At 41.8% G+C, this 576,716-nt stretch overlaps 4 protein-coding genes and 1 non-coding gene across 7 annotated transcripts; 2 read left to right on the forward strand and 3 right to left on the reverse strand.

Annotated features, from left to right (window-relative positions):
- The first annotated feature begins 150,205 nt into the window (after positions 1-150,205).
- LOC124556378 (dynein axonemal intermediate chain 3-like) lies at positions 150,206-443,813 on the forward strand. The gene is made up of 13 exons (XM_047130341.1): positions 150,206-150,272; positions 154,466-154,716; positions 188,479-188,637; positions 194,690-194,841; positions 211,011-211,204; positions 261,313-261,473; positions 290,090-290,269; positions 338,573-338,806; positions 355,315-355,432; positions 379,666-379,796; positions 387,088-387,265; positions 423,513-423,625; positions 443,337-443,813. Exons 1-13 carry the CDS (start codon positions 150,206-150,208, stop codon positions 443,811-443,813), a joined length of 2,415 nt encoding a protein of 804 aa, XP_046986297.1.
- LOC124557466 lies at positions 316,105-316,211 on the reverse strand. Its single transcript, XR_006968725.1, has one exon. It is a non-coding gene; the product is annotated as a U6 spliceosomal RNA (small nuclear RNA).
- A 28,641-nt stretch (positions 443,814-472,454) lies between the features above and the next one.
- LOC124556379 lies at positions 472,455-474,637 on the forward strand. Its single transcript, XM_047130342.1, has 4 exons — positions 472,455-472,618; positions 472,704-472,920; positions 473,124-473,249; positions 474,173-474,637. Exons 1-4 carry the CDS (start codon positions 472,536-472,538, stop codon positions 474,635-474,637), a joined length of 891 nt encoding a protein of 296 aa, XP_046986298.1. The 5' UTR covers positions 472,455-472,535.
- Positions 474,638-477,851: 3,214 nt separating this feature from the next.
- Positions 477,852-481,002, reverse strand: LOC124555468 (protein ALP1-like). Its single transcript, XM_047129391.1, has 4 exons — positions 480,669-481,002; positions 480,426-480,560; positions 480,177-480,324; positions 477,852-480,092 (listed from the first exon to the last, which is right to left on the reverse strand). Exons 1-4 carry the CDS (start codon positions 480,914-480,916, stop codon positions 479,319-479,321), a joined length of 1,305 nt encoding a protein of 434 aa, XP_046985347.1. The 5' UTR covers positions 480,917-481,002; the 3' UTR covers positions 477,852-479,318.
- Positions 481,003-485,594: 4,592 nt separating this feature from the next.
- On the reverse strand, positions 485,595-543,752 carry LOC124555681 (PRKC apoptosis WT1 regulator protein-like). Of its 3 annotated transcripts, none has more exons than XM_047129681.1 (8): positions 543,596-543,752; positions 530,742-530,860; positions 515,672-515,849; positions 515,246-515,345; positions 501,145-501,252; positions 496,507-496,550; positions 487,354-487,513; positions 485,595-487,150 (listed from the first exon to the last, which is right to left on the reverse strand). In XM_047129681.1, the coding sequence occupies exons 2-8, from the start codon at positions 530,854-530,856 to the stop codon at positions 486,962-486,964; spliced, it is 894 nt and encodes a 297-aa protein (XP_046985637.1). In that variant the 5' UTR covers positions 530,857-530,860; positions 543,596-543,752; the 3' UTR covers positions 485,595-486,961. The 3 variants fall into 3 exon arrangements, with proteins under 3 accessions (XP_046985637.1, XP_046985638.1, XP_046985636.1); XM_047129682.1 differs by having other exon boundaries at positions 487,354-487,501; positions 515,672-515,855; XM_047129680.1 differs by having other exon boundaries at positions 515,672-515,855.
- Positions 543,753-576,716: the final 32,964 nt, after the last annotated feature.

Raw genomic sequence — 576,716 nt, forward strand, 5'->3', positions numbered from 1 at the left:
ATTTGAGATGTAGTTCTACAGAAGAATGTTGAAAATCAAGTGGTCTGCTAAGGTAAGGAACGAGAAGGTTCTCTGAGAATCAGTGAGGAAAGGGATGTATGGAAAACACTGACAAGAAGAAGGGACATGATCAAAGGGCATCTGTTTAGACATCAGGGAAAAACTTCCGTGTTACTTGGGGGAGCTATAGAGGACAAAACTGTAGAGAGAGACAGACATTGGGATACACGCAGCAAATAATTGAGGACGGAGGTTGCAAGTGCTACCCTAAGATGCCTAAGATGAAAAGGTTGACATAGGAGAGGACTTCGGGAATTCTTGACTGGCCGCATCAAACCAGTCACAAGAATTACAAGACTGATGACTAAAAAAGAAAAGAAGGAGGAGACTTAACAACAAAACCAAATTATAAATTACAATCACTAATCACTGCCAATCCATTAATGATCACCCTCAAAATTATTTTTCTGGGCTAGTGTTAAATCCCTGATTTGATATATGTGTAACTTTCACCGTTACGGCATAAGATAACTAAGCGTTTTCTTTTAACTGCGTGATTGGATTTAGGAGCTGCTATTAACCCGGATATTTACAACTGTCCAGTTGACTGTCAGTTATGCGAGGGGCGTGTGATAAGCAATGCAACACATTTTTCTTCTGGAAGCGGGTTGGTTTTATTCAGGATTTCAGTATACCATATTATTCCCCACTTTTTTGCTACAAAACCCTCTTTTTCAACATAATTTCCGTTCAGTGCTACAGTCTGACGTCATCTTACTGCCTGCATGGTACCACTCTGATGATCGACGTCTGAGCCAACGTCTTGCTGCATCAATAACCTCCCCATCATACACGTACTGCTTCATGCGGAGTGCATCCTTCATTAGGCCTAACAGATGGAAATCGGAAGGTGCGAGATACAGGCTGTAGGGTGGATGAAGTTTTGTGAGCTCCTCTCGGGTGCGCAGACTTGTGTGAGGCCAGTCGTGCAGGGAGGTGTTTGATTGTGATCCGTCGATCACCTCGAATGAGAGTGTCCGAACGTTCCAACACTGCAAAAGTCACAACTGTGTGCGGCCGCCCGGCTCGTGGGAGATCGGACAGGTTTGCGCGACCTTGTTGCGGTGATAACTGACGTCTCGCCCAACGACTCACCGTGCTTTGGTTCACTGCCAGGTCTCCGTAGACAACTCTAAGTGCCTGTGAAAATCTGCGACGCTTTGGTTTTCCAGCAAAAGAGACTCAATGACAGCTTTTTGCTTGGAACGCACCTCCGCTACAGACACCATTTTGAAGGCTACGTATAGCCTGCCACCTATCGGAACTTCATGAAACTATAGGAGTTGAAATGGGAATATTGCACGACGTCTCACAGCAAATTCCGTAATTTTCATCCGAAACTGGTCTAGAAAAAAAATGTGTTACATTACTTATTGAACGCTCCTCGTAGACCGCAATCGTCTCGGAAAACCAAAATTTCTTTAACGACGGGTGGTTCAGCGATGAAATACCAGCTGTTCGTTAAATTTTACATCCACTGTTTCCTTCACACACCAGCGTGAACTAAGGGTCTTGCAGTTTCCTGTCAAAGTGGATTCCTGGATGTGAGACAGTTGGCACCACCTACACTCACGCAATAAATTACGGATAATTGCAGAATGTGGTGCCACACAACGTGGCACTACACAAATCTGGCTCTAGTAGCATTGGCACATAGGGAATACACATGACACAGATCTGTAAGTCCACGGTATTGGTGACAAGTTGAGAAAACCGTCCCGAAACACATGTGCTACAAAACGCCAAAACGCAACTGTTTCCTGCGCATGTAACCCGACACCAGTATGGGATATGATCACCACGCACACGTTCACAGGCCGCACAGCGGGTTGGCATACTCTGGATCAGGTGATCGAGCAGCTGCTGGGGTATAGCCTCCCATTCCTGCACCAGTGCCTGTCGGAGCTCGGCCGGCCAATGTGACCGAGCGGTTCTAGGCGCCACACTGTGGAACCGCGCGACCGCTACTGTCGCAGGTTCAAATCCTGCTGCGGGCAGGAATGTGTGTGATGTCCTTAGGTTAGTAAGGTTTAAGCAGTTCTAAGTTCTAGGGGACTGATGACCTCTGATGTTAAGTCCCATAGTGTTCAGAGCCATTTGCACCATTTTTGTCGGAGCTCCTGAAGTGTCGTAGGGGTTTGAAGACGTGCAGCGATACGTCGACCGAGAGCATCCCAGACGTACTCGATGGGGTTTAGGTCACTCCATTCGCCTGATATCTTCTGTTTCAAGGTACTCCTCCACTATGGCAGCTCGGTGGGGCCGTGCATTATCATCAATCAGGAGGAAGGTGGGACCCACTGCACCCCTGAAAAGGCGTACATACTGGTGCAAAACTGACGTCCCGATACACCTGACCTGTTACAGTTCCTCTGTCGAGGACATGCAGGGGTGTACGTGCACCAATCATAATCCCACCCCACACCATCAAACCACGACCTCCATACAGGTCCATTTCAAGGACATTAAGGCGTTAGTATCTGGTCCCTGGTTTACGACAGATGAAAACCCGGCGAGAATCACTGTTCAGACTATACGTGGACTCGTCCGTGAACATAACCTGGGACCACTGTTCCAATGACCATGTACTGTGTTCTTGACGCCAGGCTCTCCTGTCAGCAGGGGTCAGTGGCATGCACCTTGCAGGTCTCCGGGCGAATAAACCATGTCTGTTCATTAACTTTTTATACCTGGGATTCACAGTCATGCAGAACTTTATAAAAGACATCATATTTACGCCAGTGACTATAACACTTTCTTTATTTCACGATTGCAATTTCGGCCTTAGGCCATTATCAAGTGCAGATTTTCGTGGCTTTACGCCATGTCAACTTAAAGGCACAAAAATCTGCACTTGATAATGGCCTAAAGCCGAAATTGCAGTCGTGAAATAAAGAAAGTGTTACAGTCCAGTGGCGTAAATATGATGTCTTTTACATGTCTGTTCAGTCGTCTGTAGACTGTGTGTCTGGAGACAACTGTTCCAGTGGCTACCTGCAGTACTCCGTGGCCGTCTGCGGGCACTAATGGTGAGATATCGGTCTTCTTGTGGTGTTGTACACTGTGGACGTCCCGAACTATAGCGCCTGGACACGTTTCCTGTCTGCTGGAATCGTTGCCATAATCTTGAGATCACACTTTGTGGCACACAGAGGGCCCGTGCTACGACCTGCTGTGTTCGACCAGCCTCCAGTCGCCCTAATATTCTACCCCTCATAACATCATCAATATGTATTCTTTGAGCCGTTTTCAACACACAGTCACCATTAGCACGTCTGAAAACGTCTGCACACTTACTCGCTGCACCGTACTCTGACATGCATGAACACACCTCTGCGTATGTGGACTGCTGCCAGCACCACTGTGCGACGACCGCAGGTCAAATGCACCGCATGGTCATACCACGAGGTGATTTAAACCCGCAAACCGCCCACCAGAGCGTTGTTTCACCATGTATCAGCATTATCCGTAATTTGTGAGCATGAGTGTAGATCAAGCTGAAACTGTAGAGCGTTGTTGCCTGCAAATTTTCACGATTCGCTTTGAATAACTCTCTCTCTGCAAATGAACAGCCGCCTACACTAACAGACAAATCTATAGTACTAATTATCATTCTCCGCAATTAATTCGGTTGCATATCAGTCGTATTAACATAAACACTGATTTTTCAAACAAATGCACATTGTTCTTACACGAAACACCTCAATGTCTGAGAAGATGTTTCAGTGTGGCCTCCCCGTTATGTGCCAGTTTGCTACTGGTGTGGCTAGTTTTTCGTCCTTACTATCTGGTTGATACTTTTGAGGAGTCATTTGCACTTAAATCCACAATAAAATTACATTTCTAAATATTTCCACGTATTTACGTAGTACAATATGTTGTTCGCAAACCGACCTCATAATTTACGTGCTTGACTTTTCTGAAGGTTGGTATTTAAATGCCACTTAGGATAATACTGCTATGGGTCCAGTAAATTAGCGAGTTAATCCTTGTTCTAATTGTCGAATCCCGTCAAACTGCTATGAAATTCTTATATCATCTTCACATGCGAATGTTTAATAAATATCTTCGAAAGCTGGAGCAGATCAACTGAAGACACCACAGATGTTTAGATTAAAATCTGTATTTCCTTTTGTGCCAAAGTATGGCTTGACCACAGCACCAAAGTCAAAGTTTCTCGGATGTAAGCCACATTTACCTCATTAACGGTTCATATGGATTTTAATATAATGCAGAGAAATGACACATTAGCGAAACGATAAGGACTGAAAAAGTACAATCGAAATTATATATGTCATTAATAGAAAGTGAGGTAGTGGTTGGTGGAATAAGGTTAGTTATACCTAATTATTCTTCTAATTGGGTGGTTGTTGTTGTGGTCTTCAGTCCTGAGACTGGTTTGATGCAGCTCTCCATGCTACTCTATCCTGTGAAAGTTTCTTCATCTCCCAGTACCTACTGGAGCCTACATCCTTCTGAATCTGCTTAGTATATTCATCTCTTGGTCTACCTCTACGATTTTTACCCTCCACGCTGCACTCCAGTACCAAATTGGTGATCCCTTGATGGCTCAGAACATGTCCTACCAACCGATCCCTTCTTCTAGTCGAGTTGTGCCACAAACTCCTCTTCTCCCCAATTCTATTCAATACCTCCTCATTTTAGGGAAGGCATTTGAAAAAAACTATACTCAATGTGAATGTCAGCGAATGTCCTAGACAGTCCACTGTCCTATTGTTGAAGATCTCGGGAGATTTAGATTATTCCTTCTATATCGAGCGGTTTCTCTTTCCGTTAAACAAGTACATATCAGGTATATGGTTTATTAAATCAGTTTTAAAATATACGGAGGGAAAGTAGTCATTTTTCTAATGAGTTATCTTTCATAATTGAAGAATTTGACGGATTTCCGTGAGTCAAGCAGCCTCCAGGCGGTAGACACTAGCATACTTGAAAGAGGACCACAAGGGATTGGCATGTCTTCCAGAAGTCTGAGGTGTAGCCATTCCTGTTTTAATAAATAAAGTTGTCAGTAAGAGATGCACAGGAAAGTTATGTGACTCAGTCCGTTATGTCTTTATCTCTTCATGCCATTCTGCTAGAGTGATATTGCTGTTTCGAGGACGTAATAGCAATTCTGAAAATGAAGTGAAGAACGCGAATTTACAAAGTGCCAAAGTGAGTCAAGGTTCATTCTGACTAATGCTTTACACTCCATGTATCAATCTTAGCAATTCGTAAGGCTTATTTCTTTGCTACATCCAGGTGGAACTCTTCAGTGACATAGATCTCGACGTGACTCAGCTATTAAAGAGAAATTACTTCCAGTAGTGAACACGCAATTCCTAGCGTTGTTGTAAGGTAATACAGAAGAGTGCAGGCGTATATCCTCAGTGTGCCACTGGTGCACAAAACTAGGACTCCTACTCACGGCGTGGGAGATGGTAGTGTGACAAAAAGTATACACTGAACAACCTAACTTCCGAAGAAAATTGTCACAATTGTTATCACAGAAAGCTGAATCTCAATGGGAGCCACTTCTAAAAGCCATAGTGGCCCTATCACACTTCGTTGAGACACTGAAAATCTCCTACTACTTATTTAACTTAAGTGAGCACACAGATGAAAATGAACTGAAAATGTTCCCCTTTTTACGCAAAAACGTGACCCAAGAGTGAATATTAACGTAATTTGACTTCGATTTGTTTGATACATTGAGAAGTAGGAACTCCTTTCTCCTACCGCAACGAAGACTATAAGAGGGGCTTGAACATATATTTAACTGTATCCAACCTTATAATTACACCTTCTAATTTCCTGACAAAATCTGTAACTATCTTTGTGTCGTCCTTTATAGAAAGGACACTTGCTATGAGGATGTAACTCAGCACTTTGTAAAATCTAGAACCTGTTCACAAATGAACCGGAAATATAGTAATCATTTCAAACAAATTCAGGATCAGCAGAAGTCTCGAAGTTCAACTTACCTTCTGCTGGACGTAACATGTATACAAAGAATTGGAAAATATATTTGCTGATGGCATCTTGTTTGAATAACAATTCTGCTGAAGGCAAAATGTATTCAAGAGTTAGTGCTCATATCAACTACCGATTTATGTGTGAATAAAAGAGCACATAGGAAAAACCCAGAAACACGTTATGAATTTCATAACTGATTATGAGACGACAAATATGTTAACAGGAAGTTAGATAAATTTCATTTCATTATTCAATAATTCAGTAAGAAATAGTAATATCAAGATTGCATTTGTCCCAAAACAGACCACGTGGAGTACAGTTCCACAAACATTAGAATCAGAACAAAATGAAACCACATACTATCCAAAATTCCCATAGTAGATGGGAAGATGGCATACGTTATGCCCTACATTCACGGATGAATTAAGGAAATTCCGCTATCGATCCTTGACAATGGAACAAAGCTTCCCTCTTTGAACAACGAACCTTAATCTTGGGTGCATAGGTGATATTATCTATGAATCTGAAAATTACACTCCTGGAAATTGAAATAAGAACACCGTGAATTCATTGTCCCAGGAAGGGGAAACTTTATTGACACATTCCTGGGGTCAGATACATCACATGATCACACTGACAGAACCACAGGCACATAGACACAGGCAACAGAGCATGCACAATGTCGGCACTAGTACAGTGTATATCCACCTTTCGCAGCAATGCAGGCTGCTATTCTCCCATGGAGACGATCGTAGAGATGCTGGATGTAGTCCTGTGGAACGGCTTGCCATGCCATTTCCACCTGGCGCCTCAGTTGGATCAGCGTTCGTGCTGGACGTGCAGACCGCGTGAGACGACGCTTCATCCAGTCCCAAACATGCTCAATGGGGGACAGATCCGGAGATCTTGCTGGCCAGGGTAGTTGACTTACACCTTCTAGAGCACGTTGGGTGGCACGGGATACATGCGGACGTGCATTGTACTGTTGGAACAGCAAGTTCCCTTGCCGGTCTAGGAATGGTAGAACGATGGGTTCGATGACGGTTTGGATGTACCGTGCACTATTCAGTGTCCCCTCGACGATCACCAGTGGTGTACGGCCAGTGTAGGAGATCGCTCCCCACACCATGATGCCGGGTGTTGGCCCTGTGTGCCTCGGTCGTATGCAGTCCTGATTGTGGCGCTCACCTGCACGGCGCCAAACACACATACGACCATCATTGGCACCAAGGCAGAAGCGACTCTCATCGCTGAAGACGACACGTCTCCATTCGTCCCTCCATTCACGCCTGTCGCGACACCACTGGATGCGGGCTGCACGATGTTGGGGCGTGAGCGGAAGACGGCCTAACGGTGTGCGGGACCGTAGCCCAGCTTCATGGAGACGGTTGCGAATGGTCCTCGCCGATACTCCAGGAGCAACAGTGTCCCTAATTTGCTGGGAAGTGGCGGTGCGGTCCCCTACGGCACTGCGTAGGATCCTGCGGTCTTGGCGTGCATCCGTGCGTCGCTGCGGTCCGGTCCCAGGTCGGCGGGCACGTGCACCTTCCGCCGACCACTGGCGACAACATCGATGTACCGTGGAGACCTCACGCCCCACGTGTTGAGCAATTCGGCGGTACGTCCACCCGGCCTCCCGCATGCCCACTATACGCCCTCGCTCAAAGTCCGTCAATTGCACATACGGTTCACGTCCACGCTGTCGCGGCATGCTACCAGTGTTAAAGACTGCGATGGAGCTCCGTATGCCACGGCAAACTGGTTGACACTGACGGCAGCGGTGCACAAATGCTGCGCAGCTAGCGCCATTCGACGGCCAACACCGCGGTTCCAGGTGTGTCCGCTGTGCCGTGCGTGTGATCATTGCTTGTACAGCCCTCTCGCAGTGTCCGGAGCAAGTATGGTGGGTCTGACACACCGGTGTCAATGTGTTATTTTTTCCATTTCCAGGAGTGTATATGCCGGTCGGAGTGGGCGAGCGGTTCTAGGCGCTACAGTCTGGAACCGCGTGACCGCTACGGTCGCAGGTTCGAATCCTGCCTCGGGCATGGCTGTGTGTGATGTCAAAAAAAAAAAAAAAAATTGCTCAAATGGCTCTGCGCACTATGGGACTTAACATCTATGGTCACCAGTCCCCCCCCCTTTTTTATCTCATTTTGTTCGTTACTGTTCGTTTCAATTGTTCGTGGCGGACGTCACCTGACGCTCGTTGAAGTTCGTTGTTGATCGATTAACTCAGTTTTTTTACTACAGAGGGCAGCTAACCCTCTGACCGAACACACTGAGCTACCGTGCCGGCTAGGACTTAGAACTACTTATACCTAACTAACCTAAGGACATCACACAACACCCAGTCATCACGAGGCAGAGAAAATCCCTGACCCCGCCGGAAATCGAACCCGGGAACCCGAGCGCGGGAAGCGAGAACGCTACCGAACGACCACGAGCTGCGGACGTGTGTGATGTCCTCAGGTTCTTTAGGTTTAAGTAGTTCTAAGTTCTAGGGGACTGATGACCACAGAAGTTAAGTCCCATAGTGCTCAGAGCCATTTGAACAATTTTTTGAAAATTCTGTAACGAAATATTACGTCAAACAGCACTTGCTAGCCAAGGTCTAACCATAGATTCCTAAATGTTGCAGCACAGAAACAGCCGTTCATATGAAACATCGTACAGATCATCTTACGAGTGTAGGCGGTGTCCTCGCGATGCGAATAGTCCCGACGACTCAGGAAACAAGGGAGCCCAGAACAGCGTGCAGAAGCGGAAAGCCAAATGCAGAATACTTCGTCCCACCGTGTACTTGGACAGGCTTACTGCAAATTCTCGCTTGCTGACAACTGATTAATCAGTCAACTATTCCTCCAAAGTAAAGTATATAGATGCTTTAGCAGAAGAGAAGCCGAGCGTACAGTGTCTTTACACCTCGCCCGCGACTCATAACCCGAGTAAAAATAAACGATTTGAGAGACGGTGTTTAATGTGCATCTTTAAACATAGGCGAGATTACCTATGTCTCTGTGGATGACTCTCGAATTAAGATAACGTGCTACTTCCTGTCTTTCAAGAAATCCTCAAGCCAGTTGCAAACTCGACTACAAAGTGTACAGTAGATTTTTATCGTTAGTAAGAATCTAAAGCTTTTTTTGGTTGTTGTAATACAACCTTTTACTTCTATCCACGTCTCTTCGAATGTCGTATGAAAAGAGTACGAACTGTGGTCAATACGACTGTTGTTTTCGGAAACGGTGCTAGCAGCCACGAGAAGGTCGTTTATTGTTGCTGTACGTTGTTTGTTACGAGAGACGGAATAGGTCAGTGTGGACGGGATAATGCCGCAACGTGCAGAGGACGCGGGGTCGCCCCTTGACACAGCGGGTCTTGAGGCCGCAGCTCGCCGGCCGCGGCTGCCGGCTAGGTTCGAAACCCGAGAACTGGTGGCGGGGAGGCACGAGGACGGCGCGACCCCGGCGCGGGTGAAGGCCAGCAGCCGTGATCCTTGATCCTCGCTGCCGCCGTATCCTCCACCTGGCCGCCGCCTGCCATCTGCCCAAACTTACGCATGCTGCATGATGTCACGATTCTTATCCCCAGCCATGAAGTCTCGCGTTCGACAAGCGGAGCAGTATAGCGTCAAATCGATGGACTTACAACAGGACCTTTACCATGTATAAAGCATAATTTGGGGGGGGGGGGGGGGGAAGGGGCAGTGGTAAGAGGCGTCACTTCCCATATCTCCTATTATCTGCCGTACATACTTTTCATTTATTCCAACACTCTTATACGCTTCTAGGTTCAAATGGCTCCGAGCACTATGCGACTTAACTTCTGAGGTCATCAGTCGCCTAGAACTTAGAACTAATTAAACCTAATTAACCAAAGGACATCACACACATCCGTGCCCGAGGCAGGATTCGAACCTGCGACCGTAGCGGTCTCTCGGCTCCAGACTGTAGCGCCTAGGACCGCACGACCACTCCGGCCGGCTACGCTTCTAGAAACTATTGTATATGATTTCGCTATACTGCAGGCTTGGGCAATTCTAGCGTAACGTGAACGACTACAAGGAGAAATACACTGCTTGACAATTGCTACACAAACGAATGACACTTGCTAAGGAGCAACTGTTAACTGCTACGAAGCATCTACATCTACATACTCCGCAAGCCACCTGACGGTGTGTGGCGGAGGGTACCTTGACACCAATTGTGTGATTGGATTGAAGAGTTCGTAGATAACAGAACGCAGCATGTCATTCTCAATGGAGAGAAGTCTTCCGAAGTAAGAGTGATTTCAGGTGTGCCGCAGGGGAGTGTCGTAGGACCGTTGCTGTTCACAATATACATAAATGACCTTGTGGATGACATCGGAGGTTCACTGAGGCTTTTTGCGGATGATGCTGTGGTGTATCGAGAGGTTGTAACAATGGAAAATTGTACTGAAATGCAGGAGGATCTGCAGCGAACTGACGCATGGTGCAGGGAATGGCAATTGAGTCTCAATGTGGACAAGTGTAGTGTGCTGCGAATACATAGAAAGATAGATCCCTTATCATTTAGCTACAAAATAGCAGGTCAGCAACTGGAAGCAGTTAATTCCGTAAATTATCTGGGAGTACGCATTAGGAGTGATTTAAAATGGAGTGATCATATAAAGTTGATCGTCGGTAAAGCAGATGCCAGACTGAGATTCATTGGAAGAATCCTAAGGAAATGCAATAGATATAGAGAAGATATAGAGAAGATCCAACGGAGAGCAGCACGCTTCGTTTCAGGACCATTTAGTAATCGCGAAAGCATTACGGAGATGATAGATAAACTCCAGTGGAAGACTCTGCAGGAGAGATGCTCAGTAGCTCGGTACGGGCTTTTGTTGAAGTTTCGAGAACATACCTTCACCGAAGAGTCAAACAGTATATTGCTTCCTCCTACGTATATCTCGCGAAGAGACCATGAGGATAAAATCAGAGAGATTAGAGCCCACACAGAAGCATACCGACAATCCTTATTTTCACGAACAACACGAGAGTGGAATAGAAGGGAGAGCCGATAGAGGTACTCAGGGTACCCTCCACCACACACCGTCAGGTGGCTTGCGGAGTTTGGATGTAGATGTAGATAGATGTAGAGTCTCCTGATGAATGATACGTCTTGTGTACTGTGGATCAACGAATACTCAAAAACAACAGGTTGCGTCACTTTTGAACACTCTATACATGTTAGTGACGTGTGGAACTCAATATAGATGTTCGCCTTAGAGACCCAACGCTCTACCAGTTTCATATTTACAAAAATATACAGCTGGCATATTTTAAGATTCTCCAGAACATTTATTGCTAAATACTTTTAAATTATCTTTAAATCACTGGAAATGAAAGTGGTAACTATAATAGATTCTATTTATACCTGAAGGATAAGGCAGAAAGAAAGTAGAATGCGAAGGTCTCAAATAAATCTGCATCTCTGTTGGAACGTTTATCATTTCTTAAAACACGCGGAAAGCATACTGGATCCAATACTATCCTTAAAGTACGCACCTCAACAAAAGTTTGGAATATCATACAGTTTACTACAATGACTTCTTGTAGTACACCCAATGAGATTTGTACGATATCTTATTAACAAAATAAACATAATTCCTTCTGAAAACAGGTACTATTTTGGTTAGTTACAAAAAAATCATTACAAAAATGCAGATTTTCTCCTAAGTGTACAGGTTGGAAACAAAAACAGTGAAAATCTTTATCTTGTGAAGATGATTATCAGTCTTTAGTAGTGCGTATGTCCTCCCCGCACACAGATCAGTTCTTCCACTCTGCGAGGCATACTCTAGATGAGACCATCAAGTTTATCTTCGGGTATGAGGTCCCAATCCTCAATGGAAGTTTCAGTGAGGTCCTGAGGATTGTCAGGAGGATTCGGACGCTGTGGAATGGCCACCATCAACAGGTCCCATGCATGCTCAGTTGTATTCATGTCTGGGGACTGTGCTGACCAAAACTTTCAGTTGATGTCGCATCTTTGAAATTACTACTATAGAAAGTTGCGGTCTTGCATTGTTATCCACTAGGATGAAGTTGGCACCGGCTTCACCTCTGTCGTTTGTGGGACCTCTTGGAGGTATCGAGGACCAGCTAAATTACCGTAGATGGGAATCAGAGGGGTCCGGAGTCCCATTATTATTGCCTCCCAGAACATTACACTTCCACCTGCAAACAGATGGACTTCCTGAACGTATCGGCGTTACTGGTGTCGTCTAGCGCTTCTCCAAACCCTAAAACATCTAGTGTCCAGTCGCAAACTAATCCTGGACTCGTCAGCAAACATGACATTACTCCATTCTGCAATGGTCCAATGTTGATGTGCAAGAGCCCAGGTTCTTCGACTGCGTCGGTTCCGTTGGTTGGGTGCAAAACTTCTCATTGGTCTTCTGGAATGAAGACCATCCTGATGGAATCTTCTACGCACTGTTTTGTCTGAGATATGAATCCCTTTTGCCTGGGAAAAGTCATTTCCAATATTTCTGGCAGCTGATGTTGGGCGCAGCGAGCCGACAGTTGGAGGAAACGGTCCTGTGTTGGTGTTGTCATACGAGGACGACCACTGCGAGGTCCATCGTTCACATTTCCCGTTTCTCTGTACTTTGTCTACGCCTTAGACACATTACTTTGAGTGACATGTAGCCGATCAGCAACATATTCCTGTGTATTACCTGCTGAAAGTAAAGCCACTATCTTGATTCCGTGTAAGTGTTGTATCCCTCTATGTAGCATGCTACTGCAGTGCTGAACACAAACTGAATGAAGTTTTTGTTGAAACTGGACTGCTCGCGGTGTGCCGCTGCGGCTGTGATACGTTTACATGACTGGGAAACGGCCACAAAGCATCCCAGTAATAAACACCGTCCAGTATATTGGCTCTAACTGGATAATGCATGAAGTGCCTAGGTCAGCGAGACCTCTAGTATCGTACATTACATTTTACGATAGTATTTCAGACTTTTGATGAGCTGTGTACTAGATCAGTTACTTCCCAGACGGTATTAGACCTGGACAAACGTTTTTCTTATCTGATGACAAAGGCATGCAAGACATTTAAAGCGGCTGAGGGGGAAAGAACCCTCAGGAATTCATAAAAAGTCAACACACAATACAGTATCTTTGAACATTACGAATCTAACACGATGTACATCATAAACAGTGGAAATGGCACTATCATATCAGCAAAAATAACACTGCAAATTGTTTACCATACACAAATTTCCAAGAGGCGACTAGTGATTGCATTCGAAGAGAATGTCATGATTCTACTTAAGTGGTACAAAGAGTGCATTGGCAAAAAGTAATACTGAGTGTTCGTAAATTAGTTATATAAAAAATATTTAAATGTGGAAAAGGTAAACAACTTACAGAAATGTTTGATTCAGCACTGAATGCAGTATATCTTCAAGTTTTATTTACCAAAGTTCACTGTGGCTACCTTTTGTAACGAGACGAATGTCCCATCTATAATCAGTTTCCTGCCAAATTCTATGAAGCAAGTCTTGATGTATGGCGGCAACTGCCTGCGGTATCAGTTGTCACGGTTCTTCGACGTTTCCAGGAAGCGGAGGAAGAAACACTCTGTCTTTAATGTAACCCCATACACAGAAGTCCATTGGGGTTAAATCAGGTGATCATGGTGGCCAAGATATCGTTCCACCACGTCCAATCCAAGTCGTCACATTCCTACGGAGATACGCGACAACTTCACGATGATAATGTGGTGGCGAGTCGTTTTGCTAGAAAATAAATTCTGCGCCCATACTTTCTTGTAACTGAGACATTAGATAATGTTCAGTCATGTCCAGGTACGATGTGTCAGTTACAGTTGGTTTGGCAAAAAAGAGAGGACCGTAAATCTTGTTACGGCTTACAGTGTAAACAATATTTACCTTAAGCGAGTCCCGTACATGTCCGATTCCGTGGCGTGCTTTCTCATCAACGCATATCCGAATATTATGCCGATTCACTTTAACGCAGTTGTGGCAGGTGACCTAGTCACTGAACACAATTTTATTACGATAATCATCTTCAGTCTGCATTTTGTTAAACGTTTTTACACAAAACTGAGCTCGTTTTCCTTTGGCGCTTTCTCTTTAAGCTTGAAGCATGCAGCAGTTCCGGTCTGCAGGGTTTGAATGACAGGCCTCATCGCAACACCTTCCACACTGCAGCACTAGACACATTCAATTCTAAGCTGGCACATCTTGTTGATTTACCTGGACTACGAATGTAAGACTGCCGAACTTGTTCAACACCTGCGCCAGAGACTGTTGGCCGACCCTCACCTGACGTCCCATTTGATACACAGACAGTTTCGGTGAAACGATTGTACCAATTAATAACAGTTTGTCTTTGAGGTGGTGGCTTGCGCTATTTAGTCTTAAATTTTCTCTGAACTGTAGTAGCGGATATGGACTCATGAAACTATAAACAACATTTACACGCTCTGCACTGTTATATGAGTCCATGACGACTGTTGGAATAACTCATTCGCACATGCCACCCAGCTGGAACGTCGGAACTAACAGTGTTTGGTGGGAATAAAACTTGAAGATACGAGGGCTATCCACAAAGTACATTACGTTTTGGATTTAAAAATAAATAAAGTATTGGAAATTTTTTATTATATACAGATGAAAGCCACACTTAAATATTACTTTTCTACGTAGTTGCCATTTAAATTAAGGCACGTATCGTAGCGATGGACGAGCTTCGAAATTCCTTCGTCTTAAAATTCGGCAGCCTGCGCCTTCAACCACGTGGTTACCTCTTCTTGAAGCTGTGCGTCGTCATCAAAACGCTGCATAGCCAACCACTTCTTCATTGTTGGGAATAAGTGGAAGTCGCTCGGTGCCAGGTCGGGACTGTACGGCGGATGAGGAAACAACTCCCACTTAAAAGATTCGAGAACTTCAAGAGTGGCATTTGCCGTGTGGGCCCGGGCGTTGTCGTGAATCAGCAAGATCTTTGAGCCCAACTTTCCCCTGCGCTTGTTTTGTATTGCTCTTCTGAGGTTGTGCAGAGTTTGGCAATACCTTTGAGAGTTTATTGTAGTGCCTCTTTCCAGGAAATCCACAAAAATCACACCTTTTCTGTCCCAAAAGACAGTCGTCATCACCTTCCTTGCCGACATTGTCTACATGCATTTCTTGGGTTTTTGGGGGGAATTTGTGTGCCCCCACTGCATTGACTGCAATTTTGTCTCGCAGTTCACATGCTTAACCCATGTTTCGTTACCAGTAACGATGCGATCGAGTAATGAGCCGCACAGCTTCAAAAAGAGGTAACCACGTGGTTGAAGGCGCAGGCGGCTGAATTTTACGACGAAGGAATTTCCAAGCTCGTCTATCGCTACGATAAGTGCCTTAATTTAAATGGCAACTATGTAGAAAAGTAGTGTTTCATCTGTATATAATAAAAAAATTCCAATACTTTATTTATTTTTAATTCCAAAACGTAATGTCCTTGGTGGATAGCCCTCGTATATTGCATTCAGTGCCGTATCAAACATTTTGAAGGTTGTGAGGGGCGTTCAATAAGTAATGCAACACATTTTTTGTCTCGTCCAGTTTCGATTAAAAAAAAACCGAATCTGTTGTGGGACATCATGGAATATTCCCGCCTCAGCCCCTATAGTTTCGTGAAGTTCCGATAGGTGGTGGCGCTACATAGTTTTCAAAAATGGTTCAAATGGCTCTGAGCACTATGGGACTTAACTTCTCAGGTCATCAGTCCCCTAGAACTTAGAACTAGTTAAACCTAACTAACCTAAGGACATCACACACATCCATGCCCAAGGCAGGATTCGAACCTGCGACCGTAGCGGTCACGCGGTTCCAGACTGTAGCACCTAGAACCACTCGGCCACTCAGGCCGGCCATAGCTTTCCAAATAGCGTTTACAACGGAGGTGCGTTCCAAGCAGAGAGCTAGCAATGAGTTTCTTTTGGCAGAAAACCAGAGCATCGCAGAGATTCATAGCCGCTTTCAGAATGTCTACGGAGACCTGGCAGTGAACAAAAGCACGGTGAGTCATTGAGTGAGACGTCTGACATCATCGCAACAAGGTTACGCAAACGTGTCCTATCTTCAGCATGCCAGCCGGTTGCACGCAGCTGTGAGTACTATATCGTTGGATCGTGCGGACAGTCTCATTCGAGGTGATCGGCAGATCACAAACATGCTGACACACCTGTCTACTAGACAGCGTACTCAAAGGTGTGTAACCTCTGGGTTCCTCGCTGCCTAACAGAAGATCATACAGAGCAACGAAGGACCATCTGCGCGGAATTGCTTGCACATTACTGGCCTGATCACTACTGTTGAAACGTCCCCTTAGAAAAGTAATGAATTACTGTGCTGATAAACCTCTTACATTATTTGATTTTCAAACAGCTGAGCAGAATTGAACGTACTCAGACATTTCGCTCTTTGCCTATTCTGATCAACACTAAACTGACACACAATATTTTTAGCGCAACGCAATCTGACTTTCAAAAATCCCTACAAAAGAATGGCCCTGACTAACAATAACCTACACCTTTCACAAATCACTTACCTCACAAAAATCTTCGTTACTCGAACTACTGCAATACAGCGAGCGCCACTACTGCCAGCTAAATAAAAGATTCTAACTACTGAAGGCACTAGCTACTGATAGGCATAGTTAACAAATGAAAGATTTTGATGGAGAACAAACAATGTATTTACCTTAATAGTGTTCAAAAGTCATGATATATATAGCAGTTCATGACATCCAGTCTTACAAATTTACTGACTCACTGACACACGTCCAGATCATCCGCTCTCAAAACTCCGCCATTTCCTCTCCCCACATCCACCACTGCTGGCGGCTCATCTCCAACTGCGCAACGCTACGCGCTGTTAACAGCCAACTACCCAACACTACAATAGCAAATTCCAACAATGCAAACCAGCCACAGACTACACACATCACAGTGAGTGTTTTTCATATAGAGCATTACATGCCGTTACCAACATAAAAACCTAAACGTCCTACTTACACAGTTTTTTGTCGAACATTGTCACAGACGATGAAACATGGGTTCATTACTTCGAACCGGAAACAAACCAGCTATCCATGGAATGGCGCCACACCATATCTGTCCTGAAGAGAAAGTTCAAAGCTGCACGTTCAGCCAGTAAAGTCATAGCGACGGTCTTCTGGTCCTGTTTGATGTCCTCCCTTATGGCGCAACGATCAACTCTGATTCTGAAGTGTATTGTGCTGGCCTTAAGAAATGGAAGAAACGACTTCAGTGTGTTTGTCGGCACAAAAATGCAGACGAAGTTCTCCTTCTCCATGACAACGCAAGACCTGACACAAATTTGCGCACCCGATAGGAGCTCACAAAACTTCATTAAACTATTCGTCCTCATCCACCCCAAGGCACCTTCTGACTTCCCTCTGTTTGACCCAATCAAGGACGCACTCCGCGCGCAGCAGCTCGTTAATGTTTGTAGGGATTATTGCTGTAGCACGACGTTGGCTCCGACATCGACTAGTAGAATGGTACGGTGTGGTCATGAAGGCCTTCCCAGTAAGGTGACGTAAGGCCGTCGCACAGAACAACTATTATGTTGAAAAATAGGATTTTGTACCCAAAATAGTGGGGAATGATATGTTGTTTCAGAATTCTGGATAAAATTAATCAGCTTTCATTAAAAAATGTATTGCTTTACTTATTGGGGGTCCCTCGCCTTTAAATTTTCGCAATTAAAGGTTACCATTGTATAACTAATTTATGAACATCCGATGTAAGTGAATAATAAAATAAGTTCAAAATGGTTCAAATAGCTCTAAGCACTATGGGACTTAACATCTGAGGTCATCAGTCCCCTAGACTTATAACTACTTAAATCTAACTAACCTAAGGACATCACACACACCCATGCCCGAGGCAGGATTCGAACTTGCGAGCGTAGCAGCAGCGCGGTTCCGGACTGAAGCGCCTAAAACCGCTTGCCCACATGGGCCGGCAATAAAATAAATACAATTTCGCCGTAGCCGACCCCAAGCCCAGTTATGAAAGAGGAGGGGAAGGAGTAACAACTCCTTAAAAAACCATGGTTGAGCTGGCCTGGGTGAGTGCCTCTATCCAGGTTTATGTCGAAGACATCAACGGCAGTGAAGACGGAGATGGAGACCATCGGAACGGCTGAGCTGGCGGATGAAGCAGCTCTGCTTTCAGATGCAGTGTAAAAGCTCAAGAGATGGAACAGTCTGAAGCAAAAACCGTGCGGCGTGTGTTCTCCGGGTTAGAGGCGTTCTAAAATTAACTCTGAGGCTTAAAACCTCAGTCTTAAATTTGTGGAATGGTCTATATACACCCTCTCAACTATGTTCAATATAAGACATGATAAAAACAATTTCGGTAAAGATTACTCCAGGAGGTAAAGTGGTTCAAATGGCTCTAAGCACAATAGGACTTAACATCTGAGGTCATCAGTCCCCTAGAACTTAGAACTACTTAAACCTAACTAACCTAAGGACATCACACACATCCATGCACGAGGCGGGATTCGAACCTGCGACCGTAGCAGGAGTACGGTTCCGGACTGAAGCGCCTAGAACCGCTCGGCTACAGCGGCCGGCCAGGAGGTAACGGCAAACGGAAATCCTCCACTTCCATGAGCGGTGCAACCAAACCGTCAGATTCTGTAGAGCCTAAAATCTCATGCAGGGAAGAGTCGGAGCTTCCCAGACCTCGGCACAGAAGATACGACACAAACGAACGCATCTACTCCGAACTTAGAACATAAATATGCTCCAGAAAACCTGAAAATTAAAGCAACTGATCAACGTTTTGGAAGCGAGAACCATCTACATGCTAGCTTTGAAAGAGACCAGGTACTTTGATGAACAAACAATAGATTCAGAGAGGTATAGAATCTATAAGGGAAATCTGCAGTATAAAATAGCTCAAACATAACTGGAACAGCCATGGTAATCAAGAAGAACGTAACTGAATTCATCATCAGTTTTACGCCACCATTAGAGAGGATTTCATTTCTCTTCTTTGAGTCTGGAAAGTAAAGGGTATTCTGTTGTCAGTATTCATGTCTCATAATTGAAAATAACAGGAGAAAATTAGAAAATGTGGACAACTCTTGAAAAACTCTGTAAGAAGCGGCATCTAAAATCCCTCACCCTCATGGTAAACTCTTGCTTGGTGATTTCAAGTAACAAACTGCACATATCTCGACTCAGACCATTACCTCTCAGAGATCACAGGAAGATGTTAGCCAAGCAGACCCAAGCCGAAGATAAACATGAAACCTAAAATCAACACATAGGCACTGAAGCAAAACAAAGATAAGTATCTCAGAAATATGTCTAATACGGATATGATCAACTGAGAAGAAATCGAAGAAGCCTTAACTAAGGCATCCGAAGGTTTGGTAGACCCTTCGCGAAAACGGAAGCGCAGGTGATGGAGTGAATAGTGTGACGAAGCACTCGAATGAAAATTAAAATCCTGGAAGAGGTAGAAGTCTAAGAAAATTTGAGGAGAAATGGGAAGACCCTAAGAATGAAAGGAAAGAAACATCCAAAATTATAAGAGCAGATAAGAGGAAATATGACAAAATCAGAGCGGAAGAAGCGGAAGAAGAGTTCAAAAATAACAACGACAACATGGTGTTTTACAGGACCTTCAAACAGGAGTTGCAGGAATATCAACCTCCAAATCTGAGCTTTAGGCGGACGGAGGAGAGCATAGTTACAAACGACAAAGAAAACTGTTCGCGCTATTTCAGAGTGCTGCAAAACTGCGAAGAGCCTCAGGAAAGACTGGACTTTCAGAAAAAAATCCACAATAAGTCAGACTCGAAACCCCAGTGCAATCAGGCAGGTAATCAAGGAGCTCAAAGATAAAGAGGCACCAGAAGAAGATGGTATTGTGACAGAAAGGTGGAAGATTGAAGAGCAAGTCGCTGCAGATGGAATGCACCCCGTTATAGAAGAAATATGTAAAAGTGGAAAGATTCCGACAGACTGAAAATGTGTGCTCATATATCCATTTCGTAGAAAAGGCAACCGAACGGATCCGAACAACTATAGAGGGATCTCCTTACTTTCAGTTGGTTATAAGGTACTCTCCAAAGTACTGCTGATAAAAGTTGAAAAACAGACTGATCACCTCATTGGATAATATCAGGCGAAAAGGCAGGTCGTACGTGGGACAGATTGTTAATCTCAAGAGCACTCTGAGCACTAGAGCGATAAGAAACCAGAACACAGCAGTAATTTTTGTCGACTTCAAAAAAACATAAGACTAAACTGAGAGACAAACTTTATTTAACGTTTTAGAGGAATCCGGAAATGATAGAAAAAGGAAGGAAATCGTAAAACAGATCCTGACAGACACCATTTCGAAAGTTAAGTTTTATTGGAGAAGTCTCTGAGCCATTTGAAATAAAGACAGGAGTCAGGCAAGGAGACGAATTATCCCCAGCTCTATCCCCAGCAGTATCGTCCCGTAAAAAATAACGAGTATCTGGAAAGAAGTTCTGAAGTTTGAAGGAATAAGTGAATGTACCTTGGGAAGAGAGGAAACAGTTTGGAAATTAGGTACTTAGTTTTCGCCGTTGACCTTGTCCTTTTAGCCAGAAACCGGAAACGCCCTCAAAGACTGTTGGACATCTTGCATAAAATCGCTAGAAAAATGGGTCTCAAAGTATCATGCGAAGAGGAGAGAAATACATGGAGGTAAGATATGGAAAGATCAGCAGGACAGATAAATTCAGAAACTTAGGAGATTGAATCCAACCCAATGGACTGCACAAAGAGTCAGTGAAAGGAAGGGCCAGGAAGTTAGATATTGATTACAAACTGGCACAAAACATGTACAACAAACGTGCGATATACTACAAGGCCAAAATCAGGCACTATAATTCAGAAAGACTCTTTGTTTCGGAGTCTCTTATTTTAATTAAAAAGGTGCAGTTACAAGAACTTGAAAAGAAGGAAAGGTAAATTCTCATGAAAATTCTAGGGGACTGACAACGCTATTAATGGAAAGTGGAAGAATAAGAAAAAAGAGGAGCTGTACAAGTACATCAAAAAGTTAACGGGCACAATGCGGAAACCTAGCAAGAATTGAAGAATACTCACTAAGCACAAAGCTCTTCAGTTACATCACATCATTAAAGTCCACCTCTAAATGTGTAGAAGAGGTCAAAACTGATGCACAAGGAACTGGTATTACACAAGAGATGATCCAAAACAGAGAAGAATTCAGAAGCAAAGTCAATAGCATAAAATCATTTGAAGAGACACCACTAACGAGGGGGTTCACGCATTACACTTCCGAGGAGCAGAGAAAGAAAAGAAGTGAAAGAACGAAGACGTTTCGGAAAGAGAGGAAAAGGAAGGCCAAAAATTGCCTTAAATTCTACGCGGTCCATAATTGGGCAAATTCGGAAGAAAAAAATAAGTCCACTGTTCTGCAGCATACTTCATAACAACGCGTCTTAATTTTTTTTAAATCCCCAACTATGTATGACGGGCAATATTTACCCCTTGATCTCCGCTGAACTCAACATTTCATTGATAATGGAGAACTGTTAGCTCAATTGTTCTGCCAGACAAACTGGAAGATGCAGAATACCTGAACGGTAATACGGCCGTAACACAGACATAATATACAGCATGTAATGCAACAGTTTAGTGGTGACAGTTTACGAATTATAGAAGTTAAATAAACTACGCAATTGACCCAAAGGAGCCACGCAACCAAAGCAGGTCGACGGCTCTCTCAGCATCTACGAAAGATAACACTGACCTTTAATTAGGACGGGCACGTTGTTAGTACAACGTTCTTCCAACTGTTAATGTCAACTTTACCTAATCGGAGCCACTATTTCTCCTTCAAGTAGCTCCTCAGTTGTCCTTACGAGACTGAGTTCCCACCGTTCCACCCTTTAAACTAGGAAAAAGCCCTTGGCCGTATTAGAAAGTGGGTCTAATTTTTCCATTTGGCAGACAAATTAGGTGACTCCTCAGCTACAAACGCGGATCTACAGATTACACACGTGTCTCCCAAACGTTGTAATCAGTTTATATCTCAATTTTTTTTTTACTGTGTCATACGTAACCATGCAACATCTTGACAAATATTATACAGTACCGTACTGATTGGTTTGCTGATGATACATAAATAACAACAGAACAGATCCATACTACCCTAGCTCATGATTCAGGTTAAGGATAAATTAAAGTAATTTGTTTTCGAAGCTCATTACTATTCCGATTACTTTTATTATTATCATTATTATTTTTATTTGTATCATATTTGTGCAAAGCTACATTTTGAATAGACCTATGATTGCTGAGTACAAACATATCGGGGCACTTTTTTGGTACGTTACCCGTGCCTGGATGGCTGAATTAGGATCGAGTTGCTTCCTGTAAGCAAATATGTTGATTCAAGACTGAAATTATTCGGAGGATCAATACTGGTGTACATTTCAGTGATGAATGAAAGTTTCAGTCCACAAATAAAACTCAAGCCTAAAAAGAAATGTGAGAACCTTAGCGAGTTAAATACGTCGTTAACACCAAATCCATTTTAGGTCAGTGGTCTCCATAACAAATTACAGTAACATAAATACGTGCGTGTCACGTACGCTATAGGAAATTTGAAACATATGATGTTCATGAATAACCCAGATTAACATACAGAACAAACTTGCCAGTTTATGTTTATCATTTAGTTTCCACAGGGTATTTATTTCTATTAGTAGTAATAGTATCATAAAAAGTTAAGCTCACTATCGGGGAATTACCGATAATCTGGCCGGCCGCTGGTGGCCGAGCGGTTCTAGGCGCTTCAGTCTGGAACCGCGCGACCGCTACGGTCGCAGGTTCGAATCCTGCCTCGGGCATGGATGTGTGTGATGTCCTTAGGTTAGTTAGGTTTAAGTAGTTCTAAGTTCTAGGGGACTGATGACCTCAGATGTTAAGTCCCATAGTGCTCAGAACCATTTGAACCGATAATCTGAAAAATAACAAAGCAACATTATAATATTTTATAAGATATTACCGACAGATTTCCTAGAAAGCCCACTCTATACTTGCTTCTATAATCTATTCGTCTGTTTAATTTTCGTTTCCTCCTTACGCATGCCTAAAGATAATGAACATCTGAGGCGCTCTAGAGCACCTCTTCTATTAATAATCGACAGTACTTAACACCTCATTCTATGTGACATCAAACGTAAGGACATTATCCTGCATTTTTCTGAAACTGGTTTTTGTTACTCCTTGGATCCGTTCCACGTGATAATGGAGGGGGGAGAAGACAAGGCCAGAAAAGTCCGCATCCAGCTGATTCATGTGAACTGCTATACCGGCAACATTGATCATATGCAAAGGGCATAGCGAGAAAACAAACCAACAATTATATGGAACTCGGAATTCAGCCTTGCCCTTTAAGTCTTTGAAAGGCAGAAGCGGAGGCTAAAAAAGTCAAGATATGCGTTCGTTTTCACCAGCCTAAACATGAAAACTTTGTATTTAGTGTGTATTAATGATAATTTCATTTTCAGATGTGATCTGAAAGTAACGTCAGTACAGAAAACCGTATTGCGTCAATTTTTCAAGATCAGTATAGAATGGAGAGTTGAGAAGTATGTTCAGGGACACGGACGTAAGAATTCTCACTCCACGAAACACGTATACTCCTTGTCACCTATTGTGGTACGTCAATCTCTTAAGTATCTCGATAAAAAATGAAGAAGTACAAAAATATAATGGTATGTGACTGAGAGGAGATGTGAAACTGCATTCTGTTGGTCTGAAGATTTTCAGCAACCGTCAAACGTTCTTTCATATCGAGGCATTGCCGCTATATGATGAGATATCAGAGTGAAGCCTATTTGTGGCGAAAAAGCGAACGTTCAGACATGTAGCAGTATCCGTCAGGCTTGAATTGTTTTAAAGGCCTCACAAAATTCAGCTTTATCAACCAACCAAAGGAGTTAACAATTAAAAATCACTCCCACCTCGAACACCAGGCAATGTTTTCATAGACACAGTGTTTGAATACATACCGTGACATCCTCGTTAAACTAACTGATTTTTACTACTTCTTAATACATTCATTAACTAAATGTTCTTAAAATGTAGTATCAGCACATTACCAGGGGCGGGTGTTGGAGACGCAGTGATTTAACCTGCCATGTGGAACATGTTTCATAGTTGCCACAAGGAAGTGAAATGGAGTGGGATAGATATCTTTTCACGGTTATGAGTTTACGTCCTTTAACTATTGCACCTGCCATGTGGAACATGTTTCATAGTTGCCACAAGGAAGTGAAATGGAGTGGGATAGATATCTTTCCACGGTTATGAGTTTACGTCCTTTAACTATTGCAAGTGCCCGCAGCTCATGGTCGTGCGGTAGCCTTCTCGCTTCCCGCGCCCGGGTTCCCGGGTTCGATTCCCGGCGGGGTCAGGGATTTTCTCTGCCTCGTGATGGCTGGGTGTTGTGTGATGTCCTTAGGTTCGTTAGGTTTAAGTAGTTCTAAGTTCTAGGAGATTGATGACCATAGATGTTAAGTCTCATAGTGCTCAGAGCCATTTGCACCATTTTGAACTATTACAAGTGATAGCACGACAATTTGTCCTCTTCAGGACAGCCAGATATACTGTCTCTAATTTCGGCTCAAAGCACATCGCTGATCGTAAACAACTCCAAGGTGGCCATTCAGAAAACACATCACATTTTGACCACCACAGTGGCTCACCTTCGATAACACGGTGTGGCAAATTTGCGATGACCACCCACATTAAAATACTCTACACCGTGTAAGACCTGTTGGGTTCAATTAGAGTAAACTTTGTTTCCATGTCAGTTGCCGATAGATCGCATACCCTAAAGGCCCTGATACTTAACACAATGTGTAGAACTTACTTTAGGTTATTCTATAAAACTAAATCTTCAGGGTAAGATTATGCGCTAAATTCTGATGCTCTGAACTTGGGGTACTTCTTTCCAGTCTTCATGAGTCAAGGAGAATAGTTGTTGCTGGTTTTTAGGGTCAACTGATCTGACATTCAATAGATTCTCTAGTTAGAAGATGTTCCATGCTGTTCAGGTCAGGTTTTTGACTTATTATCTATCAGGTTTTCTGCTGAAATGGTCCCTGCAGATACAGGGAATACGGGATCTCAGATTGTTTCCACAGTGTAGGAAGCGTGCTACAATGTGTTTTCATAAGCACCTTTATTGATTTTGCTTCAACTAAAACTTACACCCCAAGTCCAAATCACAAAAAACAGCTTCAAACCACTGCGCTACATCCACTGAAGCTTATTGTAGTAACAACACATTCACATAAATACCGTTCGTCATGCATCTGCCAAGTCAACACATACCCACTGCGAGACATACTAGGGTGTGTTGAAAAGTAATGCTTCGGAATTTTTATTTAAAAAGTTTTAAGAGTTTTCACATAAAAATTTGGGGGCATTACTTTTCAGCACGCCTTCGTAAAATGTAAGTAACTTGTCACTCCACAAAACCTTTTCCATCTCTCAAGAGACCAATGATGGCGATGTCTGACTAACTCTCTGTGGTGTTGATCATTCGTATTCGTCGTAGGGCTAAATGGCTTTTGCACAACGAAATCAGTTTTGACGCCTCACGAGAGATCATTGTCACTGACAGCGGCACTTGGGATGCAGTGGAAGTCCTCTCCAACAGTTCCAACATTTATATCGACATCCATATTCTGCAAACCACTATGAAGTGCATGGCAAAGGTTACGACCCACTGCATCAGTTATTAGGGTTTTTTCCGTTCCATTCACGCAGTCATGAATTACAGTAATATTCAAATTCAGTAAAGCTTCGGTGACCGCCTATTTAAAATGGTAGCAGATTCCCCAATTACTATTTAAACATCACTGGTCTACATAGAAACAATTCCATTTCGTTAACTAACAACAAAATATTCACCATCTTATTAACGCATAAAGTCCACTATGGTGATCAATATATCATAAAGCGCGTGATCACGAATAGGTACCCGCAATTTACTCAGTAATATTTCTAGATTTGCAGCCAAAGATAATCAATGTTCATCACTGTACATAGCCCGTCATTCGCGAAACGTTGAAGTTCCAACTGGCTTTCTGTTCCTAAGTTCCTTCTGACTCACTTTTGTAAGTGCAAACAGAAGAATGTCACTGTAACCGTAGCTAAAAAGTTGCTTTTTCCAGCATAGTTTTTTACATTATGATGCGGTACCATACTCAGAAATCTTTTGTGTCACCTGTAGTAATGTTGTTTTACTTATAACTTGTTCTTAGACCTGAATGACAACTTCATGACTAGGCTGTACCTCAAACCTGTATTATTCTTTCACATTCCTCCCTTGAATTCTGACTTTCTCCTTTTAACTATTTATTCTGCGCATTTAGAACCTTCTGAAATTTAGTCTGACCTACTGCAACAGTGGCAAATTTACTTTCATCAGTTGAAATTATCTCATCAAAATCTGAATGTAATTTTACTCTTAACCGTGTCTAAGTACATTAAATCTACTCATAATGTCTTCACGAATGGGTTCACATTTTTGTAGTAAGCTATGTATCTGTCCCTGTAAAGTAAAAATATTAGTTTCTAACCTCCCTGTTAACTCCCTGGCACTTGCCTGAATATCCTTTCTCTCAATTTCTCATCAAATTGTATCATAAAGTTTATGCTGGCGAGCTATCGGCGACCCAGTTACTGAAGGCATGGTAAGCATTGGCTTGCCTGAAGGATCGAGGCAAAGGTATGCAGCCGGCTAGCAAGCGCCCAGCGACAAAACGTTGATGGTTTCTTATAAGTCTCTGGAGTTGGGGCAATGCGGTTAGCTGTTTCTACAGCAAGTGGATGGAGAAGGTGACGAAAGATGGCGGCTATCGCAGTAAGGCAGATTGATAATATTTAGAAATACTATAAAATTAAACAATAATTCATAGTTTCTACGTATAGCAAAACCAATCACATGTTCACATGTTCTGTATTTTTGATTTGTAAAGCTTCTTTGTATGTAACGTTTGAACTAGTGTGATTGGGGACATGAACGAAGAGCTTGTTTGCTTCACTAACGTGGGAGAGACCCTCGTAGAGCTAGCCGTGCGAAAAGTAACTGACACTAAGGACCAAGTCCAAAGTATGCAGCATTTGAACTTGTGCTTTGTTTATGATCATGACATACCATAAGCTCATCGGGAATTGCACAAATTAAAAGCGAAAGCATAAGTTATTATGAATAAGCAAAATTCAGCATATAAAAACTCACTCGACTTCACCATTTCTTGCCAAAATTGCTACTTCTATAATGTTACGATGGAGAGATGTAACTTTAAGCCTCTGTGAGTTAAGAGTTCTAAGGAGCCAGATAATGTACAATGCTCTCCATCAGAGTTATGTCGCACCTCGCTTTTCGAAGTTTCCAAAGAGTGAGTTAAAGCCTGATGTTCTCGAGCCGCAGCAAGTCTGATCTCACGATCTTCATTTGAATCTTGAAACCACATAGCCCTCAATCCTTTAGCAATGCCCGTATATTTAGAAAGACTCCACCGTTTACTAGGCATTTTTATTCACAAACAAAACGAAATCCAAATGTAATGATTAGGCACTCAAATCACAAAGTAAACTTAATAAATTCTTCTTTACTAGCAAAAAATGTAAACAAAGCCTGTCGAAAGAAGCAAAGATATGTTATTAAGTTTTTAATACACAAACCGAAATCAGTAAATTCGTATATCCTAGTCAAGTAAATTCACTGTTAGTTTGTATTCGTAAAGACAGGGCTGCAGGGCTCAATTCTGTCGCTGAAGTAAACTTCCTAAAATACATCAGCCATTGAGTTAAACAAAATTAACAGTGCCATCTATTGATTGTTTGTTGTACTGCGAAACTAACAGCACGATCTATTGGTTCTTTGGTGTACTATCCCATAGTGATTAAACATCTGAACTACTAGGTTGAGCAGACGATTTTAGATAAAACTTTGCACTACGGTATCATTTTTTTCGTGTTTCCATTTTGATGAAATAAAGCTATATGTTGCTCCAAGCTTTCGAAAACTCCATGAAAATTCATCTTGCAGTTTTAAAGATCATCGTGATCAAACAGACAGACAGACATGACGGTTTTATAGTTTCAATATTACTATAGATATACTTCAGAATATTCATTAAAAGCTCTGTCTGAATATGTACAAAAGTCCAAAATCCTCAACACTCCACCAGTATGCCCAGCACTATCTCAGATCATGATTCACATGCAAAATTGTCAAGTCCCAAGTGTCTTTCTCTCAGCTACATAAATAAATGATGGATTTACACTCTGCTCAATTTTCTTAAAATCATTTACTCAACTTGAAATGTCTTCTCAATAAAGTTTACATCTCAACCCCTTCACCATAAAACACTACACGGACGGGGAGGGGGAGGGGAATATTTCTACAATGTATACCTCAATTCACAAATATTGATTCTGTGAGACGGATTACGCTACAGGCCATGTCATACCACCATTAATTACAGCAAAATCCTATCGAGCTCCACATGTGGTACCACTTATTGGCATCTGATTCACAAAACTAAATAAAAAAGACAGCAATTCCAATACTTTCTTCAATCAACACAACACAATTAGAATGGACCATCATCCATGTGTGAAAATAGCCATCCCATACAGTCAGCTACATGAATGAAAACTAAAATCAAAACTGCGAAAGGCAATTCTATTTTCAAAGTAAAAAGATAACTGTTTTCACGCACTATAAAATAATTATGACATCAGCCTGAAGAAATTCACTCAGGAAACAACATAACTTCACTCTGTAATCGTCAAACAATAATCTCCTACTCACTGAACATCACTTTCCTCTGTATTTTCTAAATAAAAGTTTAATTCGATTGTATATTTAAATATGAACAAAATTTTCAATTACAGCACAGAGCCAAAATTTTCCATCAATTATTCACACTGTATTCTTTTAACCTCAGCATTTCATTAATAAATGATAACAAATAGCCTACACTTTTTCTTTAAACCATATATGAAAGCTAATTTTGTCCTACTGAACTTCGCCATACTTATTAACACTTTAAAGTAACTAATTATACCCCGAAGTACAGTTAAAGATATAAATATTTATTAGACTGTTTGGAAAACTTGAATTTAAATGTAAAGTTATATGTTCTTATCACGAGGATTAATACTATAAAACAGGAAATTTAATAAAGAGACTTAGAAGAATTGCAATGAACTGAAAGAACTTGTGGTTAAAAAAACTAGAAAGAAAAATTCTGTAAAAATAAAATCGTAAAGTTTCAGACAACACTGACATAAGAAACATTAAATGAAAGCAATTGTAGCTAGTAAATGATCAGCAACAACTACGAACGAAAAAAAAATTCTGGTGGGGTACGCCAAAATGTTGAAAGACGCGTATGTGATAAAAAAGCGAACCTATCCCCATAAGTAGTGATAATGAAGCCCTGAAACATTCAAGCTGTGTAAATATATAATACTCATGTCCCAGAAAAACTAAAGTAAACACTATTTGACTCGTAAAGTTTAATTGAAATCATCACACACACACACACACACACACACACTTTTATGATTCAGCGCAATGGGAAATAAACAGGCTCTTGAAAACCTGAATATGTGTTAGCTTTCTGCTTATAGCGCCAAGCTGTGCAGTGATAAACTTGACATGCAAAAACAGTTAAAACATCTGAATGAGCATCTAAATCCTATCATGCTTGATTAATATCATAGAAGTTGGCAACATTACGCCGCACAAACAGCAGTCAGCGAAACAGCACTCGTCGACCTACCTTTACCAGCACCTGGAACCTAATAGCAAGCAAAGAAAAGTCGCTTATTGTCAATGTTTTGTGAGATCGGAATTCAGCGTTGCTTTCCGATATACCCTGAATAATTGTGGATCATAAAGCGAGGCCAAAATGTTCAACCAGATGGCGCCTATGCAACGTAGCAAGCTCTAGCGACTTAACACAAATTGTGATCAGGTGTATTTTGCAATAAAACGGAGGGAGGTGGATTATTAAGCATTATGATATAACCGAGCGCGAGAAAATTATTTTACAACCCTTTAGCGGTACTCATGTACACAAGATTAAAATTTACGACAAACAAATGGAACATCATACTCTCATCTCACAGTTCTTGAATAAGTGAAAACTATTTTATCCAGCAAAAGTAACATCACTGAATTTGCAACATGAAGAAGTGAAAATATAATGTACGAATTTATGTGAAGTAGAGAATGGGGAAAGGAAGGGAAGGAATGGGTGGGAATTCGTGACTTCCAGCAGTAATGTGGTAATGCAATGGCAAAAGTTGAAAATTTGTGTCAGACAACCCAGATTTACCACTTCTCATGAGCGGTTGCTTTAACCGCTCCTGCCGCGCGGGATTAGCCGAGCGGTCCAAGGCGCTGCAGTCATGGACTGTGCGGCTGGTTCCGGCGGAGGTTCGAGTCCTTCCTCGGGCATGGGTGTGTGTGTTTGTCCTTAGGATGATTTAGGTTAAGTAGTGTGTAAGCTTAGGGACTGATGACCTTAGCAGTTAAGTCCCATAACATTTCACACACATTTGAACATTTTTTTAACCGCTCCGACAGACTCGTATTTCCAACTTATCGCACGCTGCAAATCAGCGTCCCTCGTCCATTAGCCCCATACTCGCAAATTATTGATACCCTTAGGAGTTCGGACCATATTAGTGCATACGCACTGAAACAAACGTCAAGGAGCCGTCGCGCTCATATATATAGTCTTGTTACCAGCCCTTTTGTGGTTTATAAGGGGCGTGAATAGCGCCAGATGTTGAATGATCACTGGGAAGGACACGTAGATGCAACCTATTCGTGTGAAACAGAGTTACCAGCACCTGTCAGTTTAAAAGTGGTCTTATTAAGGCCCCCCATTTGAGTGGCGGGGCTAATCGTTCAGTATCTAGATTTATTGGGCATCTGACTGTGACAGTGATCCAATGCTGGACTGCGTGAGAACGTGAGGGCTGGCATACTGTCCTTCAGGTTCAAATGGCTCCGAGCACTACTGGACTTAACATCTGAGGTCATCAGTCCCCTAGAACTTAGAACTACTTAAACCTAACCAACCTAAGGACATCACACACATCCATGCTCGAGGCAGGATTCGAACCTGAGACCGTAGCGGTCACGCAGTTCCAGACTGGAGCGCCTAGAACCGCACGGCCACACAAGCCGGCCTGTCCGTTAGGATTCCGGTCGACCACATCAGACCACCACAAGGGAGGGAAGGAATGGGTGGGAATTCGTGACTTCCAGCCGTAATGTGCCTGCCATCCCAGAACAAGTAATACACCTATTGCAACATTCTGTGTCATCCTGCTCCACTGATCAGAAACCATAATCCGTTCATCATAAGAATAAAAATAGCTCTGAGCGCTATGGGACTTAACATCTGTGGTCATCAGTCCCCTAGAACTTAGAACTACTTAAACCTAACCAACCTAAGGACATCACACACATCCACGCCCGAGGCAGGATTCGAACCTGCGACCGTAGCGGTCACGCGGTTCCAGACTGAAGCGCCTAGAACCGCACGGCCACACCGGCCGGCCTCATAAGAATAAACCTGATGTAAACAAACACAAACGCAATGATTGGTCAGAAGTCGTAGAACACGTACACTGGTGTTGTTACGCTCTTGGAAGTAGGTCCTACTTATGTATTAGATATCTTACTACTAAATTACGTTAAATGAACCTTTAAGATATTCAAATTATTAACAGCTTTCAAGGTTCTCCTGAATCACGCTTTAGCTAAATAGTTTTTATTTCAAAAATCGTGTACAGTCACAGCCTCAGCAGCGTTGTGCTGATTGTGGCGCTGTTAATGCTCAGTATGAAAATGGCTGAGGCTGCTTTCTGTTCCGTATTGAAACACGCGCGTGGAATACGGTTATGTTAAAAAGTGCCGATAAATAGGCTGTTCTTAATGTTTTTCATAAATTTACCGAGATAATCGGTTTTGAAGTTTTCCCCGTACTGTATCTACGGCAGTTGATTAAGATACAACTTTGAATGTGTAGCGCAGCAGGTAGCGTAATGGACTGTGAATAAAATGCTGATATTCGTTCATTGGTTCAAATATTCGCAATATCATTGTTTTTTCTCGTTCAATTTAAATTCCTACCTCTCGTAGTTATAAACTCAACATCAGTTTTTATGGATTATGCACATCTTCTTGTTTCTAATTACATATTCGACGCGAAATTCCTATTTCAATTTCTAATACAAATTCTTAATTATCGATGTTCATAAAAGTTGTTTTAATTGTTTTAATTAAGAAAACATAACAATTTAATTTTTAAGGCAAAAACGGAAAAACAAATCATCTTTATTTGAACTATGTCCATCGTTTTATACCTCAAAGGTAGATAAGTATCGTAGAAACATGAGAAACAATCATTTTCACAGCATCGAGCACAACATATAAATGCTGCGTTTTACATTTGCAACTGCATCATTACAATATGAACCCAACAGAACTGATCTGGAGCAAAGCTGCTTGATTTGGCCCCTAAAAGTTAACAAGAGTGTTAAGCTTCCAGACGTACTGGAACTAAAGCACGCAGCTGTTTCACACGTCACTGCCGAACGCTGGCGGGATATAGTAGAACGGCTCGTCATAAAAGAAGAAGAGAAAATGTTGCGACTAGTTGGCTTCGTGGATTCTGTTGTTGATAGGCTCGTTATTAACGTAGCAGGTGACACTTCCAGAACTGAAATGTATTTCTGGTATTCGAATAAGGAAGGAGCTAAGAGATTACCAGACGACTGACTGTAAGTAATACCTTCAATATTTAACTATACGGTGAAATCCTTCAATACTCTCCTACGTTACACACAGCTCATTCAGAAAAATTACCCTGTGGTTAAGTCAGGAATTTTAATCATTCTTGTTTTTAATTACAATTGTGCGTAAGCTAAAAACGATAACGTGTTGCGGTTTTCGTCTAGTCGTCTAAGGAGCGTATTGTGGGAGATTTGCAGTGTATTATTTCATTCCGCTTAAAAATAAAATGACATTCGAAGCTGTATTGCTCCTCTGCTCGTCACCTTTTACGTGTGAACTGCAGCTGGCCACGTCGTTGCTGATTAGCTATACCAGCTGACAGGCCAGTGTTGTCCAAGTTAAATGCGCCGGTAAATCTATTGTCCCTTATTATTGCTAAGTCGATGTGCGCGTAAGGCACAGCATAAAACGTACCCTTATTATCGTACCTGACAGTACTCGAGACAACTTGGCTGCAGTCCCAAGTGAAACGGAAACCCAATGATGTTGCTGCAAACGCGGAAGAATACATAATGCAATGTTTACATCAGGTTTATTCTTATGATGAAGGGATTATAGCAGTCGTACTAGGGAATTACTGTCCCGTGGGTAGATTGCCCTTAGTACCACAACGAAAACGGCTGGGTTTAGATTGGTGCAGTGAACGGGAAGCATATTCTCTTGCTAACGTCGCATTGTGTTCGGTGATGAATCACGGTACTCACTACACTGAATGACCATGTTGATAAGTATGGTGGAGATCTGGGGAGATGTCTCATTCTTCCAATGCTTTGGAGCGGTTTTACTCCCGGCGTTGCGGTGTGCAATGGAACCACTGGGTATGACTTCAGGCCATGTTTGGTAGTGACTGAGGGAACTCCGAAGGGCACAACGGTTCGTCACAGGTATCCTGCATCCTCATGTGTTACCTGTCGTACGACAATGTCGTGGTGACATTTTTCGACAGCACAATGCTTGTCCACACATGGCATGTGTCTCTATCAACTGAGTCTGTGACGTTGAGGTACTCCTATGGCAGGAAGATCCCCTGTCTATCCCCGTTGGGACCAGCTCGGACATCAGTTGCATCCCAGTGCCAGAATATCAACAACCAGTTACAACAGTTGTCGGGCAGCTTGCCTCAGGAGAGCATACAACGACTTCACGACATCCTTCCCAACCGAATCAGTGCGTGCATCCAGGCCTGAGAAGGTGCAACGTCATACTGATAAATGGGTTCCTACTGCCAACTTCTTTGTAAATTTGACTCCATTGTGTAATCATTGAAATAAAATCACATACCCTCTCAACCTGTGAAGTTTAATTTCGTTTCCTCCTCCCCATCTAAATGCTTCATTACACTGTTGCATTTGGCGTACCTAAAAATTTTATTTATTATTAATTTGCAACTGCTGCACTGAACTTCAGCTGTAATATAATTAATAAAAACAGCCGCAATAGAACTGCATCGCCACATATATAGCTTAGAACTTGGGGTCTAGCAAGATACTTCACTAGAAGACACTGTATTATATTGCAGTATGTCTTGTCACGCCCACAATTTACAAAACTGTAACTTTATCAACCATTACTGGACGCTTAGAGTCTCCTCCAATGGTGATAGTAAGTTCACCGGATAAAAAATTTCTCACCCTAGAGAAATCGTTATAAGCATCTTTTAATACTGTGTAACTTCCTCCCTGGACTTGATAATCGCCTGGACTGGGTTAGGAAGAGAGTCCAAAAGGTTGTGTAGATACGTCACATCCAGCTTAAGCCACTCGCTGAGGATTTGACCGCGTAGTTCCACCAAAGTACTGGGATGCTGATGTCGGCTTTTTACCCGCTGTTCCAATATATCCCATAGATTTTCTATGGGGTTCAAGTCAATTGGTTTTGGATGCCAGCCTTCATATAGTAGGATGGGGGAGTGTTCAGAAAACCAGTCACATAATCTTCCAGCCTTACGAACTTTGTTGTGTTCGTCTTTATGTGCCCGTGTGAGCAATGGCCTCTTGCGAGTTGGCCGATTCCAAGTATTCATTTCATGCAGTTCCCGTCGCAATGTTCTCTCACTAACAGGTTTGGATGAACCTTCACTCACTGCCTGCAACAGTTCCTGTCGGGTTTGGAAGCAATTTTGATTCGCAAGCCGTGAAACGAGTCTCTGATTCCTCTCAGTAATGATCTTTTTCCTACCAGAATTCTGACGTCATGTTTGCTGGCTGTGTGTATTGTTACACCATTGCTTGCAGACACGTTGAGCAGTCAGCCACGCAGCGGAATAAAAAAGAAAATAAAATAAAAAATGGAGCACGGCGATTTCACACACACCGCACGGCCATGAGCACTGTCAAACACGACTGCAGCTTTTTGCCACTCTGTCACGTCCTTACATCTATCCATGTTTAAGTACAACGTCTGCTCGAAACATTAATGTCTCACTGAACTCTACTGCATTATGGTTGCGTACAGGCACGTGACTCGATCGCTGCGCCATCTGAAAAAAACGCTTAACAATTCGTCTATGTGTGTGCACTGGAGTGACCAATTTCTTTGCCGGTGAGCTTATGATTGGGGAACACATGTATTAGACAGCTGAGGTTTTCGCAGAACTTTTTGATTAGATCTACTGGCGATTCTGGTGGCTGAGAGAAGGACACAATTATATTTTTTGTTCACTTTTCACAGTATGTCTTGCACAAACTAACTCCCATGCTGATTCAGTCCTTATCTTGATGGATTTGAATATCTTGTCTGTGCAGTACGAAATACTTTGTTCATAAGAGTCCAAGTTTTCAAGGATGCTGCTATGTGGGTGAGAAAGTTTGGTTCCTAATGCAGGTGCACTCTGACTACTTACAGCTGAGAGTTATGACCTTGCATGCATTTGTGAGGATATAATTGCTTCTTATTACAGGTTTATTACAGAAATATATTCTATCTGTTAAGATGATGTAGGGACACTTATGAAGTGCAATGGAAAGTTTTCTTAGTCTGCACCATTTTCGAAACCTGTCCAGCAAAACATTCACATTCGTGTGTATCTACTACACTACCTGTCACGGAGAATAGCATCTCTAATCACTTACATACCCGCCGATGGTATGTATATGTAGGAAGTTACATTGAAATTCGACCATGTTTTCTGGGTCCTTCACTTTTTTGTTAGGCAGTATAATTTAGTCGGCATACTCTATTATGTTTATTTTAGCTGCTTCAGCAAGGTTTGCTAGGATTTACCAACACAAGTGGGTCCATAAAAAGGATGTCGTGAACTCCGTCATTCTTGCAGGATGACAAACCCGGCAAATCTAGTAAACTGGCAACGACGAATAAGTTGTCACGTAGTCCACTAGCGGAAAGGCGGCTCCATTCCTACTATGGGCGTCCACAGAAATTTTCCGGGGGGGGGGGGGGGGGGGAGGGGGGAAGGGGGCTAGACTCTATAATTGTCATTTCTGACACAAATGAGTTTATAAGTATTAAGTATCGAGACATGTCATGGGTGACACTAAAAACGTATTATATTCCAGCAAATTGATGATTAACCGATTAATCGAATAATATCTTCGGCTTCCAGAGAGGGGGGAGGTGGAAAGCAAGCGCCTATGATTCCTAACGTTGACTAAACGGTAGAGTTGTAATAAGAAAACAAAGAAACTGTTTAGTCCAAGTACAAGTTTCCAAGTATACAATGGGCACAAGCTGAAGTTTCTAAGTAGACTGCATCGGCAGTCAAAACTCTGCTACATACTCAGCAACACTTAGCCCATTCCGTCGAGTCACTCCGAGTATTGAAGTAGCGAAAAGAAATGTCTATTTTAAGTATGTGTGTCGCAGTTGAAGAGGTGACTCACGAGCGGTGACGCCTTCGCAGCGGCCGGCACACAGGACGTTGGTACGCATTCATGTCGTGCTGACCTTCATAAGCTGAAGTGCTACTCACTGTCGCGTCCTGGTAACTGCATTCGCCGTGGCTCTCCGCGGCCGTTCCAGAGTTTATGGTCGCGGTTCGCTCTACATCAGAAAAAAAACTTAAGATAAAGACTTTACTTCTCCACGCAACGATTACAAAACGAGAGGGAAATAATAACACACTGAATCCATAGCTCAGACCGTCATCGCTTGAAACCCTACAGTAGTGCTAGAGATATGCTGCGAGACTTTTAAATTGGTGACAGTTTTACAGGTTGAACTGCAATCTAAGAGACCACAGAACATCAGGAAAGCATTTGCCACTGTTTCGTGACGTCCTACTTTGAGATTAAGTGAAAAAAAAGCAACAAGAAATGAAGAATTCTGATGCTGTCGTTCGTTACGAGGTGGTTTAATCAACACCTCGAAAAACTGTAGGTATGTTAAAAAATTTTATTTGTTTGTATGCATTTAATCCGACACGTCTGTAGTCGTAGTGCAAATTCAAACTGTCGCGCCACACTACCGTAGAAGAAAAACAATATGGTGTAGCGCATTGATAAAGGGCAGTATCTTGCTGCAGTTCGTTTTCGGCAGCAGCGATGTCTTGGTAGCTGTGTCAGACCAATCCAGATGACTTCATTAGACGCCCTACTTGGAAACAAATATAAATTGATTGCCTAACGTTATTTTTCCTACGTGATAGTTAAAAATTTGACATCTCTTCGTAAAATTAAATTGACATTACCGAACAAAATACGTCGAAGAAAAGAACAAAATTACTTACCAATAAATTACCATTTTACGAACGTCTAGCAAAATAAGAGAACATATTAGTATGAATATGAATCAAGCTTCTAATTATCATTTTGCGGCTTATTCGTATCGCGGATTATTGGAGAATAGTTTGGTGATTTTTGAAAAAAATTGAAGCCCTAGGTCTTCTGTTATACCGGGTGGTCCAAAAGTCAGTATAAATTTAAAAACTTAATAAACCACGGATTAATGCAGATAGAGAGGTAAAAATTGACACACATGCTTGGAATGACAGGGGGTTTTATTAGACCAAAAAAAAGCACCCCATATTGCTAAACGCGTGAAAGACCTCTTGCGCGCGTCGTTTGATGATGATCGTGTGCTCAGCCGCCACTTTCGTCATGCTTGGCCTCCCAGGTCCCCAGACTTCAGTTCGTGCGATTATTGGCTTTGGGGTTTCCTGACGTCGCAAGTGTATCGTGATCGACCGACATCTCTAGGGATGCTGAAAGACAACATCCGACGCCAATGCCTCACCATAACTCCGGACTTGCTTTACAGTGCTGTCCACAACATTATTCCTCGACTACAGCTATTGTTGAGGAATGATGGTGGACATGTTGAGCATTTCCTGTAAAGAACATCATCTTTGCTTTGTCTTACTTTATTATGCTAATTATTGCTATTCTGATCAGATGAAGCGCCATCTGTCGGACATTTTTTGAACGTTTCTATTTTTTTTAATTCTAATAAAACCCCTTGTCATTCCAAGCATGTGTGTCAATTTGTACCTCTATATCTACATTATTCCGTGATTTCTTCAGTTTTCAAATTTATACTGACTTTTTGATCACCCGTTAATTAGAACGAATATTTTCCTTCAGAATACACTACTGTGGATATCAAACATGACAAGGCACTAATATGCATTTATCTGCTAATAGATAATGCAAAAAAAATGGTTCAAATGGCTCTGAGCACTATGGGACTTAACATCTATGGTCATCAGTCCCCTAGAACTTAGAACTACTTAAACGTAACTAACCTAAGGACATCACACAACACCCAGTCATCACGAGGCAGAGAAAATAGAGAATGCAGGACGAAATTCCGAAGTTCTGACTCCTCGAAAAATGAGAACCGTCCTCAGGAAAAAAGCTAGATGCAAGATTTTTGATTACCATGATACGGAAAAAGGGATGAAAGCCTTAATACAAGGGTTGAAACTTAAATAGTGGCAACTATGTATTCACAACCGATACAAAAGAGTTACATGTTTGCGTCTACCGCTGTGGCCGAGCGGTTCTAGGCGCTTCAGTTCGGAACCGCGCTGCTGCTACGGTCGCGGGTTTGAATCCTGCCTCGGGCATGGATGTGTGTGATGTCCTTAAGTTAGTTAGGTTTAAGTAGTTCTAAGTGTAGGGGACTGATGACCACAGATATTAAGTCCCATAGTGTTTAGAGCCATTTGTATCATTTAGTTACATGTTTGCACCTGTTACTGTCCTTCAAAATAGTCACCAGCGTTGTGTAGAACCAGTTGCCAGCGATGTGGAAGGCGTAGTATACCGTTAGCAGAGCCTGTTCTGTAGGTGGTGCGAATGGAGCGGTCTACTGCCTGTCTAATCTCTGGAACAGTTCTGAAGAGATTGCCACGAAGTGGTTCCTTCATCTTCAGAATCAAATCAAAGTTACAAGGGCGTAAGGCCGGGGAGTATGGTGGCTGGTACAGTTCTTCCCAGTCCCATCGACCGAACAGAGCAGCCACAGTTTGCGCTGTATGTGCCCGCGCATTGTTGTGCATAATGATGGGTGAGTTGCGCAGAAAGTGAGCCGCTTCTTTCGCAAAGCTCCAAAAGCGAACATTAATACTGTGCATCGACGATCCGCCGTGGAGGAACGTAATGCGTTAGGATAACACCATCACAATCGTACACGAGAATCACTATAAGTTTATACCACTCCATTCGCACCATCAACAGAACAGGCTCTGCTAACGGTATACGACGCCTTCCACATCGCTGGCAACGGGCTCTACACAACGCTGGTGACTACTTTGAAGGACAATAACAGGTGCAAACATGTAACTCTTTTGTATCAGTTGTGAATAAATAGTTGCCACTATTTAAGTTTCAACCCTCGTATACAGTAAGATTTATTTCCGATTAATTAGTATAGCTTACATAAAAGCCGCTTGTAACACCAACAATGTCAAGTCTTCACTCTGTTTATTTCAATATGCTTCGCAATACAACAACTCTCTCCGAATAAATCGTATTTCTTTCTAATTTTAATCACAACGAATGTACGTCAAATACTTTAGTCTTAAGTACACAGTTAGTTGGATATTGACGTAAACTCAAAATTGATATCCAAGGGTTAATATCTCGAGAATATGAAATACACCGAGGTGACAAAAGTAATGGGATACCACTTAATATCGTGTCGGACCTCCTTTTGCCCGGCGTAGTGCATCAACACGACGTAGCATAGACTCAACAAGTCGTTGGAAGTCCCGTGCAGATATACTGAGCCATGCTGCCTCCATAGCCGTCCGCAACTGCGAAAGTGTTGCCGGTGCAGGATTTTGTGTACCAACTGACCTCTCGATTATGTCCCGTAACTGTTCGATGGGATTCACCTTGGGCGATCTGGGTGACCAACTCATTCGCTAGAATTGTCCAGAATGTTCTTCAAACCATTCGCGAACAACTGCAGCCCGGTCACATAACATCGTTTTTTAAGAACATGAAGTCCAAGAATGGCTGCAGATGGTCTCCAAGTAGCCGAACATAAACATTTCCAGAAAATGATCGGTTCCGCTGGACCAGAGAACCCAGTCCGCCCCATGTAAACACAACTCACTCTATTATGGAGACACCACCTTCTTGCACAGTGTCTTATGGGCGACATGGGTCCATGGATTCGTGGGGTCTGCGCCTCACTCGAAACCTACCGTCAGCTCTTACCAAATGAAATCGGAACTCTCCAGAAGATATCTTCAAGAGCCCAGAAGAGGCTCGGCGAGCGATGTCGTGCTGACGGACACCTTCGTCGGTACGTCTCACGTTGATTTCTGCTGTTATTTCACGCAGTTGCTTGTCTGTTAGCTTTGGAAGTTCTGTGAAAACGACGCTGCTCTCGGTCGTTAAGTGAAGGCCGTCGGCCACTGCGTTGTCCACGGTGAGAGGTAATGCCTGGAATTTGGTATTCTCCGCTCACTCTTGACACTGTGGATCTCGGAATAATGAATTACCTAACGATTTCCGAAACGGAATGTCCCATGCGTGTAGCTCCACCTACAATTCCACGTTCAAAGTCCGCTAATTTTCTACGTGCGCCCATGATCACGTCGTTAACATTTTCCCATGAATCGCCTGAGAAAAATGACAGCTCCACTAACGTACCAACTATTTATAGTTTGTGCACGCGATACTACCGTCATTGGTGTGTGTGCAATCGCTGTCCCATGACTTTTGTCACCCACTGTGCAAGGGCAAGTCCACTGTGACGGATCTAACGTTTGGAAAATTTGGCAATCAGTTGTCGCGAAGCATCACTTTCCTATAGACAGCAACAACATCAAGCTGAAAGAAAATATTACACTGTAAATACTTTGTCTTATGATGCGCAAATTAGCCTACCCGAAGAAGCATTAGAGGAAAGATCTGAATTATTAAGAAGGGAAAACGTTTCTCACAGACTGTGAAACAAATGTCTACAGCTGTAAGACAGTATAATTCAATACGGCATAGAAACATTTCCTTTAAAACGTATAATAAATCACTGCGTAAATTACTTCATTCAGTAACCTTTTTGTATATTTCACATAAATTTGCTTTATGAATGAAAGTCAACTCCCCTTATCAAACAGATAGGTACTTTAATTAACATGAGTCTTATCTTATTCTTGTCATGAAAAACTGATGTATGTTCGGTTATTCGCGTGTTTCAAAAAAATAGTTCAAATGGCTCTGAGCACTATGGGACTTAACTTCTAAGGTCATCAGTCCCCTAGAACTTAGAACTACTTAAACCTAACTAACCTAAGGACATCACACACATCCATGCCCGAGGCAGGATTCGAACCTGCGACCGTAGCGGCCACGCGGTTCCAGACTGTAGCGCCTTTAACCACTTGGCCACACCGGCCGGCTCGCGTGTTTCTATTGGTACAATACAGATATTTCTAAAATTATTTTGTTTTAATAACAGCCGGCCGAAGTGGCCGCGCGGTTATGGCGCTGCAGTCTGGAACCGCGAGACCGCTACGGTCGCAGGTTCGAATCCTGCCTCGGGCATGGATGTGTGTGATGTCCTGCCCACAGATTCGGAAGTTTGTTCCCAATGGATATTTGGAAATATCGCTATGCTGTGGAACGCACTCGCCTTTACAAACAACTAAATCGGGCCACACCAGCACCATCTAGTCGGATTAAGAGAAAACCAGTCCTTTATCTCCACGCTGGAGAATAGAACCCGTCCCACGGAAAAAGAAAAAATTGCGCTGCCGTTGACACTAGAGACCAGCACTAGCCGACGGGTACGGCCCGGAATCGATATGTTTTACGCTGTAGTCTGTAAAAGTATATTTTATTTTATGAACTGAATGCGATTCATTCCTAGTTCTTAACTACCGTTTCTAACAAAATGTTGTGTAACATAAAGTGTGACGTGAAGCTATTATGGACGGAGAGAACGGATAGCCGAAGAAGAAGGCTAAAGTGTAGGAAGGGAAATCGATATGCTGAGGTCCAATCCGATGACAAAAAGAAACAGCATCCCCATTGTGAATTTTTTTATCTTGACACGTGACATTCGGTTTTGTGGTGGCGTACAGACTGGATGGTTTGGGCAATAGACGGTCACTGAAATACTTGGACTCTCTCTGTTACACAACTACATGGTATGTATGAAAACAAAACTGAAATTTCACTAACCCTAGAAGGGCCCGCCCGGTTGGCCGTGCGGTCTAACGCACGGCTTTCCGGGCGGGAAGGAGCGCCTGGTCCCCGGCACGAATCCGCCCGGCGGATTTGTGTCGAGGTCCTGTGAACAGGCCGGTCTGTGGATGGCTTTTAGGCGGTTTTCCATCTGCCTCGGCGAATACGGGCTGGTTCCCCTTATTCCGCCTCAGTTACACTAAGTCGGCGATTGCTGCGCAAACAACTTCTCCACGTACGCTTACACCACTGAAATACTTGGACTCTCTCAGTTACACAACTACATGGTATGTATGAAAACAAAACTGAAATTTTACTAACCCTAGAAGGGCCCGCCCTTGCCTCTACCAGGCAAACATAGGGGTTACACTCGTCTGGTGTGAGACGTTCCCTGGGAGGACCCACCGGGGGGCGAACCGCACAGTAACCCTGGGTTCGGTGTGGGGCGGCGGAGGGATGAAGTGGACTGCGGTAGTCGTCGTGGGGTTGTGGACCACTGCGGCTGTGGAGGGGACGAAGTCTCTCCGTCGTTTCTAGGTCCTCGGTTAAGATACAATACAATACAAGCCTAGAAGGTGTATGGAGAATTATAAAAGGGTGACACCGTTTACTGGGCTGCATGCAAGTGTGCAGACGCCTTAAATCGTGGAGGTTTATTACGTCACACCTCTCTCAGCGTCTTTGATTATGAAGTGTCACTGTTTATCTTGAGAGTAACTGTTCTTGTGCACGTGACTATTGTAAGAGCACGTAGCGAGCAGTGTTGCGATTGTGCTGTAGCCAAGCTGAGAGAAAGAAGGAAAGGTGTACAAACGGATACGCTCTTGAAGATATTCGAGGTTTACACCATGACACCAGCCCGCAGTTTGATGACCAGGAATTTTACCTCATCACATTTGTTCCACTTATTGGCCAAATACCGACACTGCCACGGCACTATCGTGCATTAGGTGTCTATTATACGTAAGGATTAAAAGCTCAGAGACCAATCAAAAGCCAGCCGGGGTGGCCGAGCGGTTCTAGGAGCTACAGTCTGGAGCCGCGCGACCACTACGGTCGCAGGTTCGAATCCTGCCTCGGGCATGGATATGTGTGATGTCCTTAGGTTAGTTAGGTTTAAGTAGTTCTAAGTTCTAGGGGACTGATGACCTCAGAAGTTAAGTCCCATAGTGCTCAGAGCCATTTGAACCATTTGAGCCAGTCAAAAATATTTATTTGTCACTGATCGTTCCGCATCATGGTATGTCGACTAGCCTTCGTAAGGTGTAATCCATCTCCTGACGTAATATTTTCAGCATATAATTCTATTTTACATTTTAGCTCAGCGTGGCAGAATTCTGTCTCTATGATATAGTGACTAAAAGCTGAAATCTGCTTGGAAATCAGTGAAATATTCTTTTTTTCTAGCAATCTGTTCCTTCAAAGGTAGTCTATGTTCACTGATCTGATGTCGTACATTCACATTGCACATTCACAGGTATAAGTGGCTGCACGCTGACCATTTACAAGGCACATAATAATTCCTGCACACCAACTTTTACACTTCACGAAAATAGAAATTCTTATACAGGAGGGACTGTGCGCAGAGCTGTTGCCCTGACATGGCCTTGAACTGGAGACCGCTTCTGGCAGGTCCATGTGGCGTCCTCATCCGACACAGCACCGTCGTCCTGGTTGGACTGATACTCAGAACAATTCTATTACAAAAATAATCAATGTTTATACTCAGCAGCGGCGCGTTTGTTGAGCATATGCGCCACTACCAGTCACGTATTTTAAAACAATATTGCCCCAGTCATTGTGGTAATATGCCTTGCCTCTTGCTGCACCTGTCGGTACAGTACCTCTGATTTGCTGTTTCAGCAAGTTACCCTGCCTCGTAACATTGCGATGGTCTTGCTGAATTATTACAGTAACAATATCCCGCGCTTGCCTGCCGTCAGTACTGTTACAGTTCACTGCACAGGTTCACACTAATATGCCCATAAATGGTCGTTACGCTACAGCTGTGTCACATGAAGGTGAACTTACACCGTAGTCTCTCAGCATGGACTCTTGCAGCATTGTTCAAATGTGTGTGAAATCTTATGGGAATTAACTGCTAAGGTCATCAGTCCCTAAGCTTACACACTACTTAACCTAAATTATCCTAAGGACAAATACACATACCCATTCCCGAGGGAGGACTCGAACCTCCGCCGGGATCAGCCGCACAGTCCATGACTGCAGCGCCTTACACCACTCGGCTAATCCCGCGCGGCGCACCGTTGTTCCCTTTTAAATGCAGAAAACGAATAACTGCGCGGTACTATACTTTATGAATGCGCTTCGCCGTTTTGTAAAGCTCCTTTAGCGGCATGCTGCGGAGCTGTAGCGGCGGGGTTTCGTTGTTTACCAGAACTGCAATTATAGATCTGAAAACAAGCAAAAAATTAATTACGTGACTTCATTTCTTCAAGATAGTAATGAAAATTTTGATTACTTATTGTATCTACCGTATTAGCTGTCTAGTGCAGTCACTTGGGCAGCCCCCCATTTGCCCGAAATTTCCGATAAAATGAGCAATCTACTAACAGATGAGAAAGTGGATGAAAGTCATTACATCATGTCTCTATAATCAGCCACGTCGAAGGTGGGAAGCTCTAGTTTGAGAGAGAAATTCAAAGTTCAACCGAAACTACACAGTTTATTTTTGCCTTAATCAATATTAGAAGTCTGATTCTTTAATCAGCACCTTCTCCAGGTATATAAGAACCTTCAACATCGCAGCGCGTCAGCAACCGTTGGTTAATGTATTAAAAATCTAAAAACCCGCCTCGATTGCGAAATTGTTTTTTAATGGTGTACACCCCACCTCACACCGGCCTATGTTCGATGGACCATGGCCCGCCATAAACTGCAGCTACGAATGGTCGCTCACTTACAAGCCTGACCCGCTATACATGCACATGCGCAAGACAAGGGAAGTTGCTTGAACGCTCATGCCCATACGAATACGAGAAAGTTTATACATGGGTCGGGGCTAAATAGCCCATATATTCCCAACCGTGGATCAACGTATATCAAAAAATGAAATGGATAGAACAAGAGACGAGCTAAATAGGAGATGAAACCTAAAAATAACCGCACACGGTTTCTTATGCTAGTAAAGAAACTTATATATGAATCTACCAATGACAACAGGAGGAACTCTTAAAAACTATACCTAAAGCCAGTAGTTAGCCTGCGGGTAACCATTAGCTCAAAGATCTAATGCATTTTGTGTTGAGCCGGCCGGAGTGGCCGTGCGGTTCTAGGCGCTACAGTCTGGAACCGAGCGACCGCTACGGTCGCAGGTTCGAATCCTGCCTCGGGCATGGATGTGTGTGATGTCCTTAGGTTAGTTAGGGTTAATTAGTTCTAAGTTATAGGCGACTGATGACCTCAGAAGTTAGGTCGCATAGTGCTCAGAGCCATTTTTAATGCATTTTGTCACCCGTTAGCGCTAAACCAGAGGGTGAACGACTTTGAAGCCGCCACTGTTGATCAGCTATCGCAACAATAGAAGCGTTGCCGTTAAATTACGCACGTTGGGGCTAAAGTGACAAAAACAGTCCACGGAACTAGGAACTGCCGATTACACTCTGCGCCTCGGTCCTGCCCAACATACCTTCTTCCCTTCTGGAGTGGCCACGGTCGATTCTCTCGTATTTCATCGAGAGTTCACGACTGACTATCTGATTCCTCAAGTTCAGAGCAATTTTCGAAACTCTCTGAATATTTGGCGCTATTCAGACCGTCAGCGCTGAGGCTGTAGAATGAGTGGCTAGTTTCTCGCTTCCTAGCAGTCCAATCACAGTTAATAAGAATCCTCCATATAACGCTGCCGCCAATTAGAATCAACTCGTAATCTAGTTTTAAAAACTCAAGTTCAAAACATCTGCCATCACTTCATAGCGAAACTACGAATACTAGCTTAGCCTCGAAACTGGAGTCCGCAGCTCGTTGTCTAGTGGCTAGCGTTGCTGTCTCTGGATCACAGGGTCCCGGGTTCGATTCCCGGCCAGGATGGGGATTTTCTCAGCCCAGGGACTGGATGTTTGTGTTGTCCTCATCATTTCATCATCATCATCATCATCATCATCATCATCATCATCATCATCATCATTCGTGACAGTGCCTAGACTGGACTGTAAATAAAAAGTTGACTGTGTAAAAATTGGGACTTTGTACGGGCGCTGATGACCACCAGTTGAGCGCCCCACAAACCAAACATCATCATCATCGAAGCTGGAACAAAATCTTGTAGTTCACTTAACGACGTTTCGAATAGCACATTACGCCCGAACCTCCCAAATATCCACCCGGTCCCTAAAGCTGCCGACATGGGGATTATCCCATCTCCCATGCAAACCGAAACGGCCGAGCGGTTCTAGGCGCTTCAGTTTTGTACCGCGTGACTGCTACGCTCGCAGGTTGGAATCCTGCCTCGGGCATGGATGTGTGTGATGTCCTTAGGTTAGTTAGGTTTAAGTAGGCTGCAATAGGTACTGGGAGATGAAGAAGCTTGCACAGGATAGAGTAGCATGGAGAGCTGCATCAAACCAGTATCAGGACTGAAGACCACAACAACAACAACAAGTTCTAGGGGACGGATAACCTCAGATGTTAAGTCCCATAATGCTCAGAGCCACTTGCAAACCGTAACATTTTCCGAAAATGCTCGAGTCTGTCGCACTGACTACAGCGCGTCTATCGCTCCTGTAACAATCGACACAAACTTATTTTCAGAATAGAAACATGACTTGAATAATTCCGTCCTCATTACTGGGTTTGAAAAAGATGTGTTATAACACAGTAGTTTCTAACAGTAAGCGGAAAAAAGTATTTGAAAACGATACGAAGAGTATCGCTTATTAAATTCGAACATCCATATTTTGCATTTCCTTGGGTTATGGTAAAATAACCATTTCTCTGGAAATGTTGTGCAGTTATAATTCTACGGCAACGCATGTTTTGGGCTAATTTCCTGAGTAAATGAAAAACTTTTTGTGAAAACGGCTTAATTATATTATCTGAATAATTTTCGAATCTTAAACTCTAAAAATTGTGACAATAAAACACTTGTCACTCTGCTTCACAGACCTAGTTTGCTCTTGTGCCTGGAAGGTGTATCAGCGATGTGGAACGAGTCATATGGCGAGCTATCCCACGTAACTCATTTTTACCCATGTGATGCTATTCAGTGATGATCGTATACAGGGTGTTACAAAAAGGTACGGCCAAACTTTCAGGAAACATTCCTCACACACAAATAAAGAAAAGATGTTATGTAGGCATGTGTCCGAGAACGCTTAATTTCCATGTTAGAGCTCATTTTAGTTTCGTCAGTATGTACTGTACTTCCTCGATTCACCGCCAGTTGGCCCAATTGAAGGAAGGTAATGTTGACTTCGGTGCTTGTGTTGACATACGACTCATTGCTCTACAGTACTAACATCAAGCACATCAGTACGTAGCATCAACAGGTTAGTGTTCATCACGAACGTGGTTTTGCAGTCAGTGCAATGTTTACAAATGCGGAGTTGGCAGATGCCCATTTGATGTATGGATTAGCACAGGGCAATAGCCGTGGCGCGGTACGTTTGTATCGAGACAGATTTCCAGAACGAAGGTGTCCCGACAGGAAGACGTTCGAAGCAATTGATCGGCGTCTTAGGGAGCACGGAACATTCCAGTCTATGACTCGCGACTGGGGAAGACCTAGAACGACGAGGACACCTGCAATGGACGAGGTATTTCTTCGTGCAGTTGACGATAACCCTAATGTCAGCATCAGAGAAGTTGCTGCTGTACAAGGTAACGTTGACCACGTCACTGTATGGAGAGTGCTACGGGAGAACCAGTTGTTTCCGTACCATGTACAGCGTGTGCAGGCACTATCAGCAGCTGATTGACCTCCGCGGATACACTTCTGCGAATGGTTCATCCAACAATGTGTCAATCCTCATTTCAGTGCAAATGTTCTCTTTACGGATGGGGCTTCACTCCAACGCGATCAAATTGTAAGTTTTCACAATCAGCATGTGTGGGCTGACGAGAATCGGCACGCAATTGTGCAATCACGTCATCAACACAGATTTTCTGTGAACATTTGGGCAGGAATTGTTGATGATGTCTTGATTGGGCCCCATGTTCTTCCACGTGGAGCACGTTATCATGATTTCATATGGGATAATCTACCTGTGCTGCTAGAACATGTGCCTTTACAAGTACGACGCAACATGTGGTTCATGCGCGATGGAGCTCCTGCACATTTCAGTCGAAGTGTTCATACGCTTCTCAACAACAGATTCGGTGACCGATGGATTGGTAGAGGCGGACCAATTCCACGGCCTCCACGCTCTCCTGACCTCAACCCTCTTGACTTTCATTTATGGGGGCATTTGAAAGCTCTTGTCTACGCAACCCCGGTACAAAATGTAGAGACTCTTCGTGCTCGTATTGTGGACGGCTGTGATACAATATGCCATTCTCCAGGGCTGCATCAGCGCATCAGGGATTCCTTGCGACGGAGGGTGGATGCATGTATCCTCGCTAACGGAGGACATTTTGAACATTTCCTGTAACAAAGTGTTTGAAGTCACGCTGGTACGTTCTGTTGCTGTGTGTTTCCATTCCATGATTAATGTGATTTGAAGAGAAGTAATAAAATGAGCTCTAACATGGAAAGTAAGCGTTTCCGGACACATGTCCACATAACATATTTTCTTTCTTTGTGTGTGAGGAATGTTTCCTGAAAGCTTGGCCGTACCTTTTTGTAACACCCTGTATATCGACTAGTAAATGCTGTTCATTTAGTGATGAGTATATAAAATAATGAGCAATATTTTTAATTACACTGTGCAAAACAGTTAAAGGACCACTTTTACAAAACCTCTCAATTGTCACCCATTCTGACGCATAAGTTTGAAATTCGTCTGAAAGGTGCGAACAACATTCCTCTGTAATGGCGCAAAAGCGTGGCGCCCTGCGACGTCACCCTCGGAGTCGGCGACGCTTGAAACAGCAAGGTGTCCACACAAGCGGAAAAAAAGGCCACAGTTTAGAAGTCCATATGAGCTGTAAGTTGGGTTAATGATGTTACATTGGCACCAAACTCCACAACAATTCTGCTCAAAGCCACCGTTAACGTGCCGCACGATGGTAAGGTCGTCACACTCCGTCTTACCCACATTTCACCCTTTCTTTTGACACTTCTGCGATCGAGGTCAGAACCACGACAGCCAGCGTTTAATTCCCGCGCTTTTCTTATGGGTGACCGAGGAAAACATTTCAGACACATGAGAAAGCCTCAGGAAGTGGCATAAAGGGTGTCAATTAAACCACCCGTCTCTCTGGGCGTTGATTCCTACACATTACGCGGTCGAAAAAGGCAGTTCGCAGTGCAAGGAGCAACAGGGCGACATTCTTGAAAAATCTGGCCACTGCTGCCCTCTCCTCCCCCCCCCCCCCCCCCACCCTTCCTGGACGTTTCAACGCTACTCTATGGACTTTTCAGGGTTCAGACCACACTGAACGTGATCTCACCCCTTCGAAGTGTAGCGTGGCAGCAGTTTTTGTTGTGCCATAGGGGGTGGAAATACTAGGGACCGTTGAAAACCATTCGACGATATCTGAAGCTGAAAAGTGTTTTTATGCTTTTTTATCTCTCCCTTCCAGCCTCCTCTTGTGGCACTGTTACGGGAGGGTTCGCCATTGACACATGCGTAAATAAAATAGCAAAGTGTCTATCTAAGGTCAAGCAGTTCGGCAATACCCTCGGTTCCAACGTTGCACCGTTGTTAAATGCATTGAAAATGTACCTGTCAGCAACTCCTCTGTCACCTCAAGGTGGACAAGCTCCATCCAAGGGTGTCGAAAGGGTTGCCTAACCCTCAGATACTATAGCACCCTCTGGGCTGAATTGGTGTCGAAATATCTAACAACACATTTTTAACGTGCTCAGCAAAAGTGAACGGGTGACACCGAGCATATTGTCAAACTGGGTAATCTTAGATGGAAACTTTGTCATTTTATTCATGCATGTGTCAATACCGAACCCTTGTGTCATCATGTCACAGAAGGGCGCAAAGAAGGAGGGATGAAAAAGCGTAAAACCACTTTACTGCTTCGGATCACGTTCAAATTCCGTCGAATGGTTTTCAACGGTTGGTATTGGTTGCACCCTGTATGGCACAGTAGAAGTTTATTCCAAAGGCGTGAGGTCACGTTCAGTGGAGTTGCAGCCGCAAGATGTCCTTAGAGTAGTGTTGAAACAACCAGGGGACGACAGCAGTGGCCAAATTTGCCAGAACGACGTCCTGTTGCTCATTGCACTCAGAACTGTCGTTTTAGACAGTGAAATATGTGAGAATCAAAGTCCCAAAGGAAGGAGTGGTTTCATTGCGTAAGGTGGCAACGGTCTTGCACCTTACACGAGTCCATTTAACGTGACTGCAATCACATTGCAAGCACTTCAGATCAATAAAAACGACTAACAGCGGAGCAATCGTTTGTAGACAAGTAGTTGTTGTTTGTTGGAATAATACTTTAAATTATTGTTAGTAAATCTATGTGGAAACGCATAGGTAATACAGCGAGAATTACGCGGTTTTGTAATTTTAAGATTTTGCGGAGATGCAGCATGTGAGACAGAGCTCGGCTACCTCCCTGGCTAGCCGCCGAAGGCCACAGCCTGACGGCATGAATGGTGAACTGGGGAAGTACTGTAATCCGTTTAGAGAGGCCACAGCGGCCGCCAGCCTCTGAGGGACGCGCGGCTGCAGGTGTTCAAGTGTTTACCAAAACAGAACTGTGGATAGCTGGACGGGCTTTCCTGTGCGTGCTCTCACCTATGTCCCACTAATTTTACGCCTTCGAGTAACTCAAGTGGGGCGGGCCAGGAGTTCCGAATAACAAAACTTTCAATGCAGGAGTCTGTGTTCGCTACGACGGGGAATCCTGCCGGGAAAATCTCGAGTGGTTTCTTAGGAGAAAAATTCCAGTAAACGTGTTATTGCCCACAGCTGTGGTTCTTCCCAGGCGGCGTGGGCAGAGTTTACTTGTGAAATTTTGTAGAAAGGGAAGAACTGTGGAAAAGAGTTCAATTCCCAGGCTGTACACTGGTCGGCACTGGCAAACTGAGTATTTTGAGAGCTTCTAGTGATGTGATTCGCTCAGTAAAAGTTGAGGTGGGAAAACAGAGGTGAAGAGCGATCCTGCTCGACTCTCTGTAGAGGTCTTCCGTTCTGGGCTCTCGTACTGAGAGGACGTTAGCCAAGTCGTCTCCCGTCTTGGTCTTTCGCTCTGAGAGGACGTTAGCCGAGCCAGCTCTTTGCTGCCAGGAAGACTGTTGCAAATAGAGAAGTTTATGGACAGCGGTCTGTTGTCCGAGTATTGTAGGAGCGTACTTTCCAAGACGCCACACGCCAACCGCACAGCCGCGCAGTCGCCGTCGGGACCGCCGCTGCAACAGGAATATTACGGTGAGATCGCTCCCGCTTCGGCCTGTGTTAGGAGTGAAACATCCCCTTGGAAAAAATTTATAAATGACAGTACTGGAAAACCTCTACGTTATTTGATTTTCAAACAGCTGAGCGAAACTGAACGTACTCAGACATTTCTCTCTTTACTTAACTAAACTGACACACAATATTTTTAGCGCAACGCAATCTGACTTTCAATAATCCCTACAAAAGAATGGCCCTGACTAACAATAACCTATACCTTTCATGAATCACTTACCTCACAAAAATCTTCGTTACTCGAACTACTGCAATACAGCGAGTGCCAAAACTGCCAGCTAAATAAAAGATTCGAACTACTGAAGGCACTAACCACTGATAGGTATAGTTAGCAAATGAAAGATTTTGATAGAGAACAAACAATGTATTTACCTGAATAATGTTCAAAAGTCATCCTATATGTATCAGTTCATGATATCCAATATTACAAATTTACTCTTTCTGATGGACGCACGTCCAGATCGTCCGCTCACAAAATTCTGCCATCTCTCTCCCACATCCACCACTGCTGGCGGCTCACCTCCAACTGCGCAACGCTACGCGCTGTTCACATCCAACTGCCCAACACTACAATAGCAAATATTCCAACAATGCAAACCAGCCACAGACTGCACACAGCACAGTCAGTGATTTTCATACAGAGCGCTACGTGGCGTTACCAACATAAAAGCCTAAACAGCCTACTTATACGAGTAACGTTAAGTAGTTGGATCACATGAAATTGCTGTTTCCACAGAGGTTTCACGATACTTCGGGGTGTAGTGGTTCTTCGGATTTTACGTTCTGTGTCAATGTCAGTCGGTCAGCCAAGTTATAAGAGATCGCGTTGTGGACCGATTTCAACACAGTTCACTGCCAATGCCAGTTAGGAGGATAATTTGTAAATTGTTCATTGTGTTATATTCAGCATTGATGTGAAGGTTATAAAAAAATTATTGTGATTCAGTAGAGCCTTTACTTTCAGTAGTTGATCCTGAATTCACTCTTTTGCTTTATTTTATTTTTGTATATGTGTCTGATGTCATTGAACACCCTAAGTGTTCGTGATCGTTCATGTTTGGAAGTAAAAATAGGTGTGATTTATCGTCAACACTACCACCGCAGATTAATTAGGGGTAACAGGGCCACATTTAAATCCAGCGTTATCCATTTTTGCATACAGTTCCACTCCCAGTTTCTCTGTAAGTTGTTTGTCAGGGGGGAACACACGCAAAAATCGGACAAGCAATGGGTGGGGTGTTACAATTGACGCACTTTATACCCCCTCCGGAGGCTCTTCCATATCGATTCTGAGCGTAGATGTGTCTGAAATGTTTTCCTCAGCCACCCATAAGAAATCCGCGTGCTTTCTACTCAACGTGTCGCGGTTCTGACCTCAATTGCGCCGGTCGTTGTGGCCTGAGCGGTTCTAGGCGCTTCAGTCTGGAACCGCACGACCGCTACGGTCGCAGGTTCGAATCCAGCCTCGGGCATGAATGTGTGTGATGTCCTTAGGTTATTTAGGTCTAAGTAGTTCTAAGTTCTAGCGGACAGATGACCTCAGATGTTAAGTCCGATAGTGCTCAGAGCCATTTGAACCTCAATTGCAGAGGCGTCAAAAGGAGGGGTGAAATGAGAGGGTCTGACGACCTTCCCATCATGTAACACGTCCACGGGGGCCTTGGGCAGAATTGGGGTGAAATGTGGTGCCAGTATGACATCATTAACACGCCTTACAGCTCATATGAACTTCTGAGCTGTGGCCTTTGTCTTGCGTGTGTCGGCATCTTGCTGTTTCAAGCGTCGTCGACCCTGAGGGTCACGTTGCAGGACGCCACGCTTTTGCACCATTAAAAACGGAAACTGTAGGCATCTGTGATCCAAATTTCAAACTTATGTGTCGGAATGGGAGACAATTACGGGATTTCGGAAAAGTGGTCCTTTAATTTTGTTGCACAGTGTAATGCTAGATAACTTGAACTGAAATGTAACATTCGGAGAGATAAACGAAACAAAAAGGAAGGAGAGGTACAATTGAACATCCCATCGATATCGAACTTTACTGCAGGCGATTTGATGAAGGAGGCGGAGAAGAAATTGGTCATGGCCGTGTTGCAGCGAACACCCTCAGCTTCAGAGTGATGTAATTTAAGGAAAATACAAGATACGGATGTCCTCCTGTCTAGGAGATTTGAACCATCTTTGTCGAAGACAAGCTGTCAATGTATTAGCCACTATGTCGTGCCGCTCAGAAATAAGGAGACTATTAAAAAAAATTTCAGTGCGTTTGGAAAGAATATGAACAAACTCAACGTTCGTTATGAAGACAGTAAAAATAAACTGAGTAAAAACAGTTTTTAGACTAAATCTAGAAATCAATAACTTGTTTTGCTACTCTGCTTAGGGTGTATTGTGGTCGTTCGATCATATATGTTAAATAAAGTTATTTTTCCTAATAGATTAACGTTTGAAGTGACTGCTGAGGAGATGTATTATCCGAATACTGTGATTTCGACTTGGTCATTTCCTAGAATGCAAGCCGCGATTTCTTGAGGAAATGCCACGGTCACATCCTGCTTCCGCATTGAAATGAGCCCCCGAGGTCGACAGGCGGAGCATTGAATCCAGAGCCTGCGGTTGACCCAGGGCCACGGCCTGCTATAGCCTTTTACTCTCGGAAAACAAGAGAGAGAGAGAGAGAGAGAGAGAGAGAGAGAGAGTATACTGGTCGTGGAAGGAGCACAGAACACCGAGGACAATTAAATAAGTTGCTATTTTACGTCATGGATGACGCACATGTTGTGAACAGTGTTATAAGTGTACTTTTTGGTATTAAAACAGATAACTGTGCTATAACGAATTTTAAAGAGCACGTCTCTATCTCCACTCAGGCATTTGTGCCTCTCGACGGTTACGTCGTTTCAGGCGTCAGTTTAATATATCATAATGGCTAAGGCCATCATTTTTGTGCTAATTGTCCTATCGATAGGTATCTCCTTCAAGGCAAATGCGCGGTACACGTTTGTCCCGCTTCTTGTATGAAAGAAGTCTCGTGAAAGCTAAACCTTATTGTCCTACAGAGATTGCACCCGCGATGGGGCAATATTCTGGCGTTCATTGGAATTGTTTAATCCGAATGAACAAATGTAGAACAGCTCCTCCTCCCTCATTCCGGCAAACAGTCCCACAGTTGAAGGTTCAATGCAAGAAACAAGTTATTGAGACAGTATAGTTCCCCTTCATATACGCCTATCAGACAAGTCCAGTCATGCACCGCTGAAAGTATGCAGGGCAAACCCTAATTCCACCAACAGAATTTCGCAGTCACGTACAGATGTTTTCTGAATATTTTGGTATAAGAGACTAAGAGACACACAGTCTCCTTTGGCTCGTTATTGAGTAACTGAATTTCGTTTGATTTCTTGCGTTCCCCCAACCACCACCACCAATTTATCTTTGTATGGCTACTGCAGAGAAAATATCTACACAACTATACAACTGTCGATTATATATGCTGTGTGTCTTGTTTGGAAACAAACTTGTTCCATTTATATGTGTGTGCCATGTATATTCTTGATGAAAGAGAAACTCAAACCGCAGTAGCAATAAGGCATTGATATACACCCAATGTCGACAAGTGAAAATTTGTGGCAATCCGGGACTCGAACCTGTATTCCCGCGCTTTATGCGAGTGGTCACCTTAACCACTTTGGTTATCTGAAAACGCCTTCTGTCCAACGAAAATCCTCACTGCCCATTGTCCTCACTGCTCACAGCTTCACCTGATTCCCACAAGACTTCAGAAGTGGTGTGCATTGCATCCGCACTGAAGCTATCATTCACCATAAAGTGCATACATAGGGTGTAAATTTTAAGTTGACAAACGAGAATAACTCGAAAAATAAGCTTCACATGCAAAATTGTGTAGAATCCAAAGTTGATTATTTTCGAGAGGGACATCTGTTGGTGCTAAAATTAGCCCGCCACCCAACTCCCCTGGGGTGGGGCGAGAGGCAACTTTAAAATTTCAAATGGGAATCCCCATTTTTTGTTGCAGAATCGGATTCTACATAAAAAAACTACGTACATTTTCTCTTAAACATTTTTTTTCATTCTTGCTAGTTGGCGCTGTAATTCAAGAAAAATCCATGTTCTCATTTTTGCGTCGAAAATGGTTACGGATAAATAAAAAATACGTATTTACTTCGTTAATTTTGATTCGCTAAAACTAAAACGCTCCCTCTCTCCCCATAGGGTGGGATTTGAGAGAGAGAGGAATTAGAGTTTTACAAATGCGGGTGGGTGGAAAGAATATACTGAAAGCCTCCATGAGGAGGAAAATTTGTCTGATGTGATAGAACATGAGACGATTTAGAAGAGATAGGGGATCCAGTATTAGAACGAGAATTTAAAAGAGCTCTGTAGGACTTAAAATCAAATAAGGCAGAAGGGATAGATAACATTCCACCAGAATTTCTAAAATCATTGGGGGAAGTGGCAACAAAACGACTATTCACGTTGGTGTATAGAATGTATGAGTCTGGCGCCTTATATCTGACTTTCGGAGAAGCATCGTCCACACAATTCCGAAGACGGCAAGAGCTGACAAGTGGGAGAATTATCGCACAATCAGCTTAACAACTCTTGCATCCAAGTTGATTACAAGAATAATATACAGAAGAATGGAAAAAAATTGGGGATGCGCTAGATGACGATCAGTTCGGCTTTGGGAAAGGTAAAGGCGCGAGAGAGGCAATTCGGACGTTGCGGTTAATAACGGAAGCTAGACTAAAGAAAAATCAAGACACGTTCATAGGGCCGGCCGCGGTGGTCTAGCGGTTCTAGGCGCTCAGTCCGGAATCGCGCGACTGCTACGGTCGCAGGTTCGAATCCTGCCTCGGGCATGGATGTGTGTGATGTCCTTAGGTTAGTTACGTTTAATTAGTTCTAAGTTCTAGGGGACTGATGACCACAGATGTTTCGTCCCATAGTGCTCAGAGCCATTTGAACCACGTTCATAGGATTTGTCGACCTGGAAAAAGCGTTCGACAATGTAAAATCGTGCAAGATGTTGAAAATTCTGAAAAATGTAGGGGTAAGCTATAGAGAGAGACGGGTCGTATACAATAAGTACAAAAGCCAAGAGGAAATAATAAGAGTGGACGACCAAGAACGAAGAGCTCGTATTAAATAGGGTGTAACACAAGGATGTAGCCTTTCGCCCCTACTGTTCAATCTGTACATCGAGGAACCAATGATTTAAATAAAAAAAAGGTTCAAGAGTGGAATTGAAAATCAAGGTGAAAGGATATCAATGATACGATTCGCTAATTACATTACTATCTTTAGTAAAAGTGAAGAAGAGTTACATGATCTGCTGAACGGAATGAACAGTCTAATGAGTACAGAGTATGGATTGAGAGTAAATCAAAGAAAGACGAAGGTAATGAGAAGTAGTAGAAATGAGAACAGCGAGAAACTTAACATCAGGATTGATGGTCACGAAGTCAATGAAGTTAAGGAATTCTGCTACCTAGGCAGTAAAATAACCAATGACGGACGGAGCAAGGAGGACACCAAAAGCAGACTCGCTATGGCGAAAGAGGGCATCCCTGACCAAGAGAAGTCTACTAATATCAAATATCGGCCTTAATTTGAGGAAGAAATTTCTAAGAATGTACGTCTGGTGTGCAGCATTGTATGGTAGTGAAACATGGACTATGGGAAATCCGGAACAGAAGAGAATAGAAGCATTTGAGATGTGGTGCTACTGAAAAATGCTGAAAATTAGGTGGGCTGATAAGGTAAGGAATGAGGAGGTTCTGCGCAGAACCGGAGAGGAAAGGAATAGGTGGAAAACACTTATAAGGAGAAGGGACAGGATGACAGGACTTCCATGGTACTAGAGGGAGCTGTTGAGGGCAAAAACTGTAGAGGAACACAGAGATTGGAGTACATCCAGCAAATTATTGTGGACGTAGGTTGCAAGTGCTACTCCGAGATGAAGAGGTTAGCACAGGAGAGGAATTCGTGGCGGGCTACATCAAACTGATGACCAAAAAAAAAATTGTCTCCCTGTATGATGCCAGATAACTGTCTACAGTGTTTCGCTAAACCCAAACCCGTCCATCGGATTGCCACAGTACATAGCATGATTGATCACTCCAAATTACTCTTTTCCACTCGTCCACTATAAAGTGACGTCGTTCTTTACACTATCTCTTTCGTCGCTTAGCACTGACTACAGAAATGTGGCTTATGAGGAGCTGCTCGTCCACTGTACACTATTCTTTTTCATTCCCTACGTCCAGTCAGTGTGTTAGCTGGACTGCTGGTAGCACTATGGAGCTCACTAGTGAGGTCTTCCTCTGATTTCGTGCGATTTTTTACAACCACCTTCTACAATGCTCGACTGTCCCTGTTCGTCAGTACATGAGGTCTGGTCTTAGTTTAGCTTTGGTTGTTCCTCCCCGTTTTTATTTCACATTCATATTACCAATAGTCGACGTAAGTAGCTTTTATTGGGTTGAAATGTCACTGATGTATTTGTTACTCAGGTGACACCTAATGACTAGTCCACGTTCGAAGTTACTGAGCTCTCTTGAACGACCCATTCTGTTGTACTACTTCTGTACTGACAACACAATACTCCACGTCTCCATTTATGGTGACAGGTCCGCCTTTCGTGACATGTAGTGGACATTTCCTCGTTACACATGAGTGTTTGGATCCTTTTGGCCAGATAACGTTAGTCTCATGTGGACTCATTGAACAAAAAATTGCATTTTCCGTGCAATTAATACAAGCTCTACCTCAGCTCACACCATCTGTAGATCGTGAAAGTGCTGTTGGCTTTGGCAGTTAACATGACAACCTTTTCTGTCTCGTGATATAATCTACCATAGTATTGTACCACCTGTGAGGATAAAGCAGTAAGCCTCCTTCCTTCTCAAAGCTCACAAAAGGAAAGAATGTTATAAAAAATTCTACACTCCTCATGGATGTCATTACCGAAATAAGAGGAGCGAGTAAGGAATAGGAGTCATGACATTGAGTGAAATAAAACAAGTAATTTAAATTTCAGTCGCTGAAGTGGCGAAACGTTTGAAAATTCTTGTATCTTTACCATTACAGACTAATTCTGATACAAAATTTGTAACAATTCGGAAGAGATGACAACTTCATTGAACACTAGTATTAGTTTATTTTACATAACACAACCGAAAACTGTTGAACAGTCGCGGAGCAATGGAAAAATTGGAACTCGAAAGAGGTGACATATTCCGATTATTTCCCTGATATAGCGGGTATAATGTCGTGTTGCTTTGCCGAAACCATACCCATATAATCACACCCTGTCCGATAACTGGTTGGTGAAGAAATTTTCATAGTGAGTATTGTATGGGCATTATAAGATGGCTTAGTAGCTTCAGATGCCTGAAAATCATAAAATGTTCCAGAATGAAACTTTCACTCTGCAGTGGAGTGTGCGCTGATATGAAACTTCATGGCAGATTAAAACTGTGTGCAGGACCGAGACTCGAACTCGGGACCTTTGCCTTTCGCGGGCAAGTGCTCTACCATCTGAGCTACCCAAGAACGACTCACGCCCCATCCGTAAAGCTCTACTTCCGCCAGTACCTCGTCTCCTACTTTCCAAACTTCACAGAAGCTCTCCTAAGAACCTTGCAGAACTGGCACTCTTGGAAGAAAGAATGTTGCGGAGACGGCTTAGCCACAGCCTGGGGGATGTTTCCAGAATGAGATTTTCACTCTGCAGCGAAGTGTGCGCTGATATGAAGTTTGGAATGTAGGAGACGAGGTACTGGCGGAAGTAAAGCTCTGAGGACGGGGCGTGAATCGTGCTTGGGTAGCTCAGATGGTAGAGCACTTTCCCGCGAAAGGCAAAGGTCCCGAGCTCGAGTCTCGGTCCTGCACACAGTTTTAATCTGCCAGGAAGTTTCCATCATAAAATGTGTCCAACATTTACATTAAATTTAAAACCTTTCTTCAGCGTCTCAAGGAGTGGTTGTGGTCAGTACTTAGGATAAGGACGTCAATGACTGAGGGCTTCTTGGTGCTATTTGAAAACAAAATGAAGGTTAGTTTCTAACGTCCCGTCGACGACGAGGTCATTAGAGACGAAGCACAAGCTCGGATTAGAAAAAATGGGGAAGGAAATCGGCCGTGTCTTTTCAAAGGAATTATACTGGCACTCACCTTGATCGATTTAGAGAAATCACGGAAAATCTAAATCTTGACGGTTGAATTGGAATGTAATCCGTTACCGTTCGGAATACGACTCCACTGCGCCACCTCACTCTGTTTGCTGCCATTCGAGAAAATTAGGCTACGTGTCAGTCTGGGTTTCACCTTTTCCCTTTTCTCTCTTGATAACCAACATCAAAAACACTACACGATTCTCTATACGCACTTATCACAGTGTCATATATTGACGACGTATTGACTTGTACATTATTAAGCTTAAGGCTTTCGGAAGCCGGGTAGGGCACTCCAGGATAGGAAATCAGAGACACGATACAGAGAGCAGGCAAATGTATTAGCGTTTAGATTACCGGAGGTAAACAGTTGCGCTATAGCTCTGTGAATTGAAGTTGATTCGGGCTGCTGTCCCAGGGGAGAAGTTTCACTTCAGAGAATTTACTGGTAACACTATCTATCACCCAGACGCTGTTATAAGGCATCACGTTAGAAAATGCTCACAGACAGACACAGCTTAGCACAGACATCAAGCTTGATACTTGCTCCTGGGAACAAAAACGTCAGTTGATTTACACAGGTTACAGTGAGATGGAATCGGGCAATACTGCTAAGACAACGGCCTCCACTCACGACAGGCCTCAGAGCGGTCACAAGTGACGTAAAACACCGTTGTTGCTAGCCATGACAGGAATGCCAGTGATGTTTAGTTTTCAACTGAACGCTGTTGCTACCAAACTTGGAGTCACCTACAGAGTAGGAGGGGAAGGACATAGACGTGGTTGTCCAGCGGTATCATGGAGGTGCAGAGCCTCACGTCAGATTGGTCCATGTGTCAGTGGTTGGCGGGTCCGTCATAGATAGGGAGAAATAATGCGCCGCAACAATCCTTTAAAAACACATGTTCAAAAATGGTTCAAATGGCTCTGAGCACTATGGGACTCAACATCTGTGGTCATAAGTCCCCTAGAACTTAGAACTACTTAAACCTAACTAACCTAAGGACATCACATACATCCATGCCCGAGGCAGGATTCGAACCTGCGACCGTAGCAGTCGCGCGGTTCCTGACAGAGTGCCTAGAACCGCTAGACCACCGCGGCCGGCAAAAAAACACATGTTCTTTGAATTCAAGAAAGTTCTCAGTGAGGCGGTTGTGACGCCAAGTCCGTGTCGTTCGTCACCACCCTCGGATAACCTCTGACGGATCTGTTTTTCTCACTCAGAGAGCCGCTCTCAAATTTTGTACTTACAATGCTGCTAGAGTTTGCTACTTCTGTTAGCTCTCACTCCCCGGACTCAAACACTGACTTAGGGTCGTTGCAAATTTTGGTGATATACATCTGAATAAATTAGCTTACCACGCCTATTTTCATTCTCTGCTTTCGTATGGCATCATATTCTGGGGTAACTCATCATTGAGTAAAAGAGTGTTCATTGCACAAAAGCGTGTAATCAGAATAATTGCTGGAGCTCATCAAAGATCATCCTGCAGACACTTATTTAAAGAGCTATAGATCTTCAACGTAGCGTTACAATATATATATATATATATATATATATATATATATATATATATATATATATATATATTCACTTATGAAATTTGTTATTATCAATCCGAACGAATTCAAAAGTAATAGCAGTGTACATGGCTACAACACTAGGAGAATGGATGATCTTCACTACTCAAGGTTAAATCTAACTTTGGCTCAGAAGGGGGTAAATTAAGCAGCCACAAAAGTCTTTGGTCACTTACCTAACAGCATCAAAAGTCTGACAGATAGCCATATAGCATTTAAAAGGAAATTAAAAGAATTTCTTAATGTCAACTCCTTCTACTCATTAGATGAATTTTTGGATATAGTAAGTGGGTAGTTTCCCCAACCCCCACAAAAAAATTAAAAATATTAAGTGTCATGTAATATTTTGTGTAATGTAATATCTTGTATAAAGTGGCCGTGCAGTCTGCAGTCTGGAACCGCAAGACCGCTACGGTCGCAGGTTCGAATCCTGCCTCGGGCATGGATGTTTGTGATGTCCTTAGGTTAGTTAGGTTTAACTAGTTCTGAGTTCTAGGGGACTAATGACCTCAGATGTTAAGTCCCATAGTGCTCAGAGCCATTTGAACCATTTGTCCATTACTTTTGTTCTGCTGATTACACCATCACTGAAACAGATGACAGCATCCATCACACTCATTTTGAGTACTGTCCATCCAACAAACACTGTTTTTGGTACTCGTTGCCACACGCAGTTGTAGAAACTCTCATTAGGGTTCTGTGTACAGCCATGTAGACATTTGCTAAGTAATTTTGCATCTGCAAGGTCCTTTACCGTTTCTAACGTTTAGAATTAGCCTTCAATGTAGTTGTTAGTCTGACTACAAATCAATAGCGTTAATCAGACCAATTAGTTCCTTGAGTCTCCTGCTGCGAACATCCTATCGAGTCCCAAAATCCACACCTCTCGTATGTGCCTTGTGGCAGTGTTTGGCACTGATTGGACTTCTGCATTTGCTCCTCGGCGCTCGGAAATTGCAGACCGACATGTAACCCATTCTGTGTTAGGACACGACAACAGTCACCTGGACGAAACAGTGAGGTATCCTTAAACGGCGTGACCTGCAAGTCGCAGAAGTGGTTCCATCTAGAAAGATTTGCACGAGACAATGAATAACACGAAAGAAAATAAATCTAGAATTTTCCAGTGACGTTTGAAGTCCTAGTGAAAGTTTTCAGGTATTTTTTTGTGCATGTAATAGTTTTTTCCTTGCGATTTACTCGCCATAATAGCACATGATTTGACGAAAATTTGTCATCAAAACTATAGATATGCAGAAGAATGTGAAAGTCATGGCCATCGGTCTCTCACGAAGTGCTCATATCCAAGTACGATGTATTAATTTCATGTAGTACTAACACACCAATAAAAAAGTGAAGCATTTTTCAGTTCGAAGATTTTTCTGACCGCTATCGCCTTATTGAATTTTGTGGTCTCTTTAACCTTCCTGTTAGTTTGAAACCGAGTGTTATTCTGCTACGTGAAGTGGTATCAGTGCATTCCACCAAAGGAGCCACCAGAGATCGCCACGGTCCCAATTCAAAGCTTAGATTTGTCAGCTAGTCCTTCCTGCGTTTTCAGACTGCAAAGAAGCTCTCCTTCATTAATTGCACAACTGGCAACGGGGCAAAGGTCGGGGTAGATTACGGGTTATTCACAACTAGTTATTATTACAATAAAACTTTCAACCTCCAGTAGATTTTACTCTATGTTGAATATTCCAGAAAAGTTGAAAAGAGATAATTAAAGTATAAATACAACGAAGACTCGTCACTAAACTATAATTCTTCGTTTACGACGCGTTTCGGAGACTTTTCTTCGTTACCAGGCGTCATACATATGTAAACCGCCGCACAGGACGATGACAAGAGCTTGACGAATGGTCGTCAGGTCGCCTCTGCACAGCCGTACAGTTCTTGGTATGAGTGGTCTGTGAGTCTGAATGTCATACAGCGGGCCCGGGTTATATTCCCGGCCGGCTCGGAGATTTTCTCCGCTCGGAGACTGGGCATTGTGTTACCCTCATCATTTCATCTTTATCGACACACAAGTCACACAATGTGGCGTCAACTGAAACGACTTGCAACTCGGCGGCCGAACTTAAAAACGATCTCCAGATTTCTAAAAATGTTCGAATTTATCACTTTGTATTCGATGGATTAATAAAATGAAACATTTTTGGACATAATGTTGCATACCTGCAGTCCTCTACACGTGTGTTGCGTCTTTTCCTCGAGGGGTGCGTATGTGAACTTTAGGCACTTGCTATTTACAAATTATACCAACGTTGTTGCATATATTTAGCGCAGTCTTGCTTACACAGATGTTTTTTGAGTATTCTTTTGTGCAGAGATTGTTACAGTTTTGCATATTAGTGGACATGGTTTTTACATATTTTAGCTGGCTGGCTGTTTCTACATCACGTTCACGCCGGTACTGAGAATTGCTTTTCACGCTCTGGGGAGGCGCATATGTGAATGCTTTCGTTCTTCTGAAGGAGAAGCTTTTTCTGTTTCTCGCCATGGGGCAGTGGTCGTATTCAAACATCCTAGACAACTGTTTTAATACATTAACCTTTTACTTTGAAAGTGGCGTAAAAATTCTCTTCTTTTAAAACAACGAGAGATCAAATAGATAATTTTGCACTAAATTACTCACAAATTATGTGGCATCTCATTTGTTCTGAATTCTCTCTCGTTGAAGGGTCACTCAGAATTGTATACACAGCTGTTCGTTGGCCTTGCTAAGAGGTAATATATCACACATTATTGTATTTATGGGAGCGTAACTAGTAGAGTTGTGTGTGAGCCGTGGACGGTACACGCCAGCATGAACGTGTAAAAACAAATATTCGAAGTCTACTTTACAAATACAGTATATCACCCACAGAATTTTAAAATCATTTATATTACTTTATTCGGACATTATTTTATAATAATTTTTATCCGTTTTGAAAAAAATATACTTCATGTCACTGTGTACACAAATGTCCAAATGTGTGTGAATATCTAAGGGACCAAACTGCTGAGGTCATCAGTCCCTAGATATACACACTACTTCAAACTATCTTACGCCAAGGACAACACCCATGCCCGAGGGAGGACTCGAACCTCCGGCGGCAGGGTGTACACAATTAAGCTGAGTAGCCGAAAGTCATAGTAAGGGTTGTCCCATCTGAAGAACTGCCGTGCATGATGTCCAAAAGTCGCAGCTAGACGCCGAATATGGCGCAGGAGTAGACACGACATCTGAGTAGTTTGTTGTAGACAGGTATTTAGAGAACGTGGTAGAACGTCGCAAGTTGACCGACTTCGAACGTGTCATGATAATCGGAGCAAAAGGCATGGGTAATAACATATCAGAGATTATGGAACATTTCGGGTTCCCAAGGTGAGCAGTGTTTAGAGTGAACGTTCAGTATCACAGAGACAATTTTTCCACATATGAAAACAGCCGCACAGGACAATGAGAAGAGTTTGACGAACGGTTTTCAGGTCGCCTCTGTAGAGCCTTACGGTACGATCGAGGGTATACTGCGAGCCAAATCGCCAACGATTTGATTGTAGGATAGTCAGGAACCAATTTGTACGACTTCAAAAGCACCGCATAGATTTCTGTAGCTGAAGGCCGAGACACACTCTGTTGTTGGCACTTCCATGCAGAACTCAGTGTCTGGCAGGGCCTACAAACATCGATACTGGACCACAGAACGCCGGCATCATGTACCATGGTCCGATGAATCCCATTTTCAATTATATCAAAGTGATGGGTGCGAGAGATGGTGTCATATGTCCTATGAAGCTATGGATTCTACGTGTCGACAAGGCTGTTCAAATATGGCTCTGAGCACTATGGGACTTAACATCTTAGGTCATCAGTCCCCTAGAACTTAGAACTACTTAAATCTAACTAACCTAAGGACATCACACACATCCTTGCCCGAGGCAGGATTCGAATCTGCGACCGTAGCGGTCGCACGGCTCCAGACTGAAGCGCCTAGAATCGCTTCTTCACTCGCAGACAGTAACATAATATCTGGTAGCGTTTAGAAGTTCTGCAACATCGAGATGTCTCCATGACAGCATTCGGACAATTAAAGTACCTAACGATCTTCTGAAATCTCCCGACGGGCCGGCCGGAGTGGCCGACGAGCGGTTCTAGGCGCTTGAATCTGGAACCGCGCGACAGCTACGGTCGCACGTTCGAATCCTGCCTCGGGCATGGATGTGTGTGTCGCCCTTAGGTTAGTTAGGTTTACGTAGTTCTAAGTTCTAGGGAACTGATGGCCTCAGATGTTAAGTCCCATAGTGCTCAGAGCCATTTGAACCATTTTTTTTTTTTCTCCCGACGGTGACGATAGTTAAGTAGTGTTTATTTATTGCTAGTTTAAACATATAGCCACGAAAGCAGCCTATAATATATGTTTACATGTAAAGACAGATTTAAATTTTGATTTGAGTCGTGAGGTATACTCGTATGATTTAGTCAGTAGAACGTTGTCCACGGAAGACACAAACTCGATCTATCCATCACACAACTATAACTTGCAACGAAGTTTCGCCATTTTTCAGAGTGAATATTCATTGTGTTGTATACCCATGTCAGCCTCTCTCCTACGAACACGTTCGTGCACTTAGTATTTAGGCTTTCAATTGTTTCATGGTATCCAAACTGGGTCCAAAGTAGCAATTTCCTTATACTCCAATAGACCAGCATCGGAGAGCAGATTGTGAAGAACGGTATAGTTTCACCACGTTTCAGAGAGAATATTCACTGAGTTGTATACCCTTGTCACCCGCCGTGCCACGAACACGTTCGTGCACTTATTATGTAGGGTTTCAATTGTTTCATGGTATCCAAACTAACTACAAAGTAGCAATTTCCTTATACTCCAATAGACCAGCATCGGAGAGCAGATTGTGAAGAACGGGATAGATAGGTCCCCTACTACAGTGCGCGCAGATTTGTGCCATTTCTCATTACCTGTTGGACGGCTAGTGTGTCTGTCTGGTGACGCATGGTGCTATGCAAATGGAACGAGCTGTTCGGCTTGTGCGCGTGGCGGTCCTTGGGGACAGGGCACAGGAGTTATTTCCCCGGCAGCCGCCGCGCGCCGTCGACCCACTTGGCTGCTGGCCAGCCGGCAAGGTCAGCCGCATCTCCGCCTACCTGTTGCGTCTCTGACCAAATGAGCGTGCATCGTTACCTCTGCATCGTTACCTCTCAGTGCATCGTTACTACTCTAGCCGTTCCCATTGGTCTCTTTATCGACATAGCTGCCTTTTTTTATCAACAGCGAGGTGGCGTACTCGTGAGCACACAGGACTCTCATTTGGAAGGATCTTGGTTCAAATCTCCGAACGGCTATGACGCTTTAGGTTTTCCAGATTTTCTTAATTCGAATAAGTCGAATACTGTGTCGTTCCTTTGAAAACGGCTCGACGCATTTCCTACCCGGTCGTCGTCCTCTCTGATTGTGCTCCATCTCTAATGACCTCGTCGATGGAACCTCGATGAAACGTTAAACCCTAAACATGCTTCCTTCAGTTTTCGTCAGCTCAGTGGGAACTGATCCATTTTTGTGCTAGACATGTGCACGACTAAATAAATGAGTGATGACGGTAGGTATCTTGTTTAACGTAAGCAAAAACTGTGTTTATCACGATAGAATATTTACGAGGTAGACATCTTGTGAAATCGGGGATCATTACTACTCACAATATACAGGATGCCTCACCTATCGTGAGCAAACGTCCGTGCCGAGGTGAAACCCAGAATCTACTCTGTAGGAATCAACATGGATTCCGGTAACAGCGATCGTGCCGGCCGCGGTGGTCTAGCGGTTCTGGCGCTGCAGTCCGGAACCGCGGGACTGCTACGGTCGCGGGTTCGAATCCTGCCTCGCGCATGGGTGTGTGTGATGTCCTTAGGTTAGTTAGGTTTAAGTAGTTCTAAGTTCTAGGGGACTTATGACCTAAGATGTTGAGTCCCATAGTGCTCAGAGCCTAGCAACCTAACAGCGATCGTTTGAGACCCAACTCGCTTTATTTGTTCATGAGACCCAGAAAATATTAGATACAGGCTCCCAGGTAGATGCCATTTTCCTTGACTTCCGGAAGGCGTTCGATACAGTTCTGCACTGTCGCCTGTAAACAAAGTAAGAGCCTAAGAATATCAGACCATCTGTGTGGCTGGATTGAAGAGTTTTTAGCAAACAGAACACAGCATGTTGTTCTCAATGGAGAGACGTCTACTGACGTTAAAGAATCCTCTAGCGTGCCACAGGGGAGTGTTATGGGACCATTGCTTTTCACAATATATATAAATTACCTAGTAGATAGTGTCGGGAGTTCCATGCGGCTTTTCGCGGATGATGCTGTAGTATACAGAGAAGTTGCAGCATTAGAAAATTGCAGCGAAATGCAGGGAGATCTACAGCGGATAGGCACTTGGTGCAGGAAGTGGCAACTGACCCTTAACATAGACAAATGTAATGTATTCCGAATACATAGAAAGAAGGAACCTTTATTGTATGATTATATGATAGCGGAACAAACTCAGGTAGCAGTTACTTCTGTAAAATATCTGGTTTTATGTGTATGCAACGATTTGATGTGGAATGATCATATAAAATGAATTGTTGGTAAGACGGGTGCCAGATTGAGATTCATTGGGAGAGTCCTTAGAAAATGTAGTCCGTCAACAAAGGAGGTGGCTTACAAAACACTCGTTCGACCTATACTTGAGTATTGCTCATCAGTGTGGGATCCGTACCAGGTCGGGTTGACAGAGGATATAGAGAAGATCCAAAGAAGAGCGGCGCGTTTCGTCACAGGGTTATTTGGTAAGAGTGATAGCGTTACAGAGATGTTTAGCAAACTCAAGTGGCAGACTCTGCAAGAGAGACGCTCTGCATCGCGGTGTAGTTTGCTGTCCAGGTTTCGAGAGGGTGCGTTTCTGGATGAGGTATCGAATATATTGCTTCCCCCTACTTATACCTCCCGAGGAGATCACGAATGTAAAATTAGAGAGATTCGAGCGCGCACGGAGGCTTTCCGGCAGTCGTTCTTCCCGCGAACCATACGCGACTGGAACAGAAAGGGAGGTAATGACAGCGGCACATAAAGTGCCCTCCGCCACACACCGTTGGGTGGCTTGCGGAGTATAAATGTAGATGTAGATTATGTAGAATATAACGGTTCCGGTCAGATCATCGAAGTTAAGCACCATCGAACTTCATCAGTACTTGGATGGGTGACCGCCTGGGTGCGCTTGGTGCTGTTGACAATTTTCCCTTGCCTTTGCGGTAGAGGGGACAGAACGATGGTGGCATGAAGTCCCAGAACACCAGTCTTTTCACGAATGTCCTGGATAAAGTTCCAAATATGTCCGCAGTGTCTCATGAAATGAGGGGATGCGACACTGTTGATGGAGATCCATCCTTCGCATGAGGCGTTAAACTCGCTGGTACCCTCGGTACTCTTCGAGAGAGGTAAGCTATGTGCTGGCACTAGTGTTCACTCTCTCCCTTCTCTCTTCACCTCCAACACGAACATTGCACTACGCACACACTCATGACCGTCACCTACACTTAACAGACACACATAGGTACACAACTCTCATACTTCGCGAAGAAAAGGTGACTGCGGGCGCGAAGGACCGGAAAAATCTTTCCAATTAGGCGGCTGAACCTGTCCTACGGTGTCTTCCACCACTTCAAACATCACGACTTTACTTACCCAACGTGACACGGTGAAGCAGTGGTCACATATGAACTTAATGATCTGAGTGTGCATAAACAATTTATCAGAAAATATCAGAAATACTATCAGATTGTTTGTTGAATGATATATTCATCAGATAAGTTTGCAGGCGAACTCTCTACCACAGAAAGTAGTTGCTGCGTTGATGTGGCGTTCTTGCGTGCTGCAACTGTCTGATCAGAGGGCCATGCTAGACTATAAAATAAACATTTGTGGAAGCACAATTGAAAACGATTAACAATCATTTATTAAAAGAATTTGTTGTTGTTGTGGTCTTCAGTCCTGAGACTGGTTTGATGCAGCTCTCCATGCTACTCTATCCTGTGCAAGCTTCTTCATCTCCCAGTACTTACTGCAACCTACATCCTTCTGAATCTGTTTAGTGTAATCATTTCTTGGTCTCCCTCTACGATTTTTACCCTCCGCGCTGCCCTCCAATACTAAATTCGTCATCCCTTGATGCCTCAGAATATGTCCTACCAACCGATCCCGTCTTCTAGTCAAGTTAGCCACAAATTTCTCTTGTCCCCCATTCTATTCAGTACCTCCTCATTAGTTATGTGATCAGCCCATCTCATCTTCAGCATTCTTCTGTAGCACCGCATTTCGAAAGCTTCTATTCTCTTCTTGTCCAAACTACTTATCGTCCACGTTTCACTTCCATACATGGCTACACTCCATACAAATACGTTCAGAAAAGACTTCCTGACACTTAAATCTGTACTCGATGTTAACAAATTTATCTTCTTCACAAACGCTTTCCTTGCCCTTGCCAGTCTACTATTCAACTTTAGTTTGATGACAAGGCGTGGCACCAACGTATAACTTGTCAACACTGGTCTAGCCAAATTCAGTGAACCTTGACCACCTAATATAACAGTTGTTCAGTGTGGACTGCTGTCGATGATACTTTCTAAATCCTGGCAGCTTATAGAGATACTCTGCTACACTCGGCGATGATTGTGTCAACGTGACGATACTTATTGATAACTGTTGATGGCTCGTTGATAACTGCCACTGGAAGAGGCCGACTGAAGTGACGCTGCCGCTTAAATCAGAGGTCCTCGGAAGAATGTTCATCTGCGAACTATTTGGTGTGTGAAGAAAGTAGTTCGTGGTATCAGTATCTTCTGTGGCGGCACACTTAATTATCGGTGGACCAGTCCTACTGCTTGTAGGCTGTGTAGCTGAAGCTATATGGTTCCTGCATGTGAGCCGTCTATGTAACAACTGATCACAACAATGTGGCGCCAAGCTGGTCTCTGCCTGGTGTGGCGTCTTCTGTAGGTATAGCCGTGTACCATATCTGATGGTGGACACAACACAGACGATTGTATTGCATGTTAACCGGGGACCTAGAAACGACGGTGAGGATCCGTCCCCGCCGCAGCCACAGTGGTCCACAACCCCACGACGACTACCGCAGTCCACTTCACCCCTCCTCCGCACCACACCGAACCCCCCCCCCCCCCCCAGGGAACGTCTCACACCAGAAGAGCGTAACCCCTATGTTTGCGTGGTAGAGAAGGGTGGTGTACGCGTACGTGAAGAACTTGTTTGCGCAGCAATCGCCGACATAGTATAACTGAGGCGGAATAAGGGGAACCAGCCCGCATTCGCCGAGGCTGATGGAAAACCGCCTAAAAACCATCCACAGACTGACCGATTCACCGAGCCTCGACACAAAGCCCCCGGGTGGATTCGTGCCGGGAACCAGGCGCTCCTTCCCGTTCGGAAATCCGTGCGTTAGACCGCACGGTCAACCGGGCGGGCTACACAGACAATACAATACTCTACAGGAAAGTATCGCCAAAAAGAAATACGGAAGGACTTGGTTGGAATTTTCACATTGTATAATGAATTGCAGCTCTCTTTAAGTGTGGATTAATACAAAATTATATATACACTGCCGGAAAAAATTCAACATCCTCAAGAACTGTGTTCTGAGTTACTAGGGTTTGATATGTGTGTACTGAGGGGTTGTAGTGTTAGTGATTTATTTCTCACGGTCAACTGCAATCAGACAGCGCTCAGGAAGCCTGTAAGTGCATCACATTTTTTGACTCTGCGGGCAGTAACTGTGCTGAGTTTATGGTGAAAATTGTGTCCGACGTTCATTCTAGGGCACAAACATGCACCGCCGACAAGTTCTTTGTCCTGTTGAACAACCTGAGCCATTTGAACGGGGTGATATTATTGGTACGTGGGAAGCTGGATGGATGTATTGATGGTTTGCTACGCATGCTGAGCACCATGTGTCGTTAACATGCCGCTGCTTTCAACTGTGGTCTATGGAACACTCCTGCACTCGTAGACCATATCCAGGTAGTACAGACACAAATCAAGAGCGATGCGTTGTGAGAACAGCCGTGGCCGGCCGATCATCATCCAGGGAAGAAATCTAGGCACACGTTGCACCGAAGTGTCATCAGTGACCATTTAAACTCATCTGCTTGCAGCAGTGACCCTGACCAGGCTACCACCAACACAACAGTTTCACTAAACATAACTACTCTGATGTCGTGGAAGTGTCGACTGGAGAGTGGTATGGGACCGTATTGTCTTCAGTGATGAGAGTAGGTTCTATCTGCATCCGAATGATGGACGCTCGCGTGCACGGCATAGACCTGATGAGCAACATATTCCGGAGTGTATTCGCCCACGACACACAGGTCCCACCCCACGCTTCACTTTGTGGCGGGTAACAACTCGCGGTCACATTTGGTGTTTCTGCTGGGTAAAGTAACCAGTGCCCGCTACATTGCACAGATTGTTATGCCCATGCTGCTGCCATATCTTCGACAGGATGGTGATGCGCTTTTTCAGCAGGACAGTGCACGTCCACGTAAGACTACTGCGACACAACATGCTCTTCATGGTGTATAACAATTGATCTGGTCAACAAGATCACTAGATCTCCCGTCAACTGAACATGTATGGGACATGGTGAAGCGGAGACTCACCCATTCTCCAGAACCTGCAAGAAACATTGTCGAATTGCAACAAAAGCAATATACTCATGTCAATCTGTCGCAGGATGCCGTTCGGCACCTTTAAGACTGCATGCAAGCATACACGCCTGCGTTGCTACCAGAGAGGGGTATAATATGTACTGATGCCAATGTTGAGACACCCTTTACTGTGATATGTTTCATTTAGTCTGAATTTATCATTTACTCCTATGGTATTGAGCTACGTATCACATGACTTGTCAGTTGCATGGTCTTGGCCTTGAGGGCGTTACATATTTTTTCCAGCACTGTATAACAACTCGCTCTGTAGCCGAGCTCACTAACGCAGGCCTGCGCTAGGAGGTAAGGCGATTCGAATCCGGAAGACGCAAAATCTTCACCTCCGGTATTTGGTCGGCAAAGGGAAGAGAGGTGATGGCGTGAAATTCTTGTTCATCGGTCTATTGCGCCACTGTTCTGGATTTAATGCCACCCTTCTCCGCAGAGTCTCATGAAGTGAGAGCATGTGACACTGTTCATGGTGATCTGTCCGTCGGATGGGGACGTTAAGCTCAGTGGCCCCCTTAGTGCTACTCAGTAGGAGAAGGCAATGAGTTGGAACTGGCTCTTTCACTCTCTTCTTTCCCTTCAGCCATAACAACACAAACCCGACACTACACTGAAGAAGCACTCAACACGGTCTTCCACACAACACAGATACGCGCCTGGCACTTCATAACTGGTCTGAGGAAGGGAGTGGCAAACCACGTCCACTAGAACCTTGGCTAGAACGGCGATGCAGGATTCCTGCATCAGGTAACCTACCCTCAGTCCATAGGTTCTTTGTCTTTGACACAAAACAACGATAAAAAATCCGGAAACAAAAGATTACAAGATTTTTGGTGAACACCGTAAGCACGTCAAATCATACAGGGCCTAAGTATTGGGTTAGTGCATACGTTCACAGCGTTTTCCATAAGTTTAATAAACACAACAGATTCACATAACGGAGACTTTATTCATCAATAATACACTATGTGATCGAAAGTATCTGGACACCTGGCTGAAAAAGACTTACAAGTTCGTGGCGCCCTCCATCGGTAATGCTGGAATTCAGCATGCTGTTGGGCCACCCTTAGCCTTCATGACAGCTTCCACTCTTGCAATCATACGTTCAATCAGGTGCTGGAAGGTTTCTTGGGGAATGGCAGCCCATTCTTCACGGAGTGCTGATCTGAGGAGAGGTATCGATGTCAGTCGGTGAGGTCTGGCAAGAAATCGGTGTTCCAAAACATCCCAAAGGTGTTCTATAGGATTCAGGTCAGGACTCTGTGCGGGCCATTCCATTACAGGGATGTTGTTGTCGTGTAATCACTCCGCCACAGGCCGCACATTATGAACAGGTGCTCAATCGTGTTGAAAGATGCAATTCCCATCTCCGAATTGCTCTTAAACAGTGGAAAGAAGGAAGGTGCTTAAAACATCAATGTAGGCCTGTGCTGTGATAGTGCCACACAAAACAACAAAGGGAGCAAGCCCCCTCCATGAAAACACGACCACACCATAACACCACCGCCTGTGAATTTTACTGTTGCCACTATACACGCTGGCAGATGACGTTCACCGGGCATTCGCCATACCCACACCCCGCAATTGGATCGCCACATTGTGTGCCGTGATTCGCCACTCCACACAGCGTTTGGCCACTGTTCAGTCGTCCAATGTTTACGCTCCTTACAGCAAGCGAGGCGTCGTTTGGCGTTCACTGGCATCATGTATGGCTTATGAGCAGCCGCTCGACCGTGAAATCCATGATTTCTCACCTCCCGCCTAACTGTCATAGTACTTGCAGTGGATCCTGATGCAGTTTGGAATTCCTGTGTGATGGTCTGGATAGATGTCTGCCTATTACACATTACGACCCTATTCAACTATCGGCGGCCTCTGTCAGTCAACAGACGAGGTTGGCCAGTACGTCTCCCTTCACGTTTCCACTTCACTATCACATCGGAAACAGTGGACGTAGGGACGTTCAGGAGTGTGGAAATATCGCGTACAGACGTATGACACGAGTCACACCCAGTCATCTGACCACGAGTTCTGCAGAGCGCCCCATTCTGCTCTCTCACGACATCTAATGACTACTGAGGTCGCTGATATAGAGTACTTGGCAGTAGGTGGCAGCACAATCCACCTAAAATGAAAAACGTATGTTTTTGGTGGTGTCCGATTACTTTTGATAACATAGTGTATATATTCCTTCACTATTTACAACAGTCTACCAATGCTGTGATTATTTTTAGATTACGCGACTGCAGAAATCACGTGGTTTAGAAGCGAAGAACTCGTCGAGTCATTTTCGGTTCAAAATGGCTCTGAGCACTATGGGACTCAACTGCTGAGGTCATTAGTCCCCTATAACTTAGAACTAGTTAAACCTAACTAACCTAAGGACATCACAAACATCCATGCCCGAGGCAGGATTCGAACCTGCGAACGTAGCGGTCTTGCGGTTCCAGACTGCAGCTCCTTTAACCGCACGGCCACTTCGGCCGGCAGCCATTTTCGGGGTGCATTTTCATTCTGAAAGGAAGTTCCTTGAACGTTGTTCGATAGAGAGCGGAAAAGGGGGTGCAAGATCAGGTAAATAAGGTTGGTGCGGAATTACTTCCCAACCCATTTCCTGTAGAGTGTTTTTTGTCAGTCTTGCAGAATGTGGGTGGCCATTATCGTAGAGCAGAATCACTCTACGCAGTCTTCCTGGTCGTTGTTCTTGGACTACGTCTGCAAGACGTCTCTGTTGTTGACATTAAATGTCAGCAGTGATGGCTAGACATAGGGGCTACCTCCACTCCTATCACCTCTCTATTGAACACAAACAGAAGAACATGTCGGAAATGTTCCGATTTCTCGACTTGGCACTACGTTTTATAGCTCATAAAGCTCCACTCACTACGTCCAAATGAAAAAAATGACAATATGTAAACTTAAACAGCAGCAGTGAACTACAAATAAAAATGGCCATCAGTAAATAAACCCATAACAACAGATATACCAAAATGCAAAACAAAAACGCTACAAACTTATGCACCAACCTAATATTTAATAGCAAATGGACGTACACATAAAATCGATCTTTGAGAAGACAAATGGAAGACTTAAGATTTGTTAGAAGCGTTCTAGGAAACTACAGCGCGACTATAATACAAATTACACATACGTCGCTAGCGCGACCAGTTTTCGTGTATTGTGCAAGCATTTGGCGTCACATGGAGAGGGATGACAGCAGGCATCGAACTATTTCAAAAACTCGCTGCTAGATTCATAATAGGTCTGCACAGCCAATGTGTAAGTGAAACGGAGATGCTACCAAAAATTAAATAGGAATCTTAGAAAGAAATCGACGCAGCTCTCGCGAATACCTGTCTGGTAAATGCAGACAACCCGTGTTGTAAGGTGTCAGGCAAATCCAACACCGTGGTCTCGCGGTTCTAGGCGCTCAGTCCGGAACCGCGCGATTGCTGCGGTCCCGGGTTCGAATCCTGCCTCGGGCATGGATGTGCGTGATGTCCTTAGGTTAGTTAGGTTTAATTAGTTCTAAGTTCTAGGGGACTAATGACCTTAGTTGTTAAGTCCCGTAGTGCTCAGAGCCATTTGAGCCAAATCCAACACCTTCCATGAAAACCCTGACATGATAAGCAAATCCAGTAGTATGTCACATAGCTCCGAATAAATCGTGACATTAAATTAACCAAAGTAATACGAGTAACGAGTGAGCAAATGGAATACCACAGACTAACACAAGAATGCCTAAATGCATGTCATACCTTTCCACCGTGAGACAGACGCAGTTCCGAGGGGAGAAACGAGAACAGAAGCCGAGAGCAGAACAGTGTAAAGCTAGAAGGCCCTACGATAATGGAAGGACACCCACGTCGCCAGCTAACCGCTAGGGCCACCCCCCAGCCCATGTTAAAAGCTAGAGCCCTCCAGAAGAACAGTATAGATCTTACGATAACACTAAAAGGGCTACCCCAGCCGCAAGTTTAGCGTGAGACTTTTTCGCGTCTCTGTTACGTCAGGACCACCCCCCAGCCCATGTTAAAAGATAGAGCCCTCCAGAAGAACAGTATAGATCTTACGATAACGCTAAAAGGACCACACCAGCTGCAAGTTTTAGCGTGAGACTTTTTCGCGTCTCTGTTACGTTGCAAACTTTAAAAACATTGCCCCACCACGAAAAGTATAACGTTTCTCATTGGATAGACAGAATTTTTGTAGGCGGAGCTTAAGGTTAACATTGAGACCCTGATTGGTCAGATGAAAACACAGCCAGATAGTTTTTTTTAAACCAACTTCGGTAAATTGTAGTGATAATAAGTTAGGAGAGAGTTGCTTCCGAGACGGCGAGTTGAGCGGAGCTGTGCTGCCTGCCGCTCCCTGACGAACACCGACAAGGTACCGCACGCGATGCTGCATAACAGTGCACAAAGCTTCACTCAGAACTGCAGAAGTCTCATCTGTTACACCCCCTTTTTGCGTAATACTAGTGTCGATCGTCAATTAAAGCTCATGGTGTTCACATTTGCCACTTGAAGTAAAAATCTGAAACGCGATGATTTTTCTGTTATATAGTTATTGAGAAGCCACATCAGCCACTGTAATTTACGACAAGTTAAATAAGTGATTAAAGATAATTGAGGGTCAGTGTAGACCATTTTGATAGTTTTCTCTTTTGTAAAACTTAATTTAAACCTAGATTATAGATGTGATATGGCATAGGTCGTCCTTCGATCCATTGTAGAACTTGGAAACCCATTCAGGGAATATTCGTTCACATTTTTGTTGAACGCAGTTGGCTTTTACCATCCTGTATTAAAACATTTCCTTTTACCAATAGTGCAATTTATAAACAATGTTTTGTGAGTAGAATAAAATTTCCAATGGTAAACTTAACTGCTTTTTCGACGTTATTTTACCAGCTAACTAAAAATAGGAAAGCCTTGAACCCCTTCCACTAAATTTAGTTAGTATTAAAATTCTTTTACAGGGAGTGCAGTGGAGCTGACGCTGAAATCATTAAGTATTTGGTTATATCATCGCTAGTCTCACTGAACTCTTCTGAACTCTACATGTCATGTGTGGTCTGACGTCTCCCTACCAGCAACAGGTCCCAGGTTCAAACTAGTCAATTCCCTAAAAAACACACTCAAAGCATCGTTGCGCGAAAGTGGTAGGGAGACACGATATAGAACAACAGACACCACGCAGAATGTTAGAGTGTTCGAGGACTTCTATGAGACTATTATGCTGCCACCAACCTACGCGGGAGTTCAATAAGTAATGCAACACTTTTTTTCTGAAAGCAGGTTGGTTTTATTCAGGATTCCAATACGTCCTATTATTCCCCGCTCTTTTGCTTACAAAACCCTATTTTTGAACATGGTCTCCTTCAGTGCATAGTCCTTACGCCACCTTACAGGGAGGGTCTGTTTGGCCGCATGGTACCACTACACCGGTTGACGTCGCAGCCAACATCTTGGCCATCAATAATCTCCCCATCATCCTCGTGCTGCTTCCTGCGGAGTACGTCCTTCATTGGGCCAAACAAATGAAAGTCGTAAGATGCGAGGTCCAAGCTGTAGGCTTAATTAGGAATAACAGTCGAATGAAGCGTTGTGAGCTCCTCTCGGGTGCGCAGATTTGTAAGGGGGCTTGCGTTGTCCTATGACAAGGAGAAGTTGGTTTGCATTTTTGTGGCGGCGAACACGCTGAAGTCGTTTCTTCGATTTCCTGAAAGTAGCACAATACACTGCAGAGCTGATCTTTGCCCCATGATGGAGGATATCAAACAGAATAACCCCTACAGAGTCCCAGAAGATTGTCACTATGATTCTACCGGATGATGGCGCGGCTTTCAACTTTTTGTTCGGAGGAGAGGTGATGTGACGCCACTATGGTTCGAAGTGATGGGTCAATGTTTCACCGCCTGTCACAATGTTCGACAAAAAATTGTCACGATCAGCCTCGCAACAAAAATGGTTCAAATGGCTCTGAGAACTATGTGACTTAACTTCTGAGGGCATCAGTCGCCCAGAACTTAGAACTAATTAAACCTAACTAACCTAAGGACATCACACACACATCCATGCCCGAGGCAGGATTCGAACCTGCGACCGTAGCGGTCGCTCGGTTCCAGACAGTAGCGCCTAGAACCGCACGGCCACTCCGGCCGACAGCCTCGCGACGCTCAAGCAATTCCGCACAAATGATCCTTCGCTGCTCTTTTGTGGTTTTGTGTTAGGGGACGAGGAACCGAGAAGGCACACGCCTTTGACAGCCCAGTTGGTGGGCGAGTGTGTCAGCCCTATGAATAGAGACGTCCAGTTGAGCAGCAAGGTGTCTGTGATCCATAGATCACCTCGAATGACAGTGTTCGCACGTTCCAGCATTGCAGGAGTCATAGCTGTGTGCAGCCGGCAGATACGCAGGATATCGGAAATTTTTGTGAGGCTTTGTTGCGATGATGGTAGACGCCTCGCTCAACGGCTCACAGTGCTTTTCTTCACTTCCAGATATCCGTAGGATTTCAGAAATTCCTATGGAATATCTGCGATGCTATTGTTTTTCACCAAAAGAAACTCAATGAGAACTCTCTGCTTGGAACGCACTTCCGTTACAGACACCATTTTGAAAGCTACGTATGGCACCACAACCTATCAGGACTTCATGAAACTATACGGGCAGAAGCGAGAATATTCCAAGATGTCTCACAACAAATTCCTCATTTTTTCGAAACTGGTCAAGAAAAAAATGTATTGCATTATTTACTGAACGCCCCTCGCATGTGGGAGCATGGGAATAAGTTAGAGATTAGAATACGTTCAGGGGCGTATAGACAATTATTTTTCCCGGTCTCGACAATCAAAGAGAAAAGTACTAATATGGAGACCAAGTACCCTCCACCACGCACAGTACAATTATTTACGGTGTATACATAGGGTGTTTCAAATAAGATGTTTTCCTCTGTAACTTATAAAATAATAAGTGAATGGAATATTTATTTAGATATATAATCGTAAGAAACGTAATTCTTTCTAACTACGAACATAGTCCACATAGTTACAGCAGCGAGATATAATTTTTTAAAACGTGGACACTGATAAATGAGCTAGCAAATACTGTCGGTCAGATGGTCTTGCGATTTCCTGACCATTTGACGCATTCTACGTCTAAAAAAAGAAAATGGTGTCAGGCCAAACAAATAGTTCTTCTCAGGACATGTTGACTAGAAAACTCGGATCGTCAACCCAGATTTGTCACTCAAAACTTTGTAACCCTCACCCACCTGACGTGTATTTCAGAGACACCACCACCTGACGTCGGTCATAGAGACCGCTTGCATATTTTAAATTTTATGTTAAAGTGCGTTAAAATATTGCAATGAATTAAAGTCAACTCTTTGTTTTCATACTATTTTAATCATAATACAACATCAAAATGTGAAAAAGTATACTTGTATACATAAAAATTCAACACTTAACAAAAGTTTACTCGTTTTAGGCAAAATTGTAGAAAGTTAAAAAAATTTGAGATCTGGCAGTACAAATCCTTATAATATCAATATTCTTACATATTTATGAGAAGTTTAGTATATTATCTATAACATATAAGTAATTTTTGGTACACATCAACACAAGTCTTTCAAAATTACAAGACACAAACGCTCACAAATCGCGGCGACATTCAACGAACAATTTTTGACTGTATTCTACGCAAATAGGATTCTTACATGCAGAACATGCGTTTCTTTTCGGGGTCACAAATCGAGAATGTTTTCTTTTTTTCAAGTTTTTCAGAAGTTTCAGTTGATGACGTAATGGGTATTTGATCAATTTTTAGAATTCGACGCATGGTGTCCTGAAGTGCTCTTTGCAAGCCAAAACTATGCACGTGGCGTTTCATGTGCGGCTTTATAAGGTCTTCTGCCAACTTTTTTTATGGAAGTCAGGCGTGGTACCTTTGACTGTGCTTGGTTCACGTTTCTAACAGTGTACGCGTTTGTTGAAGATATGTCAAGGTTCTATAAAATTTGCCATTGGACATCGTTGAGTTCGTCTAGACGTGGAGTACATAGCACATTTCTGATCTAGCATATCAACACCGCCCTTTGAGCTGTTGTAAAATATAACTGATGTGTCGACAGAAGTGCCGACACAGTGTGATTTGAGGGGACCGCATTGCACGCTATAAACACACGAAGGATGGCGTGAGGTCTGAAACAGGATACGTAATGAATGCTATAAAGAAATGTACGTAGCTTTTGGAATACTTAACTTTAATCCATCCTTGTTGTATACATCGTTCTTGATGAGACATGCTTTATACGATAAGTATCAGTTGCTATGTAAGGCTAATGGCGCCTTGCTAGGTCGTAGCCATGGACTTAGCTGAAGGCTATTCTAACTATCTGCTCGGCAAAGGAGCGAGACTTCGTCAGTGTAGTCGCTAGCAAAGTCGTCCGTACAACTGGGGTCGAGTGCTAGTCCGTACCTCGAGACCTGCCTTGTAGTGGCGCTCGGTCTGCGATCACTGACAGTGGCGACAAGCGGGTCCGACATGCACTAATGGACCGCGGCCGATTTAAAACTACCACCTAGCAAGTGTGGTGTCTGGCGGTGACACCACAATAACCATTTCCGGTTTCTCTGTATTTGAATCAATGGTTGGCATATGATGCATGCTGAGCAAAACAAGCACATATTTATTTCCCGTTGCTGAGATGTAAAGCCAAAAACGCCAATCCGACTTCTCGGTCATGCATGGAAAGAAACTGATGCGGGATTTCGCGCTTGTTTTTCTTCATGGTACCCACTAATGTCAGTTGTTTTTGTTTCAGCACATTTAGTATCGGCGGTCAACGCTTCTGTGCATTCCTTCTACCGATGTCAGTAGTCGCAAAACTGCCTGGGTAGGTTTGTTCGATCTTTGCTACTCAGCTGGGACACGTTTGCCATAACGATCTTTCCCTCAGTACAAGTAAGCGTCCAACAGATATCCAGTTTTAGAATCAGTAAGGCACATGATTTCCAAACCATATTTGTGTGTCTTTTTTTTCGGTATGTACATTTTGAATTTGCGCTTTCCACGGAAAGCTACTAGCATTTCATCAATGCCGATGGAACAGACGTCTTTACAGTTCTGAATAAACATTTCAAAAAGTGCTGCTGCATTCAATTCGAGTATTTGCATCATCAAATCGAAGACATTTGAGCAGTACTTCAAATCTGTTCGTGCTCAAAATGCAGCGATGTATTTCTCTGCCTATGCCATCTTTGGTGTACCAGCATGTGTAGCATGAATGGTTTACTTTAAAAATGGCAGTGTAGTACAGCATACAATGAAGGATTTCAGTTCAATTACATCTACATCATGAACAGCTGTTTCCCTTTTGTAATTAGGCCATTTTTTCCGATTTTTTTATTAGTATGCTTTACTATTTCCCCCAACATACTTTCAGAGAAAAATAAACTCACAAATCCAGAGTCTTAGTGTTTTCAGGCAGAAACCCTGAAAATTACGTTTGAGTCCAGGTGGGTGCCTTATGATGCTTTGATGCATAGTCCTTGATCTTGAGACCGGAAGACGAAATCGGTTCTTACCAAAGTAGTTGCGGAATCTTGCCAGTTGGACATCGTCGTCGGTAGATGAATCCTCCATCGAGTCCTAATGTTGTTCTCGTGTTCCATGGGGTGAGGTTCAGGCCCATCACTTTCGACTTCTGAATCGTCCTGACGTTCATCTTCAATGACGTGATGCACTGGAACATCTTCTACGTCACTGCAGCTTTCATTCGGAAGTTTTGGTATGGATAATAAGTCATCATAATCTATGTCAACTTTATCTAACCATCGGACTATAGTTTTCTCCATTTTCTCCATCTGATACATTGTTACCCTAAAAAAAAAGTTATGTAACGTCCTGACATCGGTCACATGGGTCGCATACAAAAAAATATTACCGAGTGCGAACGCGTCTAGAGCTGCAGAGCGCACGGCACGAACTAGGGGGGGAAGGGAAAAAGTACGTTGATTCACGATTGTGTCACGTGCGTAATAACGGAAAACATTTAGAAACAAAACCTTGAGAGTCTCTGAGACCGACGACAGGTGGTTAAGTGTTAAAAATAAAAGTTTCGACCTAGTTGCCACATAGGAAACTCATTGTGAAACGGAAGACAAACTACATAAAAGGAGAAAAATACGGCCCTATCAGCTTCACATCACTTAAAACTTCCGGGCTATTAGGCCGCGGTTGATGTATAAAACTTTCTCCAAAATTTCCTCTGCGACTGTGGGAAACATCTTCAGAGGTAAAATGATGAACTGCAGTTCGCCATTTTACCTCTGAAGATGTCTCCCGCAGTCGGAGAGGAAACATTAGGAGAATGTTTTATATATCGACCAAGGTCTAATAGCCCGGAAGTTTTAAGTGATGTCAGTACCAGCCGTGAAAACTTACATTGAATGATCGCTCTACCAGCTGATATGTGCTATTAAATGACATAACAAAACACGTTACTCAAGATACAGAAAAACGAAATTAGTAATTTCGTAGGAAAAATTAGAAGATCGTCGCCAACACTAACAAACCACCAGCTATACCTTGGCCAGACCAAGTTATCTACACACATCCTCATCCTGCTATATACGAGGGTGATTATGACAGTCACCACGAGCGATGAAAATACAGAAATTGGAACAATAATAGGAAAACACTACCAGTATGGGCTGGAGATGATCACTTACGCTTGTGTTCGGTGCTAAAGATCGACCTACTCTTCAGTCAACAGCGTGGAGACAGAAATACAACATTGACCTATGGTTTGTTTCGTCTGACAACAGTGGCCAGTCCCTACCAGTCTCACAAGAACAAACCCGTCCCCTGTATGCACATAAATCGCATTCCCAGCGTTGAAGTCAACAAAGAGTTTCCTTAGAACATTACAGGTACTTACCACTATTGCTGAAAATGCCAGGGTGAACTTTTGAGGGATAAGATTTCCTTCCCTCTGGTTCGAAAAGAGTTTCTGAAACTCTGTCTCCATGGCATGACAAAGGATGAATGACTGGAAATCTTTGAGTAGGCTGAGATCAGGAGTGGGTAAAGCAAGGTTTAATACGGCAAGATGAGGTTACACTACGGAAAACAACATTAAGTGTGATTGCGGAGAAGGTCACACTGTGCAGCACATACTTCAGTGTCGACTGTGTTCAGCCTCCTGTATTGCAGAAGACCTACATCAAGCGACAGAAGATGGACTGGAAGTGGCTAAATTTTGGTCAAAGACTATATGACATGTTAACTGGACACCTATGTATGTTTCTGAAACGAAAATAAAAACCAGCCTCACAAAAGCGTGCTCCATTACTTCCTCCAGAGCCAGCACTAACCATTAATAACAGAGGTAGGAACACAAACTCCTCGTATTTTATCTATCTCTCACCCAATGTGGAATTTTAAAGAAGGCTAACTGGACCAATTTCTCTACAGAACTAGACAAATGCTTGGCCTGTATACCCACTACCAGCACAAAGTACAAAAGATCTGTCGGCACCATAATAAGCACTGCCAAAAAGTGTGTACCACCATGCTACCGGAAGGAATACATCCCTGACTGGTACCAAAACCGTGGGGAGCTGTACAAAAACATCTTCGAAAATGGTGATCAAGAAATAATAGACGAACTAACCCACAGCCTAGATGCGACGAGACGGAAAAAGATGATAGAAATAGCAGAAAGCCTGATTTTCAGACGTCGAGTAGACAAGTATGGACATTATTAAGGAAAATGGGAAGCGGGGCTCAGGTATAAGCCAACTGTGAATCCAAATGCTGTTGCTACACAAAGCACATACAGTCAAGGTTAAAAGAGAATTCAGAATTCTAGAAGCCGAAGCCACAGAAACCGAAAAATATCGTCCTTTCACTTGCGAAGAAATATCAATAGCTCTTAAACATGTCAAGCCAGAAAGAACTACAGGGTTCGAAAATATCTACCCTGAGTTCCTAATAAATGTACAAAATGTATGGATGGTTCATTTCTTCACAGATATTAAGTAAACCAGTAATACATCACAAGAATTAAAACGTTCGGAGATAATTGCTATACTGAAACCTGGCAAACCAGTTGATAGTATTAAGAGCTTCAGGCCAGTAAGTAGCCCTATTATATGGGAACTTACAGCTAGTAGAACGGTTTATCAATAATAGAATCAGTACAATATTACTTGAAACAATCCCGATCTAACAAGCGGGCATCCAGCAGAAAACGAAGCTGCATAGATCAAATTCTGTCACTCACCGCCTACATTGAGGCAGGGTTTTAAACAAAACTTAAGACGGCAGCTATATTCATTGACCTATCAGCGGCCTAGGATATAACGTAGAGAGAAGGCATGATTCGAAAGCTTCTTCGCATAATTCGTTGTAAAGTCGGGGGATCCGACATCAGCTTTCCAAGGGAATTCAAAAATGGTCTACCACAGAGATCAGTTCTTGCGCCTTTTCTCTTCAGTTAGTTCACTGCCATCAACAAAATCAAGGAAGTTTGATTTCGTCGACGTCTGCATACTTACAACAAGACGTAGCTCAACTGAACAGTCAGAATAAATTGTAACGGACGATCTAGATGTAGGGGGAAAGTACTTTCACAAACGAAGATTTCAAAGAAACGCCACCAAAATGGAGATTTCCTGCCTACAGCTACATAATAGACTCGCGGGAAAAGAACTCAACATACAATTTGAAATCACTGAACCTATTCAGAATAAGAGGCCAAAGTACCGACCGAGCGAGGTAGCACAGTGGTTAATAATGGACTCGCATTTAGGAGGACACTGGTTCAAATCCACATCCGGCTATCTTGATTTAGGTTTCCTGTGCTATCCCTAAATCGCTTAAGGCAAATTCCTGAATGGTTCATTTCAAAAGGCGTGGCCGCTTTCCTTTCCCATCCTTACCTAATCTGAGCTTGTGCTCCGTCTCTAATGACTTCCTTGTCGACGGGACGTTAAACATGAATCTTCCTTCCTGACAAACACTGCTGGAGAAAAAGAAAAAGAACCTGTACCAGAAAGTTACAGCGGTTCGGTAAATGAACAGCAACTGTGCAATGTTCTGAATACGTTGCAAGTGTCAGCCGTGGTCAGGACCGTGTTGTGTGTAGTTGTGAGTGCACTGCGTCGGAGCTAAGTGAATTCGTACGTGGGCAGATTGTTGGTGCTCGTATGTTGGTGTTTCTGTAAACAAGGCAGCCGAAGTATATGGTGTTTCAAGAGGCACCGTATCGAAGATTTATACCGTGTACAGGGAAATCAGAAAAAAATCATCCGCTAAGTCACAACGCTGACTAAAATGTGCATTGGGTGATCGTGACAGAAAGTCATTGAAGAGGACTGTGGGGCAACAGAAAAAAGTCATTTGATCGGATGAGTTTTTGTTGCAGACTGTTTCCAACTTTTGGCCGAGTTCATGTCCTAAGAATGAAACATGGCGGGGGTTCGGTGATGATTTGGGCAGGCATATCGTCGTATTCCATGGGCTCTATGAATACTCTGAAAATTCGAATTCCTCCCAAGTTTCGAGCGGCTAACAGAAGTGGTAAAGGCTGCCAGTCTTGCTTGCAAAATGAAAGCAGAGCTGGCCATTTGCAGCATAGTCGACAAGACCGATTGCGGACCTCTGGCACAGAGCCGAGTGGAGGGTCTGAATCAGAGGCTCAGACGGTTCTGCGACCGTGTAGGCTGCAGATTCCTCGACTTGCGCCAAAGGATGGTTGGGTTTCGGGTTCCGCTGAATAGGTCAGGTGTCCACTATACACAGGAGGCGGCTACACGGGTAGCAGGGGCTGTGTGGAGTGGTCTGGGCGGTTTTTTAGGTTAGACGGTCTCGGGAAAACACAAGATGGGATTCAGTCACAAAGGGTGCAGGCTGAACACAGGAAGAACATAGATACAGGAACCATTGGTATAACAGTTGTAAATTGTCGTAGCTGTGTTGGAAAGTACTAGAGCTCCAAGCGCTAATGGAAACCACTGATGCTCAAATCGTTATAGGCACTGAATGCTGGCTAAAGCCGGATATAAACTCAGCCGAAATTTTTGCGAAGAACCTAACGGTGTTCCGAAAAGATAGGCCAAACACGGTTGGCGGTGGCGTGTTTGTTGCTGTTAGAGGTAGTTTAACTTGTCGCGAATTTGAAGTAGATACTTCCTGTGAGTTAGTATGGGTAGAGGTCATTGTTGGCAACCGGAATAAAATAATAATTGGGTCCTTTTACCGACTTCCCAGTTCAGATGATACAATTGCTGAAAGGTTAAAAGAAAACTTGAGTTTGATTTCAAACACGTACCCGACTCGTACTAGTTGGTGGTGACTTTAATTTACCCTCGATATGCCGGCCGCGGTGGTCTAGCGGTTCAGGCGCTCAGTCCGGAACCGCGCGACTGCTACGGTCGCAGGTTCGAATGCTGCCTCGGGCATGGATGTGTGTGATGTCCTTAGGTTAGTTAGGTTTAAGTAGTTCTAAGTTCCAGGGGACTGACGACCACAGATGTTAAGTCCCATAGTGCTCAGAGCCATTTGAACCACTTGAACCCTCGATATGATGGCGAAAATATATGTTTAATTCCGGAGGTACGCATAAAATATCATCCGAAATTGTGCTAAACGCATTCTCTGAAAATTATTTCGTGCAGTTAGTTCATGGGCCCACGCGAATAGTAAACGGTTGTGAAAACACACTTGATCTCTTAGCAACAAATAATCCTGAGTTAATAACCAGCATCAAAACCGATACAGGGATTAGTGAACACAGGGTTGTCGTAGCGAGATTGAATATTGTAATCCCCAAATCCTCGAAAAATAAGCGAAAAATATACCTATTCAAACAAACAGATAAAAATTCACTTGACGCCTTCCTGAGAGACAATCTCCACTCATTCCAAATTAATAATATAAGTGTAGACTAGATGTGGCTTAAATTCAAAGAAATAGTATCAACAGCAACTGAGAGATTTATACCAAACAAACTAACAAGCGACGGAGCTGATCCTCCTTGGTACACAAAACGGGTTAGAAGACTGTTGCAGAAACAACGAAACACACATGCCAAATTTAAACAGACGCAAAATCCCCAAGATTGGCGATCCTTTACAGACGCTTGAAACTTAGCGTGGAGTTCAATCGAGATGCTTATATTAGTTTCCACAACGAAGCTTTGTCGCGAAACCTGAAAGAAAATCCAGAGAGATTCTGGTCGTATCTGAATTATGTTAGCGGCAAGGAACAATCAATGCCTTCTCTGCACGATAACAGTGGAGATACTATCGAAGACAGTGCTGCCAAACCAGATTTACTAAACACAGCCTTCCGAAATGCCTTCATAAAAGAAGACGAAGTAAATATTCCAGAATTCGAATCGAGAACAGCTGCCAACATGAGTAACGTAGAAGTAAATATCCTCGCAGTAAATCACTTAATAAAAGCAAGTTTTCTGGTCCAGACTGTGTATCAATTAGGTTCCTTTCGGGTTATGCTGATGCATTAGCTTCATACTTAACAATCATATACAACCGTTGTCCGTCCTTTTTTAGAATACTGCTGCGCGGTGTGGGATCCTTACCAAGTAGGACTGATGGAGTACATCGAAAAAGTTCAAAGAAAGGCAGCACGTTTTGTATTATCGCGAAATATGGGAGAGAGTGTCACAGAAATGATACAGGATTTGGGCGATGGAATCTTCTCACGAAATTCCAATCACCAACTTTCTCCTCCGAATGCGAAAATATTTTGTTGACACCAACCTACATAGGGCGGAACGATCACCATGATAAAATAAGGGAAATCAGAGCTCGTACGGAAAGATATAGGTGTTCATTCTTTCCGCGCACTAAACGAGATTGGAATAATTGAGAATTGTGAAAGTGGTTCGATGAACCCTCTGTGATTTGCAGAGTACCCATGTAGATGTAGATGTAGGAGGATAATGTGACCATTTTGGCTGATCAGGTTCATCCAATGGTACAATGTTTGCTCGTCAATGGTGACAGTGCGTTCCAAGTTGACAGGACGGCTGTTCACACTGCTCTCATCGTCCGAGACTGGTTTTGTGTGCACGAGGATGAATTTTCGTATCTTCCCTGGTCACCACAGTGACCAGATCTCAATATTATTGAGCCTTTGTGGTCTACTTTGGAGAGAAAGGCGTGTGATAGCTTTCCACCTCCATCGACATTACCAGATCTTACCACCATTCTGCTGGAATACTGACTCACGCACTTGTGCCCTGCAGTCGTGTTTAGATACACATTGTGATTCTTGAGTTTCTCCCGGCGTATTTGATAATCAAAATATCCACGGGTATGCTGCCGGTCTATAGTGTCCAACGGGCACAATATTTCGGCGATCATACATGTCGCCATCATCAGGTGAACTGACGGACTGAGCTCCTGTGAACGTGCCGGCACAGAGATCCGTACGCTATGGCTGCTCAGAGGGAACTGGGTTCGGTCTTTTTTTTTTTTTTTTTCATTTATTGAATTCCAATTCCCCCCGAAGGGGGCGGGCTGGCAGCAGCTTAGTACGCCGCTCTTCAGCCGACAGATTTTGTGACAAAGATCAAGAGAACAAATAAGAAAAAACAGGCGATAAAATCGGAGACTTAGAGAGTGACAAGGCGAAAAGAAATCGTGGAACTTAAAACAACAACACAGGGATGATGACGCTAATAAAAATACATACGAAGTAGACAGGGAAAACAATAGACAATTAAAAAAACACGGCGACAGTCTGGATTCTGTTCGCAAAGGAAATAAAATTCACACCGAGCGACAGCATGGTTTCTGTTCGCAACACGAGAAAGACAAACAACACTGAATAGTCACTGGAACACTGCACTAAAAAGTTGGCAAATGTGACACCACAGTCGAGAGCAGGTGGGGGGAAACTGGACAGAAGATGGGAAAACGAAAAAGGGGGGGAAAGGAGAGTAAAAGCGAAGGGGGGAGCCGGGAAAGGAGCTGAAGGAGGATGAGGACCCATAAGAGGGGTGGGGGGCAGACGCGACAGGGAGTGGGGTAGGCAGAGGAGGGGAATACAAAAGGACTGGGGGGGAGAAGGGAGGTAGGGAGAGGTTTAGTGGGGAGAAAAACAGGACAGAAGGGGGGGGGGGGAGAGGGAGCCCAGGGAAAGGACAGAGGAAAGGAGGGGGATTGGGGATCAGAGTTGATGGGTTCGGTCTTTTTATTTTTATTTTTTTTTTACTTTATTGTTATTTTGACACCTGAACAATCAGGTAGGCTGGCAGCAGCACAATACGCCGCTCTTCAGCCGAAGAGAGTACAATGAGATAAACAGAGAAGAGACATCACGTAAAAAATCGACGGGAAAAAACAGTAGACACATGAACATAAAAACACAAGAAGCCGTTCACACTCGATGACAATCCACACGACGAACGGTTGACACGATGCACAAACACTGAAGAAGACGACAGCACTGGTGAACGATGGAGTGTGACGGTGAAACACTGAACACTAAACATGACAGCACACACGATACACTGACGGCGGTGATCTCTGGCGCGCGAATGTCCACTGAGCGTGTGCGAGTCCGGGGACCTGCCAAGGAGGAGGAGGAGGAGGAAGGGGAGTGGGAGAGCGAGATGGGAGAGCAGAGATGCCACGGGCAGGGGAGAAAGGGGGGGAGGGAGGAAGGGGGAAAGGAAGCCCGGGGGAAGAGGGGTGGAGGGAGGGGACAGGGGAAAAGGGAAGAGAAGGGAAGGGAAGAGAAGGGAGGGAGGGCGCCGAAAGGAAAGGACACCGGGAGAGGGGGGCGGGGCAGGGTCAAAGTTGATAGGAGGGGTAGATGGAGGGGACGAGGACATCATCAGGGAGAGGGAGCTGGCGGAAGCCACCTTGGGAGAGGGTAAGGAGGGTGGAGAGATGGAGACCGGGTGGGACATGGGAATACAGGCGCGGCAGCGGGCGGGGGTGGGAGAGGAGCGGGGAGACGAGCGGGTGAGGAGGGTCGAGTTTACGGGAGGTGTACAGGATCCGTATCCTTTCAAGGAAAAGGAGGAGGTGGGGGAAGGGGATGAGATCATACAGGATCCGCGTGGGGGAGGGGAGACGGATGCGATAGGCGAGGCGGAGAGCATGGCGTTCAAGGATTTGGAGGGATTTATAAAAGGTAGGGGGAGTGGAGATCCATGCTGGATGGGCATAACAAAGGATAGGGCGGATGAGGGATTTATAGGTGTGGAGGATGGTGGAGGGGTCCAGACCCCACGTACGGCCGGAAAGGAGCTTGAGGAGACGGAGGCGGGAACGTGCCTTGGCTTGGATTGTCTGGAGATGGGGAGTCCAGGAGAGGCGACGGTCGAGGGTGACGCCAAGGTACTTAAGGGTGGGAGTGAGGGCGATGGGACGGCCATAGACGGTGAGATAGAAATCAAGGAGGCGGAAGGAAGGGGTGGTTTTGCCTACAATGATCGCCTGGGTTTTGGAAGGATTGACCTTGAGCAACCACTGGTTGCACCAAGCGGTGAACCGGTCAAGATGGGATTGGAGAAGGCGTTGGGAGCGTTGCAGGGTGAGGGCAAGGGCAAGGAAGGCGGTGTCATCGGCAAACTGGAGAAGGTGGACGGGGGGTGACGGCGGCGGCATGTCCGCCGTGTACAAAAGATGCAGGAGGGGGGAGAGGACGGAGCCTTGGGGCATACCGGCGGAGGGGAAAAAGGTGTAGGAATCCGTGTTATGGAGGGTGACATAGGAAGGACGGCGGGAGAGAAAGGAGCCGATCAGACGGACGTAGTTAATAGGAAGGGCGAAGGTTTGGAGCTTGAAGAGGAGACCGGAATGCCATACGCGGTCATATGCACGTTCGAGGTCCAGGGAGAGGAAGATTGCGGAGCGACGGGAATTAAGCTGTTCAGAAAGGAGATGAGTGAGGTGAAGGAGAAGGTCGTCGGAAGAGAAGGACGGCCGAAAGCCACACTGGGTAACGGGAAGGAGGCGGTGCTGGCGGAGATGCTGGTGGATGCGTCGGGTGAGGATAGATTCCAGGACCTTGCTGAAGACCGAGGTAAGGCAGATGGGACGGTAGGAGGAGACGGCGGACGGCGGTTTGCCAGGTTTAAGGAACATGAGGATACGGGAGGTTTTCCACAGGTCGGGGTAGTAACCGGTGGACAGGACTACATTGTAGAGCCTGGCCAGGGTGGAGAGGAAAGAGACAGGAGCTTCACGAAGGTGACGGTAGGTGACACGATCGTGACCAGGAGCGGTGTTGCGTTTTGTGCGGAGTGTAGCAATGAGATCCTGTGTAGTGATAGGGGCATTGAGTTCCGTGTGTGCAATGTTGTTCAAGTACTGGAAACCCGGGCCGAGGGGAGGGACGGAGGTGTCAGTTCGATCGCGGACATCCGGGAAGAGGGAGTAATCGAACTGGGGATCATCGGGGATGGAAAAGACATCGGAGAGGTAGGAGGCAAAGTGATTGGCCTTACTAAGGGTGTCAGGGAAAGGGTGATCATCATGGAGAAGAGGATAATAGGGGGAGGGTTTAGTTCCGGTAAGGCGACGGAAGGCCGACCAGAACTTGGACGAGTTGATTGGCATGGTAGCATTTAAACGGGTGCATGTCTGTCGCCAGTCCCGGCGTTTCTTAGCCGCTGGGTTCGGTCGCGGCGGCGGCCTATTTAAATACCCTCCGCCCGCGGCGCGCTCCCTCCGCCGTCCGCGCCCCGCGCCACGGTCGCGCGGTGGAACAGATTGCGACGGCGTCTGAGATGACGTCGGTGTGATGGCTCTGTCCGCCGTGGTCGTCACAATTATACGTTTGCTCGATTTACTCTTGATTAACCCGATCGCCGGTTCCCAAGCCTTGCTAAGATTATAGCCACAGCCACGGTTTATGAGGTCGTCATTGGTGCGAATTTCGATGGCCTCTCTAACAACGCTGTCCCAGTATCTCGACGTATCTCACGACCACGGCGGACAGAGCCATCACATCGACGTCATCTCAGACGCCGTCGCAATCTGTTCCACCGCGCGACCGTGGCGCGGGGCGCGAACGGCGGAGGGAGCGCGTCGCGGGCGGAGGGTATTTAAATCGGCCGCCACCGCGACCGAACCCAGTTCCCTCTGAGCAGCCATAGCGTACGGACCTCCGTGCCGGCACGTTCACAGGAGCTCAGTCCGTCAGTTCACCTGATGATGGCGACATGTATGATCGCCGAAATATTGTGCCCGTTGGACACTATAGACCGGCAGCATACCCGTGGATATTTTGATTAGATACACATTATCTTTTTGTAACTTTACGTAGACTGTCACTACTGCAAAGTACAGGAGATGGACAAAAATATCTACAGGGCTATTACAAATGATTGAAGCGATTTCATAAATTCACTGTAGCTCCATTCATTGACATATGGTCACGACACACTACAGATACGTAGAAAAACTCATAAAGTTTTGTTCGGCTGAAGCCGCACTTCAGGTTTCTGGCGCCAGAGCGCTCGAGAGCGCAGTGAGACAAAATGGCGACAGGAACCGAGAAAACGTATGTCGTGCTTGAAATGCACTCACATCAGTCAGTCATAACAGTGCAACGACACTTCAGGACGAAGTTCAACAAAGATCCACCAACTACTAATTCCATTCGGCGATGGTATGCGCAGTTTAAAGTTTCTGGATGCCTCTGTAAGGGGAAATCAACGGGTCGGCCTGCAGTGAGCGAAGAAACGGTTGAACGCGTGCGGGCAAGTTTCTCGCGTAGCCCGCGGAAGTCGACGAATAAAGCAAGCAGGGAGCTAAACGTACCACAGCCGACGGTTTGAAAAATCTTACGGAAAAGGCTAAAGCAGAAGCCTTACCGTTTATTATTGCTACAAACCCTGACACCCGATGACAAAGTCAAACGCTTTGAATTTTCGGCGCGGTTGCAACAGCGCATGGAACAGGATGCATTCAGTGCGAAACTTGTTTTCAGTGATGAAGCAACATTTTTTCTTAATGGTGAAGTGAACACACACAATGTGCGAATCTGGGCGGTAGAGAATCCTCACGCATTCGTGCAGCAAATTCGCAATCCACCAAAAGCTCGTGTTTTGTGCAATCTCACGGTTTAAAGTTTACGGCCCCTTTTTCTTCTGCGAAAAAAACGTTACAGGACACGTGTATCTGGACATGCTGGAAAATTGGCTCATGCCACAACTGGAGACCGACAGCGCCGACTTCATCTTCCAACAGGATGGTGCTTCATCGCACTTCCATCATGATGTTCGGCATTTCTTAAACAGGAGATTGGAAAACCGATGGATCGGTCGTGGTGGAGATCATGATCAGCAATTCATGTCATGGCTTCCACGCTCTCCCGACTTAAACCCATGCGATTTCTTTCTGTGGTGTTATGTGAAAGATTCAGTGTTTAAACCTCCTCTACCAAGGAACGTGCCAGAACTGCGAGCTCGCATCAACGATGCTTTCGAACTCATCATTGATGGGGACATGCTGCGCCGAGTGTGGGAGGAACTTGATTATCGGCTTAATGTCTGCCGAATCACTAAAGGGGCACAATCGAAAATTTGTGAATGCCTAAAAAAACTTTTTGAGTTTTTGTATGTGTGTGCAAAGCATTGTGAAAATATCTCAAATAATAAAGTTATTGTAGAGCTGTGAAATCGCTTCAATCATTTGTAATAACCCTGTACATACCAAAAACACAACACATAACCAAGCATAATACGGTGTAGAAAAACTATTGGCATTCAAAGCAGATTCCAGTCATCTCGATATGGGTATATACAGGTCATCTTATATGAATATTTTTGCAAAACAGTGGCAACTTCAATTAACGATAATGGAGGTGGATTGCAAACACTCATTCTTCTCTCCAAAATATACCGAAAGGGCTCAATATTATTGACATCTGGTGACAATTTGCCTGGGGAGACGCCTCAGTTCTTCCTCACGCTCACAAAATCAGTATTGCACGAAGCGAGGTGTGTGAACAGGGGCTCTGTCGTCTTGAAACACAGCATCACCATTGGGGAGCCGGCCGGAGTGGCCGAGCGATTCTAGGCGTTACAGTCTGGAACCGCGCGACCGCTACGGTCGCAGGTTGGAATCCTGCCTCTGGCATGGATGTGTGTGATGTCCTTAGGTTATTTACGTTTAAGTAGTTCTAAGTTCTTGGAGACTGATGACCTCGGCAGTTAAGTCCCATAGTGCTCTGAGCCATTTGAACCATTGGGGAACAAACATTGTAACATGGGATGAACCTGATTTGCGAAAGTAGTCACATAATACTTGGCAGTAACACGACCTTGCAGAGTACTCATAGGGCCCATGGAAGACGACGACATGGCTGCTCGAATCGTCACCGAACCCCTGCCGTGTTTCACTTTTGGGGCATATACTCGGCCGGAAGTTGGAAATAGTCTGCAATAAAACTCATCTGACCAAATGAATTTCTTCCGTTGCTCCATAGTCCAAGTTTTACGGCTTCGGCTCCACGTTTTTCTGTTACGGGCATTTGTGTCGCTGATGTGTGGTTTTGGAATTCCAGCTCGCCATGCTGATAGGGTTCGAGAGTGCGGGATTCAGCTCGGCAGTGACTTTTGCAGCTGTCGTCGTCTTATGCTTCGTCACATAATGACCGTCTGTCGCGACCTCTCAACACACGCTTTCGTCGGCACTGTGACTTAGTGGATGGTGTTTTCTCCGCTTTCCCTGCATGCGGTATAAATCTTCGATGCAGTGTCTCTTGAAACACTAAACACTTCGGCTAACTTGATTATGGAAGCACCCACCACAAACGCAATTATAATTTGCTCACGTCAGGATTCACTGAGCACCGACATAATGCACTCACAACTACACAGCACACTGTTCTGACCACGGCTTACACTTGCGTTTCCGGAAGGCTTTTAACACTGTACCATACAAGCGGCTCGTAGTGAAATTGCGTCCTTTGTCAGTTATGTGACTGGATTTGTGATTTATTGTCAGAGAGGCCACAGTTCGTAGTAATTGACGGAAAGTCATCGAGTAAAACAGAAGTGATTTCTGGCGTTCCCCAAGGAAGTGTTATAGGCCCTTTGCTGTTCCTCATCTATATAAACGATTTGAGCAGGCGTCTTCGGTTGTGTGCGGATATTGAAGCGTCCAGCGCGGATGATCCACAGTGTCAACCAAGTCCACTTCAAAGAACAGTCTGGAACAACCGACAAGAGGTGCACAAGTCACACACAATCCTAAAACAGATTGCACCTTATATGTAAATATGTAAATAGTTAACAGTACCTCCATGTCTAATAAGAGCTTAAAGCTAAGTGCCTCTTCAAGGGACCTACGCCTTCCGTTAAGAGGCAGCGCACAGTCTGGATGGAAGGATCTTAATTGTGGTCCCTCTCTTTTGAGCCCAACCCGACGCGTACCTATGGTAGATCGGGGAAAACCACCGTTCAGGCTGTGTAGCTGGCTGGCTCTGAGCACTATGGGACTTAACATCTAAGGTCATCAGTCTCCTAGAACTTAGAACTACTTAAGCCTAACTAACCTAAGGACATCACACACGTCCATGCCCCAGGCAGGATTCGAACATGCGACCGTAGCGGCTGTGTAGCTGGCAGGGCCGGAAGGTGCTAACTGCCACACCACGTATCATTATAAGTCTCATTGGCTCAGCATGAATTGTTTGTACAACCAACCTACACAGCCTATACCTCAACCTCCACTACACTAAGAACTTCTGATCTGAAGCTTAAAGTTAGGCACCTCTTCAAGGGACCTACGCCTCCTGGTAAGAGGCGGCGCATGGCCTGGATGGAAGGACCTTAATTGTGGTTCCTCTCTTTTGAGCCCAACCCGACGGATACCTATGGTAGATCGGGGAAAACCACCGTTCAGGTCGTGTTGTCGGCGGGGCCGGGAGGTGCTTGCGCCTGATGTACTCTACTAGGAGCCTTGTAGGATCAACACAAACCGTTAGCGCCATTACCTTTATTACTTTTACTTCAAGTACCCTTTCATTAGCAACTTTGAGCCATGCACAAAATCAGTTACCTCTGTATTGTATATCGTAAAAAGTTTAGCAGGCTGGACATGGAGGTCTTAGTCTTAGTTTCTAGCTTTAGCGTACCCTAATCTCTTCTAGTTAAGTTAGTTTTTAGGATGGTAGATGTTAAAGGCATGGTGAGCGATGGCCCAGTCACAGCGTCTAAGTGGCAACATACGACCCACCATAAGAAATTAGACGGTGGGTCATAAAAAAAAAGCAGCTAGTGAAAAAAAGTGGTTGCAGATGACGCTGTCGTTTATCGACTAATAAAGTCATCAGAAGATCAAAACAAACTGCAAAACGATTTAGAAAAGATATCTGAATGGTGCGAAAAGTGGCAGTTGACCCTAAATAACGAAGAGTGTCAAGTCATCCACATGAGTGCTGAAAGGAACTCGTTAAACTTTGGTTACACGATAAATCAGTCTAATCCAAAAGCCGTAAATTCAACTAAATACCTAGGTATTACAATTACGAACAACTTCAATTGGAAGGAACACGTAGAAAATGTTGTCGGGAAGGCTAACCAAAGACTGCGTTTTATTGGCAGGACACTTAGAAAATGTTACAGATCAACTAAGGTGAATGCCTACACTACGGTTGTCCGCCCTCCTTTAGAAAACTGCTGCGCGGTGTGGGTAGGGCTGACGGAGTACATCGAAAAAGTTCAAAGAAAGGCAGCACGTTTTGTATTATAGCGAAATATGGGAGAGAGTGTCACAGAAATGATACAGGATTTGGGGTGGACATCATCAAAAGAAAGGCGTTTTTCGTTGCGACGGAATCTTCTCACGAAATTCCAATCACCAACTTTCTCCTCCGAATGCGAAAATATTTTGTTGACACCGACCTGCATATGGAGGAACGATCACCAAGAGAAAATAAGGGAAATCAGAGTTCGTACAGAAAGACATAGGTGTTCATTCTTCGATAAACCCTCTGCCAGACACTTAAACGAGGTTTGCAGAGTATCCATGTAGATGTAGATGCACTGATGACATTGCACGGTTACCGTTTGTGGTCAAATACAGCAGTGTTAGCTGATGGCTTGGCTAGAATCTGGATTTATGTTCAAGCATGCATTTCTTGTAGTGTTTTCATATTATTGCCAAATCCCTGTATAGCGGAAGCAAGGTCCTATTCGTGATTGGATTCGACCAGAGCTGTCGGATGTAGTATTGTGTTCTATGCTTTTTTCACCAGAATACGGTCCTTGTAAGCTATGATCCGCACATCATAATGCCCGGGAATGGCCATGACGTAGCTGCCTGATACAACCTGGTAATTACCATTCTTTCTTTTGATGCCACATTCGCATACGACAAACACTAACCAGACAGCGTAACTGCTCTTATCTCGAATACAAACAGTCCCACCAAAAAGTATTGGCACACGTGCGTATTTATCGTATCTGGTTACAAAAGCGGCACCTTCCGGTACACAGCACATGTACGTACTGCCTCTCATACCAGACATTACAATTCTGCCCACAGTGCCTACTATTAACAAAGAAATGCAATGTTAAGTTCAAACATGTATCTCCTCTGCACACAAGAAGTACTGTTACAGAGCGTGGCTTCTCGGTATATTGCTGGGTTTTCAGGTACCGGAACGCCACCTGCTGACGCAATAGACACTGCGTGTTGTTGACGGCCCAGTCGCTAGTATGTTGTTGTATTGCTCGATAGTGGTCAGCATGGGGCCGAAGAAGAAGGAACATTCAGTGGCGTAGCGTGAGAGAGTGGTATTGCTCCATTCACAGGGGAGAAGCTATCGACAAATCGGAGCAGAGGTGTCTGTTAGCTACACCACGGTACGAGCCATCATTCATAAATATAAAGGGACTGGAACAACAGTGAATAAGTGTCGTCCTGAACGTCCAAAAGTGCTTACAACCCGAGAGCGTCGCCGTATCATCGCACTTGCTCGGAAGGAACCTGCTATAAGCGCAGCAGCTATTGCTGAGGTTGTTCAGACAACGTCCGACAAGACGGTTAGTGTTCAAACTATAAGAAAAGTGTTGAATGAGGCTGAAATGCATGGACGTTCTGCCAGGAAAAAGCCACACATATCGGAAATTAACTGTCAGAAACGCCTGCAGTTTGCCAAGGACTACACCAACAAGCCGATGGAGTTTTGGAACTCTGTAATATTTAGAGACGAATCGAAGTTCAATGTGTTCGGATTTGATGCAAGAAAGAAGCTTTGGCGTAAGCCGAATACGCACCTCGACATCAAACACATGCATCCCAGCCGGCCGGAGTGGCCGAGCGGTTCTAGGCGCTACAGTCTGGAACCGCGCGATCGCTACGGTCGCAGGTTCGAATCATGCCTCGGGCGTGGATGTGTGTGATGTCCTTAGGTTAGTTAGGTTTAAGTAGTTCTAAGTTCTAGGAGACTGATGACCTCAGATGTTAAGTCCCATAGTGCTCAGAGCCATTTGAAAATGCATCCCACAGTCAAACACGGTGGGGGCGGTATCATGGTCTGGGGCTGTATGGCGGCGTCCGGCGTTGGAAATCTAGCTGTAATCCACGGTACAATGAATCATATGAGATACATCGACGTGTTGCGAGGTAATTTACACGCTAGTGCACAGACACTGGGCCTTACTGGGGTGTTCCATTTCCAGCAAGACAACGACCCAAAACATACCGTCATGAAAACCCGGGAGTGGTTACTGTACAATGCCCCCAGAAGGGTTCTAACATCACCTCAGAGCCCTTATTTGAACCTCATTGAGAACCTGTGGGTCATCGTGACACACAAGTCAGAAAAAGGCGTCCGTCCGGTAAAAACGACCTGGAGAGAGTGCTCCTGCAGGAATGGTCGAAAATTACCCCTGATATCACCCGGAATTTAATACAAAGCATTCCTAGGCGTTCACGTGCCGTTATAAGATGCTAAAGGGAGCTATTAGAAGGTGAACATCAATGAAGAAAACGAACACACTGTCAGATTCATACGCGTGTGCCAATACTTTCTTGGATGCAGAAGAGCGATGTTTATTTTCGTAACATTGTATGTTACTTTACGGACAGGTGATTTGGACATATTTGTAACCTATGCAATGTAAGGTGTCACGTGTCTGGGTTCTGTTCTGAAATACATGTTTCGTTTAACCTACAACCACTAAAATGTAACTGTGCCAATACCTTTAGGTGCGATTGTATTTTCGCGTGATTCACTGTTGCGTGTTTCGGTAACCATCGGAGACAGGCTACGCAGTGACAAGGTCCGAGAGGATGTCTGACAAGCTAAACCCTTGCCCGCAGTAAAGGTTCCTTTCATAATTTATTCCTACCTGACAGTCGCGGTGCAACGTTAGTAGTGCGATCCCAATGCGGTTGCGGCTTTTCAGACCGTGAAACCGTGTGCCAGGGCCCAGCTATCGCGCTGCTTTGTGCAGCGTTTCCGCCTCGGTGGTCGGGTACTGCACGGTTCCCAGAAGAGCCGAGGGACGCCGGAAATAGCCAGCCAGTGTCAAATCGACGGCACGACACGACTAAGCACTTCCTGTCAGAGGGCTGGGTAGACACCGTGATTGCAGCCACGTTGTAGGGGAGGCGCTGCGATCTCTTTTAAGGGGACCTGGATGTGAACGGGCTGCATTTTCATACCTCGCTCTCAGTGCACATTACTCTTGATCTACAATGCGGCGGAAGTCGTGGCTTTTTACCATCAATGAATGACGTTTACTCAAGCTGTAAAAGGAAATATATTGAAATATCTGTTATAGCTTAAGAATTACAGTATGTTTGCCTAATAGATGTTTTTATAATACATGTTCCTATTCTGGTACCATTTTCTGGTCCATCATCAGTCTAATATCATTAAAACTGTGGCAGGCTGCTGTCAACATTCATAGGAACACATTATGCCTCTCGTTTTGTAATTTGGAGTATATCTGAGGAAACAGAAAAACCCTAATTATACCACATTACTATTTTGTCTAAAAGGTACCGCTAAAATTATATACAGAATGACAAACATAGATCATTTCTGAAATGCATTATGCATAATTCAAAGATACTATCCCATTCTTAACTTGAGAGAACTTTGGTGAACACGGATAAAACATTGTGAAGGTATATGTACCTAATGTTCTGAAAATGTAATTTCGAGAAAATGAGAGAAGAATGTTCACAGTGTTTTTGACTCACCGTATGCCTCTTTCAGAACATTCCAGCAGCATAATTCTGCTGCCCAGCTGCTTCTTTATCCTCTGTAGCCTTCTTCAGGAGTCTTTTTTCCTTACTCTGGACTCTTTAGTGGTGGCTTCCACAGCCCTTTCAGCTGCAACTAGTCGTTGACAATCTATGGCAGCCAGAGCAGCTATAATATTATTTCCTGGCTGGATGCCTAATTTGTACATTACTGCTGGCCGGTGTGGCCGAGCTGTTCTAGGCGCTTCAGTCTGGAACCGCGTGACTGCTACGGTCGCAAGTTCGAATCCTGCCTCGGGCATGGATGTGTGAGATGTCCTTAGGTTAGTTAGGTTTAGGTAGTTCTAAGTTCTAGGTGACTGATGACCTCAGATGTTAAGTCCCATAGTGCTCAGAGCCATTTGAACCATTTGTCCATTACTTTTGTTCTGCTGATTACACCATCACTGAAACAGATGACAGCATCCATCACACTCATTTTGAGTACTGTCCATCCAACAAACACTGTTTTTGGTACTCGTTGCCACACGCAGTTGTAGAAACTCTCATTATGGTTCTGTGTACAGCGATGTAGACATTTGCTAAGTAATTTTGCATCTGCAAGGTCCCTGTATATTGACTTTATTGTTTCGATGACTGTGGCAGGCAAGAAATGTTTATGGTGATATTCCTTGCCTGTCGCATGAGCGCGGCTGGTTTGCAGACATTTGTTCAAAGAGCGTTTAAGACCAAATCAACAACTGAAAAGTTGATAAAAAATACATTTTTTTAAACGGGATAAAATTGTCTTTCATATGGGGACAAAAAATGTTTTCGAAAATTTCAGTCATTTCACGTCCAAGCCCCCTTAAAGCGATTGCAGTGCAAACAGTTCCCTTACCTGAAAATCCACCAACACCTAGACGATATACGGCGCTAATAAGCTCTCTAAACAATTTGTTTCACCAAATTAAAGGTCCATTTGAACTGAACGTTAGAGGACACTAGATCATATGATCATGTGAATTTGCCTTTTAATTGAATTTTTCATCAGTTGAGTTTATGAAATTTTCTACCCTCCACTGCTGAACCCATGTCTCTTAGGTAACCTTGCTTCTCCCATGCGTGTAACATGACCCCACCATCTAAGCCTGTTCGCCCTGACTGCTACATCTATAGAGTTCATTACCAGTTTTTCTTTGATTTCCTCATTTTGGACACCCTCCTGCCATTGTTCCCATATACTAGAACCTGCAATCATCCTAGCTACTTTCATATCCGTAACCTCAACCTTGTTGATAAGGTAACCTGAATCCACCCAGCTTTCGCTCTCATACAGCAAAGTTGGTCGAAAGATTGAACGGTGCACAGATAACTTAGTCTTGGTACTGACTTCCTTCTTGCAGAAGAGAGTAGATCGTAGCTGAGCGCTCACTGCATTAGCTTTGCTACACCTCGCTTCCAGTTCTTTCACTATGTTGCCATCCTGTGAGAATATGCATCCTAAGTACTTGAAACCGTCCACCTGTTCTAACTTTGTTCCTCCTATTTGGCACTCAATCCGTTTATAACTCTTTCCCACTGACATTACTTTCGTTTTGGAGATGCTAATCTTCATACCATAGTCCTTACATTTCTGATCTAGCTCTGAAATATTACTTTGCAAACTTTCAATCGAATCTGCCATCACAACTAAGTCATCCGCATATGCAAGACTGCTTATTTTGTGTTCACATATCTTAATCTCACCCAGCCAGTCTATTGTTTTCAACATATGACCATAAATAATATGAACAACAGTGGAGACAGGTTGCAGCCTTGTCTTACCCGTGAAACTACTCTGAACCATGAGCTCAATTTACCATCAACTCTAACTGCTGCCTGACTATCCATGTAAAGACCTTTAATTGCTTGCAAAAGTTTCCCTCCTATTCCATAATCTCGTAGAACAGACAATAACTTCCTCCTAGGAACCCGGTCATACGCCTTTTCTAGATCTATAAAGCATAGATACAATTCCCTGTTCCACTCATAACACTTCTCCATTATTTGCCGTAAGCTAAAGATCTGGTCCTGACAACCTCTAAGAGGCCTAAACCCACACTGATTTTCATCCAGTTGGTCCTCAACTAATACTCGCACTTTCCTTTCAACAATACCTGAGAAGATTTTACCCACAACGCTGATTAAAGAGATACCTCTGTAGTTGTTACAATCTTTTCTGTTCCCATGTTTAAAGATTGGTGTGATTACTGCTTTCGTCCAGTCTGATGGAACCTGTCCCGACTCCCAGGCCATTTCAATTATCCTGTGTAGCCATTTAAGACCTGACATTCCACTGTATTTGATGAGTTCAGACTTAATTTCATCCACCCCAGCTGCTTTATTGCACTGCAATCTTTTGACCACTTTCTCCACTTCCTCAAATGTGATCCTATTTCCATCATCATTCCTATCCCATTGTACCTCGAAATCTGAAACATTACTGGTCGTATTTTCACCCACATTGAGCAACTCAGCCGGCCGCGGTGGTCTAGTGGTTCTAGGCGCGCAGTCCGGAACCGCGGGGCTGCTACGGTCGCAGGTTCGAATCCTGCCTCGGGCATGGATGTGTGTGATGTCCTTAGGTTAGTTAGGTTTAATTAGTTCTAAGTTCTAGGGGACTTATGACCACAGCAGTTGAGTCCCATAGTGCTCAGAGCCATTTGAACCATTTTTTTGAGCAACTCTTCAAAATATTCCCTCCATCTGCCCAAGGAATCCACAGGATTCACCAGCAGTTTTCCTAACCTGTCCAAAATACTTGTCATTTCCTTCTTACCTCCCTTTCGAAGACTGCTAATTACACCCCAGAATGGTTTTCCAGCAGCTTGACCCAAAGTCTCCAACCTGTTTCCAAAGTCTTCCCAAGATTTCTTCTTGGATGCTGCAATTATCTGTTTGGCTTTGTTTCTTTCTTCAACATAACTTTCTCTGTCTACCTGAGTTCTAGTAAGTAGCTATTTTTAATGCGCCTTCTTTTTCCTTTTACAGGCTGCCTTGACTGTATCATTCCACCATGCCGTTTGCTTCATCTACCTTTACACACTACTGTTCCAAGACATTCTTTAGCCACTTCTAGTACTGTGTCCCTGTGAGAGGCACCCACATGCCTTGCTCATACTGTGGCATCAAGCAGTCAGGCCTGCAAGATGAGTGGTCTGCCAAGCGAGTGGATTCATTCTTATTTATCGAGTAACAAGAACTCTAGTACTCACAATTAAGTTACAAATTATTCTTCTGTATGAATATTACGCAACGGAAACGCACATCTGACTATTAGTAATTTACACAACTCTGACTGTTCACTACACACTGGCAATACCTCATTTTCTTTTTTATTTAACGGCTTTGATCAACACGTGGCCATCGCACTGAATATGAATGGCGCACGCATTATAAATTCTGAATATCATGGCAACATACAATTCGAAGGAAAAGGCCACCAATCTTTTTCTTTTCACTATCTTATTTATTCCGATAAATTCTATAACCTAAACACACAAATTCTATAACCTACAACAATAACACATGAGAAATTCCGCCCAGAGGGCATGGCTTTACATTGGTGATTCTCTATCTTATGGTCTCGTAATTCTTTAACGCTACAGTGCTCTTTCTGGATAGGATGGTGGATCTTTTGCTATATCGCACACTTCGACTCTCACAACCATCATCACGAAACTTTCCTCCAGACCGAGCGGTACAAAAGGAACATGCATAACCCACTACCTCTGAAACTACCTTGCTACTCTCCCATGCAAACCACACATACTTAAATTACATGACATACACCACACTGCAACATGGAATACAACACAAGGAATAGTCACAACATTATAATCACATCAGTTTCATCTTTCCCACTTCAATTAGTATTCATCCAAGTTTCACACGACACTGCCCCACTTCGTAACTTTTCTTTCCTACTACGAACTCTGGACGTTATATGCACGTCTTCCTGTGCAATGCAAGCCAAGTGGCGTTGCTGGATAGACGGCTGACTCACCTTGCTTCTCTCTCAGAGTATTATAGTTTGAATCAAGCGTCACATGGAAACATAACACGCAAAGTAATATTAAGAACATATTCATCACACACGCGAGTCCTCAACTGATACCATGGACGAGTACTTCTCTTTATCCTTTGTCTCAGACACAGATTGAGACCCACACAGTACTCACCACGTGGAAGTACTCGTCTCTAATTTCAAGTCCTGCACACGCCATTTCTTAAATATTTCCAACTTATAGTACACACGCTAGTAATTCAGCTTAACTTAAGCACTCGGAAGTATTTCAACTTATTGCTACACGTGGTTTCATTGTGACCGTTGGTCACTTCCGAAGATTACTACGATCCCATTAATATTACCTGCCTGACATTTGATTCTCCCCACAAAAGTTCCTGAAATAGAGAAATTATTATTCTAAACCACTCTTAAGTATTTCACATGCATACCATGTCTCCACTCTTTTGTCCTTACGGAGCACGCCTAAGACATGTCTTACCAACACTAGATCCAGCGGCAGAGTGCTGAAACATGACCGTTCTTCAGGTCATCTCGCACCTCTGTCGAGGTTGGGGAAGACCATTCTACCGTATTGGTCAGCCACATTTCAGGCGCTCAAAGCTCCGGTAAGTTTCATCTCTTTGGCTCCACCAAAGGTGGCCAAAGGATCGTCTCAAAGATGATCATATATTCACATTCACTATCTGCAGTTAGCAGACGACCATACATTCATTCATTTCACAGATCTCACCAAACTGCATGTAGGGATTTATTTTGTGGGAGTGCACATGTGATCAATTAAATAAATAAATTGTCATTCTTTCCCACACTGGTATCCGGCTTCGCTGTATTAATTGAAATTGAGTTATTATTAGAAAAAATATGTTGTACTGACAAGAATAACTAAGAATGTTGTACCTATTTTCAATGTCGGGCGGTACTGTACCCTTTCACCTGTACCTCGTCCATTCTTTTTCCAATGACTGTAATTGACTACATTCAACTAACTGGTACCTTTCTGAGATCATTGTTATGTACTTGTGCCTGATTTCCTTGCCCTGAAGTTTCTCCACTCTTATCCTCCTACATATTGACATGTCCATTATATATATATATATAATGTTCACAGTTAAAGAAAGCGGGATATATATATATATATATATATATATATATATATCCCGTTTTCTTTAACTGTGAACATTATATATATCCCGCTTTCTTTAACTGTTCTCCTTTATGACATTATCGTTCAGTTGCATAATTTCTAACAAAAGTATCAGAAACGAAGAAGTGACACCAGCGAAAATCTGTGGAAGGTGTAGTCGGGCCATCCGTATACACGCAGGGACGTCTCATCTTTGCACCTCCCTGTCCTCTTCCAAACCACCATAACTTCGGCCCCTCCCCCTAAACTCACAGAACGTTCAATTAGACACATGTCAGCCGCAGACAGGGAGAAATATGAAGAAATCATAACAACGCAGCTCCAGTTCCCCATGACACTGACAGATAATCATGACCTAGACTTTATTAAAAACAAGATTAAATCGACTCTTCAGACTGCCATGGACGAGGCTGTTCCCAAAATCACTATCAAAAACTACAGGCCTACAATTTCCCTAAGAATCATTCCGACTTGTCCAAGAAAAAAAGACAGGTCTACACTCAAATTAAGAGAACAGTCGATACCTGAAACCTATTTGGAGTCGACTCAATGCCCAAATCAAACGTACTATATTCAGCTTCAGACAACAACAATGGGACGACACTTTCTAAAGATCTGATTTCAAAGAAGGGCGAAAATTCTGGAAAAGATTTAAAACTTTCACCGGACAAAATACAATGACTGACACAGAAAAACTAAACTCCTCCAAAACAGGCGTTGAAAGCCCAACGATACTGACCGGCCGCCATGTCGTCCTCAGCTCATAGGCGTCACTGGATGCGGAATGACTGACACAAACCTCATCATTAACAACTGTCCAACCACAACAGACAAAGGGAAAGGAGCTTTCAAAGATGTACTGCACTCTCTCCCTCAAAACGATATTTTCGACTGAGGATTCCGCCGAAACGTAACCACAGAACTCACCCTCTTGCTCCAAACTTCACCATTCCAACTGAAGAAGATGACATGCTAACGGCTGACATCACAGTACACGAAGTTTCAGACGCAATCTGAGAACATGGAAAAAAAAAAAAAACGAAAATCATCACGATGCCAAAACTCGGAAAGCCACTAACTGGTCCCAAGTTCTATCGCCCCATTTCTCTCCTAGACATCATTAGGAAAACCTTCTTACGAATCTTCACCGACAAATTTAAAAAAAATGCGCATTCATGAAACACTTCCTTCTAGATCACCAAGCAGTCTGTAGACAACATAGATCGATCACTGGCCACCTCCTTCAACTGACAGCTGACGTAACCAAAATCATAAGTGTAAGACATTGCACTCTGGCAGTGTTCCTAGACATAGAACGCGCCTTCGATAAAACCTGGCACGAAGGATTACTATAAAACTCTCAATAATAGGACCCCCTCCAAAGCCATAGAAATTATCCAGTCACTCCTGCAAGAGAGACACTGAAGTGTACACGTCTAGGAGTCCTCCTCTGACGAATTCACCACATAGACTAGTGTGGCACAACGGGATATTCTCTCCTCCCCCCTCCCCCTGTCCTGTATCCTCTACACAACCCATGTTCCAAGAACCAACAGAAACAACGAAAATCTGGCAATGTGTGCTGATGACACTACCTACTGGTGCAATGCCCCATTGACAACCATTGTTCAAAGGTAGACCGTGGAATACCTAGAACGACTTCAAAAATGATGGAGGATTAAGTCCAAAACCGACAAAACCTAGAAAATTTTATTCAAATGCTGAAACCTCCACAGCAAACACAGACAAAAGCCACAACAACTGAACGTTCATTTATTGAACTCTAGACTCAACCTTTCGGACACTGCAAAATGCTTAGGAGTACACTTAGATAAATAAATGAACTGGAAGACTCTCGTAAGACACAGACTAGGCAAAGTATGAAAAAGACAATTTAATCAACTGGTCCAAGGACGATTTCATGGATGAAGCACTGTACAGCACTCAACATCTACAAGACGTTCATCAGACCAGTAACTGAATACGCATAAGCCCCGCTCCGAGGTATGACTCGACTCTCTAGCGAAAGACTCTACGCCACTGAAAGACGATTCCTACGCAGCATACTTAGACTTAAATGGACCACTCACAGAGCAGAGGTGTACACTGCAGCAAAAATCATTCCTTTACAAACAAGATTGACTAAACTTCGTGCCAGATATAATCGATACATCCTCAAAAACAGACCTGGCATGCAACATATCCTTACACAAAAGCCCAGACACACAATCAAACCTCAATACAAATACATTTACCCTCCCTTTGTTACACCCCACAACACATACGGGGGCATCAATGACGAGATGGACTAACTTACTCAAAACGCCACAATCCCACCTCACTTCACACCCCTAACCTTAGACGAATAAAAACCTGCAGATTAACGTCCCAGAATCGATACCACAAACATACCTGCCTATCATGCTGATGATGTCTTAAGAAAACGGTAGTACAACTTAACAATTTGTAACTTTATAAGTACTAATACTGTATACAACAAACATAGCACTGTATCTTCCTAACAAATAGAACTCTAGACATAAACATCGCCATCACTACACTGTACTAGAAACTTTAGAAATTAGAAAATGAGTCCTATTTGTAAATACAACTCGAATCAGCATAAACTCCCCTTGTCATAAGCAATTATTGTAAGAAACTCTGACACAGAGTGGTGTGTGAATTCCTAAGGGACCAAACTGCTGAGGTCATCGGTCCCTAGACTTACACACTACTTAAACTATCTTAACGCTAAGGACCTAACCTAACCTAACCTAACCTAACCTAAACACTACTTAAGCTATCTTAACGATAAGGACAACACTCACACACATATCCGAGGGAGGGCTCGAACCTCCGGCGGGAGGGGCCGCACGAGCATCTAGACCGAAAACAAAAGTAAAGAAAATAACTTACTGGTAAATATTAATCCGAGTAACATTAGCAGCCCCTTAGCATTAGTAATAATATCAGAAATTACTGTAAGACACACTGCTTCAGAGTGGTCACAACATATAGAACTAAAAAAAAAATTTTTTTAAATTCAGCAAATCTATTTAACTACATATAAGCATACTAATATGGAAAAAGTATGCTGAAAAATTGTGAATAAAGAAAAAACCCTAGAACATAGGCCGCAAAGAGCCTACGAGCTCTCATTCGGCCCGAATTTGCGCAGGTCCTAGAGACGTGTAACGGGCTGCCTACGATATACGAGTATGCGGTACTAAGTGCCGCACCTCGCGAACGCTGAAGGACGTCTTTCGTACCTCAGCCGCTACACAGCGCACTGCAGTGTGCTTCTGTCTTCCGTAAGCAGGACGATGAACATGTTCCCCTTCCTGGGGTAGCCTGTACCAAAGTTAAAAAACACAAACTTCATTTTGGCAGTTTTTCGGAAGGACCATCCAGCCTCCCGTAGTTCCGATTAGAGACCACGTTGACATTAATTGCGCCCATGACAAATAAAAACTTCGGCCTGAAATGTCTACAGTGATTCCTAACCTAGCTCGACGCTCTAAACAGAAAACCAACGTTGCAGAAAGTCAAATACATTTGTTACCGACTCATAATTTCCCAACATAATACGTAGTTTCTACTTCGTTCGCTGTACATAGCATAGGATCATTCGCTTTATTGCCCTCTGTATCTTGTGCTAATGTATGTACATTTTCCACTTTTCAGTAGTTTATAACGCCCGTAAGCCACGAAAAAACAGCAGTCACTTTTCTGTTTTACCCGGAACATTCTACACCTTTTGAATGCTGGCAGACTCGAAGGACTCACTTCTCGAAAGTATGGTATTCACCAACGACTTTCCAAAGATAGCTGTCCATGATGAAGTGTATGTTTTGCACGAGGAAACCCTGTTTCAATGCAGCTACTTCGGTAGTAATTTTAAGATGCAATTTCTAGATGTAATCATTATTTCCACAACAGGAATGGTTGCATATGACGCCATCAAGCTGGACTTTGGTTAGATGCAGCCTTACTGTAGTTATGCAGGGCTCAACTGCAGCTGATTTACCATTCCAGCTTCCCAGAGTGAACGATAACAATTATTTCAAGAAAGCCTAGTAAACCAACTCTTTCTGGGATAATAGTTGATGTAGATGTACCTACCTCTGGGTAAGGAAGAAAGATTAGGGTATATGTCCCGTCGACGACGCTGTCATTAGAGACGGAACACATGCATGGATTGGGGAACGAAAAGGAATAAAATCTGCAGTACCCTTTTGAAAGAAACCATCGCAGAATTCGCCTCAGCGATTTACGGAAGTCATCAGGGTTTCTGGACGGCTCTTTGAAACACCGTCACCCCAAATATGAGCCCAGGGTGTTACCATTGCGTCACATCGTTCGATTCTAAGCGACGGAGGCAATACTATCAGTTGTCCTACAGAAACTGATTCTGAAACCTCCATGGTCGCTGCAGCCGTCTGCGTGAGATGGAGCAAAGAAGAAACTGTCTTCCTAATTCCTAGATAGTACTAGATCACTGAACTGCATGGAAGTATCATAGTCTTCACTTTGTTCCTACGTTCACCTCGTGTTATTTGATTCACGTTTATTACAGTACAAATCTTAGTACCAGAAGTACTTGAAAATTTGGCACGGAGTATATTTAAGAATGTTAGTTGATTCGGATTCGAACAGAGATATTTTCGCTTTTACGTAACAGTAAACCCGCATGTCTGAGTACTACGAGAATCGATACTGTGCTAGTTCGTCGTCGTAACTGAGTGGTCAAGGCGGCTGGCTGCCACGTGGAAGACCCAGATTCGATTCTCGGTACTGGCAGGCATTTTTCCTTTGGGGGAAGATTGATACGGGGCACAGACAGCCTCGTGAAGCCGAGGAACTACTCGACCGATCAGCAGCTACTGAACTGCAGTTCTATCGAAAGTAAGCATTTAGTGTAATATTGGTTGTTAATGTAGAGGAAATAAATTCCGATGCTTTTGTCACCAGCTCGTTTTTTAAATTATTCTCTGGTAGTGAAATAAATTGGGTCAATTTCTTTTTCTTAACTTTCATCATCACTGTCACCTCATTTAAGGGTAATAACCTTCAAATGGATTACAACTGACACTACTTTTCGATAACAGAAGGCATTTTTGAATATTTTGCCGCTTAGTTATTTTGTACGTACTTCATCTTTTTGTTGCTGAAGTAGATGTGTGTCAGTAAATAAGAAATTGTGAACCGTGTGTGACTCAAAATTAATTTATGCTGTTCTTGGGCTGGTCACGCAGATTGCCTGAAAATCGTAATACTATAAGGTAAAACAAGAAGGTTAATGAGACAGATGACTTTTTGAGCTTACTGTCAGTATTGGACATTTTCAGACCCACAGCAGTCAACAGTGGCTCACAGACAGTGACTTTAGATAGCAGCGGTTGTGTACTGTGCTCCTCGTCTTATGCGCCTACGCTGTTTGTTAATGAAAACGTCCGGCGTACCACAAGCACTAACTTTAGGACCGGACGTCCTGGCATTATCCAAGGGGGAGGTCGCTTGTTCTTCACACCTTGACACAGCTGTCGTTTGGAATGAACTCCGTTGCGTGTCTATGTTATCCGGACAGGAAGTCGTCAAACCTTCAAAACAGGCTCGCTGCGTCTCTTTAAGCAAATTCTTCACTATGAATATAGATCTAATTCCTAACAGTTCAGTCGAGTTGAAAGGCTGTAAGTGTGAACTGCAAAACAATTAACACCGTGACAGTAAATGCTGTAATTCTAACGTTCAGGTTCTAACAATACCACCACTTGCAAAGTAGGTTAGAAATCAGATTAATAATGTTGCTCACGCAGCATATGTTCGCTTTATCGGGCAACAACAAAGTTATTGACTGTGGATGGTATCGTCAGAATGGTAATAATGAAGTCACTGTAAAAAAGTCATTAATTTTGGCACTTGTCTTGAATGGATTCCCACGTAGATTTCGTCGAAGTTGTTATGGCTCATCTTGTTGATTCTAGGGTGATTCCACTTTGACTGCTAGAAAGTCCAGATGTGTATTTTAGCAATATTTGAAGACCTAACAAATGCGTTTTTCAGGAAATTCTTAATGATCAAACAATCCCAGATCAGAACAATGGTATGGTAGAAATAATTTTTGGCTTGGTGTTCACGATCCACATTTTTATTAAACTTCTTGTAAATTCACATATACTTCTTCTTAATTGTCACATCATCAAGAAAACGGTTTTGCATCAATATTCATAAATTTAATTTCCACTTTAATCGAACACAAGACTTGACTGTTCTTTTACAAAGCGAAATAACAACTTAACTTCTGCAAAGTGAAACAAAGACTGCTATGTGCGCATTCACAAGTAAGTCAAAGATTATGACAGTCTCACAGAAATGAATACACACAAGAACCATATCACTGTAATATATCGATACATCGGAGTACCTATACATAAAGAAAACCAAATGTGAATATTGTCACAAAAATCTACGTCTACATCTACATCTACATCTACATCCATACTCCGCAAGCCACCTGACGGTGTGTCGCAGAGGGTACCTTGAGTGCCTCTATCGGTTCTCCCTTCTATTCCAGTCTCGTATTGTTCGTGGAAAGAAGGATTATCGGTATGCCTCTGTGTGGGCTCCAATCTCTCTGATTTTATCCTCATGGTGTCTCCGCGAGATATACGTAGGAGGGACCAATATACTACTTGACTCCTCGGTGAAGGTATGTTCTCGAAACTTCAACAAAAGCCCGTACCGAGCTACTGAGCGTCTCTCCTGCAGAGTCTTCCAATAGAGTTTATCTATCATCTCCGTAACGCTTTCGCGATTACTAAATGATCCCGTAACGAAGCGCGCTGCTCTCCGTTGGATCTTCTCTATCTCTTCTATCAACCCTATCTGGTACGGATCCCACACTGCTGAGCAGTATTCAAGCTGTGGGCGAACAAGCGTACTGTAACCTACTTCCTTTGTTTTAGGATTGCATCTCTGTTACATCGCAGAAAAGTAGTACGATATAACTGGTATCGAGAACTGGGGTTGTAGTGCCGTAATGGTCACGTAAATAAAGAACCATTACAAGGTACAACTGATTCCAGCGCTATGGAAAGGGAGATACGTGGCTGAATGCATGACTGTACAATACGCAGAACAAAAACGATCTAACACACTAGAAACTGATGTGTAATTCGATAATGCGATGCGTGTGACTCGAGTGACAATGGTACGTTTCGGAACTTCACTACTCGAAATGAAACGTAAGTACTTGTAATCATATGACGTAGAGTAGCGATGTGTGCATGAGGGGTTCGCTGAGCGGTGTCACGGCAGTGATTTGAAGTGCCATGTTGTAGACAGAATAGGAAGCATCAACTGTGTATGAAAAACCGCAACTAATAATACACTCTAAGGTAAAAAAAAGAAAAGGACGCACCAGGAAGGAACTATCCGAACGAGACGGAAATCTGTAGATGTGATGTACATGTACAGACAAACAAATGATAAAAATTTCAGAAAAATTAGATGATTTATTCAAGAAAAAGAGCTTCACAAATTGAGAAAGTCAGTAACGCGTTTGTTGGATGTCCTCCTGAGGAATGTCGTGCTGATTTCTGTCCAATTAGTGCGTTAGGTCGTCAAAATCCCTAGCTGGTTGGAGAGCACTGCCCATAATGCTGCAAACGTTCTCAGTCAGAGAGAGATCCGATGACCTTGGTGGCCAAGGCAGGGTTTGGCAAGCATGAAGACAAGCAGTAGAAATTTTTGTCATGCATGGGCAGTCATTATCTTGCTGAAATGTAAGCCCAGGATGGCATGCCATGAAGGGCAATAAAACGGGGCGTAGAATATCATCGACGTACTGCTGTTTTGTAAGGGTGCCGCGGACGACAACCAAAGGGGTTCTGCTATGAAAAGAAGTGTCAGTCGAGACCATTACGCATGGTTGTCGGGCCACATGGCGAGCGACAGTCGGGTTGTTATCCCACCGCTGCCTGGGGTGTCTCCAGACACGTCTGTGGCTTGGAATCTCATTGACGGGAGTAGGCATGTCTTCAGTGATGAGTCCGGCTTCGAACTGAGCTCCGATAGCCAAAAACATAGTGTACTATGACTACAGTATCAATGAGCCTCAATGGGAATTACACTCCTGGAAATTGAAATAAGAACACCGTGAATTCATTGTCCCAGGAAGGGGAAACTTTATTGACACATTCCTGGGGTCAGATACATCACATGATCACACTGACAGAACCACAGGCACATAGACACAGGCAACAGAGCATGCACAATGTCGGCACTAGTACAGTGTATATCCACCTTTCGCAGCAATGCAGGCTGCTATTCTCCCATGGAGACGATCGTAGAGATGCTGGATGTAGTCCTGTGGAACGGCTTGCCTTGCCATTTCCACCTGGCGCCTCAGTTGGACCAGCGTTCGTGCTGGACGTGCAGACCGCGTGAGACGACGCTTCATCCAGTCCCAAACGTGCTCAATGGGGGACAGATCCGGAGATCTTGCTGGCCAGGGTAGTTGACTTACACCTTCTAGAGCACGTTTGGTGGCACGGGATACATGCGGACGTGCATTGTCCTGTTGGAACAGCAAGTTCCCTTGCCGGTCTAGGAATGGTAGAACGATGGGTTCGATGACGGTTTGGATGTACCGTGCACTATTCAGTGTCCCCTCGACGATCACCAGTGGTGTACGGCCAGTGTAGGAGATCGCTCCCCACACCATGATGCCGGGTGTTGGCCCTGTGTGCCCCGGTCGTATGCAGTCCTGATTGTGGCGCTCACCTGCACGGCGCCAAACACGCATACGACCATCATTGGCACCAAGGCAGAAGCGACTCTCATCGCTGAAGACGACACGTCTCCATTCGTCCCTCCATTCACGCCTGTCGCGACACCACTGGAGGCGGGCTGCACGATGTTGGAGCGTAAGCGGAAGACGGCCTAACGGTGTGCGGGACCGTAGCCCAGCTTCATGGAGACGGTTGCGAATGGTCCTCGCCGATACTCCAGGAGCAACAGCGTCCCTAATTTGCTGGGAAGTGGCGGTGCGGTCCCCTACGGCACTGCGTAGGATCCTACAGTCTTGGCGTGCATCCGTGCGTCGCTGCGGTCCGGTCCCAGGTCGACGGGCACGTGCACCTTCCGCCGACCACTGGCGACAACATCGATGTACTGTGGAGACCTCACGCCCCACGTGTTGAGCAATTCGGCGGTACGTCCACCCGGCCTCCCGCATGCCCACTATACCCCCTCGCTCAAAGTCCGTCAACTGCACATACGGTTCACGTCCACGCTGTCGCGGCATGCTACCAGTGTTAAAGACTGCGATGGAGCTCCGTATGCCACGGCAAACTGGCTGACACTGACGGCGGCGGTGCACAAATGCTGCGCAGCTAGCGCCATTCGACGGCCAACACCGCGGTTCCTGGTGTGTCCGCTGTGCCGTGCGTGTGATCATTGCTTGTACAGCCCTCTCGCAGTGTCCGGAGTAAGTATGGTGGGTCTGACACACCGGTGTGAATGTGTTCTTTTTTCCATTTCCAGGAGTGTATTTAACGCATAAAAATACCTGGATGGAACAATTTGTGAAGATACGAAATTGGATGATCGCGTAGGCTCAGTCATATATAAAGCAGATGCCAAATTACACTGGAAAGATACTAGGAGACTATAGTCAGACTATAACGAAAATTACTTACAAAACACTCGTTCAAACCACCCTAAATTTTTTCTCAGTGTGTGACACCCATGCCAAATAAGACAAACAGAGGATATTGAAAGTAAACAGTATGCAGCACGAATTGACACGGGTTTGTTTGACTCACAGGCGAGAGTCACGAAAACCCAGAAAAAGCTCAAGTAGCAGGCGTATTTAGATGGACGACAACTACATCACGAGAGCCTACTCACGATGGTCCAGGAAGCCGCATTAAGTAACGCATTTATGAATATTCTACAACTCCTTACGTATCAGTCCCGTAGAGACTACGAAGAAAAATTACACTACTGGCCATTAAAATTGCTACACCACGAATATGACGTGCTACAGACGCGAAATTTAACCGACAGGAACAAGATGCTGTGATATGCAAATGATTAGCTTTTCAGAGCATTCACACAAGGTTCACGCCGGTGGCGACACCTACGACGTGCTGACATGAAGAAAGTTTCCAATCGATTTCTCATACACAAACAGCAGTTGACCGGCGTTGCCTGGTGAAATGTTGTTGTGATGCCTCGTGTAAGGAGGAGAAATGCGTACCATGGCGTGTCCGACTTTGATAAAGATCGGATTGTAGCCTACCGCGATTGCGGTTTATCGTATCGCGACATTGCTGCTCGCGTTCGTCGAGATCCAATGACTGTTAGCAGAATATGGAATCCGTGGGTTCAGGAGGGTAATACGGAACGCCGTGCTGGATCCCAACGACCTCGTACCACTAGCAGTCGAGATGACAGGCATCTTTTCCGCATGGCTGTAACGGATCGTGCAGCAACGTCTCGATCCCTGAGTCAACAGATGGGGACGTTTGCAAGACAACAACCATCTGCACGAACAGTTCGATGACGTTTACACCTGCATGGACTATCAGCTCGGAGACCGTAGCTGCGGTTACCCTTGACGCTGCATCACAGACAGGAGCGCCTGCGATGGAGTACTCAACGACGAACCTGGGTGCACGAATGACAAAACGTCATTTTTTCGGATGAATCCAGGTTCTGTTTACAGCATCATGATGGTCGCATCCGTGTTTAGTGACATCGCGGTGAATTCACATTGGAAACGTGTTTTCGTCATCACCATACTCGCGTCTCACCCGGCGTGATGGTATGGGGTGCCATTGGTTACACGTCTCGGTCACCTCTTGTTCGCACTGACGGCACTTTGAACAATGGACGTTGCATTTCAGATGTGTTACGACCCGTGGCTCTACCCTTCATTCTATCCCTGCGAAACCCTACATTTCAGCAGGATAACGCACGACCGCATGTTGCAGGTCCTGTACGGGCCTTTCTGGATACAGAAAATGTTCGACTGCTGCCTTGGCCAGCACATTCTCCAGATCTACCACCAATTGAAAACGTCTGGTTAAAGGTGGCCGAGCAACTGGCTCGTCACAATACGCCAGTTACTACTCTTGATGAACTGTGGTATCGTGTTGAAGCTGCATGGGCAGCTGTACATGTACACGCCATCCAAGCTCTGTTTGACTCAATGCCCAGGTGTATCAAGGCCGTTATTACGGCCAGAGGTGGTTGTTCTGGGTTCTGATTTCTCAGGATCTATGCACCCAAATTGTGTGGAAATGTAATCAGATGTCAGTAGTAGTATAATATATTTGTCCAATGAATACCCGTTTATCATCTGCATTTCTTCTTGGTGTAGCAATTTTAATGGCCAGTAGTGTATTTACAGCCGGCCGAAGTGGCCGTGCGGTTAAAGGCGCTGCAGTCTGGAACCGCAAGACCGCTACGGTCGCAGGTTCGAATCCTGCCTCGGGCATGGATGTTTGTGCTGTCCTTAGGTTAGTTAGGTTTAACTAGTTCTAAGTTCTAGGGGACTAATGACCTCAGCAGTTGAGTCCCATAGTGCTCAGAGCCATTTGAACCATTTTGTATTTACAATGCGCGCAGTGGTACTCAAGTAGTTATTATGATTACTGACTACTTCAGACTACTCGGGACTCAATCTCCACCATGCACTTCATACGCAAATGATGCGTGTAGATGTTGACTGTTTAAGAATTCATTCAGCGCATTTTGTTCACTAGATTTGAAATTAATAGTAGTTATTCGGTATTCATAGCAACTATGGAGGTTTGTTTCAATTATTACATAAAAATAATAAGATTCCAACCATAGCGAATACATGGCGACGTATATGATAACGCTTCTACCGCGAAGACTGGAGTGTTGAACTTGAAAAAAACATTATGGACACTGTATACTTACGACCGAAGCAGTGAATATTCGTATAAAAAATGAAATGTGTTATAAAGCAAAATTGTAATCACTTATACTTCTACAGCAGCGCCGAAATATATTTGTTTTCAAAGCATCAAACACCGCGTTCTTGCAAGAATGTACAGATTCCAGCAATACTTACTGCTGTGAGAACAAGTGTAGAGAGGGATATATTTCCACTATTAAAGTTTATTGAATACTATTTATTTTAAGAAGAATGTAATGTATCTTATGAAGACCACTGCACAACAGAGTTACTATTATTTGATTGTCTGCGCACCGTTTTCCTCCGCTCCGTATCGACCACCGTCACGAGAGACACTTTCTTCTTCGATTCCAACTCAATAAAGACGAATGGCACAATGCTGGAAGATATATCGCAGGAATGCAATAAAGCTTCTGGTATCGCGTGTGGAGATGAAAGCGGAGGTATGTATTGGCTGTGCGGCTGGGTAAAGGTCGCGCCGGGTCAGGAGTTGAAGCGCGCCGTCCTTGGCGACCTCGAGCCCGGCGCCGGACGCCCACTCGGACGCTTTCGCTCCTCGCCATTTCGCGGCTGACACCAGAGAGCCCCATTGTCGCTGTCCTTCTTCGCAGAGTCCAATTCTAAACCAGTGCTGCCTAACTGTACTCGCGCCTCGTTAGCTACCTCCTCTGTCCTTCAGCGACCCATCGTGTTTCACAATGTTTCCTTGTAAAAGCACAGAATCTTGAAAAACAGAAAAAGGAATATCGCGTGTTAAAAAAAAAAAAGAGGTCTGGTGTTTCATGTTTGGATACACTCACTTTTATACATAAACTAGCGACCCTACGATGATTAGCAATTGCTAAATATGTAAGAGAATTAAATATACGTCCTAATCTCCTTCTCTCCCCTCTGTCTGCCCATCTCCCCCTCCTCCCTCTCTCTGTGCCGATTACCTCCTCCCCCCGTCTCTCTCTCCATTTCCTCCTCCCCCCTCACTATGTCTCGTCCTTCCCCCTCCCTACGTCCATTTCTTGCCTCTCCGTCTCTGTTCACCTCTTCTCCATCTTTCTAACCCCAAGCCTTATTTATTGTTATTGCGATCGAAACCTCGATTGGGAATTGAAATCGCTTAAAGTGAATGAATAAATCGATTGGGATCATTGGTATATGGCGTATAAGCATGTTGCTGGATCGGTGAGGATAGTAGCTTCAATGGCTGGATTTCACATAGATTTAATCTGAAAATAGGTAGAATGACAAAGCTTCAGATGATTCACATTCCTTAGTAGTATTATAACCTCTAGCCGATAAGCCATAAATACAATTTTCCTGTTTTCTGTTAAAACCGACTGCTAGGAGGGAAACTCAACATATTTGTGTATACAATTTTAGTTTAAAATTATATACAACGAAAAAAAAAATGGTTCAAATGGCTCTGAGCACTATGGGACTCAACTGCTGTGGTCATACGTCCCCTAGAACTTAGAACTACTTAAACCTAACTAACCTAAGGACATCACACACATCCACGCCCGAGGCAGGATTCGAACCTGCGACCGTAGCGGTCGTGCGGTTCCAGACTGTAGCGCCTTTAACCGCTCGGCCACTCCGGCCGGCTACAACGAAAAAGAACATATATATGGGAGCAATACTTCAGCTAAAGGTTTAAATGCCCTGCTATCGTAGCTAAAATTGTCTGCTAGAAAGAAAACGAAGCCACATATTTTCACAGCACAGCATTTTCTTTCTCACAGTAGTTATAACAGAAAACAGGCATAACAATATATATATACATACCGTATGTCCGCCCAATTGTTTAGTAGACTATCGTGTACAAATTTGAAGTAGCTTGGAAAAGAACCTTACTGGACTTTTGGTAACAATGTTAAAAACGACTTGTCTTTATATAGTAGATTTTACATGTATATTTATGTACCATAAATTTAAAAAAAAATATGTAGCCTACTTCCGGCCGTACATTTTTAGAGTTGTTGTTGTTGTTGTGGTCTTCAGTCCAGAGACTGGTTTGATGGAGCTCTCCTCTATCCTGTGCAAACCTCTTCATTTTCGAATAAATACGGCAACCTAAATCCTTCTGAATCAGCTTAGCTTATTCATCTCTTAGTCTCCCTCTACGACTTTTGCCCTCCACGCTTCCCTCCAATTCTAGATTGTGATCCCTTGATGCCTCAGAACGTGTCTACATCTACATCTACATCTACGTGATTACTCTGTTATTCACAACAAAGTGCCTGGCAGAGGGTTCAATGAACCACTCTCTAACGGCACGCGGGAAAAGCGAACACTTAAATTTTCCCGTCGCAACGGAAAACGCCTTTGTTTTAATGATTGCCACTCCAATTCACGTATCATGTCTGTGACACTATCTCCCCTATTTCGCGATAATACAAAACGAGCTGCCCTTCTTTTCACTTTTTCGATGTCGTCCATCAGTCCCACCTGATGCGGATCCCACACCGCACAGCAATACTCCACAATAGGGCGGACGAGCGTGATGTAAGCAGTCTCTTTAGTAGACCTTGCACCTTCTAAGTGTTCTGCCAATGAATCGCAGTCTTTGGTTTGCTCTACCCACAATATTATCTATGTGATCGTTCCAGTTTAGGTTATTTGTAATTGTAATCCCTAAGTATTTAGTTGAATTTACAGCCCTCAGATGTGTGTGACTTATCGCGTAATCGAAATTTAGGTGATTTCTTTTAGTATACATGTGAATAACTTCACTTTTCTTTATTCAGAGTCGATTCCCACTTTTCGCGCCATACAAATATCTTATCTAAATCATTCTGCAAGTCGTTTTGATCATCCGATATCTGATGACTTTACAACACGGTAAATGACAGCATCATCTTCAAACAATCTAAGACGGCTACTCAGATTGTCTCCTATGTCGTTAATATAGATCAGGAACAATAGAGGGCCTATAACACTTCATTGTGGAACCCCGGATATTACTTCCGCTTTACTCGATGACTTTCCGTCTATTACTACGAACTGTGACCTTTCTGACAGGAAATCACGAATCCAGTCGCACAACTGAGGCGATACTCTCTAAGCACGCAGTTTGGTTAGAAGACGCTTGTGAGCAACGGTGTCGAAAGCATTCTGGAAATCTAAAAATATGGAATCAATTTGACATGCCCTGTCGATAGCACTTATTACTTCATGAGTATAAAGAGCTAGTTGTGTTTCACAAGAACGATATTTTCTGAATCCGTGCTGACTATATGTCAATAAATCGTTTTCTTCGAGGTTCAAATGGTTGAAATGGCTCTGAGCACTATGGGACTTAAAATCTGAAGTCATCAGTCCCCTAGAACTTAGAACTACTTAAACCTAACTAACCTAAGGACATCTCACACATCCATGCCCGAGGCGGGATTCGAACCTACGATCGTAGCTGTCGCGCGTTTCCGGACTGAAGCGCCTAGAACCGCTCGGTCACCGAGGCCGGCCCCTCCTTCGTGGTACTTCATGATGTTCGAATACAGTATATGTTCTAAAACCCTACTGCAAATCGACGTTAGTGATATAGGCCTGTAACTCAGCGAATTACTCCTACTTCTCTTTTTGGGTATTGGTGTGACTTGAGAAATTTTCCAGTTTTTTGGTACGGATCTTTCTGTGAGCGAGCGGTTGTATATAACTGCTAAATATGGAGCTATTTTATCAGCATACTCTGAGAGGAACCTGACGGGTATACAATCTGGACCGGAGGCCTTGCCTTTATTAAGTGATTTAAGCTGCTTCGTTACACCGAGCATATCTACTTCTATGTTTCTCATCTTGGCAGTTGCTCTTGATTGGAATTCAGGAATATTTACTTCGTCTTCTTTGGTGAAGGAGTTTCGGAAAACCGGGTTTAATAACTCTGCTTCAGTGACTTCAGCGTTGCTATCGCGCAGTGAAGGTATTGATTGCGTCCTACAAACCGAGCCCTTCTTCCAGTCAAGTTGTGCCACAAATTCCTCTTTTCCGCAATTATATTCGGTACTTCCTCATTAATTACGTGATCTATCCATCTAATCTTCAGCATTCTTCTGTAGCACCACATTTCGAAAGTTTCTATTCTCTTCTTGTCTAAACAATTTATCGTCCATGTCTCACTTCCATGCATAGCTACGCTCCATACTGATACTTTCAGTAATGTCTTCCTGACACTTAAATCTATACTCGATGTTAACAAATTTCTCTTATTCAGAAACGCTTTCCTTGCCATTGCCAGTCTACATTTTATATCCTCACTACTTCTATCATCATCAGTTGTTTTGTTTCCCAAGTAGCAAAACTCATCTACTACTTTAAGCGTCTCATTTCCTACTCTAATTCCCTCAGCATCACCCGATTTAATTCGACTACATTCCATTATCAGCCTTTTGCTTTTGTTGATGTTCATCTTACATCCTCCTTTCAAGGCACTCTCCAATCCTTTCAGTTGCTCTTCCAGGTCCTTTGCTGTCTCGACAGAATTACAAGGTCGTCGGCAAACCTCAAAGTTTTTATTTCTTCTCCATAGATTTTAATTTCTACTCCAGATTTTTGTTTTGTTTTCTTTACTGCTTGCTCAGTATACAGATTGAATAACGTCGGGGATAGGCTACAGCCCTGTCTCACTCCCTTCGCAATCACTGCTTCCCTTTCATGCCCCTCGACTCTTATAACTGGCATCTTGTTTCTGTACAAATTGTAAATAGCCTTTCGCTCCCTGTATTTTACTCCTGCCGCCTTTAGAATTTGAAAGAGAGTATTCCAGTCAACATTGTCAAAAGCTTACTCCAAGTCTACAAATGCTAGAAATATCGGTTTGCCTTTCCTTAACCTATGTTCTAAGATAAGTCGTAAGGCCAGTATTGCCTTGTTAATTTGGTTTTGGATTTGGACTAATCTGTGCAAGTGGGGACTGCTGACTAACGATGACGACGTTCTTTGCGGATGCGGAGAGGTACAAGACGAGGCACTTCTGCTCATGTGCCGACTACTGCCGGAGCCCTGTAGTTTTAGTGACCTGCTACAAGCCAACGACAAAGCCGCAGCGGTGGCTAACTACTGGAAAAATAAAATTTGATTTGGACACGGAAAAGTAAAGTAAAGTATTGCCTTGTGTGTTCCAACATTTCTACGGAATCCAAACTAATCTTCCCCGTGGTCGGCTTCTACCAGTCTCTCCATTCGTCTGAAAAGAATTTTCCAACCGTAACTTATCAAACTGATAGATCGGTAGTTTTCACACCTGTCAACGCTTCTTTTGTTTGGGATTTGAATTAAACACATCTTAAAGTCTGAGGGTATTTCGCCAGTCTCATACATCTTGCTCACCAGATGGAAGAATTCTGTCATGGCTGGCTCTCTCAAGGCTGTCAGTAATTCTAATGGAATGTTGTCTACTCTCGGGGCCTTGTTTCGACTTACGTCTTTCAGTGCTCTGTCAAACTCTTCATGCAGTATCATATCTCCCATTTCATCTTCATCTACGTCCTCTTCCACTTCCATAATATTGCCCTCAAATACATCGCCCTTGTATAGACCCTCTATATACTCCTTCCACCTTTCTGCTTTTCCTTCTTTGCTTAGAATTGGGTTTCCATCTGAGCTCTCGATATTCATGCAAGTGGTTCTCTTTTCTCCAAAGGTCTCTTTAATTTTCCTGAAGCAAATCGGTCAAGAACTTTTCGAGAATTTTGTAACAACGTTAAACAACGACTTGTCTTTGTATAGGGTGTCTCTCCTAAGATCCGTCAGGCACATTTTCTCTGGTGTTTCAGCAGTTGTTTGGAGTGTCGTTTTCGCAATGTATAGCTGGAGTCAGGCCAAACAAATACTGCTCAGCACGTCTTTCATGCGAAGCCCGATGTGGTAGAAAAGCACCAGTTTGGTTCCCTTTGCAAACAAAATGATTTTTAAAAAGGAATTTTACGTGTTCATTCGATAGAGGGATCCAGAATTAGTCTAGTGCGATATTCGTTTTATCGATATGTATTAACAGGGACAGTAAAACGCGAAGAATAACTGGTACAACAGCAGCGACAGCACAGTCATGGCCCGTGCTGACTGCTCCTACCATGCAACAGCGTTGATGCTCACTCGCTCTTGTAGTACTGGCTATTCTTCGTGTTTCGCTGTCCTGTTAGTTTATTTCTAAACGAAAATCACTAGGCACCACACGAGAAACAATAACAATCATTTATGGTTATAAAGTACATCAAAATATACTCAACTTTGGCTTCCAGGGAAGACGTGAAAGCCGGCCGGTGTGGCCGAGCGGTTCTAGGCGCTTCAGTCTGGAACCGCGCGACCGCTCCGGTCGCAGATTCGAATCCTGCCTCGGGTATGGATGTGTGTGATGTCCTTAGGTTAGTTAGGCTTAAATAGTTCTAAGTTCTAGGGGACTGATGACCTCAGCTGTTAAGTCCCATATTGCTCACAGCCATTTGAACCCAAGCCATTTGAACCCAAGCTAACCTAACACAGTAGATGATTACTAGCTACTCTAAAGGACGTTCAGTATGAAGAGAATTGAAGTTCAGTCTTTCAATAGGTAAAAAGTTTCACTGTCACTTCTACTTATGCTCGACACTCTGCATAACTGTTTGGCAGCTAGCACTGAACGGCACTGTCGAAAACTTGTAGGCAACTGAAGAGCTGCACAAACACGCTCATCCACGATCATTTTGACTACTGCTTAATGGGAGGTTTATTATCTTTGGCCCGAAAAAAGTATGTTCTTTGAGAATTTTTTTCTCGGGATATGTTATAGATATCAATGCAAATTTTGTCAAAACGTTTATTGATATTTCCTCTACAAACTGGATTTTTTTCAAAACTTTTGTCAAAACGTTTATTGATATTTCCTCTACAAACTGGATTTTTTTCAAAACTTTTGTCAAAACGTTTATTGATATTTCCTCTACAAACTGGATTTTTTTCGACCGGAAATGTCGAAGAGCAAAGGCGGAAGTGCCGTCGGAACGGAACATATTTTCGATGTAAACCTCCACGCGCGGTTTGTCACAGGTCAGCCGGCTCGTCTGAAATCAAAACTGAGTTGACGTTAGCGAAGATTCTTTAGGAGTTGTACCTCGCTTAAGTTGTTTGGACCACAGGAAACAAAATGGCGGCCATTTGAAAAAAGAATTGGTTTTTTTTTTTCATCGATTTTTCGATTTCGTCGGCCAAGTATAAATATTTAGAGTTGATGCATCGGAATAAATGTGTTACAACTCCTAGAAAATTTAGTTAGCTTCGTCGGAAACAAAGAATCATGCCAATCGGTTCAGTAGATTTGAAGTTACCATACCGCGCAATTAAAAAAAAATCATTTCGATAAAAACGCGTTTGAAGTTCTGACTACATATAAATGCAATATCATGCAACGTACGTTCTATGTGCTTTTACGGGTCCATAAATTAGTCCTTCCTGTTCCTCATAGAGGGCGTTATGCTCGATCTGGGCCATCCTGCGCTGCTCCAGAGCCGCTCGTACGTCCGGTGACAAGCGGTTTTCGGCCACTCGAATCCGGTGGTCGTCCGAATGCTTGGCGAACAGCGTCGAATAGAGTCCCAGGGTGACGTCCATCGTTGTCATGGTCTTCAGAATTGCTGAATACCCTTCGTTGAAGCTGCTCACTGCCAGGAAAGTCGTAATCTCCATAGTCTTCGCACCAGAATGCAAATGCTTGGGGGGCTAACTTCCAAACTTTCATTTGAATTTTGTGTGTTTCCTCCGAAGCACCGGTACAATAACTCGTCCTCCGATAGAAAAAAAAAAGTGGTGCGTGAAAAAGGCCGATTTCAGGCAGGTGCATTTTTTTGTTCAATCGCGAACAACAAACATTTCCGTTCCGTATTCGTGAAAACCGTTTCAGGGGTGGATTCCAAACACTTTTATGGATCCAAAACTGCAATTTAAAAAAATATATTTTTTGAGCCAAAAGATAGTAAACCTCCCCTTAATATTACATTTATCCCCTCATGATGTTCGTTGTAAATAATCCGCTACAGTTTAAAAGGAACAATGATGTACATAATTACATTAGTAGAAGAATAAGTGACATTCATCACTCCACGTTAACGTTGTCTTTTAGTACCAAGAGTGGCGCACAGTACTGTAACCAAAAATTTTGACCACTTACCCTGTGATATAAAATGTGAAACAGACAGCAAAGTAAAATCTGAACAAAAACAGAAAAAAATTCTTCTCGACAACTCCTTCTATTCCGTAGAATAATTTCTGTTATTGTAAGGTGTTGGGTAGGAAGTGCTAACTCACATTTGTATATTAAAAAGAAAAACACACACTCATACAAACCGAACAAACTTATAAATGTTCAGCATGTAGCCAGATTTACAAATAAATTTGTGATGTGAATATACACTCCTGGAAATGGAAAAAAGAACACATTGACACCGGTGTGTCAGACCCACCATACTTGCTCTGGACACTGCGAGAGGGCTGTACAAGCAATGATCACACGCACGGCACAGCGGACACACCAGGAACCGCGGTGTTGGCCGTCGAATGGCGCTAGCTGCGCAGCATTTGTGCACCGCCGCCGTCAGTGTCAGCCAGTTTGCCGTGGCATACGGAGCTCCATCGCAGTCTTTAACACTGGTAGCATGCCGCGACAGCGTGGACGTGAACCGTATGTGCAGTTGACGGACTTTGAGCGATGGCGTATAGTGGGCATGCGGGAGGCCGGGTGGACGTACCGCCGAATTGCTCAACACGTGGGGCGTGAGGTCTCCACAGTACATCGATGTTGTCGCCAGTGGTCGGCGGAAGGTGCACGTGCCCGTCGACCAGGGACCGGACCGCAGCCACGCACGGATGCACGCCAAGACCGTAGGATCCTACGCAGTGCCGTAGGGGACCCCACCGCCACTTCCCAGCAAATTAGGGACACTGTTGCTCCTGGGGTATCGGCGAGGACCATTCGCAACCGTCTCCATGAAGCTGGGCTACGGTCCCGCACACCGTTAGGCCGTCTTCCGCTCACGCCCCAACATCGTGCAGCCCGCCTCCAGTGGTGTCGCGACAGGCGTGAATGGAGGGACGAATGGAGACGTGTCGTCTTCAGCGATGAGAGTCGCTTCTGCCTTGGTGCCAATGATGGTCGTATGCGTGTTTGGCGCCGTGCAGGTGAGCGCCACAATCAGGACTGCATACGACCGAGGCACACAGGGCCAACACCCGGCATCATGGTGTGGGGAGCGATCTCCTACACTGGCCGTACACCACTGGTGATCGTCGAGGGGACACTGAATAGTGTACGGTACATCCAAACCGTCATCGAACCCATCGTTCTACCATTCCTAGACCGGCAAGGGAACTTGCTGTTCCAACAGGACAATGCACGTCCGCATGTATCCCGTGCCACCCAACGTGCTCTAGAAGGTGTAAGTCAACTACCCTGGCCAGCAAGATCTCCGGATCTGTCCCCCAATGAGCATGTTTGGGACTGGATGAAGCGTCGTCTCACGCGGTCTGCACGTCCAGCACGAACGCTGGTCCAACTGAGGCGCCAGGTGGAAATGGCATGGCAAGCCGTTCCACAGGACTACATCCAGCATCTCTACGATCGTCTCCATGGGAGAACAGCAGCCTGCATTGCTGCGAAAGGTGGATATACACTGTGGTAGTGCCGACATTGTGCATGCTCTGTTGCCTGTGTCTATGTGCCTGTGGTTCTGTCAGTGTGATCATGTGATGTATCTGACCCCAGGAATGTGTCAATAAAGTTTCCCCTTCCTGGGACAATGAATTCACGGTGTTCTTATTTCAATTTCCAGGAGTGTAAATTGACTCGTTCCACATCATTACGATTTATCGTGCAAATTATCCATGGAACATTAAACTAAGTAACTGGGCGATAAATGCTTGGACTGGCCGATAACTCGTCGAGTGTCAGCGTGCGGTCGGTTCAGTCATGCGCTCGACATATAAATTCCATCCAGTGAACTATTTGGCAGATGCAGAAAAATAGTTCTGGGTTTCACCGCTCTCTGTGGTGGCAGACGTAACTTTTGGCGGATGAACGGCCTATCTGAACATCTTGTATGGAAGTACAAAGTAGTTCATGGTACGATGACCATGTAGGATACGACTGACCTTACTACACTAGTGTGCAAAACTTAAGGACCAAAGTAGCTTCCGCTTGATGTGCCACTGCCAAGTAACATAGCTCGATTGAACTGGGCCCATACATAGATCGAACTGCAACAACATAGTGCAGACTGTAACTGAAAGAAATACACAATGAGACGAACACAGATGAGATTTTTATTCAGAGACAATAAATACAAGGAAGTCACCGCGATTGATGATGATTACCGGGACATTGCAAAAGGCGGGACATGGTTCTTAATAGGGTGTAAGGAGTTCTTGTGGTAGGCCGTTGCATTCCTCGACCAGCGTTGTTGATAACTGCTGGATAGTCGTTGGTGCACGTGGACGTCCTATAGTACGTCTTGTAACACCATAGCTTAGACTCTACATACCTTTTGCTGATTCATTTTGCCTTCTGTTTGTTCAACATTACATCGTTGAGCTTCTGTAATTATTCTATGATTAATTCGGTACTGTGTAAAAATGTGTACTTTTTCTTTGTAAAAACTTTGATGTCCTGGTTTAATACTAGGTAATGTATTGTCTTTATTAGTTGGATTTTTTGCCTCACCTGGAGGGAGACAAAACTTATATAACTGTAATTTGTGTAAATAATTTTTTGTAGAATATCAATATCTGCAAATGTTCCGTTTTATCTAATATGTTTGGTTGCTGTTATGTAATTGCTGATCCTCACTTAGGGTTCTTAGTTCTTTATATGTATAAAAGGTGTTGTGGTTCCCCTCGGGAACGGAATCGTGCAGCGCGCCCAAAATGTGGTTGGCGTGAATGAAAAGCTGAACCAAGATTTAGTCGGGGACGAGCTACCAAACCATCAACAGCTTATGTAAAGGTCGTGTATTGTGCTAGTGCCGAGAGAGGCTTTTTGTGCCGCTTTCCAAAGTGCCAAAGCCTCGGATTGATGGATTTGTAAGCTAGTTCTGTTTTGGAAATGGTATCTATCATCGCCACCAGGAAATGACAGAGCTCTATCATTAGTAACTGTAAATCCACCTGACAAGATGTACTCGCCACCACATTGCGCAATCACTGCAACGGAATGGAGGAATTGCAGATATGTGAAGTGAACGATCAGCTCATTGGATGTTTTGGTGTGCTCAAATATAAGGTAACTTATACCTGAATCTATGTACCTACCTTGATTTTTTCCTTATCGCAACACCTCTCAGCTTCCTCTCCGTTTGAACTATGATTACCGAGTGCCCTTATTGTGAAAAAAATTGAAAGTCTCAAAGCCAAACAGTTAATTAAGTAATGTTGTTCGATATTTGGTAAGAAGGGAGTATCCATATTTACTGTGGATTTGCTAAAATTGTGGGAGGTAGTAAATGTAGCTTTGTGAAAGCCTCCCAGTAATTGAAACAATCAAATTTAAAGTTTTGTGGACTTTCAAAGTTACCTATTAAATCATTGACTTTAAAAGACTGTGGTAATAAAGACAGACAATAAACCATTTGGAGGTTAGTTCCAAAAGTAAATATTACTAAAGTTTGGCTTCAAATGTTCTTCTTAGTAAACAATTACTTTGCAGTCTATTGAAATAGTGCAAAAAGGTCAGTCATTGTTTTATAACTATGTCAGTTTGTGTCTCATAGCAGTAAAAGTTAAAAACTGTCACTGTTGAAAGTTATATACCTATACTTGCTAAATTTTGATCCTCATATGTGTTGAAAGTGCTTATCACCAGTGCAACAGGATCCATAGTTTGTCTATTGTGCTCACTGATAAAAAATTATTGACAGAAAGATCATTTTCTTCGAAAATGATAATTTGTTTTATTCAGAAGACAGTGAGGAATTGTTCGCTAGTGAACTCAATTTCATGTCAGGTAAAAAAGAATTTGGTAAAGACGGACAAAATTCATGCCTAATTTTATAATTTTACAGTATACTTTAATAGTAATGATGCTGAAATTATTCGGTTTGACTAATCCCTGAATGCAAAAGTGTGTGTCATACGTTGTGTTTATGCAAATAGCCTTGTTCTTCTTTAACTGTTAGCGTTTTCTTTAACGTCAATATCTGCTAGTGTCAGAGTTCATTGCATTCTCATGTGATAAAGTATAGGCTGTGTCTGCCCATTAAAGTTACTCATACCTGTTTTATTGAACAAGAATGTTAATCATTCTCATGCCTAATTAGGCTGGCGGCCGTTTTCTTTATTCTTTGAACAGTGTGGATAGGTAAAATATTGTTTGTTACTGTTTAAATATTTACGTAGTTCTGACTTTCACTTCCGATAAGCCACCTCCGTTAGGTACATCACGGTCAGCACAACAAAATTCCTGTGATTGCTTAATAAAAATAATTTCACTACACGAACTGCCTCCAGCTTTGAGGTTATAGTATAACAGTAGCGGGCGGATGTTATAGTCTCCCCAACGCATCCCACAATTGCTCGTTGGGATGCTTGGTGCGATTTCAGTCGGGGGAACGAGCAGGCCAGTCAGTTTGCGGTATACCCTTTCGCTCCCACATTTGCGCAGTGCGATGCTATCGTGCAGTGTCATTCATTAGAATGAAGACAGGGCCTGAAAAGACGCAGATAGGGAATGTGCACAATGTCAAAATAACCTTGTCCTGTGAGAGCACCGTGTTCAAAGCTGCACTCCTCCGTCATCACGTCACAGGAAGGCGCGAAACCGGAGGGCTGAAAAACCGTAAATAAACTTTGCTGTTTCGGACCGCGTTCGAATTTCTTAGAACGATTTTGGATGGGCCCTAGTGGTTCCATCCTGCACACCAGAGCAAAAATTGTGATCCCTCTACACTCAAAAGGGTGAGATCACGTTCAACGGGGTTGCAGCCTCACGATGGCGTTAGGGTAGGGTTGAATCATCCAGGGTGTGGGGAGGGGGCGGTGATGCAGCAGTGTCGAATGTTGTCAAGAACGCCTGTTGCTCATAGCACTGCGGACTGTTGTTTTCGACCGCGAAATATGTGGGAATCAACGCCTCAAAGGAAGGGATAGTTTCACTGAAGGCCTTTACACTATCTCCTAAGGACTTTTCGTGTCGATTCCGAGCGGCAGTGAGTGTGAAATGTTTTCCTCGGCCACCCATAGGACAATTCCGTAATTTCAACGCTGCGTGTTGCGGTTCTCACTTACACTGCAAAAGCGTCAAGAGAAAGAGTGAAATGTGGGTAAAAAGCGATGTGACAACCTGCCTATCGTGTGACACTTCCACGATGGCGCTGGGCAGAATTGTGCTGAAATTTCGTGCCAATGTGACTTGAGACTTCCGGTCCAGACTGTATACCAGTCACGTTCCTTTCAGAGTATGCTGATACAATAGCTCCATACTTAACAATCATATACAAACGTTCGCTTGACGAGGGATCCGTACTCAAAGACCGAAAAGTTGCACGGGTCACACCAATATTCAAGAAATGTAGCAGGAGTAATGCACTAAATTACAGGCCCATATCATTAACGTCGATATGCCGCAGGATTTTGGAACGTATATTGTTTTCGAACATTATGAAATACCTCGAAGGAAACGGTCTATTGACACACAGTCAACACGGATTTAGAAAACGTCGTTCTCGTCCAACACAACTACTCTTTACTCACATGAAGTGTTGAGTGCTACTAACAAGGTATTTCAAATTGATTTCGTATTTCTAGATGTCCAGAGGGATTTTGACTCTGTACCACACAAGCGGCTTGTAGTGTAATTGCGTGCTTATGGAATATCGTCTCAGTTATGTGACTGGATTGGTGATTTTCTGTCAGAGAGGTCACATTTCTTAATAATTGACGGAAAGTCATCAAGTAAAACATGTGATTTCAGGCGTTCCCCAAGGTAGTGTTATAGGCCCTTTGCTGTTCCTTATCTATATAAACGATATGGGAGACAATCGGAGCAGCCGTCTTCGGTTGTTTGCAGATGATGCTGTCCTTTATCGACTAGGAAAGTAATTAGAAGATCAAAACAAATTGAAAAACGATTTAGAAAAGATGTATATATGTGGTGCAAAAATTGGCAATTGACACTAAATAACGAAAAGTGTGAGGTCATCCACATGAGTGCTAATAGCAAACCGTTAAACTTCGGTTACACGATAAATCAGTCAAATCTAAAGGCCGTAAATTCAATTAAATACCTAGGAACTACAATTACGAACAACTTAAATTGAAAGGAACACACAGAAAATGTTGTGGGGAAGGCTAACCAAAGACTGCGTTTTATTGACAGAACACTTAGAGAATGTAACAAATCTACTAGAGAGGCTGCCTACACTGCGCCTGTCTGTCCTCTTTTAGAATACTGCTGCGCGGTGTCGGATCCTTACGAGATAGGATTGACGGAGTACATCGAGAAAGTTCAATGAAGAACAGCACGTTCTGTATTATCGCGAAACAGGGGAGAGAGTATCATTGAAATGATACAGGATTTGGGGTTGACGTCATTAAAACAAAGGCGTTTTTCGTTGCGATCAAGTTTTCCCACGAAACAGACGAAACGAATTAAAATTTGTGCGGTGGCCAGAACTCGAACACGGGTCTTCTTGCTTGTTTGGCAGAAATGCTAAGCATTACACCACCACAGCCCGATGTTCAACATTATTGGCTAGCAAGCAAGAAGACCTGGGTTCGAGTCCTGGCCGCAGCACAAATTTAATTCATTTCGTCTACTTCGATCATTATCGTAGATAATAAAAAGAGACTTAAATGTCTCAGGGAAACATTTAGTTATAAGACCTACCTCTCACGAAACTTCAATCACCAACTTTCACTTCCGAATGCGAAAATATTTTGTTGACGCCGACCTACATAGGGAGAAACGATCATCATAATAAAGTAAGAGAAATCAGAGCTCGCACGGAAAGATATAGGTGTTCGTTTTTTCCACGCGCTATACGCGATTGGAATAATAGAGAATTATTGTGGAGGTGGTTCGATGAACCCTCTGCCGGGCACTTAAATGTGTTTTGCAGAGTATCCATGTAGATGTAGATGTAGATATTACACGTCACATGAACTTCTGAGCTCTGGTCTTTTCTACAGCTCGCTGTGTAAAGCATCGCCGAGACAGAGGGTGACGTCGCCGGGCTCCACTCATTTGCAGCATTACAGAGGCTGGTTGTAGGCACATTTGCGGCAAATTTAAAACTTAATCGTCGCAATGGGAGAAAATCACGGAGTTTCGAAGAAATGATACTTTTTTTGCGCTTTGTGGTTACCCAGTAAAGCAGTTCGTGACGGGAGAGACTCTCCATGATATAGTCACTAGAAGGAAACTTCTAAAGGAACAGAGACTTCTGCATAGTAAGTGTAAAACAAAGCATAGGAGTGTAGATACAGAGATGATGAATGAAACGGTTTTGGCTGACAAGACAGCAACGCCTGAAGACAGTCAATGACTACCGTAGTACAATATTGTCGAACGATCTTTCACAAGACGCAAAGGACGGTACCTTCGATACCACCTTCATCCTTCCCAACTGAGTGTATGTAAGGATGGTACCTTCCACACGACCTTTGCAATTTCCTCCTTCATACTTCCCCAGCTGAGTGGATGTTCCGCCTCTGATAACCTCACTCTCGGCGATGCTTCAATTTCTACTCTCTCTTACTTCTAGCACCCAGAACGGCCGTTCAAGACAATTAGTTAAATCCTCTTTCACGTAAGAGCTGCTTTTGGAGAGGTCGTGTTGAAGAACTATTACTATGATGGATGGAATATTTCGGGTAAAATCGTCCCTTGAAAGTCTGTAAGGTTCTTTCGAGTAGCACACGATGGCTGAGTGCGGTTAACTTAGTGCACGTTATATGTCAGTCCTCATGCTGTTTACTTTCTATGAAGTTGCGAAAATTTCGTTGGAATTGTCCAGTAACCTGTGAATGCTCTGGTCACAGATCAGATGAAAAATTATTTTGAAGTTGTACGATTTTAGGAATAGTCCTGGAGTGCAGATGTCATTGCCGATAGCTTGGGCACTATAATTTATTGGTAAAATACTGTGACATGTAGTAAATCAACTTCATAATGGATGCCAGAATGACATTAATATCAGAAGCTGTATAGACGTTTATGAAGATAATGAAACTGTAGGTGTCACTGGAGTTTCTCTATAAAATTGAATGTAAAAAGAATGCCTCGACGCAGTCCACGACTACTCCGTGTCGGGCTGTAGAACTAAGATCGTCAGGCAGGCATCCATTCGAATACTGCGTATGTAGTACTGAGTTAGATCGATCATTGTATTCAGGCGTCATGCTTCCTGTGTTTTGTATCAAGAACCATGAACATCTGAGATCTTCCTCAGGCAGAATTTTACGCTGTTCCTTGGAAGTTACTGAAATTCTGTTAAATCAGTTCTGGCGATTGGCAAATTAGCTTTGTTAAGGAGGCCATGCCGAGCCCCATCGCTTATCGCTCTAAAAACTAAACTTGTTCGTTGTCTAATGAATCAACGGACCATTATACCCCAGTCAAATAGGAATAGCGGGTACCAGTGAAAAGAGAAAATAAAGTCCTGGGGGAGAAAATGAAGGAATGATCGTTAGTGCTTAATGTCCCTTCGGAAACGAGGTTATTAGAGATGGGGCAGTAATTGGTCAAAAAGAAATTGTATGTGGTCTCGTAGCAGAAGAAATTCCAGTATTTACGTAAAGTGACTGATGAAAACCAAACAGCACAACATTTAAAATTAGGCTGGTAGTGTATTGTTGTGAACGTTATTCCTCTCGAATCCGAATCCAATGACTTGATCAATGCCTCATTAGGCTACGTCAAATAAAACGACACCGTGAATCAGTAATGATATGTGCAGGGTGAATGCATGTTACACGATAATTATAGCTTGTCAAGAGGTGTTTTGTGAAAATGCTAAGTGAGAAGCATCAGTATTAAGATTGTAAAATGAATTACCCTTTTAAACGCAGAGGAGAGAGCGGACACAGGGAAGGAGAACACTGAAGACCTCTACGAGGAAGACGAACTCTCTGAAGAAGAAATGGTATTCGATATAGAAGACATAGGGGATCCAGTATTAGAGTCGGAGTTTAACACAGCTTTGGAAAACTTGAGATCAAATGCGCCGGAAAGCATAGATAACATTCCTTCGCAATTTCTAAAAAAGTTGAGAAAAGTGGCAACTAAACGACAATTAAAGCTGGTTTGTGGAATCTGTGAATCTGGAGACATACCATCAGACCTTCGGAAAGATGTCATCCATACAGTCCCGAAGACAGTAAGTGTTCCGGCGTAACTTCAAGAGCCCGCACATCAGGCAATAGTAGGCTGACCGACCCCTCTCTAGGACGACACCAGGACAGCAGCGGCCTTTAGGCGAAGAGAACATAAGCGCCCCTCCGCCTGGCCGCTACCCAGATGAAGATTAGCCGTTCAACTAACACTACATCAGCGACTTAGGAAATGTATTGTATCACTTGTATTACTTGTATATACTGAAGAGACTTCTTACACTACTGGCCATTAAAATTGCTACACCAAAAAGAATTGCAGATGATAAACGGGTATTCATTGGACAAATATATTATTCTAGAACTGACATGTGTTACATTTTCATGCAATTAGGTTCAATAGATCCTGAGAAATCAGTACCTACAACAACCACCTCTGAACGTAATAACGGTCTTGATACGTCTGGGAATTGAGTCAAACAGAGCATGGATGGCGTGTACAGGTACAGCTGCCCATGGAGCTTCAACACGAAAACACAGTTCATCAAGAGTAGTGACTGGCGTATTGTGACGATCCAGTTGCTCGGCCACCCTTGACCAGACATTTTCAATTGGTGAGAGATCTGTAGAATGTGCTGGCCAGGGCAGCAAACATTTTCTGTATCCAGAAAGGCCCGTACAGGACCTGCAACATGCGGTCGTGATTATCCTCCTGAAATGTAGGGTTTCGCAGGGATCGAATGAAGGGTAGAGCCACGGGTCGTAACACATCTGAAATGCAACGTCCACTGTTCAAAGTGCCGTCAATGCGAACAAGAGGTGACCGAGACGTGTAACCAATGGCACCCCATACCATCACGCCCGGTGAGACGCCAATATGGTGATGACGAATACACGCTTCCAATGTGCGTTCACCGCGATGTCACTAAACACGGATGCGACCATCATGATGCTACAAACAAAACCTAGATTCATCTGAAAAAGTGACGTTTTGCCATTCGTGCACCCAGGTTCGTCGTTGAGTACACCATCGCAGGCGTTCCTGTCTGTGATGCAGCGTCAAGGGTAACCGCAGCCATGGTCTCCGAGCTGATAGTCCATGCTGCTGTAAACGTCGTCGAACTGATCGTGCAGATGGTTGTTGTCTGTTGACTCAGGGATCGAGACGTTGCCCCACGATGCGTTACATTCATGTGGATAAGATGCCTGTCATCTCGACTGCTAGTGATACGATGCCGTTGGGATCCAGCACGGCGTTCCGTATTACCCTCCTGAACCCACCGATTCCATATTCTGCTAATAGTCATTGGATGTCGACCAACGCGAGCAGCAATGTCACGATACGATAAACCGCAATCGCGATAGGCTACAATCCAACCTTTATCAAAGTCGGAAACTTGATGGTACGCATTTCTCCTCCTTACACGAGGCATCACAACGTTTCACCAGGCAACGCCGGTCAACTGTGTATGGCAAATCGGTTGGAAACTTTCCTCACGCCATCACGTTATATGTGTCGCCACCGGCGCCGACCTTGCTCTGAAAAGCTAATCATTTGCATATCACAGCATCTTCTTCCTGTTGGTTAAATTTCACGTCTGTAGCACGTTATCTTAGTGATGTAGCAATTTTAATGGTCAGTAGTGTATTTGTCTGTCGCCCATTACTTGCGACACTTCTGTATTTCACAAGTTAAGTATTGTAATCATTTTCTTTTCTAATAAAATCTATTATTACGATTTGCTTAAATTGTTGTCTAGCGATAAGAGAAGCAGGTTTCCTAGACACCTCATATAGTACTAGTGAGGCAGGAGACAACAGTAAGGACGAGATAGCTACCAGACTATCGCACAATCAGCTTGACGTCTCAAATATCCGACTTACTAACAAAAATAATCCACAGAATAGTGGAAAAGAAATACTATGTAAACTTTCACGGCCGGTATTGTCTTCACTTAAAACTTCCGGGCTGATAGGCCGTGGTCGAAGTATAAAACTGTCTCCTGATGTTTCGTTTCCGACTGCGGGAGACATCCTCGGAGGTAAAGCGGCGAACTGCGAAAAGAATTCGAGGAAGCGCTGATTATATAGGCAGTACAGAGGGCGCCACTGTCGATCACGTGGCGTCGGCTATGAGATTGTCTCTGGTAATACCAACATTCTCGATTGAAAGTAATCGATCATCACGCTTGCGGTGCAACGCTGACATCCAAATTTTATCCAGTTTCACACCTTCGTCTTTCCTGTAAAAATTATTACGATGTTTATCAATCTCGACAGACTCCCTATACAAGCGTGCATAATAGTGCGAGGTTCTTGATATGACGCTCGTCTCGCTGAGTTTTATTTCATGATCACCTCCCTGGTAAACATGTTCCGCTACGGCCGATTTATCAGTGTGACCCAGGCGGCAATTCCTCTTATGTTCGACAAGACGGGTGTTCACACTTCTCTTTGTGGTACCGATGTAATCCTGTCCACAACTACAAGGAATTTTATATACCCCCGGTGTAGCCAAAGGGTGCCGTGCATCTTTTTCTGACCTTAAATATTCTTTTATTTTCCTAATGGGTCTGAAAATAGTTTCCACACCATACTTACCTAAAACTTTACCAATGCGATCTGTGACCTTACTAATGAACGGAAGAAAAACTTTGCCCTTGGACGACTGTCATTCGTCGTTACTCCTGATTCTCTGCCTAGAGCGAAATGCTCGATCTATATCCTTGCTAGAATAGCCATTCTTCACGAAAGTTGACCGTAGATGTTCAATCTCATCTTTTAAATAAACAGGTTCACAAAGTTTGTGCGCCCTGTCTACCAAAGTTTTCATTACACATCTTTTTTGTCTAGGGTGGTGGTTTGAATCTTTGTGTAGATAACGATCAGTATGTGTGGGCTTTCTATGCACCTTATGGCCCAACGTTCCGTCCCGTCGTTTAATCACAGACACATCCAGGAAGTTCAGTTGCCCATTCCTTTCCGTCTCCATAGTGAAATGGATTTTCGGATTAATGCTGTTTAAATGTGTCAGGAAGGCATCCAACTCCTCTGCTCCGTGTGTCCATACTACGAACGTTTCATCGACATAGCGTACCATCTGGCTGGTATCTTACTGGCAGTCTGCAAGGCCTGTTGTTCAAAAGTCTCCATAAATAAGTTAGCCACAGCAGGACTGGGAGGACTGCCCATAGCGACCCCGTCAATCTGTTCATAAAAGTTATTATTATATTGAAAGTAGGTTGTGGTGAGGCAGTGTCGGAATAATGCCACAATATCGGTAGGAAAAATATCCGCTATGCATAAGATAGCTTCGTTTACCGGAATCATGGTAAATAACGACACAACGTCAAAACTGACGAGGATATCATCCGGGCCCACGCTCCTTTCCTTTAACTTGTCAATGAAATGAGCTGAATTTTTAATAGGCGGACCAACACACGAGTTAGCTAGACACCTTGCCTCAATGCTGCAGCCTTATGTTGGTAGGACGGACAGTCATATTAAAAATTCAGCTCATTTCATTGACAAGTTAAAGGAAACGAGCGTGGGCCCGGATCATATCCTCGTCAGTTTTGACGTTGTGTCGTTATTTACCATGATTCCGGTAAACGAAGCTATCTTATGCATAGCGGATATTTTTCCTACCGATATTGTGACATTATTCCGACACTGCCTCACCACAAACTACATTCAATATAATAATACTTTTTATGTATGTATGTATGTGTAATAACTTTTATAAACAGATATGGGCAGTCCTCCCAGTCCTGCTGTGGCTAACTTATTTATGGAGACTTTAGAACAACAGGCTTTGCAGACTGTAGTAAAATACCAGCCAGATGGTATCGCTATGTCGATGACACGTTCGTAGTATGGACACGCAGAGCAGAGGAGTTGGATGCCTTCCTGACACATTTAAACAGCATTAATCCGAAAATCCATTTCACTATGGAGACAGAAAGGAATGGGGAATTGAACTTCCTGGATGTGTCTGTGATTAAACGACGGGACGGAACGTTGGGCCTTAAGGTGCATAGAAAGCCCACACATATTGATCGTTATCTACACACAGATTCAAACCACCACCCTAGACAAAAAAGATGTGTAATGAAAACTTTGGTAGACAGGGCGCACAAACTTTGTGAACCTGTTTATTTAAAAGATGAGATTGAACATCTACGGTCAACTTTCGTGAAGAATGGCTATTCTAGCAAGGATATAGATCGAGCATTTCGCTCTAGGCAGAGAATCAGGAGTAACGACGAACAACAGTCGTCCAAGGGCAAAGTTTTTCTTCCGTTCTTTAGTAAGGTCACAGATCGCATTGGGAAAGTTTTAGGCAAGTATGGGGTGGAAACTATTTTCAGACCCACTAGGAAAATAAAAGAATATTTAAGGTCGGAAAAAGATGCACGGCACCCTTTGGCTACACCGGGGGTATATAAAATTCCTTGTAGTTGTGGACAGGATTAGCGGGTAGGTCGGGGAAGAATGCCAGTGTGCACTCGGTGTGCTTGCCGGGGGGTCTCGTCCGTAATGTGGAGGAGGCCCTTCCGGCAGCTATTGAACGCACTGGGTGTGACCGGCTGCAGATAGTAGCACATGTCGGAACGAATGACGCCTGCCGCTTGGGTTCTGAGGCCATCCTTGGTTCCTTCCGGCGGCTGGCTGATTTGGTGAAGACAACCAGCATCGCACGCGGAGTGCAAGCTGAGCTTAATATCTGCAGCATAGTGCCCAGAGTCGATCGCGGTCCTCTGGTTTGGAGCCGTGTGGAGGGTCTAAACCAGAGGCTCAGACGACTCTGCGACTATAATGGTTGCAAATTCATCGACCTCCGTTATTGGGTGGAGAACTGTAGGGCCCCCCTAGACAGGTCAGGCGTGCACTACACACCGGAAGCAGCTACTAGGGTAGCAGAGTACGTGTGGCGTGCACACGGGGGTTTTTTAGGTTAGAGGGACCCCCCCTTGGGCGAAACGATAAAATACCTGACGGCTTACCAGAGAGGACATTATCATCGTTGATAAAGAACGTCCGTCCTCAGAGACCAAAAACAGGAAAAGTTAACGTAATATTGGTAAACTGCAGGAGTATCCAGGGCAAGGTTCCTGAATTAGTATCTCTTATTGAAGGAAATAGTGCGCATATAGTATTAGGAACGGAAAGTTGGTTAAAACCGGAAGTGAACAGTAACGAAATCCTAGACACAGAATGGAATATATACCGCAAGGATAGGATAAACGCCAATGGTGGAGGAGTATTTATAGCAGTAAAGAATTCAATAATATCCAGTGAAGTTATTAGCGAATGCGAATGTGAAATAATCTGGGTTAAGTTAAGTATCAAAGGTGGGTCAGATATGATAGTCGGATGCTTCTATAGACCACCTGCATCAGCAACCGTAGTAGTTGAGCGCCTCAGAGAGAACCTGCAGAACGTCGTGAAAAAGTTTCGTGATCATACTATTGTAATAGGGGGAGACTTCAATCTACCAGGTATAGAATGGGATAGTCACACAATCAGAACTGGAGCCAGGGACAGAGACTCTTGTGACATTATCCTGACTGCCTTGTCCGAGAATTACTTCGAGCAGATAGTTAGAGAACCAACTCGTGAAGCTAACGTTTTAGACCTCATAGCAACAAATAGACCGGAACTTTTCGACTCCGTGAATGTAGAAGAGGGTATCAGTGATCATAAGTCAGGGGTTGCATCAATGACTACAAGTGTAATAAGAAATGCCAAGAAAGGAAGGAAAATATATTTGCTTAACAAGAGTGACAGGGCACAAATCGCAGAATATCTGAGTGACCACCATCAAACGTTCATTTCTGAGGAAGAGGATGTGGAACAAAAATGGAAAAAATTCAGAAACATCGTCCAGTACGCCTTAGATAAGTTCGTACCGACTAAGGTCCAAAGCGAGGGGAAAGATCCACCGTGGTATAACAATCATGTACGAAAGGTACTACGGAAACTAAGAAAGCTTCATCATAGGTTTAAGAGTAGTCGAATCATAGCTGATAAGGAAAAGCTGAACGAAGCGAAAAAGAGCGTAAAGAGAGCAATGAGAGAAGCATTCAACGAATTCGAACATAAAACATTAGCAAACAATCTAAACAAGAACCCTAAAAAGTTTTGGTCATATGTAAAATCGGTAAGCGGATCTAAATCCCCTATTCAGTCACTCGTTGACCACGATGGCACCGAAACAGAGGACGACCGAAGAAAGGCAGAAATACTGAATTCAGTGTTCCGAAACTGTTTCACTGCGGAAAATCGTAACACGGTCCCTGACTTCAGCCGTCGCACGGACGCCAAAATGGAAAATATTGAAATAAACGATATCGGAATTGAAAAACAACTGCTATCACTTAGTAGCGGAAAAGCATCCGGACCAGACGAGATACCCTTAAGATTCTACAGTGATTATGCTAAAGAACTTGCCCCCTTTCTATCAGCAATTTATCGTAGATCGCTGGAAGAACGTAAAGTACCTAGCGACTGGAAGAAAGCGCAGGTCGTTCCCATTTTCAAGAAGGGTCATAAATCAGATGCGAATAATTATAGGCCTATTTCGCTTACGTCAATCTGTTGTAGAATAATGGAACATGTTTTGTGTTCTCGTATTATGACGTTCTTAGATAATACAAATCTCCTTCATCATAACCAGCATGGATTCCGCAAACAGAGATCATGTGAAACTCAGCTCGCCCTATTTGCCCAAGAAATTCACAGTGCCGTAGACACTGGCGAGCAGATTGATGCCGTATTCCTGGACTTCAGGAAGGCATTTGATACGGTTCCGCACTTACGTTTAATGAAAAAAATACGAGCTTACGGAATATCGGACCAGGTTTGTGATTGGATTCAGGATTTCCTAGAAGAAAGAACACAACATGTCATTCTTAACGGTTCAAAATCTGCAGATGTAGAGGTAATTTCGGGAGTACCGCAGGGAAGCGTGATAGGACCTTTATTGTTTACAATATACATAAATGACTTAGTTGACAACATCGGTAGCTCCGTGAGGCTATTTGCAGATGACACGGTTGTCTACAAGAAAGTAGCAACATCAGAAGACTCGTACGTACTCCAGGAGGACCTGCAGAGGATTAATGCATGGTGCGACAGCTGGCAGCTTTCCCTAAACGTAGATAAATGTAATATAATGCGCATACATAGGGGCAGAAATCCATTCCAGTACGATTATGCCATAGGTGGTAAATCATTGGAAGCGGTAACGACCGTAAAATACTTAGGAGTTACTATCCGGAGCGATCTGAAGTGGAATGATCACATAAAACAAATAGTGGGAAAAGCAGGCGCCAGGTTGAGATTCATAGGAAGAATTCTAAGAAAATGTGACTCATCGACGAAAGAAGTAGCTTACAAAACGCTTGTTCGTCCGATTCTTGAGTATTGCTCATCAGTATGGGACCCTTACCAGGTTGGATTAATAGAAGAGATAGACATGATCCAGCGAAAAGCAGCGCGATTCGTCATGGGGACATTTAGTCAGCGCGAGAGCGTTACGGAGATGCTGAACAAGCTCCAGTGGCGGACACTTCAAGAAAGGCGTTACGCAATACGGAGAGGTTTATTATCGAAATTACGAGAGAGCACATTCCGGGAAGAGATGGGCAACATATTACTACCGCCCACATATATCTCGCGTAATGATCACAACGAAAAGATCCGAGAAATTAGAGCAAATACGGAGACTTACAAGCAGTCGTTCTTCCCACGCACAATTCGTGAATGGAACAGGGAAGGGGGGATCAGATAGTGGTACAATAAGTACCCTCCGCCACACACCGTAAGGTGGCTCGCGGAGTATAGATGTAGATGTAGTTAACACAAAGAGAAGTGTGAACACCCGTCTTGTCGAACATAAGAGGAATTGCCGCCTGGGTCACACTGATAAATCGGCCGTAGCCGAACATGTTTACCAGGGAGGTGATCATGAAATAAAACTCAGCGAGACGAGCGTCATATCAAGAACCTCGCACTATTATGCACGCTTGTATAGGGAGGCTATCGAGATTGATAAACATCGTAATAATTTTAACAGGAAAGACGAAGGTGTGAAACTGGATAAAATTTGGATGTCAGCGTTGCACCGCAAGCGTGACGATCGATTACTTTCAATCGAGAATGTTGGTATTACCAGAGACAATCTCATAGCCGACGCCACGTGATCGACAGTGGCGCCCTCTGTACTGCCTATATAATCAGCGCTTCCTCGAGTTCTCTTCGCAGTTCGCCGCGTTACCTCCGAGGATGTCTCCCGCAGTCGCAGACAAAACGTCAGGAGACAGTTTTATACTTCGACCACGGCCTATCAGCCCGGAAGTTTTAAGTGAAGGAATGGAAAAGAAAATTTACGATCTATTAGATGGCGATCTGTTTGACTTTAGGAAAGGTAAAGACACGGAAGAGACACTTCTGACTTTGCACTTCATAATGAAAGCAATACTTAGTTGAAATCAAGACACGTTCATTGGATTTTTCGGACCAGAGAAAATATTCGTCAATATAAAATGGTGCAAGAAATTCGAAATTCTCAGGAAAATAGGTGAAGCTATAGGGAGAATCGAGAAGGAAAAAGGAGATTGGAGAACCAAGAACGAAGTTTTCGGATTAAAAAAAGAGTGTAAGACCGGGATGTATGCAGTCCTTTACCCCTACTGTTCAGTCTATACATCGAAGAAACGATGACGGAAATAAAGAAAAGTTTCAGGAAAGGGATTAAATTCATGGTGAAAAGATATCAATGACAGGTAACGTTCCAATCTTCAGTGAAATTGAGGAAGAATTGCAGAACCTGCTGAATGGAATAATCAGTGTAATGAGCACACGCTATGGATTCAGAGTAAACCGAAGAACGACAAAAATAATGAGGAGCAGCAGAAATGAGATTGGCGTTATACTTATCAAAACTGGGGGCTACGAAGCAGAAGAAATTCTGATACTTTGGAAGCAAAATAACACTTGACGGACTAAGCAACGACATAAAAAGCGGACTAGCACAGGAAAACGTACATTTTGGGACACAGAATTTCTGTTGATGTACATTTTGGGGCACAGAATTTCTGACTTGCTGGAAAACCGGAAAAGAAGATAACCGAAGCTTTTGAGTTATGATGCTATAAGTTCTCCGCAGTATCTGCGTGGAGAGGAACATGTAGAAAACATTGACAAGAAGATAGGATAGGATCACAGGACATGTGTGAAGACGTCAAGGAATAACTTCCGTGGCATCTGAGGAACCTGTAAAGAGAATGAACTGTATCGAAGACAGAGACTGGAAAACATTCAACAAATAATTAAGGAATTCTTCCAATCTATATGTGGCATACAGCAAACCAGTGCTTAACAGTATTGGTTAAAAACAGTCTTGGTTGCAATTTTAATTTTTTTTTTTATTTTTCAACTACGCGTTTCGCCTTAATTAAGCATCTTCAGATGCCTAAATAAGCCGAAACGCGTAGTTGAAAAATAAAAAACTAAAATTGCAACCAAGACTGTTTTTAACGAAATAATTAAGGTCACCGAGTTCAAGTGCTACTGTGAGATGGGGAGTGGCACAGGAGAAGAATTTGTGATTCCGACTGATACCCAAATGAAGATAGTATGAAGGCCACCGTTATTCGGCTTCAATTCCGACTACACCGACAAACCGCGAGCTCGCAATCCGGGTTGCGTGACTTAGGGTATTTCCCGCAGTCATATCCAGAACCACAGAGCATTTTTCATTAGTCGCCTGACCTTCACCTTTAGGAAACGAGCGTCACGTGGTTTATATTTCAGTAAGTTCCAGAACGGTCTGTACTGACCTCTGTAACTAAAGGTTATTCTCCCTCGTCCAGAGTGAAAAGGCGGGTCATAAGCGAACAACAACTGACACACAAGTAAAGTACAAATAGGAAGCAAGAATGCTTTTTCCTTGTGGGTATTTGAAAAAATCTAAACGGGAGTATTTTGACACCTTGTTAAGAAAAGCCAACGTTAATCTTAGCGTAATCATACATCTTTTACAGAAAAATGTTTAGTTCTATAGTCGTAAAACAGATGTGTTAGAGTATCGTAGTGGTTACCATACGGCAACAGTTGCAACGGTCTTGTCGTTCAAAATATGAGATTAATTGTCTGTGTGTAGGTAGATCACTGCAGCAGATAAGACAGCCAAGTCATTTTAAATGGAACTAGCCTGCGTGTTCCCTCCATAATTGCGAGTTGTAGGTGTGACGTGTTGCAGAATTACTTTGGGATTCTTCTGTTGTACTCACTGGGGATTTGGTGATGTACCACTCCGGGCTTTGTCACACCCAGCCGGGCTATACGGCACGAATATAAGAGAGAACTGCTGGATTTGTATCGCTCTTCGGAAGATATGACTGGAGAGTAGTGGAACCAATAAATTATCATGTGTACCGCAAATGACAGTCATTGGTTACAGCACAAAATATGTGTTGTTATAACAGTTAAAGAGGAAGCAGATCCTACATCTACATATATACTCCGCTAGCCACCAAGCGGTGTGTGGCGAAAGGCACAATTCGGGCCAGAGTCATATTTCCCCCCCCCCCCCTCCCCCCTCTGTTCCACTCGTGGATCGCACGAGGGAAAAACGCCTCAGTACGAGCTCTAATTTTCCTTATCTTTGAATGGTCATCATTGCGCGATTTGAAAGTTGATGGTAATAATATATGCTCTACATCCTCGGCGAAGATCGGATTTCGGAATTTAGTGAGCAGCCCCTTCCGTTTAGCACGCCGTCTATCTGCCAGAGTGTCCCACTTCAAACTTTCAATAAGATTTGTAACGCTCTTGCAATGGCTAAATGTACCAGTCACGAATCTTGCCACTCTTCCTTGGACCTCTTCAAGTTCTTGAATGAGACTCAACTGGTAAGGGTCCCATACAGACGAACAATACTCTAAGACTGGACGAACTAACGAACTGTAAGCAATTTCCCTTGTTGAAGGACTGCATCACATCAGTATTCTACCAATAAACCGCAATCTAGAATTTGCCTTGCCCGTTATTTGTGTAATCTGATAATTCCAAAAAATGTTCAGATGTGTGTGAAATCTTATGGGACTTAACTGCTAAGTTCATCAGTCCCTAAGCTTACACACTACTTAACCTAAATTATCCTAAGGACAAACACACGCACACCCATGCCCGAGGGAGGACTCGAACCTCCGCAGGGACCAGCCGCACAGTCCATGACTGCAGCACCTTAGACCACTCGGCTAATCCCGCGCGGCTTGATAATTCCATTTGAGATCATTTCGAATAGTCACAACCAGATACTTGACGGATGTGACCGCTTCCAAAGACTGAGATTTATTTCGTACTCGTACATTAATGGGGATTTTCGCCTTGTTGTACGCATATCTTACACTTACTAATATTGAGAGATAACTGCCAGTCATTACACCACGCAATTATTTTCTGCAAATCCTCATTGATTTGTTCACAACTTTCGTGTGTTACTACTTTCCTGTAGACTATAGCATCATCGGCAAACAGTCTAATGCCGCTGTCAATACTATCAACCACATCGTTTATGTAAATCGCAAAAAGCAGCGGACTTATTACGCTGCCCTGGGGCACACCTGAAGTTACGCATGTTTCTGTTGAAGTCACCCCATTTGGGACGACATACTGCTCTCTGTCTGTTAGAAAACTTTCTATCCAACCGCATATGTCATCGGATAGACCGTAAGCGCGCACTTTCTGGAGCAAGCGACAGTGCAGAACTGAGGAGAACGCCTTTCGAAAGTCGAGAAATATGGCATCAACCTGGGAGCCAGTATCTAAAGCCTGCTGTATATCATGCACAAAGAGAGGCAGCTGTGTCTCGCATGACCACTGTTTCGTAAAACCGTGCTGATTTCTGCAGATGAGCTTCTCAGAGTCTAGAAGGGTCATTATGTCTGAACACAAAATACTAATACTAGTAGTAATGGCAGACAATATGCAGTCAAGCAACTATACAAGGTGTCTCTCCTGTTATGAGAAAAAACTTTTTAAAGCGATATTTTACGTGGCCATTCGATAGATCAGTCTCAGATGACTCTACTATCACTTTTGTTTTATCGATACGTATTAACAGGGACAGTAAAATACGAAGAACAACTGGTACTCCAGTAGCGACTGAACAGCGCTGCTGCATGGCCGTAGCAGTCAGCGTGGGCCGGGCGGTGCTGTCGTTGGTGGAGTATTGGCTATTCATCGTGTTCTACTGTCCCTTTTAATACATATCGGTAATACGAATATCGCACTAGACTAATTTCGGTCGACTCAATCAAATGGGTAGGTAAAACTCCGCTTTAAAATCGTTTTGTTGGTAACGCTTTCCGTCGCATGAAAGACGTGATGAATTAGATAACGTTGCGCCGTTACTTGTGTTATTTAGCACTAAAGTTAGCCAATCAGATCATCGCGCCCTCAAACGGCGAAATGTATCGAATTTTTTATTTAACAATTATTTCTCAAAACAACCTACCCTGCAATACCTTTACAAGCTTTTCACTCTTATTTCTGACAACTCTATCAGCTGCCCCTACCGATGGGTTTTATGCAGTCCACAACACCTTAAAAAAAAAAAAAAATAACTCGCACGAATATTTCATACTTTTTCGCTCGCTGCGCGCAAACTGATGGAGGCCATGGTTTTCGAGATGTTCAAGAAAAACGAATTTGAAAGTCACTATTGTAAGATTTCGTCGAATATTTCGAAAACTATGACCTCAAGCGAAAACGTATCCCAGTACAAAATTTAACTACATTAAATTTCCTAGAAAAAGGTCCTGTTCATTTTTTCTGCAGGACTATTATTTCCACGTAGCGAGCGAGAGAATATGGAAATCTTGCAGATGGTATTTGAAGGCGTTGTGGGTTGCATGAATCCCATTGGAGAGGAGGGGGGGGGGGAGGAGCAGCTGAATATATATATATATATATATATATATATATATATATATATATATATATATATATATATATATATAAAAGATATACATATCGTAGACATGGTATGCAAACACTAGTCAGTTGCAGTGTGTAGGAGCTAATTGGGACTGTAGTGTGTTCCACTAGTCCCTCACTGATACTAAATAAACCCCTTCTCTTTCAATTTTCTTTATCTATTTTGTTTAATCTTTGTCATAAAGATATCACAAAAAAGAATAGAAAGAGAAGCATCGGACACGAAATCTCCAGTCGATTTCCTTCTTAGGTGGGTTACGCTGCTTTATACTAGTATTTACATTTGCAACAACTATGTTTTTCACCCGAGCAAGGTGACATAGTGGTTATGGCACTGGACACGTATTTGGTAGGATCGACTTTCACATCCTCGTCCGGCTACCGACATTTAGCGTTTTTCGGTAGTTTCCCTAAACCACTACAGGAGAATGCAACTATATTGTCACAGTTGAATTCCTTCACCAACCTTGTCAAATTCGACCTTTTACCCTTTCTCAGATGGCTTGGTTCAAATGGCTCTGAGCACTATGGGACTCAACTTCTGAGGTCATTAGTCCCCTAGAACTTAGAACTAGTTAAACCTAACTAACCTAAGGACATCACACATATCTATGCCCGAGGCAGGATTCGAACCTGCGACCGTAGCGGTCTCGCGGTTCCAGACTGCAGCGCCTAGAACCGCACGGCGACTTCGGCCGGCTTCTCAGATGGTTTTCATGTCGTCGAAGCATTAAATTCTTAATGTTCCTTACTCCAGGTTTCTGTAGTCGCTTTGCTTTAATGATTGACACTCGTAGGGTTCCCGCGATGGTGTAGTTGAAAAATTCCGATGTTTGACATTTTCATCTGTTTCCGTGCAAGAAACTGTAGTAGGTTCTACTGAGACTCAGATTCATATTGTTCTATCTAACATCGATAATCTAAAAGTCTTCCTGTGGTTTTTCCCCGTCTCCCTGTGTATGACAGCGTCGTCTTAGACAGCCTCTGAGTGTTACTTACAAAGTTATTTGTATTTTTCACGAAGAAACCGCCCTATTACCCTTCCTTTCCTTTCTAACTAACTCTGACGACGTAACTTCACTGACAACGATTTCTTGGGACCTAATTGTTAGGAAGTCCTTAACCCAATTCCAAAACTGGCCCGATAATCCCTAACCACGTAAGTTATTTTGTTTACTAAGCATCAGTATAGCAGTGAAAGACACTGCAAGCTGAGATGTTAAAGTGAATTCAAGCACGAAAGATTTATCAGCAACAAGACCAGTGCCAGCGGAGAGATTCTTAACTGTTCTCCACTCTGAAAATTTTGCTTGTAACGCGTCTGTCTCCTGCCCTGGTTGTTGACGTACATTATATTCTGCTCAAAAAATCAGAGCTCCATTTATTGCAAAACGTCCAGGGGTTTGCGTTCTATGACGCTACATCTAACTGAAAATCATCAATACAGTTTGCGCCTGTGAGACCACATGTAATCGACACTGGTTTCTCAGACTGCGAATTTAGTTCACTACTGTGATACCATCCCGAAGTTTTTGAGCCTTCGTGTCAAGAAGCCTGCTACTTGATAGGTGATCCTTCATGTTATGCTACCGCGTCGGTATGTGAAGGCCTTACATTCATCTCTCAGCCGGAGATCTCTCATTTCCTTTCCGAACATATATAGGATAAAATACAAAGACTGGATTTTCAGTTTCCGGGTAAGGGTCCCTTGATCAATATATAGGCAGCTGGAGGAGGCAACTCGTGTTGCTATGGACGACGCTGGTTCAATATGTGACGCGACGGAAGGCTGGCGCTTCTTATCCGTTGCCATTCCGGACAAAACTTCGAGTAACAAGAAAAGTTAAGTTGCAATTCCTCACCAGCTCAAGACATGGGCAAGCAAGACGCAGAGGACGATACAGCAGTAAGGAAACTGAGAGAGAAATACGAAAAGAAAGGTTAGTATCACCACATCATTTTTTAGCTGTGACAACTACATAAAGCTCTTAGTGGTTGCGTTATCTTGTACAGGCCAAACTGTCTGTGAGAATGTTATCAACTCTATTAATACATCAGATTTAATATTGGTGTCACCTTCTTATGTAACAGAACACAGCCTTTAATTAGAAAATTCTCAAACGGTATATTCTTAGTTACACTCAGAAATGAACATACAAGACATCAATGAAAGCACTTTTGCTTTCTGGAAGCGCCGTAGGAATCTTAGTTTACTCCGACTCAATTAAACGAATAGACGTGAGCAACCTTTATAGGATTGTCTGGCTGCACCAGTATACACATGTCTGATTCGCATGCTAACAAACAACTGCAGTTGTGAGGAAACAACTTGTTGCGTTAGGAATTATGGAACTTCCAATAAGGGCCGAAATTACTGTACCAAGGTCATTTAGGATGTATATTTTGAAACAAATTAACTATATCCTTCACGTTCCTCGTGGAATACCATGAAGCCCCTCACTCACGTTAGCATTACAGTCAAATTCATATTGTTAGTAAATGTGAAAGCTTAGGAAACAAACAAGTCGCAGTTCTCTTTCTTGCTCTATCCTATTTTTAGCATTTGTGAATTTTTCTGTTCAGGCTGTAAGCTTCCATATACATGCAGGGCAAAGATAATGACTTTCCTCCTTTCACGTTCGTTTCAGATTGTCTTTAAAAAATTAATGTTCCGACATATCTTATGGAATGCAATAGCAAAAGTATTTGGATAATTAGAAATTAGCGCCCATGTGGGAATCTATTCATATGGAATAATGGTCTGGGGTAACTTATCCTTAAGAAAGAACGTCTTGCCGCGCGGAGTGGCCGCGTGGTTAGAGGCGTCATGTCACGGATTGTACGGCCCCTCCCGCCGGAGGTTCGAATCCTCACTCGAGCGTGGGTATGTGTGTGTTGTTCTTAGCGTAAGTTGGTTTAAGTAGTGTGTGAGTCTAGGGACCGATGACCTCAGCCCGCATCTCGTGGTCGTGCGGTAGCGTTCTCGCTTCCCACGCCCGGGTTCCCGGGTTCGATTCCCGGCGGGGTCAGGGATTTTCTCTGCCTCGTGATGGCTGGGTGTTGTGTGCTGTCCTTAGGTTAGTTAGGTTTAAGTAGTTCTAAGTTCTAGGGGACTGATGACCATAGATGTTAAGTCCCATAGTGCTCAGAGCCATGTTTCGATGACCTCAGCAGTTTGGTCCCTTAAGAATTCACACACATTTGAACATTTTGAAAGAAGGTCTGCATTGAGCAAAAACGTGCTGTAAGAACAATTTGCTGTGCTCGCCCACGATCATATTGTATACATCTTTTTAAGGAGCTGGGTATTCCGACTACTGCTTCACAGCATCGTTATTCCCTCATTAAGTTTGTTGTAAATAATCCATTACAGTTCGAAAGGAACAGTGAGGTACATAATTAGAATACCAGATGGAAAAATGACATTCATTACTCCACATTAAGGTTGTCTTTAGCACAAAAGGGGGTGCACAATGCTGCAGTAAAAATTTTTGATCACTTATCCAGTGACATAAAATGTCTGACAGACAGTAATGTAAAATTTGATAACAAACTGAGAAAGTTTCTCCTTGAGAACTTCTCTTCTGTATAAGAATCAAGTTAGTGTATTACTGTAATGTGTAAATGAGGGTGGGTAAGAATTACTAACTCACATCTGTACATCCTTGTTTATCTTTTTATTTTTTGTAGAAATAGTTAGAAATGTTCAGAATGCAATCGTATGTACAAATTACTTGCAATGTAAATGTAAAATGAGTTGTTCCACATCATTACGATCTATTGTGCAAAAAGAGTGGCCGAACGGTTCTAGGCGCTACAGTCTGGAGACGCGCGACCGCTACGGTCGCAGGTTCGAATCCTGCCTCGGGCATGGATGTGTGTGTTGTCCTTAGGTTAGTTAGGTTTAAGTAGTTCTCAGGTCTAGGGGACTGATGACCTCAGTAGTTAAGTCCCATAGTGCTCAGAGCCATTTGAACCATTTTTATTGTGCAAAATGGTCAATGGAACATGTAACTAATTAACTTAACTCTTTACACTGTTTGCATTTTAATTAAGAAGACACCTGGAAAACAAGGATTAGCTATATTTTATCAAACATATTTTTTAGACTTCTTAATTTTACATGTATAAGGAGTACTGACCATTAAAACATACAGTTCTCCGTGATATTATGGGAGAAACAGCCAGACCCCTTTATAATAAAAGTCATGTATGGCATTACATCGCTTTTGAATCAAGTATTTCTTCCAGAAAACTGAGGACGAAGTGTCTTGTTAATAGCTGCCTTTTGAAAAGTACCGGGTGATCAAAAAGTCAGTATAAATTTGAAAACTGAATAAATCACGGAATAATGTAGATAGAGAGGTACAAATTGACACAAATGCTTGGAATGACATGGGGTTTTATTAGAACCAAAAAAATACAAAAGTTCACAAAATGTCCGACAGATGGCGCTTCATCTGATCAGAATAGCAATAATTAGCATAACAAAGTAAGACAAAGCAAAGATGATGTTCTTTACAGGAAATGCTCAATATGTCAACCATCATTCCTCAACAATAGCTGTAGTCGAGGAATAATGTTGTGAACAGCACTGTAAAGCATGTCCGGAGTTATGGTGAGACATTGGCGTCGGATGTTGTCTTTCAGCATCCCTAGAGATGTCGGTCGATCACGATACACTTGGGACTTCAGGTAACCCCAAAGCCAATAATCGCACGGACTGAGGTCTGGGGACCTGGGAGGCCAAGCATGACGAAAGTGGCGGCTGAGCACACGACCATCACCAAACGACGCGTGCAAGAGATCTTTCACGGGTCTATCAATACTTTGTGTTTTTTTTGTTCTAATAAAACCCCAGGTCATTCCAAGCATGTGTGTCAATTTTTACCTCTCTATCTACATTATTCCGTAGTTTATTAAGTTTTCAAATTTATACTGACTTTTTGATCACCCGGTATTTTCGGCAGGTTTTAAATACACATAGTTACTTGACAGTTTACTGATGATTTATTAGAGGAGATGTGAGAAATATTAACAAATAATTATTCCAGCACAGCGCGTTGCTGCAGACGAAGTACGTAACTGTCATAATTAGTGGATTTTTGGAGAAACGCAATTATCTCTAGTATTTGACAAATGAGTCAGGCCATCGAGACGAGGTTCCACAAACCTGGTAGTACGGTCAGTGTCGAGTATTTTCTGTATGATTTTAACGATGCATTGAGACATTTTTTCTTATCCGAATCAAGAGCTCTTGAGAAGATAGATATTGTGGCACAACGCTTGATAGTGTTTGTAGAGAAAAATTACGCAAAAAGAAGCAGGAAACATGTCGAACGTGAAGGCGACACCCACGGAAATCCAGTTTCACTTATAATGCCACGCGCACATACGATATCGTGGCGGAAAGTGGGCTGAGTAGGTAAACGTTGTTTTCCACTTGCTATATTTTCCACCCATTTAAGCAAAATTTTTCGCTACAAACTTAATAAGCACTATATAACAGTAGTCTTTTATTAAAACGCGCTCGAACACCGTTTTAGAAAAGAAAATTGTTTGTTCCACCACTATGTTATCATCTACCAACAGCATTATAGGACATCTATGTGCCATCTACGATACAAATACTCACCTCTTCATGGTCTGCCACTTGTATAAAATCTTATTTACATAGAATGAACTACTTATGATACACTAGGAGTAGCTTCGCCACTTGGGACTTTCAATATATGTCTGCATAACACGGTAATAACTACTCCATGATTAGACCTCGAGAACAATGCATTCTCGACCGAACACTCTCACAGCCACTGCCAACAGCGTCATTCAGCATCTACGTGGAGGGATAAATGATTAGTGCACAGCTTTCTAGGACGTTAATATTGGCTTTCCCAAACAACAGCCACAACTTTTCCTTCACGTAGTTCTATTCTCTTCCTTATAAGATTGACAGCACCCCGTTACCGTCTTGGCACCAAAGGAAGGCCCCTGTCAGTACCAGGAACTAAGACCAAGTCTTTCGAATGGCAGTCAGACCCCTGATCTCTCAATCTTGGAGACACTTATACGTGTCTGTCATCTAACTAAGTGCTACATTCTTTCTTAACTTCAAATGTTTTATAATTTTCAGAGAGAAGCAGAAGGAAACTTCTGGCATCTGACACAGTAATAACCAAAGACACGATCAGGAAAATAGTTAAGGTTGCTGGAGTAGTCCATCTGAAACTATCTGAGAAAATCCAAAACCTCCTGGAGAAGAGATTCGCCGAGAAGTCTGAAGCTGACACTCCGTGGATTTATCTCAACAAAAAATGTATTCAGGGCGACGTGGATGCGAACGGCGAGAAGTCAGACTTCTTCGCAGTCAAGGAGGAGATTGCGGTAAGTGTAAACATCTGCACTTGAATTCTAACGTGACACCTGAGGGAAACTTGCACAAGAAAAATATTGAATGATTTTTTTTTCTTACATCGAGTACCTCTTCAATATCTAACTCTGCAGAGAGCGACAGTGTACTAGAAGTCTGCCGTCGCTCTTCACTTCCGGTCATATTTTGCAGAGGGGGACACAAACTTATAATCGATGTATAATTTTGTATTCTTCACACTGCGCGTTGTCATAATTTTCAGTGTCGTCTATTTTCTCTTTAAAATTAGTCTCCATATCCGAGATAAAATCAGCTGCAGATTGCGGCGCACTGTGAAACAAACGATGCTTGTCCTCTGAGCTCCGAGGTCATATTTGAATCTTTCCAGTGACTGGCAGAGAGGTTTAAGAAGACCAGTCTCGCTCAAGGAGTTTCAACGAATTTCTCAATTTGCAGTATTGTACCCAGAATTGATTGTGGTCCCCTGGTCATGAGTCGAGCGGTAGGGTTGAGGACTGTACCTGATATTTCGAAGGTTACCGTATTTTACTGGCTATAAGTCGCTGCGAACTATAAGACAAACCTTAGTTTTTAAGAATTTTTAAAAAAATAATACTTTAATCATTTTATTACTAAATTGCAAAGCCAGACTAAAAAAAAATTCTTGGTTTATAAAATCGAACCGATCTTTAAAATCGCTGACAATCGTCGTCTGAGCTTTCTTCTTCTTCCTCTTCGTCGTCATATTTGTCCTCTTCATGTATAACATGGTCTTTACTGCCATCGAGAGCGTTACTTATGGTGCACTTCTTGAAAGATTTAACAATACTGGCTTCTCTAACTCTACATCCCGACTTTTTTTATTGTAGGTCGTTTTAAAGCCCCCATCGGCGTGAATTCATGTTGTGTTTCATCTATCACCCATTTGTTCCATTTCTCTCTCCTATACACTTAAAATGGTTTATTTATGAAGACATAAAGAGGTAGCAGTTGTGAAGTAAGTCCTTCTGGAATAACAGCAAGCTCTGTATTTCCGTGTCTCAACTTCTCTTCCCAGAATTTTTCAAATGACTACTAAACTCATCTAGGACAAGAGCAGAACTCTTATTCATTGAAGCACCTTTCGTTCTCTCCCACACTCTGTTAATCCATAATTTCATACCAGTATCGTCCATCCAACACTTGTCATGTACGTGAATAACAATACCGGGCGGTATTTCAAAATGTTCTGGTATTGTTTTGGGCTTGAAAATGATCTTTCGATTAAGTTTAGTACCGTCAGCACAACATGAAAGGACAACAGAATAGTGCATTTTTTCATGTCCACTTTTTTTATAGTCACCGTTTTAGTACCTTCCATAGCAACAGTTCCGGTACTTGGCACATCAAATGTCAGAGGAGTTTCGTCCATATTCGCTATTTGGCTTAGTTCTACACTGGTTTTCCTTCGATGCTGAATAATAAGGCGATGGAAAGATAATAGTTTCTCTTCATACTCTTGTGGCATTCTCTGAGATATTTTGGTTTTGGTTTGCATGCTAAGTCCATGACGGTTCATAAAACTGTAGCACCAACCAACTCCACCCTTAAAGTCAATTAAGTTCCACTGTATCGCTGTCATACGAGCGTGTATTTGACTCATTTTTGCATTAATTCCAGTGCCATTTTGACGCCGTCGTAAAATTCACTTCAATACGTCATCTTCTAGTTTTGACCATTTTGCATTCAGTCGTCTATTTCCACAGTCAGTATTCCTCATTATTTTCAGTTCTTCTTTACCAGCCCGCCAGTCGCAACTGGTTTTACCTGTTAGTCGAGAGTCAAAATGCTGCTCTGTTTCCATGTTCTTCGGCATATGCTATTACCTTCAATTTGTAGCCCATATCATATGAATACGTTTTATTTCTTTCCATTACGAAACTAGCTACTAACAAAAATATTGTACTGTTACCGATAACACAAATCACTTTCAACTGAAGTCGACTGGCACCGTAGACTGCAATGACGCATCGTAGGCTAGACAGTGTTCTGTGTTTGTGATGTTGGGACGGGAGGGAGACAGTGTTGGCAAGCTTGTGAATCCCCGCAACTCATGTTCGTCGCATCGGTGCACTGCTATTGCCAGTTGAATCCAATGATGCCAGATAGGGATATATTTCTCGCGGCATCGAGTTTATGGCCATTTTTAAAACTGTCGGGAATTTTAAATCAAACATTGGACATTTTATATTAATTTCGAGTATACGGCTTACCTAAATTTTGGATGCCATTTCTCGAAGAAAAAAGTGCGTCTTATAGTCCGTAAAATACGGTACGTGACAAGTAAGGCTACGACTTCTTGAACCTGCGCCATAGGGTTGAGAATTGTAGGATCCCAATAAATGGGTCAGAAAAGATTAGGCAGCTCACCAGATAATGATAGTCGTAGGGGACCGTGAAGTGTCAGTATAACATCCAAAGAAATGGCCCCTACAGGCGAGAGTAGCGAGCAAATGCGAAGCATTCACAACACAGCACCCGAGTTTGAGGCACTTCTAAACAGCTGTGGATATCTTTACACTAGGTACAGAAAGCTGGTTACAACCTGAAATTCATAGCTGCGAAATATTTAGGGAAAATTCAAGTATATATCGAAGAAACTCTAATTCATCGGGACAGAAATTGAATCTCCATGCGAGACTGTCTGGGCAAGACTCTGTGTCGAGGGTGGGCAAAATCCCCAATCATACTGTAATCATTGGAACACACTTTAATTATCTACCACTCAACTAGGAAAAGTGTAAGTAGTTGACGCGACAAGATGTCCGATGAAACGTTACTCAATTCTTTCTCTGAGAATTACTTAGAGCAGACTCTTTGGAAGCCCATTCGTGATGTGAATATATAGGGTCGAATACCAACAGATAGATCTTCGAGATGTCTCCATAGAAACTAGTATCAGTGACCATGTACCTACTAGGCGATGTTGTGCTGAGAGGAACTCTCCATGGTACACAATTAGTGTAAAGAAACTTCTAAAGAAAGAGACTACTGCATAATAGCTGTAAAACAAAATATAGGGCTATAGAATTGGAGTCGCTGAATGAAACGCGTTTGGCTGTCAAGAGGAGAAAGCGTGACGTCTTCAATGACTACTCCATAGCAGAATATTATAGAAGAATCTCTCACAAAACCAAAAGGAATTCTGCTCGTTTGTAAAGGCTGCTCAAGCCAAAGCTAGTGTCGAGACACTCGTGGGCGAAACAGGAACTGAAACTGAGGGTAGCACAGGAAAAGCAGAAACGCTGAAATCGTTTTTCAAGGGGTTCTTTATAAATGAGAGTCTTGGGGTATTGCACAAATTTAGTTCTCGCATCACTGCAAAGATGAATAATATGAATATTAGTGTCAGTTGACGAGAATCGGCAGAAATCGCTAAAAGTGAACGAAGGTCCAGACTCTAATGAAATCCCCATCAAATTATATAGCGAAATTTTGGCTAAGTTAGCCCCTCTTTTAACTACACTACTGACCATTAAAATTGCTACACCAAGAAGAAATGCAGATGATAAACGGGTATTCGTTGGACAAATATATTATACTAGAACTGACATGTGGTTACATTTTCCGCAATTTGGGTGCACAGATCCTGAGAAATCAGTACCCAGAACAACCACCTCTGGCCGTAATAACGGCCTTGATACGCCTGGGCAATGAGTCAAACAGAGCTTGGATGGCGTGTACTGGTACAGCTGCCCATGGAGCTTCAACACGATACTACAGTTCATCAAGAATGGTGACTGAAATAATGTGACGAGCCAGTTGCTCGGCCACCATTGACCAGACGTTTTCAATAGGTGAGAGATCTGGAGAATGTGTTGACCAGGGCAGCAGTCGAACATTTTCTGTATCCAGAAAGGCCCGTAGATGACCTGCAACAAGCGGTCGTGTATCATCCTGCTGAAATGTAGGGTTTCGCAGGGATCGAATGAAGGGTAGAGTCACGGGTCGTAACACATCTGAAATGTAACGTCCACTTTTCGAAGTGCCGTCAATGCGAACAAGAGGTGACCGAGACGTGTAACCAGTGGCACCCAATACCATCACGCCGGGTGATATGCTAGTATGGAGATGAAGAATACACGCTTCCAATGTTCGTTCACCGCGATGTCGCAAAACACGGATGTGACCATCATGATGCTGTCAAGAGTACCTGGATTCATCCGAAGAAATGATGTTTTGACATTCGTGCATCCAAATTCGTCGTTGAGCACACCATCGCAGACGCTCCTGTCGGTGATGCAGCGTCAAGAGTAACCGCAGCCATGGTCTCCGAGCCGATAGTCCATGCTGTTGCAAACGTCGTTGACCTGTTCGTGCAGATGGTTGTTATCTTGCAAACGTCCCCATCTGTTGACTCAGGGATCGAGATTTCGCTGCACGTTCCGTTACAGCCATGCGGATAAGATGCCTGTCATCTCGACTGCTAGTGATACGAGGCCGTTGGGATCCAGCACGGCGTTCCGTATTACCCTCCTGAACCCACCGATTACATATTCTGCTAACAGTCATTGGATCTCGACCAACGCGAGCAGCAATGTCGCGATACGATAAACCGCAATCGCGATAGGCTACAATCCGACCTTTATCAAAGTCGGAAACGTGATGGGACGCATTTGTTCTCCTTACACGAGGCATCACAACGTTTTACCAGGCAACGCCGGTCAACTGCTGTTTGTGTATGAGAAATCGGTTGGAAACTTTCCTCATGTCAGCACGTTGTAGGTGTCGCCACCGGCGTGTACCTTGTGTGAATGCTCTGAAAAGCTAATCATTTGCATATCACAGCATCTTCTTCCTGTCGGTTAAATTTCGCGTCTGTTGCACGTCATCTTCGTGGTGTAGGAGTTGTAATGGCTAGTAGTGTATAATCTGCCGTATATCCCTCGAACAAAGAAACCGTGTCCAACAGTTGGAAGGAAGTACAGGTCACATTCAAAAACAAGAAGGGTGGCAGAAGTGATCCACATAACTTAATGTTCAGTGTCCTTAACATCCACTTCTTGTAGACTCTTAGAACGTTTTCTGAGCTCAAACATAATGAAGTATCTCGAATAGAGTGACCTTCTCGTCTCAGTTGTCGACAATAAATGTCAGCAGTGTTGGTTAAACCTAGGCAAAGCAATTGAATGTATGTATGTATATATTCGTAGTACACCACACAGTTGCTGTTCCACCATACGCATATTATTATCTTTTGTGGATGCACGCAGGTCTTGGTACGGGGAGTTTGGGGTCAACCATTCCTTCCTTTTCCTTGTGTTAGCATGTTGTTGCGGTGTTAGCATAAAGACATCATTTCTCGTCACCATTAACGATACGCGATAGGAATGGTGGGTGTTGTTCATGAGCCATGTCATGACAAGCAAACAGAGACGCATATATGGCCACCCGCTGATTTTTGTGATTGTGGCTTACAACATGCGGAAACCATACACCCGATTTTTGAACCTTCCCCATGGATGCAAATGTCACACGATGGTGGAATGAGCACAGTTCATCACATTTGCCATTTGTGTACACAGACATGAATCGTTGTGGATTTGTGGATTAATGCGTTTAAGCAGTCTTCATCGTATCCTGAAGATCTTCCTCAACGTGAAGAGTCGCTAATGTTAAAAAGATCCTCCTTAAAACGAAAAAAACATTTTCCCGCCGTGCCCCGTCCAGTGCCATCACCTCCATACACGGCGCAAATATTTCTGGCTGCCTCTGCTGCTGTCACCCATCTATGGAACTCCAACAGAAGTATACGTCGGAAATGTTCCGATTTCTCCACTTGACACTCCATTTTCTAGCGTCCACAGCTCCACCCACTAACCCCAAAGACAAAATGACAATCTGTAAATTCAAACAGCAACAGTGAACTACAAAAAAAGACAATCATGAATAAACATATAGCAAACGGACTACCAACATGCAAAACAAAAACGCCACGAACTTATGCACTGACCTAGTTTATTTATTTAATCGTATGGCTAGGGCTCCCCGTCGGGCAGACCGTTCGCCGGGTGCCGGTCTTTCAATTTGACGCCACTTCGGCGACCTGCAGTCGATGAGGATGATAGGATGATGATGAGGACAGCACAACACCTAGTCCCTGGGCGGAGAAAATTCCCTGACCCAGCCGGGAATCGAATCCGGGCCCAGAGGATTGACAATCCGTCACGCTGACCATTCAGCTACCGAGGGCGGACACTGACTTAATTGTAACCTTAGGTTTTTCGCAGCCGATGTTGTTATCTATAATGAAGTACTGTCTGGAAAAATCTGCACAAATATTCAGTCGTATTTTGATAAGACTTCAGAGTAGTGTATACTTTGGTAACTTGCTTTTAATGTTCATAATTGCAAAATTGTGCACTTCACAAAGCGAAAAGGAACATTGTATCCAATGAATATAATATCAGTGGGTCACGAGCGGAATTCGTCAACTGATACAAATGCCTGGATGCAACTCTTTGTAGGGATATGAAATGGAAGCGTTGTAGGTAAATAATGTGACAGACTTCTGTTTATTCGTAGAATACTAAAGAGTGTGTGTGTGTTTGTGTGTGTGTTTGAGGTTTACGGGCGCTCAACAGCGTGGTCATCAGCACCCAAACGCATAAAAACAGGAACACATGCAGTGAAGGGACTAAGACGAACAGCAAACAAGGAGAACGGCTAAAAGACACAGACCTGACGCAGTTCCAAATCCTCACATACAGAGGCAAAACAAGAGGAGAAGGAAAACACTAAAAAGGAAAGGAAACACAAGGAAAAGAGAACAGAAACCGAAGGGAAACAAGGAGGGAATCGTGACTGGCTGTCCTCTTACCTAAAACCTGGGTGAGCCAGTCACCCAGCAGCACATTAAAACCTTCTCCCTTAAATCCGAGGCAACAAATTGGACAGGACACAAAACCGTAAGACCTTAACGACAGCCGTTGCGTCATCTTGTAAAATAGAGGGCAAATCCGGTGGCAAGGAAACCACTGCCCTCTGGACAGAGAATAAAAGACAGTCAAGTAAAATGTGGCGGAGTAAAAAACCATGTGTGAAGGGACTGTGCCCGATGCGGAGGCGAGTGAGGAGAACCTCATCCCGCCTGCATGACTGGTAGGACGTACGCCATGGCCGCGTGGTGGCCTTGACCAGACGCAGCTTATTTTCACCGACCGCCAGCCACTCCTCTTCCCATTGACGCATAACGCGAAAACGCAGGAGGGAGGTAACAGCATGGAGGGGGACGGCACTTTCAACAACGTGAGGGAGGGAACATGCATCTTTGGCAGCCACATCCGCCAGTTCGTTTCCCCTAATACCCACGTGCCCCGGCACCCAGCAGAAGGAAACCTCCTTCCCCTGCCGTTGCAGGTGGAGGAGGGCATCATGGATGTTCTGAACGACCGTATCCGTTGGGTACAAGTGTTGCACGGTCTGAAGGGCACTCAGGGAGTCGGAACAGATGAGGAACTTAAGACTGGGAACATACCTCATCTGCTCCAAAGCCCGCAAGATCGCAAACAATTCGGCATCAAAGATGGTAAACGCTGCAGGAAGCCGTAACTTGACGACTCGATCAGGGAAAACAACAGCACAACCAACAGAGTCCCCCTGTTTAGAGCCATCCGTAAATACTGGTACATGGTCGGGATGCTGGTTTAAAATATCATAAAATAAGGAGGTAAAAACAAACGCAGGAGTGCAGCTCCTCCGGTACTCCGACAAGTCTAAAAGGACGCTGGGCCTCTGGAGCAACCAGGGAGGCAGGCGAGTAAAACCTTGTCGTTGGGGGGCCACACGCTCCACACCAAGGGACTCAAGCAAATGCTTGGCACGAATCCCAAATGGTCTCGTTGCCCTGGGACGACTGGAAAAGAGACGTTCCATAGGCGGTCGGGCAACGGTAGGGTACGCGGGGGAGGTAGGACAGGCAAGGAATTGACACACCCGTCGCACCATGAGGAGTTTCTGCCGGATGGCGAGCGGCGGTTCCCCGGCCTCAGCACACAGGCTGGGGACGGGACTGGTACGGAAGGCACCAGTGGCCAGCCTGATACCCTCATGGTGTACTGCATCAAGAATCTTCAGATACGAAGGCCTCGCTGACCCATACACGGTGCAACCATAGTCAAGACGCGATCGGACGAAAGCCCTATAAAACTGCAGCAGACGCGCCCGATCTGCTCCCTAGGACCGATGGCTCAGACACATCAAAATATTCAGTGCCTTCAGGGCCCGCACCTTGAGGTCTTTAAGGTGAGGCAACCACGACAACTTGGTATCAAAAGTGACGCCCGGGAACCGCACAGTGTCGCTAAAAGGAAGAATGGTGTCCCTCAGACGCAATTCAGGGGAGGTAAAAAGACGTCGAGAGCGATTAAAATGAACACACACACATTTGTTTGCAGAAAAGGTAAAACCTGTCTTCGCAGTCCATGCCTCTAATCGCTGTATCGTAAGCTGCAACTGCCGACTAGCAGTGACAAGACTGGAGGAAGAACAGAAAACAGCAAAATCGTCCACAAACAAGGAGCATTGGGCAGGACTCCGGATAGTGGACGTGATACTGTTAATGGCGACGGCAAAGAGGGTGACACTTAAAACGCTTCCCTGAGGAACACCATTCTCCTGCACATACAAATCAGATAGCACATTACCAACCCTATAACGAAAGAGGCGGTGGGAAAGAAAGGACCGAATGAAGATGGGGAGACGGCCACGAAAGCCCCACTCATGGAGTTGATTGAGGATATGGCGGCGCCAAGTAGTGTCATACGCCTTATGAATGTCAAAGAAGACACCAAGACAATGCTGGTTACGTAGGAAGGCCTGCTGGATGGCCGCCTCAAGCAGGGTCAAGTTGTCAATAGTTGAACGACATCTCCGAAAGCCACACTGAGAGTGGCTAAGGAGCTGCCTGGTCTCGAGCAGCCAAACCAGGCGACGGTTGACCATGCGTTCCAACGTCTTCCCGACACAGCTCGTCAAAGCAGTACTTCGATAACTGCTGGGATGCGTGCGGTCCTTCCCCGGTTTGAGGAGAGGAATCAAAATTGCCTCCCTCCACGAGTCAGGGTATGTACCGGATAACCATATCATATTAAAACAATTCAGGAGAACTTCCTTGGATGGCAGCAACAAGTGCTGCAGCATGCTGTACCGGATTTGATCATGACCAGGCGCAGTATCATGAGCCACAGACAGCGCCGAATCCAGTTCCCACATTGTGAAGGGGCAGTTGTAGGGTTCAGAATTTGGAGACCGGAAGTCCAAGTGACCCCTCTCGATGGCAGTTCGGTAGCGGCAGAAATCTGGATCACAGTTAATAGTGGCGGTAGATTCCGCAAAATGCATGGCCAGTGTCTGGGCAATGTCTCCCGGCGCCGTGAGGAGACATCCCTGATGCAGCAATGCCGTGACAGGTAGTTGGCTGCGTTTCCCGGAAATCCTCCTGATGGCTTCCCATACTTTCGTAGAATTAGTGGAGCGGGAGATGGAGTTCAAGAACAATTGCCATGACCGTCGTTTGCTCTCTTTAATCACTCGCCGCGCTTTGGCCCTTGCCACCCGAAAGGCCACAAGATTGTCAGCTGAGGGACGGCACTTGAAGCAGCGCAGAGCTGCACGGCGGGCTCGGATGGCGGAGCGGCACTCAGTGGTCCCCCAAGGGACAGGACGCCTCTTGGGATGACCGGATGACCGTGGAATGGACAATTCAGCAGCATGGGAGATCACGGCTGTAACATGGTCTACCCATTCGTGGACGCTGGCACGGCGTTCCAAAACAGCCAGTTGGCTGAAAAGTGTCCAGTCAGCTCTGCAGAGGTGCCACTGAGGCGGCACTGATAATGCCACAGCCTCATCCAGGAGGCGAATCCAAAGGGGCAAGTGGTCACTAGAATGGAGGTCAGCAACAACCTCCCACAGAGCAGAATCCGCGAGTGCTGGAGAGCAAAAGGAAAGGTCAATAGCCGATGACGACCCGGAAGCAGTACAGAAATGAGTGGGAGCACCAGAGTTGAGGATGCACAGTTCTTCAGACATCATGAGGCTTTCCAGAATGCGACCCCTGGGGCAAGTAGTCGGAGAGCCCCGTAAGACATTATGAGCATTGAAGTCCCCCAAAAGAAGAATTGGGCGGGCGAGTTGGCTAATAAGGTCTGTGAGAGCCTCAGAGTCTATCACATCCTGAGGTGGTAAGTAAACTGAACAGACTGTGAGCCTCCGACCCACAAGAAGGTCAACTGCAACTGCTTGCAAGTCTGTAACGAGAGGGAGCTCAGATGAGGGGTGCATGTCACGGACAAAAACCGCAACACCACCCTTTGCCCTTTGCCCCGTCAGATCATCTTTTCGATATACCGTATAGCCCCGTAAAGAAGGAGCATCAGTGGCCCGAAAATGTGTCTCTTGGAGACATAAGCACAAAGGGCACTCTCGTACAAGGAGTTGTAATTCGGCCACATGCGTCCTGAACCCATTCAGGTTCCACTGTAATATGGGAGCCAGTGATTAGGGTGGCTGAACTTTCACCCTTACTTTGTGCTTCGGAGGAGAGCCCGTACTCGCCGGAGATTTATTCCTGGGGCGAGAAGATCGCCCCCGGTCGACATCAATGTCTATCAGCTCCGATGACGACCCACGGGAGATGTCAGACAGTACGATGGCCTCGTCATCGGACCGACCCTGACTAGTCTCCTCAGGTGGCAAAACCTTCACCTTCGGCGTCTTTGTCTTGGAGGGCTTAGAATGCAGAGCCTTGTCAACAGGTGGAGCTTTACTCGCCTGGGCAGAAGGCGCCATAGGGGGAGAGGCAGGAAGTACCCCAATGTCAGCAACTACAGCCTTGTCCGACGTTGCAGGGAGAGCCGCAGGTTGCAAAACAACCGCAGCAGCACAAGTGCACTCGCAAACGCAGGTATTAGTGCTAACACTAGCAACCTCCGTTTGCGTAGCAACAGTGGCCATTTGTACCGGTTTCTTCAGAGTGGAAGCGAAAGATGTTGTAAACACAGGAAGTTGCATGGCCTTAAAGAGCTTCTTGGCCTCACCATAGGGGATGCGCTTAGATGCTTTAATCTCCTGTATCTTCCGTTCTTCGAGATAGATGGGGCAGACCCGGCTCCAGACAGGGTGACTCCCAGAGCAATTCACGCACTTCACAGGCGATGAACAATCGGCTCCTTCATGGGCAGGCTGATCACATTTACCACAAGTGGCTATCCCATTGCACCCCAACGTAGTATGCCCAAAGCGCTGACATTTAAAACAGCGCATTGGGTTGGGGAAATATGGTCTTACTGGCAAACGTAAGAACCCCGCTTTAACATGCTCTGGGAGTCTCGGGCAACTGAACGTGAGAATAAACGAGTCGGATTTGACTAGGTCCCCATCGACTCGTTTCATAATATGCTGCACGTCAACAATACCGTCAGCAGCCCATTCAGATTTTAACTCATCTGTGGGGATGTCCACCAAGTCCCTACATGTCACAACACCCTTACTATAGTTCAGAGTGGAGTGGAGCTCGGTCTCGATAGCGTACTCTCCGAGACAGGTTGCTTTCCGAAGAGAAGCGACTTGACGGGAACTAGAAGTCTCAACTAACAGAGTCCCATTGCGCAGACGCTTCACAGATTTAAGTGTTCCTGCAATTCCCTCAAGACCCTTGTGGATGTAAAAGGGAGAAACCCTCTCAAAGCTACCCTCCTTCCGTTTAATAATCAAAAACACATTCTGATTATCAGCATGTGCTCTGTTACGATAGTCTGATAAATTTCGATCAACACCAGGCGCTGGAGGACTCGCAGCACGAAGTCGCTTCTTCGATGGGGTGTGTTTTCCTACCAGTGGCCCACCCAAGCCACTGGTAGGGGGAAATGTAGAGGTCGAAGCGTCCATTGCGGTCCCACGAGCAGCTAGGGAACTAAAGGTCCGCTCAGACAGAGCCCCGCGTGCCTGAGTAAGCCTTATACAACTGGGGTGCGGCAGGTGCCCCAGAGGTTGCCCGCTTGCGACTGTTCCACCTCAACAGCCATGCATCTCATAGGCGCGGAGCACACCGGAAGATTGAGGGGTTTTTATAGAGGTTGTCCTTCCTCGCAATCCAGGCGGTCAAGCCAAGATTACCATTCCCCGCAGCACACAACATTCCACCGCCGAGCCATACGGTGGTCGCTGAAGCATGTCCGGGGGTTACGGTGACAGGAGACTGGCGGCGCTGACCAGTCCCCAGCTCAGGACCCCGGGGTCGCCAAGCCCGTACTCAGCAAATAAATGCTGAGCCCCTGGGGGCAATACTAAAGAAATGCAATCAGTCTACAAATTGAGTTGCATACAAGATACTCGTGTGACCCATCTTAGAGTACCACTCAGACGGGACAGGCAGAGGAAATGGTTCAAATGGCTCTGAGCACTATGAGATTTAACAGCTGAGGTCATCAGTCCCCTAGAACTTAGAACTACTTAAACCTAACTAACCTAAGGACATTACACACATCCATGCCCGAGGCAGGATTCGATCCTGCAACCGTGGCGGTCACGCAGTTCCAGACTGAAGCGCCTAGAACCGCTCGGCCACTCTGGCCGGCCAGGAAGGGGATATTGAACGTATACAGAAAAGGACAACACGAATGGTCACAGGGTTGGGGCGGGTGTCACAGGGTTGCCGAGGAAACTGAACTGGTAGACACTTGAAGACAGACGCAAACTGTCTCGGGAAAACGTACTTAAAAAGTTTCAGTAACGGGCCGTCAATTATGACTTTGGGAATGTACTACAACACATACGTGTCACACCCATATGGATCGTGAAGACAAGATTAGATTAATTATAGTGCGTACAGAGGCATTCAAACATCATTCCCCCACGCTTCATACGAGAACTGGACGGAAAGATGCCCTAACATCTGATACAATGTGAAGTATCCTCTGCCGTGCACTTCAAAGTGGTTTACGGAATATGATGTAGAAGTAGAGCGCTTTTTAGCATATGTAGACTTTCGCTTTTCGCTGTGTATGTTGTTTCTTTCCTTAATTCGTTACTTGCATTTCCTCTAAAGAGTGACAGCTCGCGGTGACGAGTTTCCGCATTTCATCCCTTGGTTTACAAGAAGAAAAAGAATAAATAATAAATTTTAATGAGATAAAACAATGGTAATAATATGCAAGACCTGATGTTGGTGGTGTAATATTTCTCTGCTTTTTGTGGATAGTGATAATGGGAATTCGTCGTAACACCAGGTAAAGGCCTTTGATATTGGGAGGTTTCAGATAGAGTCCTACATGGGATGCAGGATGGAGGGAGGGCTCTAATAATGGGCTATAGTTGATAGCGTATGAGTATAACTGAAGTTAGACAGTTGAACGGTAAGTTGGAGTCATTTAGATGGAGGGAGGGTAGGTTTTTAATTACGACTGTGGACTGAGTAAGTGGTATCGGTCACAGCTGTTAGGATGGCAGAGATGAGGGATGATTTCATGACATGATGTGGAAAGGAAGGTCGTCGTATTGCCCTGGGAAAGCATGAGAAGGGTTTGAGGAAGAACTCGGAGCAGTACGTGCTTTCAGAAGAAGAGCATCAGATCTGAATACTCAAGGATGTGGCATGTAATAGAATGATGCTGTTCGGATTTAGACCTGGTTTAGGGTAGATGTTAAAATTTTGTGATACGGTACAAGATGCGGATAAGAGAGGGTAGTCTGATACTGAAAGTGAAAGAGACCGCATGTCGTTCATGGATTAGGAAGGAATGACGGCCCATGCATAGTTGAGGATCTCATGAAGTAGAGCAACTGTACTTGAATAATGCGATATTCACTTCAATCTGGACTTAAAGCCACCACTATTGACAGCAAGACATATAAGTGGGGAAGTAGTGTTATTAGTCGGGATAATTACACACCATTTTGATGCTTATTCTCAAGTAATTGACACGCCCATTTTCGGTGTTTCTCTCAAAGTCAGAACTATTTACCCTCAAGTATTATTTCATGTTTAATTTTTGTTGTGTGTAATCTTCTACACTTTTGTTAAGTTTCATTGAATTCGAAATACAAAACTTTCATATATTGCTCTTTTGAAACCAGTTCCATTACTTGAGACTGGAACGAATTCATTCTTTCGTCAAACCATCTTGCTTTACTAAAACAGTCATAGTATTTAAGTTTTACATTTATGTGTGTGTGTAAGTGTACTCGCATTGTCATTGTTTTGAAGAAAGGAAAAAGTCCCATGTTACACAAAAGAACGTAACAACAGTTTAGAAAATTCACATTATCGTTCAATCCATCATTCTTGGAAAAATTTATTTGGTGAAAAATACTATAAAAACATACATTTACCTTCTGAATAAACAGTTTGTGGATATTATTATATGTCCTATAGACATTTCGTTGCTGAGGAACTGCGCCTGATGTACTGGTTCCTTTCTAGAAATTCACAAGGGAGCAGATACTTATCCTTTGTGATAACGTATCTGGAAAGGAGAAAAAGTACTATATCTGCGTGACAGAACCAGCAGAAGATACAGTGCTGAGAACTGTCAACCAGGAGAAGACCGTATCAGAAGAGAAAGTCGTAAACGCAGTCAGAAGAAAAGTTAGGCCATGGAGAAGCCTGGGCAGTTCTATGGATGTCGACGTCGATGTACTGAGGAGTAGCCGTCCCTTGGTAAGTAGTTTCCAGATGGAAATTAACTGTCCTACTCTGCTTTAAGATTAATTATCACCTCAAAAAAAAAAAAAAAAAAGAATACAGAAGTTGTCAGGGTGAAAGTAGTTGAGTGCAGTATCAAAATAGACTTGAGTATACGTTTTACTTTGTTTGTATGCAACTACATTCCAGTACTTTGTAGCAAATTTCACAGTCACAGCCCATCTTCTATAGAGGACCTTCTCAGTTTGTAAGCACGGGACTCTTTCTGCAAGCGTAACCAATAAGTTATCCACATCGAGCGATACGCAATACGCTCCAGTAACCCACTGATTTTTCACATGCCCCTGTTCTAGACTAAGTCGTTCTTTTCCCTATGAGAAACTTAAAGGGTGTGAAAAGCCCCGTGGCCTATACAGTGGCGAAAGAGATAGACATGCGTCCTTTTCCTTTGGTATGTGGTCGTCATAAAGCTAATACACCGTTAATTTTTCTAAATTCTTACAAAACCACTTTATACTGAAATATTGTAGTACCTCAAATTTTCTACAGTAAGCTTTTCCAGTGAAGGGTCTCCTGTTGTTCATGAGCCAATGGAGGAATAAGCAAATCTTATGCTACTGTATGGCTAGGTACTTTGTAAGGCAACTATTTACATTCTTTATCATGAAAGCGGAGTAAAAAATATCTTAAATATACACAGAGATGATCATTTGCCATCACAATAAATTTCTTGTTTCCAGATAATTCGCAACTTCTTTATTTGTCTCAGCAGTAATATGTTTCAGATCATGGCTAACTGTCACTTACATGAAATATTTAATGATTCTATCAAAGCTGCAATAACTGGTATATCTTTATTTGAATTAGTTGTTACAAAAACTATAATTCACGTTGATACTGACATTTATGACTAACCCTAATACTTAAAGTTAACAAACAAAATTAACAAATATGTTACATTGTTTTTAACCAATATTCATAAAACAAAATATTTTAATGCAATACATATTACAAATTTTCCTCAAACTAGTCAGACTCCACTAACATACTCACAGAGATGAGATTTCAGTTACTTTCTTCCTGAATAAAAGTATTAAGAACATAAAGATTATTCCTTGTAAGTTGTGTAGAAATTTTTGAATACGATTGTTTAACATATCATGAAGTCTCTTAGAACCTCCAGTGTTAAAGTATTCTTTAACTATACTTTTATGAGTAATATTAAATAAGAATTAATTATGTCATATTGATAATATTAACAGTATCTGCCTTACTTTCAGTAAAAGTATCTTATATCGTATTCATATTTAATTTCATAGTATTTATTTGTAATTTCTTATTGTTTTGTCCATTCCATTATTTTAATATAGTCTCAGTTTTAATGTATTAGCCATCCAGTTGCTAAAATAGTATTGTGAATTACTAAGGGTGCTTTTCAATGTCTATGTGAATTGGGGAACAGTTTCTCATGTTTATTCAGGAGTTCCTTTTCCTTAAGTATAATCTTGAAATTCCCATATTATACCTACCAAAGACATGACAAGTGTTGAGTGGAACTAACTTCAATGAATAAAAAGCTTTTTAATGTCACAGACGTAACTAGATGTGCCTGTAAGCAGTTATAACTCTGAACGTTACGATGAGTGACAACCAGTTGCAGGCAAAAATCATTATACCTGTTTAAAAGTTTATTTTATAGTATCTCAACAAGTATATACAAATAAATTAATATAAATGGAGCTTGTACATTAAATAAAGTAATCATAGAAAATAGTGAAAAATTAAACTGAATTAAGAGAAAAGTATTTGTTATTTACTAGGTATTACCCAACAGATTCAGATTACTTATGGTGATAAAATTGGAATTGGAGTAAAAAAATGAATGAGGAGTGAGATTTGCAGAGTTCTGCATACGACAGTTGTAACAAATACCATATTTAACGAATACTATATTCCAGCATCATCCAAGGAGGAGATATAGATGGAAAGACCCAGGAGACTTACGAAGGGCAAAGACAGACTTCATATAGGTAGTAGATAGACTCCAGAATCAGGTGAAGAACGGTAGAAGCTACCCTGGAGCTAATATCAACAGCGACCAGAATCTACTTATGATGCGCTGTGAACTAAAGTTCAAAAGATTAAAGGTGAAAGAAAAAAGCAGTGGGAGATTTCTAAACTTGAAGATAAATATATCCAAAATCAGTACATGGCACAAACAAACTGTACCATTAAGGATACCAGAGAACACATGGGGATAGAACAGAAATCGAGTAAAATAAAGAATTGCATATCAAACTCAGCAGATGTCGTATTAGGAAAAAGAAATGGGAGAATAAGAAAGAATGGATAAGTCAGGAAGTCATGAATATGATAATGGAAAGTAGACAGTATAAGATCTTGAAGGATAAAGAAGGAATGGATAATCGCAAGACCTTAAGGAACAAGATTAATAAGAGTGCAAAACAAGATACAGAACAGCATTTAAAAGAAATCTGTGCATGAAGGCACGACAAATTGACATGGTATACGTAGATGTAAAAAAGTTAATCGAAATAAGAAAGACAGGAACAGTGAGCATTAAGGACAAAGATGGAATGTTAATATATGATGAAGAAATGATAGTGAAACGATTAAAGGAATACCTAGAACACTTATACAGAGAAGACACAGCAATTTGACTATCGAAAAGGAAGAGGAAGTAGAGCTGGATCATGTAGGGGCTCCTATAATGCAAGATGAGTATGAGAAAGCACTATACAGGACCTCAGAGAAAGGAAGGCTCAGGGAGCTGTCGCTACACAAGAAGAACTATTTAAAAACTTGGGAAGTGAAGTGAAATTGGCACGTTATGACTTGGTGTGGGATATTTACAGATCATGAGAGTTACCAGACGACTTTGTTAAATGCATAATAGTTTCATTACCTAAAAAACCTGGCGAAAGAACATGTGAACAACACCGAACATTGAGCTTGGTGTGCCATGCATCGAAAACAGTTCCCAAAATTATTCTCAGAAAACTGGAAAACGAGTAGAGGGACAATTCTCTGACGAACAGTACGGTTTTAGAAAAGGTGTGGCAACAAGTGAAGAAATATTGACACTGAGGCAAGTGATAGAGAAACAGCTGAAGAGGGGTAGGAGTACATTCACAACGTTTATACATCTTGAGAAACCATTTGACAGTGTCAACAAGAATGTATTATTCTGTATCCTTCACTAATTAGAAATCAGTTTTAGAGAGAGAGAATATCACTTAGATATGTGAAATCAGAATAGGGAAAAGTTAGCTGTGATAATAAAGAAGAATCAGCTAGCACTGAGTGTGGGGAACGGCAAGATTGCACCCTGCCCCATACTTATTTCATTTGTACATAGAGAAGGCAGTCGACAGGGTGAGAGAAGAAGTTAACATAGGAGCAACAATTGATGAGAATAACGTACACATGCTGAGATTTGCCAGCGATATAGCACTAATTCCAGAAAGGGAAGGAGACCTGCTAAAAATACTGAACACATTGAATAGAATAATGGAGGAGGAATTTCATATGACAATCTACATGTATACTCCGCTAACCACCAAGCTGTGTGTGGTGGAGGGCACAATTCGTGCCAAAGTTATATTTCCCCTCCTCTGTTCCACTCGCGGATCGCGCGAGGGAAAAACGACTGAGTGAACGCCTCAATACGAGCTCTAATTTCCCTTATCTTTGAATGGTGATCATTGCGCGATTCGAAAGTTCGTGGTAATAATATATGCTCTACATCCTCGGTGAAGATGGGATTTCGGAATTTAGTGAGCAGCCCCTTCCGTTTAGCGCTCCGTCTATTGGGCAAGTGTGTCCCACTTCAAACTTTCTATGAGATTTGTAACGCTCTCGCTAAATGTACCAGTCACGAATCTTGCCGCTCTTCTTTAGACCTTCTCAATCTCTTGATAGAGACCCAACTGGTAAGGGTCCCATACAGACGAACAATGCTCTTAGACTGGACGAACTAACATGTTGTAAGCTATTTCCTTTGTTGAAGCCCAATAGACACACATAAAACGAAAGTTATAGCCTGCAGTATAAACAAAGAAAGAAATATAGCAGGAAAGTTGGTAAGTGAAACAGTTGAGGATGTGAACGGGTTTAATTACCTGGGAAGTAAAATCAAGAGTCATGGGAGAAGCTATAGGGAGATAATATACAGAATTTTCCAGGCCAAGAGTGCTTTTGATAGGAAGAAATCATATTCACTACGAATAATATAAGCCCTGACGTGAAGAAAGATATGTTGAAGACCTACGTGTGGAGCATTGCAACGTACGGCAATGAAGTTTGGACGATAGAAGTGAGAGAGGAGGGGAGACTCGCTGCATTCGAACGATGGTTCTATAGAAGAATTATGAAAATCAGCTGGAAAGAAATGATCACGAACAATGAAGTTTTCATCAGAGCAAGAGAGAAAATATGCTTCATGAAACATCTAAAGAGAAGAGGAGCTCAGCTGATAGGAATAATTGAGGGAGCAGAAATTACAGAGGAAGCCCAGACTGGAGTTAATTAAACGAATAATGGAGGATACGAATTATTCTTTATACTACGATCTGAAACAGAAGGTGGACAAGCGAGAAGAATGAGGAGCTTCTTCCAACCAGACTCACGGCTGCTGACTGGAGAGAGAGAGAGAGAGAGAGAGAGAGAGAGAGACAGAAGGGGAGCAGAGGAGCAGAGCGAGGATTCAATATTCATTCTTGCAGATGACAGGTTTATAAAAACAATACTGCGTTTCCAGAGTAGCAAATATAATTACATCGTTCAGATTAGTCAGAAATTAGCATAAAGAAATTTTTTTCCTGCTCTTACAAAATTTCAGGAATTAATGATAACTTTAATTTAAAAAATTGTTTTTCTTTAACAAAGGGTTATATCTATTAGTTACCAGTATAAGCCATTTTCTGGAAATAAAAAGACGAAATATTGTCATTGCCTAAATATGATTCAGATGTTAATGCTGACATTATTGACAGATACATATTTACAGATTATAACGAGGTTATTCCAAACTATGAATCACATTTCATTGCAACAGTCTGAAACAACAGCTGATGCATAATGGTCCTATAAAGTTGTACAATTTAGAACCTAGAAATGAAAACGTGCATCAAAGGAATGAAGATGTAGGGATTTTATTTTGATATCAGCCTGAACACAAAATAATGGTGTTTAATAAAATTATATGGTCCTTTAGAGATTCTCTAGAAAGTAATTTTAACAATATCTCTTATTTTGATAAAAGTTGCAGTTAATGACTGATTGTAAGGTACCCACTGTTCCAAAAGTGTGTCCAATAATTACTAAGAACGTATTCATGCTTAGAAAAAAAGAATTGTTCAAAAAGTTGATTTATTTGGCCTAATTTATTATATACAGGGTGGTCAGAAAGCGTCTGAAACGCTTGTAGCGATGTTGCAGGGAAGATTGTACAAAGACATATACGTTAAGCAAAAAATTCGATACTCTGCTTTTTCAAGTTATTTAACATTAAAATCAGCATTCAAGCAGCCTGCGAGGAGCGGTGTTGTCTAATGAGTGCTTTGTTTGGTTAGCTGGAGCTTGAATTTGCGCGTGCAACGACCTGATCTGCTAACTCCACTGTTAAATTACTCGGAAACGACGGAACGCTTAGAATTTTTTTCTTGACGATTGTGTCTCAGTACAATCTGCCCTGCAACCTCTGTACAAGCGTTTCAGATATAATTTTTACTTAAAAAATATTCCAAAACTTAAAGACACAAGCTGAAGTCTTCACCAAATGTAAGAAGGGAAATGAGAAGACAGTATCAGTAAAACTCTGAAAGAATGAAATCCTCTTCTAAGAAATGAACAAATGAATACTTGAGGAAGGGAGCTACCTGTGATATGAAAAAACAAAGTAGCATGAGTGTAATGGATTGAAAAGTACAGAACAATTAAATAAAGGGAATATGGAATATTAGATAACATTATGAAACAAATGAATCGTTAAGTAGAAAAGTTTGAACATTGAGCTAATTTGAGCAACTTTCAGATTTGTCCAAACGTTAAAAATGTGGCTATAGTTATAGGAAAAGCGGGAAGGAATATTTTGAGTAACATTTGAAAATGATATATAAGTTTTCTCATGGTGGTATGAAAGGAGCGATATTTAATTAGAAGCACAAGAACAACTCAGTATGATGTAAATGTTTTAATGGTTTTGATTGCAAACTGTTAAACAATAACCACAAATTTCTAAAAAACTAATCAAAGAAGTATCTCAGTACCAAAAATGTTGCGCACCAGTTTTAAAATCTGTAATATATTTACCACAACATATATCGGCACTACGTTATCATATTATCAGCTGCTATAAAACAAGGAAACAAATCAATACATCGTTATACTAGACTTATTGACGACAATGTGAATATATATACCGACCTGTAGTATAACATCCCTTAAACTCTCTATGCCATTAGGCAGCATCAAAAGTAAAAATCCAGCACGGAACATGCTTTGTCAAACATAAAACTTTTTCTTGAACCTCTCATGTTGGCACATGATACTCTACAAGATTCAGTTGCAAACTAAAGGCAGCTACCTTTACCTACCAAAGATAACACTGACCCGTAACGGATGTATCACAGATTCCATCGATGTTATTGTTTATCGTAAAATCTTTGAACATTATATGTCAAAACCTAATATATTCTAGAAACCAATACTACAGCTATGTTACAATGTGTGCATCCATACAGAATAACCAACAGAGAACATTACACCCAACGCTGCTAATTAGGAATAAGTTGTTGATTGCTCCTAAAGGAAGACATCGCTAAAGCGAGCCCGGATACGCCCTTTGGACACTTATGTCTTCTCATTTTACACGCTGACACTTTCCCGTCATAAAGTGCAGAAAAAGTCAACTTACTGTAAATATGACAGCAACCACCCTTTATCCTCAAAGGGAATAGCCGCATGCAGTCTGTGATATTACCCATCGATCGCTGCTCGATCTTGAGGTGCTTCGCCACCACTGATAAGCCGTTCTCTTTATTATTATGCTCTTTCAACCACACTTTAAAATTTCTACCCGTGTTTCTTACGTACTTCATTACACAATCCTGACACTTTATTTGATAAACTCTCGCTTTCTCCATACAGTTCTTTCCTGTGCCAGTCTTACGGGACAGCCTCTGCCTCAGTTCTTCGTCCAGCCTAAACGCATCTTGAAAACTTTTGCTGTCAAATAACCTCGGCAATTTACATAATTCTCCATTGTTACACGACTCTATATTGCTGTGGATTTTTCTCGTTTTATTGATTTCTGTTTGCTGAACTTCACTGTGTCCTAAAAGTTTAAATTCACAATACAGTTTTCATAAATATAATCTGAACATGGTGTATGATACATAATGAATTTTCAGTCTGCAGTGGAGAGTGCGTTGATATGAAATTTCCTGGAAGCTTAAAATTGTGTGCTCGACCAGGACCCGAACCTGAGTTCTTTGCCTTTCTCCTGCAACTGTTCTATTATCTGTAGTATCCAAGTATGACTTACAACACATCTGCTAATACCTCTTTTCCTACCCTTGAAACGTTACAGTTCTTCTACATACCTTACTGGATTAGCACTGCTACACGAAAGTATACTGTGGAGATATGGCTTAGCCACAGCCTGGGCGATTGTTTTCGTAATCAGTTTTCACTTTGCGGTGAAGTGTGTGCTGTTATGAAACTTCCTGGTAGATTAAAACTGTTTGCCGACCTGGACTCGAACCTGGGACTTCTGCTTTTCAGTACAAGTTTGGTGGCATAACAAGTGGAATTTCAGGTTCAACAGTATACTGAAGGGTGAAAGACTGAATAAGGTAAGCCAGATTTTCGCTTTGTGGAGAGGACCGTGGCCAATGACATGCAAGACAGCATTATATACCACAAGCAGAATTTGGGAAACGCCATACTGGATTATGTCTTTTACAGATGATGCCCATATTTGGCGAGTTTTATATTATGACTTACGTCTCTCGAAGGCTCATCGTTTTTGGCATGACATGCTGTAGTAAAATGATGGGAAATATCATATTGGTGATTAAATAATTTGTATTTGGTTGATTTTGTATTATAACTCGTATTTTATGAAAGTATGCCATTTCAAGGCAACAGTGTATTGGATACTTACCAAAAACGTCTAATTATTGGTACGATGTGCTATAATTCAGTGTTTGTTACGACATACGAATGTTTAAAGTCTTTAGGATATCGAAGCATGAAAGACATTGACACACATGCAGTACCAGTTCATCATAGTGTAGTTTGCAGGAGGGTGGAGTTGTGAAGTGAAATGTAGTTAGTTCGTGTCCTGCTATCTATAAATATATTTATATTTGTCTACGATCTTCATAAAATATTGTGGTATTTTCTTATTGATTTAACATAGGTATGTTCTGTACATTTCAGAGCACTCTTTCTCTCAGGACTGAGTTTGTTCCATTTTCTGAACATGACAAGGAACATGGACCAACAAAGTGCAAAACTGCATTCTACGTAATGCTGGACTGCATCGCAATATACACTCCTGGAAATGGAAAAAAGAACACATTGACACCGGTGTGTCAGACCCACCATACTTGCTCCGGACACTGCGAGAGGGCTGTACAAGCAATGATCACACGCACGGCACAGCGGACACACCAAGAACCGCGGTGTTGGCCGTCGAATGGCGCTAGCTGCGCAGCATTTGTGCACCGCCACCGTCAGTGTCAGCCAGTTTGTCGTGGCATACGGAGCCCCATCGCAGTCTTTAACACTGGTAGCATGCCGCGACAGCGTGGACGTGAACCGTATGTGCAGTTGACGGACTTTGAGCGAGGGCGTATAGTGGGCATGCGGGAGGCCGGGTGGACGTACCGCCGAATTGCTCAACACGTGGGGCGTGAGGTCTCCACAGTACATCGATGTTGTCGCCAGTGGTCGGCGGAAGGTGCACGTGCCCGTCGACCTAGGACCGGACCGCAGCGACGCACGGATGCACGCCAAGACCGTAGGATCCTACGCAGTGCCGTAGGGGACCGCACCGCCACAGCCCAGCAAATTAGGGACACTGTTGCTCCTGGGGTATTGGCGAGGACCATTCGCAACCGTCTCCATGAAGCTGGGCTACGGTCCCGCACACCGTTAGGCCGTCTTCCGCTCACGCCCCAACATCGTGCAGCCCGCCTCCAGTGGTGTCGCGACAGGGGTGAATGGAGGGACGAATGGAGACGTGTCGTCTTCAGCGATGAGAGTCGCTTCTGCCTTGGTGCCAATGATGGTCGTATGCGTGTTTGGCGCCGTGCAGGTGAGCGCCACAATCAGGACTGCATACGACCGAGGCACACAGGGCCAACACCCGGCATCATGGTGTGGGGAGCGATCTCCTACACTGGCCGTACACCACTGGTGATCGTCGAGGGGACACTGAATAGTGCACGGTACATCCAAACCGTCATCGAACCCATCGTTCTACCATTCCTAGACCGGCAAGGGATCTTGCTGTTCCAACAGGACAATGCACGTCCGCATGTATCCCGTGCCACCCAACGTGCTCTAGAAGGTGTAAGTCAACTACCCTGGCCAGCAAGATCTCCGGATCTGTCCCCCATTGAGCATGTTTGGGACTGGATGAAGCGTCGTCTCACGCGGTCTGCACGTCCAGCACGAACGCTGGTCCAACTGAGGCGCCAGGTGGAAATGGCATGGCAAGCCGTTCCACAGGACTACATCCAGCATCTCTAAGATCGTCTCCATGGGAGAATAGCAGCCTGCATTGCTGCGAAAGGTGGATATACACTGTACTAGTGCCGACATTGTGCATGCTCTGTTGCCTGTGTCTATGTGCCTGTGGTTCTGTCAGTGTGATCATGTGATGTATCTGACCCCAGGAATGTGTCAATAAAGTTTCCCCTTCCTGGGACAATGAATTCACGGTGTTCTTATTTCAATTTCCAGGAGTGTATTATTTATTATTTATTCGTCTCAAAAAAATTCCAGATTATAGGGTGCTAAATTCCATTATAATATTATATATGACTTTGTGCACAAACACGCAAGTATGTACACATATACACATAGACACACACACACCCACACACACACACAAACACACACACTTAAGTAAATTACAGAAAATTTAGCAGTAGTATTGCAGCACAGAATTATTTTTATTTTATTTTACTTGCTTTATCTGTAAGAGCGCGTACAGTACTGCAGTAACAGATTTTGCTCTTTGTTGCTTAAAGTTTCGTGTTTCAATATTCTAAAAACTCTGCAACTAAATAGAAGCGGTGATCAATAATAATGATCTAAAGGATTTCCTAAAGAGTGGGAATGATGAATAATTTTTATTTTATGAGGAATACTGTTACATATTTGTTTCACGTTATTTGTAATGGAAATTTTAAATGGTAATATCTTTACTGACTGTAAATGTAACTTTCTTTTCTGTCTTGTATCAGTTTCATGGATATTTAAATTTTTATTCGTGTATACTAACAATAGATCAACATAGCAAGCTTATTGATTAGGATGGAAAGTGCGTTTTATTAGAGATAAGACAGAAATTTTACATGCGTTAATTTTTGGAAATAAACTCCGCGATTTTCGAGGCAGATACAACCGACAACTGCCACTGGAGAGTGCTGTTTCCACAAATCATGATGTGGAACACGTTCTGCGTGGTTCACCAGTTCTTTTCTAAGTGCCAACCAAGATGGAAGTTCGGCCAGGCGTGTTTCACGATGAGATACATGTTCCGTGTGAGGACACCTTAAGCCATGTCTCCTCAGTACCTTTCCTTCCATAAGAATTAGTCCTTCGCGGTATGCACGAGAACATCTGTAAGGTTTGGGAAGTAGAAGATGGGGCACTGACGAAAGCAAAACTATGAGGGCGGGTTGCTATTTGTGCTTGAATAGCCCAACTCCTTTGTTTACTTTTTCAATGTTACCAGTGTGCTGTCACGACAAACAAATAGTCTTGTGGATTTAAAAGTATTACATATGTAAATATAAAACAGTATTCTTCACAATAATTTATACAATGATGTGTGAACATCCTGCCTGGATCTGTACACACATGCAAGAAAATCTACACCACATTCATTCACACATATCTCCTTATTTATGTGCAAAAGAACAGACACCATTTTTGATTCTGTAGCCATATATTATTACGATCCTGAGGAAATAAAGAGATAAGTTGCTATTGTGCACTGAAATGCATTAATGGGGAATGTTGAAAATTTGTGTCGGACTGGGACTCGAACCCGGATTTTTCCATTTCTCGCGAACGGCCGCCTTGATCACATTGGGCATCTGGACACGATTCCTGGCTGACTCAAATTTCCAACTTATCCTCACACTACTGACGTAGTGGCCCTGCCCATTACCCCCATCACTCGCAGTGAGTCGCTGATTCCCGTAAGAGTTTGAGCGTGTTTGTGTATCTGCACTGAAGTACTCATTCGTGTGCACACAGCACGCTCATGAACGCTGATAACTGCCAGTCTTCTGCTTCGAGGGGGGTGGGTGATGCTATCATATCGTATCTTGAAGAGAAGTACACTGCTAGCGAAGTATCCATAGGCTACCTGGATCCGTTGTGCCATAATTGGAGTCAACGTTAGTATTTTCGGCAAATGATGTATGCAGGACACCATGTGGTTGTTAATGAAGACGGCTCTTTGTACCGTATCTAATGCTCGGAGGAGGTGGCCTCAGACCCCCGTGTGGAGAGCTTGTAAAAGGCGTTTATAGTTCAGCGTCGTCATACAGCGGACATCTCTCGTCTCTCGTAAATATGATGCCCAAACACCAAAGTGCAAAGTGAACCCATCGTCTGCAGCGTGGCCACCCCCCCCCCCCCCCCTCCCAAAGCCGCTTCCCATGGCTCGTGACTTGACCATATGCTCATGTCGCTGTCTGCTAAATTCCCATATTGCTCGATTCATCCTACGGCCACACAGACCCCTTCTTCCGAGCGGACAAATAAGACTAGATCATCCGCATAACTGCAGCGTTGGAAGTTGTGTCCCCTCAGCGTGATCGCCAAAAGATGTTGTTTCACCCCACATAGAAGTTCCTCTATTGCTATAGCATAGAGGACCATTGAGAGGAGACAGCCCTGTCAGACAGAACGTAAGACTGGGATGTGTCCTTCTGCCCTACCCTTGACGAGACACAGTGGAGAATACACATGATCACGTGGGTGAAGGCAGCAGGGAAGGCCACACGGTCCATCACAACAGTCAGGAAAAAATGGCTCACTTTGTCAAACATATGATCGAAGTCCACAGAGAACAGGGCACCACACAGCAAACAGGCTGATTCAAGGGCGATCACATCTCTGTAGTTGCTAAGGGCTAGCAGATATTGCTGCCCCCCCCCCCCAAACGTCACCCCAAACACGTTTGTTCATATGAAATAACATGTTACAATACTCACATAAGATACATTACCAAGTTCCAGGTGAAGATCTTGAAATCACAAATTTTCATCTTTCCCCATTGATATACACTCCTGGAAATGGAAAAAAGAACACATTGACACCGGTGTGTCAGACCCACCATACTTGCTCCGGACACTGCGAGAGGGTTTTACAAGCAATGATCACACGCACGGCACAGCGGACACGCCAGGAACCGCGGTGTTGGCCGTCGAATGGCGCTAGCTGCGCAGCATTTGTACACCGCCGCCGTCAGTGTCAGCCAGTTTGCCGTGGCATACGGAGCTGCATCTCAGTCTTTAACACTGGTAGCATGCCGCGACAGCGTGGACGTGAACCGTATGTGCAGTTGACGGACTTTGAGCGAGGGCGTATAGTGGGCATGCGGGAGGCCGGGTGGACGTACCGCCGAATTGCTCAACACGTGGGGCGTGAGGTCTCCACAGTACATCGATGTTGTCGCCAGTGGTCGGCGGAAGGTGCACGTGCCCGTCGACCTGGGACTGGACCGCAGCGACGCACGGATGCACGCCAAGACCGTAGGATCCTACGCAATGCCGTAGGGGACCGCACCGCCACTTCCCAGCAAATTAGGGACGCTGTTGCTCCTGGGGTATCGGCGAGGACCATTCGCAACCGTCTCCATGAAGCTGGGCTACGGTCCCGCACACCGTTAGGCCGTCTTCCGCTCACGCCCCAACATCGTGCAGCCCGCCTCCAGTGTTGTCGCGACAGGCGTGAATGGAGGGACGAATGGAGACGTGTCGTCTTCAGCGATGAGAGTCGCTTCTGCCTTGGTGCCAATGATGGTCGTATGCGTGTTTGGCGCCGTGCAGGTGAGCGCCACACTCAAGACTGCATACGACCGAGGCACACAGGGCCAACACCCGGCATCATGGTGTGGGGAGCGATCTCCTACACTGGCCGTACACCACTGGTGATCGTCGAGGGGACACTGAATAGTGCACGGTACATCCAAACCGTCATCGAACCCATCGTTCTACCATTCCTAGACCGGCAAGGGAACTTGCTGTTCCAACAGGATAATGCACGTCCGCATGTATCCCGTGCCACCCAACGTGCTCTAGAAGGTGTAAGTCAACTACCCTGGCCAGCAAGATCTCCGGATCTGTCCCCCATTGAGCATGTTTGGGACTGGATGAAGCGTCGTCTCACGCGGTCTGCACGTCCAGCACGAACGCTGGTCCAACTGAGGCGCCAGGTGGAAATGGCATGGCAAGCCGTTCCACAGGACTACATCCAGCATCTCTACGATCGTCTCCATGGGAGAATAGCAGCCTGCATTGCTGCGAAAGGTGGATATACACTGTACTAGTGCCGACATTGTGCATGCTCTGTTGCCTGTGTCTATGTGCCTGTGGTTCTGTCAGTGTGATCATGTGATGTATCTGACCCCAGGAATGTGCCAATAAAGTTTCCCCTTCCTGGGACAATGAATTCACGGTGTTCTTATTTCAATTTCCAGGAGTGTATTTCAGTGCCCAGTAGTACCTAATATCTTTATTTCTTCTGTATCATATATATGGCTGCAGCGTCAAAAATGGCGTCTGTTCTTTCAGGAATGTCCGAAAGAAGAGACATTGCACGTATATAACTAGGGCGAGACGGCCCAGTGATCCTCTCAGTGCAGAGACTCAAACATGCTCGAACTCTTGCGGGAATTAGCTAATCGCTGCACGTAGTGAAAAAGGTAATGGGCACGGGCACTACGTCATTAGTGTATGGTTAGGATGGAAATTTGAGCCAGTCAGGGACTTTGCCTGGGTGGTCAAAGCGAGCAGACTGCCTTTGGCAGTGAACCGATGTGGATGGAGCTCTTTTACATTCTCGCCATGGTGCACTCTTTTGAGGTGTTCATGTCCTTTAGCAACCTTCACATGAGTGAATGTCTTTCGAAGAAAATGGCCAGTTACTATCCGAAATCGACGCTGAAATTCTTCTTCTCGACTGAATATGCACGTTCCAAGGCGCTGGAAGTAGAACGATTTCTTCAAGATGAAGTGAAGTTCCACGGTACCTATCTTGTCAGAATCCACCTATCAGTTGTGTGCAGAATGATTTACCCTAAATTAGTAACTGATGCGACGCGATTTTAGAGTAGACGAGCTCAAGTTTCGACATTCTGATGGCAACATTGCTCCAGTGACTGGATCAGGCGGGTCGCAGTCTGAGGACGATCCACATATTCGAACTCCAATTCAAAGTGCCGGCAGACGACGTGGTGTCTGCACTCTGGCACTATGGAATGATTCACAGCTACATCGCGGAAAAATGGGCACAATTCACCACCTACACTGTACTAAATGGAGGGCGACAGGTGTGCATCCATCCCACTAAGCATGTTCTGTCCTACCTCTACATCGGGGGATGCTGAGCGATCATCATATATAATGGTCAGCTGAATACATGCTCAGGTTATGGAAAAGAGGGCTGCATTCGCTCAGAGTATCGGCAGTGACAGATTGACCAGCTCCGATCTTCGGATTTGATGCATTCCACCTCCTTGATATCATTACTCCTCACATATGTAGTCACACTCTGGACAGATTCCAGACATATGCATGGACCTGAGCCCCTGCAGGACATTTTGCAAATGGCGATGTCAAGACGAGATAAGGAGTTGCGACCGATTCCTAACGCCATCCGCTCTCCCACTCTACTAGCACTAGAAGGAGATGAAGAGACACCCTGTAGCGACGTGGAAGTTGATGCAATGGTTGTGCCTCCACGTCAGGATTCACTCCCGTAATCTGACACAGAGACGTAATCTCGGAAACAGTGGTCCCCAAAGAGGAACTGGTGCACCCATGACACAGTCGCGATCCAGTGTGATCTCTCCCCACCACAATGTGCTTTCTATGGGCGCCTCCACGCCGGACTGTGGCATGGTTACCCTCCACCCGACCAGTCGTCGGTTCACTCATCTCGGACGTGTAGATGTTGATCGCCAGCCAACCTGACAAACAATACCCAATGTCATACTATCACTGCAGCCACCATGTCCCATTGGGGAGGCTTTCGGAGACTTTACCACCCACTTGATGATATTGGCAGATGATATTGTCCCCAAATCTTTGGCTGAGAGTGCACAGGCGGCTGTTGGGTCTGCAGCACTGGAAGAATAGGATGTTTTGTGCAGTGAAGGGGTGGCTCGATATGATTGATCTGCTGCTACGATTGCACCTACGCCTCATGTTGTTACGAACCTTCCACTGTCTGTGGACCACCTGCAAGCTTACAAGAATGCCACAATCAATCTCAACATGTTCTGCACACATATCAAACTTCAGCTGCTGCGCAATATGCACAGGGTGGTGAACATATATGTTGCACTGATGCAGATACTTCGACTAGAGACCTAACCAGACCTCTACAGGTTTACTGTTTATGCTTTCCCTCCTGCTATGGGAGGCAGTGGAACAGCTGCTCTTGTGCAAGATGGAATAGAGGTAACCAATGTAGCGAACTTACCTTTGGCACGTGGACTGGCGTTCGATATGCAGGAGACTCGACTCATTAATGTTCATACGCCTTCTGGGAGCAATCGCGGTTTTACAAGGAAGAAATTACGCCTCTCTTCTTGGGCTTATTGACGGAGACTTTAATAGTGTGCTGTCTGAGAAAGATCAACAACCAAACAGCACTCCTTGCCCCGAACTGCGTCTCTAGTATTACACCTGCGTCTTGCTAATATTTGGGAGGCGATAGCTGTGGCTTAACTTGTGTGACCAGCGATTTCGCCATCAAACTTGATTGCATCTACGTATCCTCTGACCTTGCGTCGGCGATTCTGGAAGTGGAGCTCTTGCTACGGCTTTCTCGGACCATAATGTATACCTCCTGACAGACACATCCGGAGGCAGTGTGGAGAAGTGGCGGATTAAGGAAACTGAATGTGACACTCCTATGGAATCAGGAATGTAGGCAAATAATAGGAATTGTGTGGGCCTCGTGTGAACGTCGATTGGTGATGTATACATCAATGATTTGTTGATGACTTGATCGTCAAAGTAGCTTTATAGTTGGTTACAATAGGGAAAGATATCTCTGGCACCGACAAACAACGGATTTCTATCATGCACTTCTCTGAGAAATTACAGTGCTCCTACGATACCCAGGTCGACAGATGTAGATCCGTCACGCCACAGTGAAGATTCTCACCCTTACTCGCCATAGTCTTGAGGGTGTCATGGTCCAAAAGAGATGCCAGGAGAGGATCGGCATACAACCTCCCTCTATGCACTACATTATCTGCAAACGACGACAAAGACGACGAACGTTGGTCCATGTACAGGATCTCCTGGATAGTTGCAGGCGACGATGTAGGTAGACATATCCCATGTGCCTGTTGACCAGTATCATGCCACAATGATGCAGCCTTGGTAGCAGTCTCCTAGACCCTCACTGACACAATTAATAATACAGTGCTGGCATCCCTTTTGGAAGAGATCATGACTGACGATGTGGTGGATGATCTTGCCAAAGGGGCAGTTAATAAAACAACTGATTCCAGTTGGTTTTCTGTTGGAATTATATTGAACTTTTAAGGATCAGATGACCTCGTAGTGGAAGGAGATGTACCAAGAGTTACTATCATTAGTGGTCCCGTACCATCTGCTTTCATGGAAAGTCTCATTATTCCTGTGACCAAACCAGCTGGAGGCACTCGTATTGTGCATTACCACCCTATCTTCCTCCTGAAATCACATGAATTTTTAGGCTTCTCGCGAACAGTCGCATTGACCACCTTCGCCAACTGGTTCGAAACAAATTTTTAACCCCATCATTATATTATTTCAATGCCTAGCAGCAGCAAATCTCTTTATTTCCTTTCGACCATAATCAAATATAGCTGCAGGATCAAAACGGTGTCTGTTCTGTTGTATATGTCCGAAAGACATGACGTTAAACTCTAGCACTGTGTGTTAATTCTGACATCACATCCCTAAATTTTTCCACATAAGATCTGGTTGGTACCTTCAACGAAGCCATTGAAACTCATGCTTTTTTCTGCAATGAACAACCACCTGGAATGCATTGATTCAAATTTTCTCCGCAACTACGATCAGAGTTAGGAACTGCTTTCTTCTATTTGAATATGACTCTGAGCACTATGGGACTTAACTTCTGAGGTTATCAGTCCACTAGAATTTAGAACTACTTAAACCTAACTAACCTAAGGACATCACACACATCCATGCCCGAGGAAGGATTCGAACCTGCGACCGTAGCGGTCGCGTGGTTCCAGACTGTAGCGCCTAGAACCGCTCGGCCAATCCGGCCGGCTTTATTTGAATAGTAAAATACGCTGTGCAACAGAATTATAGGATTACTTTTCGAAATACCATAATTGTCTCCCATTCTGACAGGCAAGTCTGAAATTTGGCTCAGTGGTGCCTACAACCTTTCTCTGTAATGGTGCAAATGCGTGGCCCCTTGCGACGTCACCATCGGCCTTGGCGACTTTTCAAACAGCAATGTATCGACACATGCGAACAAAAGATCAGAGCTCAGAAGTTCATGTGACGTGTACGGTGGTTTAATAATGACACATTGGCACCAAATTTCTCTATTATTCTGCCCAACGCCACCATGGACGTGGCACACGATGGAAAGATCGTCACAGTCTCTCTGACCCACATTTCACTCCTTCTTTTCACACCTCTGTGATGGAGGTCAGAACCACTACGTCCAGCGTTTCTTATGGGTGGCCGAAGAAAACATTTCAGACTCACCGCCGCTTAGAATCGTCACGAGAATGCTCCAGGGGGCGGCATAAAGAGCATCAATGAAACCACCCCTTCCCTTGGGACGTTGATTCCCACCCATTCTGCGATCGAAAACGACAATTAGTGGTGTGATGAGAAACAGGAAGATACAATCTTGACAACCTCAGTCACCGTTGGCACCTCCTGTTCGATTCAGTCCTTTTCGACAGATATCACGGGGCTGCAGCCATACTGAACGTAATCTCACCCCTTTGGGAAGCAGTGCGACCTCAAATTTTTGCTCTCGTATACAGGGTAGAACGACAAGCGACCGTTGAAAACCATGCGACAAAATTTTAACATGATCCTAAGCAGCAAAGTGTCCTTACGCCTTTTCAGTGCTCCTGTTTCATGCCCTCCTGTGGCGTAATCAATGAGGGTGCCACATTGATACATACATGAATACAAAGGCAAAGGGTCCCTCTAAGACTCCTTCCCCCAATTCAGCAAAATGTGCCTTTACAGGAAAAAACCTGCGAGATACTCCTAGGGGCCTGCAGGAAGGCAACTGGCCTCAGAGCTGTGTCAGGTTGTTGTCTATCTGCAGGCGTTTTGGGTTACATTGCAAGTTTCCTCTTTAAGGTACATTTTAAAATTCTCAATATATGTGGATGGGTGGCACTGAGGGTTTTGCCAAATCCTAATGTTATGATTTTGACCAATACCGTTGTTCTCAAATTGTAACGTGTTGTTTGTGAATAGATTCTCAATCGAGTGAGAGAAGGGAAACTTTCTTGTCTAGATAATAGCGATATGTTTTCAGTGCAAAGTAAATCTTTACCCGGAATCAATTCAACATTTACTTTATGTTTCAGCATGAAACCAAAACGACAATCACGGGAATTTTGTCCAGAAGTGAAGATCAGCTTTCAGAACGCGACCCCTGTGAAGAAGACGGAACCTACACTGCAGTGGGCATAGAGGAAATTGATAAAGTAACGATACACAGGAGGAGATACGACACTGGCGTCCAGGTAGGTGAATGTTGGTGTTTATGACAAGTTAGTTCGTATGGGTATCATCTGCAACAAGTATATAAATATTCGTGTCATAAATTCAAATGCGTTTTCTTGCTGCAGTCTACTTTATTTGTTGCACACGCATTGTGGTTTTTATTTATTTTTAATGTAGAATAATATAGTTTATTTTTGTATGTAATATTTGTAGATAAGGAAACAGCTTGCATCATAATTTTTGCTTAAATAAATTACTTTATAATGTTATTCGTTTTAAGACAAAATCTGCGTTTCCTCTCATCTGGTTAGATGTCTCACTATTCCTTCCCTTACAAAACATTGACATATTTTCACGTCACGGTCTTTTAGCTCCGTAGTTTTCAACTGCTGTGGAACACCACTATTAATCTGGCACTAACTGTAGATTTATTTTTCGAGCACTGTGATTCCCTTGTGTTATAATTTTGTGTTTACTTGATGTTTTACCTTACTTGTTCATGCTGGTGGTACTTCCTTTCTCATTCTCTACCTCTGTGTGTGTGTGTGTGTGTGTGTGTGTGTGTGTGTGTGTCGTGTGTGTATATTTGTTTGTGTGTGTGCATGAAAGCATCTTTTTATCTATCAAAGTGTAAGTGTGTATTTGTGCATGTCCAGGATCTCCTCCCAAACCTCTGGAGGGATTTCAGCTAAATTTGGTACAGAAACAGCAGGTCTCACAAGTACACAAGTATCAGCATTCTGGGGTGTATAACCTCCTAGCTGTAATAGGAGTGGAGATGCATGCGAAAACGTATTTTTTGTCTCGGCCCCTGGCTATAGACCGACATGCAGCCTGCCCTGTACACAGGCATGTTGTGTTGGAGATGTATCAGCCTGATTTATCGACTTGCTTTGCATGGCAGCCTGTACATCACGGACAAATAAATTATTTTCAAGCCCATGATGTATAACCTGTCCTGCATGACAGGCATGTTCTCAAGTAGTACTGACCTGCTTTATTGAAGTGAACTGCAGGGGCTACACATGCCGGTGAGCATTGCTGGGGACAGGTTGAGATGGATAGAAGAGGTGATGGACAGAGCGAGGGGGAAGAGGGGAGGGGGGGGGGGGAGATGCAAGAGGCAAGTGGAAAGGGAAGAGTGGCTGGTAGAGTTGGAAAGAGAGAGAGGAAGGGTGAGGAAGATATGGTGAGAAAGAATAGGGGTGGAGGAAATGGTCAGACAGAGTGGGAGAAGGAGATGAAGAGACAGAGAGAGTGGGGAAGAAGAGATGTACAGGTAGAGATGGGAGGATGGGGTAGACAAACAGAGGGGGAGAAGAGGTGGACACAGAGAAGGGTAGGAGGCGGTGTGTTCACCATAAGTGTCGAATGCATATATGGGGGAAGCTGCGGTAAAGAGACTAGTATTTTCACACTATGTTAAGATAGCTGCAATCCTATCCTTCCAAATATCTTAAAATACTATTAAAATGTAAAAGAAACATTTCCATTCACATATAGAAACGAACACACACACACATAAAAACACGCACACACACGTATAGAAACAGAGACAGCGAACAGAAGAGAATAGTAGATGGAAACACGTAAGTAAACAAGTAATACAAGAGACATCACGTGAACACACAGTTAGGCAGAAATTACTCGCAGTTCTCGTAAGTTTTGCATTAGTGGCAGACTAGTAGTGGTGTTCCACACTAGGAAGCCTTCGAAATACGAAAACTACGAAACGGAAAGACCGTGACGTAAAATGTATCAATGTTTTGTAAGTGTCAGTGCGACCTATAAACTATGACATGATGACAGAAAACACAGATTTTTGCTTAAAAACGAATAATTGTACGTAGTAATTTATTTATGTTGAAATTGTGATGTGAACTGTTTTCTTATCTATAAGCACCGCATATAAAATCGATTCCTTAATGTAAAAGGAGAAACGCGTCTGGAACAAGTAAAGTGTATTACAGTATAACGCGTTAAATATTTAGTGTTTATGTTTGTGTGTGTGTGTGTGTGTGTGTGTGTGTGTGTGTGTGTGTGTGTGTGTGTCTGCGTGTGTGTTTCCCTGTGATACCATGTTGTTTCTAATACGACATTAAAATATTTTTTGAAGGGAAGTTTGAGAGTTAGCTCAAGTCTCAGGTCACTACAGTCACTATTCAGAGAATGTGTTCACTTTCTTTAATACAGGGGACTTTCATCATGACAAAATGCAATATTATTGATAACGGCAGTTTTTCTATGAAGCAAATTTAATAGATAACACAAATGCTGTGAACTGTTGCAGAGAAGAATGTTCAAATTGATCACACGAGAACTTCATTGTTGCTGTAACTGAATTCCAGCTTCAATAATATCTTGTCTCCTATCTCATATTTGAGAAATTTGGACTTCACTTTCTTCTAGGTGCCACGTATATCACTGTTTTGTTAGGGTCGCCGAAAGACAGTGTCTGCAGCAATTGCAACTTGTTCGCCTTCGTACATAGAAAGGTTGTTACTACTTACTGGACAACTACTTCATTTGCCCATGGTGCTTTTTGATTCCTTAAGGCACGGACAGATGAGATTTTGTAAATTTTCATCCGGTGTTCAAGGATGTCTAATGCTTTTGTTTTTACAACATTACACCACTTGTAAATCCGCTTATAATTTGTTCATATCTTTTAAATCTAGTGTAGAACACCACTACTAGTCTGCTACTAATGATTGTTAGACATTTATTTATATATTATATGTGGCGCTCTATTCGGTATATAAAAACACACGCGTATTCGAACGAAACGTTGTGTCAAAATCCGAAAGCAAACGGGGAAGACCTTTCGGAGATATACTCGTACGATTTTGAACAAACCAACATTTACTTTTTTGTGTGTATAGATATGTAAGCCTTGCTTTTTCATCTTCTATTATACACAATGTTTATATATTATTTGTTTTGACAATTTTCAGAATCACTTGAAAATGGCCTAATATAAAGAGCGAAACCGGTAGTGAAATTCATAACGTAATCAATAGCAACTAGAGAGATTTTTCATTAATTTTAAATTATGTGCAACACAGAGATCAAATGTTAACCCAATACACCGTCGCAAATAGCTAATGCGCTGTCTGAGAAGAACGAGTAAAGTATTTCTGCCTTTATTTATTGAGAAGTGAATATCGGTTTGATCGGAGGAGCAGCTGTGATACATAAGTATGCTGTTGATTAAAGGAAAAATTAGAGCACAATAACAGTTTACTATATAGTATGCTTTTTAAGTTAACCTAATAACAGGGCAACAAGCAAAAATTGCTGGTAGTAATGTTGTAAGAGTACGCATTGTGATTGTTGTCGTAGACTAGGATAATAGGAGGTATAGAAACCGGCCAGGGTCACTAACCATTGCGGATGTGGGGACCTATTTCAGTGGAACTTGAGACCTCTAGCCTGACAGTTTCCACGTCAGATCCTTCCAGATTTTATACGGTTCTTCGTGCCAAGGGCGATTCAGACCGTGAACGGAAATTAAAAACTATTACACCGTTCGTTTCGCAAGTAAACACCTGCGAACTATACGAGTGGCCTTATCCGGCTGTTTACAAGGGCGTCAGATTAGGAAAGCGTGTTGTGGATAAAGGCGTATACTTTTTATGCCTGTCTTATGCAAAAAAGCTTTGACTCCCAAGTCTATTACCAGGTTCAAACGATTAATTCTGTATCTTTACGCATTTCACAGTCTCATTAGTACTGAATTCACATCACTGGGATGTCTTTTCACTTGGTTTCGTCCAGATCTTCAGTTCTAGCAGTTCCATACTATTTTCTTGCCTCTTGCAACTTCTAACACGCTGCCTAAACTAACTAGTTATAAATGTTAACGATTTCGATTCACTAAACGCAGTTGGTATATTATACCTCTCTGATCATCATGTAACCACTGGCATAGATCTCAAAAATATTACTGAACTTAGGTTAGAATCTTACTTATGTAGAGTAGATATGAGAAAAGGAAGACTTAACACATTTATTATAATTTTCCGTGTGTCCAAGATCGTTCTCGTTAGTAAATTTTGCAAAGAGTAGCAACTACAAGTATGTCCACAAAAGCATGATTTCATAATAAACTCTTTATTTTGTGTCTGTTTACTGAGTACTTGCAATAAGTTTTAACTTAACCTTAAATCGTTGTTAATTTTGTGTCTATATACTGAGTATAAAAAGTTTTAATTTAGCCTTAAATCATTGCTAATTTTAGTATAGATGTTCTTAGCTCTTGCAGTAAAATCTTATTGCTACGATTGAATAATATTGTCATTCAATATAAGCCCCACAGTAAGCTTTCCACCGGGGTTAGCTATGTACTGTGTAAGAGGTACTGATAATGTTTTTATTTCACAAATCCAATATACAGTTCTCTCAGCCCATGGTATCCACTTAATTACGTGTGGCTGATGTGAATATAAGAGGGCAATTAATTAGCCAAATCTAAGTTCAGAATGCACTCCGCAAAGAAGTGAACTAGGCATATGTTTACAGCCGTCATGACCTGACTGAAAATGCAGAACATTGGGGCATTATTTGGAACACTTGTTACCTCATAATACACAATATCACAAAAAACCATGAATTATACTAGTAGTGAAGATGTCTTGTAAGCCAAAACGCGAACTGTATTCACCTGTCACTGTATTTATCTGTAAACAAAAGCTCTGATGTTGATGATTGTAAGAAAAACTGCTAAATAATTATGATAATAATTTAGACACCTAAGAAAATTCATTATGAGAAGAAGATATAAGTCAACAATATAAAAGATGAGGAGTAACACTAAGAGTTGGTAACAGATGTGTGCAGTATTTCAAATTTATTTATTTGTTAACCATTGCTGTCAGTTTCAGCAATACTGCCATTTCTTTGTGCTACGCAGGACTACCTCAGGCAAGTGTTTACGTACAGCTTGCGATACGTTAACGACACAAACTTCACCAAAGAAGTAAGATACAACATAAAAACTTCAAAACAAAATTCTAGGTGTTATAGAGAAATATTAACAAACTCAATTAAACTTTACTGGCATAACTGAAAACGAAAAGAACTGAACGCAATACGATTAACAAAAAACATGAACTCAGCCTGTGCGCATGCTATGAAATGAGAGATTTGAAAGTGATTTGATCTTCAAATTTGTTTTGTATCCATAAGTAAAATTTTCGGAGATTTGTTCCTTTTCAAAACTTCATCTACTGTGTCCTCTCTATGGCTCATAAGGCATGTAGTAGGAATTTTGAAACACCTTGTATAAGGAAAAATCACACATTCAGTTTCTCATTCTAAAATCACAGCTTAATGTTGGTGGTTTGCGAGAAGATAGTGTTATGCCTCGTGTAAAAGGGAGAAATGCGTAACACCGTGTCTCAGAATTTGATAATTGCGGGATCGTTGCGTGTCATGAGTGCGGTATAGTGTTCTGCAATACTGCTTCTCCCGATGATCGCTGGGGCGTCATGAAAATATGCAATCAGTTTTAATCAGGAGCGCCATGCAGAATCTCAACTTCGCCGGGTGATTAGCACCTAATAGAACAGAGATGTTCGTTCAGCCGTTCGTGATCGTTCAGTTATGTCATGTACTTTGAGAATGTCAAATCAAAACACCTTTCAACCGCCTAAATTTCCAAATTGTTATTTTGTTGAGCAACCAATTTCGGCTATATATTATGCCATCTTCCGACCTGCTGACCGACGTGTAGGAAGATTGCTACCTCTGCTCCAGCCTAAATAGATGCCAGCATTCAATGACTGGTATCCGTAGATTTTTGAGACAGCGATCGGTTCAATCTTCACCTGCCGACCCGTATCTGCCATCCAAGTTCAGTCCGACTCGAACCCCCGCTGGTTGAGAGCAATTGTTGTTCATAAATATGGCATTTATGCATACTAGATTTCTCACTAATTTACCCCATATCGACCACAATAACAGATACGCAATAAGGAAGACATTTTATTATTCACTATCCTTCCAAGTGTTGCAATGTTAATGACCAGCTGTGTATTACATGCTCGGCTAACGATTAATATTTCTTCATAGGCTGTTCCTGAAGTTCAGTCCTCAGAAGTGCAGACACATCCAGGACTTCCAGTCAACGTGTGGTCACAGTACTCTTACGATGTCGACGAAATAGGCCAGCTGCAACCTGACATTTTAGTCAGGTCATCACGCTTCCTAAAGGCTAAACAATCGTAAGTTTGTTACACTTACAATTATATGTTTTGCGTATTATTATGATAATCCAAATACAAGATGTTTCTAATTGCTTTAGTAAATGATCTCCTAGAAGAAAAAAAAATACAAAATCCCTTCGAAGTATCCATTGAGCACAACTCATTTTTGGTAATATTTGTAAAGCTGTTGTAAGTTGCCATCGAAGACTACTTAAAAATAAATCAGTCGAACCATTACATTGCTGGCAACTTTCTCTGAATGCCCGATAAGTCTGCAAAATATATGCCTATCAGGAATACTTTGAGAATGAGGAACTAACGGCAAATCCAGATGATTAACCAAGAAGTTGTACACACAAATCGGAACCTGAAGGAGGCCGCTGTCGTGCAGAAAACTCCAGGTTACTCCAGTACAAATCTGGCCAAACACACTAGATATGTTGCAATACCCTTTTAAGTAGTGCTATCTTAATTTTATCATAATCGATGTTTATGGATAACTGACCGATATCGGTAACCGCAACAATTAAGGTTTCTAGCGGTCTAGACTGTTTATGTTCATCTTAATATACTAAAAAACCAATCTTTTCCACGAGAAATATTCTCAAAATTACTTATTTTTTGTGAAATTGGCATGTCTGGTATTCTGCCCTCTTGCACTGTAGTTGTCTTTTTGAGGTTATACTGCAATCGGAAAATCAGACACATGAACCGTGGAATGTTTTCTATATGCTAATGTTAGAGATAGGATTTTTGTTTTGTATATACAATTATTGCGCCTCCTCAATTACGCAGAATATCACACACACGCAAATCATCACTTAATCTGATTGCTTTTGTAATGAAAACATGCTACAGAGGTATTACGACAGTATGGTTTCACAAAGAGTTTGTATACAGCCAGAGGTGATAGTTTGTCTGAGGAGCACATTAGATATGTAAATTTGTCAATTATAATATTTATGTCACTCTAATTGACTAAATGGTTTATCGATTATGTTTCTGTTGTGTTGTAGATGCTGAGTAGAGTTTATGCGGCAATGTACATATTTATTACGGTTATCATATGCAGGAGAAACATTTTTAAGAAATTAACTCTTTCGCTGTCTAGTCTAGTTTGTCACTGAGAATTTTTTTCTCTTTGCTTTTTGGGGTATGCAAATGTTTCCAACTCCTCCATTAAATCCATTGAATAATATTTTTGGAAGTGGGAAGTGGTGGAGTAATTTATGATCTTCTACGTTGTTTCTGAATGGACGTCCAATGTTTTTTATGTGCGTTGCTATTGCTGATTTTGTAAATTGTGTATGTGTGTAATAGTTGATGTGTTCAGTGTATCTTATTTGAAAGTTCCTACAAGTCTGTCCTGTAGTAACTTGAGCAAGTTTTATAGGCGATTTTTTATATTCCCGAGTGTGAGAATTCCTTTTTTATTGTTTAAGGTAGGCCTATGGACTAATTTCTGTTGTAGTTTGTTGTTTGTGGAAAAAGCTATATTCTCTTTGTGTTTGCTATCTTTTGAAACAAGTTATCTACCGAAGGTATACTGGCCATACATTTGATTAAATTATGGTTCCTGCTAAAAAAAGTGCTACGTTGAATTCTGGTACATACTACGAATGTGTCCATTCACTATCGTTTGAGCACTGCCTGGAGCTGTTAACATTGAGAATAATATCATGAGGTGGTATATTGCATAAGAGGTGGGCTTCTATTACACTTGTCAATGATATCTTCAGCAGTTTCCATATGTGTTGCCTTTTCTTGGTCGGTCAGTTTGTGTGGCACGAACAGGGTACAATATTCAGTTTAGCAAAATCTGTGCGAGTAATGGCGTAAAATCTGTAACTGCTAATCATTAATTCCTTCGATATCACTCTCCAATAGAAAGTCGTCGATTTTCAACCAGCATCAGATGCACTATGATGATGTTTTTCATAGTTATGCGTGTTGACATATAATCCAGTTTGCTTATCACAATTTTTAATTTGCTGTTTGTAGTGTAATTTGGGTTGTTTCATTCCACTATAGCAATAATCGTCATTCCCACTACGTTTCACTGACTGAAGTGGATAAATATGCTTAGGCTTCGTATGCTCGACATTATGTAGCGAATTTTGACATATCTCTCCTTAAGTGTACATATCTATATGTTGCCGTTTAGATGGCATACCTTCCACGGCACATTTTGGGCCCATCTTGTGTGAAAGAAGTTTAATTACACGATTTGTCTTCTCAGAATGTTTTTCATCACTTATTGATGTTATGTTGTAATGACTGCAGGATGAAGCATGTGGGTCGTTGATAACGGAAAATTACTAAACATACTGATAACAAGAACAAATTTTAATTTCAAGTAGGAAACAAAGTAATATTATATAGAGTTTCCCTTCTAATTCTGACATCAAGAAGAACTATGTTCATTTTGATTCAACAAGAAATTGGTTCATAAAAAATATGTTTGCTTCCAAAACTCTATCTGCTTATCCTACCGAAAAGCACTTGAGTGATATATTCTAGCAAAAATACACAACGATCATTAGAAGTTTTTAAAATAGAACTATGGCATTCTTTGCGCCACAAAAAAATCAGATCTATGTGAAGCATGTTCAGTGATGTAACTGACGGTAGCTCTGAGAATAAATTGCAGAATAGAAATATTTTGTGTATAGGGAGTTTTCTTCTATTCTTGCGGTCATTTGTGTGGCGCACACGCTGGAAGCATGTTATACCCTTCACAATTCGTCGATAGTTGTGTAAAAATCATATTTCTGAGAATTTACGTTTAGAGCATAGCAACGAATGGAAATGAATCATGGAGTATGGCAAAACCGGAAAAGAAGAAAACTTAAGTGTCTGAGACGTGGTGCTATAAAAGGGTTCTGAAAATTAGGTGAACTGATAAGATAAGAAATGGTAATTTCCGTAGAATCAACGGAGAGAGGAAAACGTGGAAAACAATGGCACATAGAATGGACAGGTTGATAGGACATGTGTTAAGACATTAGAGAATAACTTCCTTGGTATTCGAGGGAGCCGTAGAAGGCATAAACTGAGGGGGAAGACAGAGATTGGAATATATCCAATAAATAATTGAGTGCGTTGGGTACAAGTGCTAGTCTGAGATGAAGAGGTTGTTGGCAGAGGACAGAAATTCGTGGCGGGCTGCGTAAAATCAGTCAGAAGACTAATGATTTCCTCTCCATCAAAAAAAACTCTTGCCCCGGCAGCACTAGTTTCCGAGAAGAGTGGCGTACATTCCTGCGTTGGGTTGCGTGCTATTCAAACGACCCTAATAAAGGCACACAAATTCCCTCATATTCTATGTATTTTTCAATGTTATTTCTTCTCAGGTCGACAATAGAATTCCGTGAACGAATTTACCTCATACAGATCTGCTACTCCGGCACTAAATTATATTATAGACACATTTAGAAGTGCTGATGGCTGTTATATTTTTAGCATGTAATTTGATTGAATATCACAGAGTAAGAAAACATTCAAAGTTCATGCGCTGTACAGTTCTTCATCCAAGGTAGACCTACAGACGAAATATGTCTACCCTCAAAGTATGCAGAACTGCGCTCTAGAGACCAGTGTTCCAGCATCTAAGCAATATCACTCAAAAACTTCATATTTGACTGCTGCAATCGAAGAACGATCAGCTTTCACTCAGGATGTAAGCCACCAATCAGCATCTTTTGGTCAGTCTGATGTGTATCTGTGTGTCATGTGACGTCTATAGTAAAGTCGACGAAAGAAGATCCCTGACAGCTGCACTGGGTGTGTTGCTGTTGCTTCAAGCGTCTGCCTCAAGAATCAAGCCGGCCGGCTGTGGTCGAGCGGTTCTAGGCGCTTCAGTCCGGAACCGCGCTGCTGCTACGCTCGCAGGTTCGAATCCTGCCTCGGGTATGGATGTGTGTGTTGTCCTCTGGTTGGTTAGGTTTAAGTAGTTCTAAGTCTAGGGGACTGATGACCTCAGATGTTAAGTCCCATAGTGTTTGGACCATTTGAGTCAAGAATCAAGTAGCGTCAATTTATATATGTCTCTACACCAGTCTTTCACCCTTTTTGCAGCTGTATATGCGACAATTGTCTTCGCCTGCAGCCGTTTGCACTTCGCAGTTGAAAGCTGGCTACAATGATCTTCTTTTTCTGACTCTAATAATCTACGAGTCGTGTTTTTAAGTAAGGTCCGTTTTGTTGTAGACACTAGTAGTTCTCGCGCATACCGCAACGAGAGCGTGCGTCGTGTACCAGCATGCCTCGGGAACAACTGTGCTCAGTTTCAGCTCTGTAGCTAACCTGTACGGTTCTGCTCTGTGCTTTCATAATGTTTAAGACTATCAACTAGCTCGCCGCGTGTGACGTTCGCTCAATGATACGGTTTTTGTCAGCAAGGGACCTGTCTGCTGCAGAAATTCATCGACAGATTTGCGAAGTGTATGGTGATTCTGTAACGAGTGAAAGCAAAGTGTGTAAGTGGGTACGAGAATTCAAAGATGGCCGTGACAACATCCATGATGAGGATCGCACCGGTCGCCCTTCTTTGATTACAAACGATTTGGTGGCTTAAGTTGAAGCAAGGATTCGTGAGAATAGATGCTTCACAATAACAGGTCTCTCAAACGAGTTTCCTGACATGTCGAGATCAGTGCTTTACAACATTGGTTCAGAACGCCTAAAGTTTAGGAAACTGTGCTCCTGTTGGATCCCAAAACTCCTAACAGAGGACCACAAAAACCAAAGATTTGAGTGTGCAATCAAGTTCTTGACTCGTTATCACGAAGAAGGTGCCGGCTCCTTGAGTCAGATCATAGCTGGAGACGAAACATGGGTTTCGCATATCCCACTGAATCGAAGCAACGGAGCATGGAATGGCGTCGGTGTTTTGGGACAGACATGGTGTTTTGTTGATTTACTTCATTCAACGAGGAACCACTATCAATGCAGAAGCATACTGCCAAACCCTGAGAAAGCTACGCAGAGCGATTCAAAACAAAAGATGCGGCATGCTGACAAAGGGAATTGTCCTTCTCCATGACAATGCAAGACCTCACACTGCAGGTCAGACCCGCGATTTATTGGACTGTTTTGGCTGGGAAGTTTTATACCACCCACCCTACAGTCCTCATCTTGCGCCAAACGATTACCATCTGTTCCTCCACCTCCAACAACACCTCAGTGGCAACCGTCAAAATGATGACGACGACGTGAAAATGGCAGTGAACTCTTGGTTATCGGAGTAGGCGGCAAGTTTTAATGAAGAGGGTATTTTAAAATTGGTTGAGAGGTATGATACGTGTTCCAACAAACTTTGCAACTATGTCGAAAAATAGAGTGAAGTATGTTCTTTCTGAAAATAAATTTACTTTTTTGAACGAACCTTTCGTTGTGTACTTATGATCAAACAGACCTTACTTAAAAAACATGCCTCATAATTAGGATCTTGTTTAACAATGGAAAATCCAGGGTAGAATAATAACAGTGTTATGAAAAGGATAGATTGCTACTCATAGTGTACTGAAAATTGTGAGTTGCAGACAGGCACAACATATACTGACCAGCCAGAACATTATGACCACCTATCTAATAGCTGATATGTCCACTTTTGATATGGAGAACAGTGGCGACGCATCATGGTGTGGAAGCAATGAAGCCTTAGTAGGTCGCTGTAGGAAGCTGGCACCGCATCTGCACAAACAAGTTACCTAACTCTGGCACATTACAGGAAGGGGGCGATGAGCTCTGATTCCACGTTCAATCAGATCCCAGATGAGTTCGATCAGGTTCAGATATGGCGAGTTGTGCCGTTAGCACATCAATCTGAACTCACCAATGTGTTCTTCGAACCACTCCATCACACTCCTGGTCTTGTGACATGGCGCATGATCTTGCTGAAAAATGCCACTGCCATCGGAAAACTTGATCGTCATGAAGGGATGTAAGTATTCTGCAACCAGTGTATGATACTCCTTGGTCGTCATGGCACATTGCACGAGCTCCACTAGACCCATGGACGCCCACACGAATGTTCACCAGAGCATAATGGAGCTGCAGCTATCTTGTCTCCATTGCACATTGCACAGTACAGGTGTCAAGGAGCTGTCCCCTGTAAGACGACAGACTCGCGTCCTTCCATAGACATGATGAAAAAAGTAACAGGATTCATCAGCCCATGCGATGCTCTGCCAATGTGCCAATGTCCAGTGCCTATGATTACATGCCCGTTCCAGTCATAATTGCCGATGTTGTGGTGTCAACACTGGCACATGCATGAGTTGTTGGCTATGGAGACTTGTCGTTAGAAGTGTTCAGTGCACTGTGTGTTCAGACACACTTGTACTTCACCCAGAATTATAGTCTGATGCTAGTTTCGCCACAATTCGCCACCTGTCCTGTTTTACCCAGCCTACGACGTCCGACATATGTAAAGAGGGGTGGCTGCCCAACCCCACAATGTCTGGACGTGGTTCAAATGGCTCTAAGCACTATGGGACTTAACATCTGAGGTCATCTGTCCCCTAGACTTAGAACTACTTAAACCTAACTGACCTAAGAACATCACATACATCCATGCCAGAGGCTGGATGCGGACCTGCGGCTGTAGCGCCTAGAACCACTCGGCCACAGAGGCCGGTTAGGACGTAGTTACACCTTGGTTTCGCCATGTGTTGAAGACTCTCACCATAGCATTTCTTGAACACCCGACAAGTCATTCAGTTTCCAAAATGCTCATGCCAAGCCTCCAAGCCATCACGATCTGCCATGAGTCAAACTAAGAAATATCGCATGCCTTGCCCATTTTACAGACGGACAGCACGCTCACTGATACTACATGCACCCTCCAGGCGACACTGCTATAGCCTGGATGGGTTTATATCGATAGTAGATCAGTGGTCGTTATGTTTTGGGTGATCTCTCTCTCTCTCTCTCTCTCTCTCTCTCTCTCTCTCTCTGTGTGTGTGTGTGTGTGTGTGTGTGTGTGTGTGTGTGGTCTAATTCAGAAGAAGGCTTTCTGGCTGAAAGCTTACTTGTCTAGGAGCCAAAATTACTAGAGTTGTGTAGGTCGACAACTCACCATTTTTAAATTACAGAAACTTGGCACCATGTGCTCCGATTAGGCGTGGGATTGCCCTGTTGCCGTTCATCAGTTGACGGGCAGCGTTACAGTTGTCAGTTCAAACACACAGACGTCCATCGCCCCGTCACTGCCCCAACGTGATACGCACACATGTCGAATAGATCTTGCTGTTTGTCTCCACTTCACGTCAGAGGCATTCACACGTAAGCCTCGCTTCGAAGCACACGCACACCTCACCTGTGATTTAGGCATACAGTAAGCATGGCAGCACAGTATTCATTTGAAGAACAACGAGACATTGTTTTTGTTTATGGACTAGCCGACGGTAATGCTCATGAAGGTCGACAGTTGTGTGAGGAATGGTACCCAGCAAGACGCCAACCACACCCGCAAACGTTTACAGCAATTCACTGGCGACTTGACGAAACAGACTCGTTAGCGGGATATCATGGCGATGCTGGAAGACCTCGAAAACAACGGGATGCTGCATCTGAAGAGACTGTTCTCGAGCGCTTCGAGGAACCCCCCTCATCAAGTACTCAAAAGCTGTTGGACACGACATGGGGGTCACTCATTACTTATTCTGGGAGGTTTTGAGGGATGATGGCCAGCATCTATTTAGTTTACACTTTGTCCAAGACCTAAATCCTGTGGCGGACTATGAACACAGGCTACGGTTTTGCCGGTGGTTTCTCTGACGTGTTGCACGAGATCCTGACTTCCCTTCTATTGTATTGTTTACTGGCGAATGCACCTTCCATCGGGATGGCCTTACAACACTCGAAACGTTCATTGCTGGGCAAGGGGAAATCCTCACGTCACGTAAGTCCACGGACACCAGGAACGATTTTCGCTCAACATTTAGGCAGGCATTGTGGGTGACCATCTGATGGGGCTGGTCCATCTACCTCCTCGACTTACCGGGGCAAATTACCTTCATTGTTTGCAAGAAACTCTTCCTAGCCTGCTGGAAGATGTTCCCCTGGACATACGGCTACGCATGTGGTTGCAGCATGATGGAGTGCTCACACATAACAGTCTTGCTGTGCGTGGATATTTAAATGAACTCTTCGACGGCCAGGTAATCGCCAGATGTGCTCGTAGGACATGGCCCCCGTGATCACCAGACCTCATGCCACCAGACTTTTTCCTGTGAGGATTCTTCAAGGTTCTAGTTCACCCACCGAGACGCGGACCACCTAGAAACGAAGAGGGATTAATGAAGCGCGTTCAGCTTGCCGCCAATCACATCAGGGGAATGCCAGGAATCTTTGAAAGAGTTTGTAAAAACACCGTTTGACGTTACCAAGCTTGTGTCACATCAGAGGGTCGCCAGTTCTAGCACCTGCTTTAATTAATAAACAATGTCCTAGCTACATAAAAAGCCCTTTTCAAGGCCGACACAGTTTCTGAAAGACTTTCTGTATGCGAACCAACAGCTGTTGACGGGTTTGTTCCCGGTAAGTCTTATCATGAAACTACAATGGGTGGGTCGGGACCCCAGTGGTTTCGCCCGCAGGCACCCAGAGTGGAGGGCTGGCGTGCTACTACCGAAAGTGCGGGCCGCCTTGGATACATTGCGATCTCTGGCAGGCAAAGCATTCGCGATCATGCCTTGTCCAGAGCATCCGGCAACAGGGCAATCCTGCGTCCACGCGTGGTGCCAAGCTTCCATAGTTTAAAAATTGTGCGTTGTCAACCTACACAACATTAGTAATTTTGGTTTCTACTGGCATCAGCTATCTAGGGCTAAAATTTCGTGACACAACTTTTCTCTACCCTGTATGTGGTGAGTAGCGATCTATCCTCTTCATAATATTGTCATTGTGATCTTGTTTAGTGTGTGACATCTTTTTCTTTCATCGAAGCTGTGAAAAACCCATAACTCTTATTTAATTTCAATACCGAAATGTTTTTTAAAAGGCGTGAGTTACACACACAAGATGCCATGAGATAATTATCAAAAAATAACTGTGCCTGGAATTTAGACTTCATAAAGTTCCAAATTTTTACCAATTCAGTAAATGTTTTGCTTTATAATTTGTTGAGTAATGAAATTTTAGCGTTTAACACTCATGCTACTTAACCTGGCAAGAATTTGGTCCAACAAATTAAAAAGTAAAAAATTATAGTTGAAATATTGATAAGTTCCAAAAATAGCCCTCGATACTTGGTTTATTTTAAAAAGATACTTAGTTGTAAAAGTACAACATTTTAGGTATTGTCTGCAGCGTCCTCACTAAATTAGGTAAATTATTAATTACAGAATAACAAACCAAAAATCATAAAACTGTGACTTCTAATATATTTTATGTCGAGTTATGTTAACAATTTAACTACAATATACCAAACGCAGGAAACCTCCAGCGTGATTTCAAGCGGGCCATAAGCGTACTAGTTTGCAACAGTGTAGCGTCTGTCAGCAACCCGCGCTAGTCGTGTGTAAGACACAGCAGTCTTCAGCGTTCCCATGTATTCTGAGACCAATGAAACGAGGTCGCTTGCAGACATCGCGTTTGGCTACCCAGGTAGAAGATTCCATGAATGGGACCAGCGGAACCATCAGCATCAGACGATTCAGGCAAAATAACTCATTCTAAGGATAAAGACCAATAAATCCTACCTTGTAAGTGCAAGGATTTAATGGTTTTGTTTTCCTCTCTTGCATTGCCCAGGAAGTCACGTTCAAGTTTCTGGTGTTATTGATAAGAGGTGATTTGAAGACAATAGTCAAAGCTCCTATAAAACATCTCCACTCCTCACCCCATCATTTTTCTTCATGATTCTGTCACCCCACGAGGTAGCAATATTCTCCTTAGCATCTTCAAACACCCTAGGTTCATTGGGTAGTTAACCTTGTAAAAAGCAGAGCAATGTGTTCGTCGTCCCATGCGAATACTGTTCGTAGCCATTTCCAACGGGCTGGCTAGCTATTCTCTTAATGGACCAACAGTGATTGTGGTATCAGTGACAATGAGATTACCATACCGTGGCTATTACTTGGTGTGGGTAGCAATGCTTCAAATTCTGCCACCGATAAACCGACTCCTGCAGACTCGTTGTTCTTTCCAGGATTGATCCCGTACGTTGAACGACACAATGACAGGTTTTGTGCACCAAACACGACTGTAACGTTATGGGAACTTTTCATTGTCAAATCAGTTTATCGTGAAAGGATTCCACGAATAGTTGAATCGCTGGCAAATGCCACGTCACGACTGCCGATGCTTGACCGCATGGTGATGCAAACTTCGTGAAACTATTTTTTGGAGTATGTATACTACAATGGTATTCATTTATAACAGGAAGCGTTGGTTATACATAACTTCTTGCAACTGTAATTGTTCATTCTATTAAAAAATTGTAATAAAGTAATAAATGAAGAACATAGAAAAACATAATTGTTTACAGAATACCGTATGAGGAACACATTGACATGGAATACTTTTTTAATTTCTTTTTCAGGTGCAGGAAATTTCATTTTTTTATCTCAGTATGGTTTTTGTTATGTATTTCTGTTAAAACTTTTCTCGTAAGTCTTTTCTTGTTTTAATAACGTCTCTTATTTCTATCATGATTTTCTCTGCTTCTACAAGGAAGCTAATTTACATATTACTTAACGAAAAGGAGAGGAAGATTAGAGTTTTACATTCAGTTGACGGCGATGTCATTAGCGATGGAGCACAAGCTCAGGTTGTGGAAGGAAATCGGCGGTATCGTTTTGTCAAAGGAGTCTTCCTGGTATTTGCCTTAAGCGTATTAGGGAATCGGCGGAAAAATTAAATTTGATTGGCCGGATGGGAACTGAATCGCCACCCTCTCGAATGCAAGTCTAATGTCTTATTATTTATATTAGAGTGTTGATAACGTAAGCAAAGTTCACAATCATAGTTCACAACAACAGTCACTGACCATTGTCCATGGTTTTTCATTGTTGCCAACCTACCTTTGTAAGGCATTCACAAAAATACAGGTATAGTCAGGCTCACCGACCTATCTCAACATCAACCCGCAATACGCGGCTTTCTGGTACCTTTCTCCACCAGTCTAAGGGATGTGAGGTCACAAACGCTAAGTAGAAATATGCATTTCAATGTACAGTTAAGCTGACTGATGGCTAGCACTATTTTAGTAGTCATAATGTATATTAATATGGTAGCAACCAGATTTCAGTCAGTTATTCCTTCCATAACCGGCTCTGCCATTTTAGCAAAATTATATAAATGTTATTTTTGCGAAAATTAAAATGACTTTGAAATAATATCTAAAATATCTCACCTTAAAGAAATTTATGTGCTGATTTCAAAACTGGTCTTACATTTTCCGAATCTCTAACATTTCTGAAGTTATGGAGAATTTCACAATATGATTAATATTTTATTAATATTAATTCGTCTGATGAGTTTGGGTTACAGTTGTACGTGTAAAACATGATCTTTTGTCCTTTAGTATTAGTTGAATGAACGTTACTTCTGGAAACAGTCATTTAATTGAATTTCAGTATTGCACCATAACTCTTTCGTTAAAACGTAACATAGTTTTGGAATCAGCCAAAACAATAAGTGCCCCATTAAACCTGTTGTCATATTGTTATGATTAGCTGTTATAGATCCTCAATTCACGGTAGCAAAATATGGGGTAATGAATTTAATTGGTTTCAACATTCAAAATGTGGACTTCTTACATAAATCCTAAAATACAATTTCAAAAGTGTAGTGTGGTATCTATGAGATCAGAAGGAAATTAACAATGTTGTATTGTTATTATAAACATGTCTAATGTATAACAGTTTAGAATTTATGTGATATCGATTTAGGTTAGGGTAAAAGAGCGTGCTGCTAGGTACCACGATCAACTTTGCTTCCATTATCGATAACCGACCTTCAGATTACATCACTCATGCTAATATTGTGCTTGAATTTCTCTTGCGATAATTGCGTTTCTTAAAGATTTAGTTCATTTCCAGTGAGTGTACTACATGAGTGTGAAATGAGTGTTCTCTACATGGAAGTTTTGATAGTGGATATGCTATTTTCTTGGTTTTTGTTCCTTATTGTTTTGTATTTCCTTTACTTGATACACTCTAAAGTACTCAGTCGTGAGAGAGAACTTGACGAAAACTATTTGATCATAAAAACTCTGCGCTATCGCAAAACCTGCTTCATGTTGCATTTTCTTTAATAGCTGCTAGAAAAGGATCTGATTTCGTTACATACCCAGTTCGTCCCTGAATGCTGTTTAGAAGCTCGTTCTATCCTCTAACTGTTGTTTATCTTCACACGAAGAGAATCTTTTGGGGGAATCTGTTCGAAATAAAGTTGGAGATAAGATCGATTTTCATGGGCATGTTGTTTAGACTGAACAGGACATATTTCACGAGTCTCTGGTATGTTGCTGTTTTTGCCTAAGATATCTTAGTTTCTGATCAGGGTATAATGTTTTCTTTGTAAATATTTTCTTTTGTGTAAATGAATGAAAATATTTCATTTTCTGCCTTTGATATTTGGAAGCTTGAGCAGTTTCCTGGAGTGTATTTATAATTCATCATTCCTGATGCCTTGAGGAAGAATCAAGTTGACAGCGTGACATAATGATCCATATTAATCTTCTTGTGAATTTTTTATGTCTACTACACACTGAAAGTAACAACCTGAAGAGACGTTGCATTATCAAACTTTGCTTAATACTCGATAACAGAGTGAGTGGAAGTTTTGAAAATTTCAGCAGGCATGTGCAAATAACGATTTGTTAATGGTTAAAGGCATTTAGGAAAACCAATACTCGATCGATATCTTACGTCAAAGTGGAATATCGTCAGCGTAGATTAACGACTAGAATTTCGGCGCAGTCATGGATCTCACGCGCACCGTCGGTTTAATAAGAGAATTTAACTCGAAGAGCGGGATGAAAGTGTCTCGATCTACTGAGATGAAATGAAGATGATCCCAGTTCTAAAAGGCTAAAAAATAAGAGAATGAACAAATAAAAAAAAATAAGTGCCCAACGCTTAGGTTATCTCATGGTCTGGCAGTCGTTTCGTAAACATTTTTGGAATTAAAGACTGAAGGTAAACTAGGATTTTAACCGGGGAGTACTTTATAGGTATTAAAAATGAGTTGCTGCAGTAAGCATCCTGCACAAATGGTTGATGCGTTACAGCAATGTGCTGTGTCACACTGCTAATTAATTTTTGTGTTTCCTCAAAACCCTTATTCCCCAGATCTTTTCTCTTACCGAGAATAGAAACTCACCTCAAAGAATTCAGTTTTAGGGTAAGAGGAACACTGAAGCCGCCGTAACCGACTATCTGACAGCCGTCCCTGTTTGTTCGTACCAATACTGCTACGAAGGGGAGACTTAATGTTACAGTCGCTGTGTGAGTTTCAACGGAGAACATTTTGAAAGCGACAGTCTGAAATAGTAATTTGTGTTTAATCAGAAGATGAGTGATAGGCGGCAGCCAATCCAAATTTCATGACATTTCGTAGTTTCATCACGTTCTGCAGAGTGCTTCTCCTCTTCCTGTGTTTTCTCATTTTTTTACGATGCCAGGAGGAGGGAGGAGGGGGCAATTCACGCAGGAACAGAATTGAGTGAGTTTTGTTTTCGTTTTTGTTACGTTTGACATTCAGCACACCCTATTCCTTTAAACATGTGTCCTAGGTATTGCTTATTGCTAGGTTGTATGAATATGGGTGTAATTGCAAACGCATGTTATTGATGAGTTCAGGTGGAATTTCTAGGTTCAGCTTTGTAGCAGGGCCTGGGAACGGCAGTTGGATTTAATTTTCGAAGCTGGATTGAGGCGCCAGTGTGGTAGGGCATTTATCTGTCCCAGCTTTCTTAGCGTACGGCCACGCGATTCGTCCACTAAGATCCACATGCAAGGCTACTGCTTGTTCAAATTTTAAACACCGAAGCTAATTGGAGGAGAGGCCCGGTACCACTGGAAAATTAGTATTTTTGATTGGTCAGTTCGCCTTCTCGAGTTTTTCGGTCTCTGAGCACGGAGGCGAGTCAGATTGGATGGTGGACAGAGTTAGTTGCTGAGTAGTCGCTGTCCTGGTGTGTATTATGTGCCGCTTCTGTGCGCACTTGAAATTGAATCTGGATGGGAGTTAAGTCAAGTTTCTCGTGTTTGGTTTGGAATTTTCCAAAAGTTTTAAAAGCGTTTGTCAGAAGCTTTATGGTGTCCTCACGAGAGATAATTTTACCCTCGTTTAACTAATTCAGATAGGCCCTAGTTTGTTAGTTCTATGGTCCTCATTCACCTCATGCATCGTGATCTTGATTAAATTTCGTCCTTCGTTTCGATGTAAGTCACAAGCTAGTTTTAGCAACTCAGCCTTTACTACAAAATAGTGAAATTTCCGTTTGGTTCGTCTGTGAATTTTGAATCTTTGTGTGTGAGCACATGAGCATCCACATTGCGTTCCTTAGTGATCCTAATCCTCGTTGAGTAATGATGATCAATACAATGACAAAGAGTTTCCCCATTACGCAACCATAGTGTTAGGATTTTACACATGTTAAATGTTTACTAAAGTTCAGGTGCACTCTTCATTTTGTGAATAAATGTCAATTTGAAATCAACCCAGGTCGTTAAACTTTTTCCCAACGTGCATAACAGCGCGCCATACCATCTCCTGTTCTCATTAACACCATGTACCCCGTAAGAGAAAGATACTAGGAAGCATTTACTAATGTTCAACCCGTGATCGGTCGCTCTGAAGTCTGGTAGTTAGATATCCGTTGTGCGGTTTCTTTGTGACAAAACATAGGACTAAATGTTTATATGACTAAATGTTTATGTGACTTCAAACGGCTTGGCATTCACTGGAAATCAGAGATTGGTAGAATGGTAAGCACTGTTTTGGTTCAACAGGAAGATCGCAGTTACTAAACGTCCATGTTATATGGCATACGTACATTCCACCGAAGCACCAATTACCAACAATTAGACGCTTTCAGGATTTTACAAACAGTGGACGGCTTATAAAATCTAGTCTCTCACCCAGGACATGAACGTTGGGGCCAATTGTGGGAATCGTCCACTGGCGTCTTGAGTACCATCCCAGTCGGGATGGTTTGCTGCTGTTTCCTTGAACTTGCTGTGAAGTGTCAACTATGCACAGCTGTTATGAGTACTAATTCGAATTGTCAATCATGAGGATCCGCTACTTGTTCATCAAATGAGTCGCAACATAATTCACAAAAAGCAGCTAATAAAATTTAAAAATAAAATAATGAATTTACAATAGCATCTACGATAAATAACGCGTACAATACAAGGTTCTCACCTACTGCAATAATCCCTTTATTGAATATAAAGAGCATGCCACTAGACTTTTAATTTAGATTTGAATTATTTTCATCATAGTCAGGTGCAACGCCTTTACCAGAAGATAAAGTTCGACGATTGGAATCGTGTTGCTGATTCATATTTAATTGCCAATGGGATTCCATTAATTCACCCATACCATCAATATTTCATTTCTGTATTCATGACCACTTTTTAAGCACCTTTTATGCTCAATATACAACAGGTGGTTACTCTACACGCACTGAAAACGTATATCTAGTTTTCGACTCGAACGTGAATTATTTACTACTGCTAAAGTACCCTGCTATATAGCGCCGTCACACACACACACACACACACACACAACACACACACACACACACATACATACACACACACACACACACACACACACACACACACAGCCAACAGTTGATAATTAAATCTGGGGTACTATATCAAAGGACGTCAGATAATTACACATTGCGAAAAGAAAAGAGCGACAGGATCTTGCAGTACAAAATAAATTCAAAGGGAAAATATATTAACTGCACGTAGAGACCAAATAAGATAATGGATACTTTTCGAATTCCTGCGACTAGCAACAAATGAAACTGTAAATTATTTCTCCAGCAATGTGACGCCACAGACAGTAGAAGGAAATGCTGAGTAGTTCATTACGAAATTTCTTCAGCCGTAATGTAGCTTGCATTCACTCAAGTCTTTCAATAGCACAGAACCCCATGCAGAAGTATGTCAATAAGAACATCAATAAGAGCATTTTCGCGCATTTATGTGCAGGGAAATTGAAGACGCTCTTAAATACAATGAAGCATTCGATCACCACAAAGATGACTATCAGAACCTCATCCTAAGGAAGAGAGACACAGAAATCCCGAAGCAACTAACTTATGAAGAACAAGAAATCTTTATTGATGTTCGATTGTGCAAAGGAAAAATTATATCGTGCGCTGCTTGGCATCCGAAGAGAGAAGGTATGTCTGATATCTTGGCTTCTCTGTCTCCTTACTAGTTCTTAATTCTTTCTGTAATTAGGTCATACTATATTCTGTTATGTAGTCCCATTTGGAAGTAAGATGCATCGTTACTGAAACTTAAACAAAGGTCTCGTCTTGCAAGCATTTTTATCATACAGCAATTTCTCTTTTCATGAATATGTCAGAGCGGTTTATCCATGTGTGCACCATTGTGCAGTATTTTTAAAGCACTATGTTACTAAACTATGTTTTTCGTACTACATATTGACACAAGAATTTTATTTAGACATTCTGCTTCACTGTCGTCAGATATTATTTGCTGTACTTTGTTAACAAAGCTCCCCTAAAAATTGGTGTTGATATACCGTCGCATAAAGAGGCCACTCCGCGAAACAGAAGAGCACCACAACACTCCCAAAGCCTGGCAGCAACTGATTTGAATTAAGGAGAGACATTCATGAAACACACACCCTGTTTAAAAGATGCACCACATCCACAATTTTGAAGATACGGCAATGAAACTTTGTACCATACTTTACATGAAATTAACACATTTATTCTTAAGTTCCTTGGATTACATATATTTAACTTTTTTATGGAATTTAAAAGTACTAATTTCAAAAAATGATATATGTGCCTTTTTCATACAAACTGTTCAAAAGATTTCTAAAAAATTTTCTCTGTTTAATCTCTTTGCATACAGTAAGCTTCTCTCATTAGGTTTTTTGAATATATCAAACAGGAGAATTTTTAAAACTTTTGATTATAATTCTGTAAGAATAACACAAAATTCCTGAAAAATTCCAAGCACTTTGTTCCGTATTTCAGCTTACACTCAGTACTGCACAATTTATTCTTAAGACAAAATTTTATTGGCGCATAGAAATAAGTGAACAAAATTTCATAATTTCAGCCTTCATAGATTCTGAGAAAAAGCTACATAAACTTTAAAAAAACATACTTTTCCAGAAATGCAATTTAAAGTTCAGCCTAACTTTTTTTTCTTGTGTCACTTCTTCGGGAGGCCCCAGATTTGTTCCCAGGTTCCTCTTCCCTTTCAAGGCTTCTCTTCTGTTTTCTTATTTTCTGCCTTCTTTCCTTTACCAGGTCTTCAACTGTCTTTTCAGCTGCAGAGAGGCGCTGAAAATCTATTTTTCCAAAGATGTCTTGAGTGAAATTTCCTGTCTTAGAGCTCATTCTCTCTAATATCTTCATCCTCCCTATGTTCCCATCATTAAATACAAGAACTGCTTCATAAATTGCAATTCTGACAACTATAGGAGATGAAAATGTGGTTTTAGGGCATCGTTTCCACACGCGTGAATTTAGAGACTCATTTGGATTCTAGTTTTTGCCATGAACACACCTTTTTAGACGTTCAGCATCGGCAGAAACCTGTAAGTGGGCTTGACGACATCCAGGATATAATTTGGAAACCTCTCCTTCTGAATTTAGGGACTGTTATCCTTCTGAGCCAATATATATTTTCACCAGCTAATGTGGTGCAGATGATGAATGGTATGTTTATCTGTTGACAGCATTCCCTAACTTCTTATGTGGTGTCACCAGTTTTCTATACGATCTTTGTGACCGTAACATTATTGAATGATGAAAGAATCGAACAACTGCGTAAAAGTCTGTCAGTAGCAAAAGACAAAACAATAACTGATTCTTCACAAACAGAGCAGCTGGTTTGTTATTGTTTCTAAGATACAGAACAGAGTCACAAATGATCTATAGAGCCAAAGAGTATACAGGGTGTAAGGAAATTTCCTTCACAAACTTCTAGGACTTGCAGAAGGGAATGGGTACATGATATTTAGAATAGTAACCCATGTCAGGAAACGCACTGTTACCTTTCTACGATGGTTTCAATTCAGTTGTGTAGCGCGTCCACACCTGCTGAGGGAAAGAGAAAAGTCTCAGAATTGCTTGTCCTGGCATGCAATAGGGTAGACAGGTTGACGTGTATGCAGAGCTCAATTTACGAGACTCCTGTAGAGACAGAGAAAGATCTGTTGGTACGAGTTCTGGTCGCTGCTCTAGAAACTGAAGAGATCCCAGGTGGGATGGAGAGTGTCCACCAGAACATGCTTCGCAGGTAAGATATCTGTAACAACGTTGGTGGTCGCCACATCGAGCCGCTATTGTAATGCATCAGTACTGTTCTGTACGTACACAATTATGAGTTTTTTTTTAGTAAGGTAAACACGTAATTTTTAAGTGTTCATAGAACCGAATGTTTTTAAGTGATAAATGGATGCTCCGTTGTGTTTCTTTCGAATTATTGGTTCAAATGGCTCTAAGCACTATGGGACTTAACATCTGAGGTCATCAGTCCCCTAGACTTAGAACTACTTAAACCTAACTAGGCTAAGGACATCACACACATCCATGCCCGAGGCAGGATTCGAACCTGCAACCGCAGCATCAGCGCGGTTCCGGACTGAAGCGCCTAGAACCGCTCGGCCACAGCGGCCGGCTTTCGAATTATTACCTAATAATTGTACTGCGTCACACCTAATTCAATTCCACAAACAGAAGTGGATGAGAAAGGAAAAGGTGCGTTTCCGGACGTGGTTCCTACTCAAAATATTATATACTCATTCCCCTCTGCAAGTTGTAGAAGTTTGTAACGGGAACTGCCAAATACCTTCTATACCACAGCCTTCTAGATGTATTCTGTGCACGCTTGCTTGAGAGTAATCCACGGAATCGTTGCTCATCGAGGTAGTACTGTAGTTGTTGCTTCCAAAACTGGGCGTGGCACGAAGGTCACGTCACACATATAGTTATTTTCCAGGAACTTCGGATGCTATTGAAACTTCTTGAACTTACTGTCCATGATTACTAATAAAATAAACTGGAAAGTGAGATTTTCGGTCAATTTCATGAAAAGTCCTCCTAAACACGTTGACTGCCGCACGCATAGTGATGGAAGTTTCACCGCAAGGCCAGGGCGGGCCGCGGTGGCAGGCGCAACGCTTTGCTGTGGCCAGCGGCGGCCTCGTGGCAATCAGAGTGTTAAGCTTAATCAAATATAATCTAGCACAACCCGCCTCTGCCACTGAGTGGTCAGAGTGGCTGACTGCCACGTGGCGGGCCCGGGTTCAATTGCCGGCACTGCCAGAGACATTTGGTAGAGGGAATGGACCGGGGTCCGTTCAGCCTCGTGGTGCCAATTGAGGAGCTACTTGAATGATAAGTAACGGCTCCAAGGCCTGCGATGCCGACAACGGCCGGGAGAGCGGCATGCTGACCCCACGCGCCTACATACTGCATCGAAATGGCGCAATTGGCGTAGCATGACACGGCATTCGGTCGGTCCCATTTGACCCGTCTAAGGCCAGAACGGTGGAACTTCTCTTTCCTTCCGATAATCTATCTCACTTGCGATTCTGTTTATTTCCTTTCACTAGTTTTGAGTTCGTGCTCAGTTTGCCTTCACTATACAAGGTGAAAAGTATGTAAACCGACAAACTCTGGGAGGTTGTAGGGGACATCAAAACAAATATTTTTCCCTAATGTTATTTTTTCCTATGAGGAGTATTTAAACCGGTAGAGGAAGATTTCTCTGGCGGCAAATTAATTAAACCAACTAATATTTTTCCATTTTTTATGACCAAGAGACAACACATTAACACAACCCAATTTCAATTACAATAGATTTTCAAAAATGCCTCCATTGACACGTAAACAAAGGTTACACCGTCGGATCATGTTCTGTCTGACACGGGCGAAAACCCCAGGAGTATCCTGAATTGTTCCTGCTCCTGTTACTATCTGATGCAACAGGAGTTGCGTAAACAATGTTGCGCATCTCTCCCCACACAAAAAAGTCCAGAGGGGACATATCTGGGGATCGAGCAGGCCATGGTACAGGACCACCTCTGCCAACCCACGTTTCTGGGAACCGTCGGTCCAGGAATCGACGCACACGACGACTGAAATGTGCCGGCACCCCCTCATGTTGGAACTACTTTCGTTGTAGGGAGCGGGGTGTCTTCCAGCAATTCTGGCTATGCTCTGGAGAGAAAATTGTAATAGTACCTGCCATTTAATGGCCCAGGTAGCAGATACGGCCCAATTAAATAGTCCCCAACAACACCGGCCCACACATTAACGAAGAACCCCACTTGATGAGCGCTAGTAACTGTGGCATGTGCGTTATCCTCACTCCAAACATGCGAATTGTGCATGTTGAAGACTTCATCACGCCCGAACGTTGATTCATCGGTAAACAACACAGAGGATGGAAATGTAGGATGCATTTCACACTGTTCGAGGTACCACTGCGAAAACTGTGCTCTGGGTTGATAATCAACTGGTTCAACGTTGTGGACACGCTGTAAGTGAAATGGACTTTACAATTGCTCTCGAAGGACTGTTCTTACATTTGTCTGAGTCGTCCCCATGTTATGTGCAACTGCACGAATGCTGATTGAAGGACCGCGCTCCACATGCTGCAAGACAGCTTCCTCAAATTGCAGCGTTCTTAAAGTGCGACGGCGTCCCGGTATAGGTAATCTGCTAAATGACACGGTCTCACGCAGACGTTGGTACACAGCAGCAAAGGTCGTACGATGCGGGATACGGCGATTAGGATATTGTTGTTGATAAACCCGCTATGCAGCTCGTCCGTTGTGGCGCGCTACGTAGTACGCACCAACCATATCATTGAACTCACTCCAGGTGTATCGCTCCATTAGTAAACAGAGACACTGCACTACTACACTGGTGGACAGCAGTTGCCTACAACTGAAGAGCGTAATACGCCCTCTAACAACTAAAGATCGTAATACGGCCTCTAACAGCTGAAGAGCGTAATACGGCCTCCACTGGTTTAAATAATCCCCATATGAAAAAATGACATTAGGGAAAAATATTTGTTTTGATGTCCCCTACAACGTCCCAGAGTTTGTCGGTTTAAATACTTTTCACCCTGTAGTTTTCTCTTTTCTCTACAGTGTTTCAACGTATTTCTGTAAAATTATTGTTCACGCTTTTTAACCAATTCAGAAAAGTCAGTGTGCTTATCTTCCCTTCCGAATGTCGCAGTGCTAGGTTTTCAGCTTGCACCACTGAGCACAACATAGATCAGGTTTTGCCAAATAGCGTATCGCGAAAACTTACTGTGTAGCACAGAACTAACGAATGTGTCACTAAATTTTGTACATCCCGAGAAATAAACTTTACAAATTTATCAAACGACGCATTTTACAGTTCGACGTTAACTGTGACAATTTGTAACCAATTTCGAGACAGCCAGCAACATGGAGCTACTGTCAATTTAGCATGCTGGTAATTCGCGATATTGATAACAGTCTAGAAACGTGGTTACCTACACTACGTGATCAAAAGTATCCGGACACCCCCAGAAACATACGTTTTTCATATTAGGTGCATTGTGCTGCCTCCTACTGCCAGGTACTCCACATAGCGACCTCAATAGTCATTAGCCATCGTGAGAGAGCAAAATGGGGCTCTTCGCGGAACTCACGGACTTCTAACGTGGTCAGGTGATTCGGGGTCACTTGCGTCATTCGTCTGTACGCGAGATTTCCACACTGCTAAACATCCCTAGGTCAACTGTTTCCGATGTGACAGTGAAGTGGAAACGTGAAGGGACACGTGCAGCACAAAAGCGTACAGGCCGACCTCGTCTGTTGACTGACAAGAGACAGCCGACAGTTGAAGAGAGTCGTAATGTGTAATAGGCAGACATCTATCCAGACCATCGCACAGGAATTGAAAACTGCATCAGGTTCCCCTGCAAGTACTATGACAGTTAGGAGGGAGATGAGAAAACTTGTATTTCATGGTCGAGCGGCTGCTCATAAGCCACACATCACGCCGGTAAATGCCAAACGACGCCTCACTTGATGTAAGGAACGTAAACACTTGACGATTGAACAGTGGAAAAACGTTGTGTGGAGTGACAAATCACTGTACACATTGTGGCGTGCCGATAGCAGGGTGTGAACAGGCGGTGAACATAATCTGCCAGCGTGTGTAGTGCCAACAGTAAAATTCGGAGGCGGTGGTGTTACGGTGTGATCGTGTTTTTATGGAGGGGTCTTGCATCCCTTGTTGTTTTGCGTGGTACTAAATACCACAGGCCTACACTGATGTTTTAAGCACCTTCTTGCTTCCCACTGTTGAAGAGCAATTCGGGGATGGCGATTGCTTCTTTCAACACGATTGAGCACCTGCTCATAATTGCCGTCCTGTGGCGGAGTGGTAACACGACAATAACATCCCTGTAATGGACTGGCCTGCATAGAGTCCTGACCTGGATCCTACGGAACACCTTTGGGGTGTTTTGGAACGCTGACGTCGTGCCAGGCCTCACCGACCAACATCGATACCTCTCCTCAGTGCAGCACTCCGTGAAGAATGGGCTGCCATTCCCCAAGAAACCTTCCAGCACCTGACTGAACGTATGCCTGAGAGAGTGGAAGATGTCAACAGTACTAAGGGTGGGCCAACACCATATTGAATTCCAGCATTACCGATGGAGGCCACCACAAACTTTAAGTCATTTTCAGCCATGTGTCCGGATACGTTTTTTCACATAGTGTACCTCTTTCCACTCAGGTGTACCCTGGTTACTTGGTGAGTTCCAGTGGCACAAATAGAGAGTGGTCGAAAAATTTCATTTCAGTTTTATGATAAACGCATTTTCCGTAAATTGTTATTTTTGCTCATAATTTGAGTGGAGCTAATAAGAATCGACTGTGACTGGTAGTTTTAGTGTCTGTAATATTGTTGATTATGTTAGTCAGATAATGGTTCCAAAATCTAAGCGGACAGCATCCTTTGGTGCTCAAATTAGTGAAATAAAATTTTGCTGTATGTTAACTTCAAATATTGTATGGAAGTAATATAATGTATTTTTCAAAAAAATGAGAATATTTTTGAAAATTCCCACGAAATTCATCGTATTACAGTTCCAAGCGACCTTAAAGCGACGTATGTGAGTATGGGAGTGAGGTGTGTGTGTGTGTGTGTGTGTGTGTGTGTGTGTGTGTGTGTGTGTGTGTGTTTTTGTGTGAGCGTATGTGCGCACCAAAATAATATATCATTGGTCAAAGTACGAGGAAATTTCTTGTTGGAGGAATCTTAGGTGTACGAGGGATTTTTTTTTTTCTAGATTCGGTAAACGGTGATGCACGCAATAGTGTTTCTAAAGACTACGCACGGACTTGTTGGATCAATCAGATTTGAAGAACACACACACACAAACAAACAAATAAAGAACTCCAATGTGTAGGTTTGAAGTCGTTCTTACCCATATCCGAACCACTATGTTTTCAAGACAGCGCCACAGATCTAGGGGGCACAGTGATTGAAACAATGTCTTTGTCTGGGAGAAACAGGACGCCCTGAAATACAGGTTTAAGTTGGTAAATGTGTCATGTGACTAGGGCCTCCTGTCAGGTAGACCGCTCGCCGGGTGCAAGTCTTTGCGCGTCGATGGGGATGAAATGACGATGATTAGGACAACACAACACCCAGTCCCTGAGCGGAGAAAATCTCCTACCCAACCGGGAATCGAACCCGGGTCCTTAGGATCGACATTCTGTCACGCAGACCACTTTTTTTTTATCATTGTGTTTGGTCGTTGCGGACGTCGCAAGAGATGCTATTCAAGTTCGGTGGTCGATCCTTCTACTCAGTTTTTTTTTTATTACAGAGGCCAACCGGCTCTCTGACCGAACACGCTGAGCTACCGTGCCGGCAACCACTCAGCTACCGGAGGCGGACGTTTAAGTTGGTATCAGTAAGCCATATGAGGCAGACTCTGAAGCGGTTTGTTGAACACGACCACGCTTGAATTTCTTCCTGGTCTTGGTCGAACTGATCTAGTGTGTTCCATCTATAGTGAATTGGACGTCAAATTCTGCCGTCCGTCCTTTCCTTCTTTTTTCCTGTCGGATCTATATTTGTACTCTGCCTTATGAGCGTTTTGTAGTCTGCACGTTGATGGTTCACGGTAAAGTACTTGCATGCGCTTTACTGCAACATGCAACCATAGAGGAAGGCGAGACATCAGTGAGGACAGGAGTTGCTGAGAGTTACGACTGCCATCAGCGAGCGCAACTACAGGGAAATTATATAGAGGGCGTACTGAAAAGGAATGCCTCTGAATTTTTAATGTGAAAACTCTTGAAGCGTTTTAAATAAAACAGACGTTATTAACATTCTAAATCTTTATTCTTCATGTCTACATATGTATTTCTCAATATAGTCACCCTCGCGACGAACTCATTTCTCCCAACGAGACACGATTTTCTTGATACCATCACTTTGGAATGTTTTACATTGTTGACGGATCCACAGCCTCACCTCTGCTTGCATCGCTTCATCACTATCCAAATAAAGTCCTCAAAAGTGTTTCTTAAGTTTTGGAAAAAGATGAACAACCGGATGGCACCAAGTTGGAACAGTATTGAGGGTGATCGCTGACAGTGAACCCGAGGCGTCGGGTTGTTGCAGATATGACAGTGCTTTTATGTGGTCTGGCATTGTCATGCTGAAGAAGAGGTTGCACCATGTGTGGACGGACTCTTCGAATTCGAAATTCGATTACAGCACGCTGTTTCTCACGTACCGCCATACAAGGAGCGTTCGGTAAGTAGTGCAAAGCATTATTTTTATCGGGCAGTTTCGATTGATAAAATGCAGAATTTGCTATGGAACATAGTGAAATATTACTGCTTCAGTCCCTATAGTTTGATGAAGTCCTGTCAGGTGACTGCGCTATACGTACCCTTTAAAATGGTGTCTTTAACGGAGGTGCTTTCCAAGCGGAGAGCTGTCATTGAGTTTCTGTTGGCGGATGCTCCACTGTGATTTGTGATCTAAATTCTACATTTGTCAGACAGTCAGAAGTTTCGAGATCAGGTACGAAGAGAACCTTGATGCCTTATGGCTTGGAAACTTGAACAAATCTTCACTGGCAGCCCGCACTGCAACAGAAAACCATTCGATGAGAAACACTGAGAGCAATATGTGCCACTGTGGATCTTTTAGAGGACATAGAAATACATACACACAAAAACAATTCCCCCGATAATATTCTTAATGAGCAGATTGAGTCGGCTAACACTCTTTCCTGAAAAACTTCCAGAATGTACTTCCCATACTTCAATATAAATAATGTTAGTACCCCTATGTGGAGATCAAGTAAATAATAATATAATATTGTATGTTCCTAAAATAGCTAGTATTATTCATGGCATTAAATACTAATAAATTGTAATGGATTATCGACATCAGTGTTTAAATAGCACATAAGGATTTCACACAGTTTCTTGTCCACATTTCTTTCTCGTTATACAAAATAAGTTTGTAACGCTATAATTAAAAAATCCCATGTATTTATCGTTTTGCGTCTGTATTTAATGCCCTACGTGTAATGTAAAATACTTTTTCAATTTAACAAAACAGTAATTTCTGCTTCCTTTCCCAAAAAATGCCATACCGTGGTACTGTATAGCAGCATCTTTGACACTCATGTAGTTTGTAAACTCTGTTTGTTTTCGTATGCTGCAAATGAAAACAGCTGGTTGACACTGCAAATTTCTTTCGTGACCGAAAGAAAGTGTTTTACAATGCAAACCAACATATGTTATTATGAAAATACAAACATCCTTGAGAATATATTTCATTGCAAGAATACTGCAAACACAAATGCGCCAGATGGACATTTTAAATAACAGCAACGGTTTTCAACCATGACTCTATTTGAGAAAATTGCATTACGTTTGAAGTGCTCTTATTGTCACATTTTATCTCTTTAGTATTCATTCCTCTTCTTAAATTTTCATTTGATTTACAAAGGCGAGCTGAAAAGTAGTGCCTCCGAATTTTTTATGTGAAAACTCTTAAAGATGTTTAAATAAAATAAACGTTATTAACATTCAACATATTTATTTTACATGACTACATATTTGCAGCCCTCTGCCGCTAGAGAGCTGCGAAATGTAGTGTGTAATATGGCGATGTGTAATGCTACCTTAGGGCCTTGCGTATTGCCGGCCGCGACACCTCGTACAGTGTTTCCTATTCGGCTCACGGCTACAATTGCCGGCAGAGCTCAAGCGAGATGATTTGTTGTCGGCGTAGAAACACATTCTCGTCCGGAGTGCTGAGCGAGTCCTTTGTTCCCAAGGGGCAACCGCCTCATGTGATAGTCGCCTGCACGCCAACCAGCACACATTGAGCGCTCCCGCTGCCGTCTCTTAACTACATAACATCGCACAGCAGTCTTTGCACACCGAAAGTGCAGGGAAATTTCTTCACATACGAGCACATGTGATTATACGCGATACTATTAACATTTGTGTCGGAAGAGGCAAACAGGAAAGTAAAAGTCTCATTACAAACTGTGCTTGAGAAGGTTGTAAGAGCCTCTAGCTATTCCAGTTGTACAACAAAGAGAATAAACGAAGAAGAATAAAACATAGCTACGAGTAATTCCCAAGGCTTAGAAAAGACACACAAGAAATAAGGAAAAAATTTATATTTAGGTACTATTGACCCACAGGTTGTCAATGGACTGCCATATAATTTCCACATTGTATAGGTTCTTTATTTTACATTGTCAGTATCATAGAACAACCAAGGGCCTTGCTACAGTGGTAACACCAGCTTCCGTCACCGCTGATATTAAGCACTGTTCGGCTTGGCTAACACGTCGATGAGTGACCGTGTAGGCCTACCAAGTGCTGTTGGCAAGTGTGGTACCCTCAGCTTTTGTGAAGAAAACTGAGCAGCTAGATGATTGAGAAGTAGCGTCTCCAGTCTCGTAAAGTGATAACGACCGGCAGAGCAGTGTGCTGACCATATGCCCTTCTGTATATGCATCCAGTGACACCTATGGGCTGAGGACGATACGGAGGTCCGTCGGGTGAAGTTTACTTTTAGCGTCATAGAAAGCCACGTTGTCTGCTACACTGCAATTTTTTTTGACATCTCATTCTGGCAGTTTGTGAGTGGACTTCTTTTGCTTTGGTTGATCCTTTGTTATGTCGTACTCTGCTGAGAAGCTATTAAATTTGAACGTCTATATTTTCCAAATTATTGGTCGTACTGACACAAACTGTTAACATAATTCTTTGCGGACTCGCTAGCTTTAGATTGCAAGTGATGCAAGATATGCATTTCTGCAGCTTTCGAACTACACCTGTTCTACCACACGGTGGTCATTCAGTCTGTGCAGATACGGGCCAAGTTGCTTGCAAGCACCATAATAGCCAAGCAATGTAAAATCCCATATGCGGCATGGCTCAGCACTTTCTGGTGAACAATTGGGGTAGACACGCGCATGTGCAGCTGCGATCAGTTACAGGAGAAACGGTTTTGTTACAATGTAAAACTGCCGACATCCGCACGAGTTACAGCTCTGATAAGCTTCGGACATGACAGCAAATTTAAGGAAATTGGACTGAGAAATGGAGTTTTTCCGGTTTAATTTTTCCAGTTTACTTGTGCAGATTAGTGTAATCAATCATCAATTAAATTAATGTACAGTAATTTTATAAGAGAGTAGTTATGAGGATAAAGACTGACGAATATATTAGTCCCCCTCACATACTTCAAGTTAATTTTTTTAAGATAGTAGTTATGGGCATGGGGATTGAAAATATTTTAATCCTCATTTTCTTTAAGCTAAGGAGTCAGCTGTGGAATTCTTGTCTATGGTGTTTTGTAAGAATATCGTAAACTATGAAAAAGAAAGTCATAGGTTCCCGTACATGTTTCACTCTCTAACTTTAATTTTTCCTTAATACATAAGAACCAGATTCTGTCTTTCCCACAATGGAATTCCCGCTTTAAGTGCTTCCACCTTGGATATCATCACCGAATTTCTGAGTGCAGAATTGCTAACAAAGCACTAGAAACGAAGAATTACAACCTACAGCTACGTACACTACACAGAAACCTAGGGAAGCGACCACCGGCTGTTCTGAATGTCTGGAGAAATATTTCATTTTCCAGTGGGTGCGCAATTATTAACGCAGATACATAGCAGGCCAACTGGGAACATTGCAGAGTATCTTTCTTACCTTCGCCACTAGCGAGCTCGGCACTATGCAGGCTACACAGTAATAAACATAACCTTTTTCATTTTTTTTCCTTAATAAATCGGAATTATGGGTGGGAGATTGAATGAAAATGCTGTACCATTGAAATAATACCATCAAATTGGTCCCACATAAAAAATCTAAAAAAAAACTCATTTCAATAGAAACGTCTAAAAGCTACCAAAAGAATCCTAAATCAAAAGATGTGGGTTGAATGTAACACAATATTGGCCAAGAGAAGAATACACTGTCAAGTCACATTAATGTGACCATCTGTCAACACCCTGAATAATCACCTTATGCAGCGCAGACCACTAAGAGACACATACGAAGACAGTCACAAAGGTTCTGGAAGGCACTGACTTTAGTGCCGTTGCCAGCTGCACTATGCTTTCAGTTGAGGACCCACGGTGCGATGAGATCGATCTATGTGGTCTCACAAACTCATTCTGGTGCTCGTCGAGACACATACTTCGACATACTGCGAGCTGTGCAACATGTTACATTGTCCTGCTGGTAAATGCCAACGTGTTGAGGAAAAGCAAACTCCATGTAGGGGATGGTCCCCAGGGATGTATACTTGTGTTGATCCATTGTTCCTTCCAGAAAAGCGAGATCACCCAGGGAATGCCACAAAAACGTTCCCCAGACTATAACGCTCCCTCCTCTGGACTGCGCCCTTCCGATGATTATTCCATGGCACCTGCTTTGAGACGGCCGTCTGTCGATAGAGAATAAAACGTGATTCATCTAAAAAGGCCACCTGTCGCCACTCGGTGGTGTCCAAATTCCAGCCTTCATCGCTGATGAACAGCAGTCAGCTTGGGCGCATGAACCAGGTGGCTGTAATGGAGGCCCATACGCAGAAACTTTCGCTTTTTGAGGAGACACTTTTGGTAGCCATTTGGTTCATCTGGGTGGTCAGTTGCGCAACAGTTGCTCGTCTATTCGCCCATACACATCTCCACAGTTGGGTTGGGTTGTTTGGGGAAGAGACCAAACAGCGAGGTCATCGGTCTCATCGGATTAGGGAAGGACGGGGAAGGAAGTCGGCCGTGCCCTTTCAAAGGAACCATCCCGGCATTTGCCTGGAGCGGTTTAGGGAAATCACAGAAAACCTAATTCAGTTTGGCCGGACGCGGAATTGAACCGTCGTCCTCCCGAGTGCGAGTCCAGTGTGCTAACCACTGCGCCACCTCGCTCGGTCTCCACAGTTGTCGTTCATTGCTGTCATCTAAGGTCCGAGGTGCCTCGGTCTCTGCACTGGTTTTGGATTTTTTTCCTTTATTGATTTTCGATTTCCCCCCCCCCCCCCCCGCCCCACTTTAGAGGGGGTGGGCTGACAGCAGCTTAATACACCACTCTACAGCCGAGAGAAGAGTTAAACAACACAATGGCACAACGGTAAGATAATAAACAATAAAAAAGGCGATAAAACGGTGACTTAGTTAATAACAGTAAAATGGCGGAAAGCTGCGGAATTTAAAATATAAGAACATGGCGGTGACGATGTGGATGAAGACACATAGTAAGCAGACAGGGACAATTAAAAAACATGGCGATAGTCTGGTGTCTGTTCGCACAACTAGCGACAGTATGGTGGCTGTTCGCAACACTGACAGGGGACACACAACGCTGAACATTCACTGAAAACAGCAATATAGGCGGCACGGCGGCAGATGGGGCGGGGGGGGGGGGGGCGGACCCAGACCAATGAGGGGAAAAAAGGGGGGAGGAGTGGAAAAGAAAAACGGGGGAGCCGATGGAGGAAGAGGACATAGAAAAAGAGGGTGCGAGAAGGAGTTGGAAAGGCAGTGGAGGGGAAAGCAAAAGGACTCGGGAGAGAAGGGAGTCAAAGAGAGGAGAGGTGGGGAAGAACAGGATGGAAAGGGGTGGGAGAGGGAGCCCGGGGAAAGGACAGAGGGAGGGTTTTGGATAGTACCATTTTGCTATGCATGGTATACTTTAACCACGGCGGCATGCAAACTGTTTACAAAGTTAGCCATTTCGGAAATGCTTCCACCCTTGGCCCAGAACACAATGATCATGTTCGTTTGGGCATCAGGTAAACGCCTTCATTTCCGCATTACAACGACTACACTGCTTTCTGCGTCCAGCTTACACGCTTTATGTACCCTGCACTGCTACGGCCGCCATCTGGCGTCTGTGAGTGGTTACTGCAAGTCGACATCGAATATAGGTGGTGGTCACATTAATGTGACTGGATCGTGTATATGAGACAATATAAATAAATGAGGCCTCAAAACACAGTTACACACAAAAACTTATCTCCGAATTTTGAACATTTTTAAGTACATAATACTGATGTCAGTATGGTACATTACAGGTAATTTTAATAAACAGGCATTCCAATTTGATGATTGATGTCAGTATGGTAATTTTAACAAGCAGGCATCCCTTTTACAAACATTCTCTCCACAAACACAGCTGGTGTCACTTTGTGAGCTAAAACAAGTCGTCCATCGATTTGAGGATAATGTGCAAACTACTATTTGCATTAAGGATTACAATGTTAGACGAACAGATGGAGACTGTTCTCAGTGTAATTTTTGATTCTAATTATTTCAATGACAGAAATACCGTATGAGCTTTAAAGTTTGTTTTCTGGGCCTTTCATTTGATCCCTAACTTTCTTATTTGCAATACACAAGGGATTTGAACCTGGAGACACCAGATACCTTTAGATAGATTATCTAATGGTAAGAAACAGGTTTATAAACCAGATTTTAAAGTATAAAACGTTTTCTGGACGGATATGCACTCTTGATCGTAATTTATTAGTTATGAAATGCAGACTGGAGCCTACGAACGTATAGAATACTAGGACGTTAAGGATATGGAACCTGGGTAAGCTGATACAACCGAAAATGGTTGTTGTTTCAAAGGTATCACCAAGCAACGATTGGCAGAAATCGGCGAAAGAAACACAGCAGAAGATGAATGAGTATATTTGATAAATGAAATAATGAAGGTAAGAATACGAACAAATGAGCAGTATGAAGACTTGGATAACACACGAGATATTAAATTAATAGAAGGGGAAAATATAAAGACGCTGCAAACAAATAAGCCAAAAGGGAAGGGATGGCTAGAGGAGAAATGCAAAGTTGGAGAAGCATGCACGATTGTAGCAAATACAAAAATGTTTGGAGAAATGAGAAACTGCTGTATGAACATCAATAGCTCAGATGGTGAGTCAATACTGAGCAAAAAAAGGAAAGCTGTAAGGTGGAAGGAAAATAAAGAAGGACTTTATGTGGGAAAGAAAATTGAGAACAGTTTTATGGAAAGGGAAGTGGATGAAGATGAGGTGGGAATACGGTACTCCGAGAAGAACTGACAAAACACTGAAAGACTAAAGTCGATTAAATGTTTGGAAGAACACATCATAACAAAACTGTTTCAGATGGTGTGTAGGATGTATGAGACAGGGAAAACTCCGTCTGTCACATAGCCAGATGCTAAATTTGCTTCGTTTGCAGATGATACAAGCATTGCAATAAGAAGCAAGTGAAGTACAGAGTTAGAAATGGCTGATAATCAAATTTCCACTGACATTAATAAATTGTTTAAAGCTAATTCACTGTCATTAAAGTTTGAGAAAACCCACTGTATCCTGTTCAGAACCTGTAAGATATTTCCTTCTAGCATGTGAATAATAATATATGAAGACATGCGGACTGAAGAGGTTAACAGTGTTAAATTTCTGGTATTGCAACTCGATAGTAAACTCTGTTGGGAAGCGCATACCACAAATTGCTGAACCGCTTAAGCAAGTCTGTATTTGCAGTGACAGTGATATCAGATGTAGGAGATATAAATATAAAAAACCTTGCATACTTTGCTTACTTTCATTCTGTTACGTCATACGGGATCATATTCTGAGGTAACTCATCAAACCGAGCAAATGCTTTTAGCGTGCAAAAACGTGTAATAAGACTCATTTGTGGTGTAAATTCAAGAAAGTCGTGTAGAAACCTCTTCAAGGAACTTTGTATTCTAACCAAGTATATTTATTCGCTAATGAAATTTGTTGCAAGCAATATATCTCTGTTTCCAGCCAATAGCTCGTCACATAGTATCAATGCTGTCAATAACAATAATCTTCGTAAAGACCTAAAATCACTTACCTTGGTCCAGAAAAGGGTCCAATATTCAGGATCACACATTTTCAATAAATTTCCAGCAACCATTAAAAATTTCGTTTCAGATAAAGCACAGTTCAAACAGAGTTGGAAAGACATTTTGACAGGCAACTCCTTCTACTCTATAGATGAATATCTTAAAAGGGACTGTTAAACGAGCTTAAGTAAAAATGTCTATGAGATTTCAGTTTTGATAGCACTTGGTCACAACATCCAGATCAGGTATTCTGTGTACGATAAATTTATTAAAAGTACATAACTATGTTTCATTCTGACAGTGTATCAATTCTGTAGATATTAGCAGTTCCAGTTTACTTTAACGAATTCACCTATTTTGTCAATCTCCTGGCAAATGACCAGGGTGTGTGTATTATGTATTAAACCAGGGACCTAGAAACGACGGAGAGGCTTCGTCCCGCCACGGCGCTCCTTAGCTCACACTTTCCTTGATGTTGCCTATCTTGCGTATGGACTACTCAGTTTGTATATTTTGCTTATTTTTTTCATAGTTCCACACAACTTCTTCCTGTTTTCTCGATTGATCTGTGTCCAGTTTTTCAAGGCCTATCCACTGTGCCAACTTACAACTAAATCTGAGGAGGGTGCGATGGGGAGGTTCCCTTGTGAGTGTATTCGATTGTTGCACTGGCCAGCGTGTTTTCCACTCGCCATTCACTAAGACTGATGAACTCTTACACAGAGCTGATGCAGTGTGGAATTGTGTACCTGCATCTGCCCATTGCAGTCTAGCATGTTTCTGCCCATTCGTCAGAAGTAGGCGGAGAAGTAGACGACGCGCACGTAACCCATACCGTAATAAACGGCGGCGGACTGTCATCCCTGATAGTGTACGATGTTCCGCCAGAGCCGAGGAGGCCGCTGATCTGTCCTGCAACGCCGTTCAGATGGGGTGTCGATCTTCTCGGAGGGCGGTCTGCGTGGTGCGACCTGACTCATCTCGTCGTGCTCTGAGGCCTTCCGTAAACGATTCTGCACACATCCGTGGCACTGCCGAAGAACTTCGTCCCACACCAGCAGGAATTTCTCGGATGGAAATTGCCAATGATGCGCCATCGTTCAAACTCGTTGATTTGACAGTGCGGTTCGAACATACGTCTGTGTGGCATCCTGCATGTCTGCTCAAGTTACACTGATCCATTAACTTCGGCTTATAGCGACAACGAGAGCCGCAGGAAGGTGGTGTTGCGTCGCAATATCGGTGTTGATCTTGAATCCAAGGGATGACATGGCTCAGATGCTAATCATTTCTGCAGAACACAGTAATGTACCGGGTGATCAAAAAGTCAGTATAAATTTGAAAACTGAATAAATCACGGAATAATGTAGATAGAGAGGTACAAATTGACACACATGCTTGGAATGACATGGAGTTTTATTAGAACCAAAAAAATACGAACGTTCAAAAAATGTCCGACAGATGGCGCTTCATCTGATCAGAATAGCAATAATTAGCATAACAAAGTAAGACAAAGCAAAGATGATGTTCTTTACAGGAAATGCTCAATATGTCCACCATCATTCCTCAACAATAACTGTAGTCGAGGAATAATGTTGTGAACAGCAATGTAAAGCATGTCCGGAGCTATGGTGAGGCATTGGCGTCGGATGTTGTCTTTCAGCATCCCTGGAGATGTCGGTCGATCACGATACACTTGCGACTTTAGGTAACCCCAAAGTCAATAATCGCACGGACTGAGGTCTGGGGACCTGGGAGGCCAAGCATGACGAAAGTGGCGGCTGAGCACACGATCATCACCAAACAACGCGCGCAAGAGATCTTTCATGCGTCTAGAAATATGGGGTGGAGCGCCATCCTGCATCTTCGTTCTAATAAAATCCCATGTCATTCCAAGCATGTGTCAATTTTTACCTCTCTATCTACATTATTCCGTAGTTTATTAAGTTTTCAAATTTATACTGACTTTTTGATCACCCGATACATGTCCTGTGAATATTAACCCTCTATCTCTAGTCATTCAAGGCGTTCTGTTTTTTTTTTTTTTTTTTTTTCCTGAACATGAGCGTAGAACTTAAAGCGTAGCCTGTCTGGAGCTACTATGCTGCCACAGTGGCAGCTCTGTGTGCATTTCGCATCCTGTATACCTCCAAACCTGCGACAAATTTAACTGCCGTGTGTGTACTTCCTACTATACTCTATACGACAATAAGTAAAATTTCGTTATTTTCTATCCTTCCCAGTTTGCAATTTTAATGGCCAGCAGTTTACCCCCCTACTTTCTTAGCAAGTGGGACGCATCGGATCATATTGTTTTCGACGTAATCTTATACTGGAAATGGAAATGAGGGTTTGGCGTCATTGGCTGGGAGGCCTCTAACAGGGCAGGTCCGGCCGCCTTGGTGCAGGTCTTATTTCAGTCGACACCACATTGGGCGTCCTGAGCGCCGGATGGGGATGAAATGATGATGAAGACAACACAACACTCAGTCCCAGAGCGGAGAAAATCCCCGACCCAGCAGGGAATCGAACCCGGGGGCCTAGGACGGCAATCCGCCACGCTGACCACTATTTTTTTTATCTTATTTTGTTCTTAATAGTCCGTTGCAATTGTTCGTGGCGGACGTCCCTTGACGCCAGTTGAAGTTCGTTATTGATCCATTCACTCAGTTTTTTTTATTACAGAGGGCAGCTAACCCTCTGACCGAACACGCTGAGCTACCGCGCCGGCTCCACTCAGCTATCGGGGCGGACAATCCTTTAGTGATACCAGCGTGTAACGTGACTCGTGACTCTAAGCAACTTTTTACAAAAAAATGGTTCAAATGGCTCTGAGCACTATGGGACTCAACTGCTGTGGTCATAAGTCCCCTAGAACTTAGAACTACTTAAACCTAACTAACCTAAGGACATCACACACATCCATGCCCGAGGCAGGATGCGAACCTGCGACCGTAGCAGTCGCACGGTTCCGGACTGCGCGCCTAGAACCGCGAGACCACCGCGGCCGGCAACTTTTTACATGCTTCGGGCACTCCATGGAGTTATGTCCGCGCCAGTACTAATCCTTGCCCCCTGTGACGTGCGGTGAGCAGAGCTGTAGGGCAATAGCCTCTATGCCCATAGCGAGGTGATTTTGGGTGGTGTAGCTGCTCGCCGATTATTGATTACCAGTACCGCATCGGCGAATGATCTGTTGCTCTGATGTTCCTACATCCGTTGTTACAATCCATGAAAATCGTCGGTGTTCTCTGCCATCAACTTGTTCCCCGTGGCAATTGTCCCAGAATGGAGAAAGTCACACTACATCCTTGTCACTGTGGAGACATGAAAAGTCCAATGCTCGCAATACCTCGGAGATAGACTGTCCCACGCATTGAACACCTTCCATCTGGCCACGATCAAATGCGCTGTCATCGCTTTGATCGTCCATTCTGCAGCCGACTGTTACAATAGTATAATAACTGATACATCGAGTCACGAGGCACACCGAACTACTCTATTCTCCGTGGCGACAAGAGCATTTTCTCTTTCCTGCACGACAGCTACCTCAATTTCAATTCCTCATCAATGTATTTTACTTTCAAAGTATTTGCTGTCAAGCCATATGGTTTAAAAACTACCTGACAGATGAAGACTGTATCCCAGTCCTCGACACAAACCTATAAGGTTTGCCTTTGGCTGGCCATTGTTGTACCGACTCGGCTGCCCAGGTAAAACTCACGACCCCCACCTCAGCCTTACTCCAGCCAGTATTTTGCTCCTACCTTCTAATTTTCTCAGTAGTTCGTCTTCATACCTTGCTGAACCAGCTCTTCTGGGAGAAAGGAAGGCAAGTTAGGAACGTAGGGGAGAACAACTGGCGGAAGTATGGCTGTGATGGTGGGTCGTTAGTCATGCCTGGGTAGCGCAGTCGCTAGAGCAATTGTCGGCCAAAGGTAAAGCTTCCGGGTTCACGTCTCTCTCCAGCATAGCGTTTTAACCTGTCAGGAAGCTTCAAAATCAGCGTAAATTCCACTTCTGAGCGCAAACTCTGTCTCATGGTTTTATTTGTGACGTAAGCGTTATTAAACCACAAAGTTTAACTGTTTTCGCATCTGCCTCGAAATCCTAATTATATCTCTGAAATATTGACACTGATGTCTCAGACATAGTGTGCTAAACCATCATGTGTAAAGCGTCCATCACCACCTCGTCCGGATCGTAACACAATCCACATCATTATCACTAATGTTTAATAAAACACCCCAGATGAATACTCTTTCACTGTGTTTTATCGAATATCGTTATCTGTTTTAACAGAAAAATACATTTCTGTACATTTTAAATTATGTTTTCTGGAACAGCAGCAATAGGCCGGCTGCCTACTCGCCCCATAAATTCCTATTCTCAGCCGAGAATGTAATTATCAGTTAAAGCAGAAAAAGTCTTAGACTTCTGTCATCGACTCGCCTTAGAAATGGTGGGATAATACTCAGCCGGAATGTTGTTATAAAAATAATGATGACCTTGATGCGTTATATAAAATGAATCGCGTAATTTATATTGTTTGTCACTGCAGTAGAGATGATTATTTTTTAACTAATCAGATTCATTGACTGTTGAAGAGCAGTGGAGGAGAAGTAAGATTTCAGCACTCCATATGCTTGATCCTTGTCATTCCTGTACAGGCGACAGCATACCCCGACTGACGCATAGTGGACGAAAACTTTCCACTTGCCGGAGATTATATGTAAACTGTTCCAGAATTGGGATCATACTGCGACACAGCTCTGAATTGGGAACGTCGTTGCGTCAACTACAAGCCACGTGCTACCCGCACAATGGTGGCTGCAACCTCTGTTCGACTGTAATGGCTAACTGGGCCAACACATCGACAGTGACACTATTATTTCCCTTCGTGTCTCTTTCTGCATCTACATCAAGGTTCTACAAGCCAGACGACGGTGTGTGGCGGAGGGTGCTTGTGGTACTGCTATCTGATCCCCTCATGCCCATTCCATTCACGAATGGCGTATCGGAAGTATGATTGTCGGTAAATCTCTGTATTAGCTCCAAATTTCTCGAATTTTCTCGTTGTGGTCGTTTTGCGAGACGTATGTGTGAGGAAGTAATATGTTGTCAGAATCTTCCCGCAGCCTCGCTGGATAGCCGCGCGGTCAAAGGCGTTTTGTCACGGTCCGCGCGGCTTCTCCCGTCAGAGGTTCGAGTCCTCCCTTGGGCATGGGCGTGTATGTCGTCCTTAGCGTAAGTTATTTTAAGTTAGATTAGATAGTGTGTAAGCTTAGGAACCGATGGCCTCAGCAGTTTGGTCCTATAAGACCTTACTACAAATTTCCAAATTTTTCTTCCCGGAACGTACTCGCTCGGAATTTCAATATTAAACCACTGCGTACCGCACAACTCTCTTGTAGCGTCCGAGACCGGACTTTTTTTGAACATACCTCTACCGCTCTTGAGCCGACTAAATGATCCTGTGACGAGGCGCAATGTTCGTTGGATATTCTCTAGCTCTTCTGTTAGTTATACCTGGTAAGGACCCCAGAGGTATGAGCAGTATTCATGAATCGGTTTCTCTTATGAATCTCAGTCTAGTACATGCTTTTACTACTATCTTCTCACATGGTCATTCCACTTAAGGTCGCTCTGGATATTTACTCCTAGATATTTCACAGTATATACTGTTTCCAAGCAATTTGTCATCAATTATGTAACTGTAGTGGGTTTTTTTCCTATGTATGCACAATCTGTTCAAGATCAAGTGCCGATCCCTGCAACATTCATCAATCCTCTGTAGGTCGTTTTGCAAATCGCTACAGTCTTCTGACGTTGCTACCTTCTTGTAGACAACCATACCATCTGCAAATAGCCTTACGGATTTCCCGATATTTTTTACTACGTCACTTGTATACATTGTAAACAGTTACGGTCCTATAACACTTCCTTGGGGTACTCCTGAAATTAACTTTACAAATGGTTCAAATGGCTCTAGGCACTATGGGACTTAACATCTGAGGTCATCAGTCCTCTAGACTTAGAACTACTTAAACCTAACTAACATAAGGACGTCACACACATCCATGCCCGAGGCAGGATTGGAACCTGTGACCATAGTAGCAGCGCGGTTCCGGACTGAAGCGCCTAGAACCGCTCGGCTACAGCGGCCGGCTTAACTTTACATCTGTTGATTTGGTTCCCTAAGGACCGACGTGTTGGATTCTACCTGCAAAGAAGTCTTGAATCCAGTCGCATATATGGGCCGATATTCGGTAGCCTCGTGATTTTTTTCACTAAACGGCAGTGTGGGACGGTGTCAGAGAACACGGCCTCAGCCTGAGCCTCGTTGTCTACAGCGCTATGGATCTCCTGGAGAAACAGGGCGGATTGCATTTCGCAATATCTCTGGTTGCAGAATCCATGTAGATTTTTGTAGCGTAGATTTTTGTTCTCCGAAATCGTCATAATTCTGAGCATAAAACATGTTCGATAATTCTACAACAGATTGGTGTCAAAGATATAGGTCTATAATGATATGCATCTGTCCTACTACCTGCCGGCTAGTGTGGCAGAGCGGTTCTAGACGCTTCAGTCTGGAACCGCGCGACCGCTACAGCCGCAGGTTCGAATCCTGCCTCGGGCATGGCTGTGTTTGATGTCCTTAGGTTAGTTAGGTTTAAGTAGTTCTAAGTTCTAGGGGACTGATGATCTCAGATGTTGAGTCCCATAGTGGTCAGAGCCATTTGAACCATTTGTCCTTCTACCCTTCTTGAAAGCGGGAATGACTTGCGCTTTTTTCCAGTCGACAGGTACCTTCCCTGCTCCAGAAACATACGATAAACTGCTGCTTGCAGGGTACCAACCTCTGTCGTATAATATCTGTAGAATATTACAGGTATCTCATCTGGTCCTGATGCCTTTCCACTACTAAGCGATTGTAGTTGCTTTCCCTTTCCGCAATTGCTTATCGTCTTATCTGCCTTTTCGACGTTAGTACGATGATTGAAAGAAGGGACTGTATTACGATCTTCTGCTGCGAAACAATTTCTATAGACCAAATCCAGTATTTCAGCTTTGTCTCTGTCATATTCCGTTTCGGTGCCATTGTGGTCCCTAAGTGAATGAATAACTCTATTCCAGCTATGTTTCATGTCTTTAGCCTAACTCTTATATTGTATAGCAGACAACGTCCCCAGTGTATATCTTCGAAATTATACCCTGGTTTGTAAGGTGTCAGGCAAATCCAACACCTTCCATGAAAACCCTGACACGATAAGCAAATCCAGTAGTATGTCACATAGCTCCGAATAAATCGTGACACTAAATTAACCAAAGTAATACGAGTAACGAGTGAGCAAATGGAATACCACAGACTAACACAAGAATGCCTAAATGCATGTCATACCTTCCCACCGTGAGACAGACGCAGTTCCGAGGAGAGAAACGAGAACAGAAGCCGAGAGCAGAAACGTGTTAAGCTGGAAGGTCCTACGATAAGGGACGGGCACCCACGTGGCCAGCTAACCGCTAGGACCACCCCCAACCCACGTTAAAAGCTATAGCCCTCCAGAAGAACAGTATAGATCTTACGATAACACAAAAAGGGCCACACAAGCCGCAAGTTTTAGCGTGAGACTTTTTCGCGTCTCTGTTACGTTGCAAACTTTAAAAACATTGCCCCACCACGAAAAGTATAACGTTTCTCATTGGATAGACAGAATTTTTGTAGGCGGAGCTTAAGGTTAACATTGAGACCCTGATTGGTCAGATGAAAACACAGCCAGATAGTTTTTTTAAACCAACTTCGGTAAATTGTAGTGAGGAGAAGTTAGGAGAGAGTTGCTTCCGAGACGGCGAGGTGAGCGGAGCTGTGCTGCCTGCCGCCCCCTGACGAACACCGACAAGGTAATGAAAGCACGCGATGTCGCATAACAGCGCATAAAGCTTCACTCAGAACTGCAGAAGTCTCATCTGCTACACCCCCTTTTTGCGTAATACTAGTGTCGATCGTCAATTAAAGCTCATGGTGTTCACATTTGCCACTTGAAGTAAAAATCTGAAACGCGATAATTTTTCTGTTATATAGTTATTGAGAAGCCACATCAGCAACTGTAATTTACGACAAGTTAGATAAGTAATTAAAGATAATTGAGGGTCACTGTAGACCATTTTGATAGTTTTCTCTTTTGTGAAACTTAATTTAAACCTAGATTATAGATGTGATATGTCATAGGTCGTCCTTCGATCCATTGTAGAACTTGGAAACCCATTCAGGGAATATTCGTTCACATTTTTGTTGAACGCAGTTGGTTTTTACCATCCTGTATTAAAACATTTCCTTTTATCAATAATGCAATTTATAAACAATGTTTTGTGAGTAGAATAAAATTTCCAATGGTAAACTTAACTGCTTTTTCGACGTTATTTTACCAGCTAACTAAAAATAGGAAAGCCTTGAACCCCTTCCACTAAATTTAGTTAGTATTAAGATTCTTTTACAGGGAGTGCAGTGGAGCTGACGCTGAAATCATTAAGTATTTGGTTATATCATCGCTAGTCTCACTGAACTCTTCTGAACTCTACATGTCATGTGTGGTCTGGCGTCTCCTTACCAGCAACAGGTCCCAGGTTCAAACTAGTCAATTCCCTAAAAAACACGCTCAGAGCGTCGTTGCGCGAAAGTGGTAGGGAGACAGGATATAGAACAAACAGACACCACGCAGAATGTTAGAGGTTTCGTAAAGTAATGCAATGGTACGTCTTTTTTTTTTTTGTAGTATTATTGCACGTAGTGTGTTCTGTAAACGAATGACAGCAATTTCGAGCAATAGTGTTTAACAAGTTTCGTTAAAAGAAAGGGTTACCAAGGACCTTCTGAGTCCATTAGACCCAGAAAAAAGGACAATGATTTGATGGGAAATCAGCCGTGTCCTATTCAATGGGAGCGTCGCGCCGTTCGAGTTAAGTGATTTATGGACCTCTTGGTAACCTTAAGTACGGAGGACCAGATGGGTTGCTAAATCCAGTTCGTGGTTCTCCGTCTTCTCCGCAAAAATGGTTTTTATTCTCAGATAGAACATTTTAAACTCATTTCGAGACAGGGGGTTGGAGCATCTCCTGCCACAAACTGGGTCTGGGAGACACTCGACTCTGCCTCCTTTTCCAGCGGTCTTGGTGATCCCTCTTTCACTCTCTTTTAATTGCTTTTATATGTGGTTAGCCCCATTTTTCAGACGGACCATATTTACCGTTTTAGGAGTAGAACTTCGATGAGTAGCGGGTGCTGCTACCCTCTGTAATACTTTGACCATACCGGATCGAGGGTGGGTCGGCTGTAAAGGTGGTGGTCCCCAGCGCATTCAAAGCCCTGGGGTACACTCGCCTAGCCCCACTCATCTACTGACCTGACTGCTTTTCTCACCTTAACTGAATATCCAATTGACGTCCATTTCATTCATAGCCACCTCACTTCCACTACTTCTAGTCTCCCAGTCAGAAGGCATTCTTTGCCCTGTAACTGACTTGGCCCTTAATAAAGCTGGTGGGGGTTCAGAGGCAGGTGAGGTTCCTCTCGTCACAGATGACGCCTGGGAGACTCCTCGCCTGTTCTGACTTACGTACTGGACCGACCAATGCTCTTTTAGTTTTTTGTAAATTATTCCGCAGCTCTGGCATCAATATTGCTTTTAAGGCCTCCATTTTTCCGCTCTTACATACTTTCGAAGTTCAATCAAATTTCTGCTGACGTCAGTAACTCCAGAAGAACTATCTCTTGATTGAGGGAGTGATGACCTCGCTGTTTAGTTTCTTAAAATCCATCCGTCCACCAACAAAATCCAGTTCGGCCCGAAAGAGGGTACTGGGCCTTAACAACTACCTGCTTATATGCCACAATGTGACTAAAACTTTTACAGTACTTAAGCAGTTTGTGTATTATGTCAAGGGAATAGGTTTTCATAGTAATTTATGGCATTTTCGTAAGGCCAAAAGATGGAAGTCGCAGTGGAAGGTCATCAACAACGGCAACTGATCCAAATATCGAAAAATTATATAACTGGTGACATCTGTTGTGACAAAGGAAAAGGACAGGGAGTATAATTCGATTGATACGACCAAATGAACTCAACATCCGTGTTTCAGAAATCGTCAGTACTGGTGATGAACTCCGGAGTATGTAATAATAACATACTGGTGAAGGAACGATAAGGGAACATCTGCGCCATTTGTATGCAAAGAAACGCTGCAGAACTGGGAAGTCAAAGAAGAGGAGGGTGGTTCGGTACTGGCAACTGGTAAAAAGCTTGAGGAAGACAAAATACAGTCTGATGGTTTTCCATACATATAAAACTGGTTTTACAACTACAGGAGAAAGTATAGAGGGGCCGTATATGCACTTTCTGAGAAAAGGAGTGAAGCACCCAGAACGGGAGGAGGAAACGAAATGAAACTTCAAAGGTTGAAAGAGTATGCACTGCTCTGTGATGATGCGCTTGTCTCTAAGAGAGCAACAGCGCCAGAAGCCACTATCGATTTGTAGAATGGCGAACGGTGCAGGCTCTGGCAATTGACCCTGAACGTAAATAAATGTAACAAATTGCGCATTCATAGGAAAATAAATCCACTACTGCAGAACTACGCTACGACAAATTGCTGAACATAGTATGTACCGTAAAATATCTAGGAGTAACAATCCAGTACGAACGTAAGTGGAATGACCATCTAAAGCAAATAGTACGGAAAGCAAAACCCAGACTAAGATTCATAGGAAGAACATTCAGTAAATATAGCTGATTTACGAAGGTAGTGGCATAAAAGGCTCTTGTTCGAACGATTCTTGAATATTATTTATCTTCCTGGTTTCCTTACCAGTCAGGAAGGGTAGAAGAGATAGAGAAGATCCAACGCAGAGCGCCTCGTTCCGTCACGAGATCGTTTAGACAGCGCGAGAGTGTTACGGAAATGCTCGTCAAATTCCAGTGCCAGACGTTACAAGAGAGACGTTGAGATTCACGGAGTGGTTTATTACTAAAATTTCAAGAGTACTCATTCCGTGAAGAGTTAGCCAACAGTTTGATTCCTCTCACATATACACTACTGGCCATTAAAATTGCTACACCACGAAGATGACGTGCTACAGACGCGAAATTTAACCGAGAGGAAGAAGATGCTTTGACATGCAAATGATTAGCTTTTCAGAGCATTCACACAAGGTTGGCGCCGGTGGCGACACCTACAACGTGCTGACCTGAGGAAAGTTTCCAACCGATTTCTCATACACAAACAGCAGTTGACCGGCGTTGCCTGGTGAAACGTTGTTGTGATGTCTCGTGTAAGGAGGAGAAATGCGTACCATCACGTTTCCGACTATGATTAAGGTCGGATTGTAGCCTATCGCGATTGCGGTTTATCGTATCGCGACATTGCTGCTCGCGTTGGTCGAGATCCAATGACTGTTAGCAGAATATGCAATCGGTGGGTTCAGAAGGGTAATACGGAACGCCGCGCTGGATCCCAACGGCCTCATATCACTAGCAGTCGAGATGACAGGCATCTTATCCACAAGGCTGTAACGGATCGTGCAGCCACGTCTCGATCCCTGAGTCAACAGATGGGGACGTTTGCAAGACAACAACCATCTGCACGAACAGTTCGACGACGTTTGCACCAGCATGGACTATCAGCTCGGAGACCATGGCTGCGGTTACTCTTGACGCTGCATCACAGACAGGAACCCTGCGATGGTGTACTCAACGACGAACCTGGGTGCACGAATGGAAAAACGTCATTTTTTCGGATGAATCCAGGTTCTGTTTACAGCATCATGATGGTCGCATCCGCGTTTGAGGACAACGCGGTGAACGCACATTGGAAGCGTGTATTTGTCATCGCCATATTGGCGTATCACCCGGCGTGATGACATGGGGTGCCATTGGTTACACGTCTCGGTCATCTCTTTTTCGCATGACGGCACTTTGAACAGTGGACGTTACATTTTAGATGTGTTACGATCCGTGGCTCTACCCTTCATTCGATCCCTGCGAAACTCTACATTTCAGCAGGATAATGCACGATCGCATGTTGCAGGTCCTGTACGGGCCTTTCCGGATACAGAAAATGTTCGACTGCTGCCCTGGCCAGCACATTCTCCAGATCTCTCAAAAATTGAATTCGTCTGGTCAATGGTGGCCGAGCAATTGGCTCGTCACAATACGCCAGTCACTACTCTTGATGTACTGTGGTATCGTGTTGAAGCTGCATGGGCAGCTGTATCCGTACACGCCAACCAAGCTCTGTTTGACTCAATGCCCAGGCGCATCAAGGCCGTTATTACGGCCAGAGGTGGTTGTTCTGGGTACTGATTTCTCAGGATCTATCCACCCAAATTGCGTGAAAATGTAATCACATTTCAGTTCTAGTATAATATATTTGCCCAATGAATACCCGTTTATCGTCTGCATTTCTTCTTGGTGTAGCAATTTTAATGGCCAGTAATGTATCTCACGAGGTGTCACGACGAGAAAATTCGAGCAATTAGAGCTAATACATAGTATTAGCGGCAATCATTATTCCCAGGCGCCACTCTCGAGTGGAACAAGGAAGGTGCGATCAGTTAGTGGTATCAGAAGTACTCTCCGCCACACACCTTTAGGTGGCTTGCAGACTATGCTGTAGATGAAGATGTAGGATGCCCGTGACGTAGTGTAGTGCCGTCAGAGATCCCTTAATCACTACCACCCGTGAGCCGAAATCATCAAGAATAACACCGCTGTGCCTCTCGAGAACATTGGAAGAATGGGGCCTCTTCGCAGGTTACCATCATACTCTCCGATGATGGTCATCTGGGATAATGAATAATTTGGGTTCATCGATGAACACAGTGCGATGCCATGCACAAGCAGTCCGTGCTTCTTAGTTATGGCACCACTCCAGACGCAGTCGTTTGTGTTGTGACGTTAACGGCAGCCTAAGGATGGGACGGTTATTCTCACATCTGGCTGTCGCAATTCTCCGACCGATGCTGCGGGATGATACAGAATATTATAGGGAGTCCATTACTTGCTATGGATGGCGGTCGCAAATGGTAAGGGGTTACGATGTGCCTGATTCACAATACAGTGATCCTGCATTGTCTAAGTCAGGAATGGTCTACCGAAACCTTGGCGACGGGCATCTTTGCCTTCACGTTCCCATGAGGTCCATTACCATGCTACTGTCACACCAGAATACCCCACAAATCTGGATACTGCACGATTCGACTAGCCATCCAAATGGAGGCCCACAATGAAGCCTCTTTCAAACTCTGTGCGTTGCTGGTAACACTGTCTCACACGAGTACGCATCATCTCTGCGTCCTTCACAGTAATCACTCAGCATCTCGTTCTTTTGGCATCCCTTGTATACACTCCACTAGGGCTAGTAGCAAAATTTAACATGAACGGCACTAATGCACGCTGACGGCTGTTCTACCTATCGCAGGGACATGAAAATCTTATTATTTACGCAGCCTCCGATTCTGAGTGGTATACGAAGTTACATTGACACCCGACCATGTTTTCTGGATGCTTCACTTTTTCTGTCAGGCAGTTTAGAACCAGGAGTAGAAAATTCACAGAAAAACCCAGCTATGATCAGGGAGCCTAGGAGGGTAAAAACAGGTAGGAAGAAGAAAGTACCACTTCTCAGTTATAAGAGTGACTTGGTAAGAGTCCCAGGTCATGAGCATTTTTAGCAAAATGTGGGACCAAATCAAGTGCTTCAGAATTTAGACCCATTAAGGACTGATTTCACAGAAGATGAGATATTAGCAGTAGTAGTGGTAATGATGATAGCAGTAGAGGAAGAAAAAGAAGAAGAACAAAATAGTCTCTTTCACTTATGACACCAACATGTACTTTGTTAATGACCACATCTAACGATACTTTATTGAGCGTTAATTCGCGGCTGGAGATGGTTATGATGACGGCTGATGCGAGATAGGTTGACCTAGTACAGTACCATACCAGTCTAGCAATGTATGAAGCCCCCACATAGTAAGTAGTGGGGCAAAGAAGGTTCTGGGGCTCTTTTGATGTCAGACTGATATGCTAATTGATTAAATTCATCAATTAAACCACCCCTCGCCTTAACCTATTGTTCTGCTAATTGATTTATGACCCTCTGAGGGTCGATTTATGACCCCCTGGAGATAATCTGTCCTTCTGAGAACCCCACTTCCCCCTCCTCCTCCTCCTCCTCCATCACACCTCTGAGAAAAGGGACACTTTTTGTCTCCCATCCCCAGTTTAGTTCTGATCTACTTTTCCCCTCCTGGAAAATCGCCCAGGCCTCCTTCCCCTCCCCAATTTCCCCATCCTCTTCCCATCTGGAAACTGGCAGGAAAAAGGCTCAGTCTGAGATAAGATGCTGGAGAGGAAGGATCTCACGACACGACATTCAAATCAATGTCTACAATCCGTAAAAACGAAACTCTTAAAGGATACTCTGTCGTCCATCTGTCTGTCCCTCAGTTAAGACCCATTTTTCTAAGGAACGAATATAGGTATCAAGTTGAAATTTATGTCAACTACTAAGGTCTATAGTCTTTTGGCGTTGTAAAGAATGTAAGCTTCTAAGTCAATGCAGTCAAAAGATATGGCCATTTATGACACATATTTTGATACTCGCTAACTCACTCATCAAAACCAATAGGTGATCTATATTATGTATACATAATTATATCTATACACAATTACCTATGTACAGAACCCTCAGAGTGCAATTCCTACTCTCAGTTGCCCGGTTTTTAATAAATTGAATTAAGTTTTGGAGAAAGCATCAACTCCTAAAAATAAGACAGCGTTATGTGTAGACAAGTATATGTAAAAACAAAAATCATAAACCATTAGAACACTCATAAATACCCTTCTCCGTTTTGGTAAATCAAATCTGGTCAACACTGCTGCAAGGATAGCTGTTGTTGTTGTTGTGGTCTTCAGTCCTGAGACTGGTTTGATACAGCTCAGCATGCTACTCTATCCTGTGCAAGCTTCTTCATCTCCCAGTACTTACTGCAACCTACATCCTTCTGAATGTGCTTAGTGTATTCATCTCTTGGCCTCCCTCTACGATTCTTACCCTCCACACTGCCCTCCAATGCTAAATTTGTGATCCCTTGATGCCTCAGAATATGTCCTACCAAAAGGTCCCTTCTTCTTGTCAAATTGTGCCACAAACTCCTCTTCTCCCCAATTCTATTCAGTACCACCTCATTAGTTGTGTGATCTACCCATCTAATCTTCAGCATTCTTCTGTAGCACCACATTTCGAAAGCTTCTATTCTCTTCTTGTCTAAACTATTTATCGTCCATGTTTCACGATCGATACATGCCTACACTCCATACAAATACTTTCAGAAAAGACGTCCTGACACTTAAATCTATACTCGGTATTAACAAATTTCTTTTCTTCAGAAACGCTTTCCTCGCCATTGCCAGTCCACATTTTATATCCTCTCTACTTCGACCATCATCAGTTATTTTGCTCCCCAAATAGCAAAACTCCTTTACTACTTTAAGTGTCTCATTTCCTAATTTAATTCCCTCAGCATCACCCAACTTAATTCGACTACATTCCATTATCCTCGTTTTGCTTTTGTTGATGTTCATCTTATACCCTACTTTCAAGACACTGTCCATTCCCTTCGACTGCTCTTCCAAGTCCTTTGCTGTCTCTGACAGAATTACAATGTCATCGGCGAACCTCAAAGTTATTATTTCTTCTCCATGGATTTTAATACCTACTCCGAATTTTTCTTTTGTTTCCTTTACTGCTTGCTCAATATACAGATTGAACAACATCGGGGAGAGGCTACAACCTTGTCTCACTCCCTTCCCAACCACTGCTTCCCTTTCATGTCCCTCGACTCTTATAACTGCCATCTGGTTTCTGTACAAATTGTAAATAGTCTTTTGCTTCCTGTATTTTACCTCTGCCACCTTGAGAATTTGAAAGAGAGTATTCCAGTCAACTCTGTCAAAAGCTTTCTCTAAGTCTACAAATGCTAGAAACGTAGGTTTGCCTTTCTTTAGTCTTTCTTCTAAGATACGTCGTAAGGTCAGTATTGCCCCACGTGTTCCAATACTTCTACTGAATCCAAACTGATCATCGCCGAGGTCGGCTTCTACCAGTTTTTCCATTCGTCTGTAAAGAATTCGTGTTAGTATTTTGCAGCTGTGACCTATTAAACTGACAGTTCGGTAATTTTCACATCTGTCAACACCTGCTTTCTTTGGGATTGGAATTATTATATTCTTCTTGAAGTCTGAGGGTATTTGGCCTGTCTCATACATCTTGCTCACCAGATGGTAGAGTTTTGTAAGGACTGGCTCTCCCAAGGCCGTCAGTAGTTCTAATGGAATGTTGTCTACTCCCGGGGTTTTGTTTCGACTCAGGTCTTTCAGTGCTCTGTCAAACTCTTCACGCAGTATCGTATCTCCCATTTTATCTTCATCTACATTCTCTTTCATTTTCATAATATTGTCCTCAAGTACTTCGCCCTTGTATAGACCCTCTATATACTCCTTCCACCTTTCTGATTTCCCTTCTTTGCTTAGGACTGGGTTTCCATCTGTGCTCTTGATATTCATACAAGTGGTTCTCTGTTCTCCAAAGGTCTCTTTAATTTTCCTGTAGGCAGTACCTATCTTACCCCTAGTGAGATAAGCCTCTACATCCTTACATTTGTCCTTTAACCATCCCTGCTTAGCCATTTTGCATTTCCTGTCGATCTCATTTTTGAGACGTTTGTATTCCTTTTTGCCTGCTTCATTTGTTGCATTTTTGTATTTTCTCCTTTCATCAATTAAATTCAATATTTCTTCTTTACCCAAGAATTTCTACTACCCCTCGTCTTTTTACCTACTTGATCTTCTGCTGCCATCACTACTTCAGCCCTCAAGCTACCCATTCTTCTTCTACTGCATTCCTTTCCCCCATTCCTGTCAATTGTTCTCTTATGCTGTCTCTGAAACTCTGTACAACCTCTGATTTAGTCAGTTTATTCAGGTCCCATCTCCTTAAATTCCCATCTTTTTGCAGTTTCTTCAGTTTTAATCTAAAGTTCATAAACAACAGATTGTGGTCAGAGTCCACATCTGCTCCTGGAAAAGTCTTACAATATAAAACCTTGTTCTTAAATCTCTGTCTTACCATTATACAATCTATCTGATACCTTCTAGTATCTCCAGGATTCTTCCATGTATACAACCTTCTTTTATGATTCTTGAACCAAGTGTTAGCTATGATTAAGTTATGCTCTGTGCAAACTTCTACCAGACGGCTTCCTCTTTGATTTCTTACCCCCAATCCATATTCACTACTATGTTTCCTTCTCTCCCTTTTCTTACTCTCGAATTCCAGTCACCCTTGACTATTAAATTTTCGTCTCCCTTCACTAGCTAGAACTCTATAAAGTACCTTTGATTCCCTTTTATACTGGAAAAAAGTCTACACGACACCAGCAACCCATATATTCATCAATACAAAATATACAAATATTTATCTGCACCAATGCAGCTCGGTGTTCTACTCTAAGTTAAAGACAATTCGTCAATATCTGCATTTAAATTGAATATTACTTGTCCATAGAAAACTAGCATATGCGTTATAACACGAAATACATTAATAAAAATCTGCATAACGGAATAGATATCGCAGGTCAGTATATCAGCATACCTGTCACACCAAATCTCAGCACGCCCCATCCTCAAACTCTTAGTTTCCTCAGATCAATAGGAAAGAATCATAATAAGCGAGGTATCCTAAATTTATCGCAGTTTCAAAACATTTTGCAGTAGACTATTGATTGAATTAACAATGTCAGATCCCGGCGGGGTCAGGGATTTTCTCTGCCTCGTGATGACTGGGTGTTGTGTGATGTCCTTAGGTTAGTTAGGTTTAAGTAGTTCTAAGTTCTAGGGGACTGATGACCATAGATGTTATGTCCCATAGTGCTCAGAGCCATTTGAACCATTTTGTTTTAACAATGTCAGAAAATTACAAAACATATAATGCTGAAAAAGAGCACAAAATATAAAATATTGTCAAACGGGGGACAGTGAAAAAATACAACAGCTTACTAAAAAATCACATCAATAGGTCATTAAGTGATTCGCAGGAAATAGAAAATTTGTGGCATATTTTATAGTATTTCAAATAATATACAAGAAAATCTAAAAATATACGTATCTTCTGTAAAATGTAACACAGCAAATATAACGATTCGATTATCCGTCACGCAATATGAAATCATCAAAACAGCACAAAAATTAGAGAACTTCAACTGGCATAGGTGACGTATCAGTTTGTGAATGGAAAGAGTACAAAGAAAGTATCCGCACTGCATAAAAATTATTCTTCTGACATAGGTAATTGTTCAGGTTCTCTACGCGCCTCCTTAGATGAGTGGAAACGTGTTTGCCTACTATGCGGCAGGCCTGGGTTCGATTCCCGTTGTCCTCATCATCATCTCATCATTACCGACGAGCAAGTAGCCCAATGTGTCGTCACCTGAAATTAGACTTGCAACCCGGCTGCCGAACTTCCCTGGATGGCGTGTCCTGACAATCAGTGCCGCACGATCATTTCGTTTCTTTTCAGAGTATCTAAAATAGGCAAGAGTTTTATCTTTACTGAAGAAAGGTAACTCAAAAGATGTATTAAATTACGAACTTATCCCTCAATCTCGAAAATAGCACACAAATTATAAAATAAATACCAAGGAATTACCTAAGTAAATATAATAACGGCACATTTCGGATTCCGAAGTAATGGAATCACTCACAGCAAAGGTTACAAAACTGAAACATATTCGCCACACAGTGAAGATCATATTACCAGCATAATTTTGGACCTGTCTCCTGCTGTCTATAAAATTTTACTAATGAAGCCAGTATGATTAGGAGCAACAGAAGTAGTCAGTATCTAGATCATACCGTATATGGAAAACTGGATGCGGGGTGGCAGGTAATAAGCAAATAGTCGATACTTCGTTATGTCGTTATGAAAAGACACTTAAATTGTCTGTGCATGCTTTACAACTACCGCAGCCGTTTACAAAGGCCTGAAAACTATTTTAGCGGTCAGCCAGAAAGCGATGGAGAACGTACTGAGCGTAATTTCTAGGCTGCAAGTCCACAATTCTCTTTGTGGTCACTCAAAGAAAATGTTCCTACTTGCTGCTTACTCAGCAGGATCAGGAACTAAGACCAAAAATAAAAGTTTTGAGTTTTAACTGATTGATACGTTCTGCAAAAGTTTACACACACAAAATATAATAATATATCTAATAATAATAATAACATCCCTGTCAGAAAGCACACTATTAATAGTTCATAGGCGACTTCTACGGAAGTTACAAATAAAAAGGCCGGCCGTTGTGACCGAGCGGTTCTAGGCGCTTCAGTCTGGAACCGCGCGACCGCTACGGTCGCAGGGTCGAATCCTGCCTCGGTCGTGGATGTGTGTGATGTCCTTAGGTTAGTTAGGTTTAAGTAGTTCTAAGTTCTAGGGGACTGCTGACCTCAGATGTTAAGCCCCATAGTGCTCAGAGCCATTCTGAACAAATAAAATGGTCTATCGCCCTGACTTCTAATCATCAGAAGTTAATTGCTCGCCTTAAAAGTGGAAAACAATCTTGTCACTTGCGGTGGCACGCAGTTACTCCCCTGAAATCTAAGTGATCCAGGACGGTTTACAGACCTCGCGAGTTCACTTCCTACTTTTACCGAAAATGCATTCGAGTTTGCGCAGCTCTGGCGTCATCCGAGGCACAATGGTCGCAGTCGTTTGACTGACGTGAACCGATTATGTCGGTGCGAAATATCTCTTTCCTCTATCTCTCTGGCTGTATTTATATAGGGGCGCAGCGGACCGCCAAACGGAACATCTGCTGGCAACTGCCCTAGGTACAGGTAGCAGTACCTAAATGACCCCTTTTTCGGACACATATTAATTAATAGCTCTGTCCCTTGACAGTTTACAATCTTCTTAATAGTTGTATAAAAAGAGTTAAGTTTGCTTTAGTTACGGAAAACTGAAAAAGTTTTAGCTCTTCTGCATTTAACCTATTTAACCTTTGCTGGCTTGCATTTTTAGAATGTAACCTACAGTAGAACAGGACCTCTGAACTGCCTCTTTATGATTGCTTATAACGATTGTCACTTATAATACAGTCTAAAAACTTGGTACAGCTGTATTATTGCATGAATGTAATAGAGTGCTGTAATTAGAACTTCCTATTACAAATACGAATGATACTTAATCTACCGTGAATAAGGACGTTTTCGTTCCAAATTTGATTTCTAGTAAATAACTTGGAAACTAATAGAGGTAGCTTATTGATGTCACATATTTAATGTTTTCACGTGAAGCTCAGGTTACATACGAATTTTCAACTTTCTAAATTTAATAACTAGGAGCATTAATTTTTCGTAAAAACGCCGATATCAACCTAAATATTGCTCTAATCAAGTTGATGGTTGTAATTTTAATTGTGGCATACATTTGCATAGTCTTATGTATATTTAGTTTTCTAATTGTATTATTCAGCGCCGCTAATTTTTTCTTAAGATCGTATATTTAGTGTAACACATTCGTTTGATCATTCTGAGACCTTACAGTGTTAACATTAATATACTAAAGTATACACTGACGAAATTTGAAAAAGTTATTTTAATTTCACTCTTAGATAATGGTGCAATCCTTTGTGTGTTAAGCCCACGCACGTTATGATGAGATGGCTATGATAGCAGTGAACTGTAGTAAACCACTCTCTCGCATCTGCACCTCTTACAATAATAATACAGCGCTTTTTTCGCCTTAAGAATACAAAAGAGAGATTCCACCGGACACAAGCAAAGCGGAAATTTTGCTATAATATTTACAATCCCCCCCATGAACCATGGACCTTGCCGTTGGTAGGGAGCCTTGCGTGCCTCAACGATACAGATAGCTGTACCGTAGGTGCAACCACAACGGAGGGGTATCTGTTGAGAGGCCAGACAAACGTGTGGTTCCTGAAGAGGGGCAGCAGCCTTTTCAGTCTGGATGTTTGACTGATCTGGCCTTGTAACAGTAACCAAAACGGCCTTGCTGTTGTGGTACTCCGAACGGCTGAAAGCAAGGGGAAACTACAGCCGTAATTTTTCCCGAGGGCATGGAGCTTTACTGTATGATTAAATGATTAAATGGGTAAAATATTCCGGAGGTAAAATAGTCCCCCATTTGGATCTCCGGGAGGAGACTACTCAAGAGGACGTCGTTATCAGGAGAAAGAAAACTGGCGTTCTCCGGATCGGAGCGTGGAATGTCAGATCCCTTAATCGGGCGGGTAGGTTAGAAAATTGAAAAAGGGAAATGGATAGGTTTAAGTTAGATATAGTGGGAATTAGTGAAGTTCGGTGGCAGGAGGAACAAGACTTTTGGTCAGGTGAATACAGGGTTATAAATACAAAATCAAATAAGGGTTATGCAGGTGTGGGTTTAATAATGAATAAAAAAATAGGAGTGCGGGTAAGCTACTACAAACAGCATAGTGAACGCATTATTGTGGCCAAGATAGACACAAAGCCCACACCTACTACAGTATTACAAGTTTATATGCCAACTAGCTCTGCAGATGAAGAAGAAATTGATGAAATGTATGATGAGATAAAAGAAATTATTCAGGTAGTGAAGGGAGACGAAAATTTAATAGTCATGGGTGACTGGAATTCGACAGTAGGAAAAGGAAGAGAAGGAGACGTTGTAGTTGAATATAGATTGGGGCTAAGAAATGAAAGAGGAAGCCGCCTGGTAGAATTTTGCACAGAGCATAACTTAATCATAACTAACACTTGGTTCAAGAATCATGAAAGAAGGCTGCATACATGGAAGAATCCTGGAGATACTAGAAAGTATCAGATAGATTATATAATGGTAAGACAGAGCTTTCGGAACCAGGCTTTAAATTATAAGACATTTCCAGGGGCAGATGTGAACTCTGACCACAATCTATTGGTTATGAACTGTAGATTAAAACTGAAGAAACTGCAAAAAGGTGGGAATTTAAGGAGATGGGACCTGGATAAAGTGACTAAACCAGAGGTTGTACAGAGTTTCAGGGAGATCAGAAGGGAACAATTGACAGGAATGGGGGAAAGAAATACAGTAGAAGAAGAATAGGTAGCTTTGAGGGACGAAATAGTGAAGGCAGCATAGGATCAAGTAGCTAAAAAGACGAGCGCTAGTAGAAATCCTTGGGTAACGGAAGAGATACTGAATTTAATTTATGAAAGCAGAAAGCACAAAAATGCAATAAATGAAGCAGGCAAAAAGGAATACAAACGTCTCAAAAATGAGATCGACAGGAAATGCAAAATGGCTAAGCAGGGATAGCTAGAGGACAAATGTAAGGATGTAGAGGCTTATCTCACGAGGGGTAAGATAGATATTGCTACAGGAAAATTAAAGAGACCTTTGGAGAAAAGAGAACCACTTGCATGGATATCAAGAGCTCAGATGGAAACCCAGTTCTAAGCAAAGAAGGGAAAGCAGAAAGGTAGAAGGAGTATATAGGACGATGTACTTGAGGACAATATTATGGAAATGGAAGAAGATGTAGATAAAGATGAAATGGGAGATATGATACTGCGTGAAGAGTTTGACAGAGCACTGAAAGACCTGAGTCGAAACAAGGCCCCCGGAGTAGACAACATTCCATTAGAACTACTGACAGCCTTGGGAGAGCCAGTCCCGAAAAATTATAGTAATTCCAATCCCAAAGAAAGCAGGTGTTGACAGATGTGAAAATTAGCGAACTATCAGTTTAATAAGTCACAGCTGCAAAATACCAACAGTTTGGATTCCGTAGAAATGTTGGAACACGTGAGGCAATACCGACCCTACGACTTATCTTAGAAGAAAGATTAAGGAAAGGCAAACCTACGTTTCTAGCATTTGTAGACTTAGAGAAAGCTTTTGACAATGTTGACTGGAATACTCTCTTTCAAATTCTAAAGATGGCAGGGGTAAAATACAGGAAGCAAAAGGCTATTTACAATTTGTACAGAAACCAGATGGCAGTTATAAGAGTCGAGGGACACAGGAGGGAAGCAGTGGTTGGGAAGGGAGTCAGACAAGGTTGTAGCCTCTCCCCGATGCTATTCAATATGTATATTGAGCAAGCAGTAGAGGAAACAAAAGAAAAATTCGGAGCAGGTATTAAAATTCATGGAGAAGAAATAAAAACTTTGAGGTTCGCCGATGACATTGTAATTCTGTCAGAGACAGCAAAGGACTTGGAAGAGCAGTTGAACGGAATGGACAGTGTCTTGAAAGGAGGGTATAAGATGAACATCAACAAAAGCAAAACGAGGATAATGGAATGTAGTCGAATTAAGTCGGGTGATGCTGAGGGAACAAGTTTAGGAAATGAGACACTTAAAGTAGTAAAGGAGTTTTGCTATTTGGGGAGCAAAATAACTGATGATGGTCGAAGTAGAGAGGATATAAAATGTAGACTGGCAATGGCAAGGAAAGTGTTTCTGATGAAGAGAAATTTGTTAACATCGAGTATTGACTTAAGTGTCAGGAAGTCGTTTCTGAAAGTATTTGTATGGGGTGTAGCCATGTATGGAAGTGAAACTTGGACGATAAATAGTTTAGACAAGAAGAGAATAGAAGCTTTCGAAATGTTGTGCTACAGAAGAATGCTGAAGATTAGATGGGTAGACCACATAACTAATGAGGAGGCATTGATTAGAATTGGGGAGAAGAGGAGTTTGAGGCACAACTTGACTAGAAGAAGGGATCGGTTGCTAGGACACCAATTTAGTACTGGAGGGCAGCGTGGAGGGTAAAAATCGTAGAGGGAAACCAAGAGATGAATACACTAAGCAGATTCAGAAGGATGTAGGCTGCAGTAGATAGTGGGAGATGAAGAAACTTGCACAGGATAGAGTAGCATGGAGAGCTGCATCAAACCAGTCTCACGACTGAAGACCATAACAACAACAACAACAACCAACAACAACAACAACATTTACAAATAAGCTCCTTCCAAAAGCATCTTAGCAAAAACTTGTTCATGATGACATCAGCGACTTCTCATGCAATCTTAACCGTACAAACCATAAATGTACACTCCTGGAAATGGAAAAAAGAACACATTGACACCGGTGTGTCAGACCCACCATACTTGCTCCGGACACTGCGAGAGGGCTGTACAAGCAATGATCACACGCACGGCACAGCGGACACACCAGGAACCGCGGTGTTGGCCGTCGAATGGCGCTAGCTGCTCAGCATTTGTGCACCGCCGCCGTCAGTGTCAGCCAGTTTGCCGTGGCATACGGAGCTCCATCGCAGTCTTTAACACTGGTACCATGCCGCGACAGCGTGGACGTGAACCGTATGTGCAGTTTACGGACTTTGAGCGAGAGCGTATAGTGGGCATGCGGGAGGCCGGGTGGACGTACCGCCGAATTGCTCAACACGTGGGGCGTGAGGTCTCCACAGTACATCGATGTTGTCGCCAGTGGTCGGCGGAAGGTGCACGTGCCCGTCGACCTGGGACCGGACCGCAGCGACGCACGGATGCACGCCAAGACCGTAGGATCCTACGCAGTGCCGTAGGGGACCGCACCGCCACTTCCCAGCAAATTAGGGACACTGTTGCTCCTGGGGTATCGGCGAGGACCATTCGCAACCGTCTCCATGAAGCTGGGCTACGGTCCCGCACACCGTTAGGCCGTCTTCCGCTCACGCCCCAACATCGTGCAGCCCGCCTCCAGTAGTGTCGCTACGGGCGTGCATGGAGGGACGAATGGAGACGTGTCGTCTTCAGCGATGAGAGTCGCTTCTGCCTTGGTGCCAATGATGGTCGTATGCGTGTTTGGCGCCGTGCAGGTGAGCGCCACAATCAGGACTGCATACGACCGAGGCACACAGGGCCAACACCCGGCATCATGGTGTGGGGAGCGATCTCCTACACTGGCCGTACACCACTGGTGATCGTCGAGGGGACACTGAATAGTGCACGGTACATCCAAACCGTCATCGAACCCATCGTTCTACCATTCCTAGACCGGCAAGGGAACTTGCTGTTCCAACAGGACAATGCACGTCCGCATGTATCCCGTGCCACCCAACGTGCTCTAGAAGGTGTAAGTCAACTACCCTGGCCAGCAAGATCTCCGGATCTGTCCCCCATTGAGCATGTTTGGGACTGGATGAAGCGTCGTCTCACGCGGTCTGCACGTCCAGCACGAACGCTGGTCCAACTGAGGCGCCAGGTGGAAATGGCATGGCAAGCCGTTCCACAGGACTACATCCAGCATCTCTACGATCGTCTCCATGGGAGAATAGCAGCCTGCATTGCTGCGAAAGGTGGATATACACTGTACTAGTGCCGACATTGTGCATGCTCTGTTGCCTGTGTCTATGTGCCTGTGGTTCTGTCAGTGTGATCATGTGATGTATCTGACCCCAGGAATGTGTCAATAAAGTTTCCCCTTCCTGGGACAATGAATTCACGGTGTTCTTATTTCAATTTCCAGGAGTGTATTTCCTCTAGACAATAATATCATAGTCACAGATAAAACTCTGATGACCTGGTAGAGAAAGCAAATGTAATTCTCAAGGATATTTATAATTAGTGGATAATTTGTACAGATACGATATCTAGTGACTTTATAATGTTGTAAAACTTTTAATTCAATTGCTCATTAGTCAGTTTCCAAGACACTGCAGGCTCATCGCCAGGTGGTGGTTAGTTACAGCAGCTTTATATTGTATACACATAATATGATGACGAGCGTGTGATGGCTCGAAGCTTCGCTAATAGTGTGGTGTCACTGCCAGACACCACACTTGCTAAGTGGTAGCCTTTAAATCGGCCGCCGTCCGTTAGTATACGTCGGACCCGCGTGTCGCCACTATCAGTGATTGCAGACCGAGTGCCGCCACATGGCAGGTGTAGTCTGGAGAGACTCCCTAGCACTCGCCCCAGTTGTACAGCCGACTTTGCTAGCGATGGTTCACTGACTACATACGCTCTCATTTGCAGAGACGATAGTTTAGCATAGCCTTCAGCTACGTCATTTGCTACGACCTAGCAAGGCGCCATATTCAGTAATTAGAATGAATTCTGAACAGATAATATTGTGAATCATGTACCGTCAAGAGCGACGTACATCATTAATGGATGAAAGTTAAGTATCAAACTAATTACGTCCGCTTTCTGAATTCTAATTCCTTGTCATGTTCCAGACCTCACGTCAGTATAGTTCTTCCCTCCTCACGCCAGTCTGCGTGAGCTAAAACGTGAGGTTCTGGAACGTACTGACAGGGATGAGGAGTCATCCCCAAACCAGTAGTGTGGACAGCTGCTCCATGTTTCTCGGTTGAGGATCCATGGCGCGAACAGCCTGATCGAAGGCGGTCCCACAGACTCTCGATTGGGTTTAAATATGGGGAGTCTGGTGGCCAGGGGATTACCATAGGCCGGCCGGAGTGGCCGAGCGGTTCTAGGCGCTTCAGTGTCGAACCGCGCGACCGCTACGGTCGCAGGTTCGAATCCTGCCTCGGTCATGGTGTGTGTGATGTCCTTAGATTAGTTAGGTTTAAGTAGTTTTAAGTTCTAGGGGACTGATGACCTCAGATGTAAAGTCCCATAGTGCTCAGAGCCATTTGACCCTTTTTTTCAGACTTTTCACGCTATACACGCTAACGGCCTGCTGTTCAATGGAACATAAAACGTGATTCATCTGGAAAGGTCACCTTTCGGCACTCAGTGGATGTCCAGTTGCGTTATTGGCGTGCAAATTTCAGCCTTCGTCGCCGATGAACAGCAGTCAGCATTGTTACATGAGCCAGACGCCTGCTGTAGAGGCCCATACGCAGCAACGTTCACTGAACGGTCATTGAGGAGACACTGTTGCTAGCCCCGTTGCTCACCTGGGCTGTCAGTTACTCAACAATTGCACGTCTATTCGCCCGTACACATCTCTGCAACCGTCGTAAAACCCATGTGATCTGTAGGACGTGGTGCGTCACAGTTGCCTCTGCACCGGTTTTTGATGGCGCCATTTTGCCATGCACGGTATACGCTAACCACAGCGGCGCCCGAACAGTTTACAAACTTAGCCATTTCGCAAATGCTTCCACCCTTGGCCCTTTTGAATGTCAGATAAATCACTCCGTTTCCGCATTACAACGACTGCACTGTTTTCCGCGGCCTCCCTTTATATACCCTCCACTGCCATCGTACCGAGCGAGGTGGCGCAGTGGTTAGCACACTGGACTCGCATTCGGGAGGACGACGGTTCAAACTCGCGTCCGGCCACCTTGATTTAGGTTTTCCGTTATTTCCCTAAATCGCTTCAGGCAAATGCCGAGATGGTTCCTTTCCTGATCCGATGGGACCGATGACCTCGCTGTTTGGGCCCTTCCCTAAACCAACCGCCCAACCAGCTATTGTAGCCACACGACGTTTGTGAGTAGTTATTGCACGTCGATGTCAAACATAGGTGGTCATTACATTCAAGTGATTTGACTGTGTAGTTTTGTTTGCATAAGGCGAAATTCCTCTCCAGTTTTCCTTAGCAAGCATAGAAAATAGAAAAAGCTCCAACATCGAAAAGAAGATGCAAAAACTAATACTGACTCTGGAGCTTCCTGCATAAATGAGGTATCACACGCCAATTCACCAAATGTAGTCGCACATTTACTGCATGAACACCGTTAAACGACACATGGGTCTACTGAAATTTATAAAGAAACAAGGTGTTTGAGGAATAGGTGAGAACTCTACCTCATAACCAGTTGACTTGGGTGGTAGTGAGGTGATCTGATCTGGTAGTCAGAACGTGCTGGCATCTCACTTCCTTGTTCGCGCTTCGAGTCAGCTGCTGCTCCGGAGCGAGGATTAGAGAAACCAAATCAGCTTAGGAAGTAGGTCGACTAAGACATCATCAAGCGTCCGCAAAACGAAGACGCTAATAAAAGCCAAATGGTCACTGCTTTAAAACAGCTCTTTTAAAAACTTCTATTCCTTCTTTACAACTCTTTTTCTGGAGTTTTTGAGCTGTGTACACTGAATTGGTGAACCTCTTTCATTGTTTCCTCACTGCACGTCGTCTGGTCTACTTTAGTTCTCCTGCATTCCTTTAGACGTTTCCTCATCTGTTGCCAACCGGTTATTTCTTCATATCCGTGTCCTTGTGCAGTGTGGACGGGATACATGAAGTTAGCTCCCTTACTAATTCTCGAGCAATCCAAACTTCTAGCGGTTACTCTTGATCCTTTCTGCCAAGTGCACACTGGATTCTGTTAGCTGTTCATTAATCTCAGACGTTGGGCAGTGGCGAGTACTGTGTTTAAATGTACTAAAAGGCAAGTTTCTCTTGTTGAATCTTTGTTTCACAATGGCGCTCATACCATAAGGCGGACCAAACTTAGAAATTAAGACCGGCCACCGAGCTGATTCTTTGTCTGTCCAGTACAACTGAAACGCTCCACTACGTAGTTCCATTCTTTTTCTGGCAACAGCAGTTCTTGCTTGAAGTTTAGTTCATGAAGTACATTGGCTTGTTTCGATTTTAGATCTCTGTTGAGAATATCCGTGGACAGATAAGATACTTGGAAAATGATGATTTGCCCATGCAGATGAGAAGGCTAATAGACGCTCCTGAGCGAGTTATCTAAAATTTTAGTCTCTAACTTTTATTTTATAACTTCATCACATAAGCCATTAATGAAGAAAACGACAGACGTATCGGCAAATATAAGTTGATCGTATTCCACATATATATGGAGACTACTGTCGTATGGACTGTGATAGATCTTGTTAAAGAGGGCCGTGAATACATTAACTATGATCTGTGTGCGATTACTGTGTCATTCTGGAGTATTCTTTCGCAGGAAATGGATCTTATCGAAAAAGCTTATGCCCCATGTTTGTTATGGACACACACGCAAATCTCCTTACTTATTGCTACGATCAACATGTTTGTTGTTATAGATGGAAACGGTTTTCCCTTCTTTTTTTGCCGACTTTAGGAAAATACGAATTATGCAATAGAATGGGATCAATAGCGTCGTGTCTTCTATAGTACCCAAATATGCACGCGTTTGTTTGTTCGTCTCTCTCTCTCTCTCTCTCTCTCTCTCTCTCTCTCTCTCTCTGCGTGTGTGTGTGTGTGTGTGTGTGTGTGTGTGTGTGTGTGTGTGTGTGTGTGTATGTGTGTGTAATATGTGCTGTGCCTAAATCTGTTGGATTCACATTCGGGAGGACGACGATTCAAACGCGCGTCCGGCCATCCAAATTTAGGTTTTCTGTAATTTTCCTAAATCGCTCCAGGCAAATTGCGGGACGGTTCTTTACATAGCACACGGCAGATTTCCTTCCCCACCCTTGACCCAATGCGATCTTCCTTTCCATCTTTTAATGACCTCCATGTCGACGGGACGTTAAACCCAGTCTTCTTTCCTTCCTTTTCCTACATCTGTATGAACTAATTTGTAATGTGTCTGTGTGTCTGCGCGCGCGCGCTTGTGCATGCGTGCGTGTGGTGTGCCTAGACCCGTATAAACCAACTTTTGATGACTTTTTGTAATTTCCTAAGATGACGTGACTAATATCATAAAAATGACCTATGGATGTATAAACAACGAAGTTGTGTGCCCCAGTTACTGGTCAACTGTTCTTTTATATGACTGCAAACTGTAGTGACGTTCAGGGTCTGTAGTTTGATTTTTGGTTTGAAGGGCGCTCAACTGCGCGGTCATCAGCGCCCGTACAAAGTCCCATTTTTTTTTCACAGTCCAATGTAGCCACTGTCACGCATTATGATGATGATGATGAAATGATAAGCACAACACAAACACCCAGTCCCCGGGCAGAGAAAATCCCCAACCCAACGGGAATCGAGCCCGGGACCCCGTGATCCAGAGCCAGCAACGCTAGCCACTTTTTATTTTTTATTTTCTTTATTTTTTTAGATATAATTTAGTTCTATATTGTTCGTTGAATTTGTTCGGGGCGGGCGTCCGATGACACCCGTGCAGGTTCTTTGTTGATCCGTTCACTCAGTTTTTTTGTTACAGAGGGTAGCTAACCCTCTGAGCGAACTACCGTGCCGGCACCGTTGGGGCGGAAAAGGACAGCGTATCACTAAATATAAGTTGATCGAATTGCCCACATATGCAGAGTGTCCCAGCAGGAATGGAAAACATTCTGGGACATGACAGGAACGATCATCCATAGCAAAGAAGTCTAATAAAATGGCCTCTAAAATGTATACCTTAAGAGCTATGGGAATATTTTTAGAGGTGATAGTATGGACCAAAATAAGAGAAAAATGTTAAGTAAACACAGACACTAAAGTGCATGCCTTAAGAGCTATGAGCACTTGTTGATCTTCGCTACTGTGAAACCTATCTCTTCTACTGAAGCTCTTAAGGTATGTATTTTAGAGCCCATGTTTACTAGACAATTTTATTCCTGTTTTGGTCCAGAGTAGCTCCTCCCAAAACATGGAAAGCAAAGACCTTGTTGTTTCACAGTATCGAAGATGAAGAAGTGCTTTACCTTAAACTGCGGGAAACTACAGCCAGAGTTCCACAGTTTGAAAGAAATAATCCGCACTGGCTTTAGAATACTTTTTATTAAAAGTCACAACTGATTTCGCGCCACTAGAAGACGCATCCTCAGGTGAAAAAGATTCCTTTTAACAGGTCATCGGCGAAAGGTAACTGCGTTAGAGCCACTCTCCATCGTTTACGTCATGTTGTAAACAAATAAAGGGCTAAAAGCGGTAGACCTTATTTAAAACGAAGGGGATAACAGAACCGCGCCACAAGCAGGAAGATGGTTGAGCGGCAGCAAGCAAGGCAGTGCTCAAGTGTTCACAGCTCTTCAGCTATGCATTTTAGAGCGCATATTTATTAGTCCTTTTTGCTTCGAATGATCGTTCCTGTAATATCCCTGAATACTGACAATTCCTCCTAGAACACGCTGTATGTCCACCGACTGGACTGCATCTGGTTACTAGCTGCCTCTGCACATCTTGCCATCCAAACCTAGATTCTGTTTTCCCGGATGATATCTGAAGGCCTCGTCAGCGGGAACTCTATAACGTAGAAAATCTATTCTCTTCAGTGGCAAACACTGCATCGTAAAATTCGGTAGAGGAATTTGTAGTGAAATTGATCAACATGTTAATTACCTTACCCACGCCAAATTCTGAATACCTTTAAAACTTGATAACCCCATTATATTCACACCAGCTCTCCATTTTCATAGCTGGTATGTGAATAGAAAGGTTCTTACTACCACATGGGAAGTAATTCCATCAGGGATAATACAGAAGACGTGCATTACGTCTGCATCTGAATCTTAAGCAAATGCTTTCCTATTGTTCTGTTCTAAAGGAAGATTATGTTAACGTAGAAGTAATTTCAGGTTGTGTCAAACTAAATAAATATTCATGAACGAAAGATTACGTTAAAAAAGGCAATTTATTTCCCCCTCTCATGTGTTCCTATTAGGTTCCTCTATTCCTCCCTATCTCATCCCTCTTCGAACGTCTAATACCCACAGTTATGCGCTCCACAGCTTCAATAAATTTGAAGAACTGCCCATTCTTAAGTGTTTCTCGAGTAACATATGTGACTTCAGCGTTGTCATTAAGTTAAAAATCACTTATCATGCATAACTGTGTAAAGCACAGTCGTCAAGCATCCTCAGCTTGCAACATATCCCACGAAACACACTCTTTACACTCACTCGATAGTTCGCTGATTGAGTGTAAACAGTGTGTTTTGTAGGAATTATAGCTGTCTGAGGACGCTTGAGGACTGTGCTTTACACAGTTATGCATGGTAAGCGATTTTTAACTTAATGACGACGGTGAAGTCACATATGTTACTCGAGACATACTTGAGAATGTGCAGTGCACGAAACCGGTAGTGTGAAAAATAAAAAATTTACACACGATCTGGTGGGAAAATGTCGTTCTTCGAATATACACTACTGGCCATTAAAATTGCTACACCACGAAGATGACGTGCTACAGACACGAAATTTAACCGACAGGAATAAGATGCTGTGATATGCAAATGATTAGCTTTTCAGAGCATTCACACAAGGTTGGCGCCGGTGGCGACACCTACAAGGTACTGACATGAGGGAAGTTTAAAACCAATTTCTCATACACAAACAGAAGTTGACCGACGTTGCCTGGTGAAACGTTGTTGTGATGCCTCGTGTAAGGAGGAGAAATGCGTACCATCACGTTTCCGACTTTGATAAAGGTCGGATTGTAGCCTATCTCGATTGCGGTTTATCGTATCGCGACATTGCTGCTCGCGTTGGTCGAGATCTAATGACAATTAGCAGAATATGGAATCGGTGGGTTCAGGAGAGTAATACGGAACGCCGTGCTGGATCCCAACGGTCTCTTATCACTAGCAGTCGAGATGACAGGCATCTTATACGCATGGCAGTAACGGATCGTGCAGCCACGTCTCGATCCCTGAATCAACAGATGGGGACGTTTGCAAGACAACAACCATCTGCACGAACAGTTCGACGACGTTTGCAGCAGCATGGACTATCAGCTCGGAGACCGTGGCTGCGGTTACCCTTGATGCTGCATCACAGACAGGAACGCCTGCGATGGTGTACTCAACGACGAACCTGGGTGCACAAATGGCAAAATGTCATTTTTTCGGATGAATGCAGGTTCTGTTTACAGCATCAAGATAGTCGCATCCGTGTTTGGCGACATCGCGGTGAACGCACATTGGAAGCGTGTATTCGTCATCGCCATACTGGCGTATCAACCGGCGTGATGGTATGGCGTGTCATTGGTTACATGTCTCGGACGCCTCTTGTTCGCACTGACGTCACTTTGAACAGTGGACGTTACATTTCAGATGTGTTACGACCCGTGGCTCTACCCTTCATTCGATCCCTGCGAAACCCTACATTTCAACAGGATAATGCACGATCGCATGTTGTAGGTCCTGTACGGGCCTAACTGGATACAGAAAATGTTCGACCGCTGCCCTGGCCAGTACATTCTCCAGATCTCTCACCAACTGAAAACGTCTGGTCAATAGTGGCCGAGCAACTGGCTCGTCACAATACGCCAGTCACTACTCTTGATGAACTGTGGTATCGTGTTGAAGCTGCATGGGCAGCTGTACCAGTACACGCCATCCAAGCTTTGTTTGACTCAATGCCCAGGCGTATCAAAGCCGTTGTTACGGCCAGAAGTGGTTGTTCTGGGTACTGATATCTCAGGATTTATGCACCCAAATTGCGTGAAAATGTAATCACATGTCAGTTCTAGTATAATATATTTGTCCAATGAATACCCGTGTACCATCTGCATTTCTTCTTGTCATAGCAATTTTAATGGCCATTAGTGTATGAGATGATTTTTTGTCTTCTATAGCTATTACTGTTTCCACTACATTGCAAAGTTATTTCCAGTTGTTGGATAACATACCAGAGATAATATTTCTTATGATATATCTTGTAAAGTACGAAAAATACCTTATTATACAGGGTGGGCCACAAGTCACAAAGGGGTTATGACTGGTTTTCAAACTAAAACTCCACAATTCTGGTTAGTTGAACGATGCTGAATTTGTCAATGGTCAATCTACCGTCCTCTCTCTGCCAGAACCTGAAGCGAAAAAAGGAGAAAAGAATACATAAAAAACTTATTAATAGTTATGCCTCTTCGTAATTTTTGGCCGCCCTGGCCTTTATCTTGCCAAAATAAATTAATAAAGCATTCTCATCAACAGGATGTCTCTCTTATACTCACTTAACTTCTTTTGCAGGTTACTTTGCGACAGCGTACGTGAGCAACCGTCCTGGTAGACATTTTTCTGGTGTTGACACGGCTTCCGAATATCTGCCGGATGTCGAGGATTCACCGGAAAACATTCACGACAGAAATCCTGTGCTACTGTGGAGCTTCAAAGATCGATTTCACTCAAAAGTAAATAATGAACAATATTTCATACATGTTCTTTTATATGGTACGAAGCATGTTACTCATCTAAATAAAACATGGAATAAAATTAATTACACAAGAATAGTATCAGTGATTAGATGTTACTTTTCATGGAGTATCGCTCAACTTTTATAGCTGAACGAAAAACTTACGGGACAAGACCTACAGGATGAAAAGAACGCTTCTGTTGGAGAGGAATTCCGCCTTATGCAAGACATCTTTGTTGTTTTGTTTTTACCCAGACATGGGAGAACAAAACAATGAAGATGTCTTGCATAAAGCGGAATTCCTCTCCAATCTTCGTAGCAAGCACGGAAATAAGAAGAGCTGCAACAGTCACTGGATGATTAATGCTTCTGTTATTTAGGAAGAAGCTGGAAGGTGACAAAACAGTTCCCTTAGAACAGTCTCGCTGTGAAGCTGATATACTTTCCGCACTCGGGAAGAGCGGTTAGTCATTCTCAATTCAACACAGACATCCCGTCTCCACCATTCTCCCTGTCACAGATGTGTTTGCACGATGAAACACAGCTTTTAGACAAAGAACTCGACAATAACTGGTTATACAAAAAGAAAGATTATGACAGATATCTACTTGAGATCATTAGAGGCGGAGCACAAGTTTGGATTGGAGGTAAATCGGCCGTGTCCTTTCCAAACCTACTGAGGCGTTACATAGTGTGCGGGCCACTGAATGTGCGTAACGAACTCTACCAAGTACCTTCACGTACAATGCCATTTATAAGTGGGTGAGTTATTAGATAACCTGTGTGGTTTTTGGACTGCACAACCTAGCATTAAAGATCAATTATAAAACTTTGTCGTCTGGTAAATTAAATTCCATTTAATCTCTACACAAGGATTATTTCATATTAATTTAAATTTTGAAGTAAGTAACGTTTGAATTACTCTCTCTCGTGTTTCGGCCCGTCAGCGACATGTATGCGGTCCTTCCAATGCAGCTCATTGTTGTTGGGTAATGAAATACTGACTCGGTTTACTATTCTGAGAGAGAATGGTCTCTGACCGATTGAAAGAGAGCTTACCTATTGTGTCGCACTTAATGGCTTTCCCGTGCGGCCCAAACATTACAGTGGCAGCCCAGCTTTAGCTTTAATCAATTTACGAAAACCACGGAAAATCTAAATCTTTGTCATACTTTATTCAAATCAGTTTCAATACACAAGTAACTGTATCTAGTCACTTTGCACAATGCATTTCATCACCAGATTTATTGAAGCTAATAAGAAAATGGTTCAAATGGCTCTAAGCTCTATGGGACTTAGCATCTGAGGTCATCAGTCCCCTAGACTTAGAACTACTTAAACCTAACTAACCTAAGGACATCACACACATGCCCGAGGCAGGATTCGAACCTGCCACCGTAAAGGCAGCGCGGTTCCGGTCTGAAGCGCCTAGAACCGCTCGGCCACAATGACCAGCAAATTAATAATACTTAGGCTATTTGTACATATGCCAGTACTTTGAGTGTGTAAGTTCTCAGTGATGTTGCTGTTGTTCTTGCTACTGTCATCAGTCCAAAGATTAGTTTGTTGCAAGTCTCCATGCTAAGGTATCACGGCGTAGCTGCCGTAGCTACTTAAATTTGAGCTTGCCTGCGGTTGCCAAGTCTTGGTCTGCATCTACAAGTTTTGCACCCCACCCTTCCTTCTAGTACCAAATTAATGATTCGTTAATGCTTCAGTATGTGTCCTATCAAACTATTCTTTCCTTTTAGTCAAGTTCTCTCATAAATCTCTTTTCTACACAGTTCTATGCACTACTTGAATGAGATTTTCACTCTGCACCGGAGTGTGCGCTGATATGAAACTTCCTGGCAGATTAAAACTGTGTGCCGGACCGAGACTCGAACTCGATACCTTTACCTTTCGCGGATAAGTGCTCTACCACTGAGCTATCCAAGCACGACTCACAACCCGTCCTCACAGCTTCAGTTCTGCCAGTACCTCGTCTCCTACATTCCAAATTTCAGAGAAGCTCTTCTGCGAAACTTGCAGAACTAGCAGTCCTGGAAGAAAGGATATTGCGGAGACATGGCTTAGCCACAGCGTGAGGGATGTTTTCAGAATGAGACTTTTCACTCTGCAGCGGAGTGTGCGCTGATATGAAACTTCCTGGCATATTAAAACTGTGTGCCGGACCGAGACTCGAACTCGGGACCTTTGCACACATTTTTAATCTGCCGGGAAGTTTCTATGCAGTACTTCCTCACTAGTTATTCGCACTATCTACTTAATCATCATTCTTCCATCACATTACAAAAATTTCTGATCTCCTCTTGTGCATATCATTTACGATCCACTTTTCACATCCATACAACGCTGCATTCATGACAAATACTTTCAGAAAACATTTTCTAAAACTGAAATTTATATTCGATCATAACAGATTGCTCTCTTTCGGAAAAGTTTTTCCTGCTCTTTCCAATCAGCATTTTACACTCTCTTTACTTCTACCATCTTCAGTTATTTTTCTGGCCAAAAATTAAAACGCGTCTATTTCTTTTAGTGTTATTTCCTAATCCAACTTCCTCATCTTCGCTAGATTTTATTCGGCTACACAACATTGCCCTTGTTTTACTTCTTCTGATATTCATCTTATTATAAACTCATTTCCACTAATCTGCCAAGTCCTTTGCGGCCTCTGAAACACAATTTCATCTGCAAACCTTTTCATATCTTCTACCTCAACGTTATTTTCTTTTCCAAATTTCAGCATGCTTTTCTTTAATGCTTGCTCTACGTACAGCTTCAATAATATAGGCTACAAACCTGTCTCGCTCCATTCTCGTTTACTGCTTTACCCCCATATACTTAACTGCAATCTGGTTTCTGTAAAAGATCTGTAGCTAACTTTTCACACGCTGCATTCCATCACTGATGACTTCAAAACTTCAAAGATTCTAAACCATTCAGTATTCATTCAGTTTTTCTCTAAATCTGCAAACGCTATAAATGTGTATTTGACTTTCTTGAACCTGCCTTCTAAGATAAGTCGTAGGGTCAGTACTGCTTCGTGTGTCCCTACATTTCTCCAGAACCCAAACGGATCCTCCCCAGGTCAGCTTCTACCAGTCGTTCCATCCTTCTTTAGATAATTCGTTTTAATATTTTGCAAACATGACTTATTAAACTGATGGCTCGACAATACACCCATCTGTCGGTACATGCCTTCTCCGGTACTAGGATTATTACATTCTACTTGTACTCTGAAAATATATCGCCTCTGTCATATATCCCATAAACCAGATGGAACTATTTAGTCATGATTGGTTCTCCCAAGGATCGTAATAATTCTGAGTGAATATCGTCTACTCCAGGTGCCTTGTTTCTAATTAGGCCTTTCAGTACTTTGTCAAATTCGTCTTGCTGTATAGCATCCTTCACCCTATGTTCATCCACTGTGTCTTCCTTTTCCATACTACCATCTTCAGGTTTCTTTCCTTTATATACCCCTCCTTCCAACTTTCGGCCTTCCCTTCTCTGCTTAGTACTGGATTTCCACACTAGCTCTTGATGTTCATACAGTTGCTACTCATTTCTCCTCCAGTATCTTCAATTTTCCTATATGCGAGGTCTGTCCTGTGTTCGTGCATGCTTCTACAACTTTACATTTCTCCTCTAGACATTCTTGCTTTTCAAATTTGAACTTGCAATCGTTTTCATATTTTATATTCTGGTTTGTCTGCTTTTATTAGCTTCATTTGTACATTTTCTCATTTCATTAGTAACATTTTATAGCTTGTGTGTTATTCAGAGATCTCTACGAGGCCATGCCTGTATTACCAGTCGTTCCTCTGCTGCTTTCACTATTTCGTCTCTCTGATCAGCCTGTTGAGCTTTTATTGTATATTATTCAGCTATTTCAGCCATTCGCTACCTAATGCTCTCCTTGAAACTCGCAACAATCTCTGGTTGTATCAACTTCTACTTAGTTTCCTACGTTTCCGTAGTTTTTTCACCTTTATTCTGCTTTTCTAACTAATAAGTTGTGGTGAGCATCGATATCTACTTCTGGAAAAGTTTTTCAGTTTAAAAACTAGTTTCTAAATTGAGTCCTATTTTTATATAATCTACCTAAAGCCTTACAGAACAGTAATAAAAATAGAAACACCGTTCCGTAGTCACAGGCTAATTTTCCAAATCTTATCCATGTTACACACTTTATATAAGCTGGCATAGACACATATTGTGTATTACGATCTAAAGGGTGCAAAAAACATACAGTAAAATGATTAGGTCAAAAAAATCATCATAATATGCATAAAAATATGTTGTTATGATCAAAAATTTACAAAAGTATCCACAATAACATGGGAAGTATGACCGAACACTATTAAAATCAAGTAAAATTTCTGTTTTAAAATAAATTAATAAGTCAGTTTATAATAATGAACCATTTATTCTTAGAATAAAATGGACAAGATAAGCAAACTAAACTACGAAATTTGATGTTGTTGTAAGCTATTTATTAATATCATCAGAACGTAATTAATTTCTGATTTTTAGAACATTCTCATTTTTACTTCAGTTTATGAGCTCTGAGTTGCAATATAAAACGAATTCCTTGTGTAAATTTTCAAATAAAAAATAGTGCCTGTTGTTAGCCGAAGAAGGCTTGCATTTTGGAAAACCTTCTGCTTCAGTTGACACAAGAGGACCACATGTAAAACAGACAAATCATTTGCCTCTCAATGTAAATGATTAATAGACAGTTTCTCAACCAATGAAATAGAAACGGAACACAGTGTAAAATATATGCTTCGTCTCTTTCTAACACCATTTCCACTTTCTTTGACACTTCATTTCCCAATTCACCACAATTTTTTTCTAACTTTTTCAGTTTTTTTAACTTTTCGATCTGTTTCACTAGTGCACTTCTGGTTGCTCCAAAGAAGTTATGGCAGCAGGAGTAAATGCAAAATTTGATTTTATGTATGAAAGTTTGCCTAAAATTACAGAGTTAGACGTTAATTCTTGGACTAGTCCAATTGAAGCGGGTTCACTGCTATCGAATGAATCAATGATGCTTTTCACAACGTTGTAGTTCTGACAGTAATAGTTTTAGGCGTCAATTCAGGACCCCATGTTGTCAAATTGCGGAGGGTGGTAAGGAAATGTTTGGAGCTCACAATTTAAATGCTGTAACACGTGAAGCAGTTTCAAAAATACGTTTTTGACACATGCAATAAATTTTTCAATAGCACTGAAATCACTATATATCTATTCTGCAACTATGTAAGGCGTTAGTTAATGAAGTCATTTGCACCATTTTACTTTATGCTGCTTTTATTGGATCGCCAGCTTTCACCATATAAGGAGCAGCAACCGTTAGGGAGAGTAGTATACCGTCATCATCAACGCCACCGGGACCACCCATAGAACTGTCGAATCATTTACTAATGATAGAAAAAGTATAGTTTTTCTAAAAGTTCAAGGTTTGTTAGAAACTTTTCGCCTAGATCATCTTTTTCCAAAGTTCTCACTATGACATCTGCAGTATATCTTCCCACAGAGTCTCTGGCTTCATCTCTTTACATCCATATTTGTTATTTACAACCTGTTGTCTGATTTGTTGCAGTGTTTTTTTCGTAGTTTTGGCCGAGGTATCTTTTGCCACAGGGGCATTTGCTATAGTGTTTTTCCTTTTTCAGTCCGTTATACTCCACGTTTGGGTTTTTCTGTTGCCACGTCCTGCTGAACGTTGGCTGACATTCCATAGTTAGTTTACGTCCCAAAGTTTACGAAACAGTATTTCATCATCAGTCAAAAATACTTTCTCACCATATTGAGACATGAACTGTTGTTAATTTACTTGAATACTTCGAAACTTCCTGGCAGATTAAAACTGTGTGCCGGATCGAGACTCGAACTCGGGACCTTTACCTTTCGCGGGCTAGTGCTCTAGCACTTGCCCGCGAAAGGCAAAGGTACCGAGTTCGAGTCTCGGTCCGGCACACAGTTTTAATCTGCCAGGAAGTTTCATATCTGCGCACACTCCGCTGCAGAGTGAAAATCTCATTCTTGAATACTTTGCTTCATTTTACACATTTTTTCTGTAGTATACAGAACATACTTCCGACTTTAACAACATTGAATAACAAAATGAGACACTCGTTCCGCAGCCCAGGGTCCAGAATAACTGAAGCAACTATCTGCGCGTAGAGTAACAATAGACTACACAAACCCACTGTTGTGTAAAGGTGATCAAATGGTTCAGATGGCTCTGAGCACTATGGGACTTAACATCTGAGGTCATCAGTCCCCTAGAACTTAGAACTAATTAAACCTAACTAACCTAAGGACATCACACACATCCATGCCCGAGGCAGGATTCGAACCCGCGAGCGCAGCGGTCGCGCGGTTCCAGACTGAAGCGCCTAGAACCGCTCGGTCACAATTGCCGGCTGTAAAGGTGAAGTCCAAATTGTGAATTCAAAAGAAGTATGGGAGCATTTTCCAGGAAAGAAAGGGGTATGCGAAATTCTGAGAAATGTAACATGGAAGAAACAAGAGTTCTTTATTACTTCAAAGAGTGGAAGTATAACGAATAGAACATTTACTTACTATAATATGTTCTGTCAGAGATTTGTGGCCGCATATGTGTAATTATTACTTAACGAACTACCATAATTCATGCAGTTTTCTCATAGCAAGTATTTACACACTACTGGCCATTAAAAATTGCTACACCAAGAAGAAACGCAGATGATGAACGGGTATTCATTGGACAAATATATTATACTGGAACTGACATGCGATTACATTTTCACGCACTTTGGGTGCATAGACACTGAGAAATCAGTACCCAGAACAACCACCTCTGGCCGCAGTAACGGCCCTGATACGTGTGGGCATTGAGTCAAACAGAGCTTGGATGGCGTGTACAGGTACAGCTGCCCATGCAGCTTCAACACGATACCACAGTTCATCAAGAGTAGTGACTGGCGTATTGTGACGAGCCAGTTGCTCAGCCACCATTGACCAGACGTTTTCAATTGGTGAGAGATCTGGAGAATGTGCTGGCCAGGGCAGCAGTCGAACATTTTCTGTATCCAGAAAGGCCCGTACAGGACCTGCAACATGCGGTCGTGCATTATCCTGCTGAAATGTAGGGTTTCGCAGGGATCGAATGAAGGATAGAGACACGGGTCGTAACACATCTGAAATGTAATGTCCACTGTCCAAAGTGCCGTCAGTGCGAACAAGAGGTGACCGAGACATGTAACCAATGGCACCCCATACCATCACGCCGGGTGATACGCCAGCATGGCGATGACGAATACACGCTTCCAATGTGCGTTCACCGTGATGTCGCCAAACACGGATGCGACCATCTTGATGCTGTAAACAGAACCTGGATTCATCCGAAATATGACTGTTGCCATTCGTGCACCCAGGTTCGTCGTTGAGTACACCATCGCAGGCGCTCCTGTCTTTGAGGCAGCGTCAAGGGTAACCGCAGCCACGGTCTCCGAGCTGATAGTTCATGCTGCTGCAAACGTCGTCGAACTGTTCGTGCAGATGGTTGTTGTGTTGCAAACGTCCCCTCTGTTGACTCAGGGATCGAGACGTGGCTGCACGATCCGTTACAGCCATGCGGATAAGATGCCTGTCATCTCTACTGCTAGTGATACGATGCCGTTGGGATACAGCATGGCGTTCCGTATTACCCTCCTGAACCCACCGATTGCATATTCTGCTAACAGTCATTGGATCTCGACCAACGCGAGGAGCAATGTCGCGATACGATAAACCGCAATCGCGATAGGCTACAATCCGACCTTTATCAAAGTCGGAAATGTGATGGTACACATTTCTCCTCCTTACACGAGGGTTCACAACAACGTTTCACCAGACAATGCCAGCGAACTGCTGTTTGTGTATGATATATCGGTTGGAAACTTTCCTCGTGTTAGCACGTTGCAGGTGTCGCCATCGGCGCCAACCTTGTGTGAATGCTCTGAAAAGCTAATCGTTTGCATATCACAGCAGCTTCTTCCTGTCGGTTAAATTTCGCGTCTGTAGCACGTCATCTTCGTGGTGTAGCAATTTCAATAGCCAGTAGTGTATGTGTTTAAAAAACATGTCACCTTCGCCTAAAATATATGCACTGTCATGAAAATCCTAGTCCTAATAATGATGTTCCACAATGGTGAATTTTTGCGTCACTTACTATTATTGTTATTTATTTGTTTGATGTTGATACTCCGTGGATGTATACAGGGTCATTTTTTTCCACTGTGTCCAATCTCTAGGGACCGATCGATGAGAGGATACGGAACAAGAAAGGTCTAACGAACATACATCCGTAAATGCATGGTTGCGGTCTAATATGCGCTGTACCATGCAGCCACAGCTACAGGATATGTTGAGAAAATGTTTTCCATGTGCCTCAACGCATGCGTGGACGCGTCGTAACATGTTCTGTCTCACATGTTGAGATCGGCCAGGCTGCATCCTAAGAGTATCAAAGGCAGCGTGAATACGCCGCTCCAGTGTCTCCACATCTGGAATGGGCTCTGAATACACGATACCTTTGAGATGGCCCCATAACCAGAAATCGCACGGGTTGAAATCCGGTGAACGAGCTGGCCATGCAATTGGACCCCCTTGTCCGATCCATCGACCAGGGAAGAAGACGCGATTGAGATACGTTAATTGGGAAGTGGGCTGGAGCACCATCATGTAGCAGCCACATAACCCTTTGAATCATCAATGGCACTACCTCCAGCAAGGGAAGCAAAGTCACCCGCAAGAAGCGCTGATAGTTCCGGCCTGGCGTGGAAGGTAGACTGGTCCCAGAATACAGTCGTCAGTTATCCCGGCCCACACATTCCGGCTGCACCGATGCTGATGATTCGCTGTCACCATTCCAAAGGGGTTCTGCGTACTATCCCACAGATGACTGTTATGAAGATACCACTCCGCGTAAGGGTGGCCTCATTTGTGAATCGGAAAGATGACACAAATCCTGGAATCGTGGTTGCCTGGTGAAGAAACCAGTGACAAACTGCTCCCGATGTGAAAAGTCCATCGCTAGTAAGCCCTGCACACTCTGTAAGTGATAAAGGTAGTAACAGTTGTCATGGAGAACGTTCCACACGGTCGTCTGAATTACCCTGCACTGGTGGGCCAATTGCCTGGTACTGGCACGGCAATTACTTTCCACAGTGTTAATCACATTTTCCTTCAAGTCTGGTGTCCAAACATTTCGGGTACGTCCTTCGTGATTTCCTGCTTCCTGAAACGACCCTGTATCAGACAAACGGCGAAACACTGTTGCAAACATTGAATGTTGTGGTTGTTGTCAGCGGGGATAGGTCTCCTGATACCATCTTGTAGCCCGTCGTCCGTAGCCATTCGCCTTTCCGTCGGCATGCTCTCGATTCGAATACTGTCCCATTGAGTATAACGCTGTATCACTTCCACTACGAGGTGAGTCAGCAAGAGGAGGGAATCGTACACAACATTACCAATTACTATGGCAGGAGAAAGCGCTATGGCACGACGTATGAGGAATAGTACCACCCTCTAGGAGGAAACCAGGCATACTATAACTGTGGCTTCATGGTACAGCGCGTATTAGACTACAATCTCTGTAACAAAGTATGATTGAATAAGTGGTCTCTAGCATGGAACCATGCATTTGCAGAAATAAGTTCATTAGATCTGTTTTGGTCCGTATCCTCTCATCCATCAATCCCTAGAGTTTGTACATGGTGGAAGAAATCACTCTGTATACCGGGTGGTTATAATTAAACTTTCCCTGTTTAACAAGTTATAGCACGGAAACTAATTACCGTACGAGGACCAAACTTAGTAGCACTAATGTCAAGGACATGGGAGAGAGAAATAAAGCAAAATCAATTCCATTTAAACACTTTTAATGTGCTGCTACGGCACGTCATACCATTACATACCGGCACCAATACTGCTACAAAAAGGGCTCAATATGGCGCCCATCAGTGTCCAGAATAGCCTTAAAGCGTACAATGGTAGTCTGTACAGCAGAAGAACGAAGGATGTCCGTACGTATGCTGGCTACTTTATATGCTGCTCTTCAGATCAGCACATGTGTGAACGTTCCCCTGGTAAATCCTGTCCTTCAGGTAGCCCCACAACCAGAAATAACAGGGAGTGAGATAGGACGATCGTGCTGGCCAGGCATTTGGAAACGATCATCTGATAACTGGATCGTTTCCGAATGTGTTTCGGAGAAGCAGTTGAACTTCACGAGCGATGTGCAGAGGGGCCCTATCCTGCGTGAAAACTGTCAAGTTGAGTGCGCCTCTCTCCTGTAGGGCGGGCATGACATGCTGGCGAAGCATATCGCAGTAACGCTGGCCAGTCACACTGCATGTCTTTGGTCCTTGAGCGCCGACCTGTTCAAAAAAGAAAGGGTTAATGATGAACGTAGCCGTGAAGCCACGCCATACGGTGACTGGGGGTTAAGATCCCCACACTCGCAATTCCAAGCGATCACCTCATCCGCCAGAGAAAAATGAGCTTCGTCTGTCCATAGGATGGCCTAGTCAACTTCAGTCCTTGCGAGAAAGTGGAGAGCGAAGTCAACACGTCGTCGTGCGTCCTGTGGTGCAAGCTGCTGTACGATATGGATCTTGTATGGACACCATTTCAGAATGGTTCCAAGCACCTTCCGTACAATGGACCATAGGACGTTCAACTGTCGTGACACAGCACGCGCACTGCCTGACGATCGGGAATTGCGCGCTGCAGTGTCTGCCATAGCAACAGCGATTTCATCAATCACCTGTCGTGCAACCGGTCGTCGGCCTCTTCCCGGAGCGACGCCCAGGTCTCCAGTTGATTCGAAGTTCTTCATCGTGCTCCGCACAGCAGACGGAAAAGAGAACCCGTCAGTATTCCTTTCAGTCGGCGATATTATCTAAGCGCAGCTACAGCATTGTTTTGATAATAGAGCTTCACCAATAATTCCCTGCTCCTTTTGTCCAAGCTCGTGTTGACACGTCAACAAGAACACTGCGACTGGTCAGGTGTGTGAGACTATGATCATGGCACCTTGTGGCCATAGATGGAACTGGACGGTGGCGCTATGACGTATGGAAATCATGCACCCCATACTCTGGATTATTGACTGAACTGGCCTTGTATTATCAACCAAAACAGCATCGCTGTGCTGATATTGCGGACCCTGAAAGCAAGGGGAAACTATAGCCGTTATTTTTCCCGGGGGCATGCAGCTTTACTAAAGGGTTAAATGATGATGGCATCCTCTTGGGTAAAATATTCCGGAGATAAAACAGTCCCCCATTCTGATCTCCGGGTAGGGACTACTCAGGAGGACATCGTTGTCAGGAGAAACAAAACTGGCGTTCTACGGATCGGAACGTGGAATGTCAGATCCATTAATCGGGCAGGTAGGCTAAAAAATTTAAAAAGGGAAATGGATAGGTTAAAGTTAGATATAATGGGAAATAGTGAAGTTCGGTGGCAAGAGAAACGGGACCTCTGGTCAGATGAAAACAGGGTTATAAATACAAAAACAAATAGGGGTAATGCAAGAATAGGTTTAATAATGAAAAAAAAGGAACGCGGATAAGCTACCACGAACGGCATAGTGAATGCATTATTGCACCCAAGATAGACACAAAGTCCACGCCTACCATGGTAGTATAAGTTTGTGTGCTAACTATCTCCGAAAATGATGAAGTGACTGAATAAATGTATGATTAGATAAAATAAATTATTCAGATAGTTAAGGGAGACGAAAATTAATAGTAATAGGGGACTGGAATTCGATAGTAGGAAAAGAAATTTTTGGAAATTTGCGGTAAGATCTTATGGGACCAAACTGCAGAGGTCATCGGTCCCTAAGCCTACACACTACTTAATCTAACTTAAACTAACTAACACTATGGACAACACACACACACCCATGCCCGCCTAGAACTTCAGAACTAATTAAACCTAACTAACCTAAGGACATCACACACATCCATTCCCGAAGCAGGATTCGAACCTGCGACCGTTGCGGTCGCTCGGCTCCAGACTGTAGCGCCTAGGACCGCACGGCCACTCCGGCCGGCCCAAGTTGCCTTAGATCGCGCTGCTACCCCGCGCGGCCCAGTAGGAAAAGGAAGAGAAAGAAAAGTAGTGTGTGAATATGGAGGAATGAGAGGGGAAAGTAGTATGTGAATATGAATAATGAAAGAATTTTGCACAGATAATAACTTATTCATCGCTAACACTTGGTTTAAGAATCATGAAAGAAGGTTATTATAAGGCTATAAGAGTCGAGGGGCATGAAAGGGAAGCAATGGTTGAGAAGGGAGTGAGACAGGGTTCTAGCCTATACCCGATGTTATTCAATTTGTATACTGAACAAGCAGTAAAGCAAACCAAAGATAAATTTGGAGTAGAAATTAAAATCTGAGGAGAAGAAATAAAAACATTGAGGTTTGCCGATACATTGTAATTCTGTCAGAGACAGCAAAGTACTTGGAAGAACAGTTGAACGGGATGGACAGTGTCTTGAAAGTAGGATATAAGATACTGACAGCCTTGGGAGAGCCAGTCCTGACAAAACTCTACCATCTACATCTACATCTACATTTATACTCCGCAAGCCACCCAACGGTGTGTGGCGGAGGGCACTTTACGTGCTACTGTCATTACCTCCCTTTCCTGTTCCAGTCGCGTATGGTTCGCTGGAAGAACGACTGTCTGAAAGCCTCCGTGCGCGCTCTAATCTCTCTAATTTTACATTCGTGATCTCCTCGGGAGGTATAAGTAGGGGGAAGCAATATATTCGATACCTCATCCAGAAACGCACCCTCTCGAAACCTGGCGAGCAAGCTACACCGCGATGCGGAGCGACTCTCTTGCAGAGTCTGCCACTTGAGTTTATTAAACATCTCCGTAACGCTATCACGGTTACCAAATAACCCTGTGACGAAACGCGCCGCTCTTCTTTGGATCTTCTCTATCTCCTCCGTCAAACCGATCTGGTACGGATCCCACACTGATGAGCAATACTCAAGTATAGGTCGAACGAGTGTTTTGTAAGCCACCTCCTTTGTTGATGGACTACATTTTCTAAGGACTCTCCCAATGAATCTCAACCTGGTACCCGCCTTACCAACAATTAATTTTATATGATCATTCCACTTCAAATCGTTCCGCACGCATACTCCCAGATATTTTACAGAAGTAAATGCTACCAGTGTTTGTTCCGCTATCATATAATCATACAATAAAGGATCCTTCTTTCTATGTATTCGCAATACATTACATTTGTCTATGTTAAGGGTCAGTTGCCACTCCCTGCACCAAGTGCCTATCCGCTGCAGATCTTCCTGCATTTCGCTACAATTTTCTAATGCTGCAACTTCTCTGTATACTACAGCATCATCCGCGAAAAGCCGCATGGAACTTCCGACACTGGTGAGCAAGATCTATGAGACGGGGGAAATTCCCTCAGACTTCAAGAAGAATATAACAATTCCAATCCCAAAGAGAGCAGGTGTTGACACATGTGAAAATTACCGAACTATCAGTTTAATAAGTCACAGCTGCAAAATACTAACGCGAATTCTTTACAGACGAATGGAAAAACTGGTGGAAGCCGACCTCGGGGAAGATAAGTTTGGATTCCGTAGAAATGTTGGGACACGTGAGACAATACTGACCCTACGACTTATCTTAGAAGAAAGATTAAGGAAAGGCAAACCTATGTTTCTAGCATTTGTAGACTTAGAGAAAGCTTTTGACAGTGTTTACTGGAATACTCTCTTTCAAATTATGAAGGTGGCAGGGGTAAAATACAGGGAGTGAAAAGCTATTTACAATTTGTACAGAAAGCAGATGGCAGTTATAAGAGTCGAGGGACATGAAAGGGAAGCAGTGGTTGGGAAGGGAGTGAAACAGGGCTGTAGCCTCTCCCCGATGTTATTCAATCTGTATATTGAGCAAGCAGTGAAGGAAACAAAAGAAAAATTCGGAGTAGGTATTAAAACAGGGCTGTAGCCTCTCCCCGATGTTATTCAATCTGTATATTGAGCAAGCAGTGAAGGAAACAAAAGAAAAATTCGGAGTAGGTATTAAAATCCATGGAGAAGAAATAAAAACTTTGAGGTTCGCCGATGACATTGTAATTCTGTCAGACACAGCAAAGAACTTGGAAGAGCAGTTAAACGGAATGGACAGTGTCTTGAAAGGAGAGTATAAGATGAACATCAGCAAAAGCAAATCGAGGATAATGGAATGTAGTCGAATTAAATCAGATGATGCTTAGGGGATTAGATTAAGAAATGAGGCACTTAAATTAGTTGATGAGTTTTGCTATTTGGGCAGAAGAATAACTGAGGATAATCGAAGTAGAGATGATATAAAATGTGGACTGGCGATGGCAAAGAAAAGCATTCTGAAGAAGAGACATTTGTTAACGCCTAGTACAGATTTAAGTGTCAGGAAGTCTTTTCTGACAGTTTGTGTATGGAGTGTAACCATGTGTGAATGTGAACCATGGACTATAAACAATTTAGAGAAGAAGAGAATAGAAGCTTTTGAAATGTTGTGCTACGGAAGAATGCTGAAGATTAGATGGGTAGATCACGTAAATAATGAGTAAGTACTGAACAGAATTGGGAAGAAGAGGAATTTGTGGCACAACTTGACTAGAAGAAGGTATCTGTTGGTAAGACACGTTCTGTGGCACCAAGAGATCCCAAATTTAGTTCTGTAGAGAAGTGTGGAGCGTAAAAATCGTAGAGGGGGACCAAGAGATGAATACACTAAGCAGGTTCAGCAGGATGTAGCTTGCAGTAGTTACTCGGAGATGAAGAGGCTTGCACAGGTTAGAGTAGCATGGAAGGCTGCATCAAACCAGTCTTTGGACTAAAGACCACAACAACAACATCCATGGCACCCTCTCCCCTGTTTCGCGATAATACAAAACGAGCTGCACTTCTTTGAACTTTTTCGGTATTCTCTGTCAGTCCTATCTGATGCGGATCCCACACCGCACAGCAGTATTCCAGAAAAGGGCCGACAAGCGTAGAATTAGCAGTCTCTTTAGCAAACCTGTTATATTTTCTAAGTGTTCTGCCAGTAAATAGCAGTCTTTGGTTTGGTTTCCTCACAACATTATCTATGTGATCATTCCAGTTTAAGTTATTCGTAACTGTAATCCATGCGTATTTTGTTGAGTTTACAGCCTTTAGATTCGCGTAATTTATCGTGTAACTGAAAATTAGAAGATTCATTTTAGTGTTCATGTGGATGACTTCACACTTTTCATGATTATAGTCAACTGTCATTTCTTGCACCGTTTTGATTATCTGATGACATTACGTGACGGTAAATGACACATCATCAGCAAAAACAATCTGAGAGGACTGCTCACATGGTCTCCTAAATCGTTTATGTAGATCAAGAACAAGTGAGGGCATCTAACAGTTCCTTGGAGAATGCCAGATATTAGTTTTGTTTTACTAGATGAGTCTCCGTCAGTTATTACCAACTGTGACCTTACTGACAAGATATCACGAAACCAGTCACACAACTGAGATGACACTCCATAGGAACCAATTTAATTAGAATTCTCTTGTGAGGAACGCTCTCAAAAGCCCTCCAGAAATCTAAAAATATGGAATCAATTTGATGTCCCCTGTATACAGCACGCATTACTTCGTGAGAAGAAAGAGTTAGTTGTGTTTCACAAGAACGATATCGAATCCAAGTTGACTGTTCTTCGAGGTGACTCATAACCTTCGAGCACAAAATATGTTCCAAAATCCTACTACAAACGGACGTGAGTGACATGGGTCTGTAATTCAGCGGGTTACTACTGTATCCTTTCTTGGGTATTAGTGTGAATTGTGCAACTTTCCAGTCTCTGGGTACGGATCTTTCTACGAGCAAGCGGCTGTACATGATTGCTAAGTATGGAGATACTGTATCAACATACTCTGAAAGGAACCTGACTAGTATACAATCTGGACCGGAAGCCATGCCTTTCTTAAGTGTTTTAAGCTACTTCGCTACACTGAGGATGTCTTCTTCTAAGTTAATCTTGTTTATCAGATGTTCTTTGTTTCGAATTCTTGAACATTTACTTCATCTTCATTTGAGAAGGAATTTCGGGAAACCGCGTTTCGTAATTCTGCTTTAGTGGTACTGTCATCAGTTACATCACCATTGTTATCGCACAGTGAAGGTATTGATTGCGTCTTGCCACTGGTGTACTTAACATATGATCAGGACCTCTTTGGCTTTTCTGCTGGATTTCGAGTCAGAGATTCTTTGAGAAAACTATTAAAGTGGGATGTAACGGAAAATGTAAACATTTATTTAAAAGAACATTGCAACCATATTTATTAATGTACAAATCTAAAATTTGCATGTGTAAAGCAAAAGAGCTGTGTTTTAACGGAAAAATATAATAAAATATGCAGGATTAATATTTTGCCAGAAATTTGAATTTTTAATTGTTTTATTGTCTTTTTTATAAAAAGCCATTACTCAAATTCTAATCATGCAATTAATCTTAAAATTACATGTAGTGTCCTGAGAAGGCTATAAGACCACTGAACTATAGTTATTAATTTATGGTACAAATTGTATCATTAACACAGTTTTTAATTTTGCACATCCAAAATTAACTTTTTTTCTGCATACATAATCTAAAAATCAGAATGTAATTGCAGTATCTCGTATTTTTTAGTTCCAGACAAACAGAAACACATTGCAAACAGTTCCTGAAAATTTCATAGCATCAACGCATATACTTTTTGAGAAAAGGCTTCCAATAACTTAAAAAATGTAAAACAGAGAAAAAGAGTTTCAAAGATTTTCTTCTGATACTTCCACATATAATAAGCTTACCTCCGTTTTAAAATCCTCCATACTGATACTACTCATCCCCCAGGTTTCTCTTCTCTCCTCTTCGAATCTGCCTGGCCTGTACTTGCAGGTAAGATACTGATCTGTTAGTTTTCTTGATCCTGCTCTCGTCGATGGTCTAAAATACTTTTGTTGTAAACACACCAGGATCTATACCAAATCTCTTCAGCATTTCAATTCTGCCATTATTTCCGTTATTGTAACATAAAACTGCATCATAGACACCTATTTTGAGTACTTCAAGTCCACAGAATGTCCTTTTTTGAGCATCTAATCCAAATTAAATTATTGAGTCCTTCATTTGCATTTTGTGTCTTTCCATGGAGACACTTCTCAATAAATCAGAGTTTACAAGAAACCTGGATGTGGGCTTAACTGCATTCATAACAGGTTCTGTTAATGAGTGTTTATGTGAATACGTCTCATTTCTGTTGTTAAACTTACACCAGTCGTCTTTCGGACACAGATTGTGCATTGGTGTTTGGTCAGTGGATAGTTTGTGGAAAAAATTGCCCACACAGCATGCCTCATTGCCTCTAAATTATATGTGGTTTTCCTGATAGCTCTCTCATAAAATAACTGAAGAGAATCAATTTCTTTCAGAGTAAGCCTGCCTTTTCCTCCTAGTGGTTTCCCATCGTCAAGTACTTCACCTTTCTTCTCTTTCACCAAACGACGAAGCCTACCACCAAGCATCTTTTGCATGTGACTAACACGTTCCAACTTTTCTATTGTTGTATTGTACGGATTTTTATCTGTTACAGCTTTGAACGACGAGGAGTCCCCGTCACCAAGGTATTTAGTATATGTAACACCACACTGGTCCTCAGATTTGGAGAACATTCTCACAACTGCAACATCCTCCATGCCCACACTTCAGCCACTATAATTTTTAGAGCATGTTACTGCATGCTTTTCTTGCCACAGTTTCTCGCTGTCTTCATTGTTGAACATTTTCCTTGTTGCACACTGGTGGCAGTATCTAGACATAATTTCTACATCTAAAACTTTACCTGAGTCAATACCAATAACAGATGTAACTGCATACAGAGATGTGTGACCCCTTTTCATCCAGGTCCCATCTACAGACACACACAGGTCAGTAACATTTGTAGGAGGTTCGCTGCCATGAATATCTACCCAGGATCTATTTCTTTTCGGGTTATTTCCACCAATTCCTCCACTGCGTTATTCACAGAAACTTTGGCAGTATCACATACAGCATCAGACATTTGTGTATTAATTTTTTAAAATCTTGCACAAGGTGGAGGCATGTTCAGAAAACCACACAATAAATTACCTCCTTCCCTGCCCTGTCCAAGGCATCTCAGAGCATATGCTAACCTAAAATTGCTTTCATAGGTGCCAGTATCAGTTTTTTTGGAGGAGGAATATGAAAATTCATAGCCACGCGAATTGCAAACTAATTTAAAATCACAAGCTATTCCCACTCTCATTTCTTCAACAACAATAATCCATCCTGTATTTTTACAGCTAACACATGAACATGAAAACCTTATTGCCTGGCAGAGAAACTCTAAATCAAAAAGTCTGAATCCAGTAGAATCCATATTAACATCATTCACGCATCTGTACAATTGTCCTGTCCCAAGTTTCGAGGCTGAAGCTGAGAGCTTGTGTTCTTCATTTCGGTCTGCTTCCTCTCTTTTGTAGGTAAACCGATTTCCATGAAACCCCCGTTTCCTAAACAGTTTTCCCACCACCCATTATGCATAAATCTTTACTTCCAAGTAAAGGTTTGGGAATTCAACCTTCCACCTACTAATATGTGTTAGTATTGTCAAAACGTAAATAAACCACATGCAAGAAAGTTTTCAGGCAATGATATAGATGTCAACCAGAGATATAGATGTCAGTCAAAGACATCGGAAGAAAATAGCCTTCACACTGACAAAAACTCCGCTGAAACAAGCAGTTTCCAAAATGTCGGAAGAAGTGGGAATAGCCGCCAGTACAGAGTTAATCTTTTTAACAATTTAAGGGCATTTCTAAAGCTGCTGTCACGATAAAATTCACACACAACATAGATTAAACTGTGTACATCAAGAAAATAATATTTTTGAAAAATCGATTTCTTGGGCCAAAATCCATTACATTCCCCCTTAAAAGCATAGCACATTGAAGTTCGTTCTAAATTTCGAACTTCTGTAAAACTTCGCCAATCGTGGGGATTTGCGTTATTTTAAATCTGGCATGCTGTTTTCGCTACTTCGTCAATTGTATTCTAACCCGTTTGTGTACCATGGGGGATCAGTACCATCTCATTAATTTATTTAGTTTATATCCCTCAGCTGCCGTCGGTACTATTCCTTTGAATTTAAAACGCTTACTTGTTGTTAGTCAGACTGGAAGGAGCGGAGACTGTCTCTTAGGAAAATGTCAAGTGTATTTTATCTGCTTTTTTGAATAGATCTATGTAGCTTTTATTTTTGGTGGGTTTGGATGTTACAGTATTCACTCTAGCTACATGAACCTTGTGGTCCCTACTCCCTGTATCTGTCATGATCCTTATTTGATCAGGATTATTTGTTGCTAAGAGTTCAAGTATGTTTTTACAAACATTTACACTTCAATTGGGTTCCTGAACTAGCTGTTCAAAACAATTTTCTGAGGAGGCATTCAGTGCGATTTCGGACGACGTTTTATGCCTACCACCGACTTTAAACATGTATTTTGTCCAACATATCGAGCATAGAATGAAGTCACCACCAACTACAATCGTATGAGTGGGGTTCCTATTTGACACTCAATTTCTGTATCGTCTGAGTCTGGGGGTCGGTTAAAGGAACCAATTATTAATTTATTCTGGTTGTCAGGTATAACCTCTACCTATACTAACTGACCCGAACTATCTACTTCAATTTCATTACAAGGTAAACTACCTCCGACAGCAAAAAACCCTCCATCACCAAGTGTATTTAGGCTTTCTGAGCTAGGTTAGGTCCTTTGTAAAAATTTCTGCTGAACTTATTTCCGGTTTTAGCCAGCGTTCCATACCTACAACGATTTGAGATTCAGTACTTTCTATTAGCGCTTGGACCTCTGGTTCTTTTCCAAGGCAGCTACGACAGTTTACAATTACAATATTGAACGTTCCTATATCCAGCCTGTTCCCGTGTTCATCCTGCACCGTTTGAAACTGAAGCCCTTTCTGCACATTCCCAAGATCCTCTAACCTAAAAAGCTGCCCCCCCCCCCTACCAGACCCCTCTCCTATGTAGCGGCTTCCTGTGTATAGTGGACTCCTGACCTATTTAGTGGAACCTGGAACTCCCCCCCCCCCCCCTTATGGTGCATGTCGAGGAATCTACAACCTATACCATCACAGAACGTCTGAGCCTCTGATTCAGACCCTCCCCTCAGATCTGTACCAAAAGACCACAGTTGGTTCTGCCAACGATACTCCAGATGGTGAACTCTGCCTTCATCTTGCAAGTAAGACTGACAGTCTTTACTACTTCATCTAGCTGCCCAAAACCAGAGAGAATCTCTTCTGATCCAGAGTGACACATATCGTTAGTATCAGCATGAGACACCAGCTGCAGTTGGCTGCACCCTGTGCTCTTCATGGCATCCAGAAGCACCCATTTCACATATGGAATGAATCCTCCTATTATGCACACTGAGTGCACATTGGATTCCTTCCCCACTATATCCCTAAGGGGCACCACTACGAACCTAACGTTAGAGTTTGCAACTACCAGAAATCCCATCCTCTGTGAGTGCCCAGACCTTGCAGGCCAAGGGGATTCCTCTGGAACAGGGCGAGCGACTTCATGTGGCCCAAGGACTTCGTCAGCCACAGATAGTGCCCGAAACCTGTTCGTCAGACCAACCGGTCTTATTCCCTTGGGAAATCTTTTGCTGCCAGCTAAACCTCGGAACTACCTCTCACCAGACCATGGGTGAAGGACCAACCTCAGTGCGGGCAGTACACGGGGCGGCCACAGAAATGGACAGGTTGGGGAGCACTTGAGTCATGCTGGACGTCCTTAGGATTACCCCATCTGGCCCCCCCACAGTGATGCCTCTTAACAACAGCCTTAAGCTGCATGGCTGAAGCCAATGCCACCTGGAGCTGTGAGCAAAGAGTCACCAACTCAGCTCGCATCTGAACACAGCAGTCATAGTTCCTATCCAAACTCAAGACAGCCTGATAAATACACAGACATGAACGAAATATAAGAGTTGAAGCTAAAGAACACTAACGAAATTTAAAATAAGTCATCTCTTATGGGCAGCTGTGTCAACTCACAGCACTTGTAAATGTTATTTGCAAACTAACTGTGTACTCGCCGCCATTATCTGTAGCCTGAATGCGGGTCCTCTCTCACTGACGCTCAAAATGAGACTGATGTGGTCTAACCAAAAAAGAAAAAAAAAAGAAAAACAAAGAACTGTGCGACACGAGGGACAGTATAAACGTCAATACAAGTGGGGGTACTTTACGCTACACTGCTGTTAAAACGAAAGACTGTGTCTAGCAAGCACGCAAACACACAAGAAATATTTTTAAAAAGACTTAACTAGTATTCATCCAGGTCGCTCCTGCCTGAAGCTCGTAAATATAATTCTTAAACAAACGATGTACTCGCCTTTATCTGCAGCAGGAACGCAGGTCTTCTCTCACTGATGGTCTAACTGACACTGATTATGCATCTCTGTCACTCTGTCAGTTGTCACAATGTTGCCAAAACAGACATTATACTCAAACCTCATATTATTTGTTGTATGTCAACGATACTTTAACTTATAGACACGAGTATAATACAGGGTGATTCAAAAAGAATACCACAACTTTAGGAATTTAAAACTCTGCAACGACAAAAGGCAGAGCTAAGCACTATCTGTCGGCGAATTAAGGGAGCTATAAAGTTTCATTTAGTTGTACATTTGTTCGCTTGAGGAGCTGTTGACTAGGCGTCAGCGTCAGTTGATGCTAAGATGGCGACCGCTCAACAGAAAGCTTTTTGTGTTATTGAGTATGGCAGAAGTGAATCGATGACAGTTGTTCAGCGTGCATTTCGAACGAAGTATGGTGTTAAACCTCCTGATAGGTGGTGTATTAAACGTTGGTATAAACAGTTTACAGAGAATGGGTGTTTGTGCAAAGGGAAAAGTTCTGGACGGCCGAGAACGAGTGATGAAAATGTAGCACGCATCCAGCAAGCATTTGTTCGCAGCCCAGGAAAATCGACTCGCAGAGCTAGCAGAGAGCTGCAAATTCCACGATGAACTGTATGGAGAATCCTACGAAAAAGGTTCGTTATGAAACCTTATCGTCTGAAATTGGTTCAAGTGCTGTCTGCAGCTGATAAGATTAAAAGAATCGATTTCTGTGATTTTATCCTTGCTCAAATGGAAACAGATGAATCTTTCGTTTCAAAGATTGTGTTTAGTGATGAAGCAACTTTCCACACTAACGGGAAAGTCAACCGTCACAATGTCTGTATATGGGGCACTGAGAATCCGAGGGAAACAACTCAGTATGAACGTGACTCGCCTAAGGTGAACGTTTTCTGTGCCATTTCAGCCAATAAAGTTTTGGTCTCTTTTTCTTCGAAGGTGCTACTGTAACTGAACTACAGTATCTGGAGATGTTAGAGAATTGGCTGTTCCCTCAGCTCAAACAAGAAGCACAACAATTCATATTTCAGCAGGATGGAGCGCCACCACATTGGCACTTATCTGTCCGTAACTACCTGAACGTCAACTACCCTAGGCGATGGATCGGCCGCCAGGCAGCCAGTGATAGAGCACTTCATCACTGGCCTCCAAGAAGCCCTGATCTTACCCCCTGCGATTTTTTCTTATGGGGGTATGTTAAGGATATGGTGTTTCGGCCACCTCTCCCAGCCACCATTGATGATTTGAAACGAGAAATAACAGCAGCTATCCAAACTGTTACGCCTGATATGCTACAGAGAGTGTGGAACGAGTTGGAGTATCGGGTTGATATTGCTCGTGTGTCTGGAGGGGGCCATATTGAACATCTCTGAACTTGTTTTTGAGTGAAAAAAAACCTTTTTAAATACTCTTTGTAATGATGTATAACAGAAGGTTATATTATGTTTCTTTCATTAAATACACATTTTTAAAGTTGTGGTATTCTTTTTGAATCACCCTGTATATTCCAGAGCAGATGTGGATGGTAAGCTGCCAATGTTTGTGGGTTGGGAGACATACACTCTTTTTAAATTCTAGTATACTTTCGTTTGTTTGCAGCTCAGCTTTATGCATCACATAATTATCAGTAGGATGATTCTAAAATTTCATAAAGATGAGCTAGCTAGTATGAGCAAGTTAATCGCATTCTGGTGATGGCGATTGAATACCTTCTTGTAAGATAGGTAAGGGTAGGTGGGGAAGGGCATGGGACAAATATTCTTTTAACTTGTCAGCAGCCAGAGGGGATTGTAGCTTTCACCCGTAGACGCTAATTATAAATGGCATTCACATTATTCGCACTTCTAACGAGCGGTTTAACATGCACACCTATCTCTTTGCAGCATTTGAAACTTAGGAGTCTGCTGCACTGACTGAAGGTGAGACTCTTATAACTGATCGATAACGAAATGTGAGCAGTTTGCGGAACAACAAAAAACGAACATCTTTTGCAAGGGTCAGCACAGTAGTCCAATACCGTTATCAACCGTTAGCAGGTTTTAAGATCTTTGCCAGCAGCTGTTAAATTCCCCTGTGTTTTAATCACTTCATTGAAACTCCACACTTACACATCCATGACGAGTGAAGAACGGACATACGACAACACAGCAGCTCCTTTTTTGTGAAATATTACTTTGTAAGTTCTACACGTATTGACAGCTGCTCTAAATTACGAAAAATTGTGCTCAAATGATCAGGGCTGATAATATTCAATCTCTCAGCCCATCAGTAACTTCACTATCTTCAACGAACGCTACTGATTTTGCTGAATTGTAATTCGTAATGATCAAATATTGCCAACACATGCAATAAAATGTTGTAGCTTCTTCTGTACAGAAATATAAGGCCTTTTAATCTAAAATTGTATGGTGAATTAATTCCCAACTCTCAATTTTACTTACCTTAAAGTTGTTACGAGCATTTCCACCGGTTGAATACAATTCCTCAGACTAGTATTTTTCCGTTGTATATGATTTTTCAGCAGATTGTGCAGTTCGTCGAATGACGATACTGACACCCTAAAATAACTGAAAAACATTTCTTCATCGTTTCTTAAATCAGGAAACAAAGTGTAGAAGGCTCCAACTTCCTCTCTCCTTTCATTAATCGGATGAACCCACATAAGTCTATTTTTTCGTTTCCTCTTCAATTGACGATATAACAATAATGCAAGAAGTTGTTCTCTATTCATGTTGTACACAACACTATTTATAATATGATAAAACGACAATTACATAGACACTTGTTGCACAGTGGTCAGTGATCGACTGATGTGGCGTCGCTATTTTTACCGTTCAGAGTGTAACGCTACATTTATGTTAGAGCAGTGACGATAAAAATTTCGATCGGACAAAAACGCCAAGTGGTTTCCCGGCCTAAATGTGTGTCATTAAACCCTGAAAAATTCACTATACTTAGTTTAGAACCCAAAAGAGATTTACACTCAATATACGCAAACTGTATGAAGACTTGCAAATAAAAAAGTTGCTAGTGCCAGAAGAATGTAAGTATAAACTGATGAAGAGGTTCGCAGTATTTCATTATTGAGGTTATGCTTCTTAATAATTTCAGTAAATTAGTTGAGAAGACCATACCGCAAAACTGCTGAAAGAACTTCGCAAATCTTTATTTACCTAGCAAAACTAGTCAGACATATCTCACTTGAAAATGAAAGAAAGTTGTTATACTTTACTTATACTTCACTTATTTTTATTCTTATAATATTTTGGGATAACTTCTCAAGCTAAGTTAATTTTTTAGTACCAAAATATGTAATATAAATTATTCGTTGTGTGAGTTAAAGAACACCATGCAATAATTTATTTGAAGAACAGAGTACAATAACTAATGCTTCTCAGTATATTTAAATATTAATTAAATGATACGACTTAAAAGAGTTAAAGGTCCAGGATACTGCCCGTTTTCCAGTAACATGCATGTGCAGTAACGTACTGGGGACTATAACAAGTTCAGCTCCGAATAAAGAAGAGTTTAAGAGAAGCCTAATTGACTTATTAGTGTCAACTCCTTCTACTCCATTAAGGAACTTTCTAGCAATGCATTGTTAACAATATTTTATTACATGAGTTCAGCTCAGTAATGAGAACTTTATAGGCAAGTCTCTTAAACTGCCTTTCTTTACGACGCTTGACTGCAATGGCTAAGGAATTATGCACATTTTTTACCTATCTCTCATCCTCTAGTCTCGATTTATTAAGGGTAATTGGAAATACATTAGCATATTAGCTAATCCCACTTCTCTGCCTCCCTCTACAATTCTCATCACCTCTCAATCAATCTAGCAGCAAGGTCAACTGCAGTAAACAGATAGGTCGTGAGTCGCAGCTCACTAATGAAGCAACAAAAAAGTCCTGGGGTGTCTACTCAGGAACCAATGGACACACAAAACAAACAGGAGACATAATATTAAGTGCTCAGTCTACATCCTGTAGTTGTAAGTAAAGTAAACATCAAGTTAATCTAGAAGCTCTGCAGACAGTTATATCTTTTTCATTTCTTTGTAGCCACTGGAGATGCTTATAACAATTACCGTAAATGAAACGTGTTTGATTAAAATCAATAATACAAATTAAGTTCCAAGAGATGAGTAAATGTTAATCTTGTGTTGAAGATAAAAGGCATTTTTATTTTGTATGAGACATGTGAGGTAAATTTCTTAAACATTATGGCCATAGTCATTGCATACAATATTATGTCTTTTCGTTCCTAGAAGATATGATCCGAAACCAGCTCAGAGCGATGGTCTAATATTCAGCTACTTCGTTCATTAATTCTTTCTTCTAATTTTTTTATGATGGTGTAAGTTTTTCTCTCACGTGCCGTGTACTTACTACACAACATGATCACTGAACTGGTTGGTTCTTAATGATATCACAGACTTGGAACCAGAAACTGAATAATCATATAACTGCTTTACTGGATGGAATCAGCTTCTGATTCACTACTAACAGACCAATTATCAAAGTAAGCAAAACAAAATATATTCGTTTTATCACAAACCATTCTGCTGCGGTTGAAATTTTACTCTCTAACAGTTTTGATGTCACAAGTGAAGCGAAGAACATCGGATTTCTTGGATTAAATACAGGCTGGAAGTCGTTACTGAAGGAACATTTCCATGATCTCTTTCAGACTATGGATGTTACTACCTTCACGATTAGAATATTGTCCAATGTTGTCGTATCACGTTAAAATTACACTACTGGCCATTAAAATTGCTACACCACGAAGATGACGTGCTACAGACGCGAAATTTAACCGACAGGAAGAAGATGCTGTGATATGCAAATTAGTAGTTTTTCAGAGCATTCACACGAGGCTGGCGCCGGTGGCGACACCTACAACGTGCTGACATGAGGAAAGTTTCCAACTGATTTCTCATACACAAACAGCAGTTGACCGGCGTTACCTGCTGAAACGTTGTTGTGATGCCTCGTGTAAGGGGGAGAAATGCGTACCATCATGTTTCCGACTTTGATAAAGGTCGGATTGTAGCCTACCGCGATTGCTGTTTATCGTATCGCGACATTGCTGCTCGCGTTGGTCGAGATCCAATGACTGTTAGCCGAATATGGAATCGGTGGGTTCAGGAGGGTAATACGGAACGCCGTGCTGGATCCCAACGGCCTCGTATCACTAGCAGTCGAGATGGCAGGCATCTTATCCGGATGGCTGTAACGGAACGTGCAGCCACGTTTCGATCCCTGAGTCAACAGATGGGGACGTTTGCAATACAACAACCATCTGCACGAACAGTTCGACGACGTTTGCAGCAGCATGGACTATCAGCTCGGAGACCATGGCTGCGGTTACCCTTGACGCTGCATCACAGACAGGAGCGCCTGCGATTGTTCGACTGCTGCCCTGGCCAGCACATTCTCCAGATCTCTCACCAATTGAAAACAATTGGTCAATGGTGGCCGAGCAACTGGCTCGTGTCAATACGCCAGTCACTACTCTTGATGAACTGTGGTATCGTGTTGAAGCTGCATGGGCAGCTGCACCTGTACGCGCCATCCAAGCTCTGTTTGACTCAATGCCCAGGCGTATCAAGGCCGTTATTACGGCCAGAGGTGGTTGTTCTGGCTATTGATTTCTCAGGATCTATGAACCCAAATTGTGTGAAAGTGTAATGACATGTCAGTTCTAGTATAATATATTTGTCCATTGAATACCCGCTTATCATGTGCATTTCTTATTGGTGTAGCAGTTTTAATGGCCAGTAGTGTAGTTTACTTTGCATACTTTTATTATCTGGCACAGGATAATTTTTTGAAGAAATTCTGTTCAGTCGCATAGGATATTTTACTGCATAGGCCTGTAATTCGGGGCATACGCGGTGTTAATTCATAAAGATCGAGTAAGCTTTCATTTAATAAGCTGACAATTCTGCTATTAATTGAACAGTACATCTTTTCCCTCGTGTGTTTGTCTTTGTTAACATAATCTTGTCTGTACTGAACATCTGCATTCCCGGTATAGAATTGGTGATATCGTTCTGGCCAATATATTTGAGAGAAAAAGTAACCTGTCCAAATATCAATGAAGATGAAGAAAAAATATAATGTCAGTGAAATTTTGTGACATGTCGTTTTTCTGTATTGCTTCAGCGGACTCTTCTTAGCGCGCGACCTGTCCAATGCCTAAAATTCTGCCCGCGGAACGCAAACATACAATACTAGTGGGCGGACACGAGACAGAGAAACCCATTTTATGTGCGGAGCAGATTGTTTGTTCACAAAAGTTAGCATCTCTGTACATCATGCGCTTTAACCTTGCTCAAGCAAGATTTAAAGGAACTTAGAGCAAATGGTGTACATTACAGTCCAAAATAAAGGCTTCTCTCTATTAAAATTTATAGTATTGAAGGATAATTCTGAAAAGACAATTCAGCCATTTCACCTGATCCATTGTTCCATGATTCAGTCTCTATGTTCACATGCCCACTGCACTCATAACTGATGATTTCGTTGGCTTAAGAAGGTTACAAGAACTACTCGCCTGCTAGACAGCCCTGTTTGCAACCAAGTGTGATGAATGGTTTGATACGAAACCTTGAGTCTTACTCCATATTGCGCAATACTCCCAGATGCGCCACATAACGCCTTCTCTAGTTTACAAAGCGCACAGGAGTCTTGTAAGAACGTTCTGAGAGATGAACATACAAGTATTTGACACCTCGTTACAGCTGTAAGGCCTCCGATTCATTTTCCATTGTTACTAATGACGCCAGCAAGTACAGCCTCGTCGTTTACGCTGATACCCCTTGCTAGCTGCTGTATCTTCACTATTTACTGTTTGTTAACGAGGCATAAATCAGCATCTTCGCCATTCTTTGATCTAACCCGATATAGAATTGGTGATATTGTTCTGGTTGATAAAATATATATTTCAGACAAAGTGTAAACTGTCAAAATATGAATGAACATGAAGAAAAAATATAATATCAGTGAAATTAAGTGATATGTCGTTTTTTTATTGTTTCAGCTGACTCTTCTTAGTCCTCGACCTGTCCAGTGCCTAAAATTCTGCCCGCACAACGCAGACATACTTGTAGGCGGACTTACCAATGGACAGATAGTTATATGGGACCTTACGGAGAATCTAAGACGGATAGAAGGAGAACTTGATACATCAGAGTGGCGCGCAGTGGAAAGAACATCTTTAGTAAGCACTTCAAAGTGTTTCTTACATACACCTTTATACTAGTTCGTAGCACTGGTGAAATGCTTACGTTTTAAACAGTCAGATGCTAGATTCGTAGCGGCTACCCCGCGCGGTCTAAACGCGTCTTGTCACGGTTCGTGCGGTTCCTCCCCCGTCGGAGGTTCGAGTCCTCCCTCGGGCATGGGTGTGTGTGTCGTCCTTAGGGTAAGTTAGTATAAGTTAGATTAAGGGGCTCCGGAACGCCCTATACTTGCAATGTTAAAATAACGCTTATAAATTACATCTTTCCTCACAAAGTATTTGAGGTAGGAAGTTGAACTTTTTACAGATTATTTATTGGAATATGGACTACAACTTAACACAGGGATTTTACAAAATTTTAGTTCAGTTATTAAAGATGATTTTTTTTTCAATTGTAATGAAAATTCACAACATTTTTTTGCAATTTTTTATTTATATATTCAAAAATATATAATTTTTTGGAAAAAGGCTGTGTTAAATTATGCAGAAGGTACTGTGTAACATTTACTGAAAGTTTGAAACAAATATGTTTAGAAGATCCTTAGAAAACATGTAATTAGTATGAGAAAATAAAAGTTTTGGGAATCGTGCGACAAAGATTGGATTAACTTTTTAGTGCATTCCAGGTCCATAGGATGGATTATCTTCATCCTCTGCAAACTCCTCCTCCAGCTTCCTCTTGTTCCTCCTCCTGGTTACTCTTGCTTGTATTTCTAGACTCTTTACAGCCCTGTCCGCAGCCCGAAGGCGTTCCTTGTCTAAAGCAAGCATCGCTCGTACCATGTTAGAACCTATCTTCATTCCTATATTTCTAAATACATTGCACCTTACAATGTTGCCATCATTGAAAGTCGCAACAGCATCATACACACCAAAGTGAAGTGTTTCTATTCCAACAAATACAGTCTTGGGGATTCTCGACCATATAACACTATTTACACTTTCATTGGGGTTTTGAGTTTTTCCGTGAATACACTTTTTCAACAGTTCAGGTGCTGCTAAGTCTCTGAAAATAGGTTTTATCACCTCCATTACTGCATGAGGTAGACTATGCTTATGAGTGTACATTTCACCAGTTAGCAATCCTTTGTTATATTTACACCAACTGTCTTCTTCTTTGGGAAACAAGCTATGTTGGGGATTTTCATCGGTTGAAGAAGTATGAAAAAAAAAAAGAGCCCAAACCTCCTTCTTCATTTCGTCGACACTTTGTCTATTTTGCCTAATAGCCATTCCATAATAGTTCTGTATTTTGTCAATTACACTGTCAGTTAACCTTCCCTTCCCATCCAACCCTTTACCGTCACTGAGTTTTTGTTTTTTGTACGAAGCTTTCAGTCACCGAAGTCTTGTTCCCATTCGCTTCTGTACGTGTCCAATACACTCAAATTTCTGCACTACAACATCATCACCATAGGGCTTCAGTCCTTGAACATGTTTGAAACTTTCAGAATCACCGTCACCAAGGTAATTAACATACCGCACTTTATCACACGCCTCAGAACGCTGAAATATACTGGCAACACCAGCCACTTCCATTCCTCCACTACTGCCACCATAGTTAGCTTTGCAATTATTTTCATGTGTACCTTTATATGTTTGTGGACATCTACAATACTTTGATATTACTGCTACATCTAAAACTTTCCCTGTATACATACTGGTGGCAGATACTACACCATGAAGAGATGTGTGTCCCCGTTTATGCCAGGTACCATCGAACGCTGCAATCAAATCTCTGTTACCATTATCTTCCATTACTGCCTCTTCCACAGCATTCTTCATAGATTCTATACAGACATCTTCTACTTTAGACCCTATTAATTTATTATAGCTCGTAAACTTGGTTGGGGGATTTGGAAGATTCATGATGCCACAGAAAATTGCACCTGCAGTAACACCCTTACCAACTGAACGCAAGGAATAAACAAATCTAATGTTGTGTTCGTAGATTTTGCTACCATTTTCTTCAGTTGCAGTTACTGCAACACTGTTCCAAAAGGTGGTCATGTATGAACACTTATCACATTTCAGTTGTATTTCACTAGCAAGTCCTACGTGCTTTATTATGGAGAGTTCCAGACCAACTTCACTACAATGAATACATCTTAAACAGTTTGAAAAAATTCCTTTGAGAACCGACATATCAAATATTTCATTCACATCCGATTCGCCCATAAAACATTCATAGTTTTCACTCATTGAACCAAGCTTCTTCTGTGAAGTATTTTCTTTCCCACTTTGACTGCTATGGGCAGGTGTACTTGAGAGGTTAGGTTCACTCACTTGGTTATCGTCTTTATTGTTTACAGTAATAACACATACCTTTGGCTTTCCAACATTTCTCCTTTTCTTAAAAGCCTTCAGAGGATTTCTAATAACTTTACTTTTACTCATTATTATACTTCAACAAAACAGAGACTCAAGAAACAGAATTAATTAGGAATATTTTCGAGATAACGACAGAGTAAATAAACATGAAACATTCGACAATCACACCAGCGATATATATTGAGCCATCACAGGTTAGCCACAACACATACTTTATCTCACATCACTAAAATGTACCTGATGAACACGGACGTTAATAATAACACCATTTGACAGCAGTTTAACAGCGTCACAGTGGGTCACGCCCATGTAGAACACATTTCAAAAAAAAATTAAAAATAGTTGTAGTCTTCGGAATTGAATAAATTATATATCTATTAAAAGGTAATAGTCTGCAGATTCAGAAAACGCAAAAAAGTAAAAATTGAACTTTTCATGATTTTGAGCCTTTCCGGAGCCCCTTAAATAGTGTGTAAGCTTAGGGACCGATGACCTCAGCAGTTTGGTCACATAAGACCTTACCACAAATTTCCAATTTTCCTAGATTCGTAGATACTGTTTCTGTGACTTTATATCCTCCAGATTTCTTATCTACCACAGATACATTATTTTGCTACTTCAACACATAAGTGAGACTGCTCGCGTGTTCTTACACTCCATGTACACCCTGTGTACAAGACCTGGCAGGAATCTGACAAGATGGATGGTGTAAATCGGAACCTTACCAGGTATATTGAAGCAGTAGTGGTCGCTTTCAACATAGTACCTATTCAGAGTCCACACACATCTACAGTTCTTCCCCACCACCGCTAAAATCTTTCTGAATGTTGTCTTTCATGAGTCCCCTCAGTAGTTCGAACGGCTTCCCTTCCTGCAGAGCACAAGAACACATTTGTAGTAAAGTGCTCAAGCACTACTGCAAACCAGACATGTTTCCATGAAGTGTCACAGTGTGAGGATGTAGTTGGAGGCCGAAAAACGGTCACGCAGCAGTACAACCCGATAAACAGCTGTACGAACGGTCTCGCTCCGTTTGTGTCGAGGCTCTACTGACGTCGAGAATCTTCTTTGAGAATCGCTAACAAATGTAGCACGACACGACTACCAAAGAACTATCGTCTGTGATGTAAAGAAAAGAGCAATGACATGGCTCCATTTTTAAAAACGTATTTCTGCGAAAGTCACGTGTGTTAATTAAATGAGGCGACGCAAATGCTGTTATGTAAATTAACTATTGCTGATGTTTCTAGGTACACCGATTTATATCAGTTTTAAAAGCATAGGGGGGTCATAAGGGCGCCCATACTCGGGGCTTTGGAGTACGTTTCCAGTTGCTGCGTCATTTCAATTGCACATTGTGATGCAGCTATTATTCGCATCTCACAAGGGAACCTCCTCGTATAACTAGGGGAAAAATAGATACCACAAACAAGATAATAAAAGAAGCCCTTGCAAGGGAACCTCCCCATCGCACCCCCCTCAGATTTAGTTATAAGTTGGCACAGTGGATAGGTCTTGAAAAACTGAATGCAGATCAATTGAGAAAACAGGAAGAAGTTGTGTGGAACTGTGAAAAAATAAGCAAAATATACAAACTGAGTAGTTCATGCAAGATAAGCAACATCAAGGAGACTAGAACTGCAGGAGCGTCGTGGTCTCGTGCTAACGTGAGTAGCTGCGGAACGAAAGAACCTTGGTTCAAGTCTTCCATCGAGTGAAAAGTTTAATTTTTTATTTTCAGTATATGTGACAAACTCTTATGTTTCCATCACTTTTTTTGGGAGTGATTATCACATTCACAAGAAAACGTAAATCGGGCAAGGTAGAAGAATCTTTTTACCCATTCGCCAAGTGTACAAGTTAGGTTGGTCGACAACATATTCCTGTCATGTGACGCACATGCCGTCACCAGTGTCGTATAGAATACATCAGATGTGTTTTCCTGTGGAGGAATCGGTTGACCTATGACCTTGCGATCAAATGTTTTCGGTTCCCATTAGAGAGGCACGTCCTTTCGTCTACTAATCGCGCGGTTTTGCGATGCAATCGCAAAACACAGACACTAAACTTATTACAGTGAACAGAGACGTCAATGAACGAACGGACAGATAATAACTATGCAAAAATAAAGAAAGTAAAATTTTCACTCTAGGGAAGACTTGAACTAAGGACCTCTCGTTCTGCAGCTGCTCACGCCACCACGGGACCACGGCGCTCCTGGGCTGCCGGTTTCCTTGATGTTGCCTATGTGGCCCATGGACTACTCGGTTTGTATATTTTGCTTATTTTTTCACAGTTCCACACAACTTCTTCCTGTTTTCTCAATTGATCTGTGTTCAGTTTGTCAAGGCCTATCCACTGTGCCAACTTATAACTAAATCTGAGGGGGGTGCGATGGGGAGGTTCCCTTGTCAGCAAAACCGTCTCTGCTGGAGACCCGGAATATGTACTCTCTTCTGACAATGCGCACTTTCGTTGAGCAGTAGTCTTGGTGCGGGACGTCATGTGTAACTTACTTTCTGAAGTTCCTAAGCATATACTGGCATAACTCATTTACTTACTTATGAGCATGATTTTTCTAGTTCCTTTGTTTCACCCGTTACTCTACCATGTTAAATGAAATTAATTATCAATACTGTTCGCTGAAATATTTGTCCATTTCTTACACGCACGATGCATAAATAACAATGAGTGCTATACAATCATCTCAGCATGATGACTGGTTTTATCTACTAGATTAGCTGTTCAACCTGGGTTTCTGTGTTATTTTCTTAAGTAATACTTTCAACCTTGTTAAGGAATATTTATTTATTTTACAGAAAGGACTAAGCAGCTGGAAGAAGAAAGCAAAAGAAGGAATAAGTATGTACCCTACAGCAGTTTCTTCCCCTACCGTGTCCCACAAGGACTGCGTCACTGATCTACAATGGATAGCGCCTACATTACAGGTACAGTTCGACAGTATCCGTAGAACGGTAGCTGCGTCTTTTCTGTTTTTGTTTCCGATGCCACTGGCGAAATTTTCCTCATTATGTAGGACAATGTTTGATCTATGGAACTTAGTTGGTGGACGCAATATTTCGTCATATAAGTATCTCTTAAATACCTTGAGAAGAGTACTCGGTAGACTTAAATGCTACTGAAAATATTTGGAATTCCCTTAGAGGACACCTCCCACAATCGTTCCTCGGTTGTTTGTATACAGTCCCGCTGCATCCATGTTGTTCAGGTGCGAAGCAGTGTTGCACTGTGACAACTCTCTCTCTCTCTCTCTCTCTCTCTCTCTCTCTCTCTCTCTCTCTCTCTCTCACACACACACACACACACACACACACACACACATACACATACACACACACACACACACACAGACTGGGGCAACAGCTATGATTCCTTCGCTTGTTTCTCATGTATTGCATCGGTGCGAAAATTGATTTCTCATACACCGGGACTAAGGAATAGAGTTAGAAATTACTGGACTCCAATACATCACACTTGTCACGTAACTAAACCCACCTACTGTGGTATAAGCCTTCGATAGCTGTGCAGTTTCTATGAATCACCGCCTTAAATTGCTATTGTAGGGTCTATACATAAAATAGTTTGCCAGAAGCTTCTGTTCTGAAGTTCAAAATTTGAAGTTCACCAATCTTTAATCAAGTCTTTCAGATCCTACCGGTGTTAACCAGGTCTCTTACACTCTCTAATAGCATTTACAAACAGGAGGTTAGTACGGTAATATGCGGAACGTAATACGAGTAGCTCATATCTCTTCAGAAAGTGAAAATGCACACAGTTTAGATGAAGTGATCATAAGTTGCTCCAAATGCAGTTAAGTAAAAAAGGTCACATAGCGGTTACTATAGTCACAAATATTATTCAACTGAACGGAAACACCTTTTAATGTCTACTGCTCATAATTGTATAACATGTTCTCCCAGCCTGAATTAAGCGAACGGAGAGAGAACACAAACGGTTCTCGAGGCTGGGCTAAAATACAGACTAGCTAGACTGAAGCTATATTAAAAGATGATTAAGAGCAGGTTGAGCGCAGACTTTAAATGGAGCGAAAGTTGGTCTCATAAAGATTCGTTCCATGATATTAATGAAATCTGTTAAATTATAATAGTTTATAAATTCTATAGGTTAGAAAGGTTTTCTTTTATTGGCTATTGAGTCAGTCATTATATTTTTATGTATATCATTTATCATGAGCAGCATGTATTAAAATATGCGTATAAATTTATGCATACGCAGTGGGAATCTCATATTTATGACATGCGATCTATCTTGTATGTTAAAATCTAGTTACTGAAAGATTGTAGAATCGTAATTTTTATATAACGAGTTGGTCAGTTTTGAGACGGGTAATGTCACAACGACTAAATTTTGTAGGTGATTCAAAGAATCTGTTATATAACACATAGCTCAAGTATATGAGCCGGCCGCTGTGGTCAAGCGGTGCTAGGAGCTTCAGTCCAGAACCACGCTGCTGCTACGGTCGCAGATTCGAATCCTGCCTCGGGCATGGATGTGTGTGATCTCCTTAGGTTAGTTAGGTTTAAGTAGTTGTAAGTCTAGGGGACTGATAACCTTAGATGTTACGTCCCATAGTGCTTAGAGCCATTTGAACCATTTTGAAATATATTATAATTCTGTAATGAATAAAAGCTCTGTACTACAGACTCCAGAGCGAATGGGGTGTTGATAGTGTGAAAAGACCAAGCTGGCGTTAGAGCGGGATACAGAACAGTTAAGCAGAGACAGTTCATTCACAAAACACATTTAGCACACGCTATGAGCCCTGTGCTATCAGGGACCCTCCAGCCACACTGACCTGAGATTTCGAGGAAATTTAACAGTTAGCATTTTTCACTGAATATAATAACTGCTTAGGATTAAGTCCGTATGATTACGCAGCACCTTGAAAACACTGGAAATGCTATATCATTGACATAAAATTATAGTCATTTTCGTACGTTAGATACATTCCATGTAATTATACTTTATCGAACCAAATGTGTCGTGCTACAAATTAGAACAAGAGTTCTACTTACATGTTCGCTTCCTCTCTGACGAGCTAAGCATTATTACGAACTTGCATCACAGTTTTATCGATTGAAATTGTTTGCTTTACATTGTTATCAAAGTTCTCCTAAAAGTTGTTTGTTGAAATACTCTCGCACCAAACGATGTACACTGCTAAGCGAATCAGTCGGACGACCAGAATACTCTTAAAGCCTTACAACTACCCGTTTGAATTAATTTTAGGGATAATCTAGATATTTTGAGACCCTGTTTTACATATTCACCATGTTTCAACGCATTTCTGTAAAGTTTTCGTGCGTGTTTTAATGTTTAACCCATTCAGTTACTCCAGAGTGCTCACTTGCTCCCACCAAACGTCTCAACGGTAGATTTTCAGCTTCCACCGCTAAGTACAATGTAGATCATTCTTTCCAAATCGGTGTGTTGTGACGATTTACTACGTGGTGTAGTCCTTTGGACTATGTCGGGAAATTTTGCTCTATCCAAACGTAGAAACTTCATTAATTTATAATACGACGCATTTTACTTTTTTACATTCGAATAAAGCCACTATGGACTAAGACTTAGAATCAATATTATTTTCCGTTTCTAGCTTTTGTTCGCCGGCCAGCCTTGCTGTCCTGCCCGTATCTCTTGCGCTCATCACTCAGTGTCTTCTTCCGGTCTTCAGACAGAGTCCCCTTCTACTTTTGAATTCTTCTCCCAGCTTAAAAAAAAAGGCTCTGAGCACTATGGGACTTAAAATCTGAGGTCATCAGTCCCCTAGAAATTAGAACTACTTAAACCTAAGTAACCTAAGGACATCACACACATCCATGCCCGAGGCAGGATTCGAAGCTGCGACCGTAGCGGTCGCGCGGTTCCAGACTGTAGCGCCTAGAACCGCTCGGCCACTCCGGCCGGCCCAGCTTAAAACCCAGCAGTTTTTTTTACCATTAGTCTAAATTCATTCCTATCCACGATTTTGTTCCTGGAACACCAATCTCTAAGATATTTGTCACACTATTGGAAAAATCCCAATCTTTTTTCCTTTTCTCATATGAAATTCCAGGTTTTCTTCGTTAAACGTTCATCGGACATTCTGGAGAGGTGTGCGTAGAACAACAACCCATTCTTTTTAATCGATGATGTTACTGGCTCTATCTTTCTGTATAGATCCTCATCTGATCTAAAAAATATGATCAATTTGTTGCCTAAAATCTTCCTTAATATCTTGCGTTCTCTTTTGACTAATATATCGACTAGTCCCCATCTATTCATAGTCAAAGTCACCGAAGCATATAATCATTATAGTTTGACAAACGTATCATAGCGCCTTAATTGGCTCCTTATTATTATAGAAGTTTTTCGTCAGATGATATGTTCGGTTCAGTTTCGGAATTCTAAGAACGATCGCGTCCTATTCTAAGCCATTCTGTTGGATTATCTGTCCTGGTTATCTGATTTTGTTTACACGATTGTTATAAAATCATCTGTTCTCGTCCATCGCCCAAGTTGGTTGTGTATTTTGTCTTTTCAAAGAAAGCCTGTAATCCTACTTTCGCAGCTGTCTCCGTCAATTGACAAAGCTTTATGATCGCTGGGTTAGTATTACTGGAAAACATGGCTGGGTTATCCGCAAAATCCAAACAATCAACGCACACCCCTTTCAGTTTGGGCCCTTGTGTGAACCGTTCTTCAATTTCCTCTTCTTCTCACAGTGTCTTCCTCCACTCCTGAATGATCTATTCCATAACAATTAAAAGGAAGTGGAGACAGTCCATCACCTTTTCTGATGCCAGTTTTTTTTTCAAAGGGGTCCGATATCTCACCAATAGTGAATTTCTAAACACGAAACTTTGCCAACATGTAACATCAGTGGTTTTTTACTTTATATGCGTAAGAATAAATAGTAGTAGTTTAAACCGCAATTTCCTTACATTCTGTTGGTGGTGACATGTTTCGCTCATCATAACCATCATCTAACCACAGTTAATTTAGCCATACCTCATAAAGGTCCGCCGCACAGATCAGCTATGTACTGCCAAAAGGTATCCGTCACCAACTGCAGTCATGCACGCAGCAAACCAGCGCCTAGATGAGTGCGGCTAAATCCACACTGGGACCGACTAGCAGACACGACTCTGAATGACCTGGGGTCGACACGAGATAGTGCTCGCCACCAGTCTTCAGACTGTGCATAGCCGCCACATCAGTGTGTTAGCAGTTTTCTTGTTTTAAGGGAAATAAAACGCGAGGTCACAGTTCACTATTCAGTTATCTAAGCAGTCGTCCTTCTTTGATTTATGAATTTAGTTAATAAAAGTCGTCAACTCTAACGTATAAAGTTAGTGTCTTGGCTAATGATTATTGTGTTTGTCAACTAATGGTTTAATAATCGTAGTGCATACCATCTATGAATTGTCAAATCGTCCGGCCCCGGTAGCTGAGTGGTCAGCGCGACGGAATGTCATACCTAATGACCCGGGTTCGATTCCCAGCTGGGTCGGAGATTTTCTCCTCTCAGGGACTGGATGTTTTGTCGTCCTGATAATTATCATTTCATCCCCATCGACATGCAAGTCGCCGAAGTTGCGTTGCCTCGAAAGACTTGCACCAGGCGAACGGTCTACCCGACGGGAGGCCCTAGCCACACGTCATTTCCATTGTCAAATCCACACAAATTATAAAAATGGATGTACATATACACTGAAGCGCCAAAGAAACTGGTATAGGCAGGCGTATTCAAATACAGAGATATGTAAACAGGCAGAATACGACGCTGCGGTCGACAACGCTTATATAAGACATCAAGTGTCTGGCGCAGTTGTTAGATCAGTTACTGCTGCTACAATGGTAGGATATCAAGATTTAAGAGAGTTTGAACGTGGTGTTACAGTCGGCGCACGAGCGATGGGACACGCATCTCCGAGGTAGCGATGAAGTGGGGATTTTCTGTACGACCATTTCACGATTGTACCGTGAATATCAGGAATCCGGTAAAACATCAAATCTCCGACATGATCGCGGTCGGAAAAAGATCCTGCAAGAACGGGAACAACGATAGATGAAGAGAATCGTTCAACGTGACAGTAGTGCAACCCATCCGCATATTGCTGCAGATTTCAATGCTGGGCCATCAACAAGTGTCAGCGTGCAAACCATTCAACGAAACATCATCGATATGGGCTTTCGGAGCTGAAGGCCCACTCGCGTGTCCTTGATGACTGCACGACACGAAGCTTTACGCCTCGCCTGGGCCCGTCAACACCGACATTGAACTGTTGATGACTGGAGGCATGTTGCCTTGTCGGACTTGTCTCGTTTCAAATTTTATCGAGCGGATGAACGTCTAAAGGTATGGAGACAACCTCATGAGTCCATGGACCCTGCATGTCAGCAGGGGACTGTTCAAGTTGGTGGAAACTCTGTAATGGTGTGGGGCGTGTGCCGTTGGTGTGATACGTGTAGATACGACTCTGACAGGTGACACGTACGTAAGCATCCTGTCTGATCACCTGCATCCATTCATGTCCATTGTGCATTCTGACGGAATTGAGCAATTTCAGCGGGACAATGCGACAACTCACACGTCCCGAATTGCTACAGAGGAACACTCATTTGAGTTTAAACATATCTGCTGCCCACCAAACTCCCCAGACATGAACATTATTGAGCATATCTGGGATACCTTGCAACGTGCTGTTCAGAAGATATCTCCACCCGCTCGTACTCTTATGGATTTATGGACAGCCCTGCAGGATTCATGGTGTCTATTCCCTCCTCCACAACTTCAGACATTAGTCGAGTCTATGTCCTGCGGCACTTCTGCGTGCTTGCGGGGGCCCTACACGATATTAGGCAGGTGTGCCAATTTTTTTTAGCTCTTCCGTGTATATATGCGTATGTATACATGTTCCACAACATCTCCTAAACAACTGGAACGATTTCAGCCAAACTTGGTACACAATTATTGTATTGACAGAATCACTATGGGGGTAAGATCCACCCGCCTATCAAAGGAGAGGGTGTGGGGGTGGAAAAGCAGTGTAGCCCAAGACGTGCGTATTCCCATAGTTTAGTCAACCAGTATTTGAGAACGAGAGCACATAGTTTCAAACCTTTACGAAACTTTTTCACGCTGACGACCCCACAAAATGGCCGCACGGGGCAGCCGTGCGGTCCACGTGGCTCCCCCCCGTCGGAGGTTCGAGTCCTCCCTCGGGCATTGGTGTGTGTGTTGTCCTTGGCGTAAGTTAGATTAAGTAGTGCGTAAGCTTAGGGACCGATGACCTCAGCAGTTTGGTCCCATAAGAACTAACTACAAATTTTCAAATTTCCCCACAGAATAATGATAGGAAAAAGGTTTGTCGCTTACTAAATTTTCGCTGTTCATGCAGTAAAACTGCCGCATGTAGCATAAGGTTCTAATTTATTATTTCTTTACTATTTACTGTATTCGTGACACATTTTGCAGACAGTATTCGCATATAGTGCTGAATGTACCAGAAAAATTACAGCATTGTACACCTTATAGTTCAGGGGATATGACGTCATAAACACTGAGATGTGCGGAAAATTATCGCATTATGCAAGACGTTTAAATTTATTTCTCCATTGCTACCTATTCTATTCGCAACATTTTTCGCAGACAGTATCTACATTTTCCGCTGAATTTACCTACGAAAGTATATCATTGTACCTCACATAGTTCTGGAGATATGATATCAGATACTGAGACACATAACAGAGAGAGAGGTAGGAGGGGGAGATGGACAGAGACTGGGGGGTGGAAGAGGTGGACGAGACTGTTGGTGGAGGAGATGCATAGAGAGGTGAAGGAGGTCATCGAGAGAGGGGGGAGAAGGAGATGATGTTCTAATAGATGAATGAAATAAATACATACTAGGGCAATGCCGGGTACTCAGCTACTTAGTAAAATAAAATGGAATTGTAATAACACCTTAAAAAAAGAGTACATGCTGCTGAATAGAGACCCCCCACAGATCAACAGTCCTACGAATCTCGCTCGACCTTATTCTGGCCCAACATGAACAACTTGCAAGCCGTGTAACAGAGCAATGAATAATATATATTAAAAAAACTTTTGACTCGGTTGGAAGACAATCTGTACTGACAGCCTTTGACGAACAGGTCATTGACTCGGCCTATGTTATGTTGCGACCCGAGTGCTGGGGTCGCATTGTTGAAGGAGGTCGACCGGCCGCTGTGACCGAGCGGTTCTAGGCGCTTCAGTCGGGAACCGCGCTGCTGCTACGGTCACAGGTTCGAATCCTGCCTTGGGCATGGATGTATGTGATGTCCTTAAGTTAGTTAGGTTTAAGTAGCTCTAAGTTCAGGGGAGATGACCTCAGATGTTAAGTCCCATAGTTCTTGGGGCCCCTTTTTTTTTTTTTTTTTTTGTTAGGGTGGTCGAGTGCAGAATACAGGTGAGCGGTCCAGTCTACGTCCGGAGGCGTCAGTGACGCATTGGTCTCTGTAATAACGTTTATTTGTCGTGCAAAGTCTGCAGAGTCATGGGTGTCTTCAGAGCCGCGAAGAAGTGCTGATGCCGCGTCAGCAAGGCGTGAAGTTGCCCTCCCAGGTGAGTGCCATGGCCGCGTCCTGTGCTGGCGACGGCGGCAGGTCGAGGTAGCCACTGGCCTGGACGCTCTGCGATGACCCAGTGAAGCTACCACCTCAGCACTCTTGAAGACAGCCCGTTGTATGCTCAGGTGGAGACTGCCTACTTTGGTCCTGGTTATCAGTTGTCGGCTGTGTGAAGACCATGCCCTCATCATCCAGCAAGAATCGACCATGATGGCTGTAGGTGTTTACCAGGGAGCTGCACGGATGTGTCACACCAGGTCGGTGTGAAAATGTAACACTGTAAATAAACAACAGTCTAATGGCGGTACTGACTTTACAGAAAAAAAATTAATAGATCAAGTATGAAAGTAGGCTTGAAAATCATTAAAATAAGACTAAAGCAATATATAGTTAACAAACCAGAAAGAAAATGGTACATTTAGTAGTCCAAGCTATGTGTAAAAATGTAGCTCGTCAACTAACCCTAGTAGCAGTCAACTTATGGACGAAAAATAACATTTTTGGCTTAGACGTTTTTGACTCTATTGAGTTTCAAATTCGGACCAGATGAATCTGGTTTCAACTATGAGACCATTCACACGACTTGATACGTCATGTGCATAATTTATGCAATTGTTTGAAGCTACATTAGGTTGTGCAACAGGATTCCAGGCCCACATATCCTTAAAGTAACTAGCAGTGCCTAGGTTTTGTAGAGCTCGCCCAGTGCCTTTTGCTATGCACCAACAAGTTAAAACAGACATAGATAGGTTGCAAAGTATGGGGGTTATATCTCCAGTTTCGTCCATCCAGATGGCTGTGCCCATAGTTGTAGTTGAGAAATCAAAAGGATCACTAAGAATTTGTGGTGATTTTACGTCTACTATTAATACTCAAGAAAATGTCGATCTGTATCCAATTCCTAGAACGGAGAAACTTTTGGTAAAGATGCCTGGGGGCAATTGTTTTTCAAAGCGAGATCTCGCTGACACCTTCTTTTAATTGCGTAAAAAATGTGTTAAATTTGTGTGTTTGGTGGCATACCGGAAGGAACTGTTCGCAGACATTAGCATTTGCCACTGATGTGTCAGACTGTGGCATTGGTGCTGTACTGTTCCACAAATAGGCTGACAGCATGGAATTTGCATCTAAAACATTAAATGCGGCACAGAGGAAACATTCGCAAATTAAGAAAGAGGAGTGACTTTCGTAAAGGATGTCAGGAAATTTCATGTGCATTTCCATGGTACTAAGTTCCACCTGATTACCGATCACAAGCGCCTAATTTCACCATTCGGTCTCCATTCTAAACTTCCCTATAAGACAACGCAGCGGCTGCAACCGTGGGCATTTTCCTTAGTTATTATACCTACGAGTTCAATTATCAGCCCACCACGTAGGGCTCTAACTCCGATGCACTTGCGCAGTTGCCATGCAGCCCAGATGCAGAGTTCGGCGGGCATAAAGTACTCTGTTTTGCCTTAGATGTGTGAAATCTTATGGGACTTAACTGCTAAGGTCATCAGTCCCTAACCTTACACATTACTTAACCTAAATCATCCTAAGGACAAACACACACATCCATTCCCGGGGGAGGATTCCAACCTCCGCCTGGATCAACCGCACTGTCCATGACTGCAGCGCCCTAGACCGCTCGGCTAATCCCGCACGGCGCCTTAGATGCAAATCAGCGACACATCCTTGACGAATTCCCGATTGTGGCGCGTGAAGTAGCGCCAGAAACAGGCCGTGATCCGCTACTCCAAAGGGTGTTGTCTGCAGTATTTCAGAGATGGCTGGAGCATCTGCCTAAGGCACCAATCCCGAATGGCGCACCTATTTTTCCTTATGCTACAGGATTAAAGTCACTGGGGGCGGTCATTTTGTTAGCTATAGACGATTTTAAGGACCGGGTGGTAGCTCCTCCCATGCTCCACTCTTCCATACTGAAGCTCCTCCACACTGCACGTTGCGACATGTGCAGAAAGAAGTCAAAAGTGCTGCGTCATGTCTGTTGGCCTGGTGTTGAAGCCGCCATAGAACACACCGTCCGGAATTGCCAGGCTTGCGCCCGCAGTCAGTCAGACCCAGCACAGTGTCTGAACAGTTGGTCACGCCCTGACCATCCATGGTAAGGAGTGCATGTTGATTTTGGCGAACCATTCTGAGAAGCAGTTTGGTTCGTAGTTGTCAATGCTGGCTACCACTACCACAGCAGGTACTATCTGTACTCTGCCCATCGTATTAGCTATAGAGGGAGCACTTTTCACTTTGGTTTCCTACAATGGCCTTCAGTTCACAACACCTGAGTTTCAGAATTTTTGTAAACTCATTGACGTTGAGAATCTGACCACCGCTGCTTTCCATACCATGTCCAGTTCAGAAGCTGAGCAGATGGTCAGGACATTGAAAACTCAGATGCGTAAGATAATGACGACAACTGGCTCTTGGGAAGCACTCACCAGCTTCCTCGCCACCTACCAGTCCACCCCCCTAAATGGACACAGCGTGACCGAAATTATACAGAGGCAGACCCCACATCCTCTTCGACCTCCTGTGCCCGACTCAGCAGGCCTACCGCCCACCCACACACCCACATTACCACGTGAGCTCCCATGGCTGGAACTTTCAGCCAGAACTCCAGGTGGACCAAAGGCGTCATCGTCAGCAATACGGGAGGTAACTGTTTAAGGTTTCGGCTGGGCAGGAGCAACGGGTTTAGTATTGGTATCAGTACCGTCCACAATTCGCATTTTCCCACAGCCGCCCACTGGACATGACCTCTGCAACCATGCCAGGGACAAGTCTGCCCACCAGCCTAGGTGCTACCGCTATAAGCTATGCTAGGCACTGACGTGGGTCGACAGTGACGAGCGCTGGGAGGCAACAGAGGTGGAACGAATTCCTCCCGATAAGCCACTTCCAGCTCCCGCTACTACCACCAGCAGCTTCCTCATGACACCATCGATAGATGTTGAGCATTTTCTGACTGAAGTGCCCACGAAGGCCAAACTGTTGGTCCCATCTCCGTCACAGCCAGTGCCCACTTCTTCAGAGTCAGGTCTCTCGCCCAGCCGATTACATCAAACAACTACCAGGAGAGCCTTTGGTGGGTATTCTGGCACCTCCCTCTCCCCTTCTTCGGTGTAGTCGGCACAGGCTGGACCATTTCTGAGCATTCAATCAGATTGGGATGGGGGGGGGGGGGGGGCAGGGAAGAGGGTTTAATATCCGACGGTGATTCAGATTCCCCAACCAGTCCAAGTACAGTATCGATAAGGAGAACACGTCAGAAACACTTGGGCCAGGTATTCTGGTCACAAATTTCTTCTGTGCAAAGTGCCATTGGTACCACCAGCACATCACCTGGTGCCGGCCCCTGACGAGAGTGACGGCCACTGTGACCGAGCGGTTCTAGGCACTTCAGTCCGGAACCGCGCTGCTGCTACGGTCGCAGGGTCGAATCCTGCCTCGGGCATGGGTGTGTGTGATGTCCGTAGGTTAGTTAGGTTTACGTAGTTCTAAGTCTAGGGGACTGATGACCTCAGATGTCAAATCCAATAGTGCTTAGAGCCATTTTTGAACCTGACAAGAGTATTCCGGAAAATATCGCGGCCTGGCCCTTGCTAGTCTTTGAAGCTTTAGTTATGTGTCACTGAATCGTAAAGTTCTGATATTGTTTTATTACGTTTGTGATTCGGATTGCTCCATGGACTGTTGTTTTGGTTTGCCATTTACTTCATAAACTCCACTGTCATCGACTTCCGGAACCACCCGTTCGTTACACTGGCCTCTACGTTACCGCCTGTGCGAGTCATCATAAACTTTGTTCTACCTACACAGAGCAGCACAGAAGAGTACAAAGTGACAATAAAGTTATATGGCTGGTAAAAATGTTTTTAGTCTTTACGGCAATTGAAGATATTAAGGGGGTATGTAACGGAAAACATAAACATTTCTTTGAAAAATCATTACCGTCATATTTATTCATGTACAAATTAAAATTTTGCATGTGTAAAGCAAAAGAACTGGGTTTTAACGGTTAATATAATAAAATATGCAGGATTAATATTTCGCCAGAAATCTGAATTTTTAATTTTTTATTGTCTTTTTTGCAAAAAGCCATAACTCAAATTCTAATCATACAATTGATCTGAAAATTTTATTGTAGTGTCCTGAGAAGACTGTAAGACCACTGAACTACAAATTGTATCGTTGACAGAGTTTTTAATTTTGCACATCCAAAATTAGCTTTTTTTCTACATACAATCATCTGAAAATCAGAATGCAATTCCAGGATCTCGTATTCTTTAGTTCCAGGGAGACAGCAACATGTTGTGAACAGTTGTTGAAAATTTCATAGCACTAGCGCATAAACTTTTTGAGAAAAGACTTCTAATAACGTAAATAATATAAAACAAAGAAAATGAGGTTCAAAGATTTTCTTCTCATACTTCTACATGTTATAAGCTTACCTCAATTTTAAAATCCTCCATACCGATACTCCTCATCCCCCAGGTTTCTCTTCTCTCCTCTTCGAACCCGCCTGGCCTGTATTTGCAGGTAAGACACGGATCTGTTAGCTTTCTTGACCCTGTTCTTGTCGATGGTGTAAAATGCTTTTGTTGTAAACACACCAGGATCTATACCAACTCTCTTCAGCACTTCAATTCTACCATTATTTCCGTTATTGTAACATAAAACTGCATCATAGACACCTATTTTGAGTATTTCAAGTCCACAGAATGTCCTTTTTGAGCATCTAATCCGAATTAAATTATTGGGGTTTTCATTTGCATTTTGTATCTTTCCGTGAAGACACTTCCTCAATAAATCAGGGTTTGCAAGAAACTTGAATGTGGGCTTAATTGCATTCATAAAAGGACTGGTAATGAGTGTTTATGTGAATACGTCTCATCTCTGGTGTTGAACGTATACCAATCGTCTTTCGGACACAGATTGTGCATTGGTGTTTGGTCAGTGGATAGTTTGTGGAAAAAAATTGCCCACACAGCACGCCTCATTGCTTCTAAATTATGTGTATTTTCCCTGATAGCTCTCCCATAAAATAACCGAAGAGAATCAATTTCTTCTGGAGTAAGCCTGCCTTTCAAATGGTTCAAATGGTTCTGAGCACTATGGGACTTAACTTCTATGGTCATCAGTCCCCTAGAACTTAGAACCACTTAAACCTAGCTAACCTAAGGACATCACACAACACCCAGCCATCACGAGGCAGAGAAAATCCCTGACTCCGCCGGGAATCGAACCCGGGAACCCGGGCGTTGGAAGCGAGAACGCTACCGCACGACCACGAGAAAGCCTGCCTTTTCCTTTTAGTGGTTTTCCATACTCAAATACTTCACATTTATTCTCTTTCAGCAAGCGACGAAGCCTACCACTAAGTCTCTTTTGGATGTGGCTAACACATTCCAACTTTTCTGTTATTGTATTGTACGGATTTTTATCTGTTACGAAGAGGAGTCCCCGTCACCAAGTTATTTAGTATATCTAACACCATAATGGTCCTCAAATCTGGAGAATATCCTCACAACTGCAGCAGCCTCCACGCCCCCACTTGAGCCAGTATAATTTTTAGAGCATGCTACTGCATGCTTTTTCTTGCCGCAGTTTCTCACTGTCTTCATTGTTGGGTATTTTCCTTGTTGCACACTGGTGGCAGTATTTAGATATAATTTCTACATCTATAACTTTACCTGAATCAATACCAATAACAGATGCAACTCCATACAGAGATGTGTGACCTCTTTTCATCCAGCTCCCATCTACAGTCAAACACATGTCAGTAGAAGATTCACTGTATTTCGTTTTGGTTTATTTCCACCAATTCCTCCACTGCTTTCTTCATAGAAACTTTGGCAGTATCACATACAGCGTCAGACATTTCTTTATTTATTTGTTTAAAACTTGCACAAGGTGGAGGCATGGTCAGAAAACGCACACAATAAATTACCTCCTTCCCTGTCGTGTCCAAGGCATCTCAGAGCATATGCTAACCTAAAATTGCTTTCATAGGGACCAGTGTCAGTTTTTTTTTTTTTTTTTTTGGAGGAGCAAAATGAAAATCCATAGCCACAAGAATTACAAATTAATTTAAAATCAGAAGCTATTCCCACTCTTCTTTTTTCAACAACAACATCCACTCCGTATTTTTACCGCTAACATATGAACATGAAAACTTCCACGTAAAGGTCTGCGAATTCAATCTTCCACCTACGAATATGTGTTAATATCGTCAAAACGTAAATAAACCACATGCAAGAAATTTTTCAGGCATAGATATTGATGTCAGGCAGAGATATAGATGTCAGCCAAAGATATCGAAAGAAAACAGCCTTCACATTGATCAAAGTTCCGCTGAAAGAAGCAGTTTCCCAAATGTCGCCGACGCGGTGGTCTAGCGGTTCTAGGCGCTCAGTCCGGAACCGCGCGACTGCTACGGTCGCAGGTTCTAATCCTGCCTCGGGCATGGATGTGTGTGATGTCCTTAGGTTAGTTAGGTTTAAGTAGTTCTAAGTTCTAGGGGGACTGATGACCACAGAGAGCCTAAATGTCGGAAAAAGTGGGAGTAGCCGCCAATGCAGGGTTAATCTGTTTAACAATTCAAAGGCATTTCTAAAGCTGCTATCACGATAAAATGCACACACAACATAGGTTAAACTGTGTAGATCAAGAAAATAATATTTTTGAAAAATCTTTTTTTTTTTTTTTTTTTTGGGCCATAATCCATTACATCCTCCCTTAACAGGATGGACAGAAAAAGAAATAAACATAAGAGTAAATAAGGCCTAGAATTCTTTATGTAAACTAAATATGGTTCTATAAACTAGGCTTACGATATGTCTGACAGAGAAAATATATAACCAATGTATTCTATCTGCTTCATGCGTAGTGCCTGAAGAGGGGCAGCAGTCTTTTCAGTAGCTGCAGGGATAGCGGTAACATGAACCAACATGTTCTTGTTATGTTGGTTATCCATATGGCTGAAAGCAAGTGGAAATATCAGCTGTTACATTTTCCAACGACATACAGCACTAGATGAGTGGCTTAATGATAATGGCAAAATATTCTGGGGTTAAAAATAATCCCCATTTCGGATCTCCGCGCAGGGTCTATTCAGAAGGATGAGGTCCTCAGGAAAACAAAATTGGCGTTCAGTGGATTGGAGTGATGAATGTTACATCCGTTAACTGGGCAGATACGGTAAAGAATTTAAAAGGGGAAATGCACAGGTTGAACTTAAATAAGTGGGAATCAGTGAAGTACAGTGGTAGGAAGAAAAGGACTTCTGTTCAGTTCAGTTAAGGGTAATCAACAAAATATCAAATAGGGGTAATGCAGGAGTAGGTCTAATAATGAATAAGGAAATAGCAATGCAGATAAGCTCATACGAAGAGCGTAGTGAACACATTATCGTAGCCAAAGTAGACATGAATCCAACACCTATCAGAGTAGTAAAAGTTTACATGCTTACTGGCTCCCTAGACGATGAAGAGTCTGAAAGAATGTATGATGAGATGAAAGACACAATTCAGATAGTTGAGGAAATTATATACTAGGAAAAGGAGGAGAAGGAAAAATAACAGGAGAACGTGGAGTGGAGGAAAGGAATGAAAGGGGAAACTGCATAGTAGAAATCTGCGTCGAGCACATTGTTAACACGTGGCTTCAGAATCGTGCAAGAAGGTTGTATACATAGAAGAGACCTGGGGACAACGGAACGTTTGAAGTGGATTATTTGATGATAAGACAAAGATTTCGAAACGAGATTTTAAACTGCAAAACATCTCCATGGACAAAAATGGTTCAAATGGCTCTGAGCACTATGGGACTCAACTGCTGTGGTCATAAGTACCCTAGAACTTAGAACTACTTAAACCTAACTAACCTAAGGACATCACACACATCCATGCCCGAGGCAGGATTCGAACCTGCGACCGTAGCGGTCGTGCGGTTCCAGACTGTAGCGCCTTTAACCGCTCGGCCACTCCGGCCGGCTCTCCATGGACAGATGTGGACTCTGACCATAATGTATTGCTTATGAATTGCAGAATAAAACTGAAGAAATTGCAGAATGGTAAGAAATTAAGGAGATGGAATCTGGATAAATTGAAAACACCAGAGCTTGTTGAGAATTTCAGGTGGAGTGTTAGGCAACGATTGACTGAAACAGGGAAACGGAATATGATAGATGCCAAATGGGTAGCCTTGAGAGACGAAATGGTGAAGGCAGAAGAGGATTAAATAGACAGTAAGACAAGGATGCCAAATGGGTAGCCTTGAGAGACGAAATGGTGAAGGCAGAAGAGGATTAAATAGACATTAAGACAAGGACCAGTAGAAACCCTTGGATAACGAATGATACATTGAATCTAAGTGACGAATAGAGAAACTACAAAAATGCAACAAATGAAGCAGGCGAAACGGGATACAGACGCCTAAAATACGAGACTGACAGAAAGCGCGAAGTGGCAAAGCAGGACTGGCTAGCCGAGAAATCCAAGGCTTCTACAAGCATGCATGAGTGTGGGAATAATACGTCAACGTACAGGATAATGAAAGAGACATCTGAGAAATGGAAAGCAACTATCTGAATGTTAAGAGCTAGTCAGTACTAAGTGTAGTGACGCTAGCCAATGCAAACACTCTTTGCCGTAATCACGCGCCTTGTAGTGATCAAATGGCTCTAAGCACTATGGGACTTAGCATCTGAGATCATCAGTCCCCTAGACTTAGAACTACTTAAACCTAATTAACCTAAGGACATCACACACATCCATGCCCGAGGCAGGATTCGAACCTGCGACCGTAGCAGCAGCGAGGTACCGGACTGAAGCGCCTAGAACCTCTCGGCCACAGCGGCCGGCTGTAGTGATCAGCTGGCACAGCCAACATCACGAAGTCATGCATAGGAACCTCACGAGTAAAATTCCTCGTACGTATCATTACTGCGGAGGAATCGCACCAGACCCGGACAAAATAGAGTCAATTACGAAATTTTCCACGCCAACAACCAAGAAACAACTACGTGGCTTCCTTGGCATCGTAAATTTCTATAAACGATTCGTCCATGTTAAGAAATTAGCGACACCGCGGTTATGCCATCTCACAGGAAAAAACACGTCGTGGGAATGGGACGAAGATGAATTCCAAGGCCTCAAAACCGCGCTGATTAATGCGCCAATTCTTTCGCACCCCAACCTGGAGGAGGACTTTTGCATGGCGTCAGACAGCTCCTACTCTGGGATTGCTGTAGTGATTTTCCAGCGATATCAACAAGGGGGAACATGGTGCACAAGAAAATGGTTCAAATGGCTCTAATCACTTTGGGACTTAACATCTGAGGTTATCAGTCCCCAAGACTACTTAAACCTAACTAACCTAAGGACATCGCACACATCCATGCCTTAGGCTGGATTCGACCCTGCGAGCGTAGCAGCAGCGCGGTTCCGGACTGAAGCGCCTAGAACCTCTCGGCCACAGAGGCCGGCTGTAGTGATCAGCTGGCACAATATTTTGCCATCGCTTCCACCTGTGACATCGGTACGATCTCTCTGTCGACGATAAGCGGTATTGCCGAATTCCAGCACGTTTTTTGCAGGCGAAGACCGTGTATTCCACACCAACTCCCCACCTGCTGGATGTTGGCACAGGATCTGCATTGCTAACTGAACCTAATAATTAAATCAACAGCTGCCAAGCAAGTTATGGCTGGATTTACTCTTACCGTTACACAGGGCGTCCCAGGAGGAATGGTTAATATAAAGGGATATGACAGGAACAGCCATTCGAAACAAAAAAAACTCAAATAAACATGGACTCCAAAATACATACTTTAAGAGCTATAAGCACTTCTTCATCTTCTCTACTCTGAAACACACCATTTTCACCGAGCAAGTGCTCGTGGTTACTAGACTTTTTTGCTTCATATGTTCGTTTCTTTCATATCCCCGAATATTGACCATTCATCCTGGGACATCTTGCAGAGGCAAAGAAGGGAAGGCTGAAGTTGGAAGGAATGTATAGAGGGTCTATAAAAGGAAAATAAATTGAAGGCAATAGCATAAAAAGAGAACAGGAAGTAAATAAAGATGAAATGAAAAATATGATAGTGCGAGAGAAATTTCACATACCTCTGAAAGACCTAAGTAGAAACATGAAGCCTGAAGCAGACGACATTCTTTCAGAATTACTGAGATCCCTGGAAGAGCATACCATTATTGTATCATTCCACCTGGTGTGCAAGTTATTTGAGACGGGCATACTACCTTCAGACTTCAAAAAGAGTTTAATAATTTCTATACCGAAAAAGCCTGCTGCTGACTGGTGTGAATATTAACGAACTGTCAGTTTAATAAGTCACGATTGCAAAATACCGAAATGAATTAATTACAAAAGAATGGAAAAGTTTATAGAAGTTGACTTTGGGGCAAATCAGTTTCAATTCCAGAGAAATATAGGAACTCGGGAGACAATATCGACCTTAGAATTTTGCTTGAAGACAGCTTAAGAAAAGGCAAAACAACGTTTACAGTATTTTCAGATTTTTAAAATCTTCTTATCAATGTTAACTGCAATACACTCTTTGAAATTATGAAAGTAGGAAGCGTAAAATGTAGGGAGAGGAAGACATCTAAAACTTGTACAGAAATCAGACTGCAGTTATAAAAACCAAGGGGCAGTAGCTGAAAAGGGAGCTACAGTCCGTTCATCATAAGAATAAACCTAATGTAAACACTGCACTATGTATACTTCGGCGTATGCTGGAGTCTCATCGGGTTTCCGTTTCACGTGGGACTTCTACATCTACATCTACATTTATACTCCGCAAGCCACCCAACGGTGTGTGGCGGAGGGCACTTTACGTGCCACTGTCATTACCTCCCTTTCCTGTTCCAGTCGCGTATGGTTCGCGGGAAGAACGACTGTCTGAAAGCCTCCGTGCGCGCTCTAATCTCTCTAATTTTACATTCGTGATCTCCTCGGGAGGTATAAGTAGGGGGAAGCAATATATTCGATGCCTCATCCAGAAACGCACCGTCTCGAAACCTGGCGAGCAAGCTACACCGCGATGCAGAGCGCCTCTCTTGCAGAGTCTGCCACTTGAGTTTATTAAACATCTCCGTAACGCTATCACTGTTACCAAATAACCCTGTGACGAAACGCGCCGCTCTTCTTTGGATCTTCTCTATCTCCTCCGTCAACCCGATCTGGTACGGATCCCTCACTGATGAGCAATACTCAAGTATAGGTCGAACGAGTGTTTTGTAAGCCACCTCCTTTGTTGATGGACTACATTTTCTAAGGACTCTCCCAATGAATCTCAACCTGGTACCCGCCTTACCAACAATTAATTTTATATGATCATTCCACTTCAAATCGTTCCGCACGCATACTCCCAGATATTTTACAGAAGTAACTGCTACCAGTGTTTGTTCCGCTATCATATAATCATACAATAAAGGATCCTTCTTTCTATGTATTCGCAATACATTACATTTGTCTATGTTAAGGGTCAGTTGCCACTCCCTGCACCAAGTGCCTATCCGCTGCAGATCTTCCTGCATTTCGCTACAATTTTCTAATGCTGCAACTTCTCTGTATACTACAGCATCATCCGCGAAAAGCCGCATGGGACTTCCGACACTATCTACTAGGTCATTTATATATATTGTGAAAAGCAATGGTCCCATAACACTCCCCTGTGGCACGCCAGAGGTTACTTTAACGTCTGTTGACGTCTCTCCATTGATAACAACATGCTGTGTTCTGTTTGCTAAAAACTCTTCAATCCAGCCACACAGCTGGTCTGATATTCCGTAGGCTCTTACTTTGTTTATCAGGCGACAGTGCGGAACTGTATCGAACGCCTTCCGGAAGTCAAGAAAAATAGCATCTACCTGGGAGCCTGTATCTAATATTTTCTGGGTCTCATGAACAAATAAAGCGAGTTGGGTCTCACACGATCGCTGTTTCCGGAACCCATGTTCATTCCTACATAGTAGATTCTGGGTTTCCAAAAACGACATGATACTCGAGCAAAAATCATGTTCTAAAATTCTACAACAGATCGACGTCAGAGATATAGGTCTATAGTTTTGCGCATCTGCTCAAATACGATAATAAGAGTACGTTTTGAGCTGTGCGTTACGCGTACATCAACTTAGCGATAATACAAGACAACAGCTTTACCGGCGCATCCAACTTGGACAGCACTGGCCAGTCAGCTGGTACAGGTAGCCTGCAATGACGTGGCCAACTGCAGTTCACACGTAAAAAAAAGACGTGCGGAGGAGCAATACAGCTTCGAATGTCATTTAATTTTTAAGCAGAATGAAATAACACACTGAAAATCTCCCACAATACGCTCCTTAGACGACTAGACGAAAACCGCAACACGTTATCGTTTTTAACTAACGTACTATTGTAATTAAAAACAAGAATTATGTAAATTCCTGACTTAACCACAGGGTAATTTTTCTGCATAAGCTGTGTGTAACGTAAGAGAGTATTGAAGGATTTCACCGTATAGTTAAATATTGAAGCCACTGAAGTATTGCCGGACGGAGTGGCCGTGCGGTTCTAGGCGCTACACTCTGGAGCCGAGCGACCGCTACGGTTGAACCAACGCACGAACAACCGCATTAGGTTGACAGTCTGTTTCGCTACCGGCTGTGCCTTTTTTTTTTTTTTTTTCGATACCGTTCATTGCGTTTGGTCTGGACGCACGTCACAAGACACCCCTTCGAGTTGATCGTTGATTTCTTGACCCAGTTTTTTTTATTACAGAGAGCCCGCAGCCCGCTGACCGAACACGCTGAGCTACCGTGCCGGCTGAAATATAAAAAAATGTGGAGTGCTTCACGATTTTGCGTGTCATCCTTGCGCAGGGACCATGCTAATCTTCTCTGTATCGTTCCAATTTTAGTATATGTACCGTCAAAGCGAGTACGCTAGACGTGAAATGTATGCGAGTTTATTATCTACATTGTATAGAACGCTGGGAAGACTTCAAAGCCGATTATATCCGTAAATTTATGAAAAACATCAAGAACAGCTTACTTCTCGGCACTTTTTAACTGTGTTGCACACGTGTGTTTCACTACGGACCAGAAAGCAGTCTGAGCCATTTTCATACTGAGCATTAACAGCGCGACAGTCACAGCACAAAGATGCAAAGGCTGCGACTGTACACGATTTTTTAAATAAAAATTTCGTAGCTAAAGCGTGATTAAGAAAAACGTTGATGGCTGTTAATACATTTTAATATCTTAAAGTTTCATTTAACGTAACTTAGTACCGTAATAAGATATCTAATATGTAAGTAGGGCCTACTTCCAAGAGTGTAACAACACCGGTGTACGTGTGCTACAGCTTCTGACCAATCATCGCATTTGTGTTTGTTTACATCAGGTTTATTCTTATGGTGAACGGATTATAGGCAAGCACATAACCTCTCCCCGGTTTTATTCAGTCTGTACATTGAGCAAGCAATGAAGGAAACGAAGGATAAATTTAGAAAGGGAATTAAAATTTAGGGAGGAGAAATAAAAATTTTGCTGTTTGCTGATGACGTTGTAATTGTCTGATACGTTAAACTACTAGCAAGAGAAGTTGAACGGAATGGGTAGTGTTTGAAAAGATGTTATAAGACGAGCCGGCCGGAGTGGACGAGCAGTTCTAGGCGCTACAGTCTGGAACCGCGCGACCGCTACGGTCGCAGGTTCGAATCCTGCCTCGGGCGTGGATGTGTGTGATGTCCTTAGGTTAATTAGATTTAAGTAGTTCTAAGTTCTAGGGGACTGATGACCTCAGAAGTTAAGTCCCATAGTACTCAGAGCCATTTGAACCATTTTTTGTAAGACGAAATTAAACAAAACAATGGTAATGAAATGTAGTGCATTAAGTCAAGTCTTCCTGAGGGAATTAGATTAAGAAACGAGACACTAAAAGTAGTCGATGAGGTTTTCTGTTTTGGCAGAAAAATAACTGATGTTGGTTCAAGTAGAGAGCATATAAAATGCAGACTGACAACAGCGAGAAAAGAGTTTCTGAAAAAGAGAAATTTTTTAATATCGAACATAAATTCAAGTTTTAGGAAGTCTTTTCTAATGATATTTGTATGCATTCGAGCCTTGTTCAGAAGTGAAACATGGCCAAAAAACATTCAGACAAGATAAGAATACAAGCTTGTTAAATGTGGTGCTACAGAATAATGTTGAAAATTAAATAGGTAGATCGAATAAGGGGAGGTGCTGAATCGAACTGGGGAAATAAAGGAAGGTATGGTACAATCTGAGTAAAAGAGGGGCTCAGTTGATAGAACACGTCATGAGACATGAAGCAATCGTTAGTTTCGTAATGAAAGGAAGTGTGGGGGAAGGGTAAAAATTGTATAAGGAGGCCAAGAGACGAATATGGTAAGCAGGTTCCAGTGGATGGAGGTTGCAGTAGTTAGGCGGAGATGAAGAGGATTGCACAAGATAGACTAGCAAGGAGAGCTGCATCAAACCAGTCTTCAGACTGAAGACCACATCAACAGCTATCAGTTTTGACTTACATGCAGTGAGACATGGACTTACAGTGGAAAAACCATTCTGTTACTAAGGATTGTTCAGAGAGCAATGGATAGCTGCATGATGAGAGTTATTAGGAGGGTCAGGAAAAGAAACAAATGGATCAGGGAACAAAGTGAAGTGGACGATGTATTTGTGGTTGTAATGAAAATGGAATGTAGGTGTGTGAAACATGTACACAAGAAAATGAATGCTAGATGAACCAAGGAATTTATTTGCTGGATTCCGAAAGAGAAGCAAAGGTGGAGACAACGACCTAGTTTAAGATGGAGCAGCTTGAGTACAAATCATTGAAGACGTAATGCATGTAAAGATCTAATGGAGGTCTTCAACCAGCAGAGGAAGTCAAGTAACTACTGTTGCTGCTCATGATGAAAGCATATCCTACTAGTTTACCACATTAAAACGAAATTAAAACTCATTATCTTTTTATATGGGGACCCATATCTTGGACTAAAAATTTTTTCCAACTGCTTACCACACACAGTAACCATACTTTATTTCCAAAGCATATGCAACGCTTTGTAATACAATTTATTTGACAAAATACATATTTCTATACATTTGCGTTCTTCAAGCCTTCTTAAAACGTGTGGCAGAGGGAACACCGTACCAGAATAATTTCATTGCCTTCTATTCCACTCAAGGTAATAAAGTTTGTCGGCACTCCTCTACCCTCTATCGTTGTTGCTGTGGTTTTCAGTCCAGAGACTAACTTGATGCAACTCTACATACTGCTGCACCCTATGCAAACCTCTTGATTTGCGACTAATCACTGCAATCTTCATCCACTTGACCTGCTTACTTTATTCATCTCTTGGTAACCCTATACAATTTTTATCCTCCATACTCCCCTCTGTTACTAAACTGACGATTCCTTGGTGTCTCAGAATTTGTCCTATCAACTGACTGATGCCTTCTTTTAGTCAAGTTGTGCGACAAGTTTCTTTTCTCTCCAATTATACTCAGCACCCTAACACCATAAAGACATTGAAATCAGATCCAACCACACGATATCAGGCAAATGAGAAAAAAGTGCTTAAAAACATCGAACACGCATTTACCGATAAAAACAGAAAATCTGTATAACACAGAAGAACACACAAGCACCAACTCTCCACAGCCAACCAAAATTACACAAATGCATGGTACAAATGAGCCTAGTTATAAATTTCGGGAAAATCTCAGCACACTACATGTAGAAACATCTCCAAAAAATAATTGCAAAGCACTACAAAACAAAAAAGGATAGAACAATTATAAACACAAGAGATCTAATAGAACACGAGCAAAACGTAGAGACACTATACACACCACCACTTATTTCATTCAACATAGAAAACGTGTACACTTCTATCCCTATTACACAAACAACAGAAATCAAAGAACAAAATCTCTTATCCCGTAGTAACGTCATTATGCAGTAACAGAATAACCAAAAAAAATGGTTCAAATGGCTCTGAGCACTATGGGACTTAACATCTGAGGTCATCAGTCCCCTAGAACTTAGAACTACTTAAACCTAACTAACCTAAGGACATCACAAACATCCATGCCCGAGGCAGGATTCGAACCTGCGACCGTAGTAGTCGCGCGGTTCCGGACTGAAGCGCCTAGAACCGCTTGGCCACCGCGGCCGGCAACAGAATAACAAGAATACTCAAACTGATTACTGAACAAAACCACTTCCAGTTTGAAAATGAATATTACCTGCAAAGCAATGGACTACGTATGCTATCCGTAATATCAGGAACCTTAGGCAACATTTTATCAGTCATTTATAACACCAGATATTTGAAAAGATAGTCGCTGATGAAATTATTTAAAATCATATATTGGCACACATATATGGATGACATTATTTGTCTGGTAGATGATCCAAACGAAAAAAGTAGATGAACCCCGCACAGAAATCAACAAAGCATATTAGAGCATAAAGTTCACACTTAAAAAAAGAAGCCCAAATAAAAGTTCTTTACATAGTAGTAACAAAGGAAGATTGCAAAAATTATTTTCAAATTTACGGAAAACCAACAGCCATAGATACAATAATACATTCCGCTTCCAATCATCTTCACAACCGGAAGTTAGCTGCTCTAAGACACATGTTATATAGAATAAACAGGATTCCACTCAACAAGAGAAATTAGAAAAATAAATGAGTACAATGATACAAACAGCTAGGAACATGGGTATGACACACACACTGACCAGCCAGAACATTATGAGCACCTACCTAATAGCCAGTATGTCCATCTTTGGCACAGATAACAGCGGTGATGCATGGTGGCATGGAAGCAATGACGCCTTGATAGGTGGCTGGAGCGAGTTGGCAGCACGTCTCCATACACAAGTCACGTAATTCTCGTGAATACCGGGGAGGGGTGATGAGCTCTAACGCCATGTTCAATCACGTCCCAGATGTGTTCGATCTGGTTCAGATCTGGCGAGTTAGGGAGCCTGTATACAAATTGGAACTCGCCACTGTGTTCCTCTCACCACTCCATTACACTCCTGGTCTCGTGACATGACGCATTATCCTGTTGAAAAATTCCACTGCCGTCGGGAAACTTGATAGTCATGAATGGGTGTAAGTGGTCTGCAACCAGTCATGGGGCCTTGCACGAACTCCACTGGACTTATGGATACCAACGTGAATGTTCCGCAGACCGTAAGGGAGCCGCCGCCAGCTTGTCTCCGTCCTGCAGTACAATGTCAAGGAGCTGTTGCCCCGGAAGACGACGGATGACATGATGAAGAAGGTATCGGGATTCATCAGACCACGTGACGATCTGCCACTGCGCCAACATCCAGTGTCGACGGCCATGTGCCCATTTCAGTCATAGTTGTCAATGTCGTGGCGTTAACATTGGCACATGCGTGAGTTATCAGCTGTGGAGGCAAACCGTGAAGATTGTTTGGTGCACGTTGTGTTCAGATTCACTTGTACTCTGCCCAACATTAAAGTCTGATGTTAGTTCCGCCATAGCTTGCCATCTGTCCTGTTTTGTCAGTCTGCCCACCCTACGAAGTCTGGCTTCAATAATGAGGGGTGTCCGCCCAATCCCACTATGTTCGGACGTGATTTCACTTTGGTTTCACCACATGTTGAAGACACTCAGCACTGCACTCCTCGAAAACCCGACAAGTAGTGCAACTTTCGAATTGCTCGTGCTGAGCCTCCGGGCCATCACAATCTCGGTCAAATCCAAATAGATCGCGCGCCTTCCCCATTCTACACACGGACAGCACGCTCACTGATACTACACGCACCGTGACTGAGTCTGACTACCACTCATTCCTCTCCAGGTGACGCTGCTATCGCCTGGACGGCATTATATCGATAGTACGTCGGTGGTTATAATTGTTCTGGTTGATCAGTGTATGTAGTTCAGAGATTCGGTCAAAAAATTCAATCACAAATACAAAACAAACACAACACATCCAACGTATCCAGAATTTAGGAAACCTCACGCGACCCAAACCCACATGTACACACATACACAATGGCAACACCACACAGGAACAAAGCATTTGGTACACTATGACTTAATCACATAAAGTAACACACGGAGTGTCAGACATGCCAAAGCAACAGAGCCTCTATATAGCGTATAAAAACCGTACGACCTTTCCAAACTTTCGCCAATCAATAGTCAAAAGGGTTAAATTCCAGGGATCAGGAACATACAAACTTGAATGAAAACGGTTCAAATGGCTCTGAGCACTACGGGGCTTAATTTCTGAGGTCATCAGTCCCCTAGAACTTAGAACTACTTAAACTTAACTAACCCAAGGACATCACACACATCCATGCCCGAGGCAGGATTCGAACCTGCGACCGTAGCGGTCGCGCGGTTCCAGACTGTAGCGCCTAGAACCGCTCGGCCACCCCGACCGGAAAACTTGTATGCCCAAGTTCTGATGCAGTATACATAGGCATTCCATATATATATATATATATATATATATATATATATATATATATATATATATATATATATACCCTGGTATATATATACCAGGGTATATTGAAATTTTTACACCCTGGTATTTCATATTTTACAACACAGATCAAACGTTATTTCTCACAAAATATAATTATATGAACTTCCAGTACAATCACAGTCATCATATTTTACTTTCATTAAAGTATCCTCCTTTGAATTTAATGACTGCCCCACAAACTGGAGGTATACGGTCAATCAATTTTTGTAGGTATCGTGAATCTATATGATTTCACACATCCTTAACAATATTTCAGAGATGTTCCTTGCTCGATATATTAACTTCCCTGTTACGTCTGTCCACTTCATCCCATACCGTTTCAATGGGATTACCGTCGGGGCTTTGGGACGGCCTTACCACATCATTCAGTACTTCCTGTTTTTCCTTTGCTGCAATGTAGTTCGTACAGTATGCCGAGCGATGTTTCGGGTCATTATCCTGCTGTAAGGTGAACCCTTTCCCTATTAAGCGCAATCCACTTCGTATTTCATGATACTGAAGTATGCTGTGGTACTGCTTCTGATCCATACATCCTTCTATTTTCAAAATGTCGCCATTTCTATCTCCGGCAAAACATCCCAAAACCATAATAGAACCTCCACCGTGTTTAACTGTAGGTAGAACACACTGCTGGGCTACCCTTTCCCCTACAAATCGGCGAACAAATATTCTCCTTCTGGTTCCAAAAATCTAGAAATTCGATTCATCAGTGAATAACGCCTTCGTCCACTCTTCCGATGTCCAATTACGATGTTTTCTAGCTCATTCAGGTCCCTTCTGTTTATTTATGGGCCTTGGAAGGGGGTTTCTTGCTGTGACAGCCTTTCAAGCCGGATTCAGTCAGTCTCCTTCTTACTGTTGCAACATATATTGTTGTCGTGTTCATTTCTACCAATTCTGCACGAATTTGGGGCGCTGTTTTGAATCTATTTCTCTCACTGGTAATTCTGATATATTTATCATCACTTTCAGTTGTTTTACGAGGTCGTCCTGGTCGTGGTATGTCATTATTGCTACCTGTTATCTTCTGATGGTGAAGGGTGTATTGCACTCCCCCTATAGACACATTACACTGTTCAGCAGTTTGGCGAACAGATAAACCTGTTTGGTTAAGTGCTACAATTGCAGTACGTTTTTCTATGGATATCTCCCCTCATGGAGCCTTACTAGCGATGTGCACAGTTCAGTGTCACAAAGGAACTGACGTGCAGGAACCACATGTTATGTATCGTAGCAATGCTTGCCGTTCGCTGCGGACATCACAACACTACAGGTAACAACACAGGTGCAGCAAATGCGGCGTCCGTCGGCAAATAGGTAAACAAATATATCCGATAGGTACATAACGTTTATGTACATAACATTGTTTGTTGGATACTATTGTATCTCGATGACCACAAAAAATACCATGACATGTGTACAACTGTTGTACTATTCCTTTGCTTCCTCAACTGTACCCACGGTATTAGGCCTTATCTATAGAGAAATAGATGTCATTTATTGGGTGTAATTAATGAGCGGAAGTATATATACAGGGTGTTACAAAAATGTACGGCCAAACTTTCAGGAAACATTCCTCACACACAAAGAAAGAAAATATGTTATGTGGACATGTGTCCGGAAACGCTTACTTTCCATCTTAGAGCTCATTTTATTACTTCTCTTCAAATCACATTAATCATGGAATGGAAACACACAGCAACAGAACGTACCAGCGTGACTTCAAACACTTTCTTACAGGAAATTTTCAAAACGTCCTTCGTTAGCGAGGATACATGCATCCACCCTCCGTCGCATGGAATCCCCGATGCGCTGATGCAGCCCTGGAGAATGGCGTATTGTATCACAGCCATCCACAATACGAGCACGAAGAGTCTCTACATATGAACCATATGTTGTGTCGTACTTGTAAAGACACATGTTCTAGCAGCACAGGTAGAGTATCCCATATGAAATCATGATAACGTGCTCCATTGAGCGTAGGTAGAAGAATATGGGGTCCAATCAAGACATCACCAACAATGCCTGCCCAAACGTTCACAGAAAATCTGTGTTGATGACGTGATTGCACAATTGCGTGCGGATTCTCGTCAGCCCACACATGTTGATTGTGAAAATTTACAATTTGATCACGTTGGAATGAAGCCTCATCCGTAAAGAGAACATTTGCACTGAAATGAGGATTGACACATTGTTGGATGAACCATTCGCAGAAGTGTGCCCGTGGAGGCCAATCAGCTGCTGATAGTGCCTGCACACGCTGTACATGGTACGGAAACAACTGGTTCTCCCGTAGCACTCTCCATCAGTGACATGGTCAACGATACCTTGTACGGCAGCAACTTCTCTGACGCTGACATTAGGGTTATCGTCAACTGCACGAAGAATTGCCTCGTCCATTGCAGGTGTCCTCGTCGTTCTAGGTCTTCCCCAGTCGCGAGTCGTAGGCTGGAATGTTCCGTGCTCCCTAAGACGCCGATCAATTGCTTCGAACGTCTTCCTGTCGGGACACCTTCGTTCTGGAAATCTGTCTCGATACAAACGTACCGCGCCACGGCTATTGCCCCGTGCTAATCCATACATCAAATGGGCATCTGCCAACTCCGCATTTGTAAACATTGCACTGACTGCAAAACCACGTTCGTGATGAACACTAACCTGTTGATACTACGTACTGATGTGCTTGATGCTAGTACTATAGAGCAATGAGTCGCATGTCAACACAAGCACCGAAGTCAACATTACCTTCCTTCAATTGGGCCAACTGGCGGTGAATGGAGGAAGTACAGTACATACCGACGAAAGTAAAATGAGCTCTAACATGGAAATTAAGCGTTTCCGGACACTTGTCCACATAACATCTTTCCTTTATTTGTGTGTGAGGAATGTTTCCCGAAAGTTTGGCCGTACCTTTTTGTAACACCCTGTATATTATAACGGTGCAATGAACACATCACGCACTGGAAGTGTGAAGCAAACCATTCCGCATTTTCAGAGCATTTAATACACAATTGTCATGCCAGCATTCTACCAGCATACAACAAGATATAAAAATCATGTAGATAAATAACCACATCAAAGTGCTTTACACCAGCGCAGCACAGCTCCCATATGCAGATATCCATTGCAGAGAACAAAACGTGATAAACGACGACTCACTTATCAATACAAACTATCTGCTAAACTTAATAAAAGAAACGATAAAGTAAAAAAGCATCCATGCAGTGCAACAGAATTTCGTGTGGTAATAAGCAGAAGAAGAACAGCTGTAAAAGGGAAAAAGAATGGGTGCAAAACAGCATCTACGATATTCGTAAGTAGAAATTTAAACTATTATTACGTTATAGGGAAGCAGAAAGTGCCAGAACTGTTTACATTCTCAGTTTATAATTCCCCACATGTAAAACAAAGTAGTATAAACACAAATACGTACAAAATTCAGGTCACAGAAGATGCCTTGCAAATAATAAACTCGAAACGCGTTTGATAAGAAAAATTTGTTTTACTCTGTAGTAATCCAAAATAATAATTATCAACATAATATTGGAAAATTGTTAAGGCTTTCGTGCCCACTTGTTGACAAACTGCCTATTGGCTTCTGTCTCGGGTTCTTCGCCCGACGTTCATCTAATGATTTTTCTGACGTTTCGCCAGCACGAGTGGCTGGCATTCTCAAAGCTTCACCCTGCATTGCCGGTGGTGAACTGGAGCCGAGCTCGCGGGCGCAGACTATATGTACCTGGCGCGCCAATGTCCGAGGGCTTCTCCGCGGTCATTTCCGGTGCGGTTCTCCTCTTGCTACCTGCGACGGTCGTTCGCTGCAGTACGGGAAGCCAGGATCCGTTGACCTTACGGCTTTCCTCTTTCTTGTTCAAACTGTTCGCGTGTTTTTGTATTTCTACAGCTTCTCTGAACAAGCGAGTGTGATAATGCTTCTCTACAGCCAGAACTTCCGTGTCGGCAAATTTTATTACGTAGTCGGCCTCATTCAGTGCGTGCTCTGCCACGGCCGATTTCTCCACCTGCCCCAACCTGCAATGTCGCTTATGCTCTTTGATCCTGGTGTTGATGGATCGTCCAGTCATTCCGACATAAACTTTTCCGCATGTGCATGGTATACGGTATATTCCCGACATTGCAAGTGGGTCTCTTTTCTCCTTCGCCGATCTAAGACACTCTTTGATCTTCCTTGTCGGTTTGAAAATCGTCTTTACGCCATGTTTGCGCAATATACGGCCGATTCTGTCCGTCACTCTGGGAATGTATGGCAGAAAGGCCGTACCCGACATTTCTTTTTCTGGTTCCTTACTTCGCCGAGTGTTTGGCTCTGTTACACTTCTAATATAATTTGTGGAGTACCCATTGCTCCTCAGGACAGTTTCCTGGAGTTGCATTTCTCGTTTGAGGTGTTGCGGCTCACATATTCGTCCTGCTCTCGTTACGAGCGTACTAATCATGCCTCTTTTCTGGCTCGAGTGGTGGTTTAACAGTTTGTGCAGGTATCGGTCCGTGTGTGTCGGTTTTCGATACACGCTGTGTCCCAGGGTTTCGCCGTCCCTTGTGACCAGCACATCTAGAAATGGCAGTTTCTTGTCCTTTTGTACTTCCATGGTAAATGTTATGTTGGCGTGGAGGCTGTTCAAGTGTCTTAGGAAGTCACCGAGCTGTTCTTCACCATGGCTCCACACCACGAAAGTATCATCGACGTACCTGTACCACACCTTAGGTTTGCAAGTCGCCGAGTCCAGTGCGTGTGCTTCGAATTGTTCCATGAAGAACTTGGCCACCACTGGACTGAGAGGACTACCCATGGCGACGCCTTCCAGCTGTTCGTAGAAATCGCCATTCCACGTGAAATAGCTCGTGGTGAGACATGCATGGAAGAGCTTTCTGATGTCCTGCGGGAAAATGGAACCGATGTTCTCCAGAGCGTCACTGAGTGGCACTTTCGTAAATAACGAAACAACATCAAAGCTGACCAAGATGTCGTTTGCTGCAAGTTTCAGCTTCTTCAGCTTCTCAATGAAATGTCCTGAGTCCTTAATGTATGTGTCAGTCTTCCCCACGTGTGGCTGGAGCAGAGAAGCTAAGTGTTTTGCCAGTTTACATGTCGTTGATCCAGGAGCGCTAACGATCGGTCGGGGTGATCACCCCGAGAACTATACCTATGGAGGATATCATTCCCAACACCGAAGCAGCCATTCGGACCCTTCCTTGTGAAAGGGCAGAGGAAATACGCACGGAAACAGCCAGGATACTGCGCCGAGCGGAACCACCAGCTTGCAACCTAAAGAAAGAAGAGGTACAAGCCATTAAGAATCTCAACGCCGACAAGAGTATATTGGTACTGCCTGCCGGTAAGGGGAATGCGACCGTCGTAATGAAGACCGGAGAGTATGAGCAAAAGATCCGAGACCTATTAGATCCGACGACGTACCGAAAACTAAGCGCAGATCCGACGCAGCGTATCACACGGAATACGAATCGATTAAGCAAGGCGTCTTCTCTGCCGGCAGACATACAGAAAAACCTGCGCAACACAGAAGCCCTACCACCTCGGCTCTATGGATTACCCAAGATCCATAAGAACAACGTTCCACTGAGACCGATCGTTAGCGCTCCTGGATCGCCGACATATAAACTGGCAAAACACTTGGCCTCTCTGCTCCAGCCACACGTGGGGAAGACTGACACATACATTAAGGACTCAGGACATTTCATTGAGAAGCTGAAGAAACTGAAACTTGCACCAAACGACATCTTGGCCAGCTTTGATGTTGTTTCGTTATTTACGAAAGTGCCACTCAGTGACGCTCTGGAGCACATCGGTTCCATTTTCCCGCAGGACATCAGAAAGCTCTTCCATGCATGTCTCACCACGAGCTATTTCACGTGGAATGGCGATTTCTACGAACAGCTGGAAGGCGTCGCCATGGGTAGTCCTCTATACCATGCACATGCGGAAAAGTTTATATCGGACTGACTGGACGATCCATCAACACCAGAATCAAAGAGCATAAGCGACATTGCAGGTTGGGGCAGGTGGAGAAATCGGCCGTGGCAGAGCACGCACTGAATGAGACCGACTACGTAATAAAATTTGCCGACACGGAAGTTCTGGCTGTAGAGAAGCATTATCACACTCGCTTGTTCAGAGAAGCTGTAGAAATACAAAAACACGCGAACAGTTTGAACAAGAAAGAGGAAAGCCGTAAGGTCAACGGATCCTGGCTTCCCGTACTGCAGCGAACGACCGTCGCAGGTAGCAAGAGGAGAACCGCACCGGAAATGACCGCGGAGAAGCCCTCGGACGTTGGCGCGCCAGGTACATATAGTCTGCGGCCGCAAGCTCTGCTCCAGTTCACCACCGGCAATGGAGGGTGAAGCTTTGACAATGCCAGCCACTCGTGCTGGCGAAACGTCAGAAAAATCATTAGATGAACGTCGGCCGAAGAACCCGAGACAGAAGCCAATAGGCAGTTTGTCAACATAATATTGCTTGTTCATTAGTTACTGTAGTACTCATTTAATCTTCAGCATTGTTCTGTAGCAGCAGATTTAGAACTATTCTGTTCTCTTCTTGTCTGAACTACTTGTCATTGATGTTTCACTTCTGTACAAGGATACACTCCAGAGAAATACCTTCAGAAAACCCTTCCTAACACTGAAATCTATATTCGGTGTTGTCAAATTTCTCTTCTTCACAGATTCTTTTCCTGGCACTGCCAGTCTACATTTTACAACATCTCTACTTAGACCATCATCAGTTATTTTACTACCCATACACAAAAACTCACCTAAAGCTTTTAATGTATCTTTCCCAACTGATTTGCTCTGACTTGCCTGATTTAAGTCAACTACACTTTATTACCCTTGTTTCGCTTTTGTTAACGTTCATCTAGTGTCCTCCTTTCCAGATACTGACCGTTCCTTTCAACTGCTCTTCCAAATCCTTTGCTGTGTCTGACAGAATTAAAATGTCACTGGCAAAACCTCAAAGTTTTTTGTTGCTTCTCCCTGAACTTAATCTCTTCTCCAAACTTTTCTTTGCTTTTCTTTACTGTTCAATGTACAGATTGAAAACCATTGTGGATAGGCTACAACCCTGTCTCACATCCTTCTCAACCACTGCTTCCGTTTCATGCCCCTCAACTCTTATAATCACCGTCTGGTTTCTTTGCAAGTTGTATATAATCTTTCACTCCCTGTATTTTACCAATGCTACCTTCAGAATTTCAAACAGTGCACTCCAGTCAACAATGATAAATGCTTTCTCTAAGACTACAAATGCTATAAGCATAAGATGGCCTCTCTTTAACCTATCTTCTAATACGTTGCAAGGTCAGTATTGCCTCAAGTATTCCCACATATCTCCAGAAGCCGAACTGATCTTCCCCGAAGTCAGCTTCTACTAGTTTCTCCGTTCTTCTGTAAATAATTCGCGACAGTATTTTGAAATCTTCACTTATTAAACTGATAGTTCGGTAATATTCATACCTGTCAGTACCACATTGCTTTGTAATTGGAATCAGCACATTCTTCGTGAAGTCTGAGTGTATTTACCCTGCGTCACATACCTCGCGCACTAGATGGAATACTTTTGTCATGGCTGGCTCTCCCAAGATTCCCAAAACTTCTGAGGGAATGTCATCTATTCCAGTGGCCTTTTTTAGACTTAGATCTTTCAGTGCTGTGTTAAATTCTTCACGCAGTGTCATGTCTCCAATCTCATATTCATTTATTTCCTCGTTCCTTTCTGTAATACAACCTTCGACTTGTCTTTGTGCAATGTTGCAGACTCCCCAGAATCCGAATGTCTGCTGACGTACTGGCGTACGGTGGATCGTCCACCTGGGGTAAAATAGTTTACATCACACACTTCCATGATTGATGAAAGTTATTTTGGGTGTGGCCCAAAGGCCACAAAATTTACAACCAAGATTGTGAGTCCTGAAGGTAGTTCTTCCGCTCTCTCCGCCGTTGGGAATCTGAACTTCCTCTTCCGCCTTTGAGACCGTTGACCAGGTTCCACCTAGTAACCCTAGGCAGGGGCCCTTACAGGGTGCTACCATCCGGAGCCAGATGGACCCAGGTTTTTTTTAACGAGGTGTTACTCCTCCCCCTCCTCCTTCCCTATCCACAGACCCCAACAATTACAGAGGAATATCACTGCTGGATATAACGTACAAGATTCTTTCTAAAGTCCTTTTGAACAGGGCAGAGCCGCAATTGGATCCGCAAATCGGGGAATACCAGGGAGGTTTTAGAAAGGGTAGATCATGTTCGGAACAAATACTAAACCTCAAAAACATCATGGCTTACCAAAAATCAAGGGCAAAGACATACGTAATCTCCTTCATTGATTTCAAAAAAGCATATGATTCGATTGATAGAGAATCTCTGTTATCAGTCCTGGAAGAAATGGGTTTGGATAAGAAAACAACTAATATTATAAAAGCGACCCTTACAAATACATTTTCGAAAGTTAAATTTATGGGCGAACTGTCGGAACCGTTGAAATAAAAACGGGAGTGCGACAGGGCGATGGGCTCTCACCGTTGCTGTTCAATTGTGCTCTTGAGAAAGTAGTCAGAGAATGGAACACAAATATTAAGAGTGGTATAAGACTGGGTTGCAAAAAGAAGAACCATAAAGTAAATTGCATTGCTTTTGCAGATGATATGGCCCTGTTTGCTGAAACAATGGAAGAAGCACGGGAGCAAATCCTTGAACTAAAGAAACAAGCAGCTAAAATTGGTCTTCACATCTCCTCTGAAAAAACTAAGATATTGACAAACATCAAGCACTCATGTAAATACCTCAAAGTTCAAGAACAGAAGATTGAAATAGTAAAAGAATTCAAATATCTTGGAGAATGGATTACTTGGAATGCTGGGGAAAGCAAAGCAATGGAATCCAGAAAAAATAAACTTGAATTGGCCTTCCAACTAACAAAAAATACATACAACAAAAAATCCGTTTCATGGGGGTCCAAAATTACACATTACAAGACAGTGATTAAGCCAGAAGCACTGTATGCAGCAGAAACACTTAACATGAATTTCAAAGGCCAAATGGAGAAACTTGAGATAAAGGAAAGAAAAATTTTAAGAAAAATCATTGGGCCAAAATTTCAAGACAATAAGATTATATACATCAAAAATGAAACTCTCTACAAGAAAATTGAAAAACTTTCAGATTCTATGCGAAAAAGGAGAATAAATTTTTATGGTCATCTTCTCAGAATGGATTCCAACAGATTAACTAAACAAATCTTTGACTTCTTCCGTAACCGAAAAACGAAGCCCAACTGGTTTAAAGAAACTGAGAAAGACCTAGTGGAATTAAATATTTCAGAAAATTCACTTATTGATCGAACTGATAAATTAATTACTAAAGATGAAAACATAAGGTTCCAAGACAAATCCACACAAAAGTCCAAATCCTTCATCTCGGAAGAAGAGAGGAGAAGAAGATCAGAAAGAATGAAGAAATACTGGGCCCTAAGAAAAGAACAACGCACAAAGAAATGATTGATCCAGCGTACCCTAAAGAGGGTGAAACGAAAGAAGAAGAATACAACCTTCAAGTTCATTACCCTTGTACAGCACCTCTATATTTCAGCTTCCTTTTTTTTCCTTAGTACTGGTCTTCCATTTGAGGTCTTGATATTCATGTAGTTGCTACTCTTCTTTCTAAGGGCTTCTTTTATTTTCTTGTTTGTGGTATCTATTTTTCCCCTAGTTATACGTGCTTCTATAGCTTTGTATTTATCCTCCAGCAATTTCTGCTTAGCCATTTTGCACTTTACGTCAATCTTATGTTTTAGACATCTCCATTTCCTTTCGCCTGCTTTATTTTCTGCAGTTCCGTGTTTTCGACCATTTGCCTAACCTACCACAGTTCTCACATGTTCGTTCCATCTCATATCGCTTTGCAACGTTATTCCCAGATATTTAAACGACTTGACTGTTTCAAGCAGGACTCTAGTAATACTCTATCGGAACGTTACAGGTTTGATCTTCCTACTCATCCGCATTAACTTACATTTTTCCACATTTAGAGCTAGCTTCCATTGGTCACACCAAGTGGAAATTTTGTCTAAGTCGCCTTGTATATTCCTACAGTCACTCAACTTCGACACCTTTCCGTACACCACGGCATCATCAGAATACAATCGTAGATTGCTGCCCACCCTGTCGGCCAAATCATTTACGTATATAAAGAACAACAGCGGTCGTATCACACTTCCATGTGGCACTCCAGACGATACCCTTGTCTCTGATGATCACTCGCCGTGACAGCATACTGGGTTCGATTGTTTAAGAAGTCTTCGAGCCGCTCACATGTCTGTGAACTTATTCCATATGCTTGTACCTTCGGTAACAGCCTGCAAAGGGGCGCCGTGTCAAATGCTTTCCCGAAATCTAGAAATATGGAATCTGCCGTAGTTCTCAGTATATCATATTTTCTGAAACCATGCTGATTTGTGGACATAAGCTCCTCAGTCTCGAGAAAGTTTATTATGTTCGAACTGAGAATATGTTCAAGGATTCTGCAGCAAATTATTTATCGCAAGATATTAGAAATGAGTCCGCGCTCGTGGTCTCGGGGTAGCGTTCTCGCTTCCCGCACATGGGAACCCGAGTTCGATTCCCGGCGGTGTCAGGGATTTTTCACCTGCCGCAAGATGACTGGGTGTTGTTGTGCCATCCTTCGTATACATTACGGTCGGAGGAAGGCAACCGCAAACCACCTCCATTAGGACCTGGTCTAGTACGGCGGTGCGGGTCTCCCGCATCGTTCCCTTACGCTCTGTCAAGAAGCATGGGATTCCATTTTCCGTTAGAAATGACACAATTAATGCTTAATCGGCATTTCCTTACCCTTTATTAACATATTAATCCTTTCTGGCATATTCCGTACTAAAGCTTTACAAGATTTTTTTTTCCGAAACATCGTTATCACGTGTGTTACCTTTTCTTTGAAGCCTTCCTGTCTTGGTTTTTTTCTTTACGATTGCCCATAGGTTATTCTGTGGTGTTCATGTCACAACTGTTCCCAGATCAGTGTAAAACTTCTAGTCATTTTTCTTTCAAGAATTTGGATACAGTCTTTCTTTCATGGCATGGTGCACTGTCAAGCATAAAAATTACATCAAGAATCGAAAACCACTGATTTATTTGTGGTAACAGTTGGTTTTGCAGATTTTATTTGTACTTTTGCTGCTGCATTGCACTTTCAACTATGTGCAGCTTGCCGGTTTCTTTAGCAGGCATGAACTACATGTTTCACACTCTGCCATGAGTACTTCTCCTGGTATTCTTTGGATGTACTGGTTGTTTTCCTCCATTATAGTAAACACAGATACATCACTGAAGCAAGCCTTGGTCATAAACACAAAATTTTTAGTCAGATTAATGAATGATGAAGTTGTATAAAAGCCCATCATGAAATGGAAACTTCGTGAGTGCTAACAGATTATCAGAATGAAAAGCAAAGAAAAAATGTTTTCTCAATTAATTTTAATTGGGTAACACCCTATGCCATTGCTATTGCATTCCTAAAGTTCTTTGGCCTAGTGATGTCTTGCTTTTCATTGCTGTGCTGATCCCGCATTTCTTTGGACGACAAGCTTTTAAATCATCTTAGAATAATGTCTTCCTAACGGCTATGGCTGGCGCTACGACAGGGGTCATTCATGTGATGATAAACTTCAGTGGATGTGAACCTTCTGTTTTTTGTGGACATTTTTATTGTTCTATGGGAAACGTTTCATTTGGCATTTACCACATCCGTACAACGAAACTTTGAGGCTGCTCACAGTTGTCTAAAATAAATCATATTCCTTATTCACGTATTTGCTTTCATTGAGAGGCAGCGAAACACTAGCAACTTTTCTGGGTGAAATATCTTTCGTCTTATTCATAACTGAAAACTCAGGAACAGCTGCTGATGTGCTCCCTGTGCACAAAACTAACAAAGTTATCAATATGATAAAATTAATACATCTGAAGTTAAGAAATTATCTGTCGACTGACACTTCGACTGATATCGCTTTTTCCTGTTTAGGGGAAATCTTACCACTGCTAAAAAAACTGTGCTCCAGTCAGTTGCGTAATGACATTACTCAATGACAGTCGCAGAGAAATTTCAAAGAAACAACATGTAATAAGACTTCTGAGGATGCATATTACCGTCAAATGACAAAATACTCCAAAAATTGGTAGACAAATTGTGTCGAGTCTAATAATTTGAACACGTCTGTACAGATTAGTTTAGTTTGTTTGGCAATCGTCAGGGAACAGAGAGATTTCCACATACTTTGCACGAAGTTCTTAATAGAGTGCATTGGAAAATGGTGTGGTCAAGCAACAGCACTACAAGAGATCACACAGCAGAATGATCTGTCATGCCCAACGCGTAGATCACGACCTCAGGAGTCTCACTAAACTGTAAGCAATCGAGTTGGATACAACAGTGTCATGCACGAAATAAATTTTGTTGGATGATGGCTGCAAGGCGATTGTGATTGTGCAAGAGAATTTGAAAGTCTTTAGAAAGCTGAAAGTGTTACCATCATTGTGAACGTTTTGTGAGATTCAGAAATGGTGATCTCTCAAAGGAGTTAAGCTGCTGTTACTAGAGGAACAAATTTACGTCTTCATCGTGAAGGTCGCGGAAGAAGTAAAATAGGCAGATACAGCCAGTACGTAGTCCAATTGGAGAAAACAGATTTACCTGTTACGCTTTTACAAATCGCCTCAGCCCTCGCTCTTACTTGGCTCACCAATGTTTCTCACAGAATCAATTCACAACTACTGTCCAGTGTCGGTACTAATGTGGTACGCTCGAATGATTTTGTAGCTTACTGAAAAACCATTACAGGAACCAAGAAGTCTTTGAAATGGAGATATTCTCACGCGCTAGTAGCGCTACTGTGAGGATGTAAACCAGGTTTGCTTTAAATACTCGCTGTAACGATCGTGAGCGTTATTTACGTTTGAAATTTGACTTGGTGAGTTGATGTTAGTCAAGAATAACTATAAGGCGACAAAGTCGCCATTATCAACACCTCACTGAGTTTGAAAAAGATCGTGTAACAGGACTACGAGAAGCTAGATGTTTGGATGTTTGTTCTGTGATACTGCAGAAATACTTGACAGGAATGTAGCTACTGTACATGACTGCTGGTAGCGGTGATCACGAGAATGTACGGTCTCAAGGAGACCGGGCTCCGGACGGCCACGTGGCACTACCAACAAAGAAAACCATCACGTTCGGCGTATTGCTCTGGCACATCGTACTACATCTGCAGCACCAATTTAAACAGCAGTTGGCACCACAGTGAGACAACGAGCTGCTGCAAATCGGTTACTTCAAGGACAGCTCCGAGCCAGACGCTCTGTAGAGTACATTCCACTGGTCCCAAACCACCGCCATTTGCGACTTCAGTGGTGTCACGCGAGAGCCCATTGGGGGACAGGGAGGAGGTCTATTGTGTTTTCTGATGAAAGCTGGTGTCCTGTCTCGGTGCCAGTGGTGGCCATGCGTTGATTGGGATGACGCCAGTTGAGCGCCTGCAACCAACCAGTCTGCGTGCTACACACACTGGACCTACACCCTGATTTATGGTCTGGAGTGCGATTTCGTATGACAGCAGGAACACTCTCATGGTTATCCCACGCATCCTGACTGCAAAATTGTACGTTAATCTGCTGATTTGTCCTGTTGTGCTGCCATTCATGAACAGCATTCCAGGCGGTGTTTTCCAACAGGATAACGCTCGTCCACATCCCGCTGTCGTAACCCAACGTGCTCTACAGAGTGTCCACATGTTGCTGCTCGGTCACCAGATCCGTCTCCAACCGAGCACGTATGGGACATCATCCGACACCTCCAGTGTCATCCGCAAGTAGCATTAACCATCCTTGTACTGACCGACCAAGCGCAACAAGCATGGAATCCCATCTCACAAACTGACTTCCTGCACCTGTACAACAGCATACATGCACGTTTGAACGCTTGCATTCAACATCCTGGCTGTTAACCGGTTATTAATGTACCAGCATTTCACATTTGCAATGGCTTATCTCGTACTTAATCAACCTATGGTCCTGCAATGTCACACACACACACACACACACACACACACACACACATATATATATATATATATATATATATATATATATATATATATATATTGTTGTGGCCTTCAGTCCAGAGACTGGTTCGATACAGCTCTCCATGTTACTCTATCCTGTGCAAGCTTCTTCATCTCCCAGTACCTACTGCAACCTACATCCTTCTGAATCTGATTAGTGTATTCATCTCTTGGGCTCCCTCTACGATTTTTACCCTCCACGTTGCCCTCCAATGCTAAATTGGTGATCCCTTGATGCCGCAGAACATGTCCTGCCAACCGATCCTTTCTTCTAGTCAAGATATGCCACAAATTTCTTTTCTCCCTAATTCTGTTCAGTACCACCTCATTAGTTATGTGATCTATCCATCTAATCTTCAGCATTCTTCTGTAGCACCACATTTCGAAAACTTCTATTCTCTTCATGTCCAAACTATTTATCGTCCACGTTTCACTTCTATACATGGCCACACTCCATACAAATACTTTCAGAAACGACTTCCTGACACTTAAATCTATACTCTATGTTAAAAAATTTCTCTTCTTCAGAAACGCTTTCCTTGCCATTGCCAGTCTACATTGTATATGCTCTCTACTTCGACCATCATCAGTTATTTTGCTCCCCAAATACCAAAACTCAAAAAAATTTTCAAATGTGTGTGAAATCTTATGGGACTTAGCTGCTAAGGTCATCAGTCCCTAAGCTTACACATTACTTAACCTAAATTATCCTAAGGACAAACACACATACCCATGCGCGAGGGAGGACTCGAACCTCCGCCGGGATCAGCCGCACAGTCCATGACTGCAGCGCCTGAGACCGCACGGCTAATCCCGCGTGGCTAGCAAAACTCATTTACTACTTTAAGCGTCCCATTTCCTAATCTAATACCCTCAGCATCACCCGATTTAATTCGGCTACATTCCATTATCCTCGTTTTGCTTTTGTTGATGTTCATCTTATATCCTCCTTTCAAGCCACTGACCATTCCGTTCAGCTGCTCTTCCAGGTCCTTTGCTGTCTCTGACATAATTACAATGTCATCGGCGAACCTCAAAGTTTCTATTTCTTCTCCATGGATTTTAATTTCTACTCCGAATTTTTCTTTTGTTTCCTTATATATACCTAGACGAATGTATTCCCGAACGTTCATTACTCTACATGAATTATTTTTTGATGTTTCGATTTTTTTCCGTCAGTGTCTTCGTTGAATCCAGAACGTACAAAGGAGCTGGGTCCATAAAAGGATACGGTATTCTGCACAGTTAGTGCAAGGATATTTTCGAATTTGCTGTGGTGCAATATGTCTTTGTTTCATTTTCATGATCCCTAATGACCCTCATCACAGAGCAGTCGCCAATATCATCTAGTGCATCCCGAATAACGTGACTGTTATGTGCTGAAGCCCTGTCACATATAAAACACATTCTTACTCGTTTACGCGAGAATACTCTGCAGTAAATGTGGAAGAGTACTCAGAATGAAGTCGTTACAGACACCCCCTGTAAGAAGTACTAGGAGATCCATATAGAGTGACCAGTCACCTACAGTTATCAGCACAGACCAATCTTTAACTGCTGCAGGTATCAGTTATTTAATAAGCCCATCAGCTGATTGACTTGTATCGTGTGCATCGCTCGATTATCAAACAAAATGAATTTTAGTTATTGGTTAAAAATCTTAATTGCTCGAATATTCCTCGAAAAGTATTGGACGTAAACTGCCATTAAAAATTAATAAACGACATGTTTTTGGACATATGTTTACGATAATTTTTTCCTTTTTTTCGTGTGAAAAGTCCTCCCCCAAAGTTGAAGAAGTTGCTAATGCAGCCTGAGTATGATTTTCCAAATCAGTTATCAATCAGTGTAAATAAATAACTATATAAGTAAGGCAAAATGAAATTATGCATTACAGTTTTGGGGGCAATAGTTCCAAAGAAATACTCAATAGTCTCACCTTCACACTCAAGTTCGGATGCCAAGTTTTTCCGCATCTCTTCCCACACTGCACGGTGCAATCTGATAAGTCTTTTAATACATCATTGTTGGATACATGTAGCAAAATGGTGCCCACGTTTAGGAAGTCGTTAATGAACGCTAGAAGATCAGAATGAGACTTCCACTCTGCACTGGATTGTGCGCTGATATGAAACTTCCGGGGAGATTAAAACTGCGTGTCACACCGAGTCTCGAACTCAGGTCCTTTGCCTTTCGTGGGCCAGCGCTCTACCAACTCAGCTACCCAAGTACGACTGGCGACGCGTCCTCACACATTTGGGAAATTGGGAGACGAGGTACTGCCGGAATCAAAGCTGTGAGGACGGGCCGCGAGTCGTGATTGGGTAGTTTAGCTGGTAGAGCACTTGCCACCGAAAGACAAAGGTGCCGAGTTCGAGTGTCACGCCGGCAAACAGTTTTAATCTGCCAGGAAGTTTCACTAGTAGATCAGTCTGTTTTACAAAAACATAACTTTATACAAAGACCCTATCACGCCGTTCAGAAACCTGATTGTAATTTTGAACAGCTAGATTTTGCGTTCAGAGCAAAACCTCTCATGAACATTGTTTGTATTTTCTCCAGGTATGTCGAGATGGAGTTCTGGAAAAAGTTCCACCAACTTCACCAACGCTACAGTTCTTATCGTGTTCTCTTGATGGCCACATGTATGGATGGAATTTGTTGGAAGTACCTACACCGAAACGCAAGAAAGTGGTCCAGAAGAAGTCTGCGAAGCGGCCACGTTCTGAAGGCCCCGAGCGGACGCCTGTGTCTCCGTACGCCAAACTGCACGGCTTACTGCAACCCCATTTCAAGGTAAGATAAACAGCTGGCCGATAGTTTCGACTAAGCAATAAAACCACTTTGAGCAAGGCAAGAGAAGGAAGAGGAGATTAGTGTTTAACGTCCCGTCGACAACGAGACAATTAAAGATGGATTGAGGAAGTAAACGTCTCCAAATACTGATGATGTAGATTCGAAATCCAGATGTAAAAAAATGTAAATGTCGTGTGACTAGGGCCTACCGTGGAGTAGACCTTTTCTTCGATTTGACGCAACTTCGGCGACTTGCGCGTTGATGGGGATGAAATGATGATGGTTAGGACAATACAACACCTAGTTCCAGAGAGGAGAAAAAATCTCCGACACAGTCGGGAATCGAACCCGGACCCTTAGGATTGACATTCTGTCGCGCTGACAATTTTTTTTTTTTTTTTTTTTTTTTTTTTTTTTAATCTCATTGCCGGCATCACTCAGCTACCGGAGCGGACGAAATCCAGATAATTCTATGTTATTTCTTTGTGGTGCGCCTACTATTCAAAAAATTTATTTGCCATCATCTTGTGGTCTGATGTCAGTATTACCACAATTTTCTAGCGTTATTTATTGCCAGTTTGAAGCATTGTTTAACAAATAGCTTGAACAAAACAAAGGACTAGCTCTAATGAATTGATAAAGTGCTCTAGGCATCCTCGGAGTAAGGATTCGTTCCGGCCATTCTTTCCGGATGTGCTACTTTCAAAAAAGTTTGTATATTACAAAGCACGATTAGTGCTGTAAACGTATTTATGTAAATTTTCCAGTGTCACAACCTGCATTCTGATATGAGTATTTTTAAAGACGAATGTTGTCTTATGGATTAAATTAAACTAAGAGGGTCGTTTAGCAAGTAATGGAACACATTTTTTAAAATCAGGTTGGTTATATTCAGTTTTCCAATACACCATATTATTCCCCACTCTTTTGGCTACAAAACATTTTTCAATGTAATTTCTGTCCAATGCAACGGCCTTACTCCATCTTACTGGGAGGGCCTGTATACCCACATGGTACCACTTACTGGTCGGCAACAGAGCCAATGTCTTGCTGCATCAATAACCTCCCCATCATCCAAATAGATGGAGGTCGGAAGGGTCGAGATGTGGACTGTAGGGTGGATGAACACGAACAGTCAAGTGGAGGTCTATGAGCTCTTTTCGGATGCGCAGACTTGTGTGATGTTTCGCATTGTCATGGAGAAGGTGAAATTCGTTTGGATTTTTTGGGCAAGGAACACGCTGAAGTCGTTTCTTCTTATTCCTGAGGATAGCACCATACACTTCCGAGCTGATCGTTGCACCATTTGAAAGGACATCAAACAGAATAACCCTTTCAGACACCCGGAACACCGTCGCCATAACTTCACAGGCTGAGAGTGCGGGTTTGAACTTCTTACTCGGGGGAGAGATGGTGTGGTGCCACTCCATGGGTTGCCGTTTTATTTCCTGTTCATCTACATCTACATGGTTACTCAGCAATTCACACTTAAGTGCCTGGCAGAGGATTCATCGAACCATTTTCATACTACTTCTCTACCATTCCACTCTCGAATGGCGCGTGGGAAAAATGAACACCTAAATCTTTCCGTTCGAGCTCTGATTTCTCTTATTTTATTATGATGATCATTTCTCCCTACGTAGGTGGCTGTCAATAAAATATTTTCGTATTCGGAAGAGAAAGCTGGTGATTGAAATTTCGTAAATAGATCTCGCTGCAAAGAAAACCGCCTTTGTTTCAGTGACTGCCACCCCAACTCGCGTATCGTGACACCCCTATTGCGTGATAACACGAGACGAGCTGCCCTTCTTTGCACTTTTTCGACGTCCTCCGTCAATCCTACCTGGTAAGGATCCCACATCGCACAGCAAGATTCCAGCAGAGGACGGACAAGTGTAACGTAGGCTGTCTCTTTAGTGGGTTTGTCGCATCTTCTAAGTCCTCTGCCAACAAATCGCAGTCTTTGTTTCGCCTTCCCCACAATGCTATCTATGTGGTCTTTCCAATTTAAGTTGCTCGTAAATGTAATTCCTAGGTATTTGGTCGAATTGACAGCCCTTATATTTGTGCGATTTATCGTATACCCAAAATGTATCGGATTTCTTTTAGTACCCATGTGAATGACTTCGCTCTTTTCTTTGTTTAGTGCCAATTGACACTTTTCGCGCCATACAGAAATTATCTCTAGATCATTGTGTAATTGGAATTGATCGTCTGATGATTTTACTAGACGGTAAATTACAGAGTCATCTGCAAACAATCTAAGGGGACTGCTCAGATTATCACCTAGATCATTTATGTAAATCAGGAACAGCAGAGCGGCTATGACACTACCTTGTGGAACGGCAGATATCACTTCTGATCTACTCGATGATTTACCGTCTATCACTACGAACTGTGACCTCTGCGAGAGGAAATCACGAATCCAGTCACACAACTCAGACGATACTCCATATGCACGCAATTTGATTAATAGTCGCTTGTGAGGAACGGTATCAAAAGCCTTCTGGAAATCTAGGAATATGGAATCGATCTGAGATCCCTTGTCAACAGCACTCATTACTTCATGGGAATAAATGCGTTGCACAAGAACGATATTTTCTGAATCTGTGTTGGTTGTGTATCAATAAGTCATTTTCTTCAAGGTGATTCATAATGTTCGAGTACAGTATGTGCTTCAAAATCCTACTGCAAATTGGGTCTGTAATTCAATGGGTTACTCCTATTTTCTTTCTTGAATGTTTGTGTGACCTGTGCTACTTTCCAATCTTTAGGAGCAGACCTTTCGTCAAGTGAGTGGTTGTATATGATTGCTAAGAAAGGCGCTATTGTGTCTATATACTCTGAAAGGAACCTGATTAGTATACCATCTGGACTGGTAGACTTACCCTTCTTAAGTGATTTGAGTTGTTCCGCAACACCTAAGATATCTACTTTTATGTCACTCATGCTAACAGCTGTTCTGTGTTCGCAATGATGAACCGAAGTTTCGTCGTCTGTGACGATCAGCTTCCTAACGTGCAAGCAATTCCGCACGGATGGCCCTTCGTTGCTTTATGATCTTCTGTTAGACAGACAGGAAGCCCAGTGAGCACACAGCCTTAGGTATCCCTACTGACGGACGAATGTGTCAGCACTATCGACAGAAACGTACAGTTGAGCAGCGAGGTGTTTTATGGTGATCCGTCATCACCTCAAATGAAAAGGTCTGCACGTTCCAACATTGCCGGAGTCACAACTGTGCACGGCCTGCCGGCACGCAGGAGTTCGGACAGGTTTGCGCGACCCTGTTTCGATCTACATCTACATCTACATCTACATGATTACTCTGCAATTCACATGTAAGTGCTTGGCAGAGGGTTCATCGAACCACAATCATACTATCTCTCTACCATTCCACTCCCGAGCAGCGCGCGGGAAAAACGAACAGCTAAACCTTTCTGTTCGAGCTCTGATATCTCTTATTTTATTTTGATGATCATTCCTACCTATGTAGGTTGGGCTCAACAAAATATTTTCGCATTCGGAAGAGAAAGTTGGGGACTGAAATTTCGTAAATAGATCTCGCCGCGACGAAATACGTCTTTGCTTTAATGACTTCCATCCCAACTCGCGAGTCCGCAGCTCGTGGTCGTGCGGTAGCGTTCCCGCTTACCGCGCCCGGGTTCCTGTGTTCGATTCCTGGCGGGGTCAGGGATTTTCTCTGCCTCGTGATGACTGGGTGTTGTATGATGTCCTTAGGTTAGTTAGGTTTAAGTAGTTCTAAGTTCTAGGGGACTGATGACCGTAGATGTTAAGTCCCATTGTGCTCAGAGCCATTTGAACCGTTTGAACCCAACTCGCGTATCATATCTGCCACACTCTCTCCCCTATTACGTGATAATACAAAACGAGCTGCCCTTTTTTGCACCCATTCGATGTCCTCTGTCAATCCCATCTGGTAAAGATCCCACACCGCGCAGCAATATTCTAACAGAGGACGAACGAGTGTAGTGTAAGCTCTCTCTTTAGTGAACTTGTTGCATCTTCTAAGTGTCCTGCCAATGAAACGCAACCTTTGGCTCGCCTTCCCCACAATATTATCTATGTGGTCTTTCCAACTGAAGTTGTTCGTAATTTTAACACCCAGGTACTTAGTTGAATTGACAGCCTTGAGAATTGTACTATTTATCGGGTAATCGAATTCCAACGGATGATGACAGACGTCTCGCCCAACGACTTACCGCGCTTTTGTTCACTACCAGGTCTCCGTAGACATTCTCCAAGAGCCTATGAATATCTGCGATGCTCTGGTTTTCTGCCAGAGGAAACTCAATGACGGCTCTGCTTGGATCGCACATCCATTAGAGCCACCATTTTGAAGGCTACGTATAGAGCCACCACCTATCGGAACTTCCTGAAACTATAGGTGCTGAAACCAGAATATTCCACGATGTCTCACAACAAATTCTGCATTTTTCAACCGAAAAATATATAGAAAAAACTTGTTGCATAAGTTATTGAACACCATTCGTAAATTAGACAGTGAGGTTCTCCTACTACAGGACATTGCCTATCAATCAACAGCTGCTTCAATTTCTTTTTAAGAATTATTTAGAATGAAGAACCGGATAGACCTCTTAACAGCGCAGCAGTCTCCAGGGAGTAAATGCCAGCTTTCAAATCCAGAGCAGCTTCCAAAATACACTACTGACCACTAAAATTGCTATACCAAGAAGAAATGCAGATGATAAATGGGTATTCATTGGACAAATATATTATACTAGAAATGACATGTGATTACATTTTCACGCAATTTGGGTGCATAGATCATGAGAAATCAGTACCCAGAACAACCACCTCTGGCTGTAGTAACGGCCTTGACACGCCTGGGCATTGAGTCAAACAGAGCTTGGATGGCGTGTACAGGTACATCTGCCCATGCAGCTTCAACACGATATCACAGTTCATCAAGAGTAGTGACTGGCGTATTGTGACGAGCCAGTTGCTCGGCACCATTTACCAGACGTTTTCATTTGGTGAGAGATCTGGAGAATGTGCTGGCCAGGGCAGCAGTCGAACATTTTCTGTATCCAGAAAGGCCCGTACGGGGCCTGCAACATGCGGTCATGCATTATCCTGCTGAAATGTAGGGTTTCGTGGGGATCGAATGAAGGGTAGAGCCACGGGTCGTAACACATCTGAAATGTAACGTTCACTGTTCAAAGTGCCGTTAATGCGAACAAGAGGTGACCGAGACGTGTAACCAATGGCACCCCATACCATCACGCCGGGTGGTACGCCAGTATGGCGATGACGAATACACGCTTCCAATGTGCGTTCACCGCGATGTCGCCAAACACGGATGCGACCATCATGATGCTGTAAACAGAACCTGGATTCATCCGAAAAAATGACGTTTTGCCATTCGTGCACCCAGGTTCGTCGTTGAGTACACCATCGCAGGCGCTCCTTTCTGTGATGCAGCGTCAGGGGTAACCGGAGCCATGGTCTACGAGCTCATAGTCCATGCTGTTGCAAACGTCGTCGAACTGTTCGTGCAGATGGTTGTTGTCTTGCAAACGTCCACATCTGTTGACTACGGGATCGAGACGTGGCTGCACGATCCGTTACAGCCATGCGGATTAGATGCCTGTAATCTCGACTGCTAGTGAGATCGAGACGTGGCTGCACGATCCGTTACAGCCATGCGGATTATATGCCTCTAATCTCGACTGCTAGTGATACGATGCCGTTGGGATCCAGCACGGCGTTCCGTATTACCCTCCTGAACCCACCGATTCAATATTCTGCTAACAGTCATTGGATCTCGCGAGCAGCAATGTCGGGATACGATAAACCGCAATCGCGATAGGCTACAACCGACCTTTATCAAAGTCGGAAACGTGATGGTACGCATTTCTCCTCCTTCTACATCTACATCTACATCCATACTCCGCAAGCCACCTGACGGGGTGTGGCGGAGGGTACCCTTAGTACCTCTATCGGTTCTCCCTTCTATTCCAGTCTCGTATTGTTCTTGGAAAGAAGGATTGTCGGTATGCTTCTGTGTGGGCTCTAATCTCTCTGATTTTATCCTCATGGTCTCTTCGCGAGATATACGTAGGAGGGAGCAATATACTGCTTGACTCTTCGGTGAAGGTATGTTCTCGAAACTTTAACAAAAGCCCGTACCGAGCTACTGAGCGTCTCTCCTGCAGAGTCTTCCACTGGAGTTTATCTATCATCTCCGTACCGCTTTCACGATTACTAAATGATCCCTTAACGAAGCGCGCTGCTCTCCGTTGGATCTTCTCTATCTCTTCTATCAACCCTATCTGGTACGGATCCCACACTGCTGAGCAGTATTCAAGCAGTGGGCGAACAAGCGTACTGTAACCTACTTCCTTTGTTTTCGGATTGCATTTCCTTAGGATTCTTCCAATGAATCTCAGTCTGGCATCTGCTTTACCGACGATCAACTTTATATGACCATTCCATTTTAAATCACTCCTAATGCGTACTCCCAGATAATTTATGGAATTAACTGCTTCCAGTTGCTGACCTGCTATTTTGTAGCTAAATGATAAGGGACCTATCTTTCTATGTATTCGCAGCACATTACACTTGTCTACATTGAGATTCAATTGCCATTCCCTGCACCATGCGTCCATTCGCTGCAGATCCTCTTGCATTTCAGCACAATTTCCCATTGTTACAACCTCTCGATACACCACAGCATCATCTGCAAAAAGCCTCAGTGAACTTCCGATGTCATCCGCAAGGTCATTTATGTATATTGTGAATAGCAACGGTCCTATGACACTCTCCTGCGGCACACCTGAAATCACTCTTACTTCGGAAGACTTCTCTCCATTGAGAATGACATGCTGCGTTCTGTTATCTAGGAACTCTTCAATCCAATCACACAATTGGTCTGATAGTCCATATGCTCTTACTTTGTTCATTAAACGACTGTGGGGAACTGTATCGAACGCCTTGCGGAAGTCAAGAAACGCGGCATCTACCTGTGAACCCGTGTCTATGGCCCTCTGAGTCTCGTGGACGAATAGCGCGAGCTGGCTTTCACACGACCGTCTTTTTCGAAACCCATGCTGATTCCTACAGAGTAGATTTCTAGTCTCCAGAAAAGTCATTATACTCGAACATAATACGTGTTCCAAAATTCTACAACTGATCGACGTTAGAGATATAGGTCTATAGTTCTGCACATCTGTTCGACGTCCCTTCTTGAAAACGGGGATGACCTGTGCCCTTTTCCAATCCTTTGGAATGCTACGCTCTTATAGAGACCTACGGTACACCGCTGCAAGAACGGGGGCAAGTTCCTTCGCGTACTCTGTGTAAAATCGAACTGGTATCCCATCAGGTCCAGCGGCCTTTCCTCTTTTGAGCGATTTTAATTGTTTCTCTATCCCTCTGTCGTCTATTTCGATATCTACCATTTTGTCATCTGTACGACAATCTAGAGAAGGAACTACAGTGCAGTCTTCCTCTGTGAAACAGCTTTGGAAAAAGACATTTAGTATTTCGGCCTTTAGTCTGTCATCCTCTGTTTCAGTACCATTTTGGTCACAGAGTGTCTGGACATTTTGTTTTGATCCACCTACCGCTTTGACATAAGACCAGACTTTCTTAGGATTTTATGCCAAGTCAGTACATAGAACTTTACTTTCGAATTCATTGAACGCCTCTCGCATAGCCCTCCTCACACTACATTTCGCTTCGCGTAATTTTTGTTTGTCTGCAAGGCTTTGGCTACACGAGGCATCACAACAACGTTTCACCAGGCAACGCCGGTCAACTGCTGTTTGTGTATGAGAAATCGGTTGGAAACTTTCCTCAAGTCAGCACGTTGTAGGTGTCGCCACCGGCGCCAACCTTGTGTGAATGCTCTGAAAAGCTAATCATTCGCATATCACAGCATCTTCTTCCTGACGGTTAAATTTCGCGTCTGTAGCACGTCATCTTCGTGGTGTAGCAATTTTAATGGCCAGTAGTGTATATTGGCCCAACCCTAAGTACCTCTATGTTGATTGAATGTTAAATACAGACTGGGTGTTGTGTGATGTCCTTAGGTTAGTTTGGTTTGAGTAGTTCTAAGTTCTAGGGGACTGATGTCCATAGATGTTAAGTCCCATAGTGCTCAGAGCCATTTGAGCCATTTGTTAAATACAAAAAGAAACGACGACAGGAGAATGTTAGAATAACTGAAACATTAGGCATTAAAACGAAATAGTCGGTAAATTTCGTTGATTACTGTAGCCAACTGTTGCAACTAGGCAAGGCATGGACTAGAAATATTTTAATCCTGTGACTATGTGTTTGATCTTAGTATCAGTATCCTTCCCTTTACAGATCTCTCGTGACTTGGGTCTGTAGGCGAACAAGAAACCTAGGGTGGTCCGAAGTACGAGAGAGAGGAGAACAGAAGTGAGCATATTTCAATATCTTTGACCCTTTATTCAGATACCTGCTGTCAAAATAGTCGTCAGAACATCGCACACTAATAATGAAACAAATACAAATTCAGTAGATGTTTAACGAAAGTGACTTTTTGTTACCCAGAGAGGCAGATCTTTGGGAAGAATACAGCTGCCGGCCGGTGTGGCCGTGCTGTTCTAGGCGCTTCAGTCTGGAACCGCGTGACCGCTACGGTCGCAGGTTCGAATCCTGCCTCGGGCATGGATGTCTGTGATGTCCTTAGGTTAGTTAGGTTTAAGTAGTTCTAAGTTCTAGGGGACTGATGACCACAGATGTTAAGTCCCATAGTGCTCAGAGCCATTTGAACCATTTTTGAACACAGTTGATTTTAATATATGGACAAATAAAGACACTGCTATTGCCCTGTCAGAGTGAGAACGTCATCGAGAAAGGACTTGTTATTACTCCACCTATAAGTAAGTAGCTATCGTAAGATATACTCTAAGGAAATTTCGTTTCGGAATCGTGTCATGAAAGCACTAATGGAACATCTGTGTGATCATCCTGATACAATTACATGGCTATTAAAAGTATTGTTAGATAATACTGAATCTCCCTTTACAATGTTGATATGCTTTGGCGATTAGAATCTAGTGGAAGTGAACAATGAAACTGCTAATGATCGTAGATGACAGTGCGTTGCGGAAGACGTGCGGATCCTCTTCAAAAATGGGATTTTCTTCAGACACCTTCATCCAACGGCGGCGCTCTCCAACAAACAATCGACGATATTATGAGGAAGCCCGCGCTTCAAGCGTATCAGTGGGAAAGGAATATATTTTTAGAAGCGTCACCAGCAATTCTGAACTGGACTTGTCACACAGACATCAGTACTTTAATAGTTTATGTATCCTCTGTTATTTGTACATTATATTCCAGTGTTATACACTTTAATATTTTCTTACATCTGATATATCCCGATATTCGCTACATATACTTGTTTGAATTTCCATTTTTCTTGTTTTTCATACGATCAATAAATGAAAATAATCAAGAATTTAGATGCGCGACATTTGCTCACTATGTAAAAGAAGTAGCCAGCAATCTCTGGTGCAGTTTACAGTACAAATCATATGAAAACACCAGCGTTTTTGTCAATTCCTCCTTGTTAGGGCTCCACAGCAGACGATGGTTAAGTGTGCCCTCGTATACCCGATGACTGGTATACATGATTTCAGTGGCCGTGAGAAAGTAATGAATGGATCATGTAATAGTGGAAACGAGTTCCCCTCTCATGTGAATTGCATTAACTGTTACACCGCGTCAAACGTCGTGTTAGGATATGCTCTCTTGCAGGAGTACTCTTATAAATACAACGTGGCAAGTACATATTACGGTGTGGCAATACTGTTCTATAACTGAGTCTCTCTGAGAGCTCTCGTTGTTACAGAAAACACCTTGGCAGCTGTGGACGAGATAAGAATTTCATTCCACCTTTCATGAATGATGATTTCTGCAACAAGCGTGTTATTTTCCAGAAAGGCAGTGGGCGATCCCACAAGATCATACCCGGGCTATAGCGGTTTGTGAATTATGCTAAGGTATTACATTACATTATATGAATGCGTGGTGTCTGATCCTCGCAGCTTTAATACATATTGTGTGATTGAAGTGGACGGGGATGGGTGGGAGGGGAGGAGAGGAGAGGGGTGGAGAAAGGAAAGGGAAGGGAAGGAACTGATGGTATCAGCTGCATCGGGACTTAGTGCGGAATCAGCGGCGATGAGTGAAAATGTGTGCCGGACAGGGACTCGAACCCGGGATTTGCCGCTTACTAGGCAGATGCGTTGACCACTGCGCCGTCCGGACACAGTGTTCATAGCAAATGCGCGGCCTATATCTGAACGCTCTCAGGCCGGCCCACCCTCCACCCTGTCCTTCATGCTCGCTAATTATTAGGGTTCCTCCGGAGGTCGAACGAAGTGTGCATCCGCACTGAGGGTTTTGAATTTATTGCCCATCGAGGCGAATCAGTTATATGAATGCCTGGTTCTGTTCTTTCGGATGCCGGACACCTGATATCATCAGTTTCAAGCCGTCTCTTTCCTATCTTTTCTCCTTCGCCCCCCCTTCCCCCCCCCCCCCACACCTTCAATTACATATTGTTGGAGATGCTTCGGCTCCCAGATAAGTCAAAAATCAATCCCACCGAATATATGAAAGATGTCATCGAGTGCGGAATGAGAGCCGTAAATCGTCTCCTCTTCATCCACGAGCGTAACAACTGCGTAATCTGTTCGTAAAAATATGTCACAGCTCTCTGACCACATGCCGATATATCAAATTCTTTTTGGGTTTCCGGCCGGATCAAACTGTCATCTTGTAGGGAAGCAGCCTACTCACGCTGTAGTAAATTCACATCAGTTTCCATTGTGTGCCAGCCAGTCTGCTGTAACTAGCTCTGACGTCATAAATGTTGCGCAATACCTTAATAATCAAGCAAATGACCTAAAACTTTTCTAGCAGGTCAGGAATAATACTAAATTAATGTGTGTTAAATATCAGTTCGATAACTTCAGCCATTTTCGAAATTTGGACGTTTTTCTGAAAAAATCATTGGCGCAACAGAAAAGAGCTAGAGACTTCAAAATTTATATTTAGATTCATCTTTCATAATGATTTAATAAAAACAGTACTTTGGATTTCACAAATTAAGATTTTAGTGGAAATTCATGATTTTCTGGTTTTCATCTCAAAACTGAAGGAAGCAAGATAGATTAAGTAGGCTAATAAATAAGGCTAGGATGTTTAGATTTAAATAGGTTGGAGGTCCGCTATGACTATGAAGATGTGAAAAGTTTCTTTCGAATACCTATAAAATTATAGCGATAGCGAATCTCAAAAGGGCCAGTTCAGAGCTCATCTACTGGGTGCAGTGTAATTAAATTAATTCTCTCGCCCAAAATATTTAACTTAGCCACGTCAAAATTTTATTATTAATACTTACCTGTGTGCTGAATGCACGTTTAAATTAAGAGCTTCATCGGCCATCAGCAAAAGAAGCTATAAATTATTATGTAACTTGAAGTGGTGCGTTACTAGCCCAGCGGCTAGTCGGGAGAGCCGATTTGATCAGGCGTTCCCTTAGCCGTCCGCACCGCGGCTTTATATATAAGAACGTTGCGCGCGGAAGCAAGGCCCCAGTTCTCTCCAGACGCTGAGTGACACGCCATCTGTGTCGGGAGTCGCGTCGCATCGGTATCACTGCTACAAACAGCCTCGGGTGCCGTATTAAGTTATTAGAGATACGCGGAACCATGAAATCATTTCAAGTGAAGTGTTAATTCTGGGATGATTTTCATTAACTAGCTTCAGTTTGCGTATTGTCGTATTTTCACGTGCTGTCGCGGGACAGACATTCTACCAAATATTTAGCGTGGCGTTTGATGAAATATTTTCATCAAATTATGGCGAGCATTCATTTCAACATTTAATTCGGACATTTATAGTTGCATCAGCGCATTAGACTCTGAACTGCTCTGTTAGTTAGGTTGTAGGGATACTTGTGTTTTTTATCAGTGAATTTCAGAATATACTCAACTATTTTGGAAAACCGTTTTTGATTAGAAATCCCGGACATTCTCCTAATTCCTCAGAGCTATAAGCTGCAGCTATAATGGTATTCTCAGATGAAGTGGGCACTAGGAACTCTATTTACAGGCTTCACGTTTTGTTAAATCACTTTCTGGGTGCTAAAAAGTAAATAGAGAGCCAGTGTTGAGAACGGCGAAAGACAGCATTAACAACATTCTAAAAGCCTGAAACGGATTCAACATGCAAGCATTTATACAGCAATTAGATTTTTTTAACAAATTATTCGCCGCCCCACAATCTGCACACAATATTTCAGCTGTCCACCTGGCCGCCACCATCAGGTGAGAAAAGCTACGCTGCTCTCGCCGATAACTGATTCAGTTAATCACTGCTCCCAGCCTTTGCCCGAAAACCAATGATCATGCCCTTTTGGACGTCAGATAAACTGCTCCATTTTCACAATACGACAACGACTGCACTGTTTTCCGCATTCCCCCAGCACTGTTTATTTTTATACCGTTCGCTGGCAGTGCTGCCACCCGCCGTCTGTGAGCGGTTATTGCACTTTGACGTGGAAAATAGGCGTTGGCCACATTAATATAACTGAACCGTGTAAATACTTCACACACAGAGAAATTTTACAGATGTTCTCAGAGCACACCTGTCATGAAGAGGCACGTTTTAAAATTACTACGGGTACAATTTTTGTAGCTAGAATGATACTCTTTCTCTAGCCTGACTAGAACGGCGATCTACTCAGAAAAAATTGCCAGACGACAACACATGCTCCAGTCAAGCATCTTTACGTGATTTTATGTGATTTACAGAAGCTTTTTGCTTATACATGGCTCGAGAGAAGAGCTGATTGCCCTTTGAACGGCAACTGGAGCTGGGGTGCCTTACATTTTTATAGCTCAGTTATTATCGAGTGAAGCTATAAAGCTGACGAATACCAGAGGGCAGAAAGCTATCTTGCACTGTACACATGCAGAAAATCTGTCGCTTGATCGCCCACCTAAGTGAACATTCTAGTAGCTAGGTGCTTAAAATACTTCAGTGATCCGAATGAATTTTCACTTTGCAGCGGCACGTTTGCAGAAATTAGACTACTCGGCGGATTGAAACTGTGTACCGGACGAGGACTCGAACCTGTAAGCTTCCGCAGGCAAATGATCTGCCAACTGAGATATCCACGCACTACCCACAACCTGCCCTCACAGCTTACCTCAGCTAGTACTGCAAGGCTGTGAGTAAGCCATTTCCCTTCAGTATCCTTTCTTCCAGCAGAGCTAGACTCGCAACGTATGCAGGAGAACCGTGGTAAAGTTTGGAGAGTAGCAGAGAAGTAGTGATGGAAGTAAAGCTGTGAGGGAGAGTCGTGAGTCGTACCTAGATACTGGCTAGACGTCATTACCGAAACGTATCCAACTCTTGCAAAGAAATATTAATTTAAGGTCATGCCCTCAGTTTTATGTGAAGTGTGTAATGTTGAAACTAATATGATACATACAGGGTTATCTAGGTGCCCCTACCGATGTCGTTTTATGTAACCCGCACTACTTCTGTATCCCGACAGGCGATGGCAACGTAATCGATGTAAGTTCCCTCTCAGAGCTTTGGACGACTGTTAACGAAAGGAATCATACTGTAAGAAATACAAGTGAGGATTATCCATGTGTCACGGTGTTTTTGGACCAAAATACACCTTACTTCTGCCATACTTATCAAAATGCCTCTAACCTTTCTTTGTGTGATCAGTGGTGTAGTTAAGTAAGTTTATTCCGCTTATGATGATTAATCTTTCGTAAATGGTTCAGAAACGTTGCCTTATAAAGCTTGTGTCACCAGCGGAAACAACGAAATTAACAGCAGATACGAAAATGAGAAGCGTGAAAGCAACAACTTTCCGCAAAAGGTTAACATATGACTCACAGTGTTAGTGTGCTAAAGTAGCTTAACAAACAAAATTTGTACAATAGGTCTAAGATGTTTTCGAATACTTCATCACTTATTCTGCGACATTCTAACAACATGCTTCACATCTCCAGAGCGAACTGGCCAACTACATTTTTCTGTCATTTTGGATTGCATAAGACGACGTCGGTAGAGGCAGCTGAATACCGTGTATGAATCTATGCTATAAAACATTTACCATTTGGAATTGGGTGAGGAAAAAACTATGTATCATCACGATAAGCACCATAAATATATCGACTAACTTTTGCAGACAGATTGGAAATTTTTTCTTTAAGCAAGGCGCGAGGAATTTTCTTGCTTGTCAGTTATTTGATATTTTCTCTAGCTAGACATAAGGGCACTGACGAATGTGAACTTACTGACTTTTTGTCATTGCAGCACTGAAACTCCAAATTTCATCTAGGAATCAGATATGGACCATTAGCGCACAATTATCTGCGTGTGACTCTCGTGACAGGTTATAAAATAAAAACGATGATGAAGAGTTCGCATTCAAACTAGTAACAGAAATACATGATAGAACAAGAGATCCGGCCGCTGTGGTCGAGCGGTTTCTAGGCGCTTCAGTCCGGAACCACGCGGCTGCTACGGTCGCAGGTTCGAGTCCTGCCTCGGGCATGGATGTGTGTGATGTCCTTAGGTTAGTTAGGTTTAAGTAGTTCTAAGTCTATGGGACGGATTACCTCAGATGTTAAGTCCCATAGTGCTTAGAGCCATTTGAACCATTTTTTGAACAAGAGAATTGGGAAAAATCTTGTAAAATTACAAAAAAATAATTTGGTAAAGCAGACCGTTTTGAGAGTACACATGAGAATGGGACAGAGACAAAAGTATTGTTCAGTGTATCATTGAACTTTTTCTTAATGAAGCCGAAGAAAACGTGTCGTTTAGTTTTGTTATATACACAAATTAGTTAATAAAAATTGCAACAAATCACTTTTCACCTACAATAAATTTAAACAAATCATTCATATCATTAACGTAAATAGCACATGCTCAATTTCTTTTAAAATATATGTGAAATTCTTATTTTGGGATAACATATATTCTATGGCAGTTGTTGCAGTTCTGCTGTTTAATTTCTCTGTTGTACACCTGAACCGAGTACAAACAGTATATCAACATAATACAAATGAAATTTTATGCAAGAAGAAGTTCAAATAAATTTTTTATTATATTCTTGAGAGCACAGAATGTATGTTGGGATTGTCACGTACTTTTCAAACTTTTTTATTTTTGTTCTTATATTTTTTCCATGCCTATTGAAAATAATTCAAAGGCTGTATTGATGACGTTAAAGCTTTGCATAAGCGTTTGTACAACGTTGTAGTCCATTAACTTTCAGCGCAATAAAAGCCTTTTAATAAAAAAATAAGAGAGAAGAAGGTAATTCAGTCGATAGAACATTTATTCGCGAATGAAAAAGGTTCTGGGTTTGGCTCTCTGCAAAAAAGTTTTATTTCTGTTCTGTCGGTGACGGACTATGTTTTTGCTGTACTTGTTTATGAACTAGGACTTCAGTGCTTCATGTGACAAAGGCACAATATCTTCTTATGTCTTTGTGTGAGGACTTGTGTTGCGTCCAAGAATATTGTACATATGCTGAGCTATGCGAATGAATTGAATGTGCATGGCAAGTGAAACATTTTTCTGGTTGAATTAGTCAATGTTCGATGAATAATTTTCATTGTTAAGATCAGAAAAGTACTTTATCGACGTAAACTTAAATTTTTCTATGCAATAACACTAAATTCACGGCGTGTTGGGTCTAACAATAATTGTATTAAATAGCTGTCACGTCAATTTATGAACTATTAAAATGTGTATGTGAATGTGTATTTCAAATACACGTTTAATACGCCAGTGTATTATTTTACCTTGACTTTAACTCTTCATCGCCAATTAATTAGCTCACCTCGAGTTTCATATCCAGAATTTCAGAGCAGTCTCACTGAGAACTATTAAACAAAGCAAACGGATAGGCCGACAGTAAAGCTAGATCTCCCATAGTGGTCAGTTTTGAAACCATTTGCAAGTTATTACTGGACTACCCCAGTTGAGTGCACTGCAACTATACTTTCTTACTGTTGCATATTATTATTGTTTACGTAAACACATTAACAGAAGATTTACTATCTCTGCCATATAAATTGTACTAACAACGGAAAATATAAGTTACTGAAACGATCCATGTAACTTACTGTTTTCAGTTCGTAGCTTGATTGCATCATTACTTCATTGAATATTTGTATAACTATTTGGGTTACTTTCTAAGCGAAAACCATTTTGGTCTGTCACTACTAACTAGTCAGTTCCAGCTTCAAAGGAAATTAATTCACTTCCCTCCGGCTCTCATTCTTAGACTCACAGACCGCCTGTGCAAGAGAACTTCGGTACGATCTGAAACTGGTGTTCTGATTATGGAATTGTGAACCTGAAAGTGGTAAGAATTCTCAAATATGACGGCTAAATGAAGTTCACAATTCATACCTTGATGTTTTCTGTTTCTGCAGGTCTCGGCTGACTACCCTATTTCCAGTTTCAGTTCACCACTACCTGCTATTTCCGGCAATCGGCTATCAGAGACGGATGAAGTAGCCTCGACATATGGAGAAATACGTCCAGAGGAAGGTACGCCAACATTGTCACGCTAATTAATGAGCTTCCACACTAAGTACGTGCAGATGTTGTTACCAGATAGGTTTGTTCGTTATTCAAAGTTATATCCTATTAAATTCCCTTAAGAGAATAAACAAGTCTTCAGGAATTTGAAGGTAACGTGATTTACAGGGTGACACAAAAAGTCCGTTAATATTGGATAATTCAATACTTCACGGAATAATGTAGGTAAAGAGGTAAAAAGTGACACACATTCTTGAAATTACATGGGGTTTTATTGAAACAAAAAAGTTCACACAATGACTGACAGATTGCGCTTCATATGATACAAAAACAGTAATTAGCGTAACAACTGATTTTTAGCAAAGGCGATTTTCTTTATAACAAATGCTCAAAATGTCGGCCATCATTCATCTATAATAACTGTAGTCGAGGAAAAATGTTGTGAACAACCTTGTACAGCATGTTGGTACGTATGGTTACAAAATGCCTTTGGATGATGTCTTTTAGCATGCCTAATGAAATCGGACGATCGTGGCAGACGTGCGACTTCAGGTAACTCCACAACCGATAATCACACGGACTGAGGTCTGGGGACATGGGAGGCCAAGGATGATGGAGGTGTCGGCTCAGCACGCTATCCTCACCAAACGTGCGGAAGAGATATATACGAGTATTTCACACGTGTAGCAATCTAGGGTGGCGTGCCATCCTCCATAAAAGTCGCAACTACCAGTAGGTGTTAATTAGGCTAGGGATGACCCGACTTCTGCTCTCAGTATATTTCATTTTAAACACGATTCTGATGCGGCGTCACTGACATGTTGCCGTCCAGCCACCTGATGGCCAATTTTTGGGCTCTTTTTTTGTTTCAATGAAACCTCATGTCATTTCACGCATGTGTGCCAATTTTCAGTTCTCTGCCTACATTGTTGTTGCTGTGGTCTTCAGTCCAGAGACTGGTTTGATGCAGCTCTCCATGCTACTCTATCTTGGGCAAGCTTCTTCATCTCCGAGTAACTACAACATTATTCCGTGAATTAATGCATTTCCACATGTTAACGGACTTTTGTGTCACCCTGTATTTTGACTGAGTGTCTTCGTAATGTGTACTTAGTCTAATGCTTGTATGCTTTTCTGAACACTTCAATTCCATTATTTAATTCTGTTCAAAGACCCCAAAACTTATACAGATACAAAAACTAGTTTAACACTGAATGACACATCTAGACCAGGTGAAAATTAATGTAGGATAAAGAAGTATATCTGAAAAGAAATGATCCCATTTTTAGAAAACGTTGTACAATATTTATTGAACAATTCATTGACATCCTAAAGTTATCAGAAAGGAAAGCTAATTTTTCCAAGTTTAACTGAGCGAGGTGGCACAGTGGTTGAGATACAGAGTGAAGTTCACCTGCCCACCGGTCCTCATGAATTTTGGTTTTCTGTGGTTTCTCCATATACAAAGATCTAATGGTATTTACTCAAAGCGAATATCAAACAGCAATCAACTGTATTGAAATAGAAAATAGTTTAATAGCCGATAGTGCATGTGATCCTAATTGGCAGGCTGCGGCAATTGCAGACGCAGTTGGTGGCTGTAAGGAAAATTCACAGACATCAGTGAAAACTCATGTAATTGCAATAATAAAGATGATGCCTAGGGGAGGGCAGCCAAAAAGGCGACAGCAGCTAACATCCTACCAACACAAGCCAGACAGCAGAATATTATATGGATAAAGTCAAAAATAAACAAAGAATTTAAGACAGTGCAGCAAAATCTGCAACCTTAACAAGTAAGACAATGTACGTACAACCAAAGCAGTCCGAACATCGCAAAAAGATGATAAAAAACTAATAGGTGCAAAAAAAAAACTTTTGAAAAGAAACCGGTCTTTCTTTGTGAAATGATGTTTGTAAAAGTAAGAAATAAAGTAGATTAGAGAAGCATTTGACACATTTTTGACTGATGCTCGATATCATGTACAGCAGCTGAGATGCTCGTGCGTTAGTGAGGAAAGCAGATCATTGACTAAAATTTCACGACATAAACATCCTCTTGTACTCTTTAAAATCCTAAGGTTCTGAGTTAAACATTGCACTTTAAATTCTCAGTCGGCACCTCATTTGCTGTACGTGATTTCTAGCATCATTCAAAAGTGCGTCAAATAAACGTCTAATCTATTTTATTTCTTACTTTTACACAAACCATTTCACAAAACATCGGACCTTTCTTCAATTATTTTTTTTATTTTCAAGTTTTTTCAAGAAGTATGAAATGTTAACCATCGATAGGTATTCTATTTTCATTAAGAGTATATACATCAAGAGAAAACATATTTTTAACAGTCCATTTCCATAGCTAGCAGCAGCTGCTAGTGATATATTTCAATTTTCCCTCTAATCATTAATTAAGTTGTGTCAGTTTTTGCGCGTCTGTTTGTTGTCACTAACAGCTCGACTTCTAGCTATAATGGGTCGCTATCGCAGACGCTTCCTTTCTGAATCTGAAAATAAATTATTGGCTGCTCACCGACGCTAAAATCAGGTATGTTATGAATGCGATTTACTTACTTGGGAAACGATGAAACGAGACATGCAGATACTAGACTGGCAGAACATGTTACGCAACGTCTCGTGGAATCTTACTTACGAAAGGGGATAACTGTTACATGAGACAACTTCTTCGCGTCTCTCTGGCCGGCAAAAGAGCTGAAAAAGAAGGATACAAGCATTGTTGGCACTTTTGGCAGGAGTGGAAGAGAAGTGCCGCCACCTGTGAGAAAAGGACAAACTCTACTTCATTCGAGTGTCATTACTTTAACTTCTTACCAAGGGAAGGCTAAGAAAATTTGTTTTTTCTTTGTTCTGTGCACTCCAGTGTAAAAGTCGATGAGGCTGCAGAAAAGAAAACTCTAGAAACTGTCAATTTTCCTAATAACACTAAATTCGGCGCAGATGTGGTAAATCAAATTTCACTCGAATATAGCGTAAGGGCCATGACGAAGCGCAGGTCCGTACGTTTGCTGTAACATTCTAGATCTGCCTATGATCAATACCCACACCTTGTACAAGTTGATAACGCACCACCATCTCTCGACGGTCTTTTATAATGAAAGCTGCAGAAGTATTCGTGGTGCCAATCAGGAATTCCAGCCCACATCAATTTTAGACCCCATCCACTTTGACTCTCGATAGAGAAGAAAGGACACCTAAGGTGCTAAACGCAAAACTTGCAATGTTTGATTGTGCAATAAAAACAGAACTAGAGAAATATGTTTTAAACGTGAAAAATTTGCGTACAGTTCATGTCTAAGCAGAAGGGGAAACGGATATGCAAAAAGTACACTGAGATTCTGTGAATATACTGAGTCGTTCGTATGGATATGTCTAGTAAAACAATAATTATTTTTTGCCGGATAGAAGTGTAATTAGTGAATAAGAAAGCAATTTTGTAATAATAACATTTGTCACCTACTGTTACATAATGTAAAACACAATTACTGAAAAAGTAAGGCGTTTTAAGTACCTCTAATACAGTGTAATTTACCCTTGTATGCTGAAACACAAAAATAAAATTTAGCAGGTTCAAATAAAAATGTGCCCATATAATTATTATTCATGAAAATATTAGAGACAATAAATACGAAATATCGTTACATTTTGAAAAAAAAAGCTTAAATTCATGAGAAACCCTAGTGGTAAATTGACCTCCATTGGGCGTTCTAGGGGCAGTTCGAAACTAGGCGTCCTAGTGTTAAGTCTGTATGGGTTGTACTGCAAAGCGACATCAAATGGGATGACCATATAAACTCAGAAGTAGAAAAGGTGCATGGAAGGAGGCATCAAGGCATCACGACATTTAGTTTAAGCAATTTGGGGAAGCCATGGGACACCTAAATACTGGATTGGAACAACGTTCATCCCTAGTAAGAGTCCAATGCCTTGACCACTGTTCTCCAATTTGTTGATTTCCTGGCAGTCTCCTTCCCCTTCAACTCTGGCAGCTTATGTCTTTAGTCTTCTACTCTGTTGCATTTTTCTCTATAGTGCGACCTTTTACTGACCAACTGTACAGGGCCTCAACCTTATTTTGTTGCAGGTAGACTGTTCTTTTGCACCTTGCTGGAAGTACACTGGCGCAATAGCTTTTTCAGGTTGTTTACTATCACATTTTGCCTAACGTGCTTACTATAACTGAAAATGTTTGCCGAGTTAAAGTTATAGATTATGTGGCCCTACTGACAGTACCTGATCTCTGCCCCTCGTACAAGCTGGGACATACGTTCCGAATGCAAAACACATTTTTTGACAGATGGAAAGGTATATACAAGGGTGTATTATAAATTCATGATTATTATTTCACTTCATTGTGTTCATTTTTAAAGATGTTTTCTCTTCATTCCAACAACTATCCTATCACCATCGTCTTTTACTGTATTTTAATTCCATTATTTTATTCTTTTTAACTGTTAAAATTATGTGACTATTTGTAATACTATTACGCAGAAGAGCGGTAATATGGCCGCTGCCAACCGCCTTTTTCATGTGGAGGGAATTAAATGACCAATAAAGGAGACAGAACATTGAACCAACACTTTTAAGACTGGATGCTATCCTATAGATAAGAGCATCAAAATTTATGACAGTGGCGGGAGGTGATTCGCCAGTATAGACAGCATTCATCCACCAAAACTACAGTGTCGAAATTATTAAACATGAGTACTTCAGTGGCTATGTTGTGCGGAGGACCGGGGTTCGATTCGCGATGCGTCGGATTTTTCCTTGGTGAGAGGACTGGTGTAGGGTGCGCTCAGACTCGAGAGGCCAACTGAGGAACAACTTGAATGTGAAGTGGCAGCTCCAGGGTCAAGGAAGTCGACAGCGGCTGACCCCAGGCCCCTCCATACTGAATCCAGTGACGCCACTGGCAGAAGATGACATGGCGGCTGGTCGACCTACATTTGGTCGTCAGAGCCAGAACGCGGAGCTTACTGTAGTGTCTACATTTGCTGGACCGATACTAAGCAGCAAATTAGGAAGTTATGTTTAGTTATCACCTAGCAATTGTCCAGTACGTCTCGAGGTCGCCTGGTCTAAGAGGAAGATGTAGTACACATTAATTGAAGCATCCTCCGGAAAAAAAAGTCGATAGCTCTATGTGCCCTGTTTCGGAAAATTGTTTAAAATGAGTTAGTGGATTATGTATAATAGACTATCACGGTTTTAAGAATGAGATTTTCACTCTGCAGCGGAGTGTGCGCCGATATGAAACTTCCTGGCAGATTAAAACTGTGTGCCGGACCGAGACTCGAACTCGGGACCTTTGCCTTTCGCGGGCAATTGCTCTACCATCTGAGCTAACCAAGCACGACTGGCGAAAGTAAAGCTGTGAAGACGGGGCGTGAGTCGTGCTTGGGTAACGCAGATGATAGAGCACTTGCCCGCGAAAGGCAAAGGTCCCGTATTCGAGTCTCGGTCCGGCACACAGTTTTAATCTGCCAGGAAGTTTCATACCACGGTTTTGTTTTATTATTGTAATTCTCACAGCCAGGGCAGTTTTTCTTGATGCATGTACCTGCAGCTCATGTAGCGAGTGCTTATGTGTTTAAAATTCAGAAGTATTTTGTCCTGAAATACTAACAAGGGAATCTCCCCATCGCACCCCCCTCAAATTTAGTTACAAGTTGGCACAGTGGATAGGCCTTGATAAACTGAACACAGATCAATCGAGAAAACAGGAAGAAGTTGTGTGGAACTATGAAAAAATAAGTAAAATATGCAAACTGAGTAGTCCATGTCAAAGATATGCTACATCAAGGAGAGTGTGAGCTTAGGAGCGCCATGGTCTCGTGGTTAGCGTGAACAGATGTGGAATGAGAGGTCCTCGGTTCAACTCTTCCCTCAAGTGAAAAGTTTACTTTCTTTATTTTCGCACAGTTATGATCTGTCCGTTCGTTCATTGACGTCTCTGTTCACTGTAATAAGTTTAGTGTCTATGTTTTGCGACCACACCGCAAAACCGTGCTATTAGTAGACGAAAGGACGTGCCTCTCCAATGGGAACCGAAAACATTTGATCGCAAGGTCATAGGTCAACCGATTCCTCCACAGGAAAACACGTCTGATATATTCTATACGACACATGAAAGGAATATGTTGTCGACCCACCTAACTTGTAAACTTGGCGAATGGGTAAAAAGATTCTTCTACCTTGCCCGATTTAGGTTTTCTTGTGGATGTGATAATCACTCCCAAAAAAGTGATGAAATCACAAGAGTTTGTCTCATAAACTGCAACAAATGAATGCAACAGTTTCACAGTCGCACAGTTTTCCCTGTGCTCTGTCAAAACATATGTTTTTAACGTTTTCAAATTTTTCCGTGTGTATACCGTCAAATCCTGCGTGTGTACAAGCAAATCTGAACATGTCCCGGAACTTTGGAGAGCGAAGTTGATTGTGTGTGTGTTCCTGAACTTTGATAATTGTCTGAAAATAAAAAATTAAGATTTTCAGCCAGCGGAAGACTTGAACGAAAGACCTCTCGTTCCGCAGCTGCTCACGCTAACCACAGGACCACAGCGCTACTTAGCTGGATTACTCCTTAATGTTGCATATCTTGAGCATGGACTACTCAGTTTGTATATTTTGCTTGTTTTTTTCATAGTTCCACACAACTTTTTCCTGTTTCCTCGATTGATCTGTGTTCAGTTTATCAAGGCCTATCCACTGTGCCAACTTATAACTAAATCTGAGGGGGGTGCGATGGGGAGGTTCCCTTGTAAGCAGTACTACCCTCTCTAACATACAAAGGTCAGTATACATCATTTCGACTTTGGAAACAGATGTACAGTAATGGGTTATTGAAAAACCTGAGACCATCAACACTGGCGTTTAATCCAGTGAGACCAAAAAAAGAGAAGGTTCTCAGGGATTTATTTAAGTACATTCATGATGTGAGTAGTTATGGTTATATGCTTGAAGACAATCAACAGCAACGTGTTGTTATTTAGAAAATAGACATCCATGCAGGTCTGGAAGAAAAGGAAGAAGAAGAAGAAAAACAAAAGGTCCTTTAGCAACCAGAAACTGTACCAGAGAAAGTGGCGATCATAAAGTAAGGACCACAGGACAAAACAGTGGTAATTTATTTGTATAGTTGTATTTTGTTATCAATTTGCTTCCAGTTATATTATTTTTGTACCTTTCTGAGGGTTCCCTGATCATAGGTATTATTTAGAATTATGTTACATTTATGTTTTAATATGGTCTGAGGGCTACAATAACATTTGATGAAAGGAATGTTTGCTCATTATAATCTAATGACACTGACTTGTGTGAAACTGGCCTATAACTGTTCATTGGAAGTATTATTTTTCACATTAAAAACATGAGTTACTTAATAGCAGTATAAATTCTATTCAAATATACTTGTATATTAGAATCAGGTTGTTATTCAAACATATTAAAAGTAGGAGACTGATGACCTCAGATGTTAAGTCCCATATTGCTTAGAGCCATTTGAACCATATTAAAAGTAAATATTTAAGCTGTCCTATCTGAAATAACCATTTTGTCTTATGAGCTTTTCTTCCAAAAAGTGCCTCAGTTATTCCATGTGGGCCTTTGAATGCAGTTGCGTCAACCGTTGATGTACACTCCTGGAAATTGAAATAAGAACACCGTGAATTCATTGTCCCAGGAAGGGGAAACTTTATTGACACATTCCTCGGGTCAGATACATCACATGATCACACTGACAGAACCACAGGCACATAGACACAGGCAACAGAGCATGCACAATGTCGGCACTAGTACAGTGTATATCCACCTTTCGCAGCAATGCAGGCTGCTATTCTCCCATGGAGACGATCGTAGAGATGCTGGATGTAGTCCTGTGGAACGGCTTGCCATGCCATTTCCACCTGGCGCCTCAGTTGGACCAGCGTTCGTGCTGGACGTGCAGACCGCGTGAGACGACGCTTCATCCAGTCCCAAACATGCTCAATGGGGGACAGATCCGGAGATCTTGCTGGCCAGGGTAGTTGACTTACACCTTCTAGAGCACGTTGGGTGGCACGGGATGCATGCGGACGTGCATTGTCCTGTTGGAACAGCAAGTTCCCTTGCCGGTCTAGGAATGGTAGAACGATGGGTTCGATGACGGTTTGGATGTACCGTGCACTATTCAGTGTCCCCTCGACGATCACCAGTGGTGTACGGCCAGTGTAGGAGATCGCTCCCCACACCATGATGCCGGGTGTTGGCCCTGTGTGCGTCGGTCGTATGCAGTCCTGATTGTGGCGCTCACCTGCACGGCGCCAAACACGCATACGACCATCATTGGCACCAAGGCAGAAGCGACTCTCATCGCTGAAGACGACACGTCTCCATTCGTCCCTCCATTCACGCCTGTCGCGACACCACTGGAGGCGGGCTGCACGATGTTGGGGCGTGAGCGGAAGACGGCCTAACGGTGTGCGGGACCGTAGCTCAGCTTCATGGAGACGGTTGCGAATGGTCCTCGCCGATACCCCAGGAGCAACAGTGTCCCTAATTTGCTGGGAAGTGGCGGTGCGGTCCCCTAAGGCACTGCGTAGGATCCTACGGTCTTGGCGTGCATCCGTGCGTCGCTGCGGTCCGGTCCCAGGTCGATGGGCACGTGCACCTTCCGCCGACCACTGGCGACAACATCGATGTACTGTGGAGATCTCACGCCCCACGTGTTGAGCAATTCGGCGGTACGTCCACCCGGCCTCCCGCATGCCCACTATACGCCCTCGCTCAAAGTCCGTCAACTGCACATACGGTTCACGTCCACGCTGTCGCGGCATGCTACCAGTGTTAAAGACTGCGATGGAGCTCCGTATGCCACGGCAAACTGGCTGAAACTGACGGCGGCGGTGCACAAATGCTGCGCAGCTAGCGCCATTCGACGGCCAACACCGCGGTTCCTGGTGTGTCCGCTGTGCCGTGCGTGTGATCATTGCTTGTACAGCCCTCTCGCAGTGTCCGGAGCAAGTATGGTGGGTCTGACACACCGGTGTCAATGTGTTCTTTTTTCCATTTCCAGGAGTGTATTACAGAAGTTGGGCGAGCAGCTGTGTGAAGAGTCGTCCTTGGTGGAAAGCGTGAGTTCCTTGGCCAGTGGTCATTAGGCTTGTACGGACGGGGAGGGGTCCCCATGGAGCCGTGCGGCAAGCAGCATTGTCCGCAGAGGTCGTAAACGTATTATTAGGGAATCAGCCGGCGGCCCCTTTTGTGTCCTGACACACTGGGGAGGACCGTCAGTTGACTAAGATGAATGTAAACTTCTCAGGCGACTGAAGAACCTGCAGATCGGCGATGAAAGACGTCAGACAGACAAAAGTAATCTCAATAGACAAATTATTAGTCACCGCTTTGAAAGAGCACAATGACCCCTTTGGAGGCATGGAGATAGTGCAGAACTGGTAGCAGACGGCCATTTGATTCTCCAGTGCTGATGGAAGTCGTAACAATAAAGTAGTGTGGATGCATCAGTTGCTCGTATGTAGTCAGCCCATTACGTGGGTCAGCGTGGAGACGAGACAGAACGGCAGAAAGGAGCTGTCGTGTTTGGATGCGCTCATGATCAAACCGTGAAAGAAGTCACCAGATTTGCTAGTGTATTAACGTGTCTACAAGTCACGTAGCACGGCTTAAGACCAGTGGTCGTAGAAAGATCCTAACCGTAGAAGCTGAAGATAAGTGTCACGTCACGGACAGTCAGTTTCAAACCCAACACCAATTGCTGCTGTTAGTGAACGCTGGCCCATTGCAACCAGTTTCCGAAAGAAACAATGCGAAGTGAACAGCATTCATTGGACAGCTGCAGTCGAGTACCTCCCAAAAAGCCGTTGCTCACAGTAACATATAAAGTTTAACATCTTCAGTGAGTCAGACAACACAGAAACTGGAAAACTGCTGACCTGGAGGCTTTTGTGTGGTTCGATGTGTTGCGGTTTGGTGTCTTCGCAAATGATGCAAGACTTCGAGTGCACCGTTGGGTTCATGAGGTATTTATCACGCAGGATATGGAGGGTGTAGTTCAGGTCGGAGGTAGTTTTGTGATGTTTTGGGATGCTCTGTGTTACGACTAGGGAGTACTTACTCAGGTTATCGTCGACAAGAACAAGGATTTCCCACATTTGATATTTTGTTCAAAGACTTAATGCTGCTATTCGAACGGTATCTGAAGTAAGTCATAGTTCGACACGAAAAGTAGTGTACTTTGGTTATTTTCATTCGCTTATGTCGTATGGTACTATATTTTGGGATAATTCTTCCCATCTACATCTACATCTACGTGATTACTCTGCTATTCACAATAAAGTGCCTGGCAGAGGGTTCAATGAACCACCTTCAAGCTCGCGGGGAAAACGAGCACTTAAATTTTTCTGTGCGAGCCCTGATTTCTCTTATTTTACCGTGATGATCATTTCTCCCTATATAGGTGGGTGCCAGCAGAATGTTTTCGCAATCGGAGGAGAAAATTGGTGATTGAAATTTCATGAGAAGATCCCGCCGCAACGAAAAACGCCCTTGTTTTAATGATAGCCACTCCAATTCAAGTAGCATGTCTGTGGCACTATCTCCCCTACTTTGCGATAATACAAACGAGCTGCCCTTCTTTGTACTTTTTAGATGTCATCCGTCAGTCCCATCTGATGCGGATCCCACGCCGCACAACAATACTCCAGAATAGGACGGACAAGCGTGGTGTAAGTAGTCTCTTTAGTAGATCTGTTGCACCTTCTAAGTGTTCTGCCAATGAATCGCAATCTTTGGTTGGCTCTACCCACAACATTATCTATATGAGCGTTCCAATTTAGGGTATTTGTAATTGTAATCCCTAAGTATTTAGTTGAATTTGCAGCCTTCAGATTTGTGTGACTTATCGCGTAATCGAAATTTAGCGAATTTCTTTTAGTACTCATGTGAACAACTTAACACTTTTCTTTATTCAGGGTCAATTGTCACTTTTCGCACCAATCATTTTGCAATTCGTTTTGGTCATCTGATGACTTTACAAGACGGTAAATGACAGCATCATCTGCAAACAATCTAAGACGCTACTGAGATTATCTTCTATGTCGTTAATATAGATCAGGATCAATAGAGGGCCTATAACACTTCCTTAGGGAACGCCGGATATTATTTTTGTTTTACTCGATGACTTTCCGTCTATTACTACGAACTGTGACCTTTCTGACAGGAAATCACGAATCCAGTCGCACAACTGAGCGATATTCCAAAGGCACGCAGTTTGGTTAGAAGACGCTTATGAGGAACGGTTTCGAAAGCCTTATGGAAATCTAAAAATATGGGATCAATTTGACATCCCCTGTCGATAGCACTCATTACTTCATGAGTATAAAGGGCTATTGTGTTTTGCAAGAACGATATTTTCTGAATCTGTGCTAACTACATGTCAATAAATCGTTTTCTTCAAGGTACTTCATAATGTTCGAATACAGTATATGTTCGAAAACCCTACTGCAAATCGACGTTAGGGATATGGGCCCGTAATTCAACGGATTACTCCTACTTCTCTTTTTGGGTATTGGTGTGACTTGAGCAATTTTCCAGTCTTTAGGTACGGGTCTTTCTGTGAGCGAGCGGTTGTATATAATTGCTAAATTCTCAAAGGATATTTTTTGCTCAGAAACGGGCAATTCGGGCATCAAGTGGTGTAAGTTCGCGAACCTCTTGTCGACCCCCGTTCACTAGCCTGGGTATTCTGACATTGGCGTCTCAATATTTGTATTCTTTACTGTCGCTTCTTGTTAACAATATCAGCTTATTCCCAAGAATTAGCAGCTTTCACGCAGTTAATACTGGACAGAAATCTAATCTGCATTTGGATCGCCCTTCCTTGACTCCTGCGCAGAAAGGTGCGCAGTATACTGCTGCATCCATTTTCAATACGCTACCACAAGAATTTAAAAATCTTAGGAGTAATCCACGCTCTTTCAAATCGAAACTGAAGAGTTTCCTCATGGGTCACTCTTTTTGTAGAGGAGTTCCTTGAAAAATTAAGCTGATTCCTATGTTATATTGTTGATTGTGTTTACATAAACTTATCGTTTGTCTTTTCTGGGTTCATAATCATTTTATTTTATCTTTTATTACTTTTATGTTGTAATTTCATGTACCGACACGTTCCTTGACCTTGGAGATTTGCTCCTCGATTTGTACCTACGGAACTAGACGTATAAAATAAAATAAATAAAAATCTGTAGTGACATGAGCATTGCCTGGAACTAATAAAAAAATAATATAAAAAATTCGGATAAGTGCGAGAAGGACTCGAGCAACTAGGGCTCCGTACAAAACTAATCATGTATACAGATAGTTCATCCATCCTGGGAATCGAGAATCTCGACGAATTTGGTCTGTTATCGATGCCAATACTGGCATGATATCGGTCTTGAAAGTTCCAAGACTTTGGAGAACAACAAAAAAATCTTTTTTCCCTCGATATAATTACACATCGACATTTTCGGATTTTTTCCTTTAGTTGTACTCCTAAACCTTGCTTCTTACCTAATTTCATGATTCTAATTCAACGGCAAGTGATTTAGAGGTTTTGACGAGTGAGTTTGTGCGAATCAAAATAATGACATAAATCGCCGTATCTTTTGATTGCACTGAATTAGAAGCTTACATTTATTACATCGTGAAGCATCCATAGACCTTAGTGTGTGGCGTAAATTTCAATTTGATATGTCTATCCGTTTCTGAGAAAAAAAGGGTCTTAACAGACGGACGGACATGTAGTCAGTCGGATAACAAATGACACAATTTTTTTCTTGTGATGTAGTCATAAATTAACAATTTTCAGATTTTTTTCTTTTAGTTGTACTATGAAACCTTGCTGCTTGCCTAATTTCTTGAGTCTAGGCCAACGGAAAGTGTCCCATAGGTTTTGATGAGTTTGTGAGCTGAATGGGTTGAAAATAAATAAATCGCCAGGTCCTGATGGGATTCCAATTCGGTTTTACAGAGAGTACTCTACTGCATTGACTCCTTACTTAGCTTGCATTTATCGCGAATCTCCTGCCCAATGTCCCGAGCGACTGGAAAAAAGCGCAGGTGACGCCTGTATATAAGAAGGGTAGAAGGACGGATCCTCAAAATTACAGACCAATATCCTTAACATCGGTTTGTTGCAGGATTCTCGAACATATTCTCAGTTCGAATATAATGAATTTCCTTGAGACAGAGAAGTTGCTGTCCATGCATCAGCACGAAAACGCAACTCGCCCTTTTTTCACATGATATCTTGCGAACCATGGATGAAGGGTATCAGACGGATGCCATATTCCTTGACTTCCGGAAAGCGTTTGACTCGGTGCCCCACTGCAGACTCCTAAATAAGGTAAGAGCATATGGGATTGGTTCCCAAATATGTGAGTGGCTCGAAAACTTCTTAAGTAATAGAACCCAGTACGTTGTCCTTGACGGTGAGTGTTCATCGGAGGTGAGGGTATCACCTGGAGTGCCCCAGTGAAGTGTGGTAGGTCCCCTGTTGTTTTCTATCTACATAAATGATCTTTTGGATGGGTGGATAGCAATGTGCGGCTGTTTGCTGATGATGCTGTGGTGCACGGGAAGGTGTCGTCGTTGAATGACTGTAGGAGGATACAAGATGACTTGGACAGGATTTGTGATTTGTGTAAAGAATGGCAGCTAACTCTAGATATAGATAAATGTAAATTAATGCACATGAATAGGAAAAAGAATCCTGTAATGTTTGAATACTCCATTAGTAGTGTAGCGCTTGACACGGTCACGTCGATTAAATATTTGGGCGTAACATTGCAGAGCGATATGAAGTGGCACAAGCATGTAATGGCAGTTGTGGGGAAGGCGGATAGTCGTTTTCGGTTCATTGATAGAATTTTGGGAAGATGTGGTTCATCTGTAAAGGAGACCGCTTATAAAACACTAATACGACCTATTCTTGAGTACTGCTCGAGCGTTTGGGATCCCTATCAGGTCGGATTAAGGGAGAACATAGAAGCAATTCAGAGGCGGGTTGCTAGATTTTGTTACTGGTAGGTTTGTTCATCACGCGAGTGTTACGGAAATGCTTCAGGAACTCGGATGGGAGTCTCTGGAGGAAAGGAGGCGTTCTTTTCGTGAATTGCTACTGAGGAAATTTACAGAACCAGCATTTGAGGCTGACTGCAGTACAATTTTACTGCCGCCAACTTATATTTCGAGAAAGACCACAAAGATAAGATAAGAGAGACTAGGGCCCGTACAGAGGCATATAGGCAGTCATTTTTCCCTCGTTCTGTTTGGGAGTGGAACAGGGAGAGAAGATGCTAGTTGTGGTAAGAGGTACCCTCCGCCACGCACCGTATGGTGGACTACGGAGTATGTATGTAGATGTAGATGTAGGTGAGTATCAAGACATGTGACATAAGTGACTATCTTTTGATCGCATTCACTTAGAAGCTTCAACTTTTACAGCGCTAAGGAACCGTAGATATTAGTATGTGATATAAATTTCAACTCCATACGTCTACTCGTTCCTGTCAAATTGGGTTTTTGACAGTCGGGCAGAGAAGCAGACAAACAGAAAGACGAGCGACAGCATTATGAAGTACTTCGAAGAAAACGATTTATTGACACGTAGTCAGCAGGGATTAAGAAAATATCGTTCTTGCGAAACACAAATAGCCCTTTATACTCATAAAGTAATGAGTGCTACCGACAGGGGATGTCAAATTGATTCCATATTTTTAGATTTCCAGAAGGCTTTCGACACCGTTCCTCACAAGCGTCTTCTAACCAAACTGCTTACCTATGGAATATCGCCTCAGTTGTGCGACTGAATTCGTGATTTCCTGTCAGAAAGGTCACAGTTCGCAGTAATAGACGGAAAGTCATCGAGTAAAACAGAAATATTATCCGGCTTTCCACAAGAAAGTGTTATAGGCCCTCTATTGTTCCTGATTTATATTAACGACGTAGGAGACAATCTCAGTAGCCGTCTTAGATTGTTCGCAGATGATGCTGTCATTTACCGTCTTGTAAAGGCATCAGATGATCAAAACGAATTGCAAAATGATTTAGATATCTGTATGGTGCGAAAAGTGGCAGCTGACCCTGAATAAATAAAAGTATGAAGTTATTCACATGAGTACTAAAAGAAATCCGCTAAATTTCGATTACACGATAAGTCACACAAATCTGAAGGCTGCAAATTCAACTAAATACTTAGGGATTACAATTACAAATACCCTAAACTGGAACGATCACATAGATAATGTTGTGGGTAGAGCCAACCAAAGATTGTGATTCACTGGCAGAACACTTATGAGTAGAAGGTGCAACAGATCTACTAAAGAGACTGCTTACATCACGATTGTCCGCCCTATTCTGGAGTATTGCTGTGCGGTGTGGGATCCGCATCAGATGGGACTGATGGATGACATTGAAAAAGTACAAAGAAGGGTAGCTCGGTTTGTATTATCGCGAAGTAGGGGAGATAGTGCCACAGACATGATACGTAAATTGGAGTGGCTACCATTAAAAGAAAGGCGTTTTTCGTTGCGACGGGATCTTCTCATGAAATTTCAATCAACAGTTTTCTCCTCCGTTTGCGGAAACATTCTGTTGTCACCTATCCACATAGGGAGAAATGATCATCACGATAAAATAAAAGAAATCAGGGCTGACACAGAAAAATTTAAGTGCTCGTTTTTCCCGCGCGCCGTTCGAGAGTGGAACGGTAGAGAGACAGCTTGAAGGTGGTTCTTTGAACCCTCTGCCAGGCACCTTATTGTGAATGGCAGAGTAATCATGTAGGTATAGATGTAGATGTAGAAAGTGATCATATCATGGTTCCGTTTTTACTGACTCACACACAGAACCCTTAAAGCATGATGCTTATTTGAACGTCCTCTGCGACTAAGTGTTGCCTCTCTTGTACATGTTCGTGGTGAATATACAACAGACGCTCCCGTCTTCCAAGATGACACAAGCCGTATTCATGGGGCTGCACGCATACATCTCCACAACGAAACTCTGTCTAGAAATCTGCAGAAAATCCAGAAATTTTGGTCGTATGTAAATTACAGCAGCCTCAAGACACAATCAATACCTTCTGTGAGTTGTACCAGTGGTAACATTACCGATGAGGGGGCCTCTGAAGAGGAGTTATTAACACAGATTTCCGAAATTCTTTCACCAAAGAAGACGAAGTAAATATTCCAGAATTCGAATCGAGAACAACTGCCAACATGAGTAGCTTAGAAGTTAATATCCTCGGTGTAGCGAATCAGCTTAAATCACTTAATAAAGGCAAGTCTTCCGGCACAGGCAGCATACCAAATAGGTTCCTTTTAGAGTATTCTGATACGATAGGGCCATACTTAGCAATCTTATGCATCCTGTCGCCCAACGAAAGATCGGTACCGGCAGATTTGAAGGTTGCACAGGTCATACCAACACTCAAGAAAGGAAATACGAATAATCCGATGAATTATAGACCCATATGACTGAATTCGATTTGCAGTAGGATTTTGGAACTTGTACCGTGTTGAAACATTATTAATTACCTCGCAGGTAAAGGTCTATTGAAACACAGACAGCACGGATTCAGAAAATATCGCTCTAATGGAACACAACTAGCTCTTTGTCCACACGAAGTAATGAGTGCTATCGACAAGGGATCTCAAATTGATCCCATATTTCTAAATTTGTCGAAGGCTTTTGACATCATTCCTCACAAGAGACTTACAATAAAATTGCGAGCCTATGGAGTATCGCTTCAGTTGTGCGAATGGATTTTCTGTCAGGAAGGTCAGACTACGTGGTAATCGACGGAAAATCATCAAGTAAGTGATATACGGTGTTCCCAAAGGAAGTGTTATAGACTCTCTGCTGTTCTTAATCAATATAAGCGATTTAGGAGACAATCAAAGACGGCAGTACAGTCATCAGAAGATCAAAGCCAATTGCAAAATATTTTAGACACAATTTCTGTACGGTGCGAAAAGTGGTAACTGCGGTGCGAAAAGTGGTAATTGTCTCTGAATAAGGAAAAGTGTAAGGCCATCCACTTGATACGAAAAGAAATCCGTTAAATTTCGGTTACACGCTAAATCGCACATTCAAAGGCTGTAAATTCGACTAAATACCGAGGAATTACAATTACAAACAAATTAAATAGGAACGATCTCATAGATAATGTTGTGGGGAAGGCAAAACAAAGACTGAGTTTTATTGGCGGAATACTTATAAGACATAACATGTCTACTAAAGAGACTGTTTTGTTCGTCCTCTGCTAGAGCTTTGCTGTGCGGTATGGGATCCTTACCGGAGAGGATTGACAGAGGGCATCGAAAAAGTTCAGAGAAGGGCAGCTCGTTTTGTTTATCGGGAAACAGGGGAGAGAGGGGCACGGATATGACAAGCGAGTTGGAGTTTGAGTGATAATCATAAAACAAAGGCGTCTTTCGTTGCACCGTGGTTTTTGCACGAAATTTCAATCATCAACTTTCTCCTGTGAATGTGAAAATATTTTACTGTCGCCAGCCTTCATGCGGAGAACTGATCATCGTAATAAAATCAGAGAAATCGGCGCTCGAACAGAAATATTTAAGTGCTCGTTTTATCCACGCGCTAATAGAGAGTGGAACGGTATAGAAATAGTCTGAAGGTGGTTCGAAGAATCCTCTACCTGGCACTTCAGTGTGAATTGCAGAGTTGACGTGCAGATGTAGACGTAGATCTCTCGTTTGACGAACTTTCAGAAACTCTGTTGCACCTCGACTGGTCCACTAAGTTACTCAGTCTTAACCCCATACAAAAGTCTTGGACTATTTGCAACAGCGAGTGAAACGTATCAATCCACACCCCAGCAGTTTGGTAGCTCCGCTGGATGTAATCCACAATGAGTGGCTTCAGCTGGGTATGGCATACCTGAAAAACGTGTGGTCTCTCTTCCTCACCGAAATGAGGCCGTTACGAACGTTACACCTTGTGTTACGTCATGTCGCATGGAGGAAAATAATTTTTTGTCCAATAAGTTTACTAAGATCATTTCCTGTATGTGCAGTCCCTTTTTGTTGCACCGCCTTCCCTCTCTGTAGTTTCTGCGTTTTGCACCACTGGTGAAAAACATTATGTTATTCCACCAATGACGGAAGCTGTTACTGTTCGTTCAGACTTTTTACTTTATTCCAGTTTATCTGCGATTCTCTACCACTCAGAGGTTCGTAAGACTTCACTGTAATATCTAAGAGAGCCGCTCATGCATTCTTGTGAAAGACTTTGTAGGTATTGTGTAACAATTATTGTACACTCCTGGAAATTGAAATAAGAACACCGTGAATTCATTGTCCCAGGAAGGGGAAACTTTATTGACACATTCCTGGGGTCAGATACATCACATGATCACACTGACAGAACCACAGGCACATAGACACAGGCAACAGAGCATGCACAATGTCGGCACTAGTACAGTGTATATCCACCTTTCGCAGCAATGCAGGCTGCTATTCTCCCATGGAGACGATCGTAGAGATGCTGGATGTAGTCCTGTGGAACGGCTTGCCATGCCATTTCCACCTGGCGCCTCAGTTGGACCAGCGTTCGTGCTGGACGTGCAGACCGCGTGAGACGACGCTTCATCCAGTCCCAAACATGCTCAATGGGGGACAGATCCGGAGATCTTGCTGGCCAGGGTAGTTGACTTACACCTTCTAGAGCACGTTGGGTGGCACGGGATACATGCGGACGTGCATTGTCCTGTTGGAACAGCAAGTTCCCTTGCCGGTCTAGGAATGGTAGAACGATGGGTTCGATGACGGTTTGGATGTACCGTGCACTATTCAGTGTCCCCTCGACGATCACCAGTGGTGTACGGCCAGTGTAGGAGATCGCTCCCCACACCATGATGCCGGGTGTTGGCCCTGTGTGCCTCGGTCGTATGCAGTCCTGATTGTGGCGCTCACCTGCACGGTGCCAAACACGCATACGACCGTCATTGGCACCAAGGCAGAAGCGACTCTCATCGCTGAAGACGACACGTCTCCATTCGTCCCTCCATTCACGCCTGTCGCGACACCACTGGAGGCGGGCTGCACGATGTTGGGGCGTGAGCGGAAGACGGCCTAACGGTGTGCGGGACCGTAGCCCAGCTTCATGGAGACGGTTGCGAATGGTCCTCGCCGATACCCCAGGAGCAACAGTGTCCCTAATTTGCTGGGAAGTGGCGGTGCGGTCCCCTACGGCACTGCGTAGGATCCTACGGTCTTGGCGTGCATCCGCGCGTCGCTGCGGTCCGGTCCCAGGTCGACGGGCACGTGCACCTTCCGCCGACCACTGGCGACAACATCGATGTACTGTGGAGACCTTACGCCCCACGTGTTGAGCAATTCGGCGGTACGTCCACCCGGCCTCCCGCATGCCCACTATACGCCCTCGCTCAAAGTCCGTCAACTGCACATACGGTTCACGTCCACGCTGTCGCGGCATGCTACCAGTGTTAAAGACTGCGATGGGGCTCCGTATGCCACGACAAACTGGCTGACACTGACGGCGGCGGTGCACAAATGCTGCGCAGCTAGCGCCATTCGACGGCCAACACCGCGGTTCCTGGTGTGTCCGCTGTGCCGTGCGTGTGATCATTGCTTGTACAGCCCTCTCGCAGTGTCCGGAGCAAGTATGGTGGGTCTGACACACCGGTGTCAATGTGTTCTTTTTTCCATTTCCAGGAGTGTATCTACACAGTATTAATCCAGAAGAACAGCTGAGGATAATTGGTGCAGTGGATTGCTGTTTAAATCAAAATTATTTCTGCTTCCAAGGGAGCAGCTATAAGCAAATAGATGTTCTGTCAATGGGCTCGTCCTTGTTCCCCTTACTAGCATAAATGTTGGTGGGCAAGTGGGAGACTGATTTTCTTGAGAGTGAACCATTGACAAAATATATTGTGTGTCGATGCAGATATGTCGATGATATTCTCTCTATGTGGAAAGCTTCCACTAGACACCTACACAAGTTCATGGAAAACATGAATCAATGGCATACTAACATAAAGTTCGGTATGGAGTTAGTGGGTTCCAGCATTAATTTCCTAGACATCAGTTTACATATGGAAAATAGCGCCCACAAATTTAAAATTTACCGAAAATAAACATTCATCCCAGCTACCTCTCAACGTCACACAGCCAACAAACATGCAAACTTCCACCACATGATCCATCCTGTCCCTTCTATCTCCATCTCCCAAGAAGATTATGACCTGGAAGTCAATACAGAAAAACAATAGCCATAAATAAAGAATTTGATTCCGACGCCATTGACAAAATTCTCAACAAAAAACTGAAGAAGTAAGCCAGATTCCTACTGTCCTTACAATACTCATTGAACAATATAGATAGACCGAAAAGAAATTTGTGCAATTTACCTTTTACTGGTAAAACTCCAAACAGGATAAGCCACATTTTAAAAGCAAAGGGTTTCTCTGTGCTTTTCTATATCCCACAGATAGGTAATGTCTATTCAGCGCAACAGATAAACAACCACATATCATGAAAATTGAGGTTGATAAGATCATGTGCCGAGATTGTCGGTGTTGCTATGTTAGATAGACTGGGTGGCCAATCTGCACTTAATTCGGACAACACCATAGAAATTGGAGATTAAAGAAGCCAAACTCATCCTTTTCCGACCATTGCATAAATGGAAACCACAAATCCATAACAGGTCTAGAAGTCTTAGAGATAGAAGGAAAGGGTGCAAAGCTCACTCAGAAATTTTAGAAATTACGAAACAGATGTGCATATCATCACACTCACTACAGAACGAACAAACTCAGTTCAATTATTGATCCTCTTTTAGACAATGTTGCAACTTGTACACAGAGGAAAACCCTTCGTGCCTTCTTTCACGTAATAAAAAAAATCCATTCCTTCTCATAGCTATTCCAGTGTACGTTTAGCCATAGTTTTTGTAAACGCTGTAGTAATTAATTTTGTAAATGCTGTCCTGATGAATTTTGTAAATCCGTAAGTAATTTGTTAAAATTTTCAACTGAGATAACTTTTACAGTTTAAGCCAAAACCGATAGATTTAAAAAGCTGGTATGTTTATCATTGCTTGGTTCTCATCTTTGGAATCAGTTACGTATTAGAAAATAGGTTCATAAGCCGAAACCTAGGTCGTACAATAACAGTAAAGTTTGTGAAACAAGGCTAAAAAAATGTTTCGTTTAGGTAACACAACATACACTCCATCAGATTGCCCTTGGCCAAGGAAGTCCTGTGGATGGGCTAGTTTCGAACATTGGTAGACAATGATTTTATGTTGCCTTATCGAGAAATTTGCTGCGTTCTAGTAAAATCAAACTTCATACAACAGGGTATTACATTGCAGAAAGGGTTAATCTTACGTCGGATTAGAAAGCTTGAATCAGTGGCGATAACCAGTAGGACAATGATCCTGGTTGATGTTCTGTATTGCAGAGTGCTCTGGAACACATCTAACTTCTCTAAGTATTTAGAAATATTCAGTGTATTTTTTTCAGTTTCTCAGAGGAAGATAATTCGAAATTTTAAGATTACGCCTTGGTAAGGACCTAGGCTGCCTCCACCACAATCCTTGCTTTACTCAAAAAGTGCAGAACAGCAGAGAGAACTTTGTGGGACCTACTGGATCTGAACGTCGTGGCTGCCTCCGTTCATCTATATTGCAGGTAGAGCTCACAGGTTCGTAAAACACTGCTGTATCTGTTTACACGCACTCTAAAAACTGCAATGAAAGAAAGTGTTTTCAAAATGCCTTTGAAAAGAATTTAATAAAGTCAGATTTTAAGCAAGACAGAAAATCTGAACTAGGAAACCTCACGTGATGGATCCATTGTCTGAATGTGGCTCGTGGAAAGTTATGGTTTGGTGTGGAATATGGGGCTGTCGTATTGTTAGGCCCTTCTTCATTCAGGGCACACTAACAACAGCTCGTTGCCTACAGTTGTTAGACGAAGATGTGATTTCAGTCACCGTATTACCGATTAAGAGTCCACTGTGCTACCTCGCTCAGTGAAACGCGTAAACTACAAACGTACCTATCGTATCACAACGTTAAAAAACTTCTGTTGCTGTAATAATTTAAGATGACTTTACAGTACACGTAACGTACTTTTTCTTTTAAGCATGATCCTAATAAATCATACGGAAATGAAATCTATAGCCTTTACTTAACTGTAATTTAATGTGTACTTTTAAGTCAAACCCTTTTTAAATTTATTTTGTCAAAAAACATTACAACAGGGTTTGTGTCACTGTGTTTTTGTCTCAGTGGGTAAGGTTACTGTAACTGTAATTAACTCATAATTTTAGAAAGGCATCTGTCCCAGAAGCCGTTTCACTTCGGAGCCACCGACGCAACTCTAATGGAAATGAATTACATGCTAGACGACACTAAGGAAGAGCTAATGACAGGTAATTTGTTTCATTGTAACGCTATTTATAATTAACTTGATAGATCTACTAACGTAATTATTTAAGGTTGAATAACAAGTACACTTGTTCTGTACTACTGATTTTTGTTTATTTCTAACTAGTTTTCGGCTTATTTTTGTTAGATTTTAACATTGGCTCAGAAACTGTTAAACTAAGCACTCTTCATTTACGTTCTGCAACAAACTTTTTTTTACATTGTAAACTAAACTTTATGCAATGGACAATATTATAAACAATAATTAAAATACATAATCATACGGTATTACAGATTATACGGTTATGATGGCATAGTTTGAGAACTATCTAACTAATAACTTGTAAATACATTGTGTAATAAACACTTTACTCATTGTTAATAACATGTTTGTGTAATGGGCAATATTAAACACACTACATGGTTAAATACCAAATATCACACAAACACGCTGCTTTCCGCTCCATGGTACATCGTCTTAAATCTACATCAATCTCAAAACGGAATTTTCAGACAGAATCAGACACAATTAAATATATCGTATCAAACAGTGGCTATACCCCTGAATTAATTGATAAAATTTTACACAAAAAAGAAGCAATATGTTACTATATGTATATGCCCTCTCTGCAACAACATTCATATATGTAATCAACCCATGTACTACCCCCTATTTTGGAAAGTTATCCGACAAATTAGCCAAAACCTTCAAATCCTGCAATTACAAAACTTCATTTTATGTTAGAGGCACTAGAGTTCATATCCTATTCAACAGCATGGACAAAAAAGATTTGCTGACTAACAGTGGTGTTTAAAAAATCACTTGCAGTGACTACAGCAAACTGTATATTGGTCAGACAGGCAGGACCATAACATCTAGGTCGAATACACCTGGAATTAAGAAAGGCTTCACCTTTGCCGAACATGTGCTGAAGGAAGGACATGGATAGCAAGTCCACACAGAGATACTGCGCCTAGCCTACAAAGGAATAAAACTAAGCCATTTAGAAGCACTTGAGGTGAACAGACATTTAGCTCAAAACCCCAGCTGGTTCTAAATGATCTACTACAGCTGAGCACATCCCCACTTTTAAGCTTCATATGATGCAGTCAACCAGCCGCATACCCATCATCCGCCACAATGACACATTCTGCTATACAAAATCAAAACACAATAGAATTTCCTATTCTTCACCTTGCTTACCCCGTAGACTTCAACAATATACCTTACAATACTTTAATATTACGTATTTTAACTGTGTTCTGTGTTGAATATTGCCCATTACTTAAAAATGCTGTTAACAATGGGAAACATGTTTGTTGGACAACATTAATGAAGAACGCTTAGTTTAATAGTATCTCATCCAATGTCAAGACCTCACAAAATTTAGTATTATAACCATTTACCTGTAATGTTGTGTATTTATTTATTGTGCTTAACCTTTTCCATTGTGTGAAGTGTAATTTCAACGTTAAGAAACAAGTTTGACGCACAGTACTCTGTGCAAGTGACAGTATCTTTGCGTGTGTTTAGTTACCTAAGAACTAGTGTCTCTTTTAGACGCTAGTCAGTTATTTCCTGAAAATTGCCTAATAAGCCGAAAATTAGTATGAAATGAACAAAAATCAGTAGAACAAGAACGGTGTACTTTGCTATTCAACCTCAAATATGGAATTGTTCTAGGAAGAAGTAACGGAAGAATCCATAAATAACGTAGTTATTTTTACCGATCGAAAGATCTCACTTGTGTATCTTCACACAGCTTTGCAGTTCACTTCCATGGCAGATGTGCATGACGGACCAATAGAAGCGCTGGAAAGGTCTCACTTTGTTGAAGAGATATTAATTAGTCTTGGAGGCAGAGTGTTCGCTATTTGGAGCGAAGATTACAAGGTAATAAAACTATATTCAAACGACGAAATGGAATCAGCATGTTATAATAAAAACCATTTTTTGTAGTGAGTAATTGTAAGGCCTCTTCGAAAACACACACTCCTTCAACGCTGTGGTCACATTATCTCTCGGGAAGTAACGTATAATATGCCCGCCCGGTTAGCCGTGTGGTCTAATGCATGGCTTTCCGGAGTGGGAAGGAGCGCCTGGTCCCCGGCACGAATCCGCCCGGCGGATTTGTGTCGAGGTCCGATGAGCCGACCAGTCTGTGGATGGTTTTTAGGCGGTTTTCCATCTGCCTCGGCGAATGCAGGCTCGTTCCCCTTATTCCGCCTCAGCTACACTATGTCGGCGATTGCTGTGTAAACAAGTTCTCCACGTACGCTTACACCAGCATTACTCTACCACGCAAACATAGGGATTACACTAGTATGGTGTGAGACGTTCCCTGGGGGAGGTCCACCGGGGGCCGCACAGCACAATAACCCTGAAAGAGTGGTTCAGTGTGTGGCGGCAGAGGAGTGAAGTGAACTGCGGTAGTCGTCGTGGGGTTGTGGACCGCTGCGGCTGCGGCGGGGACGGTTAACATACAATACAATATAACGTATAATACGACACAGCAACAACAAGCTCGAATACTGTCAAAAAGCCTGTTATGGGTTTCCATTATCTTATCGCGATTTCTGTTAGAGCAAAATAACTTATTAACTGGTCCACAAGAGTAAAAAGTAATTCCATTGCTTCTAAAATAATATATTAGTCGCTAGCATAGTTCTATTCAAGTACAACGAGGTAAGATAACCTATGCTCCCTAATGCCAGTTTTCTGGAAGCAAGGTGAAAACGCTTGCTATCTTTTTTCCCTGTCGTTATACAAGGTGGTCCATAGACGTGGAACCACCCTTGTACAACAAAAACGTGTAGATAACATAAAAAGTCAGTTAGTATGATAGGGAAAGGGGGGGGGGGGGCGGGAGACCTGTGAAGCTACGTTACCAACACGATGGTTATTTTAGAAGCCACCATCTAAGATGTGACTCTCAATTAGCATATAGAAAGGGTTTCATGTTAGAAATCAGACTGATGGAGAATTACACGAGAAAAACAATGGTTTCTTTCATTTGAGCATAGCTGTACTCATTTTCTAGTTATGTCAGCTTCTGGTTCAGAACAAGGCTGATGCTGGTGATAACTCATGAAGACTGAAAGGTATCCTCGACGTGTTGTCCAGCACACTGTTTCTTTCGTTATGGTCTTTAACAAGTACATGTACTGGAAAGTGAGCGCAAGCATCAGCAATCCGCTCCCTAAGGTATTCAAGGTTTCTGATCTCCACTGCAAACACAATTGCCTTCGTATGTCCCCACAGATAGAAATTTTATGAACTTAAATCCAGGTAACATGGCGGACACTCCACCGGACGTATCCATCTACGAGGTAACTAGATATCCAGATAAGCCCAGACAGCTAGCCAATAATCAGGTGGGACACCACTGTGCTGAAAGAAAGATGGAAATTACCCGTGTTCAGGCTGCAGCGACGGCAGCACATGGTCCAACAACTGCATATAACCGGCTGCTATTAGTGAACACTGAATGAAGGAGGCCCCAACAAGACGAAGACTCCACATTTCACAACAAACCACCACCTTCAATGAAGTATCTTCGATGGACTTATCCACTGGAGGTTGACATCTGACCAGTATCTGTGACTCTGTTTATTTACCTCTCCGTTCATGTAGAAATTCGCTTCGTATGTAAATAGTACGTCGAAATGGAAAAGACGGCTTTCGTCCAGTTTGTGTGTCGCCCAAACAGCAAACGCCCTTGGTGATATGTTATAACATTCGCATTTTGTAAAGGTTTCATTTGTGCATGGTCTGAGTTCTCAATATTGATAGCGTTGTTTGAAATCCTCTGTGATAACTTATATGAGGATGATCTCAATGTTTTCAATTGTTAATACCATCAGTTTTTTCACAGCACCGGTAAGGAAGAGAAATCAGTCATAATTCGATAATGAATAAATCAGGGGTCAAATGAAAGACACCAATGTAACAAACTTTACAGACATTTTCAAACCTTTACGAATTTTTTTCTTGCTGACAACCCCCACAAAATGAAGAAAGGAAAAAATTATCGGTTAATATATTTTCACTGCTCATGCAGTAAAACTGGTGCGTGAAATAAGATATTTTAATTTATTGTGTCTTTACTACTAACTGTATTTGCGACACATTCTGCAGACAGGATTCACATGTACCACTGAATGTACTAGCAAATTAATATCATTGTGCGACACATAGTTGAGAAGATATAACGTCACAAATACTGAGACGCGTGAAAAACTGCTTCATCATATAAAACGTTTAAATTCAGTACTTCATTGCTACTACATCTATTCGCAGCACTTTTCTTAGGCAATAGCCATATGTAGCTGAATTTAAATACAAAAAATTTCATTTTACAACACATAGTGCAGGATATATGACGTCATAAACACTGAGATGCCTGAGAAAATGCCGCAAAATGCTGCGTGAAACAAGACATTTTAATTTATTGTGACTTTATTACTAACTCTATTCACAACACATTTCACAGACAGTAGCTACATATACCACTGCATGTTCCTGCAAACTTATATCGTTATACAGGATATACACTACTGGCCATTAAAATTGCTACACCACGAAGATGATGTGGTACAGACGCGAAATTTAACCGACAGGAAGAAGATGCTGTGATATTCAAATGATTAGCTTTTCAGAGCATTCACATAAGGTTGGCGCCGGTGGCGACACCTACAACGTGCTGACATGAGGAACGTTTCCAACAGATTTCTCATACACAAACAGCAGTTGACCGGCGTTGGCTGGTGAAACGTTGTTGTGATTCCTCTTGTAAGGAAGAGAAATGCGTACCATCACGTTTCCGACTTTGATAAAGGTCGGATTGTAGCCTATCATGATTGCGGTTTATCGTATCACGACAAAGGCCTCGTATCACTAGCAGTCGAGATGGCAGGCATCTTATCCGCATGGCTGTAACGGATCGTGCAGCCACGTCTCGATCCCTGAGTCTACAGATGGGGACGTTTGCAAGACAACAACCATCTTCACGAACAGTTCGACGACGTTAGCAGCAGCACGGACTATCAGCTCGGGGACCATGGCTGTGGTTACCCTTGACGCTGCATCACAGACAGGAGCGCCTGCGATGGTGTATTCAACGACGAACCTGGGTGCACGAATGGCAAAACGTCATTTTTTCGGATGAGTCCAGGTTCTGTTTACAGCATCCTGATGGTCGCATCCGTGTTTGGCGACATCGCGGTGAACGCACATTGGAAGCGTGTATTCGTCATCGCCATACTGGCGTATCACCAGGCGTGATGGTATGGGGTGCCATTGGTTACACGTCTCGGTCACTCTTGTTCGCATTGACGGAACTTTGAACAGTGGACGCTACATTTCACTCGTGTTACGACCCGTGGCTCTACCATTCATTCGATCCCTGCGAAACCCTACACTTCAGCAGGATAATGCAGGACCGCATGTTGCAGGTCCTGTACGGGCCTTTCTGGATACAGAAAATGTTCGACTGCTGCCCTGGCCAGCACATTCTCCAGATCTCTCACCAATTGAAAACGTCTGGTCAGTGGTGGTCGAGCAACAGGTTCGTCACAATACACCAGTCACTACTCTCGATGAACTGTGGTATCGTGTTGAAGCTGCATGGGCAGCTGTACCAGTACACGCCATCCAAGCTCTTTTTGACTCAATGCCCAGGCGTATCAAGGCCGTTATTACGGCCAGAAGTGGTTGTTCTGGGTACTGATTTCTCAGGATCTACGCACCCAAATTGCGTGAAAATGTAATCACATGTCAGTTCTAGTATAATATATTTGTCCAATGAATACCCGTTGATCATCTTCATTTCTTCTTGGTGCAGCAATTTTAATGGCCAGTAGTGTAGTTCAGGAGATACAATGTCATAAATATTGAGCTGCGTGAAAATAAAACGGCAGGGCGAAAATGTTAATTTCGATCTGAAAAGAAACGTTACGGGGGGTGAGAACAACGAGCCTCCTATTAGGGTGAGCGTGGTAACGTGGAGAGAGAAGGGGGACAAGGAGATGGACAGACAGCGAGGGGCAATGAGGAGATGGACACAGACAGGGGGAAGGGGGAGATGAACAGAGAGAGGGGGATCATGGCGAGGTATGGGTCAGTACACTGCACTCCCAGCTGTTGTCAGGTTAGCGGACCTGGTGCGGCTACTGCTCCAAACAATGCTGCTACTCGCTACTAGCTCCTCGGTTGGGTGAGTGAACCCTGTTTTAGTCTACTAACTAAGGACAAATACCTGGCGGTACTGAGAATGGAACCCAGATCCTCCGCATGGTAGTCAGTCACACTGAGCACTGTGTCGTATCAGTTGTTTCGGTGTTGAAATGGCTGAAAGGGCTCTGAGCACTATGGGACTTAACTTCTGAGGTCATCAGTCCCCGAGAACTTAGAACTACTTAAACCTAACTAACCTAAGGACATCACACACATCCATGCCCGAGGCAGGATTCGAACCTGCGACCGTAGCGGTCGCGCGGTTCCAGACTGTAGCGCCTAGAACCGCTCGGCCACCTCGGCCGGCTTGTTTCGGTGTGGACACGTGGACGCAAAATGGTTAGTCTATCCTGACAGGCATAGTCCACTTGGTGCAGTTACGACCGTGAATAAAACATGAAAACATCAGGTAGAAATCATGAGACGTGTTTATGGTAAGACTGTTAGACGCAGAGAAAAACCAGCTAACACACTTAAGTGGGTATATATTAAGGCATCAATAATCACAGTAACTGCATTTATACCCCAACACCCTGCATATACTACGCACGCTATTGTACACTCTATGGCAGAGGCTGCTCCGTACCAATATGATAGATTTTCTGTCCTATTCCATTCGCTGTTTGAGGAAGGGAAAAATTGCTGTCTACATGCCTCTGTTCATGCCTAAATCTGTTATCTTATTCTCATGATTCCTATGCGAGATATACCATGGTGGCAGCATAACGTCCGCACAGTCTTCTTCGAATACAGACTCTCCAAATTCACGCAACAGAAGTTGTACCGTACTGACGCATGGACGACGATATATGGAAGTATGGGTCGGGCTGTGAATCGTGCACGGATAGCTGAAATGGATAGAGTGACTACTCGCGGTAAGCGGAAAATCAGGGTTCGAGTCCCGGTCCGACACAAATTTTCAGTGTAGTCATTCTATTCTACAGCTGGAGTTCCCCTGTATTCGCAACTGCAAATACATTTCCTGTATCACCCAACAGAGTTCCGCGAGAACTACCTACGTCGTCTTTCTTCCAAGGATATCCATTTAATTTTCCCAAGTATTTCTGTTCTGCTTTCTAATCGGATAAACCGACCTGTTATGATCTTAGCAGCGCGTCTCTGAAATCCTTCGATGTCTGTTGCCATGCCTATATAATGAGGACTCCAAACAATGTGACAATACCACAGAATTGGAGGCTGTAGCGTCTTGTATGTCATTTCTTTTACAGATACATTGTATTTTACCAGAACACTTTCGGTAAAACTACGAGTAATTCTTCCATTTCCTACCCTAATATTGATTTTATGCTACCATTGCATTTCATGTGGCTTCTTACACTTAATATGACCCCAAAACACTCACAGGACGAGACGGGCTCAAGACATTCAACAGCAATCTTGTAATTCCTTCTCTTTGTTATAGGCATTGTCTTACATCTATCTATATTTAAAGAGAGCAGTCATTCATTAAATCAAGTGGAAATTTTATCCAAGTATTTTGACATTTCCTTACGATGGTCCAATAACTACACTGTCCTGAAGACAACAGCATGGTCCACGAACGTCTTACAGAGCTGCTGATCCTCTATGATAAATCATTTATGTATACAGAGAACATTAGCGGTTCCTGTTACGCTACGCTGGGACACAGCCGAGGTTACTTTCGTTTCTGTTGAACACATGGTAAAGTCTATTTCACCCGCCTGTAAGGCTACGACCAGACTTTTGCATTAAGCAAAGGAGATTTTTTATTGATTACATTGCAAAGGGTAATTTATTAACTGGCAAATATTAATCAAGTTATCTGAAATAACTGCCCTCCGTCTGCAGGCCACAAGTGGCCCATCGAGACCATCTGACCGCCGTGTCATCCTCAGATGAGAATGCGGATAGGAGGGGCGTGTGGTCAGTACACCGCTCTCCCGGTCGTTATGATGGTTTTCTTTGACCGGAGCCGCTACTACTCGGTCGAGTAGCTCCTTAATTGGCATCATGAGGCTGAGTGCACCCCGAAAAATGGCAACAGCGCATATAAATGACCTGGGTGACAATCTGAGCAGTTCTCTTAGGTTGTTCGCAGATGATGCTGTAATTTACCGTCTAGTAAGGTCATCCGAAGACCAGTATCAGTTGCAAATCGATTTAGAAAAGATTGCTGTATGGTGCGGCAGGTGGCAGTTGACGCTAAATAACGAAAAGTGTGAGGTGATCCACATGAGTTCCAAAAGAAAGCCGTTGGAATTCGATTACTCGATAAATAGTACAATTCTCAAGGCTGTCAATTCAACTAAGTACCTGGGTGTTAAAATTACGAACAACTTCAGTTGGAAAGACCACATAGATAATATTGTGGGGAAGGTGAGCCAAAGGCTGCGTTTCATTGGCAGGACACTTAGAAGATGCAACAAGTCCACTAAAGAGACAGCTTACACTACACTCGTTCGTCCTCTGTTAGAATATTGCTGCGCGGTGTGGGATCCTTACCAGGTGGGATTGACGGAGGACATCGAAAGGGTGCAAAAAAGGGCAGCTCGTTTTGTATTATCACGTAATAGGGGAGAGAGTGTGGCAGATATGATACGCGAGTTGGGATGGAAGTCATTAAAGCAAAGACGTTTTTCGTCGCGGCGAGATCTATTTACGAAATTTCAGTCACCAACTTTCTCTTCCGAACGCTAAAATATTTTGTTGAGCCCAACCTACATAGGTAGGAATGATCATCAAAATAAAATAAGAGAAATCAGAGCTCGAACAGAAAGGTTTAGGTATTCGTTTTTCCCGCGCGCTGTTCGGGAGTGGAATGGTAGAGAGATAGTATGATTGTGGTCCGATAAACCCTCTGCCAAGCACTTAAATGTGAATTGCAGAGTAATCATGTAGATGTAGATGTAATTGTAGATGTAGATGTCCAAGTACCGGCCACGCCCGACAGCACAACTCCGTGTTCCAGGGGCAGCCTCTCTACTGGAGACAGTATAAGATTCGACTGACAGCTTGCCGTTGGTTCCTTCATCGTCCCAGCATGTTTCTTATTGCGAGAGAGGATGGACGTTTCGAAACCTGGAACTGGTTTCTTGACAGTTGTCAACCAATACACATAACCGATGTTTTGGGAAAGCCACTGACAGGTAAGCGTAACAATACCAAAACTACATTTATGAAACAAACTATACTTTTTCAGATGAAGTGGAAGTCTATGTCGCTTTTTGGAAAAAAAAATGGCCTACTGACGTAATGCAACACTTGTATATCGAGTGTCTCAAAGTGTACCAAAGACAAAACTATCATTACATATTCAATCATTCACTGACTTTAAATAAATAATATTCAAGTGATCGAACTGTCACGTTGTATAAAATCTGTCAAGAAAATATGTAATTACTATAAAATCAAAAACGCACGTCTTAGGTAGGGAATTGGAATCTCTTTGTGATTGATAATCTTTGTTTTTGTATAAAATTTTACAGATACAGGGAGCATAATGTTAATACAGAGTGTTTCAAAAATGACCGGTATATTTGAAACGGTAATAAAAACTAAACGAGCAGCGATAGAAATACACCGTTTGTTGCAATATGCTTGGGACAACAGTACATTTTCAGGCAGACAAACTTTCGAAATTACAGTAGTTACAATTGTCAATAACAGATGGCGCTGCGGTCTGGGAAACTCTATAGTACGATATTTTCCACATATCCACCATGCGTAGCAATAATATGGCGTAGTCTCTGCATGAAATTACCCGAAACCTTTGACAACGTGTCTGGCGGAATGGCTTCACATGCAGATGAGATGTACTGCTTCAGCTGTTCAATTGTTTCTGGATTCTGGCGGTACACCTGGTCTTTCAAGTGTCCCCACAGAAAGAAGTCACAGTGGTTCATGTCTGGTGAATAGGGAGGCCAATCCACGCCGCCTCCTGTATGTTTCGGATAGCCCAAAGCAATCACACGATCATCGAAATATTCATTCAGGAAATTAAAGACGTCGGCCGTGCGATGTGGCCGGGCACCATCTTGCATAAACCACGAGGTGTTCGCAGTGTCGTCTAAGGCAGTTTGTACCGCCACAAATTCACGAAGAATGTCCAGATAGCGTGATGCAGTAATCGTTTCGGATCTGAAAAATGGGCCAATGATTCCTTTGGAAGAAATGGCGGCCCAGACCAGTACTTTTTGAGGATGCAGGGACGATGGGACTGCAACATGGGGCTTTTCGGTTCCCCATATGCGCCAGTTCTGTTTATTGACGAAGCCGTCCAGGTAAAAATAAGCTTCGTCAGTAAACCAAATGCTGCCCACATGCATATCGCTGTCATCAATCCTGTGCACTATGTTGTTTGTTGTTGTGGTCTTCAGTCCTGAGACTGGTTTGATGCAGCTCTCCATGCTACTCTATCCTGTGCAAGCTTTTTCATCTCCCAGTACCTACTGCAACCTGCATCCTTCTGAATCTGCTTAGTGTATTCATCTCTTGGTCTCCCTCTACGATTTTTACCCTCCACGCTGCCCTCCAATACTAAATTGGTGATCCCTTGATGCCTCAGAACATGTCCTACCAACCGATCCCTTCTTCTGGTCAAGTTGTGCCACAAACTTCTCTTCTCCCCAATCCTATTCAATACTTCCTCATTAGTTATGTGATCTACCCATCTAATCTTCAGCATTCTTCTGTAGCACCACATTTCGAAAGCTTCTATTCTCTTCTTGTCCAAACTATTTATCGTCCATGTTTCACTTCCATACATGGCTACACTCCATACGAATACTTTCAGAAATGACTTCCTGACACTTAAATCAATACTGGATGTTAACAAATTTCTCTTCTTCAGAAACGCTTTCCTTGCCATTGCCAGCCTACATTTTATATCCTCTCTACTTCGACCATCATCAGTTATTTTGCTCCCCAAATACCAAAACTCCTTTACTACTATAAGTGTCTCACTTCCTAATCTAATTCCCTCAGCATCACCCGACTTAATTAGACTACATTCCATTATCCTTGTTTTGCTTTTGTTGATGTTCATCTTATATCCTCCTTTCAAGACACTGTCCATTCCATTCAACTGCTCTTCCAAGTCCTTTGCTGTCTCTGACAGAATTACAATGTCATCGGCGAACCTCAAAGTTTTTATTTCTTCTCCATGAATTTTAATACCTACTCCGAATTTTTCTTTTGTTTCCTTTACTGCTTGCTCAATATACAGATTGAACAACATCGGGGAGAAGCTACAACCCTGTCTTACTCCTTTCCCAACCACTGCTTCCCTTTCATGTCCCTCGACTCTTATAACTGCCATCTGGTTTCTGTACAAATTGTAAATAGCCTTTCGCTCCCTGTATTTTACCCCTGCCACCTTTAGAATTTGAAAGAGAGTATTCCAGTCAACATTGTCAAAAGCTTTCTCTAAGTCTACAAATGCTAGAAACGTAGGTTTGCCTTTCCTTAATCTTTCTTCTAAGATAAGTCGTAAGGTCAGAATTGCCTCACGTGTTCCAGTGTTTCTACGGAATCCAAACTGATCTTCCCCGAGGTTGGCTTCTACTAGTTTTTCCATTCGTCTGTAAAGAATTCGTGTTAGTATTTTGCAGCTGTGACTTATTAAGCTGATAGTTCGGTAATTTTCACATCTGTCAACACCTGCTTTCTTTGGGATTGGAATTATTATATTCTTCTTGAAGTCTGAGGGTATTTCGCCTGTTTCATACATCTTGCTCACAAGATGGTAGAGTTTTGTCAGGACTGGCTCTCCCACGGCCGTCAGAAGTTCCAATGGAATATTGTCTACTCCGGGGGCCTTGTTTTGACTCAGGTCTTTCAGCGCTCTGTCAAACTCTTCACGCAGTATCGTATCTCCCATTTCATCTTCATCTACATCCTCTTCCATTTCCATAATATTGTCCTCAAGTACATCGCCCTTGTATAGACCCTCTATATACTCCTTCCACCTTTCTGCTTTCCCTTCTTTGCTTAGAACTGGGTTTCCATCTGAGCTCTTGATATTCATACAAGTCGTTCTCTTATCTCCAAAGGTCTCTTTAATTTTCCTGTGGGCGGTATCTATCTTACCCCTAGTGAGATAGGCCTCTACATCCTTACATTTGTCCTCTAGCCATCCCTGCTTAGCCATTTTGCACTTCCTGTCGATCTCATTTTTGAGACGTTTGTATTCCTTTTTGCCTGTTTCACTTACTGCATTTTTATATTTTCTCCTTTCATCAATTAAATTCAATATTTCTTCTGTCACCCAAGGATTTCTACTAGCCCTCGTCTTTTTACCTACTTGATCCTCTGCTGCCTTCACTACTTCATCCCTCAAAGCTACCCATTCTTCTTCTACTGTATTTATTTCCCCCATTCCTGTCAATTGCTCCCTTATGCTCTCCCTGAATCTCTGTACAACCTCTGGTTCTTTTAGTTTATCCAGGTCCCATCTCCTTAAATTCCCACCTTTTTGCAGTTTCTTCAGTTTTAATCTACAGGTCATAACCAATAGATTGTGGTCAGAGTCCACATCTGCCCCTGGAAATGTCTTACAATTTAAAACCTGGTTCCTAAATCTCTGTCTTACCATTATATAATCTATCTGATACCTTTTAGTATCTCCAGGGTTCTTCCAGGTATACAACCTTCTTTCATGATTCTTAAACCAAGTGTTAGTTATGATTGTGTTGTGCTCTGTGCAAAATTCTACCAGGCGGCTTCCTCTTTCATTTCTGTCCCCCAATCCATATTCACCTACTATGTTTCCTTCTCTCCCTTTTCCTACACTCGAATTCCAGTCACCCATGACTATTAAATTTTCGTCTCCCTTCACAATCTGGATAATTTCTTTTATTTCATCATACATTTCTTCAATTTCTTCGTCATCTGCAGAGCTAGTTGGCTGTGCACTATATCGTTAGCGAATGTCTCTCGTGCAGCAATGGTAGCGGCGCTGAGGGGTTGCCGCGTTTGAATTTTGTATGGATAGAGGTGTAAACTCTGGCGCATGAGACGATACGTGGATGGTTCAAAAATGGTTCAAATGGCTCTGAGCACTATGCGACTTAACTTCTGAGGTCATTAGTCGCCTAGAACTTAGAACTAATTAAACCTAACTAACCTAAGGACATCACACACCCATGCCCGAGGCAGGATTCGAACCTGCGACCGTAGCGGTCGCTCGGCTCCAGACTGTAGCGCCTAGAACCGCACGGCCACTCCGGCCGGCTACGTGGATGTTGGCGTCATTTGGACCGCAGCTGCAACACGGCGAACAGAAACCCGAGGCCGCTGTTGGATCACCTGCTGCACTAGCTGCGCGTTGCCCTCTGTGGTTGCCATACGCGGTCGCCCTACCTTTCCAGCACGTTCATCCGTCACGTTCCCCGTCCGTTGAAATTTTTCAAACAGATCCTTTATTGTATCGCTTTTCGGTCCTTTGGTTACATTAAACCTCCGTTGAAAACTTCATCTTGTTGCAACAACACTGTGTTCTAGGCGGTGGAATTCCAACACCAGAAAATTCCTCTGTTCTAAGGAATAAACCATGTTGTCCACAGCACACGTGCACGTTGTGAACAGCACACGCTTACAGCAGAAAGACGACGTACAGAATGGCGCACCCACAGACTGCGTTGTCTTCTATATCTTTCACATCACTTGCAGCGCCATCTGTTGTTGAAAATTGTAACTACTGTAATTTCGATAGTTTGTCCGCCTGAACATGTATTGTTGTTCCAAGCATATTGCAACAAACGGTGTATTTCTATCGCTGCTCGTTTAGTTTTTATTGCCGTTTCAAATATACCGGTCATTTTTGAAACACCCTGTATAAACAATAAGCGTGTTACAACGTCACATGTTTGTCAGCACAGTCAACTCAATTTGTTAAGCAGTTTCGTTAGCCTTGAATAAGGGCAGTCTGAAATAGCAGAAGTAAGCCACGAATACAGTGCCATTTATTGGAAGATGTTTTCAGTGTTCCGTTTTCGTTAGCACAAAAAGATAGAAGTCTCTTCGGTTAGAGAAACGATGTGAGGAAGTTATTGTATTGAAAGCGAAAAACTGGAGTTATCTCAAATCAGATTGTGGACCTACAGTTCTCCTTTTTCAATATCCCCTTGTAGCAGACGGAACTGGCAATTCATTTTGGCTGAAATATTCCACCTGTTGAAAAAAGCTATGGTCATGACTCTACCTGCAGACAGCTGCGTCTTGAACTTAGTTTAATTGTAGATTTGCAATTCCCCTAAGAAGTGGCCTCTCGTATGTCATCTGGCTCGCAGTGATAACACCATAACTTCATATATGGTTTAGTAAGTGCCCAGATAGTCACTCAGGGGTAAAGTCCTAAGGTACCAAAAACAGTATTTAACAAGGTCATTACAGTGACAAAAGTAAGTTTCAGAACACATAACCTGCGTGGAGTTTTATCCTCAATTCCATTAAGTTTCAGCGTCGTGATGAGATGGATGAGTATCTCCTTACGCTAAAGGATATTAGACATTAGGACGCACTAAGTCTCTTCTCTGAGAATAAAATTCAGTCGTCAGTTGCACAATTATTTTTATTTCGCTTTACCAGTTTCAGTAGATTAATATTTCGTCTTGAGAAGCCTACAGAATTTGGGATATTATAAATCATTAGAACTTGGCTATATATCTTTGTAAAGTATAAATATTGTATTACAAAAACATACTTAATATTTGTTTAGCAGATGTCAGTATCTTCTTCACAGGAGCGTAATGTCATAACATGTCCAAGAATGTACATGGGGTATGTGATAATTATAAACACACGTTCATAATTTACAAAAAAGAATCACATTTATGGATATAGTCTAGTTGTTGCGTTAGCAGGAAGGAGCATATACAAAAGCACATAAAAATTGTTATACCGGAGCCAAGTTAGCCCCTGAGGGCCGGCAACCCATATAACACCACAGAGGATGAGGTTGTCTAAGCCCAAGGCGTACCCAAAAGCACCATGTTAAACACCTGCCATTTACATACAAGATAATGGAAACAGACATTCCGACCACTACTTCCTGCAGGGGGAGCTCGAGCTACGGCTGCAGGAAGTATCACTACGCCAAAACCTGACTGGCTGGAGACAGCTATTTAGGGGCAAGAACCAGGCCCGAAGTCCAGGTGATCATTGTAGGCAAAACCACCCCTTCCTTCTACCTCCTCAATTTCTATATTAGCATCTGTGGCCGTCCTATCGCCCTCACCCCCACCCTTAAGTACCTTGGCGTCACCCTCGACCGTCGCCTCTCCTGGACCCCCTATCTCCGGACAATCCAAGCCAAGGCACGTTCCCAGCTCCATCTGCTCAAGCTCCTTTCTGGCCATACATGGGGTCTGGACCTCTCCACCATCCTCCACACCTATAAATCCCTCATCCGCCCTATCCTCTGCTACATCCATCCTGCCTGGATCTCCGCTCCTCCTACCTTTTAGAAATCCCTTCAAATCCTTGAACGCCATGCTCTCCGCCTCGCCTATCGTATCCGTCTCCCCTCCCCCATCTGGATCCTGTACGATCTTATTCCATTCCCCTAGCTCCTCCTCTTCCTCGAATGGATATGGATCCTATACACCTCCCGTAAACTAGATCCCCCACACCCGCTTGTCTCTCACATCCTCTCCCACCCCCGTCTGCTGCCGCGCCTGTATTTCCATGTCCCACCTGCTCTCCATGTCTCCACCCTCCTTACCCTCTCCCAAGGTGGCTTCCGCCAGCTCTTCCTCCCTGATGATGCCCTCCTCCCCTCCATCTACTCCTCCTATCAACTTTGATCCTCCCCTCCCACTTCCTGTTTTTTTTCCCTTGGAGCACCCTCTCTCCCTTCTCTCCCCCTTCCCTCCCTCCTCCCTTGTCCCCACTCCTCCCCCGGGCTTCCCCTACCCCCATGCCTCCATTCCTCCTACCATCTCCTCTGCCATTGGCATCTTTGTTCTCCCCTCTCCCCCTCCCCACCCCCTTCTTCCCCTCTCGGCAGGTTCCCAGACTCGCACACGTTAAGTGGACATTCGCGCGCCGGAGATCATCGCCATCAGTTTCTCGTGTGTGTGCCATCGTGCTTGTGGTTTAGTGTTCGTCGCCGCCACGCTCCTTCGTTCACCTGTACCATCTACGTCGTCAGTGTTTGTGCACAGTGCTGACAGTTTTTTAGTGTGTTTTTTGTCGAGTGTGAACGGCTTCGTGTTATTTGTTTCTGTGTCTACTGTTTTTTGCCCGCCACTTTGTTCAGTATCTTATGTGTCTTCTGCGTATTTTCATTGTCAAACTTGTGGCTGAAGAGCAGCGTAGTATGCTGCTGCCAGCCCACCTTATGTAAAGGTGTTTAAATAACAATAAAGAAAAAGAAAAGAAAGCCCGAAGTCCAATTCACGCCGGATGCCGACCTCGTGTACTGCGACCGTTGAAGAGTACGTCTTCGTCTCGTAATTGGACTATTACGAGTGTGTGAATGTGTTACCACGAACCTTTGTGGAAAATTAGAAGTGAACTTTTGTTTCTCTCAATTAGGAGACATTTTTCGTTATTGTTACCTTTCGTTTGTATGTTCTGTCATCAACCCTGTAAACTTACATCAATAAAAGTTGTGTTTGTGAAAAATTGCGAATTGTCAGCCACAACAAAAATTATAAAGAAGATGCTGTAAGCACAACTGTGTGCAAGGTCCAGCTACATGAATGTGACCACAGCCTATTTTCGACGTCAACATGCAATAACCACTCACATACGGCAGGTGGCAGCAGCAATAACAGTCAAAGGCTTATAAAGCGTGTCGGGCGGACGCCGAAAACGGTGCAGTAGTCGTCGAAATGCGGAAACACACGTATAGGATCATTGGCTTTCGGGCCAAGGCTGGAAGCACTTGAGGAACGGCTAAGTTTGTAAACTGTTCGCGGGCCGTCGTGGTTAAGGTGAACCGTGCATGGCAAAATGGCACTATCCAAAACCGGTATCGAGGCAATTGTGGTGCACCACGGGCCATAGTGGTGAACGACGGCTGGGGAGGTGTGTACGGACAAATAGACGTGCAATTGTTGAGCAACTCACCGCCCAGATGAACCAAGGAGCTACTAACAATGTCTCCTCAACGTTGCTGCGTATGGGCCTCCACAGTAGGCGCCTGGTTTATGCACCCATGCTGACTGCTGTTCATGGGCGAGGAGCGGAAATGGACGTCCACAAAGTGCCGACTGGTGGCCTTTTTGGATGAATCACGTCTTATGCTCCATCGGACAGATGCCAGTTGGCGTGTATGGCGTGAATAATCTTCGGAAGGGTCCAGGCGAGAAGAGGGGGCATTATGATCAGGGGAATGTTTTCGTGACATTCCCTGGGTGATCTCGCCATTCTGGAAGGTATAATGGATCAACGCAAGTATTCATCCCTACATGCAGTTTCTTTTTCCTCAGCTCGATGGCATCTACCAGCAGAACAGTGCAATGTGCCACACAGCTCGCAGTATACATGCATGGCTCGAAGAGCACCAGAGTGGGTTTATGTACTCCCCTGGTCATCAGACTCCCCACCTGAAACCCAATAGAGAATCCTTCGGACGACCTCGATCGTACTGTTCGCGCCATGGATCATCAACCGAGAAACCTAGTGCAGCTGGCCACGGCGTTAGAGTCGACAAGGCACCATATCTCCCTGTCGGTACCTTCCCAAACGTCATTGACTCACTTTCTGCACGTCTCGCAGCAGTGTGCGCTACAAAAGTTTACTCAGGCTTTTGACAGGTGGTCGCACTAATGTGTCTGGACAGTGTACTTTACTATGTACATAAATGCGATTCATCTACTGTGAATTCTGTGTTTATAACTGTCACATAAAAATGCACATTTTTGGACATGTTACGGCATTATGCTTCTGTAAAAAAAAGATATTGACATCTGCTTAACAAATATTTAGTAAGTTTTTGTAATACACGTCTTTACATTACATGAATGTATGGCCAAGTTCCAATGATTTATAATATCACAAATGTATAGGCTTCTGAAGGTAATGGTCTAATCGGTTGAAACCAATAAAGTGAAACAAAAACAGATGTGCAGTTCACGACTGAATTTCATTTTGAAATACACTCCTGGAAATGGAAAAAAGAACACATTGACACCGGTGTGTCAGACCCACCATACTTGCTCCGGACGCTGCGAGAGGGCTGTACAAGCAATGATCACACGCACGGCACAGCGGACACACCAGGAACCGCGGTGTTGGCCGTCGAATGGCGCTAGCTGCGCAGCATTTGTGCACCGCCGCCGTCAGTGTCAGCAAGTTTGCCGTGGCATACGGAGCTCCATCGCAGTCTTTAACACTGGTAGCATGCCGCGACAGCGTGGACGTGAACCGTATGTGCATTGACGGACTTTGAGCGAGGGCGTATAGTGGGCATGCGGGAGGCCGGGTGGACGTACCGCCGAATTGCTCAACACGTGGGGCGTGAGGTCTCCACAGTACATCGATGTTGTCGCCAGTGGTTGGCAGAAGGTGCACGTGCCCGTCGACCTGGGACCGGACCGCAGCGACGCACGGATGCACGCCAAGACCGTAGGATCCTACGCAGTGCCGTAGGGGACCGCACCGCCACTTCCCAGCAAATTAGGGACACTGTTGCTCCTGGGGTATCGGCGAGGACCATTCGCAACGGTCTCCATGAAGCTGGGCTACGGTCCCGCACACCGTTAGGCCGTCTTCCGCTCACGCCCCAACATCGTACAGCCCGCCTCCAGTGGTGTCGCGACAGGCGTGAATGGAGGGACGAATGGAGACGTGTCGTCTTCAGCGATGAGAGTCGCTTCTGCCTTGGTGCCAATGATGGTCGTATGCGTGTTTGGCGCCGTGCAGGTGAGCGCCACAATCAGGACTGCATACGACCGAGGCACACAGGGCCAACACCCGGCATCATGGTGTGGGGAGCGATCTCCTACACTGGCCGTACACCACTGGTGATCGTCGAGGGGACACTGAATAGTGCACGGTTCATCCAAACCGTCATCGAACCCATCGTTCTACCATTCCTAGACCGGCAAGGGAACTTGCTGTTCCAACAGGACAATGCACGTCCGCATGTATCCCGTGCCACCCAACGTGCTCTAGAAGGTGTAAGTCAACTACCCTGGCCAGCAAGATCTCCGGATCTGTCCCCCATTGAGCATGTTTGGGACTGGATGAAGCGTCGTCTCACGCGGTCTGCACGTCCAGCACGAACGCTGGTCCAACTGAGGCGCCAGGTGGAAATGGCATGGCAAGCCGTTCCACAGGACTACATCCAGCATCTCTACGATCGTCTCCATGGGAGAATAGCAGCCTGCATTGCTGCGAAAGGTGGATATACACTGTACTAGTGCCGACATTGTGCATGCTCTGTTGCCTGTGCCTATGTGCCTGTGGTTCTGTCAGTGTGATCATGTGATGTATCTGACCCCAGGAATGTGTCAATAAAGTTTCCCCTTCCTGGGACAATGAATTCACGGTGTTCTTATTTCAATTTCCAGGAGTGTATATGCTACGGCTGCTGAGTAAATAAGAGCTCTTTATAAAATCGTAAGCCTCTTGCGTACGCCATCTACGCAAAAGCGAAATAAGTTTTGTGGCATAGCCACGTGACTGATGACGGTGAAAGTTAACTACAAGGAACGACCATGGAACTCAACCTGGAGGTATTAAATACACATCGAAATCTGCCAGCCTATGAAGGGAGAGTAAGAGCAACAACAAACAAAGATCTCTCACTCTAGTAAATATGGCAAGGGCACGCCGCGCGAAGGCCTGGAATTGTGAGAGTGGAATGATATAGAGTGATCACAATATCATACATTATATCATCACTGAAAGGAAAACCCAAGACACCACGGAAAACGTGCAGTAAGGGCAAAATACCTTATCGAGAAGGCTAACAATGAAGAACTGAGATGGACGTTTTAGTGTCTGGGAAGCACTGATTGATGATATAGGCTTCACAGCGCAAGAAATGACAGTGGTTATACACAGAGCAGTGTAGAGGCGTTCCTTGCATTTGGACATCTACATCTACATCTACATTTATACTCCGCAAGCCACCCAACGGTGTGTGGCGGAGGGCACTTTACGTGCCACTGTCATTACCTCCCTTTTCTGTTCCAGTCACGTATGGTTCCCGGGAAGAACAACTGTCTGAAAGCCTCCGTGTGCGCTCGAATCTCTCTAATTTTACATTCGTGATCTCCTCGGGAGGTATAAGTAGGGGGAAGCAATATATTCGATACCTCATCCAGAAACGCACCCTCTCAAAACCTGGCGAGCAATCTACACCGCGATGCAGAGCGCCTCTCTTGCAGAGTCTGCCACTTGAGTTTGCTAAACATCTCCGTAACGCTATCACGGTTACCAAATAACACTGTGACGAAACGCGCCGCTCTTCTTTGGATCTTCTCCATCTCCTCCATCAACCCGATCTGGTATGGATCCCACACTGATGAGCAATACTCAAGTATAGGTCGAACGAGGAGGTGTCCTTTGTTGATGGACTACATTTTCTAAGGACTCTCCCAATGAATCTCAACCTGGTACCCGCCTTACCAACAATTAATTTTATATGATCTTTCCACTTCAAATCGCTCCGCACGCATACTCCCAGATATTTTACAGAAGTAACTGCTACCAGTGTTTGTTCCGCTATCATATAATCATACAATAAAGGATCCTTCTTTCTATGTATTCGCAATACATTACATTTGTCTATGTTAAGGGTCAGTTGCCACTCTCTGCACCAACTGCCTATCCACTGCAGATCTTCCTGCATTTCGCTACAATTTTCTAATGCTGCAACTTCTCTGTATACTACAGCATCATCCGTGAAAAGCCGCATGGAACTTCCGACACGATCTACTAGGTCATTTATATATATTGTGAAAAGCAATGGTCCCATAACACTCCCCTGTGGCACGCCAGACGTTACTTTAACGTCTGTAGACGTCTCGCCATTGATAACAACATGCTGTGTTCTGCTTGCTAAAAACTCTTCAATCCAGAACTGCAGAACTTACAACGCGGAACAAGGAGAGCCACGGAGCTCTACCAGAGCATCATGACCCAAGAAGAAAGAAACCGAAGACTGCATAGATACAGGCATCTCAAACAACGTTTTAAGGAAAATGGAACGACTGACACGATTCGTAAAAACTAACTTACAAACAGACTCCTGGGGAACATCAGAGAAAATAGTCTGCGAGAAAATACGATCGCAAACAGTCTTGCCCACGCTCAAACAGGGGATGGGGCAGTAACAAGTTGGGAACGGTCAGACGCCTTTCTAATGGAAACATTTATTTCTGATGAAGAAGAAGAAGAAGACGAGACAGATGATGAGCGTAGGTTACGAACAGTGTTATCGGAAGACTATTCAAATAATAAGCCTGTACACTCCTTTGCACAAGAGGAAATTAGGCAAATAATTTTGAGATTGAAAAAGAAAAAAATCTCCAGGGCCGGATGGTATCCCTGCTGAAATAATGCAACCCTTATGTGGTCAATTACATATCTATTTGTGTGAACTATCTATCTTGCAGGGGAGAGTCCCTGCGCCGTGGAAGAATGCTGAGGTGTTGATTATTAGAAAGGGGCAAGACAAGGATTCGATGATACACAAATCCTATACCCTAATTTGTCTTCTGAATGTTCTTGGTATGATACGTGATAAACTGTTGTGCAAAAGACTATAAGATCATATATTGCTATACAGGATGTGCCCTCACCTGTACGTATTCAGAATAGGCAAGTCAACTGATGACACTATTAGTAAGACAATCTCGCTATCGATAGACACTCATTATTCATACTCTCTGCCTATGATGATCGATATTGCTGGCGCATTCTATAACTTGTGGTCTTCTTTCTTTGGTCACCTTAGGGAGTTGGAGTGTGCAGAGCAGCTGTTCAATTGCCTGAGAAACTAGTGCCGCTGAAGACATGTATCTTTAATATGCTCAGAAAAGGAAATAACAAAGACTATATCAAAGGCTGTCCGCAGGGATAAGTGTGTGGTCCAGAAATTTTCTATGTAGCATTGGAGACCGTACTATGGGAGTTATATGACAGTGGTAATGTAAGCGGACTGATAGCATTTGCAGACGGCATGTTTTTCATCGTAAGCGATGGCTCGAGAAGAATTATTGAAGACAAATGTAACTTCAAGGGTGGTGTCGAAGTGCCAAACTGTCACTAACACCTCACAAAACTGTGAACCTCCTGACTGGACAGAAGCTATCAAAAAATCCTAAAATAAAATTAAACATCTAAGCGATTAGAAGAATCATAGTAACAAGATATCTAGGGGTATTCATTGATGGACGTAATTTCACGTATCACATAGAGGAGACAGACAGAAAAGGTACAAACGTAATGCACCAAATTACAATCATCGCAAATGTGCAATTTCAACTGCCCTTGAAAAAGTCAGAGCACAAAACAAATCTATATTAGCATCAGTTGAGGATATGACGCGAGCGACTGGGCTTCTAGATTACAGACTGTGACGCCAGCTTCATCAGTCAGACGAGTTCAACGAGAAGTGCTACTGAGACTAACAGGCGTCTACTATATGACCCCACATAACGCATTTTTAGTAATTCTAAGACCTGGAAATGAAGAAAAGAGGAGCCCTATAGTGGTTAAAGAAAGGCACTCATACGTACTCGTATATATCAAGGATACTTGAATCTAAAACAATACCAAAAAGTTAATATAAGATCAGATGACCGGTCGTGGCCCATATGCTACGTATCTGCACAAAATCAAAACATAGATGAATGGTAGATGCGCCTGCGACAGTATGAGCATTTTGGAGGTCACATTGTAGGATTGTGGGCTGTAGGAAGATGCAGTGGGTATTGACAGTCAGGTATTATGGATGATAGGTCCCAAAGTGTCACTGAAGAACCAGTCGATCTGGCGCATCTTCGACAATATTGCAGCCGCAGTATCTACGAAGGGCAAGAAGAAACTCACGAGGCATTTAACCAACTGTCAGCATGCTGCTATCCCGTCAAGAAAACATACTGTACAGATGGACAGAAGGCAGCTGAGATCGGCGACGACTGAATCAAATGATTTTCAAAAGTTTCCCATTCGTGGAATCGATCTTTATTGTTAAATAAACAGTCTTTATAATGAAACTTCCTGTCAGATTAAAACTGTGTGCCCGACCGAGACTCGAACTCGGAACCTTGGCCTTTCACGGGCAAGTGCTCTACCATCTGAGCTACCGAAGCACGACTCACGCAAGGTACTCGCAGCTTTACTTCTGCCAGTATCTCGTCTCCTACCTTCCAAACTTTACAGAAGCTCTCCTGCGAACCTTGCAGAACTAGCACTCCTGAAAGAAAGGAAACTGCTGAGACATGGCCTAGCCACAGCCTGGGGGATGTTTCCAGAATGAGATTTCCACTCTGCAGCGGAGTGTGCGCTGATATGAAACTTCCTGGCAGATTATCTCATTCTTGAGTCTTTATAATCTTCTAAACTTATTCTGTTTTTAACAACACATTTTATAATTCCTATAGATTTCTTTTCTATTTTGTCACCAACTTTATAAGCATACATCTTTGCTCTCAAACCACAAAATTCTGCCATTATTTTTCCATTACATTCATCTTTCATTTTACCAACAACTTTCTTGTTTACTGGTGGAATATTATATATATTATCTGTTGGATAATCACTTGTATCAAAATAATCAATCATTGATTTCATATCTTTGTAGAAATCTTCTGTTTTAATATTGTAAATATAACTATCTGCATCTTGCTAACATAATTCAATATTTTCTCCATATTTAGGTTTCATAACTCTATAGTGAAAATCCTACATCAATTCTTTAGATAAATCAAGTATACTTAATCCAACATAAATAAGTTTATTAAATATTATTTTAGTATTATTTATATGAATATCAGCTAGATTTTCAGTAAATATAGTTCTATGTTTAAAAATTGACTTAGCTACAAGTTTAGCACATACTTTACAATCTCAAACTAATTTAATATCTTGAATATTTCTTATATTTTCCATTCATTTACGAAATACAGAATTATTCATTAATTTATAGAAATCTTCTTCAAAATCATTTGTAGCTTGAGTTCTTAACTCTGTGTTTAGATTTACGTACTTCTTTAACCAATCAGATTGTTTAAATTTTAAAACTTTATGTAAGTTTCATTCCTAAAGATAAATATTGTTTAAGATTTCTATAATGTATTACATAATTATGTTTTTTATCCAAACTTGTTATAATTTACTTTCATTTTTGCCTGGAACAAGTTTTGATTCAGGAGCTAGTGGTAAATCTTTATGTAAATCATGTAATTCTTCCGGATATTCTAGGTCTACTTCAAATATGTATCCATCCTGTCTATTGTTTGACATTTCAATTATTTTTGTAGAATTAAAAATATTCGGTTCATCCCATTTAAATCCGCCATATGGTAAATATTGGTTCATAGCATAACCATATAAATTATTTGCATCTAGATACATTATATAATTTGATATTTCTTTATTATTATAATCTTTTAAATATTTATTATTTGCTTTTACATATCTTTTACAACATTGTAAAATTCCACCTCTTATTCATTTTTCAAACATTACAACCATATCATAGTCATACAATAATTCAAGTTTGTGATTAGTAATTTTTAACATTGCATCCCAAGATAAACCTTGAACCGTAAAATACCAAGATGGATCTAAATTATATGTATTTATACATGTTTTTCTAAAATTTTCAAAAACAAAACTTAACAATAATACATCAGTTTTAAGATATAAATCATGATATTCACCAAGATTTTTAATATTGAATTTTTCCCAAACTAATTTTGCATATTCATAATCTTCATCACTTATGTCACAATCGTTTAATTCACTATAAAATTTATCTTTTGTTGGTAATAGCATTTCTTCAAATTTTTTCCAAGAATCCATGTAATCATATGTATAAAAACCTTTTCTAATTACTAAGTTAAATAATTCTGGAGAAACATACTTTTTAATATTTTTCAACTGATTTTTCTTTAAATTTGATGAATGTTTATCAAGTGAAGAAGCCATAAATCTAAATGTATCAACAAATCTCATTTTTAAAGTTTTTGTATGTTTACTAAAAGTAATATATTTATTTTCATTATTCGGTATTAATTCTATTTCTTTATTATCATAACGAAGTTCCTTTACAAAAAGATGTGAATCATAACCAGATAAATTATGTAAATAAATAGATACAAGATCAGGTTGTCGTAGTTTTAAACTACACATATTACATAATGGAGCAATATATTTTCCAGTTAAATGATCATGATGACGTACTTTTTTATTCTTTTTTGTATAAGAACATTTACATAGTGTACAAACTGTAGATTTATAAACATTTTGTATTCATCAAGTGTAAGTGGTTTCATTTCTTTAATTTCAGAATAAATTCTTCCAATATCTTCAACTTGATACATTCTATAAATTTTTTATGGCAATTTGGTCCTCTATAAACATCAGAATCTTTATAATTTCCATATATATATTTAATATAATAACAAAATCCACTTGGTTCATGTTTTTGGTATTTCATTGTATATGGTGTTTCAGGATTTGGTTCACAATTGTTGTTGTTGTTGTGGTCTTCAGTCCTGAGACTGGTTTGATGCAGCTCTCCATGCTACTCTATCCTGTGCAAGCTTTTTCATCTCCCAGTACCTAGTGCAACGTACATCCTTCTGAATCTGCTTAGTGTATTCATCTCTTGGTCTCCCTCTATGATTTTTACCCTCCACGCTGCCCTCCAATACTAAATTGGTGATCCCTTGATGCCTCAGAACATGTCCTACCAACCAATCTCTTCTTCTAGTCAAGTTGTGCCACAAGCTCCTCTTCTCCCCAATCCTATTCAATACTTCCTCATTAGTTATGTGATCTACCCATCTAATCTTCAGCATTCTTCTGTAGCACCACATTTTGAAAGCTTCTATTCTCTTCTTGTCCAAACTATTTATCGTCCATGTTTCACTTCCATACATGGCTACACTCCATACGAATACTTTCAGAAATGACTTCCTGACACTTAAATCAATACTGGATGTTAACAAATTTCTCTTCTTCAGAAACGCTTTCCTTGCTATTGCCAGCCTACATTTTATATCCTCTCTACATCGACCATCATCAGTTATTTTGCTCCCCAAATAGCAAAACTCCTTTACTACTTTAAGTGCCCCATTTCCTAATCTAATTCCCTCAGCATCACCCGACTTAATTAGACTACATTCCATTATCCTTGTTTTGCTTTTGTTGATGTTCATCTTATATCCTCCTTTCAAGACACTGTCCATTCCATTCAACTGCTCTTCCAAGTCCTTTGCTGTCTCTGACAGAATTACAATGTCATCGGCGAATCTCAAAGTTTTTATTTCTTCTCCATGAATTTTAATACCTACTCCGAATTTCTCTTTTGTTTCCTTTACTGCTTGCTCAATATACAGATTGAACAACATCGGGGAGAGGCTACAACCCTGTCTTACTCCCTTCCCAACCACTGCTTCCTTTTCATGCCCCTCGACTCTTATAACTGCCATCTGGTTTCTATACAAATTGTAAATAGCCTTTCGCTCCCTGTATTTTACCCCTGCCACCTTTAGAATTTGAAAGAGAGTATTCCAATCCACATTGTCAAAAGCTTTCTCTAAGTCTACAAATGCTAGAAACGTAGGTTTGCCTTTCCTTAATCTTTCTTCTAAGATAAGTCGTAAGGTCAGTATTGCCTCACGTGTTCCAGTGTTTCTACGGAATCCAAACTGGTCTTCCCCGAGGTTGGCTTCTGCTAGTTTTTCCATTCGTCTGTAAAGAATTCGTGTTAGTATTTTGCAGCTGTGACTTATTAAACTGATAGTTCGGTAATTTTCACATCTGTCAACACCTGCTTTCTTTGGGATTGGAATTATTATATTCTTCTTGAAGTCTTAGGGTATTTCGCCTGTTTCATACATCTTGCTCACCAGATGGTAGAGTTTTGTCAGGACTGGTTCTCCCAAGGCCGTCAGTAGTTCCAATTGAATGTTGTCTACTCCGGGGGCCTTGTAAGATGGTAGAGTTTTGTCAGGACTGGTTCTCCCAAGGCCGTCAGTAGTTCCAATTGAATGTTGTCTACTCCGGGGGCCTTGTTTCGACTCAGATCTTTCAGTGCTCTGTCAAACTCTTCACGCAGTATCACATCTCCCATTTCGTCTTCATCTACACCCTCTTCCATTTCCATAATATTGTCCTCAAGTACATTGCCCTTGTATAGACCCTCTATATACTCCTTCCACCTTTCTGCTTTCCCTTCTTTGCTTAGAACTGGGTTTCCATCTGAGCTCTTGATATTCATACAAGTCGTTCTCTTATCTCCAAAGGTCTCTTTAATTTTCCTGTAGGCAGTATCTATCTTACCTGTAGTGAGATAGGCCTCTACATCCTTACATTTGTCCTCTAGCCATCCCTGCTTAGCCATTTTGCACTTCCTGTCGATCTCATTTTTGAGACGTTTGTATTCCTTTTTACTTGCTTCGTTTACTGCATTTTTATATTTTCTCCTTTCATCAATTAAATTCAATATTTCTTCTGTTACCCAAGGATTTCTACTAGCCCTCGTCTTTTTACCTACTTGATCCTCTGCTGCCTTCGCTACTTCATCCCTCAAAGCTACCCATTCTTCTTCTACTGTATTTCTTTCCCCCATTCCTGTCAATTGTTCCCTTATGCTCTCCCTGAAACTCTGTACAACCTCTGGTTCTTTCAGTTTATCCAGGTCCCATCTCCTTAAATTCCCACCTTTTTGCAGTTTCTTCAGTTTTAATCTACAGGTCATAACCAATAGATTGTGGTCAGAGTCCACATCTGTCCCTGGAAATGTCTTACAATTTAAAACCTGGTTCCTAAATCTCTGTCTTACCATTATATAATCTATCTGATACCTTTTAGTATCTCCAGGGTTCTTCCATGTATACAACCTTCTTTCATGATTCTTAAACCAAGTGTTAGTAATGATTATGTTGTGCTCTGTGCAAAATTCTACCAGGCGGCTTCCTCTTTCATTTCTTAGCCCCAATCCATATTCACCTACTATGTTTCCTTCTCTCCCTTTTCCTACACTCGAATTACAGTCACCCATGACTATTAAATTTTCGTCTCCCTTCACAATCTGAACAATTTCTTTTATATCATCATACATTTCTTCAATTTCTTCGTCATCTGCAGAGCTAGTTGGCATATAAACTTGTACTACTGTAGTAGGTGTGGGCTTCGTATCTATCTTGGCCACAATAATGCGTTCACTATGCTGTTTGTAGTAGCTTACCCGCATTCCTATTTTCCTATTCATTATTAAACCTACTCCTGCATTACCCCTATTTGATTTTGTGTTTATAACCCTATAGACACCTGACCAGAAGTCTTGTTCCTCCTGCCACCGAACTTCACTAATTCCCACTATATCTAACTTTAATCTATCCATTTCCCTTTTTAAATTTTCTAACCTACCTGCCCGATTAAGGGATCTGACATTCCACGCTCCAATCCGTAGAACGCCAGTTTTCTTTCTCCTGATAACGACATCCTCTTGAGTAGTCCCTGCCCGGAGATCCGAATGGGGGACTATTTTACCTCCGGAATATTTTACCCAAGAGGACGCCATCATCATTTAATCATACAATAAAGCTGCATGCCCTCGGGAAAAATTACGGCTGTAGTTTCCCCTTGCTTTCAGCCGTTCGCAGTATCAGCACAGCAAGGCCGTTTTGGTTATTGTTACAAGGCCAGATCAGTCAATCATCCAGATTATCCATAATTAAAAGTAAAATTTCAAAATCAGCATAAATAACAAATGGAACTTTTTGTGTAAATTTATAATTTTGAAAATATACATATTCTCCTTCACCTGGCATTTCAACTGTTGATGGTTTATTAGTTAAACAATTTTTTGTGTGTTCATCAAACTTTTCTTTACTATTAAAATGTAGTAAACATAAATCACAACTAGATTTTACTTCAGTATGTTTAGTCATTTGACTTGATACAAGTCTTGATAAATTTTTTATGTAACAATAATGTGAATTATTATTTTTCTTGAAATAAAGTAGATTTACATGTTTTTCCTTTTTAGATTTTGTTATTTCTAATGGATACACTTGATAATTTTCATCTTCATAATCAAATGAATAAGCATTAATAGATACATTAATTATTTTTTCTGTTTTTGGAATATGATCAACTGGAAATTCAATATTTTCAAGTTTTTATCAAGATCAAGACCACCGCTTTTATATTTTCTTATTCTTTCTGGATGTTCATCTATACAGGAAACAAAGATGCTTTTATAGACCATAAAAACATTTTTGATCATTATTTTTCAATTAACACACACCTTTTTATTTTTAATATTATCTGGTAATCAATATAAGATGATCCTCTTAGTGGAACATATTTGTTAATTGCTAATTGTAAGCCAATTATTCTATTTAATGACCATCCAGATCCCTGTGGTTCAAAATTAGATAGTTTTTCTAAAATATGCCTTTTACCATATTTGAATTTTTTATTAAAATCTTTTTCTGTTAAAATTGTATAGTTTGGTGTTTGTTGTCCAAATCCTTGAACTTTTTCATTTGCTTCATCTGTTTGTAGTTTATATTCACAATATAAATTAAAATTTATCTTTACACCATGATGTACTTTCAAATAGTCTTTAACAATCTTAAAAATTTTTCTTTTTATTGCATTTAAGAAATGATTAGGATCAAGTGTATCAATATATTTTCTAAATTTATAATTTGTAATCTGTTTCCAAATGCCTTTTCAACTAAGTAATCTTTAATTGTTTTTCTAATTTTTGGTTTTACAAATATATTTGTAGAAAATGGAAATATTCCTTTTAATGGTTTATCTTCTATAGTTAGAAAAACATAATAAATATCAAAAAATGGTAACTTTTTCCAAAGATTTTCACTAAATTCATCTTTATTATTTTTAATAGTATTTGTTTGATCATCACTTACTTCTTCAGTGACAGCTGTCGCAGTCTTAGAAATGTGTTCAGGTATATAAATACTAACAATAATTTTATAATTTTTAGTTACTTCAGTTATATAATTTTTACTTACTTCGGCGACATCATTTGTATCATTTTCAGATGTATTATTTTGAACAATATTCAACAGTCTAACAAACAAAGAAATACCTTAAAATATGTGAACATATTTTTATAGTGTTTTTTGTCTTATACTACTACCAATGCAACCGTGCTGGTATAGCAGGTAAAGCACTGGACCACAGCCCTGGAGGTCCCGGGCTCAATCGTGGGTAGGGGCGGGGATTTCTGATGACCTTAGCAGTTAAGTCCCATAAGATTTCACACACATTTGATTTTTGAACTTACGTCTCTTTGTACCCGAACCCTAGAACATATTCTGAATTTCAACTTTATGAACTATCTGGAACAGAATAATCTTCTCTGTGGAAACCAACTATCATACTGAAAATATGGATCATGTGAAATTCAGTTCGCACCATTCACACATGATACTCTCAGTTCCATGGATGGACAAAATCAGACTTATTTCATGTTCCTAGACTTTCGAAAAAGCTTCTGATTCAGTAGCACTTCGACGACTCTGACATACTCAAACACATTTCGGACTGTATCAAAGCTTCCTAACATGCTGGATACAACATGTTATCACAGATGGATCGTCACCTACAGGCACCGAAATAATTTTTCGTGTGTCCCAGTGGTGTGTAATAGGACAGTTTCTGTTTAAACTATACGTTAATGATTTAATAGACATACATTTCTGGTAATTACTGCCTAACATCGAGTCAGATGTCCACAATGTATTGGTCAGGGGTTAAAACTAGAAGCTAACTGTTAACGAAGATAAAGCAAAAGTTTGCAAATTACAAAACGACTGTAGGATTAGAGAGTCACAACTAGAGCCAGTCATGTCGTACAAATATCTGGAAATTAATAGCGTGTTAACTGCAAGTTGGTCGATGCCAGAGGTGCGGTTGCGGGGAGCGAAGGAAGCAACCCGGCCACCACATTGACCATCCCTCCTATCTCCTGCAGTGTAGCCAACTTAACCTGTGCTTCATGCTGCCGTGAAAGCAGAAGTCACGCACGGAGGTAAGGATCATCTAAATGTTGTTCATAATCAAAACTGAAATCGTCTTACGTATTGACGTGTTTAAGGAAGATGCTGACTGCAACAACTGTGTACACTTATGACCAAAACAGGAAACGGTACGTAACAGAGTTAAGTGCAACAGAGTAAAATGGCAGACGACAATGACACCTCACACAGTACTGTCAGGTAGTTATCATCGGCTGCAGCCAAAAACTAAATGCCTGCCGGCCGCAGCATTCTGATGTCTGCCAAATTCTACCGATTCAGGACTAGGAAGCTGATCGACTAACTGAAAAAACAATGTAGGTTGAGTTGGGGTTAAGTGAAGAACAGTCTGTTCATTGGTAGAAAGGGCGGTAACGAGTGCATATCCAGATAGGCCCTCGCCAAGGGCACAGGCACAGAGAGAGCGCAGAATCTGGCCAGTTAAAAAAAATGAGGTTAAAAAATTATCCGGGGAGATGTACTTGAGTTCTTCCACCCCCTGTGTTCCTATCTTTTCCCTCGGCTGATGAAATATTCACGTCGTTGCCACAGTGCCATTTCCACAGCGTCATTTTGTCCAAGCAGCGTGGCGAAGGAATGACTACTACCGAACAGACGTCTTACGGTAACATGGTTCATTTGGCAGCATTGCGCTGGGTTCACAAAGCTGCCGTCTAGACTGTTCGCTCATTTTCAACTTTGGAGCTCTTGCTGGAACGTTGCTATGGTGTTGTACTATCCGAAACGTTGGTGGGCTGATGCTGAAGCAAATATGCTATTTGACTGGAGGCACCCGATTACTGCTGACTGAGTACTGGATCGAGACTCAGCTTCAGTGCTTTAAAGTGTTTGTCAGAGTAATAAGTGCATGTTCGCAGCTCGTAGTCGTGCGGTAGCGTTCTCGCTTCCCGCGCCCGGGTTCCTGGGTTTGATTCCCGGCGGGGTCAGGGATTTTCTCTGCCTCGTGATGACTGGGTGTTGTGTGATGTCCTTAGGTTAGTTAGGTTTAAGGAGTTCTAAGTTCTAGGGGACTGATGACCATAGATGATAAGTCCCATAGTGCTCAGAGCCATAATAAGTGCAACGGAAAACAGATCTCACTTACCAGTATATCAAAACATTACATCTAACTTTACTGTCATGAAAAACCTTACGATGACTCTGTGTCTTATCTTGAAAAATGTGCAGCTGATTTTGGTGCCAAATATAGCAGTGATATTGAAACATCTACGTCTAAATCCATACTCTTAGGAACAATTGTGAAGTGCATGGCAGATGGTACATTCCACTGTGCCGGTTATTGGGGCTTCCTTCCATTCCATTCACGTAAAGAGAGTGGAAAAAATAATTGTTTAAATACGTCTGAGCATGCTGTAATTAACCTAATCTTATCCTCACGATCCCCACGGAAGCGATACGTAGTAGGGAGTTCTAGTATATTCGTAGAGTCTCCATTTAAAACCAGTTCTTGAAACTTTGTTAGTAGACTTTCTCGGGATAGTTTCTGCCTGTCTTCAAGAGTCAGTGACATTCTCCCATGTGTCAAACAAACCTGTGACCATTCGTGCTGCCCTTCTCTGTACATGTTCAATATCCCCTGAGATTCCTGTTTAGTAAGGGTCCCACACGTCTGAGCAGTATTCTTTATCTACGACAGAGCCTATGTGATGTTCAAATGTGTGTGAATTCTTAAGGGACCAAACTGCTGAGCTCATCGGTCCCAAGACTTACACACTATTTGAACTAACTTAAACTAGCCTGCTCGGATAGCTGCACAGTCTAACACGCTACTTCCCTAGCAGGAAGGCATGCCGGTCCCCAGCACAAACACATCCGGGGGATTAGTGTTGAAGTCCGGTGTGCCGGCGAGCCTGTGGATGGTTTTTAAGGCAGTTTTCCATCTGTCTCGGCGAATTCAGGCTGATTCCCCTTATCCTGCCTCAGTTACACTATGTCAGCGATTGCTGCACAAACTCTGTCTCCACGTGCAAGTACTCCATCATTACTTTACCACACAAACATTTGGGGTTACATTCATCTGGTACAAGACTTTCCCAAGGGGGGAGGGGGGGGGGGGAGGAGGGGAGAGGGAGTCCACTGGTGGCCGAACCACACAATAACCCTGGGTTCAGTGTGAGGCAGCGGTGTGGTGAGTGGACTACTGTAGCCTATTGTAGGGTTGTGAACCACTGAGGGCTACAGCGGAGACGAAGCCTCTCTGTCGTTTCTAGGTTCCCGGTCCAATACACACACACATACACACACAACTTAAACTAACCTATGCTTAGAACATCACACACACCCATGCCCAAGGGAGGACTCGAACTTCTGGCGGGAGGGGCCAAACAACCCGTGATATGGTGCCTCTAACCGCGCGGCACTACACACAATGCCCCTAACCGTGTGGCACTACACACGGTGCCTCTAACCATGCGGCACTACACACGGTGCCTGTGTGATAGTTCCCCTTCATGTCACTACTAAGTGTTACACCCAAGTATTTGTATGAGTTCACAGGCTCTAACTGTGACTCACTAATGTTACATTCATAGGAAACTATGTTGGTTTTTTTTTTCATTTTGTGAAGTGCACAAATATCCATTTTTGAATATTTAAATCAAGCTGCACCACTCTGAAATCTTATCAAGGTCTGACCAAATATTTATACAGGTTCATTCAGACTGTACTTTGTTGAAAATAATTGCATCATTTTTGAAAAGTCTGAGGTTATTATTAATATTGTCCACAAGATCATTAATATAGAATATGAACAGCCAAGGGACCCTACACGCTTCTTGGGGTACACCCAAACTTACTTCTACATTTGTCAATGACTCTCCACACAAGATAATATGCTGCATCCTCCTTACCATGAAATCATTGATCCAGTTACATACTGTGTCTCATACCTCATATGATCACACTTTTTATAATAAGTGTAAGTGTGTTACTGAGTCAAATGCTTTTTGTAAACCTAGACTGCCATGATTCATGGCTTTCAGGATGTCTTGTGAGAGAAGTGTGACTTGGGCTTCACTGATCTATGTTTTTGAAATCTATAATGGCTGGCATGGAGTAGGTCGTTCCGTTCAAGGATGTCTCGTAATAGAAGTGTGACTTGGGCTTCACTGATCTATGTTTTTGAAATCTATGGTGATTGGCATGGAGTAGGCCATTCTGTTCGAGATACCTCATTATGTTTGAACTCAAAATATGTTCGAAGATTCTACAGGTGGATGTCAAGGATACTGGATGGTAGTTTTGTGGATCGCTTCAGCTACTGTTCTTGTAGACAGGTGTGACCTTTGATTCCTTCCAATTATTGCCACAGTTTTTGTTTGAGGATAGATTGTATTTAACAGAGAGGTTAACTCGTCTGTGAACTGGGTATCGAATCTGATGTGGATTCCATTAGGCCCTGGAGCTTTGTTCAGTTTTAACAATTTCAACTGTTTCTCATGCCACTAACACTATTTATTTCACTCATCTTTTCAGTGGTCTGAGAATTAAGTTGCGGCAATACGCCTGGGTTTCCCTTTGTAAAGGAACATTTGAAAACAGAGTTAAGCAGTTCTGATTTTTCTTTGCTACCCTCAGTTTGAGTTCCAGTCTCGTCCATGAGCAACTAAACACTAACTTTGGTGTCACTAACAGCCTTCACATGTAACCACAATTTCTTTTAGTTGTGAAAGATCATTTGACAACATTCTATTATTGAAGTCACTGAAGGATACACACATTGCTCTCTTCACTGCCAAACACGTTTCATTCAGAATCTCTCTATCTATAGCCCTGTGCTTTGTTTTATACCTATTACGCAGTAGTCACTTTTTCTTTAGAAGTTTCTTTACAATGACTGTATACCATGGAGGATCTCTCCCATTATGAACTGCCCTTCTGGGTATATATCTATCCATTGCATGGTCAATTATTCTTTTGAATTGAGTCATATTTCCTTTACATGCTTCTGTTCTGAGCTAAAAGTTTCAAGTTTCTGATTGAGGTATAACACTATTGTTTCTTTGTCTACTTTGCTGAACATACAAGTCTTTCTGCTTGTTTTAGTTGCTCTTTGTGTTTTGGTATTCATTGTTGCTATTACTGCCTCATGGTCACTGATACCAATTTCAATGAGGACTTCCTCAAAGAGGACCAAATGAGGTAGTGCAGTGGTTAGCACATTGGACTCGTATTAAAGAGGGAAACGATTCAAACCTGCATCCGGCCATCCAGATTTAGGTTTTCCGTGATTTTCCTAAATCACTCCAGACAAATGCCGGGATGATTCCTCTGAAATGGCATGGCCAGTTTCCTTCCCCATTCTTGAGACAGTCCGAGCTTGTGCTCCATCTGTAATGACCTCGATGTCAATGGGATGTTAAACCCAATCTTCCTTCCTTCCTAAAAAAGTTCATATCTGTTTGTTGCCATTAGAGCTATTATATTTTCATCACGAGTTGGGTTCTTAACAATCTGTTTCAGGTACTTTTCAGATAAGGCATATACTAACATTCCACAGGATATCTTGTCGTGCCCACCACTAATGAAACCATAATTATCCCAATTGATTGTGGGATGATTTAAGTCTCCTCCAACATTACAGTATTATTAGGGAACTTATGTATAACTGAACTCAGGTTTTCTTGAAAGTTTTTGGTTACATCAGAAGGAGAATCTGGTGGTTGGTAGAAGGACCCTATTAAAATGTACAGTGTAGCTAGTTAAAGTAACAGCTGCTTTCAAGTTATGGGCGAAAAAGCAAATTAAGAGCATTTAAACAGATTTCCATTTGGATATTTTGAAGGTTTCTCAAAGTATGGGTCAAGAGATGCTTACCCAAATGTCAAAATAGTTTTGCCAGGGGCTGCAGTGTCTTGGGTTAAAGCAAGCTGTTAACTCTATCATTTTGTCCATGGGATATGAACCAACTGTTAAACTTGACTTCAACAACTTAATCAATGAGTTTTCTGCACTTAAAACACAGAAATTCTAAGTTAAATAATAATACAGAGATAATTCTTGAAATGGGTATTGTCTCAACTTTAAATTAGACCCATTTTCCTCTATTTCTAATAAGAAATATATGCACTGTTGATAATTTTAAAGAACAAATAAAATCTGTTCTTTATTATTATTATTAATATTTTTATTATTACTGTTATTATTTGCATATAGGGCCTGCTGGATCACACAGTGCTTTTGGATTCAGTTTACCTATCTTCCATATGGCTATCATTTGCTCTCCCTGTCTTGTTTTTCTTTCTTCACTTCTCTTGGTTCCTGGTTTCTTTGGAACCTCATTCCACCCAACAGTTTATATTTTGACTGAAAAGATTCCTGTCCACTACTTCCACTGTTTCTGTCTGGGTTTTCTCAATGTCCTTTTTAAATTGTCTGATCCATGGTAATTTCTCTAATTTTTTGATGTGTGCCATAATCTATTGTGTAAGCCTTGTTGGGAATCTTTGAACATGTCCACAAATTTTAAATCCTCATTTTCTAATACCTTGTTGACAGGTCTGACAATTTCTCTGTTGCTTTATAGGATTTCAATCTCCATCGGTTCTTCTTTTTGTCTCGGCCAATAATTTTCCTTATAATTCATCACTCTTCCTTCAGACTGTTTCTCAGCTTGCCTTTCCTGTTGAGAATTAAAATTTTGCTCACATACAGGCTTCAGGACTGATCACTGTGTTGTAATGTCTAATCTTTGTGTGGATATGTACTTACGGTTATAGATGCCATGCGTTCTCCGCCACACTCTCTTGCGTTTTTGCAATTGAAGTCTCAGTGCTTCCTTTACTAGTATTATTTGTTTTCTGATCTCACCAACATAGTGAGGTCTGTTCTAGGCATGAGCATCCTCACAGAAAACTCACTTGGTATTTGCTGCTCTTATATTCACACTGTGATTGTGATCTTTGAAGTAAACATGCTGAGAATATGTTGCAAGTGACTTGAAATAGGGGAACCCTCTGTATCAATTTATGTCTGTCTTGTCACCTTTCTTGTGGAGTGGGTGGATGAAAATGCAATTTCCAGATGCCCTGTTGTTTATAAGTCTAAGAATTTTTTGCTGGGTGTCTTCTTCAGTGGATGGTTGATATTCTGTCTGTGTGTGTGTGTGTGTGTGTGTGTGTGTGTGTGTGTGTGTGTAGGAGTCTCTCTGGGAAATCTTGAAAGTAGTTATGGGCAGTTATGTAGCTCAGAAGAGTATCGAAATTGCTATGTACAGTTGTCGTGATTTAACAAATGAGTTTACCATCCTGCTTTCTAAACCATTGATTCTGTGGTGGTATTCACGGGTCTTCCCACAGAACATCCTATAAAAGTCACATCTACTGTGTTCCCTGAAGTTGTTTTCAATAATTTAATATTTTTCTCTCATGGCAACAAACTGACCTGACCTCTTTGAGGAAGTCCACATTGAAACTGGTATCTGTGACCAGGAGCCAGTAACAGCAACAATGAATACAAAAACACAAAATGCATGTAAAAAAAGCAGAAGTAGTTATATGTTCTGCAAACTAGACAGAGAAACGATAGTGTTATACAATCAGTGAGGAACATGAAATTTTTAGCTCAGAACAGAAGCATGCAGAGGAACTGTGACTCAAGTTTAAAAGAATAGTTAACCATATACTGGACAGATATATACCCAGCAGAAAAGTTCTTAACAGGAAAGCTCCTCATTGGTATACAAGCCACTGTAAAGAAACAGAGACTGCAGCATAGCAGATATAAATCAAAGCATAGGGCTATAGATAGAGAGATATGAGATGAAATGCATTTGACAGTCAAGAGAGCAATGTGTAAAGCCTTCAATGACTACCATCACAGAATATTGTCAAATGATCTTTCACAAAACCTAAGGAAATTCTGGTCATATGTAAAGGCTGTTTGTGGCACCAAAAATAGTCTTCAGTTAATCATGGATAAGACTGAAACCTAAACTGAGGGTAGCAAAGCAAAATCAGAAATGCGTAACTCTGTTTTAAAATGTTCCTTTGCAAAGAGAAACGCAGCAGGTTTGCTCCATCTTAATTGTCATACCACTGAAAAATTGAGTGAAACAGATATCAGTGTCAGTGGCATTGAGGAACAACTAAAGTCATCACTGAACAAAACCCCAGGGCCCAATAGAATTCCTGTCAGATTCTATACCCAGTTCAGCCAGACCTTGATAAGATTTTAAAGTGGTGCAATGATTGGCAGCTTGCTTTAAATGTTCGAAACTGTAAATATGTGCACTTCACAAAATGAAAAAGCATAGTATCCTGTGAATATAATATTAGTGAGTCCCAGTTGAAACTTGTAAACTCATACAAATCCTTGGTGAAACACTTAGTAAGGATAGAAATTGGATTGATCGCATAAACTCAGTCACTGGTAAAGCAGGTAGCAGACTTCAATTTCTTGATAGAATACTAGGAAAATGCAACCATTCTTCAAAGGAGATTTTTTACAAATTGCTTGTGTGACCCATCTTACAATATGTATGTCGGACCCATACAAGAAAAGGACTGCCAGGGGATATTTAATGTATACAGAGAAGGGCAGCACAAATGGTCACAGATTTGTTTAACCTGTAGTACAGCATCACAGACATTTTGAATGAACTGAGCCTACAGACTCTTAAAGACAGATGGAAACTATTCCAAAAAAAGTCTGCTAAAAAGTTTCAAGAACCAACTTTAAATGATTACTCTAGGAATATACTATAACACCCTACATATCACTCCCATAGGGATTGTGAAGATAAGATTAGATTAATTACAGCATGCACAGAGGCATTTAAACAATCATTTTTCCCATGCTCCATACATGAATGGAACGAGAAAAAGCCCTAATAACTGGTACAGTGGGATGTACCCTCTACTATGCACTTCATCGTGATTCACAGAATATAGATGTAGATGTAGCTGTTGATGTAAATGTGCCTCCTCTTTGTCACTCTGATTAATGTTGCCACTGTTTTCTAACCTCAAAGAAGTGTTGCTTAGTTTCAGGTGATTTTTTTCACTGCTATATTTCATTTTTCCAAAGTATCTGCATGTGCTTAGTCCCACTAAGATTGTTTGATGTTCTTCCAAGTGATAGCTTTTTGGCTTTCTGTATAAGCCGTGTTTGGAACTATTCCAGGTGACTGCCTTTTCTTTCTCCCAATCATCTTTTATATTATTTTCTTGGGTCCTTTGTGTGAAGGTGTGTACATTTGCACTGTGCTGTTTTGGGGTAAATTTTACTGTTATGTGGACATGACTGGTCTGAGTCAACATGTGCACTCATGCAGAATCATTTGTACATTATGAACTTCTTACTGAGAACAACTGGGACCAATAGCCATGTGTGTTAAATTGCCGCTCTCGAGATGGAGCAGTGCACCACCTTCAGATCAAATCTGTTTGGCAAATTAATAATGAGGGTCAGTGCGCCAACCAACCTGGATGTAGTTTTTAAGTGGTTTCCCACATACCACTAGATGAATACCAATTTAATACCCAAGTCCTGTCTTAGTTACATGATTCACAAACATTTAAAAACTTTCACTCACTTCCATATAAATGACAATACATGCAGACACTTAGGGTATACATATGCCATCCTGGGGTTAATGAGGTGCTGACAGGAAGGGTATCAGCCACCTCTTAAACTAACCATGCCAAATCCATAAATAACCATGTCAACCATGTTCTGATGCTTGACAAAGACACAGGAAAAAAGAGAAGACTTCTTCCTGAGAATGGTATGTGATAGCAACGTAATGGATTTGATACTCATCAAGTAATCGTATGGGTTACCTCAAGGTCTTTTGCTTTTGAAAAATTTTTCTCATTGAGATCGACACAATTTTCAGATTCTTTTGTTAACACAGCATAATGAATCTGGTTTCATTCCTGTTGATGAATGTACATGCTGAGAAATTGCTAACCATTTGTTGGTATAGTTTACTCCACCAAGTTGTGCGATGGCGTCATCTAGTAGGATTTTCATATCAGATTGCTATCGTATATCATAATAAAACCAATGTACAGTAGCTCCATAAACAATTTAATACTATTTCATTTTAATTTTGTTGTTGTTTATTTACTACAAAGATACATCCAATTTGTTGTGTGGAATATTTTATATAAATATAGTTCAATTAAATGATATTTTTCAATTATAAAAATAATTAAACTTATGTGGGAAAATTACAGAAATGTAGCTTCACGGGGGCACAGCATTGGCAATTCTGCCGAGGGCAGAGGATCACCTTGGTACCACTCTGTTGGTAGGATGGGGGTACTGGAACACTGCCATTTTTTTTCTTTTACAAAAGAGACTGCATGTAAAATACTTGCATGGCCCATATCAGTACTTGAATACTGTTCAAGTTTATGGGACTTATAACAGGGCAGACTAACAGAAGACATCATGTGTATACAAAGAAGGGCATTGCAAATGGTCACAGACTTATTTGATTGTCAAAAAACAGTTACAGAAATGTTGAAAAATCATAACCGGCAGGCACTTGAGGCACTGAGTTTTCATGGTTGTACAGGTAGCCTGAAACCACTGATAATAAGAATGTATGTACAATACTATGTGGATTAGTGCAAACAATATTTTCATTCATATGCAGAGTGGAAAACAGTTTTATGACATGATAAATCACAGTGTTTAAAGTTGAACTTAGTTAGGTGCACACTTAATGAGGTTGTGCAATGACAAAGACACTCAACTTACATTTTTGAAGAATACTGGAACTGTTCAAATATCTATCCAGCTATCCTGATTTAGTTTTTCAGTCATTTCCCTAAATTACTTGAAGCAAATGCTGGGATCATTTGTAAAACTTTACCACAGCTTATTTCCTATCCCATTCTTTTCCATTATGAGTCTGTGCTTCATATCTAATACCTAAAAAGATATTGGGTATTGAACTCTGACTGTCCTTCAGAAAGGCATGTGTGGATTTGGAAGATGCCTAGCAAACAGTATTTATCCAAACATGTGTTGTGTCAGCAGTGAAATTTAGTGGATGTGGAATAATAACTTGATCTGTTTTGGAATCAAGCTACAAATTACAGTCAATGGCAAAATGAACACAGGTGTTTACAAGAACATTTCACACTATAGCATGCTTGCCATACTGTAACAGTGCTGGAGCTGACTCTTTTTTCTGCTTCACAAGGGGACCACATGGCAATTGGATTTTTGTTAATTATTTGTATGGATGGCACATGAAATTCAGAACTCAAATAGACTTCTCCAAAAGCAGTTCGATGCAACTATCAAAAATACTTGAGAAAACTGACTTCAAAATTCTCTGACCATTTATAATATGCTAAAGTAAGGTGGCGATCTTTCACCAAGTAGTGTGATAATGTGGTTGAGTGCTCAGCTGATGAGAGTGGGCCTGGGTCCGAATCCTGGCGGAATCACATTTTTAAATAAAGGTGCATATTCTGTGACCATTTACATGAAATGTAAAATGCAAAAACAGTAAAAATTTATTTTGAAATTGTTTTAAATTACACAATCTTGATTAGAAAATTTTTATAGATTAGTAACTAAGAATTTTGCAATGGAAACTGGATTTTTGTGTACAATATATAATTACAAATAAGCAGATGTGTATTTTACACAAAAATGACAATTATATTTGTTAATTAGGATATATTTAATTAATTTTATATTTTAAATATATAGGTATTTGAACTGAAAGGAAAAAAACGAAAAATTAATAACTGAAACATGACTCAATCTATCAATTACAGTACCACTCCTGTGCACTTTATGTATTCTATGCTTCATAGATGTACTCATAGAACACACAACTTTGTTTAAAAACTTGGGGAATCAAACACAGGTCCCTCGCAGTCTGACCAAACACACTATCTAGGAGGCATACTGCTCATCAAAAAATATGTACCTTATTTTAGTGTATTAAACATGACTGGAAAACTCAAAGTTGATTTTCTCAAGAATTTTTAGAGTTGTTTCAAACTGCTTTAGGAGAGGCATATTTGAGTTCTGAACTTCACATACTGAAAATATAAAAAATTACAAAAATCCGATTGCCATGTGATCCCCTTGTCAGTATAATAATACCCAAGTCCACAAACTGAGGACTGTTCTGTTGTAGTTCAAAGAAAATCAAGTGGATTTGCTGGACTGACCTGCACAAAGCCCTGACTTGAATCCCATCAAACATCTTTGGGATGAACTAGAGCATTAGTTAAATACTGGTTGCAATTGTCCAAGCCTGGACTTGCACTCAAGCAGCAGAGGTGTGTACATCAGTAATGGAGTGCGTTACCTGAGCTTGGCCAGAAGAGGAGCTGCAAAGCTGTGCTCAGACTGTAGCATGATGCAAAGCAAATTGTCATGTGCAGTTGTGTTCTTGCGCCCAGTATGGGCAGAAATGGCCAGAAGAAGGAGACAGACACTGAGAAGAAGCTTTTGACACTGCAACCCACTAGGAATGTGGAACGGAAGTGCAACAATTGTCATCCACCTATCCCCCCTCTGTACATCCAGGGCAGTAGAGTGTCATGGGCAGCGATGTATGATATTATAGCCACCTGTTGCAAGGAAGAAGTTGGTATAGAGTCCCTTGACTCAGTTGCTGTCGTTCAGCTGCAGGCAATGAGCATGGCTGACCTCCATGCACTGAAGAGTGCTGTGACTGCCCACATCATAGATCCAACTACTGTTGAGAAGATGACCATGCCAAAACTGCGTGAGAAGCTATCTAAGGCACTGATCAGGGGGCTGCCTTGAATATGGGATGAGAAGACAGTCCAAGAGGAGCTTTTAAGTGCCAGATTCTGACGTGCAACTGCAAAATTCCACACTTGGATGAATAAGAAGCAATCACTGCTGTACATTATCGTAGTGGAAACTGCGACTGATGACAGCAACATCTTTGGGATAAGGAAGCTCTTAGGCTTTCCTGTGACTGTTGAAGCCCTCTGTCAAGGCATGGTCCCTAAGCCCCAGTGCTTTAGGTGCCAAGTAGAGGGGCATGTGGCTAAATACTGCTGAAATTCACGCGTGGTGTGTCAAGTGTGCCAGTGTGTACAACACTTGTGCCTGTGACAGATAACGAGATGAGGTGACAACTTGTGCTCACTGTGGCAGGCCACTTGTGGCAAACTGCCATGCCTGCCCAGCCTTTGCCAGTGATGGCTGTGCTGGAGATAAGGCACAAACCAAGAAGAAACAATGATGGCACCGTAAGTGTCGCCAAACAGACATGCAACCGAGAGGTGAGAAAACAGCTCCCACTGCCCACAGGTGGCCAGAAAACCACACCATTCAGAGTGGAATGGGGAACCAGCTGCTGGTGGTGGCACAGCAGGCGCCACAAGTGCAAGAGATACATGCCATGCTGGTGGCCATGACAGAGGAGGCGATCGCAGGCTTCAAAGCTGCCATGGATGCAGAAAGGGCAGCTCTTAAGGCCACCCTGACTGCAGAGACAGAGGAGGCATGCAGCCAACTGTGACAATTGTGCTCACAGCTGGCCTACATCAGTGCGGACACCTCAGGAGAAGGGATGATACCTGCCGCCACTCCCCTCATGAAGCAGCCAGCAGAAAAACACCAAAGAAGAACATGGGTGCCACTGCAAGAACACCAAAAGCCATTGGCTCTGAGCAGCTCTACTATGATGAGTTGGCTACCACGGCGATCAGGACGCTCAAGGATATGGGCTACATCATCCTCTACACAGAGGAGACTCAACCGCGGCCAGGCCTACGGAGACGAGAGTGAGCCAGAGCGTAGTGGTAGGCGATGCATAATTCCCATCGAACCTGCGCGGCAGAGAGAGCCTCACTGACAGGCAGCGGGGTACATCCAGCACGGCCACGTGGCTTCCTCTACCCTCATTGGTTAGAAGCTGAGACACCAACGGGGGCGGCATGGAAAATTCTGAAGCGTGGCCTGGTCAGCATCGCCTAGGGCGCGTTACATCATCAGCACATGAGAGAGGCACGTGATCGAGATTGCCCACCCCGGTGCTGACTTGTGGTGCCAAACCGAGGGTCAAGTAATTTCCAGCAGCTGAAGCTGCCTGCTAATGCTCTGGAGAGAGTGAAATTAACCTTTCGAAATAAATTAATGATAGAATCCCCTACTATATGGCTGAACTTTACAATACACAAACACTGCAGTATCAACATCCTGCAAGACCTCACTTTAATGAACACTAACCCTTATGTAGAGATGGCAGTAGGCCATCATGCCAGTGTGGGCATGGGGAGGCTCCACCTCTATATATTTTCCAAAACCTGGCAGAAACTACCAGTACTGACAGTGCTTGAAGAAGAATGGAAACACATTCTACCTTCACTGTACTAAAACTTAGTGGAAATTCTTTCCTGAAGCAAATATTGAATACACTGCTGTAACATCAGGTCATTTTTCATGTGAGAACAATTATTATGATGACTAAAAACTAAAAACCAAAACATGAGAAACTCGTAATGAAAACATTTCATCCTGCTTACAACAGCATAAATGTTTTCTGTTTTGGAAGGCCATATCTGAGATCAAATTAAATCAAAGATTAGTAGGGAGGATGGTAATGTGGTAGCATCCCCACAAGAGAGATTGAGGGAGAACATTAAAAGAAATACTTAGAATTTCTAATCAAAAATTTGTAGACTAGTTCCTATGCTCTTACTTCTGTAAGTGTTTCTCTATTCCTAAGCTTGTTTCCTTATATCTCTGTAATATTAATTATTTAGGAGCAAAAGTAACAACTCATCAAATAGCAGAGGCACTGAGTCATCACCAGGCACATAAGAAAGTCTGGAAATTTCACTAGCATTTGCACAATGGACAAAACCTTGACAGCATTTTCAGCCTGCAAAATGTAATCATACAGATGTATGTGTGGGGGAAGGGAGGGGCAGGGGGGGGGGAGGTAGGGGGAGGGGCAGTTGGCAGTTGGTTGCTCTATCTCAAAAAATTATTCATCTGAAAGCTAGACTTGTTTATATACCTAATCTTGTTTATATACCGTTTGGTGACACAGTGCCTCTGCTCTTTGGTGAATTGTTATCTTAACTTTAGAATTATTTACATTCTATCAGAACTTCCCACTTTACATTTGAACCATAAATCATTTACACCAGTGCCTCCCTTATGCTTCTTTCCACAATAAATGCAGAGAATTCTTTAACATTATATACCTGTTATGTTTCAGGAATATACCAGAGTCCAATAAACCATGACAACATATTTGGAGTTGCTGATTCAGGAGGAACATTCAGAATATTTAATGTCCCTCATGAATACACAGAATTCCATCCTGAAGATGTAAGTAGGACAGCATTTACTCACTGGAGACAGTGCCAATGTCTAGCTTGGATAAAGTACAGGCACAGAATAGACTATGATACTGTGTAAGTCTCATTTTATACAGACACCAATATGAAGAAGGTTTCATTGTCTCAGAACACTTTCATTAATAGCCTGACTATTTAACATTGCAAGAGAGAGAAATCATCTCAGCATATTTATTCAGCAAGGCCTTGAAATTAGAACCATTTTGACATGGCCCACTCATGTCAGAGCCTCACTCTAACTCCGTAGAAACTTCCTAATCTCCTTATTGTTTTTAGACCTCAATAGGCATTCAGATCAGCCTCAGTCCAACTAAGGTTCTCATTTGCCAATAATTCTGGTGTTGCTACTGTTTGGGAAAACAACAGCAACAGATGATGAGCCATCAATGATAGGCTCTCATAGGCTAAAAGAAGTGCAGCATTTCAACATGGCACTGGCTCAACAAATGAACAGAAGATCTACAGAGAGGTACTGAGCCATGACATTTAAATACATATCCACTGCACCTTATTGCTGGAAAATTTCAGGCATAAAAAGCTGTGTATACAAAATGTCGTTAATACAGTTTTAGGTTAATATCAACTGAACATTCTGATCACATTATTTGACCATTCTTTACCAAATGAGTGCATGTATTGTCCTGATTAAATATTCTGTGGACTGAAAAATAAGTGAAGAGGCTATTATCAACAGAGCTGCATAGACAGATTCATGGAACAATACATACCACAACAGCTCTTTACATGCAAATAAATTTACACCAATGCTTATAAGAATTAAAACTCCCAGGAAAAATGTCTTAATGTGTAGAACAATGTATCAGTAATAATTAAGATTACAGAGAAATGACAGTCACAGGGCCCAAAAAGTATCCTCTTTTTGTGTTACATGCTCACTGCACGAAGAGTAGCTAGACTAAGTGGAAATGTGAAAGCAAATGCCATTATGTCTTGCTGACATTAAATGGCAGAATACCAGCTGGAACAGAGGTGACTGATTGGTTTCTGGTAAATGGGTTTATGTCACTACGATGTTGCCATGAGCTGTGCTGCATGCAATGTGGTGTAGTGGTTACTGTCACTGGCTGGCATGTTGTGGCTCAACATTTGAAACCCAACCACCAGAAATTATTTGTTCATTCATTATTTATCATTTCTGGAAGGTTCTCAAAATTTCTTATGTTTGTAATGTTTGTATATTCTGAAAGATTCAGTGTTTGTAAAAAAAAGCTACATGCTCTTTCCACGAAGTTAGCTCACTTCTATCTGTTCATTGGTTTTCATAATAAACACGCTTTCATACTAATCTCTGTCCAGGAAGTCAGTTCTCTTCTATCTGTATGTTGGTGTCCATAATAAATGTCCTTTCAGTGCTAAGTGTTGTACTTTGCTGATGACCCTGCTTTCAGATTTGGACTTTGTTATTGTTACAACATGACACTGTTTTGTGCAGATTCCAGGTACTTCAAAACATTTACGTCACTGTGGCTACAATTAAGAAATGTAAAAGTGGACACCTGCATAGACAGAAACTAGAATACAAGCAGTACATCATTTCCAGGGTCCGCATATTCAAGGGACCAATGGATTCCAAAACAGCAACAAGTAAGCTGCACATCAGGCATGTATCAGTGTTTTCTAGAGACCCTGGTCAGGACTCAACAAAATGGCTGAAAGGATTTGACTGAGTCACCAAATACAACAGATGGTATAATATGATTTGTTTGGTAGATGCATAGTTCTACTTGGATTGGCACAGCCCCAAAGTGGTTCAAGAACAAGTGGGGCAAATTCCAGGCCAAAGTAAAGACAGCATTTGGTGACAATCAGCAGCATGTCCACTTAGCACAATAACAATTGAAGAAAAGGGCCCAATGTGATGGGGAAATGACACAGTCTCGAGAAATGTTGTTTCTACTGCTTTTTTTAAAAAAAAAGAAAAGAAAAAAAAAACCTCGAGTGTCTGATGACTACTACACCACCAGGTGTCAACCATGACAACAGCTGTACTTATGTCACTCAACTGCAGATGATTATACTTGACCTGTGGAATGAAACCCATCACCGTACCCTGGACAAGGTCACTCCACAACATGCTGTAACCATTCCCTGTTGAGGTACCAACCATTTACCTAGCTGCCTAATTCATGAGAACTAAAAAATCCTTCATGGATGACAGTCACCAAGACTTCAGGAAATACCATCAATGTTATCAACAACGGCTAAGATGTTTGGAATATAGTCAACTCATGGGCTTCTTTTCCTATAATGTCAAATGCTTTTTAATTGGCAGCTGAAGGAAACTGTGTTCTGTGACATGATAGATGTAGCAAAGTCATGTTGTCCATTTATGGTTTCGAATCAAGTTGTTGATAAGACATTCGAAGCTGGCCGGAGCGTTACCTAGTCCAAATGGAATAACTATGAACTAGTGGCAGCTGTGCTGAGAAAGGCATGAGCCATAGTTGCAACTAGCCCAAGCTAGTGGCATGTGCTGGCACACCTGCGTATTTACCATTAGGCAAAATTTTTGCAATGGTGCAATGCAAACAGGTGTGCACAAGGAAAGCGGAGACCAATATGAGCTGAGCACAGACCAGTGTAGCATGTCTCGAGGTGTCCGATTCTGCTTGCCATGGGCCATGTGGGTCGAGCTTAATGTGAGCTCCCAACAACAAGTACAGGATTTAGACAGCACAGTCCATTTGTGCATGTTATTACACTACAACCATGAAGTACATGGCACCCCGCAGGTCAGGATGATAGTTATCAATTTTGTCCACTCACACATCCCTTGTCCTTTCCACAGTTACATGGTTGATCAAAGTGCTTGATCATTGAGGAGTGTACACCCTCTGGGAATAGTGTTTAAGCACTTCTATTGTGGAATGCCCATTACTGCATTCACACAATTTTGAGAGCACAGACTTTCATTATTAGGAGACATTTTTAAATGAGTGTGTATTCCTTTGCCATGAATAAATGTATCATTGTGCAGACATGTTTTCTGTCAATTACCATCACCATGTCCTAGAGTCTGAGCCCTCTGCACCACTAACTTGTAAGCAATGATCCTACTCATTCCTGCTTCAAACTCATAGAGGCCATGAGGAGTTAAGAAGGCAGTCTTTTCCTGCTGGCCTGTGCCCTGTCTGCATGTCCATAGCTGAGGAATACTATGCTCCTATAAAGCAGGGTAGGGTGTCATCAGTGCATGGCAGTGGGTAGATATCTTTTTTTCATGATTTTGCTGTCTTCAGTAGTCAATGCAGAAATACCATGTGCCATCGCTCTGCTTTATAAGGACCACTGGAGGGGACCAAGAGCTCTCCAAAGGTTCAATCATGTCACTTCCTCACAAATTATTCATCATTTAGCCAGTGACATTCTATATGAGAGCTAATTGGTGGATGATCTCTAGTATTGATATGGTGTTTTACCATTGGTCACTTGGTCTGTTTTTTTCTCCACTCCAGATCTGAAGCCAGCTGAAAATTGTTGCAGAACCATTAACACTCGATGTTCAGTCAGGCAAGATCCTATTAGCAGTTCAACAATAACTTTCTCCACTGCTTTATATATAGTGGTAGCAGAGCATGATTGCTTATGACTGTCACTGGTTTGTAGATGTCTTTTGTGAGCCTGAGTAGCTTTTTGCAATCAAGAAAAGTTTTACTGCTTGATTGAGCATCTAGAGTGACAACTGGACTTTATCTCATTGATGATGGTGGGAAGACAACATCTTCAACAGCAAACAACTATCCAATGGAATCTTTGTTATGTGTGCTTGTTGGAAAAGCTTCATCAACCTGGAGTTCTGATGTTCCACAGTCTATGACTGCTTGTGGTGTTTGCAAAAGAGAATAACATTATGACTAGATTCTACTACAACAACAAATTCGAAGAACTGTGTCCTGTCATTGATAGTTACTCTTGCAATACATGTTCCCCTTGGCTGGATGTATATCCATACTATCCTAGCATTGTGTGAAGAGAATACCAGACAGAACTTCACACTGACACCAGCTGTTATAGATATTACCTGAATGTGCAGTGTCTGTCCTTTTGGACATGTCCAAAAGAACAGACACCATGCATTCATATAATCGATTGCCAATGAATGCAAAAACTTGATTTTGGATGCAAATTTAAGTTTGACCACTGATGCAGATCTAAAATTAGCAAGCACGTGGGATATGGACAGGGACTGCAGGTAGGTCGTGGTAGGTGTGAATGTAGTCAGCCAGGGAGTGTGGTGAGATAGTCCACACATTTGGAGGAAACACTGTGTCTGGGTGGTGCAGTGGTTAACACAACTGCCAAGTAAACAGGAGATCCTGGGTTGAAGTCCCGGTCCGGCACACATTTTCATGCATTTCCGCTGATTCTGCACAAAGTCCCAATGCAGCTGATATCATTGGTTATTTTCCTTTCCTTTCTCTGTTGTCCCCCTTCAATTTACATAAAATGTTAAGGGATAGGTGCAGTTCTCATACAAATTCAGGAAATGCTGTAAAGGTGATAGCTTATGCTTCCAGAATACTCTCTAAGTCCAAGAGCTACTACTCTACAGCCAAGAATGAGTGCCTTACAGTTTTTGGGGACCTCAACAAGTTCTGACTATATATGCATTTGGCAAACCCTTCACCACTGTGGTGGATTACCATTCTCTATCCTGACTGACTGCCCCAAAGGATCTGTCGGGTTGACTGGCAAGATGGACACTGAGGCTTCAGGAATATGGCATGCAAATATGGACACACAAGGATGTTGATAGTCTTTCAAGGACTCCTTTGACAGAACACACCAGTGTGGGTCAAATCTGTCACCACTGCATTAAATGGCATTGCTGCTGAACAAGAAGGAGGATCTGACCAAAGGAGACTTCCAGTTAATAAACAGAATATTGTATGAGAAGAAGTATGCTCCAATGGGGCAAAAATGGTAGCTTCTCATTCAAGCTCAGCTGTGACCAGTTATCCTGAAGTTTTTCCATGGCACTCCAACATGTGATCACCTGGGATTTGTGGTTGGTTGATTCGGGGGAGGGGACCAAAGAGTGAGATCATCAGTCTCATCAGATTAGGGAAGGATGGGGAAGGAAGTTGGCCATGCCCTTTTGAAGGAACCATCCCCGCATTTGCCTGAAGTGATTTAGGAAAATCATGGGAAACCTAAATCAGGATGGCCAGATATGGGTTTGAATCTTCATCCTTCTGAACATGAGTCCAATGTATTTGTGAAGAATCTAGACAGAATTAGGTGCAGGTATCACTGGCCAGATACTGGTCTGTTAGACCCATGTAAGACAATAGAAGGTATGCCAGTGACAAAAACACGTGCTGCAATTACCTCCTAGGCATCTGGTACTAGTTCTGTGTGCAGCAGCACCATTTCACCAGTTTTTAATCAACCTCTTGGGGAAGTTCCTGACATTAGTGAATGGGAATTGCTGGATAATAATATGCACCAATCACACCATGCACTACACTGTCACCAGAGTGAGCCAACTGCCTAAGTTCCAGAAATTATAAGATTCCTTGTACAGGGCATTATTTTGAAGCATGGAGCAACCTGAGTAGTGATCTCTGATTGTTGAAAAGTTTTCCTATTGAGACTAGTATCAGAGTGAATTTCATGTTACAAAATCACCCACAGAATAACATCTGCCCACAGAGGAATGACCTCACAGGATACTTTAATAAGATTTTGGCCACTACATTCACATTGTACAACAGAGAGACTCAGATACAGTGCTGCCCATCATGACAATGGAATACAACACTGCAAAGCAAGAAACTACAAGCTTCACACAGTTTTGTCTGCTCCACAGCCACAAGGACAAAACAACAATGGATACTCTGCTCCTATTTCAACTAGACAATACTCAGGATGCCTACATGAAACATTTCATCACCAAGACCAAAGAAGCGAGGCACTTGGCTCACAATCGGCCCCTGGACGTCCATGAGAAGAACCAAGAGCACCGTAACGCCAAGCACTGACCGGTGAGATACAGCCCAGTAGACATTTTTAAGCCTATACAGAAAGTGGGACTAGTGGAAAATTTAATACTTTACACCAGCAATTATTTGTTATTTAGTATTTATCATTTCTGAAACGTTCTCAGAATTTGTAATATTTGAGTATAATGGAATATTCAATGTGCGTATAAATAGCAGCACTCACCATCCGGGAGATCAGTTATCTGCTGTCTGTATGTCAGTGTTCACAATACACATGCTCCCAATGTTAAGTGTTGCAATTCGTTGACAACCCCACTTCCAGATTTGGATTTGATTATGGTTATGACATGACAATTTTTCATCAATTACCAGGTATGTTGTTATAACAGCGCTGCACATGTGGAGCCAATTTCCAGAGAAAAAGTGTAAATTGTGACAAGAGCATACTGGGCCTTGCAGCATAGCTACAGCAGGGGATGACTGCAATTTGTCTGAATGACTGTGATGGACTCTACAGCTTCTGTCACAGTGTTGTCTTAACATTAGAGCACTGCAATTGGTGTAAACATCTCTGAATTTGACAGTTTGATGCTGCCTCCTTGGGACTGGACTGGAGGCAAACATGACATTGTGCCAGATTTCATTGCCCAAGAAATTGATGCTGGTATAGCATTTTTTTCAGATGAGTCATGCTTCAATTGTCCTGCAGTAATGGCTAAAGTTGTGTTAGATGATAGTAAGATGACTACAGTCTGTCAGCCTGTACTGTTGAGTGGCATACTGATGAAATGACAAATACAATAGCCTTGCATGCCGTAGGACATGTAGCACATGCTACAAATGATGTACTGCCAGCGGCCCTGTAGCAACAATTCTCAGCACCGTGAGGTATAAACAAAAATCAGGCACTAGATTTTCTATCTATCACTTTTAAATTCCAAATGTTGTGCTTTTCAGTTAACATAATGAAGTGGCACTGATATAATACATGGGCTGTCTTTGTGGTTGGCATCAGAGAATGGAATCAACCTGTATATCAGTGGCAATGTCAATAAATAGGCATAGTGTGTTGAAAAAGCACAGATTTGGATCTTAGAAAGAAACTTAAAATACCATCTAGAACCAGTGGTTAAATTGTGGTAAATGCTCTGAAATTATGTGGACAATAAATGAGCTGACTGAAATGAAAGTCTTACTCACAGAAAGAGAACCTGCATCTCGAAAATGGCAAGGTGAAGTTTTAGAAGTTAGTGACTGTATAGGAAAAGGATAATTTCTAAGATCTTTTTAATCAGCAATCTTCCAGCTGGGAGTATGTATAAAGAAAAAGCAAGATCAAACACAATTTATGGAATGCGGTACTTTATAGAGAGATACATAAAATGCAGTGAAGTACATGTTGTGCATAGCACTGAACACATTGACTGGACAAAAGTAATACAGGTTACAGAATACGCTGAGCACTTGTTTGCAATTGCTTAAGTAATACTGTTTCTTTCGCGGCTTACAAGAGTGTGCCAGGAGGTGACCTCTAAATAGAAACAAAGCAACTCATCCTGATTCAGTGCTGGGTCTGGCCCAATCAGAAGTCGAGATAAGGCTTTGGCAATGGCGTGTTGCATTGTTGCCCAATAATGGATCTGAAAATGATAACAGGAGAGGAAGAGAACCCACCACTGCAAATGATGTGCTGCCTTGTCCAGCACAGAAGCCGAAGGGTAAAAAGAGCAACCAACAGCTTGTGATCTGTGACTGAATGGAACTTAGGACCATACAAGAAGACGTAAAATTTCTTGAGGCTGAACACATATGCTGAAGCCTCCTTTTCAGTCTGAGAACGCTGCTGCTGAGTGGAGTTAAAGTCTTATAAGCATAAGAAATGGGTCATTCAGACCCATCCGCATACTTATCCACCAACAATATGCCAAGACGATGCTGAGAGGCATCTGTTGCCAACAAGAGATACTGACCCAGCTAAAAAGTGGCCAGATATGGGGCAGATCAAGTTTAGAATCAAGCAAAGCAAATGCACAGCCACAAGCTTGTGACCAGAAAAAAGGTCTATTTTTATGCAAAAGCTCCTGCAGGGGCTGAGCAACAGTAGATGTGTCCAGTAAAAACTTATGGTAGTATGCAACTTTACCTAGAAATGCCTGCAGTTCCTTAATAGAGGTCAGCCATGGCAAAGCCACAATTGCATTAATATAGTCATGCAATGCTTTGACCCCTGTGTAAGAAAACTCAAAACCTAGATACTCAATTTACATCTGAAAAAAATTGAGATTTGCCAAGATTGCACTTGAGACCCACAAACTGCAAAACAGAAAACAACAATCAGAGATTGGTAAGATGGTCTTCAATAGAAGAACCTGAAACAATGATATCTTCAATTGATGCAGCCGGGTACAGAGGCTGTCAGCTCTTCTAAAAAATGCTGAAAAATTGCAGGTACACTAGCAACACCAAAAGGCAAACACTGATATTGGTATAAGCTGAAAGGTGTATTGACAATGAGAAGGTGCATAATGGTGTCATCCAAGGGGAGCTGGAGGATGCTTCCAAGAAATCAGTCTTGGAAAAGTAGTGGCTAGCTTACAATTTTGCAAGCAACTCGTCAGGGTGAGGCAAAGTGTATGTAATCTATCATGAACTGTGCATTAATCGTGACACTGAAGTCACCACAGAGGTGGAGCTTACCCATCAGCTTCTTAAAAATGACCAGCGGTGTAGCCCATTCACAGGAAGAAACAGGCCAAATGACATCAAGGGATGTTAAACTGTCTAAATCAGCCTTGACAGAGTAATACAACCTGACAGGCAGGTGTCACACGCGAAAAAAATGGGGGCGGGCAGACTCTCATGGTAATGTGGGCCTGAAAACCAGTAGCAAAACAAAGCCCAGGGGAAACAAGAAAGGAAAACTCAGAGCAGAGAGACCCCAGTTGCTGATACAGAACTTGATCTGACACTAAATTTATTTCATCAGCAGTTGAGAAACCAAAAGTGTTAAATGCATGTAACTCAAACATCTGCTGTATGGAAACAATCAGCAACAAGGAAAGTGAGAGAGCAAACAACTGATTTGTAAGAGACAGGAGTGGAGAATTGACATAGGATCAGAATCTTCTGTTTATTGTGGCTAACCAACTTCCGTGAAACCTGTGTGAGGGGAGGGGGCCCAAGACCACGTACATTTATGCATTTATTAAAGTCACAGCAGCTCCTGTGCCCACTTGCATTGTTAGTGGTCTATTAAACACACGAAAGTCAGTAAAGAATTTGTTCAGGGAAACATTCAATGTAGAGATACAGTTTATGTCCATCGGTACTACTGTGTCCACCATGTTCAAAGAGGAGTTATGCACTGATGCAGTGTGGCCTTTCTTTTGACACTTTTTGCAAACCACCCAACACTAAGGGCATGCAGGATGCTTGTGTTGGATGAAGCAGTATGGGCAAGATGGAAGGGGGGCATGCAGCTGCTGCTGTGATATATCCTGTTGCTGCTGTGGCTGTAACCAACATTGCACCATGCAATGCTGAGTCAAAAGTTGTACTGCTGCAACAGCTTCCCCATCATCCTAAACACTTGCAGCATGCCTAACAGGGGTTGACTAAGCAACTTCTAATACTCGCCACACAGCAATCTGATTGCCTGTGGCCTGTGACGTTTCAAAGGACTGTGTTTTATTGAGCACATGCGTAAGTGTCAGATTCTCCATTGAAGTGCTTTCTCGCAGACTTCCCTATCTGAGGACAGATGAATAATAACAGCACACACCATGCAATCAGCATAGGATTCATGATGGGTTCTAGTGACAAATTTACAATGTTGGCTCAACTCGGGAAGTCCTGCAGCCCAGGCTATTTGTTTCGGTGTTTCTGACAGTGATAAAATTCTACATGTGTTGCAGTGACATGCATTTTGTCACAGTAATTGGTCAACAGAAGCTTGCACATTTCATAAAATGATAAGCTGGCTGGTTCTTGCAAAGGCACACGTTGGCATAAGAACTGATAAATGCACAGTGAAAGTCAGGAATAAAAGAAAGCCCTACACAGATTGCATAGTCCATACAAAAAACCTGGAAATGTTGGTGTAACCATATCTTGTAGAAGTTCCAATTTTCAGCTGATACACCATATGCTGGAAAGGGCAGTGGCTGCACTGATCTGCTGAGAACATGCAGATGCCACTTGATTTAGAGCAGTGGCAAGAGCCTGTTGTTGTCCCCATGAAAGCTTGCTGCTGGCAGTCAAATGTTGGAGTATTTCTTCCATTGAGACATTCGTCGGGTGACTTGGCACTGACATTAAGATGTGGAGAAAACATAACCCTCACTTATCATCAAGTTTACTATAGCAAGAACAAATGTGATTTATGGAATGAAATAGCTTATAGAGAAACAATGAAGTACATGTTATACATACCACTGAACACATTGACTGGATAACAGTAATACAGGTTACAGAACAAGCTCGGCACTCATTTGCCATCACTTAAATAATATTGTTTCTTTGGTGGCTCACCAGTGCACACCAGGTGTCCAACCCAGGTGGGCCTGTGGACTGTATGGATGCACGATCTCTGAAATTGTGCACGTCATGAGTGAAGGTACATCAATTATGTTTTAATGTCTTATCAATGATTACATCATAAGAGACAGAATACAAGTTCATATAGCAAAACATGGTAAAAAATATTAGTCCTACCCCTTTAAAATGAACCATTCTGGCATTTATCTTGATTGATGTAGGGAAAATGTAGAGAACCTAAATGTGCATGTGTGGACTACTACAGAAAGACATTAAAAGTGGCAGTTTGTGAAATAAGAAATACAATTTTGGTTGATGGGTTTCTTAGTTATTGGATAAACCAATAGTGTTGTATCTAGTACTGATGTCTTTATGAAAAAACTCATTTAAATGGCTAGTAAATAACTGAGTCATGTGAAAGAGATATCGCCTCTATCTCTTATGTGTGCTCTAATGATTGTGTTTCATTCTGTATTCAAATATTGTGCCAATACACAGAACTGGATGAGAGTTTGGGCAGAGACAAATGTTGTCGTCTAAAGATGTGTGGCTCCACATTAGTGTCATATTTGGGGCCCCTGGGACAGAAAAGAAGGCAGTTTCTTCTTGGTGGAGAGGAAAACTACTTTATTTTGTAGAATTGTTAAATAGGGGTTGACTTTTGTTGACAAAAGCTTGAGATGTGAATGGGTTGTTAGTAATAAGAGACTTTCCAGCTTTTGTATGAATATGTAGTAGTAGTAGTAGTTTTATTTACCTGTTGATCAATTTGCAAGGATATTTAACATGTCATATTATTACTGCAATCATCTGCATGCACAGGCAGATTAATGTAATTTCCTTAAATCTGTGTATTGTGTTAAACACAAAAGCAGGCTATGAGTTGAGGAGATTTTGTAAATTTATCACATTTCTTGCTCTTGTTTGAAGTTAGTCAGTTGGCAATTCTGGTCCATCCTTATGCCACTCCCACTCCCAACTCTTTGCCACAGCTGTCATATCTCTATGGAGAACCAGATGCCATATCTCATGCCACTGTGAAAGCAGCCATATCGTATACTACCTCTGCTGCAATTTATGCACAGCATTTTATGTGGGCATGATCACCAACTAGCTGTCCGTCAGAATGAATGGCCACTGCCAAATTGTGGCCAAGAGAAGAGTTGACCACCCTGTGTCAGAACATGCTGCTGAGTCCAACATACTTGATTTCAATGGCTGCTTCACAAACCGTGTCATTTGGATTCTTGCCCCCAGCACCAGCTGAACTAAGCAGATGGTAGTTATCCTTGCTATACATCCTTTGCTCTCATAATCTTCCTGATCTCATTCTTCACTAATCCACTATACCCACATCCTCTATCCAACAGTCTCCCCTTTCTCTGTCTTGTCAGTCCCTTCCTAGTCCATATCTCCATGTCATGCATGAACTCACTGGCTCCAGTGCCCATGTGTCACATTCCTGTCCAATGTTCTGCTGTCTCTCCCTCCTTCATTCGTATCCCACACATCTGCTGCCTCCCTCTGAACACTTCTCCAACCCCTCCTCCTGCTTCCCTTCTCTTTCTCCCTCTACCCACCCTACTCACCACAACCCCTCACCCCAGCCTACCTAGCAAACTCAGCAGTCCCAGCACTGTTTGCCCATCCAGCACAATGCAGCTCCACAAGCATACATGTGGTGGTGTATGTCTTTACGTATGAGGGTTGATCAAAAAGTAATGCCTCCTTTTTTGCTCCTTTAATAAAGCTCGTTAAGTGAAAATGTAGCTCTACAAGTGTGTGTGTAGCAGTTATGTATGTATATATGACAGTCAGTCAAAAAGTAATGCCTACTTTTTTCTCCTTTAATAAAGTTTGTTAAGTGAAAAAAAATTGATTTGGTGCTATTCCACAAAGCCTCTTCTCCAATCCACTGCAGTAGTAACTTTCTGTGTCAACAGATGCCCGCACTGCAGTCATTTGCAAAATGGCCAACACTGATGTTCATTTTAGACAGAGTTCGGCGATAGAATTTTTTAATGCAGATGGTGAAACATCCATTCACATTCACGAAAGACTGAAAAATGTGCATAGTGGTGCAACAGTAGCTATCAGCATTGTTAGATGATGGGTTCTTTGCTGTAATGAAGCTGGAGGGCAAAGACCATTGGCTGAAGAAATGTGGAATGGCAGACTGGTGACTGCAGCAACTCCACACAACATTCAGTGAGTCAATGATATCGTTCATGGTGGCTGCAGATGATTTTTGTTGAATTATCCTCCTCAGTAAAGGCAGTGTGATGATGATTACACAACAACTGGGATACTCAAGATTTGTGCAACATAACTACCAAGAATGTTAACCAATGAGAGTAAACAGACATGAAGAACAATTGCCTCCCAACTCCTGCAGTGCTCCTGTTTTCAAGGATAGGAGTTTCTGGGAAAAAAAATATGACTAGATACGAAACATAGCTTCTTTTAGTTGAACCAAATCATAGAGGCAGTCAATGGATGATATCACAAAAACTCACCAAAGAAGGAAAATTTCAGAAGCGTGTGACTGGCAGGGAAAGTTATGGCTACAGTATCCTGAGATGCAGAGGGTGTGATTTTGGAGCAAGGCTGCACAATAACTGCTGTCCAGTATGTCAGAACTCTCAAACAGTTTAAAGCACATCTTCAGCAAGTTCACTCAACAAAAACTATGTTGAATGTTTTTCTTTGGAATGACAATGCAAAACCATACACCAGTTGTCACACCACTGAAGAGATTGTGAAAATTTGATGGGTACTCATCCCCCATACAGCCCTGACCTGGCACCCTCAGACTGCCATCTGTTTGTGCCAGTAAATGAAACTCATCATGAGACTCACTTTGAAGATGAGGACGCCTTGAAAACATCCATGGAAGCAGGAAACAAGACTGCATTTTACCACACTGGAATACATGCCCTTGTTAATAGATGGACCAAACCTGTGGAAATAGATGGAGATTATATTGAAAAGTCATAAACTAATTGTCAGTATTATGGTTTTCAACCTATGTAGTTGCATTTCAAATCCTTGATAAATAAAAAGAAAAGGAGGTATTAATTTTTGACTGACCATTGTACAATCTAGCTTGTTAAAGGATTTGTCCAAAAGCTAGCAAAGTTTTCATTCTTTTTTGTGTGTCTGTTGATGTATCAATATTTGTACTATCTGGTGGATGGCCTTCTTTACTCCTAAATTATTTTCAGTTGACAAAATTGTCAAACAGAGTGTTCATCAGAATACCTTCAAGCTGTTTCTCTACCATTCTGCTCTTGAACAATGCACACAGAAAACAAACACTTAAATCTTTCTGCGCAAGCTATGATTTCTTCTATTTTATTACAATGCTCATTTCTCTCTCTGTAGGTGGGCAACAACAAAATATTTGTGCATTCAGGGCAGAAAATTGGCGGTTGAACTTTCTTGGAAAGATCCTACCACAGTGAAATATGTCTTTTTTCTAATGACTGCCACCCCAATTCACATATCATATCTGAGGTACTCTATCCCATATTTTGTGATAATGCCAAACAGGCTGCACTTCTTTCAACTTTTTAAATGTCTTCTAGCAATCCTATCTGATGCAGATCCCACACTGCACAGCAATATTCCAAAAGAGGATGGACAAACATAGTACAAGTGGGCTCTTTCATAGATCTGTTCCACCTTATCAGTGTCCTGCCAATAGGTCACAATCTTTAAATAACTTTTCCCACAAATTCATCTATGTGATGGTTGCAATTTAAGTTATTCATAATTATAATTCCAAGTATTTACTCGAATCCATAGCCTTTAGATCTGTGTGATTTATGCTGTATCCAAAATTTAGTGGATTCCTTGTAGTACTCACATGAATGAATTCACACTTTTCATTATTAATAGTCAATTGCCACTTTTCACACCATACAGATATCTTGCCTAAATCAGTTTGCATTTGGTTTTGGTCATCTGATGACTTTGCAAGATGGTAAATGACAGCATCATCCGCAAACAGTCTAATAGAGCAGTTCAGATTGTCTCCTAAATGATTTATATTGGTTAGGAACAGGTGAGAACCTGTAACACTTCGTTTGGGAACACCATGTATCACTTTTGTTTTACTTGATGACTTCCTGCCAACTATATGAAATATGACTGACTTTTCTGAAAGGAAGTCACAAATCCAGTCACACAACTGACATGGTACTCCATAGGCATGCAATTTGATTAGAAGTCATTTGTGAGGAATAGCCTTCTGGAAATCTAGATATAAGGAATCAATTTGTTATCATCTGACAATGGCACTCACTACTTCATGTGACTAAAGGGCTAGATGTGTTTCACAGGAATGATATTTTCTGAAACTGTGTTGGCTATTTGTCAATAAATCATATTCTATGAGGCAGTTCATAATGTTTGAACACAGTATATGTTCCACAGCAAATTGACATTAGTGATGTGGACTTTTAATTCTGCAGATTACTCTTATTTTCTTTCTTGAGTGTTGGTGTCCTGTGCAACTTTCCAGTCTTTAGGCATGTATTTGTTTGACAAGCAAGCAGTTGAATATGATTGCTAAGTATGGAGCTATTGTATCAGCATACTCTGAAAGTATCCTAACTGGTTTACAATCTGGACTGGAAGCTGTTTTCCTACACTGAGCATATCTACCTCATAGTTTCTAATGTTGGCAACTGTTCTTGATTCAAATTCCAGAATATTTACTTCATCATCAGAAAACTGTGTTTAGTAACTCTGCTTTAGTGGCACTGTCATAGGTAACATTACTGTTGCTATCATGCAGTGAAGGCACTGATTGTGCCTTGCTGCTGGTGCACTTTACATATGATCAAAATCTCTTTGCATTTTCTGTCATATTTCGAGACAAAGTTTCATCTTGGACACTATTAAAAGCATATCACAGACTGAAATTCGTACTAAATTTGAAGCTTCAGTAAAACATCACCAATCTTGGAGATTTTACACTTGGCATGCTTGTTTCATTGCTCCTGCAACAGTGTTGTGACCAGTTTTGTGTACCATGGGGTATCAGTAACATCTCTTATTAATTTATTTGGCATATATCTCTCAATTGCTGACAGTACTATTTCTTTGAATTTCAGCCACATCTGGTCTATACTTACATAGTCAGTTTGGTAGGAGTGGAGACTCTTTCTTGGGAAGGCATCAAGTGAATGTTTATCTGCTTTTTTTAAAATAGATATATTTTGTGTTTATTTTTGGTGTATTTGGATGGTACAGTATTCCGTGTTGCTACAATGACCTTGTGTTCATTAATCCCTGAATATGTCATGATATTTGTTACTAAGAGGTCAACAATGCTTTTGCAATAATTTTCGCTTCAAGTGACCTCCTGGACTAATTATTCAAAATAATTTTTGGAGAAACCATTCAGTACAATTTTGAAGGACATTTTTTGCCTACCACTGACTTTTAACTTAAATTTTCAGAAACATATCACCATAATTGTAGAAGTGGGGTGCCTAGTTGAAATGAGACTCAAGTTTTCTTTGAACTGTTCAGCAACTGTATCATCTGAGTTGGTGAGGGCGGGTCAGTAAAAGGAATCAATCATTAACTTTTTCAGGTTGTCAGTTATAACCTCTACCCATACTAACTTGCAGGAACTCTCTATTTCAATTTCTTGCCAAGGTAAACTACTTCAAACAGTGATAAACACTCCTACACCAACTGTATTTAACCTATCCTTTCATAACACCATTAAGTCCTTTCTAAAAATTTCAACTGAAACTATGTTTGGCTTTAGCCAGCTTTCAATACATATAACAATTTGAGCTTCAGTGCTTTATATTAGCTCTTGGAGCTCTGGTTCTTTCCCAACACAGCTACAACAATTTACAACCACAATGCCGAATGTTGCTAGATCTACCCTCATCCTGTGTTTACCCTGTGCCATTTTAGACTGAGGCCATTTCTGTAATCTCCCAAGACCCTCTGACCTAAAAAAAAAAAGGTGTAGTGGACTCCTGGCTGATTAAGCGGAACCCAAACAGCCACCACCCTATGGCCAAGTCAAGCAATCTGCAGCCTACATGGTTGTAGAACTATCTAAGCCTCTAACTGAGATCCTCTACTCAACTCTCTACCAAAGATCCACACCCCGTCCTGTTGGCATTGCTATAGATGGTGGGCCTTCATCTCACAAGCAAGATTGGCAGTCTACCACTTCAGATAGCTACCAGAAACCAGAGAGAATCTCTTCCAGTCTGAAGTGACACACATAAGAAGTACTGACATGAGCCACCACATACAGTTCGGTGCACCCAGTGCTCTTCATGGCATCCAGAAGCACCCATTCCACATCTGGGATGACTTCCCTTCACCCTGGTATACACACAGAACACACATTGGTCTTCTTCCACTCCTTGGCTTGGTTGTGCTGTCCCTAAGAGACCCCATTGTGTGGCTAGTAGTACTCCAACCCTCTGTGTGACTGTCCAGATCTTGCGGGCAGAAAAGCTTCCTCTGAAACAGGGCAAGCAACTGCATCTGGTTCAGGATCTTCTCGGACACAGACATCACCTGAAACCCATTCATTAGACAAACTGGGGAGGCCCTTCGATCAGCCCCTTTTCATTGCCTGCCACTCCTTGGAACAACTGTCCACTTGACCAGGGATGAGCAGTCAACCTCATTGCAGGCAGTATGCGGTGCAGCCACAGTAGTGGACCAATGGGGGGACACATGGGATGTGCTAGATCCCCATTGGATCCCCATACCCAGCTCCCCACAGTGATGCCCATTGCCAACAGCATCAAGCAGAATAACTGAAGCCAGCACTGCCTGGAGCTGTGAGCAAATGGTCACCAACTCAGCCCGCATCTGAACACAGGAATCACAGTCCCTATCCATACTAAATATGGCAGAAATATACACTATGCAGTTATTAAAATGCAGAAATGGGCCTGGTAAATACAAAAACATGCCAGAAATTTAAGAATTTAAATTAAAAAATATACAGGAAAATCAAAATACGTTGTTTCTTATTAGAAGTTATGTCAACTAACAAAGTTTTATTATTTATCGCATGATGATACAGAGCTTTGATCAAATACATAATTTTAAGAGTATACAGTGTAAGAAATGACAAGCAAAATACAGGTACAAAATAAAATGTCCAAAGTATTATGCTAAATTATGTACACATTACACAAGTTCTTAGATTTCTAAGTCCAATCTGTTGTTCCAGTTGAGCCCTTCAGGTGATGCATGGTGGATGTCATTTATTGATCCCCTGAAGGCTCGTTTCGGGCATTCACCAACAATGTGATTTATTGTTTGCAGGGTAGCTCCATAGTCACAATCTGGAGATGTTGCCCAGCCCCGTCTGTGTTTCAGACATCTGCAGTTCCCTTGTCCTGTTCGGATGTGGTTGATAGTTCTCCACTGGCATCTGGGGAGTGTGAAACCTGGAACTCACATGGAAGACTTTTCAACCAGATGACCATTGAACACTGATGATTCTTCCTACTGACTTCTCCATACTTCGTTGATGTTAAAGTCGGAGGCTTCAAGATGTTGTGCAGTTCGCCAAGGTGGTTTTCTTGACTTCAGACGCTGATGTTCTGCTATTAATATATCACTGTGTACAGGTAGCTGGGGGTTCTTCTGAGTGTTTCTCCAGATTTTCAGGAGAGCATCTGATCCTCGTAGAGCTGGAGGTTGGATGTTACTTAAAACTGGTAGCCATGCAGTTTGAGTGCTATGTATGCAGCCTGTGATAAGTTGCATTGTATAGTTGAGTTGCTCATCTATCTTGCTACAATGAGCACTGTTCATACAAGTTGGACAACAGTATTCAGCAACAGAGTATGATAGTGCCAAAGCAGTTGATCTTAGTGTTTGAGCACTGCAACCCCAGGAGGTACCAGCAAGCTTCTGAATGATATTATTACGGGTCTTCACTTTTGCGGCCACTTAGGAGAGATGTTGTCAGAAAGTTAGGGACCTAATGAGTGTTATTCCGAGGTACTTCAGTGTGCTGCAGTACTTCAAGGTTTGTCCTCGAAGTTTAACTTCTGGTTTATAGTCAGAGTGTCTATTCCATAGGTGGAATGCTGAAGTAACAGTTTTCTGAGGGTTTAGGCGGAGGCACCATTTCCTGAAGTATGTGTCCAGGATTTCCATGTTAGCAGTTAATGTGCTTCCGGCAGTGGTGAAACTGGAGCTCTTGGTTACCAAACAGATGCCATCAGCATATATGAATTTCCTTGAGGTTGTGGTTGGCAGGTCATAAATGTATAAGTTGAAAAGGAGAGGGGCCAATACAGATCCTTGAGGTAGTCCGTCACTTACTTTGAAGACTTTGCTTCTGTCGTTATCAGAGTAAATGTGGAAATGTCTGTTGCTTAGCATGTTGTTAAGTAGGTTTGTGAGTTTCCGACACTGAATAATGCTCACAAATTTTAAGAGAATTTTAAGAGAAGGCCTTCTCGCCATATGGTGTCGTAGGCAGTGGATAGATCTAAGAAAGCAGCTATGAACTCACAAATGAAATGGTGTGCTTCAGATGTGCTGCTGCAGGGATGGAAGCTACCATCAAACTAAAGGGTCTAAAAACTGTAACTTGCTTTACAAACAAAAACAAATGCCTGTCATGATGCAATCAGCAGTGCCATGCACTACACAGTTATTAATATTGAATTGTGCCTGATAAATACACAAACGTGCAAGAAATTTAAGAATTCAAACCAAAAAGAACAGAGGAATATCGAAGTAAGTCATTCCTTATTAGAAGCTGTGTCAACTCACAAATGGAATGGTGTGCTTTGATGCACTGCCACAGATACAGAAGCTACCATCTTTAGTTTAGATATAATCTGTCACCAAATTGAATGTCATTTAATTTTAGGTGTGATTATACTTCCATAAATTCTTCTTCATCAAAAGGCAGCTGGTTTAACTATTTAATGCTGTCCTGTAACTGTTTTTAATGTTTGGGGTGGGTTTCGTTACCATGGAAGATTACTTGCCAACTGAGGATTGCAATGAATGAAAATGAACACTCTCTATTTAGAATTTCTGATAATAAACAGGGCACATAACTGCTTAGTTTTTAACCTTGCAAATTCAATGATACTTCTTATATTGAGGTCTTTATAATATTTTTGGATTTCAGTGCACATTTTCTCTCACTTTTAGGTTATAAAACTGAGGAATATGTTTGAACAACATGTTGAGTGCAAACGCCTATTAACATCATGGACGACAAAATGGAAAGAAAAATTTGCTGATTTTTTGAAGCAGAAAAGGAAAGAAGCTGAACGCCTCCATAAACTGAAAATGATAAAGGAAAAGGAGAAAATACGACTAGAGAAAGAAAGGCTTAAAGCCATTAAAGAAGCAGAACTTGCATTGCAGAAAAGAACAAAGCTATTAAAGTGGCAGAAAGCACAGGAAATATGGGATGCTAAACAAGAGAAACGAGCAATAGGAATACTCCTCAGTCAGAAGAACCTAGATAATGACCACCTAGAAACAGAGCAAAAGCCATTCGTGAAATTACAGGAGGAACAAAAATCCAAAAGGATAAAGCAGACAGAAGTAATAAATATGAATGAAAGTATTTATAAGGAAATACTCTCTCTCAAATTCCCTGATCTCAAAGAGGTAAGATAATTAAATTATTAATTAGATTTGAAAATAGTGATTACTAATTGAACAGATCTCTATGAGGCCAGATGGAGAAGTCTGTGTTGCTATTGTCAGTAACTTTCAAGTTTTCATATAGGAGTTATTTATTAATAACTAATTACAGCATTAATAATACAAAGAAGTTTCATCAAATGGTGATTGTGTGATACTTGATACTTAATGCAGAAAATTAAAAAGACTGAAATTCACTTTTCCTTCATATGGTGTTATGCAGAATATCAGGACGTGAAGTGACTAATGGAAGCAAGAATAAACTACTCAAAACCAAGTCTCTTTCAAAATAAGTTCTCCATTATACTTTCTTCCCTTTACTCACTTCTCTTATATTGTCTTTCCTTTATTACAATGTATGTACTTATGGAATATTCAATTACCATTCCAAAACCTTCTAATTCAATTTCTACTTTTGTGTAACATTGTGGATGAATTTGTGGTTATTACTTTGATAGATACAGGCATATAGTTCTGGACTGGATGACATTCTAGCTGAAGGAGGGGGTGGAGGTCAAGACATATCACTCCTCTCGCAAGGCCTCAGCCATTTTGGCATAGCTAAGTTTTTTTTTTTTATGGACCTATAATCCTAGAGTGGAAGCTGAACATTAACTGGGGCATATGATGAAATTACTTTCAAAAGCAACACAGCAAAAGTTGTGAGGACAAACTGAAATATTCTCAGTCATAACAGATAAGACATTAATATCAATGACATTTTTTGCTATGTTCGTACATGTTGCATAATAACATAAATCAGGAGGAAACATGGTCTGTGGAATACTTTTGTTCATAGAGGTTCCAAAGTAATGGTGTTTCATTCAGATGTGTGTGAAATCTTATGGGACTTAACTGCTAAGGTCATCAGTCCCTAAGCTTACACACTACTTAACCCAAATTATCCTAAGGACAAACACACACACCCATGCCCGAGGGAGGACTCGAACCTCCACTGAGACCAGCCTCACAGTCCATGACTGCAGCGCCTTAGACCGCTCGGCTAATCCCGCACGGCTGAGAATCTGCACAGTTTGATAATGGGCTATGCACTTGCCAATTACTGTTGTAAAAGAAATCATACAAATGGAGGTACTGCTATTTTAATTAAAAGTGGGTTGAAATACAAAACTGTCAACAGTCATCATTACCTCAATGCAGAAACAGACCTTGAGGCAACAGTCATAGAAATCAGTGGTGCAAATATAGTTTTCATGTGTATCTATTGCTCTCCAAATGGAAACTCTGGGACATTTCTCAAAAAAAACGTTAAACATTACAAAATAGGATGCATGTAGGCAAAAAATCAACAGTATTATGTGAGGATTTCAACATTGATTTTCTTTGAACAAGCAGGAGAAAAGAACTATTGCTCACCCTATCAAATACATTTGATTTAAAACAAATAATAACAATCCCAGCAATAATTACAAAAAAAACTGCTACTGCTCTGGGCCAAACATTTGAAAAACACAACATAAACTGCAAAGTGCATAAATACAAATTTTAGTGATTGTGAAGCCCATGTGGTAACCTTCTCAGGCTATTTATTGCCCAGCCAAAATCACAAAAGAACATTGACTGTGAGAAGGTTCAGAACACAGAGTGTAGAAACTTTCAATTACTTATCACCAAGAGGAAGGTGGAAAGAAGCTTCTCAGATGCATGATGCCAACAAAAAGTTGGGAACGTTTCTGACATTATCAGCTATTATTTTGAAACAGTGTTTTCTCTCAAAACACGGGTGGTAAGGAACACAAGAATGAAACCAAAGACATGGATAACAAGAGGCATAAAAATCTTAAGCAACACAAAAAAGACATTGCTCATTTACAGAAAAAGCCACAACATATCTTCTCTCCTTGACAGTTATATCGCAAAATACATTCAGATATACAGGTTGGTCAGAAATAGTCTAAAAAGCATGTAAAGCTGTTGCAGGGTAGTTTGGGCTGAAAAATAACTGTTAAGAAAAATCCGATATGTTGCACTGTTTGCAAGTTAATTGGCATTGAAGTGAGCCAATCAGGTTATTGTGTACATACATTCAAGCTGCCCTCCAGAGACTGTGTCACCAAACATGTTCTCCATTTGGTTTCCTAAAACAGAACAAGAGAGCGATACAAAAATTGGACATGGAATGGTAGTAAGGATCAGACCTGAGCCAAAGGCTGAGCAGTTTCATGCACTATCATCCATGCTGTGAGAACAACTGACAGTGATTGTATATGGTGGGCCACATGATTTTGCATGTACACTTGTCCTGCTACGCCTTTACAGGCATTCCAGACTGTTTCTGACTACCCCATATTCAAAGTCATATATCAGGAAAAGAAAATGGCTAATGACGAGTTTATATCAGAGTCAGAAAATAAAAGCAAAGCAATTTGAAAAGTAATTGAGGAAACAGGGTACTTTTCCGGCTCAATATTATGTAAAAAACAACACCCATTTCTTTCAGGTACTGTTTATAATGTACATGTTTTACAGATTCTTTGTTGATATCAGGTAATGCAGCACACTTTCTAAACAAATTGAATATTTTTGAAACTGCTTAGGGTTATTAAAAAAATTACGAGGAAATTGATGTAATTTTTTCCCAAAAGGCTTCCTCAAATTGAGGTACCATTTAATCCAATGTTATACATTTGAAGGAGACCAAATTGTTACCAGATATGCATGACATGATGGCTGAGGTACTAGACATATTTAATTCCACCAATTATGTATATTACAAGGATAAAAAAAATCACATCTTACATTTTAATTTTTATAATTTTCTTCCTAATAAAAATATTATTTTTTCTATAATTTAGTTGATTCTGCAATAAAGCTTAGGTCTACTACATAAGTATGGACTATTGCAAGTTACAGAAAAATTAAAGCAATGCTTTATAAACTTTAGGAAATATTTGTACCTGAATTCTGAAAAATACAGCTTACGGGAAATTGCGAATGAAGATATGAGTCCAATTAAACTGTGCCTCAGAACATTCCTGAAGCATAGTCTTCATCCTGCAGCACTTCTTCATCTTCAAGCTTCCTCTTGGCATTCCTTTTAGCACTTCTTGCTTCTTTGGTAACTTGGAGAGTGAATCTTTCAGTTTCATGCACCCGTTGTCTGTCACACGCAAGCAATTGATCTTCCATATTAGAGCCACATTTTATGCCTAAATTTCTCAGGACTTCCAACTCTCCTATCACTCCATCACTGAAACATATCACTGCATCTAGTACACCAACTTTTAATGTATTTAGTCCTACAGAAACATTCTTGGGTAATCTTTCCCATATGGCTCTGAGCACTATGGGACTTAACATCGTAGGTCATCAGTCTTTCTCATATGCAATGGTTGAAACTTTCATGTGTATTCTGAGTGCCCCCATGAAGACATTTACTATGCTTAACATGGTCACTCAGGTCTCTAAAAATTGGTTTTATTTCATTCATAACAGCCTCAGGAAGAGATTGCGTATGATGGTATATTTGACCACTTTCTTTTGCTGTTTGGTAACCACACCAAGCATCTGCTCGTTTATGGCAAAGTCCGTGAACAGGGTGGTCATCTGTGGACAACTTATGAAAGTAGATGGCCCATACAGCTTTTCTCATTGCTGTGACATCATTCAGAGGTGTAGTTCGTCTAATGGCCAGTCCATAATAACTCTGAAGAAGGTCTGTTTCAGTTTCTGTCAATCTGCTTCAGCCAGACAGAGATTTTCCATCAGATAGCAACTTTCCTTTCATTCCTCTTCGTAGCTTCCTCAATCTAGCACCCATCCTCTTTTGCACCAACATACACTTTCTTGAGCTGTTCTAGGGTCATGATTGGTCATACCTTCATGGAGCTGTGAGGCAAATCAATGTGGGGATAGGTATGGCTCTGAGGGCAGCCAACTTCGCTCATGTTTCTCTTATGCCCATTGGGTCGATCAACAGATGGGGTTTCACAAGGCATGGTCTACACCTAAACAGGCTGGGAAGGGAAGACTGGTACAGCTAATTCATGAAAGTATACGGGGTGGAGCTCAGGCCACACATGGTCAAATACATGTTGTCATGGTTAGGAAAAGTAAGTCTTTTTTAGGATAAATCCAGACAACAGGTTCCCCTGCCTAAAGAATACCTCCAGCACTTTAAAAAATACTGAAACAATCACTTACAAGACAGATTTTAACACTCCAAATATCACACATACCAGATGTCACAAAGAAAAACAAACAACTGGAAAGAGTAACAGGGGCACTTCACAATAAAATACAACTATCAGAAGTTGCGCTCCAGTCTTTGAACTGCACAGTAGTTTGTGTTACTGAGCACTGGTGTAGAGGGACAGAAATCAAACATGTAGTGTTATCATCGTATGAAAGGCCAAACTCTTACTGCAGAACTGCTTCAAAGGGTGGAGGATCATGTATTTATATCAGAAAAGGAACACAGGTCAAATCAAGACATGACCTCAGTACAGCAAGTGAAGACAAACACTTTGAAATATCAGCTATTGAATTAACAGGGCTTGATATCACCAAGAAATTAATCATTTTATGCGTGTATAGCTCTCCCAGTGGTAGTGTGGACACTTTTTTCAATAAATTAACAGAAGTTCTACATAAAGTCTCAAGTACAAAGGTCAACATAATTCTGTGTGGGTTAACATCAACTCTAATATCATAAACAAATCCAGCAGCACCCTCATAAATATCCTACAAAGTTTGGCATGTCCCTATTGGTCAATAGTGCAACAAGGGTTACTATGACTGCATTAGTAATTGACCATGTCACCACAAATATGGACAGGGAAAAATGTGATGTAGCTGTAAAAGATCTCGGACAATCAGACCATCTCTGTCAAATAACAATAGTAAAACCAGGCATTGAATCATTCCCTAAACTACAAGCCTACAAACGACATCTATCAGAAATCAAAATAAAAGATTTTTCAAAGGAACTAGAAAAACAAAGCTGGGATTAAGTGTATAAGGAAACCAATGTGAATATGAAATTCTCTAAATTCTCCACATTGTTCAAATTGAACTTTGAAAAGGCATTTCCAAAAGTATGCATGTCTGTATTAACATCTCACGAAAACAGATGGATAACGGCAGACGTCCTCCCAAACACTTAAATATCTAAGTTCCATGAAAAAGGGTTGCAATGATCCAGAATTCTTAAATTTCTATCATAGATACAAAAAGATCTATAGGAAGGTACTGATTGCTGCAAAAATTCATTTAATGACAAAATAATACATAATGCAGAGAATAAAAGCAAAGGTGTCTGGGATGTTATAAAAAGGAAACGGGGAGAGGCAAAGAAATGCAGAATAACGTACTGCTAAGAGAGGGGGATAAGGTAATAAATGATCCACAACACTTAGCAAACTATGTAAATGAGCATTTTTCAAGTGTAGCAGAGAAGTTACAGCAAAAATTCTGGAAAACAGATATAACAGCTGTAAGTAATGTTGCACTAAATACAATGATGTTACTTCCAACCACAGAGAATGAAGTCAATAAAACTTTTTGAAAACTAAAAAATAAAAAGTCAGTAGGCTTAGTTGAAGTACCAATGTGTGTACTGAAACAGTGCATAGAGATTATACAAGGCCCCTTAACAAATATAATAAATGAATCCTTCACATCAGGGACATTTGCAGAGCAGTTAAAACAGGCAAGAATTGTACCTTTGCTTAAGAAAGGTAATGCAGAAGACATAGAAAATTACCAGCCCATTTCCCTGCTGTCACCATTCTCAAAAATAATAGAAGCAGTTATGAAAGACAGATTCACGAATTACCTGAATAAATACGAGAGTTGGAACTTTGATAGTGGCAACTATTTATTTACAGCTCGTACAAAATAGATACATGTTTCAAACTTTTACTGACCTTCAAAGTAGTCACCAGCATTGTGTATAACCCATTGCCACCAATGTGGAAGTCGTTGGATACTCTTAGCAGTGCCAGTTGTGTTGACAGTTTGAGCAGTGCAGTCTATTGCCCAACGAATTTGTAGCACTTCTGAAGTGAATGCTGTGAAGTGTTTCCTTCAGTTTAGAAATCAAGTTGAACTCACAAGGGATTAAGTCAGGGGAGTGCAGTATGTGGTATAGCACTTAGCAGCCCCATCACTCAAACAAATCGGTAACAGCTTGCACTGTACGTGCTTGAGCATTGTTCTGCAAAATGACGGTCAGGTCCTGCAGAAAGTGTCATCACTTATGTCTCTAAGCTGGTCGTAGGTTGTGTTCCAAAAATGAACAGCATAGAGACAGAAGTGATGACACTTTCTGCAAGACCTGACCATCATTTTGCAGGACAATGCTCAAGCACATACAGTGCAAGCTGTTACTGATTTGTTTGAGTGATGGGGCTGCTAAGTGCTATACCACCTACTGCTCTCCCCTGACTTAAGCCCTTGTAAGTTCAACTCAATTTCTAAACTGATGGAAACACTTCACAGCATTCCCTTCAGAACTGCTACAAATTTGTCGGTCAATATACCACGCCACTCGAACTGCCAACACAACTGGCACTGCTAAGAGTATCCTATGACTTCCATATCACTGGAAAGAGGTTACACACAACACTGGTGACTACTTTGAAGGTCAGTAAAACTTTGAAACATGTATGTATTTTGTACAAGCTATAAATAAATAGTTGCCACTATTAAAGTTCCAACTCTCATACAATCTTTTAAGGGAATCACAGTTTGGTTTCTGAAGGGGCAAAGATACGGAGTCAGCCATAGTAGAATTCACAAAGATTGTACTTGATGTTCTTGACAAAGATGAGTGTGTCACAGGAATATTTTTGGATTTTTCTAAGGTCTTTGATATAGTTGACCACAAGATCCTATTAAATAAATTAGAAGCATTAGGAATAAGAGGGGTAGCTAATGATTGGTTTTGATCATCCCTAGCAGATACGGTACAAAGAGTAGAGATAACACATACTTTAAATAGATCCAGAACCAACATACATTAATATAGGGGTTCCAAAAAGTAGCATATTAGGACCAATACCATTCCTGATATACATCAATGACTTTCCCAGTAGTGTTACTCATGATGAATAAATTCTCTTCACTGATGACAGCAATATTATAGTCACTGAGAAAACAAGAGAACTCCTTGCGAAGAAAGCAAATGAAACTCTCAAGGAAGTTTATGATTTGTCAATAAGCAATAAAGAGACATTGAATGCCATGAATTTCAGTTTGAAGAGGGAAAATGACAGTGTTAAATTAAATGTAGATGGCACCTCTGTAGACTGTGTAACAAATGCAAAATTTCTAGGAATGAATATTGAATTGCAGTTGAAATGGTGTGAACACACAAAGGTACTTGCAAACAGAATGTCATCAGCATACTATGCCCTTAGAATCCTATCATCAGTGTGTAACATGCAGTGTCTTTTAGTTACATGAACACAGTTTTCAAACTCCAGAAAAGAGCCATAAGAATCATAATCAAAAATGGTAGTACTCATTCTCAAGATCTGTTCAAAACACTGGGGATTTTAACTGTTCTGTGTGAATACATTTACCAGTCAGTTGTACACATCAAAAATAGCATTGGTAATTTCTGCACAAACAGTTTTGTCCATGACCATGGAACAAGAGCTAGACTCAACTTACATTTGCCAAGAAAAAATAAACATAAAATTCAAAAGAGCATTTTCCACCAAGGGAATAAAACTGTACAATAAATTACCAAAAGAGATAAAAGAAATTGCAAAAATACACTTATTTAAAAAGGCAGCTAAAAAGTACCTGTTATGCTATACATTTTATACATTAAAGGAGTACTTGGATAAAACAGAGTAGGGGTTTGGTAAAAAATGTTATACAAATAAATAATAATGATTATAAAACATCCAACATTCCACGTAACACCCTCACACTATGTTTTTTTCCTTCTTTTTTCCTTTTCTAGAAAAACTTACCCCAAAGCCATGCATTGCACAATACTAACACCACTTCCTCTTTCAAAGCTCAACATCTCACTCATTATAGAGGGATGCTGACTCAGTTTTTCAGGATAGCAAATGGAAAATTGTGGTACAGAAAATGGCTCAGAGATCACCAGTGTGTGTGTCTATATATATATATATATATATATATGTGTGTGTGTGTGTGTGTGTGTGTGTGTGTGTGTGTGTAGTGAGAGAACTGTTATGAAACAACATGTGTGTAGTGTGTGCAGTGACTGATAGTGAGATATGAACAGTGGGGCATTACATTATTTAATAAGTTATTTGTAAAAAAAGTATTGTATACCAGGAGTAAATCTGATGATTGTCTCTAGCTAGAAGTCTGTAAATGTATGTACACTCCTGGAAATTGAAATAAGAACACCGTGAATTCATTGTCCCAGGAAGGTGAAACTTTATTGACACATTCCTGGGGTCAGATACATCACATGATCACACTGACAGAACCACAGGTACATAGACACAGGCAACAGAGCATGCACAATGTCGGCACTAGTACAGTGTATATCCACCTTTCGCAGCAATGCAGGCTGCTATTCTCCCATGGAGACGATCGTAGAGATGCTGGATGTAGTCCTGTGGAATGGCTTGCCATGCCATTTCCACCTGGCGCCTCAGTTGGACCAGCGTTCGTGCTGGACGTGCAGACCGCGTGAGACGACGCTTCATCCAGTCCCAAACATGCTCAATGGGGGACAGATCCGGAGATCTTGCTGGCCAGGGTAGTTGACTTACACCTTCTAGAGCACGTTGGGTGGCACAGGATATATGCGGACGTGCATTGTCCTGTTGGAACAGCAAGTTCCCTTGCCGGTCTAGGAATGGTAGAACGATGGGTTCGATGACGGTTTGGATGTACCGTGCACTATTCAGTGTCCCCTCGACGATCACCAGTGGTGTACGGCCAGTGTAGGAGATCGCTCCCCACACCATGATGCCGGGTGTTGGCCCTGTGTGCCTCGGTCGTATGCAGTCCTGATTGTGGCGCTCACCTGCACGGCGCCGAACACGCATACGACCATCATTGGCACCAAGGGAGAAGCGACTCTCATCGCTGAAGATGACACGTCTCCATTCGTCCCTCCATTCACGCCTGTCGCGACACCACTGGAGGCGGGCTGCACGATGTTGGGGCGTGAGCGGAAGACGGCCTAATGGTGTGCGGGACCGTAGCCCAGCTTCATGGAGACGGTTGCGAATGGTCCTTGCCGATACCCCAGGAGCAACAGTGTCCCTAATTTGCTGGGAAGGGGCGGTGCAGTCCCCTACGGCACTGCGTAGGATTCTACGGTCTTGGCGTGCATCCGTGCGTCGCTGCGGTCCGGTCCCAGGTCGACGGGCATGTGCACCTTCCGCTGACCACTGGCGACAACATCGATGTACTGTGGAGACCTCACGCCCCACGTGTTGAGCAATTCGGCGGTACGTCCACCCGGCCTCCCGCATGCCCACTATACGCCCTCGCTCAAAGTCCGTCAACTGCACATACGGTTCACGTCCACGCTGTCGCAGCATGCTACCAGTGTTAAAGACTGCGATGGAGCTCCGTATGCCACGGCAAACTGGCTGACACTGACGGCGGTGGTGCACAAATGCTGCGCAGCTAGCGCCATTCGACGGCCAACACCGCGGTTCCTGGTGTGTCCGCTGTGCCGTGCATGTGATCATTGCTTGTACAGCCCTCTCGCAGTGTCCGGAGCAAGTATGGTGGGTCTGACACACCGGTGTCAATGTGTTCTTTTTTCCATTTCCAGGAGTGTATATATGAATTAGTTTATTTTAAATTGGTCTGAACTTGTAAATACTTTGACATGTCCTATATCCTTGTAAAAAGAGATCTACGCATGAATAAAGCTGCTGCTGCTACTACTACTACTACTACTACTACCACTACACATGCTACTACTACTACTACCACTACATATGTCCACAACACTCCAGTTTTGTTACTAAGGTATCACAATAAACATAGAACTCATTAATTTTATTGAAAGCTTTAGAGTCCCATCGCTTAGGTACTTCATATATCTAACATTATAAATGAGCACTGACCTCCAAAATATTTTTTAGAGCTCCATCACACTCCATACCTCAACTGTAACCATCATAATTCTTAGAACACTGATGTTCAATATGTCCTCTAGTATGGCAGGTGTGGCAGTACTTAGATAAGTACTCAATGTCAACAACTTTTCCATTCTCCAGAGAAGTAGCACTTACAACACCATTCCAGGAATGATGTCCTCGATGTTGCCATGTCCCATCAAGTGCAACAGCTATGTCCAGTCCCTGGTTCCACTAATATTTACAGTTTCTTCTACTGCACATTTCATAGATGCTTTACACACAACCTTCAAGGCACCTAAAAGTATTTTATGTACTTGCTGAACCTACTGGGAGGAGGAGGAAGGTCCACCAAACCACAAAACATTTGAGCAGCCTTTTTTTCCTTTTCCTATTGCGCGCATTGCATACACTAACTTCAAATACACATCATACAAATTATGCGCAATGTTCAAAGTCCTTTTCAAGGTAGATTTATTGCAGGATCTACACAGAACAACTAATTTTGATGCTAAACCCTTCCTGCTAATTTGTTGTTCAGTTATTTCCAGACAGCCTACATCATCACATTGTTTACATTTTGCCATTTCCTTTATCAAAGAAGATAAGATGCCCACATCATCAACAACAAATCCGCTACAAACAGCGTCATTGTTAACATAAAAATTTGAATCACCAGGAGGCGTGCCATGTGGGGGTTTCTTCCCTGAAGCACTGATACACAGGTTACTTTCAACAGTGTGGCTTGCTTTGTTTGTGGACTGGTTACCACGGAATTTCTTTTTATTCAATTTCTTGATGCATGGCATAGTTCCTATTTATTGCACACTAAAGGATATGTACTTCCACAAATATATGTAGCACTTGGGAAACAAACATTCAGTATCATCATCATCATCTTGGACAGTTTCCAGCCACTGGCTGGGTCTGTCGGGAACACAAGCCTCTCCATCGTGTTCTGTCTTTCCACCATTCCCCCTCTTCCACCTTCGTCCAGTTCTCTCCTCTTCTCATCACACATTCCTTCACTCCCTTCACCCACATATCTCTTGGTCTTCCTCTGGGCCTCTTCCCCTCCAGTTGCAGATCAAACATCCTCTTTGGAATTCTTCCCTCATCCATTCTCTTCATGTGTCCATACCACTGCAGTCTTGATTTTTCTATCCTGTCCTGTACTGGTTCCTCCTTTAGTCTTTCCCTCACATACACGTTTCGCAATGTCTCGTCTTGTTACACCCAACCTGCTCCTCTGGAACTTCATTTCACTAGCCTGTATTCTACTTTTGTCGCTTTTGTGCATTACCCATGTCTCACTTCCGTATGCCAATATGGGGACAAAGTAGGTTCGGTATATAATTCCCTTGGATTTCTGTGGCACCTCCTTGCTCCAAATAAGCCCCCTAATGCATTTGTAGAACTGCCCTGCTTTTCTGCACCTTTCATTTATTTCCATTGCGTTTCCCCCCTTACTTTCAATCACGCTTCCCAGGTACTTGAAGTTCTCTACCACTTGTAGTTTTTCCCCTCCACAAGTTATATCCACATTTGGCCTATTCTTCTTCCTTGTTGTGACAATTATTTCACTTTTCGTTGCAGAGAAATGCATTCCATATTGTGCTGCCGTTGCCTCCCATGCATCTAACTGCTCTTGCACCTCCTTCTCGCAATTTCCCCATAACATCAGGTCATCAGCGAAAAGCACTGCTTTCATTTTATGATCTCCAATTGCATCTGATACTTGCTGTAGGATTTCATCCATAACAATAATAAACAATAAAGGCGAAAGTGCACTTCCCTGTCGCAGCCCATTTTCCAGCTTGAACCATGCAGTACGTTCCCTCCCCACTTTCACACAACTCTCACTTCCCTCATACATTTTTCTGACTTTTCGTGTTATCTCTTCATCTATCCCTTTTGCGTTCAGCACATCCCATAGCTTGTCCCTACAGATACTGTCATACGCCTTCTCAATATCTAAAAAGGCCATGATTAAGTCCTTCCCGTACTCATAGTGCCTTTCCTGCAGTTGCCTTACTGCAAATATGAGGTCCGTTGTTGATCTTCCCGGTCTGAAACCATACTGCTCCTCTTGCAGTCTACTTTCAATACTGCTTCTTATTCTCTTCTCCAGGATCTTTTCATAGATTTTTCCACAGTGGCATAGCAGGGTGATTCCTCTGTAGTTCTCACGTCTCCTTTTATCCCCTTTCTTGAAGATCGGGACTATAATTCCTTTCTTCCAATCCTCAGGAATTCTGTTCTCCTTCCACACCACCCTCAGCACTCTGTATAGCCACTGGGTTCGTACTTCTCCTGCTGCTCGTATCATATCCACTGTTACTTCGTCCCAACCTGGTGCCTTGCCCCCTTTCATCCTCTTTATGGCTTCTTCCACTTCATTCCAAGTTAGATCATCAATTTCCCCACTATTACAATCGTCTGCTGCCTTAGGCTCTCCATCGCTGTTAGTTACCCGCTTGGCAGCATTCAACAGATCTTCAAAGTACTCCTTCCAAATCTTTTTGAGCTCATGCATTTCCTCCACAACTCTTCCATTATTATCCATGATCCTCAGGCACTCGCTTCTGTCATTCCTCTTATTTCTTACCATGGTGTAAAGTACTTTTTTGTTCCCTTCACTGTCCTCTTCTAACATTATTGTCCATTTTTCCATCCACTTCTTCTTCTCCGCCCTTACTATGGTCTGTGCCGCTATCTTGCTTTCCTTATATTTTACCCTAGCTTCCTCTGTTCGGGTCTGGAACCATTCTCTGAAGGCTTTGTTCTTTCGAACCATGCAGTACATTCCCTCCTGACTTATATATACCAAATTTTAAAGTTACAGTCTAGTATTTACTTTTGTTTTGCTGAAGCAGTTGACTAGGTGGAGAGGAGTTGGTGAAAAACCACTAAGTAAAGGATGTAAACTGTACTGGATAGGGAATGAGAGGGGAAGAAATGGAGTGGCAATAGTGGTCACAGAGGGTCTGCAGGAGGAGGTGGAAGGTATCAATGATCGAATGATAAAAGCCAGAGTACGGGTGAAAGGAAAAAGCATTGAAATCATCCAAGCCTATGCCCCACAGGTGGGGTGTACAAAAAAGGAGAAGGAGGAATTTGAAGATGACACGCAAAAGCAGCTAAATGGAGGAAATCAGATTATAATAGGGGACCTCAATGCACATGTTGGCACAGACAGGAAAGGACTCGAGGAGATAATGGGACCAGAGGACTGGGGGAACCGAAATAGAGAAGGAAAATTGTTGCTGGAATTCTGCAAGAGGAATGGGCTGGCGATCACAAATTCCTGGTACAAGAAGAGAAGTAGTCACAAAATAACTTGGTACAGTGGGGACTGGTCCCAAACTTCAGTAGTAGACTATGTACTAGTGGATAGGCAGATGATGAGCAGCCTCACAGATGTTAAGGTCATTCCATCTGAGGCCTTAGACAGTGACCATCGGCTGTTGGTAGCCACCCTGAGAGAGAAAAAAGATAGGAGGGCAACAGATATACAGGAGAAAAGGTTGAAGACATGGATGCTGAAAGAGGATGAACGGAGGACCCAGTACCAGACACTGATCAGGAAGAAGCTGCCAAAGGAAGATCAGAGAACAGTGGAAGAAGAATGGGGAGATTTTAAGAGGGCTCTAGTTGAGGCAGCTGAGACTGTGTACGGAAGAACTAGCACAAAGAGGAGAAGTAGGGAAACCCCATGGTGGAACAACATATGATATTTTCCTTTTTATTATTTTCTTCCTATTTAAGGATACAGGTTACTTATAAATGGTGGAAAAACTGAATTTTTTTATAACGTTATTAAATTCTATAGTTTTTCTTGATTACATTGATATATACATTATAGGGTTTCAAATGAAGAATGACTTATATATACCAAAATTTTAAAGTTACAGTCTAGTATTTACTTTTGTTTTGCTGAAGCAGTTGACTAGGTGGAGAGGAGTTGGTGAAAATAATAAAAAGGAAAATATCATCTTGAACTGTAACAACAGGAGTATTACTGACGACCAACACACTGCAGATCCCTTCAGGCAGTACTATTTTAAAATTCATACCACACTTGTCTTGTCATCAGCTAAAATAGATGGCATGTCCTTTAAATTCACTGCTACCATCTCATCAGAATATAAGTCACACACTGTTAAAATGTGAGACATGCACTCCAAAAGCCCCACAAACTGGTAGGTCTTCTTGCTGGAGCGAGAAGCCATGGGTCAGAGGACTATGACCTATACAGGGATGAGTCAGAGCCATTTCATCCTGTCTTTGTGACTGGAAGGAGGATCACCATGGCTGGACATTTGATTTCCCAGAATGCATCTTATTTTCTGGCACTCCCAGCCCCTCTGCTCCTCCCTTTCCCCACTAGCTTATGACTTTCTGGCTCAACAGTGGGGAAACGGCTTGTAAGGGGGCAGCACATTTCTACAGTGTGTCCCCAAAAGGCTTCATTGGCTGCTATGCCAGCTTTCTCACTTCCCTGTATTCCGACATGGCCTAGAACCCAGAAGAATACTGTGTCCTTTCCCTGGTCATATAGAAGCATCAAGGAGTCTTGTATCAATGGGAGAATCTTTTCTTCTGGGTACATCTGTGAAATCACCTATAGGGCACTGGAGGAATCAGAGCAGATGAAATTCTTCCTTCTGTCACACCTCATCAGCTCCAGCGCACTCAGGGTCATTTAGACTGGATCGCTTAGACAGTAAATTCAGTTGATAGGAGAATCTTGAGGACACAGCCAGGGAAAACTACTGAGCAGCCGAGTGACTCTCTTTGTTTAGAACTATCAGTGTACACTGAACTGAAATTATGGAGATTGTATAAAACATTGGTAAAAAGATTTAAAAATAACACTAGATATAATATCTGTTGTTAAAAATTTGTCATGTAGAAAAGAACTATTAGTCTCTTGAGGAGTAAAGGCAATGATTTGCTTCAACCTTGGTGTAAAACATTAATATTTGCCACACCCATATTTTAAAGGCAAATCTGCAAGAATTCCAAAAGAGCCTCACTGCTCTAACATAATTATTAAAAGTTGCTTCATAGGTGGGCAAACAGTAGTATGATGCACAGGTGATCATGGTAGGTAAAAGGTCTTGCACATTTGTACCATCAGCAGTAGCCATCTTGTGTTAAGTGGTTGTTCCATAGCTCTAGCCACAAATTCTGGGAATAGGACTGGTCCAAAGTGCCTCTGTAGCCAGCTTGATTCTTCATGGTGAACTGGGTCAAGGAGTTTCAAGTATGCTCACCGAACAGTCTCATATATTTACAATGAGAATCGAGGTGGGATCATATAAAGCCTCTAAAAATTGGAGAAAACACTTTTTCTGCTCCCCATGTCATGTGGCTTACACATTTTAAAATACTGCATGCTTTGAGAGACCATGATTTCATATCTCAGCAACCAACCTTCTTTTTCATCAAACATAAGGCCCAGGAACCTCATTGCATCTTTAAAAGTTATAATGATGCACCTTGTTTTAATTTCTGGGAGATTAATAACGCTTCTGGAACTGTTAAAAAGAGCATACACAGTAGAAAATTTATAAACAATGTTGTCCATCCATTTCTCAGCATCTTAATGGTTAGCTGGGACTGTTGTGTGGTTGCTGGAAAATTGGAAAAAGAACAGAAAATTGAAAACTCATCTATGGAGAAGGAGCACTGCACAGGGCTCCTTACCATGGATGCAATACCACTTATAGCTATAAAAAGATGGTCACACATCAAACATTAACTTGAGGGACACCATTCTGCTGGATAAAATGACCTGAGAGGACATTATCAGCTCAATATTTAAAATAATGTACAGACAGAATGAACTGTAGCAAAACTGTAAGACATCTCCCAAAGCCCAGTAGGTGGAGCTGTTTGATGGTATTATACCTCGAGGTAGTACTGTAATGATAAGGTCAAAAAATATACCTATTAGGTGGTGTCCGTGCAGGAGAATCTGTTGTATAGCCACTTCCAGCAGAGTCAGGTTATCAGTGGTAGACTGGTACCTCCTGAACCCATTCTGAAAGAATTGGACAAGGCTGTGATTGATCATCTGCTCCAATGTATTTCCCATGCAGCTGGTGAGGGCAACACTATGGTAACTACTTGGGCTTGTATAATCCTTCCCATGTTTGAGGAAGGGTTAAAACATCTTCCTTCTATGAGTTAGGAAATTGTTCTGTTTTAAAAACAAAATTAAAGTTTGAGGAGGATTCTTTTTGTGTTTCCATTGAGGCGCTTCAGCACGCTGTAATGAATACTGTGGTGTCCTCGTGATATATCACTTGTTGCAGGCAGTGCAGGCTCACACTCCCACATTGAGAAATGATGGTTGTAAACTTCCTTGCTGGTAGAATTAAAGCCTATATTACCCTTCTCAGTGGTTGTTCGATGTTGACGGAAAGCTGTGTCCTGTCTGGAGTTAGCCATTATGGAGCAAAGTGTTCCACCATAGTCTGCACAATTGTTCTGGAGAATACCATTCCTCATTACAGCAGCATTTGGGCACCTGACCCTTTGCCTGATATTCTCCAATTGGTCTCTCATATAATCGACAGCATAGTGAAATGGTGTATAGAGTTCAATAATGTCTGCCACTTTTTTCTCTTGCTCTCTTTTATACTATGACAGCATTTCACTTTCACAACCCAAAAGGCTGTGAGGGCTTCAGCTGATGGTATGAATTTGAGCCTATGCGTGGCTGCACACCTGTCCTAAATTGTGGAGTAACATTCTGCACTCAACTGCTGGACACTGTCCTGAGAACTTAGGAATGAATGTATCAGCCGTATGGTGGATCATTGTGGTGACATGATCCACCTATTCCTGCCATTCCTGGACACTGTCTCTACGTACAAATACTGCAAGTTGGCTATACAATATCCACTTCACCTTGCTGAGCACCCATCTTGGTGACTCTTTCAGGAACTACTCTTTCTGGCAGTTGATCAAAATTGGGAAGTGGTTACTGGAATGTAGACCATCTGCCACTTCTCACAGAGCAGTATGCACAGGAGTGGGTGAACATAATGAAAAGTTGATGGAAGAGAATGACACTTAGCACTGCTGAAGCACATGTTCTGGCCCATATTCAGAATACACAAATCTTCAGCTAATAAGAGACTTCCAACAACTTGGCCTCTGTGACAGGTGGTAGAAGATCACTGTAACACATGGTGTGCATTAAAATCCCCACAGACAAGAAATTGGCAAGGGTAGTTGTGTTGTAAGACTGGTGAGTCCCCTGGTCAATTGGCTCATCAGAAGGCAGGTAGAAGAAACGTGCAGTAACTCTGTATTGCAAATGCGCTCTAATAGCAACTGCTTGGAGGCTGTTATTGACAGAGAGAGGTGAGGATTTGTCTGTATTATCAACAAATATGGCTATTTCTCCTTTAGATCTATCCTCACTAGGTCATCTATTCTGTGGAGGTTCTAACTCTTTAGCACACGTACATCATAAAGTTTGAAATGTGTTTCTTGTAGACATGAACACAAAGGTTTTCCTTGAGCTAGGAGTCAGACCTGCTCCACATGTGTCCTGAACCCATTTATGTTCGATTATAAAATAGGAACTGTCTCAAGAGTGACATTCATTACTTTCTTCGCCCTTACGAGGTCTGTTCAAAAAATTCTGGAACATTTGTAATTTTGCACCAATGGTGTGTTGGAGTGAAATGTGGTTGGCACCCCTGCATACATTTCTGTTCAATGTGTAACTACCGGAAGTTTCATTGTTGTATGTCTGTTAGTTATTGTTCAGTGTTGTATCGAGTAGAATGTTGTGTTGCACAGTTTACGAATTTCTAGATGGCAGAGTTAGAGGAGGCATCTGCATTAATTTTGCGTGAAACTCAAGAAAATCTTTACAGATACACACCAAATGATGCAGGAAGCCTATGGTGATGAGTACTTAAGCCATACTTGGTGTTATGAATGGTTCACATAGTTTAAAAATGGCTGCACAGAAGTTAAAGATGCCCTTCAATGTCTGCCATTGGTGCTTCTGTCAAGAACGTCAGCAAAATTGTGCAGACTGCTCGAGAAATTGCAGAAAAATGTAACATTTCAGCTGAATCATGTCATGAAATCCTGACACAGCATCTTGGAATGTATCATGTTTCCACCAAGTTCGTCCCATGGACCAGAGAGACCTTTGCCTCATAATTTTTGAAGAGCTTTTGGATTGCGTAAATGAGAAGGAGATGTTCCTAAAGAGACTCATAACTGGTGATGAGATGTGGGTCTACAGTTGTGATGTTGAGACCAAGGTTCAATCTTCGTAATGGGTCAGGAAGGGTTCTCAAGGACCAAAAAAATCTTGTCAGGTGAGGTCAAAAGTCAAGGCCATGCTGATAGTTTTGACTTTGAAGGATAGGTTCATCATGAATTCATGCCACAGGGATGAACTCTTAATCTATGGTACAATCGGGACATGTTGTAAAGCCACAAAAAAATGTGAGAAGGAAACAGCCTGAAATGTGGCAAAACAATTTATGCCTCTTGCAGCACAATAACACACCTGCACATTCATCCCTGTTTGTGCATGACTATTGCACAAAAACGAAATAACTGTGCTGCCTCATACCCTGTACTCACCAGCCCTCACCCTTGCAGACTTTTTTTGAAAACCCTGTTGAAAGAATGAGATTTGCAACGATAGATGAGATAAGAGAAAATTCACAGATGGTGCTTCAAGCACTCCAACAAGAAACATACTCAGGATGCTTCCAGAATTGGAAATGGCATTGGGAGCAGTATATCAATTCTGGAAGAGAATATTCTGAAGAATACCATGTACAACAAGTAAAAGGTAAGTGCAGAAAAATTTTGTGGACAAAGTTCTGGGATTTTCTGAACAGACCTCATATCTTTCTGTCAAGACAGAGATGTTGTGACACCAAGGGGCTTGTTGGAGAGACTCATTGGTCCCCTCATGTATATTTTAATGCCAGTATTGTCTGTGGTGTGCTCTGCATTAGAATCACCACACAAGATAAGTGGAGCATGGTCTGATGGCTTTTGACCACTTAGGTTCAGTCTAGATCTCTTCAACATGCCTTTTTCCATAGACGAAGAGGGTGGTGGTTTTGTCATTGTAGAGACACTGCTCAACTTTGGTTTGTCAGTCTGCAGGGTTGGATTTGGGTCTTGAGGAATTAGTCTGTCTGTAACCTTTGCTGGTTGTGAGAGGGAAATAAGTGCCTTTACTGCGATGCCACCACTGCAAGTGCACTTGCGTGTGCAAGTGTTTTTGGCAGTTTCTGTTGGCAGAGTCTGTATTGAGGAGTCCCTTTCCTGAAATGCAGTTTTGGCCACTTAAGCAAATGAAGTTGTAAAAAAAAGGTAGTTTCTGAGCTGCATATATTCTCTCTCTCTCTTTTTACAGGTATGGTATTCACTTTGGGACTTTTTATCTCTTGGATAGTCTTTTCATCCAGGAATACTAGGCATTCATAGCTCCAAATGGCATGGTTGCCTTTGTAGTTCACGCAGCCAATAAAGGCTGAGATCACTGAGGTGCTCACTGTTTAGAATGAGCTGGGGCGAGGGGGTGGCGGGGTGGGGGGGCACATGTGGCTATGTCATAAACACTACAGATGCAGTGAGCATTACTCCCTGCCACAATGATTGTACAGCAGCTATAGAGGGGTATTTTTCAGACCTCATTCAATTGTACTTCAAGGATGGGAGATATTTGTTGAAAAATGATAGTGAGACAAGAACTTTCATTGTGAAAGCCATTGAAAAGGTTAGGAATTCTCAATAACCAATGGAGATATTCATATTGGTAATTACTAGAGGAGATATATCATAATTTTGTCAGAAACAGCAGAAGACTTGGAAGAGAAGTTGAACAGAATGGATAATCATGGAAAGAGGTTATATGATGGACAGTAAGAAAAGTCAAATGATGGTAATAGACTGCAGTCAAATTAAATCGGTAGATGTTGAAGAAATTAGATAAGAACATGAGACACTAAAAGTACTAAATGAGTTTTGCTATTTGTGCAGCACAATAATATGGTGGCAGAACTAGAAAGGATATATGGTTAAACCAAGCACATGCAGAGTTGACTTGACGCTATAGGAATACCACTGGATGAAAGTCCATGGAAGTCTAGAAGCATAGCCAGTTGTTGTCGTACTATAAGAGGCCTGTGTACAAATGTTTTCATAGACATGATCCCAGCAGAAGTGGCTGCTCTGGGCTGAGGAGCTCAATTAAACATAGCCATTGATCAAGGGGTTCCACCACTTGACATGATGTGGTCCAGCAGCATTCCATACACTGATAGTGTCGCTTACAGTGAATTTGCATTGATTGTGGTGCTCCCTGGGCTGAGGACCAGGAGTGATAGTCAGTCACTGGCAGCTGTGATAATTCCATATTGCTCTCAGAGCCAGTTAACAGCATCCCTCCCTGCATGAAACGGCATGCAGAAGCGGAATTGGTCCAGGTTATGCCAGCTCTGCCTCAGATGTGGGGGTGATGCTGCTAGATGTGGGAGGTTCTGCATCTCAATGTCAACAACCTCAAGCTGCTCCATTGGATTCTGGTTACTGTTGGATAAGGTGGGGTCCACGTCGCTTGTGGAAGGCTGGTCAGGTGCCACTGGTTCTGAAACAGAGAGACTGGTGGGTTTCAGAGCCTAGTCCATGCTTCATTGCTTATGGAGGGTATGCTGCTGGTGATGAAACCTGGGGTGCAGCTGCTGCAGATTCAGCCAGTCCATAGGTTTTACAGTATGTTTGGGGCTTCTGTAGGTGAGCTGTAGCATAGCTGGTTCTGGTGTTGTCTCCAGTGTTGCACTTTGGCAGTGACCTCACACATCTGGTGGCCACGTACTTCCCATATGGTGGCTGGTGCCGGCTGTAGCCTGGGGCTGATTGTGGTCTGGCAGTGACAGCAGAGTGAGGAGAAACTGTAACTGTCACCCATGAAGTCACTTGGCCTGGCCCTTAACTGATATGGATGTGGCTCTGTAGGTGGCTAAAAACAACATAAAGACATCTTCTGATGCTGTGGACTTCATTATTGCCCCAATTTTCACTTTGAAAGTGTACACCATGTGTTCCGTCACTCAACTGGATTGGGTGTGAAATGGTGCTGTGAGAAGGTGTTATATCCCTGCTGCTCACAGAATTGTGAATACTGGGTGGACACAAGCTGGGGTCCATTATCCAAGACAATGGCCTTCAGAAGGCCCTATATGGCAAAAATTTGCAAAAGAGCTTGATCATGTTTACTGTTGTCATTGAACACACAGTTCTGACAGATGAGAATTTAGTGTATGCGTCCATCTCTGTGACCCACAAATAATTCAAAGAAGGGCCTGTGAAGTCAACATGGAGACATTCCCAATAGCTCGATAGTGGCCAGGGAGAAAACATCTCGGATGGCAGGGTTTGCTGCTGACCACATTCAGTACAGGAATGTACCATGGTTTCAACATCTTTATCGATGGCTGGCAATATGCATGATCCCATGCCATGCCAGCAGTTTGATACAGGAAATACCTCAGTCACCACAATGCAGGAGCACAAGTGTTATGGGGCAGAGAACCAGACAAATTATGGCCCTAGGTCATTCCTGTTCTGTTTCCAGGACGACAACACCAGCTAGGGTGAAAAGCCTACTTTTTAATGCAAAGAACATTTTGAGGAAATGATCTGCTCTTGTGGGTAAATGCTGATATCACCCTTTCTTAAGCCATTTGGCAATTCTAGTCTGAATCACGACAATCACTGCATTGAGGGGAAATTCATCAATAGCATAAGAAGACACAAAATCCACTTGAAAAATGACGACTTCCTTGATGTTGAAATGTGGACCTGTACCTGCAGGGAGTTGGGCAGGGCATTGGCATTAGTGTGGGGCCTTGTAGGTGATGCTGTATTTATAGGCAGGTCAGAACAATGGCCTCTGTTGTAGTCTTTGTGCTGTCCAGTCTGTCATAGTGGTACAAGGAGCAGACAGAGCAGCCAACGGTTTGTGGTCTGTCAGCAAGTGGAACTTTACACCTTATATATACATGTGGAATTTCTTTACCAACTAAACAATAGCCAAAGCCTCTTTCTAGATTTGGAAATAATTACATTGTGTGGCACTGAGCAACTTTGAAATGAAGGCACAGGGGTGTTGAGAACCATTTGCTGCCTTTTAGGACAGCACTGCACCTACTCTGTGCTGTGAGATATTTGTGGTGAGAAACAGTGGCTTACCAGATGAAAATGGAACAAGGCACTGTACAGATTATAGGGCTTGTTTGACAGAGCAGATAGCTGCATCACAATCTGGAGATCACTCAAATTTTGCCCCTTTTTTCCGCAACATGTTGAGCGGGTGGCAAATTTTGTCAATATTGGGAATGAAACAGGTGTACCGTATTTACTCGAATCTAAGCCGCACTTTTTTTCCGGTTTTTGTAATCCGAAAAACCGCCTGCGGCTTAGAATCAAATGCAAATAAGCGCAAGTTCTGAAAAATGTTGGTAGGTGCCGCCACAACTAACTTCTGCCATCGAATATATGTAGCGCTACACAGGCACACTTTGCAGGCACCAAGATAAATACTGGCGCCAAAACCTCTGAGTCAGTAAATAAATTTAAACAAGGTGGAAGACGAGGTTTTTTCCCCCGAGTTTCGACCACTGCATTTTTATACTTTATCCAACGAAGTAAATACAAATTCCGTATTGTTTATCTTCGAATGTAGCAGCATTTCAATGTACTATGAAAATCCAACTGGCAAGACTGTTTGGGATGTTTGTCAATATGGCCAACTCTACGTTCTGAATTTTTTCCTACCTGTGAGAAGAGATGGTTGCTAATAGGAACTTTTATGAATTGAGAATCACGTGCAGTATTCTCTTCACCATAAGAATAATACAAATATAAACATTTTGCCATGTATTCTTTTGTGTTTGCTGCTATCTCATTTAAATCCTGTCTGCCTAATAATAAACTTCGAAACTAGTGTGAGACAACAGCAAACGCGGAAGAATATACATATCATGTCACGTTTATATTCGTATTATTCTTATGCCTAATAGTGATAATCAGAAATGAAGCACGGCAATTGACTAGATTTTTAAATCTAAGATGACTCTAATTTCTGTGCAGAATGTAATGTACAAAAGAGGCGTCTGCAAAGATTTTCAAACGGCGAAAAATTTTAGCTAAACTCTCGTTCAGAACATCTATCTTACGCAGTCTATTATTTGGTTCTTGTTGATCACTATCAAAGAAAGCAGCAGTGTAAGCAACAACAAATAGCAGTCTCTTGCCATTGTTTTGCTAATGAGACAATTCCTCTCTTTTTTTTGTATCATAAGCGGCGGTAGCGCGCACAAAAGCAAGCCATGCCGCGAGCGGCGACAGGTCGTAAACACACATTATCAGAATGCGACAAACAATTCATGACACAGTACAACAACGCATTTTCAGATTAGAGTGACGTAAACACCTATAACAAAGAGAACAGCACTTATCAGATCAAAGAAAAATAAGCAATCGATTCAAAACAGACGAAGCACGTGAAAAAGGAAGGGTACGCGTATAAATACGGGCCTGACGCGTAGCAATGGCTACCTGGTAAAGCTTAACTGCTAAGCTTACGACTCGAACCAAACTACTGTAGCTGTATCGTCATTCATTCGACCTAAATTGTGTCTCATATTACAATGGACCAACTTTGTTTCGATTTGGAGGTGCGGCCTAAAACTTTTCTCTCCCTTGAATTTCGAGTCTCAAATTTCAGGTGCGGCTTAGATTCGGGAAATTTTTTTTCCTTGATTTTGAGTCTAATTTTTCATGTGCGGCTTAGATTCGAGTGTGGCTCAGATTCAAGTAAATACGGTAGTCAACTTGGCTGAGACCAGTTTGTTGATACTGCACTGTTGGCCACAACCTCACCTCTTCTTGCACCACTTCATCATTATCAAAGTGTAGTCCTCCAAGGCATTCTTTGAATTTTGAAGCAGATGAAAATCAAATGGAGCCAAGATGGTACTGTATTGAAGATGATAGATGACTGTGAACCCAAGTCATCGGATCCATGCCGATTTGTGGACAAAAGTTTTCCCGTCTCAAGGAAATTTATTATATCTGAACTGAGAATTTGCAACATATCGATGTTAGGATATTGGTCTGTCATTTTGAAGATCCGTTGCTTCACTCATTTTATATACAGGAATCACCTGCACTTCTTCCAGTTGCTTGGGATTTAGTGTTGGGCAAGAGATTTGCGATAAATACGAGTTCTGTCTGTAAAACTGAACTGAGACTCCATCCTCACCTGCAACTTACTTGTTTACAACTCTTTCAGTTGCTTTCTGTCCCAGGGATGACTATTATTGTGTTCTCCATATGGGAGACTGTTCTCCATATGGGAGACTGTGTGACAGTTAAACAACAGTATGTTCGTATGAGCCTCCTCCATGAATAATTTCTTAAACACAAAATTTAAAATTTCAGCTTTCTTTTTGCTGTCTTCTTTTGTCACACCAGACTGATTACCAAGTGGCTGGATAGAAGGCTTCAATTCACTTAGCGATTATATGTAGGACCAGAATTTTGTCTGATTCTGAGCAAGCTGTTTTGGTAAGGTACGACAGTAGTAGTCATTGTATGCTTCGTACAGATGCATGAATTTCCACTAACTTTGGACTGTCATCATCTGCACATTCTTTCTTGAGCGGAGGATGCAACACTCTCTGCTTCCTCAGCATTTTCTGAATTTTACTATCAAACCACAGTGGGTCCACTTACTCGGCACATACGTCTCCAGAGCATGATTTACAGTCAGTTTAAACTCTGCCTATAATTCTCTTGCACCCATCTCAATGGAACTAAATTAAGTCCTTTATTGTCTAAGTGGGATGCTAAGAACTGCTTGTCTGCTGTTTCCAACAAAAATACTCTGCCAGGCCTCTTGGTGGATTTATTAACTTTTGTAACCATCATTGCTATGACGACATCAAATCACTAATTCCTTTCTCTATACAGACATCATCAATAAGGTTAGGCCTGTTTATAGCTACGAGATCCAAAATATTTCCGTTGGTTGTAGGCTGTCAAGCTAACTGCTCATGACAGTTTTTGGAAAACGTCTTCAAAAGTACTTCACAAAACAGTCTGTCCATATCTTTTGCAATGCATCCACAGACGTCTCAGTCCATACACAGTAGGTTAAAAATTGGCTTTGGTTTACTCTTCTTCAATTAACTGCAACTGCAGTTCTTTATGACGTATGACATAATACAACCAGGTTTCAGGATTCAATCAGTAAACGCAAAACCTTTATAGGATCACATAGTTGTTTGTTTGTGTGTCCATCTGTTAAGACTCCTTTTTCTCAGGAACGGGTAGAGGTATCAAGTCCAAATTTATATAAATTGCTAAATTCTACGGTCCCTTGGTGGTGCAAAAAATGTAAGCTTTTAAGTCAATGCAATCAAGAGATAGGGTCATTTATATCGCATATTTTGATACTCGCAAACTCACACACAAATGCAATAGTTTAATTTGGTCTAAGCTTGTTCTAGAGTTCACTCACTTCATCTGTTTTATTAATGGAAGAAATTGAGGGCAAAATATAGAACAAGAATAATGCTACAAAAAACCTGTTAAATTTTTAGTACAATGTTTCTTAATTTCCACTTTGAAGGAAGGAATGGCCAACAAGTTGTAAGATTTTATCACAACACAAGATAGTAAGAGTATCTGATCTTTTTTAAGTTTCAGAGAAAGACAAAGAGTTAATTTATCAGAGGATGTACAAAAGGAATAGGAAGAAGTTATTAATAACTGAAAATGTTAAGTCATAGAATCAGATATTCTTGTAAATGAGACAAGATTTAAAGTTAGTTATATCCTTTAGTTTATTACACTCATTAACTGATGATTAATCCATTTGTGGTGTTGTCTGTGAGTTTAGACTACAAATAGCAATAGAAGTTATCATATAGGATCCCCCCAGCTTTTGGTTACGTAGTTCTTTTACTGCTCTTAGCTTGCACTTGAAATGTCTTAGGATGGTTACCATACAATGAACAGTTTGGGGTGGTTACATAATTCGCTGACACCAAAGGCAGATAAAGGGGGGGGGGGGGGGGGGGCGTGGAGGGGGTGACTGCAAGCCCACCCCCCAACACACACACACACACACACACACACACACACACACACACACTCTCTCTCTCTCTCTCTCTCTCTCTCTCTCTCTCTCAAGAGTTGAATCCAAATTAAAATCAAATGGTAATTTTTGCAATCTGCACCAAAGTTAAGCCCATGATTTTAGAGTCTTGGTCGGTGGATTTAGTCATTTAATTCATTATTCCCCAAGCCACCTTACTTTATGTGCTCTAGAGAATGTACTACCTGTACCAGTGTCTTGTGCTCCCCCTCTTGTTTGAATATTAGCAAAGCTTCCCAATCTGCCACAGCAGCATGTGCTTTGCATCTCCCTTAGGACACTATCTGCTTTGCCCACATTGTTGTCATTGCTGCTGTTGGTAGACTGCTTGCCTAGAATTCAGGGGCATATCCAGTTTTCTGTGTGTTAACAATTACATAAAAGAAGTTACTCAGAAAAAGGTTGTGAATGTTATACATTTCAAGACATTTAAAACTTTTTTGACTAAAAAAAAAACACATTTTTGTAATTGTTTGATATTTTAAAGTATCAAAACAGCTTGAAACAGTAGTTTTTGAAGATTTTTTCCCCTTAACGTTTGAGGGGAGGATCCCTGGGTCTTCTTTCTCTTCGCAGTAACTGCCCCTGCCCACAAAACTTCATTAATCCATCCCTGGCTACACATATCTGTTACTACACAGTATGTTAATAAATACCTCAAAGTACACTGATCTTCAGCTGAATCAGATTTACAAGTAATTCTACAAATTCACGGTTTCCTTAAAATTCTAAAGACAAATATACAAGTTAGCTATTTTCTGAATGTTGCAACCCTGGACTCAAAATATTTACTGAAATACCTAAGAAAACATTTTTAAACAACAGTCATTAGATGTGAGATCTCATTAAAGAATAATCCTGTATTATCTTTTCATAAATTCTCTAGCTTAACTGCATTGAATGCAACTTTTGTTATCTAGTTTACTGATTCACATATAGATTGACTTTCTTAACTGAATACACGGTTTTCTGCTCACTTCCAGGAACTTGCTGGAGGTCCAGAAATCAAAGAAACAAAAGAAGTACAAGAAGAAGAAATGACTGTTCTATTCATAGAGCTATATGAGAAGAGTGAGACTGACTGCATGGACCTCATGCAAAGTCATCCTTTTGACCACAAATTTCAGTGGATGGATGTTGTGAAGGAAGCACATTCCAAATTGCACAATGTGTATACAGACAACACACAGGCCAGCAACCTATAGAATAATACCCAAGTTTGTATTTACTTTGAGTGGAACAATTCATTCAGTAATGAGCAGCACCTACAGATCTTAGAATTCACCATTTAAAAATACTAAACCATAACCGGAAAATGATGGAATTATGTGATGTGAAAATCTCAAATTTAGTAAATTTTGAGCAAAACTTAAAAGAGGGTGAGCAGAGAAGCCACGTCTATACACCTGCCCAGCAGCAAAAATTATCAGCATGATTTATTCACAGTAAAATAATAAAGACTCATAGTACTGTCAGGTCTAGTGTGGCAGTGGAATAGGTAGATTGGAATGTATTACCATTCTTGTGGTGTTCAAAGAAAATTTTTATTTCCCCTTCATCACTTATAATTTGCACCTGTGTACAGAAGTGTTAATGATGTACAGAGTCTTCAATTTGTAACACATTCAGTGTTTCTTAAGAGAAGCTGTCTGTAATCTTATTAAGCAACCATATGAGTGTGAATGAGTCGTCTTGTCCATTAGAGAATTTTGGTTATTGCCCCACTGATAGCACTGTGCTTCCTCAAATAATCACACTGATAGCACTAAATATCCAATGTGTATCCATTTAGCTTACTTTACTGTACCAATATAAGCAACTATGGCTCTTCAGATCATTGCTAGTCCATGAAATTAACGAAATAGTATTTTAATATATTTTGCTTGTCAATTCAGCAAAGTCTTATGGTAATGTATTTGGTATTTCACACCTTATAGCGAAAACATGTATTGCATAGAAAAGAATAATGAGAATGCCACATGGTGCTCACATAGAGATGTCTTTTAGGCATCACTACACATTTTCTGAGAAATTTTTCATCAAAATCTGAAAAGAATTTTAATGTTTTCAATCACAACAGACAAAAAATATCTTTATTACTAAGCACTACAGCTGTCAGTGGTTCAGAGAGGAGCACAACATGTGACTACAAAAATCTTTCATCACTTACCCACTAATGTAAGATATAAGAAAGTAGTAAAGAAAATTTAAAAGACTTGCTTCTTTAAGCCCGTCTCACACGGAGCAAGATTCGCTGCAAGTTTCCTTGCTGGCTCGCGCGACGGCTGCCTCGCGGGCTCCGTCGTCTGCTAGCGGGCTACCTTGCTGGGAACCTTGTAAGATTTCCAGGATGGATCCGGTGCTATTTTTCTTGCAAGGTTCCCTGCATGCTACCTGCGTTGGCCAATCATGAGACGTTTCGTTTGTGACGTCAGACGCGGAAAGCTTGAGCTGGAAGCCTTTGTTCATAGTTCCTTTTCTGCTGTTGTGAGGTGCGGTAGGAAGTTATTATAATCATTAAATAATGGCTCCGCAGTGGTCCAAGGAAGCAATTGAAACTTTGATATGTGCTTATAGGGAAGAACAGTGTCTGTACGCAGTGAAAAGCCCAAATTATTACAATAAACACTTGCGTGCAGAAGCACTCGAAAGAGTTGCAAGTGCCGTGTGTGTTGTTCGACCGTACACGACGAGCAAGGAGTGCTACAGTAAAATGCACAATCTACGAACTCAGTTTAAAGTGGAGCACGCCAAAGTAAAATCAACGAAAAGCAGTGGCGCTGGGATGAACGACGTAAGTACGAAACTATGAATTTTGTGTTGAATGTAGAAACCTACTACTTGCAAAAATCTGACACATTTAAGACTATTTCCTAGAAATATCACACTGAATATTCACCCGATTTTTGAAAGCACATAATCTTGAATGGTAATAGATTACGATGTAGCTTTCCCACGTACATTTTACTATGTTAATATGAACTTACAATTTTTCAGATATACAAACCATCTTTATGGTATTACGAGAAGTTAATGTTTTTGGCGGATCATTGTTTACCACGAAAAAGTACAGCCATAGGCCTGACTCAACATTCAACGACTGAGGACAATGAAAGTGAAGAGGTAAGTTACCTATTTACTTAAGACAAAAACTGAATTTCATGGGTCTTAGACACATTATAAATGCAATTACAATACTGTGCTCCACTGTCGTAGTTATTCATACAAAATCATGTAGTGGGTAGTAGTTTTGTAAAATTACTTTTGAAAATGAGGTTATTTGTTCGAAACTATTTAAGAACCATAGTAAACCCTGAAGGGAGTATTTTTTAAATTTTTTAACCTTTTAAAAATTTGAGCAAAGTAGCCCTAGTGTGGAATAGGCCTAATTTGCTTGTGGATAGGTGTCAGTTTTCTCTGTGGCTTTGATATGGTTTTATTTCTTCTGTATGATTCCCAGTCTTCATCTGAACTTCCTCATCTGCAATTTGTTCTTATGATAGGTCTTCATCACTAGAATAATCAAGCACTGCCTGGTTTCTTCCTTCTATCAGATTGTTTACTGGTACCTTTTACTAGTTCAGAAGCGTTTTGTGAAATTTTTAGCAAATGTTCCATTTGTTATGCATTACTGGAATTCTTTCAAATTTTGTGTGCATTGTAATTTGCATATTGGTGTGCTCTTGGCTTTTGTTTGCATTCATACCCACTGTAATAACACTAATCTCGTAAGCAGTATTCCTTTCAATGTGTTATGATTCATCCCAAGTTGCTTCAGGTGTGAAAGACAGCAATGAAAATATTGTGGAGCTATTTTGATCAAATTTGTCAGAGGGAAAAAGTTCCCTCAGTTTCCCTGAAATTGGGGCAAAGAACACCCCCCCCCCCACTTTTATAATAACAAAATATAGATGTTACCCCTTATGTAGTAACTGTCTCTTACATTATTTACAAAACTTCAGTATGCTCAACTGTGCATTGGTATGTTATGCATTTCATTCAGTTATAGTATTGCAATAAATTTCAGAACGTTTTGCAATTTACAGACATGCAGTCTCTCTTCTCAAAGTATGGATATACAACCATCACCACATCAAAACATCGAAGGCTGTTATAGTCTTGATGTGGATGTGATGAACGATGTATGCATTGGGGAACAATGTGGAGATGCAGCAGCAGCAGCAGCAGCAGCAGCAACAACAACAGCACCACCACCACCACCACATGCCACTCAAAGCAGGGATGGAAGAAGAAAGAGGCCTGGTGATGGGTACATGAGTGCTGTTGAGGTCATAGCTAATAAAATATGTGCCAGCCAAGACCGCCAACAACCTTCGGCAGAGCTGACTATGGATAGCTGCATGATATTCATTGGTAACCTTGCAAAGGAAATCAAGAGCAATGAAATAAGAATGCAGTTAATAAGAGACCTTGTTAATGTAACAACAGAGGCAAAACTTAAAGATCTGCAGATGCAAATGCAGAACTCGAGTGACAGTGAAATTGTGTAAGTTTGTGATTTTCATAATGTACAGAAAATAAATGGTATTTAAAATTATTTACTTTATTCCTTTCTTCCAAGTTCCCTTTAATTTCCACTAACAGCTTGGCCAACAATATCTTTATTTGTTGTGCAACATACAGTAAAGAATTATGCCAGTCATTGAATTATAAAATTGTCATTCCATTACTTCATTTATGTCATTTACTTATAGCACATCATTCCACTGCCATATGAAATATTGATAAAATAAACGTTTTTTCCCTGCTGTAAGACTTCTATTTATCTCAAACCTGAAATTTTATGAAAGGCTTAAGAGAGAAAATTTAATTGTCTCTGAAAAACAAATTTCAGCCTTTTTTCAGCAATGGTATGACTAGTTACAAATAATTAATCTTCTACTAATGACATAAATTCTATTGAGGTGGATTGATGTAGATATTTGTATAGTTCTTCTGAGATTTAATATGTACATATGTTTACAATGCTTTGTTGAACTGCTTTGAGAAGTCTGTTTTAAGGGTAACCAGAAACAAATGCGAGAAGTGTTGTAAGGTCCTTTGTCCACTTACTGCACTTAACATGAAAATGGAGATTCAAATTTAAAGGTAATATTTCTGCTAATAGAATCAGAAATCAGTTGTTTAGCAAGATCATTTTTATGATTTATGTGCATATCCTCATGGAGATGAACAGCAACTTTACCAACAGTAAATGCACTCTCAAACATTTAATGGAAATTAATGGTAAAAGTCTAATGACAGATGCAAAAAGGGAAACGTAGATAAAGAAAGCTGTAATGTTGACTCATGAAGTTTCTAATAATCCTAATGTTAGCTGTACTACCAACATATTTCATATTAAACCATTTTTTCAGTTTTGAAAGCAATTTTCCAGGAAGATAAATTAAATGCAATACTAAGATATCAAAGAAACCTTTGTTCATGAAGTATCAGCATCTTCGCAATAAGAAAGTGATGTATAAGAAATAACTAGAACAATTATCAATACCAATTTCGAAATTAAACCGCTAATATTGTTACATTCACTGCCATGGGGTTCCACTAGCCGAGGCAGAGCCTTGGCTATTTCTGCTAGTGGCCACATTGCAGTCAACATAAGAGACTGCCAAATAAACCATATAAGCTATGTCTAGTAAGAATTGTAAAATAGTTCAAAGAGTAAGTAAAACATTACACTGATGCAGGAAAGAGGACATTCAGTGAAATAGAACTTTCTCATTGTCTGAAAGGAATGACTAAAGTAAAATCCCTGTAACATAATTATATACTAGCAAACCCAGAAATGCTGGACAATTGTATAATATGTGTGGGAATTGGATACACATCTTTAGCACCCCTCTCTCCCCATCCTTATCTTACCACTGTATGATCTTGAGCCTTGATTGGAATGTCTCAATATGAGTAAGTGCATCCATTGAGATAACTGGTATACAGGGTATTCTAAAGACTTCTGCTACTGAGTTTTTGAGGACAATAATTTCAATGACATTTCACAATTTTAATCTGCATACGAATAGGATTACAAAGTTTTCTAATCATAACCCACAAGTGCAACTGGCCTCTTTCCTGTAAATATGATTGCTATGATGAAAACTTAGCAGCACATTTAGTATATAATTTGATTGTACATAAGTAGGAAGATTTATGATAGGGGAAACAACTTGCATAATGGTAGACATGCCAGACTATGTTGGTTGAAACACTGTGTGAATAGGTTAAGCTGTACATTTTCACAGCATACCAATTTCTTTCTTACAATAACTTTATGCAGAAAACCTTAAGACATTTATAAAAAAAGAGGAAAAATAGCCTATGTCAATATGAATGAGAGTATCAGATAAAAATACAAAACATATTGGTAAAGATCTTGCTATAGACTTTTGGTAACACCCCACCCCCTATCTATCCAGATGTTCATTAGACAGTGTAAAAATTTGAAGCAAATTACCCAAGTACTTTGAGATATTTGGTAACAACATTATGCAGACTTGCCTATGTAGTAGCATAGCCTGCATGAAAGCTTTGCACTCAACTGTACATTTAGATCAGGCTGTTTCACGAGAACAAATTAAAATATCCCGTTTTGAATCCAGTCGATAGTAAGGATTTCTAAAACTCTGAGTAGGTAAATTACTTCAAGAGTATCACCAATAAATGCAGTAGTTGAGATATGTAGCCAATCATAGTATGAATTTCAAAAGCAGCGTGTACTTATGTGACAAATAAAAGCAGCTGGAATCTTGTGATATCTAATGATATAATTGTATTTAAGAAATTGAATACAGTTAAAATATCCTGGGATATTTAAATAATACACAGAGATGCAAGTCGTCTGCATGATAAGTAATTACAATAGGAATTTAACATGATAGGAAACAGGAGTAAAATAAGCAGTAACATTTTTAACCAATTCTGTTTATGCATTGTATTTGCCTATTAAAATTTAACAACTGTATCAGAGAAATACATAATGTGACACACTCGTGAATGAAGTCCGCCGTGGCATTTTAGACACATCATCCCGGTATTCACCTTAGCGACAAGGGGAAACCACGAAAACCCAAGTCAGGATGGCTTGATATTTACTTAGTAAACAAATAATCCCATAACATATATAATGGCTATAATGGCTACAGTTAGCTCAATCCCCCCCCCCCCCCCCCCCCACACACACACAGTAAAAAATGTCTTTACATCGCTGCTTTGTTCTGTACACTTTTTAAATATGGACACATGAACTGCAACAGTATTTCCTTCAGAACACTTCACAAGCATTCTTGAACGTGAATCCTATCATGTAGTTGGTGTATCGGTAGCTGCATCTGGAACAGAAAATCAGAAACGAACAGCAGAAAATCTCTTACACACAAAAACAGACACCTATTGTCTGAATAGAAATATAGACAATATTCTTGAATACATGCATACTGATTAAGAAAGTTTTATGCAACTGATAAAAAAATGCACATACTTTGTAGCAGCCATCTATGACAACATTGAGACCTCATAAATGCCTAAATATATTCTCAGAGTTGTACATAGTTCTCTTAACCATATATTGCTTCATTATTCTCTTTGCAGTTTCAAACATACATCAAAATTAATAGAAAGTAGGTAATTGTTCTTACACTGCTAAAGGAGGCTAGTGATAGTGTGCCTGAAAACAGGAAGCAAAATTTAAGGCTGTTCAGACCACAAAAATTTTCAGTTGGCCTTCACTGTAGCATTCCCCTTTCAGTGATGTGAGGAGCTGCCAAAAATGACATGTCCCATCTTGATAACAGGATTAGATTAGGAATGTGCAAGTTGCCGAAGTGGCATCACATCAAAAGAAAGGCACTTTGCCATTGTGCCACACAAATTATTATTATTATTATTCAGTTCTCACGCAGAACAGTAGCAAAGTGGTGTCTTCTAGTTACTAGTATTTCAAACGCAAGGAGTCTAAAAATCAACTGGTTTACAAACAGGAGTACAATGAACCAATTTTAACATGTTGTTCTGAGACTACCAACATCATTCTATAAAAAAAAGAGGTTATCAAAAAGTAGTAGCAACAAAAATTGGTGTGCAAGGGTAGTAGCTAATATCTGACTCCATGCAGAAACATTGTTTCACAAAGGTTGGGAATCACTGATACAGTGTTAATGGAAGTGGTTAATAGTGATATGGGATAACATCATCCCGACACTGTAAAATACTGTAATCCTGTGCCAATATCTGAAGTGAATAACAGGGGATGAAGACTCAAGACAAAGGTGGGAATAGAAGTATGTCTACCAGTGTGGAGCCAGTTTTCCAAGCAGACTAAAGTTAGAGCACGGTGTAAAGCAGCAAATTTGTGATCCAGAGTTATCACTAAATGCTGTTCCATGTCCAACCAAAAGTGAACAGTAAAACCACATTTGTATTATAAGTTACCTGGAACAGACAGTACTTAAATCAAAGAACACTGTACAATAGGGGTTAAACAGATGAGCCAATCCAACTGTTAAAATAGTAACCTCATATTTTAGAGGTTGGAGCAGGCCCTATTTGGCCATCCTGATTTATGTTACCCCTCATCAAGGTTCTGTCAAGGCCACAACCAACCAGCTGTCCTATCCCAAAAGCATACTTATATGTACACATATATGTATATTTACAAACTATGTCTTTCCATTGTATTATGGTGACAAATACCAGATAATTGTTAGATGATCCTTCGATGAATGAATAAATAAGTAAAATAAAAATAAGCATATAAATCCAAGTGCTATCAATCAGAAAAAAATATTGTGCAGTACCTTACTACCACAAATACAGTCACCACAAAATTATCTTCCAAAACTGTTAATTTGGGATACATAAATGTGTAGTAGGTATTTCCATACCTTCTTCATAACCATCAAAGAAAAATATTATTTCATAATAGTGGCTCTCTACATGTCCCAGGTAATTAATTGTGGAGCTGTTATACAAAATAAGATCAGATTTTTCCAAGGTCTTGCACAGGTTCCAATCATTGCTTGAGATACATATAAATTTATATTTATCTCTCTCTCTCTCTCTCTCTCTCTCTCTCTCACACACACACACACACACACACACACACACACACAGTCAATATGCCAAAGGACTGAAAATGAAACAATGAATAAGGTAATGTTTCAGAAACATAGTAAACCATTATCTGTTACCTTCCTGAACACACCTTTCCTGCCATGGAACTCTGCCAACAGTATTGAAATACCATGTCAGATGTTGTCTCACTTCTCTTGCACTGGCTGCACTATGATTTGCACCCTGAGTAGCAATGCCAGGAAGACATGGTAATTCATCTACATTTGGCGGGATATATCCTTGAGAGTTTCTGGCAAGTACAAAATTATGTAGCAAACAACACACTTTTGTAATGAGCTCTACTTTGGAAACAGATAGTGGAATAGTCTGCAGCAAAATTCTGAATTTGTTTGACATTATGCCAAAGGCATTTTCCACAACTCTACGTGCTCTACAAATTCTGTAGTTAAAAATTCTTTTTTCAGGTGTCATGTCACGTTCAGGATATGGTTTCATTAAATTTTCCTTTAACGCAAAAGCATCATCTGCCACAAACATGTAGGGAACACAGATGTCACTACCTGGAAGTGGAGACTTTGGTGGCAAATTTAATGAACCATCCATGAGTTTCACGAACAAGGCACTCTCTCTGAATATTGCACCATCATTCATTCTTCCATTTCTGCCAATGTCCACAAACAAAAATTTATAATTAGCATCTACTAGAGCTAAAAGAACTATGCTGTCGTGACCTTTGTAGTTTCTGAATGATGAACCATCAGAGCGCAGAGGCCTAAACTTGACATGTTTCCCATCAAGTGCTCCAATGCAATGCGGGAATTGCCAGAGGCTGTGGAACCCATCTTCTATTACTTTCCACTCGGCAGGATCACGTGGACACTGCAAATTAAATTTTACTTCACAGTCGTGCCGTACCAAGTAGAAAATCGTAGCAAATACTTATAGCATTTATCTCGAGCTTACCTGTATCGCATTATCTCCTAACACGCTTGCTATGGCCATCAAAGTCTCTGGTATCATACGGGAGAGCGTGTTGTTCGCTATTCGTGTAGAATAGGCCAAATCTTTGTAAGTGTTTCCGGTCGCTAGGAAACGCAGTGTGACAGCAAGCCTAGAGACGCATATTAAACATGTCTCAGATTGATCGTAAAATTACAATGGATTATAAATAAAAATTAACTTTCTGTTTCGAACATATAATAATGCACTTACCTTTCCCGCGCCGTAATTGCCTGACGCATCACAGTGTCTTTCTTCTGAATCAAAGGCGAAACCATTCGAAGCAGTTCTTCAAATACCGATACATCCATTCGAATAAAATTTGCAAAGGATGTGCGATCTTCTATCCTATAAAATAAAGTCGTATATAACAGTCATTATTGGTATATTTATAAAGTCAAACAGTAATGAAATGGTGATACTTTTCAAACAAAAGTAGGTGTTATGCGAACTAACCTCAACTCTTTATGAAGCATGGAGAGCACACCTTTCCCAGCGTTTCTCCTCTTAATCCAGTTTTTCGTCCATTCTTTTCTTCTTCTCTCAGTAGCATGTATTTCTGCATCGTTTAGCACCAAAAGAGCTAATAATGCCAGTTTGCTCTGAACATCTGTACCTGAAGCAGCCATCTTCGTTCGATACAACACGCAGCCGATCACAACACAACTAGCTGCCGATCTTGCACCGTGGGAGAGCTTCAGCATGGAATATTGCCGGCTCCCTTCCCTGCAAGCCGGCAGGCATGCACGCCATCTCGCAAACTTGCGGCGAACCTTGCTCCGTGTGAGACGGGCTTTAGTGTAACACACAGCATGCTAGCTTGCAAGACTGAAAAGTGAGCCAGATTCTAGATCAAACCCAAACAGCGGATTAACGACAACCTGCCTGACTGATTTTTATGCGGTTCCCCATGCTTGTTTATGCAAATGCTGGGCTGGTCCTCACATTCTACTTCAGAGAACACAATACACAAACTGTTAAAAATATGATAATACACAGAACAAAGTTTACACAATTCACAGACAGATGTGTGAGATGGCATACGCAACTTCCTTCCCTAACGTTACCCTGATGATTTCAGCATCACAAAGGACATCCAGCTGTAAAGCTAACGCAGTGAAAAATTGCCAAATCTTAAAAAAGCACACCCTGCACAGGAAGGGATAAGCACTGGGGAAATGAAGAAGAAGAAGAAGAAATCATTCTTCTGGACTTGTGCTATTCTGGAAATGAATTTCAATTAGAAACTAGTAGTATGTTTAGTAAGGGTGTCTCCAAGGGTGAACTTAATTAAACGTCCACATTCAACATGTTGATTGCCACATGCATGGTGATGGATGTTTCAATGCCATGTCATGGCATTATGTGTAAAACCACCAGTGGCCTCATGGCAGTCAATGAGTTAAGATTCAGGAAATGATTCATTTCTGAATAAACAAAACCTAGAAGTAGTCATTCATTACCAAATTTACATGGAAGTGTGAGAATGTTAGCAATGAAGAGAAAAGTAGACGACCATCAAAAGCGGTTGAGGTATATGTGCAAACAGTTGGTGCAATGACAAAGAGAGCAGGCATTTCATGACAATGACAAATCTCATAATCACAGCCAGTTATTGTCACAAGTAGCAGACTTCTACACGGAGGCACTAAAACTGACCCTACACTCTGGTAAGAGTACAAACAATGCTAGCAATCATGTAAAAAAGCAATGGAAGGTACACATGTGCCAATACAATAAATGTCATTTACTGCCATTCCTGTAGCATTTTTTCTTGCACTGGACCAGAACACACATCCTGGTTGGCCTTTGCATTCACAATCACTGATACTCCAACATGCTAGATATGTCAATGTTATTCTAATAGCAGTCCCTCTTTTAAAACTGCGATGATTTGTTATTGTATGGGCTGGAGGCATTTCTCTGGCGGGGGCAGTAGTGTGGCACACAAATTACTGAATATCAGGCATATTGTGTAGATGTCAGCAATGTCTTATGGTTTGCTTTACAGGAAATTCCAAAGACCTAAGAGATTTCAATGCCTCGACTTTGTACCCACATTCAGATGTTGAGATTGCTTCTTACAGCATGCAATTGCAGTTGCATCCAGGCAGCAGTGAGGATTGTCACTATAGAAGACAGGGCACGTAACAATAACTTTTTCTAGAGTCCAAATCATATTTTAATACATATAAAATGTTTTGAAGTCTTTCACCTTGTTGACATATGAATCCATCAGCAATGTACTGGATCAGTTTGTACAGATCATCTGTGGTGCTTCGGAATGAAACAAGTTGGTGTCAACTTTTGAATGTAGTGCTCCTTTAAGGCTTTGTGATGTCAATGAACATAAAAACATCATCCACACAGAAACATGTTTTATCTAATCATGTAATTATTTTCAATCCTCATATTTCACTATTGTATTTTCAAATTCACTGCAACCAAGAAACTTAGTGGGCTCAAATGAGGACAGGTTGCTCACATTTAATTCTGCTGCAAATTGCCCCATGTCATTCACAAAAGATCATGGATGGACCAGAGTACATATTCTTACTTTGTAAGGAAGTGATAGTCAACCTGGTACAGTATGGTCATAATTCAGCTACAATTTTTTTCTGAAATGCATTCTTTATAGACTGGAATGTATGCCACTGCTGGGTAACATGTAGCACAGTACGTGGTAACTCAAATGCGAAATCAACCAGCTTCTTCTCAGCATGACAATGGAGTGCACCTGAATGCAAATCATTCCCTTTTGGCACTCCATCAAATCATCCTATTACACAGCAAATAAGATACAAATGCTTTGTACTGTGTCTGTCAACACATTGAACATTAATTCATCTAACCCAAACTGTTGCATCTCACTGCAGTATATCTTCCAGTAATGGATTAGTCATCTTGTCAACTTGTTTGCATTAAAATCTGTCTAAATGAATACAATATCTTACAATTGCCCACTTTGCAGGAACATTAGAGCAAGTATGTAACCAACTGAGAAAATTTCTTTGCACATGTCTAAAGCATGAAGTATTTCTAAAAATACTGCACAGAAGACAATGGACATTTTAGTCTCTAGAGTAGTTGCACACTAATGTAAGCACTTATTAGTCTACATGATGAAGGTAGGACACTTCTAATTTAGATGAAATGTCATACATAAATCAGGACCAGGAAGAAATCAATCTGCGAGCGCGAAGTGCGTCAGAAGTGAAATGTGAAATAAATATGCTGTGACCAAACTTGCTGTATTAGAAGAAACAACAATTTACATGCATTTCTATAAATTGGTGTTGAAGAGATATGTAAAATTCAAACATTCCATCATGGTAATGGGAATAAACTGTGACACCACATGCAAAGCATCTAATTTGAGAGTAGTTACTGTGCCTGATACAGTGTGAGCAGAATAATCTAGGTTACAATGTTTCTGACTGCATGTTGCAAACACTTGGTACACAGTATTTGAGTCTTAAAGACCACTATGGCACAGGAAACATTTAATGACACTATTTTTAACATATTAGAGACCAATCGTTACCTAGAGGTAGCCAGTAGTAGCCTTTCCTAGCTTTGGAGAAGATTCCAGGGCCAACTAACACGCAAGGGAAATATGGGCAAGGTCAACCACGTGTAAAGACCAAGCAGAATTATCTTTCCTTACTATACAGCTCACAGTAGCCTCTGGGACACACAGCTCCAATCAATTTATGTATAACATGCTTTAAGTAGTTGCTCCTTAACCACCCATATACAATCTCCCAACTTTAGCAGATTTAGTATAGTAGTGTATTATTAACTTCATGTAAGGTGTTGTCTACCCTGGACAGTGATGCTCTTTGAATTTAATGTTACACACCCCTGGGATAAGTTATAAAGCTGTCAATATCATGGAAACTGGACTGAATTGGCAGCACCAGTGTTCTCGTCTGATGGCATCCTGTTAGGTACATTCGTATCATTGCATGCGTTTTCTAAAGGTATTATCAAGAGGCACAATGTTCTCCACAATAAGCCAACTTTTTTCCTAAGTACATATTGACCTAGGTTCCATTTGATGCTAATGGTTAATGACTCAGACCAAACACGGTTGTGAAGTACCTGCTAGGTGATAGCATTAAACATTTAGACGTGGCACCTCACTTGCTTCCTGTACATATATCCAATTGAAAATGCAGGTTACGCTCAGCCACATGATCCAAAATAGGCCGAGCCTCAGTAAATGCTGTACTGCCATGAGGAAATCACAATTTGTACATGTATTTTCTTTTTACCCCACAAGCAGAGGCGCAGCACAAGCAATAAGTGCCAGACACAGCCCATCATCATTATGCCACAAGTCTGTTTCTATATACGAGGGTTGGAACTCAAATAGTGGCAACTATTTATTCACAACTGATAAAAACAGTTACATGTTTGCATCTGTTACTGTCTTTCAAAGTAGTCACCAGTGTTGTGTAGAACCTGTTGCCAGCATTGTGGAAGGTGTAGTATACCGTTAGCAGAGTGTTCTGTTGATGGTGCGAATGGAGCGGTCTACTGCCTGTTGAATCTCTGGAACAGTTCTGAATCGAATTCCATGAAGTGGTTCCTCATCTTCGGAATCAAATCAAACTCACAAGGACTTAAGTCCGGGGAATATGGTGGATGGTACAGCGCTTCCCAGTCCCATCAACGAAACCGAGCAGCCACAGCTTGCGCTGTATGCGTCTGTGCATTGTTGTGCAAAATGATAGGTGGGTTGCATTCCTCCATGGCAGACCATCAATGCACAATATTACTGTTCATTTTTGGTGCATCACCTGCAACCAGCTTCGCAGAAGAAGCGACGACACATTCTGCGCATCCCACCCATCATTTTGCACGACAATGCGCGGGCGCATACAGCCCAAGCTATGGCTGCTCTGTTTGGTCGATGGGACTAGGAAGTACTGTACCATCCACCACATTGCCCGGACCTAAGTCCTCGTGACTTGTTTTATTCCAAAGGTGAAGGAACCACTTCGTGGCATTCACTTCAGAACTGTTCCAGAGATTCGACAGGCAGTACACCACTCCATTCGCACCATCAACAGAACAGGCTCTACAAACAGTATACTATGCCTTCCACATCACTGGCAATAGGTTCTACACAGTGCTGGTGACTGCTTTGAAGGACAGTAACAGGTGCAAACATATAACTCTTTTGTATCAGTTGTGAATAAATAGTTGCCACTATTAAAGTTCCAAACCTCATACTTAACAAGTTACTCTAAAATATCCAACAATAACGTGTCTATCCCAACTTACAATTACAGTGAGATTACCACTACTTTCATTGTACCAACATGGAATCTGAAAAAGAGCGAAGTAATCTGATATTAAGAAAAAGGCTTTGCAAACAGTTTTGAACGGAATTTATTTTCACACATTAATACAGAAAGGGGCTACATGGTGTCAAATTTTTACTGTACAAACTGATTGGTTTTGTTGCGGAACATTTATAACTCAGAAAATAAATTCAAGGGTAACATAATGTTACGAATATAAACAACTTCAATATATCGTAATTAGTACACCACAGTTGTTACAGTATCGTCAAGTAGCATCCACACAATTCTGTTGAATCACTCAATCTGTAAATCTACATATATAAAAAAAAAAATAGCTACCTTTACAACAGGGAAAATTATAAGAAGAGACTACTGACATGCAATTAACATGTGTACATATCACTGTTAAAGAATTATTACATTACAATGCTCTCATCTTGTGTACTTGGAAGACTAAAAGAAAAGTTTCTAATATCCAGCATAACAACGATTGAGAATAATAGTTGCACTTTTAATACTGATGGAAATGGCCACAAAATTCATATAATTTGCTAGAAGTAATGCACAAATAGATAGTGCTGTTAATTGCTATTGATTTAAAAGGAAAAAAAGTTACATCCAATGAGTACACATTAATCTGGACAGGGACTTTTATCACAGATTTTACGTAATAAGACAGTTTCCATTTATAATTAGTATACAGCCTTTTCACTTATCACACATTACAGTTTTGTCTTGACATTAATTGAAGACAACCTGAAACAACATTTATGCAACAAAAAAAAAGACATAATAGAGTTGGGAAGAAGCCCACGGCAAGCTGAAGCTTTCAGTCGGTCCGTGAAGCATACTCAGATGACTCAACTGGCAGCCAACTGCCCATGAAGTGCTGGGATTTGGACTGATTCCTAGTCCAACACATAGTTTTAACTTGTCACACACATAATGACATATGACTCTCAAAATACCAAAATACCATTACAAAATTACATATAAAATATCAAATATAATAAATTACAACTAAAATAATACTAATAATAAAATATTGCCAATGATGTCATTAGAAATTGAGTGTTACATACACACCAGTTTCAATAATAATAATAATAATAATAATAAAATAAAAAGGATACTGCAGATGATGATGATAATAATAATAATAATAATAATAATAATAATAATAATAATAATAATAATAACAGAAGCAGAGTACCACAGGCTTCCTGTTTCAGTCAAATATTCATACATTCACGCAATGTATAAGCTATGATTATTTTATATATATATTTCAATCTGCAGATGTTTGAAGCAAATGCGTGTACTTATATTCTATAACACAAACCAATCTATGAGAGAAATAAGATGCATAATAAAGAAAAGGAAGCCTAAAATACTCATCTACTGGTGTAACAGTAAATTCTGCAACATGAAAACTCATTTTGCTGTAGCTAATGAGGCCATAGCACGAATGAGAGCTGCATTCTCCTCACGCAGCCGATCACGTTCAAGTGCAGTCTCACGTTGTATCTGTGCTATGCGTGCTTCCAAAGTGGTAATCTTACGATCACGGTCCTCCAGTAGTGAAAGCAGTCTTCGATTCTCTTCCTGAGCTCGCTCCAGCAACTAACGAGTGGAAAAAAAAATTCATTTTCATTACACACAACACATCTTGTAAATATAAGGTACACAAGAAAAGTCCGTTAATTTCAGAAGAAAGGTTAATTTTTAAACAAAGTGACTAAAAATACAGCATAACCTGCAAATTTTGAAAAATACCGAGTAAGATTCATAAATTAATATATTGGCATATAAACTTAACACTATACCTCTTCTGGGTTATCTCCTGTAGGTGTACCAGGACGCTGCCGACTATGGCTGTCAGAAGCATGCACAAGACTGCTAACTGTAGAATCTGATTGGTTCAGGCTGTCAAACTCTTGATTATCTTCATCATCTGCTTCAAGATCTGATGGACTGAAACGGAAACTATTAGCTTCTGAAGAAAACATTTAGTAATTATACGGTATAAATGTACTTCATTTCCTTAAAATATGTTTGATTTTTCATTTTTATCATGACTAATTTCATTAGAGACAGTTAACAAATTCAGATGCTCAAGGATACAGAAAGAAATAATTCCCAGCTTCATAAAAGAAAGCATTTTAGGGTGCAGAGTAAACTATGAAAAGAAACCACCAAATGACTCAAAATATGTGAAGCTGGCTCTTCCTGAATATCGGATTATGTCTTAGTACTGTACTACTTAGTTGCAATGAATTACTGACATCCTCACACAGTATAATCACAATTAATACAGTATATAAGAACCACAAGTAATTAACTAAAAAAGCATTACAACTTTTGAAATATTATAAAAGGAAAAAGAAAACTTTTTATTAAAATTATAGGCACATTTCACTGTTACAGAGGTAATATCGTATCTGCTACGCATTGACAAAGTTGAGTATAAAAGTAGATATAAATTTAAATCAAAAATTCACAAGAACAACACAGTGCCATCATCATTTCTAGAAATACACCAACTGGAAGAAATAAATTGGACTGGACAAGGAGGGACAACAATCTCCAGTCATGATCAGAAGCAATCGTGAGAAACATAGTCAAATCATAGGAGAGTGTGTTTCCAGATGTGTGTCACATTAAACACATCTGGGCTTGAAAGTACTGTATATACAGGGGTTCAACAAAAACCACCATCAGAAATGCATGCTTGAACGTAAGTGCAGATGGTAGCCATATCTGCAGGCTGAGCTGTTTTATTTTTCCAAGAACAGTACCTCTGGAATGTCCTCAGCACACTGCAAGTGTCAGCTCTGATCAGAACACTGTTCTGTGTAGTTCTGAGTGCATTATGTGGAAGACAAGTGAATCTGAATGAGGGCAAATTGGTGGTGCTCGTATTGTGGGTGCTTCTGAAGTGTTTGGTGTTTCAAGAGGCACCCCATTGAAGATTTATACTGCATAAAGAGAGAGTGGAAAAATAATATCTGCTAAGCAACAATGCAAGCAGAAGTGTGTGTGAGTGACTGTGACTGTGACTGACTGACTGACAGACATACAGACAGACTTTGAAGAAGAGTGTAATGAAAATAAGAATGTCAGCAGCAAAACAACATGAAGCTGGCCGAAGTGGCCAGTCTGGAAGTCTGGAACCACGAGACCGCTACGGTCCCAGGTTCGAATCCTGCCTCGGGCATGGATGTGTGTGATGTCCTTAGGTTAGTTAGGTTTAACTAGTTCTAAGTTCTAGGGGACTAATGACCTCAGCAGTTGAGTCCCATAGTGCTCAGAGCCATTTGAACCAAAACAACATGAAGGGAGCTCCATAAGCACCACGGGATGGAATTCCAAAACCACTAGTCAGTGACAATTGCCCACAACATGAAAATGTGCTGCTGAAGCCATTAAACATGGAAGATGGAACAGTGGAAGAAAGTCATTTGGTCATATAAGTCTTGTTGCATACTGTTTCCAATTTCTGAATGAGTTTATGTCCCAAGAGCAAAACATGGTGGGTGTTTTTGCAGCTTTAATAAGATCAACAGGAAGTACAAAGTGTCTCAGCAGGGATGGCTAGAGGACAAATGTAAGGATGTAGAGGCACATATCACTAGGGGTAAGATAGATATTGCCTACAGGAAAATTAAAGAGACCTTTGGAGAAAAGAGAACCACTTGCATGAATATCAAGAGCTCAGATGGAAACCCAATTCTAAGCAAACAAGGGACAGCAGAAAGGTGGAAGGAGTATATAGAGGTTCTATACAAGGGCGATGTACTTGAGGACAATATTATTGAAATGGAAGAGGATGTACATGAAATAGGAGATATGATACTGCGTGAAGAGTTTGACAGAGCACTGAAAGACCCAAGTCTAAACAAGGCCCCGGGAGTAGACAACATTCCATTAGAACTACTGACTGCCTCGGGAGAGCCAGTCCTGACAAAACTCTACCATCTGGTGAGCAAGATGGATTAGACAGGCGAAATACCCTCAAACTTCAAGAAGCATATAATAATCCCAATCCCAAAGAAAGCAGGTGTTGACAGATGTGAAAATTACCGAACTATCAGCTTAATAAGTCACGGTTGCAAAATACTAATGCGAATTCTTTACAGACGAATGGAAAAACTGGTAGAAGCCGACCTCGGGGAAGATCATTTTGGATTCCGTAGAAATATTGGAACACGTGAGGCAATACTGACCCTACAACTTATCTTAGAAAAAAGATTAAGGAAAGGCAAACCTACATTTCTAGCATTTGTAGACTTACAGAAGGCTTTTGACAATGTTGACTGGAATACTCTCTTTCAAATTTGTAAGATGGCTGGGGTAAAATACAGGGAGCGAAGGCTATTTACAATTTGTACAGAAACCAGATGGCAGTTATAAGAGTCGATATGCATGAAAGGGAAGCAGTGGTTGGGAAGGGAGTGGTTGTAACCTCTCCCCGATGTTATTCAATCTGTATATTGAGCAAGCAGTAAGGGAAACAAAAGAAAAATTCAGAGTAGATATTAAAATCCACGGAGAAGAAATAAAAATGTTGAGGTTCACCGATGACATTGTAATTCTGTCAGAGACAGCAAAGGACATGGAAGATCAGTTGAACGGAATGGACAGTGTCTTGAAAGGAGGGTGTAAGATGAACATCAACAAAAGCAAAACGAGGATAATGGAATGTAGTCCAGTTAAGTCGGGTGATGCTGAGGGAATTAGATTAGGAAATGAGACACTTAAAGTAGTAAAGGAGTTTTGCTATTTGGGGACCAAAATAACTGATGATGGTCGAAGTAGAGAGGATATAAAATGTAGACTGGCAATGGCAAGGAAAGCGTTTCTGAAGAAGAGAAATTTGTTAACATCGAGTATTGATTTAAGTGTCAAGAAGTCGTTTCTGAAAGTATTTGTATGAAGTGTAGCCATGTATGGAAGTGAAACATGGATGGTAAATAGTTTGGACAAGAAGAGCATAGAAGCTTTTGAAATGTGGTGCTACAGAAGATTGCTGAAGATTAGATGGGTAGATCACATAACTAATGAGGAGGTATTGAATAGAATTGGGGTGGAGAGGACTTTGTGGCACAACTTGACTAGAAGAAGGGATCGGTTGGTAGGACATGTTCTGAGGCATCAAGGGATCACCAATTTAGTATTGGAGGGCAGCGTGGAGAGACCAAGAGATGAATACACTAAGCATATTCAGAAGGATTTGGGTTGCAGTAGGCACTGGGAGATGGAGAAGCTTGCACAGGATAGAGTAGCATGGAGTGCTACATCAAACCAGTCTCAGGACTGAAGACAACAACAACAACAACAACAACAACAACAACAACGTTTCTGTACTTTTGTCTACCCCCTGCACAAATTTTGAAGGTACAGAAATCCATACCAAAATTACTTCTGCCTTTTCTGTGTGTTGTAAAGGATTGTAAAAATCGGGCAGTTAAATGACAAAAATGCTACTCAAATGACCAGAGAGATGGTTTACAAATAAATTAAATATGGACACGGAAGGCTGATAAAGAGTTACTTCTAAATTGTGCTGCCAAAGTATTATTTCTAGACTCCTGATTTCTCATTGCATTTTCAGATTAACTGGCAAACGATAGTGTGTTGTGGTAATAACAACAAAAAAGGAAAGTAAAACTTAATTACATGTATTTGAACTGTTACAAACAAACCTGAATGACAACACACGATGAGAGTATTCCTCATTATTAGGACTTGGCATAACTCAACATTGTTACTAAGTTATGTCTTAATAAGAAACTGACAAAGCCTTGCATCCCAGCAAGTAGCTGAGGCTGGGTGACTGTTACAATACACTTCTGGATTTCTACTCACAAAAACAGTGCTTTTGGAGTCTGGACAACAGCTTTTGTGACTCGCATAATCTGCATTATCAGTAACTTATTCCCCTTTTCTTCTAAGCTATCTTCCACAGTTTTATTTATCCTGTCCTTTAATGGGTGTTTTCTCCCTCTTCTTTTGGACACAAAATCTCTCTTTTGAATATTTTTCATATCACTTTTTCTGTTGTTACTTGCCTTTATTTTTTTTTTTTTTTGATCTACTTCCTGATTTATAATTTTGTAGATATATTTGTGCATACTAAATGCCGTAGGTTTTATGAACATAAATCACTTCTACCAATTATGCTACCTGTATGCCTACGTCTTAACATTCTAGAAGACTCAGAATTTGAAATATGGCATTTTTCCTCTGAATATAAGCATATCTCAATGATTTGGGGTTTGTAAGTAAGTCAAGGAGGACACTATAACACACACACTACAACAGGCACTAAATCAAGTATGAATTTTTAAACAAAGTTTCATTTTACTGTTAAGTATAATTAACAGCAGACTTTGTCTTTAATTATTTCTTACTTATTGTAAAGCAACTAACATTTAACATTAAGTACACTTGCATAAGCAGAGAGTAATAAAAGAAGTTTTAAATTTAACCAGAAAAGTTGCAATAAAAACAGGCGGGCAAAATGCTGAGTTGTATCAGTAACTCAATATATCCTGTATATTTTAGTATTACAGCTTTAGGGAAAAAAAATTTATCACGGAATAAATGCACCTGTAAACTGGTGTTTTCAACATTACTGCCAGCTGTGGAATACAAACTCCGTTCAGTGAGTAATTATCCAACATTGTACTTTTTTTTTATAGAGGTTTAACACAAATGTCCTGACTTCATTGCAAATCTACAGAACATTTAAAAAATGGTTCAAATGGCTCTAAGCATTATGGGACTTAACATCTGAGGTCATCAGCCCCAGAACTTAGAACTACTTAGACCTAACTAACCTAAGGACATCACACACATCCATGCCCAAGGCAGGATTCGAACCTGCAACCGTAGTCGTCGCGCAGTTCCAAACTGAACCGCCTAGAACCGCTTGGCCACACCGGCCGGCTCAGGATATTTAAAACTTCGTAAGAACTGGACTATAACTTTTACACTCAATTTACTGTAACTTTCAAGTTTCAAAAAATGGACTTTTACCTACATCTACATACATACTAAGCAAGTAATTGTATGGTGTATGCTGAAAGGTACCATGTACCACTACAAATAATCTCCTTTCCTATTCCACTCGCATATGGAGTATTGCAAAAAAGACTCTATACGCCTCGAAAGAAGCCGTAATTTCTCATATCTTGTCTTCATGGTCCTTACGTAAAATGTATGCTGGTGGCAATAGACTCATTCTGAAGTCAGTTGCAAATGCCTGTCCTCTAAATTTTCTCAGTAATGTTTGGCAAAAAGAAGATAATCTTTCCTCCAGGAACTCACATTTCAGTTCACAAAACATTTCTGCAACCCTCGAGTGTTGACTAAACTTACCAGTAACAAATCCAGTGGTACGCCTCTGAATTGCTTCAATATCTTCCTTTAATCCATCCTGGTGGGTATTCCAAATACTTGAGCAGTACTAAAGAATGGATCATTCAAGTGTTCAATATGGGGTCTCCTTTGTGAAGGACCTTAAGATTCCAAAATTCTCCCAAAAAACTTAAAAATTCAGTCCAACTCAACCTAAATCATTTTAGTCACTCAAGAACCACACTTTCTCAAATACTCAAGTGTCGCTAGCAAATATTTGCAGATTGTTGCTCAACCCGCCCATCAGACTGTTCACGCAGAGAAAGAAAGTATTCCTGTCTTACTTCTCTCTAACATTCCTGACAATATCCTTGTCTCTGATGAACACTTACTGGTTAGGAAAATGTACTAGTTTCTATTTCTTAAGAAGTCTGAGCCACTCACTTATCTGAGTATCTATTCCATATTCTTGAGCCTTCATTAACAATCTGCAGAGGGGCACCATGTCAAATGCTTCCCAGAAAGCTAGGAATATGGATTCTAGCCTGTTGCCCCTCATACATGGTTCGCAGGTTATTGTGCAAGGAAAGGGCAAGCTGAGTTTCGCAAGAGCAATGCTTTTTAAATCCGTGCAGATTTGTGGACAGAATCTTTTACATCTCATGAAAATTTATTACATTAAACTTTGAATATGTTCAAGAATTCAACAGAATACCAATGTTAAGGATATTGGTCCTTAATTTTGTGGGTCCTCTCTTCTACCATTCTCACATACAGGAGTCACCTGCACTTTTTCCAACCACTTGGGAATTTGTGATGGGCAAGAGATTCACGATAAATGCAAGCTAAGTAAAGGGTCAGTACCGTACAGTATTATCTGTAAAACCAAGTTAGGTAACCATCCACACCTTGTGACCTATTTGTTTATTTACTCTTTCTGTTGCTCCTCAAGGCCAAGGATATCTATTTCTATGTCCTCCATAATGCAGTCTGCGTGACAGTCAAATGACGGTATGCCTGGTTGGTTGGTCGATTTGGAGGGGACCAAACAGCGAGGTCATCAATCCCATTGGATTATGGAAGGCTGGGGAAGAAAGTCAGACGTGCCCTTTCAAAGGAACTATTTTGGCATTTGCCTGAAGCGATTTAGGGAATCACGGAAGACCTAAAGCAGGATGGCCAGATGTGGGTTTGAACAGTCATCCTCCTGATTGCGAGTCCAGTGTGCTAACCACTGCGCCACCTCGCTGTGTGGTATGTTTAAAGATTAAATTTGAAATATCAGCTTGCCTTTTGCTGTCCTCCATTGCCATACCAGACTGGTTAGGAGTGGCTGGATGGAAGCTTTCGACCTGCTTCGTTTTTTTTTATGTGGGACCAAAATTTTATAGGGTATCGGCAAGATCCCTCAAAGGTAACCTGCGGAAGTTGTATGCCTCACTTGTCAATCTTTTTAGACACACGAATTTCTACTAACTTTTGTCTGTCTACATTTGCTATTCTTTTTTGATATGAGAGTGCAACGATCTCTACTTTATCATCATTTAACATATTTTGTTATTAAATCACGGTGGATCTTTTCTGTACTTAATCCACTTACTTGGCACATACATCTCCAGATCACGATTCAAAATCATGTTTAAGCTTTGCCCGTAATTCCTCTACATCATATTGGAGCTAAATGATGACCATTCATTGAGTAAAATGCTAACAACTGCTTATCTGAAGACAGTTTTCAGAAAATTGTTCAGAACTACTTCAGTAGACTGGTTAACCACACCACTTGCAATGAACCCACAGATATCCCAGTCTATGCTCAATACATTAAAGTCACTTCCAACTGATACTGCATGTTTGTGGTATTTCCACGCTACTTAGCATAGACTTTCTTGGAATGATTCTACAACTGTTAAGGCAGAATCAGGTGGCCAGTAAAAATATCTGATGATTAACTTGTTAACTTTAATTCACCTAGGCTGGTTACTCACATATAGATAACTTCACAGACACTTTTTCAACCTCAACAGAGACAATATTTTTGTCGACTAATGAACAATCCCCTCCTATGGTGCCTAACCTGCCTTTCCAATACATGTTCCATGTCTCAAATATTTTGGATCTTTCTACTTCGGGTTTCACCGAGTCCTCAATTTCAAGAATAATTTGAGCGTGAGAACTTTCTTGGAGCGCAGTAAATTCAGGAACTTTGTTATGAATGTTTCAGCAACTTACTGTCAAAATTTTGACAGCTTAAGTGCCATTACAATGCATGTGACCGATTTCTCTTATTGCATATGAACTGGTAAGCATTCATCAATGACCTCAAACAATTGCCTAGCTTAAAAAACTCCCAAAGTGCTCTGCTACCAGGGTAGCTCTTTCCTATGTGTAGTGCAGCCCTAATCTATCAAGTGGAATCCTACAATTCTTCCCTCCATGACACAGGTATAGAAATCTGAAGCCAAGACATCACAGAACTGATACAGCTTCTGGTTGAGGTACTCTGTTCGGCTCCAAACCAAAACACCCTGATAAATTCCAATACAATAACTGCATGCGAGGCTAGCAGCCATCACCACTTCTGCCAGCTGCCCCTATGAGCTGTGGATACCCTCAGAACCTGAGCGACAGGTGTCACTGTTGCCAACGAGTCACATCCTGCAGATGACTGTGCCTTGCCCCTTTGACAGCGAGAGGGAGCTCCGCCTCCACCTATCGTATGAGGCCCTCCGGCAAACATACCACATAAAGCCATTCTTACTTTTATCCTTAATATTCAGCATCCCATTACAAATGAGCAACTTTTGGAACAAAGTATAGATAAACCTCACTTTGTAAAGGATGAGTACGTGATCACCAATGATACCTAAGAATTAATTTTGATGCAAACTGTGAGAGGCTGCACATTGGTTGGAAGGGCCAGAACAAATTTAAAAAAAATCTCAACATCCCCTCAATCCACCTAAAGCAGATAACACCATGACATGAGGTGATAGTGACCTACCTTGCTAAATTTTGGTATCCCAATTCAAGGGATATTAAAATTTTGGAATGATGGCCATGCTGACTAAATTAAGATGAGGAAATCTGTACCATGCCATTCTGTTCTGATTGTTATGGCAAGCATTCTCACTCAATGTAACTTATTTTGTTACCTGACTACTTATGACACTTCCCTCAACCCAGAGGCAGAAAGGGCAAAACTTAGTTGAGTAGAAAGCCATTTTAGCCACTAAAAATTTTACTACTCCTTTTTAAGCAAACACAATAACAGTGAAGGATTTTCCCATAGATATAAATGGAAATTTGATTTGTACGAGACAGACAGATCGACAGTTGAGGAAGCATTCAGAGCCAGTATCAAAATGTCAGCATTTTGCATAACAGGGATTTATGTCTGAGCAAAGTACTGGCTAAGCACACTGCTGCAAAAACTGAAAACATTTTTATCTTAGCTTTATTAAAAGTATTTTAGTGTAACACATTTATTATCCAAGAGAAGTATTTTACAAACAACAATGGGAAAACAAGGCTTCATAAAAATTCCAATTAGGTAGTGATATACTTGGCAATACGGTATAATTGTTAGCACTATGAATAGGGAACATACTCCTTACCTTTTATTCCTCCTCTGTTGGAATGGTTTGTGAGTGACACGATCCTAGAATAACAGTAGTCATTTAATCAAATGTCTATTGAACTTTGATCAATAATGGCACACAATATTTTTAAACTGGTAAATCAGTTTGATTTAATACTGATAACATGCACTAGGCACAATTAATATTACTTGTAGAACATATAGGTCAAGGAGTTGTCTACCCCGTGTTACAAAGCTATAGGGCACAGGATAACAATCACATATAAAAACTTGGACAAGATGTATATTGAAGTAAAACTTCAAGTTTATCAGAGGAACCTTATATTACCAGCCAGCAAGTTCTCCACATTCACTCTCTTCGCCCTTTTCATTGCAATGGTGTCGTCATATTTTTCAACTTGCTTTTTTGTCACGAAATTTACAAGATGCTCTCAGACACTATCCAGTAAAACAGCATAAACATGGATCTTTGTGAGGGAACATTTACAGTGTTCAAAAATTATGCACATTTTCTATTCTTGACTAAATATTTTACTTTGCAGCAGTGTGATCACTGTTGTAAGATGAAAACTGTGTACTCGACAAATTTGAATCTGCACCCTGGTCTCATTAGTAACATTTAATAGCCCACTGTTTTACTCTGTCAGTAAGTTTCACCTTATTCATGCATTTCTTACATGAGAATGTGAATCCGTGGCTTGCCAGCAGTAATAAATTTATGCATAAACTGTCCAGTTCTTTTTAAAATGGGCCAAATATCTTTTTTCATATTTTCATTTAGCAAATGAAGCACCTGTCTTGCACAAAGCTTACTCAGGGCTAATTTTTCATGTGGCCTGTACCACACTATTCCACCTGATATACCTATTATGTACGCTATTTCATAGACCTTTAATCTTAGATTTTCAAATACCAAGTTGTTTAATTTCTCAACTTTTCATGATAGCAGCTTTGGTATGTTATTCATATGGATCATCTTCAAGAGATGTATGGCCATTTCAAATTCAGCTGTCCATTTCTTGAACACTGATGGGCATATTTCTTATAAACCATCAACTTTGGAAGCTTCTGAAAATACAGTGTAAGCACATGTGGCAGCCCTTGGCATGATATTTACACATTTCCTGTGTCTCCTCACTTTTTGAATTATTTGATGAACCTACTGAGTAAGCAATTACTTAATTTGTTTTTCTTCAAATTTTTGAACAGCTTCCAAAATTAACTCTCTCTCTCTCTCTCTCTCTCTCTCTCTCTCTCTCTCTCTCTCTCCCTCCCTCCCTCCCTCCCTCCCTCCCCCCCCTCCCTCCCTCCCTCCCCCCCCCCCCCCCCTCTCTCTCTCTCTCTCTCTCTCTCTCTCTCTCTCTCTCTCTCTCTCTCTCTCTCTCTCTCTGTGTGTGTGTGTGTGTGTGTGTGTGTGTGTGTGTGTGTGTGTGTGTGTGTGTGTATATACATACACTATGATTGGCACCTACTGCCAGGTACTCCATATCAGCAACCTCAGTAGTCATTAGACATCGTGAGAGAGCAGAATGTGGTGCTCCGCAGATCTCACGGACTTCTTAACGTCATCAGGTGATTGGGGGTCACTTGTGTCATACATCTGTATGCGAGATTTCCACACTCCTAAATGCACTGTTTACGATGTGATAGTGAATTTGAAACGCGAAGGGACACGTACAGCACAAAAGCTTATAGGCCGACTTCGTCTGTTGACTGACAAGACACTGCCGACAGTTTAAGAGGGTTGTAATGTGTAATAGGCAGACATCTATCCAGACCATCACAATCCACTGCTAGTGCTATGACAGTTAGGCAGGAGGTGAGAAAACTTTTGATTTCATGGTCGAGCGGCTGCTCATAACCACGCATCGCGCCAGTAAATACCGAACGATGCCTCGCCTGGTGTAAGGAGCGTAAACATTGGATGATTGAACAGTGGAAAAACATTGTGTGTAGTGATGAATCATGGTGCTCAATGTGGCAATCCGAGGGCGCGGTGTGGGTATGGCGAATGCCCGGTGAACATCATCTGCCAGTGTGAGTAGTACCAACGGTAAAGTTCGGAGGCACTGGGGTTATGGTGTCGTCATGTTTTTCATGGAGGGGTCTTGCACCCTTTGTTGTTTTGTGTGGCACTATCACAGCACAGGCCTACATTGATGTTTTAAGCACCTTCTTGCTTCTCACAGCAATTTGGGGATGGCAATTGCATCTTTCAACACAATCGAGCACCTGTTCATAATGCACAGCCTGTGGTGGAGCGGTTGCACGACTATTACATCCCTGTAACACACTGGCCTGCACAGAGTCCTGATCTGAATCCTACAGAACACCTTTGGAATGTTTTGGAACGCCAGCTTCATGCCAGGCCTCACTGATTGACACTGATACCCCTGCTCAATGCAGAACTCCATGAAGAATTGACTGCCATTCCCCAAGAAACCGCCCAGCACCTGATTGAAAGTATGCCTGCAAGAGTGAAAATAGCATCAAGGCTAAGAGTGGGCCGTATTGAATTCCAACATTACCAATGGAGGGCGCCACGAAAGTTATTTTCAGCCAGGTGTCTGGATATTTTTGATCACAGTGTATTATTCAGCTAGCACTGAACTAAGTCAGTCATAGTTCTGAATATAAAGTCTATCAACAAAACTAATCTTAATATACTGACTCATTGATCTGTGGATGTCATTAATCATAAACAAAAACATCCATACCCCACATGGAGACTGATTCTCTATCACACCAACTGCCAACGGTGAGGCAGCACTAAAATTTGAAAAAAGCTTCTGCGCTTTACACATATCTGATCTTACCCATGTCTTAACACTTGCAGCCTGAATCTCATTACACCATCAAGCCTAACTTGTAATGATCTGACTGTGACATTAAGATCTGAACATCTGAATGTAGCATACTGCACAATGCTGGACCACTTCTGAGATGTGAATTTAGAGGGCATTGATTCTTGAGATTGGTGACATATCAACACAGGACTTTTCTGTACAGAACTGCAATTACATTATCAGGTAGGATGGGAGTGTGTTATTACATATCAGTACCACCCCCACAGGCATCACAACATAATTGCCAGTTTCTGTCATACACCAATGGCAGTAATGTGGGATTTGGTGGACCTATGGTGCGCATCCGCTGAGCCACACCTCCAGCGGCTCTGGACTACGAGCTCCTTCTGCCACCAGGATGTAGGATGGCCGGTGGCAGCCACACAGTCCACTCGCACTTTTGAGCCTCTCTACTGTGTGACGCTATGCAGACGCTGCCTTGTCGCAGCTCCAACACAGCTGTTTATGACTTCATACGGGAACCTCATCCTTAGTGCTATTGAATGAACTGCCCTCCATTTCGTGCTACATTATTTGTAATATGTCTTCGTATGCTTGTAGAAATACAAGTTAAATATTCCTTCTGTTTACTGTGTTGACTTATTGACAAACAATTTCTGCTTCTGTCCAGCTTTTGTACACCAACGTTTGCCACACTCTGTAGCCCACCTCTCCTTACCACTGCGTACAAATTCGTACACAACAGGGAGCAAGAAATGGGTGCCGTATTATCTGCTATGACCGCAGATGCTGTTCAATATTTTGAGCCAAATCATGTTCACTGTACTGTATCTACATTGAGATAGAAGTGTGACTTTACACACTGTCAAAAGTTGGTATTCCTATATTGTAGGAAGAACTTCGTCTAATGCAATTTCTAGATTTTCTTTACTGTGATACATTATTTAATCTTAATGCCTTTAAAGACAGATTGTGATAAAATTACTTAACCAAATGAACAAAAAAAGCTACCTCTATGTTTAATTATATGCAATTTAATACATAAGCTTGGCCTGGTATCAGTCATACATAAATGTTATATGCTGCTGTAGATCAAGTAAAGAAGGATTCCGATAATCGCACTAATCAACTCACACTGGTGTGTTTTGCATTGTCTGGGAACAATTTATGTCACTATACAACATTCTTTCTAGTGATCACAAGTCCAGTTGCAGGAGCTCACATTGTACTGTCGTTGCAGAGATGTGGATTTTTAACATCACTTTTGCCAGTGTATCTCCACGATTTTTTTTTTTTTTTTTTTTGACAACTGTGGTTCATCCCCACTGCTATACTTCTTTAGTGTGGCCTCTCAAAGTTCAGTATAAGCCATCACTGCCTTTGACATGACTGCTCACCATACACAGATTATATTACATGATTTTGAAAAACTTCGTCCACATGATTGTCCCCAGTGATCTGTTGGCACTCAAGAGGCAAAGCAGTGTGCTGTTTTCTCTACGCCTAACATCTTACAAAAGTGCTATGTTTGGAAACACCCATGTTTCAATTATTTTCATGATCACAATACATATTTCTAACATTTTCTATATTAAACACAACATCCAACAAATAAAAGAAGAAATTTCCTACCAATAATTTGCATTGCTCAAATGATCCCTCAACGTGCAAAGCCAGCGACAGATAAAATACAACAGAAGGCTTCTCATATACTATCTGCTTAGCATCATAATCAAGAAAAAGAGGACGATTTAAACCATGTAACCAACAAAAAGTTCTACAAGTGCACAGTAATTCAGTAATTCATGTTCAAAATTTAACTACTTCTATTTACCCAGATATCTTACCTCTGCAGGTTCACGATCAACATGTTCATTATGTTGTGTATTCCTGCGTGTCTCCGCTGTAACTGACTGAATTTCGTCTTCATCCTCACCAGTGCTCCCACCTGTAGACTGGAACAAAGCAACATTGTTATCTGTAAGCATACTGAAAAACACATGCAGATAATTAGGTTCTCTTCTTATTGCATGTTTTTCGGAAGTACACTTATGCCACACCTATATTTCACAATTCCTCAATATTTAGAAATTTGCCACAAGAGAAAGGAAAAAAAAAATTATCCATCTCATATGTCCTAGAACTGGTTGACTTCTGGACAATATAGCAAGGGTTCAGGGTCATTCTTACTTGGCCCCAGTATTTTTTCTATCACTTAACATGACTAACTTCTGGCCATCGTCTATGCATGTGAAAGTACCACGTTGCTTTGCGATTCAAATATTGTGAACTAGATGTTGTATATGTATTACAAGCAAACTGAGCCAACAGATGGAAGTAGCATGGAATTATTTCTTGCAATGGCACCCAATGCATCTGCAATCACCTGTGCGCACAATTTCAGAATTACATTACAGCCAGAGGAAGAAATATAACACACTGAAATTACTGTCAAAGGACTATGCTATGCAGTGCATGGCCTGTACAATATGTAAGGAAAACTTCACTAAATAGAATCACTTTAGAATGCTGGTAAAATTTAAATTACATACATTAAATTCAGTTACGAGGATGAAGATGTGGAACACACACACACACACACACACACACACACACACACACACACACACACACACACACAAAATTCCAAAAGCATTGTTCAATTTGTCTTGGAGAAGTATGTTCCAAGCAAAGCCTAAAGGGATGGCAAAGACCCACTGGGGTTTAATTGCCATGTTAGAAACTGTTCTGTAAATAGAACAAGCTTTATCTCAGATTCAAGTGAAGTCAAAACCTAGCTGATAAATAAAAGCTCAACAAAGCGAAAAGGAGCATACTGAGAACAACGAGAGAAGCATTCAATGACTTTGAAAGTAAAATTTTGTCAGCTCTAAGAGCTTTTGGTCTTATGTAAGGTAAGTAAGTGGTTCAAGATCATCTACTCACTCACTCAGATCATACTGGCACCAAAACAATAGATAACAGAAGACTGAAATATTGAAATCAGTCTTCTGAAACTGTTTCATCACAGATGATCTTAACACGGTCCTTCATTTCAATCACTATATCAGGGTGTATACGTGGACAAGGAAAAAAATTCCCGGATTTCCCGGTTAAAAACACACTTTCTCCCAGATGAAGACACTTTTTCTGTGAAATTAAGTGACAGTATATTTTCCCTCGGAACTGTAAAACTTATCAATCCTTTGAATGGTTATGTTTTTATACATGGTCGCAGAATTTCCTGGCACTTTATAAAACGAAACGTAGGGAAGCAAACTCCTTTTGGAAAGATTTTTGATGTGCAGCAACATGAACGCTGCATATTTAGGTATTACGAAAGTATAAATTCGAATTCCACTAAACACTGCATGTTACTTTCTGAACCACTGTAATCGAGATTGCGATGCGCTTTTGTAAGCCAGTCATAGCTCTTGTCACGTGATCCTGCCTACCGATGACAGCGGATATTCAGAGCATAGGACACGTGATGTACACAGCTAATAGCAACATCACTTAAGTAGCGCGGATACACAAACAAGAAAAGTTAATGTTTTAAATTAATATACATAGCGTTGCTGCAAGAAAAGAAAAGCTTTCACATATAATATTGGTCTCTAAGGTTAATAAGCGGCAAGAGAAGCTAAGCTTTCACATATAATGTTGATATTTTTTGCGCGTGTTACGCTTTAAGATATGTCACACAAATGTGCCAGTAAATTTTTTTTGCCGAGTCCAGTAATTTGTCCTCAAAGTTATCCACAAATAGATTAGCTACCGCAGAGAAGAGAGCTTCCCGTAGCACTACATCAATTTGTTCATAATAACGACATGAATGTCAAATCTTCTGGGCTCAAAATACTTCTACTAAATGGCTCGTCATCAAACGCTCTGTGGTTTAAGAAATTCATCGTCCATTCTTGCACATAGTTCAACTTGCATAAAAGGAAATTTACTTTGAAAGTAACGCTCTTCAAACCACCATTCGCAACACTTTCCTGCAACCTGTTAGAAATAGGTTCATTTCAGTAGTCGTCAGAGAGCGCCAGATAACGCGCCACAGCGCTTTGGCAGCTGCTATGTCGCAGGAAGCCCGTATGTTCGTACATGTAAAACATTACAAGATCTTACATTATGTTATGTTATAAAAGAAGAAATCAGAAGATACTCCAAGAGCATCGGAATTTCGTGAACCATACTAAAATGGCACATTTAAAGTGCATACTTAAAGAGCATATTCCTACGTCCAAATTCCCAATGAAGTAGGCCTCGACCTGATATTAAGCTTTTCAGTGTGGGTTTCGGGATGTAAATTTTCTTGGAGTACCAGAACTGTACTAACTCATTTTTTATTATTTATTATGGCATAATGCCATACGTGCTAGAAGAATATGTGCACTTTAAATGCAGTGAGCAGTTGAAATTAGCCAATAGTGTGGAACTAAACACTTTGTTTCAAACACATTGACTGCCTCAGCGTAAAAGGTTAATAAAAACCAAATTTCTTTAGCAAACCGACAAAAATAACTTCATTGTTCTACAAGGCGATTAATGCATGCCTGTCAGAAAAGCGTAAATGAAATAAAATCTGAAACTAATAATGTATATTAGCCTTCCGTAATTATGTGAATGTATTTTAATTCACTTGATAGGTCCTGGCCACAGAAATCCATTTTGTTTTCATTTTACATGAGAGCAGTAAACGAAGAGGAAACAGCAAATTCACTAAATGTAAACACGGGTCACGTGGAGACTACCAACATCCCCACCATAACTCAGACTGCTCTGCGCATCAGCCTCAGATCTATGATATTTCCGAACCGGGACAATACTAAGATAGTGGTGCCCCCCCGCAACCCAGTCCCCCTCCCGCCCCCGTCCCTAGAGTTGAGATACGACGTCAAAAAAAATTAAAAAATCAAATTTTCAAAAATATGTTCATTTTGTAGCGCACATCTTTCTGAAGAGTCTGATACATAAAACATATATGTTCGAGGAAATGTAAGGCAAGTTATTTGGTCTTAAGTGTGCCAGAGTACAGTGTCACCCCTCTTCACACAGCATTCTTCTATCGCACGTCACTGTATTTCGTTCCCTGGAATTGAAACGTGTATATTTTGTACTGGATGCCATCAAACTATATTCAGGACAGTGGAAATTAAAATGTCCTGTGGTGCCTCTCCTGCTCCCAGTCGTAATTAATACTGGATGGGATTATTTGTAATTGGGAGGACAAGAACTCAATAGATAATTTGGACTCTTTATTGCCTGTTAGCTAATAACTTTCTGTTGTGGGCGACATAATATTAAATATAGAATACATAAAACCAGTAAACGCAAGAGACAAGCAAATACAGTACACATTTCTTCAATCCTTAGCTCCTAGCATTATTTTCTCTCTAATCTTGCTACAACTTTACACGGAGTGCTTTCCTTTCTGTGACAGAATCTATCACCTCATCAAAGCTCGTCAAACGTTTCCCTACATGAAAAATCGAAATATCGTTGTCTGCTGTTAACACAAATAGTACCCAATACTGATTACGTCTATTTTGTCGCTGTCTGCTAGATAAAACAAAATAGGCATTTCTAACACTGCAGAAATTGTAAAACACACCAAATAAACGAGACTGTTTTGGCACAAATGGTCATTTTTATAACACGACAGAATATAATTCACGAAGACCAACATAAAATTCCTATTAGGCCCACTACAAGGAAAAAGCTTTAGGTTAGAAAATAGTTTCACATTTCAGTCAAGCGCTCCATTTTCTCGAGCATGAGATCAAAAAGTAGCGGTACGACATTTTTATATAAATTTGGAATCGTCATATTCTTCCCTAATTTGTGTGATGTCCCCGTTTCTTCTCCTTCCTCGCTCTAACAAACAATCTTGTCACGACTAATTCTGGAGCTACCCCTGCCTTTGTCAAAACTTATTCGCCGGTTAACTTCACTAACCCTGCCAGAAATTAGTGAATGCCTAAGGTCAACAAAAGATGCTCGTCACCCCCTAGCCACTCCAGGGGTATATAAAATTCCGTGTAGTTGTGGCAGGGTTTACATAGAAACTACAAAAAGAAGCATCAATACACGGTTGACGGAGCACAAAAGAAACTATCGCTTGGGACATATCGACAAATCAGCAGTAGCGGAACATGTTTTTAAGGATGGAGATCACGAAATAAAATTTGATGAGACAAGCGTGCTAGCGAGGACGTCGCATTATTATACACGTATGTATAGATAGGCAATTGAAATCCACAAACATCAATACAATTTTAATCGTAAAGAAGAAGGATTAAAATTGGACAACATATGGAGGTCGACGTTGCATCAATCACGTGACAATCGATTGCCTGCAATCGAGAGAACAGACGATATCCCTGATTATTCTCCGGTTAGGCGGCGTTATGTTCATACAAACAATTTTCCGCACTACTTACAGAAGAGAACTAGAGAACTAGTGTAGCAATCTGGAGAAAAATTTTCTGACAAAATTTCATTTTCCTTGATACAACAAGAAGATAATACGTAATCTTTTTTACCTTTTATTCCTATTAGTCGTTTATTTCCACTCTGGTAGTCTGAATCTATGGATTTCCCTAATAATTATAACAACGCTGATCATTCGCAAACCCAAACAACATAATCAGACACCGATCGACGTTCATTCGTTCGGCTTTACTCCGCTCAGCTTGTATAGCCCGGTCCCCTGTTGCCTGCAGGAAAGTTTATTTCTAGATGCGACGAGGATTCCCCTGACAGAGACATCACGTACACTATGCACGTGTTCAAAAAAACAACTTATGATTTTTTTCCCATGGGACCAAACTGCTGATGTCATCGGTCCCTAGGCTTACACACTACTTAATCTACCTTACACTAACTTACGCTAAGGACAACACATACACCCATGCCCTAGGGAGGATTCGAACCTCCAACGGGGGAGCCGCGCGAATCGTGACAAGTCGCCTCACACCGCACGGCTACCCCACGCGGCTTACGAGTCATTCAGAAATCAACTTACAGAGTGTGTTCAAAAACCAACAGGGATGCGCATCAAAATAATATGAGTAATCTATAGACTAACGTGCGTTGGATGCTAGGCGCTTTGTGAAACAATTTTTTTCTCTTCAAGAATATGATTTTGGCGCTCCACCCCCAACCCCCACCCTCATAGATCAGGGCCCGCTGCGCATGCATGAATCTGGGAGCTTGGGCGCAGCAGTAAAATTTTTCCCGGTTGCATCTAGCTGCTTGCTGCGACTGCTTACACAGCCAACAATCTTGTTTCTGTAGCCAGAAACGGGAGAAGGTACTACTCATACGCCACTCAACTGCGCATGCGCATGAGCCCGCTCGTAACTGCTAAACGAATCTAATGTAAACAGTTGTGACGTCACGCTCATCGGAGGCAATTTGTTGTTATGAAGCATTGCATAGTCTTCCTAAAGCCTTTGATACATTTTGCTGTTGGCAAACGCTTGTATGAGCACTATGTTTTGGTGTTGTATATGGCACATTTCCCTTGCAATTTATGTTTTTTTTTCCTTCCTCGTTCACGTTTCATTACTGTAGTATTATTCTGCAGTAGCGGGATTCAGTAATATCCTTTGTTAGAGTATCGATTCTTACCAGAAAAAATTACAAAAATTTAACTGAAAACTAGAACAATGAAAAATTCCCAGAATTCTAAAAAATTCCCGGATTTTTCCCTGTTTTCTCCCGGATGTAAAAATTCCCGGGTTTTTCCCGGATCTCCCGATTGTCCCGGGTCGTATACACCCTGTATATGAACATCGAAATGGTAGATATCAAGATAACCAATCACTGAATAGAAAAGCAACTTGAATGCTTAGAAGCAGAAAGGCATCAGGACCACATAAGATACCTATAAGATCCTACAGGTATTATGCGAAAGAACTTGTTCCCCTACTAGGAACAGTTTATCACAGATCAGTGGAGCAATGAGGACTACCTACTGACTGGAAGAAAGTGCAGATCATTCCCATTTTCAAGAAGGGACTTAAGACAGATGCACCTAATTACACACCTTTATCATTGACACAAATCTGTCTTACAATTATGCACCATGTTTTAAAAATAAACATGGATTTTGTAAACAGAGATCTTCCTAAATTTGTCTATCTGTACCTCCAGGAGGTCCATAGTGCTGTAGACAACAGCACTCAGGTTTGTGCCATGTACCTTGACTTCAGGAAAGCATTTGACACCATCCCATACTACCATTTAGAAAAAAAAGTATGAGCTTATCAAGTTTCAGACCAGATTTGCAACTGCATTCAAGACTGCCTTGCAGATAGAACAGAAAATGTTGCTATTAATGGAACATGTTCAGAGTACCCCAAGGAAGTGTGATAGGACCATTACTGTTTACAATGAATATAAATGATCTAGTCTGATGACTGGATGCTTTTTAAGACTGTTCACATATTATGCAGTTGTCTAGAACAAAGTAGCAATGCTGGAAGACAGTATATTGAATTGAAGAATGACCTGCAAAGAATTGATGAATGGTGCAGGCTTTGGCAGTTGACCCTCAATGTAAATAAATGTAACATATCACACATACATAGGAAAAGAAATCTGCTACTATACAACTACACCAGTGACGAGAAACTGCTGGATACAGTATCTGCCATAAAATATCAAAGGGTAACCACCCACAGCAACCTCTAGTGAAATGACCACATAAAACAAATAGTAGAAAATGCAGATATCGGAGAACTTCATAGGAAAAATCAAACGGAAATGTAACTCATCCATGAAGAAAGTGGCTTATAAGCCACTTGCTGACAAATTCTTAAGTATTGTTTATCAATGTGGTTCTGTACCACATAGGACTGATGAGTGGGAGAGAGGGAGAGAGTAAACATCTTGCGTAATGACCACAATGAAAAAATTTGAGAAGTTATGATCAATAAAGAGCCTTACCAATAATCATTCTTCTCAGGCACCATTTGCAAGTGGAACAGGGTAGGGATGGGCAATCAGTTACTGATACCAGAACTGTCTTTCACCACACACCATTAGGTAGCTTGTAGAGTATGATGTAGATGTAGATCAAATGCAGTAATATATTTACATGCAAATTAAAGAGAGAAGAAGACTGTCAGATAAAATAGCAGAACAGTTGTGGAATACCAGTTTAAGAATACACTTCCGCACACGTGAAACACTCACATGAAAGCTGAAACACAATGCAAATAAATTAAGTTGTAAATTCAGTACCTCAGATGTGTGTAAGATTAAACGCAGTTGTCAAAAACGGTATATAGGCCAAACCGGTAGAACTTTTGATACCATATTTAAAGAACACATGTCACTATAAAATGATAATGGCATTTGGAGATGATATAAATGAAACTAAACACCTGGCAGGATGAATACACATACATCCTGAAATTTTACACATGGTGCCTAAAGTTCATTTTTTGAATCTCTTGGAGGAACTTTAAATATATGGACAATATCTGAAGAAACCAGATAAAATGCTCATCTCCAGTCTGACTTATCAGTCAATTTTAGGAAAGTACTCAGATGGCTAAGTCAACAGCAGCTGTCCAACTTTCCTATGGTGCCAGTTGGCAATACACAACTTCAGCAGCTCTCTGCACTTGCTGAGCCGTCATAATTGTGCAGGCGGACTGAAACCCAATGTACAAAAGCAGTAAATGAACTTCAGACTTCCTCAGGCAAGAACTGCATGCACGAATATTCAAGATCAATGTTTTAATTTAGTTATGAATTTTAATAGACACTTTATGTTATGTGAAATATAAATGATATCCCCTAACGTGTCTTCTTCAGATGTTCAAGGTCATGTTATTTGCCAACATACACTTGGAACTTTAAATATCCCCACAAAAAGAAGTTGTGTAAGATAAGATCAGGGGAGCGAGGAGACCACAGAATACTGCCATATCTGGAGGTAAGTTAGCAGGGAAAATGATCCCATAAGATAGTCACCGATTTATGAGCCGTGTGTGTGTGTGTGTGTGTGTGTGTGTGTGTGTGTGTGTGTGTGTGTGTGTGGGCGCGCGCGCGCGCAGCTGCACCATCTCATCGAACCACCTTTGTGCAGAATCATTCACACTTAATTTTTTAGAACCTAAACTCACAGCACATGAGTGAACTAACCATTAGAGCTCTGTATCACAGGTGCCCTAGCACGCTCTCTCTCTCTCTCTCTCTCTCTCTCTCTCTCTCTCTCTCTCTCCATGTTTATGGATGTAATGGCTGTGCTGACTGGGCCAGGTGGTTTCATCATCATGGAGCCAGTTGCCTTTAAATTTTCAACCCAAATTTTAATGGTCTTGCAGTCTGCAACAGATCAGTGAACCGGAATATTAACCCTTAGAGCTTGACAGGCGGGGCAGCCTCAACTGTGTAAATACCGCAATAGACTCGTGTCAGGCATCATCCAACATGAACTTCCATTCACTGTAACTATGGCATCAGGGCTCCCACTGGTGTATCTCTTGTGCTGAAGTGTTCAGTAACTGTCAGCAAGCAATATAACTGCGAGGAAATGCATTTCTTGAACACATACCACTTTTGTTTGGAGCAATGCCTAAAAAGAAAGTCATTTGTGACTATAATAAAAACCTGGGTGGAGTGAATATATCCATCGAGTATTGTGCATCCTACAGCTTCATCACGAAATAAAAAAGTGGTGGTGTAAGATGATTTTCTGGTTGTTGAAGGTAGCAATAGTCAACAGCTTCATGCTGTACAACCTGGATACTACTTCAACCAGAAATTCAAGTTGAACCACAAGAGACTCAGAGTGACACTTCTGAAAGCTCTTGTTGGTTGGTTGGTTGGTTGGTTGGCTGGCTGAAAAGGGTGGGGTGGGGGGGTGGGGGGGTAGGGGGGGGGGGGGGGGGGGGGGGAGAGGACCAAACAAAAATCGGGCGTTGAAAACCAGTCCTAAGAATAGATATGTCTCCACTACAGTGAGTGGTTCATCATTAAGATAAAGTTCAGGTTCTGGATGAATGGTATGAGGCTGAAAGAAGTGCACGACACACGATTTCGCGTCTGAAAACTGGAAGCGGGGCTAGAGCCCATGACTGCGCCTTGTGAATGGCTCCCTGTGGGTGCCGCTCAGCAACACCAGTAATGGAGGAGTAATACAAAATGCAGAAGCCATCTGCATACAGAGAAGGGGAGACTGACAGCCTTACAGCTGCTGCTAGGCCGTTAATGGCCACTAAAAACAGAGATAAACTCAATACGGAACCCGGCGGAACGCCATTCTCCTGAATACGAGGGGAACTATGGAAGGCACCGACTTGGGCTGGAAAGTACGTTGCGACAGGAAGTTTTGAATAAAAATAGGGAGTGGGCCCCAGAGACCCCACTTATACAATGTGGCAAGGATATGATGTTGCCAGGTCATGTCATATGCTTTACATAAGTCAAAAAAGATGACTACAAGGTGTTGATGTCTCAAAAAGGCTGCTCTGATGGCAGACTCGAGGGACAAGATTATGAGTTGTAGAGTGAACCTGGCAGAAACTGCCAGTAGGCCAGTAGGCCACGTGACTCCAGACCCAACCCAATCGCCAACACACCATACATTCCAGCAGCTTACAGAGAATGGCGGTGAGGCTGATGGGCCAATAGCTATCCACATCAAGTGGATTTTTACGAGGTTTTAGCACCAGAATGATGGTGCTATTCTGCCATTGCAATGAGAAGACACCATTGCACTGGATCTGGTTGAAGATGAGGAAATATTGCTTGTAGTCAGATGAGAGATGTTTAATCATGTGACTGTGGACCCGATACGGCCCAGGAGCTGTGTCAGGGCAATGTGCAAGGGTGCTGAGGAGCTCCCACTCTGTAAATGGGGTGTTATATGGTTCACTGTGGCGTGTAGTGAACGCCGTTTGACGGTGCGAAAGGCTGGGGTGTAGTTCTCTGATGCAGAGGCTGGAAGATAGTTCTCGGCAATCGCATTTGAGTCAGAGAGCACGCCATTTAAGTTAACGCCAGGGACAGCTGTTGGAGTCTGGTACCCAAAAAGATGTCTGATCTCCGTCGAGACTTGGGAAGGTGACGTATGGCACCCAATGGTCGACACATACCTCTCCCCAACAGTCCTGTTTCAGTCGTTTTATAATCAGGTGAATGCATGCACGGAGCCGCTTAAAGACTATTAAGTGCTCTAGGGAATGGTGCTGCTGATGTCACTGTAGAGCTTGCCGACACTCTGTAATTGCCTCAGCAACTTCCGGCAACCACCAAGGGACAGTCTTTCGCCGAGGGCACCCTAAAGAACGAGGGATCGCGTTTTCTGCCACAGTAAAAGTTGTTGTAGTCATCTGCTCAGCCATCATATTGATGTTACCGTTTGGGGGAGAGTCAACGGTGTCCACAGAGGTGAAAGTTTCCCAGTTTGCCTTGTTTAAAGCCCATTTGGATGGGCATTCATGGACCTGATGCCGGGGCAGTGACAGGAAGATGGGGAAGTGGTCACTATCATACAGGTCATCATGTACTCTCCAGTGGATAGATGGGAGAAGTCCTGGGCTGCAAATGGATAAATCAATGGCCTAGTAACTACCATGAGTCACACCGAAATGTTGGCGTCCCCAGTATTTAAGAGGCACAGGTCGAACTGAGACAGTTAAGTTTTGATATATCTACCTTGGCCAGTGAGCACAGAGCAACCCCACAGGGGGTTATGGGTGTTAAAATCTCCCAAAAATAGATAAGGTTTACGGAGTTGATCAATCAGTGCAGCTAATACATTCAGGGGTATTGCACCATCTGGAGGAAGATATACATTACAGACAGTTATGTCTAGTGTCATCCTTATTCTGACAGCCACAGCTTCAAGAGGGGATTGAAGGGGCACAGTTTCACTACAGACTGAGTTTACGACATAAATGCAAACTCCACCAGACACTATTATAGTCACTACGGTTCCTGTAATATCCTTCATAGCCATGGAGGGCAGGGTCCGCATTGCCGGGAACCAGGTGGGCAATGCAGAAATCAGGTGTAAAGCTTAACAGTTACTGTAGCTCAGACAGACGGTGGAAAAAACTGCCTCAATTCCACTGCAGGATACTATCATGGTGAGACTGGGAAGGCACGGAGCATTCAATGAGGCAGTTTACGCCTCAGGGTCAGCTGCTGCCACCGACTTATTGCCGGAGCAGTCTATATCCATTGTGTGTGAGGGTCCGGCAAGATCTAGGTCCTCAGCAGACACCAGAATCTCCACCTTATCCCCAGATGCAGAGCTTGTAGGTAGTGGTGGTGGTGGTGGTGGTGGTGGTGGTGGTGGTGTGGGTGCCACCGCAATTTCCTTGGTCTTAGGGGTCTTCTTTTTGTACTTTTCCCACTGCTCCTTGGGTTTCTCTGGCTGGGAGGGCTTCACTGATTCAGTCTCCGGGACTGAGGATGATCATGAAGCCCTACAGCCAGCTGCTTTTGGGCACTTCAGCCACCAGTGCGCGTCATCTTTCCCATTAGCAGAAACTTGGGAAGGGAGTGACCCAAGGGACCCCCTCCTGGCGAGAGGAGCTGGCTGAGAAGTGGAGACTGGTGTCCCTGACACTTGGGGAGGCAGTGCTCCTGAGGTACGTTGTGCGGGAGCAAAGGGGGAGGGGAGGGGGGGGGGGCGGGGTGGCAGTGGCCCCCCCCACCATCAAGCAGACAGGTGTAGTCTTCTGGCTCCGAGAGACTGGAATTTGCAAAACTGATGGGGCTACAACTGTTCTCGTAGTGGCGGCATATGAGGAGGTCGTAACCACAGGATGCAGGCACTCATATTTTCTCTTAGCCTCAGTGTAGGTCAGTTGGTCCAGGGTCTTTTATTCCATGATTTCTCTCTCTTTCTGTTAAATCCTGCAGTCTGGCGAGCAAGGTGAATGATGGTCTCCGCAGTTGACACAGATGGGAGGCGGGGTGCATGGAGTATTTGGATGGGATGGATGTCCACAGTCTCGACATGTGATGCTGGGAGTACAGCAGGAAGACATATGGCCAAACTTCCAGCACTTAAAGCAACGCATTGGGGGAGGGATATATGGCTTGACATCACAGCAGTAGACAATCACCTTGACCTTCTCGGGTAATGTGTATTACCCTCAAAGGCCAAGGTAAAGGTGCCAGTGGCAATCTGATTAACCCTCGGACCCCAATGGACGCGCTGCATGAAATGAACTCCTTGTCGCTCTAAGTTGGCGCGCAGCTCGTCGTCAGACTGCAAAAGAAGGTTCCTGTGGAATGTAATACGCTACACCATATTTAAGCTCTTATGAGGCGTGATGGTAAGGGGAACATCCCCCAGCTTGTCACAAGCGAATAACGCCCATGACTGGGCACAGGAAGCCGTTTTTATCAAGACTGACCCTGACTGCATTTGGACAACTGAGGCTTTATCGAGATAAAGGATTCCCACCAGCTCTCATACATATGAGGTACTGGGCCAAATAAGGTTTGTTGCCATCCTTAACCTGGCGTTCCTCTCATGGTGTGGCCAACGAGGGGAACGATTTAGGATCATACTTCCTTGCAGCGTACTGAGACTCTGAATGCTTAGGGACTGCTGGTATTTGATCACCAGCAAGTGATGACGTGGTGCACGTCATCCTCCCTGATGCCACCCCACTCCAACCAGGGGCCCTCCCCAGTGGCAGGACGGCCACTGCCGAGAGTCCCAATGCCCCAGGGTGACGGGCATCTACTCCTTGGCATATGTGGGGAGTTAACAGCACAAGCATCAGTGGATGGATCCCTGTGTAGTGAGGAGGCTACAACCAACAGGGTACATGGCAGCCCCACCGCAACAAACTGGCTACCGTGCTGGTTATGAGGTGCAAAGAATTCCATGGTCATCGGCAGTGCAGGAAATGACACTGCATAGTGGATGGAGGAAAACACACCCAGGAAGGTGCCCTCGCTCGAGAGATGGAGGATGAGCGGGACTGCAACGCCACGACAAGAAAATGGGCTCACTCTTCGGGAAAGTTTTGAAAAATGGATATCAGACCCTACTGGGGACCATCACATAAAGGCTGAAAGATGTGAGACTCCTTTTACTTGCCTCTTATGACAGGCAGGAATACCTCGGGCTTATTCTAACCCCCAGGCCCGCAGGGGGTGCTCTGGTTGGAAGTGTATGGGACACAAACAAGAAAGAGGGGAATACCATCTACCGCCAATGATGAGGAGAGACTATCAAAGCAGTCGCATTTCATTTACTCCAATGAAAAATGTAACAGCAAGGATTGTACTGTTTGCAGTAACAGCAAGGTTAAAGGTGGTAGAAGGGGAACTGTTTACTACTGCAACATGTGTTCCAGAAAACCTGGATTCCATCTTGGTTAATGCTTTGAAAAGCACCACACTTTGAAGAAATATAGGGTCTAAGTGACAAAATATATTCCATGAAAGGTAACATGACATGTTCAATGATACAACATATGTGTAGTCTGCATTAGTTTTTACTTCAACTTGATACACAGGACTAATATGACAAGGTTGAATCTACAGTCATGCCTACTACTGTGGATTTTTGTACATTAATTTAGCTGTCAAAAGTGTAAAGAACATATGGAAATGAGTTTTACACACACAGCTTTACTCCCCCTCTTCAATTTTACTGTATCTGTTGTGCACCCAATTACAAGTTCCCACAAGTTAGCTAGTAACAAATACCTAACAAAGATTTTGAGCTGCTCGTGATCTACAAAAATAATAAAAAATAGTTGCTAGTTCAAGTAAGCTTGTTGTCATTAGTGTTTATATTCCCCATTACAGTTAAGGTCATGACACCATGAAAAAACTATAGTGGGAAGTAATTCTCACTATCTTTCTTACTCCTTAAAGAACATAACATTATCCTGCAAAAAGCTGAAGTCAGATGCAGCTCTAAGATATATATTCTTTAAGAAAACTTACTTCTGTTGAAGGTAAATGAACAACTCCTGTACTGCGCCTCTTTTCACGGAGTTTTCTACGGTCACGTTGCTGCTGTTTCCCTTTGTTCATGTGGTTTGCCCTGAAATACAGAATTTATTTTTAATTGTGTGGCTCAGTTAATATCCAATTATTTGATTCAAATCTGGAGGTAATCAAACTAGGAGCACGATTCTGAACAGTAATTAAATACTTTAACTTCTCTACCAAACTTCACATTATTAAATGATTACTTCCTTGGCAATAGTTGCCATATTTATTGGACCTAAAACATAAAATTCTAAATAAAATCACAGCCAGTAGTACCATACAAAATTACCACCTTGATTTTGTAGGCACTTAAAGACAATTTCATTCTTTATCATTCACATACAAAATGAAACAATATTGCTATTTGATTATTATCACCTGTTAACGTGTTCAGTAATGGGTTGTCGTACAGGAACACATCTGTTAATTCTTTTCTCCTTTGCTCTTGATAAAGGCTTAGGACTAGCATCATGATCTGCTGGAAAACTGCCACTAACATTTAGCGAGTCTGCTGTTTTCCCATCTCCTCCACCTCCATCTTCAACATCACCACCCCCTGGATCTAAAAAAATATAGAACAAACTGGACTACACTCACTCAAATTACTAAAGTACAAAATTGTAGGTGCCAACATCATTAGTAAAAAAATCACGTAAGGTCATTGTGCAAAACAGAAATGACTTTCTAGGCTTAGAATAAATTCAAAGTCACATTCATCATTGTTGTGTCATTGTCATGCAATCAAATGAAAATGAGAAGATGGGGAAAAAAGTTAACTATTTATTATTTCAAAAATAATCACCATAACCATTAAAACATTTATCCCAATGAGAGACAAGATAGTCAATGCCCTCATGGGAAAATGTTTGCGGTTGCTTACGGAAACAATTGTACCCGGGCATGCTTCTCTTCTTTGTCTGCAGCAAATCAAAAGCCACAAACATTTTTATTCAGGGCTCTGAAAATACGGAAATTGCTTGAAGAGAGATTATGACTGTATGGAGGATGTGAAAGGGCTTCCCAGCAAAACTTTTGGTACTTTGGCAACATGCGAGCTGGCCCACTATGCTGCAAAAGTTTTGCTGGAAAGCCTTTATACAGCATCCATACAGTCCTGACCTCTCCCCATGCAATTTCCATAGATTTTGTATGCTGAAGGAAGACATTAATCATCATTTATTTGCACACCTGGATATAATCATGGTTTTGTAGGCAAGCAAACATTTTTCCATAAAGGCACTGACTGCCTTGTGTCACAGTGGGATAAATATAGTAACGGTTATGGTAATTACTTTTGAAATAATGAACAGTTCACCGTTTTCCACCTGTCTTTCATTTGAGTGTCCCTTCTTAACAACAACAACAACAACATGATCTTGAATTTATGGTTATTGTGATTACTTTCGAAATAATAAACAATTTACTTACTTTTTTTCCATTTGTCTCGTCTTTATCCAACTGTCCCTTATACTAATCTTATAGGACACTGGTCTACCAACTGGTGCCTACAACACTAGTGGGTATTAGTACTGGAAAGGGAGGTTATGATACCATACCACAGGAATTAAAATCCTGCACCTCTGAAATATTAAAACTTGTGCCTTGAGCACCATACCATTCATTTTGGCAGCATCTCATAACTCTCTTGTTCATTAATATTAGTTATCAAAATCTGAGTTTCTACTTCTCCTTCACAGAGTTCCCCAATTATTCTTACAGAGTAGAGCAGATTCCATCGAAATCCTATGGCTACCATAAATTTCAAGACCTGTGTAAGGTAACTAAACTTTAACTTCCACACTACAGTTAAGGAAATGTCTTAACACCACACTATACAAATGATATACTGCAATGTGCTGCTGAGGTAAGTGCAGTTCCTACAATATATTCAGCTACTGTAATCTGGCATTTTCGTGCTAAATAATGTTTAATGGGATCCTTAATACATATTAGACACCTTCAACCGCTAAGTCATTTACATTAGATGTCTCTTTAAATCACTGTGAGATCATCCAGTTCCTTTCTGCCTAAGATTCATATAGTAAAATCACTCTCTCTACCAAATCACAGGTTCCCATCAATCAATGAAACTGTGCAAACTTTCACCAACTTAGGAAACATTTAAAAAACTGACACCAACAATGAGTATGCTGTTAGTATTGTGATGACACAAAAATCTGCCATATGCACACCACTTCCACTTCAATCCATTTTCATCACTTACAACAACAGTCAACTGCGTACTACCTCCACACAAAATAACAAGACTGCTCGAATTGGTAATGAATGTACAAAGAATTCCCACAGAAGAACAGCCCACCATGCCTTTCCATGTACAATGATCACTATGCAAGTACATGGAGATAACACAGTTGGTGCTTATCATGTGCATGTTTACACTGATGCATAATTTGAAGAGTTCATCTTCCAAGACAACAGTCAGCCATCTAGGTTTTGTCTCAGACTAACATCTTCAGCAGCCAATAATTCAGCAGATGGAGTGACACAGCTCTCTCCTCCCCCCCCCCCCCTCCCTCCCCCCCATCACACCCAGAATGCGCACACACACACACACACACACACACACACACACACACACACACAACCTAAGCCAAACAGAGCACATTAGCAATCTTGCTGGGAGGTGTGATGGTGCTTGTAGCCCTGTCCCCGCACAGTTGCTGTATTAAGAGCCATTTTGCAAGAAGAAAGGTATTCATGTTACACGAATATCATTAACACCATACACACCCTTATATTTGTTGTGTTCGTGTTTGGTATAGTCTATTGCCATATAGATATCACTTCAGCCATATCAAACTGATATCAGTTTTGTAAATTTCAAACACGTGCAGGTTTGAAAATATCTTCTTTGTCCGAGACTGTATCAATGTTTTAGCTATGCCATGTCCTGTCTTTTTACATTTTGACTAAGTTTTAGTACACTTGACAACTGGTTGAACTACTACTACTACTACTACTACTACTACTACTACAATGATTCTCCCTGGTTTGTGGAAACCAAATTCACTTCCACTACCCAATCATAACACTATGTTATACAACCGAGTACATCAGTTTGCACCTCAAAACAATATTGATCACATACTGGAGTTCTCTACGTATCATTTTAGGTCCCGAAGCGGGAGGTGAACCAAGCCATTAATATTTCTGTTTCAGGTTTGGCAATTTATCAATACTGAATTTTCAAGTTAAGCTTTCTTTGGTGAGCAGCATTTGTTCTACTGAAACAGATCAAACTGTATGATACTGCAAAAACAATTTTGTAACTATACGGAACATTCCCAGACAAAACTGCTGGATTGCCAATGTAGACATGGACTGTATTTCGACAACAGCTTGGACAAATTCCACAGGGCTTGCACCAGAAGCATGGAACTGAATAATTAAACACATAATTCAAACATTACAAGTTTAAGCACGAACTACCTTTCACGATTCCAGCTGCAAGTAAATATTTCTTGATTTAATGTTATGGGCACAATTTCATTTCTCAAAAGATTAGTTATTATTAGTTAAAAATGCACAGGCATTCAATTCCAGACTTTGTTACTGGTTTTAATTACACTACCAAGAGACAATGGACTTTTATTAAAGTTGTTAACAGCAAGTACAAGGAAAACAATTAGCAGTTCAATCTTTTATACCACTGAATTCTACAACACATGCAATGGGAGGTGAGCACTGAAACAGTGTGCAAGAAATGCAACTTTAAAGGTGCACATTTAACTTTATTGATTTCAAAGTAACACCCACACATGCCAACATGCGTGCTTTAAAGATAAAGAGATCGCGATCCTTTGATACCCCAGACAAGTATGAAACAACTCAGTTTCATTTCTGTATCTTTTATTATTGCCAATGCCTGTCACCATCACATAACTGTTCAAAAATTATTACACACACAGTCAAAAATTGCTGCACATGAATTCTTAAAACATATATTAAATCACTGCCATGTGTTTATACTAATATTAGAATTTCTACAATTTCAAATGACATAAAACGTGTCACAATTTCTGTTAACAAATGTTCTACTGATTTTCTTTTCAGTGTTTTTATTTTACTTTTTCAAAAAATATTCACCATGTTTCAAGGTTTCAGATTAGCACTAAAACTGCAATTTAAGTACAGCTCTGCAATTATTCCATTTTTGAAAATTTCTGTTAAAAATAAAGTCTACACAATTTAAAGAGGCAGTGATGATAATTCTAGGAAAAATAATACTAACACAAGTTTTACTCCCATAACTGCATAAGCATCAGATTTGTATATGGAAATGTGCTCTGAGGGTAAGGTACAATAAAATATACAGAGAATGAAGATGGATTTCGATATTCTGATGGTAATTTTGTTGCAAACATGATATACATGGAACTACGGTGTTAAATTTATTATTAGGAGATTCTCTTTGCAACTGCCAAACAAAACAGATGTCACTATTATCATTACATTGTGGTGGATGGGACTTGCAGCTACATGTGGAACAGAATTATGGTACGATTTTGTGTTTTTAAGAAATGTGAAGTGCTGATAAATGTCTAGGTCCTCTTAGTTTCAGATAAAGTTGCAGGATCAACTGAGGCCTTACGACAAACTTTTCAATAGCTAGTCTGAAACTTTTTGCAAGTGTACACCACAAAATCAACATGTTACTGCTAAAAACAAAGTTCTTCACAAAAGATACAACACATATGGTTCTCTCCCAGAATCTACAGCTCAGTGATGCTGATCTTGTATGAGGGAAGGTAAGCTGCTGAACCTGGCATATAATATGCCACATCTAGCTACTTCAGTTTCATATTTGATTGTGAAGTTCTTGTTTCATATTATCTTCACATTGGTTACACTTTTTGTATGTTTAAAAAATGGTATTTTGTGTCAAAATTCTGATCTTATAGGTAAGATTTGTGCAAAAAAGTATGTCAACATTTACCACAGTAATTATGCTTTACCTGTCTTATGTGGAATGGTTAACAGATCACAAACTCTGTTCAAAGTGTAATGTTATCAAATACATTCAACTCATGTGCTGACCAAAATAGTTTTTTATTCGGAAACTAAGGTTTGTGGGAGGTATGTTGGGAAGATAAAAGTATCCAACTTAAAATTCTAGCCGACAGCCAATTATCTTAGCAAACAGTTACATGGTATGATCTTTTCACAGATCTTGTGAGTACACTTAAAGAGACACATTTTTGATGCACTCAGCTTACATTTGTTTCTTATGCTGTTGATTACAGGAACCTATGACTCAACTGCTAAATTCCATACCTGGGTAAAGTATGTTCTAAGATTCTCACCTGTACGATATGGCTTTGGGCAAATGACATCCTCAGCACTTGTGTCTGACAAGAAAGTATCAGTGCAGTAAGTGATATCAACCATTATGTAACACTTCTAGTTTATTAAAAAAAGCCTTAACTAAGGTGAACCAACAATATTTTACATTAATAAATGAAGATATTGGGGGACAGTGGAGATTGGGAAGAAAGGTTATAGAGTTTCAACATTTCATTCTTGAGAAACCTATTATGAAAGGATGGAAGATTAGTATTTTATGTCCTTTCAATAATGAGGTCATTACAGATGGAGGAAACAACTCTGACTGGGGAAGGATGAGGGAGCAAATTAGCTGTGCCCTTCCAATGAAACCATTCCAGTATTTGACTTAAGTAATTTATGGAAATCATGGAAAACATGGGTGGCTAGACAGGGATTTAAAATGTCGTCCTTCCACATACGAGTGTCTTTCCTCTGAGCCATGTCACTTGGTAAAATGGATCATCGGCTCAGATATAAAAATAAGTGGCCATGACCTGTTTAAGAAATAATTCCAACATACACCTCAACCGATTTAGACTACATATTGAATCATCTCACATAAGAGGGAAAAGATTATTCAGGTCACTTGGACAAATCAACTAGCTATGCGACTAGTAAGTGAAGCATGCTCAAGTACTGAAGTTCCAAGAATCATCAGAGTTTGGTGCTGGTGTCCATTTTGATGTAAAGCCCAAGTTAATATCTCTTCAGTGCCATTGACTGTTGATGTTGTCAACTTGCCATTTTAGAGGACAGTTAATTATACTTGTGCTACTTGTTTCAAAGCCATTCCAACGGTGCAAAAATGGTCCCTTTGTTCTCAAAATGATGTTTACAAAAAAATTAAGGAATGCGTACTTGAAGATATTCCAAAACATTAAACTGTATCTGAAAATAAATCTGACTAAGTGAGGTGAAGAGTAAATTTAAAGCTCTTCTTCACATAACACACATATTGTCTTAACCTCTAATTGCTTTGGCAAATTTTTATCAAACCCCTAACATCAAACCCGAATTGTGGAATATACTTAGGCATGATGAGGGCATTGGCCAACCATTTGACATCCCATATCTTCTTGTAATAAACAGGTCTGAACTATTGATCATATAGTTAACACAGAAACGGAATTAGCAATCTTAAGGCTGCAATAGTGTGTATTAACACATGCAATAAATTAATGTTAATAAATGTAGAAAAATATTTCTGACCAGTTAGTACAACAAGAAGCTGATTGTAGATTTATAAATAAAACTGTTTTCTCCATCAGTCACCCATTCGGCGAGACGACAGTTCAAACCCACCTCCGGCCATCCTGATTTAGGTTTTCTGTGATTTCCATAAATTCCTTCAGGTAAATGCCAGAATGGTTACTGTGAAAAGGCATAGCCGACTTCCTTCTCCATCCTTCCCTGATCCGATTGCAATGACGACCTCACTGTTTGGTACCCTCCCCCAAATCAACCAACCAACCAGTCACTTATCTATAGTGAGGTAAAAAACTTGTTTTATTTATATTTATCAACAGTCGTAGCCCTCATAATGCCATTTTTTATGGACAAAATATTTAGAGTGCAGATCACTTGGTCAGTCAATATCAAATACTTGTCTCTGGGGATGAAACTGCTGGATATTAATGGTTACAATTACAGTATTTTACAACGCACTTTGGATGATAAAGAAGAAAAAAAAAAAGAAAAGAGTAAATATATCGAAGGAGCAAATGCTATACTGAGAAGAGTTGTATGAAGCCAAAATTACTGCAGGCAGGGAAATGTACTAAGCATTCCAAAAATTTGAAAATAAAATCCCATTTAGCAATCTGAGAAAAAAGAAACAGATCCTAAAGGGCTTTGAATTCACAGTCAGGACACACAAAGTCATCTTGAAGGTAGGGCTGTCAAACTAGCACTGAAACATAAGTGGTGGTGTGTTTTGTGTGTGTGTGTGGGGGGGGGGGGGGGGGGGGGGGGGAGGAGGAGATGACGGCGGCGGTCCTAACATGCAGAGTAATTTATAAAACATTAAACTCTACTTCCTCTCCCCAGCACTTTAGGGATGAGGCCCAACAGTCTGCAAAGTTGTAGAGTCCATGTAACACTGGTGTGTCTGTCGGCAATGTTGGTGTGCAGGTCTCCACCAAACTGGGGGCTGCCCTCATGTTAGCATGTAAGAGACACACAGCCAAAATATGCTGAACTGAAAGTGGCACACAACAAACTTCCGAGAGGTGAATCATCCCAACAAAGGAGGAAACTGTGTGTTAGAGGGCTATGTCCTTATCCATATCCTGATGAGCAGCTCTTTCTTCCGTCAGTGAGGTTGGTATGAAGCCCAACATGTCAGTGTCGTTGATTTGAGTGACCGCAATTTGTTTTCTCCCCCACATCCAACCATTCAGTTTCCCACTGATGCTCGAGTCATCTGTCAGATAATGAGATGGCAGCATTTAACGGGATAGCACATTGACTTAAAACACAATCACGACATCCTTCTTTGTTGGCTGTGTCGTTTCCTTGTACCGCAGTGTGTCCAGGAACCCAGCCAAAGACCGCCTCCTTGCAACAGTGTTGAAGCCACTGTAAGGAATCATGGATAAGCTGAATCAACTAGTCTAATGGATATATTTGGTGGCCTGCTTCTAGCACACACTATGGGGGTCAAAACAGATGAGAAACATTGTACGGTGATTCTTGTGAATCCACTCCATAGCAGTCATAATGCCATAAACTCTATACATAATTTGTAAATTGCTCCAGCAGGCATACTTTGAAAAATCTATCAGGGAAAACAGTTCAACAACTGAGGGAATTCTATTGCTGGATCCACCCATACAAACAGCAATAAAAATGTGGTACATACTTTAAACTGAACAAAACAGAATTGTAAAAATGTAATTTGAGGTACAAATTTTCTTGTACTGAGTCATGCTTATAATCACTTTGGACCTCTGAAGATGCAAGGTGGCAATTTGTACTATTCCTGGCTTCAATTCTGATGTCTGATTTATTGAGATCCTTGACACAGTCAGTAGCAAGTATTCTGAATGACTTGGACACATGGGACCAGTTCCTGAACAGCCACTTAAAGTTCAGATAGACTGCCACTCTAAATGCTAACGAGTGGAGTGACACCGAGATTCTCAGTACCTGCCAAACCAGGGGAAGGTGCCACCAAATCCAGAGTGGTGGTTCACCGGCCTCTGCACATAAGACTCTGAACTGGGCAGTCCAAAAGGCTGCAGCTGATACCTGGTTGCCCTCATGGTGGACAGTGGCTAACAAACCAAGGTAGTAAATATGGACAGATCCATAAACAATGCTGCCAGAATCTAATCATGATCTGATTGCAGGAGGTGGGACTTGTCAGTGTCCAACACCTTTATGCCGAAGCATTTCAAAGTATTAACGATTTGAAGCCCTTTGTTTACAGGGGTTTCAGGTGCAGGAGCCAAGTTAATTTAGAGTCAAACAGTAGGCACAAAAAAGCACACATTGTCCTTAAAATGTTAAATATTGTCCCCATTGTGAGCTCTGAGTGGTTGAAACTTCAGCGAGCACCATTATAATTGACAAACGCAGTCTTCTCTTGTGAGAACTTAGAACCTGTTTTATTAACCCAAGCTTCCAGCCTCCTGGTGATCAGCTGTAGTTGTCTGAAGACTGGAGAAAGATTAGAAGACTGCAAAGCCATTCACAGACAAAAAGCATTAACCCTGTTAAATGACTGCTGAGGAGATGCCATTAACAGCAATTACTGTGTGACACAGTACACTGCCTTGGAGCACCCCCCATTTCTCTTGAACACAGCAGTCAGATGAGGCATCACCATTGCATTATCAAAAGCATCTTTCCATGAGGAAGAACAGGATACGAAGTGGCAGGATAATAAGTAGCAGGCATCCACGTAGTCCCCATTCATGAAGTTAAGTTGGTGAAGGATGTTTTACCTCCAAGTGATGGTGTATCTTTTTGCAGGTGAAAAACCACACCAACCAAATTGCTTTGGTGTAAGAAGGAATCCTGTATCCCAGTCTCCCATAGAATAAAGAAGTCAAGGGCAGAACAGTAGTGCCTGAAACCACACTGGGAGCAGCTTAGATTACCTCAGAATTCAATGAGCCAGAGAAGATGGCAGTTGAGTATGTTCTCTAGAGTCTTACCCACACAACTGGTAAGGGCTATACTCTCATGATCAATATGATCCTTGCCTGGTTTCCATAATGAAATTACTATTACCTCCTTCCAAGTTGTGGGGTATTGTCCATCAAACCCAGATCTGATCGAAATACGATAGGCACTTGCCTTTGGCTCCAGGCCACAGATGACTAAGCACGGCATAATTGACCTGATCTTGTCCTGGAGCAGTGTGTCTTGCCACATACAGAACTAATCCCAATTCCCGCATGGAGAATGAAATATTTTAGACCACCTCATTAGACAAGAAGAAGCAGAGCCACCTCATCTTCACAGTGCTACATAACACCTAGAAGGCAGGAGATTGTCTGGATGACACAGTGACAAAGTGTTCAGCTAAAACACTTGCTCGCCTGTGCTCTCACAGACCTGAAGGTACAAAGGTTTTCTGCAAATGGATGTTGCTTGAATTCCCACAAAGTTGCACACTTGGCTTGATTACCTAATGACATTCATCACTCCACAAAGAGACAGGCCATCATCGAAGATGGCCTCCCATTGACCACCGTCTGAGTCAGCAGATGAATCAACACCAGAAAGTTATCACTAGAATGCAAATCTGACCATTTCCCACTGGACCAAGCCTGCAATACCTGGGGAGCAAAAATAAAGGTCAATAGCTGAAAAGGTCCCACTAGCTGTAGAAAAGTGTGTCATCTGACCAAGGCAATTGATAATTCGATCCCTGACAAGTGGTAGCCTAACCCTACAGAACATTGTGTGCATTGAAATCCCTCATGAGGGGGAATGGGTGGAGTAATGTGCAAGAGAGTTCTGTCAGTGCATCTGCATCCAATGGATCATGAGATGGAAGATGTAAAGAATACACTGATTTTAACTGGTGTGAGAACTTCCACTGCTACTGCCTGCATGGCTGTGTTAAGAGGGAAAGAAGAGGAGTGGCATCTGTAGAGGTGGTAGCCCCTTAATACAGGCGTGTCTGTAACTTTAAAATGAGTTTCTTGTAAGCAGATGCAGAAGAGTCTCTCCTGGTGCAGCAGCTGTAATTTTTCCAAATGTGATCTGTATCCATTCAAGTTCCACTGCAATATGGAAGTCCATGTGGGAGCCATTGATTAGCGATGGTTGTCCTTGTCCTTGTCCGTGCCCATGTCCTTGTTGTTGACCCTTGGCAGTGGTGATTTACTCAAGAGGTCAGGGGGAACATTCGACAGTGCCCGGCTCTCCATATGGATATCAAAATCGTCGACAGTAAAGCCACTACCAGAAAGGAAGACTGCTCGCCGACACAATGGTTTAGCTGCCACTTCAACTTCAAACATCTTTTTCCTTACTTAAGGGAGGGGTTGCTTGCATGGATAGAGGGGACAGTTTAGTGGGCTTCTGATGGTGAGCAGCGGTATGTGCTTGAGGTTCCAAGTCCATCGTCGTCGATGGCTTCTGAAAGATTTCAGGTTTGAGTCTAGCTTCCCCCTTCCCCGACATGAACACTGACAACTGCATGTACTTTCACTTGAAACTGTAGTCTGGGTTTGTGTGGAGACATCAGATTTGGCAACTGGCTTCATAAAGGCCAATTTGAAAGTAGTAGTGAACACCGGAGATCGCATAGCTTTTAAAGCTTTTTTAGCTTTGCCATAGGGTACGTGCCTCTAACTCCTAATTTTTTCTTTTCTTGTTATAACCATAAACGTCCCGCCCCATACTGCATCATCTCTGGAGCAGGTTATACATTTCAAAGGAAGTGTACAAGAGTTGTCCAATATGTTAACTGAGCCTCCACAATTTCCAATTGTAGCCCACTTGTTACATGCTGCCAAATCTTTGGCATTTGAAGCATTGCGCTGGGTTGGTAAAAAGTAGTTGAACCTTAAGACCGATATAGTCCGCAAGAATATGTTCAAGTAATGCTGAAGTGGTGAACATTTATTCCAACGTTTTAGTCTTTTTCCAACATGCCACTGGCTTTCCCCATACAGTTACGCACTTCTGTGACACACGTTATTTATTGGTCTCTTACCTCCTCACGGTCGATCTCTAGGAAACCATACCCTTACAAAAGTTAAGAGTGTTATACAACTCTTCCATAACAGGATAGGCCTTTGATTTCAGAAGATCAGATAGTCAGTTTGACGTGGCCCAGAGAGTGCCCACTGGAGACTGTTTAATATCAAAAGCCATTCATCTTATCAGCACATAGCACACCTTGAGGTTGAGGACTTTTTCTTTCTTTTTTTTTGTTTTCCTTCAGAGGTGCGTGCCTTGCTCATGCTCCAGGCAGTGAAGTTAAGCCGCCCCCCCTCCCCCCTTTCTCTGGAACACACAATATTCCACCATCATGCCTAATAATGGTCCCTGAAGTATGCCTCGAGTTTAGGGTAGAAGGGGTCTCACGGCACTGGCCTGTCCCCACCTCGGGAAACACAGGGTGGCCTATCCACACACTACCATTGCTAGCAGAGCTCCCTGGGAAACACACAGCTCTCCAAGCCATAACTTTTGGGACACTCTTCACGGCATCCCTCTGCTGAAACCCGTCCAGCTCTGATGACCCTACTAGTAGATGCGCTACCGCTGTTATGGTCCTTCGTGTCACTGAGGCACAAAAATCATCCTGTCGGCGCTGAAGGTGTCTAAAATGAGGTGGTGCCACTGGGAGGCCAAAACATAAAATGGCCTAGATACTCAACACTGTCTTATAAATCTGTTTTACAGAGAGCATCTTACTGCAGCTCCTCCTGAAAGTTGTCATTTGAATGACAAAATACCGAGTGCACCATAAGATTGCTTATGAAGTACAGATGTATGAGGGTGGGCTGGAAAGTAATGCCTCTGAATTTTTAATGTGAAAACTCAGAAAACTTTTCAGATAAAACGAATGTTAGTAACATTTTAAGCTTTATTCTTCAACTCTACCAATTTGCAGCCCTCCACTAACAGAGGGCTCAGAATTTTTGCATGTAACAGTGGTGTGTAAATTAACTGTGACAGTGTGCGAGAGACAGCATGCTGTGATACAGTTTTGAATTCAAAGAGTTTGTACACACATGGAGCACCCTCTCCTTCAGCATGACAATGCCAGACCACATACAAGCACTGCAACATCTGCAACAATCTGACACCTTAAGTTCACTATCACCGATCATCCTACATATAGTCCCGATTTGGCCCATCCGATTTTCATTTGTCTCCAAAACTTCAAGAACACCTTCGAGGATGTCATTTTGATAGTGATGAAGACGTGCAAATGGAAACGGGGAGGGTGGGGGGGGGGGGGGGGGGGGGGGACCACCATCAATAAATTTGTTTTATTTAAAAAGCTTTATGAAATATCACATAAAAAATTGAAAGCATTACTTTTCAGCAAGCCCTCATAGATGTAACAAAATTGATTAAAACCATAATAGTTGTATTTTCATCACTGATTTCCCCCCCCCCCCCCTCCCCCCTCTTCGCCACAGCACCCTGCTTGGCTTTCATCTCTGACAGTGCTTTGTGAATCTGAAAACTGTTGTATAAGCTTTAAAGCACTAATATAGCTTCCTAGACAACTGATCACAGTTTTCATGTCAGAGAAGGGCAGCAGCATTCCTTCTACAACAGTACTTTGCCTAGAAAACCATATGGAATTTGAAAACCAAATTTCCGGTTGACAACACTTTGTTAGTATCATATCATCCTACACATCATGAGAGGTTTGAACTGCAGGTCCAACACGACTAAGTCTCTAATATGCTAAATTGATGATTCTCAAACTGTGGTCTGCAAATTCGAAAGCGTACATATTGGCTAACTTCACTGGTTTTTAACTAACTATGGGATTAGTGCTTTTTATTTCTTATATGTTTTTATGACACAATCAGATTAGTATTTCACAATGCTGCAACTGGTTTCAAGCAGCCAGGTATCATTTCCAGACTAAAGGCACAGGCTGTAAGCAGTTTCTATTGTCATGTCAACAATACTGAAGCCACTTCAGTATGTGCCTTTAGTCAGAAGATGACAACTGGCTTATTTGAACTGATTACAACACAAAATGCTCATCTTACAGTGTTGCAAAAAATTAAAAAAATAAATAAATAAAAAACAAAACTTAAGTCAATTACAACTTCATGACCATGGATTAGTGTTTCACAGTTCTATAATAACATTCATCAAGCTCGAGTTTGTGATTATCATGAAAAGTTTACTGTGTGGCTACTGCTGGGTGATGAACAACATTTTCTCGCTAGAAAAGTTTGAAACAGCTACAATAAATATCTCTTACAGGAAGATCAAATGCAGTTACGACCTCTCAGAATACTGCAGCAAAACGAATTACACAAACATTGACAATTTATGAATGATATTGAAATAAACACAAATAGTAATATGTCAGAAATCAATATCTTTTCCACCCTTTGTACAGTACTGGAAGATACAGAAACTATACACAGATTTGCCACAAATTAGTACAACAAAGCTAGTGTAAGACAGCACGAACAGAGCACAAAAACTCATGTTAGATTAGATCTGCAGCACAAATATTTTAAGTAACTGGAAGTGATTTAGAGCTCCACCGTAAACCCCTGTTTCTTTGAAGAATCATACTCCCATGTATAAAACAACTTCATATGTCTGATTACTTTACAAATGAGTTAACATGTTAGATATTTGACTAAGTGCGTAAGTAAGAGGAAGTTTCGGAAAGGTCTGAAATTGTGCTTAAAGTTTAAAGTCACTAAGTATTATGATCATAAAACACTAGATGAATAGAGTCTGGGTAATCTGTATTCTATTTTAAGCAAAAGCTAGTTTTCATGCATTTCAATGTTTATGACATCGTGTCTCTTGAACTGGGTGTTGTACAATGATATAATTTTTCAGGTACATTCAATGGTGAATGTCTATACTGCCTGCAAACTGTGTTGTGAATAGAGTTGGTAATAAAGAAGTAATAAACTAAAAAGTCATGCCTGATGCTTAAGTTTTACTGCATGACCGGTGAAAATGGAGAAAGCATTTTTTCCTTTCATCATTTTGCAGTAGGGTATTAGAAAGACGTAGTTTTGTGAAGGTTTGAAATTCTGACTCATGTTTGTCGGAAGTTGATAAGTGCTCTCATTCTCACATACTGGATGAATATGTCTGGGTATTTGCGTGCTGTCAGTTACACTGCATCAAGACAAACACACAGTTTCTAACTGTAATACTTGCTGCATTGTGTTCAGCTTTTAATATGAGACTATATCTTAATGCATAGATTAGGACAGCATTTAAAATTTTTAAATTTGGTCAATAATTATGCAAAATATTGAAAATCATATTTTTGTTGCCTCGAGAAGCCCTACTAATGATAAGAGACAACAAGTTTTACATCATTAGTGACTGATGAAGGGTTGATGCTTAGACCAGCACCTAAAGTCATATTTGAACTAAAAAATAAAATATGGTCATTAACAAAAATTTCAAAATATATTTAAAGTCACAAACTGTAAATTTAAATTTGTAGTCTTGAGAAAGTGAAATGTGATCCCCCCCATTTTTGTTGCTGGCTTGGATCTGAAGACATAGTGAAATCTGCATTTTAAATTTCACCATGCTTGTTATAAACAGTTAATTATCAACATTCATAGGGCATATGCAACATACAGTATTCTCCAAAATTAAAAACTTCACACAATACTTCCTTAAAAAGTTTCAAAAATCATCAAGCTGTAACTGGCGCACATGCATACACAAGAACATTCAGCTTACTTGCCTTATTTTCGTTCAGAAACAAACAACAATCCATAGTACAGGCCCTATGCAGGCAACAATAATGCTGCCAGTTGTGAAGAAAAGCAAAAAGGTATGTTGTAAAAACTAAAACATTACTATCACTAATAACTATAGCAGTAAAGACTTTATAAATGTCTCTTTAGATTACAAGCATATGTGACAAAATAAATTATTCAAAATCACACACCGAGTCTTGCTGGAGGATTAACAGTACGGGCCCTTGCTGTCCTGATGCGTGAACGCCGGGAAGACAATTCAAAATCATTTTCAAGGTCTTCTTGACTCACAGAACTCGACGCCATTGTCCTGAAACACACATTACTTGAGCAGTGATTCTTGCTGCTGTGGAACATCAGACCACAACAAAACAAAACTCATGCACACAGGGCACTGCATACTCTGTATAATAATAATATGGCTTCAAAAATTTCAATACATGTCAATAACTGCTACAATACCAAGGAAAATGACCCATCTGGGTACACACCGATCACAAATCCTATCTTTTCCCAATCCATCTCTACCATTATACTTATGGAACAACAATAGTAATATTCCTCAACAATAAGAATGCTTCTGGATTAATATAATAAGTTTGTTATGCATTGACTACATTCCTTCACTTGGTGAGTGAAAAATACTCTCAAGGGATACCTCCATCACAATCACTGGATCTGCTTTAGTCTCCCACATGTCTACTACAGCCATTGATATACTGTTCTGGCACTATCAACAATTCCACTACATGCAAATTTACAAAGTTACTAACACACATAATTAAAGTAACTTCATATGATGCTATGATTGAGATATGTGCCTTGACACAACTGTCATGAAGTACATGCCACTGGAAGCACAATACGAGATGAAATTGGAGGAGATCACAGGTGTCTCTCTCCTAGTGGTTGTTTTGTTTCCATAAATAAATCAGAATGACAAACATTCACTCAAATAAGTAAAATTTTTGCTCTATTATTTACAGCACCTCACCTTTACAGAATATTCTGTCAGCTTCTAATTTATAAAATGTTAAGTTGTGTCAACAGACAAGTTTATAGTATCTGATTTTGACATTCAGAGTTTATGAATGGTTGGCTCCATGTGGTTACCAAGTTGTGCAGTGACTAAACAATAAAGTTACCAAACAGCAACCAGTCGCAAAATCATGTTTTATTTATTCACTTTTGCAATCTATTTCAACTGATTAACAGCCATCATCGGTGCTACAAATACAAGAATAAAAATAAAAATAATTAATAACAGTGACAAAGCAACGTAAAACCAGTTAATTGTATGTAGACGCATTAAACCATTTAAAATGCACATACAAATTTACCTTTCAACAAATATGTGCCCTGAGTAGTAATAGTGTCTTAAGCAGAGGTCAAACATAAAGTGATATATTGAGAATTGACTATGACAGCGAGAAACCATAAGGGGTGCTGCAAAGCAAACCCACCCTCTATGCGAAAAGATACAGCTAAAATAAAAATGAGAAGAAATGACACACAAAATGAGGTAAAATATAATGATATAATACTAAAATATTTACATAAAATGGATATATTGACAAAGATTTTATCAACCACATAGTACAGTTATGTACGCCAAAAAGCAATTGTACAAATTAGTAAAAAGGAACAAAACATAGATGAGAAGCACACCATAGAAAAAAATTTTTTAAACTTTTTTGATTTTTTTTAAAAATTTGTTATCATATTATCGAAAAGCAAAAGTTAATCTTAATGCCAAAACGTAAAATGGTGTTGGCATCCATCTAGCATACAGTTAATGATATTCAGGAAGATCAGATTTTTTTGGCAGACAGCGCCACATTACTGAACACACATGTAATGTAAACTTAGTTGAGATAAGAAAATTACAGACACGAATGAAACAAACGTATTAAAGAAACAAGACAAAATGCAAAAATAAAGTGCTAGCACACTTCATACATGGAAAAATTAACACAGGCTCGATAGGATGAATTGAGAACTCTTAGGGGCTCTTACGGTGTGCTCGTGTAACATGAGACATAAATCTACACCTTATGTCTGTTGGAGGAGCCGACAAGACGGTAAAAGCCCAATTAAAGGGCGTCAATGCAAACGTGGTCACAATAACATCATTCATATCACCAATATATTTATCTTCCCCCCCCCCTTCCCTCCTCCAACCCCCTCTCGTCTTTCTTTGTCCTATAATTTCCATTCCCATCAAGCAAATGCTCGGCGAAGAGCTCCCAAAAAATGAACTCCCCTCACCATCACCTGCTCATTGAGAAGGCACACGCTAGCTGATCTACGATGATTGAAGATCTCCATATCCTCTAACAAATCAAGATAATTTCCTTTTCGCTCTATGTAATAACCTCACATGCATCTCAATTCGAGGAAGTTCACGCCCACTATTAATAATGTGGGCTGCAAAATTTGACCTATCAGCGGCGTCCTTTCTGTCAACAGCGACATGTTCAGCAAATCTAGTTTCAATTTTCCGTCCAGTCTGACCTATGTAACATGCTTTACAGCTTGGACAAAGTATTCTGTAAACCCCCGAATGGCGTAAAACTTTTACTTTATCTACACCATGATCTAAAATTTGTCCCAAATTATTCTTAGTTGAAAAAGCAATCTTGAGTTTGCTAAAAACAGCTTCAACATTAATACTAACTGCCCCTTAGTATGGTAAAGAAATATTTCATCATTTCATTTTCCCCTACAATTCCTTCATTTGCTCCCATGTCTCTATATTTGTTGGCAAATTTTTCATAAATGTTTTGAACAAATGGTAGCGGATAATCATTAGATTTAGCTATGGAAAAAATAATATCTAACTCAGTTTTACGATCCTCTTCAGAAAGTGGGGTACAGAAAACTTGATTAAATGCAAATATTAAAAATGCCATTTTATGCTGATTAGGGTGGGCTGCATGATAGCACTTTATTTTTGCATTATGTCTTGTTTCTTTAATACGTTTGTTTCGTTCATGTTCGTAATTTTTTTATCTCAACGTAGTTTACATTACATGTGTATTCAGTAATGTGGCACCATCTGCCGGAAAAAATCCGATCTTCCTGAATATCATTAACTGTACGCTAGATGGATGCCAACACCGTTTGACGTTTTGGCATTATGATTAACTTTTGCTCTTCAATAATATGATAAAGAATTTTTTTTAATTTTTAAAATTTTTTCTATGGTGTGCTTCTCATCTATGTTTTGTTCCTTTTTACTAATTTGTACAATCACTTTTTGGCACATATCACTGTACTAAGTGGTTGACAAAATCTTTGTCAATATATCCATTTTATGTAAATATTTTAGTATTATATCATTATATTTTACCTCATTTTGTATGTCATTTCTTCTCATTTTTATTTTAGCTGTATCTTTTCGCATAGAGGGTGGGTTTGCTTTGCAGCACCCCCTTATGGTTTCTCGTTGTCATAGTCAATTCTCGATGTATCACTTTATGTTTGACCTCTGCTTAAGACGCTATTACTACTCAGGGCACATATTCGTTGAAAGGTAAATTTGTATGAGCATTTTAAATGGTTTAATGCATCTACATACATTTAATCGGTTTTGCGTTGCTTTGTGTACATTTATTCATTTGGTCACTGTTATTAATTATTTTTATTCTTTTATTTGTAGCACCGATGATGGCTGTTAATCAGTTGAAATCAATTGTAGAAGTGATTTTGCGACTGGTTGCTGCTTATTTGGTAATTTCATTCAGAGTTTGTTTTCTACAGACTAAACATGTCCACAGAAACCTCACTCAATCTACAATACCAGCATCCTGATACCACCTACCACCATAACTGCATAATTTTTAGAACATAAAACATTTTGTTTACATAGAACAATTGACTATTATTTATACTGATCACACCCTGTCTAAATGGTGAAGTTTTGTAAAGCTCTCCAAGTACACATCGTAACATACCAAAAAGAATAATAGTGCCTAAGGAAAAGGGGAAAAAAAGATGTCATGCAAGAATATTCAACTCATCTTTTTTTTAATTTATAAAAGAATTCTTCATAAATGTCTCATTTTTGCAATATATCCCAGTGGCATAAATATGCTGTAACTCAAAATTTAGGTAGAAATTAAGAATACCAAGCAACAAATATGACAGAGCTAGCCTCTTGCCTATATTTGGGTGACACTTTGCCTGCATTTCTAGCAACTTGTTCCCATGTGATCTTTTAATCCACTTGATTATTTTCCCTATTTTTAGCAGGTCTTTTCAACTGGGGGTCTTACTGACTTGGAAATATGCATAGAGTGCATCCCAGAGGTGAGATTGTGGAAGGGGGTGATGTAACAAGGTGGGAACAGAAAGGCATCTGGCTACCTCTTAAACTAACCATGCTGACCCTGATCCAAAGCAGAATGAAGACAAAAGAAAGAAAAATATTAGTTATAGCAAAGAAAAATAATACTTCTGTCAAAAAGACAGTGTTCAGAAGGTTGCATCAGTGTACATAGTAATAAAAATAAATATTTCATGTTTATTTAGTAATTATTATTATTTCACATGTCCATAAGCTGCCAGGATAGCACAGGTCTGTGAGCTGTTAAACAGTATTCACACAATGAAAGTATAAGTTAAAGGTTGCTGAAAGTAGAATACTGCTGGCTATTGCTGGGCTGACCACTTCTTAAGATGCTCTCAAGAAGAGTAATTTGTGTTTTGGCGAGCTTTGTGGCAATAATAATAATAATAATAATAATAATAGTAGTAGTAGTAGTAAAATGTCGTAGTTATTATTATTCCCTGGATTCACATTAATTTTATATTTAGACTACAATTAACTTGTACCACAGCATTACGGTGAGTGTAGGTAAAAATAGGTTTGTTTCTTAGCATATGGAATTAAAATGAACTGTATTTTCAAATAATTTCTTTTGAAAATGTAACGGACATGATGAGTGTCAAACTGGTTTTAAAATTATCCTGCTATCATTATCTGCATCCTCAAGTACACCCATGCTGTTAAAAGTCATCATGCACAAAGAAAGTATGCAAAAAGTAAGTTTCTTTATGTTGCCTTGTGAGCATTTTAAGATCAAGTGTAAGGGAAGATGCATGTCACGCAGTATCTTAACTTCTAACTGGTAAGTATAACAATGTTTACATCTGTTAGTACAGTAAATAGACATTCTCAACTTTTCAGATACAAGGTGCAACATAACTGAAATAGGAGGTTAGACAGGTAAAACTCAAGAATATTTTATACACAGTCTCCTTTTTTCCAGCTTTATTTCTTTGCCCTTCATTCTTTACCACCTACAGAAAGGCACTCCTTGCTCTGGAAACTCAGGACACCAGTACAAATTTATTTCTTAATAAGTGTATGAACTTTAAAGCAATGCATAAGTTACGAAAGTATATACTGAGAGAGAGAGAGAGAGAGAGAGAGAGAGAGAGAGAGAGAGAGAGAGAGAGAGAGAGAGAGAGAGAGAGAGATGAAAGCAAAAAAAATTAGCTATCCTTATCTTCATACAAGAATAGGTAGCTAATAATACTGTCAAACATGCAGTCTGAATGAAAGAAAAGTATCACAGAGATCATGTTAAATTCCTTCAGATTTATTAAAATGGTATTTCAAATCTGAATCTGATACCCCCTTGCAATAACGCAACAATACAGTACTTGTTTTTAAGTACCACATTCTCTATTTAAAGGAGTGACGGTGAGGCATCGGTTATGACTCTCAGGCATTCAGGTTTTATGGAGACATGGAAACGACATTATGATGTGTCATGTTTCCAAGTTCTATTCTGGTAACAGCATATCAAATGCCAATTTGTAGGCAGATAATGACATCATCCATGAGCCTTATACAGCAGAGCAATCTCTGCTGTGTGTTGATACAAGAAAAGTCATGCAACTTAACATACGATAACAATATTGGATGTACCAGTACAAATTTTACAGATCTATCAATAGCCAAATGTTTGTATTCATCTTCCTTCAGCCAGCAATTACTTTGTTCCAGAAACTGATTAGCCCCTGGATAGCCATTAAATGAATCTGCAAATACAGATTAAATTATTTCTATTTTTCTGGTCAAGTACTATTTGAGCACTATTATACAAGTTGGTTTACAAATGAGGAAGACTGCACCTTTTTTTCATATAATTTTTAAGCATTTCATGTACTTTTTCCTCAATGATGCTACCCCCCTTCAAACTTCACAATAGTTTATATTGATGATGATGCTGATGATGATGTCCCATACTCCAAGGAGCATAGACTGCTTTTCTTATTTTGCTATATGGTATTCTGATATGCTCATTTCCTTTCAGAAAGGTCACAGTTTGTAGTAACTTAAAGATCATCATCTAATAAAATCAAAAGTTGTATGTAAGAGTTTCTTAGGAAGTATTGTAGGCACCCTGCAATTCTCAATCTGTATAAGCAATTTAGGAGACAATCTAAGCAGACCTCAAAATGTTTGTGCATGATGCTATCATTTACTCTCTAGTAGTCATCAGAAGGTCCAAATTACAAAATCCTTTTGACAATATAATGGCATCATGCAAAAAGTGGCAGCTGACCCCAAACAAGAAAAAGTGAGAGGTCCTCCACATTAATAATAAAGTCTGTTTACATAACAACTCGTATAAGCTTTAAAGCTGTCAGTTCAATTAAATATGAAGGGATTACAATTACAAACAATATTAACTGGAACCATCAGGTACAAAATATGAACCCACAACTATTTTTTATTAGCAGAGCACACAGAAAGAGCAACAAGTCTACTAAACACACTGCTTACACTACTTTTGTCTATCTTCTTCTGCAATACTGCAGTGCAGTATGGGATCCTTAATACCAGGTAGGATTGATAAAGAACATAAGAAAAAGTGGAGTGGGGGTGGGGAGGGGGTGGGGAGTGTGACACACATGATAATCAAGCTGGGTTGGCAATCATTAAAACAAAGGCACCTTTTGTTTTGCTGAGATCTTTTCACAAAATTAAATCACTAAGTGTCTCCTCCAAATTCAAAAACACTTTGCTGTTTATCTACATAGCAAGAAATGCCCATCATGATAAAATATGAAAAATCGAAGCTTGAGAAATCATCAAAAAGGCTCCAGGAATCTTCTGCCAAACACACAAGTGTTAATTGCAGATTAATCGCCAGATGTAGTCTATAGCTCAACCCCAGTACACAGCTAATGTATGTTTGACAGCCTATTAATGCACTGTATATTCTTTTCAAATTATATTTATAAGCTACATGTAGACATCGGCTGATGCTCTTATCAGCATTTTCATTTTTCTCCTATACTTCCTTTATTACACTGCAGTTCAGGTGTGAAGATGCCTGTGACAGCTTAGCAGACCAAACCTGGCATGAAACATGCAGCCACACAGTTTATACATAATAAAGGGCAGGAGGTGTGTCTGGGCCTGATGAAACTTGGATCTCTTATTTCTCATTTTCCAACTAACAACATGCCTGCTCAAAATGTAAAGCAGCAGCTGAAGCAGTTGGGCACCAGCGATTAAGATATTCTGCTGTGGCACACCAATTACTTGTGTCAATGTTTAGACTTAAGATTCTTCTAGAAATGGATATTGCAGCACTTCACTTCAGAGGAACAGCATGGGGTCTTCTACTTATGTTCACTTCACCACACAATGTGTGTCAAGGAAGTCTATGGTTTCTAATCCATCAGAAATGACCAATTAATCTAAGTTTGTCACCAATTGTAGCGTCTATACTATTCATCCTCCCCTTCTCAAGTACAATTTGATATAAAGTCATCCCATTTGATGTTCATAATGTATCTAAGCTTTTATTGGTTGAAGCATTCTAGTTTCTTAAGATGACAGTGCTATAATGTCCAATAGGTCAGGTAGAACTAACTGCTAGTTACACAATCAGTTTGATGAAGTGTCATATCTTTGTTCAGTAAGACCCTATTGTGAGACAACAAAAAGCAACATGTGTAACAGGATATATTCTGTTCTCCATGTCCTTTGGTTGCTGATATACTTCACAGATAGAGGAACTGATCTATTTGTTCCAAAGGTGAGCTGGATACAGACATTTAAAACCAGAAAGGCAGTTCTAGGAGCTGTCTGTGTGAGTAGCTTTGTTTTCAGGATTTTGATGGTTTGGCCAAAACATTCATATGCACTACTGAAAGTTTAGAGACAGTTGCAACTCAACAGGTGTATGAGCTAGAGAAACATTGTCACCTGCCTATTGTAGATCAGTTACTTGGGTGAGTCTTGTGAACATTTTAGAATGTTGTGGACTAATTAAGTAGCCCTCTATCAATCTGTATTCAGGTTCTGGTTACAGACAATGTCTCTGAGTATGACTGAGTTACAGGGCAATGTCGTAATGAGAATGCATCATTGTTTGAGCCCATAAGTAATAGAGAATCTATCAGATGTTTCATTCTGGTATAGCACTTGCCAAGACACATCATCACGGACAGTTTTAGTCAGTTCAACATAATGTTCAGCTGAAACATTTTAAGAGCTCCAACATGGCTTCTTTGGGCACCATATCAAACATTTTTCTAGGTCACAGAGCACTAACAGTAAAGGCTTATGTTGTTCACCGCATTTCTCTTGTTGTCGTCAAATACAGATGATCATATCAATAGTGCCTCTGCAGGGGCAAAGTCCGGACTGATATTTGGGACATACAGTCTCAGAAAGAGCCTGGAGGTGATTATGTAGAATTTTAGCAAAAATATGTCATTTGGTAATTACTGCATATGCTTCTTTCGCCTTCTTTAAAGATAGTGACAACTGAGGAATTCTCCACCTCTATTGGTACCTTGTGGTTTCTATATTAACAGAAACAGAGAAGAGAGTGTTTATGAGGTAAGCTATCACTTTGAATTGTCTCCAGAGGGATTTCAGGTATGTGTGCCATTCTCAACTTCATAAGATCTAGAACCTTGCTAAATTATGAAGTTTTAGTGAGAGTGTCTCCTATGGTTGTGCTGGTTGCTGGGAGACATGTTTTTGGAAGTTGTTAGGAGCAATAAAACTATAATTTAAAAGTGGCCTGTAGTGCTCTTTCCAGCAGCTCAAGATGCCACGACTGTCAGCAAGGATGGTCATACAACTGACTGTTTCCAGTGCCCCTGATGAACATCTCTTATTCAACATACAAACTCAAGTGCCTGACAGACTTTGGAGTTCTTTGGACTTTGTCACCACTTTTTCTTCACTGTCCTTATTTCAGTTTCATATTTCTACTTGAGCTCTGGAAAACATGTTTTGTTTTCCATAGAGAATTGATCTTGAGCAAGAAATAGGTAAGCATTCCACTTGATACATATAAGGTTCTTCATTACTTTCATAAAAAATAATTTCTCTTCTTTACATTCAAACCAAAGATATCCTCTACAGTCCTTTTGATGGTGTATTTTAAACTGGTTTCGATGAGACAATCTAAAAGTGTGTCTTTCAAGACAGCAAAAAGTGTTATCCTGAAGGCTGTAAATGGTGAATTTCCTCCTGAAAGTATTTGAGAAGTAGGATTGTGGCTTACGATGTATGAGAATCCTCACATGGCTCACTAACAGTTTGTGAACAGTCCTGCAACCAACAATGTTTCGAGCTGTTTTCCTGATCAGAACATCTTTCTTGTCATCCTGGCACATGATGACAGTAACATGCCAGTGTTTGGAACATGGATGCATCCATTTGGTCTTTTCATGATTAGGTACATGGAATTGAATACTGGTCATATAAAGCTCGTGCCCACCACAGAGACCATCATGAAGTTGCAACCCACCTGTGTTGCAGTTTCCAACACACTGATTACCCAAAAGCAAATGTCTCTAGCACTGAAGTCGTCAAGTGGCAAGAGTTTATCTTTAGTAGGTATACTGACAAGAACATTGTTCAGTTGATGGTTGAACTGGTTATTCGTATCTTCAGCACTGTCTAAAGAGGAAGCAGAGGCAGAGAACTGTGACAAAGATATATGGAACGAGAGGAATTCTAAGAATTATTATTCCTTCATTGACAATCTGCATCCTCTCCTTTCCAGAAGATGGTGTACCCTGAACTACTGTCACTAATGTGTTCTTTGCTTGACAGTGATTCCACTTAATGTGCAATGCATATATATGATCTTGCTAGCTCATGGGGTGATGAGTTTTTGTTCTTTCCAGTCCGCCTAGAAGAGTCCTGACATACCATGTTCCAATAGCCAATCATATTGTTCTCTCTGTTTCCATCCACAGATTACGAGTGAATGTCAGGGTGCAGATTGCCGGTCAGTTGCAAATGTGACACTATGTTCACCCCACCTTCCCTACGACATCCTCATTCAGAGTGGGCACTAGTTACCCTAAATAGGCTTGCCTAGTCATAGATGCAGGACCAGATACACAAATAGTCACTAGAGTTCTCAGGAAGATGACTATCAAATACCAGTCACCAATGCGGAAGTTCAGACTGACACCTTCAAGCCTCACTAAAGCCTGCTCCCACTGTCAATATCCCATTGCCACTGGACTTCAAGGAAAATGGTAGGAGAAATTGCCATTCGTGTAATGCTTTTTGGGCAGTTCGTAACTTGCAAGGGAGTAATCCACTTACTGTGATTCTGGAGCCTGTCATGGCACACGGGTATGAGTTGCAGATTTTAGACATCACAGCTGCATTGAACTGCTGCAAGCCCTAAGACAAAAACCAGTTTCTCTGGCGTGGCCTCTTTTGGCTAAGGGATAATTGAGAATCTTAGATGAGAAATGTTTCTCTTCTGCTCTCCATCATTGGGTCCTAGAGCATTGGGAAAAGCTGTATGGAAAAGGATGTGAGAAGAGAGGTGTCATTGTGGGACACACTTTGTCAGGTTAATTTGCTAAATGGAGAAATAGTGAACACATAATCCATATAAAAAAATTTAATGGTTCAATTGGACGTCAGAAACCTGAACCTTTCTTTTCACAACATTCCACAATTTGAATATGGCAGGTTAGTCAAAGTGGTACTTGAGAGCAGAATGTCCATCCTCCCATCCCAGACTTTCTCTGCTGCTTTATATAATTTGTTGATACCTTACATTCATTGAAAAAAGATGTAAGTATCATTATTGCCACCAACAGCTTGAATAACAATATTTAAATATAGGCATTCATTTCTGTTTGAACATAATACTGTGAAAGACCCAAAAATGAGAAGGCCCAGATCTCAATAAAGGTTACCCAGCCTGTGCTTTCATATAAACTTCGTTTGTAACAAGAGAATTTAATCATGAGTGTTTCAAACTATAAGCATGCTAGCATAAAAAATAAAGGTTACGAACAATGGTTTGAAGTATGGTGCGACCAGTCATTCTGCTAAGCTGTTCAAAACAACAACAACAATGTGGGACACAGTCAAACATATTAAATAACACATTTCTCAAATTTTTCTCATAATATATGATGTATGAAGAGTAGTCTGGTGAATAGTTGAATTGGTGCAGCAGATACATTATGTTGACCAATCCAGCTGAAATCAGAGACACATACTGATGATATCAATATCATTTAGAATCTGCACAAACATAAATGGTCAAAGGTGTCTTCTCACAAGTTAGGTCATATGACAATTACAATGTAACATAAAAAAAACTATTATTAACCCCCTCATAAATCCTCTGATTACAGTGCTAAAGCTAACTCGAATAAATGAAGGCATTTTGAAGTGCAAATATAAGCAAGCAAGTGGTCCTCAAATATCTGTATAAAGTGAAGAACAATTCTGAAGATACATGCGATGGTACGAAGTCATACACGTCAGAAAACATGTGTTGTTCCTCATTTCACTTCTTTGGATTTTCGCTATTAGTGTAGAATAGGAAAATTATATCACAAGTAAGTACAGATACACTTAAGCTTTCCACTTTTCTCATTCATATATTTTTCCGAAATAGATGTTTGCAGTACTCAAGCTGGAAAATACTGTCACCAAATAGATAATACCAATTTTTATCAATCAGAGACATTCCCCATTCTTCCAATGTGTCAAGGATTACCCAACAATGTTTTATTCGCGTACCACATATTGTTTCCGAGTTATGTAGATGTCGACAAGCACATACCAGGGGCCAATCTAATTTCCATGGTACCCAAACACGCAGAAAATTTGTATGGCACTCCGTGGCTCACATTGCTGCATGTTTGTTTACGTGCCTGTAATCGCATCCTGGCAATCGCATGTTTAAAAGTGTTGTGCGATGTTTGTGGATGACACCGCCCTTTTAAAAACATTTTTTTTTTTTTTAAATTGCGAAGTTATTACATATGACTGTATCGACAACCTTAGTTTTACAAACTAGACCACTTTGAAAATTTATTTATAACCTATTTTTAGAAAGTACGTAGCGAAAAATTTAAACATTTGGCTACCCTATTTAAAAACACCCGATCAAACAAAGGTTTCGGTGAAAAATCATTTCATTATATTTTCAGGTGTTTAAGCAGTAAAACAAAATCTAAAGAAACTGCCACATGACACAATCAAAGTACTTCACCAACAAATCAATATGAAATAGAAAAATAATGCTTTCTATGCAAAAACATACTGTTTTAGTGCCCCTTTCCTTTCTGAAGGCGAATATCCGATGACAACGTCAATAAGATTTAATTTTCAATCTCATACGCTTGGTGCGTCACAGCGCGTCATCCACGAGACACTACAACTGGAATGTGTCAATAAAACATCTGCATCTGACACAATCGTACTTTTTACAGATGACAGTAACAACAATGGAACAATGTAGCACGGAACTTATTAAGATCTAATTTTGTTTACCCATAATGTGGTGATTAAACACAAACTGACTTCGAATATTATTATTCAACACAACACAGTGACACTTACAAAAAGACTAAAAATATACGAGCACTAGTCATAAACCTTTAGTAATGACACTTTTCAGTACTAAGAAGTCTCTCAGAAAATCGGGATGCTGCAATCTAAGAAATGCAAATGGAGTAATGAAAAGAATTAGAAACGAGCACTTTAAATTCTAGGACACATCCACATTACCTCCTTATTCCACAACAGCTCGCACCCCTAGCGTATCACGCACACTGTCACTAGCTATACTTTCGTAAAATTCCACTACTCCGTCACTGATAACATTATGGTCAAACTATTAACGATATTATTGACATGCAGCGATTATAATGTTCGTGCGTACATGCGTGTTTACAAAGATACTCACATGAACAGTGAAGGAATGGAAGGCCTTTGCTTACAGAGATATAAAACTATAAAGTGGGGATCAGGGTTTTACAAAATGATTTCGAAGCATAGAGATATGTTTCGAACTATAAACTTCTTTCTCAGTTCAACACAACGCATTTCCCAGTGTAGCAAAATATTGTGAAATTTTGTCTCGACAGTGAGGGACTGGAGTGGTATGTTTTCTTTTTTTGCGGAAATATTAAACAATCTATGGCACAAATTTTCCATTGTGATTCCCCTTTTTAGTTTAGTTTACTGTTTCGTATGAACACAATCTATTAGTTATTACTGGATATTGTTGAAAAGGCAGTACTTTAGCAAATACTAAGCCAACGAGAAACGAACAACACTAACACTTCCACAGTCAAATTACAGAATACTAATCCAAATAGTCCCCATTGTTTACACTAATGATCAGTTACGAAATGGTCAAGAAGCTTGTAATTCACAACATTACGTGGCTCAGTCGTCACAGTGCTTTCAGATGAAAGTTGAACTCAACTTCTTTCGGTCTCTCAAACGTTGACAAAGCTTTTATCTCACAAGAAGACGGCACGACCGTGGGGTCGGGGATTTGTCCGAAATTTTGTGTGGTGAAAGAGGACCCCTAACACCTCACGTGGTTAAAATATTAGGACGCACTACTCGGAAAATCCCGGGAAAAATCAGTCCAAAAGTTTTTAGGTTCCTTATGAGTATAAAATGTTAGGCCACTGCCGAGCCGCTGTCTAGCCTACATGGTTAGCGCTCAGACCCTTACGCCAGCGATCTCGGGTTCGATTCCTCCTCCCGTACCTTTTCTTTTTTTTTTCTTCTGTTGCTTACAAAATTGCAGCGCATTGTTACAGGACAATCGTGAAATTAATTCCCGGGGAGATTGTATAAAAATTCATTCTATAATTCACCATCAATTATCGTCACTAACATTCCGAGACATGATTCAGTATGCCTGGTTTGCCTCAAAATTACCAGAAACTCAAAACATTTTCGTAAATGTTAATGGGGCATGTTTTTGTACAGATTTATTGCAAACGCCCTGTGATCGAAAAAATCCGCTTTTATATGTTGCAAGAATTATTGCTTTGTTTGTTTTTACGATAATTACCACTGCGGTTCTTGTTTATAATTATTATATGTATAAAAACTGAATATTTCCCAATCGCCTTCGTTATCCTGATTAAAAACCCAATGTTTCTGCTCATATAAGTTACAATGAAAAATGGAAAACCCACCGCCATGAATTGTGTTGTTGGACAAAAAGAAATAATTTTTATTCAATAATGTAACTAATTTGTTAAAGATAATGTAGATTTGGGAAACTTACTGAATAATTGGTGGAATAACAAAAGAAAATGAAACAAAAGGAAAAAAGTGTTCTTTTTTTAAATCTCATTTTGTTCGTTTCATCTGCTCAGGGCGGACGTCGTAAGACATCCGTTTAAGTTCGTTGTTGATCAGTTAGCTCAGTTTTTTTTATTACAGAGGGCTGCTAACCCTTTGACCGAACACACTGAGCTACCATGCCGGCAACCTCTAGGCCAGAGGGCGGCTCGACAATGGACAAACATTTTATACTCATAAGGCACCTAAGAAACTTTGGATCGATTTTTCCCGGGATTTTCCGGGTAGTGCGTCCTAATATTTTAACCACGTGAGGTGTTAGGGGTCCTCTTTCACCACAAAAAGTTTTGGACAAATCCCCGACCCCACGGTCGTGCTGTTTCCTTGTCACTTTCGATTCTAAAGGTGTTAGTCAGATTCCAGGTCGACAAAGACATGATTGTTACTCGCACACACATTATCTCAGTATTGCCAGTACATTGCTGTACAAGAAGTCTCCAATGCATTAAGTATTTAGCTGTCACTGTTAGCCTAGTCATTTCATTTGGAATATTTTGCCACATTTTGTGCATTCACTCCATAAAAATGTTTTTGTAGCTAAGAACTGACCAAGCATAAAGGTTCATTTCTGGAAACGTACCGTTTTCCCACTACACGCAAAATACCACAACTCCTGATCAAATCTCCCGCAGTTTCAGCGCTACTGACTGGGGTAATACGTACATCATTCACCTATCACCTGAAGTCTGATGCCCACTACAGATTTGTTTACATGGCATTCAGCTGAGTTTGTGATCTGCCCAGAGAGGTTTGTACCTGTTGTGGTGCTTGTGGTCTCTGTTCATGCTGTGTTAGTATACACGGTAGTAACCATTCAGTGCAGCACATATATTCCATTTCTAGTGTGATTGGGCCATACCTCCTCCACCACATTTCACGACTGCAGTGGACTTGCAGTTCCTTGACAGCGTTCTCCATGGGCTATTGGAAGATGTGTCACCGCATGTGCATCAAAACACGTAGTTCCAGCACGATGGGACACCACGTCATTGTTCACCTACAGTCTCAGATCATCTGGACCAATAATTTGGGCAACAATGGATACGTCCTTGTGGCCCAATTGTGTGGCTTGCACTTCCTCCCTATCTATACTCGTTAGACTGCTACCGGCAGAGTCACATGAAATACTCGATTTACCGATATTAGACCCCTGTGGCAGCCAAGGAAAACCTACTGGCAGATTGGTTGTGGCAGACACTGGAGGATCAGGGATTCGTGACCATGTGTACCAGCACATGATATGGAGGTATCATATCTGTGCTGACGCTGGTGGTCATCACGTCACTCCTTACTTGTAAGTGGACCAAGACAACAAGCAGCAGGAGTTGGAGAACAATGTGTGTTATGGTATTTTACGTGTAGTGGGAAAATGGTAGGGAATGTTTCCGGATATGGATTCCTGTGCTAAATTTAACCATTTTGCTACCCGCTACAAGTCCTTAAGTCTATAAAGGAAGTTTAATTACACCCTGTATATGGTAACTAAAATGCTGCGGCTGTTACAATCGATGACAGGGCTTTATGGGAGTAACATGCTCATAACATTCTATTTGGAAATATCCTCATGCATTTATTACTCTTCAGTTGACTGTCACTATTCGTGTAAAACATATTAGCAACTAGGAGCACCATCATTGGTTCCCATAATGTACAGATTATTTTTCTATAGTAATCATAAAATTCCAATTAAGGACAGCTTTACATTAAACATTCAGTTTAAGGTTCTGCCACACCCTGTAACATTCAAACTCATCACTATACGAAAACAACAATTGTTCCTGGACATCATGCATTTATTATGTTTGGATTTAAGATAGGGCCCTACATGGCTCAATAAATCTATTCCTATCTCTATTCCATATAATAGTACTGAGAACCGGTGTAAAGAATTTTCCCCTCTAATGACCTCAGAACCGGGATCCATTGTTAACTTTAAAACACATATCAACTTTAAAACACATATCACCATCCAGTGGAATTTGGTCCCAGTTTTTTCCTATCTAGAGCTATACTATTCATAATCAGAGACCATCTCAAAGCTGAATTATATAAATTACATGAATGGGAGTGACTCAACCCATCATTGGTAGTGAATGGGATTTACCTGAATGAGATATCCCCCAGGCTGTGGCTAAGCCATGTCTCTGCAGTATCCTTTCTTTCAGTAGTGCTAGTTCTGCAAGGTTCGCAGGAGAGCTTCTGTAAAGTTTGGAAGGTAGGAGACGAGATACTGGCAGAAGTAAAGCTGTGAGGACCGGGCGTGAGTCCTTCAGTAGCTCAGATGGTAGAGCACTTGCCCGCGAAAGGCAAAGGTCCCGAGTTCGAGTCTCGGTCGGGCACACAGTTTTAATCTGCCAGGAAGTTTCATATCAGGGATTTACCTGTTGTTGTAGTGCTGAAATCATGATACTGCCCTTCATTTGTGGTAACTTTAAAATCACCATCAGTGACCAGTCCACAACAGATGCTTCCCCTGTTCTGTAACCAGGTGAATTCCTTGTTAAACTAGACAGGAGAAAATATTTTTCATAAACTGTTCTCACAGAACCTTGTTTGTAACATCCTTTTATTGAACCATCTCAATAGATTATCATATTGAATACTCTGGCTTGTTTAGATACCAAAGGCTGCCAACAGGAATTGAAAGCAAGACTGTGATTTATCAAACATACTCAGAAAAATTTCAAAATATATACAGATGTATGCTATCTTCCTAGTCGAAATCACAATGTATACTAATCAATAGGATCACCTGAACAATTTATAAGTACTTACATCTATATTACAACAAGCAAAGTTAGAATTAAAATCAGTAAAGTATCAAATGCTTATCACCGACTGAGTCAGTGCTCCAGACCACAGAAATGTTAATAACTCCCAAAAACTATTACAGATTTACTAGTATTTCTCACAAAGTATACTGCTATGTCAAATTCATAAGCAACACTGCTCAAATAATGTGCCCTCTCAAACATCTGAGGTAGATTAGCGTTCTATACATCTAGCCCTCTGACTGTAACACATTTTACAAAACTTGCAAAAAGAAACTTGAGACTATCCCTCACCTGTAAACATTCCAATAAAGCTAAAATCACCTATGATTTTCAATCAAAAATGTGTTACAGAGTGCATCACATATAACACTGAGTGTACATCTTATGGTGTAAGAACCAGACCTGTATGGACTTAATCTGAATGAAAAACTAGAGTTGCCAACCAATGTTATTTTTTTGATTGGAGCAAGAATCAGATTAGACCTGGACTTACCTGTTTCTTGCACCAATTGGTGACAGTACAAGCATAGCAGCTGTTCGTTGTTTTAAAATGGCCAAATGTAAATGACTCTATTTTGTTTTTCTATTTGATTAAGACCTTCAGAAGATGGATTCTGATTTTAGTATTGTAACTAACAACACTGTAGAAACTGGAAAAGAAGTGTATGTAAACTTAAAAGATTAAGAGGAGAATCATGTATATCATGTAGTGAAAAGGAAGTTGTTGCTCATGAAACAAGTCGATCATGTGACTGTAAACGGATATGTGTTGACATATTAGACAAAAAGAGAAAGAGGACATTATTACAAAACTCAAGGCTGTTTCATCTAAAGAAGCAGAAGATGACTTTTTGTGTGTATCTGTTACACCAAGACTCATACAGTAGTGTAGGCCTAGAAATGGTGAAGAATCAAGAGTTCGAAATGCCACACATAAATACAAGGCATGCAGTGATTTAATACAATTTAGTTAATATAGTGTTCCTATTTCAAAATGCATTATAATATTTTTTTATAGATACTATTGAAAACCAAGGAACATGTTGTTGTGCCACATGAATTTACACTTGCCAGTACAGTGGTGTGTTCTTTGGTTTGCTCTAGGAAGAGACAGATTGAAACAGTGACACATAAAGTATTAGCTCACTTTATTGCAATATAAACATGAAGACTTACTAATCTGGGTACAATCCATTTCCACAGGATTGTTCTGAGTATTTACAAACATCTCTGAATATTAAATTACCACTTAGGACAGCCAAATTTACAATGTGGTACCAGATGCTATTTTATTTACAATGATTCAACATGACTTCGATATAATTGCACTGAACATAGGTAGACAGTAGCTGAAATCGATCTGCAGTAAACAGATTAAAAATTTATGACTGATGCTGCACCTTCCGCCATTGGAAATTTACAAGACTCTTCACATGATGGATAATTGACACGATATTCACCTCATCTTCTGCCTATGTCCTTTAATACACTGGTGGCGTGTCTAAGAAGGTGCTGTCATATTGATTGGTGACTGGGGCGAGCATTTCTCTGCCCAGTTATAACTAGATCACAGATTGTGCTTGTGCTGGCATAGGGAAGCCCTAGGAGGAGTGGCTATACTGGTGTTTCTCATCCATTGCTGCAGCATGCAGCAACTATTGTATTCTGTGGCTACATTATGAGGTGCCAACTTTACTTTAGCACTCCATTCTTTCTGCAGTCTTTATAGGATAAACAAACCCAGAGCTGAGTGCTTGTGGTCATATGCAGCAAAAAATATTGGTTCACCTACTGACAGTAGGGGTCAACATGACAACAGTCATAACAAAGTAAGCACTAATGACACTGAAAATGCTATCCACCATATAAAACATTTTTCTGTACAAAAACTTCATTAATGTAGAAAAGATAGCACAATAAAGGTTTATTTATCATCAGAACTGAATGTAAAAAAGTGTATGAACTGTATTTAGCACAATATCAACCTGGGGTATTTAAGGTATTTAAGGGGTATTTAAGGATTCAAAAGCAGGTGATAATGTGAAAAACTGCAGGGTGTCATATGACTATTAATATAGACCCAGAAAGAATTTTTCACTATGTGGAAGAGTGTGTATTGATATGAAAATCCCTGGTAGATTAAAATTGTTTTAACAATAAATTCAGTATTTCATTTGGTACTTTTAAAAGTTACACATATTAATCATGTGACTGTTGGAATGAATCAACATTAGCCAATAATGATAATCCAGAACATAAAAAATTGTTTGAAGTAGAAAAGGATCTACACCTCTGTAAAAGTGAAGTATTCTATATACGACTGTGGGAGGAAACTAAAAGCGCAAAAGAGAATACACATGCTGCATGTTTAGCATTTGATTTTCAACAAAATATGCCTCTGCCAATGACTCCATCAGAAGTTTTTCATTGTAGCCAAGAATGGGTATATAACTTTAATATGTATGGTTGAGATAGTGGTAAGGCACACATGTTCATGTACAGAGAATGTAACAGTAAAAAGAGCCCTTATGAAGCTATTTCATGCCTAGATTGGTATCTAAAAAATGTAGTATCCCCTGACACAAATTAACTTACACTATTTTAGGCAACTGTGTCTCAAAAATAAGAATGCAATACTGCTACTAGGTGTTCAGTCTTACACACACTAACAGATTTTAGAGAGTTATTCATCGTTTCCTTGAACATACACATTTTTTTTCTCTCTTGTGACACGGACTTTGACAATACTGAAAAGAAAAAAAGGCTCATAGAAAAATGACATTCTCCTGAAGAGTGGCATTCACTTGTTAAGAGAGAGTCTGAATTGTTTACAGCTGTCCCTGTCACTCAGAGCATGTTCAAAATTTTAAAGCCCTCTTCTAACCCTACTTTAAAACAAATATGAAAACACAATGTAATGATGCAGTCTTCATTTCTCAATACACAGTATTTCAATACAGGTTTGGCCACAAAGTTATTGTTGAAGGAAGTAAAGAGCAACAGACAACTATGATCTAAGAGTTTAGCCCAATAGAGATACCATAAGTGCTAATTTAGATATTTCTCAGATATCGCTGTATAATGGACCATTACTTACTGAAAAAAAACTAAATATGATGATGTATCAGTAATGAAAGCAAAGAAATGTGTAAGTTCTGTAGATATGGAGTTTCATGAGAAACTATTTCATTCTGAAGGGTGTTGTAGTGATGAGAGTGAATGTGATTTAGATGAATAAGAAAGATATTGAAATATAAAATGTAACATTATCTGTATATCAGCAAATTGTATTAGTGTATCATTCACTTGTATTAGATGTAAGATAATTTTATAGTTATGTAATGTGATTGATGCCCATCAATAAAATGCAGTTCAGTATTCCTCAAAAGTTATTTTATGATTATTTATTACTCACAAAAAAATTATATCTTTAAGTTTAAGGTCTGAATTTGATTTATTCTAATGTCTGGTTGCAACATCAAAAGCTATTTTGCATGCCTTTTTCATTCTATATGAAGTAAATCAAGGGAAGAGAGAAAGATAACGTTTTTAGCTTGGTGCTGGAAAGGCCTGTTTTTCTGAATGACTGTTTGACATGTGGGAAGGGGTAGTGCCTCGGATTTGGGACAGGATGGACAGATTGCTACAAAAAAACAGTGACTTTTTACCATGAGCAGAGACAGCAGTCTCAGGTGCCTGTGTTCCTGGAAGTCAGACCACCAGTATGCAGTCTGTGAGCCCAGTGGCTGTTGTGTATCTTACAATCTACACCTACCTAGCAGCAGAACTGTAGCCAAGTCGCCACACAAACAGTGGGTGAGCAGTGATTTCCTAAGAGAAGGAATGTAGCCTCTGGGTGCAGTAAGACGCTAGAAAATAAGGAGATGATGGTGAGATTTTGTGGTGGATGGAAATTGGAGTGCCACAGTCAGGACACTAAAGTCACAGTCCACACCACACATCTTATTGGTGGACCAGGGTTTGAAGTTGTAGCTGCAGCAACCCACATCCACTACAACAGAGGCATCTGCACATTAGCAGCTTCCAGCACAACTGCCTGGGAATAATTATGATGAGCATAAGCTGCAGCACCTGTGTTATAGGGGGTTCCTGGTTCACACTCACAGATTTCTGTATGATACCTTGTCTCAGATTCACAGTTGCTGTATTGTGTGCATGAGCCTCTTGATTAACCATCAGATTTCCCGTCACTGTGTTCATTTGGGGTTAATGAATTTTCAGACTAGATTAGTATTTGGTATTTTGTGTTAGATGGGATTTGTTACCTAACTGGGGAAAGTAGCTCTTCAAACCATTCAAAATCGAGTAGTTACAGTTATATGTATTGGTTTAAAAAAAACATTCAGCAATCTTGACTAATCTGTTCATTTTTTACTATGTTTTATTGAATAAATTATGTCTTCAGTGAAAGATTGTTTCTCTGAGACACCTTCCATTAATATTAAACTAAACTTTTATATGAATTTCCACTGTAGAATCTATAGTTAGGGCCTTAGAAATTGCTTTATTTATTAAAGCTGCACACATAAAAATTGTTATTTTGGATCTTAAAAGGTGTGTCTAGCTCACAAATAGTTTTCTGGGAACAGATAACTGTTCAAACATAGGGGTTTCTGCACAATTGGCGAATTTGTGCTCAAGATTCAATGTTCACTTGGACCTCCTGATGCACAGTCCAAATCATTAATATCAGTTTTTCCTCTTTTTCTCATACATTCCATGTTGTTTATGTCCCTGGACAAGAGACAATAGTCACTAGTACTTGCTGGACTGAATTCATGCAGTTTCTTCCCCTTAGGTTCATGTTCGTGGATTTGTGGGCTCTGCTCTACATCTATTGATATATCTGCGTTGAAAAATACGTTGAAAAACTTTGAATGGGACTATGTTATGTTGAGGGGGTGTATGTTCAATTATAATGAGTAGCAATGTCAGTGGGTACATTAACATGTCAGATTGTGTTTCACATATTGGTATTTAGTCGAGTTTGTATGTTGACACAAATTAAAGCGCATCGCATATTAAATCGGGACAGGTGTAAAACAGTTAATATGATGGAGGAGGACAAAACTGTAAGTTTTTGTGTCAGGAGAGGATGATACCACGTTTCACATGGAACAGTCAATTCCAATAGAGGGCAATCATGAAGATAGAAAACAGGTAGCAACCTGTTAAAAAACGAAGACAGTACATTTATTGGCAATACTCATGAAGAAACAGCAGATGATGCACCACAAGTCGTGAAAGCCATGGGAATTATTCTCAACCGGGAAACAGAGGAAGGCATAAAACTGAAGAAGAAAGGGAGAGATGGTACTCCAGTAGGATCATTTCTGGCTTCACCTGAAAGGACTAGTGAAACGGAAAATGACTTTTTCAGTATTATAAAATTTTTGAAGGGAATGAGGAAGGAAAACAGAAACATGAGCGAGAAGCTATGAGGTGAAATCCGTGAAATAAAGGAAAAGACGAATAAAATTATGAATTTGGCTAAGGAAACGAAGAGAAATGCTCAGGAGGTGAAGGACGTAGACTTAGAAGCAAACAGTGTAATAATGGAGGCAAAAGATGAGTGCCAGAGACTACAGGAATATAGTCATGAGACAATATCAAAATTAGAGAAGAGGATCGAGAATGTGAAGAAATAACAAGAAGGGTGGGAGAGACTGGGGACACATTGACAAAGTGTGTGGAGAGTGAAAGCGAGTGCCAAGTTGGGCCCACTGAAGCAAGTAGTAATGCAGCAAACATTACCTTGGCATATGTGGACGATATAGGCGTGGTCAGTAACTATGATGGAGGTGCTGCATTTACATTAAATGAGAAATAGATGTAGGACTAAGAGGCCTAAGCCTTACACCATGTGTTCAAGAACTTTGAAGATGATGGAATGGTGATCCATCCCTGTACAATTACTCAACAAACTGGAAAAAAATTAGATCTAGACAAACCCTTTTCCATTACCGAAATCCTTTGGCTGTGTGAGGACATGTTGCTGAAGAAATTTCGATGGGCATTGATTGGATGGAGGGAAGAAAACATAGGCGAATTTAGGAGGTAGTTAGGAGATATGTGGCACATACTCATATAGGGAAGGGAAGAAACAAGGCGATACCTTTTCTATGCACAACAGTATGGAGCACAGTGATAGCAGAATAACAAACACAGTTATGCAAACAATGACTATTGCGTCTAGCAATTGAAAGCCGGGAGAGATTGCTTGATCTTGCACGAGACAGAGAGCTTCTTGCATATGCAAGAAGTGTTTTGTAAATCAGTTCAGCTGCTAGCTACTCTTGTTGTCACTGCTTCTGTCCTACAGAGAGAGAAGCCAGAACACATATGCACTCTCTGTCTTTCTTACAAAGTAATCCCGGAATGCAGTATTTTATCAAAATCAAGCCATTTTACAAAAACTTCATGTCCCTTTCTTTGTTTGATTTTTTGACTGTATATGTGGCTGGATATCTGGTTTTTTGTAGTTACATCTTGTGGAAACTTTCTTATACGGGTCATGACATGTAATCATCCAGCAGATACGTTCTTGCATTGGTCTTTCTGCTCGAATTGTGAATATCTTGGTAGAGTAGTCCAGGGGGGGGGGGGGCCAAGCCTTTCTCGAAAACTGTCAAATGTTTACTAATTTCTAACAAACTCACCGACTTCGAATTTAACTTATTGTAGGTTTCACATGAACAAGACTCATACTAATTGTTCTGTGTTTTTTGTTATTGCATTGCACTACTAGATCTTGCACCATATGAATCCATTTGGAAGAACGCTGAGCAGTGAAATGTTCAGACATTTTACCTTTAAGAGTTCTGTTTAATCACTCCACAACTGAAGCTTTCAAGATTGAAAATGATGTGTAATGATTAATCTTGTGTTTTCCCATTAACTTCTGGGAATGAATATAGTAAAAATTACTTACCTAAGTCTGTTTGTAAATGTCTTGGAATCCTTTCACATCTTCTGAATTTTTTTTTTCCAAATGCATCTGCAATGTCAATACAAGTTCTACTCCTAAGAGGAGCGACTCATGCATACTTGGAGTACATGTCAAATACCTTTAATATATATCTACAGCCTGGATTGTATTTGATGTACGTGATCAAGTCAACAAAATCAGCCTGATGAAGGCCATCAATTGCCTTCATGAAAATCACTCACCTCGGGTAACTTTTGTGTACTGAGTGATGCATATCTTAAGCTGTTTCAGCTTTATTTATTTACCTATTTATTGTTCCATGAGACAAATTAAGGAGAAGTCTCCATGGTCATGGAACGAGTCAATACATGAAATTATAATACGATAGTAGAAACAGATAAAATGAAATATAAGAAACGTATTCAGGCGACAATTCATAAGTTTAAATAAAGAAAATGAGATGTAACACTGGAATTTACTTAATTTTTCAGCTCTTCCAGGAGCTCCTCTACAGAATAGAAGGAGTGAGCCATGAGGAAACTCTTCAGTTTAGACTTAAAAGTGTTTGAGCTACTGCTAAGATTTTTGAGTTCTTGTGGTAGTTTATCGAAAATGGATGCAGCAGAATAGTGCACTCCTTTCTGCACAAGAGTCAAGGAAGTGCATTCCACATGCAGATTTGATTTCTGTCTAGTATTAACTGAGTGAAAGCTGCTAACTCTTGGGAATAAGCTAATATTGCTAACAACAAGCGACATTAAAGAAAATATATACTGTGAGGGCAATGTCAGAATTCCCAGACTAATAGCTCGAACAGCCCGTTTTTGAGCCAAAAATACCCTTTTTGAATCTGAAGAATTACCCAAAAAAAATAATACCATATGACATAAACGTATGAAAATATGCGAAGTAGACTACTTTTCGTGTTGAACTGTCATTTATTTCAGGTACTGTTCTAATGGTAAATAAAGCAGCATTTAGTTTCTGAACAAGATCCTGAACATGGGCTTTCCACAACAGCTTACTATCTATGCGAACGCCTAGGAACTTGAATTGTTCCGTCTCGATTATAATATGCCCATTCTGTCTGATCAAAATATTGGTTCTTGTTGAACTGTGAGTTAGAAACTGTAAAAACTGAGTCTTACTGTGATTTAGCATCAAATTATTTTCCACAAGCCACGAACTTATTTCATGAACTACATTATTTGATAATGTTTCAATATTACACACAAGATCCTTCACTACCAAGCTGGTGTCATCAGCAAACAGAAATATTTTTGAATCACCTGTAATACTAGAAGGCATATCATTTATACTAATAAGAAACAGCAGTGGCCCCAACACCGACCCTTGGGGAACACCCCACTTAACAGTGCCCCATTGGGACTGAGCATCTCTACCACTCTCAATATTGCTTTCTGTTCTTAAAGTAAGAGGCGAACCAATTCTAAGCTATTCCCCTTACTCCATAATGGTCCAATTTATGCAGTAATATTTTGTGATCAACACAGTCAAAAGCCTTCGCTAAATCAAAGAAAACACCTAGCGTTCGCAAACCTTTTAATTAATCCGTCCAAAACCTCACAGAGAAAAGAGAATACAGCATTTTCAGTTGTTACACCATTTCTAGCTTTCATGCTGATTGCAATGGAGTCAGTAACAAGAGAACTATTTCATTGGAATGAGGTACTGACAAGGAAGTATTTTTATGCAATATTTATAGATGGCCAGAGGGAAAATAAACCAAAATACTCCTAGATACAAATTTTGCAATAAAAAGTAGGCATTTCTTACATTGTTCAACAACAAGGTCCATTCCATTTATAGGTATAAAAAAACATTACATTTCTTTCATTTTTCTGTAACATGATCCATTCCAATCAGCGGCATCTAATGGGAGATCTTTGAAATGACAATCATACTACCACTGTTCCAAGAACTTCACACTTAGTTCAGCACTCAGTGGTTTGTATTAGTCAGCAGACATTTTTCATTAGACTGTTGATCATATTCTGACTACAAGTCCTTAATCCACATCACTTTCTCCAAGCCCTTCACGAAGACATGAAACTCAGCTGGAATAACTGTGTATATGTTATTCAGTGTCGTCTCCAATGGAACACTAGCTGAGCCAATAATGTAATGGTGGTGATTTTCTATTAACCACTTTACAGGAGTTACATCCAGCTCGTTGTAAAGCGTTGTCCACTCTAGAATGAAACCACCAGCAGCATCCATGTTACTTCAAGCACCACCCAATATCTGAAATGCAAGTTCCTTTGTAAGAAATCAATTGTGTGACAATCAAAGAGGATGCGGTACATGGTTCTGAAAGAAAAAGAACACATAGCAATGAACACACTCATGCTAGCAAAAAAATAACTCTAAGAATGAGAAAAGGTTTCTGTTTAGCTTGAGAAAATTTTCATAAACGGAAGAGCATGGTATACGTTCCTGAGCAAAAAGGAAACATAGCAGTCAGCAAGTTAACATAAAATTAAACACCCATTCTAAGAATGAGAGTAAGATGTCTGATAAGAGCTGTAGATTACTGATCAGTTGTGGATATTGAGGCTTGTTATATCCTCTGGAGATAAAAGATAGCCACACTTCCGATCACAAGATTATTGCGTTATTTCTGGTCGAAAAATTGCGAGAGTCTTTTCATAGAGACAGCATTAAATCTTCCATACATGAGTATGGCTTGTCTCCCAATTGGTTGAAGGCGTAATATCTATAAAATAATCGTGAATAAGCAGACCATACACTGTCATATTTTGTGGGGACACTGATGTGTTTGACTTTCCGTTCCCATATCAACGACAGACGATTGCAGCGTTTCTGCATCTTGACGTGAACAATCGATGAAATGTGTAGGGCTCTGTTGGAACTCTGTATGTCACTTGATCGAATTTCTGCTTAGTTCTCCCTCTCCATAATACAGCGACTGAAAACTGTAGTACACTGCATACGTTTGTGCGGTATTATTTGTCCTAAAATCGACTGAATACGTAAGTAGTCCATTGCAGGGCTCATGCAGAATGGATCACTAACTGATATAAACAGTGAATAAACGTTTTCACCGTTCTTAAATCGAACCAATCTACTCCTGAGAGTCTACTAAGGAAGACATGCAAAATCACTCTGACTAAACAGTAAACGTATCACATGTGTCACTAGCGGTATTATTGTATCGTTCCATTGCATCGTGCTGAGGGGAAGTCTTCACAGAGAACCCCCCCCCCCTCATGCTTCCCCCCTCCCGCGACCCCCTCTGTAGTGCTCAGCACTGGGGAATGCCCCAACTCGACCAAGGATCTATTTGTCTCTTCACATTCGGAAATGAGCTACATTTCAAGATGTGCTGAACTATAAAGCTCAGGTCACTGTATTGGAACTAAATAAATTGTAGAAACTGGAAATTTGTAATTGACATGGAACATTCGGTATGTTTATCTTTGCTAGAAGGATGAGAATAATGGCAGCTTTTGTTCTGTGTACTATGGTCGCCGAACAGGTGAACTTTCCAACAACAAATTTAAGTGCTTCTGCATCTGGAAAAATGCTGTTGTAGAATAAATATTTTACAGTTTAGTATTTGCAGTGAAGTTCTGTTTGACACTTTTTTCTTAGATTCATCACAGGTGTTTAGTTTTTTTACATAAAATTAAAACTGTATGATAATTAACAAAATTTAAAACATTTTAACTACTGTTCAAATAATTTGCAAAATGTCAATTACTCTGTACCAAATATACTGCAATCAACAGTGCCATTTCAAAATTACTGTTTATAATACGAATATTACCAATGTTTCAGTTTTTGTGATAAACCCTTCCTAGTCTGTGATGAAATTCTTAAGGTATGGAGGTGGGCGGAATGGGCACCCGAAGCGTGACAGCGGAGTTGTACGCTACAAGTCTGGTGGGGATGAGGTGGGAGGTGCCGTGGCAGACGTCACTGTATATTGTGGTGGGCCAGAGTGCGGGTTCTGCAATGGATCAGTAGCGATGTAAACCGTGTTACAGTCCTGTTGGTCAGGTTTGATTTCATGTGTCGAAAACATCGTGCACATGTTGTGGAGAAGGGTACTGAATCTTTGTTCACCCCTCCATAGTACCTTGTGAAGACTAGAATAATGTGGCTGAAGAGACACCTTTATAGTGTTGTCACGTAACATTACGTGCACGCACATTGCCAAGTCTTTGTGCACTAAAACCTTGGGGATTCCATGAGGCTGTGGAGGAGGCATCTTGATATTGAAGATATGCTGTCGGACTTTTTGGACCATTGATGGTAGTTCATTTGCACCAGGTAATGCCGCAGGGTTGACGAAATATACTGGGAGGTTCTTTTTCATCATATAGGATTTCCGCCAGAGAAGCCTGAAGGTCTTCCCTTTGAAAGCACTGTGAATACGAAGAAGCATCTATGGAAGGACCTCTGCCCATCGTCCACTGCGGCACATCGGCGATGGTTTGAGTGGACTGTACGACCATTCCACCAACCCACTGCTCTGCTGATGGTAAGCAGTGGTATGAAAGCTTTTTACTCCACAGAGGCTGTACAGTTCTTTATGCCTGCCCTGGTCCGTCGTTATTGCGACAGAGCACCAAATCATAAGATCCCTACATGCACAAGTGCCTAAGCTGTCGTTTCGGCCATGGTGTCTGGTATTGGGAATGCCTCAACCCACCGCGTGTCTTCATCGGCGGCCGACAAAATATACTTTTATCCATCATAATCAGGCAGAGGAGTAACTGAATCCACGTGTACATGCTGTAACCTACTCGCAGAAATGTTGTATTGACCATGCTCCGGATTAGCATGCCTGTCTGTTTTGCAGATTGTCATGCAATGCAGATGTGCGTCCAGTTCTTACAGCCTTGCTTTATTTATATCTGGCGAAATGAAGTGGTCTGTTACCAGTTTGGTAATAGGGTGGATCCAATGGTGTGGCCGGCCGCTGTGGCTGAGCGGTTCTGGCACTTCAGTCCTGAACCGCGCTGCTGCTAAGGTCGCAGGTTCGATTCCTGCCCCGGGCAGGGATGTGTGTGATGTCCTTAGATTAGTTAGATTTAAGTAGTTCTGAGTCTAGGGGATTAATGACCTCAGATGTTAAGTCTCATAGTGCTTACAGCCATTTGAACCATCCCCTGGTGTGATAAACTGTGGAGATTATCAAAGACAAGTCTTCTCATCTGAGACAGAACCAACCGTCTAATTTCCCCTCTCGATACATCGCTCCAGACCTGTCTGTCTGATCCCAGGAGGCAGCAACGTTCGAATTGAAGGCTGGTCAAGTTATCCTGCAAAAGTTCTTTGATTTGTGCATCCGTCTCCTGCATTGAAACAAGTTCGCCATAATTAATATACAATGAAGGAGCATTAATTCTAGGCAGAAAGTCTGCCACCATGTTGTCTGCCCCTTGAATTTGGTGCACATTGGTTGTAAACTGACTAACATAGTCCAAATGGTGAAAACGTCATAGTGAGCAGTCTTTCCCGGAATTCATTATAGCCTGTATTAGTGGTCTGTGGTATATGAAAACTGTTAAGGGCCTACCGTCCACTTCTGTTTTGAAATGACATACCACCTCGTACACTGTTAACAGCTTTCTGTCAGATGCAGACCATTTGCGTTGGGACTCCATCAGATTTTTCGAAAAGAACTGTAAAGGCTGTTGGATCCTTTCGACTAATTGTTGGAGCACTGCGCCGATTGCCACATCTATCGTGTCAGAGGTGATAGATAAAGGAACATTGTCACAGCTTTTTGGAGCGACAGTTTGGTGTTATCAAAGGCTCTGATCATTTCTCTAGCCCACATCAGCGTTTTCCTGGCATGTCTGTTTCTTCCTGCCAGTGCGTCAGCTAGTGGGGTTGAAATAGGTGCAGCCTGTAGTAGGTGTCGCCTATAGAAGTTGATCATTCCCGAAAAGCGCCTTAATTTTTACAAGTTCACGGCCAAGGTAGAGATTGAAGCAGCGCTGTAATTTTTTTCTTTACAGTGGGTCAGACCTTTAACACATTAACCGTGTGCCATAGAAAAGTTACTCCTTCCTGCCATAGATAGCGCTTTTCTGTACTACTCTCAGTACCACAATACCATGACAATTGCGGGTATCGAACACAAAGGAAGGAATACCTCGTGATCCGCTAGATTTGATGAAAAAATCAAAATATCATCAAGGTATGAATAACAAAAAGGAAGATGTCTTAAAATTCTATCAGTAAAACGCTCCCATGTTTGTGAGGCATTTTTTAGGCCATAAGGCATGACAAGGTACCCATACGACCCAAACAGTGTAATAACAGCTGTCTTTGGCACATCATCTGGAGCCATGGGGATCCGGAATTATGCCTTTTTGCAATTGATTAAACTGATGCCTTTTTGCAATTGATTAAACTGAAGACAGATGTTTCTGCCAAAGCATGAGAAACATCCTGACTTCGGAACTGGGTAGCTGTTTGGTACTGTTAGTGCACTTAGTGAATGATGTTCCACACATTCCATGAAACTCATCCCTCTTTGGGACTTAATGTATGGGTGACGCTCAAGTACTGTCCAGTGGTCTCACAATCTCGGCACTGAGTGGATAGTCTGTAATATGCTTTGCTATATGTAATCTGTTCGGCACCAGACACTGGCTTATAGTGAAATGGTGGTCCCAGCGTCATGATGATATGGTGCAGTGTCTCATCATTCACACCACACCTGACTGTGCATTCGCAATGTTCGGTAGACTCACTCAACTCTTGTGAGGAGTTGACATGTACATTTAAAATAGTAGGCAATGGATTAACGTTGATCTCTCGCTTTGCATTGGCAACCTGTGTGGGGAGCGATGTCTCGTGGTGTATTTGCTGAGTATACTGCTATGATGTGGTCGTCAGCACTGCTCAAGCCTTGTTGTAATGTAAGCAGTCTCTTTCAGACCTGCATTCACTGTGCACAATTGTAGACGCTCTTGTCTAGTAGTGCCCTCAAATTTGTTCACTGCACTGATTAGTTTTTGTGTTAAAGCCCGCTCTAGTATCACATCCTCACCGTGAGAGTCTTGTTGCTGCTTAAGAGGTGGTGGTCAAGGGCAGCCGTAAACTGTCTCCCCAAACCACTTTTGGCTGCCAAGTCGTATGCAAGGTCGAAAAAAAACTTAGAAAATCAGCCTCAACATCGGTTCACTCACTTCTGCAATAAAAGAATGACATGTGCATTTTTCACTAAGGCTGCTGTCTCAGGTCTGTTCTACAATTCCACGATATTTAAGAGGAGTGTCATACGTTGCCTCTAGTACTACTTCCCCTTTGCCAATTTGAGGAGGTACTGAAAAACCTGGAATGTGCTCACTACTGACCATGATTCGATAAGGAAATGACGATCTGTGACATGGTCAAGAACATAGAGTCTCTTATCAGTTCCTTGAAGCTGTGTTAAGGTTGTTTGGCTGTTAAGCTAGACAATCAGGCGACTTCTTGGTTGAATGTGGCCCAGTGCACTTGTCGAGAGCTGCTCCCTAAGTTTGGGCAATTACAGGGGACCGAGCAACTTCACTCCTTCTTTCCAAAGCGTGCCTCGTGCCAACACATTTGCGAGTGCATTGGAGCCACAGTATGTGAAGTGCTTGAGTCAGCTGACGCTGAGGCAGATGTAGGCTGAAGATTACTGGACCCTCCTTGTGTGTCATCAGTAGTGCTTCTGGCTACTTGGTCGGCTGCATCCATGTCGAGCTATTGTGGCTCTGAGGATGGCAACTGCCATGCACTGTGAGAAGCTACTGCAACGCCCTGGCGATGCTATAGGATAACATGTAACCTGTCACCCAAATATAGTCACCCAAATATAACCTGTTCTCTGCAGCATCATATTATCTCGCGATTAATGAGTGGTGGAAATTTAAACATCCAAATTGCCCAAAACGTTCTGTCTGGCATAATATCCCGTGAAATTGATTTTCATAGTAGTCTGCAAAATTGTGAGGGCATATTGCTACAAATTCTCTCATTAAATATTACTTGTAGAAGTTGTTTTTCTGGTGTCTTCATCACACATTGTAGTACTGTTGTCTTTACTACTCCAAATTTACCGTTAGGTGGGGGTGCCTGTGGAATATCACTGATTATGTGAGTGTGGCTGGAGAGGCTGCACAGAAGAGATACAAATTTCCACGTGTAGTAATCAATATCACACACTGCAGAGTCAGTGTGACCAGCTGAAACCAAAACTTCATGTGGCCTGGTCGATAAGCAGGTAGCATAATCATGTGACCAGGATGAATCATCATATCAGAAAAATTCCATCCACGCTGTGTATGTAAAGTCTGACCATTACCGGTGGTTGGCAACTAGTTGTACCAGTGCAGCATGGAAGGAAGCCAGGGTACACGACACAGGGGTTATCTGGCTCAGCACAGCTTTGTGGCATGAATGGGCTCATCTGGAACGACACTGGTGCTGGAGGACCAATCCGTACACTTACATGGCTGTCACACAGATCAAGTTATGTGGTCGGAGTAAAGCTCCCATGGTCTACAACACCCAAGTCAGTTTCTGGATATGTGTATTGTTCCTGTGCACGACTATCATTAGAGAAGAGATATTGTCTGTACATTGCATCGTGAAGCCAGTTTTATGTTTTAGTTGCATCTGTATAAGGCCAATGGACACGAGAATGTTTTGCTGAGCACTAGTCGTCGCACCGTTCTGCATGAGTTATTGAATAAACAGAGTTCCCGAAGTGTATCCATCGCTGAAGTAGTTCTTGAGTGTCGCACAAATCCAAAACAGGCAAACGATATGCTGTACAGAAATGGGGTCGCCACTTTAGGTAATCCACTGCAGAACTCACGTGGAATGAAGCACTAACGAACATAAAATGTGAATAACGTTTTTATTGCTCTTAAATCGAACCAATATACAAGTGAGCGTCTACTCGGAATGGTTTACAAAACCAGACTGAATAAACACTAAGGACATCGCACACATGAACAATCTTTATTCATGTATTCTATATTCCATCTACAGGCACATTGTTTCACCATTCCATTTCATCTTGCTGGGGGAAAGTCTCCACAAATAGCTCTCTTCAGAACAATTAGATGAATTCAGATATATCTTGATCAAGCGGTTTCGAGCACTCTGGTGAAGTTAACTTGCCGCATTCGTGTACTAGTTCGTGGTGCAACACATTCACTTAAATCCCGGGGACAGAATACTAAGATTCAGTCTTAATTCACTTCTTAAGATTTGCCATAAAGATATTCATTCTTTCTCGGACACTCGTGTTTCTGAATTTTCCCAGTACAGTTTTCGGCTTGGCGTCTGCGTTATCTGAGATAACATGTTTATAGTCTGCGTCAGTGTTTATGGCCTATGGGACGCGAATGCGCAGCAGACAGCTTCGCAGCTGACCAACCGGGACTCATTCTGTTTCCTCATTCTGTACTGTGTAAACTTCGGCCATATCTGAACGTTCTATCGTGTTTTGCGTGCGTGAAACTACGATCGATTCACTTCTATGACATTCTGTGCGTCCTGTGAGTCTTTTCGTAATGGCTGAGACACCTAGAAGACGCCAAATGTTTAAAAAAGAGCCAAGGGACCTTATTTTCAAAGTTTACTAGTTCTTCAAAGGTGAGGCAGATTCAGGCAAGCCGTTCTGCGACGTTGCCAAGGTGCAGGAACGTAAAGTAGTTGGTTTCTATGCACTTGCAGCTGAGTTGACAGTGCAGCATTCCTTGTGAGCTGCTCTGTCAGAGGCCATTAACGCTGTCGCCGATTCGGGTCTTGTCTGCTGTGAATGAGTACAAGTTCACGGCGAATATTTAAAATAAACTCCCGGTAATGTTCTGTGAACCCAAGCACCATACCGAGCAGGATATAGAAACGGAAATGTTTATCGTTGGCAACAAATTCTTTTAGTTCCTTTCTCGTTCCCCACCAGCATTCTCCAATGCGACTGCGTGATTTGGCGTAAAAGATGGTTGGTTGGTTGGTTTTGGGGAAGGAGACCAGACAGCGTGGTCATCGGTCTCATCGGATTAGGGAAGGATGGGGAAGGAAGTCGGCCGTGCCCTTTCAGAGGAACCATCCCGGCATTTGCCTGGAGCGATTTAGGGAAATCACGGAAAACCTAAATCAGGATGGCTGGACGCGGGATTGAACCGTCGTCCTCCCGAATGCGAGTCCAGTGTCTAACCACTGCGCCACCCCGCTCGGTGGTAAAAGATGCATATGAGTTTATCTTTCCAGTTGTGTTGCAGTTTCCGAATATTAACAAGTCTTCCTACTATACAAAGACGACTCTCAATAGGTGTTTTCATTTCGTATTTCAATCGATATAGAATCGTTATGAGCAAAAACTGTTTGACAGCATAATTTACACTTATGGTAATCGAAGCGAGAAGTAGAGTCGTCAATGAGGAGTGTTCTTTCACAGTCGGTACGTAACTCATCATCATCATCTTCTTCTTCTTGCTCTTCACCCAACACCATGTCGAATGAGAGCTTGCAGAGAATGATGTTAGTATTTATTGCACTGTGTATCCTAGTCTCAATAGTATTTGATGATTGTGAGAGCCAAGATATTTTATACTTACTTATTCCTCTTCATCCTCTTCTTCTTTGTATTAATTTTTTCGTTTCACTCATAACATGCTTCATGTATTTGATGTCCTTTACATTTCCTTATGTGAAACTGAACAGTTACTTCTTCAACAGCCATCTTCATCTCTGACTGATACACGTAATTCTGAAATGTATCTTACCCCATCCATTTACATAATGGGCAGATATGGTGATTCCACAGTTTTATGTCCATGTGGTACTGCAGGCCAGAACTGATGTAACATGTGTGTAGGAGCAGTACTGTTGAATAAGCTCCCAGAAATGTTACACATAGGATGTTAACATTCTGAATATTTATTAGATGTTCTGCTTGACGTTTCTTTCTCAACTACATCTTAGAATCTAAAATTGAGCCTATATTATCAGCCAGCTTAAAATAAACAAATATATTACTTCACATCTCACATCGTCTGAGAATTTTATTGTAACAGATATTTAGTTTGATATTGACTGTTTCCCTTTTTTCCACATTATCTTCTCAGCTATCCTTGACGCTTTATTACTCTGTCTCTCTCAACAAGGTGTAAATAATGTAATGGAATTTATAAGTTGAACCTTTTAAAGTAATTCTGTCCATTATTTCCTGATCGCCCGTCTGTGGGCACAGCATGGTTTCAGAAAGGGTCGAACTACAAAGACAGCAGTTGCAAACTTCGTAGCACACGTAGTCTAGAGATAGGAGAAACAGGAACAAGTTTATAGTCCATTCCTCGACCTATCAAAGGCTTTTGAATGTGTATGTTACAGACTCCCATTAGAAAAATTAAACCAGTAAGGCATAAGAGACAGAACAAACAGTGTTATAAATACGTTTACTGAAAATAGGTGACATTGTGTATAGATAAAATATAAAAAGGGCGACAGACTGAGAAATATGCTTTCAACATTCAAAGTCGTAAAACATGGAGTCTTTCAAGATTCAGTATTGTAGCACATCCATGAACATCCTGATGTATCATTACGAAAAGTTATCAAAGGATGAAAATGAGTACATAAGGCAGTTATGAAAGTAGAAATTATTGTTTCCTGATGTAATATTCGATACGAAATTGTAAGCAAATAAATCTTATAGTTAAATTTTCCTCAAGACATTTGAATCTCACCTTTATGTACGATAATGATAAAAGCTGAAGAAATGAATTAAAATTTATGCTACAGCTGGGATTTGAAATTGCTTCACCTTGTTTACTAGGCAGGAATGCTAGGTGTTACACCACGTTGCTGCGTGGACTTCTTAACTCCACTGATGATGGGAACTGAAGTTTGTGTTGGGGAGGGCACTGAACTTGGATAGACCATGCAACAATGCTAGCTGTTGTCCTGCACTGGTGGAATGGCTGGCATTCGTGCCTACTGAACAAGGAGATCTGGGTTCAAGTTTTGGTCATGCCACAAATTTAAATTCATCTTTTCAGATTCCATCATTATTGCAGGTAATTAAATAAACTGAGCAAGGCAGTTTCGTACATGTGATGAGATAAATTTAGCATGGATTTAAAGAGAGCAGTTATAACGGAGTTTTTACCAGATAGTCTAAATCTTAGACCATGCTTGATGACATCTATTATGATGCTGTCAGTACCAATAATGTAAGTAAATTGTCGAAGTGTCTGTAGCAAGGTCCCCGAGTTAGTCTTCGAAATAAACAGTAGTAATACCAATACTGTATTAGGTACCGAAAGCTGGTTGAAACCAGACATAAGTAGCAATGAAATTTTGAACTCGGATTGGACAATGTTTAGGAAGGATAGGACTGATGCTATGTGAGGTGGTGTGATCATTACAGTTAAAAGCTGTTTAAATGCAGTTGAGATCAATACGGGGATGGACTGTGAAATAGTCTGGATAAAGCTCTCAATCAGACAAGGAGTGACCATTGCATTAGGATGTTTTTATAGACCACCAGCATCCGCAACAAACGTCGCAGAACGTTTCAGGGAAAGTCTTGAGTATATACGAAATATATATCCAAATTATCGATTAGTTATAGGTGGAGACTTTAATCTGGCGTCCATTGACTGGGATAATTACACGTTTTATCACACGGGGCAGAAGCAAAGACTCGTGTGAAGTTATTCTAGCAGTGCTCTCAACATACAACCTTGAGCAATTGGTTAGAAAACCAACTCGAGATGGGAACATATTAGATATTTTGGCGACAAACAGACCTGATCGTTTTGAGGAAATTAATCTAGAAGAAGGTATTAGCGACCATAATGCCGTTATGGCTTCTATGTCAGTGGAAGTTGCAAAAAACCAAAGAAAAACCGTAGAGTTTTCTTGTTTGGGAAAGCAAATAAAAGTGTCAATAATGAATATCTTCATAGTCAGCTCCAAGCATTCATTGCGGGACACAAAGATATTGAGCATCTTTGGTCGGAATTTAAAGGTCTTGTCCACCACATGCTAGAGAAATATGTACCTAGACAAAATATAGGGGAGGGAAAGGAATCACCTTTGTTCAACAAACATATTAGGAAGTTGCTGAGAAAGCAGAAAATTTTGCATCCGCTGACAAACAGGAATTATGCAAAATGAAAGCAGCTGTCAAAAGGTCAATGAGAGATTCTTTTAACGAAATTGATGTGCAGATATTTTATCCGCAGATTCTAAAAATAACCCCAAAAAATTTTGGCCGTACGTAAAATCCATGAACGCTGCAAATAATTCAATACCTTCTCTTGCTGACAGTACGGGTAATGTAATGGATGATGATAAACAGAAGGCCGAAATTCTAAACCTAGCTTTCAAAAATTCGTTTACGGTAGAGGACTGCAGCACCATTCCCCCTTTCAATTGTCGAACAAACGCAAGGATGGCTGACATAGTGTTTAGTGTATCTGGGATTGTAAAACAGTTAAGATCCTTAGACGCCAGGCAGGCATCTGGCGCAGACGGTATCGCCGTAAGATTTTATGTTGACTATGCTACAAATATAGCACCATTCTTATCCATCATCTATCAGAGAGCATTGGAACAGCGGAAAGTTCCACGGGACTGGAAGAAGGCCCTGGTCATAGCAATCTATAAAAAGGGTAGAAAATCGGATGCACGTAATTACCGGCCAATTTCACTGACATTGATTTGTTGTAGAATCATGGAACATATTTTGTATTCAGACATAATAACCTTTCTAGACTCTGAGAAGCTCATCTGCAGAAACCAGCACGGTTTTAGGAAACAGTGGTCATGCGATACACAACTGGCCCTCTTTTGTGCATGATATACAACAGGCTCTGTATACCGGGTCCCTGGTTGGTGCCATATTCCTCGACTTTCGAAGGCGTTCGACTCAGTTCCGCACTTTCGCTTTCTCCAAAAAGTGCGCGCTTGTGGTCTATCCAATGACATATGCGGTTGGATAGAAAGTTTTCTAACAGACAGAGCAGTATGTCGTCCTGAATGAGGAGACTTCAACAGAAAGAAGCATAACATCAGGAGTGCCCTAGGGCAGCGTAATATGTCCGCTGCTTTTTACGATTTAAATAAACGATCTGGTTGATGGTTCTGACAGCGGCATTAGACTGTTTGCCGATGATGCTGTAGTCTACAAGAAAGTAGTCTCACAGGAAAATTGTGAACAAATCAATGAGCATTTGCAGAAAATAAATGCGTGCTGTAATGACTGGCAGTTATCTCTCAATATCAGTAAGTGTAACCTGCTGCGTATAACAAAGCGAAAATCCCCATTAATGTACGAGTACAAAATAAATGCCCATTTTTAGGAAGTGGTAACATCCGTCAAGTATCTGGGTGTGATTATTCGAAATGATCTCAAATGGAACGATCAAATTACACAAGTAACGGGTAAGGCGAACCCTAGATTGCGGTTTATTGGTAAAATCCTGAAGCGATACAGTCCTTCAACAAAGGAAATTGCTTACAATACTTCAGTTCGTCCAATCTAAGAGTATTCTTCGTCTGTATGGGTCCCTTACCAGTAGAGTCTGATGCAAGAAATTGAGAAGGTCCAAAGAAGAGGGGCAAGATTCGTGACTGGTACATTTAGCCATCGCGAGAGCGTTACAAATCTCATTGAAAGTTTGAAGTGGGACACACTTGCAGACAGACGACGCGCTAAACGGAAGGGGGTGCCCACTAAATTCCAAAATCCGATCTTCGCCGAGGATGTAGAGCATATATTACTACCACCAACTTTCATATCCTGCAATGATCACCATTCAATGTTAAGGGAAATTAGAGATCGTACTGAGGCGTTCAGACAGTCGTTTTTCGCTCGTGCGATCCGCGAGTGGAACAGAGGGCGGGGAATATGACTTTGGCACGAATAGTGCCCTCCACCACACACCGCTTGGTTACTAGCGGAGTATATATGTAGATGTGGACAAACTGGAGTTACTTTGGCCCAAATTTTTCCTCTCTTTTTATATGTGACAAGAAATCAAAGGATAGTGGCAGAGATAAAATTCCAAATATTGCCAAAGACTTGTACCACCAATTAAGTAAGTTATTAAACACAAAACATCACATCTTTTGCTGTGATTCCATAATAAATTTGGGTCAGTGTTACCTGCACTCGCGGCTACTTTGATCATCCCAATGCTTTGTTCATGAGAAGGTGGTAGTATGGTGTTGGGACAAATTAAACTCAATAAATATATCTAGAGAATACATTCATGAGTATAATGAACAATTCAAACCCTACACAGTGAAGGACGAGACAGGTAATATTGAAGTTCATTCAGAATGTGATACAGCAAATATACAGGTGTTGTATATTTCATCAACTGACTAATTTTCAAGTTGCACATTACGCTATAGTAACATTTTGAAAGAGAATGTATCATATGTTAAGGATACTGTATACTATGGGTACAAGCTTTATTACACAAATTACTGAAGCTCTGGTAATTGGCAATAGCCACATTTTTTAAATGTGTTGGTTTGATAATTCTTATAAAATCCTTCCAAGAATGAAATAGTTTATCATATTTTTCTGGCCATTTCTAATACGAGTTTGGCTTTCCCATACAGTTCACTTTAACGACTACATCACTCACCTCAGTCACAATTTTGGAATATTTTTCTTTGTTGTATAAGATTGTAGCAAACTGCCCAGCTGCTAATTCATCTTTTAACATTTAGTGGTGCTAGATATCACCTTACATATCAGAGAAACTTCCAAAACCACCAAAAGATTCTAGCCCCACCTCATCTTCGTCCTGGAGTTACTTTGGCCCAAGCTTAACTGACCTCATATTTTCGAAAAATGTGCACCATTTTATAAAAAGTGTTTAATATATTACCTACATTGAATTTCACACAAAGGATAGTTTCTACTGACAGAATGCAAAAGTACACTGATTATATTTTCAACTTAACTGATGTGAACCCACCAGGCAGAAGTTATCGAAGTGTAATAGCTGTTAAAATATTAATAATCAACATTGAGTCTAGTGCTTCAAGCACAATATTACTTCAGGGAACCCACAGTCTTCTACTTCGTTCATCATACACTATAAATCCATACTGCCTTGTTTACTACATGCTAATTGATGTAATTTTTCCGGGGAAAAAATTTGAAACTTTTCCCGACCAGTGGGTCAAGGTTACCCACAAATGGCAAAAGTAACCCCAGCTCATAATATGCGCTAATTTATCTGGAGTCCAAAAACTTTAAACAAAAATAACCACACCTTTGACTTTCTGGCGATTGAAATTTGTTTCAGTTACACTTCATTGTACAGTTTTTGAAACACCTCACTGTTTTCAGATGAAGCCGAAATTTGCCCAAGCTTTCGAAGTAATAACAATATTACCCTTCTTCTTGTAAAAGATTCCCAATACGAACCAAATTTACTTCCTAGCTAGACGTTAACAATCACACTCTCATGTCTTTTAGGTGTTCTGGGTAAAATATCTCTCATTAATACGCCCAAAAAGGCACAAAATGGTCATGTACGTGTGAACAAATATTCGATTGAAATTTAAAAACATTGCAATCAAGAAATTTTTACCAGTGATGTATTTAATAGTATCTCTAGTACATAACTAATCTGCTACAAACGGATAATTAATGAGTTAAATCAAATTAAGCAGAACTATTATCAAAACAAATTATAAGAACAATTCCTTTTGAAGCAGAAGCTAAAGGAAACAAACAGAAATTTCCATTTTTAAACAGGTAAAATTGTTAAGACATCAGAGAAACTCTAGACATTTGCAAGTATCACACGTTCCATGGAAAAAGATCTTCTTCTGTTTCAAGGTAACAAGATGGTGTACAATTGACGAAGCACATTTTAACCATCCAGAAGTTATATAAATAGTTCTACAGATATACATCTTCCTCACCATAAAATTCTGTACCTGAGCAACTAACAATATGTTCCAAATAACTTTAAAATTAAATTTGTACAAGAAAATTGTTTACAACTGTTGTGCAAAATACAATCTCATGTTTCATAACAGCAGTCTGTGGTGCGCAATCCTTCATGTGATTGTAAAATCAGTCATTAGAGTGAATTAGCGATTAAAAAAAATCATATGTTCCTTGGTAAACTATCCTCTGGATGCAACAATCTTCTCTACAGTATTTGACATAACCATTTTTAAATGTAGTATGAAATACAGAGACGTGTGTGACATGATTCAGGTGAAGATGTTAACGTAATTTTTTGAACATGACTTCAGTTCAAGTGAAGGTTTCGTGTTTTTGTTGTTTTTTTTTTTTTATAGTTGGCATTCACGAGAGCTTTTTAACACGCCGCCATTTGACACAGTTGAAGTGAAGGCTATATATTATTTTCGATATGGAAGTACTGTCTATCTTCGAACATTTCGCCATTTTTACGTGATTCGAGTGAATCTTACGTAATTTGACAGTCTTACGTAATTTGACAGCTGCAATGTGACTGGCTACTTCATTTTAATACCCACAAATATATTACACTGAGATTGGCTGGAGTGGGGAGGGGATGACGCTACTTGCCATTGATGATGTTGACGTAATTAATATGGGTGATGAGGTCATTGATAAGAATGATGATGTCATTTATAATGGGGTGTGGCTTGTGACGACATGTTTAGTGCACTGACTTGCTCATGTGATGTCACAAATGCAAACAAAGTGGGCCAAAGGGTTCATCTACATTTACACCTACATTTATACTCCGCAAGCCACCCAACGGTGCGTGGCAGAGGGCACTTTACGTGCCACTGTTATTGCCTTCCTTTCCTGTTCTAGTCACGTATGGTTCGCGGGAAGAACGACTGCCGGAAAGCCTCCGTGCGCGCTCGAATCTCTCTAATTTTACATTCGTGATCTCCTCGGGAGGTATAAGTAGGGGGAAGCAATATATTCAATACCTCATCCAGAAACGCACCCTCTCGAAACCTGGACAGCAAGCTACACCGCGATGCAGATCGCCTCTCTTGCAGAGTCTGCCACTTGAGTTTGCTAAACATCTCCGTAACGCTATCACGCTTACCAAATAACCCTGTGACGAAACGCCACGGCCATAGTAGTCGCATTCCTATAGGCATGTAAGTATTCGCAGTTCAGTACAAGCACAAAGAGAACAGAGTTTAAAAAATCGAATAAATTTGTAATGACCAACGTCGAACTAAGAGCTCCTCAAAGAAACAGTTCTGAACAATCTACGAAGGTTGAATAAGAAGGACTGCTGCCACTGTTGAACAGTCACAGTGGTCCTTCATATTAAACATGGAAAATACGACTATAGAGGCCCTAGAAACGAAGTGTTATGTTCAGCCTTGGAAAGTATGTTAGCAGGGTTCGTAATTAATGCCTATGACAAATACAGAAAATTAATTCGTGTGAAGTATACTCACAATACACAGAGGCTAGCTCTAGCAGTCGATAAAGGTGGTGCTGAAAGGAAGGCAGATTAGTGTTTAAAGTTTAAATGGCTCTGAGCACTATGGGACTCAACTGCTGAGGTCATTAGTCCCCTAGAACTTAGAACTAGTTAAACCTAACTAACCTAAGAACATCACACACATCCACGCCCGAGGCAGGATTCGAACCTGCGACCGTAGCGGTCTCGCGGTTCCAGACTGCAGCGCCAGAACCGCGAGGCCACTTCGGCCGGCTAGTGTTTAAAGTCCCATGGAAAATGAGGTCATTAGAAATTAACCACAATCCTGGATTAGGGGAGAATGGGTAAAGAAATCGGCTGTGCCCTTCCAAAGAAACCAACCCTGCATTTGCTTTAACTGATTCAGGTATCTTGGTGGCCGGACAACAGTCGTCAACTACTGCTATCAAAGGTTTTTCCTCGTCCAAACAGAACTCACATGTGCTGTAGGAGATAACGAACAGGTGAAGAAAAATAGACACATTAACGTTTCCTAGTTGCACAAGGACTTCCTTTCAGACGACGCGATGAAACAGAGGTCAGTGTTAATCGGCGTAATTATGTTGAACTTTTACACCTAATGGCACAAAAAGATGAATGTTTGTCAAATCCCCTGCGGGCTTCAACTGAAGTTATATGCTGAAACAGAAGTACAACTTCAACAGCCAAGATCGCTACTGTACTACATTTACTGTGATGACCCGTTTCAGCAAACTACGTTGCTGTCATCTGATCTGTACAACACAAATCAACATCTTGAAGTACATAGGGATCAGATGTAAACCACGAAATATAACATACCGTCTGCAGTACATTTCACTGAATCTTGACCAAACGCATCTTGTATCGTGTCATATCACAGAACGATATTTCATGAACATGAGAGCAATAGTGCATTAGCAAGTCAAGCATAAAATAACTATTACGTAAAACAACGTACATATTGCGCTGATTATACAAGCTCATGTTCGTACATTAGCAGAATGAAGGCTGAGATTCTCAAGTAAACATCATGAACACTACAACCAGCCACGAGGTGGCTCTGTGGTAGTAGCTACAAACAAAACTTCGTCGTGTCATAGAAAGTATAAATACTGTCTGGCCATGATAACTTGACGATTTCGCTAGTGTTGCCAGAAGCGGAAAGATAGTCATTTATCTCCGAGCGCTGCCAACCTCAAGCTGCCCCTAGATGCGAAGTGATACAAAAGGCTTGTGTCTGCTAGCTAGTGACTTCTGTAAGCACTTGCTGAGGTGTTTACTCTACAAGAAAAACTTTTTGTTCATTACAATAGACAGTGATCTAAATTGGAAACAGCAGATAAATACTGTTTCCAGTAAGCTAAGCTCAGTGATATTTATAAGGAAAGAACTGGCTCAGTATACACACCGAGACATCTTGTGCAATGTCTATCATGGACTCTTAGAACCACACATGCGATATGGAATCACAGTATGGGGGAACTCAACTATCATAGGAATGAAGAGAATATTCACATTAAAGAGGCAAGCCATTCGAATTGTATTGAAAAAGAAGCAAAAAGAATCGTGTAAAAGTTGTTTCAAAGAACTAAACATTCTAACGTTTCCATCATTGTATATATTCAAGACCATTGTGAGTGCATTACGTGATCACACAAAACTGGAGACTAATGAGACCGTTCGTACACACAACACAAGGAACAGAAAACAACTGCAGTGCATTCCACATAGACTTTAGATTTTTAAAAAAGGACCAAAATACTCTGGCATCAAGTTGATACAAGCAATGCCAAGGGAATTACATGATCTCAAAACTGAGAATACGTTCCCCACAACTCTAAAAAAGTTTCTGATACAAGGAGAATTTTATAGTGTAGCTGACTACAATAGCAAACAGTGATCCATAAGTTCATCCTGTGAGTGATAAATCTCACGCATCATAAAAAGACCTAGCAACAGAAATCAGTGTAAAGGAAATTACCTATAATTAAGAACCACTGATGTATAATATAAGCTAATTATATCTCACAAAATTATTATTTTTTTTTGTTTGTACCATGTATCATAAGTCATTTTGTACTGTGTAATATTATGAATATACTGCATCATAAGTCATTGTGTATGATGTAATATTATATATATTATGTGAAAGCTCATATGTGTATTTAATATGTAAGCTATTTTATATACTTTTATATTTCATATTATCTAGATTGTAAGCCTAATGACCTGTCCTATGTTACAAGTACATATATGTACAAAAGGTAATTTACAGGACCAATAAAAATCACATCACATCATTCAAGTTTACTTCTTCATATTCATTTCACTTGTTACAGAAGTGCAGTTATTCTTAAAAACCAGAGCAGTCGACACTGTTCTTGTATCGTTACTAAAGAATAAAAAAACACAAAAATAAAAAAAATAAACACAAAAAAATATTAGAGGAGTGCATATTGATTTTACCAAGAAACACAATTCAATAAACTAAAATCAGATAACTTCACTTGATTAAAAACTTTGAGGATGGTGTATGCCAATTTCGAACATCTCTTGTATAATCAAGCATGCGATAACAGAAAACAAAAATGCAGCTCGGTATCTCACCAACGTATTGCATTTTAATTACTCTTCGATTTTTGCAAGCAGTATTTACTGCTGTTACCACAAATATAATGTATTTATGTTTATGGTAACATAAAAAAATATCAGCTAAAATTTAAAGACGTCGGTACTGTCATTCTGCTTTCCCTTTTGGTGAAATAAATTGATTGCTAAACTCAATTCACAGTTTCTTGACTGGTGGTGCCAATTACGTGTGTTTAGGCGTTCCTATGGTACATTTGTTTCGGCCCATCTGTCTCTTTGTCATTCTCTTTTCCGACAATGACGCACAACTCCTGTAAGTTTGAGGAGAACTTCCACTAAAAGACAAATTGGGTAAGTGATTGCAGCAAGATGCAAGAAACTAGAATAAATTTTCACCCTGCAGAGTGTGCATTGATTTAAAACTTCCTAAAAAAATAAAACTGTGTGCCAGACCGAGATTCGAAATTGGGAACTCGATCTATCAGACAGTTTTAACTTGCTATTAAGTTTCATGCAAGAAACTGTTCCCACTAACTTGCGAACTTCTTGAATTGATGTGAACATCATTTTGACATTTCTTTCAGGCACAATTAATTACACTTTGTAAACATTAGTGTTGTGCTGCGTTTAATAAATGCAGTGTGCAAACAGTTTCCAGAAATCAGTTTTTGACTTTCAGTTCATAGTGTCGTAAGCTGTACATTGAACTTTCATTTCCATTGTTTTCCATAAATAAAGCACTCCCTCGTCAGGCC

The sequence above is a fragment of the Schistocerca americana genome, chromosome X (assembly GCF_021461395.2).
Source record: "Schistocerca americana isolate TAMUIC-IGC-003095 chromosome X, iqSchAmer2.1, whole genome shotgun sequence".
NCBI classification, from domain to species: Eukaryota; Metazoa; Arthropoda; class Insecta; order Orthoptera; family Acrididae; genus Schistocerca; species Schistocerca americana.

Bases quoted from the DNA above. Each gene is read 5' to 3' on its own strand.
- LOC124556379 (XM_047130342.1), top strand. From the start codon at position 472,536: ATGAGACGTTTCGTTTGTGACGTCAGACGCGGAAAGCTTGAGCTGGAA. The intron at 472,619-472,703 runs GTGCGGTAGGAA...ATGTGCTTATAG, and splicing joins TCCTTTTCTGCTGTTGTGAG to GGAAGAACAGTGTCTGTACG. The intron at 473,250-474,172 runs GTAAGTTACCTA...TGCAATTTACAG, and splicing joins AGGACAATGAAAGTGAAGAG to ACATGCAGTCTCTCTTCTCA.
- LOC124555681 (XM_047129680.1), bottom strand. From the start codon at position 530,856: ATGGCGTCGAGTTCTGTGAGTCAAGAAGACCTTGAAAATGATTTTGAA. The intron at 515,346-515,671 runs GTGATAATAATC...TCTGTATTTCAG, and splicing joins ATTACTGAACACGTTAACAG to GGCAAACCACATGAACAAAG. The intron at 487,151-487,353 runs GTATAGTGTTAA...TCCACTCGTTAG, and splicing joins CAGGAGATAACCCAGAAGAG to TTGCTGGAGCGAGCTCAGGA.
- LOC124555468 (XM_047129391.1), bottom strand. From the start codon at position 480,916: ATGCTGAAGCTCTCCCACGGTGCAAGATCGGCAGCTAGTTGTGTTGTG. The intron at 480,325-480,425 runs GTAAGTGCATTA...ATGCGTCTCTAG, and splicing joins GCAATTACGGCGCGGGAAAG to GCTTGCTGTCACACTGCGTT. The intron at 480,093-480,176 runs GTAAGCTCGAGA...TTTAATTTGCAG, and splicing joins TAGGAGATAATGCGATACAG to TGTCCACGTGATCCTGCCGA.
- LOC124556378 (XM_047130341.1), top strand. From the start codon at position 150,206: ATGGGCAAGCAAGACGCAGAGGACGATACAGCAGTAAGGAAACTGAGA. The intron at 387,266-423,512 runs GTAAGCGTAACA...GTTATGTTTCAG, and splicing joins TTTGGGAAAGCCACTGACAG to GAATATACCAGAGTCCAATA. The intron at 423,626-443,336 runs GTAAGTAGGACA...TCTCACTTTTAG, and splicing joins CAGAATTCCATCCTGAAGAT to GTTATAAAACTGAGGAATAT.